Below are 576,716 nucleotides of genomic sequence, written 5' to 3'. Positions count from 1 at the left end.
GTGCTGTGCATGATTCAAAGGAACATACTTAGAAATACTCTGTTTATAGTGGCTGTTTAACATCGGTTACAATAATTAGGGACCAAACTATATACATAAGTATCTAAAACCCATCCCAAAGCAAGCTATTATAAACAAGACTATAATTATAAATTCAGACAGTTGACATGTGATAACTCCATTTTAAGTTCAACGAGGGTTGCCAATTGTAATTAATGTATTCCTGGAGGTTTCATCACATGATTTGCCCCCACGTTCTTGCCATTTGTTACAAATCCATCCTTGTGTGTCACTGCCTTCCTACACTAACTGGAAAGCAAAAAGATTCTTTACCTAATTAAACGATACTTGACTATCAGCCAAGCACTCTTTTTTCCTCCCGTTTTCAATATTTTTATATCTGGTAAAGAGAAATGCTCAAATAAAATGACAAAAAAAATCTCTTAATGTCCAGATGATATTTCTCCAGAATTGCAGAAAGCAGTGTCCTAGATATTGATCTTCAATTCCTGGAGACTTCAGGCCAATCCTAGAAGGTTGACAACCCTAAGTCAACAGTCAATGTGAAAACCATTTACCTAAGCCATTAAAGTTTTCAGGCTCTAAATCATTAAATACCTTATGCAAATTTTGTTACTTAATTTGATGTTAAGCAGAGAGGAAACAAATAAAGAGAATGACTGATTATTTAATATATTTTATCTATAGGAATACTTGTACTACTTTTCTCTGCATTAGATGTGTGATTAGTTATTTGTCGATTAATATGCTCAGCCTCATTTATATTGTAAGTTAAATCAAATCGTGCTCAATTTGTTGTACTGTAACAGTTAAATAAAATGAGAGATCAGTCTATTTCCAGTTTAGTCTAGTAGGGCAAGTATGCACCATCATAGATCCAACAGGGATACTCCAGTTTACTTTGCACATGCCACAGGGAAACCTGCTAGCAGCATATCAGGAGCAGGGTTTTTTAATTCAAAGTCAACCTGCTGTGGAAATGTACCAAGGGGGTCACAACAGCAAAATAATTAAATGAATCTGGGCAACCGCTATAACAAACCTCTGTATGCACTTTGGTTTCATTTTCACCATGAATGTGTTTAAATGCATAATAAAAATAGAGGCATTGTTACACCAAAGGCTCTGCATTTCAATAATGAAACAAAAGAGGAACTTAATTAACATTTGGCTAAAAGTTAACAACATAGAGATTTTCAAAAGCACATTGGACCAGGACCCTCCATGGTCATGACTGGTTCAGTCTATGACTTGCAATGCTGATCCTATCAAAGTTATTTTAGTATCAGTCATCCATTATAGCAGAGCAATGCAAATTTGGGAATACACTAATTAAATATGATTTTGATTTCATTACTTGCTATAGACTGTAATCAGCTATTATTTATGAATATTTCAATACAAATTACAGGTAAAAGAAAATATGTAAGTTTACATTGAAGCATAGTGGTGGCTAATATGATGTTATTGGATTCACTGATGCTACTATTATAAAGTTTGAAGAGTGTTTAGGATATTATTGAACAATTAGCAGTAAATCAGGATCATGACATAAGTTATCTAAATATAGCATATAACACAATCAATGCCTTGTGAAACTGAATTCTCTCCATGGTGTAATAGTTTGTGAGCAGCTGACTTAAAGATGCTAGAATGCAGATGGAAAGGATAAAGAACCATTCATTATTTATTTGAAAAGATTTCACCTGTTCTGAGAGGAAGATTAATCTTTAACCTATTGGCCTTGAACTGCAACAATATCAGAAAAAAGAGTCAACTGTTGGGTGTAAGCAAGTAGTCCTGTGTAAAGTTTAGGAGGGTGTTATATAACAGAGTGCCAGTCTCAAATGTCATATGATTGAACTGTAAAAAGCTGATAGTGAGGGAAAACAGAGGCCCAGGGTTGTACTGATGCACAGCGGCTTATTTGCAGGAAGAAGCCTGGGTACCAGCTGTTGAGTGAAACCAAGTGGAAAACTGTGACCTATAGGAAACTATGTGAGGCACGTTGCTCTCAGATGAGTTCAAATGAGCTGGCCATATCCGCACTGGAACAGATGCTAAATGAGTTCAAATATTTTTGGCCAGGAGCCTCAGTTATGAATGTCGCCTTCAAAAATCAGAACAGATCAATTGCTCACAGTATCAGCTCATCAATTGTAGATGCTGGGTATCTGAAACAAACACACTCATTAGGCCAGGCAGCATCTGTGGAAAGAATGGATAAGTTAACATTTTGTCTAAACTGGTAAATATCAATGGACAACATTTAAATAGGAATAAAACAAGGGGAAAGGAAAAGGGAAAACTCAATTAAGTACATGCACACATGCTTAGAAAAGGGATAGCATGACTTGTGAAATTAAATCAAAGATGGTTAATTGGCAGAAGTGCTGTTGACAAGAGATGAACAAGGCATATGTAAAAAAATATATACAAGCACAGAAAATGTGTAATTGTCTGAAACAGGTGTGCGAATGTGGCAGGTATAAAGAGATATAGAAAAATCTGGCAAAGGGGAGCAGGGTCTAGCAGCAGGTGATCCAGTACAAGGAAATAAAGCAGCTTGACACTAAGGGCTGAATTTAATGTCAGCAGTGGTGACCCTATCCACCAGCCAAAAAATTGGGAGCAACCCTGCCACAGCTATTTCCAGGAGCCCTAAGGCAATTCAATGATCTTTAGCAGTTAACTGCCTAATGTTGGAGCTTCTATCCCTTTAAAAGCAAAGATCCCGGCTCCAAGAGCTGCCAGCCAGTGGGAGGGCTAGCAGCTCTTCAGTTCAAGAAACAGGCACTGGGAGCAGTAGCCCCTGCTGGTACAGCAGCCAGCCTGGACCAGTGATAGAGGCCCCGAAACCCAGGTAAGTGGGTCAGGCTTACTGGGGCCCATCAGGCAGACCCAGGCAAGAGGAAGAAGGTGGGTGGCATTGTTGAGGATGGGGAGGGGTCCTTCCAACAGGGTGCCCCTTCTGGTAGGAGTGTCCTCCGTGGGCCATGGGTGTCCATTCAGGAGGGCATCACGATCCCCCACCCCAGGCAGCAGCAGTAACTTTATTTCACTATCCCTGCTGCAAAACCCAATCTTTAGTTTTCATTCTTTCTTAGCTGTTTCACCTACAGAGTTCCTCAACATCTTTACTGCTTTTACCTCCTGTGGAAATGTTATCACTGAGCAATTTATTTTTCCCCCAATCAGCTTCCTTTTTTCCTCGCAACCTAAGATCAAAGGTTTGTTTTCCAGAAGTCTTATGTCACAGCCAGGAATCCAGGGTTACACTCCTCCTTTTCTCAGAAACCTGAAATTCTGGTTTCTTTTTCAGTTGGGGATGATCTCAAAAGATACAGACTTTGAAACCACAGTTAGTGTAGATGACAGCTCGTAAACTGTGGATTTCATCACAATAGGATACACAGATTGAAGGTTTTTGGCAAGAGATAGGGGAACAGTCAGTTTTTACTGGGCTGCCTCCTCACATGCCATAGGGCCCCCAACCCCATACCATTAGTGTTCTATTAATGGCAGCTGGATGAGTCCCTTATGTGGCCATTAGTTGACCACTTAAGGGCCTCAAGTGGCCTCAGGGCCAGAATGCTTGAGGCCTCCTTGGCCTTTGCCTTCCTTGACTGAATCAGATGGAGTTGGTAGATGACGGGCACTCCATCTGCTACCTCCCAGCCCACTCTCAAGGGCTGGATTACTTCACCTTTGTGGTGGTTGGAGCGAGGATCGCTGCATGAAGCACCAACCTGCTACTATTTCCCCTTCCCTTAGTTACACGTAACAGAATGGCAAAAGAGAATATGGCTTATATGTTTTATAATAAAACAAGATCTGCAATAATGAACATTAGATTTTAAAACGCTTAGCATTATTGTAAAAACTATGCATTTAACCCAGCTTTTGCAGCATTTAAGCGAAAAACATTATTACTGCTGAGGCCATCAGATGAAAATGTTTATCTTTAGTGACCTTGTTCTAGAGCAGGGTTGAAAGCAAATTACCATTTGCCAGCTCTCTGTAGAACAACACAGTCACTCCCATAACCCTGCTCTATCCCTGTAGCCCTGTAAATTTATGTCCCTCAAGTGTCCATCCAATTTCTTTTGAAATAATTCATCATCTACATTTCCACCACGCTCACAGGTAACATATTACAAGTCATGACCAATTGCTGTGTAAAAAATGTTCTCCCTTACATCTTCCCCTATCTCTTGCCAAAAACTTTAAATCTGTTACCTATTGTGATGAAATCCACAGTTTACGAGCTGTCATCTACACTAACTGTGATTTCAAAGTCTGTATTTTTTGAGACCGTCCAACTGAAAAAGAAACCAGAATTTCAGGTTTCTGAGAAAAGGGGGAGTGTAACCCTGGATTCCTGGCTGTGACATAAGACTTCTGGAAAATAAACCTTTGATCTTAGGTTGCTAGGAAAAAAGAAGCTGATTGGGGGAAAAACAAAGTGCTCAGAGATAACATTTCCACAGGAGGTAAAAGCAGTAAAGATGTTGAGGAACTATGTAGGTGAAACAGCTAAGAAATAAAGTTACTGCTGCTGCTTCAGGTTTTACTAGAGCTGGACATACTGGAACTCAGGTGTTAAGTGGTCTGATGAAGATGACTCTTGGGAATATCTGCCATCAAGACTGTTGTGAACCGAGCTACAGGGGTTCTGCAGATGTGTGCCCATTGGCGATAACCATATCTGTGCAACTTGGATGAAGTAAAGCTGTTGTTGGAGGTGACTTGAGGATCAAATCCTGCATGAAGAAAAGGAGGTTAACTCTACTTGAGGAAGACAGAGTTGTGATCCACTTTATGGCTGTACTTGGTGTCACTTATGTATTAAGGGGACTGCGAGTAAATCCATGAGCTCTATTGTTGTTGCATCAGCTATTTAAAGTGTAATTTATAGTTTCTATTAAATACAATTTGCCTGTTAATTTATGTTTAATTTTATGTTGAGTTTGGTTTGATTGTTAAAGTACAAGTTATAAAAATGAAATCTCGTTTATCGGTTTCTTCTGATGTGATCATTTGCTAAGTTTGGTTCTTTTAGGTCACTGTTATCCATGGGGATGATAACACTGTTCCTTGCACCATCAGCTGATGGGAAGAACTTTTCCTCGTTTACCTTATCTAAAGCTGTCTCAATCTTATACATCTTTATCAAATCTTCCCTCAATCTCCCCTTTGCATCAAGAACAACCCCAGCTTCTCCAATCTAACCTTGGAGCTAAAAAACCCCATCCGTGGGACGATTCTGGTAAATCTCCTCTGCACCCTCTCAAGGACTCTCATATCCTTCCTAAGTTGTGGTGACCAGAACTGGATGCAATACTTTAGTTGTGGCCTAACCAGAGTTTTATAAAGGTCACTATGACCTCTCTGTTTTTGCACTTAGTACCTCTGATGCCCAAGATCCCTTATGGTTTGCTAACTACTCTCTCAATATGTTCTACTACCTTCGAAGATCTATGTACATGAACCCCAGGTCCCTCTGGCCATGCACACTCTTTTGAACTTTATGATTAAGTCTACATTGCCCCTCCTTATCCCTTTTGCCAAAAAGCATCTCCTCACGCTTGTTTGTATTAAATCCCACCTGCCACCATCTGCCCTTTCTAGTTGCCTATGTCCTGTCAGAATCATTTTTCACTGTCTGACAATCCTCCAAATTTGGTACCATTGGCAAATTTTGAAATTTTACTTTGTGTTCCAATATCAGAGATATTAAAAAAAGCAGCGAGCCTAGCACTGAACCTCGGGAAAAGCCACTGTCTCCCATCCTGCAGTCTGAAAAACAACCATTTATCACCACTCACTGTTTTCTGTTAAAGCCAATTCTCGATCCAAGTTGACATCGACTCTCCTATTCCATGCGCCTCAATTTTGTTAACTAGCCTTTTACGTGGTACTTTGTCAAATGCTTTATTAAAATCCATATAGACAACATCCACTGCATTCCCTTCATCAAACTTCTCTGTTACTTCATCAAAAACGTCAATTGGATCAGTCAACCATCGTCTGCCTTTTACAAACTTGTGCTGTCTCTCCTTAATTTTTTTAAATTAATTTACGGAATGTGGGCATCACTGGCTAGGCCAGCATTTATTACCCAATCCTAATTGCCCTTGAGAAGGTGGTGATGAGCTGTCCTCTTGAACCACTGCAGTCCATGTGGTGTAGGTACACCCACAGTGCTGTAAGGGAGGGAGTTCCAGGGTTTTGACCCAGCGACCGTGAAGGAATGGCGATATATTTCCAAGCCAGAATGGTGTATGATTTGGAGGGGATATTCCAGATGGTGGTGTTCTTATGTGTCTGCTGCTCTTGTCCTTCAAGATCACAGTGGGCGTGAGTTTGGAAGGTGCTGCCTAAGGAACCTTGGTGAGTTTTTGCAGTGCATCTTGCAGATGGTACACACTGCTGCCACTGTGCGACAGTGGTGGAGGGAGTGGATGTTTGTGGAAGGGGTGCTCATCAAGCGAGCTGCATTGTCCTGGACGGTGTCAAGCTTCTTGAATGTTGTTGGAACTGCACTCATCCAGGCAAATGGAGAGTATTCCATCACACTCCTGACTTGTAGATGGTGGACAGGCTTTGGGGAGTCAGGAGATGAATTACTCGTCGCAGGATTTCTAGCTTCTTTTCTGCTCTTGTAGCCATAGTATTTATATGGCTGATCCAGTTCAGTTTCTGGTCAATGGTAACCCCCAGGATATTGATAGTGGGGGATTCAGTTGAAAGCAAAACACTGCAGATGCTGGAAATCTGAAACAAAAGCAGAAAATGCTGGAAAAACTCAGCAGATCTAACAGCATCTGTGGAGAGAAAAACAGAGTTAACATTTCGAGTCTGACTAACTCTGTTTTTCTCGCCACAGATGCTGATAGGCCTGCTGAATTTTTCCAGCATTTTCTGTTTCTGTTGGGGATTCAGTGATGGTAATGCCATTGAACGTCAATGGGCAATGGTTAGATACAGTCTTGTTGGAGATGACCATTGTCTGGCACTTGTGTGGCGTGAGTGTTACTTGCCACTTGTCAGCCCAAGCAAGGATATTGCCCAGGTCTTGCTGCATTTGGACATGGACTGCTTCAGTATTTGAGGAGTTGCAAATGCAGCTGAACATTGTGCAATCATCAGCACTGATTCCAATGTCCCAAGAATCTGAAGCCCTCCTTACTGCACCAGACCTCAAGTCATGTATTGATCCTACTATTCTTCCTATTCCTAATCTTGCTAGCATGTGGCACTGGCAGTAAGACAGAGATTACCACCTTTGATGAACTACTTTTTAAATTGCCTCCCTAGTGTCTGAGAACCTGGCCATAGGATCTCAATACCTGTCCTCTCTATATCATTGATACCTGCATATATCACGACTTCTGGTTCACTTCCTTACTCCTTCAGAATATTCTGCACCCTCTCTGTGGTGCCCTTTACCTTAAAACCAGGGAGGCAACATGGATCCCATGATAACGGTTATAGAAATGCCAGTCTGTCCTCCTACTATGGAATCTCCTATAACGATTGCATTTCTACTCTTTACAGTTCCAGTCCCTTGTCCATTGGTGCCACGGCCTGGACTGCACACCTTTAAGGTGGCATCACTTCCAGTAGTCTCCAAAGCCAAGTACCTGTTTGAAGGGCACACACCCCGAAGATTCCTACACTTCTGCCTCTTCCTATTATTCTGGATGGCCACCCATCTACTATCTTGAACTCTTACTACCTGTGGGTTGACCACCTCCTGAAAAGTACAATCGAGGAAACTTCATCCTCCCTGATGCTCTGCAGTGACTTCAGCTGCCCCTCAAGCTCAGCAATCCTGAGCTTGAGTTCAAGCAGCTGGGCACACTTCCTACACACATGGTCCCCCAAGACACATGAAATGTCCTGAAATTCCCACGTGGTGCAGGAAATACAAGCATCAGGTGTCAGCTGCCCATTCATGACCTAAAAAAAACTCTACTCACTCTTTTAGAATCTAGTCACTACTTTGTATAAACCATTAATTTTAATCGATGTCTCTGGACCTGCTTGGTGCCAAAACTCTTAATACTAATTTCCTTACTGTTATGTTTACCTGATTGAAACTTTATTAATTAGTTTAACTAATTAGGCTATAAAATTAATACAGTACTCTATAGTTTTGTGATCCTAATTTAGAGAAAAAAAATCTTATACTCACCAACCTATCACCTACTGCTGTCCTGTGCCACTTCTGGCTTCTTTGGAAATACACTGATCAGTTCCACGTTGTTCTTCTGCTCTCCTCTCTCTCTCTTTTATTCTCCGCTGCTGCTACTGGTATCCCTGTTCAGGTCCATACTGTTCCGCCACTTTCTCTCTTTTATTCTCTCTTGCTGCTGCTGGCGTCTTTGCTCAGGTCTGCCCGATTCATATCAACGAATCAAAAATGTCAGTAAATGAGGATAGCAACCAAAATAAAGAATTTTGGCGTGCTTGAAATTACACAGAGCAGAAAGAGTTGAAACTGCTCCGGAACTACACTAGGTGATGGTTTGGCATATTCTACAGATCCCTAAGCATGTTCTAGTATCAATCATGAGAGTCTATGCTAATAGGGATCCAACATTTTTTTAAACTTAAAATTATGCAATTAGTGAAGGATCCCAGTGTGGAGGAATATGTCACTTTTACAATTAATTTTCATGTTGAGTACTTATAGGTCAGAGACCTGTTGAATACTTACAAATTAAAGTAACTACTCAGATGGCCTGGTAAGTGCACGCAGCACACAGGGTGAGCCCCTCAGATCTGGAAGGTTCCAGGTTTAATTCTTGTTCAATGTTGAGTTTATTGATCTCAGTTGGGGCAGTGGAAGAAAACGATTGGTTTCAATGATTGGCCATGATTTTGCAATCAGCAGTGAAGTGACAGCGCTTGCTGCTGATCTTGGAGAAAGCTGCCTGCCAGGATCTCTGAGACATGGATTTCATCCTTTTCGATATTAATTTCATTCCAGCATCATCTACAGAAGATCTCCAGTGTCCAGCAATCATATTATCATCAAGCAAGTGAGGCCGCCAATCATACTGGAGAATTCTCATAGATAGCAAATCAGGAAGTTAAAAAGCAATAATTGTCCTTTTAATCAACCTGCAGAAAGCAAAATAAAAATAGTGACCCACATAAAGGATTATGATAGAAGGTGAAATATCATAAACAAACCTAAAAATATTCCATTACTTTAAAAGAAAATTAAATCATAAAGAAGTAGTTCAGCATTCCACAAATATAAAATTAGCTTTTCAGGGTCAGAGAAGTTGTTCAGAGGTAATAACAGTAAAAACCCAATTACACCTCATTAAACAGTGTATAACTTTTCAAGATGAGACTAATAGCATAAAAAGCATTAATCAATTCAAGTGATTTCTAAGACTTGCAACTGCACGGACTTCAACAGCAGGTCCTGTGGGGGAATGGGAATTACTGACAGCAACTTCTGGGTTTCCGCAATTAACCGTGCATATGCAGGCATCAGAAGTTGCTGCTAGTTTCACAGTACTGAAGCTGAACACTAACAATTTTACTGTTATTACAATTACAAAATCTGAGCTAATATCTCAACAAGGAGGTGATGTGGGTACAGGGGAAGAGGGGATTAGCATAAGTATGCATTGATGGCAAGGGCAATACTGAGCTCAGCAGTGATGTCCTTACCTGCTGAGCATCTTGCCAACAATCACTGCCTGGGCTCACACATGAAAAATGATTGCTAGCTGGGGTAGACAAGGATTACTGCCACTTCAAGAGAGTCAGGCCAGAGGCAATGTAGGCCTGATTTAAATCATCATGGCTGTTATTACTGTTGCTGCCATTTAAATATGAAGGGAGTTAGCAGGAGGCCTTCTGTGCTGAGCTAAAGTCTTCAAGGAATGGTTTTGGAAAGCCGAAGACCTGGCATTAGGTTTATGACAGCCCGCTGGTTCTCAGATGGTGACCTGAAGGTGATGCTTGAGGCCATGAGGGAGAGAAGGGAGGCCATATTCCTGGAGGGTGGCGGGGGAGCTCACTCACTGAAAGTAAACAGGCCTGGAATGAGGTAGCTGTACCATCATCGGCAGAAGCATTACTAGAAGAACATGGATCCACTGGTGTTAGAGATTCAACAACCTGATATTCTCTGGCAAGTGTTACCCTAGTCCTCAGGACAGGTCTCAGGGCTTGTACCCTCCAGCAGATATGCCACCTAAGGACCTTATGGGTGCCTGCTACTTCTGGACATGGGAAGACACTTAATGACCCTGCAGAATGGCTCAGAGCCACAGCACTGAAGAAGACGTGTCAGTACTGAGATATGCAGATTCAAATGGACCGGGGCAGCTGCCATTGGCCATAAAGGACACAATGCCTTATCTAGCTTACTTTCAATATTCAGGAAGCAGGCTCATAATGCACAGGAAGGGGGTTCCCTTCTACCAAAGGATAATGCCAATGGAGAAAAGGGCAAAGGAGATAGCCAAGATTTTGAACACTGATAAAGCTGGACCTGCCGAGATGGGAATCAGTGGTGCAGATGATGATTACAGAGGGCAAAGCACTCAGTATGGAAGGGGGAATGGGTACAGTGAATGACAGCATTTCTGGAAGTATGCTGACACTGAGTTGCATTGGGTAGCCTTAGTACTGCAGTGGCTTCTGCTCTCCTAGATGGGATCTCATCATTTCTTTGCATGTCTCCCACAGTTGCAGGCGTCTACCAGAGCACATCTTCTTCCTCTCCCACCACAGCCCAGAGGAACCTCCCAAAACCAAGGAAGCACCATCACATCTGACAAATGCATCAGCAAAGATATTGTCATCTCAGTGCATCCTAGTACATGTTTAGATACAGTGGCATTGGTAAGAAGCACGACCCTAATGTGTAGGAGATGCCAAAGGCAGTGGCAGCTTTGGGCAGAGAGGACAGATACAGCTGGGCACAGATGCAGTGCATCAGGAGTCTCAAAAAGACTATCTGTTACAGCAGCAGATGTGCTTTCATATGTCAGAGTTTCCTGAGGCAGTGAGGGGTCTTAGGCAGAGGATGGAGGAAACCATCCAGCTCAATTGTGCACAATACTCAGGACTTTGAGCACGAGTTCCTTCATGGACAGAGTGTCCAAGCTTGTGGAGAGCAAAATGCAGAATCACTCCGAGTGGATGCAGGAACAGCGAACTGACATACATGGGATACATGCTTCACTGTTGAGCCTGGAATGGTCAATGGTGCTGGTGTCACAGAGATATCTGGAGTGGATGCCAATTGCATCCTCATTGGTGTCTCCCTCCCAAGATCCAGAGTGCTAGCTGAGAGCGGAGGATGTCAGAGAAGGGAATGAGGTGCCTTCATAATCTTCCGCTTCCTCAGCTCCTCTCATGGAGGGAGCATCTGTGCAACAGAGCTAAGTGATGGAGACTGTCCCAGAAATGATGCAGATGCAGCAACCACACAGCCACCTCTACAATGAGCACACCCACCACACACATCTCCACCACATGCAACGACCAATGAGCAAACTGCCACTACCGGTCTGATGCCAGAACAGGAGCATTGCATATAAGTAGTTGAATGCAGAGGACACCGCATCACACAGGGCAATGACTGAGATTACTGGGGTGCTCTCTTATTGTATGTGTGCACTATTTCCTTTTGATATCATTTTATAAATAATCACAATTCAAGGCACATATCTGAAACTCCTGTGACAGCAAAAGCAGTAAGAGGTGGTGAAGGAGATCAAGGGTTTGATCAAGAAGAGGGTCAAGGTTTTGGGCAGATGTGGTTTCTTTATTAGCAGTAAGAATTCAATGTTCCAGCCTTCAACTTCAATGGATGTGTCCTCAGAATCCATTGTGTCCCACGCCCTTCATCTTGGGTCAGGGGGACTCAGTTGAAACTTTCTGAATCAAAAGACTCCTAACATTCAGGAATCCTAACAAAACCTTTGTGGCCTGTGCTGTGCACAGCCACCTACTTTTGCAGCTGAGCAGCTCGGTGTTCTGCATCCTCCTGATATTTTCAGGCCCCACTAGACTCAGCTTTCACCTTTGGGGGGGTGTTATGATGTGGAAAAATCCACAAGGGAATCTTGTGGATTTTTGCAATTTGTATTCATTATGAGAAGATATATGCATTGACAGAAGTAATCAGTCCACTGAGACTTTTAGAGATTTTAAAAATTAAATTAAAATATTTATTAACAAAAGAATTCAAGCACATATATAAGACTACAGTTACTTAATACTATACTGAAACCTAAAATTCTTAATTAACCTACACACCCCTTTTAAGTCCAAAGTAGATTTTAAAGTTAAAAAGCAATCCAGCAAGGTTACTACTGCACCCATTCTACAGTGGAATACCAAACTTTAGTTACTGGACACAGCAGACTTCTGCAAAAATGATTGGAGGCTTCTTCAAGGCTGTTTCACACAATCCTGTTACATCTTACATGGTGCCCTCAACATAGTCTTTCACTCCTCTTTATGTATGTCTCTCTCTTTAATCTGTAAATTCCATTGTTCCATATGTCTTTGCAAATTTACTTTTCTCATAACATAAAAATCTTTCATGTTGCCAATATGATCTCTTTCTTTTTGGAAAAAATAAATACACTGCTTGGCCTTGCTTATCCTAGCAGCTGTAAACATCCTACCATCCACTTGAAATCTAAACAACTCCTTCAATTATCTAAAAATGCAAATTTCCTCATGCCTTTTATGCTAAAACCTCACTCATGTTTACTCATTAGCATTTCAAGTGCCCTTCTACACCTAAGTCCTTTTGATAATTTCCAGCTTGCAGTCTAGCTGACTCCAACTCAATTAAATCCTGCACAGAGAGAATCATCCATACTCAGCCCTATAACGTACTTTACAATAACCCACAATAATATTATGAAAATTATTATAGTTTCATAATGGGTTGGGGAGGGGGTGAAAATTCAGCCCTAGCTCTCAGAATCATTGTTTTCTCTCATTTACCCTTCCAGCATTCAATTGTTTTCTAGTGCTGAAATCATATGACTGAACAGAAACACTTCATGTATAACTGTAAACAGTAGGATGACTATCCACTAGCTGGGTTATTGGCAGATCAGCTTGAACCAGGTTCACACTGCACACATGATTGATCAAGAAATTCCAAATCCACAATTTCCACAGCTTTTAAACTAGTTACTGTTTAGAACAAAATTCAATGGAGGGAGAGAAAGGGAGTGCAGCGCAATGCAGAACCAACATGCTGCATCAGTATACATCATGTATTTATAAAGTGCCTTTCATTATAAAACTAAATATGACAAAGTCACATAAGGACATACTAGGGCAGAGGACCAAACACCTGGTCAAAGAGATAGGTTTTAACCTTGAAAGAAGGAAAGAGGGGTAGAGAGGTGGAGATGTTTAGGAATGGAATTCCAGGATTTAGGGCCCAAGCAACTGAAGGCCCAGCCATCTATAGTGGAGCAATTAAAATAAGGAATGTTCAATAAACCAGAATTAGAGGAGTGCAGATATCTTGGAGGGTTGTGGAACTGGAGGCAATTACAGACTTAGGGAGGGGTGAGACCATTTTTGCCACCAACGAGGTGATGTCTGGTTCCAAGCTGAAGAACTTCAGTCTCATATCAGGCTCCATGTTCAGCTGCTTACACTTCTTTGTTTTAAGCCCCACAAGTGCTGAAAATCTGATCTCACAGTTGTTTGCAATAGAAACACAAACCTTGCTTATAAAACTACATTGTTGTTGCTCGCGCTGATGACAACTTGTGTCATGTAAGGGGAAGCCAGTCTGGTTTTGTGACATCACGCGAGTGGTGAGGATGAGAGTTTTCGCTGGAGGTTCTGCCTCAGTGGCTTGCATTTTGGACTAGCCCACAGACCACTTGGAGAACCTCTGGCTGAAGAGTAATGGATATTTGAAAACTATCACTGCTTCCTTTTCCCAGGAGAAAGGAAATCAAATGACTTAGAAAAATGGAGGGAATAAAATAAAATTGAACTCATTTAAAAAGAGGCAAGAGTTGAGGTTGCAGAGATAGAATGGGGTGAGGCCATAAAGGGAATTAACCATAAGGATGAACATTTTGTGGTTATGATATGGAATGCATTATTTGAAAGGACGGTAAAAGCAAATTAATAACTTTTAAAAGGAATAGGATAAATAGTTGAAGGGGAAAATAATTGCAGGGGAATAGGACTAATCTGATTGTTCTTTCAAAGAGCCATCACAGGCTCAATGGACCAAATAACCTCTTGTGCTGCATCATGTTTGTTTTTAAGATTTTAGACATGAACTATTGGAGGACCTGGAGCCAACTTAAGTCGGTGAGGTAAAGGGCAAGCGATACAGGATAGGATACAAGTACAGTTTTGGATGAGTTGTAACTTTGGGACAGTAGAGAATGGGAATTCATTAGGACAATATTGAATAGTCAAATCTGGAGAACAATGCCACAAAGAGTTTCCATGGTAGGTGGGCTGAGGTAGGGTTGAGACCAACAATGTTTCAGAAGGAAAGTAGACAGTCTTTGTAATGGAATGGATATAGGGTTGGCAGCTCAGTGAATCAACATAAGAATTGCTAGATGACAAAAAAAAATTATGGTCCATCTAGTTTGTTTTCTATCATATATGACTACCATCATGTTATGATAATGGAGCTGCTACTAATCATAGCAATCAATCTGCATCAATTAGTCTACACCAGGCATGAGATAAGGATACCTCCAGTAATGGAAAGCTTTGGAAACCAATGATCTAAAGTCACCTATTTTTTCCAAGTTTTCTAAAATTGGCATATGTCATGTCTTAAATTGCTCAAACACTGTACCCTAACACATTTTCCAAAAGAAATATATCTAATTTGCATTTGAATCAATTAATACCATCTGCTTCCATTCTTTCTCCCAAGGAGTCTGTTCTACAGATTACTGCTGTCTTACTGAAACAATGGGGATGGGTACTTTAACCACCCTGTGTGCCCAAAATGGGAGAGTTTGCATCCAGCATGAAGCAAAAATTTTAATCTGGAACTTAACCCTCCTTGTATCTGGCCATTTCTGGTTTTAATAGAGACAGGAGAAGCAACCAATATGCCCCCAGGAGGTGGGTTGCTCGTTTAAGTCTTTTAATGAAGCTGCGTGCTTCAAATATTTTCTGCTCCAGCTTTAATGTTGGCCAACGTGCCTTCATGGACCTCACTTAAGATGGGAGGAGAATCGGTAGTGGACAGCTTCTGTGTGGCACTGAGGGAGATCAGCGATTGGTCGGAGGACTGGACGAGTCTACCTTCATCCCTATTCCGAAGAAAGATGACCTGAAAGAGTGCACAAATTATAGAACAATTGCTTTGATCTCTCACGATAGTAAACTCGTGCTCAGCATCATCCTGGAACTGATCCAGAGAAAGACAGAGATTACTGATGAGCAAGCTGGATTTTGACATGGAAGAGAAACCAGAGATTAAGTCACTAATCTTAGAATCATAATTTGCAAAGTCCAAGAACATCAGCAGCCAACGTCCATGTGTTTCATTGATTTTGAGAAGGCATTCAACTCAATAACACACTAGAAACTCTGGTTGACAATGTCTGACACGTGATTCCCACCACCTTTCATCTTGCTAGCCAAGCTTTATCGTAAGCAACAAGCTAGGGTCAGAGCTGCTGGCACCTTCTCAGAATGATTCAGAGTCAAAAAGGGGTTATACAGGGGTCTGTCCTCTCACCATATTTATTCAATATCCTAGCAGAAATGGTTATGAGAGAGACACTTAATGGATACAAAAGCTGGGAAATCAATTAGTGGGTGGCAAGTTTCAAATCTTCGATATGCTGATGGCATTATTCTGCTCACTAACTCAGTGGACAAGCTACAGGAGTTTGTGGATCGTCTTGATCAATTTAACCAGAAATATACAAGTCTCCTGATCAATGCCAAGAGGCCAAAGGTGATGGGGATGGGTGGAAAGACCTGCAACATTCAGATTAACGGAGCTCAGCTTGAACAGATTGATACCTTTTGCTATCCTGGGTCACTCAGCATGGAGGATGCAAACTCTACCAAAGAAATTTAGGCTAGGCTTAACAAGGGTCATGGCATTGTGAACTCATTTATAAGAGTATGGAGTAGCCACAGCATCTATCAGGAGAAGAGCAGTCATAATGCTGCAGGGCACCACAGAACAGGTAGAAGATTGCCAAATCTGTTCATCCTGTTAGGAAATAGAGATAGTTTAAGTATGTTATATTTGTATTTGTGGGTTTTAGGAATGCGTTATAGCTTTAATGTTTAAGTTTGATTTGTATTTCTGTGTCTGTGTGTTTAGAAAGGTCAAATTGAGTTTTAGTTTCACGTTAAAAGTTGCCTGCATTTCTAATGAGAGTTTTATGACTGTTGCAGCTAAGTTAAACAAATAAGAGTAGAGAAACTGTTTCTGCCTAACGACAGGGGTCCAGAGAGACAGGTCCCTCCCACAGACACACAGAAGAAACTAGAAACAGCAGTTTGATTTGGAAGCTGTTTGAGTTCAGTTGGTTTTGAAAGTACCTGCCAGGAGAGCCTGACGCAAAGGGCACAGGTACCTAGTCCCAAGCTAAAGAAAAGGTCCCAAAATCTAGGGGAGTGGAACAGAGAAAGTTTTAAGCAGGCCTTCTAGTCAAAGGAAGGACAGGGACCTAGAAAAGGTCCTAAGTGGAGTTAAGATGAGGGGCTGAGAAAGGCTCCAAGCTTCAGATTTAAAGCTAGAACAGCTTGCAAGAGGCCAGAAGGTCCAAAGAGACAACTAAAGATCTGTAACTCTTTGCTATGGGCATGTGAAGCAGTGGTGTACTATCGACGGCTGAGTCAGTGAGAGTGTGTGTGTGGAAGACAGCTTGAATGCATGTGATGATCCAGGGGACAGGAACATCAAAACCCTGGAGGTGAACCTTTGCAGGCATCTGAGAGAAAGCATCAGTTTAGGGGAAGATTCCAAGGCGAGTTCTTGGAAAATGGAGATTGGAAACCCACGTGGTAAAGACCGGGTTCAGTGAGACTGGTTGGCTCACTATGTAACAAGCATCTGGGGCAGTTGAGAAGAGATCCATAGCATTTGCCTGAGGTGGCATCTGTCCCTTGGTTTCAGAGTGTAGTGTGTCAGACCACAGGTCATCAATTGGTTTACATGGATTGCGTACTTACTGTGGACATTAGAGTATAAGATAGCTTCTATAACTTGCGTTACCCTTACAAATCTGTAAAGGTATAGTTGTGGGCGAAGGAGTATTATAACATAGTTCATCATTTCTTGTTTAAGAAATGTTTCATGCTTTTGTTAGAAGTTCATTAGCTGACTCTGGTGACTCTGTTCAGTAGCCCCTCTCCACTTACCTAAACAAATAAAAGTTAGGATCTATCAAGCTGGGACCAGGCTTGTCCACTGGTAACCTCAGCTGGGGAACATAACAATCCTCACAAAGCACAAAAGCGATGCACTGGAGCTGGAATGCCACTGTCCAGCTCGCTCCTCCGGTCGCAGTGAGGTGGGGGTCTTGGATGAAGGTAAGAGTGCAGGGACAGACGTGTGTGCTGTGGGTACTGGAAACTTAATGAGCTGCTCTCATCAGAAGCTGAAATGTTGTAGCCAGAGAGCCCATTGGAACTCCATTGCAGATGGTACCATGCAGCAGGTCTCCACGGTCTCCTCAGCTCACCTAGCATGCATAGTAACTATGACGATTGTAGGTACTGATCTTTTGCCTTCCTCCCTCAGATGCACCACTTGCATGAGCTGCCGGTGACCCCAAGGACCCCCACACTGAGCTCTGAGAAAAACAATACACTGCACAAGTGTCACACTGTCTCTCTGAACCAGGCACCAGCGCAGATACTCACACATCGATGGGCATTAGGTATTTGGCTCCATGGGTAATGCACAATGGTGAGGGTGCAATACACTCACATGAGGAACTGGCTGAGGCAAAGAGATCCCAGGGAGCTGAAAGTGGGAGCACAGCTGGAGACCAGGACAATGTTGTGTCCAAGGCAGATGATGGGCCTCTGGAGTCATCCATCAGGCAGCAGATGCTGGATTGTCCAGCGGGATGCGTGGGGGCAGGGATTCGAAGGCTTGTGTGCCATGGTCTCCATCATGGAGGAGTCTATGCTGAGCATGAGTTCTGCCTTGACCCTTAACACCGAGTGCACAGTCTCCTCCATTAAGAGTGGTGACTTTCATGGAGAGACAGCTTCAGGAGCAGACACAGGAGTTCCTGGAGACTTACAAGCCCTCACACAGTGACCTCAGAAAGTCACTGCCAGTGTGAGAGATGGATGAGGCACCTAGTCTTCCTGCTAGGTTCCCATCCATCAATGGTAAGCAGAGAAGTGCAAACACACCTCACACTGGCAGTGTGGCCTGTCATCTCTATGGGCTTCTCTCAGGGCGCCCTGGATGAGGACACCAGCTCTTCTGCCCCTCCACAGTGTCCACTGCATCTGATGATGCCACGTCAACTGAGGAGTGCCCAGCCATGGGGCTGGATGCACCCTCCGAGGCAGAGCCTGCTCAGGCCCTGGAGCCAGAGGACAACCACAAACATCATCAGGGCCACCAAACTGTCTCCAACACCATTGTGAGCGAAGTCGGGGGTGGGGCGCATTAAGATGCAGCACCCACAGACGTAAGTTGAAGGCACCTTGAGCACAATAGGGGCGTGTCACAGGTGGCATTTTTTGTGTTAATTATTGACTTGTATGTTAAGGATGGGCACTTTGTTCATATGAAGTAACAAACATTTATTTGACTTAAACGGGCTGAGTTGGCTGAATGGTATGAATAGGTGCCAGATGCAGCACAGGCTTGTAAAATTATGGCATTGTGCCGTTCTCGGCAAGGTTTTCACTTGTTAGCAAAGTGTCATCAGCTTGACGAGGCATTGATGCCTAGCAGAAGGTTCGCTGGATCAAAGCATCCCTGGTGTCCCTGCCTTGATGAGGGTTCCTGTCCTCTGCCTCAAGGTCATTACCCTGCACCTCCCTGATCAATGCCCCACCGGCCTCCAATCTCTTCCCCCTCTACCCTTGCCAGCTGTGGCCTGGTGCCACAAGCTGACCTGTCCCGACGCTGAGCCAGCTTCTCAATACACCTGGTTACAGCAGGGAAATGGATTCCAAACATGGTAATAATGGCCTGTTATTAAATTCAGCAGGACCTGAAGGAAACCAGTGTTTTCTTATCCCAAAGCTCCCCGTGAACTAACATCGGAGCTAATGTTTCTGCAGACTAGTTTTGAATAAACCAATCGAAGTGGAATCCTTGATCTCTGGTTCTCTCCGTTCTAGGCAAAGTTTAATAGCTAATCATGGTCTACATTATCTTGTCTCTTTAGAATCCGAAGGATAGCAATCAGATCAACTCTCAGCCGTCACTTTTCCAGTGAAACATGCCCAATTTACATAATAGTTCTTCACAATCTAGTCCCACCATCCCATCAATAATTCAGGTTTCTCTCTCCTGTGTCCTTTCAATAACGATATAGCAACTGAAGGAAGTGCCTTTGTCATTGTATAAAAAAAGTCCATGATCGCTTCAAGTTTGTTATTAGAGGTGAGAGTAAAGGAAGCAGGAAAAGGTAGCAGAGGAGGAAGTTATTCATGACGATCATAGCATAATGGGTGGTTTTGGAAAGGGAGAGTGAGGCCCTTAAGAGTCTAACCTAAGATGATATTGAATGACTAAGGTAATTGCTCAAGTCTGTAGCCCCAGCACTCAAGCAGAGAAATGGAAAGTGGCATGGTTACAAGACAGAAACAACCTTTAACTCCCATAAGAGTGTAACAAAAATTACTGACCTTTTGCTTCAATTGACCCCAGGTTTTGGTTTCTACCAGTAGAACAGCATGGCACCACTTTTTTTTCCTGTTTGCTACTGTGGTGGTGTCTCTGCTGGACTCCTGGAGGGTAGGCCTCCTGCCTTGATTAAGTAAATCGGCATCCTGCAATTCTGGACAGGATCTACCTTGAAGTAGATTTCCTGGGATTTTGGGTCAGTTATTTCATCCCATAATTATATTGTCCGAAGAAGAAAATGTATATAAATGCCAATTTGTTTTCCCGTGCACTTGTATTATTTCATTCTGAATTGGAATTTCCATGCAAGCTCAAAGTTTTATGATTATCGACAAATATTCCTATGAACAATCTAGCTGCATCAAACATATAATAAAAGTGCAACTTTTTATTAAATAAGTACAAAATATATCCATATATTTACAAAGGTGTATTATATATAATATATATATATATATTACACACAAACACAGTGCATTTTTCAGTTAAATAAATTCTAACGGCTATAATTGTATGTTAAGTCCATTTACTGCATTATAGAAAGACTTCTAAAAACTAGACTAAGTTAGGTTAGCTCAGTCGACAAGTTGGTATGACAATTGATTAGCCAAAAATATTATTGGCAGCTTCTCAACATTGAGCAGTTATTGTAAAATGTTCATGTCAGCTTACTCTGTTTTGTTTTGTTTTTTTTTTACAGCCCAGGCCTTTTCCCTGAATACGTTTTGGAGTCAACCCTGTGCCCAGTCAATGGTCTGTAGAAGCCTGTGCATTCCATTTGTAGGAAAGATGGATTACTTTGGCACATATTTGGCTGTTAATTCTTTTGTCCCTTTACTTAATGAGGTCCAGTACTGTTTTCAACTTGTGATCACTGCACTCCAGAAACACTGGACTGGAACAGTTAAAACAGGCAAACTAATAGTTGTATAGATTAGCATGTATAGACCAGGCAAAAACAACTCCGCTGCTTAAAGCTCCATAAAAAGATCTGAGGTGTTCTGCTATAATATCCTCAAAAGCTGCTTTCACCTTAAATGAAGTTCAGTGGCACTCTTCATAAATCATATTTAAAACATAATTACATTATAGCTGTGTATAATGTTATGAAATGGATTAAAATAATGTCCTTTGCTTTAATTAACAAACGTTTTATCACATCATAAACCATAGTAAATTCATACATATTAGATGGTTCAGACTAGCTGGATCTGCTTTCAGGCAAGTCCTTTATGAATATATGAAGGGCTGCAACGAACTAGCAGACACTGGTCAGTTGTTAAAGCACTTTGTTCTTTTGCATGATTCTCAATATTTTAAAATATGTCAAAATCAACCAGATTCTGTGCAAAGTGAAGTCTCTTTGTATCAGTCACTTCAGCAGACTTTTAAGAATTCATAAATTTACAACAACATAAAAAATAATGCAATTATTTTCAGGACCAACTTACAATGATAAATATTATAAACAGTGATTAGTGTTTCAAATTCATTGCAGTCATTTTGGTAGCAATTATTTTGGGCAATGAGTTGACACATTGAGTTCAAAGATTTTTGGATTCAAAACACCAAATAAATATGCCACTATCATCAAACAAGCCTGCAGAAATGTACCTCCATTGCCCATTTGTTCAGTACACACATATTCAATTTTTGAAATTCAACAGAATATATTCAAGTGAAAGCAATGGACTTGACTAAAGCCGATGAAATAATATTTGTTGCACATTTCATTTGTGGTGCAGAATGCCCCAAAAGGGTCAAATTTCTTCCTTTTCAGTCAACATTATGAGGAACACTGATTTACCATTATACCACTTCATCAGATTCTAAATTATATTCTTCGTACAAAGCATCCAAGATCTCTATTTGCCTCCCCATGGCTGGAAGATACTGGTTTAAATCTCTCTGCATGCCTTCATAGAACGCTTCCTTCTGCTCATCTCCTTCATTTACAGCGAGTGCGGCCATAAACCCTTCATAAAATGGAGCTGCTCTTAATGCCAACTGTGAATGTGAGAATAAGGCAATTACACTTAATTTATAACTTCACTGAAAAAAGGGAATATGCAAATGCACTAAACACTTTATTTTAAAAACTTACCGCAAAGACACCTCGAACAACCCAACCATGGTACTGTCGCAATGTTCTACCATATGAAGTATCTAAACAAAACAAAGAGAAACATATTTTGTGCAAAAGATAATAAAAAAGCCAGAAGATTTAAAAATTATATACAATTGTAGGAAACAATACGCAGTTCAAACCACATCAACAATTTGTCAAACAGTAGATTAACAATGGATAACAAAAAAGCACAAATATTTTCTCTCTCATTCTCTCTCTTCACACTGCAATCTTTCGGGAAATTGATCAAAGATAAGCAATGCCAATCTTTATCTAAATCTACAGGAATTCACCACTGCTGGCTTAAGATTGGCACCATGTCACAGAAGCAACATCCATTCCAGGAATCAAGGCATAGGCCTGAATTTAATCACAGGGCCAGAGATAAAAAAAAAATCATCTCTGTTCTTGTGCTGGTTCATGCTAAGATCAGAGACCAAGTTTCTCCAGGAAAGTAGATTTCATTCTCAAAGAAAATAGCAACCCTCTACTCCAGCTTGTCTATCTGCAAAATGCACCCAGAATGTACTACACACTGTACCAGTTTTGAAATGGAGTAATACTCAAATTTCCACACAAAATCATTAGTATAAGGGTGACGCAAAATCTCTCATTAATCAGTGTGAGCGATCAATCAATTTGTGACTGGAGTATGGCATCATCTGGGATCACAGGGGAGTGGGATTGCCAGGAAATGAACCATTTTTCAACTTTTTAAGCTAAATTGATCTGTATCAGATCAATTAAATGATTTAATGCTCTTGGTCCTAAGTTTTAATTGGCTTCAGCTGACTGCTTGCATTGTGGCAGGCTTATACTAAGTAGTCATTTGCAGAGAGGAACCCTAGCTCCTTGTCATTTTTTAAAAAACTGTTTTTGGTACAGTCACATTTATTATTCAACCCCAGCTGTTCTAAAACAGCAAAAGGTTTTCTTCTTGGACTACTTCAGTCATTGCGCTGATGAAGCTGCCTCCAGATGGATTTATCTACAGATGAAGGAAGGATGATATGTCTAAGGCAGGATTTTTTTTCTTTTCTTCATTCATGGGATGTGGGCGTTGCTGACTAGGCTAGCATTTATTGCCCTTTCTTAATTGCCCTTGAGAAGGTGGTGGTGAGTTGTCTTCTCAAACCATTACAGTCCATGTGGTGTAGGAACACCCAAAGTGTGGTTAGGGAGGGAATTCCAGGATGTTGACCCAGCGACAGTAAAGAAACAGCAATATATTTCCAAGTCAGAACGGTGAGTGATTTGGAGGGGAACTCGCAGGGGGTGGCGTCCCCATGTATCTGCTGCCATTGCCCTTCTAGGTGATAGATTTGGAAGGTGCTGTCAAAAGAGTTTTGGTGAGTTGTAGTGTATTTTGTAGATGGTAAACACTGCTGCTACTGTACATCAGTGGTGGAGGGAGTGAATCTTTAAGGTGGCAGATGAGCTGCCAATCAGTTGGGCTGCTTTGTCCTGGATTGTGTAGAGCTTCATGAGTGTTGTTGGAGCTGCACTCATTCAGGCAAATGGAAGAGTATTCCAACACAATCCTGACTTGTGCCTTGTAGATAGTGGACAGGTTTTGGGGAGTCAGGAAATGAATTACTCTCTGCAGAATTCCCAGCTTCTGATATGGTCTTATATCCACAGTATTAAATGGCTGGTCCATTTCAGTTTCTGGTCAGTGGTAACCCCTAAGACATTAAAGTTCCTTTGGCACTCTTCAAAAAAGAACAGGAGAGGCCTCCAACATTTATTTCTCAACCAACACTACTAAAACAGATTGGTCTGTTTGTGGCATTTAGCAATGCCACCCACAGTGACTGCATTTCAGAAGTACTCCATTGATTGTGAAGTGCTTGGGATGTCTCAAGGTTGTGAAAGCCATTAGGTACATGCAAGTTCTTTCAGTCTTTTAAAAATAAATAGGGCACAATTGGATTTGAATTTGGAAAAAAGTGAAAACCCAGCTGACACACCTCAAACAAAAATGTAAACAAAAGGTTAAAAACAGACAGCAAGTCCATCAGGATCTGAAAATTAAAAGATGGGTGAATGTTTTGGTGGAGATCTGTCATCAGAACAATTTGTACCAAATTGCTAAGAGTGCATGTTCCCTTTGGTGAAGCTGAGTGAGTCATTGTGAGGATATTTGAGGAGCAAGAATCCGAGTCACCATTACAGCACTTGGATGAGGCCAGATAGTTAGCTCCAGATTTAACTTTCATCATACAAGCTTAACCTTTGTGAACTCCCAGGAAGTGATTGTGCTCTTGTGAAAAGTCAGCAACGTCTAGCACACCTCCTCAATGAGATCTTAATAAATATGCTGATAATTCATCAGATTTTTACACAGGGCAAAGCAATGAGCAGGTAAACTGCAACTTTTAATTTCTGGTAAATTATTTAAATTTTTTACATAAGTGCTAAGTATTGTAACTGACAGTTTATTGTATACTTCATATATCTGATTTACCTCAGAGCAATGCAGAGAGGACAATAGTTTAACTCTACATCAGGTTAATTTACGGCGCTTAAAAATCTCTCTTCAATTACAATTTATCTCCACACATATTCACAGCTCTGGCTTCTCAGGTCTTTCTGGAAGCTTGTTTACTTTAGCTCTCAGAGGCTACACCCCCACCTAATCAATCTAGCACGGTGAACATAGATCAGTCAACAGACTAACATAAACAAACACAGATCAATTAAACCACTGAATACCAAAATAATATTCATAATTTTCTGTGATAGTGGAACCCATGATTAATTTTAACTCAGGCCTTTATTCAAAATAATTGGATATAAACACAAACAGATCAGCGATGATCTTACTGAATGGTGCAGCAGGCTGGTGGGGTGAAATGGCCCATTTTTGCTCCTATTTCGTATATTTGTATGTTGATATTGAGGGATTCAGCAAGGGTAATGCCATTGATTGTCAAGGGGAGATGGTTAGATTCTCTCTTGTTGGGGGTGGTCATTGCCTGGCATTTGTGTGGTGCAAATGTTACTTGCCACTTATCAGACCAAGCCTGAATTTGTCCAGGCCTTACTGCATATGTACATGGAGTGCTTTAGTATCTGAGGAGTTGCAAATGGTGCTGAACATTGTGCAAATCCATGAACATTCCCAATTCTGACCTTGTGATGAAGGGAAGGTCATTGATGAAACAGCTGAAGATGGTTGGGCCTAGGACACTACCCTGAGGAACTCCCGCAGTGATGTCCCAGGACTGAGCCTAACTTCCACCATCCACAACAATCTTCCTTTGTACTAGATATGACTGGAACCAATGGAGAGTTTTCCCCTGATTCCCACTGACTTCAGTTTTGTTAGGGTTCCTTGATACCACACTTGGTCAAATGCTGCCTTGATGTAAAGGACAGTCACTCTCACTTCACTTCTTAAGTTCACCTCTTTTGTCCATGTCTGTAATAAGGTCAGGAGCTGAGTAGCTCTGGCACAACCCAAAGTGAGCGATGGTGTGTGATTTAGAAGGGATCTTGGAAGATGGTAGTGCTCTCAAGAAGTTACTGCTCTTGTCATCATTAATGGTAGACTTTGCAGGGGAAGGAACTGCTATTGCAATCCTATAAATCATACATACTACAAACATAGTAGATGGAGAGGAGTATGTAATGAGCCCAATGGTCTGAATCAAGCAAACTACTCTGTCATCTATGGTGTCAAGTTACTTAAGAATACAGAAACAGGACTGATTCCCTTGAGCTGCTCTGCCACTCAATTAGAACATGGCTGATCTATACTCTAACTCCATCCACCTATCTTTGTTCTGTAATCCTCAATACTCGTTTCTAACAATAATCTATCAATCTTAATTTTTATATGTTTAATTGACCTAACCTCAACAACATTTTGGGGAGATTGTTTTTCAGATTTCTACTACCCTTTTTTTGAAGAAGCAGTTGCTGATGCCACCCTAAATGGCCTAACTCTAACTTTAATGTTATGCCGCCTTGTTCTACATTTCACCTCCAGGGAAATAGTTTTGTTCTATCTACATTATCAATTCTTTTAATCACCTTTAACCTTTAATTAGATGACACCTCAGTCTTCTGTACTCAAAGGAAATATAAGTCTAGTCTATGCAACTTGTCCTCATAATTTAATCCCTTTGCCCTGGTTTCATTTTGATGAATCTGCACTGCACCTTCTCCAAAGCCAAGGCATTTTTCTTGGGAACTCGAGCATTGCTGGATCCGCACTCATCTAGGCAAGTAGTGAATATTCCATTCTAACCTGATGGTGGAGATGCAGCAAAGAATCAGGTGAGTCATAAAGTGTTCAATTTCTGCAGTGCACTTCTTGATCAATGACAACACAGCCCCTAAAGTGTCAATATTGGGGGACTTGGCAATGATGGCAAGGGAAATTGAGCTTTTCTCGTTGAAGTTCGTTATTACTCAACACTTGTGTCATGAATGCTATGTGGCACTTTTCTATCCAAGCCTGGAAGTTGTCCAAAACCTACTGTGGGACTGCATAATTCATTATCAGAGGATTTATTAAATGGAATTGAACACAAGAGAAATCTTCAGCCACCAGCCCCACTCCTAACTTTATAACAGATCTTTGAAAATCTGAATTGATTTAATGAGTTACATCTCCTTTATCAAAAAGGCAAAGGGATTCCTTTAAAAGGTACAGCTGGTCTAAAACAGATTCATCTATTGAAATATCAAAAAAGAACTCTCCCAAATTGTAGGCACACTATACTAACAATACATCCTATAAAATGTTAATTCACTCTATCCCATTTTTGCATGAGCCTTTAAACCGAGGCCTCACCTGCCTGTTCAGGTGAACATAAACAATCTAATGGAACTATTGGAAAAGCACGGGGTTCTTCTGTTGACTATGCTTATCCTATACAGTAGCACCAAATGGATTCCACACATCTCATTGCTTTTTGAGACCTTGCTGCAGAAAGCTGCTTGTTGTATTTGCTTACTTTACAGCTACTAAGCACACTTCAAAATAATAATTGGTTGTAAAATGTGTTGGGAAGTTCCAAGAATATGAAAGGTGCTTTTTAAATGCTAGTTCTTTCTTGACTGACCTTTTCCTTATTCCCTCACACAATGTTGACTAAGCACAGTGTAACAGAAAGGCAATCCCATAAAATAGATGGTTAACCCAGACTTACTTAGTGCTTTTTGTATATCCTTCTCTCCATTGTTCACTTCTTGCAGAAATCCTTTCAGAAATTTCAATCCTCTGTCACATGAGTATTAAAGGGGAAAAATGGTGATTTTCACATAGATTACCAATTACTTCTTGATATATTTTATAGCAATGTTTAGAACAACAATTTTCTTATGCTTGAAAAAAAATTGTTTTGGATTCTGTTGATAAAGGCAATACTGAAAGTTGCCACTAGGTGGTATACTGAAACACACACACAGACACACACCCCTACAAAAATAGCAGTGCTAAAAAATAGCTTCAGAAAACCTGTCACACTCCACAAAAGGTCCACAACTCAAATCAATGTACAAATACAAAATATCTCTTCACAAATGTATATGAACATGATCACTTCATTAAGGTATAATTAATTTAAGGTAATTGGTAAAAGAACCAGGAGTGACTAGAGAATGTTTTTAAAATGCAGTGAATTGTTACGATTTACAGTGATGGAAGCAAATTTAACAATAACTTTTGAAAGTGAACTGGATAAATAATTGAAGGAGAAAAATTGAGACCGCTTTTTGAAAGAATAGGGGAATGTAAGTAAGTGGATAGTTCTTTCAAAGAGCTGGCATAGGCACAATAAACCATTGTGATTTTGTTAAATCCATTGGGTTCCAGTACATGGGCCACATTCTACAATTAAGTTTCCTGTGAAAAATGAACCCTAGGTCCCATGAATAGCATGAAAAGGAGATATTGTGGAAGTGCAGCGGTATTTAACTGGGCATGGCATCAGCTGTAGCTATACCCAATATTCTATTAGTTGTACTACAGGGAGAAAACAGAACTAAACAAAGTGACATTTTTGCAGAGAGATGTGAGCTCTGATTGTAAAAAAAGAGTTCTTATGGGGTCTGGGTAACACAGCTTCACCAGAATCATGCCAAAGTTAAAAGGGTTAAATGATCAGGATAGGTTGCACAAATTAGGTTTTTACTCCCTTGGGTATAGAAGATTAAGGAATGATCTAATTGAGGTGTTTAAAATGATTAAAGGAGTCAGTAGGGTAGGTAGAGTGAGTGAGAGAGACCAGGACATGGAGACACAACCTGAAAAGAGCTAGGTTGCTCAGGGGTGGATCAGGAAGCACTCCTCCACAAACAGTGCCATGGAAATCTGAAACTTTCTCACCAAAATGGTATTCAGGCTGGTTTAATTGAAATTTCAAAACTGAGATTGATAGATGTTTGTTAGGCAAGGGTATTAAATGTTATGGAACCATGGTACATATATGGAATCAATTTGTCAATTATCTAATTGAATGGCAGAACAGGATCAAGGGACTGGATGACCTATTCCTGTTCCAATGCTCCTCACATGGAAATTTAGATTTTTTTTGACACTTTTTAAATACATTTGACAGTATGGAAGTGATACTCCAGTTAAAGCCAAATGTTCTGCAATGGATATATTCTACATTAATTATCAAAATAAGAATAGTAGTTGAGAGTCAAAAATCAGTGTGGCCCAAGAGAAATCAGTGACTAGTCATAGGCTTTGCCACTGCAACACCATTTTAGCAGCATGCACTAATTTTAGTAGAAAATGCTGTGTACAAAGAGAGGAAATGTACATCACAAAGTGCATATTTACTAAGTATCTATTACCATTCAGTGTGAAACTTAAAAACTTTTCACTTTTACCAAAGTTTGTAATTTTGACATGAATTTATCAGACACAGCACATCTTAGTGCAACTTTTGGATTTTATCCTGCAGTTGTGAGCAGTACTATGACTTCATCAAAGCGATTGCTGAGAATGTTGAACTACAAAAGATCTGTCAGACCATGCCCATGACATGACGTGCCCTGTTGGAGCTATTTGGAATAGGTTGAGCTTATTTACTTCTGTGGGTCTGGAACAGTTATTCTGATTGGTTGAGCTGACCATGAGAGAAGCTTGCCTCTTCATACCTGGTTGATGATTTTCCATGATGCCGAAGTCTGGATTTTTTAAGCCTTATTACATCTCATTTTAATAGATAACCAGGAACCACTAACCAAGGAAGTAAAGTTACACAACAACCAATTAAGGTACTCACACACTTGTGTCATTGCCCTTACCATTTCACCAATAAAACCACAGAAAGGTTAAAGTATACATGCATACACTATGCAAGTAAGTATTGAAATCACATGTTTAATGATAGTGTCAAATTACTCATTCTTTATTCACAAATCAAAAATGCAATTAACCACGTGGTTATTGGCTAATGTATTGAACACGGTCATAAATTACACTTTTTATGGCCCCACCAACAGAAGGCAATACTGTCGAGTATAACATAACAGGCTTAAACGTATACAGGTGTAATAGTTCAATGAGACATGATCAGTAGTCTCACTTACATTATAATTCTGAAACAGATGAAAACATTAGAAAATTATGTAAAAAGCAACGATGCAAACAACAAAACTTGTTCAAGTGCACTCAAGTGCAGAAGTATTTCTGATATAAAAACAAAAAACTGCAGATGCTGGAAATCCAAAACAAAAACAGCATTACCTGGAAAAACTCAGCAGGTCTGGCAGCATCGGCGGAAAAGAAAAGAGTTGACGTTTCGAGTCCTCATGACCCTTCAACTGAACAAATTTTCATCAGCATGCGCTAAGGGTGTGGATCCCAAGCCCGCACCCTGCATTTTCGACCTGTTCAGCTCCATTTCGGAAATAGGCATCACTCAGCCATCCTCAATTTTTTGGAGTCGGGCCAGCTTTCCAAGGACTCATGGTTCACAACCACTCAGTTCTGCTGAAGGGTCATGAGGACTCGAAACGTCAACTCTTTTCTTCTCCGCCGATGCTGCCAGACCTGCTGAGTTTTTCCAGGTAATTCTGCAGAAGTATTTCTATTGCACTCAAGAGCAAGAAGATTTCTCGTTGCATTTTTAATTTTTAAAAAAGGGAGAAACATAATTAGTGAGCAAATAAATAATGGCACAGAAGCACCGAGTAAACTTTTAAACATTTTCACTCTCTGATGGGCAGGGCTGAATTTTCAAGGAGTCCAGGAGGCTCCAAGGACCTTTAAAAAACAGCGGACAGGACCCCATTCTGGGATTCCCGGCCCCATTCCCAGATCCCCAAATTTTCATCTGCATGGGCTAAGGGTGTGGATCCCAAGCCCGCACCCTGCATTTTCGAACTGTTAGGCTCCATTTCGGGAATAGGTATCACTCAGCCATCCTCAATTTTTTGGAGTCGGGTCAGCTTTCCGAGGACTCGTGGTCCACAACCACTCAGAGGTGTCATGAGCCACAGTCTGGATGAGGGAACCTTTTAAAAGGCAAGTTCAAAATGTCTTACCAATGCCCCCATGCCAACCTATGTCCCTACACACACCCCAACGGCCCCTCATAGCCTCCCAGTATACAGCCTGTACAGAACCAATGAACCCTATGGTACCAATGGCATGTGTGGAAAAGCTTAAAAAAATCATTCATTACTTTAAAAAACATTTTACTATAGCACTATAAAAGTGTCAATCATTCAGACAGTTAAAGTAAAAATAGAAGAAATTACAAGTACTTGACCCTCTATCTCATGTAAATAAACATTGTGCACTTGACAAAATAGATCTAAGAGAAAGAGCTGTCAATCAAGCAATTTTCCCTTAGGTGCAGCTGTTTCAAAAGACTAATAGAAGTCTAGGCTCTCAGCCAAGAATATATAATGAGATGAAAGGGTATAGGTTGGCATGGATGGGGCATGGGGAATGTGTGGGGCATGGTGAAGTACTGTCAGGGGTGAGGGCTAGAGGGTCTGATATTAAATAAAGCAATTGGAAAGAAGGTATGCCATTGTACAGAACTAACAAACCCAAAGTAAGAGAGAGTGTACTTTGGGTGAACGGGCACGGAGGTGTCATTGATTCATATGGAGGGTAAAAAGGGCCATTGGGGGTGAATAGAGGAGCATAGGTTTGCATGGAGAGGATGAGGGGCCAAGAGGGTGAATGGAGGGACATAGCTTGCATAGATGGAGCTTGAGGCGTGTTTTTGAAGGAGGTGAGGGGTGTGGGATAGAGGGCCTAACATTTAATAAAATCCCAGAGCACCAAGGTGGGCCTTTTAACCAGCCTGTCTTGACACTCAGCAGCCTCTTTGATTGCCTCCGAACTGTTTCAGGAGGTGGTGGGCTCAACTCCAGTTAGCTCCTGCTCCAAGAATGAAAAACCCACCTATGCAGCCACTTTCTCCCGAAGCAGGGGTGCCAGCCTGCAAATTCACACTCACACCAACAGGTGGTAGCACATGGGTTGCTGGTTAGATGCCACGCCTCATATTTAGCTCCAATGAGGTGAATGGAACTCGATATCAGGCAAGATGTATGAAAGATGGTCAATGCAATACCACTTGCATTACATTACCATCCAAATCCCATTTCTACCCTATAGTGTGAATATATGTGTTGGAAACTTTAAACTCAGTTAGAATTGTCCAGTTGGATCAGAGGTTATTAAGATTTTAACAAAACAAAGACATCTGTAGTACTCCTTTATTCCTGACTCTGCCCCCACAACGGTAACAACTATCCCCAGCTTTTCAGGGTCTGTGGTTTTGGAGAGAGAGGCTATGGTGATGACCAGCAATTGATGATGATTTATTACAATTAGAAACTTTAAAGAACAAAAAAAACAGGGTCCAATTAGAGAATTATATATACCGCCTCTGGCCACCCCCCACCCCCACCCAGCTCCCACCAACTGTATGAAATAGATCTATTAGGCATGATGATAGACTATACTTCCATTGGCATGTCTTAGAGGTTCAGTAGACAACTTAATCCATTACTCAGCTACGTAGTTCAAAATGTTCTCCATTTCAAACTTGGTTTTAGGTGCAGTTAACTGACCATAGTTCATAGTAATGAATGGCTGCAGCCTCCTTTGGGTGGGGGGAAGGAGAAGAAAGGAAGAATGGAGATAACAGCTATAGTTACTACTCCTTATTGTGTTCCTGTGGCCTTTGTGTTCCTTTGGATTTTTAGATTCTTGATTTCACTTGGAGTGTTCCTCATAGTTAATTAGACTGGTACTCCCTGTCTGTGGGGTATGTATGAAGAATGGTCACTTGGATAAGCTCCAGGAAATGTGCTAGTACCTAAGCATGGAACTACATTCCCAATATAAGTCAGTCAATGTCTTCAGGAGAGGAATAAATTTTTGGAAAGAATAGAAAATTACACATACATACCTCTTCAACCAAAGGAGTGCCTCAGTAGCAGAGTTTCTAACTGTAGCCTCATCAGTTTCTAGTTCATACAGTACTATCTTCTGAAGAGTAGTGAACCTTATGGAATCAGTGATGTATTTCTGATTTATTTTCTGAAAGTAGAATACTTTTTTGCAACCATGATCAAACTTCAATGGTTTTAAAAAGCACATAAAACTGAAATACCCAATTTTATTACAAGTAATCATTGGGTAATGGTAAATTAGCAAGATCTAGAGGAATAAAATAATGAATCACTTACCTTAATATTACCCACAAAATCTAATTTAACAGGAGCAAAGACTGTTGGGCCAAGTTTATCTAGGAGGGGAAAAATGACAGAAGTTCAGTATAGAATATCGAAATTGAAACAGTGTGATCTGGAATAGAAATTAAAGATAAACAGGAAATTTCTGCAATTCATAAGGCTCTTGCAGCAGCCCATCTAAGTTTTTTATTTGAAAAGAATTAGGCAGGTTGAGAATTATTGCTTTCAAAATTAAAATAGATGGGAGCATTGAAAGCAATCCCATTGACAGCATTTCCTGTTACCACCTTTAAAGAAAGTGATACATTTTAAAGTAGCAAAATCACAATTATACTATAGATTTAAAAATCTATCAGTGCTTTCAAAAAAGATGAGCACAGTGTCATAATTCTAATAACAATATGAGCATTGTGCTGATAACCTAAAGACAACAGGGGAGATTTTCTTGGGTTGGTGTCCAGGAACACCTGACTCTGGCAATTATCAGAAGCTCAGAATGGTCACAGTGCATGCTTGTAAAGGAACGTGCTCAATGGTCCTCCTTGGAGATAAACGGAGGAAATTTGGACAAATTCTTTTACAGGTGTAGACTCTGACCCATCCATTTTCCACTTTTTACTGTGTTTGGGTGATATGGTATGCTGGCCACGGACCCAGGAAAATTTCTGCTAAGGGATCAAAGTTAAGGTTTTGTTTCTTCCCTCACTGAGGCACCAATCAAACCATCGTCTGCCTTCAAGAAGTGAAAACCTCAATTCACTGAACATCTCATCAACAGAATATAGGCTCCTGTAGTTTGACAGATTGCTTTTATTCCCCAAGGCAGAAATCGATATCAGGAAGGAGCGAAAGTCATTAATGTGGGATGGTAATTAAGTGGGAGGGTTGGTTCACTGCTTAGCTACACTATTAGGTCTCTCCACGCAGTACTTTGTTTCTCAAAAGTACAAGGGGCTGAGTAACATGTGAGCAAACTACGTACTTGCTCCAGGTAGCCTTCTCTTTTTAAAGGCACAGTCCCTATAAGAAGGATGCTGCACAAATGGATTAAATGCTGCTGGGTAGTCACTTTGGAAGATTCAGGCTGAAGGGAGATATCACACTATGCCAGGGAAAGGGCTCCCTGCTTCATTGACGGTGGAAAGAGGTCATGTGTAAGCTGGAAGACAGGGAGCTTTCCAGACAAACTCTAAGAAGGGAATGGGAGCAGGTGGCAAGGGTGCTGGTTGCCAGTGTTGTCCCCTTTACATGGCAACAGAGCAGAATGAAGTTTAATGACATCATTCAGGTGGTCAAGGCAAATGAATGAATCTGCTCATCACATCTCACAGCCACCACACAGCTCAATGCACCACATCCCCATTACTCACCTTGCAGCACACCCAGGACCCTCCAACCCGTACCCCCAAAACATCCTTCCACTGCACTTCACCCATACATGCCCTCCAAACAAGCCAGCTGCACATATACCTCCACAAGCCTCCACAAGCTTACAGTTGTCCTAGGGGTTACCAATGAAACTGCACTGGACTAGCCATATAAATAGTGTGGCTACAAGAGCAGGTCAGAGGATGGGAACCCTGCAGTGGGTAACTCACCTCCTGACTCCCCAAAGCCTGCCCACAAGGCACAAGTCAGGGGTGTGATGAAGTATTCTCCACTTGCCTGGAAGAGTGCAGCTCCAACAACACAAGAAGCTCGACACCATCCAGGACAAAGCAGCCCACTTGAATGGCACCCCATCCACAAGCATTCACTCCCTCCACCATTGACATACAGTGGCAACAGTGTATACCACCTACAATTTGCACTGCAGGAACTCACCAAGGCTCCTTAGACAGCACCTTCCAAACCCATGACCACTACCATCTGGAAGGACAAGGGCAGCAGATGCTGCCACCACCACCCGGAGGTTCCCCTCTAGGGCACACACCATCCTGACTTGGAAACATATCGCCATTCTTTCACTGTCACTGGGTCAAAATCCTGGAACTCCCTCCGTACGAGTACTGTGGGTGTGAGCACTGGTTCAAGAAGACAACACAACACCAAGGGCAATTAGCAATGGGCAATAAATTCTGATCCAGCCAGCAACACCCACATCCCAAGAGTAAGAAAAAAAGGTGACCCGTGACAGGCAAGAAAACTGTATTCTGATTGCATTCCCTCAGCGCCCTCGAGGAGATGGTCCCACAAATCATCGGGACCAATGCCACAAAGCTAGGATGCTGCCATTGAGGATGATGGTAAGCTGTTACCTAATGCACCATTTCCACTCACTACTCAACTTGATAGGGATCGGAAAATGGAAACTGCAGATGTTGTGACAGTGCAACTCCTGCTTTCCTCCCAGTGTTCCTACTTTCCCCTTATGCTTCTGTGCTTTCAAATAGTCAAGAACTGATGCCTATGCAACCCCTAAAGACGCATGAGGTAGAGCAAGCCAAAGCTCCAAGCATTGTCATCAGCATTTCCCTGTAGTATACCCAAGCAAAGTCTTTATCTAAGTGCCTTGCAGCAGAACTCGGTGATCTCATCCCTGTGATCTCACCCCTGGGAACTCACAAATGAGACGTCCCACCCCACCTGTACCCCCACCCGCACTCCCACCCGCACCCGCAAGCCTGGCTGCAGCTCTTCCATTTCTGACAATTCACTGTGTGCTCATCGCGATTCTATACTAGCCTCTAAAGTTCACACAGTGCAGGTATGCGAGGTGGAGGCGGCACTTTTGTTTTTACCTGATATGTGCAGCCACCAGTTTAAATACTAGTGCTGTGCATACCTTACAGGCAGGTATAGATTGAGATCAGCACACAGCAAATCGGTGGGACATGAGTGAGTTATAGCCAAATCAGGGGATAGGATGGTTCACGTGCAAGGTCCCTAGAGGGCGCAATCACAAATGGGCTCATCTGTAGGGAAGGTGACCTCATTGGGGTGGACTACAAGAAAACTGATGACAATGCACAGCAAGATGCTTGATGCAGTGGCAAGGCCTGCCAGATTGCCTCCAGTCACTGGCAAGGAGCACGGGTTGGGGGTGGGGGGGTGGGGGGTCCACTCCAACCCAGTGGCAGGTTTCACACTGAGCCCAGAGCCCATTCTTTCCAACTAGGATATAGTTGGCAACTTTACAGCAGCATTGCCTGAAGGACCAATGTTGGAGTGTCTGCTGGCTGCTGTCTCAGCTTCCACTGCTGCACAGGCAGAGGACTTCTGATGTCTCAGTGCTGCTGTGGAAGCTCTAATTGAGGTTGTGAAATCCACTGTTGCTAGCATGCAGGTCTAAACTGCTGCCATTAAGGGAGGGGATCTCAATGTTCAACAGGGCTTGCAGACTCTTGCATCAGTCCACCGATCCATGCTCCAGCAGGTTACAAGTAATACCGATAGGCACTGCCCCATGGTAGTAGTAGTGACTTGAGGGAGCACAAACTTGCTATCCTCTCTCAGGAGGACAGTATTCATGCTCCCAACATTGCCACTCCAGCAGTGCCCTTGCTGTTACCTCTCAGCCAGCCAGCCCAAGCTGTTGCCTCCCATACCAAGGCCCAGAGCTACTGGAGGTCATCCTGCAAGGCCATTTGTGATCTCTCCTCACTTAAAGTCAGCAGCCTTCCACCAGCCATACAACAGCCATTGGAGTAGTACTGTATTGGAGCACCAGGTAGGGCAAGGGAACCCACTGGCACTAAGGTATTGCACAAGGGTGATTAGTTCCGGGTCTTTTTGTATTAGTGATGTGTTTCTGCTTAAAGTTGGTGAGCTGTTGGCCTTTATCCAGGGGATTGACCTAGATCCAGGGGATTTTGTAATGGGGCATCTGATATGGGGGTACAGTTAGGGAATGGTGAGTCTAAGCTGGGGTGGGGAAGTTCCACTTAACTAAGTGAAGACTCGCAAAACTGTCCATTTCACTGTGTCCAATTGCACATGGTAGATGAAGTTCTTGCTCTCCTCCTGCCTCTCCGTTGGCCTCCAGGTCCAGGAGATAATGGTAGGCTACTGGAATTGCAAGAGTTGCAGGACACAGGAAACCACCACAAACATGGGAACCCTCTTGGGCGTGCACTATAGACAGCAAAACTATTGCTTGAGAAAGCTGATGGCTCAGTCCATGGTCTTGCGAGTTGCTCTATGGCTCACATTGAAGGCCTTCTGACCTCGAGTGGTGAGGTGGCAGAAAGGGGTCAGCAGCCACGTGTTGCTTCTGCTGCTTTTGGGAGGCTCACAGACAGGTGGGTATTACAGACTGATACATGGTAAAAACATTGTGGCTTCTGCTAGAATAGCAGGCATTCACAGAGATGAATTTCTTGATGTGGTTGAACACCAAGTGAACATTGACTGAGTGGTAGCCTTTCCATTATCACTCCCCAGCCTTTCCAGTATCACTCCCCATTGACATGAACTGACCTTAGAATCACATGCATTCAGTCAATGGTATCCTGCACCATTAAGATGGCTGCTATAGTGAAAAACTGATGTGTTCTCTGAATCTGATCTTACTTCCTCAGAGAGAAGAGGATAAAGTTCCTCTCTTTGCCTAGAATTCCTCTGTGATCTCTCAGATCCTTCTGACTGGAAGGATTGACTGGCATTGAAAGCTAGGATGATGGTGACCTTCATGGCCCCAGGGAAGAGCATCATCACCCTGGTATAGGTTCAAGATTGGTGTGAAGGAGGTGGCATCAATACTAAAAGTCTATCAAAATTTGCAACCAGAAATACAGTTCCTATTCCTTCCTTATTTTAGACTATTTTGTATTCCTTGAACTACTACATACAATAGCACTCCAATACACATTTCAAATGAATTAAATCATTATTTAATTATTCGGCATAATTTGTCACCCAAAAAAAGAAGGGGCACTGCACACTGTGGGCTATGAGAGGCCTATAAAGAGTTCGGATTTCTAACACGATATGTGCCCAAGGGAAGAAAAAGTGGTGAGACAGCAAGAATTAGAACCGTCAACACCTCTTTGTCCTTTTGTCTATGACATCTTTTGGCAATCTTGATCCATCACTGGCCCTCTATCCAGCGCTATCTGTCCCACCACCCTTAAATCAACTTATATTTCACCTTTTTTCTATTTTTCCTTAGTTCTGGTGAAGAGTCATACTGACTCGAAACGTTAACTGTATCCCTCTCCGCAGATGCTGTCAGACCTGCTGAGTTTTTCCAGGTATTTTTGTTTTTGTTAAGAATTAGAACTTATTTATTCAGTTTAAATTTTAACAGGAAGGAAGGTGCCTCTGGCATGATGTCAAAGACAACTTTCAGACAATAGGGGCTACTGCTTATTTTGTTAAGAAATTTACTCAACTAAAGCCATTATGTCTTACAGCAACATTGCTCAACTATTAGACAAGCTCTTCATTTTGTGTAAATTATATCCACTGCTTTCAAGAATTCTCAATAATATAATTCTGCAGGGTGGAGTTTAATGCTTTCCCCTGTGAGAGTTTGGACCTGGTGGGGCATTTAATCAGTTGGAAGAGCGGCTGGTGGGGGCTTCCCGCCTCAACCCTGATTAGGTCCGTGGCAGGAAGGCTCGTGAATGGTCTTGCTGTCCTGCCACCATTTAAGGCCTTAGCCTGCCACTATTGGTATTAATCCAGTGGCTGGCAGAGGGCTCCCCATGTGGAGCTGCTTGAGGGGTCCCGGGAGATCCTTGTTCAAAGACACTCAGCGACTGATTGAGGGGCCCAGCATTGGTAAGGGGCTTCAGCTGGCAGCCATCCCCTCCCTTGTTGCTGACCCCAACTCCCAATCCTCTCCTGTCATCACTCACCTGTGGCCTGGAATCCAGCGATGATCCTAGGCCTTGAGTGGATATAGTACTGGTAGCATCCAACACCTCCCCAGCAGCGCTGCCGTTCAATAGAGCTGCTAGCCTCTGGCAGCTGTCAGCAGGCAAGACTTCTGCTTCAAGGATCCTTGATCCCTGGATGGCCTGTCACTACCCAATTAAGTGCCTGAGTGGTACTTAATTTGGTGGTTCTTCCTAAAAAAAAAGGCCATGCGGGGCACTCGCCGGTTCTCCAACCAGCAGACAAGATAGCTATGCCTCCATTAAATACCGCCCTCATCTTTTTTGCTTGGGTGTCAGATTTAATACATGAACTCTAACAAGTGTCAGTTTCAAAACTTTCTACCAAATAGTTAATTGATTCCTTAAAATGTAACAGTTTTGATAGAGACATTCAATACTTCCTTTCACATCAATGGAACCATTGCAAGTATCAATCATTAATTTTAAGAGTTTTTGTTTATACTTTTCTGTAGAACTTATTTAAGACAATAAAACTAAATTTGCTTTTGTATACACGCAACGGTTACAAATTGCCATTTAAGTACTGAACATTTCTTAAAGCAAAGGATCAAATTAATTTCTGAAACAAATCTAATATCAAAATGCTGCTTTGGCTGATATGCATAAAGTAGAACTCCACAATTAAAGTTTGTCTCATGAAAATCTGTTGAATCAAAAAAATTAAGTGAATCAAATACATTTGTACAAGAAAAATCCAATATCAGTTGCACATTTTGGCAAAGCCATGCATGTACAATTCCCAGGAACTTGGTAGGGGGACTAAATTTTGACCTAGTATAGGACACAAAGACTTTATTAACAAAAAAATATATAAAAAGGTTCAATGATCCATGCAAAATATTATTAGCACAATTATATTTGGGTTATGACATTTGCTCGAGATAAAAACGTATTTGTCAACAAGAGAAAACAAATTTGAAATTAAAAGGTTAGAATAATTTGCTTGCAACTGTCCCCAAATGCCTCCATGACAGAACATAGTTTTCCTGAAATTAATCTATAAGAATATTACTGAAATAAATGAAAGTGCAATTTCCTACCTAATACTGGGACTATTGCATAACAAGATTCCAGAAATGGCAGAGTAGGAATACCATTGTCTTCTTCAAATTCAATATCATTAAATCTGAAAATAAAAAAAGACTTGCATGTATACTGATGGAAAGTATCTGAAGATTGGGAAAGCAAAATTTAGGAGACACTGGCCGGAAAAATTTGGAATGGCACCAATATCACCACAGCAGCAAATTCTGGGCCAACATCAAGTGTAATTGGTAAACTCAAAACTAATCAAATAATAGACACCTGACTGATTATCAGTTTAAAACGATCACTTATACAAATTAATTTTAAAAAAAGTAAATTGCATCATATAGCCAAAACTAGAATTAGCTTACCTATACATCTGTACAAGTACTAGATCAAACCAATGATTAGCTGAAACATGTAATCACAGCCTGATTATAACCTTTTGTTGATAGAGGCTGACTTTGAAGCAAAACATTGAATTGTTTTTCAATGTTTAGTTTGTGGCTAAAGAACTGTAATTTCTGTTCACAACTACAAATGCTAAATTACATTTTCATCAGTAATTTCCGTGCTGGTTTTCCTAACCCCCCGTAAAAACGGTTTAAATAGCTGTTTATGTGGTTTCTCTGGGAGTTACCATTGAAATTACTGTGAAAGATTGAAGACCCTCCCCCATCCAAACTCTTATTATTTCAACCAAACAAAAATCTGCCAACAATATTTTCAGAAAACACTTCAGAAATTACTGAACTGAAGATCTCAAAGGAAAACAGTTGCAAGTGATAAATCTCATCATATCAAAGGATTTCAAGGTCTGGAAAAAAGTTTCACCATGTTCCAAACGATCAGTAACAACTTAATTGTTCCTTACTTAAAAGGGAATAACTGGATATAGAACAAATAAGTGAAAGATTAGCCTTTGTTTAAAGACAGACAAGTATATTGATTACAAAAAAAGTCAAACTGATTTTCATGGAAGGAAACACTTCTTTTGTAATGCATGGGAATTCTCATACAGACTTTTCATACCTTTGATCCATTGCACTGAAGAATGTCTGAATCTCTTCATTTTCTGCTTCAAGTGTTGTATTTATACCACTCAGTTCCTCACTACCCTCAGCAATCTCATCTTCAGTTCCAGAGGGCTGAAGTTCAATATTCACACCACACTTCTCAGTAGCTGTATCTACTAATACAGAGTTGTCCATCCTCTCTGCTTACAAAACAAGGGGAAATAAAAACACAATTAGACAAAAAAAACTTTACAGATGTCAAATACTCATTTTTTAAAAGCTCACTTAGATTATGCAACATATAAATGGTACAGACTCAGCTGAATTAGGTACCCAATGCACATTTTTAGGGGAAAAATGTTTTAACATAAACATCTGATAGTACCCACAGAAATAGCAATTTATGCAAAAACAATTCAAGATCATTGACTTATTTGTTGTACCATCTTATAGATGATTATTTTTAACATACTTTAAAGGAGGTGCAGTGGAAATCCTGATAAGACCAAGTTTTGCTTGCATGTGAAATGTTACTATTCCAAGGAATGGACTTTATAACCTCTTGGTAGCTGGTAAGATTACTAAAAAAAACTGAACTACAACTGCCTCAATTCAGCTTTAGCCCAGCACATTTGTAGAAAACAAAGACCAGCATTCATGACAGAAGCCGAGCCTGTACTGCACGGGCTCTTGCACCATGCGCGGCTTAGGAATTTGCATACCGTGATTGCATGAAACACAGTGCTTTTATTCTTCTATCTCATTCATTAAGAACAAAAGATAATGGGAAAAGAATATAACATTCAATTGTTTAGAAGGATAGATTACTTGGGTTGTGCAGTATTCCTTTTATTGGGTTGCTTTGAAATACACAAAATACCAATATTCAAAGCTCAGCTTTCAAAAAGTATGAAAATATTTACTATTTCCATAAACTGTACTATAATATCCACTTCTCTATGAAAAAATGGTTGAGCCATTATGCAACAAGCATTAAGCAACATATGCAAAAAGGTCAAAGACTTGAAAAAATAAGGATCTTATGCAAGCTACGTGCTAAATTGAGCTTAATTTTACAAGGCAGCATCAGATTATTGCAAGAATTATATCCATAATGCAAAAGAAAGTTCAGAAACTTTTCAGAAAGTTCCAAAGTATAATGCAATACAATGATTTCATAGGTCAATGAAAAGATAATATGGCAGAGTGGGTGGGGAGCAGGAGTTTGCGCTTCAGCACTCATCATGCAATCATCCATCCACTCATTTTAATAGGTGAAAAATCACTAGGTGCTTTTGAGGAAAACCCTGGCTTAGTTCTTTAGATTTCACAAATCTAAACTGTATCAGCTCTCAATTTCCTTCAGTTTGTTTAATATAAACTATAGCCAGATAGATACAATAAAATTCTCATTATTTTGGTGGGATGGGAAAAATAAAACAAACCAATAACTTAGTGTTTCTACAGAAGCACACTTACACTTCAGTGATTTTTGAAAGTCAAATATGTTATTGTGTAACTCCGTTCATTAGGTTCTTCAGTTATCACATTTCATTTCAATCAAGACAACAACCAAGTAATCCTACTCCAAAGACTTTGCCAGTATTGTCCACTAACAGCTCAATTTGCTACTTATTCTCCTTTTTATTTTAAAACATACCCTCTGCATTTTCTGTGCTTCCCCTTCTTGAATTCACTTGAGGCTGATCGTCATTTTCTGGCTGCGACCTTTCCTGAGTCTTGAAGTTGGCCTGTTCTATCGTTGATCCATTCTGGAAGTTATTCAGCTCATTCCTGCCATAAACAAGTTTTATGTAAAAAAAAAAATAAACTTTATCACTTATATAAAATTATCCTTTCTAGGCTGTGGTAACAAATACTACTACTTTTCACTAACAGCAGCAGCAAGATAGTTTGACAGCAGCACCTTAATCAATAACATTTAAAAAACATATTAGTCATTCATTTTATTGCTGTGAAACATTGTTGTAGAAAGCTTGCCACATTTACTGAGCTATCAGAAGAGTAATTCATTTTATGGAGCTCTCACATAATTAACAAATATGGATTACTAAATTTGAATGACACTTTTGGGTGGGGTTTGAACTGAGATACTGAGAGTCTAACATTGTATGCCAAATACTACTGGTCTATAGAATATATTTTCCATGGAACCATGCCCTATATAAATTCTTACCTTTTTGTGCAACTGGAACTGTATAGATGATGGAGTTTAATCTACAAAAATATAAGAACACAAATTACAATAAATTGCAACATGCCCAACTCCATTCAATCAACAAATGATAAAATGTTGCTGATAGTTACTGCTAAACTCATCTTCCTGACTTGTGTTTCAATTCTTTGTTTCATTGATATATTTGGGCCTTAACCTAAGTTCTAATGTGTCTCGTACAGCAATAATTTGATCCTCGAATTTCCCACATTGGCCATCTTTGTAGAGTAATGGATGTTATCGCAAATATGTGACAATTTCAACTGTAGGGAGTATAGGCTAAGATTATGCAGTTCTTCAACTATGGCCTAAACAGCAGAACATTTCTTCTTGAAAATAGTTTAAAAAAAATTTGATTTGGTGCTTTTTTTTAAAAAAAGGATGGTTCTGTGATATAATTTAGGGGAAGAGTAGACTGCCAGGCATCAGCATGACCTTCAACCATCTGCACAATGATAAGTGTTTGTCAAAGCTCATTGAAGTTCGAAAATGAAGGAATAAGAGACTTTGAGACAATTTAATGAACATGAGTTACACATTCAGACCTTGACAATAGCACATGCTGCATTTAATGAAAGTACTGGTTCTTTGGAAATGAACATTGACTTGTATGAGAGACTAGCCAAAAGCTGTAACATGAGGCAAGCAAAACTACAAACACGTACAAGCTCTGCCAATTTAATGGTACTGCCTTAGTGGATATCTCTCCTAACTGGAAGGAGCTGACCCCTTGTTGAGATACCCAATTTTCACCCAAGGTACTGAAGCCAATTGTAGTACATCCACCACTGCTCTGGAGGTCAGGCAACTAGCCAAGACTACAAAGTGAACATGGGAATATTATGATAAATATGCAAAATAACACTTAAGGTTACAAATAACAATGCTGCCGCTGTGGAACAGTGGTATTGTCACTGAACAGAGACCCAGGGTAATGTGCTGGGGACCTGGGTTCCAAAATTTGAATTCAATAAAAATCGGGAATTAAAAGTCTGATGATGACCATGACCGATTGTCGCAAAAACCCATCTGGTTCACTACTGTCCTACAGGGAAGGAAATCTACCACCATTAGCTGGTCTGGTCTACACGTGACTGCAGACCTACAGGAATGTAGTTGACTCTTAAATGCCCTGTGAGCAAGGGCAATTAGGGATGGACAATAAATGCTGGTCCAGGCAGCGACGCCCACATCCCATGAACAAATAAAAAAAAATGGCACATTACCTAAACAGAAACAGTCTATCTAAAGCACATAGAAATCATGCATCAGCATTAGTTGTATGTTTTTCAAATACAATTCTCCCAAATGTTGTTTAAAAACTGCTCCTTTCTGTTAATGCTGATCACTCTTTTCTTACCAGTTGATTAGGATAGAACATGAGCAAAACGTTTGTTTGTTGAAATATTGCTGAAAAGAGAAACATATTACTGAAATTTTTCATCTTGCACTCATCAGCACAAATGCAAGAATGCCATTTTTGAAACAATCACACCAATTTATACCACAGAGAAAAAGGGATTCTGATTGGTTGGCAAATTGGCAAGTCTGATTGACAAAGGCATTGCCATGGGGAAAGAGACAGCAAACTATAGGCTCCCCATGCTTCCATGTAATTCAAAAAAGGTGGGAAGCTTGAAGATATTCCTTTTGTTTGCAGAGAACAGCTGCCTGCGTATGAGCGTATGTTGCTTCTAGCAAGTGTAAATGAGCCACAGATTATCTTAAATTAGTTGTTGATGTAGCTATTAGCACATTCAAAATTGTTCAGCAAGAGCTGCTCAATGGCATCTAACAGTAGACATTTTGTTTTTGGTTTTGCAAAATTGAGCTACTTGGGTACAGACTGTACTCTGCCTATTATGAACAGCCAGAAGAACATGTGGCTTGATTCAATCAGCCAATTGTTGTGACATATGGCCTATGTACCTGGCCTCATACTAGCACTGAAATTCTTACACGATGCTGCTCAATTTTGTGGTAGGCAGAATGTATTTTTGGACTCTCAGCAACATCCCATTAGTGAAAAATACCACTCACATCGTCACTGCACAGTAGTAGCATGAAATGGCTTGCTTATCCTGTTGTTCAAATGTTTGAGATACTTTACCTTTCCTGGGGAATTTGACATTCTGAACTCGTAAAGTGGCTCATTTACCTTTGCTAGATACATATATCCAGGGACCGGTTCTCTGCAAACAGTAGGATTATATTCCAGGCTTGCAGCTTTTTTTGAATTACCTGGAAGAATGGGGAGCCTATAGCTCTGTTTTCTCCATGGCAACCTCTCAACGAAGAGTCAACTTGCTAACCAATCAGCACCTCTTTTGTTGAGACTGTTTGAAATTTGTCATCCTTGCATTTGTCCTGATGAGCGTAACATGAAAAGCTTCAGCAGCATGTTTCGTTTTTCAGCAATACTCGCGGTCTGTACTTCCAAGCAAAGGTTTGTTGAAATACCTTCCTCAGTACAAAGCCTCTTTATTGCAGGATGTGGCACTCTGCACCAACCGCATTTGTGTCATAAGGCAATATGCCAAATGAGAAACCATTTCTTTGCAACATACAGAAGATCAGTGGTCTCAGAACAGTATATTAACCTATTTGATATCTTATCTAATGCCTTTTGGAAATTCAAGAATAGAACCTCTAGTGATTCCACTTTATTTACCCTACTAATTGCATCCTCAAAAGAACTCTAATAAATTGGTGAAACTCAAATAGCCTGTCGTAAAACCATGTTGATTTTCCCTGATCATACCAACCTGATCATACCATGATTTAAGTGCCTTGTTAAGACTTCCTTCATAATAGATTCCAGCATTTTCCTGCCTAATGTCAGGTTAACTGGCTTGTAGTCCCCGGTTTTCTCTCTCCCTCTGTTCTTGCATAGCGGTGTTATATTTGCTAACTTCCAATTTGTTGGGACCACTCTAGAATTAGGGAATTTTGGAAAAATCATACCCAAAGCAGTTAATATTTCTACAACTATCTTTTTTAGAGCCCTAGGATGTAGGCCATCAGGTCCTGGGGATTTGTCAGCTTCTGGTCCCTTAAGTTTCTCCAATAGTTTTTTTCTGGTGATATCACTCACTCTTATTAGCTCCTTGGTTACCCTCTATTTCTAATATGTTATTTGTCTTCCACTGCGAAAACAGACAAAACATTTGTTCATTGTCTCTACTAGTTCCTCATTCCCCATAATTGCCTTATTTTATATATTTGTAAAAGCTCTCAGTCTGTTTTCATAGTCCTGGCTAGGTTGCTCTCAAAAATATCAATTTTTTGGTCACTGTTTGCTGGTTTCTGAAACACCGAATCCTCAGGCTATTATCTTTGCAAATTATAAACCTCTTCTTTTAATCTATGGCTATCCTTAACTTCGTGGTAGGCCATGGCTAAATCAATATCACTGAGTTTTGTCATTTAATGAAATGAATTTTTGTTGAACATTTAACTCTATTTCTTTAAATGCTTCCCACTGTTTATTTACCACCAAACCTTTTAGTCTAGTACTTGGCTTTAAGTTTATTATTCTTGCTTTGGACTAAAGTATGCACCTTTCAAATTTAAAAAGGAATTCCGTTGTATTATGATCACTTTTTTTCCAGAGGATCGTTTGCTATGAGATTACAAAGAAACTTTGCCTCAATGCACAATACGGAAATAGCTTTATCCCTGGTTCATTCCACAGCTTCTTGTTCCAAAAAAACTGTTGTAAAAGCATTCAACAAACTCAACTTCCAGACTACCTTTGTCAATTGAATTTGTGTAATCTATTTGAAGATTAAAGTCACCCACAATTATTACATTGCCTTTAATTTAAGAAAAATGAGAGCATTATAGAAATTTCCTTTCTCAAACATCTCCTTTGATTTGTTGGTAACCTCTCCTCACTGAGGAACCAGGGACTATTAACACAGGGACAGATATGGGATTAATTTTTCTCCTTTTGTGTTGTTAGCTTTCACCTTTTACTTGCCTTTTTAAAAAAATCTCTTTAGCAGCATCCAAGTAGCAAATTAATGAAACAGAGCTGGGTCACAAAAATATATTAAATCAAATGTAACTTTAGCAAGTTAGATGCCCTTGTATTGGTAATTTATTCCTGCAATGTGTTCTGCCTTCAATTTGAACCTGCCAGAGCAAATTAAGGTAAATACATGAAAAGAACATGTAGCATCAGTTCATTTGAAGAGATCCCATTCCATAATCTGAAGTAAAATAGACCATTAAAAAAAATATTTGCTTAAAAAAACAAACATACTCTGTTTGGTTTTATGATGGCCACATGCGGAGAACCTGGAGGTGTAGGGTGCAGCAGTTCAGGCCTAAAGGTAGCATTTGCAATTTGCATGCATTCTTCCAATGTCTTCATAAAAGTGTTGCAAGTTGATCTTAGAAGAGTTGCCATATCAATCTTCGTGAAGTATGCAGACAAATAGGAACAAGAAACATGACATAATATTACAATTTTGTTTTAGATAGTCTAATGATTTAAGGGCGATCATAATAGACGACAAAACATTGGCTCAGCTTGCCAACCCATAATGTAATTGCATTAATGAGTTCCTCAAACTCGGTCCCGAAAACAGAATTGCATACAAAACACAGTAAAAATAATTCTGGTTTCCTTCCAGTCTTCTCAAAACAGTAACAATTCCCCTTGAAAATCAGAGAAAATACATACACAGCAGTATAACTGACTGTTCTTTTTTAAGTCATTCAGAAATGAGTCACACATTTGATATTAAGTCACTCCTTCATTTTAAATAACTTATTTTTGCAATGACTGTCAATACAAACTGCCAGAAAACAACTATTTGCATAGGGTTGTTTGTGATTATCAAAGAGTCAGGCTTACATAGATTGCAAACAATATGGTGAATTGAAGACCAAAGGGCCACCCACTTTGTTTCACCATAAACAAGAGGACTGTAAAATTGCTTGGGAGCTTGGAGGTTGGGGGAGGGAGGGTCTGAGGTGGGATGGTTGCAGATGGAACAGAAGAAACAAACAGGAAAAAGATCAACAATATAAAGTTCTTTTCTCCCTGGTTCCACATTTGGGATTTTAAAGCTGTTAGTGAGCAGCAAACGTTTTGTGTAAAATTTCCTCTTCCATAAGATTCCAACAACACTGTAAAAGCAGACCCAAACCTATAGACAACACAAAACATAGGATCAAGGAAGCACTGAGTGGCACCAGAAATTGTAACACTCAGGATTAAACATTAAGCAATTCCCTTTCCTGAGACAGTAACCAATGGAATAAAATGGGATATGTGATAGTGTTCTAAATTGGTTCAAAGGCAATGGGGTCTCCTTGGTTACCCCCATTTCATAATTTTATGGTGCACTCATCACACAAGGGAAGCAAGCCTTTTCAATAGATGATTTAGTCTGATCGCTCCAGAAGGAGTGGTGCTAGGACAACAATGGTTGTCTAGAGTACTGTTTACTATTTTTGGCAATTAATTTGGATCAGCACTCAGCAATGCATTTTCACTGTTTGCAGGTCTGTCCATGACTTCTTCATTCATCATGCAGCTCGATTTGCCTGCACTATTACTTGGTCACCAGTGCTTTAGAATGATACCCGAGTCCCACAGGACGGGGAGTCAGGACATTAAAGAACTCCCTCAAGAGATGGTACTGTTGGAACATAAAACACAGCTTAAGACAAGTGTAATCCATACTTGTACCCCTCTCAAAAGCTACCTCACAATCTAGCAAATTTGCTCAGAATTATATTAAGGCTTTCTAAGTATTAAGTGAAGGGCTAAACTGTTACAAAATGTTGGTCTAATATGCATTTCTAGCGTTTTTTGGTTTGTTTCAGTATTAGTATTTGTTATTATGCCAACTCTCTCTCCAAACTGTGGCTTGGTAGATAACCAATCCTGATTAAGTTACAGACTGGTCAGATTGGTCATAAAACCAGTTTGCATCAGAACTCTCCCCTGCAAAAAGGAATGCCAATATGCTACAAAAGATTTTTCACTAGGCACTCTTATCAGTATCTAGAGGCACTGTTAAGCTAATGGAAGCATGCAAGAGCGTAGGTTAATATAATCAGTCTTTTTTAAAATTTTAAATGAAAACATAATGGCTTTGCTCAATCAACTAGGATGTTTTTTTTTTTAAACATGTCACATTTTTCCATCAATATAAGTGAAGGGGAGGGTGTTGTAAAGATTAAGCTGCTGCAGTTATTAAAACAGCAGACCAGGAAGGAGAAGCAGTGGGGCACTCAAGTCTGCCTTGATTATAATGTGGGGCAGATTCCAAAGCATCAACAATGGACAAAAATCCAGTCATCTGAGATGCTGAGGAAAACTCAAGGATCTGACGGAAAGGGTGTAGATCAGTTACAAATCACATCAGTAGGTTTAGGTGAGTGGATGGGTTGGAAAAACCAACAATTTTTCAAAATAATGGCAGGATATGAAGAAAAGAGGGAATGATGAAATGCAAATTACCATCAGTAGCCTAATGGCTGAACATGAAAAAAATTTTGGGATAGTTAATCACTCAGAACTATGCTATGGCCAAGATGTAAATGCAGCTTATGGTGCAGTGCTGATCATCTACGACAGGGAAGTCCAATTTTGATCCTTGACCTCTGATGTTAAGTGATCTTAGCCAGGCATGAGTGAGGGTGTTGCATTTATTCTTAGCATTCCAGGTGAAGAAGAAAAAATAATCAGCTATATTTCTTCCTCTCAATCATTATCCAACGATGCCTGCTGGAAGTGAACATGGATGCAACGGAGCAATGGTTCAGCTTAGATCTTGTCCGCTTGCACACCGCTACCTCCACCCCGCATATGCACAAATACAATGGAGGAGCTTGTCAGCATTCACAATCTGGACTGAAAAATGTGGAATGATCATCTGAGTGAGGTACCAGAGACTTGCCACTCAGAACTCAGGTTACCACCTTCAGATTAAGTTATCACCTTCAGATAACAACAACAACAACATTTAACACCGTACCCTTAACACAGTAAAACATTTCAAGGCACTTCGTGGGAGGGTTATCAAACAAAATTTGACACCAAGTCACATTAGGAAATACCAGGGCAGATGACCAAAGCTTAGCCATAGAGGCAGGCTTTTTCTTAATTGTTCATTGGGTGTGGGCATCACTGCTAAGGCCAGCATTTATTGCCCATCCAAAAGTGCCCTTGAGAAGGTGGTGTTGAACCACCTTGTTGGAGTCCTTGGGTATAGGTACACCCACAGTGCTGTTAGGGAAGGGGGTTCCAAGTTTTTGACCCAGCAAAGGAATAGTGATATAGTTTCAAGTTAGGAGGGTGTGTGACTTGGAGGGGAACTTGTAGGTGGCAGCATCCCCATCTACTGTTGTCCTTGTTCTTCAAGGTGGTGGGGAATCACAGTTTTGGTAGATGCTGTTGAGGGAGTCTTGGTGAGTAGCTGCAGTGCATTTTGCATATGGTACACACTGCTGCCACTCTGTGCAGGTGTTAGAGGGACTGAATGAATATTTAAGGTGGTGGATGAGGTGCCAATCAAGCAGGATGTTTTCTCCTGGATGGTGTCAAGCTTCTTGAGTGTTGCTGAAGCTGCACTCATCCAGGCAAGTGAACAGTATTCCATCACACTCCTGCCTTGTGCCTTGTCGATGGGGGACAGGTTTAAGAATTTAGGAGGTGAATTACTCACCATAGAATTCCCAATCTCTGACCCACTCTTGCAGCCACAGTATTTATGCGGCTAGCCCAGTTAACTTTCTGATCAACGGTAACCTCCAGGATGTTGATGCTGGGGGATTCACTGATTGTAATGCCATTGAATGTCAAGGGGAGTTGGTTAGTTTTTCTGTTATTGAAAATGGTCATTTCCTGGCATTTTAAAGAAGGAAAGAATGGCAGAGAGGCAGAATGCTTTAGGGAAGGGTATTGAGGGAATTCCATGAGCTACCTCATGGCAGCTGAAAGCACAATAAACAATAGTGGAGCGATTAGAATTGAGGGTGCTCAAGAGACCAGAATCAGAAGAGTGCCAACATCTTGGAGAGTTGTTTGACTTAAGGAGATTACAAAAATAGGAAGGAGTGGGGCCATTGGGTGAGGTTTGAAAACAAGGATGGGAATTTTAAAATCAAGACATTGCTTAACTGGGAGCCAATGTAGGCCAGCAAGCAGAGGGGTGATGGGTGAATGGGACTTGGTGCTATGTAGGACATAGGCAGCAGAGTTTTGGACGACCTCAAGTTTACAGTGGGTAGAACACTGGGGGTTGGCCAGAAAGGCATTGGAATAAGTCAACTCTAAAGGTAACAAAGGCATGGATAAGGTTTTCAGCAGCAAATGAACTGAGGCAAGAGTGGAGTCAGCCGATGGTGTGGCAATGAAAGTAGGTGGTCATAGTGATTGTGTGAGCCTGTGTTTGGAAGCTTACTCCAGGTAAATTATGTTGTTATCAAGGTTGCAATCTGGTTCAGCTTCAGACACTTGTCAGGGAGACGGATGGAGTTGGTGACTAGAGAGTGGAATCTGTGGCGGGGGCAGAAGACAGTGACTTTAGTTTTTCCAAAATTTAATCAGGGGAAATGTCTATTCATCCACTACTGGATGTCAGTGGAGGTACCAAGAGAGGCAGTGGTAAAAAATGAAAACAGAAGGAAAATTTAGGGAATGCAAGTATTCGTTACCACAGGCATCCAAAACGTTCGTAGTCGTATAAAAACCAAAAGCTCCAAAATCCACTGGCCCTTTATCCCAGTGCAAATGCTTGGAATTACCTAACAGTGACATCCAACAATAATCCTGTCAAAGGTTAAGATCATGGAAATGTCACCCCATTAACTTAAACTGGGTGGTTAGTTGGTGATGCAGCTTAGGCACACACTATTGTAGAGAAGCTGCAAAATGTGGCTATGGGCATACGCTCACAGGAAGTGGAATGCCAAAGTCCTGTGTTCTTTTGGAAACAGACAGGAGACTATCAGCACTCTTTATTAAGAGTTCAGCAGGAAAAACTTTGCAATCATCTGATCTCAAAGGATCCAGGTCACATCCCAAACCTTAATTCCAAAGGTGGACCCCACTTCCACCTGATCCCACACAACATAATAGTCCATTGCTCTTTCACTAGTCGAGGAACAGGGAAACCGTAAACCTGGGATGTCCAGGTCCCCAGCTGCACCCCGTCCTTTGGTATTGTCCTTGTTTGGTGCAAAGGAGGTTATGCCCTGACAAAACTCTCAGAAACTCCTTTTCAAAGCTGTGACTGGGCCTAATTTATGGCAGTCCCACCTGAGTTGAGACGGAAGGGTCACAGGTTTTCAGAGCCCAAATGTTTATGGTTTTCTTTCTTTCACTAAATTCCACCCTCCAATGAATGCAAACATTGAAAATGTATTTTATAAAAGGCAACTGCAAGATAATTGCTTTGTAATCTTACATGTCAAAATTGGTGTGTGCAATAGACTTAGTCTATGTAGCTCACGTATATCCAGAGTAAAAATAAAATTTCACTGTAGTTATGAAAGATAAATATACATGTTTATAGTCATGATTATCTGCAGAAAAAGAAACACGATTGCAGAGAAAGGATTCATGATGTGCTAAACAAGTTCAAAGTCATGTTGATTGGTCCAAACCCAACAGGTGGAAAAAGCCCATATATTACACCAAATAGTCTAACAAGTGGATAGTTAAGCTCTAGAAAATTTAGCAAGTGCCACACTACAAGTACCATCATTAAACAATGATGTTGTGTAAATTGATATAATTTGATTAAACATTTATTAAAAATACATAGTTGATTTCTAACAAAAACTGAGGCACTTTAATTTGACCAGGGGCAGAAATTTGCGCTGAGTGGGCGGGTGTGAGCCTGACCTGCTCGAGTGTAAAATGACACACGGTGGACATTAAGCGAGCATCCTGACGTCATAACACAATCGTGCGATATTTCGGTCAGCGGACGCGCAGAGTTGGCAGCTCGCTCACCGACAATTAATAGGCCTATTAAGGGCATTGAAGTTCTAATTGAATGAAATTTTTTTGCTGCCTGTCCAACCTTACAGTTGGCAGGCAGGCAGAAAGGCCAAGCGGCCTTTGGATTTTTTAGGAAACTTCATCCACAGGCAGGATGAGATTTCCAACAGCAATTAAAAATTAAATAAAATTTTTAAAATTTCACTGACAGAGTCACATGAGGGAATATCATTGCTAAGTTTTTTATTTCTGATTTTTAAAATCTTCAGCTCCTGAGGCAGCTCTGTGCCTCAGGGAGCATTCATTGCACGCACTTGTGCACACGTGAACTTCCAAGCTTGCCCCCACCCCGGCAGCACTAATCGCTGCAGCGCGCGTTTCATGCTGGCTAGCCATTAATTGGCCAGCCAGCGTGAAATTGATGTTAGAGCCCAATCGTGGGCAGCTTTGTGACCGCTCCTGGGTTTGTCCGCCGCGCCCACCCAACAAGGTAAAAATCCTGGCCCAGAAACTTTATGGGACCATACACATAAATGCTGTAACTACATGAATAGGTCAGAGAGTGGGTATTCAGTAATGAGTAACTCATCTCCTTAATCTCCAAAGATTTTCCACTATTTACAAAGCAAAAATCAGGTGTGTCATAGAAACTTCTCCCTTTATCTAGATGAGAGTGGCCCCAACAATACTCAAGAAGCTCAACACCAACAGGGCAGAACAGTTTACTTGAGTGGTACCCTATCCACCACCTTAAGCATTCACTCCCCCGATCACTGGCACACCATTTGCAAGATGCATTGCAGCAACTGGCCCAAGACTTCTTCAACACCACTTCCCAAACCCACAAACTCCACCATCTCAAAAGACAAGGCAGGCACCAAGTACAGCCCCTCCAGTCACACACCATGCTAACTTGGAAATATATTGCTGTTCCTTCATCATCACCATCAAAATCCTGGAACTACCTAACAGCACTATGGGAATACAGTCACCACACATACTGTGGTGGTAGAAGAACTAGGATGACCACTACCACAAGGACAATTAGGGATGGGCAATAAATGAAGGCCTTGCCAGTGACACACAGACATCCAGCAAATGAATTAAAAAAATTAATCTCGAGTGTTTTGAATTCACGCGATAAATGACTGCTTATTTTTCAAAGACAATTTATACAACTTTACATAAGAAATAGGGTCAAGAAGTCTGCTATTTAGCCCTTAGAGCTGACTCTGCCATTCAAAAAAGTTATCAATCTTAACTGAACTTTCCTGCACTGTCCCTATATCCCTCAATTCTCTTAGTACCCAAAAATACATTGACTATATCAAGACAGAAATCAATGAGCATTCACTGCTCTCTGGGGTAGAGAATTCCAAACATTGATAATCCTTTGAGTGAAGAAATTTCTTCTCATCTCAGTTCTAAATGGCCTACCCTTTATTCCGAGACTGACCCAGTGTTCTAGGCTCCCCAGCCAAATGAAACATTTTCTCAGCATCTACCCTGTTAAGCCCTTAATGAATTTTATGTTTCAATTAGATCATCTCTCATTCTTCTAAAAGCCAGAGAATATATACCTAGTCTACTCGATCTCTCCCCATTGGACAATCCCCTCATCCCAGGGACCAGTCTAGTGAATCTATGTTGCATTCTCTCCAAGGCAAGTACACCAAAATCCCGAATCCCAGAGGCTCAACCCATAAATGTGTGTTAAGCAGAGCTTCGTAATAGCTGAGGTGGCCCCATTCCCATCTGAATGCATCTCTATGTAACACGATGTGCTTATAAACGCAGTCTGTGTCAAATACAACATATTCAAATTCCAAATGAAAACACAGTAAAGCAGTGAATATGTGAAAAAGACAATGGCCAGAATCTTTCCGTCGGCAAGTTGGGGGCTGGGCCTGCTTGCCAACGCGAAATTGATACGGGATGACATGGCGGGGGGGAACCCCAATGTCATCCCGCCCCGGTTAAATATTCAGGAAGGTGGGCGGACAGCGAAATCAGCTGTCTGCCCGCTGACCTGTCATTGACCAATTGTGGCCATTGACAGGGTAGTTAACACAATTAAAGGCCCTGCCTGTCCAACCTTAAGGTTAGCGGGCAGGCCAGGAGCCCCAGTGGGCTTCTGAAAAAACATGAAACCTCATCCACCGGCGGGATGAAGTTTCATGTCTGTTTTTAAAAAGTTTAATAAAGTTTTTATCATATTTATTAACATGTCCCATCTCGTATGACATTGTCACATGAGGGGGACATGTTAATAATTTTATTTTCCTATTTTTGATGTTTAATACACTTTCAGCGCTCTCCCTGAGACAGCACTTAGTCTCAAGGAGATGTGCGCTCTTTCGTGCGCATGCCTGAAAGAGCGCACTTTGACAGTCAGGGAATCCCTCCCCCCCCCCCCCCCGACCCCGCAGCGCTTCCTGTCGGGCAGCCCGCCCACTCAAAATGGCGGCGGGGCCCACTTTGGCACCGGGGATCGGTTGCCCATCCTCCACCGCCGAGCCGGCCTGCCCGCCCATCAAGGGCAAAATTCTGTCTAATGTGTTCGCACCTTACAATGACCTTGTAAAAGGCCAGTGCTTTGCATTGAAAATTGTTGGGAGTTAGCTCCAGAAAAGCTCTAATAATCTTGTGCTCAGCATGCTGTCTTTGGATGTTCACCATACCGTCCATCATGTCGTTAATGCAGTCAAACATGTCTTCGTGCTGCAGTGAGAAACCTTGGAGCATCGCTGTGGCCTTTGAGGCATTGGCTAGGGAAATAGGCAAGTATTCACCAGACTCTTCAGGGTCATTGAGCTCCACGGGCTCCATGATTTCACACTCTTTTATGGTCTAACTCTGCTCTGATTGGTCAACGCATCATATGACAAGCTTAGACAAGTTCGGCTAATCTGGAGCTACCAATGCAGAATTTTGGCTCATCATAGGCATCGTTTTATGGGAATGGCGGAAATGGTTAACACCCTCAACATAACTGGAATTTTGTATCATTCGAGTTTGACTCATCGTGATTTCATTGCATCTCCTCCCTTCAGTAAGGAGACCCAAACTGTACAGAGTACTTCACATGTGACCTCACCAATGGCCTTTACAATTGTAGTGAGATTTATTTACAGTAAGTCCTCAATGTTGTAGTTGCGATCCGGAAATGTGCAACTTCAAATGAAACATAAAACAAATCAGATTTTCCAATATAAAGGAAATATGCTCTTTCTAGCTACTTCTCACTTGCTGACCCTCACGCTTGCCAACCTGCCCGCTCGGCGGCTCTCTCTTGCCCTGCCTCTCTCACTCCGACCCACTCGCTGCATCTCCCACTCCCTGGTTCTCCAGCTTGCCGTCTCCCCCACCCCAGCCCTCCAGCTTGCCACCTCTCCTGTTCACCGATCTTCCAGCTCACCAGCCTTCCCAGTCACCACTGTTCATGCACCCCGAATCTCTCTCTCGCCACACTTCCTGCTCCCTGACTGACTGTAGCAGAAACTCCCTGATTCCCCCTTACGTCGAGCTTCCTGCTCCTTGCCTCTCCCTCTCCTGAACCCTTGCTGTGATTCTGGGCTCAGGAGATGAGCAGCAAGAGGCAGGAAGAGCAGCTTTGGCGAGAAAGCAGCTCGGAGTTGCAGGGTTGAGGAGGTAAGCTGAAAGCTGGAGTGGCATGGAGCAGGAAGGTTGACAAGGAGGGTTGGAGGCTACTGGGATAGTTGATGAGATGGAGGGTCAGCAGTGACCAGGAGGGTCGGTGAAAGGGAGGTTTAGAGTCATAGGGTCATTGAGGTCTACAGCACAGAAAAAGACCCTTCTGCCCATCGAGTCTCTGCCAGTCAAACAAAGACCTAACTATTCTAATCCCATTTTCCAGCACTAGGCCCATAGCCTTGTATGCCATGGCATCGCAAGTGCACATCCAAATACTTCTTAAATGTTATGAGGGTTTCTGCCTCTACCACCCTTTCAAACAGTGAGTTCCAGATTCCCACCACCCTCTGGGTGAAAAAATTCTTCCTCACATCCCCTCTAAACCTCCTGCTGCTTACCTTAAATCTATGCCCCCTGCTTACTGATCCCTCCACCAAGGGGAAAAGTTCCTTCCTGTCTACCCTATCTATGCCCTTCATAATTTTATACACCGCAACCATGTACACGCTCAATCTCCTCTGCTCCAGGGAAAATAATTCCAGTCTATCCATTCTCTCCTCATAGCTAAAACTCTCCAGCCCAGGCAACAACCTGGTAAATCTCCTCTGCACTCTCGCTAGTGCAATCACATCCTTCCTATAATGTGGATTCCAGAACTGCACGCAATACTCTAGCTGTGGCCTAACCAGCGGTTTATACAGTTCCAGCATAACCTCCCTGCTCTTATATTCTATGCCTCAGCTAATAAAGGCAAGTATCCCATATGCCTTCTTAATCACCTTGTCTACCTGTCCTGCTACATTAAGGAACCCGTGAACATGCACACCAAGGTCCCTCTGATCCTCGGTACTTCCCAGGGTCCTACCATTCATCTTGCCTTGTTTGTCCTGCCCAAGTGCATCACCTCACACTTATCTGGATTAAATTCCATTTGCCACTGATCAGCCCGTCTATATCCTCCTATAATCTAAGGCTATCCTCCTCGCTATTTACCACCCAACCAATTTTCGTGTCATCCGCGAACTTACTGGTCAACCTTCCTATATTCAAGTCTAAATCGTTTATATATACCGCGAACAGCAAGGGACCCAACACCGATCCCTGTGGAACCCCAGTGGACGCAGGCATAGAGTTACAAAAGCACCCCTCGACCATCACTGCTTTCTGTCACTGAGCCAATTCTGGATCCAATTTGCCAAGCGAACAGGAGGGTCAGGGAGTGGGAGAGGCTGCTCAAAAATGGCACTTATTGGGTCATGCAACTCTACGTCAGACCTGGCACGAAACAACACTAACTCCCGGTGCTAATCGTGAATAATGGCTCCTTTAACTGCCCAAGGTTAAAGCGGAATGACTTAAAAATAGGGCAGCTTAAAACAGGGTATTCTATTCTCCAATCCCTTTGTAACAAAAGCTAACATACTATTTGCCTTCCTAATTGCTTGCTTTACCTGCATGTTAACTTCCTGTGATTCATGAGCAAAGATGTCCAGTGCATTCTGAATGCAAACACTTACCAGTATCTCACTATTCAAAAAATATTATGCCTTTTTATTTTTTCTAACAAAGTGGATAACTTCACAGTTCACCACATGATTTTCCATCTGCCATGTTCTTGTCCACTCAACCAACCAGTTTAAATTCCACAGTAGTCCCTTTCTATCTTCCTCACCGCTTACTTTCCCACCTAACTTGGTATCATCAGCAAGCTTGCCTTCTTTCATCTAAGTCATTAATATAGATTGCAAATAGCTAAGGTCCAATTACTGATCATTGCAGTACCCATCTAATTACAGCCTTCCAAATTGCAAATGTTCCCTTTATTTCTACATTGTTTTCTGCCCATTAACAAATCCTCAATCCATACTAATATATTACCCCTCAAACCCAGGAGCCCTAACTTTGTGTAATGATTTCTTGTGTGGCATCTTATTGACTGCTCTTTGAAAATTCAAATACACTACACCCACTGGTTCCCCCTTATCCATCTTACTAGTGGCATCAACAAAAAATACAAACAGGTTTGTGAAACACAATTTTCCTTCATAAATCTGTGTTGACTCTACTTAGTCATATTATAATTTCCTTAGTGCCCTAATAACAAATTGTAGCATTTTGCCTAATACTAATGTTAGACTTATTGGCCTTTGGTTCCCTGTTTCCTCTCTTCCTCATTTTTTGAATAGTGGGATTATGTATGTTAACTGCCAATCTTTAGGAACTGTTCTAGAATTTAAGGAATTCTGAAATATCAAAACTAATGCATCAAAATATCTCTGCAGCTACCTCCAATACTATTTATTTAGTTATTCTGATTTCTTTAAATTCCTTATTTTTGCTAGACTCTTGATACTCCATTATTTCTGAAATTTTGTGTCTACATGAATCTACAGGAGAATCAAGGATGCAATTGGTGGGGGAGGGGCCTGCAGGAAAGAGTTAAGGCCACAGTCAGATCAGCCACAATCTTATTGAACGACAGAGTAAGCACAATACGCCAAAAGTCTACTCCTGCTTATGTTCTTGCAAATTCTGATAATTCTATTTGTTTAATGTCTGCCATTTCACTACTCACTATTAGAATTTCACCTGTCTCTGCCTCTAATAGACCCATTTTTATGTTCGCTAATCTCTTCCAATGTACATACATAAAAACAGATGGAAACATTTACAATGTTTCTTTCTAACTTACTCTTATATTCTCTTTCCTTATCAATTTATTGGTCCTCCATTATCAAAATTCTAAAATTCTCCTAATCCACAGGTTTGCTACTTGTCTTTGCAACAATACAAGCCTCTTCCTTTGATCTAATACTATCTTTAATCCTTCTTGCCAGACATGGTTGTGCCAATATTTCTGTTGGGCTTTTGTGTCTTAAAAAAAGTTGCAAATTATGTAATAATTTTAAAAATGTTAACTACTGCCAGTCATATCTTTTAATGTAGTTTCCCAATAAATTTAGCAAACTCATCCCTCATACATACCTAGTTTGCTTTGTTTGGATTTAAAATCCTTGTTTTGGTCATAACTAAAGGTATGTGCTAATTAAGGGTAGAAAGCAAGACAAGCAAGGTACAGATAGCCCTGGTGGGCCGGGGCGAAGGAATCGAAAAAAGCTAAAAGGTAGAGATAAAACAATGGATGGAAATACATTTAAAAATAATGGAAAAAGGTGGGAAAAGAAAAATCTATATAAATTATTGGGAAAAAAAGGGGGGGGGGGGCAGAATTGGAAAGGGGGTGAGGATGGAGGAAAGAGTTCATTATCTAAAATTGTTGAACTCAATTTTCAGTCCGGAAGGCTGTAAAGTGTCTAGTCGGAAGATGAGGTGCTGTTCCTCCAGTTTGTGTTGAGCTTCATTGGAACAATGCAGCAGGCCAAGGATGTGGGCATGAGAGCAGGGTGGAGTGTTGAAATGGCAAACAACAGGGAGGTCTGAGTGATGTTTGCGGACAGACCAAAGGTGTTCTGCAAAATGATCACCCAGTCTGCGTTTGGTTTCTCCAATGTAGAGGAAATCGCATTGTGAGCAACGAAAGCAGTAAACTAAAATGAGGGAAGTGCAAGTGAAATGCTGCTTCACTTGAAAGGAGTGTTTGGGCCCTTGGACGATGAGGAGAGGGAAAGTAAAGGGGCAGGCATTGCACCTTCTGAGGTTGCATGGGAAGGTGCCGTGGGAGGGTGCTGAGGTGTAGGGGGTAATGGAGGAGTGGACCAGGGTGTCCTGGAGGGATCGATTCAAAAAAGGTTGTTGTCAAAAACTAATTTAGACTTTTGCAAAGCGCTGGAGTTGGTGCTTGCAATGGAGATCACAGTCAGGGATTCAGAAACAATCAGGGGAGCACAAAATGGCGCCATCCTTCACATCGGGTGGGAAGCACTGGTTAGAAATGGTGCGGAAGCGCAGGGCTCTGCAGAAAGGCGGGAAACAGCCACCATTAGCAGACCAGCAAAAATTAATGGTTTACCAGAAAAAACTCATATTAGTAATGGCAGAAATGGAACCAGACAGCTTGCAAACGAACAACAATTTAAAAGAAAGGGTTCTACTGTCATAGTAATGGGCACATCATGCGATATAGTAAAGGCAGATTGAGACAAAATTTTAAACAAAAAAGTTGAAATCATTAAATCTACATAATATAGGAACAGGAAGAAACAAAGTCAGATGTTTACTCACTACAAAACCCTAAAAATGGGTAAAATAGAGCGAATCTACGTGACAGTAGAAGTCAACAGAAAACCCATCTGAATGGAGGTAGATACAGGGGCATCCATGAAAGTTATAGGAAACATATGTTCAAATATCTGAATGAAGGAAGCCACTCAACTAAACCTGGAAAATTCAGATGCTAAATTAAAAAAAAATACTGGTGAAGACATATGATTAAGAGGTACATGCAAGGTTCCAGTACAGCATGGAAGGCAGTCTGTTAATTTACCTGATAGTGGTAGCAGGGGAGGGTCCAAATCTACTTGTTCAGAACTGGCTTAAGGAAATAAAGTTGGAGTGGACCGAGATTTTTCAACTCAGAATGAAAGATCTGCAAGAATATGCCTCCCTGCTCAGGGAAGAGCTCGGGAAGAGTCAAGGGCTGCAAACTAAAATCTACATGGATCCTGGGACAACCCCCAAATACTTGAAGGCAAGGCCAGTCCCCCATGCATTATGAGAGAAAGTTGATGTTGAATTAGACAGGCTGGAAAGGTTGGGAGTCTTCCAACCTGTACAATTTTCCGAATGAGCAGCACTCATACACAGCTCCAGTAACAAAGCCTGACCAGAGTGTGCGACTATGCGGGAACAACAGGTTGATCATTAACAAAGTGGCCAGACTTGATAGGCATCCTATACTGAAAACTGATGAATTGTACTCCAAGCTGGCAGGGGAAACCGCATATACGAAACTTGACATGAGCCACGTTTACCAGCAAGTCGAGCTAGAAAAGGTCTCTCAGGATTTTGTGACTATCAACACGTACAGGGGATTATACAGTATACCAAGTTACCCTTTGTGGTGGTTTACCTCAACGACGTCGAGATAACCTGGAAGAGGTATTAAAGCATTTCTCACAAGCCGCAGTACGTTTGAAAAGAGAAAAATGCATCTTCCAAGCAAAAGAAGTTGTTTACCTGGGTCATAGGGTCGAATTGCAGGGCCTTCACCCATTAGAAGACAAGGTGAGTACTATTCGTGAGGCGCCAGCACCGAAAGACACCATAGAGCTCAAGTTCTTGGGAATGGTAAACTACTATGCCCATTTTCTCCCAAATTTGTCAATAGTACTGGCTCCATTATATGGGTTACTCAAGAAAAACCACCAGTGGACTTGGTAAGCTCCGCAACAACAGGCTTTTATGACAGTAAAGCCGTTGCTACACTCATCGGCCCTGTTGGTACATTTCGACCCGAAGAAAGAATTGATTTTAACCTCGATGCATCCCCTTATGGAATAGGGGCAGTACGCTCCCACTGGATGGTTCCAAAGAGCCCATTGGTTACGCCTCAAGAACACTCAGTGTGGCAGAACAAAGATACTCACAGAGAAAGAAGGCTTATCCTTTGTATTTGGCGTTAAGAAGTTCCACCAATACATCCATGTTCACCACTTCACATTGTATCCAATCACAAGCCACTACTAGGCTTGTCTGAGGAAGATAATGCAATACCCACAATTGCCTCAGCACGCATCCAAAGGTGGGCACTGATTCTAGCTGCTTCTAGATACTTTTATCCACTGGCTGGGGAGCCAACTGCCAATGCTGACACACTGAGCTGATTACCTCTAAAAGACAGCAATGGGGGCTTCCCAATTCCTCAAGAACTTGTCTTGTTATTAAACGTTCTGGGTTCATCACCAGTACATGCCAAACACATAGGAGAGAGCGGACAGACCGCGATCCAGTTTTGTTTCACATCAGGGAACAAGTCTTGCAAGGATGGTCTAATGAGCCAAAGTCGGTCGAAATGAAGCCCTATTTTAATAGGGGATACGAGCTCACCTGCCAGGGTGGTAGCTTGCTGTGGGGGTCATTGTGCCTCCGAGAGGAAGACAATCATTATTGAACAAATTGCATAGTGCTCACCCCAGCATCTCTACAATGAAAATGTTGATGCACAGCTACTTTTTGTGGCCAGGGATGGACACAGAAATTGAAAACTTGGTCAAGAGCTGCATGCAGTGCCAACAGGTGCAGAAACTGTCCCCTTCTGCTCCACTGCATCCCTGGGAATGGCCAGGAAGGCCATGGGTCTGCCTCCACATTGACTACACGGGGCCTTTTTTGGGCAAAATGTTCCTCTTGATTATAGATGCTCATTCGAAGTGTGTGAGGTGAGATCAACCACATCTGCCACCACAGGTTGCGTCAGAGTTTTGCGATAGACAGGTTACCGGAGATAATAGTGTCTGATAATGGAACGGCATTCACCAGCGGGGGATTTACAAATCTCAATGGCATAACACATGTTAAGACTTTGCCATACCACCCTGTATCCAATGGTTTGGCCGAGAGGGCAGTCCAGACCTTCAAGTCAGGAATGAAAAAACTGGATGGAGACTCTATTGCAATTAGATTATCATGTTTCCTACTCAACTATAGGACTACGCCATGAACAACCACTGATATTGCCCCCACAGAGTTAGTAATGAGGAGATGTCTCAGGACACGTTTGAGTCTCATAAGGTTGAATTTAGGCTGGAGAGTAGAGAAAGTCAGGAGGCCCAGAAATGTGGACATGATTACCACAGTCATTAAAGAAACTTGACTACTGAAGACACAGTCTTTACAAAGAACTTTGGAGATGAACCCAAAGGGCTGTCAGGTGAAGTTAGTGCTGTGATAGGACCCCTTCCTATCATATATCAGTCGAAGGTCGGATAATTAGGAAACACATAGATCACCTCAGGGAAAGGGAAAGGGAAAAGGGAAACAGATCTACAAGAAAGGATGCATCAAGTATTCCCGTTGGAGTCTACACCACATGTAGAAGGAGCCCCTCTTGGTTTGGAAAGCACCTGTAGGATCCGTTGAGCCTATGAGACAAACTCACAGGTTCTTACTGGAAAGCCTAGTGAACAGATGACTCCTGAGAGAGAGGCCTCAGATAAACGATCTGAAGTTGTAGAGCCACGAAGTTTGACATATTTGAAGAAGCCTCCAGGGAGACTGAATTTGTAAATTGTTCATTTTCATAAATAGTTGATATATTGTAAATTGTACTTTCGAGTAAAGGGGGAGGGATGTGGTAATCTGAGGTGTAATACATTTTTAAGAGAGCATGAGCAGATTGACAACATGAATACATTACCTAATTACTGCATAGCATGGGCTACAACAGTAGTTTAGGATAGGGTCTGGTTTGAGAAGCACACATGATGTTAGTGCTCTGTTACTTGTGTAAATAAACACATGCTTCATCTTATATTGGCCTCTGCGTCTGCAGTATATCGTTTGCCAACTCCCCCACCAGTAGATAGGCATGCAACCGTGTTCGCAAGCAAAGCAACCCGACAGGAGGAACATAACAGGCCCATAAACAACTGCCATCATTATTTGCTGCCCCTTAATGGTCAATTCAATTTCTTATGTTCTGTTTTTTTTTATTCATTCAAGGGATGTTAGTACCACTGGCTAGGCCAACATTTATTGCCCATCCCTAATTGCCCTTGAGAAGGTGGTGGTGAACTGCCTTCTTGAACTACTGCAGTCCATGTGATATAGGTACCACAGTGCTGTTAGGGAGGGAGTTCCAGGAATTTGACCCAGCAACAGTGAAGTAAGGATGATAAGTGGCTTAGAGGGGAACTTCCAGGCAGTGGTGTTCCCATGTATCTGCTGCCTTTGTCCTTCTAGATGGTAGTGGTCATGTGTTTGGAAGATGCTGTCTAAGGAGCCTTGGTGCGTTTCTGCAGTACTCTATCCAAACTGATTCTACTAAGCAAGAGCTGAATAATGTCTGCCTGCCCTGGTCCAATTATCCTTGCTCTACCTTGTTTTCAATTCATTCACAGGATGCTGGCATTGCTGTCAAGACCAATATTTATTACCTATTCCTAATTGCCCTTAAGGAGGTAGTGGTGAACCACCTTCTTGAACACTCCAGTTGTGTGGTGGCTAGTCCCATTGCAATTATACTATCACAGCAGTTTGTCACAGCTGAAGGTGTTGCTGAACCATCTCAGAGGACAATTAAGAGTCAACCACATTGCTGTGGGTCTGGAGTCGCATTAGCAAGACCAAGTAACAATGGCAGATTTCCTTTCCTGAAGGATATTAATGAACCAGATGGGTTTTTACAGCAACCCAGCAGGTATTTGGTCACCATTACTGATCCTCGCTCTTTTATAAATTTCTTTTTTATTCCAAATTTATTTAATTAACTGAATTTAAATTCCCCAGCTGCCGTGTGTGGGGTTTGAATCCATGTCACCAGATAATTGGTGCAGGATTGTGGATTACTAGTCAATTAACATAACCACTAGCGTGCATGCACACACGCGCACATTTTAAGTAACAAAAACAAACTAGCAGGAAACAGATTCTAACAACTCATTCCCTTAACCTTTTCCAGAATTGTATGAAAAACCTGACATACCCTATTACTTTTGAGTTAGATACCTATTCAGTATCAACAATTGCACCCATTTCAAAATTTCGCTTTAACTGGCTTTTAAAAAAGTGTTTTATAGTATATTTTCATTAATATTGTGTATGATCTACGAACTGTGGGTTTTTATAAATGCCATGGGCTGGATTTTACATGGCTTTGTGGTCCCACTCCAGGCTGAAACATCAGGGGGTCAGGGGAAGCCTATCCGCAAGCAGCTTTAAGGCAATCATGGTAGCCCCGCCTTAGCAAGTTGCCAGCCAATCGGGTGGCCAGTAGTTCTGTAGTCCCAGCTGCACCAGCTTGGAGCGGTGCCCACTGCTGGGACTACAGATAGTGCCACCATGCTGAGGAGCCCAGGTAAGTCTGGGGTTGGGGCTGGGGGTCTCAGAGAGGGGTTGAGGGGGCCAGGTTCCAAGGTTTGGGAGGAGGGTTAAAGGGAAGATGTTGGTGTCTCTGAGGGGGGCCACAAAGGAGGTACCCTCCCCCTTGCCCAACACCAGTCCATGCAGCTAAAGCTGTCAAGCTTCACACAAGGCCTGGGCCTCCCCTACCACAGGTAACATACCGGCGGGGGCAGGATGACACCCTTAAGTGGCCCTCCCCACACCCCCCCACCTTCAAAGCTATCGGCAGGGAAAAGTAAAATCCAGCCCCCTACCAACGATTAAAAAATGTATTACACTATTAGAAATCATTCTTCTTTTAAAGAGATAAGATAAAGATAAATATTGCTGTTTGTGCAACCTCATGCACAAACCCTCGCAATCCAAACCTCAAATTCAGCCTCAATTACCAGAAACTTGGTATAAATGCCTTCTTTCACGATTGGAAAACAATCAGTTATTAGCTTTTATTGTCTATTGTGCCCTATTCATAGAGCTCCTATTGTTAACTCAGGCTTTCTTCTGTAACAGTTTTGCTGTCAGTGCACATGTATTTCATATACGTATTATCTTATACCATAGCCAACAATTCTGTGCCAGTCACTTGTATCTGCCCTTGATGACATGATTCTAACTTCAGTTGGTGTGCCTGGTGTTGCCAGTGACTTCTTGGCTATAAATAATTTCTTACTGTCCTTCAGTGTTAGTTTTTGGTGCCATGCGAGAACTTTCTTTGCCCGAGTGACCTATTAGTCATTTCTGTTTGTTCTTGGGGAAATTTAGTAAGTCTTCAATTGAGCAATCTTGGAGCTTTTGACTGTCGCTTAAGAACTAAAATTACATTTACTTAAAGCACAAACATTTCCACTTGATGCTCGATATCTGACCCAACCTCCACTGAATATATGAAAATAAAACTATAGAAAGAATTTCACTCAGTCCATGTTCATAGCAACTCTATTGTTAACTTATTAACTAATTTACTTTATTTCACAATTGTTCAAAATTTCCATTCTCACTAAATTTAAAGATTTTACAAATAGTTTACTAGAAATTTTCTATATTTTTTATACCTTCCTTCAAAACATGTGTGTAAATTAGCAACTTCCTTTTCCAGACCAAATTGACACCTGGTGCTTTCCACTCCCTTCCCTATCCAACTGTGTTGCTATCCACTCATTTAATATTGCACCAGCTACTTAAGTTTCCTTTCATGTTGTCTCAGTGATGCTTTGATTTCCATTTCAAGGAGTTTTTAAATGGTACTTTGTGAAGAGTGATGGTTACCTTGTGTGACCCACCCACTGATCAAACGTTATACTCACTTAAAACAAAAGTTTGAAAAATGCAGCCACTAGAGTGGTGGATCATGGGTTTGACCTAATCATGCACTTCACCACAAAAGGGAGCCAAACAACCAGAAGCAAATCTTCCGCTTACTCTCAAATCGCAAATCAGTGCAATGGCTTAGAAGGTCGTGGGTTCAAGCTCCACACAAGAACTTGAGTGTCATATTGAGTGGGTTCTGCAGTGTCTAAGGTGTCGTCTTTCAGATAAAACATTAAACTGCCTTATCAAGAAGAATGCGAAAGATCCCATAGTCAAAGAAGGATAAATGAACTCTAGGCAATGTTAATCCCCAGTAACTATCACTAAAACAGATGTTCTGGTCATTCGATTCAATGGTTTTGTGTGGCCTTGTGCACAAATTGGCTGCTGAATTTCCTAAATTACAATAGTGACTATGTTTCAAAGTGCTTCCTTGGCTGTGAAACGCTTTGGGGTCTCCCGAGGTCAAAAAAGGATGCAAATCTTATCATTCAAAATAGATTAGATAGGTGAATTTGGGAATAGGGTTGGCAAACAGGAGTAAAATTATTTGTTTGAATGGAGGACAAATTATAACAGGTACTAGTTGGTTTGAATGGTCTGTCAGCATGTTGTAGCTCATTTACTTATATGCTCTATGATTCCACCTATCTGGTTCACTATTGCCCTATAGGGAAGGAAACTTGCCGTCCTTACTTGGTCTGGCCTACATGTGATTCCAGGCCCACAGCAATGAGGTCACCCTCTGAAATTGTGTGGCAAGCCACTTGGCTCAAGAGAAATTAGGAATGGACAACATTCCATGAAAGAATTGAAAAAGAGCATCTTTCTCTGATGGCCAGAATTGCTGGTAGCCTCAGTTTTTTATATTGTAGTCAAGTTCTACTGCTATGTTTTGTTCCCAGTGATGTACAGAACATTCCATTATATTAACCTGGATAATTGCCCAGAAAAATAATTGGCCTCAATGTACTACATATATTAGAAACACATTAGCAGCAATGAGCACATCTATTGAGCAATATATACAATGCAATGGCACAAAAATGAGTATATACCTCTAAATCAGTTGGATTAGGCTGATTAGATTGTGCATTTTCTTTTAGGTTATTCACTTGGTGGAGGAGAAGATCACAATACAATCTCAGTTCAGAGACCTTCTTTTTCAGGGACTCAGTGTTTTCACTTATTTCTTTAAAAAAAAAAGAGAAAATGAAAATCAGTTGCTTTCCCCTCAACTTTCTATAAATCAACTAGTTTGGGTCCTAAAAGCCTTATACATCATTATAATTTTTGCAAGAGAAATAGTTTAAATATAAATACAAATAGATAATAGTGAATCTTGCAAGGATGACTTTAACTTCAACTCTTGCCTGCATCAAAAGGTTACAAATCCTGTACAGTATGGTTTCACAATCATAGCAATCTTTCAAGTCTTTGTTCAGAAGTGGTCACCCTTCATACAAGAGCTTAGATCGTATTGGCACCCACAGGGGGATGTCGGAGTTCAACTTAATCCCCTCCTCATTCAGCGTCCACATATGCAAACTTCATTTGTCAGCAAATAGAAGCAGGTGTATTAGATAAGGAATCCAACTGCCTGCTTCCTTATCTTATCAGAAACTGAAGATCTTCCCAATCCAAACTGCTCAATACCATCAAACATTATGCATATGTCCCTTAAGTCCAGGTAAAATTGACAAAACAGATAAAACTTGCTGAATAAATCTTCCACTGCTGAATAAGTAGACTTCAGAACGTATGTCTAGTAGAGACACCCTAAATATCATTTACTAATATTTCCACTTTAGAGTGACAAATCCTGAAAAATCAGATGTGGTATAATGGAAATACAAGGGCTCATTTACCGTAAAGATGCATTTGAGAAGAAACTCTCTAGGCTTTTCATTTTAAAAAATGCATAAACAACCTTGGATAGAGTTCTGTCACTCCTAATTTTGGGTACAATAACCCAAAACAATATCCAACAGGACAAACTTCAGTCACCAGGAATAAAGGTTTTCTCCAGAGCACAACTTTATTCAAACCTCTACCACTAGGAAGGACAAGGGCAGCAGATGCATGGGAACACCATCACTGCAAGTTCCTCTCCAAGCCCCACACCATCCTGACTTGAAACAATATCACTGTTCCTTCACTGTTGCTGGGTCAAAATCCAGGAACTCCCTCCCTAACAGCACTGTGGGCATACTTACATCACACAGACTGCAGCGGATCAGGAAGGCAGTTCACCACCACCTTCTCAAGGGCAATTAGGGATGGGCAATAAATGCTTGTCTAGCCAGTGACGCCCACATCCAAATGAAAGAATTTTTTTAAAAATCAGAAGTTGTGCTATGCTAGGGTGAAGTCCTCATTACACTGAACTCTCCAAGAATTGATGAAAGTACAATGCACAGCATGAATTTTGAAACTTGAAATATCGAAAAACTTTTCACTTTATACATATTATCTGGTCATTATCACATTGCTGTTTGTGGGAGCATTTCTTATGCTACAACAGTGACTACATTTCAAAAGTACTTCATTGACTGTTGATGGTTATGAAAAGCACAGCACAAATGCAAGCCCTTTTGTGTTTTTACTTCTGTGTTTACCTTTTACAATGAACAACATTTGTGGGTGGCACGGGTAGATTGGGGATTAAAGAGTAAAATTGGACAGAGACTTTGGAACTCAAAATAAGTGTGTCAAAAACTGGTGGGACCTCAAATAGTATTAGCATAAATTTCCCAAATTATTTTTAGCCAAATTACCCAAATTTGGGGTGGAAGGGGTGGGGAGAAAGGGAAACAGAAGGGGACAGAAATAAAAAATGTATCATCACACTTATTCATGTTTTAGCAATATAGCAGCATTCCAAGCAGTGAAAAAAGCCCATCTACTGTGCAAGAAGATCATTGAATAAATTAGATAGTATTGTATAAAATTAAAGTTTCCAATTACAAGCACACACGTGTACAAACCCCTCAATTTCTGCTCCAAACCTCATGCTAACTTGCAACGTCCAAACTTTCTGTCAAGAGTGCAGACCTCCTCCCAGGCCTTCACCAATTTCTTTATTTTTTTTCCATTCAGCAGCTTACTTTTCATTTAAGTTTTTCTACTCACGCTTTCATGGTGAAGTGCTTTGTTCAACAATTCCTTACAGTAGTACTGGGACAGGAAATATACAATGTACCACCATGCCATTCCAATTCAGAAAGCATCCTTTCAAAATGTTTGGCACAAATTACACTTTAAGATAAATAAAAATGGTAGGTCTACCCCAAAAATGAAAAAAAAACTTACCTTTCTCCTTCTTCGTCCTACTATCTGTCAGGCAAGCCTTGGACGATCCTAAGGCAACAAGCCACCTTTGTCTCTCTGCAGCATTGACAGCCTTCAGGTAAAAGTGTTGTTCCCCTGGGATGATCAGCTCCATTCTTGTGCTGTCGTTAGTATGCACTGCAAGTGAAAGAAACTGATTACAACATCTCAGAGAAGGGGATGGAGTGGGTTTGGGGTGTTGGAGAGAGTAGTATACTCATAAAAAGATTGCTAGCAGAAGAAATAATTAACTCAGAAAGGCTGCCACTCACACGTTGAAGAAAAACTTAAACCAAAATATTTCAAGCTATTTTGCTTATTACTTTTGTTTCTCTAGAGAAAAAACATTCCATCTGCACAAGATCTTAGATTTCCGATCGACCTCAGTGTGAAAACTATAGGTGAGATTTTAACTAATTTAAAATCCACCCATTTGCAGAGTTAAAATTAGACCCTGTGGCCCGGATGTGTGGAGAACTGGGCCTTTAAAAATGATGGGCAGGAGCCAATTGTGGGATTTCTGCCCCCCACAACTCTCGGTCGCCAGCACTGCCCCCGCACCCCGCATCCTCCCCCATTCTAGCTACCGGCAACTTTTGTCAGCGCAGATTAAGGGTATGGGTAGCAAGACACATGCAACACTCCCATATCTGCCAGCTCCATTGTAGGGGTAGGCATTTCAAACACCCCACAGCTTTGATGGAGTCAGGCTTGTTTTGTTAATTGACGTGATACCTTAGGAATTGTGAACCATGGGAGAATCTACTCTGGAAACTGGAGCCAAAAAAAAAACACTGCCAATCAATATTCTTCTTGAGATATATTGCTCCTCTTATACTCTCAAAGCTGTCAATCAATCACATTCATTCATAATACTGCATCAATGACAAGCTTTAGTCCACATCGCATCTCTTAATCATGTGTAGTCAGAGGTATTGAAAAGACCCTTCAAAGAAAGATTAGGTTATTACAAGGTAATAAGGATATGAAACAAACCAAGCTAGCAGGAACAACATTGCCTACAATGCTGAGTCCATTAGTTACTCCGGGAGTTCAGCCAAACATACAGAATAAGATCATCTATAAAAAAACAGATGTAAGGTCATTTATGCAACCTGCTTTTGTTGGTACAATTGCCAGATGAATGCTTGGCTGGACTCCAACAATGGCTGATGGACTCAGGTCTTTAGGCAATATTGACATATCTTTATTACCTTGTAATAACCAGATCTTTCTTTGAAGAGTTTTTTTTCCAAATTCCCATGTGCTTATTTACATAATATTGAGAGGTGCGAAGTAGATTAAAAAATTTTTGTCACTGATTCAGTCATTGTAAGGTATGATTAATTTTTAAAATAAGGTTGAAAGGTGAGCAGTCCGCCCCCTTTCCCACCACTCCAGGGGAGATTTTCAAAGCCTCCTTGTTTATTGTGTCAGTTTCAGAAGCATTTCAAAGGCTTGCCAGATTCGCCAATGGCTTATTGATTCTGAACATGGGGATACTGGAAGAGTGGCTATAGACAATGCATGGGGTGCCACAGAAGGGGCATGGGGTATATGAGGAGACATGAAAAGAAGTGTCAAGGTAAATAGAATTACAGTTTGCAATAGTAAGTCATTAGATGGGCTCAGAGTAAGGGGGAAAATAAAGCCTAAATCAGGGCTAATAGGTATATATGTGAACACATGGAGTGTGGTTAATAAGATTAGTGAACTACAGGCACAGGTTGACAAACGGAATGATGATATTATTGCTATTATGATATTATTGTTGAGAAAACAGTTAATAAAGCAGGTAGTATTTTAGGCTTTATTCATAGGAGCATTGAGTACAAGAGCAAGGAAGTCACGTTGAACTTGTATAAGTTAGACCTCAAGTTAGGCCTCATCTGGAGTACTGTGTCCAGTTCTGGGCACCATACTCGAGGGAGGATGTGAAGACATTGGAGAGAATACAGAGGAGATTCATAAGAATGATTCCAGGGATAAAGAACTGTAGCTATGTGTAAAGATTGGGAAGGTGGGGACTGGTTACCTTGGAGAAAAGACTGAGAGGAGACTTGATAGAGGTATTCAAGATGCTGAGGGGTCTGACAGGATAAATAGTGAAAAACTGTTCCCATTCAAGGCAGCTTCAAGGACTTAGAGGTTCAAAATAATTGGCAAAAGGAATAAAAATGAAGTGAGAAAATTTTTTCACTCAGAGAGTGGTTGGAGTCTGGAATGAACTTCCTGAAAGGGTGGTGCAGGCAGGTTTGAACGAGGTATTCAAAAGGTGCTACCTGATTGCTACCTGAAATGAAAGAATGTACAAGATTATGGGGATAAGGCAGGGAAGTGGGACCAGGTAGAATGCTCTTTCAGAGACCCAATGCAGATTTGACGGGCCAAATGGCCTTCTGCAATGTAAAGATTCTGAGATTCACGTCATAATTACAACTGGGTTAATGTCAGTAAACAGAGGCAGGCCTTTTAGCCTGCCAGCCTTGCCATGTGTCCACCTCTGTTGCCACCTCGGACCTGCCTCTGGAGACAACCAGGTGGCCATCTCCCCAACAGGATGGAGATGGAATTGTGGAATTGGGAAAATTCCTGAGTGGTGGTGAAGTGGTGGAGGTGGGCAGTCAAGTTGGCGGGGGTGCGATTGCAGGTTGGTTATTTGGTGAGTTGAGTTATGCTGATAATCACTGAGTTACACCAGAGATTAACAGTGTAACAATTCTAGGTTAAGCATCCAGCTAAGTAGCACATGTGCAACCCAAGTCTCTGACACTGCAATCAGTGTAAGAGACATTCGCAGAAGGTTGTGAGTAGTGCAAATCAGGCAATTGGAAGTTTAAATTTCATGGGCAACTAGAGCACTTGTGTGGTCATTAGGACTTCCGAGGTGGTGGACATTTGCTGCTCTTGGAATAAGATCTGGCCCTTTTACTCAGATAATCAAAAGCTTGGTCAAAAAGATAGGTTTTAGTGAATGTCTTAGAAGGGACAAAACGAGGTAGAGGCACAGAGAGGCATAAGGCACCTATTGCATAGTTTAATGCCCAGGCAACTAAAGGCATGCCCACCAATGGAGGAATGACTAAAATTGGGAATGCACAAGAGGCCAGAATTAGAGGAATGCCGATATCTTGGAGAGTGTGGGGCTGGAGGAGATTACAGTGATATCTAATTTTAACTTTTACTAACAAGTCTATCAAGTATATCACCATTCTTTCATCATCATTTAGACCATACCCTGGAATACTGCTGGGGCAACATTGCAGGAGGGCTGGGGTAGGCAGAGTAGTGGCACTGAGGCCACAATCAGATCAGCCATGAACTAACTGAATGGCAGAGTAGGCTCGCAGGGTTGAATGGCTTACTCCTGCACCTAATTTGTACATTCGTATATGACTGCACCAATTTAAGAAGAAAATCCACCATCTTTTCAGGACAATGAAGGATAGGAAATAAACACAGCCTTAACAGCATTTCCCAGAGCCTGAGAACAAATTTGTTGAGAATAAATTGAAGTTTTTTTCAAGAGGTTTTGTAAACACGCAGTAACTCTTTCGAGTACAAACACGTTTCTATCTGTTTATTTCAGATGAAGTTACATTGTTTCATAGTTTGCCATTGTGAGATTTGAACTTTTGATCTTGGGGTTACAAGCCCAGTACCATAACCACTTGGCTACTTAAGCCAAGCAAGAAGTAACTCTTTCAAGTACAAACCCATTTCCATCTGTTTCAGATGAAGTTACATTGTTTCATAGTTTGCCTTTGAGATTTGAACTCTTGATAATCTTTTAAATAATCCTTCCAGAAGCTGTAACTCTTTCGAGTACAAACCCATTTCCATCTGTTTCAGATGAAGTTACATTGTTTCGTAGTTTGCCATTGTGAGATTTGAACTCTTGATCTTAGGGTTACAAACCCAGTACCATAACCACTTAGCTATTTAGGCCAAGCAGGCAAACATGCAGTAGAAAGTCACTTTGCTTATTTCTGGCACAACGAGCATCAGATGAAGTTAATCACAAAAATCAGGCACTGGGATTAAAGAAACATACATTCTTCAAATAGAGAAATAAAATTTAGTTTCACTGGTGTCCTAATGTTTTTGTTGATGTGGTAGATAACGTACCAACAGGTGATAGGAATGGGATCCTTGATAGTTCATTTCTAATCAAAATGTATGTAGACAATCAGATATTTAATCACAGCATCCTGAAAATGTGGAAATGATTGTTGCAACTATTGAGTGGTTTTGAGCAATTAGGTCTATGACAGCCAGAAAAAAAAAAAACGGGTTGTTCTGGTTTCTTCAGTTAGTTTTATTGTTGCAATTGATTGTTCTCATCCTCCAAGTACAGCAAAATTGTTGCAGCATGTAGTAGACTCCACTGATCCTGAGTCTCTGACTGGACTTACCTTGTAGGATGACCTCTATACATTGAGGCTTCTGAAATGTTGCTTCAAGATACCTGTTGTGTTTGATCATGGTTCCATAGCTGTAGGCACAGCAGCTGTTTTTAGCTGTTAGGGCTAGTAGGTAGGGGGCAATGGGGCAGCCTGGCGTCAACCCTGAACTCTGTGGCTTAAATAATGGAGGTATGGTAGTTTGCCTTTAAATTGAATTTAAACGTTTGTCTTAAGGATTTGCAAAAGGCCTTTGATAAATTAATGGCATAGTAGACTCATGATGAAGGTCATAGAACATGTGGAGTCAGGAGACAGGTAGCAGAATGGATAGCAAGCCGGCTATGAGATAGTACGAGTTAAGGGCAACTACTCAGACAGGCAAATGGTGGGATATGGTGTTTCACAGGAATTGATGCTGGGACCAATTGTTCACAAACAATTCACATTAGATAATTTGGACTAGAGAATCAGAAGTACAGCTTCACAATTTGTGAATGACAACAAATTGGAGCACATAGTTAACACAAAGGAAAAATGTACCAAAACACAAGACAATGTTAATAAACTTGTAGAATGGGTCTACAATTGGCAAATGAATTTCAATATAGATATGTGCAAGGTGGTGAATTTTAGTAGGAAGAATAAGAAAACCACATGCAGCTTGGATAGCAAGTGTTTAAACTGATTAAAGGAAAGAAGGAATCTGGAGACACAGATATATAAAATCACTAAAAGAAGGTACATCCACACTGCTGCTAGGGAGTGGGTTTCAGGATTTTGACCCAGCATTGATGATGGAACGGTGATTTATTTTCCAAGTCAGGATGGTGTGTGACATAGAGGGAAACTTGCAGGTGGTGGTGTTCCCATACAAAAGGTATGCATTAAAATTTCTGAGTTTTTGACTGGGGCTTCCTGCCCATGTCTCACCCAAACAGAAATATGCATCATTGGCAGAGGTCTGATGAGCATCTCAAACAACCCAAAACAAAATTTGCATTAAAACATTTTGGATTTCCATTGTTTGACCTGATAAGTACACATCACTCAGTGCAAACTTGGTTGCATTTGCTGTTGAAGCTTACAGAAAGTGCATCATGAAATGGAGCGCCAAGCCAAAACAAGGAAAATTAAATATAGCTGTTTAAATTATTCAACATGGATGGAGCATTCACAAAAAGAAATCAACATAACACTTCAAATAATATAACTGGAACTATACAGCTGATAAAGCAACGTCAGAAAGAGAACGGCAAATTATCCTGTGTAATCAGCTTTTTCCTTTCAGATGTCTAGTGTTCTACTGGGCATTTCCAAAATTAAGTAACAGATACACCTAAAATATTAACCTTTCTCCATCAGAGACTGATCATCCTGCTGACAAAATAACATACTTGCCATTCAATTGAAAAAAGCCCTGGAAGTTTGTGTGAAGCAGATTCCTCACTTGTTACATTTCATATCAAACTTGCAAAAACATTACCTTCTCAGTCAATATAATGAAAATTAAAATTTTCCACCGTAATTTTAATCAGAATCCATTCTTTGTACATGCAAATACATCTAACAGCCACTTCAAAACAGCTTCCTTGATCAAAGCTACAGCCCCTTCAGTCAGTACAATCCATTGATATCTACACACATTTAATCCAGACTTGTCATGAACCTTAAAAGTAATAATTTTAATTTATAATTTCAAGTGAGGGCAGTATCACTAGAACTCACCTCAAATGTTAATTTTGACAGCTAATATATTCTTTCCAGGTATAACTCGCATTTAGAACTACAAACTCCAGAAATGCATAGTTTCATTGTTCAATTAGATATAAAAAAACTTCACACAGCTTTAAGTAAGGTTTAACAGCAGATAAATGAAGATACCAAATGTGTTTCAGATTATAAAAACACTCGAGCATTTTTCATGGGAAGTATAATTTATACTTAAAAGCTTCTGAGTCCAAAGCTTAAGAGTTAATTACTGACAGAGCACACAATGAGGGTGGAATTTAATGCTCCCCCCAGGAGCAGGCTGGGAGGTTGGGGGAGCTGTATAATGGAGCAGGAAGGCTCGTGATGGAGAGCCTGTTGCCTTCCTAACTCTTCCACCCGCTCTCCAGCTGCCACAACCACTAAATTCCATATTGAGTTACTGAAGATAAAGGTTACATTCTAAAGTTATGTGTTGAAAGCTCTTGAACATTAACTGCAAGTGGGAGTAATGCATCAAGGCATTCACTTTTAATTAAAGAATTGCCTTTTGTTTTACCATATTGACAGGCACAAACCTAAAGAATTTGACAACATGGTTTATTTTATTTTAACATTTAGTAAGATGCAATTTAATATCTACATCGGATTTTCCAATTGTTCCAAGCCAGCATTGAGCAAGTGAAAGTTAAAGGTTCGCAATATTAGGATCCAGTTCATGCTTTACCTTGTATTTCACACACCGCCATCTTAATGCTGCCTTTGCAGCCCTTCCATGTGTCCTCTTGTGAATCATAATAAGACAAAATTCCACCAGCAAGAACAAACCAGCGTGGCTGCCATCCTGTGCCGAAACATTAATCATATCAAATTATTGCACAGTAAAGAAACATAAACATCTCTTTCTACAAAGACAAGTTGGGAATATTTAGCCAATGATTGTGCAGGTACCCAAACTTTTCAGCAGATGTTAGTGCCAGCAATTCAACAATAAAACATCAAAGAAATTCCATTTTTCATTCCAAGATTAGGAAATAGCATTTATAATTCTGAAAAGCACCCTTTTTTTTTAAATTCACTTACAGGATGTGGATATCACTGGCTAGGCCAGCATTTATTACCCAGCCCTAATTGCCCTTGAGAAGATGGTGCTGAGCTGCCTTCTTGAACTGCTGCAGTCCACGTGGTGAAGGTACACCCATAGCGCTGTTAGGGACGGGTTTCCAGTTTTTTGACCCAGCCACAGTGAAGGAACGGCGATATAATTCCAAATCAGGATGGTGACTGACTTGGAGGGGGTGGTAGTGTTCCAATGAGTCTGCTGCCCTTATCCTTCTGGATGATAGTGGTCAAGGGTTTGGAAGGTGATGCTGAAGGAGGCTTGGTGAGTTTCTGCAGTGCATCTTGTAGATGGCACACACTGCTGCCACTGTTCAATGGTGGAGGAAGCGAATGTTTGTGAAAGGGGTGTCAATCAAGTGGACTGCTTTGTCTTGGATGGTGTCAAGCTTCCTGAATGTTGGTGGAGCTGCACTTATCCAAGGCAAGCTGATAGTATTCCATCATATTCCTGACTTATGCCTTGCAGCTGGTGGACAGGCTTTGCAGAGTCAGGAGGTGAATTACTCGCTACAGGACTCCAAGCCTCTGATCTGCTGTTGTAGTTACAGCATTGGTATGGCTAGTCCAGTTCAGTTTCTGATCAGTGGTAACCCCCAGGATGTTGATAGTGGGGGATTCCACGATGGTAATGCCATTAGCTATCAAGGGGCAATGGTTAAATTCTCTCTTATTGGAGATGGTCATTGCCTGGCACTTTTGTGGCACAAATGGCACTTGCCCCTTGTCAGCCCAAGCCTGGATATTGCCCAGATCTTGCTGCATTTGGACACGGACTGCTTCAGTATCTGAGGAGTCATGAATGGTGCTGAACAATGTGCAGTCATCAGCAAACATACCCATTTCTGACCTTATGATGGAAGGAAGGTCATTGATGAAGCAGCTGAAGATGGTTGAGCCCAGGACACTAGCCTGAGGAACTCCTGCAGTGATGTCCTGGAACTGAGATGACTGACCTCCAATAACCACAATCACCTTCCTTTGAGCTAGATATGACTCCAACCAGTGGAGAGTTTTCCCCCTGATTTACATCCACTCCAGTTTTGCTAGGGCTCCTTGATGCCACACTTGGTCAAATGCAGCCTTGATGTTAAGGGCAGTCAACCTCAACTCACCTCTGGAGTTCAGCTCTTTTGTCCATGTTTGAACCAAGGTTGTAATAAGGTCAGGAGCTGAGTGACCCTGGCGGAACCCAAATTGAACGTCAGTGAGCAGGTCATTGCTAAGCAATTGCCACTTGATAGCACTGTTGATGACCTCATCCATTTACTGATGATCAAGAGTAGAGTGATGGGGCAATAATTGGCCGGGTTGGATTTGTTCTGCTTTTTGTGTACAGGATATATCTGGACAATTTTCCACATTGCCGGGTAATGCCGGTGTTGTAGCTATACTGGGACAGCTTGGCTAGGGGCACGGCAAGTTGTGGAGCACAAGTGTTCAGTACTACAGCTGGAATATTGTCAGAGCCCATAGCCTTTGCAGTATACAGCGCCTTCAGCCCTTTCTTGCTATCACGTAGGGTGAATCAAGTTGGCTGAAGACTGCCATCTGTGATGCTGGGGGTCTCCGGAGGAGGCAAAGATGGATCATCCTCTTGGCATTTCTGGCTGAAGAGTGTTGTGAATGCTTCAGCCTTATCTTTTGCACTGATGTGCTGGGCTCCTCCATCATTGGGGGTGGGGATATTTGTGGAGTCGCCTCCTTCAGTGAGTTGTTTAATTGTCCCACCATCTATGACTGGATGTGGCAGAACTGCAGAGATTAAATCCGATCTGTTAACTGTGGAATCACTTAGCTCTGTCTATCACTTGCTGCTTATACTGTTTCGCACACAAGTAGTCCTGTGCTGTGGCTTCACCAGGCTGACATCTCATTTTTAGGTATGCCTGGTGCTGCTCTTGGTATGCCCTCTTGCACTCTTCATTGAACCAGTTGATTCTCTGGTTTGGTGGTAATGGTAGAGTGAGGGATATGCTGGGCCATGAGGTTACAGATTACAGTCGAGTACAATTCTGCTGCTGATGACCTACAGCACCTCATGGATGCTCAGTCTCGAGTTGCTAGATCTGTTCAAAATCTATCCCATTTAGCATGGTGGTAGTGCCACACAACACAATGAAGGGACTTCAATGTGAAGACAGGACTTCGTCTCCATAAGAGGACTGTGCGGTGATCACTCCTACTGGTACTGTCTTGGACAGATACAACCTGATGCAGATCCAGTCTAGCAGTTATGTTCTTTAGGACTCGGCCTGCTCAGTCAGTAGTGGTGCTACCGAGCTTGGTGATGGACATTGAAGTCCCCCACCCTGTGTACATTCTGCGCCCTTGCCACCTTCATGGTTCCTCCAAGTGGTGGTTCAACATGGAGGAGTATTGACTCATCAGCTGAGGGCAGGGAGGGGGGCTGGGGTGGCATGTTTGACCCAAAGTCAATGTTGAGGACTCCCAGGGCAACTCCCTCCCAGTTGTATATCAATGTGCCGACACCTCTGCTGGATCTATCCTGCTTGTGGGACAGGACATGCCCAGGGATGGAGGTGGTGGTGTAAGGTATGTATCCGTGAATATGACTATGTCAGGCTGTTGCTTGACTAGTCTGTGAGACAGCTCTCCCAATTTTGCCACAAGCCCTAGATGTTAGTCGACAGGGCTGAGTTTGCCGTTGTTTCCGGTGCCTAGTTCATTGCCGGGTGGTCTGTCTAGTTTCATTCTTCTTTTTAAATTGACTTTTTAGCTGTTTGGTACAACTGAGTGGCTTGCCTTTTCAGAGGGCATTTAAAAGTCAACCACATTTCTGCGGATCTGAAGTCATTTGTAAGACAGACCACGTGAGGATGGCATTAGTGAACCAGACAATCAACAATGGCTTCCAAGTATTTATTTTCGACCCGGGTCCTCAGAACATTCCCCTAGGTCTCTGGATTACCAGTCCAGTGACAATACCACTACGCCACCACCTCCCCCTATTATTAAGCTCTCAATTTCTTTGTACTATCCTAATAATAATTTCAGGTACCTTGTCCATCAAGAATTGGCTTGAGGATATTCCTCAACATCGAGAATGCAAAAGTAACAGCCTGGAATTTGCTCGCAGTGGCAAAGAAACAACTTTCACCATTGTCTGGAGTTTTTTCCCTGGGATAGTCAGCAGGGAATTCTACTAATCTGACATCTGATCTAGTGCAGTGACCTCTACAGGGGTTCTGTGATATCATGAGCAATACAAGCAACAGCCAGATTTAAGTATCCTCACTAACACAGACCGCCAGCCAGGAAATAAAATGCAGGGAATATAAATAATATTTAAATCATGTACAAGAAGTGAAATAAAGATTGGGATTAAAGGGAGAGAGCTAAAAGGGGAAAACTTCTTTTTAAAAATTCTGCATTAATTTTCTTCAGGGAATATGACTTCATATTTGCAAAATTAACTTTTCAGGACCAGAGTGGTTGCTCATCAGTACTTATCACTTATTATGCCATTGCAACTTCACTTACTCCTAAATGCACTAGCCCTAATTTTTTATAGCCTTTTTTAGTGCAGAACTGGTGAGCAAGTAGCACAAGTTCATGCCAGTACTGTGAATTTAATGATAAGTCCATTGGCAAGGAGTGCAACAGTGCACCCTGGGGAGGAGCAGGGCATCTCTGACAACTTTTGGATGTGTTTAACTGCACATATCCAGACACAAAGTTGCTGTGAGATTTAGCCTGGAATAATGATGAGTGCTTTACTATTACAGCAAAACTAGAGCCAACGTTTTTGACTGAGATAAGCCCAAATATGCTAAGTTCAATTGTGACTTATTTGCTTGGATGTAGGAGTTGAGATACGAGGGAAAACTATTTTTCTTTTGGTCAGCTGAGTAACCAGGATGTGTAAAAGTCCACTGTCAAGTATCTTCAAAACAAGCTATTGCTTATTTTGATGAAAACAATAACAAAATCAGATAGTTTCTGGCCTCTATGCATACTGCCCACCTCCCTTGGATTAATGATGGAGAAAACTGCATATCAACAATTAAAGCAGCAAGTTCAAACGTAAGCTTCCATTCTGTGAAGGAAATATAATGAATGATGATTACTGGGGTATTGCAATCAGCTGCTGACCAAAATGACATGAAATGCTTCTTCAATAAGCTACAGTTGTGCACAGACCAAAAAGAGGTACTGTTTCAGTGACTGAAAATGGCACAAAGATGCTAATTGACCAAGCAAGAATCATGGAACACTGATACAGCCATTTCAACTAAGTCTTCAGCTGTCCCTCTGCAATGTCTTCTGACACACTAAATGACATACAGCAATTACTTTTGCAAGGTCAGCCTGCCAACCCAGCTGCCAGTGCTGAAGTCAAATTTGCAATCAAGTAAATGCTGGGTGGAACAGTAATCAGTTCAGATGGTATCCCTGCAAAGATCCACAATCACGGGGCCACAAGCTTAGGATCTCCTTGTCCTCTACAACAAAATTTGGGGATGCAAAACTGTGTAAGATTTCAAAGATGCCCGGATCGCACACACTTCTACAAGCATAAGTGTGATTGCTCTAGCTGTGATCAGCATTTGGAATTTCACTTTCACCTGCTACCGATTCAAATTCTCACCCACATCATTCTCTGCCAACTAAAAAGAACTAGAGCCGAAAATATTCTTCCAAAATGCCAATGCAGCTTTCAGGCTGGTCACAGTACATCTGATTTGATTTTTTTCAGCCTTCAAATCCAGGAAAATGTAGAGGAGGGTACCAGAATTTCAATACAGTTTCTGTTAACATTTGAATTTGTGAATCATGATACACTACAGGTTATTCTGCCCTTTAGAAGATGCCCTGGCAGAATTGTGAATATTGTCCAGTAGTTTCCCCTTGGCATGATGGCCCGAGTAACAGACCAGCATCATGTGTCATCACCATTTGTAGTCATTAACAATGTTTTACACGGTTATGTTCTTGCCCAGTGCTGTTGAAATGCCTATAAAATCGAGGTACTGCCAAAGATCATACTCTTGAGGATATTCAGCTTTTATCCAACTGCTTTGCTCAGGCTGCATAGCCTTTTGGCCTTACAAACAACTTTAAAAAAAACACAGAAGTCATGCTTCAGCCCATTCAGTAACACCCTCTGTGTTTATGATCAATAATGTACAACTGAAGATCACAGATACATTTTTGCTACCTCAGTGATGTTCTCTTACAGAATACCACAATCAACATCAACATCACACAATGGATTAGAAAGACCTGCTGTGCCTTTGTGAAACCTGAATTTGACTCCAGCAGGAACAAGGAGTTACTCTGCCAGGAAAAGTACCTAATTAGTCTCACCACCTTCTAAATTGGTTTGAATGGTGGATCTTCTCCCACTGTCACATCAAGAAACTTGACCATTTCCATTTGCACTGTCTACAATGTATCAGTGAGATAGAGTGAAAAGACAGAATATCCAAAAACTGATGTCCTGAAATCCAAATTATAACTGAAATTCAGGATGTAATCAAAAAGGTCCAGTTGCATTTGTCAGAACACATTGTTTACATGCATGATTACAGAATTCCCCAAGCAACGTATTATGGCTAATTGCAGTCTGGATATCACAAGAGACGTGGGGCAGATGAAACACTAAAAAAAGTCAATTGTGGTATTGTAAAAACTTACCATATTAACCCCAACACCCTAAAAAATATAGCTACCAAGAGGCTATGATAGCAGCTTGTCTGCCTGGCTAGTCTGAATGATCTGGTTGCCAACCACCTGATCCCCAATGCAACTCGTCTTCCTGACTCATATGACTTTCAGTAATGTGCACCCAGGAACAAACTTTTCTCCCATCAGCATTTCCATAACAACTGAGCCTCCATAAAATATAACACAATCTCTCTAAAGCAACACAGCCAACCATCTAAATCCACAGGGTTTAGGTGTGGGCTGGCAGGAACCAACGATTAGAGCTCATGGATCTATAGAAGGGAATGGCTAGAAGTTAACAAGTGAAACCATATAGCCTACCAACACATAACACCAGTAGCTTCCTGGTGCTTGTCCAGCCAAGACTACCTGATTCAATAGGGCATCAGTTTCCAGGGCAATCTGGATCTGAGTGGAAACAATTCCAGCCCAGTGAGGGTTAACTTGGCTGCAGGCTTCATAGTCGAATGAGTTAAAAGGGAGCCATGTAACCCCAGACATGTCAACTCCACTTGCTCCAGACACCATGATGCTTAAATGCAGTGGTACATAACCATCTTACTAGTAATCAATTGCTTAATCCAATCCCTCACATGGTTTTAGCCAAGTGACATGCCTACTGCTAAATTAAGTCTCCTGTAGGATACTCAGTGACAGACACACCATGCTGTAGCCTTGAAAACTCTTATATAAATCCTGAATCTCTCCTGTGGGCCAGAAAAAAACTGAAATGTGGAATTAGTGTGGTGAAATGAAAAAGCCAGAAATAACATGAACAGAATAACAGTGCTGTTATGCTACCATCAGCAGTGGTATAAATGTTTCAAATGAAAACTACAGTTGTAGTGTAAATGCACAGTCTGAAAATAACATGGAACATGGGGTTTCATTCCAATCCTAATTCACTTCTGTGTAATGTAAATCTGGTACAATGTCAGACCAGGCGTAACAAATGTGCAAAGGGTCCTTTGGACTTCCTTATTTTTTTACACTTACCTACAACTAGCTGAAATTTTGAGACAATGCAGACTGTTTGACCTGCATAGTTAAAACATTGAAGTTTGTCATATTGATGAGCAATCAGCCAGCCAGGCTTACTGACGGCACCTGGAGAGGAGTCATGTATGCATATAAACACAAATGCACAGAACTCTCTCCTCGGCACCAGAATTTAAGTGTCACTCAGGTAATGTAAATGGAATGTTGTCAGACTATAGTGCCCAGACTGGTAGTTGCCTCTGAGCACACGCTAAGTTCATCCTCTTACAATATAAAATATGCTTCAGTATGGAGTAATTATTCATTTGACTTCAAGCCAAATTATAAGTAAATAGAAACACACCAAAGCCCTATTGTATAAGCTATCAATGGACAGATTAAAATTAACTTTAAAATCAGTATAATCTCTTAGAAACATAATTGTAAAGAAGCATCCAGCGTAGTTAATGTTCAACAGTGTGAGGCATAATACCGAAGTGGGACATGGAACATTTCTTCAATATTTTCCCACCCTTCAGTTTTTGGTTTAAAAAAAATCAACCAAAACATTTTGTAATTATCAAACGTAAGCGTACCTGACATGCCCAATCATATTAATTTATATGAAATGGCAAAAAGGACCCAAGGATAACAGATTTATTTAAGGTACATGTAGTTAGGGATAGTGAAATGTAGCCTTCACACGAGGTGGGGGGGGGCGTGCTATTTAAGCCTTCTTTTTAAAATATATCCACAATGATTTATAATGTCAAATTAATGCCAACAGGATTAGGTCCAACCTGACAAGAACAGCCTTACTTGCTGCCGTGTGACCCAGATACCACACCATTCTGCCTGCAGCTTAACCGGCGCAGTTTGTATTCCTATTTGCATCGCGTTCATGCTCATGTCGAGACCCCGAATAGGCATTAAAAAAAATACAATCACATAATTTCCTATTGTTGCACCAGAGGCCCAGCCACAAAGGAATTAGGTGGCCTGTCAACTGGAGGAAATGAAATGCCTTCGGTCACAAGAATGCAACGTTTTTCATTATTACATGACAGGACAACAGAGCACCCACCCCACCCCCACTTTTTCAATCAAAATCAACACAAAACCAAATCTCACGCTTGAAGTAAAAAGAGAGCAAATTACCACTGAGATAATTGGTCCACTTATAAAGCATTCCTTCCATGATAACTGTACAGTCCCCCTTCCATTCACAGCCCCTACCCCACACCAGTGAAATACTGTACAACAATTCGCACAACCAGGCGGAACCAGGAACACCAGGAACCCGATGATTGACAAGTTAATAAACCATTCGCCAGTGGCGCTCGCTCCGTAGGTAAACGCATCATAGGTCCCATAAGTAACCAATCAGAGGCTTGAGGAGGCGGAGTGATTCTCCCTCTCCCTCGTTCTCTTCCGGCCTTCTCTGCCGCCGTGATTAAAGGCTCCAATCAGCGTTTACGCTGAGGGAAAATCCGCCGCTTTGGGAAGGGGGTGTTTGTTGCGTCATAACGCTGGGAAGACTCGCGCTGCAGAACAATTCGGGAGCATGCGAATTCCTTTGTGACGTTGGCTAGCAAGTCCTGAGGGGGCGGGGCTTAGTCGGCATGACGTTTGTGTGAGAGCTCAGCGCTGAAAAGTTGTAGCTGCCACGTCTGCGCGTGTTTGGCATCGAGTATCAAAGGGAGGGGACGGGGTAGGCAATAAAAGGGATATATTCCCAAAAAGTGCGGCTAAAACGTACTTTGCGTATTATGATGCTTAAATGTTTAAACGTTTACCAAGCGCTCATTTTTACCTTAGTGCTGGGTTATGCCAGCAGTGCTCTGATACCAGAGCCTGAAGTGAAAATCGATGTGTTGCAAAAGCCTTTCCTCTGTCACCGAAAGACCAAACTAGGTGACCGATTACTGATACATTACGCTGGATTCTTTGAGAATGGCACCATGTTTCATTCCAGGTAAGTCTGTGAGGTTCAAGACTTGATAGATATTTCATAGTTTAAAATGTCAAAAATTATCCGAGATGCATTATGAGGAAAGCTAAGTGAATTGAATCATAACGGCGAAGGAATAATTTGCATTTATATTGTGCCTTCCACAACCTCAGGATGTCAAAACAAGTAATCAATTTGTGCACAGCAAAATCCAACAAACAACAATGAAATAAATGACCAGGTGATATGTTTTAGCTATTGACATGATAAATCTTGGTTAGGACACCAGGAAAAATCTGCTCTTGGAGTAGTGCCTGAGATCTTTTATGCTCACCTAAGAGGGCCTTAGTTTATTATTTTATACAAAAATAGTACCTCCAAGAGTGTAGCACTCCACTACTACTGCATTTTTATGGTGTTGACAAAGTGCTTGCTCAGCGATCAACTCGTGGCTAAGGACCCAGCTATATCCCATGCTTTGATGCAGAGTCCAGTACTCCTAAAGGAGTATGAATCATCTGGTAACCTCCATATAGCAGGCCACCTCATCAAGTCTTTGAATACTACATGTCATGCCAAATGGGAGGAAATGACAGCAGGACTTAATTTAATTCATTCCAGTCGGAAGTACTGGAGCCTGATTCGCTGTCTTACAGCAACCTAAAATTCATCTGTACCAATTTGTCCATCAGTCATCTTGAACAAAGTTGCCAGCACCTGCTCTATGAAGTGAAGGTACCACTGGGAAGAAAATAAAATGCCACGCCTCTAACAAACTTTTAAAAAATCACCAGCGCATAACACAGTAGTCAAGATCCCTTCAAGATCACATAACTGGAGAAAGCATTAAGGGGCCTAAAATATAGCAAAGCAGTGGGATATGGCAACATTGCACAGATTCCTGAAACAACCTCCTCCCCCCAACTCCACCCCGTGCTCCTGTCTGGCTGACTCAGTTCTACACAAGAATCGTCAGCTCAAACTCGCTCCCAAAGGTGTATCATTGCCATTTTAAAGCCTGGAAAAGATCTCATTATCAGCTAGCTATTGACCGATTTCACCACTTTGTATGCTTTAAGATCTTTAAGCCTCTTATCCTGCAATATACATCTCTGGAGAACGTTGACCAAGCTGGTTTCCGTAAGGGATACAGCATATATGATCAATTACTGTCACTCACCACCTACATTGAAACTGGCTTCCAAAAGAACCTGAAGACAAACATGCTGCTACTGGACCTCACAGCTGCCTATGATACATTGTAGCACACTGAACTGCTCCTAAAGCTGTCCAGAGTGCTTTCAACCTGGGTTAGGACAGATGTCCAAACATACTGGCATGAAAGAAGATTGGCTAGCTAACTGAAACAGAGTTGGCATAAATGGATTTTTTTCTGGTTGGCAGGATGTAATGAATGGTGTGCCACAGGGATCAGCGCTGGGGCCTCAACATTTACAATTTATATAAATGTCTTGGACAGAGGGACCGAAGGTATGTTTGCTAAATTTGCTGATGACACAAAGATAGGTAGGAAAGTAAGGTGATGAGGACGTAAGGAGGCTACAAAGAGACATAGGTTGAGTCAGCAGGCAAAGATCTGGAGAAATGGAGTATAATATGGGCCAATGTGAAATTGTGCATTTTGGCAGGAAGAATAAAAATAAAGCATATTATCGAAATGGTGAGAGATTTCAGCACTCTGAGATTCAGGGATCTGGGTGCCCTAGTGCCTGAATCACAAAAGGCTAGTATGCAGGTACAGCAAGTTATTATAACATTCCATTAGCTTTCCTAATTTATTACGAGGGGAATTGAATATAAAAGTAGACAAGTTATGCTTCAGTTGTACATGGCACTGGTGAGACCACATCTGGAGTATTGTGCACAGTACTGGTCTCCTTATCTAAGGAAGGGTGTAAATGCATTAGAAGCAGTTCAGAGAAGGTTTACCAGACTAATACCTGGAAAGGATGGTGAAAGGGTTAACAATTTTATAATTTTTTGTTAGAAGTGTGTTTCAGTAAAAGCAGGACTGTAAGCAGAAAAGCAGAACTGGGGATAGCAGAAATGAGACAGGCAAGCTATAAAACAAAAAAACAAGGCCAGGGAGTGGCTGTTGAGATTAAGGTTGCCCAGAACCTGCATAATCAGCAAGATAAGAACTTAAGAAATAGGAACAGGAGTAGACCCTTGATTCAGCCCCTTGAGCCTGCTCCACCATTTAATAAGATCATGGCTAATCTTCTTGTGTTTCGATTTCCACATTCTCATCTAACCCCAACAATCTTTGATTCCCTTGCCTATCACGAACCTATCTACCTCTGCTTTAAAAATATTCAATGGCCCTGCCTCCACCTTCTGAGGCAGAGAGGTTCAAAATCACACAACCCTCAGAGAAAAAAATTCTGCTCATCTCTGTCCTAAAAGGGCAACCCTTAATTTTAAAACAGTGCTCCCTAGTCTGGACTGACCCACAAGAGGAAACATCCTTATGACGTCCACCTTGTCAAGGCCATTCAGGATCTTGTGTACTTCAATCAAATCATCCCGCACCCTTCTAAACTCCAGTGGAAAGAAGCCCAGTCTGTGCAACCTTTCCTCATAAAACAGCCCACTTATTCCAGGTATCAGTCTAGTAAACTCCTTTGAACCGCCTCCAATGGAATTACATCCTTCCTTAAATAAGGAGACCAGAACTGTACACACTATTCGAGGTGTAGTCTCTATATAACTGAAGCATGACATCCTTCACAGAATCACAGTGCAGAAGAGGCCCTAGGGCCCATTGAGTCTGCACCGACACGTGAGAATTTCCCTTACTTTTATGTTCAATCCCTCTCATAATAGTGGATAGATAATAATAATAAAGATATGGTGATCTTGCAAGGATGAGAACAATGTCTAGTGTCTGTATACACATGAAATAAGTAACCAAAGCTCCTACGCTTGAATAATTAATAAACGATCGTAGCCTATACCTGAGTCTCCTGGTGGTTTGTCCAGGTGAACTACAACATTTGGAGCTGTGAGGAGGGCAAACGGGTGAGTATGTTTATTTACCAATCCTAGTTGTGTGTGTGAGAGCGAGAGAGTGAGATGCTATCTAAATAAAGGATATGTGTTGATAAACATGTGGGACTTTTAATCTGGATTCAAATTTATACACATGAGAGAAAGGTAGTTTTAATTTTGATGGTGTAAATTACTGTTCTTACAAAGTTGAAACATTTGAGGTTTGGTTCCTGATAAAGTTCTCAAAAGGGAATTTTTATTTTAAAAGATTTGACAACAATTGACACTAATTCAAATGCTGCAAGCTTTTTGTAATTGTAAGTCTGTTCCCAAAATGTAAAGTTAAAGTCAAGACTTTGACAAATTTTGGCAGAAATCCAATTTTTCGCAGACTTAATGAATCTGGGTTAATTTAAAAATGAAAAAAGGTCAGACAAAATCTAGTGAGTTACTTTTGAGAAAATAAAATGTTGTTTGAGGGGAAGATGATAAGGAAGCAAAACATGTTAATGCCTGAAATAAAATAGAAACATTTGATTTCTGTTTTAAAAATGTTATGACAATACTTTATTGGAATGACAATACTTTATTGGACTGTAAAGTCTCTCCAGAGAGAGCTGAATGAGATAAGATGGTAGCTATTGCAAGTGTAAAATAGTATGAAGAAATTATTAAGGGTAGGAGATAGAGTTAGGGAAATAGGACACAATATACAAACTGTTTTAAGAGAACTGAATTTGATAATCTGGCCATAATCTGAGACATTGAAACCACACAGGGGGAGATAAGCAAAGATCTGGAGACACAGATCCCATTGACATGGAATGGTTAATATGGCCTAGAGAGTAAGGAAACATTTTAAACAATCAGAGCAATAGAGAAACTGGCCTTATTAGAATCTTAAGATGATCATGGTCAAAGGCAGTAAAGAAATTTAAAGGTAAAAGTATAAGGAATCTGTAGTTACGGCAATTGAAGGGTAAGGAAAAATATTACTTAACAACAATTTACCAAAAAATGGATACAGATAAAGAGAAAGCTGGAAAAAGGCTAAATAGATGTATTACTGACTATATTAAATGTGCCTGAAAACTACAAAAAGTAAGACCTCAGGATTAACACCAAGATGACAGGCAGAGTTAAGCAGCTTCCAGAGAGAACTGCCACTTGAAGTGAAGACACTGAGCCATTGAAAGATAGGATAAGAAGGTGCATTGTAGAGTTGGGTAGACAGCTTAAGGAATTGAGGTCTGTGGCGAGACAGCAGCAGGAGATAGCAGACCAGGAAAGAAGTGAGGGGGAGCGACTCCCCCAGGACATACCAGAAGTGAGGGATTTTTTAAAATTAATTCAACTTGATGTGGGCTTCGCTGGCTGGGCCAGCATTTATTGTCCATCCCAATTGCCCTTGAAAAGGTGGTGGTGAGCTGCCTTCTTGAACTGCTGCAGTCCACATGGTGAAGGTACACCCACAGTGCTGTTAGGAATCCAGGATTTCGACCCAGTGACAGTGAAGGAACGGCGATATATTTCCAAGTCAGGATGGTGAGTGACTTGAAAGGCAACTTCCAGATGGTGGTTTTCCCATCTATCTGCTGCCCTTGTCCTTCTAGATGGTAATGGTCGTGTGTTTGGAAGGTGCTGTTGATAAGGTAATGGTGAAAGTAACGCCTGAGGATCCAGGTTTTGCACCCAAGTGGATAATAATCATTAGCAATACTTGTGCCTGTGTGGATATGAAAGGGAAGGGGTGCTGGAAGCACTGGTTGCAATTGAAGCATGTTACTAACTGATCTTATTTTACAGAACTAATTGTGACCAACCAGTGATGACTGGGAGGTCTGCACTTGAATCCACAGGAATGACACTACAACAACAGCACTAACTGACTTAAGTGGAGACAAAATGCCACGGCCACAATTAACTGATTCCCCCTTGTCCAGCATTGAGCCCTGGAGCAGAGAAAGGACTAGTGTTGATAAAAAGTGGACAAAACTCTATGATAATGTACAACATGAGCTGGTACCCTTAATCCTAAACATCTCAGATACTGACTCAGATACTGAGTGGTGTTCAGGTCGTACTGTACGCAGCTCTGGTAAAGTAAGTGACAACATGGGCAGTTTAGTCTAACAGTGCAAGGCGGCCCATGGTTGCACCTCCTGTTCAGGGAAAAAGTCAGCTAAAATGTAGTCTGGTTAAAGACGTCGCCACAGCATTTAACACAGGGACCTCAACTGTAAATTTGATTGATTTGGCAACAGTGGACCCAAAGTTCTGGAGCTTTAGCTCTCACCTTAAGAAAATTCTGGAAAAGGACAGGGGGTCCAGGAAGACAACTCAGTATGGACCAAGACCTGACACAGATGATTGAGTTTGGCCACTGTACTAGAGAGCCATGCTTGGACCATCGACAAAAGGATTAATGTAGAGAGAAACCTCTCAGATGATGCAGTCAGGAATGGTGTCTGCAGCACCTATCGATCACGGATGCTTGAGCAGACACTGGAAAACCTGAGACAAATACATAAGGGTGAGATGCACACTTGTTTAACCTGTCACAACACGAGAATTATGTTCTGACCGGTTGCCAGCTCAGGGCTCTATCTAACACGTGTATATAGAACTGATACGAAGCGTGCTGGGAATAATAATGTTAATCGGCATTGTTTTGGCAATCCCGATCATACCAAAATCAACACCCAACAAGACATTATATAGAGTAGAGAATGTTGGGGTAATTAGGGAGGATTATTATGTAAGGCATCATAATATCCCCCCATATGCAGTAGAAATAAAGGATAGCATAGTAAGCCCCACTTTAGAGAGAGGCAGAGTAGAGGCCTCCTCAGTAGTGTGTCCACATCCAATATATGAGACAGAAGAAACAAAGTACGGGTATAATGCAACAGCCAATTGTATAATGGAAGCTATATGGGATACAATGGAACCAACTCATGTTGCTTACTTGGGTGCTGGGAGATATTGCCATACCATGTCACAACAAGAATACCAATATGGGAACAATCAATCTTGTCCTATAATCAGCTCTGTGGTGTGTCTATGCCCTCAAGTACAAGCCAGGGTGGGAAACGTAGAACTGGTGGAAACCTGCAAGAGGAAAATGATTCATGTGCAGGCAGAGGAAAAGCATAAAGGAAAACCTGACACAGTATTTGAGACAGTTCTTCAATGTAATCCACTGTTAGCATAATACCTTACAGGTATCCGCAGTGAGAGCCAGCAAGTGCACAAAAGCTATTACAAGTTGCAACAACAGGTTAAAACACTGACAGACGAGATCGAATAAATAGACGATATCACATGGCAGGAAGAATCATGGAATTGGAGACTAAATGTCCAGGTGCTCCCATGGATTAGGCTCATCTCACAAGTTTTGGTTATGGTCCAGTTGGTATTGGTTCTATACTTAACAAACTTGGTTCACTGCACCAGAAGGGCACACAAGAGATGGCAAAGAGTATGGGATTTCAGGAATATGGTGGCTAAACAAGAGAGGCAAGTTCCCATAGGTTTTCTAATGAATGCTGGGCCAACCTGCACAGATGGTATAACCCAACACCTTCATAACCCTAAACTTGGTATCTGGTCAATATCAATGGGCAGCGGAGTATAAGGAAAGGGGAGATACCACTGAGCTGCCTGCCTTGGGCTAGGCCAAGGGCCAAAAGGGGAGACAGAAAGGGTTAACAATTCTATAATTTTATTTTGATGAAAGTGTGTTTCAGTAAAAACAGAAGTGTAAGCAGAAGGGCAGAACTGGGGATAGCAGATGAGTTTTAGGCAGGTTAAGAAATGAGGCAGGCAAGCTAGCAAAACAAAGGACAAGACCAGGGAGTGGGTGTTGGGATGAAGGAGACCCAGATTCCTGCACAATCAGCAAGATATGGTGGTCTTGCAAGGATGATAACAATGTCAAGTGTCTGTACACATGGGAAATAAATGACCAAAGCTGGAGGCATCTGTTGAGCACGTGATTGTAAATTGACAAGATTAGAATGCATACACCAATAACTGTGTATAAAAAAGTGATTTCACTGTAATCTGTAGGGTAAGGCCTTGAACCACCCAAGGCTGTCTCTCCCTGTGTATGCTTGAATAATTAGTAAATAATCGTAGCATGTACCTGAGTCTCCTGATGGTTTGTTGAGGCAAACTACAACAGGTGGGTTGTCTTATGAACAGGCCAGGTTTCTAAACATTGGAGTTTAGAAGAGAAAGAGGTGACTTGCTTGAAACTTTCTAAGATCCTGAGTGCTCTTGACAGGGTGGATGTGGAGAGGATATTTCTTCTTGTGTGGGAGAATCTAGAACTGGGGGGGTCACTGTTTAAAAATAAGGGGTTGCTCATTTAAGATAGCGATGAGGAGAAATTTTTTCTGAGGGTCATGAATCTCTGGAACTCTCTTCCTCGAAAGGTAGTGGAAGTAGAGTCTTTGAATGTTTTTAAGGTAGAGCTGGATAGATTTTTGATAAGCAAGAAGGTGAAAGGCTATTGGGGGTAGGCAGGAATTTGGAGTTGAGGTATAATCAGATCAGCCATAATCTTATTGAATGGTGCAGCAGACTTGAGGGGCTGACTGGCCTACTCCTGCTCCTAAATCATATGTTGGTATGTAGTCCTTCGCAACAGACAATTCAGAGTCCACCTTGGCCAAGGGAGAAATGCATGGAGAAGACAGGCCAATTTACTACCACAGAGCTCAATACCCCAATGCTGTTCAACACACATACAAATGACCTGCTAACAACCATGTCCCCGAAAGTTCATCTATGCTGATGACCTCTGTTCCACCCAAGCTCCGCCCTTCTGTATTCTGGACCAGGCCCTTAATGAAGGCTTTAAATGTTGACAGACTACTGCAGCACTTGGCGTCTCATGTTGAATCCCTCTAAAACTCTATGTATCCATCGCCACAATGCCAGTATCAAAAAAGAATTGCATATCTACATGGATGGCCAGAGACAAAAGCAAGATACCAACCCAACATACTTGGGAGTGACTCTAGGTATCACTGTGTCCTTCCAGGAACATCTGAAGAAAACAGCAGCAAAGGTCAAAATCTGAAACAATCTATTAACCAAGCTTGCTGGACCCAAGTGGGACACTGCTGCTACAACACTTTGGACCTCAGCACTTGCCCTATCACTCCACAACAGAGTATGTGCAGCTGTTTGGTAAAGATCTTGTTGACATTCAATTGAATGCAACAATGCACATCATAACTGGAAGCCTCCACTCAACACCCCTCCTCGACTTCGTGTCCTCACATAATCACTCGGTCACACATGCAGCGACTGATCAAAACCCACAAGCTGGCTGAAACCATCTGTGCTGCACCTCACCTGCCACTCTATGATGATCTGTTCAACTCACCTGCTGTCCATTTCCATTTTGACGCCCCATACCGATCAACCTTCCTGAGCAAGATCTTCCAGCAAACATCCTTTGGATGAAGGAATGGGAAACATGGGAAATCACTAAAAAGTTCCTTGCAACAAACCCCATCTGTCGAATGACAAGCTTTGAACTTCCATGCTGAGAGTGAAGAAGAGTCATATGGACTCGAAACGTTAACTCTGTTTCTCCCTCCACAGATGCTGTGAGACCCGCTGAGTTTTTCCAGCATTTTCTGTTTTTATTTATGTTGAGAGTGATCCTTGCTAAACAGATTCAGGAGAAGCCAACCTCCACCACTAGGGCCTCAGTACAAACTCCTTATGCACTTGTGGAGAGAGACAAACAATGCTGCACATTATCAAGGAGTGTCTCCTCTATAGACCAAGTACCAGACTAACCACCTTAAACTCAGCAAATTTGGAGGTTATTGCTTGGCTTCAGAGATTAGCATTTAGATAAGTATTGCCCTGAAGTGCCAACCTAGATCATATGCAGAAGGCTCTGCAGTGACTGAAAGTTGTATGAGTGGTGTGTAACAATGCCGTTGGGCTTCACTTTCACATTGCTATCCAGTGGTTCCATGTGTAAACTGATGCATAAAGTGATGCCATGAATTGAGTGTCAGTTCTGTCTCTGATTCCTGACTGCAGTAAAGCCAAGCAGAGTGAAAACCCTTCCATGAACTATCTAGCATAATTTAAATTTACTGGCTGCAACATAACTTCAAATTGGTTAAATGCCAAATTTTAAAATTCCCCTGGCAGTCCATCTTAATTGTATACCAATTGTATGCAGGTAATGAGCATTAATTAGGAATTCACTGGTGCTCCCATAAATAGGGCCCTTAATTGGTAATGGATCCTACAAGAGAGGTATAAATATGAACAGACTGAAACTGGTGATTTGGTTAGGAGGTGTATGTTTGTAATGTGTTTCTCTAAATAAAGGCTTATAAAAGTGTGTAAAGATTGGCTCTAGTTCTACCCTTCATTGTCTAGCTTTCTCGAACAGAACAGCCCATTGGTAAACAGTCAAAGAAACATGCATGAAAGTGTTCTTGCTCAGTGTTTCTTTGTCCCTGAACTTTTGTGGAGGGCTGTCTGCAACATGACAAATGATAGATGGTTCTTGACCATCAGCAGATCCATTGTCGTATTGGGAACAATGGTGTAATTAAAGTATAAATCATACCCCAAAGATTTACATGTGTTCTGTTTATGGAATTTAGAAGATATGATTTTGGTAGAAAATAATGTTTTTTAAAAAAATACTAGTAAATATCCCATAGCATTGACATGAGGAGTCAAAATGAAATGGAGTATTTAGGTCAAATGAAGTTCAAGAGTGAGGGGTATTTAAAAAAATGTATTTGAGATGTGGGCCATCACCTACAAGACTGGCATTTATTGCCCAGCCCTAGTTCTGCAGATGCAGGTTGGTTGGCCAGCTTTGAAAAACGCTAAAGACTGAGCAGTGAAGGTGTTGAAATGATTAATTTAACTATGTGCCTTTCCAGGCCAAATCAGAGGAACCAACCATATTAGTGCGGGAGTCACACAAGTCAGATTCGCACTTTCTTTCCCTGCAGTGCATTAATGAACTAGTTGTTTATAGTTACTAATACTGATACTAATATAGCCATTTATTTACTGATATTTAAACTAAATTGAAATTCTTAGATTGTCATGGTGGGATTTGATTTTTTTTTATTATTCGTTCATGGGATGTGGGCATCACTGGCTAGGCCAGCATTTATTCAGAAGGCGTTCTTAAGAGTCAACCACATTGCTGTGGGTCTGGAGTCAAATGTTGGCCAGACCAGGTAAGGACATCAGATTTCCAGAAGGGCATTAGTGAACCAGATGAGTTTTTACAACAATCAGTAATGGTTTCATGATCATTAATTTCGTTCCAGATTTTTATTGAATTCAAATTTCACCATGTGCCATGATGGGATTTGAACCTCGGTCTCCAGCGCATAGCCCTGGGTGACAATACCAGTATGCCACTGCCTTCCCATATTACTCCAACAGCAGCATAAAGCCCCTTACATTGTTATAACCTGTGCCAGGGTGAGGGAGGGATACAACACTGTAGGCCTAGACGTGGCTAGCGTAAGTTGGTAAAGGATGCGAGAAGATGGGGGGAGGACAGAGTGGGACTCTGATGGTAGGGGAAAGTAGCGCAGAATTTGAAATCACTGGCGAAGGGAAGGTAATGTTAGAGGCTGGAGGGTCGCTTAAGAGGGGAAGATTCTACTTGATAAGCCATTTTTTTCTTGGGTGGCTGGCTGAACTGCCTCTTTTTTTCACTCCATTATGTCTGTATCTCATGTTGTCCGTTGTGCCTTTCTGATGATATCTCCAAGTATCAGCCCTTCTGTTCCACAAGTCATTTTAACCTAGTAGACAGGTATAAAAAGGCTAAGTGAACATTAGCTTTTGTTTCAAAGGGGCTGGATTACAAACAGGAAGTAGCTATGCTTTAGTTGTACAGAGTCTGTCCCCATCCAAAGTACAGTTTTAGGCATTGCACTTAAGGAAGCATATGTTGGCTGTGGAGATAGTGTAGCACAAATCCATTGTCTCGCTTTTCCCCCCTCTCTTTAATTTCCTCCAGCCCCACACCCTCTGACATATCTGTCCTCATCTAATTCTGGCATCTTGAGTATTCCTGATTTTAATTGCTCCACCATGGGTGGCCATGCCATCAGCTGCCAAGGCCCTAAGCATTGGAATTATCTATCTAAACCTCTAGCTCTTTTTCTTCCTTTAAGATGCACCTTAAACCAACGTCTTTGACCAAGCTTTTGTTCATCTAACCTTATATTGCCTTACATGGCTCAGTGTCTAATTTTGCTTTAAACACTCATATGAAGCACTTTGGGATCTTCTATTATTATTATTATGAGTGTGAGGTATTATAAGGTGGTTATGTTTTAAACTGTCTCTTATAATTCATGATTAAAGGAAGCAATGGAGAGGGATATGTGACCTCCTAATTCTGCGTGGCAATCAATCTATGTGACTTGGTTGTCAGGGGCCAGGGCAGGAAAGGACAAGTCCTGTTGAAATTCAAGTGCCAGCTTTCATGCCTGCGCACAAAGAAAATAGCAGTTGGCCTTGCTGTGGGCAGACTTGGAGACTCTCAGGCAGTCAGACTCTGAGAACCCAAACAGAGAGAGTGTCCTGGAGAGAAAAAGACAAGGAAACAGAACTGCTGTGAATAGCAGGGGAAAGGGCTGTTTTCTGTGGCCACCACCAGGCAGAATGCTGGGGGAAGCTTATGCTCTGGTCGAAGAGATGGGACCTGTAGAGATTTAAGGACACTGGAAGCTTCACCCTGGCATGACTGGGACAAGCAGTCACCAGAGTAGGCCTTGCTGCTAGAAGTCGGTTTGGGAATTCTCAGAAGACTGAGGAAAATTACTTTCAATGGACACTTGACGTTACAACTCAGTGAAATTGGGAGAAGTGAGTCTGTTGGAAGCTGGGAATAACTTCGGACTTGTTCTTGTAAAGAGTGCAATTCTGCAGGGAGTACGATGAAATGTATAAATGTAGCGTGGGGTTTCTGGTTGTGTTAAGAAATTAAGGGAGGACATCTTTTCTATGGTTTAGTGTATTAGTTGCTTTCTAAGTAATGTTTAGTCGATGTTGATTTAACTTTTTTTGTTAAGCATAAAGTCTTTGAAATCTTGTGGATCCTTTCAGCCAGTCACAAGGAATTCAAATCTCTCTTTAAAAGTTAATGGTCTCTTTGGAGTCATGAAATTATTAAAGGTGCTATAAATAAAAGATGGTGGAAATGAGGAAGCATCTTTTCACACAAAGGGTAGTATAAGTTTGGAATTCTCTTCCCTTAAATGTGGTGGAAGCTGGGACAATAGCATTCAAGATTGAGATTGATTGATTTTTCTCTGATAAGGATAGCAGGTGATAATGATTTGATTTGATATAGCATTTTTAATGTAATAAAAAAATGTTTCAAGGTGCTACACAGGATTATCAAACAAAATCTGATACCGAAACATAAAGAAATATTATGTTATCAGATAATCAAAAGGTTTGTCAAAGAGGTAGGTTATAATGAGCATCTTACAGCAGCAAATAGAAGTAGAGAGGTTTAGAGAAGGAGTTGCAGAGCTTAAGACCTTGGCACCTGAAGGCATAACCATCATTGGCAGGGCAATTAAAATTTGATGTGCAAGATGCGAGAATTGAAGGAATGTAGATATTTTGGAGGGTTGTAGGACTTGAGGTTAGAGATGAGGAGGGAACAAAGCCATGGAGAGATTTCAAAACAAGGACAGCCAACATTAACCCTTGTGGCTATCAGTAAATAATGGTGACTACACAACCAGCAATCTTTTGTGCTCAATAAAACATTATATGCATTGTGACTCTAACAAAGCATACACACCTGCCTTTTGGTTGGCTTAACAGGAACGGCTCACCCACTAATATGTAATTCTGCGAAACTCCAGGAGCATTGACAGCCCTTGGATTTTTGTGCCATTTTCCAATCTCTCTCTTCTGATTTCTTCATAGGGGGCGGCCAGGGATACACTTGAGGGAAATGAATATTTCTTTTTGAAGCAAGTGAGGCAGGGCTTTGAAGGATCCAAGTGGTCCATTAGGTACTTAAAACATTTTAAAAATTACCTTTTGAGATTGAAAAATGTTGATCAAGTACAATGATTAAAAAAGGGATCTGGACTTCTTCATGGCAACAGTGATGGGAGGCCTATAATTTCTGTCTGACAATTCAAAGATGCTCAGTATCATTACTCTGCAGGACATTGCTGGGAAGAGTGTCCTGCAGTCAGCATCGCTGTGAAGCAGTCTGGGAAGAGTGTCCTGCAGTCAGCATCACGGTGAAGCCATTTGGGAAGAGTGTCCTGCAGTCAGCATTGCTGTGAAGCAGTCTGGGAAGTGTGTCCTGCAATCAGCATCGCTGTGAAGCAGTCTGGGAAGTGTGTCCTGCAGTCAGCATCGCCGTGAAGCAGTCTGGGAAGCCTGTCCTGCAGTCAGCATCGCTGTGAAGCAGTCTGGGAAGCCTGTCCTGCAGTCAGCATCGCTGTGAAGCAGTCTGGGAAGCCTGTCCTGCAGTCAGCATCGCTGTGAAGCAGTCTGGGAAGCCTGTCCTGCAGTCAGCATCGCTGTGAAGCAGTCTGGGAAGCCTGTCCTGCAGTCAGCATCGCTGTGAAGCAGTCTGGGAAGCCTGTCCTGCAGTCAGCATCGCTGTGAAGCAGTCTGGGAAGCCTGTCCTGCAGTCAGCATTGCTGTGAAGCAGTCACTTCAAAAAGTGGATTCAGCACAAAGGTGAGAGCTGATTGGTGAGTAGTGGTTAAATGTTTTTCTCCAGTTTTTTTTCTCCAGTTTAAAATAGATTAAGCTAAGAAAAGGTAAAGGTTCTAGTTTTTATTTAAAGTACATAAATATTTTAACTTTTTTTTACTGTATTTAACTTTAAAGGGGATTTTTTTCAACTAGAGGCATGGCAGGGTAGCTCAGTCCCATGTTAAGTACCACCTGCAACATGTGGGAAGTATTAGATGCTCCTTGTGCTCTGACCGACTGCATGTGCAGGAAGTTCCACCAGCTGCAGCTATTTGAGTTCCGAGGGCAGACAAAGAGGGTGACCATCAGACAGAAGAAAGGTGTCAGGCAGGTAGCCAGGAAATCCCCAGGGTGCATCTCGCTCGAGAACCATTTTTCTGTGTTGGGAAACGGTGAGAGTAATGCTTCCTCTGGGTAGTGTAGCCACGCTCATGGCACTGTAAGTGGCTCAGCTGCATGGGGTGGGGGAGGAAAAAGAGAAGAACAATAGTGGTAGGACACTCGATAGTAAGGGGAACAGACAGGTGTTTCTGTGGCCGCAGACGTGACTCCAGGATGGTATGTTGCTTCCCTGGTGCCAGGGTCAAGGATGTCACTGAATGGCTGCAGGGCATTCTAAACGGGGAGGGCAAACTGACAGAGATCATGGTGCATATTGGCATCAATGACAAAAGTAAAAAGAGGGATGAGATCCTGCAAGCCGAATTTAGGGAGCTAGGAAGCAGATTAAAAAACAGGACCTCAAAGGTAGTAATCTCTGGATTATTTCCGGTGTCACGCGCTAGTGAGTATAGAAATAGGAGGTTAGTCCAGATGAATGCGTGGCTGGAGAGATGGTACAGGAGGCAGGGCTTTAGATTTTTGGGACATTGGGACCGTTTCTAGGGGCAGTGGGACCTGTACAAGGTGGGCGGGTTGCACCTGAACCAAAATGGGATCAACATCCTTGTAGGGAGGTTTGCTGGTGCTGATGGGGAGGGTTTAAACTAACTTGGCAGGGTTGGGGGGGGGGGTGTTTAGGATCCTGAGAGGAGGTTCAGCAGGGGGAGATGCACAACCAAAATTAGAAGAAAAAGCAAGTGAGTCTGGAAGGCTTAGAAATTATAGGCCGGTTAAGGCACAAGGGAGTTTGGCAAGTTTGGATGGTATTTATTTTAATGCAAGAATTCTGACGAATAAGGCAGATGAGTTGAGGGCACAAATTAACACATGGAAGCATGATGTCATTGCTGTCACAGAGACATGGTTGAGAGAGGGGCTGGATTGGCAGCTCAATATTCCAGGATATAGGGTCTAACCACAGGAGAGGTGCCAGAGGACTGGAGGACAGCCAATGTGGTACCATTATTCAAGAAGGGATAAAGGGATAAATCAGGGAACTACAGGCCAGTCAGTCTAACTTCAGTGGTGGGGAAACTATTGGAAGCAATTCTGAGGGACAGAATTAATCTACATTTGGAGAGGCAGGGATTAATCAAGGACAGTCAGCATAGTTTTGTTAAGGGGAGGTCATGTTTGACCAATTTGATTGAATTTTTTGAAGAGGTGACCAGGTGTGTAGATGAGGGTAATGCATTTGATGTAGTCTACTTGGACTTCAGCAAAGCTTTTGATAAAGTCCCGCATGGGAGACTGATAACGAAGATAAGAGCCCATGGGATCCAAGGCAATTTGGCAAATTGGATCCAGAATTGGCTGAGTGGCAGGAAGCAGAGGGTGATGGTCGAGGGGTGTTTTTCTAACTGGATGCCCATGTACAGACGATTTAGACTTGAATGTAGGAGGGTTGATTAGTAAGTTCGCGGATGGCACAAAAATTGATGGGGTGGTAAATAGTAAAGGAGGATAGCCTTAGATTACAGGAGGGTATAGACGGCCTGGTCAGATGGGCTGCTCAGTGGCAAATGGTTGCAACTGAAATTTAATCTGAATAAGTGGGCAGGACAAACAAGGCACACAAATACACAATGAATGGTAGGACCCTGGGAAGTACCGAGGATCAGAGGGACCTTGGTTACATGTGCACCGATCCCTTACAGTCGTGGAATAGCTAGGTAAGGTGGTTAAGAAGGCATATGGGATACTTGCCTTTATTAGCTGAGGCATAGAATATAAGAGCAGGGAGGTTATGCTGGAACTGTATAAAATGCTGGTTAGGCCACAGCTAGAGTATTGTGTGCACTTCTGGAATCCACATTATAGGAAGGATGTGATTGCACTAGAGAGAGTGCAGAGGAGATTTATCAGGATGTTGCCTGGTCTGGAGAGTTTTATTTATGAGGAGAGATTGAATAGACTGGGGTTATTTTCCCTGGAGCAGAGGAGATTGAAGGGGGACATAATTGAGGTGTATAAAATTATGAGGGGCATAGATAGGGTAGACAGGAAGGAACTTTCCCCTCGGCGCGGGGATCAATAACCAGGGGCATAGATTTAAGGTAAGGGGCAGGAGGTTTAGAGGGGATGTGAGGAAGAATTTTTTCACCCAGAGGGTGGTGGGAATCTGGAACTCACTGCCTGAAAGGATAGTAGAGGCAGAAACCCTCATAACATTTAAAAAGTATTTGAATGTGCGCTTACCATGGCATACAAGGGCCTCATGCTGGAAAATGGGATTAGAACAGTTAGGTACTTGTTTGACCAGCAGAGACTCGATGGGCCAAAGGGCCTTTTTCTGTGCTGTAGACCTCTATGGCTAAAATAGTGCATGTTGGGTGACTAGGAAAGTGTGACTGTACAGCATCTGCTAAAGGTGTAATAGGAAATTGCAAGACAATGGATATTTTTTAATGGAAAATCCCATAATGGTTTAAATTCCATGTATGCAATTTATCATGTTAAGGATGTTTAATAATGCCCTACACACTCAAATTTTTCCAGCTCTACCTGTCCCACCCCCCTTAAACCAGCGTATATTTCACCTTTCTATTTTTCCTTAGTTCTGGTGAAGAGTCATACGGACTCGAAACATTAAATGTATTCCTCTCCGCAGATGCTGTCAGACCTGCTGAGTTTTTCCTGGTATTTTTGTTTTTGTTTTGGATTTCCAGCACCCACAGTTTTTTGCTTTTAAACTCCAATTTTTGTTTCATTTAAAGTCGTGCAGATGCTAATGACTTTCAATTCAACAAGACTGTTCACTGTACAAGTGTACTGAGCTTAAATATATATTTGTGTGACATGGGTTTAGGCTTAGTGCACTTGTTTTATTTGTATTAATCAATTTATTGGACTTCTTTTGAAGAAGTAACATGTGCTGTGGATAAAGAGGAACCAGTGACCAATGGATGTACTGTATTAGATTTCCAGGGGCATATGATAAGGTGCCACATCAAAGGTTATTGTGGAAAATAAAAGCTCATGGTAAAGGGGTAACATATTGACATGGACAGAACACTGGCTAGTTAACAGGAAACAGAGAGTAGACATAAAGGAGTTGTTTTCTAGTTGGCAAGATATAATGAGTGGTGTGTCACAGGAATCAGTGCTGGGGCCTTAACTGTTTACAGTTTATATAAATGACTTGGATGAAGGGACCGAAGGTATGGTTGCTAAATTTGCTGATGGCACAAAGATAGATAGGAAAGTTACAAAGAAAGGTGGGAAAGTAAGTTGTGAAAAGGACATAAGCAGGCTACAAAGGGGCATGGGTTAAGTGAGTGGGAAAAGATCTGGCAAATGGAGTATACTATGGGCAAATGTGAAATTGTCCATTATGGCAGGAAGAATAAAAAAGCAAAAAACTAAATGAGAGATTAAAGAGCTCTGAGATTCAGAGGGATCTGGGTGTCCTAATGCATGAATTGCAAAAGGTTAGTATGCAAGTACAGCAAATAATTAGGATAGCTAATAGAATGTTATCATTTATTGCGAGGAGAATTGAATAGAAAAGTAGAGAGGTTATGCTTCAGTTTACAGGGCACTGGTGAGACCACATCTGGAGTACTGCATTGTTCTCATTTAAGGGAGGATGTAAACGTTTTGGAAAAAGTTCAGAGAAGGTTTATAGACTAATAACTGGAATGGGAGTGTTGCCTTATGAGGAAAGAATGGACAAGCTAGGCTTGTATCCACTGGAGTTTAGAGTAAGAGGTGACTTGATTGAAACATAAGATCGTGAGGGGTCTTGGCAGGGTGGATGTGAAAGGGATGTTTCTTCTTTTGGGAGAATCTAAAACTAGGAGTCACAAAAGTAAGGGGTTGCCCATTTAAGACAGAGATCAGAATTTTTTTCTAAGGTCGTGAGTCTTTGGAACTCTCTTCCTCAAAAGGCGGCAGAAGCAGAGTCTTTGAATATTTTAATGGCAGAGCTAGTTAGATAAGCAAGGGGGTTAAAGGTTACCGGGGCGTTATACAACATATAAATTGTTCAAAATTGGGTGAAATAAAAATATGATGAAATAAAGACTTGAGATTCAGAATGAATTGAAGAATTGATAGTGCTATTAACTTTAGAATTGTACAGACGACAGCGGACTCATGGTTCTCCTTCTCTTGAGTATTGCCAAGTATAAACAACCCAACCTGGAGAAAATGGACAGCACCATAGACCCGGAAACATGGATCTCCTAAACTGCTATTGGATTAAGGCTTCCTGCAGCAAACTAAAAGTAAAAAACTGCTTATGGGCATTTGCACACTCCAGCAATGGGGACTCTGTGGAGCTCAGCTGGTATTAGGGAATGAGTACCTTGACATCAAATATAAGAGTGAGCAGCATGCCATTGTCACTCTCCAGAAAGAGAAACCTTGATTTTATCACCAACCATTGACTTTGCATAGAGAGAAAAAAAATTGGGAGGGGTGTAATATGGACTCCTGACTCATCATCACCCATTTTGCAATATTGCATAACAAAATCAACCCCTCTTGTTTAAGTCAGGTAAGATGACCTATTGTGGAGAAGCACGGCATATTCTTAATTTTGTATGTTTACATAACCAGTAAGTGCATTGGGATATTAATGGTGCTATGTAAACATAAATTGCTGATTAAACTAAGTGAGTCTGATCATAATTGTGCTATTTATTCACTTGCTGTGGAGCAAACCTTGCCCCTCAAAGTTATATCTTAGTCCATCTTTGGAGAGATCGAAGAAGTACACATGAATGATTCAAATATCTGGTTCAGGTCTTGAGGTGTTTTTACACCCACTGGTTACTCTACCTTACAATGTTAGCTGTATTTCATTTGATAGCACTCATGCCTTTGAATCTCACCCAAGAAACTTAAGCATAAAATCTATGCTGACACACTAGTATTGAGAGACCTTTTTCGAACTGCCTTTTTTAAGCTCATTTGTGTCTATCTAAATATCCCTAGTCCTGTTTTGAAGAAGACCAGGGAAGTTCTACCCAACCTGGCCATCATTTATCCCTCAATATCACTATTACATTATCATGTTGTTTGTGTGAGCTTGTTATGTGCAAATTGGGTGCTGTGTTTCCTACATTACAACATTCTTTCTAAAAAGTCTTTCATTGCTGGTAAAGCATGTTGTGACAGTGTTATATAAATACAAGGGCCATGATTTCGGGGGGGGGGGGGGGGGGGGGGGGGGCCAGGCCTGCTCGCCGACGCTTAAAATGATGCGGGATGATGTCGGGCAGAACTCCTGACGTCACTGCGCCCCATTTATGTTTTCAGGTTGGCAGGGGCTCAGCGGAATCAGCTGTGTGCCCGCCAACCTGTCAATGGCCAATTGAGACAATTGACAAAGTAGTTAAAGTAATTAATGGACCTGCCCGTCAAACCTTAGGGTTGGTGGTTGGTGGGCAGGCCGGGAGCCCTGGATGTCAGGGAAATTATTTTTTTCTATTTTTCAGATTTTTTTATTGTGCAGCCAATCTCCCTGAGGCAGCGCTTAGCTTCAGGGAGATGAGTGCACTCTTTTGTGCGCATGCGCCAAAGAACGCACTCTTGTTCAGGGAATCCCCCCACCTGCACAGGGAGCGTATAGCGCTTCCTTGCGGATATCAAGCTGGGCGGGCCTTAATTGGCACACCCATGTAAAATGGTGGAGCGCTCCCACTCCTAACCACCACCACCAACCACCGCCCCCCCCCACCCCAAAAGGGGGGGAAATACTGAGTGAGCTAATGCCCATAAGAAGTGAGACTTAATTTCATTCTTAATATGTGTTCCTCCAGAATACATGTACATTTGCGGGTGCATTTATCATTTTTTCAATAGAAGTATTTGGAATAATCTGCTTATGATATCTGTGCTCTCAAATTAGGGTACTGAAACTATTTTATTGTATTTCAGTCATGAGAACAACAATGGCGAGGCAGTTTGGTTCACACTTGGGATTAAAGAATCACTTAAAGGCTGGGACAGAGGATTACGTGAGATGTGTACTGGAGAGAAGAGGAAACTAATCATTCCCCCAGCCCTTGCCTATGGGAAAGAAGGAAGAGGTATTGCACCCAGAGTTAACTACACAAATGAGATTTTTTTTTTTAAATGCTTAATCCAGAAAATATAACCTACCCATTCTTTTTATTGCACAGTCTTAATACATTTTCTGTATACTTAACCACTAATTCAGGAAGTATTTTGCAAATGATATCTAATCTAGTATATATGTTGATTGATACCAAATACTTTGAGATAATTGCGTAAGATGAACATTGCTGAAATAGTAATTTTTGGAAAACATTGATTGCACAACTGAATCTTTATTGTTCTTAACAATCTTTCAAAGTACATGAGTTTTACTGCACCTAAACTTGTGTGTTTTAGTGCTTTGTATTTAACATATTTTACAGTGAACCATCTCATATCCAACCCAGTTGATTTTAGCTGCCATTCAGTAAACTAATATAAGCATAACAGTTGGGGTGGGTAAATTGGGGTGTACAAGAAATGAAAAAGCATGGGAGTTCTATAGTCCCAGTTACGTCATAGTTACATGTCAAGTATGAAAAGGCAAGCATCAGTCTACTCGGGACTCATGACCAACCGCTTTGTGTTACGATCCCCTTAGGAACTGTTAACTTTGAAAAAGAATTATGAATTTTCCAGTGACCAATGCAAAGGATCGCAAGGCAAGATTTCATGTTTTAAGACTTCTGCTGTAACTAAAATCAACATCGACAAAACATTACTTAGTAGGCAACTAATACTCTAAACTACAGAAAAGGTACTCCCCATTAATTTCTTAACACAACTGAAATCTACATGCCACATTTATATTAGGCAACTTATACACCACTCACAGCAGAGATGTAGTCTTGTATATCAAGCCCCAAGCTCCTCCCAACTTCAACAGAATCTATTCTCCCTACCTTCCAGTGTCCTTTTTAAAATAGTCTTTTCACTAAATCTTCTGAGCATAATCAAATTGACTGCAGTAGCAAAGCACTCTCTGATGATTCTTTGGTCTTCAAATCTCCTCAGCCTCACCTCTTCACCCTCTTCAAACAGAGAATCCAACCTCACCAGAACTCTGCTTGGTGGTTAACACAAAAACAGTCAACAGTCCTTCTCCTCTGCTTGCACCTATTTTCAGTCTTCTTTCCCAAATCTCTCTGCCTGAGAGTCTGTGTGCAGCAAGACTAGCTGTCACCTCCTTTGTGACAAGTTGTTAAAACTTGCATCTTACTTTCAATATGTTTTGACCTGGGCCTCCCTTCCCATGACAACCGAGTCACACACTGGCTTGTCTCTGGGCAGATTTCATAGGAGGTCACATTTCCCCCATTCTAGGATATTCTGCCTCATTTTAAATTAATAGAGTAACATTTGACATAAGAGACGACACAGCACACACATGCTCTTCAGGAAAGTCATTCTGCAGTTTTGAGCTCTAATTGCTTTTGGTGCAGGTAATATGTACAAGGAACAAAACCAAATGTTGTGCTTGTGTAAGCATTTAATATGACCACCAAACTATCCTGCATCTACCTTTTTTCATCTTTTTCAACTAATGTACTAAAGAATTGCTAATATGAAAATTGTTAATGTTTTTACTATCAAATTACTAACCATTCCATGCTCTCTTTGGTTAACAGCTAACATGGTCATGCGTACTCAATGCATAACCTTGAATTGAAATCTCCGTTACCCGGTGACCTTTGCATGCTGATTTTGGCTGTTGTCAGTTTTACTTTCTGGTAAGGTTGGCTGCAAGTGAGTGAAAGGGATACTATAATGGAATCATTCCATCTATCCTAATTAGTGACTAATGATTGACTGCTTGGTGATATGCAACCTGGCAAGTTTTGACCCAGAGTACATATGTGGTGATAGTCTAAATCTACTCTAAATCTTAGTCTGATTCAAACTCTTGTTATCCCTTTACCCTCAACAGCTGAGACCCACATAAACTCTAGATGTCAGTGTATGTTAGGAATATGAAGGATTGTTAAGATAAACATTGAATATTGGATGTCGAAAACATTAGGCTTAACTGTGTTGCATTCTGAGCTTCCAATACTCGTTGGCAAGAATCACATGTGAAAATTAGCCATTTGAAAATGGTACTCCAGTGCCCAGCAAGGAGTCAATGGCCCCAAAAATTTATTGTGGCACTATCCTGCCACTGAACTCAAGAGGTCCATAATTACACATCGCCAACAGATGGTCATGTTACTAGTACCCATCCTGAACACTCAGAGTTCAGGAGAGACTGCAAAATGTGGCAAAGGTTGACTTCTGCGGGAGTACAATTAACTGGTACTCCTCGGCCTGAAGTTCAAATTCAGTGAGAATAATAGAATGCAAATCTTCACTCTCTGCTGCCTGTTAGTCTTGTTCATTAAATGAGTTTGATCAATTTTGATCCAGTTACCAATGGGCATGACTTGACAATACAAAACCACCGCTAATTCAGCAATAAACTGACCAACTCGTGCAGTGTGGCTGAGAGAGAAATGGAAAAATTATATTGCAGGTGCTCTCATGTTACTGGGGCAGAGTCGAGGAAGTTGTACTCCATATCTAGTCATGCTGTATCTCTTGGGAGTGCTTGGTACTAACACTGGGTGCCCAAAATCTGAAATGTTCCATTTTTCACAAAAACAATTTAAAAAGTAAGTAAATAACAATACAATTTAATTGTGTATAGTATAACAGTTGGCATCAAAATTTATCCCCACATTTTAGTTTGTTTCCAAGTATATCTTGATGTTTATGTCAATCATGTGATCAGTGATGCAGGACAGAAACTATCAGGCCTTTATTTGGCAGAAATGGTGAGATGGAAGTGATCATTTCAGGAAAATTCTGAAAAGTCATGACATTGTTTAATTTTGAACACAAGTATTCTGTTTTGCAACTAAAATAAATATGTTAATACAGGAAAAATTCCACCTGAAAGCACTTTGACATTTGAAATTGAACTTCTTGAGATCAAAAATGGACCACGGTCTCATGACTCATTCCAGGAGATGGACCTCAACGATGACTGGAAATTGTCCAGAAATGAGGTAAGCCTATTTTTATTTATAGATAAATATTCTCTAGTCTCCAGATTAAAATTAAAATTACACCGAAGTGTCTAAAACCAGGAAAAATAAATTATAATATTTGATTCAATATAAAATGTACAAAAGCAAAAAAAGAGTAGGAAAGAAAGGTGTAATCAGGAAAGATAGTTAAAGAACAGAGAATTTTTTAAAATGTAAATTTTAATTTAAAAAAATTCTCCACCAATAAGTAAACCTGGAAGGATATGACCCCAGATTTGTAAAATTAAATTTAAGACCAAAGAGGTTGTTTGGTAGAATTAAGACTTATTATACCATTAAAAAATCAATTACTTCTGAATGCAGCAGCCTTGCCTTAACTTTTTTGCTGGCATGTTTAGTGGGAAGCTAGTGGGTAAGTACTGCAAGTTCATGCATTTCCTATATTTTAATGCCGAATCTATCAATGAAGTACTGTTGTAGTGCAGCTGGTGGAAAACAAAAGAAGATCAGATAGCAACTTCCCAATTTTTGCATTTAATTGTGCATGTGCAGAAACTAGAAATTGTTGTCCGATTTACTCCAAAAAAACAGCGAATGCTGGTACCCTCACTGCTTTTTCTATCACAAAATCCAGGTTATTGGGTTTCTTGCCAGCCTTTCTGAACTTTTTTTTTTCCCTTCAGCATTTCTGTTCAGTTTTTTCTTATCTATCATTGATTTCAGGTTTGTCATGTGCCTTGTTTATGAGTCTAATTTCAATTTCTGTACTTATTGAAGGAACTCCTTTTGCTACATTACAATTTCTTCTTTGTGACAATATATCTCCATCTGTCCCTTAACATTTTGTTTCAGTATTTCCCATTGTATCTGTACTAACTTAACTGCTAGTTTTTTTTATTTATCTGGGCTAGTTCCCTTTTTTATTTAATTAAAGATGGTTTATCAAAACTCAAGTACTTTTAACTTTGTCATCTGTCCTTATCAGTTGTTATATTGAACCTAATAATGTTGTGGTCTCTGTTTGCTAGATGCTTCCCTGTATCTCGCATGAACTACTTGTCTCATTTCATTCTAACAATCAAATTCATTGCTTGCTTTTGTTGGACTTGAACATATTGTTTATGCAGCAACTTAACTATAAATGAGCAATATTTAATGTAGGTGGACTTATTCTGGCCATTTTAAAATGTCTTCCTTGCAAAACTGTCCTTTTTTCCTCAATGATATTGTTTATTATTTTGAGTATATAGAGTCTCCCTCAATAAACAACTAGAAAATATTGTCTAATTGCAAAATTTCAGGCTTTCAGTCATTTCTTTTATATTCACTCATGGGATGCGGGTGTCGTTGGCCAGGCCAGCATTTATTGCCCATCCCTAATTGCCCCTGAGAAAATGGTAGTGAGCTAACTTCTTGAACTGCTGCAGTACATGTGGTGTAAGTACCATTAATGGGGGCCCTTATTGCACCATGCACTCATTATTACATTACAAAAGAGCTTCCCAGATCCACTAACTTGGCGTCAATAGTTTAAGAATCCAGCAGGCACATCAGGATCACTTAGTGTCTGCCCGCACACACACATACACATTTACCCAACCAGAATATTTTTTAAATAACTTGATAAATACCTGCCTAAAGAGCAAGATCTTCCAACAAGTAAAGCTTATGAATATGGATCCTAGCGTTTTTTATTATGTAACATACTTCACATTTAAATTTTATTTAGTTTTAATTCCATTTCCATCTCCCTAGTATTACAATATTGTTAACATATAAACTTCCTACACTTTATTATATATGCCTTTGAATGTTCCTTTCTGCTAACTTAATCCTGGGCTATCTTTGCAAATTAGGTGAAAGAGTACCTCCGCAGAGAATTCGACAAATATGGAGTTCCACAAAATGACACCCAGCAGGACTCTATGGTTAGAGACATCTTTAAAAATGAAGATGAAGACGAAGATGGATATATTTCTGCCAGAGAATTTACATATAAACACGATGAGCTGTAAATCATTTAATGGCTCTGTTCCCTACCAGCAAATGAGGACGCTGCATTTGTGATTTCAAAGGTTTATTTTTCAAAGGAAAAAAAATCACTCCATTGAAAAGTAAGCCTGATATATAAAGTCTCTTTTCAAAAGTTTTTTTTTAAAGAAGACAAACCTGACATATTCTAAAAGATGACTGGATGAATTGCTCATTGGATGGCATATTTACCTCCCATTTTAAATGTTTTACCTCAAGCATCCACTCAGTAAGTGCAGACATTTCTGTGGACATTAACATCAATCATAATTGTACGACAGTTGTCGAGAGAGTGGGGGTTTTGGAATCACAAGTCCATTACTGATTGATTGTTGATGTTCATTTTGAAAAGGTGCACTGTCCTTTCAATTGTGCATTGCCGAAGACTTAGTTGCGTGTTTGTGGTATAAAACAGAGGATTGGGTGAACAAAATATTAATCCGGTCTGCTTTACCAGTGAACTGCATACTCCTTTTACTGTTTTTTCACTAGATTTTTTTTACATAAAACACTGCCAGAGTATATTTAAATATGCTCAAGAAGTGCTTTCTCATAGTAGAAAATACTAAAACAAACTCCGACTGGTGATTTTTACCTCGTTCCCCCTCACCCTGCCATGACAATAAAAATCAGTTAGATGGAATAACTTTTTCTTTCTTGTTTATGAATGTAATTTAATACATTGTTTCCAGTGTTAATTGTTGCCAAGATAATTAATTATAGATGAGGAAGATAATTTGGCTAACTTAATTCATCCACCCAGGGAGTTCCTCTAGTCCACCAAACGTCACATTCAATTTTTTTCTAAAGTGCCAGGGTTTTTGCCTTGCCTACTCTGTCCAGAAGTGTATTGCATATGTTCCTCGCTTGATGTAAAGCACTTCCAGATAGCAGTCCTAAATTTATTTTTATTAGTTTGAATCCACGTCCCTTTGTTAGGCTCTTTGTTGAGAGAGTCTAACAAAGGGATGTGGATTCAAACTAATAAAAATATATTTAGGACTGCTATCTGGAAGTGCTTTACATCAAGCGAGGAACATATGCAATACACTTCTGGACAGAGTGGGCAAGGCAAAAACCCTGGCACTTTAGAAAAAAATTGAATGTGACGTTTGGTGGACTAGAGGAACTCCCTGGGTGGATGAATTAAGTTAGCCAAATTATCTTCCTCATCTCTCAACTTAAAGTATTATCTTTTTAAATCTATTTTACTTATATACTTCTATGATTATCTCTTGGATCTCTCCTTTCCAGGCTGCAAATTTTAGTCTTTCCTCATAATTCAAACCTTTAACACTACCCTTGTGATCAATCTCTGCAATGTCTCCAGCACTTGAATGTCTCTCTTGTGTCTCAGCAACTTGATTTGTATGCAATGCTCAAAAGTGTGGCCTGACTTAAGTACTGCACAGTTTGGACATAATTTTTTCTGACTTGTGTTGTCTATGTAGTTCAGTGTTCTGTTGGCTTTGTTGATTCATGCTCTGCATTGGTTGGATCTGTTACATGTCAAGTCTATAAACTTCAACCTTAGCTATTTTAAAACGTCCACAGAATATATATATACCTCCTACATTTTTCCTTTCCTACATGAAACGAGGTTTGCTACAGCTATAAAAGCCAAAATAGATTAGAAGAACACTTAGTATGAAATTGTATGGGCAAATCTTTTAAAACATCCACAGATTATATATACTGCCTACTTTTTTCTTTCCTACATGAAACGAGGTTTGCTACAGCTGTAAAAGCCAAAATAAATTAGAAGAGCACTTAGTATGAAATTGTACAGACAAATCTTTAAAACTGTTGTTCCTATATGTTCAATATGGTAGAGTAAAAAATTAATAGCTAATAGATGTGATTAGTTAAGCTGCAACAGTGTGGTTTTAAATTCTGTCTGATTAGTGCTGGGGCAGGTGTTCTCGTGAGCTACATAACTAGGGAAGTAGAAAGGGTTTTAAAGTAAATAGTGGGGGCAAGGGATCAAATTTGGGAACTTGTGGTGAACTAAGAGTAGAAAAAAGGCAAGAGAGAAAGGTACTCATGTGGGAAATGATAAACAGACCATGACAGGAAGGGACAGAGAGTACTAATCTAAAAGTAAATCATCAAATAAGTCTAGATGCAACAAAAAAAATAATAAAAGGGCAAAATTAAAGGCTCTGTATCTGAATGCACATAGCATTCAAAACAAATGGTTGCAGGATGACAGATTGGGACCTGAATATTGAAGGGTACATGACATTTAGGAAGCATAGTAAGTTAGGAAAAGATGAAGGGGTGTTTCTGTTAATTTAATGATGGTATTAGCACATTACAGAGGGATGACCTCAGTTCAGGAAACCAGGATGTAGAAGAGGTTTAGGTTGAGATGAGAATGACAAAGGCAAGAAGTCACTTGTGGAAGTTGTGTACAGGCTCGCTAATTGTAGCTACACAATAGGACAGGTTATAAAGGAAGAGATAGTGAGAGCTTATCAGAAAGGTACAGCGATAATCATGAGGGATTTTAATCTACATATAGACTGGAAAAATCAGATGGACAATGGTAGCCTAAATGAGTTCATAGAATGTTTTTGGGATAGGTTCTTAGAACAGTACATTCTGGAACCAACCAGAGGGCAGGCTATACTAGACCTGGTATTGTGCAATGAGGTAGGTTTAATTGATAACCTCATAGTGAAGGCATCCCTAGGTAGTAGCGATCATATGATGTTTGAATTTTACATTCATTTGAGGGAGAGAAGAGTGGGTCCAAGCCTAGTATTTTAATCTTAAATAAGGGCAATTATGGAGGCATGAAAGTAGAGCTAGCTAAAGTGAACTGGCAAATGAGGTTAAGGGATAGGTCATTAGAGATGCAGTGGCAGACAAAGGAGTATTTCAGAAAATAGATAAAATCCACAGAGAGAAAAATTCCACCATCTGTGGTTAATTAAAAAAACCCACTGTCCCTCAAACTGAATATAAAATTCAATCATATTATGATTGTGATTAAATAAAAAAGTCAAAGACAGTATCAAACTTAAAGAAAAAGCATATCATTGTGCAAAGACACAGGGCAGGTCAGAAGACTGAACAGAATATAAAGAACAGCAAAGAATGACGAAAAGGTTTAATAAGGAGGGAAAGATTGGAGTATGAGAGAAAGCTAGCAAGATACATAAAGATGGATATTAAGAATATCCATAGATATTTAAATAAGAACAGAGTTAACAAAGTGAGTTTTGGCCCAATGGACAGTGAGGCTGGGGAATTAATAATGTAAAGTAAGGTGATGTCAGATGAATGGAACAGATATTTTGCATCAGTCTTCAATATAGAAGATACAAGTTACATCCCAGAAATAGCTGTAAATCAGGAAATGGAAGGGAGGGAGGAACTCAGGAACATTACCATCACTAGGGAAGTGGTATTGAGCAAACTGTTGGAGCTGCGGACTGACAAATCCCTGGGTCCTGATGACTTCACCCTAAGGTCTTAAAAGTGGTGAGTGAGATAGTTGATGTGTTGGTTTTAAATTTCTGAAATTCCCTAGGTTTGGGGAAGGTTCCATTTGATTGGAAAAAAGTGAACATAACTCCTTTATTCAAAAAGGGAAGAAGAAAGCAGGAAACTACAGGCCAGTTAGCTTAACATCTGTCATAGGGAAATGTTAGAAGCTATTATTAAAGATGTGATAGCAGGACACTTAGAAAAATTCAAGGCAATCAAGCAGAGTCAACGTGGTTTTCTGAAAGGGAAATCATGTTTAATCAATTTATTGGAGTTCTTTGAAGGAGTCATGTGCTGTGGATAAAGGGGAACCAGTGGATGTACTGCACTTGGATTTCCAGAAGGCATTTGATAAGATACCATATTAAAAGCTATTGCAGAAAATAAAAGTTCATGGTATATGGGGTAATATATTGACATAGATAGAAGATTGGTTAGCTAACACGACACAGTTGGCATAAATGGGTCTTTTTCTGGTTGGCAGGATGTAATGAGTGGTGTACCACAGGGTTCAGTGCTGGGGCCTCAACTTTTTACAATTTATATAAATGACTTGGATGAAGGGACAAAAGGTATGATGGCTAAATTTGCTAATGAGACAAAGCTAGGTAGGAAAGTAAGCTATGAAGAGAAAATAGGACGCTACAAAGGGTCATAGGTTAAGTGAATGGCCAAGATCCATAAAAAAAGAAGCATCTTATCTAAATGATGAGAGATTGCAGACTTCTGAGATACAGAGGGATCTGGGTGTCCTAGTGCATGCATCACAAAAGGCTAGTACGCAGGTACAGCAAGGAATTAGGAAAGCTAATAGAATGTTATTGTTATTTGAATACAAAAGTAGGGAGATTATGCTTCAGCTATACAGGGCACTGGTGAGACCACATCTAGCGTACTGTGTACAGTACTGGTCTCCTTATTTAAGGAAGGATGTAAATGTGTTAGTAGCAGTTCAGAGAAGATTCACTAGACAAATACCAGGAATGGGTGGGTTGTCTTATGAGGAAAGGTTGGACTGGGTAGGCTTGTATTTATTGGAGTTTAGAAGAGTAAGACATGATGGAAACCTTGAAAATCCTGAGGGGTCTTGACAGGTTGGATGTGGAGAGGATGTTTCTTCTTATGAGAGATTCTAGAACTAGGGCTCACTGTTTAAAATAAGGGGTTACCCTTTAGGATAGAGATGAGGAGAATCTTTTTCCTGAGGGTCATGAGTCTTTGGAACTCTTCCCCAATAGGTGGGGGAAGCGGAGTCTTTGAATGTTTTTAAGGCAGTGCTAGATAAATTCTTGATAAGGGGGTGAAAGGTTATTGGAAGTAGGCAGGAATGTGGAGTTGAGGTTAAAGCCGGATCGGCCATGATCTATTGAATCGCAAGGCAGGCTCAAAAACCTACTCCTAATTCGTTTGTTTATATTTATAATGCAGTGTTTACACATTATCAGGAGGTTACATTACTTCAGTTTATCTGGAAATGACTGCACAAAGTAAGGGTCCATAATTTGAAAGCAGTATGAGCATTTGGTCAATTGCATGTCAGCAACATGGGGATGGTGCCAACACAACTGCATATTTAATGATGAGGTGTTCTCCTCGCCTTCTCATCCCTCGGTTGAGGGGTTCCTGGTACTCTGTTGTCTGCCTAGTGAAGGCTCAAACGCACATTTGTCAATGTGTAATAATTAACTCGTGAATTTCCTCTCTCTACAGTTGAGGTTGGCTCCAAATGACACTGCCAGCAATGGCAGCAGTGTCACCAATCCAATACTTGATCCCAGAAACTTTAGAGTACTCTAGAATGCTGTTGGTAATTAACCAGCTAGTCTGACTCATTGCTAGAGCCAAGAATGTTAAACCTCACTGGGGACTGGAACTCTTCTCAATCAACTCAAGATAATCTAGCAGGTTGAAGCCTACGAATAGAAACTCTACTCATGTGGATGAACCAGTAGTTTGGTTTGGAAACTCCTAATGAGTGGCTTTCCAAATTTTTCAGAACAAAAACAGTCAGTATCTTTCAATCCAATTATACTCACTTACTTTTCTTTTATCAGCTTAATTTTATTAATTTCTGGTAACTATAATCCTTAATTATACTGTGTGACATTGTAGCTTTTAAAGAGATCTACCGTCATGTCTAAGTTTTCCTCAAGTAAGTGAGAAAGACAATGACGTGCTGTTTTTATCACAGGCAACAGATTTGGGAGGAGTTTGAGTGCATTGTATTAATCCCCACTAAGCTGACTCATTTGAAAAATGGTAATGGAACAAATGCTGTCATAAGCCAATTAGATTTCTAAAAATCAAAAATGCATGACATTTAAAGAGATAATTTGTGAGATGATGCTGAAATGTTTCACTTTTTACATATTACCATAATCGATATTCATATTTAGATTTGAAATGCATTTACTACCACAGTACATCTCTTGGTCCTTGGTTTCACTCCCACTGCTTCTGGTTCCACTGCTGGCCTACTGTTCTCTGTTGTCTGCTTAGTGAAGGCTCAAACGCACATTTGTCAATGTGTAATAATTAACTCGTGAATTTCTTCTCTCTACAGTTGAGGTTGGCTCCAAATGACACTGCCAGCAATGGCAGCAGTGTCACCAATCCAATACTTAATCCCAGAAACTTTAGAGTACTCTAGAATGCTATTGGTAATTAACCAGCTAGTCTGACTCATTACTAGAGCCAAGAATGTTAAACCTCACTGGTTTGCTGTTGTGAACTGTTAACACCTGAAACCACATCACATCTAGGACGAACATCACAATCAATCTCTGATAGCTCATGGATGATTTTCCAGCTCCATCCACTGATTTCATTGGACAATATATACCAGACTATTTGCTGCATCCTTCTCCACAACTGCTTCTGAATCTGGACACTGGTTCGTAGATGCTGCAAGCTGATTCTATACCATTTACAGGTTGACTTCATCTCGCTTCAGGTTCTCATTGCTTCATGTTCTCTATTTGTGGTCAGACCATCTAATCCAAATGCCCTTTGTCTATTTACATGTCAAGCCTAAGCCTAATATTTATGGATCCCTTTTTGCCTGTCTTGGCTCTTTCTCTTCTGTCCTCTCCTTTTCCAGTCACCCACCCTCGACAACTTGCATTTTTCCCATCTCAGTAACTTTCCTGCTGTTAACTGACGGCCCAACCCATCACCACTGCTTTGCCTTCTTATTCTCCTGATGTCATCCCAGGCTTCAATCTCCCTTGAATAAGTCTATGGCTTCACACTTTGCTTCTTGCCATACTTTAGGATACTGCCACTTTTTGAGCAGAAATTCCTCCCATTCTCTCTTTGACCTTCCCAGCCAATGTGACGGCTGAGGGCTAAGCTCACTTATATTCTTTTCACCTTTCTCATTCCAGGCACCACTATGCCCTTGAACTCCAGTACTGTATTAATAATTATCATCCCTCTCCAGGCATCCCTTCAGAAATTACATTCATTTTCAGAAAATACTCTTAATTGACACCCTGGCTTTGGATTATGGATGGCAACACCTTACCATAACTTCTCTGCCTGCCAATATATTCTGTTTCATCATTGTTAAGTTATTGTTCCACCAATTTATTCTGCTCCACCAAGACCGTTGCAATGATGGTGTGGCTCTTTTCACTGTCTGTTCCTCTACTCCTCTAGCACCTAGACCTACAAGCACTTCAGACTATTCCACATTTTTAAAATCTTCCTGGTCTGCTGCCTCCCAGCTCCACCAGCATAAGATATCCTCAATCCTATTCTACTTTAGTTTTTGCACCAAGCTACTCCTCATCTTTGGTAATGATCTCTATCTCAATGTAGGATAGGGCAGGGGAACTCACTCCTCTTCATAAACTTTTCCTTCCTTTTTTAAAAAATTCATTCTCAGGATATGTGCCTTGCAATGAAGACAGGCATTAATGCCACTTTATAGTTGGCCATGAGAAGTTAGTGATGAGTGTTCTTAAACCATTGCAGTCCACTACTCTGTGCTTTTAGGTAGGGGATTGTTCGATTTTAACTTAACAATGATGAAACAACAGCAATCTATGTCTGTCAAGATGGTGTGAGACTTGGAGATCATGGTATTTCCACGCACCTGCTGCTTTTATCCTATGTGGTGGAAGTCATGGGTATGGAATATACAATTAAAAAGCTTTGGCAAGTTGTGGCAGTACAGTTTGTGGATGGTATACACTGCACCCACCATATGCCAGTGGTAGTGGTGGGAGTAAATGTTTATGTGATGGATGGATGGCAATCAAGTGCTTTGTCCTTGGTGTTGATGGAGCTGCAATTATCCAGTCAAATGGAGAGTATTCCATCACACTCCTGACCTGTGCCTTGTAGGTGATGGAAAGGCTTTGGGAAATCAGGTAGTGAACCACCCAGCCTTCAACCTGCTCTAGTAGTCAAAAGATTTATATTGCTGGTCTGGTTGAATTTCTGGTCCGGTTGAATTTCTGGTCCTTGGTGATCCTCAGGATGTTGATGGTGGGGGATTTGACAATGGTAATGCCATTGAATGTCAAGGGTAGTTGGTTCAACTTTATTTTTCTGGACACAGTTATTGCTTGGCACTTGATGTAACACAGATGTTACTTGCCACTTAATGCCCAAGCCTGGATGCTATTCAGGTCTAGCTGTATATGGGTATGCACTGCTCCATTTTCTGAGGAATTGTGAATGGAGCTGAACACCTCAGATCTCAGCTTCTAAACCTCCTGAACCACTGAATGTACTACAGTAGTTTATCAAATCCCATGTTGAAGCCATCGGATCCACTTTATAGGAACACTATAGCAGGTGAAAGAGAATTTCAACTGGCACTAGGGATGCATCAAGGTAAGAAATACCTTGTAGGACTTAGTTAACTTTTTCATTGGTGGTCTTTCCATCTCCACCTACACTGTGAAGGCTTTGTGTGCGGAGAATGGGAGCAATTTTGTCCTAACTCGCCAAATGGGGAATCTGTGGGCTCAGGTGAAATGCTGATTTACACCCCATCCAAAGGGAGCAATTTTAACCTATCCTGTCAATTGGGAAATTGATTGTACTCAAACCATGTTGGTTCTATACTCTGCGGATCTTATTGTCCATTGAAGACAATCAGTAACAGTGTGCAGGGTGTAAAATTACTGTTTCACCTGTTGTCATAGGTTTCCACCTGGTGAGTTGGGTTAAAATTGGCATGCTTTCAGTATAACAAGTTTCAATATAATTCTCACCAATTACATAAAAGATAAAAGGATCTTTTTAAAAATCAGTTATTCCAGATAATGAAGAAATGTATATAATAATCATCTAAAGTTTGTGTCGTTTATGTAATGTGATATGATTGATGTTTTTTTTTCTCTTAACTTCTAAAAATGCCTCTGGGCAATAGTCCTTTTCCTAATATTTGTTCATAACTGGCAACAACATCAGGTATCTCACTATATGAATTATAGAACATGTATTTTGAAACACATTGGCAAATCTCCCCTGATGTTGCTCGCAGGTTAGACCAGTTCTAGAAATGCACTTTTTGACATTTATCAGGGTTCCACTACAATTTAAACACAGTAATTTGCCTACGGCTGTAGTGCAACAACATTGCTAAAATATGTTGTAAGACTCAAAGTGGGGGTCTATCTTCCCTCTAAGGTCTGGACCCCACACTAGGTATCAAGGACACGAAACAAACTTTGGACACAATTTCCAGGAAAACCATTATTAAGCAGTAGTATATACTTAGCACTGGTTGCTTAGAAAGACCTGTGTACAAGAGCTCATTTGGTCTACTGAATGAATTCTTCTGCACAACTTCCCATTAGTCACACTTCCCTGGCTGCAGCAACAATGTTCTTGTGGGCTGTGGCTTTATACCCCTTCTGACCCTGGTCCCTTGACATATAAGGTAATACCTTGAATCAGGTCATCCAATTGGGTTTCAGTGGAATTGATCCCGTCATGGCTTTTCAAGACCAACTGCATGTGGCCATTTCCTGCTCAGCAAAGGGAGGTCTCCAGGTGCATGCCAGCAATGGATGTAATACCTGCATCTTGGTAATGCAGGAAGAAAGCCATTTGCAAATATCCAGAGAGGCCATTGTCAGTGTGAGTTGTTGTGGACAGCATGTCTAGCGGTGCAATTATTCTGGACCACCACCCAAATGTCATGCCCTAGCATGTCTGTGTGTCCCATGTTCAGTTGAAACAGTCTTTATTGTTTTTAAAAAGTCCAAAATGAGCGCCAATAATAATGTCTTCAGTCAGAATTCTTATCCCTTTACCCTGATGTCCTCTGCACTCCACGTTCCTACCACTCAATGAGCTCCACCCACTGGTCCACGCCACAACTGGTTACATTTTACTTACAAACAGAAATACAAGAGCTATTAAAAATGCCTTAAAGCATCATATGACTGACAAGTTAAAATACATTACCGATATTCCCATATTACAATAGTGACTACACTTCAAAAGTGCTTCATTGGCTGTAAAGTGCTTTGAGATGGTCAGTGGTCATGGAAAGCGCTACATGGACAAAGCAGCTGAACACAAGATGTGTAGTAAGAGTAACTGCCCTTATCAAGAAAGTGTTTTGACTGAATGTGGCATCAAGAAACCTCAGCAAAATTTGAAGTCAATGGGAATCGGGGTAAAAATTCCACTGGTTGGAGTCATATCTAGCACAAAGGAAGATGGTTGTAGTTTTTGAAGGTCAGTCATCTAAGTCCCAGGACATCACTGCAGGAGTTCCTCAGGGTAGTGTCCTAGGCCCAACCATCTTCAGCTGCTTCATCAATGACCTTTCCTAACCATAAGGTCAGAAGTGGGAACATTTGCTGATGATTACACAATGTTCAGCACCAGTCACAACTCCTCAGATACTGAAGCACTCCATGTCTACATGCAGCAAGACCTGGACAACATTCAGGCTTGGACAGATAAGTGGCAAGTAAAATTTGTGCCATGCATGTGCCAGGTAATGACCATCTCCAAAAGAATCTAGCAATCTTCCCTTGACATTTAATGGCATTACCATCATGCGGAATCTCCCCCTATCAACATTCTAGGGGTTAGCATTGACCAAAAACTGAACTGAACCAGCCATATAAATATTGTGACTACAAAAGCAGAAGAGGTTGGAAATTCTACCGTGAGTGACTCACCTCCTGACTCCCCAAAGTCTGTCCACCATCTTCAAGGCACAAATCAGGAGTGTGATAGAATACTGAGATGTTTTGTCACTGCTTCTGAACTCCAACTTCTTGTATGAAAAATGAAGGTCCCTGGGACCTATTTTTGATCAAGTTGCCTTGACCCAATCCAAACATAGCAAATCCATTCTGGAATGCAGCCGTCTTCTAAACATCAGCTTGGCAGGAGATATGCCTGTTGTTGAATGTGGAGTGTTACAATACATCATCAAAAACTTCTTCAGCTTCAACTTCCAATCTGTTTGCTTCCTCCCCTTCAATATGGCCATTTTGAATATCTGGACAAAGTGCTCTGCTTCACCATTCGAGGATAGGTGTAAGGCGAGATGAGAATCTGCTTGATCCCATTGTTTTTCAGGAATGTTTGAAATTCATATGATGTGAACTGTGTGCCATTGTCAGACACAACCTGCTCCAGCTATCCAAAAGTAGTGAACGCATTCCAGAGAGCATCAATGGTCTTTGCTGAAGTAATCGACTTCATGGGAATAAAATGTAGGCATCCATCGCAATCAGGAACGTATGTCCAAGAAATGGTCCGGCAAAGTCCACATGAAGTCTCTGCCATGGGTGGTCAGGACAAGCCCAAGAATGTAATGGGGCAGGTATAGAAAAAAACTTCATTTTTTGGCATGGAAGGTAATCACTGACCATGCCTTCGATGTCTTTATCCAGGTGTGGCCACCATACATGTAGACAAACTAATGCTTTCATTTTGATGATTCACATGTGACTGAGTGAAGTTCTTCAGACACTCGTGTTTGGAACTTTGGAGGGGTAGCAACTCTGATTCCCCATAACAAACAACTGTCTTTCAGAGTCAGCTCAAATCTACGCATGTAGTAAGATTTAAGCTCAATAATCACTTCTAGAGGTACATACCAATCTTGTGTGTATATGTAAACTTTGGAGAGCACAGCATCCCTCTGCATTTCAAGTTGAATTTAATCCACTTTTAACAAGTAATATGTCTATCTGATTCACATTGAAACCAGTGACTTCACTTCAGGTTGTGGAGCTGTGGTGTAACGGAAGTCTGGAAAGAGCGTCCACATTTCCATGATCCTCAGTAGAGTGAAATGTAATTTTGTACGGGATCAGTGCCCACCTTTGTAGGCGTGCAGTAGCAAGTGTCGGGGTTTGTGACTTCGGGCTAAGAAACCAAGTCAAAGGCTTATGGTCTATAATTACCGTGAATTTACGCCCATACAAATATTGGTGGAACTTCTTGACTCCATAGATTAGTCTGAGAGCTTCATTGTCAATTTGGGCGTAAGTTTGTTCTGCCTTGGACAATGTGTGTGAGGTATATGCAATGGGCACTTCACTGCCATCAGGAAATGTGTGCGTGATGACAGCTCCAACACCATAACCAGATGCATCACAAGTCAGGCTGACAGGTAACTTTTCATTTAAATGTGCCAGGACTTTAGCAGAAGTGAGCTTTTGCTCGAGTTCCTTGAAACTTTCCTGACAGGCTTGTGACTAATCCCATTTTGCATTCTTCTTCAGCAGATTATTCAGTGGTGCTGCCTTGGTAGCCAAACTGGAAATGAACTTGCCGTAGTAATTTACAAGTCCCAAAAATGAATGAAGCTCCTTGACGTTTTTGGGCTGTGGTGCATTCACCACTGCCTTCATCTTTCTGGGTGAGATTGAGAGGCCAGTTTCATCAATCACATGTTCCAGGGACTCCACTGAGGGCTTCAGGAACGAGCATTTGAATTTCTTATAGCAGATGCCACATTTTTCGAGTGTACGCAGGGCCCTGCCTAGGTTCTCTAAATGAGTTGGGGGGGTTTTCCCGGTGATAAGCATGTTGTCTTGGAAGCAGATTACACCAGGGAGGCCCTGCAGTATTTTGTCCATGGCCTGCTGGAATAAGGCTGGTGATGACGTGATTCCAAATAGTAGCTGTTTGTATTGACATAGACCTAAGTGTGTGTGCTGATGGTTGCATACTTCCTGGAATTTTTACTCAGTTGCATTTGCAAAAATGCCTGTGATAGGTCAAGTTTTGGGAATAATTCACCTCCATTCAGCACAGCGAACAGGTCCTCAATTTTCAGTAGCGGGTACTGATGTACTTCCAGGAAAGCATTAATGGTGATTTTATAGTCACCACACATTCTGATAGACACGTCATCCTTCACTACTGGGACTATTGGAGCTGCCCACTCTGCATAATCAACATTCTCAACTATCTGAAAGTTTTCAAGTCGTTCTGGTTCCTGCTCGATTTTTTGTCACATTGAGTAGGGAACTGAACGTAGTTTCAAGAACCTTGGAGAAGCTTCAGTCTTCACTGCAAGTTTGACATCAGTGTCTTTAATAACTCCAAGACCTTCTTTGGAGACATCAGTATGCTTGTCTAAAAAGGACTGTAACATGGGGTTGCAATGCACTTTATTTATTTTATTCCAGTCTAGCCAAATTTATTTTTGCCAGTTCTTGCCCATAAGCGATGGACGATCCCCTTTCAAAACGATAAGTGGCAACCTTGTTATTTGATCTCCATATTTAATTTGAACGGACATTTTTCCAGGTATGTTCTCAGGCTCACCAGTGTAGGTGCTAAGCTGGAGGGGGGTTTTCTCCAACGGGCATTTCTTGAAAGTTTTCTCCAGTATCTTCTCTGAAGCAACAGAAACTGACGCTCCAGCGTCAACCTCCATTTCAACTATTTTACCATTTGAAGCAATGCCAAATTTTAGTCCTCCTTCTAGTTGCAAATCAGACTGAATGCAAACAATTACTCTTCCTCATTGTCACTGTTAGTTTCATTTTCTGTCTTGTCTGGACTTGCATTACTTTTGTATTTTGTTTCCAAGTAGTGCGTCATTTTAAACTGCCTGTTTATTTTCAAGCGCGACTTGTCTGTGTGCTCTTCATGATGCCCTTTTGTTGGTGGAATTGCTTTACTGTGATCAGCCTTTGATCTACATGCATGCTATATGTGTCCTTTTGTTCCCCAAATTAGCAACAATCAGCGGTTTTCCACTTGAAGGCTTCTGCATTATGCCCTATTCTATTACAGCAGTAACATGTTTGAAAGCAAGTATATCCTGACTTTAATATTTTAACTTTGGCATTGTTAGAATCCACTTTCAAATCTCCAGCTTGTTTCTCTGCTTCGCACAATCTTGAACACTTTAAATGTCAACTCTTGCTCCGCTAACAATCTACACTGAATTCTTTCATTTCTTAGTCCACAAACCAAGCGATCACACAATGCTTCTTCCAGGTAACCTCTAAAATCACAATGTTTGGCTAATTTTCTCAACTCAGCCAGGAACTGGGAAACTGACACACTGCCATACTGTTCTCTTCGGTGAAACTTGAATTTCTCGGCAATAATTGCTGGTCTGGGATCGAAATGCTTTTTCAAAACGTCCACAAGCTCTTTAAAGCTTTTATCTATTGGCATATCAGAAGCAATGAGATCTCGCAGTAAAAAGTGAAAATTTTCATTCTGATGACTGTAGGAAACATTGAGGCCTACTTTTCCTCTTTAATCTCATTTGCAATGAGTAAATGGAACAGTTTTTCAACATAAACTACAAAGTCCATAGTGGTTGAATCAACAGCCTCTAAAGCCCCTAATAATGATGAAACCATCCTTGTCGCCATTTGAAGTGTTTTGTCACTTCTTAACAATTAAGAATATACACACACAGCTATCTGCTTCTGACTCCAACTTCCTGTATGAAAAACAGAAGGTTCCTTTATTCCTTACTCTCCACCAGAGGGCAATACATTCAGGACTTAGAAAATACACTTCATTTGACTGGTCGAATGCAGCTCCAACAACACTTAAGAAGCTCAACACCATCAGGACAAAGCAACCCGCTTGAATGGTGACCCATCCACCACCTTAAAGGTTCACTCCCTCCATCACAGAAGCACAGAGGCAGCAGTGCATACCATCTACAAGATGCACTGCAGCAACTCACTAAGACTCCTTCAACAGCACCTTCCAAGCCCATGACCTTTACCATCTAGAAAGACAAGGACAGATGCATGGAACACCACCACCTGCAAGTTCCCCTCCTAGTCACTCATCATCCTAACTTAGAACTATATCACCGTTCCTTCACTGGGTCAAAATTCTGGCACTCTCGTCCTAACAGCACTTTGAGTGTACAACACCGCATGGACTGCAGCAGTTCAAGAAGGCTGCTCACCACCACCTTTTCAGCGGCAATTAGGGATGGACAATAAGTGCTGGCCTAGCCAATGATTCCATGAATGAATAAAAATATAAACACAATTCTTTTTTATATACTGAAAGAGCCTCAAATACAAATACTGTTTACTTACCCCTTAACAAACCTTACTAAAGATTCAAGCAACTTTGCTTGCAACTTGTTTCAATTTATTTTTTTTTGCTTCACCTCACAATAGACTTGCAGTATTTACATAAGATGCAAGTACTTTAATTCATCTGTTTACTTTTATCCTCATAATTCTGATTAAAATTAGAGGTATTTTCACTATCATCCCAAAAGGCTCAGAATTATGTCATTTATGTTATTATCAATTACGTTATTATACTATTTTAAAGAATGGAGAAAGAGAATAGTGCTAATGGGAAGGGAAGAAAGGAGTATTTTGCTGGAATGAAATGTAGGTTATATGCGAAGACTTGTAACAATGGGAATCAACCTTCACTTATTCCTTTTCACCCACAGCCAAAATTACCAACTGGGAGCCCCAATATTAAGATGATTGATCTGGCAGTTATCGTCATCACCTGGTAAAAGTATTGTCCCTGAAACTAGTCTCCAGTAATATATTCAAGGAGGAAGCAGATGCGAGAATTTGGTAATAAAAGAAACATAGGAAATATTTATTGTGATGTATCATCAGTTAATCAAATCCTGGTGCAGGTCTTTGAATGGAAGGGCCAAAACCTAATGTTTACTTGTTGATATAGAAAAGCTTTTTTTTTAAATTGTAATTTGAACAGACAAAAATATCAGCATCTTTGAGACATAAGAGGAGAGATTTGGCAAAGAAAAAATCAATAGGAAAGAGCTTTAATAATAATTGTACAAGACAAGAAAGGAGTCACGCGAGATCAGCATCCGGCATGCTTGCTGAACACATGCATTTAAATAATGAGGCTTTTACTGATGAAATCCCTGTGTGTTAAGTGACACTGTTACCAGAATTTTACCAGAACTGGCAGGGTCAGAGGCAGAATCGGAGCAGGTGGCAAATCCCTTCTGCTTTGATGTCTGTTTACAGAGTGTTCTCATGCCAGCTGCCCAATTATTGGCTGGAAGACAGGGCCACTAGTAACACTGCATCCAGAGGCGGTGGCCACGTCATCACCTAACAAAGGAGGAGCTGTTGGTGGTGTGTTTAAAGGGCTTCCAGCACCTTAGCCCTGAAGCAAGCTGTGGCCAGCATGAATCTTGCAGTTTGATACAAGCCTGCTTAAGCCTGAAACCAGTCCCCTTCTGCCTCCTAACAAGGACGTTAGCCCAGGGTGCGGTTGGAACCCAATCGTGGACATGGCAGAAGTTAGAACCTGGATGGCTGCATGGTTCAGTGACAATTCCCTGCATGTTGTCCTTCAGGCTACTTGGGCAAGGAAGAAGTTCCTCTTCCCCAGGAACAGAAGAAGACCTCACTGCCTAACCAAGCAAGCCTAGACAGAGATTGTAGAGAAGATCAGCAGCCATGTGGTTATCCAGAGAGTCTAGCTGCAGTGCCACCAGCACTTCAATCTCCACTCCATGGAGTGAGCAACAAATCGCAGTTCCCTTTGGGAAGCATCGGGCAAGCATGAAGGATGGTTGCATCTCCCATTTAACAGACACCTGTTTGAGCTGCAGCTGAGTTTGTGGGCTCCTGTCTGGAGGGTTGCCTGGGCCTGATTTTTTTTTTCTCAAATAGGTCAATCATAGGACCAAAGAGTAGGGAAATCCACCTCTGAGGAGGAGGGGATCTCAGATGGTGCAGTGTCACATCTTTGCCACACAGCTCCACAAACTCAGATACTGTTACCTCAGTGAGTATGCATTTGAGAGTAGATTTGTCATTGCAAACTGCTCCGAGCACCACACACACACACACACACACACACACACACACACACTTGAGCAGTTGTTGGAGGCTGTGACAGCTGAGGCCACTGACAGTCAGAAGAGTGTGGGACGCCAGGACCGTAAGGTAAGAGCTCCAGACTGATGATATATCTCTGGAGTTATTCATGAGGCAGTGGATGCAAGAAGTCCAGCGTGAGGTGCATGAAGAACTGGCAGAGCTTCCAGAGGGTATCCCAGCCCTGGCTTGAATGATGCATGAGTTCATCCAGGCCATGAGTACTGTGCTCTCCCTCTCATCTGCGTGCATAGCCTCCTCCATCAAGAGATTGGTGGCTTTCATGGAAAGCCAAATCCTGCAGACCAAGCAGTGGCTCCCAGAGATATGTGCTGATCTATACCATCGCCTTGTCACTGAGGTCAAGGAAGCAGTGGTAAGGTGAGGGGGGGAACAAGGCACTTATAGTCACCACCAGGTCCTTGTCCTTCTCAAGTCAGTAGGGAGGTATAAGTGTGCTTTACAAAGGATGAGAAGCAGCTGACTTTTGCATCTGGGGGCTCCTCTCTGGGCCCTCTTTCTGTGAACAGCAGCTCCTTAGCCTTTCTGCCAGTGACACCAGCGCCTGAAGTTGCCATATCAATAGAGGGTCCTGCAAGTGTCCAAGAGTCCCTCAGTATGCTGGGGTCCACCAAGCCTCAGGCAGCCAGAGGACATGGTCAAGTTTATTCAAATCCACAGGGAAGCAAGGTCAGCAGCTGTCCTCCACCATAAGTGGCAGAGAGGGTGCTCATAGAAGTAATGATTATCCATCTGTATGCAATGATTATTGCAGTAAATGTTTAATTTAGTTTATGAATGTCTCTGTGCAGTTGGTAGCCATCCAGTAGTGTAAGAGAGCCATGTGTTGACTCAGGGATTGGCTGGGTGTGATCACAGTGTGTGCGCTCATCATATGCATGTTGCAAAAGCAATAGGTGTTAGATGAGAGGGGTCTGGGCTTCCAACAGAGTTGAGTAACTTTTTTGTGTCCTTGGGAATGTGGATCTTCACTTGGCTGTAATGGCTGAAGAAGTAAGGGACAGGAGAAACATGTGAGTATGCGTGCCTCCCAAGCCTCCCTTGCACTTGGATCTTGCTGCCCTCCAAAGAGTCCTTAATGTTTGAAAGGATGTTGCAACACCTCATTATCCTCCTCATCTGAGGATGTCTCATACTCCACTATGTCTCCAGCAGCCAAGGCTTGCCTGCTATGCAGGTTGTGTAAAGAGCAACAGATACCACTGTTCAGGAGACCATTGCTGGGCATATTGAAAAGCATCTGCTGAATCTCATTTTGAGGAGACCAATGGTTTGCTCTATGGTTGTTCTGGTCACAGCGTAGCTCATGCCATAGTGTTGCTCTGCCTCAGTACTAGGGTTCCTTACTGGTGTCAGCAGTCATCTCTTCAGTGGGTAACCCTTGCCATAAATATCCATCCCTTCACGCAACGTTCAATGGATTGTTAACCTCGACATCGAACTATAACTGCTTCTCTAGCCATAAAAACTATACCAGCATGATCCACTGTCAGTGGTCACAGACTAGTTGGACAATGAGGGAATGAAATCCCTTCTGGTTAATTGAAGGATGCTGGCTGGCCTCTGGCAGTCTTAATGGCATTCAGTCTATGAGAGCTTGAACCTGGGGGAATCCTGCCACGATGCCAAAACCTCTGGCTGTCTTGGCCTGACTGTCCGCTTTTTTTCTGAACTTGGTGTACTGGTTGGCCCTCCTGAAGAGGACATCAGTCACTACGTTGAAGCAGTGATGTACAGCTGATGTCTCCAGTGGGCTGCTGAGATAAGCGTGAGGCGTAGAAATTCAGGGCCACTGTGACCTTGAGAACCACTGGCATCAGATGACCACCAATGCAATTGGAGCTTAATTCCTCCTCTATCATAGTGCACAGATTTATCATGGCTTCTTGGGACATGCACAGTCTTCAGCAACACTGCCAGATGACATCTGGAAGTAGCTCATCTGTTGTCTGTACACCCTGGCCACTCAACTTTGTGCTAGGCTCTGTGCCTGGGCCTTCTGCAGTTTTCTGTCTTTTCCCCATCATGAGGCTGCCACTGCAGTTGGCCGTGAGCTAGCTGTTGCCCAATTCCGACTGTCCACTCCTCCCTCCCTCAGGTTCTCCTCCTTGCTGGAGGAACCTCCTCCAGAATGCACAATCCCCATGCAGCAATGCCAATATAAAGGAAGGACCATTCCCGTGGATGCAGAAACGGTACGCAGTCCTACCCTCTCTTAAGTCCCATTCCAACGAGCCCCTGCCAGGAGGGCCAATCACTCAGTGGGGTCTGAAGCCAAAATAAATGGTTGCCCTTCTTCATCCTTTCAATTAAGTGACAAGGTCTAAGTGAACAGCTGCCATCCCAATGCTGCCCTTTGAATGCTGCCAAGGCTCCAAATGTGTGCCGCCCATGCCCTGATCATAGAATCATTGTCAGTTGCTTCCTCAATGACCTTAATTGGCTTTTAATTGCTCATTTAGAAATTGCAAGTGAAGGCCCCACTCAACTTGCCATCCACCCCTGGTGATATTGTTTCCCAGTGTCATGACATTGGGGCCTGACCTGATGCTATCTCCCAAGGTTTTCAGCATTTCCCCACCGCCCCCTCACTCCCACCACACCCCCACCCCACCATCAATAGGTAAAATTCCAACCTGTTAAATTACTGGAAATTATTTACTGGAGCTGAGCGTTAACTGTGTGGCAGAGAATGAAAATAACAATAACTTGCATTTCTCATATAAAGCAAATATTTTAGAGCTTTTATCATGGCAACTTATTTATCACAGTCATTCAAACCTACAAGCACCTCCTCAACCAATAAAAATATCTCTAAAAATATTCTCCAAGAATGCAAATTTGGTGCTGTACAATTAAGAGCTTTCGTCAATACAGAGAATCATTGATGACTAAAGGCTCTGGTGTGCATTTCTTTATCTGATGCACTAATTTCTCACTTTAAGCCAAATCAGAAAAAAAATTTAGATTTTCTTAGGGTTTAAGTATGATGTTAATTGAACCAAATACTTTTTTGGCTTTTCATTTTTCTTAAACTGCTTCGAGTAGCATAATCTATCATAAGAGCTTATCATATTTCATAATCAGAAACCAATCAAAAACAGAAAAGCTCATGTAATCAAAGTAAATTATTGGTATTCACCAATAAAGTGCACCACGGCCCAATTGCAACGACAAATTAAAGTCACAAGACTGGACCATTACTAAAAAATAAGACAATAACTTAAGATGCATTTATTAACATGGGTAAGCAAAACTAAATCAAAATAAAATATGAAAATTGGGTAAATTAAACTAAATATCCATTAATGGGCATATGAGAGGAAAGGGAGCAAAGAGAAACACTGAAGGGCTGTGATGAGGTAGACAGAATGAGAGCAGACTTTGTTGAGTAAAAGCACCAACACAGACTAGTTGGGCTAAATGGACTTCTACTGTGCAGATTGTTCTATTTAATTCTGTCATTTGGAATGTATTTACTTGACCCCCCTAGTGGACAAACCAGTAATTACTGTTGGGACTAAAATCCTTCACAAGAAATAAAAGATAGATTCCAATGAAAGCCATAAAGTCCATTTGATTTTATTCTTCCAGAATATCAATTCTGTTATCTTCCCATTATAGTTTCAGGATCTATATAAAAAAGAAAAACAGAAAGAATTTCATTTCAATGTCTCATTCGAAGGGTAACACCATTGACAATATATTGCAATATAGACCATTGTCCTATGAGCCTATGATTGTTTTAAGCTTTACAGGGGTTGCTGTACTTTTGAAATCTAACCAGTCAAAATGAATTAGAGTCAGCTTTAAATCTCCCAGATTTGTCACCATACAAATATACAGTGTTGCAAGAAATACAAAAAGCAGTGTAATGGCAATGTTGTTTGGTGGCATTGGGGGAGCTCAGTAAAATTAAGCAAGCTTATTAATGGAATCTATCAATCCATATCACTGATATTTAATGAGGAAGCATGAACCATTGTACTCAATCTGAACCAAGCCAAATTAAGAAGGCAGAGAGAGGTAAGGATGTTGGAGGTTAAATTGACATATACAGCTCTCATACACCTCCGGATTAACTGTTATCAGCAGAGGCCAACAAACAGCTGGATTTCCAGCAATGATTCTGGGAAATTCTTTAGATTCAAAGTATTTTCTTTCAAAACATCTCAAGCAATTTTATGTTATCTAGGATTAAACTGTACTGACAAATAAACAACTAGAAATATCAGTGCAGGCTATATATCAGGACTGTAATGTGTGTTTGTGAACAGAGAGACCAGCTTGAATTGCCACTTCTGCCAAGAATCTATCTTCAGACACTTCAGTTCAATGCCCTTGAGCTGGTGTGTGAGTTAAAGACAGCCAGATTCATAAGCGAGAGAAATTTCTGGACAGTTTTCTCCCGTGTACAGCCACACCTCAGGAGGAAAACACAGGAAGGGTACAGTGTAATGGTCAGCAATGGTGTAGGTAGAACCAAGGGAAGGTAGAGGAGGAGGAGGAGGAAGTTCCACATACAATGGTCCTATCCAAAAGGTACAATGGACTTAATACCTGTGAAGATAAGGAAAAGGACTGTCAGGAGGATGGCAACATTGGACTGTGCCCAAAGGAGTGTTTGTGTGTGTGTGTGTGTGTGTGTGTGTGTGTGTGTGTGTGGGGGGGGGGGGGGGGGGGGGGGGGGGCGTTGGGAGTGGAGGTTGCAGATTAGAAATATTGTTGTTATAGGGGGTTCAAGGAGTCATAGAGGTCCACAGCACAGAAGAAGGCCCTTCTGCCCATCGAGTCTCTGCCGGTCAAACAAGTACCTAACTATTCTAATCCCATTTTCCAGCACTAGGCCTTGTATGCCATGGCATCGCAAGTGCACATCCAAATACTTCTTAAATGCTATGAGGGTTTCTGCCTCTACCACCCTTTCAGGCAGTGAGTTCCAGATTCCAATCATCCTCTGGGTGAAAAAATTCTTCCTCACATCCCTCTAAACCTTCTGCCCCTTACCTTAAATCTATGCCCCCTGCTTATTGATTCCTCCACCACCGGGAAAAGTTCGTTCCTGTCTACCCGATCTATGCCCCTCATAATTTTATACGCCTCAATCATGTCCACCCTCAATCTCCTCTGCTCTAGGGAAAATAATCATAAGACCATAAGACATAGGAGCAGAAATTAGGCCATTTGGCCCATCGAGTCTGCTCTGCCATTCAATCATGACTGATAAGTTTTTCAACCCCATTCTCCCACCTTCTCCCCGTAACCTTTGATCCCCTTACCAATCAAGAATCTATCTATCTCGGTCTTAAATACACTCAATGTCCTGGCTTCCACAGCCTTCTGTGGCAATGAATTCCATAGATTCATCACTCTCTGGCTAAAGAAGTTTCTCCTCACCTCTGTTCTAAAAGGTCTTCCCTTTACTCTGAGGCTGTACCTTTGGGTCCTAGTCACTCCTACTAATGGAAACATCTTCCCTATGTCCACTCTATCCAGGCCCTTTCAGTATTCTGTAAGTTTCAGTCAGACACCCCTTCATCCTTCTAAACTCCATCGAGTATAGACCCAGAGTCTGCAAATATTCCTCATATGTTAAGCCTTTCATTCCTGGGATCATTCTCATGAACCTCCTCTGGACCCTCTCCAGGGCCAGCACATCCTTCCTGAGACACGGGGCCCAAAGTTGCTCACAATATTCTAAATGTGGTCTGAACAGAGCCTTATAAAGCCTCAGCAGCACATCCCTGCTTTTATATTCTAATCCTCTCAAAATAAATGCACAATTTGCATTTGCCTTCCTAACTACCAACTCAACCTGCAAGTTAACCTTAAGAGAATTCTGGACTAACCCCAGTCTATCCAATCTCTCCTCATAACTAAAACTCTCCAGCCCAGGCAACATCCTGGTAAATCTCTTCTGCACTCTCACCAGTGTAATCACATCCTTCCTATAATGGGGGTTCCAGAACTGCACGCAATACTCTAGTTGTAGCCTAACCAGCGTGTTATGCAGTTCCAGCATTACCTCCCTTATATTCTATGCCTCAGCTAATAAAAGCAAATATCCCATATGCCTTCTTAATCACCTTGCTACCTTAAGGTGGACATACACACCAAGGCCCCTCTGATCCTCGGTACTTCCCAAGGCCCCACCATTCATTGTGTATTCCCATGCCTTGTTTGTCTTGCCCAAGTGCATTACCTCACATTTATCCGGATTAAATTCCATTTGCCACTGATCAGCCCATCTGGCCAGCCAGTCTATATCCTCCTGTAATCTAAGGCTATCCTCCTCACTGTTTACCACCCCACCAATTTTAATGTCATCCGCGAACTTACTGATCAACCCTCCTACATTTAGGTCTAAATCATTTATATATACCTCAAACAGCAAGGAACCCAACACCGATCCCTGTGGAACCCCACTGGACACAGGCATCCAGTCTCAGAAACAGCCCTTGACCATCACCCTCTGCTTTTTGCCACTCAGCCAATTCTGGATCCAATTTGCCAAATCGCCTTGGATTCCTTCATTATCAGTCTCCCATGCGGGACCTTAACAAAAGCCTTGCTGAAGTCCAAGTAGACTACATCAAATGCATTACCCTCATCTACATACTTGGTCACCTCTTCAAAAAATTCAATCAATTCGGTCCCTTTAACAAAAGCATGCTGACTGTCCTTGATTAATCCCTGCCTCTCCAAGTGTAGATTAATTCTGTCCATCAGAATTGCTTCCAATAGTTTCCCCACCACTGAGGTTAGAATGACTGGCCTGTAGTTCCCTGGTTTATCCCTTCTTCCCTTCTTGAATAACAGTACCACATTGGCTGTCTTCCAATCCTCTGACACCTCCCCAGTGGCCAGAGAGATATTAAAAATTATTTCCAGCACCCCTGCTATCTCCTCCCTTGCCTCACTCAACAGCCTGGGATACATTTCATCCAGGCCTGGAGATTTATCTACTTTTAAGCTTGCCAGACTACTTAGAACCTCCTCCCTTTCTATGCTAATTTCTTTAACTATATCACAGTCTTTCTGCCTGATGTTCATATCCACGTCGTCCCTCTCACTTGTGAACACTGACACAAAGTATTCATTTAGAACCCTACCTACATCTTCCAGCTCTACACACAAATTACTACTGTGGTCCTTAATGGGCCACACTTAATACTCTTTCCCTAGTTGTCTCCTTCCTCTTAATGTACTTGTAAAATAACTTTGGATTTTCCTTTATTTTACCTACCAAGTAACAATCAAGAGTCTGAAGAATGTGTTACCTATCTGGTGTGAGAAAGATAACATCAAAGTAGAAGAACAGGCTAGAGTCGCTTGCCCAAACTGAAGTTTTTATATACTAATGCATGGAGTATATGAAATAGAATGAGTGAATTAAAGGCTCAGTTACAGCTTTGAATGAGACTTGGTGGCCACTACTGGGATAGGGCTGCAATTTTATCTTGAGTGGTTGTTCAATATTCCAGCTTACAAGATATTTAGAAAGGCTATAGACACTAGAAGAGGAGGAAGGGGAGTTATGTTGGTTAAAGATACCTTTATCTTCTCTTACTAATGTTGTAATTGTAAGGAAAAACAATCAGTTAAAATTCTGGACTAAAAGGCGACTTAAAACTGTAATGGATGTTGTCCAAAGGTTTCCTGATAGCAGAAATGAAGTGGTGGAATGTATTAATTTAGAGATCGGAGAGGCTTGAGGGAAAAAAGAGCTGATTTAAAAGGGGAGAATTTAATTTTTATATAGATCAGGAAGAACAGAGTAGCTCAGCTCAGAAGGCAGAGAATTTATTTTGTACATTCAAAATTCAACAAGCAGTAGGACAAATTAGACTTAGTAATGAGTAATGTGACAGACTTAGTTAAAAACCTAACAGTACAGAAATAATTAGCTAACAGTGATCATAATATGATAAAATTCAATCCTAGGTTTGAAAAGAAGAAAGGCTCGAGGGGCCAAATAGTCTATTCCTATTTCTTATATATGTTCCTATGTATGAAAGTTAACACTGTTACTAAAATTCTAGAATTTGGTAAGGCTACTTTTAATGGGGGAGATTTTGTGGCACAGTGGGTAGTGTCCCTGTCTCTGAGCCATAAGCTCCAGGCTTGAGTCCCGCCCTAGAAATTGATGGCTAAGGAAGGTGTATTGCAGCCTCTACTATTACTCTTCAAAAAATTCCAGCCTACAACATGTATGTAAAAGTGCACGTTGCCATATCAGCTTGGACTCCCTGAGTGATCTGTAATATATAATCATTACACCACCTTTAATAGGATTAGACAGAGACTGATGACAGCAAACTACCTAAACTGTTACTGGGAGGTGTTAAAAAATTAATTCAGCTTAATTCAGAACCAGTATGTACCCTGAAGGATCAAGAGCTCCAATTACCAAATAAAACAACATGGTTGATGAAAATGTGAAAGATAGCAAAAAAACTAAAGGAAAGAACATACAAAAGTGCAAAGAATAATGTTGGTCCAGGGGATTGGAAAAGATATAAAGAACAGCATCATCAAGCTACCTCAAGTATACAGCACACAAACAGATCATTATGTCCAACTGGTCTGTGCTGGCTTTTATGTTCCACTTGAGCCTCCTCCCACTCTACATCTTATCCTATTAGCACATCTTTCTATTCCTTTCACTTAAATGCATCTATACTATTTGCCTCAGCTATTACATGTGGCAGTGAATTCCACATTCTTACCACTTTCTGCACTTAAAAAATTCTCCTGGATCCCTTATTGGATTTATTAGTTACACTCTTTAGTTTTGGATTCCCCACAAGTGGATACATTTTCTTCAAATTTAGCCCATCAAACTTTTTCTTTTTTAAAGACTTCAAGCAGATCATCCCTCAGCCTTCTCTTTTTCCAGAGAAAACAGCCACAAGCTCTTCAATCTTTCCTCTCTGTTCTGATATCATCCTTGTGAATCTTTTTTTTTGCTCCATCCCCAATGCCAATTCCAAGTGTGGGGAACCAAAGTTTGATACAAGTTTAACATACTTCTCTGCTTTTCAGTTATATCCCTCCAGGAATGAATGAACGTTGGTTTAGTTTTTGATGGTCTTATTAACTGGTGTCAGTGCTTTTAGTGTTTTTTTTTATGTGTCCCATGATCCCTTTGCTCCTCTACCCCATCCAGACTCTCATCATCCAAGAATCATGTGGCCTCCATATTCTTCCTTCCAAATACACCATCACACTTACTATTTTCAAAGTTATTTGCCATTCTGCAAGCTTATTAATGTCATATTTTATTTTGTCACGTTCCTCACTTGTATTAACTAAACTTCACAATTTGCTGTTGCCCATATGTTTTGAAATTGTACTTCTGAATCCTGAGTCCGAATCATTAAATTGTGAGCAACAGTGGTTACAACACCAGTGCCAGTGGAATACCACTTCCCTCCTACCAGTCTGAGTAGCTGTCCTTAAACCCTATTCCCTGTTTTCTATTTTGAAGCCAACTTGCTGTCTGTGCTGCTCACATGACCCTTGGCTCCATATGCTCTGACCTTAATTATGAGTTCACTCTGTGGTACCTATCAAAGGCCTTTTGAAAATCCAAATACATTACATGTACTGTATCACCCTTGTCTTCTTTCTAAGTATTCAATACAGTTGATCAAGCATGAAATCCTTTTGAAATCCACGCTGATAGCTATTTTTTTTGTTTCTTTGGCAATTTCAACCTCTATCTCAAATCTCCTTGCCCTCTTGTCCTCCCTTAACCTTACCCTCCATATAAACTCTCCAACCTATTTTCATGACTATTCACTCAACCTTGTCATTTCTCTGTTCCTAGCAACTCAGTCACAGACAAGATCATCTCTAATCACTTCTATGGCATCCCTCACCACTCATATTCTCCTTCCACCCCTGAAAATCACTCTCTCCCAAGTCATTTACAATGGTATTTACAAACTCTCAATAGTCTAGCATTTAGCCTCTGTTTACCACAATATTTCTACAGCTATCAAATGACTCAATCACATGCTCACCTCTGTCCTTGATGTCTTGGTCTCCAGTAAAGCACTGGTGGTGCAGATTTGAACCTATATGATGCACATTTAACCATCCATCTTCAGAACCAACTGGATTACATCAACTACTACTGGGCTCTGCTCACCTCTGCCAAAACAACTCAAGATTTCAGAATCATTCTGAAATTCAAAGGATAATTCATGGATTTTTTCCACTGGCAATCATCTGCTGAAAGTCTTTTCTGCAGCCCACTGCACCATTACCTACAACTATAAGTGCAAGGAGCTGATGGATATCTTTGTCACTAAGATTGCAAAAATCTATTCAGTTGCATCTATTACAATCCATCTTTTCCCTACAAGTCAAGCTTCCCTAAGTTGCCTCCCTGAACTTGCAAAGGAAGACTTTGGAATATAAAAAGAAACTTGCAAGAGATATCAAGATTAACACAAAAAGCTTTTATATTTACATTAAAAAAAGGTAATCAAGGATAAAGGAGCCCTTTAATGCAGAGGGGGTAGTACTGCAAATGAAAATAAGGAAATGGCAAATTTTATGAATAACTACACTATATCAGTTTTTACAGTAGAGGAAGATGATAATATACCTGACATTCCAATGAAACCATTAATAATAAATCAAGGACAGAAACTCATTAAAATTAACATAAGCAAGGAAACAATATTAAAAAACATAATGACACTAGGCACTGAGACTGAGAAATCCCAGAATCTGATGGTTTCCACTCCGAAGCTTTAAAGAAAGTAAATGAGGAAACTGCAGATGCTTTAGCCATAATTTCTGAAAGCTCTTCCTTTATATTAGAAATTTACAAATGTAACTCCAGTATTTAAGAAAAGTGAGCCTGGCACTTGTGTGATGTGAATGGTACTTGCCACTTATCAGCCCAAGTCTGAAGGTTTTGTTCGCGTTTTGCTGCATATGTGCACAGACTACTTTATTATCTGGGGATTTGCAAATGCAGCTGAGAACTGTGGACTCATCAGTGAATACCTGCACTTTTGACTGTACGATAGAGGTAAGGTCATTGATGAAGCAGTTGGAGATGCTTAGGCCTAGGACACTGCCCTGAGGAACTTCTGCCGTGATTGCCTGGCTGAGATGATTGACCTCCAACAATCATTTTCCTTTGTGCTTGGTGTGACTCCAGCCATCCAGCAGGGAAGTTACTGTATTCAAACTTTCAATTAAGGACAGAGTAACTAAGTACTTAGACAAATTTAAACTGATTAGAAAAATCTAACATTGATTGGTAAAGGGTAGGCCATGTCTAAAGAACTTAATTCATTTTTTAGGAAAGTAACTAAAGTAATAGACAGTCAAATGTCTAGGGATGTAGTACATATGGACTTCCAGAAGACATTCAATAAGGATTTGAGAGACTATTAGCTAAAATTAAAGCTACGACAAGGAGACATAACCTTAAATTCAAGGCCAGGCCATTCAAGAGAGACATTAGGAAAAGCTTCTTCATGCAAAGGATGGTAGAAGTGTGGCTATCTCTCCCAAAAAACCAGTAAATACTAGCCGATAAAATAATTATAAATCAGAGATCAATAGTTTTTTTTTTGCATCTGAAGATATTAAGGGATATGGAGTGAAGGTAGGTAAATGGTGTTAGGATAGTAATCAACCATGATCTTATTGAACGATGGGGCAGGTGTGAGAGGCAAAATGGCCTTCTCCTGTTCTTATATTCCTGTAAAGCAAATTATCTTTTAAGATACATACACAAAGACATTTCACACAAAGCATAATACTGTTGATATTTTTTCTTACTCTGTTGAATTCTGATCAAGCATGTTTAAATGTGCCCTCTTCACCAACAAGACTGTGACTTTTCAATCCATGAATATATGATAGATTGCTTAATAATTGTACAATCACTAGAGGGAACCTGGAAAGAATTGGTAAGAAAGAAGTTAAATCTGATACTATTGGTGTACTAACTAGGCTGTATTAATTAAATGACTTTTTATAAAAAGCCCTCTTTCAGTCTTTAACATGTAAGTAATGGCTTGAGTTTCTGATGGAAAGAAATATTGTTTAAGTGGTCTTATTATGCTCCTCGTGAAAGCGTCCCAGTCATAAATTGTTTTTGTAGATCAATTTGCTAATGTATTTTCAGAACAAGGCAATTGTGGACAAGTTGTTGGTAATACTGATGTGGAAAGTATGGGCTTTTCACATCCTGTAATATTTTAGCGCAGGGAGGAAAAAAATCCCATTTTCATCATCCTAAAATGGCATCTAGACCATTGGATTGTAGTTCCCATATCAAACAAAACTGGGTATTTGACACTACAACCGCTTACTCTCACTAAAATGTTACTTATTTAGGTATTTAGTAAAATAGTCAAATTCTATCAATAGCAGATTAGGAATAGGAAGCTAGCTTTGTTTTTGCAGATAATCAGCTAAAAGCTTTCCTAAGCACATTAAAGGGAGAGGTTTGCTCCGTGCAGCATTAGTAGCAAAAATATTAACACCTTTTCAAAGACTTCATTTGAAATTTCAGTGCAAAGTGAACAGAACAGGTGTTGATTTACAAGTATGTAAAGCTCTGCTCCAAGTCATTATAGCCTTAACCCTGAACAACAGTTCCAGTTTGGGTATATAGTCTCAAATTTTTCATAGTAAGCAATTTCACACATGAGAAAATCATTGTAATGATTCAAAGAACGTTCCAAGAATTACAGAATCACCAACATTCAAGGATGATTGTGTTTTAATAAATACATGAAATGAATTGCATCTGTATTAATTTCCACAAGCAATTCAATACACTTTTAATTCTTTGTCCCTGGACAAATGTTGCTCTAATTTATCTGAGTCTGAAATATATCTAACTTTTTTATATCCTCTATTCCTTAGCATATCTGAAAAGCTGCATGGAATTTATTGAACCTGTCAGATCTGAGTGGAAATCCTACAAAATTTGTTCTTTAACAGAAACTCAATTGGAATTAAAATGACAATCAAAACAGACCTACTTTAGTTGCCAAGAAGGGAGGGAATTCCAGTGCTCTGGAGGAGGGGGGGGGGGGGGGAACGGAGGGAGGAGGGGAGGGGGAGGGGGGGAGGGAGAGGGAGGGAGGGGGAGGGCGAGAAGGGGAGGGGAGGGGGAGGGGGAGGGGAGGAGGGGGAGGGGAGGAGGGGGGGAGTGGGAGGGGGGAGGAGGGGTAGGGGGAGTGGGGGAGCAGGTGGAAAATGATTGATTCTGTACTAAGTCAATAAACTCTCTCTCTCTCTTTCTGCAAGGAAAAACTTGCTGTCTTAGTTTTGGCTTCACCAACTGGCTTGAATCTGTGTAACATTAGGCCATTTAAAAACAAGCATGAAAATTTTAAAATCGAAGCATTGTTTAACCAGCAGCCAGTATAGATCAGCAAGCATAGAGATAATAGGTGAATGGCATTTGATGTGAGTTAGGAATACTAATATAGAATGTAAAGCTGGTCTCAATAATGGTGACCATGATAACTTTCATCGTTTGTCATTAAAAACCCACCTGGTTCATTAATGTCCTTTAGGGAAGGAAATCTGCCATCCTTAGATGGTCTCTTCTTCTTAGGTAGTCCCTCGGGACCGAGGATGACTTTTGTCCACACCAGGGTTGTGGGTCCTGAAGTGACAAAAAGTCCAATGCTGGATCCGCACACTCTGCCACAGGTTTGACAGGTAGTGTTTGATGAGGTGGATGGGTGAGATGCTTGGAGTTTGGTACGCTCCTTCCGCTGTTTGCACTTGGCCTCCACCTGGGTCTATCGGAGATGTTCAAAATAGTTGGCACTTTGTTTGGGTGGTCTTGAGCAAGAGATTCCCACAAATCGGTGGGGATGTTGCTTTTTTTCAGGCAGACTTTGACGATGTCCCTGAAATGTTTCCTCTGCCCTTCTGATAACCCCTTGATGTGACGAAGTTCGGATTAGAGAGCTTATTTTGGAAGTCTTGTGTCAGACATGCAGACGATGTGGCCTGCCCAACGTAGCTGATTAACAATAACCAGTGTCTCGATACTGGGGATGTTGACCTGAGAGAGGACATGATATTGGATCACCTATCCTGCCATTGAATTTGCAGGATTTTGCGGAGACATCGCTGGTGATAATTTCTCCAGGAATTTAAGGTGTCTACTGTACGTTGGCGATGTCTCTGACACATACAGGAAGGCAGGGCAGGATGTACCTGGTCTGACCTATATGTGACTCCAGGCCCACAGCCATGTGGTTGACTTTTAAGTCCTCTCTGAAATGGTCTAGCAAGTGTTCATGGTTTGTTGATTATGTTGTTAAATGTTTGATTTAAGGACTGAGATCACATATATATATATTTATATATACATATATATATATAGAGAGACAGAGATAGTCAGACCGCAGCTATGTTCATTGCTGGGTTGCCTTGGAGAGGGAGTACGCAGTGTCCACACTGGGCACCACGGGAGCTGGATACATCATCAACCCCAGTGATGACATTTTGATTTGATTTTATGAGTTTCCTTTCATGTTTTTGTTTTAGTTACAGTGCGCCAACAAGGGCTGTCACCCCCTCTGATTTTTATTTTAATTTATTGATTTTTGTTTTGCTTAAAAGAGTATAAGGAGAGTTAGCATTCAGCCTGACTTTCTGCCTCTCTTCTGTATGTCCATGCCTGGGTGGCCTTGGAGAGGGAGCACGCGATGTCCACCGGTACGCTTGAGGCCTTCCATGACCATGGGCATTGTAGGTGCTGGAGTGCATCACCTCCCATGGAATATTATTTTAAATATGTTTCTTTTTAAAGTTTTAATTTTTGTTACATGCCCCTCTTAAGGGACTGTTTACCTAATTAACAAATTAGCAAGTTAATTTCTTTGGTATACGCAAAAGAATATAAAGATTCAGCTGGACACTATGGAGTTGAGTTCTTTCTTTACAAGCTCTGTCTGCTGCACATGGAAAGAGAATCAAAAATAGCAGGCAGGGACCACAGCTTGCAAGTTGTGTGGAGCGAAGAGCAGGAAGGACCTCTCTTAGCTTCTCAGTTGCTTGTTCAGTTCTGCAGAGAAAGCATATACTTAAAACATACAAAGTTGTTTGCATTTCATGTGACTGTCCTATCCAACTGCCAATAACTCAAACATTGTATATTCTAATTGATTAATTGAAGAAAGCTACCTTAAACCAGGGATTTTTTTTTATTCATTCACAGAATGTGGGTGTAGCTGGCTGGGCCAGCATTTATTGCCTATCGCTAGATGCCCTTGGAAAGGTGGTGGTGAGCTGCCTTCTTGAACTGCTGCAGTCCATGTGATGTAGGTACATCCACAGTGCTGTTAGGGAGTTCCAGGATTTTGACTCAGCAACAGTGAAGGAACAGCAATATATTTCCAAGTCAGTATGGAGAGAGACTTGGAGGGCAACATCCAGGGGGTGTTCCCATCTATCTGCTGCCCTTGTTCTTCTAGATGGTAGTGGTCGTGGGTTTGGAAGGTGCTGTCTAAGAAGCCTTGGGGATTTCCTCCAGTGCATCTTGTAGATGGTACACACTGCTGCCACTGTTCATCAGTGGTGTAGGGAGTGAATGTTTGTGGATGTGGTGCCAATCAAGTGGGTTGCTTTGTGCTGGACGGTGTCAAGCTTCTTGAGTGCTGTGGGAGCTGCGCTCATCCAGGCAATTGGAGAGTGTCCCATCACACTCCTGACTTGGGCTTTGTAGATGGTGGACAAGCTTTGGGGAGTCAGGTGGGGAGTTATTCATCACAGGATTTCTAGCCTCTGACCTGCTCTTGTAGCCACTGTAGTTATATGGCTAGTCCTGTTCAGTTTCAAGTCAATGGTAACCCCCAGGATATTGATGGTGGGGGATTCAGTGATGGTAATGCTGTTGAACGTCGAGCGGCAATGGTTAGATTCTCTCTTGTTGGAGATAATTATTGCCTGACACTTGTGTGGCGCAAATGTTACTTGCCACTTGTCAGCCCAAGCCTGGATATTGTCTAGGTCTTCCTGCATTTGGCCATGGAATGCTTCAGTATCTGAGGAGTCACGAATGGTGCTGAACATTGTGCAATCATCAGCGTACATCCCCACTTCTGACCTTTATGATTGAAGGAAAGTCAATGATGAAGTAGCTGAAGATGGTCGGGCCGAGGACACTACCCTGAGGAACTCTGCAGTGATGTCCTGGAGCTGAGATGACTGACCTCCAACAACCACAATCTTACTTTGTGCTAGGTGTGACTCCAACCTGTGAGCGATTTCCCTCTGATTCCCATTGACTCCAGTTTTGCTAGGGCTCCTTCATGCCACACTCTGTCAAATGTGGCCTTGATGTCAAGGGCAGTCACTTCCACCTCATCTCAGGAGTTCAGCTCTTTTGTCCATGTTTGAACCAAGGCTGCAATGAGGTCAGGAGCCGAGTGGCTCTGGCCGAACTGAAACTGGGCCCCAGTGAGCAGGTTATTGCTAAGCAAGTTTGGGTTGATAGCACTGTTGATGACCCTTCCATTGATGACGGAGAGTAGACTGATGGGGTGTTAATTGGCCAGGTTGGAGTTGTCCTACTTTTTGTGTAAAGAACTTACCTGGGCAATTTTCCACACAGCCAAGTAGATGTACTGGAACAGCTTGGCTAGAGGCATGGCAACTTCTGGAGGACAAGCCTACAATACTATTACCAGAATATTGTCAGGGCCCATCGCTTTTGCAGTACCCAGTGGCTTCAGCCATTTCTTGATATCACGTGGAGTGAATCGAATTGGTTGAAGACTGGGATATAATCTGTAAGATATGATTCCACGAGGATGACTATGTCAGGCTGTTGCTTGACTAGTCTGTGACACAGCTCTCCCAATTTTGGCACTAGTACCCAGATGTTCATAAGAAGGACTTTACAAGGTCGATATTGTTGTTGTCGACGTTGTCATTTCCAGTGCCTGGGTCAATGCCGGGTGGTCCGTCTGGTTTCATTGTTTCTTTTTTGAGACTTTGTAGCAAGTGAGTGGCTTGTCAGGGCATTTAAGAGTCAACCACATTGCTGTGGGTCTGGCGTCACATGTAGTCCAGACTTCCTTCCTGAAAGGACATGAGTGAACCAGACACAATCAACAATGGTTTCATGGTCATCATTAGACTCTTAGTTCCAGATTTTTATTCCCCATATGCATAAAACACTCCAGTCCCTATGGTGCCTACTGGTTGCGGGTGGCTTCAAATGTACTCCTTCTCCAGTGCCTCCAAGCGTGAATGAGGCTGCTGAAGAGAAGCAGGCACAGCCATAATGTTCAACCTAGACCAGTGGGTAACCACCACCTTTTTCCCCCAGAGAAGCTCGCTCCCCCCTCTCCACCCTTCGCTACCACCCCCTCTCGTCCCCTTTCCTCTCTCTCCCACCCCCTTCTCTGCTTCGTGTGGTCAAAGATCAGGAGCATGAAACTGAAGTAGAGCCAGAAGATGAAGGACAACCCTTTCAAAAAATATACAACAGGGGCGGCAACATCCCACTCCCGATATAAATGTGAACCACTGATTCATCTCGGCCTGGGAATCTGTGAAATGGATTAAAAGCCTGGCTGATAGAACTGCTCCTTGAAACACTGCTCAGCGCCTAGATCCCCAATATGCCAGCGGACACTCACATACAAGTCCTCACTAGGATCCCCTCTATAAACCGGCTAACAAGAAGGCGCGTCCGAACAGAAACCCTTGCAGAAATGCACCTAGTCTATACCTGAATTATTCCTTCTTTGAAAGGCTTTCATTTCTCAGCCAATCTTTGGTTCCAGCCCTTCTGAGCGAGGTCCCTCTTCAACTCACTGAAATGAAGGCTCCTCCAGCTGAATAGTTTCACTTTTGATGGTCCCCGCTCCTTTTCGATGGTAACTTTGCAGGTTGAAATCGCAACTAGTACCACCACCGAATGACGAACAGTAGCCGGCAAAGCGAAGGCGAGTGGAAAATATTCTCAACTCGCCTGAGTTTGAGGTTTCCGAAGTGATGCTCATTCGGCAGACGGCGCTGCGGCGCGCGAACAAGTTGCTGCCCGCGAGACACCAGCAAAAACCCCCGGCCTCGGCAGCCCCGCCCCTTGAACGCCAAGTGGAAACATTAATACTTTACGTGTGAATGGCAGTGGACACCGTCACACTTAACGGAGCACCTTTACGTTAGAGAACTATTTATTTCGCTCTGTACGTGTTATCTCCTCCGCCCTATACTGCGGTCACATGACCAGGAGCCAGCCGCTACCTCGGTCTGTGGAGATCGACAGCCCCTCAGGTAAGTGTCAGCTCTCAGTGAGTCATGAAACCTCTTCCCATCCCCGGCTCGGGGGAGGCAGCGAGATTGTTTTGCAGGCTGGGCGGTGGCTGCTTCCCCGTCGGAGGGAGCTGGGCACTGGGCTAGGCTGGCGGCACCTCCTCTGTCCAAAATCAAACCCAAGGGGGAAGGGGAGATTGTCGCCATGCACAGCCAGATTTTTCTTTTGCCTCCCAAAAAAAAACACCCTCTATTTCAGCTGGTGGTAGTCGGGTTGCGAAGGGTTTAGCTATCGTCTTAAATTGCTTTTCTGTATCCCGAGTTCGGGGAGGGGCGGATGGATCCTGTCACAGGCTGGGGAAAGGGGAAAAAATTATCGGAAGCGAACGGCAAGACATGTCCCTCATTGCCCGCTGATTCGCAGCCTGACCTTGCTTATTGCCCATCTGCTGAACCCACAGGTGCCCCATTTTTCACACGTTCCTGTGCGGTCGCCCCCGGCAACAGCCTCTGCACCCCTCCTTCTCCCGGCGACAACATGCCCTTCTCTCTGACTTTTTGTTAGTAGGGACCTCCCTGTCCTGTTTTCTAGCCTACCTGGTTTCCCTCTTCCTGGTCCCATTTCCACTCTTTTCTTTGCATTTCTATCTTTAAATATTTGATTTCTTCACAATATGTCCCATAGTTTGAACATTATCGATTTCTTGTCCGCATTTGATCTTCACTCTCTTTCGCCGCCTCCTCACCCACCTCCCCCCACCTCTCTCCATTATTTTTCATTTTCTCTTGTGAACTGCTACTCTGGGTCTGATAATTTGATCAGCTACAAAATTGACAGCATCGCACCACAACAAAGAGAGGGGGTTGGTAATGGAAATTCTATGTATTATTTATGAAATTTGCGAGATGCTTTAAATCCAACCCGTTACATTATACAACCACCTGGGTAAGATGTGTGATTAAGTTATCCTGTATCAACTGAATAAATGATGTTATAATCATGCAATCCTGTAATTCTAGGGGGCATTGAGGAAATTGAGCTTTGCATTTCACTGAGCTGAAGTGTTGCAATGAAAGCAGGAGATTACTTCAGGCTTTTCAATCACTTTAATGTAAACTGATGATTCTCAAACTTCGCTTTGTTGGGAGACTTGCTGTATCCATTAACAAATTCCTGCGGGGGGTTCCTTTCTTAACTCCAGAAAGACTACCCAAAGGATAAGTGGTTCTATCAGTAATTTCCTCGGCAGCAGAAATATTCCAAAAATTACAGTTTCTGAATCTGATCATGGAGACCTGCACAAATGCCGTGAAGACCCCTGTTTGAAAATCTGTGGCGTGAACATGAACAAAATAAGTATCATTGATACATGTAGTATTGTAAAATATCACACCTTGGTGTATGACATTTCGTTTTTTGCAAAATTTTGTGTACTCCCAATGAAAACCCATCTCCATATATCAATGGACGGGTGTGATCCATCACATTGAATACGCTTGTGTGGGGGTGGGGGAGGTTGGGCTTTGCATGTTAAAGGGCTTTCCATTTAATTCTTTACACTAAAAGTCTGATTTATACTAGGCTGTGAAAGAACGGTGCAGGTTTTACCTTTTGGTACTGAAGTTTCAATCAGCTGTACATTTGTGTTGTTACTATGATCACAAAATAGAAACATTTGACATTTTAAAAACTTTTGATGAAGTCAACCGTGTTTCAGTTGGATGTGTGTAGAAGTTATCATGTCATAATTGCATGTTATAAGGAAATTATGATAAATCTTATAAAACACTGGTTTGGCCTCAACTAGCATATTGTGTTTCGTTCTGGGCACCACACTTTATGAAGGATGCAAGGGCATTGGAGAGGGAAGCAGGGAAGCTTTACCAGCATTATCTCAGGGGTGAGGAACTTCAGTTACGTGGATGGATTGGAGTAGCTGGAGCTGTTCTCCTTGGAGAAGAGAAGATTAAGAGGCAAATCATGAGAGATCTAGACAGAGAAAATAGGGAGAAACTGTTCCCTTGGCAGAAGGGTTGAGAACCAAAAAACACTGATTTAAGGTGAGTGGCAAAAGAAGCAACAACAACATGAGAAGAAACATCTTTGTGCAGTGAGTGGTTATGATCTGAAATGCAGTGCCTGAAAGTGTGGTAGAGGCAGATTCAATCCAGGCTTGCAAAAGGGAATTGGATAATGATTTAAAGAGAAATTTTCAGGGCAACAGGGAAAAGTTGGGGGAGTGGGACTAGGTGAACTGCTGTAACCACTCTATAATTCTATGCTAAGATCCTGTTTCTCAAAATATTGGAAATAATCTGAGATTATTTTATGGTTTTATAATTTGCAGAGAAATGTAGGATCACTGTGGGTGATTGCTGTTTGAATCAAATACAGCTCCTGCATATACACAAGTGTTGTATATTTATTGTTTTTTGAACAGAATGTGCTATCAGTTTTACATAAAAGGAACAGTCTTAATAACACAAGACCTGGGGAATGAATTATTTCAGTCAATGAGATTGCAAGCACATTACATCAGTGCTGTAAATACATTTTGAAATATCTACTACATTTGACCATTTCTAGTTAGATTGAACTACGGCTTCTACAACTATCAGGAGTCAATTTAACAAGTTTGATTTAACAATTAGATATTTTTTGTAGAATAAGTATTGCAGTAAAATATTATTTTAGAATACCTTGGGTTATTCTTCAAGATGCCTCATACACTATCCAGTGTTAAACTGATTTTATAAATAGAAGCCCAAGTTTGACGCTGATCTGTGCTGAGTCAGGTTATTTCAGTGGGAGAGCAGCAGGACATTGCAATTAGCATCAATATTTTTTGGCTTAAAGGAGAAATAAATATCCATGGACTCTCTTAACTGAGTTAAGTGTCTAACTTAATATGAATTACATAATTTGTATTCCTAGAGGGTTTCTTTGAACAAGTATGAGTCAGCTAAAGGCCCTGCTAGTAATGGAGTGGAGGGAGGAAAATGTACAGAAGTTGGAGTGCAAGGAAAGCTATAGGGAAGGTTAAGCTTTAGAACATCATGGAGGTGTGGGGGCTGAAACCATTTGAGGGATTTGTTGATTAATCAAACTTAAGATTTTCGTGAGTCAAGGGTCCTGGTGTTAATGTGAAGGCAACATCTGAGCACAGAGTGGAATTGGGTGCACAAAACAGTGAAGTTAAGTCAGTGCATCGGCTTGATTTTTGAGGTAATAAATTTTGACTTCTGTGTTTCACATCTCCAAGCTGCATGTTGGGTGTGCTGAGCACCTACATGACACAGTCTCAACTGTATTTAAAGGAGCAGGGCAGAAATAGAAGCTGGAGGAGCCAGGAGGTGCTTTTTGGGGTGGATGCACAGGGAGCAACAGGGACAGCTTTCGTAATGAATCTGTGAAATTACTGTTGGGAACTGGCAAGACATACTTTGCCCCTGCAATGGGAGGAAGAAACCTGCAGTTCTTTAAGAAGGCATGGTTGGAGGAAGCTGAGGAGGTGAGCAACAGGAACATTTTGCCCCAGACTTGGATGTAGTACAGGAAGTGATTTAATGACATTATCTAACCAGGTCAGGAAAAGTGAGTACATCTACTGACTCACTTCCAGCAGTGCCCAACTCTCCACCCCACCTAATGTCACTGACTTGTCAAACGTACACTATCACATCACTCTTCATGCTCACTCAAATTTCAGCTGCACCCAGCCTTCGTTTGCTATGCACTCCATTGGGTGAATAGCTGACCTTCAGTTACTCAAAGATCATATTTATTTTGCCCCTTGTAGGAGAAGAAGGCACAGGGAAGGCAGTGGATTAGTAATCCAGAGACTCTGGGTTCACATCACACCACAGCAGATGGTAGCATTTTAATTCAATCAATAAAAATCTAGAATTAAAAGTCTAATGATGACCATGAAACTGTTTTCGTAAAAGCTCATCTGGTTCACGAGGGAAAGAAATTGACCATCCTTACCTGGTGTGGCCTAGATGTGACTCCAGATCCACAGAAATGTTGTTCACTCTTAAATGCCCCCTGAAATGATCCAGCAAGTCATTTGATTGTATCAAATCACTACAGAAAATTGGATTAGGGATGAAACCAGATAGACCACTCTGCATTGACCTAGGCACTGGAAACGACAATGGGAAACTCAGCCCTGTCAATCTTGCAAAGTCCTCCTTACTAACATTTGAGGGCCTGTGCCAAAATTGGGAGAGCTGTCTCACAGACTATTCAAGCAACAGCCTGACAAAAGTCATGCTCGCAGAATCATTGCTTACAGGTACCTTACATACCCAGCCACCACCATAACCATCCCTGGGTATGTCCTGTCACCACTGGCAGGGCAGACCTAGCAGAGGTGGAGGCACAGGAGTATATAGCCAGGAGCGAGTTGTCCCTGGAGACCTCAACATTGACTCTGGACCACATGAAGCCTCATGGCATCAGGTTAAACATGGGCAAGGAAACCGCCTGCTGATTACCGTGTACGGCTCCCTTCTCAGCTGATGAATCAGTGCTCCTCCATGTTGAGTGCCACTTGGAGGAATCACTGAGGATGGCAAGGGTGCAAAATGTACTCTGGGTGGGGGACTTCATTATCCAGCACCAAGAGTGCCTCTGTGGCACCACAGACCGTGCTGACGGAGTCTTAAAGGACAGAGCTGCTAGACTGCGTCTGCAGCAGGTGGTGAGGGAATAAAGGGAAAAACATACTTGAAATCATCCTCACCAACCTGCCTACCACAGATGCATCTGTCCATGACAGTGTCAGTAGGAGTGAGCACCGCACAGTCCGTGTTGAGATGAAGTCCCGTCTTCACATTGAGGATACCCTCTACCGTGCTAAATGGGATAGATTTTGAACAGATCTAGCAACTCGACTGGGCAACCATGAGGTAAAAACAAAAAAACTGCGGATGCTGGAAATCCAAAACAAAAACAGAATTACCTGGAAAAACTCAGCAGGTCTGGCAGCATCGGCGGAGAAGAAAAGAGTTGACGTTTCGAGTCCTCATGACCCTTCGACAGAACTTGAATTTGAGTCCAAGAAAGAGCTGAAATATAAGCTGGTTTAAGGTGTGTGTGTGGGAGGCGGAGAGATAGAGAGACAGAGAGGTGGAGGGGGTGGGGGGGGTGGTTGTAGGGACAAACAAGCAGTGATAGAAGCAGATCATCAAAAGATGTCAACGACAATAGTACAATAGAACACATAGGTGTTAAAGTTAAAGTTGGTGATATTATCTAAACGAATGTGCTAATTAAGAATGGATGGTAGGGCACTCAAGGTATAGCTCTAGTGGGGTTTTTTTTAATAATGGAAATAGGTGGGAAAAGGAAAATCTTTATAACTTATTGGGAAAAAAAAGGAAGGGGGAAACAGAAAGGGGGTGGGGATGGGGGAGGGAGCTCACGACCTAAAGTTGTTGAATTCAATATTCAGTCCGGAAGGCTGTAAAGTCCCTAGTCGGAAGATGAGGTCTTGTTCCTCCACTTTGCGTTGGGCTTCACTGGAACAATGCAGCAAGCCAAGGACAGACATGTGGGCAAGAGAGCAGGGTGGAGTGTTAAAATGGCAAGCGACAGGGAGGTTTGGGTCATTCTTGCGGACAGACCGCAGGTGTTCTGCAAAGCGGTCGCCCAGTTTGCATTTGGTCTCTCCAATGTAGAGGAGACCACATTGGGAGCAACGAATGCAGTAGACTAAGTTGGGGGAAATGCAAGTGAAATGCTGCTTCACTTGAAAGGAGTGTTTGGGTCCTTGGACGGTGAGGAGAGAGGAAGTGAAGGGGCAGGTGTTGCATCTTTCGCGTGGGCATGGGGTTGTGCCATAGGAGGTGGTTGAGGAGTAGGGGGTGATGGAGGAGTGGACCAGGGTGTCCCGGAGGGAGCGATCCCTACGGAATGCCGATAAGGGGGGTGAAGGGAAGATGTGTTTGGTGGTGGCATCATGCTGGAGTTGGCGGAAATGGCGGAGGATGATCCTTTGAATGCGGAGGCTGGTGGGGTGATAAGTGAGGACAAGGGGGACCCTATCATGTTTCTGGGAGGGAGGAGGTGCTGAGGATCATCAGCAGCAGCAGAATTGTACTCAACCGCAATCTGTAACCTCATGGCCTGGCATATTCCCTCACTTTACCATTACCACTAGGCCAGCGGAACAACGCTGATTCAAAGAAGAGTGCAGGAAGGCACACCAGGAGTAGCACCAGGCATACCTAAAAATGAGATGTCAACCTGGTGAAGCTACAACACAGGACTACTTGCGTGACAAAGAGCGTAAGCCGCAAGTGATATACAGAGCTAAGCGATTCCACAATCAGATCTAAGTTTATGCAGTCCTGCCACATCCAGCCATGAATAGTGGTGGACAATTAAACAATGAACTGGAAAAGGAGGCTCCACAAAATTACCACCCTCAATTATGGGAGAGCACAGCAAATCAGTACAAAAAATAAGGCTGAAGCTTTTGCTACAGTCTTCAGCCAGAAGTGCCAAGTGGATGATCCATCTTGGCCTCCTCTGGAGCACCCCAGCATCACAGATGCCAGTCTTCAGCCAATTTGATTCACTCCATGTGATTTCAGGAAATGGCTGAAGGTACGAGATACTGCAAAGGCTATGAGCCCTGATAATATTCTGGCAATAGTACTGAAGACGTGCTCCAGTTCTTGCTATGCCCCTAGGCAAAGCTGTTCCAGTAGAGATTCAATACTGGCACCTACCTTACAATGTGGAAAATTTCCCAGCTATGTCCTGTACGTTAAAAAGTAGGGCAAATCCAACCCAGTCAATTACCGCTGCATCACTCTACTCTTGATCATCAGTAAAGTGGTGGAAGGAGTCATCAACAGTGAAATCAAGCAGCACTTACTTAGCAATATACTGCTCACTGATGCTCAGCTCAGGTTCTATTAAGGTCACTCAGCTCCTCAGCTCCTGACCTCATTACAGTCTTAATTCAAACATAGACAGAAGAGCTGAACTCCAAAGGTGAGGTGAGAGTAATTGCCCTTGTCATCAAGGCAGCATCTGACCAAGTGTGGCATCAAGGAGCCCTAGGAAATCTGATGCCAATGGGAATCAGGGGATAAGTCTCCGCTGGTTGGAGTCATACTGAGCACAAAGGAAGATGGTTGTGGTTCTTGGAAGTCAATCATTTCGGTTCCAGGACATCACTGAAGGAGTTCCTCGGCCCAACCACCTTCAGCTGCTTCATCAATATTCCATCATGAGGTCAGAAGTGGAGATGTTTGATGATTGCACCATATTTAGCACCATTTGCAACTCCTCAGTTATTGAAGCAGTCCGTATCCAAATGCAGCAAGACCTGGACAATATCCAGGCTTGGGCTGACAAGTGGCAAGTAACATTCAGGTCACACAAGTGTCAGACAATGACCATCTCCAACAAGAGAGAATCTAACCATCGCTCCTTGATGTTCAATAGCATCAGCATCATTCTTACCCACTATCAACATCCTAGGGGGTTACCATTGACCAGAAACTGAACTGGACTAGCCATGTAAACACTCTGGCTACCAGAGCAGGTTGGAGACTAGGAATCCTGCGGTGAATAACTCACCTCCTGACTCCCCAAAGCCTGTCCACTATCTATAAGGCACAAGTCAGGAGTGTGATGGAATACTCTCCACTTGCCTGGATGAGCGCAGCTCCAACAACACTCAAGAAGCTTGACACCATCCAGGACAAAGCAGCCCCCTTGATTGGCACCCATCCACAAACATTCACTCCCTCCACCACTGATGCACAGTTGCAGCAGTGTGTACAATCTACAAGATGCACTCCAGGAATTCACGAAGGGTCTTTTGACAGCATCTTCCAAACCCACAGCCACTACCATCTAGAAGGTCAAGGGCAGCAGATCGATTGGAACACCACCACCTGGAAGTTCTCCTCCAAATCACTCACCTCTTGACTTGGAAATATATAGCCATTCATAATTGTCACTGGGTCAAAATACTTGACCTTCCTTCCTAACAGCACCGTGGGTGCACCTACACCACTTGGACTGCAGCGGTTCAAGAAGACAGCTCACCACCACCTTTTCATGGGCAATTAGGGATAGGCAATAAATGCTGGCCCTGTCAGCGAAGCCCACGCCCCATGAATGAACTAAAAAATGAGAGAGAGAGGAGTAGCGGTTGGCCACTAGCAATAATTCAGCTCACAGATGCAGATGAGGATGCCATGGGGATAAATGACATATCTGTCCTTTCAGAAGCAGGGAGCTCTTCTAGCTGGTGACAGAGTTACAACTATTTCTGCTACACATGCTGACTTTTTATTTCATCAATGATTGCACAATGAGAAGACAGTGTATGGTGAGTGTCAAGATTGTGATTTTGCCAAGAATAATTCATATCCCTTTCTTTTGTCTTCCAGGGCCTTCATACATACACCAGATGTTGCTGGACATGCATGGGGGTGATTTCTCAGAGGACTTCGATCCTCTGAGGGTGCACCATCACAGGACAAAGCTATGCATCAGCATATTACTTGCACTTCAGTGGGTTCAGTTAGACAGTTAGTTGCATTTTCACCGGGTGAATCACGTTTCACAAGTGAATATCAGCAGACACTGTTGGCAGGGACAAGATGCTATTGAAACAGATAGGTAGTCCTTAGCACCTTCCTTGCATAATGAGTCTTGTTAATCCTTCTTTGTTCCTGGCAGTTTCTGGAGTCAGGAAGTTTGGTGGCCAATTGCCCTCATGTTTTACAGAGAGTTCAGACAATGACAGGTGAAGTCCACCAGGGGAACTGCCTAGACATGTCCCTTGGTAATCCACATTCAGCGGCTTCTAGAAACTTGGCCAGTTTGTAGGTCAGGTGACTTCTGCAGCCGTGTTAAAACATTGTCTTTGCAGTTCTAGCTGTTTCCTTTTTAAAAAAATAATCTAAGGTATTACACTAGCAGATGAAACTAACGAGTAATATCCCACATTGCACACAATATATTGTCATGACACTGTGGGGAGTCTCCATCAGGGGGATGCAAACCACTCCAAGCTCTGTTCACTGGATACAAGCTGAACCAGGCTGTTTTTGTTGAGAAGGAGAATGCTCCAGGTGCATCAGAAACATAACCAGGTATCGACAGACATGCCGCAGTAGCAGAGAGGATGGAGGAGTTCATCTCTATCACTAGTGAATTGATACAGGAAATCAAGAATGTCTGTCATGGAGAGAGTGGCTACCTTTGTGAAGATTCAAATTGGCGTTCAGGTGAGCACATGCAGGCCACTTGTACAGCCCTCCAAACTTTGGATGCCAACATATGTGTTGCCTTAAATAGGATGAGATAATTTATCCATGGCCTTGTAAGGTGTCACTGATCTTCAACAAGCTAGTCTGTAGCAGAGTGATAGTAGTGATATGGCACTGAATCAAGAGAGGGATGCTGATGAAAGTGGCTATGGAAACTCCACTCAAAACATTCCATTTTTTCAGCTGTTGCTACCACCACCCCAAACAAGTGAGTACCCATCTCTGTATTGCCAGCTCCCTGTGCTGTCTTTGGTACCCTTGGGCAGTAGAGTTAGGGATCTGATCAGCCTGCCTCTCTCTGTTAAAGCCACACAGGATTCACCATGTAGAAGCAGAAGGAAGTGTAAGAGAAAACTATTGTAATCACTAAGTGTATGCCCATGTTGTTTGACAAAATACTAAGTTTTCTTAGGACTCAAGTTATTACCTAGCATCACTTCCACATCTTATTTATTGTGTCACAAATGTTAACACCCCCTTTCATTTGTTTTCATGATGAATGTCAATACGTGATGGCACTCATTGAATGGATTGAAAGACTTTGTTTAGTGGGTGGGGAGTGGGGTGGTGCTAGTGGTGGGGGTAGACCAGAAAATTTCATTTGTGATTTTTTTTTTGTGTGAGTCACCACGCTGAACCTTCAAGCCATTAGGGCAACCTGGGTAGCGTGGATGTTGTCTTATCTTCATAATCCTTCTCTTTTTTTTTAATGTTATCCACATCTGAAGATGCCTGATGAGTGTCTTCATCCTCCTCCACCTACAATCCTATCCATAGCCCAATGTTGTGCAGGACTTCGTGTACCACTGTTGGTCTGGATATCCTCACTGGTGAATACACCAAGCCTAAATAGGCACTTGTGGAACTTTACCATTCTGATAATTTACTCCATGATGTGCTTGGTGGTCATGTGGCTTTAATTGTAGTGATCTTGCGCCTCATTGGTTTCTCACTGGTATTGAGAGACCTTTTTGAAGGGAATATCCCCTGGCTCCTATGAGCCAGCCCTTGCGTCTGCTTCTTGGAACAAAAAGGTCTGGAATGTTGGACTACCACAGTATTAGTGCATCAGGACATCTTCCAGGAAATCTGATGCACATCTGCATGGACCTCTCCCTTTGGTTACACACCTGGACATTGAAGAATATTTCTTGTGGTTGATTTTAAAAATTCCTGGCTGCTGTGGTGATGCTTAGATCACCATAAGTGTGCAATTAATGATACCCTGTATCTGTGGGAATCCAGTCTGATAGGTGAACTGAGTACCCACTCATTCTAGCTATTTTTATCACAGGAAAGTTACACTTGGCAAACAATCAAGTAGTCATCTGCCTACTGCAGTTATGTAGATTGGACTGCAAAACCCTCCATAATGTCTCCAGTAGCACGTTTGAAGGATCCAGAGACAAATATTGAAGACTGTAGTGAATTTCACAGCCACTGGTGGTATATGACCACTATGTCCAGCAGGTAGCAGGTTTTCTTGGATGCTTCAGATATCTATGACCACTTGATGAGACAATGTCCACCTGCAGAGGCACTGCTCTTCTGAGAGCTGGAGGAAGCTGTGTGTCTGTACAGCTTGCTATGTGAATATTGCCACCTGTGCACCTGCTCGTTCCACCAAAATGTATTGTTGCTACTGTGAATGGTGGTGTTCTTCCTCTTCTGACGTGATGTCAAACACATCCAATGCGCCTCCCATTCTAAATTCGTTTGTTTGGAAGCCTCCAAATTTGCCAGAGAGTGCTAGGACACCTGCTGTAAGTATGGAGCTTTTATTCATAAGGGAAATCACAACTTTAAACACCCTGGAGAACTGTGGCTCAAACTCATCTTCAATTCACTGGTGGGATTAATGAGCCTCAAGGAAACCCAGAGTTGGAGATGTTGAACTTAAAGTTCAGTGAAATTTAATTTACAAAGGTCTAATTAACATCTCAAGGATATTAATTGCTGCAATGATTGCCCTGCAGCAGTAATTAATGCCCCAACTGCAGCGAATAGGTTACTCACAGGCATCCAAATGTGCCTCTGTTAAACAATTACGTAGGTTCTTTGGAACCAGATAGTGATGACAATCCAAAGATCAATTTTGACTACCCACACATCCCCAACTCATCTGTTATTGAAGGTTACAATTCCCTTTCGGAAGTCAGTGCAGATCAGTGAGGTTGGGAATTAGTGCAACTTAGGTTGGAGAAGTGGGGGCTAGAAATCGGAAGGTGGCCAAGTTGAACCATGGAGAAATTAAGTCTAGGGACACTAGAGGTATGTAGAGGAGGAAATAAGTAGTTTGGTGATGAATAGTATAATAGGATCTGAAAATCAACTGTAGATCAAATAGGATGCCAAGTTTTTGCAAAGTCTAGTTTAGCCTAGGCAAGTAGTTGTGGTGGTGTGGAGTTGACAGAAGTGCCAAGGGAGAAGAGTTTTTGGTGGGAGCTGAAAACAATGGCTTTAGTTGTCTTTGTGATCAATTGGAATAAATTCTAACTTATCCATCACTTTGCTGCCAGGAGAAACTGTTGATGGTGATGCATTAGCTCAAATGGGACAAGTAGGAATGGAACCACACAAGTGGTGCCATTTGAACCAAAACTAAGCATCCAATATGCTAAATGACCACAGTAATTTTTCTATCATTGTCTTATCACTGAATATACAAAATTACTTTTGCACATTTTATTTATGGGAAACTCGTAATTTCCAAAAGCTGCAGAGGGCTCATATCCAACTCATGCAGAGCGGAACTCAGCAAAGACAAGAGAATGTTTAACTACGTGGACAAAACAGTACATGTCAGTTGTAGTCACGATCAAATTCAACAATACTTTGAGACCGATTGTTCAGTACTGCCTTCTGTCCTGGTTGTTGAGAAACAAAGGAGGCATTCAATAGAAGACCTCTAATATATAGTCTAAATTACGAAGATCAGACAGATTCAGGTTTTTCAGCCTGGAAATAAGAGATTGAAGAGGTGACCTTATCAGTGTGTATAAGGTAGTAAATGGCATGCAAAAGATTAATCAGGATTATTACTATAAATTTAACTGTAGGTGTTGGACAAGTTTGACATGGGTTTAAAATAGTAAAAGACAACAGTAGGACTGGAAGACTTTTCATACAGAGTGAACGACACTTAAACTGGATTTATGAACAGTTTGGAGGCAACAGGGGAGTTTAAGTTTGTTCTGGATGGATGAATTAAGATGGGCCAAGTGTCTTTCGTCATAAGTATTTTCTGATCTTTTGGAAGTGTTGCTTTGTATAACTGCTGATGGAGCTGCTGTAATAGGAAGTTTTTCGGTAAGATATGCTTCTTGTAATCAGCCTTCCTTTTTTTGAAGGTAAGCTATAGAATGGTTAAACTCAATATTTTAAAACATTTCAGAACTCACAAATTGTTTTGGAAAGGGATCAAAATGACTTCAGGTTTGAAGAGATCTTGCCAGTAAAGTTGAGTCACTGTCACGTTGTTCTGTGATTGTACAGCTATTCATAGAATAAAGTGCAATTTTAGTTCTGGAATACAGTATAATTTTGCAAACTGTTACTTCACACTTAGAAACCCTGTAGGCTCTAAGAATATTAAATATGTGAAATAAATGTAATATTGTACAACCCATACATTCAAAGTCAAACTCGCAAAAGTTTCAAAACGTCTGAAGGAAGGCTAATAATCAGGCCATTGATGTGAAAACGAGTAGCTACATGAGCTTTGTAACTTAGAATGTTGGTTAAACCTGTAATTTTAAATTAAATTGAGAAGAAAGGGCATGAAAACCTGAATGGAACAATCCAGGTTTTGAAGGTACAAAATTAGTAATGGATTTTGTGGTGGGTCATGAAACCCATTCTCCTGGAAAACTTGAAGTTCCAAATTAAAAATTATGAAATATTTTTACTTTACAGTTGATTTTTTTCCCCTCTTTTTCAGATTAAAAATCTAAACCACTGTCCCGATTTTGCAGACATTGAACCCATCCTTTAACACATCCATGTGTTTCAAAGTAGGGCCAAGAAATATGATGCCCCTGCAATGGTTGAACAAGGGATGGATTTGATTATGCTTCTTATTAATATTAAGGATGCTCTAGAGATGCCTGATATTGGAGTAGGAATATAAGGAGATGGCAAAAGACCCAGTTGGCCAGAATCAGAAGGCTGAGTGACATGTGATGTGGGGACAGGGTAGTGTGGCATATGTATGCTTAGTGGAGATTATTGAAATGGGATTGGGCAAATCAATGAAGTGATTTAAGCCACGAGGATTTTAAATTGTTGCATAACTGGAAGCCAGTATATGTCATTAAGGATGGAAGTGTTGGATTTAATCTCAGGTAGAATGAGGGGAACTAAATGTAGAAAAGGTTTGAGTTTATGGATAATGGCAAGTAGCAAGGAGGACATTGGATAAATTGTGGCCAGTAGTTACATTGGGGAAAGAGGTACAGGTGGAAGCAACAGTGTTGGAAGTAGGTGAAAAGATAGGTCTTGGTGGTGAACATGCTAGGTTTGAAGCTCAATGTGGTATTAAACAGGAAGCAACATTTTTACACTGTATTGTTTAACCTGGTTAGGGAGGGATGTGGTGACGATGGCAATGGGCTGAGCTGAAAATAATGGTTTATTTCATTATTTGATTGGGGCGAATTTTGACACATCCACACATTGATGTTAGACAATCTGACAACGCCTAGACTTGGGCTGAAGAACAGTGGTGGAAATGTTGAGCAGGGTGTAATCAGTGTGCAGAATGATCCTGTATATAGGGATGATGTTTCAAGATTTGCTTGTATATGAGATCCTGTCCTCCTTGACCTTGATTGGCAACATTCAGGCTGAGAGTTAAATATGTCATGAGGTGTTTGATCAGTAAGCTTGTTTGCCCATCTCATCTGTTTGGGGAAGAATTGTGGTTGTAACAGGATCAGAAAACATTTGGATAGCCTAGTGAACACTTGCCCAACTTTTTACACTGTTTCTAGAGATTGAGCAAACTTACTTTTAAAAACAGGGTTTTAGTTTGGATTAATAATTAAAGTAACATTGTACTGCCAAAATAAGTGTTTAATCATTAATGCTGCAATATGCCAAATAAAAGCTAAAAGGGGGTTGCCTACTTGTCAATAAATTGTTTGCCATTTTAGATTGTGCACATATTAAACGGGCAAAAAAACCAGTTATACGTTGTCCAGAAGCCAACCTGGTAAGGAAACTACTGCGGCAGTGTATCATAATTTAATAACTCTCTTTTTGCCCCAAACTCTTGAAAAGGAGATTATTCCCTTAATGCACTGAGCATAATGACTTGAGTGTGTATCAGAATTGATTTATGCATCCAGTATGGCATTTCTTATTCTTCTTCATTTACTCCTCAAAAATATGTCTCCAAAAAGATGTAAATGGCAGAATGATGAACCAGGTGCCGTCTGAAAGCAAAAAAGAGAAAAACAAGGGAGTAAAACCAAAGCCAGCAAAGGAAAAGGAAACAATGAGGGTAGATGTTATGGTGTGCAATTGTTCAACTCAGTGTCAAATCTGGAAGGCTGTAAAGTGCTTACTCGAAAGATGAAGTGCTGTTCCTTGAGCTTGCATGGTGCTTCATTGGAAAACTGCAGGGCAAAGAGGTATGAGTGGGAGAAAGTTGGACAACTGGAAATTTGGTTTTCTCATACTAAATTGAAAAGTGCATGTAAGTCACTGCTTCATCTGGAAAGAGTTTTTGGGGCCTTAGCCAGACAGGGGGGAAAGGATAAAAGGACAGGTGCTGCTTTTCCTGTGATTACATGAATGGTGAGGTAAAGGGGAATGCTAAAAAGATTCTGGAATGAAGGGGAAGGGGTGAGAGCAGAAGTGCAGGAAATGGGGCAGACGCAGTCGAAGGCCCAGTGAAGCACAGTGCAGGGGATCTTCAATTATGGAAAAAGGAAGACACATCAAAAGTGCTGGTAAGGAAGGTTGTATCATCAGAACAGATGCGACAGAGACAGAAGAATTGAGAGAAGGGTATAGGATGGAGTCCTTAACAGGAAGCAGGATGTGAAGAAATGTAGTTGAGGTAGATGTGGGAGTCAATGGTATTGTAGTTAATATTTGTTTGCCTATCCCCAGAAATAGAGACAAAGAAGTTGAGGAAGGGAAGAGTCGGTGAGAGACCATATAAAGGTGAGGGAATGGTGGAAATTAGAAACAAAGTTAATGAAACCTCCCAATTTGGGGTGAGAGCAGGAAATGACACCAACACAGTCATCAATCAAAAAGAGGGGAATAGGGGAAATGAGAAGGACTGGAACAAAGATGGTCCACATATCCCACAAAAGGCAGGCTACCATAGCAATGCCCTTTTATTTTGAGAAAATGAGTGTAAGTGAAGGAGAAGTTGTACAATGTGAGATTAAGTTCAGCCAGGTAAAGAAGGGTGGTGGTGTTTGGGGCTGGTTGGGCCTCTGTACATGACAGTGGAGAGCCTTTAGATCATCTTGGTGGGGGGTGGGAATGTAGAGAAATTGGACATCCATAGTGAAGAGATGTTTAGGGCCAGGAAACAGTTAAAGTTATGGAGGGCAGCAGAAGAGTCATGGATGTAGATGGGAAGAGACTGCAGAAGGGGAGAATAACTAGAGGCAAGAAAGAAAGAAATCAGTTGAATGGGACAGGAACAGGTCGAAATGTTAGGTCTACCAGGGCAGTCCTGTTTGTGGATCTTGGGAAGGAGGTAGAAGTGGTGGGGTGGTGTGGTGTGGGTGGAGGGTACAGGGTTGGCATATCATCGGATTGGAAATCAGGGAGGAAAAGTCTCTAGTGAAGGTAAAGTCTGTGACCAACCTGGATACAATGGCTTGATGTTCGCTGGTGGGGTCATGGCCCAGGAGGTGGGGGTTGTGTAGGTGAGTTGATATTCGGCTTCTGCTATGTCGAGGTTGGTTCACCGGACAACAGCACTCTTTGTCAGCAAGATTGGATCTAAGAGAATGGAGTACAGCAAGTTCATGGGGAGATGGGTTAGGGTGAGTGTCACAGACAGGATTGGGAGAGAAATGAAACCCTCGTACACTTTCCCTCATTGCGGTAATCAGTGTGGTTTTGGAAAAGAAAGTGTGCATTGTCTCTTAGACCCTTGAATATCTAGTCAATTTGAATAACAGCAGTAAGCGTTTGTATGTTTAAATAAAGAGGATTATTTATTCACACGTTCATCCCAAAAGTCTAAATGCTATGTTATTCACTCAGCACGAGCACACCCCGCACACCTACATGAGAAATTGCAGTTACAGAAAATAGTGCACTTTTACAAGTTGTGAACAAAAGTATAGTTAACTAGTTCAAATGTTTGACTCATCTTGGAAGGTCATAGTCATTGCGCATCGGTCAAAAAAAGTAGTCTTTTTACCCTTGAGTTGTAGTTTAGGTGGATTCAGATAGCTTGGGTCAAATATCAGGATTATTGCAGGGTTCCCTCAAAAAGATGAATATTCAGCAGATCATAAAGTTAGATACTTGTGATTTTTGTACCAGGAGATCAAATTTCTTCACAGATGGACTCGTATTTAGGAATCAGGCTGGGAGGCCCTTTAAGATGTAGCAGCCTCCAAATTTAAAAAGACTTCAGTGTTACTGCCTTGGTCTGCTGCTGATATTCTGCAGAGGTGTTCTTTTCAGACTGCCCAATTCTCCCCGGGTCTTTAGATAATAAAGGATTTTGCTATCAGAGGCCAGTTTTGGTCACATGATCAACTGCTATACTTCGCTCAGAATGGCTTAAAACTGAAAGCATTGCTAAACACTGGAGATAGGTGATGGCTCTTCACATTCACTTGTGGTTAACTGGTTTTCGGTAGTTCTCTTTTTTGTTGACTTGCAAGCTTGGAGGTGTGAAATCTGGAAGCCCATTGATCTTACGTTTGAAGAAAACCTCAAAGAATGGCAGGTCTGAATTCTACAGAGGGATGCTGTCTGACATTGAAGGGAAAAGCTCTCACTAGGGTGATTCAATTAGGAATTTTCAAGAGCTTGAAGTAGTCTGTGTTGACATTGCAAAGGTCACCTGACCCTTTACAGCTATCTTAGCCACCTTGTTAGTGTCCATTTAAACAAAAAAGATGGTTCCAGAAGCTTCCATATAAACACAGTCATGCTTGAAATTATGAATCGGACATGACTTCACTGTGCATAAATGTGAATGAGGGGAGCGGAGGAACCGAGGCAGCCAAAATCACCTCAGCAGTTCTCAATGAAAAGATCTAGAGTGGATAGGAGGCGAGAGGGAGATGTCCAGGTGGAGGGAGAATGAAGTGGATTGCTTCATCAACCTTATTTCCAATTTCCATCCTTCTCACATTCATATGGCCCATCTCTGACTCTTCCCTTCCTTGACTTCTCTGTCTCCGCTTCTGGGGATAGGCTATCAATAGATATTTACTATAAGCTCCCTGACTTCCACAGGTGCCTCGACTGCACTTTACACCCTGTTTCCTGTAAGACTCCATTATATTCTTCCAGTTTCCCTCCTTCGTCGTCTCTGTTCTGATGGTGCAGCCTTCCAAACCAGCTCTTCTAATAAGTCTTCCTTTTCCCTTGACCGAGGATTTCTCACCCACTACAGTTGATTAGGCCCTCAACTGTCTGCGATCCATTTCCTGCACTATTGTTCTCATCTCCTCCCAGAACCACAATAGGGTTCCCTTTGTCCTTGATTTCCACACCACCAACCTCTCTATTCAGTGGATCATCCTGTGCGAATTTGTCACCACCAACCCTGCCTTCCCCTTTTAGCATTCTGAAAGGAATGTTTCCTCTTCAACACCCTGGCCCACTCCATAATTGAACCCCCACCCCTTCCCATGGCACCTTCTCACGCAAGTGCAGGGGATGGAACACCTACCCTTCAACCTCCTCAGCATCCAAGGCCCCAAATACTCCTTCCATATGAAACCTGATTTGCATGTACTTCTTTCAATTCAGTGTACTATGTTCATGGCTCTCAATGCCATCTGCTCTACAGTGGGGAGAACAAATGCAGATTGAGTGAAAGTTTGTTCAGGTCACAAGCATGACCTCAAACTTTGAGGCTGCCTGTTATTTTAATTCTCCACTATGCTCCTAATTGAATCTCTGTGTCCTCAGCCCTCTGCAGTGTTTAAGTGAAGCTCAATGCAATCTAGAGAAACAACAGCTCATCTTTCATTCAGGCACTTTACAATCTTCCAGGCTCTTCCACCATGACCTCTGCCATCATTTTGTTTCGCTTTTATTTGCTGGTTTTGGGATTACTCTCTTGTTTTTCTCTTTTTTTCTTTTATGGGGCGGTGGCTTTTCAGCATCATGCCATTCACACCCCCCCTCAACATATCTTGTCCCATTACCACTTTCTTTGGCATTTCACCGTCAACCATTTTGTCATTTAATCTCTCCTGCCTTCCACCCATCTCTAACTTTACCCAGTTCTAATCAAAGATCACTGACCTGAAACATCAACCGACTGAATATTTCCAGCGTTTTTGTTTGCTTATGTTTCAGATTTCCGGCATCTGCTGCATTTTGCTTTTGTACAGTTGCCTCCTGATGGATGGAATTGGAACCATATGAGGTTCTTCATCCGAATTTTTAAAAGGTCGTTATTCTCCCAACACCATGAATAAATGGCATTTTTTTGGACCTGTGTATTAGTTCGGTTACATCTATAGGAATCCGTTTTTCAGGTTCTGTCTTCGGGAATGTAAGTGTGGAATTGCTTCAAGTAAAGAGTGCTTGTGAATCACTGTTGCAAAACACTGCTTCTCTGTGCTACCAGAATGAGCCTGTGCTCAATGATCCACACCTGTGCCATCAAAACTTTGCAAAAGTTTTTCTACCTTTACTGCATAAATGCAACCTGGCCAATTACTACCCCACTTGCAATCATCAGCAAAGTGATGGAAGGTGTTGTCAACAGCGCTATCAAGTGGCACTTACTCAACAATAACCTGCTCATAATGCTCAGTTTGAGTTCCGCCATGCCCACTCCACCCCTGACCTCATTACAGCCTTGGTCCAAACATGAACAAAAGAGCTGAACTTGAAATGAGTTGAAAGTCTTGACATCAAGGCAGCATTTGATTGTGTGTGGTATCAAGGAGCCCAAGGAAAACTGGAGTCAATGGAATTTGGGGGGAAAATTCTCCACTGGTTGAAGTCAAACCTAGCACAAAGGAAGAAGGTTATGGTTGTTGGAAGTCAATCTTCTCAGTCCTAGGACACCACTGCTGGAATTCCTCAGGGTAGTGCCCTAGGCCCAACCATTTTCAGCTGCTTCATCAATGACTTTTCCTCCATCATATGGTCAGAAGTGGGGATGTTCACTAATGATTGCACAACGTTCAGCACCATTCGCGGCTCCTTGGATTTTGAAGCAGTTTGTGCCCATATGCAGCAAAACCTGGACAATAGTCAGGCTAGAGCTAATAATTGACAAGTAACATTTGTGCTACACAAGTGCCAAACAATGACCATCTCTAACAAGAGAGAATCCAATCATCTCTCCTTGACATTCAATGGCATTAACATCGCTGAATTCCCCCACTATCAACACCTTGGAGGTTACCATTGAGCAGAAACTGAACTGGACCAGCCATTTAAATACTGTGGCTGCAAGAACATATCAGTGACTAGGAATCCTGCGACGAGTAACTCACCACCTGACTCCCCAAAGCCTATCCACCATCTATAAGGCACAAGTCAGGAATGTGATGGAATACCTTCCACTTATGCGGGTGAGTGTAGTTCCGACAACACTCAATAAGTTCGACACCATTCAGGACAAAGCACCCCTTCCACCTCAATGTCAGCAGTGTGTACCATCTACAAGCATCCAATACAGAAACCCACCAAGTCTACTTATACAGCACCTTCCAAATCCATTGCCTCTACCACCTAGAAGGACAAGGGCAGCAGATTCATGTGAATGCCTCCACCTGTAAGTTCCTCTCCATGCCACACACCATCCTAACTTGGAACTATATTGTTGTTCCTTCACTGTTGTTGGGTCAAAATCTGAAACTCCCTAATAGCACTGTGGGTGTAGCTACACCATGTGGACTGAAGTGGTTCAACCACCATCTTCTCCAGTTAAGGATGGGAAATAAATGCTGGCCTAGCCAGCAACATCCTCATCCCATGAAAGAATAAAACAAATTACTGAAACACAAAACTTTGAATAAATATGGTGCCTTGATTCAACAATTAGACCTGTAAGAGATGCTTACAAATTTGTTGCTTTGTTTCTTGCTTGGATCTGCCTTGTCAGATAAATATGTTTCGCCAATGGGGCCATGATGTGTTTTCTTTTTTATGAGAGAGACAATACAGTCAAGCATGAATTGGCAATATTTGACTGCTTAACTCTTTATACCAGGTTGATATGATGAACAAAAGAGTAAAGGAACCATTTAGTTTATTATGAAAGGTTCCCAGTTGAATTCCTAGTCTGAGTTATCTGATGATGTAAATAGCCACAGTTGATAATGCCTCTAGATACTGGCTTTTTGAGAGTGGGAGTGAGAATGAAATTTCCAGCATCTGTCTATTATTTAGTGAATACTTTTGTAAAGCAGGCTTGCCTTTGGGGATAAACCAAGCAGTGCTAAACTGCTCTTTATGGTCAGATAGTCTCCTGGAATTCATTGCTTACATTGACATGACAAATAGATACCTGGATAGAGTATCAGAGGTCTGGTGGCTCCCATGGCACTGTGTACCCATACCCTTAGAGCTTGCAGGTAAAACAAGACACCAGGAGAGAATTGTGCAGTGATATACTATGTTGTTTATGTGTAGTGTAATGTACCACAAGCTGTTTGTCAAATGTATGATTGTGGATCAGAGTCTTGGCGTTAACCTTCAATTTGCTCAAAATTCATTTGACTATAAATAATGTGATGGGTAAATGCAGAGCTGCAATGCTGTTTTGCCATTTCTGTCGCCTTTAAAATGGAACAGTAATCTCACATATCTTACACTTGAAAGATGATGAGATAATCTATTGGGTAAATAAATAAAAACTAACACTAACTTTCCAGTATTTCAATATGATTGGCTGTAGATTTATGGCAATCTAAAAAATGACTTGCATTTTTAAAAATATTCACAGGGCATGAGTATCACAGGCAAGGTCAGCATTTGTTGCTCATATTTAATTGCCTTTGAGATAGTGTTGGTGAGCCACATTCTTGAACTGCTGCTGCCCATGTGGTGTTATTACACCCCCAGTGCTGCTAGAAAGGGTGTTTGAGCATTTTGACACAGTGAAAGAACAAGTCCAGAAGGTGTGAGACTTGGAGGGACACATGCTGGTGGTGGTGTTCCCATGGGTTTGCTGCCCTTGTTCTTCTCGGTAGTCAAGGTGCTATTAGAGGAGCCTTTACAAGTTGCTGCAGTGCATCATGTAGATGGTACACATTGCTGCAACTGTGTGCCAATGGTGGAGGGAGTGAATATTTAAGGCGGTTTTGTCCTGTATTGTGCTGCGCTTTAGAATGCTGTTCGATCTGTATTCATCCAGGCAAGTGCAGGGTATTCAATCAAACTCCTGACTTGTGCCTTGTATATGGTGGAAAGGATTTGGAGAATCAGTAGGTGAGTTACTTGCTGATGAATTCCCAGCCTCTGACCTACTCTCATAGCCATAGCGTTTATATGCCTAGTCCAGTTAAGTTTCTGTTTGGAGGTGGTCACCTCCAGGATGTTAATGGTGGGGGATTCAGTGATGATAATGCTGTTGAACATCATGAGAGGTTGTTAGATTTTGTCTTATTGGAATTGATCATTGCCCAGCACTTGTGTGGCGTGAATGTAACCTGCCACTTATCAGCCTAAACCTGAATGTTATCAAGATCTTGCACATTGGCATGAATTGCTTTAGTATCTGAGGAGTTATGAATGGTGCTGAACATTGTGCAATCATCAGCGAATATCCCCACTTTTGACCTTTATAATGTAGGGAAGATCACAGGTGAAGCAGCTAAAGATTTTTGGACCCAGGACACTACCCTGAGGAACTCCTGGGACTGAGATGATTGGCATCCAACAACCACAAACCATCTTCCTTTGTGCTAGGTATGACTCCAACCAGTGGAGAGTTTTATCTCTCATTCCAATTGATTTCAGTTTTGGTTGGGCTCCTTGATGCCATACTCAGTCAAATACCACCTTACATAAGAATATCAGAGCATAAGAACTAGGAGCAGGAGTAGGCAATTCAGCCCCTCGAGCCTGCCCTGCCATTCATTATGATCATGGCTGATCTTATTTCAGCCTCAACTCCAATTTCCCACCCTGTCCCCAGAACGTTTCAACCCATTACTAATTAAAAATCTGTCTATCTCCTCCTCAAATTTATTCAGCATCCCGGCATCCACTACTGTCTGAGGTAGTGAATTCCACAGATTCACGACCCTTTGACAAAAGTAATTCCTCTTCATCTCTGATTTAAATCTACTACCCCTTAGCCTAAAACTATGGCCTCTTGTTCTAGAATGCCCCAGAAGGGGAAACATCCACTCCACATCTACTTTGTCTATCCCCTTTAGCATCTTATATACCTCAATTAGATCTCCTCTCATCCTTCTAAACTCTAGTGAGTATAGGCCTAAACTGCTCAATCTCTCCTCATAAGACAAGCCCCACATCTCTGGAATCAGTCTAGTGAAGCTCCTCTGAACCGCCTCCGGTGCAACTACATCCTTCCTCAAGTAAGGGGATCAAAACTGTGCACAGTACTCCAGGTGCGGTCTCACCAATGCCTTGTACTGTTGCAACAACACTTCCCTATTTTTATACTCTATTCCTTTAGCAATAAATGCCAAAATTCCATTTACCTTCCTTATTACCTGCTGTACCTGCATACTAGCTTTCAGCGATTCATGCACAAGGACACCCAGATCCCTCTGCACTGAAGCATTCTGAAGTTTCTCTCCATTTAAATAATAAGTCGCCTTTTTATTCTTCCGACCAAAATGGATAACCTCATACTTATCCACGTTAAGCTCCATCTGCCAAATTTTGGCCCATTCACCTAACCTGTCCATATCCATTTGTAAATTACTTTCCCATCTATTTTGGTGTCATCTGCAAATTTAGCTATAGAACCATCTATCCCTGAATCCAAGTCATTAATATAGATTGTAAATAGTTGGGGCTGAAGGACCGAACCCTGTGGCACCCCACTAGTTACAGCTTGCCATCCAGAAAAAGACCCATTTATCCCGACTCTGCTTTCTGTTGGTTAGCCAATCCTCTATCCAAGCTAATATATTACCCCTAACTCCGTGTGATCTTATTTTGTGTATTAATCTTTTGTGTGGCACCTTATCAAAGGCTTTCTGGAAGTCCAGATATATTAGATCTACATGATTCCCATTATCCACTTTGCTTGTCACATCTTCAAAGAACTCTAGCAAATTAGTCAAACACGATTTACTCTTCATAAAACCATGCTGATTCTGGTGGATTGCATTTTGACTTTCCAAATGTCCCGTTACTACTTCCTTAATAATGGATTCCAACAATTTCCCAACAACAGACGTTAAACTAACTGGTCTATAGTTTCCTACTTTCTGCCTCCCCTTCCCCTTTTTTGAATAAGGGTGTTATATTAGCTTTTTTCAATCCACTGGAACCTTTCAAGAATCCAGGGAATTTTGGAATATTATAGCCAATGCATCCACTATCTCCACTGCCACTTCCTTTAAAACCCTGGGATGTAGGCCATCAGGTCCTGGGGACTTGTCACCCTTTAATCCCAATAGTTTGCTCAGTACTTTTTCTTTAGTGATGGTGATTGTTCTAAGTTCCTCCTTCACTATATCCTCTATACTACCTGTTACTATTGGGGTGGTACTAGTGTCCTCCATTGTGAAAACTGAGGCAAAATATTGATTAAGCATCTCTGCCATTTCTGCATTCCCCACTATTAACTCTCCAGTCTTGTCCTCCAAGGGACCACATTCACTTTAGCTACTCTCTTTACTTTTATATACTAGTAGAAGCTTTTGCTATCAGTTTTTATATTTTGCGCTAGTTTTCTTTCATAATTTACATTTGCTCTTTTTATTATTTTTTTAGTAACCCTTTGTTGATCTTTAAAAGTTTCCCAACCTTCCAGCCTACCACTGACCTTTGCAATTTGGTATGCCTTAGTTTTTGCCTTTAAGTTATCTTCAACTTCCTTGCTTAGCCATGAATGCTTTTTCCCCTCTTACCATCTTTCTTCCTCATTGGGATATATTTTACTTGGGAGGAATTGAATATCTCCTTAAATATCTGCTACTGTTCATCAACTGTCCTACCTTGTCATCGTGCCCAGTCCACTAGGGCCAAATCTGCTCTCATGCCTATGTAGTTACCTTTGTTTAACTCCAGAACACTACTGTGGGACTCAAGTTTCTCGCTCTCAAACTGAACTTGAAATTCTAGCATGCTATGATCACTCTTCCCTAGAGGATCCTTTACTATGAGACCATTAATTAATCCCATCTCACTACCCATAACCAAATCCTGAATAGCCTGCTCCCTGGTTGGTTCCACAACATATTACTCCAAGAAACAATCTAATACACTCTATGAACTCTCACTCAAGGCTATCCTTGCCAATTTAATAGTCCAGTCTATATGCATATTAAAATCACCCATGATTATTGCTGTGCTTTTTTTACATGCTCCCAGTATTTCCTGGTTTATACTGCTAAAATATTGTTTGGGGATCTATAGATTACTCCCACCAGGGACTTCTTTCCCTTGCTATTTTTTATTTCTACCCAGACTGTCTCTACATCTTGCTCTCCAGTGCCTATATTATTCCTCGCTATAGCACTGATCTCTTCCTTTTACTAACAAAGCTATACCACCTCCTTTTCTTTCCTGCCTATCCTTCTGAAACACTGAGTACCCTTGGATATTCAACTACCAAACCTGTTCTCCCTGTAACCACGTCTCAGTAATCGCCACCAAATCATACCTATTTATCTCTATTTGCGCTGTTAACTCATTAGTTTTATTCTGAATGCTACGTGCATTCAGATACAAAGCCTTTAAGTTTGCCCTATTGTCAATTTTCCCTACTCTTATATAATTCTTTGGTGCAATATGGTGTTCACACACTCTGTCCCTTCCTTTCACTTTTGATTTCACGGGAAGTCACCCTCATCTCACGTCTGAAATTCAGCTCTTTTGAGTATGTTTGGCTGCCATGAAACCTGGAGCCAAATGGCTCTGATGTGACCCAAGCTGAGCCTCTGTAAGCAGGTTATCGCTAAGTGTCACTTCATAGCATTGTCTTTGATACCCTTCATCACTTTGAAAGTAGTCCTGGCAATAATTGGCCAGTTTGTTCTGCTTTTTATGGACAGGACATAGCTGGGCAATTTTCCACTTTGTAGGGAAGATACCAGTGCTGTAGCTGCACTGGAACAGCTTGGATACGGGCATGGCTAGTTCTGGAGCACAGGTTTTCAGTACTATGGTGGGGATGGTGTCAGGGCCCATAGCCCTGGTATCCAGTGCCTTTAGCTGTCAAATTGTCTGAAGAATGGCACCTGTGATGTCGGGGACCTTAGGAGGAGATTACAGTGGATGATTCTTATGGCACTTCTGGCTAAAGATATTTACAAATACTTCAATCTTGTCTTTTGCACTGATGTACTGGGCTCTCCCATTGTTGAAGATGGACAAGAGATACAGGGGAATATGATTTTTTTTTAATGCAGAGAGTAGCAATGACTAGGAACTTCCCACCTATGAGAGTAGTGGAAGTGGAGATGATTAATAATTCCAAAAGGAAAATGGATGGACACTTGAGGGAAATAAAATTGTAGGACTACGGCGATAGAGCAGGGAAATGGGGCTGCTTGGATTACTCTGTAGAGAGCTGGAGTGGATTCAGTAATCTAAATGGCCTCCTTTTGTGCTGTTATGACAAGTTGGAGGTGCAGAGAGTTGTGAAGGTAGTTACTGATGCAAGGATAAGGCCATATCTGAAGTAGAACATGAAGGTGAGAATTTTAAATTGGAGACATTGGACAGGGAGCCAATATAGATCACTGAGGACAGGAGTGCTGAGTGAATGGCACTTTGTATCAGGATAGGATGTGGGCAGCAGATTTTTGCATGAGTGAAATATTCTAGCACTCATTTTTTTTAATTTTTAAAATTAAGTCAAACTTGTACATCAAAGAGTATCTTGAGTACACTTCAACATTAAAGACGTTAAACTGACCAAATAATGTGCCCTTATTTTTGACTCTGCGGTGTTATGATTCCAGCTGATGTCACTACTGGATTCACCAAATCCCAGGGTGAAACCCGGCTTGATAGATTCTAACTTTTATTTTTTGTTTGGATGCGTGGAGAGTGGCTATTGAACAAAGTCATAGGAGTCAACTGATGAACTTTTTACAAAAGAATAAAACATTTATTAAACAAGAAAATATAACAATATTACAATACTCCTTCACCCACAATTCTCCCTATACAGATTCTTAAGGACAGCACAAGGTAGAAAAGCTATCTTTTACGTTAATGTTCACAGTAAGTACAATCCATGTAAACTACTAGGTGACCTGTGGTCAGGCACACCACACTCTGAAACCAAGTGACAGATGCCCCCCCAATCAGATGCTATGGATCTCATCAACTCCCCAGAAGTTTATCACCCCGTGAGTCAACCGGTCTCACTGAACTCCGTCTTTCACACAAGGATTTCCAATCTTCACTCTCGAAGAACTTGTTTTGGAATCTTTTCCCAAACCGACACTTTCTCTCAGATGCCTTCCACAATGGTCCATCTCCAGGGTTTCAAACTCTCTTTCTGGTATTTCTCTCTCCTAGATCACCACATGCATTCAAGCTTTCTTTCATGCACTCTCTCTCACTGACTCAGCCGTCAAGAGAACACCACTGCTTCACATGCCCATAAAGAACCACAGACCTTCAGCTGTCTCTTTGGACCTTCTGGCTTCTTGAATACCTATATTATTTTAAATTGGCTTCCTGCAGCTTTCTCCCTTTTTAAGCTTAAAACTTGGAGCCTTCCTCTCTGCTCTTTTATTGTCACTTCCAAGGAACAAGACTTTTTCCAAACTCCTGTTCTTCCTTTGACTAGAAGGTCTTCTTGGGACTCCTCCTTTCTGTCTCACTCCTTGGCCTTGGGACTTTTTGGGTTCTGTCTGGAATCCTGGCTTCAACTTCAGTTTGGGACTTGCTACCTGTCCCTCTGCTGTCCAGTCCCTCTGGCAGCTGCTTCCAACTGAACCCAACTGCTTTTTATGTGCGAGTGTGATAGTGTGTTTGTGTGTGTGCACATTAATAGGGTTAGAGCCAGCTGTAAAATAGGTGGGATCAAAGGATATTATTGTTAGAAGAGGTAAAATGAAAAGCCTACTGATACAATGGAAAATTTACATTCAAAGAGAAAGATATGTATAAAGGAGAATGGAGATTGTAAGGCAGAGGTATTTTTAAGATCCAACAAATGTGAGAAGTCTCAAGCTGCTGCCTGTAAGAACCCGAGCTGAATGAAACTCATTTTGAGTGCGACTGGGTGTGCTTTGCCAGGTGTCTGTTTAAATCAATGAGATTTACTATTGCCTTATCAGGGTTCAACTGAGAGCCAGATTAATTAGGGGATTTTTGTAGTTAGTATAATAGTAATTTTGTAGACATATGTATGTGCTTACAATTTATCTTGTATTAATACATGTTTAATTTAGTTTTATAAAAAAAACTTCTTGATTCACAGTGGTCTTATTACTACTGAATTCAAAGCCTGCATCTTGAAACATACAAATTGCAAAAATGGGTTATGACAGTTGTTTCAAGTTTCCCTCTGGGATTTGAACAACTGAGCCTTTACCATTGGTTGTGTCACAATACTCCAGCACTGATCCCTCTGGCACACCATTTGTCACATCATACAAACCAGAAAATGAACCATTTATGCGTACTCTCTGTTTCCTGTTAGCTAGCCAATCTTCTATCTATTGGTAGACTAGGAATCAGTGTAGGTCAGTGAGTACAAAGGTGAATGGACAATGTCCCTCTAAACTACGCATGGCTACCTAAATTTCCATGCCAGTCATATACATATTGGTTCCTTTTAAGTTACTGAGTGCATGTGGCCACACAAAAATATTTAAAGGGTGTGCACATAACAAATCTTCAAAAATAAATAGAGGTTATATTGATGGGTGAATGGGATTTGGTGCAGCATTAGATGCAGGCAGTAGAGTTTTGAGTGAGCTGAAGCTTATGGAGAGCTAAGAACAAGAATCTGGCCAAGATTGCAAAAAGTAGTTTGGTCTGGATATAATAAAGGTTTGGATGAGGTTTTTGCAGCAGATAGATTGAAGCAGGGCGATTGAGGCAGGGGTAGAGGTAGGCAATGTTGATGGCAGTGAAAGTTAGTGATCTTTGTAATGAAGAGATTTGGGGTTGGAAGAGAAAGATCAGCTTGGCATAAAATACAATGCCATGGTTTTGGAAAGTCAATTTCAACCTGAGGCAGTGAGTGGTATGGAATTGGTGATGAGGGAACAAAGTTTGTGGTGGGACACAAAGGCAAAGATTGTTTAATGCAGGAAACTGGTGGCTCAGCCAGGACTAATGGTGGTGTTGAGAAATGTGTGTGGAGATAGTGCACAAGACACAGTAACATAGGATATCATTTCTGAGTTTTATTAGGGCCATTCCGGTATGGTGACAGGGATGGAAACATGATTGGGAGGTTCAAGCATGCAATTGTGGGAAAAATGTTGCCCAGGAAACCTGTACCCAATACGTTTAAGAACTTTAGAGAGGCAAGGGAAGTTGAAGCTTGGGTGGTAGTTTGGAAGAAAGAAGACTCAAGGGTTGTGTTTTGAGAAGGTGGGTATCATCAGTTATTTTGATGTCAGGTATTTGACATTTCAGAAGGACAGGAGGAAAGGAAAAGATGATGGGGTAGCTCTGTTAATCAAGTATGAGATCAGTAAGAAATTATCTTGATTCAAAAGGTCAAAATGTAGAATTAATGTGAGTGGAGGTAAGAAATAGCAAACAAAATAAGTCACTGGTGGGAGTAGTTTATAGGCATCTTAACAGTAGATACACAGTAGGATGGAGTATAAATCAATAAATAATGAGAGCTTGCAAGAATGGAACTGCAATAATCATGGGTGACTTCAACCTTCATATCAATTAGACAAATCAAGTTGGCAAAGATAGCCTGGAGGATGAGTTCATAGTGTTTCTGGACAATTTCTTAAAACAATTTGTTCTGGAATGTACCAGAAAATAGGCTATTTTGGGCCTGGTAATGTGCAATGAGAAAGAGTTAATTAATGATCTCATAGTAAAGGACCCTCGAGGCAACAGTGACCATACCATGATAGACTTTCATATTCAGTTTGAGAGTGAAAAATCTGTGTCCATTACTAGTGTCTTAAACTTAAAGACAATTACAAGGGTATGAAGATAGAGTTGGCTAAAGTGGAGTGGGGAAAATAGTTTAAAAGGGAAGCAGTGGCAGATGTTTAAGGAAATATTTCATAATTCTCAACAAAGCTATATCCCATTGAGGATGTAAGACTACCAGAAAGATGCACGATCTTTGGCTAACTAAGAAAGTTGAGGATGGTATCAAATTGAAAGAAAAGGCATACAATGCTGCGAAAGCTAATGGTAGGCCAGAAAATTGGGCAAGTTTTAGAAACCAGCAAAGGATGATCCACTAATTTCTCCCTCTATTATTTATGAGAGAAAGCTAGCAAGATGAATAAAAAGAGATCTTAAAAGTTGCTACAAGTATAATAAAAAGAAAAGAGTAGCTAAAGTGAGCATTGGTCCCATAGGGGGTGAGACTTACAAATTAATAATGGGAAAGGAGGAAATAGCAGAGGCTCTGGATAAATATTTTGTATCCATCTTCACAGTAGAAGACACAAAGGCATCTCAAGAATAATAGAAAATCAAGACGCAAAAGAGAGGGAAGAACTTAGAATAATCACTATCACTAGAGAGAAAATAATGGGAAAACTAATGGAATTTAAGGCTGACAACTCCTCTGGACTTGATGGTCTAGGGTCTTAAAGGAATTAATGGATGCATTGGTTATGATCTGCCAAAATTCCGTAGATTCTGAAAGGTCCCAACAGAATAGAAAATGCCAAACGTAACAGCTCTGTTCAAGACAGGAGGAAGACGGAAAGCAGGGAACTATAGGCCAGTTAGCCTAATTTCTGTCACTGGCAAAATTCTGGAATCCATTATAAAGGAAGTAGTAGCAGGACATTTAGAAAACCATAATTCTGTCAGTCAGAGTCAACATGGTTTTGTAAAAGGGAAATCATGTTTGAAAAAATTCTTAGAGTTCTTGGAGAATGTAACAAGCAGGGTGGATAAAGGGGAAACAGTAGATGTGTATTTGAATTTCCAATAGGTATTCAATAAGGTACCACATAAAAGATTTTTGCAGAAGACATTAACTCATGATGTTGGGGATGAGACATTAGCCTGGATAGGGAATTGACTACCTATCAGGAAACCGAATCACGTTAAATGGGTCATCTTCAAGATGGCAGGCCATGACTAGTGGAGTGACGCAGGGATCAGTGCCATGGCCTCAACTTTTTACAATCTATACTAATGACTTTCTAGGAACTGACGGCATTGTGGCCAGATTTACTGATACAAAGATAGGTAGAAAAGCAGTTTGAGGGGAAACTGCAAAGAGTCTGCATAGTGATAAAAATAGGTTAAATAAGTGGGCAAAAAAATGGAGTATAATGTGGAAAAATGTGAGGTTATCCACTTTGGCAGGAAGAATAGAAACACAATTTTATTTAAATAGGGAAAGACTGCAGAATACTGTGTGTACATGAATCACAGAGTTAGCCTGCAACAAGTAATTAGGAAAATAATTGGAATGTTGGCATTTATTCAAAGAGGGATGGATGGAGTGTAAAAGTAGGGAATTCTTGCTACAACCGTGCAGGGCATTGATGAGACATGTTATGATGTGGCAGGTGATCTGTGCTAGGCTGACCAAATCCACAAGGGAAACTTGGCCATGCTTTCACCCTGGTTTTGCAATTTGTACTTATTACACGAAGGCTTAGGCACTGCATTCAGAAGTATTGAGTCATCATCATAGAATCATATAGGTCTACAGCACAGAAAAAGGCCCTTTGGCCCATTGAGTCTGCGCCAGTCAAACAAGTACCTAACTATTCTAATCCCATTTTCCAGCACGAGGCGCATAGCCTTGTATGCCATGGCATCGCAAGTGCACATCCAAATACTTCTTAAATGTTATGAGGGTTTCTGCCTCTGCCACCCTTACAGGCAGTGAGTTCCAGATTCTCACCGCCCTCTGGGTGTAAAAATTTTTCCTCACATCCCCTCTAAACCTCCTGCCCCTTACCTTAAAGCTATGCCCCCTGGTTATTGATCCCTCCACCAAGGGGATAAGTTCCCTCCTGTCTACCCTATCTATGTCTCTCATAATTTTATACACCTCAATCATGTCCCCCCTCAATCTCCTCTGTTCCAAGGAAAATAACCCCAGTCTATCCAATCTCCCCCCCCCCCCCCCCATAACTAAAACTCTCCAGCCCGAGCAACATTCTGGTAAATCTCCTCTGCACTCTCTCTAGTGTAATCACATCCTTCCTATAATGTGGATTCCAGAACTGCACGCAATACTCTAGCTGTAGCCTAACCAGCGGTTTATACAGTTCCAGCATAACCTCCCTGCTCTTATATTCTATGCCTCGAGTAAGAAAGGCAAGTATCCCATCTGCCTTCTTGACCGCCTTATCTACCTGTCCCGCTACCTTAAGGGACTGGCGGACGTGCACACCAAGGTCCCCCTGATCCTCGGTACTTCCCAGGGTCTTACCATTCATCATGTATTCCCATTCCTTGTTTGTCCTGCCCAATTGCATCACCTCACATTTATCCGGGTTAAATTCCATTTGCTACTGATCAGCCCATCTGACCAGCCCGTCTATATCCTCCTGTATTTTAAGGTTATCCTCCTCGCTATTTACCACCCCATCAATTTTCATGTCATCCACGAACTTACTGATCAACCCTCAAGTCTAAATCATTTATATATACCACAAACAGCAAGGGACCCAACACCGAGTTCCCTGTGGAACTCCACTGGACACTGGCTTCCAGTCACAAAAACACCCCTTGACCATCACCCACTGCTTCTTGCCACTCAGCCAATTCTGGATCCAATTTGCCAAATTGCTTTGGATCCCATGGGCTCTTACCTTCATTATCAGTCTCCCATACAAGACCTTATCAAAAGCCTTGCTGAAGTCCAAGTATACTATGCCAAATGCATTGCCCTCATCTACATCTATAGACAGGAAGGAACTTTTCCCCTTGGTGGAGAGATCAATAACCAGGGCGCATAGATTTAGGATAAGGGGCAGGAGGTTTAGAAGGGAAATGAGGAAGAATTTTTTCACCTAGAGGATGGTGGAAATCTGGAACTCACTGCCTGAAAGGGTGGTAGAGGCAGAAACCCTCATAACATTTAAGAAGTATTTGGATGTGCAATTGTGATGCCATGGCATACAAGGCTGTGGGCTTAGTGCTGAAAAATGGGATTAGAATAGTTAGGTACTTTTTTGACTGGTGCAGACTCGATGGGCTGAAGAGCCTTTTTCTGTGCTGTAGACCTCTATGACTATAACTCTATGACTATGGTCCTGGCATGCCCTCCTGCACTCGCCATTGAACCAGGGTTGATCACCTGGCTTGATGGTAATGGTAGAGTGGGGGATATGCCGGGCCATGAAGTTACAGATTGTGTTCGAGTACAGTTCTCCTGCTGCTAACGGCCCACAGCAGCTCATGGCTGCCCAGTCTTGAGTTGCTAGATCTGTTGGAAATCCATCCCATTTAGCACGGTGGTAGTGCCAACAACACGATGGAGGGTATCCTTAATGTGAAGGAGGGACTTGGTCTCCACAACGACTGTGCGGTGTCACTCCTACTGATAATGTCATGGACAAATGCACCTGCGGTGGGCAGGTTGGTGAGGTTGAGGTCAAGTATGTTTTTCTCTCTTGTTGGTTCCCTCACCACCTACTGCAGACCCAGTCTAGCAGATATGTCATCGAGGACTTGGCCAGTTTGATCAGTAGTGATACTACTGGGCCACTCCCGGTGATGCACATTGTAGTTTCCCCACCCAGACACATTCTGCGCCCTTGCCACACTCAGTGTTTCCTCCCAAGTGCCACTCAACATGGAGGAGCACTGATTCATCAGCTGAGGGAGGACAGCACGTGGTAATCAGCAGGAGGTTTCCTTGGCCATGTTTCACCTGATGCCATGAGACTTCATGGGTCCAGAGTCAATGCTGTGGACTCCCAGGGTAACTCCCTCTCGACTGTATGCCACTGTACCTCCACCTCTGCTGGGTCTGTCCTGCGGTGGGACAGGACATACCCAGGGATGTTGATGTTAGTGTCTAGGACATTATCTGTAAGGTATGATTCTGTGAGGGTGACTGTGTCAGGCTGTTGCTTGACTAACCTTTGAGACAGCTTTCCCAATTTTGCCACTAGCCCCCAAATGTTAGTAAGGAGGACTTTGCAGGGTCACCAGGGCTGAAATTGCTGTTGTCATTTCCGGTGCCTAGGTTGATGCCAGGTGGTCTGTCTGGTTTAGTTCCTTTTTTGTGACTTTGTAGCAGTTTGATACAACTAAGTGGCTTGCTAGGCCATTTCAGAGGGCATTTAAGAGTCAACCACATTGCTGTGGGTCTGGAGTGACGTGTAGGCCAGACCAGGTAAGGACGACAGATTTCCTTCCCTAAAGGACATTAGTGAACCAGATGTGTTTTTACAACAATTGACAATGGTTTCATGGTCATCATGAGGCTTTTTAATTACAGTTTTTTTTTATTGATTTCAAATTCCACCATCTGCCGTGTCCCCAGAGCATTACCCTGGGTCTCTGGATTACTAGTCCAGCAACAATACCACTATGCCCTCGCCTCCTGTTCTTCCAACCAAAATACTTCTGTGTAAAATTTCATCTATTGTGTGTCTTTACGGCAGTGATCCAACCAGGTCTCCATCTCTAAGAACTGAGCACTGTAAGAACCAGTTGCCTATGTGAGATACTTTAGCACAATCCAGCAATTAAATGTTGATAGTGATTCAGGGATCCTCAAACTGAATTAATAGATATGATCTTTTATACATTCCGTTAAGGTCCATGATATATTCTTCCATGGCCTGATCATCTGTTTTCTAAAGTCCATTAAAGTCTGACCATGCCTCGTAGGCCTGTAAAAGATCATCTGTCTTCTCGATTTAATCCAAGAGCTATTAGAGAAAATCCAAACTTTCTTCAATATCTAACTGATGGACATCCATCTCTCAAAATACCTTACTTTTGAATTTGATACTTGTAGAAAGCAGTAACATCAAGGCCACACCCTGTTTCCTTTTTGGTGGGGCATAAGCCTAATTCACATACCCACTTAATTTTTTCACTGGCCTTATGATTCAGAACATTGGAGAGTAATAATACACTGACAATTTGCATTTGCTTTCTACCATTTTCCATAATGGCCACTAACATTGTACTTTTCTGTCTAAAAAATGGTTTCCAACCCTCACCCTTAACATAATAGGAGAGAATGGTTGCTTACATTCCAGAAGGCCAGCTGTTGAAGGATAGAACTGGAGCCAATCTTTATACTTTCTAAGCATTTGTTTACAGAATTACATGTTGTAAGTATCAATCCCCCAAACAAAACAATTACAGTTTCAGCCTTTGCCTATTCATAGGGGCACAAGGGGGAGGTGATGGCAGAGTGGTATTGTCCCTGGACTAGTAATCCAGAGACCCAAGTTCAAAACCCGCCATGGCAGTTCTTGAATTCAATAAAAATCTGGAATTAGAAGTCTAACAATTCTGGATTGTTGTAAAAACCTATCTGGTTCACTAACATCCTTTAGGGAAGGAAATCTGTCATCCTTACTCCAGACCCACAGTGACCCATGGCAATGTGGTTGACTCGTAAATGCCCTCTGAAATGGCCTAGCAAGCCAAGTTGTAACAAACCGCTACAAAGTCTCAAAAAAGGAATGAAACCGAACGGACCACCTGGCATTGACCTAAGCACCGGAAGTGACAATGACAATCTCAGCCTGTTGACCCTGCAAAGTCCTCCTTACTAACATTTGAGGGCTAGTGCCAAAATTGGGAGAGCTGTCTCACAGACTAGCCAAGCAACAGCCTGACATGGTCATCCTCACAAGATCATACCTCACAGATAATGTTCCAGACAATCACCATCCCTGGGTATGTCCTGTCCCGCTGCTAGGACAGGCCCAGCAGAGGTGGCGGCACAGTGGTATACAGTCAGGAGGGAGTTGCCCTGGGACCCCTTATCATCAGCTCTGGACCCCATGAAGCCTCATGGCCATCAGATCAAACATGGGCAAGGAAACCTCCTGCTGGTTACCACGTCTGCCCTCTCTCAGCTGATGAATCAATGCTGCTCCATGTTGAACACCACTTGGTGGCAAGGGCACAGAATATACTTTGGGTTGGGGACTTCAATGTCCATCACCAAGAGTGGCGTGGTAACACCACTACTGACTGAGCTGGCTGAGTCCTAAATAACATAGCTGTTAGACTGGGTCTGCGGCAGGTGGTGAGAGAACCAACAAAAAGGGACAAACATATTTGACCTCATCCTCACCAACCTGCCTGCCGCAGATGCATCTGTCCAGGACAGTATCGGTATTAGTGACCACTGCACGGTTGTTGTGGAGGTGACGTCCCACCTTCACGTTGAAGATACCCTCCATTGTGTTGTGTGGCACTACCAACGTGCAAAATGGGTTAGATTTCGAACAGATCTAGCAACTCAGGACCGGGCATCTATGAGCTGCTGTGAGCCATCAGCAGTAGGAGAAGTGTACTCAAAACACAATCTGTAACCTCATGGCCCAGCATTTCCCCACTCTACCATCACCATCAAGCCAGGCGATCAACCCTGGTTCAATGAAGAGTGCGTGTCAGAAGCAGTACCAGGCATACCTAAAAATGAGTTGTCAACCTGGTGAAGCTATAACACACGATTATTTGCATGCTAAACAGCATAAGCAGTACATGACAGACACAGCTAAGTGACCCCACACCCAACGGATCTAATCTAAACTCTGCAGTCTTGCCACATCCAGTTGTGAATGGTGGTGGACAATTAAACAACTCACTGGAGGAGGAGGCTCCACAAATATCCCCATCCTCAATGATGGGGAAACCCAGCACATTAGTGTAAAAGATAAGGCTGAAGCATTCAGAACCGTCTTCAGCCAGAAGTGCTGAGTGGATGATCCATCTCGGCCTCCTCCAGAGGTCCCCAGCATCACAGATGCCAGTCTTCAGCCAATTCGATTCACTCCACATGATATCAAGAAATGGCTGAAGGCACTGGATATTGCAAAGGCTATGGGCCCTGACAATATTCTGGCAATATTACTGAAGTCTTGTGCTCCAGAACTTGCTGTGCTCCTAGTCAAGCTGGTTCAGTACAGCTGCAACACTGGCATCTACCCAGCCATGTGGAAAATTGTCCAGGTATGTCCTATACACAAAAAGCAGGAAAAACCCAACCTGTCCGGTTACCGTCCCATCAGTCTACTCACGATCATCAATAAAGTGATGGAAGGAGTCATCAACAGTGCTATCAAGTGGCACTTGCTTAGAAATAACCTGCTCACTGACGCCCAGTTTGGGTTTCAGGGCCACTCAGCTCCTGACCTCATTACAGCCTTTGTTCAAACATGGACAAAAGAGCTGAACTCCAGAGATGAGGTGAGAGTGACTGCCCTTGACATCAAGGCGCATTTGACCGAGTATGGCATCAAGGAGCCCAAGCAAAACTGGAGTCAATGGGAATTGGGGAAAACTCTCTGCTGGTTAGTGTCATACCTAGCACAAAGGAAGGTAGTTGTGGTTGTTGGTCAGTCATCTCAGCTCCAGGGCATCACTGCAGGAGTTCCTCAGGGTAGTGTCCTAGGCCTAACCATCTTCAGCTGCTTCAGCAATGGTCCTCCTTCCATCATAAAGTCAGAAGTGAGGATGTTTGCTGATGACTGCACAATGTTCAGCACCATCGCGACGACTCAGGCACTGAAGCAGTCCATGTCCAAATGCAGCAAGACCTGGACAATATCCAGGCTTGGGCTGGCAAGTTGCAAATAACATTTGCGCCACACAAGTGTCAGGCAATGAACATCTTCAACAAGAGAGAATCCAACCATCACCCCTTGATGTTCAATGACATTATCATTAATGAATCACTACTACCAATATCCTGGGGCTTACCATTGATATGAAACTGAACTGGACTAGCCATATAAATACGGTGGCTACAAGAGCAAGTCAGAGTCTAGGAATCATGCGATGAGTAACTCACCTCCTGACTCCCCAAAGCCTGTCCACCATCTATAAGGCACAAGTCAGGATTGCAATGGAATACTACCCACTTGCCTAGATGGGTGCAGCTCCCACAACACTCAAGAAGCTTGACACCATCCAGGTCAAAGCAGCCTGCTTGATTGGCACCACATCCACAAACATTCACTCCCTCCGCCACCAACGCAGTGGTGTACCATCTACAGGGTGCACTGCAGGAATCCACCAAGGCTCCTTTGACAGCACCTTCCAAACCCACGACCACTACCATCTAGAAGGACAACGGCAGCAGATAGAGGGGAACACCACTTGGAAGTTCCACTCCAAGTCACTCACCATACTGACTTGGAAATATATCACCGTTGCTTCACTGTCAAAATCCTGGAGCTCCCTTCCTAACAGCACTGTGGGTGTACCTACGCCACATGGACTGCAGCGGTTCAAGAAGGTAACTCAGCACCACTTTCTCAAGGGCAACTAGAGATGGGCAATAAATGCTGACCCAGCCAGCAAAGCTCACATCCCGTCAATGAAATTTTTAAAAAGAGAATCCCCAGTTAATGCCTACCATCTGCATACAAATAAATACAATTAACATTGTGATCCTCATTTTCAAATCCCTCCATGCCTTCAGTTCTCTCTCTTTCTGTAATCTCTTTCAGCCCTACCACGCTCAGGGATATCTGCAACCCTCCAGTTTTGGCCTCTTGAATATCATTGATTTTAATCACTGCACCAGTGGTGGCTGTGCTTTGAGCTGCTAAGACCCTAAACTCTGGAGTTCCCTCTGTAAATCTCGCCACTCCTCTACCTCTTTCCTGCTTTCAGATACTCCTTAAAATCTACCTACCTCTTTGACCAAGCTTTTGATCATCTACCCTAATATCTCCCTACGTGGCTCTATGTCATTCTTTCTTTGGTCTGGTAAAGTGTTTGGGATATTTTACTACCTTGAAGGCACCGTACAAATTCAATTTGTCGTTCTCATACACTTAATTTGACAATCCTTCAAACTCATTGGTTAAGGGGATAAAAAGTTACTTACTCTAATCATTCAGGTTTCCCTTGCTATTATCAGTTGGTACTTTCAACAATGTACCACACGCAAAAATTTGTTAATATACAAGGGCTATTTAGTTGATGGCAAATGCTGTTATATAACCTGTTACAGCAAATGATGGAAACTTTATATTTTATAGTGACTCTGTTGACTTTTCTCAATCTTTAGAATGGCCATACCACCTCCCAGTTCCTGCTTTGCAGCTCTGCAACCTGTCACAGAGGGTGCATATACAATATTTGGAAAAAATTCAGCAAGGCCTGACAATGAAGTTCAAGAAGTGATTTATTTTCCTACTGCTTCTCATGAACCAGGATCAAAGGTTCAGGTAAGAAATAATTTATTTCTTCATCTGCAAATAGTTATTTTTAGTTTAGTTTATTTCAGAATTGAAATATACTCTGTGATTCCCCATGATCCCCATCTTGATCAAATTTTATTTATGTTTTGCAATAACTTGTAACATATCTCAGGAATATTTTATTTCAAATAATCCTTGAAATCCATTTCCAAATTAAAAAGATTGTCCGGAGGAATATTCTGCCTCGCGCTTCCACCTCAATAGGTAAGAAATTTTAGCTGACCTGGCATTCATGTTGTATTTTTAAATCCTCAAATGGCTGGCCCATTATCAAAATGATTGTGGGTTTTATACTCACCCTGTTGTCATAGTGTTCAAAGGCTGCAGATCATGGTATTGTATTGTATGATGCTGACATCTGGCACCCACTTAAGCGCTGAGCAGAATGTTGATGAGATTCTGTCCATAAAGAGCTCTCCCAGCGGACAATTCTTTCTCTCATCTAATAAAAAGTGTAAAATCACTAGCGCTGGGAGGGTACAATCCTTTTAATATAAAACATTATGATCCTATGTTCCTAAGAATGTTTCTGCTTTCAGCTTGGCTCATCACTAAAGTGCTGTAGTTGATGTCTAAGTACCATCGTTCTACAATTGTTTACATATCGAGAATGGCCTTGGACAGATTAAAAATTCTAATGTAAAATCCAAGTAAATTTAAGCTTGATTTCTTACCTGATGAACTAGGAAGTGTTGGGGTTGATGACATACTGAACCTTTTCTTGAGTATTCTTTAAACATTATTTTTCTTGAAAATTTTTAATCAGGAACTCTCATTACTGAGTGGAAGGAATAGGCTCTTCTAAAGAAAACAGTCATCAAGGAAAGGAGAAAACATTCATAGCAACAAAGGGCTGGGTATAGACCATTGAATTCCTCTAGCCTGTTTCACCATTCAATGGGGTTCATGGCAAATCTGCACTGAATGCCATATGCTTGTCTTTGCCACTTATGCCTTAATACATTTTGGATAACAAAACCTTTATCTCAAGTTTTAAATGAATTGATCTAGTCTCAATTGCTATTGCGGATGTGTGTTCAAAAATTTTACCACCCTTTGCATGTAGAAGTGTTTTCTAATTTCCCTCTGAAAGGTCTGGCTTTTTATTTTTAAACTATGCCCCTTTGTCTAAGACTGCCTAGCCAACAGAAATTATTTTTTTGTACCAGCCCAATCTGTTCCCCTTAATATCTTCAACTTCAATCAAATCATTCCTTAACTTTCCACATTCCAGGGAATACAACCTTAGTTTGTGTAACCTCTCCCCGTAGCTTAACTTTTGGAGTCCAGATAAATCTATGGTATACTCCCTTCAAGACTAGTATATCCTTCCTAAGATGGGGTGCCCAGAACTTCTCACTTTATTCCAGGTGTGGTCTAGTCAGGGCTTTGTTTTGCTGTAGCATAACCTCTATCTTCTTTGTATTCTAGCCCTCTAGGTATAAAAGCCAGTATTCCATTAGCCTTTTTTGATTTTTCTGTACCTGTTCATGATATTTAAATGATCCATATGACTGGACCCCAAGTCTCTTTGCCCTTCCACTGTTTGAAGTTTTTCCCCATTTAGAAAGTAACCTGTTCTATCCTTTTTAAGTCCAAAGTGGATGACCTCACATTTGCCTATATTGAAATCCATTTGTCACAGTTTTCCCCATTCATTTAACCTAACAATATCCCTTTGTGATTTTATGTTTCCAACAACAAGGCTTAACGTGCCTCCTATTTTTGTGTCATTGACGAATTTGGATATGTGGCTTTTATTATCTAAGTCATTAATAAAGATGGTGAAAAGTTGAAGCTCCAACATAGATCCTTGTGGGACACCAGTGGTTACATTCTCTTATATCAAAGGCCATCTGGAAGCCCATATAAATAATATCCGTTAATATTCACCTATCTACTGCGTTTAACTTTTATTTGAAGAGGTGAGTAGTCAAATTTATTAGACATGACCTACACTTTACAAATGCATCTGATAACTGATCATGAAATCTCTAGTCAACAGAAAATATTCAAGCGATTTAGTCACCTGATCCTTAATTATAGACTTAGCAATTTCCTGTCAACCAACGTTAGGTCAACTGGTCGATAATTCCCTTATTTTACTCTCACCTTTCTTAAATAGCCGAGTAATGTGCATAATTTTCTGATCTAAAGGATCAGGCAAATTTTTGGAAGATTTATAGTTAGGGCATATATAGTGTTCTCACCTGCTTCAGGGATGGTAACCATGTGGTTCTGTGAATTTGTCCCTCAGCCATTGGTTTCTTCATTACTGTTACAGTAAAATCTTGATGAGTTGAATCCCAGAGGAGCCACCTCCAAATTTGTGTTGAACAGAGCTTTGTAACAGCTGAGGAATCCCCGTTCCCACATGAATATGTCTCTATGTAACCTGATATGTCTACAAGCATGGTCAAATGCCAAATGAAAACACAGTAAAGTAGGAAATGCGTAAAAATATCTTTACTGGTTTGGCCCGATCTTGCAAAAGGCTGGAGCTTTTCATTGAAAAAGGCCGGAGATCATCCAGACAGTTTTGTGACTGCGTGGGTTGTATCTTGACATTTGCAAAGCAACGTGGTTTCTTGAACTTGTCTATACAAGAAGCGGCCACTTTCTGTGCTGTCCATGTGTTGGTGCAGGCTATAGCAGAGACATGTTCCTTGCTTCACTTTCCACCATTACATGTTTCACTTTTAAACATCAAAGAGTGGCCTGGCAAAAGACGGTAAAACAGTCCAGCCTCATCTGCGTTAAAAATATCTTTTGGTGCATATCCATTCAAGTTGTGGGCATGACAAGTTGGAGCCAATCATCTGTCATTGCTGCCACAATCACTACACCCTCACTGCTTGTCACGCGGAAGACTATGCTTTGCCTTAATTTGAATCGGTCCGTCCATCGATTGCAACTGGTGGACTCCCTGTGGCCCAGCTTCTTTGCCAGGGCGATTCTCCTTTCTTGCAGGATTGGACCCAAGATGGGCAAATTTTTTGCTCGGGCTGCCTTGAACCACGTTAGTAGAGCTTTTTCAACGTCGGGGTATGCATCCGTTTTTACCCTTGTTGGAGAGAAAGACTGTGTTTGTCAAACTGTTCCAAGATGTTTGCTTTGTGTTGGCGGAATCTTCCATTCCATTCTGATGTCTGCTTTCTGCTACAGTTTTCTACTTGCTGTGTCAACTTTAACCTCAGTTGAATCGGCAACACTTTAACTTGCTCACAGATTTAGCCATAATCATGTTTTGCACATCCTTTCACAGGGCGATCTCTATGTCAATGATGGCTTGCCCAGCGGTCAGTGGTTTTGCGCACTTGTGCAATCTGAATTCACTCTGGTTGGTGCAGTCATATGACAAGCTTAGACAAGGTCAGCTAATCTGGGTAACCAGTGCAGAATTCTGACTTATCACAGGCATTGTTCTATGGGATTTGCAATTCTACCGACAGGAATGCTTGATGACTTCGACATAATAGGATTTTCATGTCACCTGAGTTTGAATCACTGTGATTTCACAGTATTTTGTTTGTGTTAATTTTGGTGAGTACCTGTCCCTGATTCAATGTTAGTTCCTTTGGGATTCCTAAAGAAGATCTTTTTTTATTGTAAATACTGATGCAAAGTAAATACTGACATGAGGTAATTATTCATCATATCCACCATTTCCTTATTTTTATTGACATTACCACCATTATCAAGGGGCCCACAATACTACTAACCAGTGTTTTTCCCAATACAATACATTTTTTTGTCAGTGTTGATAATCCTTTTAAGTTTCTTTTTATGCTCCCTTTTTGTCTTGCTCTTTCTGTCTTGCCACCCTTTGCTATTCTTTGCACCTTTCCCATTTGCCAGCATCTATGCTATAATTTGCACTTCCTTTTGTTATATTTTATCTCTTAGTTCTTTATTTGTCTGTGGCTTTTTTTGGCACAGTGACCCATTGCCATTTAGGGATATAAATTGGTTCTGTTTCATAAGTTTCTTTATTGAACACAACACACTGATCTGCAATTTCACCCATTAACTGACTTCCCCATCAGCCTTAGTGTTTGAAAGGGAGAAATACATAACAGCGACTAAGCTGAATACAATCATATTATGATCAATGCTAGATAAATGTTCATGCACTGTTAACTAAATCTAGCCCATTATTCTTTCTGGATCAGATGGCATATTCCCTTGTTGGTTTAGGACCCTAGCATCACACGTGGCAGTCTGCAGGCAATTTGGCTCATTCTGCATGATATCAAGAACCAGCTGAAGGTGCTGGGTAGACCAAAAGCTGTAGGCTCTGATAACAGCCCAGCTGTAGTATCGAAGACTTGTGCACCAGAACTAGCTGGGGAGGTTTCATTGAGAGTGCTATCAAACAATACTTACTCAGCAATAACCTGCTCACGGATGCCCACTTTGAGTTCTGCCTGGACCATTCGGCTCCAAACCATGTTACAGCCTTGGCCCAAACAAGGCATCAAGGAACCCTAGTAAAACTGAAGGTAGTGGGAATTGAGAGGGAAAATTCTCCACTGGTTGGAGTCATACCTAGCACAAAAGATGGCTGTGATTGTTGAAGGCAAATCATCTCAGCTACAGGACATCGCTGTAGGAGTTCTTCAGAGTAATGTCCTAGGTCCAACCATCTTCAGCTGTTTTCATCAATCACCTCTTTCCATTATAAGGTCAGGAATAGGGATATTTGCTGATGATTGCACAGCGTTCAGTACCATTTGCAATTCCTTAGACATTGAAGCAGTTCATGTCTGTATGCAGCAAGACCTGAACAACATTTAGGTTTGGGTTCAAGTAGGCAGCTCACCATCACCTTCTCAAGGGCAATTAGGGATGGGCAATGTCCGTGCCAGTGATGCTAGTGTCCTATGAAATAATATTTTAAAAAAACATGCTGGAAGCTATCCCAAACACAAATTCACTACATGTCTGACATGTGCTGGCCTGATTCAAATCAATCTATTTGAAAGTCAGCTTTTTTCATTAAAACCACTCTGTCTTTGCTGTGTACTCATCCAATCTCTGCATAAATGTGATCCACTATTTCACAGCTGCCATCAAGGGGCTTATGTACACAAGTCCCACGACAGCCTTAAATCTTTAAATTCATTATGCACTTAGGTCTTTGGATGGCTACCCAGCATATTGATGATAAATCCTTTTGGAGATAACTGCATTTGATCAGGAAGAACACCCGTGCCTGATGGGCTCAGTGTTAATGAATTGCTTAGTGACTATGATTATGGTAGTCAGGGTAATTCTGTCCCTCCCCTCAGAAAAACCATAGCGCTTTACAGCATGAAAAGAGGCCTTTTGTCCCATTGTGTCAGTGCCGTTCATCAAGCCCCTATCTAATCCCATTTTCCAGCACTTGGCCCATAGCCTTGTATGCTATGGCGTTTCAAGTGTTCATCTAAATACTACTTAATGTTCTGCGCGTTCCCACCCCTACCACCCTTACTACAGGCAGTGAGTTCCAGATACCCCCCACCCCTTACGTGAAAAATATTTTCCTCAAATCCCCTCTAAACCTCTTTCCCCTTACCTTAAATCTATGCCTCCTGGATATTGACCCCTTCACTAAGGGGAAAAGTTTCTTCCTATCTACCTTATCTATGCCCCTCAGCCTTCTCTAAGGAAAACAACCCGAGCCTATCCAGACTCTTTTCATAGCTGAAACGCTCCAGCTCAGGCAAAATCCCCCTCTGCACCCTCTCCAGTGCAATCACATCCTTCCTACAGTGTGGCAACCAGAATTGCACACAGTACTCCAGATGTGGCCTAACTAATGCTTTATACAACTCCATCCTAACCCCCATGCTCTTGTACTCAATGCCTCAACTAATGAAGGCAAGGATTCCATATGCCGCCTTAACCACCTTATCTACCTATCCTGCTGTCTTCAAAGATCTATGGACATGCATACCAAGGTTCCTCTGATCTCCTGTACTTCCTAGGGTCTTACCATTCATTGTACACTCCCTTGCCTGGTTAGTCCTCCCAAAATGCATCACCTCATACTTTTCAGGATTAAATTCCATTTGCCACTGTTCTGCCCATTTGACCAGCCATCTATATCGTCCTGTAGCCTAAGGCTTTCCTCCTCGTTATTTACCACACCACCAATTTTCGTATCATCTGTGAAGTTACTGATCATACCTCCTACATTCATATACATTCAATAGATCATTAAATGTACACTACAAAAAAGAGACCCAACACTGAACCCTTTGGTCACTGGACACAGCCTTCCAGTCAGAAAAACAACCTCCAACCATCACCATCACCATCTGCTTCCTGCCACTAAGCCAATTTTGGATCCAATTTGCCAAATTGCCCTGGATCCTATGGGCTTTTACCATCTTGACCAGTCTCTCATGCGAGACCTTGTCAAAAGCCTTCCTGAAGTCCATGTAGACTACATCAACTACACTACCCTAATCTACACACCTAGTCACCCCCTCGAAATATTCAATCAAATTTGTTAGACATGATCTCCCTGTGACAAAGCCATACTGACTGTCCTTGATTAATCCTTGCCTCTCCAAGTGGAAATTAATTCTGTCCATCAGAATTTTTTCCAAGGGCAGAATTTTGCCCTTGGGCGGGCTTGGCAGGGGTGGGCGGGAAGCTGCCTGCAATTGGGGCTGGACTGCAATTTCATGTTGGTGGGCCAATTAAGGCCTGCCCAGCATGAAACGCGAGTGGCAGTGCTCAGCGCTGCCTGTGCAGGCGGGGGGAGGAAGGTGAGCGCGAACTTTGCGCATGTGCACAAGTACACACTTGAAAATCTCCCTGAGGCACAGAGCTGCCTCAGGGAGATGAACAGTTGTTTAAAAAAAAAATTTAAATGTTGTAAAACATGTCTGTTCATGTAATTCTGTCACATGAGCAGGGACATGTTATAAATGTAATATAAAATGTTTTATTTTATTTTTATTTACTGATGGAAATCTCATCCTGCCCATGGATGAGGTTTCCTAAAAAGTGCAAAGGCTGCTTGGCCTTTTCACCTGCCCGTCAACCATGGCAGTGAAAAATTTAAGTTAATTATCTTTTTAATGGCCTTAATAGGCCTTTTAGTTGTTAGCAGGCGCACTGCCAATTTCCCTGCTTTCCTAACCAAAATATTGCACGGCTGTGCGTTGACGTCGGGACGTTTGCCAGACGTCAATGCACATCATTTTACGCTCAAGCGGGTCGGGTGTGCACCCGCCCAGGTAAAATTCTGCCCCAAAAGTTTCCCTCCCACTGATGTTAGACTCAATGGCCTATAGTTCCCTAGTTTATCCCTACCACCCTTCTTGAATAATGGTAACACATTAGCTGCCTTCCAGTCCTCTGGCACCCCTCCTGTGGCCAGAGAGGATTTGAAGATTAATGTCAGGGCCCCTGCTATCTCCTCCCTTGCCTCCCACAGCAGTCTGGGATACATCTCATCTGGGCCTGGGGAATTATCCACTTTTAAGCCTGCTAAAACCTTCTCCCTTGCAATGCTAATTTATTCTAGTATATCAGAGTTCCCCTCCCTAATTTCTATGCCTACACCATTCTTCTCTATAGTGAATATAGATGCAAAGTACTGTTAAAACCTCACCTTCATCTTCCGGCTTATCACACAGATTGCCACTTTGGTTGCTAATGGGCCCTATTCGTTCCCTGGTTATCTTCTTGCCCCTAATATACTTATAAAATGCCTTTGGATTTTCCTTTATTTTATCCACCAGTGTGTTTTTTATGCCCCCCCCTTCACTCTCCTAATTTCTTTTTTAAGTAACCCCCTGCACTTTCTATACTCCTCTCGGGCTTCTGCTGTTTTGAGCCCTCGGTATGTACCATGAGATTCCCTTTTGTTCCTTATCCAATCCTGTACATTCTTCAACATCCATTGTTCTCTGGACTTGTTAGTCCCACCCCTCGCCTTTACAGGAATGTGTTGGCCCTGCACTCTCTCTATTTCTTTTTAAATGACTCCCACTGCTCTGATGTAGATTTTCCTACAAGTAGCTGCTCGCAGTCCACTTTGGCCAGATCCTGCCTTATCTTAAAATTGGCCTTTCCCCCAATTCAGAACCTTTATTTCCAGTCCATCTTTGTCCTTTTCCATAACTACCTTAAATCCTACTGAGTTATGGTCACTATCGCCGAACTGCTCCCCCACTGACACTTCTACCACTTGTCTGGCTTTGTTCCCTAAAACTAGGGAACCTCCATTGTAGGGCTTTCTACGTGCTGGCTTAGAAAGCTCTTCTTGATATTTTTTGAGAATCCTCCCCCTCTAAACCTTTCACACTTTGTCTATCCCAGTTAATATTAGGGAAATTGAAATCCCCTACTATTATTACCCTATTATTTTTACACTTCTGAGATTTGCCTACATATCTGCCCTTCTATCTCACCCTGACCATTTGATGGTCTATAGTACACTCCCAGCAATGTGACTGCCTCCTTTTTGTTTTTAAGTTCTACCCATATGGCCTCATTTGAGGAACCTTCCAAGATATCAACCCTTCATATTGCAGTAATTGACTCCTTGATCAATATTGTGACATCATCTCCTCTTTTACACACACTCCCCACCCAACCTGAAGATTCTATACCCCGGAATATTGAGCTGCCAATCCTGTCCCTCCCTCAATCATGTCTCCATGATAGCAATGATATCATATCGCCATGTGTTGGTCAACACCCAATGCAGCAAATATGAACTGCTGCAACATTTGTTGTCAGGTTGAAGGTGAGATGCCATTGATACATAAGGCTGAGGGAATAATCATAGCTCTGGCAGAAGCTCCTGCAGACAGCTAGGCTCAGATGGGAGAGTTCCCTCCCTAACAAGATACTCCTTAGAAACCTACCACCGGCCAAATGTCCTACTTGGTCGTGTTACAAAGGCATTAGATCAATGCAGACTGTTGTATTACAATATTCCAGGTTGCAACTTATTAAAATGCACAAGAGAATTAAGGAGAGTTTGGAGTCAGACTAACATGCAATTTATTACAATTTTAGTAGACCCTCAGACTAGTGAATGCCTAATCTGCCTTACTTGCAAGACTCCTTGCATTAATATAAATGGCACCCAGCCTTGCCATGCTTCCTTGTGCCTTCACTTGACTATATATGCTCTGTCTTCCAGCCTGACTTGGTGTTTCTTCTATACTTGTCTTCTCATCACCCCCTACTATATCTCTACTCTGTATCCCACCCCACCTGCCAAATTAGGTTAAATCCCCGTCAATAGTACTAGCAAATCCCCCCGCAAAGACGTTGGTCCCGTTCTGGTTCAGGTGCACCCCATCTGACTTGTACAGGTCCCTCCTTCCCCAGAAACAGACCCACTGATCCAAGGAATCTAAAGCCTTCCCTCCTGCAACAACCCTTCAGCCATGCATTCATCTGCTCTATTCCTATCCTCACTAGCTTGTAGCAGCAGGAGTAATGCAGAGATTACAACCTTTGAGGTCCTGCTTTTCCATCTGCTACCTAGCTCCCTAAATTCTTGTAGCAAGACCTCATCCCTCTTTCTACTTATATCGTTGGTACCAGTGTGAACCACAATCTCTGACTGTTCGCCATCCACCTTCAGAATGCCCTGCAGCTGTCATGTGACATCTGTGACCCTGGCTGCAGGGAAGCAACATACCTTAAGTGAGATGCACTCTGGGGCTTTCCTGACTACCTGCCTGCCTCCCTTCTTCTGACTGATGCTCACCCATTCCTTCTCTGACTGCACTTTCTTAAGCTGCGGGGCGGCCACATCTAAAACCATGCTATCCATGTAGCCCTCATCCTTGTGGATGCACCACTGTGCCTCCAGCTGATGCTCAAGCTCTGAAACCCGGAGCTCACACTGTTCAAAACTGTGACACTTCCTGCAGATGTGGTCATCCAGACTGCCAGGAGTGCATAGGACTTCCCACATTCTGCAGACCATGCAACACACAAGACTGAGTGCCCCTGCCATATCTTTAAGCCAAGTAGAAATTTATTTGAAATAAATGATAAGCGAAAAAAAATAACAAAAAGGAGTCATACGGATTCGAAGCATCAACTCTGTTTCTCTCTCCACAGATGCTGTCAGACCTGCTGAGTTTTACCAGCATTTTCTGTTTGTTTCAAATTTCCAGTATCTGCAGTATTTTGCTTTTATCAGAAAATTATTTAAGTTTTTTTTAAAAAGCTGGAACTCTTATCTTTCTTAATGTAGCTTTAAAGTGGAGAAAAACAACTTACCCATTACCTACCAATCAACTCTCTTGCACTGACTTCACTTTCGTCAGTATTTTCAAATTCTGGTGGGGCTCTTGTTTTCCCCCCTGAACGCGCACCATTCTCTCCCCCAATTGCATGCCATTTTCTCCCGAGCCATTTTCTCCGCCGAACCGTTCTCTCCCCCGAACCCTCACTCAATGAGATTGTGTGTAGGCTAACAGGATTTGTTTCTCCCTTCCAGTTTTCTTCTCCACCACCTCCTTCCTCCTCCTCATTTGAGGATAATTTAGTTTACCATGTTACTTTTGGTCAAGAGAATGCTCCTGTTCTGGTTAGGATAATTTATTCATGTGAGCCCAGCAAAAGATATCTGTTTAGCACTTAATTGTGAAGGAGGAGCTTGTTAGCATAGTTTGCAGACATGCTCACAAATCCAAAATATTTGAAAGCTGAACCCTCAATGCTGGAAATACAGAGAGGATAAAAAGAGATTGGGGCAGTTAGTCACCTTTTAAACAGGGGATAGTGTAATCCAAACTTAGGTGATTCAATTTCTGCAGTTAGTTGTCTTAACAGAAAAGACATGCTAAAGCAAATTAATTAACAACGAGAGAGACTGGCATATGCTGCTTTATTCTATGTTTGAGCGAGAAAAATGTAATTTGCTTAACTGTTACAGTCAATGGACAGCAAGTAAACAAAGTGGCTTAATGGTTTGTATTAGTCAAATCTTTGACGTGTTTCTCAGTCTTTTGAAAGATGTGAGAAATGCATGTGCTGAAGGTACAATATCCAGTTCAGGTGACCAGAGGGTTCTTCTGTTACAACGTTGAGTTAGGCAACTAGAACTAGATATTGGGCAGTTCAGGCACACAACTGAAAATAAGATGCTTGGATCATTCATGGGAGTGCCTGATGGATATTGAAGAGAAATCCAAACTTCTAGAATACCAATTTGTTGAGTTCAGACTTTAAATTTTATTAAAGACTAGTGAATTTCTGTGGTGCTACTTGCAATAGGTAAAGGAACTACTGTTCTACAAGGCTGGAACGACTGATTAAATTGAAATGAGAACCATTAAGGGAGCATTATTAAACAAAGTATGACACTGAACCATATAAGAGATAACAAGGCAGATGATCTAAAGCTTGTTCAAAGAGGTAGGTTTTAAGGAGCATCTCAAAAGGAGAGAGATAGAGAGTCAGAAGGGTTAGGGAAGGAATTCCAGAGCACTTAGATCCTTTACAGCTGAAGGCATGGCCACCAGTGGTGGAGCAATTAAAATTGGGGATATTCAAGAGGCTGGAATTAGAGTAGCACAGATATCTCTGAAGGTTCTGGGTTTTGAGGAGATTACAAAGATGGGGGTGGAGGTAGGTAAAACCATGGAGGGATTTAAAAGCAAAGATGAAGATTTTGAAATAAAGGTAATACTTTATCAGGAGCCAATGTAGGTCACCAGTCCCAGGTAGTGAATGAACAGGGCTTGGTGAAACTTAGAACGCATGTAGCAGAATTTTAGATAACCTCAAGTTTATAGAGAGTAGAACATGAGAGACCAACCAGGGGCATATTGGAATAATTGTCTAGAGTTCACAAAAGCCTGGATCAACATTGCTTCCACAATCAGAGCATTAAAAAAAACAGGCTAATCATTCATTCCAGTGTTCTTTGTGCAATGTCGCTGGCATAATGGCTGGATTTTCCTACAAAACAGCCAGTGTGTGTAACCTGAGGTAGCTTAGTGGCTACATCATGTTAAGAATGCATACATTTTTTTTAAATGTATTTAAATGCTTAGAATGCTCAATGAGCAATAATCTATTTTAATTGATGATATAAACTGTCCCTGTGAAGGTCCTATAATTAGGAATTTATTCAGGAGTGTTTAACTTAGAGCAACAACTTACTTCGAAGATAGCCTCTCAATAAAACACATGCTATCCCTTTATTAATTTCCTGTTTAGCATCTGTGCTGCATGCCCAGGTAGAAATGGAAAATGTAACAGCCTTTTTCAGTGATTATTCATTAAAAACTGGGGGCTGGATTTTCCCAATGGAGATTTTTTGGCTCAGAACCTGTCTCCACTAGGAATCTGACTTCAGTTGCAATTGTCATGGGGGTGAACCCTAATTAGAATGGGGACTGGTTTCCCACCCAGTTGAAGCTAGCAGAGGCAGGAATGGAGACAGGATCCAAACACACAAGGCAGTCATCACTGAGGCTGCTGCTTGTCTTAAGGGAGAGAATTTGTGCCAAAGCCTGCCACTGCGCCACATGGACCCCCGATGATACAGAAGAGCTGGAGACCTGGAACTCATGAGAGAGGAGGAACGTCCTCTTCCCAGAGCCTAGCCACCTTGTCATGCAACAGGATCATCTCCCTCAGCCTGAAGGTGTTGCAAGGCATGGCACCACCTCACCGCTCCTGGCATCAGATATAGTGCACTCTGAGCCACAGTATCACAGTATCTTTACAGTGCAGAAGGAGGCCATTCAGCCCACTGTGTCTGCACTGGCTCTCTGAAAGAGCCTTCTACCCAGTCCCACTACCCTGCCTTATTCCTGTAACCTTGCATATTCTCTCTTTTCAGGTAGCAATCCAATTCCCTTTTGAATACCTCAATCAAACCGGCCTCCACCACTCTCAGGAAGTTTGTTCCAAACTCCTACCGTCCTCTGGGTGAAAAAATTCTCACATCACATTTATTCCTTTTGCCAATTATTTTGAACCTGTGCCTCTAGTTCTTGATGTTCTCTTGAGTGGGAACAGTTTCTCCCTATTTACCCCGTCCATACCCCTTAGGATCTTGAATCCCTCTAATATAAAGGTTTCCTCTCAGCCTTCTTTTCTCCAAGGAAAACAGCCCCAACCTCTCCAATCCATCCTCATAACTACAGTTCGTCATACCGGGAATCATTCTTGTGAATCTCCTCTGTACTTTCTGCAATGACTTCACATCCTTCAAGTATGGCACCCAGAGCTGGACGTAGTACTTCAGATGAGGCCTAACTATTGTCATATACAAGTTCAACATGACCTCCTTACACTTGTACTGAATGCCCCTATTAATAAAACCTAAGGTACTATATGCTTTATTAACTACTCTCAACATGCCTTGCCATCTTCAATGACCTATGTATGTATACACCAATGTCCCTCTGTTCCTGCACCTGCTTTAGAGGCTCCCTTTATTTTATACTGTCTCACCATATTTTCCTGCCAAAACAAATCACCTCACACTTCCCTGCATTGAAATTCATCTGCCTCTTATCTGCCCAATCTACCAATGTGTCTATGTCCATTTTGAAGAAGTTCAAGACTAATCCCATCACAGTTGACATTTTCAATCTTCGTATCATCTGCAAATTTTGAAATGATGCCAGGCATGCCACAGTCTATGTCATTAATATATATCAGTAAGAGCAAGGATCCCAACACTCATCCCTGAGGAACTCCATTACAAACTTTCCTCCAATCTGAAAAGCAAACATTTATCACTATTGTTTCCTGTCACTCAGACAATTTCTTATCCAAGTGCCTATTTTCCCTTTTATTCAATGACCTAGAATTTTGCTCACAAGTCTGTTGCGTGGCACTGTATCTAATGCCTTTTGAAAATCCATATACACCACAACAACAGCATTTCCCTTATCAACCTTCTCTGTTACCTCGCAAGCTCCAGGAAGTTAGTTAAAAATGATTTTTCCCTTGATGAGTCCATGCTGGCTTTCCTTAATTATCCTGCACTTGTCTAAGTGATTACTGATTTTATCCTGTACCAAAGTTTCCAGAAGTTTCCCTACCACTGAGGTCAAACTGACTGGCCAGTAATTGCCAGCTTTATCCTTGCATCCCATTTTGAACAAGGGTATAACATTCACAGTTCTCCAGTCCTCTGGCACCTCCCCTGTGCATAAGGAAGTCTGGAAGATTATCACAAGTGCCTCTGCAATTTCCACTCTCATTTCCCTCAGTATCCTTGGATGCATCTCATCCGGTCCTGGTACCTGATCTATTTTAAGCAAAGATAGCCTTTCTAACAGCTCCTTCCTCTCAATTGTAAGTTCTTCTAGTGCACTAGTTACCTCCTCTCCCACCTCGGCCTGGGTAGCATTTTATTCCTTTGTAAATTCAGATGCAAAGTACTCATTCAAAATCTCTGTTATTTCTCCAGCGTCCAGTTTTTTGTCCCTAATTGGGCCTACTCTTTCTTTTACCACCCTTTTATTATTTACATGCTTATAGAACACCTCGGGATTCCCTTTTATGTTTTATTGCCAGCTTCTTCTCATGCTTCCTCCTTTTCTTATTAGTTTCTTCACTTCCCCTCTGCTCCTTCTATATTCAGCCTGATTCTCCATTTTATTTTCTACCTGACCCCGATCGTACGTGGACTTCTTCCTTTTCATCTTTATCTCTATCTCGCTTGTCATCCAGGGTGCTCTGGATTTATTTATATGTTCATCAATGATGATCTTGGTGTTGTCTATCATTAGTAAAGAAGGCATCTGTCACTTGGGAGATGCAACAGTGTGCCGCTGCCTGTGAAATGCCACAGAGGCCTTTAACGAACTCCTTAGACCTGTTGCACCACCTGTTTCACAGCCCGCTCCCTTCCGTGCCCCCAGGAAATGGCTGAAAGTGGAAGTGGAGGTGGGACATCTGGCCATACGTCTCCGCGGTCATTGTTTTCCTCTCCTCACCTCACCTCCATTCGGACCAGACCTGGACTGGAAAAATGAAACCCTGGAAAACTGACAGCATATCTCAAAATTTGTTAAAAAAAAATGAAAATTATGATAAATTTCTATTTCTAAAATAGGTTTCATATGAACATCATATGTATTAGGAGCAGGAGTAGGCCTTTTGGCCCCTCAAGCTGCTTCTAATACAATTATGTTCATTCTTAAATAAGGAGACTTACACAGTACACAGTACTCCAAATGTGGTCTCACCAGTGCCCTATACAACTGTAGTGAAACATCCCTGCTTTTATAATCAATTCCCCTTGCAATTTCATTTATTTATGTTATCTTAATCAGCAACAAATGTGTTATTTAAGCCTTAGATAATTTGCTGCCATTCTGCAAAAAGTAAACTGAATTGTCTAATAGTTCAGTAGTCTGATGTGTCACGTTAAAATGACACTGAAATATTTTCAAAGCAGCATTTTTATTTGAATAAAGAAGAAATTCCTCTTGTAATTGGCCCTATGATTACCTACTCAACATGCATATTGTTAATTGAGCATCTTGGTTTTAGTCTATCAAAAAACATGATTTGAATGAGCCCAATTTGCATATCCTTGTGCAGTTTGAATTATGCAAGAATCTGAAGTAAAGTTATGGTACTTGTAGTAATTCTAAGTAAAACCTTTCATACTGTTATGGGGATCATATGACCATGCAGATGAATTGGCCTTAAGCGCGAGTAATCTTAGGGGCTGAGCTTTCTAGCTTTTGCCTTGGTACAAGCATGTAATTTCATCAGGAGCTCTGTAAGTAAAGTTTACTGTTTCTAACAAGAAACCTGTCTGGTACTCCAAGTTCATTACAATTGGTGATGAGAATAAATAGTTCCAGTGCTGCACCTCGCCTCATGAATAAGTGTATTTCGAGAAAAAAAAAGTATACTCACCAATCATGCCACTCTTCAGAATCGACTCATACAACTCATCCATTGAGGACTGGAGTCAGTACGTGGAGAGCCTAGATTTCTACTTTGTGGTGAATGAAATAACAGCAGAAGAGAAACAGAAAGCAATTCTTCGGAGTGTCTGTGGGAGCAAAACCTATAACCTAATCTGTAGTGTGATGGCTCCAAACGCATCAAATTCCAGATTCTTCAGCTGGTAGACCTCATGAAGGCACATTTTCAGCCTAAACTATCGGTGATCATGCAAAGATTCAAGTTCAACTCTAGAGTAAGTGAGTCGATTGCAACATACACCACAAAGTTAAAACCGTTAATGGAGCACTGTGACTTCGGTGATACTTGAAATGACATATTGCAAGATCATTTGGTTTGCGGTGTACACAACAACGCCATTCTGCACCATTTACTTGCAGAAGTTAATATAAACTTGAAGTACGCCATGGAGATAGCACCAGCAATAGTGTGCTGAGAGGGACTCGGAGGCTTTGCAGAGAGTGTGCAACAAGGTGCTGTTTTCAGTTAGGTCAGGAACCTGCCATTGGGCGTGGTGCAAAAACTAAGACAACTGCAAAGTGGGACATGGTCCCTACTGCTTGAGAAACAAAAAGAAATACTGGAAGTAGCTCACCAGTGATTCTGAAATGAAAGTGTTACTGATGAGGGGGTAACCATGTACTGGAAACCTGCAAATTTAAAGAGGCGGAATGCCACTACTGTCACAAAAAAAGCGCATATTATAAAACAGTGTAGGGTGAAACCAAGACAGCCATTCAGACAGCAGGGCAAGTTTATTGAATGCGCAATATAGATGAACCAGGAGCTGCTGATATCTATTGCCTATACAATCTCAAGGCCAGAAAAACTGTACCAATTACTGTTAACCTTCAAGTAAATGGGAAGTCTCTAATCAGGGAGGTTGACACAGGAGCATCGACCACAGTGATGGGAGAACACATCTTTAAATACCTCAGAAGGTACCTAGCCATTGAATTTGGAGCAAACCACAGCTCAGCTGAAAACATATACAGGAGAGGCAATACAGGTAAAAGGTATTGCCTCTGTAACTGTATCCTACGGACAACAGACAGCCTAGTTGCCAGTAATTATTGTAACAGGTGATGAATCTAGCCTTCTGGGCCATGATTGGTTGAAAAAATTAAAATCAACTGGTCAGAACAGGAAGAAATCCTGAGTTAAGGGAATATGATGGTGTATTTTGGAATGAACTAGAAGAACCAAATAACCTTCACAGGAAGCAAGGATCCTTCAGATCAGAGTTGGTTCCACGGAAAAACCGTGAAAAGAAGCTAAACTAATGCAGTGCCACTCTAAACCAACTGAAGAAACAGTTGGCAGAAAAAACACAACAATGTTCCAAGAGGAAGCCAAAATATACAAAACAGACAGTAGAACTAAAGAATCAGTTGATTGAGACATAAGAGGAATTAGAAGGCAAAGTCATGGAACTTTCCAAGGTGCGAATGGATAGCTTGACCCCTGAACTGAACCAAGTTTTCACCAGAGAGAAATGTGGCCGTCTGTGAAATGAAAATGAAGGATGAGTCAAAACCCTGTGGCAAGCAAGAAGAAAAAACAGAAATCAAATCCGAAAAGCCAATAGGATATGGCACCAGAGCCCCTTCTGCAGTCAAGAAAGGTTACTCGCTTGAAAAAGGCGGCTTATCTGTAATAACTGGAGTAAAGAAGTTCCATCAATATTTGCATCGTCGACACTTCCCCATAGTGTCAGATCACAAACCACTGTTAGGTTGGTTTAGTGAAGATAAAGCAATCCCACCAATAATCTCTGCCAGAATTCAAAGATGGGCTTTGATTTTTGTGAGCACATGAATACTTTTATGCACCATCTGAGTGTGTATAAGGCAAATACAGATGCCCTCATGTTGTCTTCCTTTGCCAGATCACATTACACATCCTCCAGTACCTCAAGAAGTTGTACTTGTGTTGAATCTCCTAGACTCCTCACTGGTCTGTGCAAAACAGATAAAGAATTAGACAAACCAAGATCCAATTTTATCAAGAGTATTGCAAGGATGGTCAAATGCACAAATCTTTAAAGAATTAAAACCATTCTATGCCAATAAGTCTGAATTACGTTGTCAAGGTGATATCTTTTAATGGGGGAGCAAGAGTCGGTGTCCCCTCACAATGGAGAGAACCACTATTGACAGAGCTTCATAGAGCGTATCCAGGCATTTTGAAAATGAAGATCCTCACACAAAGTTATACCTGGTGGCCAGGTATAAGCAGTGATATAGAAAAAATAGTCAAACACTGTCTCCAGTGTCAGCAACAGTAGAAGTCACCTGTTTCAGCTTCACTGCATCCATGGGAGTGGCCTGGTCGGCCGTGCGTTATACTACATATAAATGATGTAGTTCCATTTTTTAGGTACTATGTTTTTAGTGATCATTGACTCACATTCTAAGTGTATGAATTGAGACCAGCTACATTGTGTGCAACTATTGAAAATCTGTGCTAATGTTTTAGCGTACATGGCCTACCAGAAGTCATTGTTTCAGATAATGGTACTGTCTTCACTAGTACGGAATTCCAGAGATTCATGAATCTAAATGGGATTAAACATGTCAGAACAGCACTATATCATCACTCATCCAATGGGTTAGTAGAAAGAGCAGTACAAACCTTTAAAACAGGCATGAAAAAAAACTGAAGGAATATTAGGAACACGAATTTCAAGATTTCTTTTCAACAATTGCATGACTCATCATGCAACTACAGGTTCAACACCATCTGAATTGCTAATGAAATGCCATCTTTGTGTAAGATTGAGGCTAGTATTCCCTAACTTAGAAGGGAAGGTGGAGAAGAACCAGAGTAGTCAGAAAGTGATTCATGATGTTCACAGTAAATATCACAAATTTACTGTGGGGGAGACAGTTTTTGTGCGAAATTTTGCAACAAGATGGGTTCATGGTACAATTGTCTCTGAAACAGAACCTTGGTCATATCACATGGAAGTAGCAAACAGGATTGTTAGGAATCATGTAGATCATCTAAAAGTAGAGAGATACTCCAACAACTGGTTACTCCACCTGGAAATAGACATACCTGATATCTCTGTTGAAGTAAATAATTCTGAATTGCCATTGTTTAGGGATGACCCTGATTCTACAGTTCCTGGTCAAATTGTAGAGTTGCGTCACTCTACCCGAATCTGAAAACACCTCAAAGACTAAATCTATAATTGCATGAACTGTATATATTTGTATATGATATTGGTTAAGATATTTTTGTAAATAAGAGGTAAAACAAAATTAAAGGGGGAGAAATGTAGTAATTGTAAGTAAAACCTTTCACACCATTATAGGGATCATGTGACTATACAGACGAAACAGCCCTAAACGCAGGTATTCTCAGGGGCGGAGCTTTCTAACCTTGGTCTTGATACGCGCAAAAAGCTTCATCAGGAGCTCTGTAAATAAAGTTTCCTGTTTCTGGCAAGAAACCTGTCCAGTACTCCAAGTTTATTATAGTACTCACTTTTTTTCACATTTAATTATTCAGTTGCTTTCAGTGAGTACTTTAGCTATTTTTAGTGTAATGAAAGAGCATCATTTTCTTTGAGTAAGCAAAGCAACTCAAGTTTTTCTGTAGTAATTCACATAACACTTTGTGCTGTTCCCCGACTGAAATGGCCCAAGAAAAGCAGTTTTGCTGAAGTCACATTGCTGAACCACACAAAGAATTAAGTATCTGTTAAGTGTAATAAGCAGCGTTTGGATGCACTGATGCTTTAGTATATGCATTCCAGATACGAAAAGCATTTTTCTTTAGTATTTCAGCCTTCACCGACCCTGAAATAAACAACCTGGGACAGTGATGACTGCAAAACCAGGAGAAAAAAGAGAGTCCAGTTCTTTTGCAGGATAAAAGGGATGTGGAGTTAAGAATATTGCTTGTGTGGAGAATATGCATCAATGTGGCTTTACCTGTGTTGTATTTTCTATGCAATTCTATGCCATCTATTTGTATTCCTTTTCTAGATTTATTTTTGACATGTATTTCTGTAGTAGGAGTTATGCCGATGGTCAAAAAATGCTTTAAAACAAATCTGCACAGCAGAAATAAGTTTAAAAAAGGATGTTAAAAGCAAAATACTGCAGATGCTGGAATATTAAAAAGGGTGTTTTCAGTTTATTGATAGCTGGAGGAGATCATTAGTTTTTTTTTGCACTGTTTAGTTGCTGTGAAGTGAGATGCATTGAAAGCCAGGAATGAAGATTTTTATATGGAGATCTTATAAAATTAGAATTCTCTATGTTAATTGGAAATGATTTCATCATATTCATGATCCTTTAGCATGCAAATGAAAAAGGTAATTCAATTCTTTCAGTTCCAAATGAGAGAACCACATTTGTCATTCTGCCAGTTACACTCTGGCAGTACAGGACAGCCAAATTTGGATTATTTAGGCATCAAGTGCTGCAGATGAGACCATCTGGGAAAAAAAGTGTTAGTCTGTCAGTAACACTATTGTACAACAACCAGCATAAATCTACTTTTAAAAAGTGTAAAATAAAATCACCTTTGCTATCATCCCGTTTTTAAAACGCATAGTTTTCAATGAAAACAGAAATACCTGGAAAAACTCAGCAGGTCTGGCAGCATCGGCAGAGAAGAAAAGAATTGACGTTTCAAGTCCTCATGACCCTTCGACAGAACTGGGGTCATGAGGACTCGAAACGTCAACTCTTTTCTTCTCCGCCGATGCTGCCAGACCTGCTGAGTTTTTCCAGGTAATTCTGTTTTTGTTTTGGATTTCCAGCATCCGCAGTTTTTTTGTTTTTATCTCTTAGTTTTCAATGAGTCAGTGGAAATTTCAACAGCAGTAATTGATTCATCTTTCACATATTGGAGTATTGAAGTCTTTCCCACTCCAGTCACAGACCAGTGTAATCAACAGCTCCCACTTTCATTGCTGTTGTCACAAAGACATGCTTATGTCGACTATTAATTTTTAATTCGTTGGCTGAAAACAGGAATTGAACTTTTAAAAAGACAGAAGCAAAAAACTTTTGTTTCAGATTTCCAGCATCCGCAGTATTTTGCTTTTATTTTAAAAAGACAGACTTTGTTGAAACAGAGATTTTAACTCGCAGCTCAAGATGGCTAACCCTAATTTACATTATTCTATGTTCCACATTAATTCCAAACCTATTGCAACTGAGACAGTAAGTCTGCAAAACCCACCAAAGACAATGAATGACCCTCCCACTGTCTGTCCATCCCCCGTCCCCACCTGGGAATTATGAACGACCTTCCATTGTGCCCTATTAACAAGACATTAAGTATTCAACTGTTGAAGATGAACTGTTCAAGGTTAATTGCTTAGACAATGGGATTCTTGGCTAAGAGGGTGGAACTGACCTCACTTAATCAAGTTACAATTATGTTTGAATTACTGGCAGTTGGAAAGAGAGGTCACATGACAATCCAAAGTCCTTTGTGTCTTTTCAGTAAGTTTTCTCTGCAAAATAATACAAGCAGCTGAGAAGCTAAATGGGGTTCCAATTCTGAAAAGCGTCATATTGGATTCAAAACTTTAACTGTTTCTGTCTCCTCAGATGCTGCCAGACCTGCTGAGTTTTTCCAACTTTTTGTTTTTATTTCAGATAGCCAGCATCTGCAATATTTTGCCTTACTCGCTCTCTTTTATTCTCTCCCCACACATGACCCGGCAAGGACCCTGTCTATTATTATTTGAATTTGGGCATAATTGTCCACTCCTGTTTGTGGGCATCATAGCAGGCAAGAATGGAAAATAGCGGGAGATTTCAAATACGTTGTTGTAAAACCAATTTGCAATTGTCCGTTCCACCTATCAATGGCGGGCCGTGGTTCCTGCCACCACACACCGGGAGCCTAATTTCAATACTTTAGCATCTCATTATAAGCCCTGCTCGTCGGAATCAACCCCCCCACCACCAACCCCCAACCTCCTACGCTGGGTCATCTGGGCACATTTCACGTGTTTCACAAGTGTACATAAGTAATATGTACCTAGCGAGCTGCACTTCGCTCGCGACATCGAGGTTTGTTTGTCTACCTTGCTTCAGGCAGCACTCATGGTCATCAGCGCCAGGCTTCTCAGACAGCACCACATCACTTTTATGGGGACTCATGGGCTTTACCTACCAGACCAGCTGTAAGGCGGAGGTGGCTTTTCAACGGCTGCAGAGCTAGGGCTTGCTTGGGGAAGGGAGAGAAGAAGCCTCAGGTAAGGGAAGGAGCTACAGGGGGAGGGCTGTACTGCGCAAGGGTGGTATCCTAGGCTGTGTGTGGTGCACATATTGATCTGTGTAAGTGGCCTTAGATGGTGAGAGCTGAGGAGGCAGTCTCCAGAGAAGATGAGGTCAGATAGAGATGTGAGGGTGAGAGAGAGAGTGAGTGAGTGGTGATATCCCTTGAATTGACAGCTAGTGAGATGCCAGTGAATGTGGCCTTGAGTGTGTGAGTTTAGAGTAATGAAATAGTTGACTTACCCTGGCGGCACAGATGAGATCTTTAATCCTCTTTCTGCACCGGATGGCCAACCTCTTCTGTGCAGTGTTGGCACTGACTCCCACTTCCCCAGCCTCCCAAGCCGGAGTGCTGAACCACCTGTGGGGATGGAGGACATCACGGTCGGCCTCCAAAAGGCTGTCCAGAGACAGATCACTGAACACAACTTGGCTTTCAGGGCCATGTTTTCACTGGAGCAGTCCTCGGCGGCAAGCATTGTGCGCGGCTGCAGTTTAGATATGGCACTTGGAGGGAGGAAACAGTGAGGTACCTATATGGTAAGTGATTCAGAGGCCACCCGCCAGCAAGACAGCATGTTTCCTGTGGCTGCATAATTAATGAAGCAGGAAGTGGATGATACAATGCAAAAATCCACCATTGTGGCCGACGGGTAAAACTTCTTTTTTCCCGCCCACTTATCATACTTAGTGCAAATCTGGGACGATTCCACCCTTTACCTCCATTTGCAGTAGATGGAGATTTTTCAAAGAAAATATTCAACTCCAAAGCTACAACACAAGGACAGCGAGACTACCTGCAGTTTTAAACAGCTTTGACATTGAAAGTGAGACCATCGAGTTCAGCCTACAGCGAGCCAAGAAATCAAGCTACAAAGCGAATGTCTGTTAAGTTTTCTGGACTCTAATTTGGCCAATCTATCCTCACCTACTCTGTAATCTGTCTGTGCGTGTGTGTCCTTCGGGTTGTGTGCGTGCACAGGAATCAGAGTGTATTTTATTATTTTACTTAAACTATTCTGAGTATAACAAAACCCAACCTCTTTTTGTTAAACTCAAGAAAACCTGTCCAATTGATTCTTTTTATGATCTCAACATGTAAACAGTTGAGCACTCACTGAATTGCAAAGAATAATCTTTTCAAACAAAAACATTGTTGTGGTCAAACGATGAGAGGGGAAAGAAAGAAGCCATTCAACCCTTCCTCAGCTGGCCATAACACTGTTAAAATGTGATTAAGGCGTCAGTGTGATGTAGTATGACTATATAAAGCCCTCTGAGAACTGGTTAATAGAATTGAAATATCATACAGTTTCAGTAGTGCAGAAGGCTTTCTGAAGTTTTGTTAGCTGAAGCGTCATCTTGTTTATGATCAATATTAGACTAGGCCTGGGATTGTTGGACATCACGATGCATAAAATGGAAAATAGGCTGTTGCACAGCAGAGGAATCGGAATCCAAACTTCACATTTGATTCTCAAATTGACTGCATTGTCTTTCTCTAGGTCAATGTTGCACAATATAATTCAGATTTCTTTTTGGATCGAAATCTTCACTTCCCTTAACTAGCTAGGTGCATACACTGTGCCATCCATAAATTAATAGATTTTGAATTTACTTTGTTAATTTTATTTTCAAAATTGTGTCTTTGTTTCATTTTATGAAACATACCATTGTCACCAGTCCGATTTCAAAGACATTATGAAGCTTATGGCTCAGCTGCTCTCAATTTAAATCGGGATATGTGATTTTCATATCATTCACCATTAAAGTTTTTAACTTTGCTATTTAAACACCATTACTTTTAAAACACAGCGGCACATATGATTCAAATTAACTATAATGACTGTCAGAATATTTAGATTTGTTCAGCAGCATGAGAAAGTGTTGGTCTGCTTTCTAATTGCTATATTCTGAGGAGCTAATCAGTAATGAAAATATTCTGCATTGTTGGTTGCCAAATGTTACATCAGTTAAAGGATGATGCAGATAAAGTTAACATTGAAAAGTTCTTAATACATTTTATGACTACTGAAATTACCTATGTTTTCATCAATGTGGTTTGGTGCCAGTATGTTTCTTTTCCCAGTTGTTACTGTGAGCACTGACAAGTAATAGTTTGTGACATTGACTTTGTGCTACGTTGGTGTTCTCTGGAGCTTGAAACTAGACTGCAAGGGTTCAAATATAGCATTTGGAAGAGACAGACGTTGTACCCTCCTATGTCTGTGGTTGAGCTTGGAGAGGAAAAAGAGTTTGAAAATTTGGTCCTATCCTGTCCAATCTCTCTTGTGCCCCATCTGTCACCTTGTGCCTCTCCAATGCTTTAGCATAGCTCTGCAGAGCTGTGCATCACCAGTACCAAGTTTTAAATAGTTGTATGTTTGTTCTGTGCTGGAACTGATAAAGGCATTAGTTTTCTAAAAACCTCAGTCTTAAAAAAATTGTAGAGACACAGGATTTGGTCTCAGGAATCCGTTGATTTGCTAATCTCCATGTGGAATATCCTGTTACGTTGTTTAACTCCTCTGTCCTCTGTGTAATATCAACTTCTTTTGTCACAGGAGTGGTGATTCAAATAGACCACACATATAGGCTTATAGACTTTTCTTGAGACCACAGCCATGAAAGGAGCTCTCTATTGCAACAGTAACCGTTTTGCAATCTCAAAATTTGATTGATAGGCTGATATATGATGATAAAACTGTGGTTTCGGTTTAGCTTAATAGTCAAGTTTTATGATGGAGAAGCTTGTACAATAACATGGTGTAAATATCCTGAAATTTAAAAACCGTGACTCTATAATTTTAGAAAAGCTTCATGTTAATGAAATTATTTAATAACCAATTTACTTGTTTCATTCAGAATCACTACACAAAATGAATAATTTATTGCACATTGACGTGAAATGTTTAAATTAAATACAAATTTTTTGAGTTAAAAATAAAGTTTGATATAAACCACACAATGTCATTGTCCAGCTGAAACAAAGAAATAAGGAACTGAGAGACCTGCAGAAAAAGGGAGAGATAGTTGGAGATAAACATATAGAGATTATAATTAAAGAAGAAACTGTAAGAAACAGAGAGAGAGAAATATAGAAATGAAAGCCAGTATTTTGTTGAAAGAATAATAACAGAAAATGCTAAGCAGGTCAGGCAGTATCTGTGCAGAGAAAAATCAGGGTTAATGTTTCTGGTCGGTCAACTTTCACAGGAACTTGGAAAATTTGGAAATGTTAGAGGTTTTGGGTAAGTAAAAGGAGGATGGATGGGAAAAGAGCAAAAGGGAAGGTCTATGATATGGAGGGCAGGAGAGGTTAAATGAGAAAAGTCACTGTGCAGGCTAGAGGGAGTGGTGATGGGACAAGTAAAGAAACAAAAGATGTGTTTAGAGGAGGTATGAATGGCAGGATCAAGGATAGCTGCTGCCTGAAAGCAAAGGGGGAAAAAAGAGAAACAAGAAAAAAAAGTAAAGAGAAAATTGAAACCAGATTTAGGTTAAAATTTAAAATCGTTAACCTCCATGTTCAGCCCAGAGGCTGTAAAGTGCCTAGTCAAAAGATAGTAGTAGCATGAGGTCCAGCTCAACTGAATACTGCATGTCAGAGTACTTAACTTGGAGAATTTGGTAAGTGAGGAAATTTTAAGAGTTGATCTCTTTGTTAGATCTAGTTAATTTTACATCTGGCATTTAGCCTTAGTCAGTGATAATGAACAAGCTCCCTGCTAGAGTCAGCTACACAGTTAGTTAATTATGTACCACACAAAAACAGAAAATGCTGGAAAAACTCAGCAGGTCTAGCAACATCTGTATAGAGAGAAACAAAGTCCATATGGCCCGCCTTCAGACCCTCTTTTGTTTCAGATTTCTAGCATCCGCAGTATTTTACTTTTCCTTAGTTAATTATGTGTCCAGTTAGAACTGATTCCTTAGCCAGCAGGGTCTGTCTCAGGTCTTAGGAATTTCAGCTAGTATAAATAAAGGAGGTTTTGCTAACACAAGAAGTCCAGCTCCACTGAGTACTGAGAGACCGAGTACTTAACTTGGGAAATTTGGTAAGTGAGGGAGTTCACTGCAGTGAGAGAGGAACAACTGTTCTGGTCTTTTACAGGACAAGGAGTGATCCAAGGGAGGGAGCTGCAGACAATGAGACCTGAGATCTGAAGGCCAGAGGCATTCATTAGGTGAGCATGTAGGTGATTGGTGAGTTTTAGGGTTTTTCCACTCTAACCTGGAGCATAAGTTTATACTGATACTGGGGAAGATGTAAACAAATTTATAACTTAAGTCAAGCTACTTCATAAAATTGCAAATAATCATTGACATTTCTAAACCTGAAACCTAATTAGTTAAATAAGTTACAATAAAAATAGCTGAGTCGGCGATGTGTTGCGGTTGAGCATGTGGGTATGGGTGGGCACTTACTGTGATCCACAGAACCACATCTACAGTAAGTGTCTGCAGCTTAAGGAACTTCGGATCAGAGTTGATGAGCTGGAGTCTATGCTTCAAACACTGCAACGTATCATGGAGGGGGAATGTTAAATGGACAGTTTGTTCCAGGATGCAGTCACACTTCCTTCATCTAGGTACTTCAACTTTGGTCCGTGGCCAGGGACAGGAGGGTGTGACTGCAAGTGAGGCAGGTATTGGGCTCCAGAAAGTAGTATGGAGGAGCCTCAGCCCTTGCACTTGTCCAACAGGCTCAAAGTTCTTGCAGCTTGTGTGGATGAGAACAGGTACTGCAAGGAGGATGAACAAACTGACCATGGTGCAGGAGCCATTCAAATAGAGGGAGTAAAAAGGAGTAGGAGACAGAAGTCGGGGGATACATACTGTTCTCCATAGCCAAGAGCAAGAGTCACAAAGGCTGTGGTGCCTGCCTGATGTCAGGGTTAAGGGCATTTCCTTGGGGATGGAAAGGTACTTGGAGTATGAGGGGATGGATCCACATGGCTACCAACAATGTAGGTAGGATTAAAAAAATGGGTTCTGCTAATGGAGTATGAGCAGCTGGTGGCTAAATTAAAAAGCAGAACCACAGGTAATAATCTCTGGATTACTATCTGAGCCAAAAGCAAATTGGCATTGGATAAATAAAAATAGACAAGTGAATGACGTGGAAGAAATGGGTTTTGATTCATGGGATACTAGCACCACCAATACTAGGGAAAGAGAGACCCGTACTTTTGGGACAGCCTAGATCTGAAGCACGCTGGACTGTAGAAATGTGATTTAAGGTAAATAGTGGGGGGAGGAATCATGTGAGGGGAGATTTAGAAAGTTAATGAGAAAGGAAACGGCAGCAGTACAAGGTAATGATACTGTTAATGATAACCAGAGTGTGTCAGGAAGAGACAGAGCACACAAACATAGGAGTACACCAGCAAATAAGGTCAGAGTAACTACAAGTAGAAAAATAGAGAATTAAAGGCTCTTTATCTGAATGCACGCACCATTCGTAACAAGATAGCTAAATTGATAGCATAAATAGAAATAAATTAGTCTGATAAAATAGTCATTACAGGGACATGGTTGTAAGATGACCAAGACTGAGAACTGAATATTCAAGACTATTGACATTTCAGAAGGATAGGACTAGAGTAAAAGGAGATGGTTCAGCTCTGTTGATAAAGGATGAGATCAGTACAGTAGTGAAAAATGACTCTGGCTTGGAAGATCAAGATGTAGAAAATTTTGGGTGGAGCTAATAAATAAGCAAGGCAAAAGTCACTGTTGGAGGTAGTTTATAGGTCCGCTAACTGCTATATCATGGGGAAAATATAAATTAAGAAATAATAGAGACTTGTGAGAAAGGTACTGCAATAATCATGGATGATTTTAATTTTCTCAGATTGGATGAATCAACTTGGCAAAGGTCGCTTGGATGAGTTCAAAGAGTGCATTCTGGACAATTTCTTAGAACAGTACATTCTGGAACCAACCAGAGAACAGGCTATTTTAGACTTGGTAATGTGTAATGAGACAAAATTAATTATTGACCTCACTATAAAGGATCCTCTAGGCGAGAACGATCATAATACGATAGAATTTCACACTCAGTTGGAGGGTGAGAAACATGGGTCTGAAACTAGTGACTTATAATTAAAGGCTAGTTTATGAAGACAGAGTAGGCTAAATTGTACTGGGAAAATAGGTTAAAAGGTAAGACAGTAAAGAAGCATTGACAGACATTTAAGGAGATATTTCATAATTCAATAAATATGTATTCCATCAAGAAAGAAAGACTGAGAAGGATGCAAAATCCATGGCTAACTAAGGAAATTAAGGATGGTATCAAATTAAAAGGAAAGGTGTATAATGAAGATTAGTGGTAGGCCAGAAAATTTGGAAAATGTTAGAAACTAACAATTACTAAAAACATAATGGAGAAAATAGCTATGAGAGTAAACTGGCAAGAATTTGAAAAACCGACATCAGAGCTCTACAAGTATAGTAATTCCTCGCTTTAAGTTGCCCCACTTAATGCCGTTTCATGTTCACACCATTTCTTCTTGAGGACCTATTTACCAATTTATGTCACCATTTTTGCTTTTACCTCATTTGCACTCTGGTCTTGCCCACCCCATGCACTTGGTCAGCCGCCGCTATGTTGTGAGGTTGGAGCCACTGCCTAACTTGCCACAGAGGCCAAAGCTGCAGGGAGAGAGTGAGGCCCAAGATGTAGAAGCAGGAACGTAGTTCAGGGAGCCTGACCCAGAAGCTGAGACAGTCACCTCCACTCAGCAAGGTCCCATGGCAGCTTGGAGCTGGGAACTGCTGACTGGTTGGTGAAATTGAGTAACTATTGGTGGGGGGCAGAGGGAGCGCGTCCCCCGGCTCAATCTGCAGTCGACCCCAGCTCAAACCGAATTTATACTGTATTTCTGTTATATTCAGTGATTTATTTTATTTTGCAAGTTATTCCAGCTAGGAATGCATAGTGATGCACATGTACAGTACAGTATTTCAACTTGTACCGTGGTTTTTCCAGGCAAGAAATGTATAAATGAACCTAATTCCAATTTTAACATTGATTTCTATGGGAGCAGACAATTCACTTAAAGTTGTTTCACTTAAGTCATGATTTTCAGGAAAGCAACCACAACTTTAAGTGAGGATTTACTGTAACTAAAAAGGAAAAGTGTAGCTATAGTAAACATTGGTCTCTAAGAGCATCAGACTGGGGAATTACACAAAGAAACAAGGAAATGGCAGTGACTTTGAATAAATATTTTGTATCTGTCTTCACAGTAGAAGACACAAAAAGCATCCCAAAAATAGTAGAAAAATCTATGTAAAAAAGTGGGGCAGGAACTTAAAAGAATCACTATCACTAGAGAAAAAGGTAATAGGAAAACTAATGGGATCAAAGGCTGACAAGTCCCTTGGACTTGATGGTCTGCAACCTAGGGTCTTAAAAGGAGTGGCTGCAGAGATAATAGATGCATTGGTTGTAATCTTACAAAATTCCCTAGATTTTGGAAAAGTTCCAGGAGATTGGAAAACCACAAATGTAACACGTTTATTCAAGAATGGAGGGAGATAATAAGCAGGAAACTATAGGCCAGTTAGCCTAAGCCTGTTATTGGGAAAATGCTAGAAACCATTATTGTGGAAGTAATAGCAGGATATTTAGAAAATCCTAATACAAGCAGAGTAAATTAGGTTTTATGAAAGGAAAATTGTGTTTGACAAGGGAGGAGGCAATGGCGTTGAAGGAGGTGGTGGCGTGGTGGTGTTGTCAGTGGACTGGTAATCCAGAGATCCAGGGTAATGCTCTGGAGACCCGGGTTCAAATTGCAGAATGTGAATTCAATAAAAATTTGGAATTAAAAATCTAATGATGACTATGAAACCATTGTCGATTGTTGTAAAAACCCATCTGGTTCACTAATGTCCTTTAGGGAAGGAAATCTGCTGTCCTCACCTGGTCTGGCCTGCATGTGGCTCCAGATCCACAGTAATGTGGTTGACTCTTAAATGCTCTTTGAAATGGCCTGGCAAGCCACTCAGTTGTACCAAACCACTAAACAGACAATAAAGACGAATGAAACTGGACAGACCACTCTTAAATGCCCTCTGAAATGGCCAGCAAGCCATTGTATCAAACTGCTACAAAGTCGCAAAAAAGGAATGAAACCAGACGGACCACCCGGCATTGACTTAGGCACCGTAAACAACCATGGCAAACCCAGCCCTATCAACCTGGCAGAGTCCTCCATGCTAACATCTGGGGGGTTAACGCCAAACTTGGGAGAGCTGTCTCACAGCCTCAATCACAATCTGTAACCTAATGGCCCAGCGTATCCCCCATTGACATTGTAATACTCATAGAATCATACCTGACAGATAAAGTCCCAGACACCATCATCACCATCCCTGGGTATGTCCTATCTCACCGGCAGGACAGGCCCAGCAGACGTGGCAGCACAGTGGTATACAGTCGGGAGGGCTTTGCCCTGGGGAGTCCTCTACATTGACTCCGGACCCCATGGCATCAGGTCAAGCATGGGCAAGGAAACCGCCTGCTGATTACCATGTACTGCCCTCCCTCAGCTGATGAATCAGTGCTTCTCCATGTTGAACACCACATGGAGGAAGCATTGAGGGTGGCAAGGGTGCAGAATGTACTCTAGCTGGGGGGACTTCAATGTCCAACATCAAGAATGGCTCAGTAGCAGCACCACAGACCAAGTTGGCTGATTCCTAAAGGACATGGCTGCTAGACTGGACTGCAGCAGGTGGTGAGGGAACCAACAAGAGGGAAAAACATACTTGACCTCATCCTCCTCAACCTGCCTGTCACAAATAATGGAAATAGGTGGGAAAAGAAAAATCTATATAAATTATTGGAAAAAAGGGGGATCGGAAAGGGGGCAGGGGTAGGGAGAGTTCATGATCTAAAATTGTTGAACCCAATATTCAGTCTGGAAGGCTGTAAAGTGTCTAGTCGGAAGATGAGGGGCTGTTCCTCCAGTTTGCGTTGAGCTTCACTGGAACAATGTAGCAAGCCAAGGACAGACATGTGGGCATGAGAGCAGGGTGACGTGTTGAAATGGCAAGCGACTGGGAGGTCTGGGTCATGCTTACGGACAGACCGAAGGTGTTCTGCAAAGCGGTCACCCAGTCTGCATTTGGTCTCTCCAATGTAGAGGAAACCGCATTGGGAGCAACGAATGCAGTAACCTAAATTTAGGGAAGTGCAAGTGAAATGCTGCTTCACTTGAAAGGAGTGTTTGGGCCCTTCGACGGTGAGGAGAGGGGAAGTAAAGGGGCAGGTGTTGCACCTTCTGCAGTTGCATGGGAAGGTGCCGTGAGAGGGGGTTGAGGTGTAGGGCGCTGATGGAGGAGTGGACCAGGGTGTCGCAGAGGGAATGATCCCTGCAGAATGCCGCCAGGGGAGTGAAGGGAAGATGTGTTTGGTGGTGGCATCATGCTGGAGTTGGTGGAAATGGAGGAGGATGATCCTTTGAATGCGGAAGCTGGTGGGGTGATAAGTGAGGACAAGGGGGGACCCTATCACGGTTCTGGGTGGTAGAGGAAGGTGTGAGGGTGGATGTGCGGGAGTTGGGCCGGAAATGGTTGAGGGCCCTGTCAACCACCATGGTGGAAAACCTCGGTTAAGGAAGAAGGAAAACATGTCAGAGGAACTGTTTTTGAAAGTGGCATCATCAGAACAGATGCGACGGAGGCGAAGAAAATGAGAGAATGGGATGGAGCCCTTACAGGAAGCGGGGTGTGAGGAGCTGTACTCGAGGTAGCTGTGGGAGTCGGTAGGCTTGTAATGGATATTGGTGGACCGTCTATCACCAGAAATTGAGACAGAGGTCAAGGAAGGGAAGGAAGGGAAGTGTCAGATGGACCATTTGAAAATAATGGTGGGGTGGAAATTGGAAGCAAAATTAATAAATTTTTCCAGGTCCAGACGAGAGCACGAAGCAGCACCGAAGCAGTCATCAATGTACCAGAGAAAGAGTTGTGGGAGGGGGCCGGAGTAGGACTGGAACAAGGAATGTTCCACATATCCCATAAAGAGACAGGCATAACTGGGGCCCATGTGGGTACCCATAACCACACCTTTTATTTGGAGGAAGTGAGAGTTTAAGGAGAAATTGTTCAGTGAGAGAACAAGTTCAGCCAGACAGAGGAAAGTAGTGGTGGATGGGGATTGTTCGGGCCTCTGTTCAAGGAAGAAGCGGAGAGCCATCAGACCATCCCGGTGGGGGATGGAGGTGTAGAGGGATTGGACGTCCATGATGAAGAGGAGGCGGTTGGGGCCAGGGAACTGGAAATTGTTGATATGATGTAGGGTGTCAGAGGAATCACGGATGTCGGTGGGAAGGGACTGGACAAGGGGAAAGAGAATGGAGTCAAGGTAGCAAGAAACGAGTTCTATTTTTATTTTTATTTTTGTTTTGGATTTCCAGCACCCGCAGTTTTTTGCTTTTACCCCAATCACTGGTATTGCCTTAACACGTACATAACCTAACCTAATCAAGAGTGGGGCTCATTGTTGCAGATGATCCCTGTTATCTCAGCATTTGGCCTCAGAAGTGTTTGGGCCTAATAACTCCCTGTCTGTTTCCTTATCTCCCTAACACCCTGTTTACCCAAGCTGTGAAGGCCTGTAAGTTTATGGCTTGTGATTCTTAATTGGTTCCCACATACTGACTATATTTCCCATTATGCCTAGAAAGAGCTCTCATAAATACATACGGTTCTGATGAGTCATATGGACTTGCAATGTTAACTCTGTCTTCCTTTCCACAGATGCTGTCAGACCTGCTGAGTTTTTTCCAGCAATTTCTGTTTTTGTGTCATAAATACATTTGCCTACTTCAAAGCTATTAATGCACATCTTAAAATCAATCTTAATATCAAATTATTTGAATTACCTCTCTTCAGTTCCTCCTTTTGGACCCCTGATCAGGCACCATGTGGCCCAGGTTGGACATTTCCAAGACCCTCTGCCCACGAGTACCTCTAGGGATCTTACTTGAGTCCAATGGGCTTCGAGTTTGTAACTCCACTGTTCTCTTAATGGCTTTGCCTAAGTCCTAACGACCTAAGCCAGATCCCGAACCATCATTTAATTGATATTGCAAAATCTTCGTAAATGTTCCTGATTTTTGTATTTTCTGGGAGGGGGGTTTCAATTGCAGTGGATACCGAGGTCTTCCCTTTATTGGTCAGTATTACCATCTGTCCTGCTTGGGATACCAGCCTCTGATAACAGCAAATACAGAGACTAACTATTAAGACTGCAACAGACACAACAGCTGCTGCCACCCTCCCTACTTCCCACCAGATACTGCATTCTTTCCATCTTGGCCCGATTACTGGCTGAGCCCTCCAATCTCCTAGACTTTCCTGTGGCCAGTTCACCTGCACCCTTCCCCTTGTGATTGTGTGTTGTCTTTGTTCCATACTCCTTCTGGTAGTCGTGAGGGCCCTTTCCACTGTTACCCCAGCCGTTCAACCCAGGGCATCGTCGATGTTTAACATACTGTCCCACCATGGACTGAATACATAGCCAGTGAGGGCCCTGCCTGTGAGGTGAAAGTTTGCTACAGTAAAGGAGTCAGTGATCTGTAAGCAGAAAGTATGATTATTGTCACACTCTAATCCTCCATTTGAGAATCTTGCCCTATCCATCAGAAAGCACCACCCACCCCAATATGTTCCGTCAGTGTGATCCTGTGGTTTACTGTCTCTCACACCTCCTGTCACGGGCTGTGTAAACTACTAATTCCCATTGTTCTTCCTGTAAATTGATAAGGCCTAGTTTCTCCACAGCCTGGTATATGCATCAAGGTGCAGTAGCAAATCTTATATCTTCAATATCTGATCTAACATCGTCTATCAAGTCTCGAGCCAACATGTCACATGCCCTTTCCTCAGAGTGTGAGTCAGTTGTATTAATGATTTCTAACCCTTCTTGTCTACATTCCCCCGAACTTGTATAGCTGTATTTTTATTCAGTCCCCTACAATGCGAATCGCAGACTTCCTGCAGTCTCTTTTGCTACCTAGGAGGCATAAGGGCTGTAACTCTTGTTTGGCTCAATCAGCTAATAGGTCAGGATGAGGTCGATCAAATTGCAGGTCACCTCCAGCGTACTCATTGTAATATCATGTAATATCACTTTGGGTTTCGCAATTCTAATTACCCCATCCAGGGGCAGTGAGCTGGGATCTGGGCACTTGGTGGATCTCTGATTCCCACAGGTTGACAAATTAAAGCATGTCATATTGCTGCAACCAAACTGATTAACAACATTTATACATTGCTCTTGTCCCTCTAATCCTGATCCCCAAACCAATAGGGGCAGATTAGTCCATCCCTGTGTTGGATACAGATACCATGCCTGAGCTGGTGTTGTACACTCCCTTTATGTCCATATTTCCAGCTGTGTCATTAACGCAAAAGTCAGGGCAATGTTACCTGAGTCAGACTGTCCCCTTTCGATAATATAACCTGAATAACACAATGACTATCAGTAGTGACTCTGAGAAATCCAAACGCTCAGTTTCCTTATCCACTCTCTGCTCATTCGTTTAGGTAGCTGCATGTATTGTCCTGGATGCAGACAGGTGGCTTTATTGATGTTCACAGTGGGTGCCTCCCATGCTGCTGTTATTGTTAAGAAGGCGATTACTGCTACTGTCCTCCAGATTGCTATTGCTCTGAGGATTTGTCTGAAACAAACATTTAAGGGTCAGTTCTGTTGAAGGGTCATGAGGACTCGAAACGTCAACTCTTTTCTTCTCCGCCGATGCTGCCAGACCTGCTGAGTTTTTCCAGGTAATTCGGTTTTTGAGTTAAGTGAGCTGCTGGCTGCTTTCCTGCTGATGGAAGCAGGCAGAGAGACATAAGGTTTCACCTGTAACCAATGCTTCCAAACATACACATGTATATCACTAGTCATCATTATTTAGTGAGATCTTTGCCATTGCCGGGTAGATCTAGTTGTTCCAGTGGCCCCTTAACCACTACCTTATCCCTCACTTCTGGCATGTCCTAGGGGAGCCACTCCCCCTCACTTCTTTCCTGGCCCGCTACCTCCTGCTGCTGTCTCACCTCGGACCTCAATTCCTTAAGCTGTCTACACAACTCTACAATGCACCTTCTTATCCTATCTTTCAATGGCTCAGTGTCTTCACTTCCAGTGGTGGTTCTCTCTGGGGTCCGCATAGCTCTGCCTGGCATCATGGTGTTAATCCTGTGGTCCTACTTTCTGTAGCTCGCAGGCACATTTATATGGTCAGTACTATATCTAGTTATTCCTTTTCCCACTTTCCCTTTATCTGTATCCATCCTATGGTAAATTGCTGTTAAGTATTATTTCTTCTTACCCTTCAATTGTCTTAACCACAGATTCCTTATACTTTTACCTTTTAAGATTTTCTTTACTCCCTCTGACCATGATCATCCTAAGATTCGCTTAAAGTCTGTTTCTCTATTGCCTTGATGTTTTAAAATGTTTCTTTACTGTTCAGGCTATATTAACCATTCCATGTCAAAGATGATGGCCAGGTTATCAAATTCCGTTCTCTTTCCCTAACTCTGTATCTCCTACCCTTAATCATTTCCTTATACCGTTTTACAGATGCAATAGTTAAAATCTTATCTTGTTCAGGTTGTCTCGAGAGACTTTACAGTCCAATAAAGTATCCTCATAATATTTTTAAAACAGATATCAAATATTTCTGTTTGATTCCAGGCATTAACATGTTTTGCTTTCCTGTCGTCTACTCCTCGAACAACATTTTATTTTCTCAAAAGTAACACACTTGATTGTGTCTTACTTTTTCTTCATTTTAAAATGATGCCGGATTCAAACAGCAATTTTGTTGAGCTGCCTTCTTTAACTCTGCCAAAAATTGGATTTCTGTCAAACTTCTTCAGGCCTCTGGACTTATCTTTATTTTTTGGGAACAGACTTACAAATACATTTTAAATTCCTTTTTCAGCACAGAAGCTTGCAGCATTTGAATTAGTGTCAATTGTTGTCAAACCTTTTAAAATAAAAATTCCTTTTCCTTTTTGAGAACTTCATCAGGAACCAAACCTCAAATTTTTAAATTTCGTAAGAATTGTAATTTACACTGTCAAAATTAAAACTACCTCTTTCTCATGTGTATGAATTTGTATCCAGATTAAAAGTCCCACATGTTTCTCAACACACATTCTTTATCTCAGATGGCATCATAGTTTTTCAAAAGTAACTTGCTAGAAGATCTGATACTCTAGTCGGTGTGTTTCTGTCAGGCCTCCTGGCCTGAATGAGTGAAGTCAATTTTTTTTAAAAGGTAGAGTAAAGCCTCTAAACCATGACTATGCTGTGGCATTGAAAATCCGCAAAAAATTCTTAGGGATCAGCAGGGGTGGGCGGGGGCAATCGGGAAACCAACCATCACCCGCGATTGGACCCAGAAGGCAATTTCACACTGGTGGCCCAATTAATGCCTGCCCAGTCTGAAACACGAGTGGCAGAGAGCTGCCTCAGGGTGATGAAGATATATGAAAAAATAATTAAAAAAATAAAAATGTAATTAAACATGAGCAGGGGCGTGTTATTGATGAAAAATTAAAGTTTTTTTAAAAAATGTATTTGCTTTTGGAAACCTCATCCTGCCCTTGGATGAGGTTTCCAAAAAAGTGCAGAGGCCGCTTGGCCCTTTCCCCTGCCTGTCAACGGACAGTGAAAAATTTATTGTAATTAACTTTTTAATGGTCTTAATAGGCCGTTTCATTGTCGGCAGGCGAACTGCTGACTGAAATATCTCATGATGTATATGGTTATATTTCCCATCATGCCTAGAAAGAGCTCCCATAACTACATTTGTCTACTCCAAAGCTATTAAAGCATGTCTTAATATCAATCTTAAATTATTTCAATTACCCCACTTCAGTTTACTAGACTGTTACTTTGGATAAAGGGATTGTCTTATGAAGAAAGGTTGAGCAGGTTAGCCTATGCTGATTGGAGTTTAGAAGAATGAGAGATGATCTTATTGAAACATATAATATTCTGAGGGGGCTTGACAGAGTCGATAATGAGAGAAGTCTTGGTGGAATCTAGAGCTAGGGGCAAAATTTAAAAATAAGGGATCTCCCATTTAAGACTGAGATGAGGAGGAATTTTTTTCTCTGAGGGTCATTAATCTTTGGAATTCTCTTCCCCAGAGAGCAGTGGAGGCTGGGTCATTGAGTATATTCGAGGTTGAGTTACACAAATTTTAATTTACAAGGCATTCAATGTTACAGACAGCGTGAGAGAGAACTGCTGAAATTCCTGTCTCCTTCCCAACTTTCCGTAACCAGTGAATTTTTGAGAGGAAGATGTGTGTGGTTTTTAACCCGTGTACGTGTGGACGATTTGAAATACCAGCAGCAGGCTTTTTCTGGGTTTAACAAAAAAAATGATTGTTTATTTAAGCACTCACCCTGAAATCGAATGCTGTGGCACCCACTCACACTATCACACACACAAGCACACAAGAAAATTGCGGTTGGAAAAAGTAGTGCACTTTTGACAAGTTTTTTTTTGGAAAATAGTTCTTAATTCATGTGGATGTCTTGTTTTGGAAGAAGTACATTGCAGGCCTGGTGAAGATCTTCTTCACACCTCAAGTGGAGTGCTCAAAGAACTGAATGGCCCACTCCTGCTCCTGCTTCTTATGTTCTTAAGAGGTGCTTTTCCTCATATTTGCATTGAGCTTCTTTGGAACACTGCATGAGGCCAACGACAGAAAGGTCAGAGTGGGGGCAAGGTGGAGAATTAAAATGACAGAAACTAGAAACTTGGGGACAAGCTTGCTGCCTGACTGAGGGCATTTTTTTTTCTTTTTAAAAATTCATTCAAGGGATGCGGGCTTCGCTGGCTGGGCCAGCATTTAATGCCCATCCCTAGTTGCCCATGAGAAGGTGGTGGTGAGCTGCCTTCTTGAACCACTGCAGTCCATGTGGTATAGGTACACCCATTTTACTGTTAGGAAGGGAGTCCAGGATTTTGACCCAGCAACAGTGAAAGAACAATGATATATTCCTAAGTCAGGATGGTGAGTGACTTGGAGGGGAACTTACAGGTGGTGGCGTTCCCATCTATCTGCTGCCCTTGTCCTTCTAGATGGTAGTGGTTGTGGGTTTGGAAGGTGCTGTCTAAGGAGCCTTGGTGAATTCCTGCATGCATCTTGCAGTTGGTACACACTGCTGCCACAGTGTGTCGGTGGTGGAGGGAGTGAACGTTTGTGGATGTGGTGCCAATCAAGCAAGCGTTGTGGGAGCTGCACGCATCCAGACAAGTGGGGAGTATTCCATCACACTCCTGACTTGTGCCTTGTAGATGATGAATAGTCTTTGGGGAGTCAGGAGGTGAGTTACTTGTCGCAGGATTCCTAGCCTCTGACCTACTCTTGTAGCCACAATATTTATATGACTAGTCCAGTTCAGTTTCTGGTCAATGGTAACCCCCAAGATATTGATAGTGGGGAGTCAGTGATGATGATGTCATTGAACTTCCAGGGGTGATTGTTAAATTCTGTCTTGTTGGAGATGGTCAATACCTGGCACTTGTGTGGCGCGAATGTTACTTGCCACTTGTCAGCCCAAGCCTGGATATTGTCCGGGTCTTGCTGCACTTGGACATGGACTGCTTCAGTATCTGAAGAGTCGCAAATAGTGCTGAACATTGTGCAATCATCAGCGAATATCCCCACTTCTGACCTTATGGAAGGTCATTGATGAAGTAGCTGTGGTTGAGCCGAGGACACTACCCTGAGGAACTCCTGCAGTGATGTCCTGGAACTGAGATGACTGACCTCCAACAATCAAAACCACCTTCCTTTTTGCTAGGTATGACTCCAACCAGTTGAGAGTTTTCCCCCAATTCCCATTGACTCCAGTTTTGCTAGGGATCCCTCATGCCACACTCGGTCAAATGCGGCCTTGATGTCAAGGGCAGTCATCTCACCTGACCTCTGGAGTTCAGCTCTTTTGTCCATGTTTGAACCAAGGCTGTAATGAGGTCAGGAGCTGAGTGGCCCTGGCAGAACCCAGACTGGGTGTCTGTGAGCAGGTTATGCTAAGCAAGTGCCATAAGGTATGCCACAAAGTTGTCATCTAGTTTTCTTTTGGTCTTCCCAATGGTGAGGAGACCACAATGTAAGCAGCAAATGCTGAGATGCCTCAGCAGCAATACTCTGAAGAAGAGTCATATGGACTCGAAACGTTAACTCTGTTTTTCTCTCCACAGATGTTGTTAGACCTGTTGAGTTTTTTCAGCATTTTCTGTTTTAGTTTCAGATTTCCAGCATACGCAGTATTTTGCTTTTAAATACATATGTTAAATTGAAAGAGGTACAAATAAATTGCTGTTTCACCTGGCAGGAATGTTTAGGGCCATGGACATTGAGAAAGGAGGAGTTAAAAGGGCAGGTGTTGCATCACCTGCATTTGCATGGAAATGTTCTGTTCAGAGTGTAAGGGTATCTGGCATAACAGGGATTAATGTGGTTCTGGGAAACAGTTCTGCCCACGGTGTGATGTAAAGAAATACATGACCTGAGGCTAGGGTCAGTTGTGGACTGGACAGAAACATGTGTAGAAGCAAGCATGGAGTTAGCTTATGTATACAGGGCATAGCCAAAGCTGTGTGCATAGTTAAGCATTGTCAATAAACACTTAATGTTCAACCATACAAGACTCAGAACCTCTTCATGAGATTTACTGGTCATATAACATGCTTCATGGTGGGAGTTAATTGAAAGAAACCCATAACATCAGAGGACTGGAGCAGAAATTCAGAAGCTGGAAAATTAAAGGAACAGCATCCTGACCTGATTAACAGCACCTGAAGTGATGACACAGAGAGGGGGATCCCCTGAAAGAAACTCCAATGCAGAACTGGAAACAGAATGGCAGAAGAAAAAACTCCACTGTCTAGCTGAAGATTCCACAAGGTCTTGTGGAGGTCCATTGTGAATGCCCACAGAATGCAGAGTCAAAGGACCTGGCAGGGGGTGAGCAAAAAATTCAGTTCTAAGTCAGGACTCATCTTAAAAAACTTCAGTGCTTTTTTTGTAAAAAAAAAATGTCAAACCAGCCCGTTTCCAGACCAGCCAACCTGGGTTCAGAATCAGCAACATAACATGTGGCAGCTGAGCTCGTAAGAAAAAAAAGTGGAAGATCTAAAAATCTCAGCAAAGTCAGGCATCGATTGTAAAATGCCCGCAAATCCTCCAATACCGCAGGGAAGTCCCTGAATAGTTGATTGAATATATCACTGCACAACACTAAAGACAAAGCAGTCAGGGCCACCATCGCAGGGAGAACCCGTCAAAACACAAGCATGGGAAGACCCCTTAAAGTTACTGTGGCACCATCCTTACAACCTGCACAACATTTAAAGCTATACTCACCTGAACTTTAAAGCAACCACGTACAACAAATCAACATTACCAAACCAATTTGTACTGATCCAAGGGCCAGACTAAACACAGAATTGGGGTCTTTAGCAGAAATTGTTCTTAAAAGCTTCAGGATTAGATAAAAAGACAGAAGCTGAACAGATGAATACACTACTTTATTCAGGACGTTTGATAGCCGCTGATATTGCGAGGCAAGGAATAAGTGAATCCTCAGATAAATTTGAAGTTCTAAAATAATTCAATGCATATTTTAATTTAAGAAGCAACAAAATTTTAGAGAGAATGAAATTCAACAAACATGTCCAACAGCCTGGAGAGCCAGTTGACTCTTTTATAAATGGATTCTACAGATTGGCTGAAGGCTGTGACTACAGTGACCTTAAGTCAGAACTCATAAGGGACAGAATTGTTGTTGGAGTGACTGACTGCCTTTCAGACACACTATAGGCTAAGGAAGATCTGACTGTAAAACAGGCCATCCAAATAGTCAGACAGTCTGAAATCTGCCAACCACACTGATCCATTTTACATGGTGAAAGCAAGCCATGGTACAGAGCAACCCCAACTGATCAGCTAGTGAAACAACTGAGGGGCAGAAAGACACCAGGCCAAGGAAAACAATACCCAAACTGACCACATGAGTGTGGGTAACCATGTCAGTGCTGTGGCTCCAAATGATCTCACAGGTGAGAGCAATGTCCAGCAATTTCAGTGTAGTGCTTCAACTGCAACCGCCTGTGGCACTTTGGTAAGCTATACAAAACTGAGATAGCCAGAGAGGTGAAGGATCCCAAGGCAATCCACGAGATTGAGGTACCACATCAGGAAGAGACCCAATTGTGCTTCTTGGGTGAAGTCAAGGATCCTGGATTCTCCCTTTAGAATGTGGATATCTCAGTAGATGGCCATTTCACCAACTTCAAATTGGACATGGGAACCAATGTTATGGCCCTCTCGGATAAGGAATCATAGCTGAGGTACCTCTGGCTATGCACAACAGACAGCACTCTATGGGCTTGGAGGAATCCAACTGCAGTCATAAGCATGATCCTCAAACTACTAAGGTATGGCTTCAAGCAAATATTTGAACCCATGTATGTCATCCGAAACCAACCTTTTCTCTCTTGAGTAGAGATGTCTGTGTTGCCCTTAATTACCACTAACTTGAGTGGAAGACACACAGGAAAATGACCAGTAACAGAAGAATGAGTCCTAACCCCAGGCTCCAATGGTTGCTGTCACACTACCTGTAAATACCACGGCAAAGACACTAACCTCCAGCCAATGTGCAAAACTGCAAGGCAATACTGAAGCAAGGAATTAGCAACTTTCCAGAGCTCATCTCAGCGAGGTGAGGTAACACACAGAAGTGTCGCAATAAAAGATGAGCTGCAAGGTGAGTCCACTGATGAACATCCAAACGACACCTTCAATTCTCACAAAGATCATGTTAGACCACAGAGAAAGAGTAACTAGGTTTGTACCACGAATGAACAGAGTGAACACTCTCTCCAGAAAGAACGGGAAAAACCGATAGCCCCTGAGCAGAGCAGATGGAGAGTTGACAAAGAGACATTCAACTCCAAGGAGCAGAAAAGCATATCCAAAGAAGACAGCGAATTACCAGAAACACAGACTACAACTCGAACACCGAGTCAACAAAATTTCCCAAATCAGCAGAGCCTATCATCCTCCAAATGTGACCACAACAAGATCTGGAAGAATTGTCAAGCCTCCAGACCATCTGAATTTATAAAGTCAGAGACTGGAGGAGTGGGAGGGAGATATGAAATATCTTGAAATATAAAGATGTTGGGTAAAGACTAGGGGATGGTGTAGTTTAAGGGTATCTGGTATAGCAAGGGTTAATGTGGGACCAGGAAATGGTACCATCCACAGTGTGATGTAAGGAGACACATGACTGAGACTTGGGGTCAGTTGTGGAATGGACAGAGACCTGTATAGAAGCAAGCATGGAGTTAACTCCTGGCTTGGGCTATACCCTGTGTGTGTGTGTGTGTATGTATATATATATATATATATATATATATATGCCTCCTGAACAGACAACATTGTTGAAGGGGTTTGAGATGTTGCCCAAGGTATTGCTGAGGGAATGGCCCCTTCAGAATACTGAAAAAGAAGATGGGGAGGATGTGTTTTGTGGTGGCATCTCACTGGAGGGGATAGGAATGGTCATGATAATTTGTTGAATACAGAGGCTGGAAGCAGGACAAGGGAACCCTATCATGGCTCTGAGAGGGAGAGGAAGGGATAACAACAAAAGTGTGGCAAATGCAACTGACACTTTTGAGGCTCCTGTCAACAAAGTGGGGAGCACTCCTGGGTTCAGGTAAAAATAAGATATAAGGGAAGTATTCGTATTGAAGGTTACATTGTCAGAACAAATTGTGATGGAATCAGAGAAACTGGGAGAACGGATGGAGTGGGGTGTGAGGAAATGTTCTCCAGGTAGCTGTGGGAGTCGGTCTGCTTATCGTAAATATTGGTGGTTGGCTTATCCCCAGAAATTGAAACAGAGAAGTCAGGCAAGGGAAAAGCCTGAGGTGAAAAAGGGATGAGGGAGAGGGCCTGAGTAAAACAAAAACAAAGGATGTTAGTGCTACAGGAATTTGTTCTGTGTTCATTGCCATGGGATCACAGTTATAAAAATATTGAGTCAAAAATGATTGATTTCTGAATTATATACTCATGTTAGATATAAAACCTAATTTTACTTTTGCTGCTGCAATTTTTTTTCAAAACTGACCAAAAAGCCTGTTGTTAAACTTTTATTTATACACCATTAAGCAGTATTGCTTAATGATGTAGCCCTGTCTGAAGATATTTTGGCGTTTTTAACTCTTTTGGAGTCATTTTGGTGTTTTTATGTGAAGGTCATGTTATTGCTTGGTCTGTTTGATACAGAATAGCAGTGACATGCTTGGACTTTTGTCAAGCACTCCAGTGAATTGATTATGCCTGACTAAATTAAGGCTTTGCAGAAAAGATCAGGGCTGCAGATGGTAAGAACTTTGAACACTTAAACTTGCTACATGCATAACTTACAGCCCCATATGGGACCTGAGCTGTCTCAATAGTATAGGTGAAAGTAAATTTATAGAGAAAGAGTTGATGCTTGCAGTGCACAGACAGCAGTGGCTCTCCAATGAAAACAAGTAGCAGTACCTAAGTTGTGTAATACTAGTGACAGCTGAGAGAGTTTGCGAAGTCAGAAGTTGGTGCAGTTACTTGTATAACCCACTTCTCTTATTTGTAATGACCTAATTATGGAAAGGAGTGATCTAGTGCAGTGGTTCTCAAACGTTTTGGTTGAAGGGTTTAGTGATCATGGAATCTTCCCATCTAAATTATAATGCAGTATATATTGAGTATTATAAAGTGTTTTAATAGTTTTTAAAAATTCATTCATGGGTGTGGGCATCACTGGCTAGCATTTATTGCCCAGAGGGCATTTAAGAGTCAATCACATTGCTGCAGGTCTGGAGTCACATGTAGGCCAGATAAGGATTTCCTTCCCTAAAAGGCATTAGTGAACCAGATGGGTTTTTACCACAATTAACAATGGTTTCATGGTCATCAGTAGACTTTTAATTCCTGATTTTTTTTATTATTGAATTCAAATTCCACCACCTGCCCTGGTGTGATTCGAACCCAGTCCCCAGAGCATAATCCTGAATTTCTGGATTACTAGTCCAGCAACAATTCCACTAAACCATCACCTCCGCCTAATTCTTGTAAGAAATGGGTTTTTAATTACGAATATCAGTGAGATGGGTGTGCTGCCTTCTCATTGCAGAGCCTATCTATCCTTGTATCCTTGGCAGGAGCACCGAGAGGGTGGGAGCTTGCAGTGTGCAGGAACTTGAGGAGAACAGAGTCTGAAGAAAGCACTAGGGGAGTGGGGGGAGTGCAGGAGCACTGGGGAAGTACAGCACAGAGAGAGCAGGAGAATGGGCCAAGCACTAGGGTAGGAAGAGAGCAGAGCACACTTCTGGGTGCCATCACTTGGGTTATTCTTGACAATGGTGCCCTTGGGCAGCCGCACACTTGTAAGGCTGGCCCAGCATCGTGGATCCCCTGCAAGGTATTTGCTGACTCTCAGAGGACCATGGATCCTAGTTTGAGAACCACTAACCTAGTGTATCAGTACAACATTTCTGGAGCTCATGATGTAGAAGTATTCATTATAGTTACTATGGATTTCAAATGTATTTAAGGAGCAACAGAACAGTAGATATTCCCTCCGGGACACCCTGGTCCACTCCTTCATCACCCCCTACACCTCAACCCCCTCCCATGGCACCTTCCCATGCAACTGCAGAAGGTGCAACACCTGCCCCTTTACTTCCCCTTTCCTCACTGTCCAAGGGCCCAAACACTCCTTTCAAGCAGCATTTTACTTGCATTTCCCTCAATTTAGTCTACTGCATTCATTGCTCCCAATGTGGTTTCCTCTACATTGGAGAGACCAAACACAGACTGGGTGACCGCTTTGCAGAACACCTTCGTTCTGTCCACAAGCATTACCCAGACCTCCCTGTCGCTTGCCATTTCAACACTCCACCCTGCTCTCATGCCCACATGTCCATCCTTGGCTTGCTGCATTGTTCCAGTGAAGCTCAACGCAAACTGGAGGAACAGCACCTCATCTTCTGACTAGACACTTTACAGCCTTCCAGACTGAATATTGAGTTCAACAATTTTAGATCATGAACTCTCTCCTCCATCCCCACGCCCTTTCCGATACCCCCCTTTTTTCCAAAAATTTATATAGATTTTTCTTTTCCCACCTATTTCCATTATTTTTAAATGTATTTCCATCCATTGTTTTATCTCTACCTTTTAGCCTATTTCGATTTCTTCACCCCACCCCAGCCCCACTAGGGCTATCTGTACCTTGCTTTTCCTGCTTTCTACCCTTAATTAGCACATTCCTTAGATAATATCACCACCGTCAACACCTCTTTGTCCTTTTGTCTATGCCATCTTTTGGTTATCTCCACCTATCACTGGCCCTCTATCCAGCTCTACCCTCCTGCACCCCCTTAAACCAGCTTATATTTTATCTCTTTTCTATTTTTACTTAGTTCTGTTGAAGAATCATACGGACTCAAAACGTTAACTGTGTTCCTCTCCGCAGATGCTGCCAAACCTGCTGAGTTTTTCCAGGTATTTTTATTTTTGTTTTGTAGTAGATATCTTGCCTCTTGCTCTGCCCCAATCCAGCCTCTTGATAACTTGAGACCTTGAAAGAAAGTTGCATCCCTGATTGTGACAGAGCGCGCTGGATTGAAGCAAGATACTTCTCCAAGTAGAAAGGTCAAATCCAAGAGCAGGTCTCTTCCACCTCCTTGCAATCTGCTCAAATGGCATGCACAGAGCCTAAGGCCTTTCTAGTACCTTAGTTAAGGAAATGTGACGATATTTTAAAAAATCAAAACACAATACCCTGCATGTACATTTGAAATTGTGTATTAACCAGACTGCAACCACTGCAAAGTATCATAATAGTCATTGTCTTTGAATATTTGTAGCAGTATTGTATGTCATAATGTGCAATCTCTGCCCCTCGCCAAGTTATGTTCCATGGTATCATTGTCAGTGACACAGGTCTCCATCCCTTCTTCCAGTGCTAGTGACCCTGTGCCTGGGATTTAGGATGACATCTGAGCCAGGCCCGAGTAATTTTAGACTGCTGATACCTAGGTTACAGTTTCCATAGTATTCAGTGAACAGCAGCACTGGTCCTTCGAATGTCATATAGAAAGCTGTATGTTGAACCGTTTTTTTATTTTTATCATATATGCAAGAACAAGTATGCAAATATTAAGACAGTGAGAAAAGTCATTTCTAAATGTTATTGTGTGTTCAAACTGATCATTTGGGGCTAGGGCGGAATCGCACTAAATGGGTCAGTGGGTGGGGAGAAAGGATATTTTACCCACTGGCTGCAATGGCAGGTTTTCGCACTGTGTCACCCCAATCCCACCTCATTAATCATGCATTCCCAAGAAACACGCTATTTCGCTGGCTGGCAGCCTCCCATTCACCCACCACGCCATCACTTCATCACTTCCTCACTCTGGGCACCATATTTAAAGTGCAGCCGCACGCACACCTCTGTGCTTCCAGCCCAGAACTGCTGCACAGAAGACCTGGCCCCAAAAGGCAAGAAGACTGTAGCCCCCGATTCAGTGATGCATCCCTGGAATACCTTCTGGGTACCATTGGAGCCCGCTGCGATGTCCTCTATCCCCACTCTGGCCGCAGGAGGCCCATCAGAGGCCCACTTCAGCTTGGGAGGTGGTGGCAGTGGTGGGCAGTGCCAGTACTGGGCAAAGGAGGTTCGGCATCCAGTGGAGAAAGAGGATGTAGATCTCACCCATGCAACCAGGGTAAGGCAACCATCTCATGACTGTAAACTTACATACTCTCAAGCCCATCACACATTCACTGGCATCTCACTCACTGCCAGCTTAAGGGACATCACCACTCAGTCTCTCACACACACCCTCACATGTCCATCTGGCCTCATCTCCTCTGGAGACTGCCACCTCAGCCCTCACCCTCTTGAGTCCACTTGACAGATCAACATGTGCCCCCACACACACCCTGAGATATCCCCCTTCCCTAATATAGGCCTAGCCCTGCAGCTTCTTCCCTTGCCTGAGGCCATTTCTCCCCCTTCCTCAAGCAAACCCTAGCCCTGCAGTCATTGAAAAGCCACTCCTGCCTTACGACCAGTTTCATAAGTAGAGGCCTGCCGGTTGGGCACCCTTAAAAGCATTGTGGTGTTGCCTGCAAAGCTTGGCACTGATGAACGCAAGTGCTACCTGAAGCAAGGTAGGCGAACAAGCCTCAAAGTCCTGAGTGAAGTGCAGCTTGCCAGGTGCATGTGGCTTACGTTCAGTTATGAAACACCTCGGCATGATATGCCCAGATGATTCAGCATGGGGTGATAATTCTGGCAAGCTGGACTTATAATGATATGCAGATGTATTACAATGAAGTTCCAGGCATGCAGCAGCAGGTAACGTGGCCCGCCATTGATGGGCAGAGTGGATGATTGCAAACTGATTTCACGATGTCGTGAAGCCAATTTTTGGCCGCCTCGCCATATTGTTCATTCATTCTTGCCATGATGCCTGATGCAAGCAGGCACAGAAAATTCCTCCCTTAGTTGCTATTTCTGTCTTCTACTTCAGTAGGCATTTTGATTGGAAACAAAGGAAAGAAAATTTTACTTAATGGGAGGCAGGATGCCCAGTTTTAAGAACTTGTTCACTTGTCAAAATACTATGAGATACAATATTTCTGGTAAAGTTCATAACAACATTAAGCTTCTGTAAATTTATTCACTATTTTCAGCTTATTTTGGAAGAGGTTTAGAAAGTAGTTATGACGTGTTATGACCATAGCCGATGTTAATTGCTGTGCAAACCAAATCCCAGAGGGAAGCTTGGCTTACGGGCCACACCCTTTTTCTGTATTCTGTAAACTAGAAGACAACATACTGATCTCACTAGCAAGAAGTCCAGTAACACTTTTGGGATTTTAAAAATTAAAAGTAAAAGTTTTATTTACAAAAATAAAAGAAAACTTAAGAGCACAAGATTACAGTTACACAGTTAAACTCAGTCTTACAAAACATTCCCCCTTAAAAACTCTACTTGCCCAGATCCACAAGTAAACACTTTCCAGGCAACACTCCCTTATAAACATTTAACTTCAAAATTCCAGTAATATCACCTTAGATAAACTGCTGTAGCTTTAATAAGGGCAAACCACATGACCTGTAATTCTTCCACTGTGCTGTGAAAATCCAAATTTCAGAATAAAACTGCTTTTTTACTGCCCAAGACTTTTATGGCTTGACTGGATGGCTGTTTCAAACCACATCTTCTCCCAGGCCAGAGTCACAGCTCAGCAGCTACATCTCACTACACTTTGGGAACCCTAAAATATCTTTATTATCTTTCATCTCCGGTTCCATTGCTCTCATACCTCTTTGAAACTAAAATCCTTTCAAATATAAGACCTTTCATGTTTCCATCTTGTCTTTGCTTTTGGGCCAATAAAATATAATATCCCCACTTCTGTTTACCTATGGAACTCCTACAAGATGCAAACATGTTCCTTGTTGCCTCTGACTTCTCTTTGACAGTCAAACAAACTCTCCACTTATCTAAAAATGCAAATGTTTAGATCTAACCTATTCACTTATACCTCAAACCTAACACCTCTATCTTTTTTGTGTTTTAAACCCCCCCAGACAACCTGCCTCCTATTAATCTCTGCCCAGCTTAATTAAATCATACACATATATACACGCACACACACAGAGACGGACACACACAGCCTACTTTTCTCAGAATAATACAATATTCCCCAAAAATATATTTAGAAATCCATTTCTCTCACATGGTACAGCTCAATTATTTTTACTGTAATTTTATAAACATGTTTAATTTAAGAATTGGTAAATAATAAGAACATGCAGGATAACAAATTGACAGTGATTATGAGGGGACATAGGGATGTTATGAACAGAATTGTGAGAGAATATTAGTACAGAAATCCTTTTGGAGTTTGTGCATCAGATGATGCAGAAAAATAGAAACAGCACTGAATAAACACTTCAGTTATTTTCAGTTATGGCTAATCATCATCTTTAATTAATGTTGCAACATTGTTCCTAAGAATCAATGCATAAGAGATAAGATATACACAGCTATTATGACATCTATATTCACAATAAAAATTTATGTTGGATTAGAATTATAAGTGTTGTTTCCTTTTGATGTGACATTCATACCGATGAGGTACATTGGCATGAAAACAGAAAATGCTGGAATTACTCAGCAGGTCAGGCAGCATCCGCGGAGAGAGAAACGGCTAATGTTTCAGGTCAATGATCTTTCTTCAGAACTGGGAAAAGTTAGAGATGTAATAGAATTTGAACAAGGAGGTGGGTGGGACAAGGACAAAAGGAAGGTCTTTGATAGGGTGGAAGACAGGATAGATTGAACAACAGAAGAGTTGGTCTTACAGGATCAAAGGGAATGTTGATGGGACAGAAAATGAAACTAAAGATGTGCCTAGAGCAGTTGTGCTGCTGTGTGAAGGCAAAAATAAGAGAAAAAAATGCAACATGCAAAGAAAAGTAAACTAAATGGAGGGCGGGGGAGGTTGGAGTTTATGCTCTGAAATTATTGCATCTAGCATTGAGTCCAGAAGGCTGTAAAGTGCCAAATCAAAAGATGAGGTGCTATTTCGCAAACTTATTTTGAGATTCACTGAACAGTGCATTAGGCTCAGGACAGAACTGTCAGTGAGGGCAAGGCGCAGAATTAAAATGACAAGCCACCTCAAGCATGGTGTCATGCTTGCAGTCTGAATGGAGGTGTTCTGCAAAGGAGTCACCCAATCTGCGTTTGATCTCTCTATTGTGAGCAGCGAATACAGTAGACAAGATTGAAAGAAGTACACATAAATTGCTGTTTCACCTGGAAAGAGTATTTGGGGCCTTGAACAGTGAGGAGAGGAAGTAAAAAAGCTGGTGTTACATCTGTATTTGCGAGGAAAAGTGCCATTGGAAGGGGCTGGGGTGTTGGGGGTGATTGAGGAGTAGACCAGGATATCACAGAGGGAACAGTCCCTTCAGAATGCTGAAAAGGGAGGGGGAGAGGAAGATGTAAAAACAGAAAATGCTGGAAAAACTTAGCAGGTCTGACAGCATCTGTGGAGAGAGAAACAGTGTCAGCATTTTGAGTCTGTGTGACTCTTCTTCTGAGCTGGAAGAGGAAGATGTGTTTGGTGGTGGCATTACGCTGGAGGCAGCGGAAATAGTTGAAAATGATCCCTTGGGTATGGAAGTTGGTGGTGAGTTGGGGACAAAGAGAAACCCTATTGTATCTGAGAGAGAGGGCAAGGTAAGAGCATAAGTGCGAGAAATATGGCAAACACAGTCAAGGGCCCTGTCAACCACAGTGGGTGGTGGGGTGGGGTGGGGGGGGGCGGTGGTGGTGGTGGTGGTGGTGTTGTGGGAGGCGGGAATCCTCGGTTGAGAAAACAAATCTCAGAAATGCTGGTGTGGAAGCTTGCATCATCACAGCAGATACCACAGAGATGGAGGAACTGGGAGTTTCCACATGAGGTAAGTCAGAACCGGAAACAGTTGCTGAGGAAGGTATATTGGCATGTAGTGAAAGGAATAAATGACATAATGACATTTTAATGTACAAAGATGGCCCATTACTTTGAAATAATTTTCCTTCTCTCTATAAATCAATTTTATAATAACTAATTACCAGAAACTCTTAAAGTTTCTAAGTTTCTATATTTAATGGTCCACAAATAATATTAGCCAGGTCCAGTACAGAACTTGCATAAGCAGAGTTGTCGGAAATCTACACAAATTCTGGTGCTTAAGTTTGGAGTAGTGCTGTTCTTGGCATTAGAAACTATAGTCTGTTCTGACTGAGGTCAGTTGTTCTCATCAATTGTTGATGTGCCATGTTGCGACATTACTAAAAAAGTGTATTATCTTGAGCACTGGTGCAGATAAAGGATAGGCAGGTGTCAGCTGTGTTCTTAATGCATCAGCCACTGTAACCCTCTGCCAACAAATGCTGTTGTTGAGCATAACAATGAGTTATAAAATGGTAGCATAATCCAATTTTGTGAGCCTGGGCATAAAGAAATATACGATGGATTCCTGCACATGTCTACAGATGCTGAATGTTGAGGCATATTTCAGTCTCACATTTTAGCAAAGGTATTTAATTGAATATAGGGATAGCCCTGCATCCAAGTAGTATTTTATTTTTTGCGATGTTCAGCTGTGCAAAGGAGACAGTATTGAGAAAGTGATGCCAGCAAAATCATTAGTCAGTGAAGAGACAGAGGGCTAATGATCATATAATGCAACTTTTACCAGAGTGCAACATTGTGTCATTTTCAAAGATACAAACAGTTGCATTGATGCTCAAATACATGGACAGAGCATTGATCATTGACCTATGATAGCCGATGTGATTTTAATGATCTGCAGATAGTTAAGAGATATTGAGAATTTCAACAAGGATTAAGCCAAGTAAAGCTCTTAAATTATATATACATAGGTTTTTGAGACCAGGATGAAAAATAATGGAATTTGCAAGAAGCAAGCTCTTTTGAGTAATTCCCAGGACTCAAGTCCAATGAAAACAGGCAGATGTCCTATTCTATATTTCAATTATACTTCTACTCAAAGCACCAAGGTATAATTCAGGATAGAGATAACTGATGGGCCTAATTTCCTGGTATCATGGGTCAATATGACAGGAAAAAGGGACAAGTCCAGAATATTTGCAAATGTTCTTTAATTTCCAACCATTGACATTGCAACGGCAATAGAGTATAGTGAGCACAATGGGTAATTGTCATTTGTTCTTCCCAGAGCTGGGTGCTGGTTGATAGTCTACGAACTGTAGAACAATTAACCTTCCATTTCTCCCTGAAATTGTGCAATTAATATGGCCTTCCCTAATTGAAACAATCTCAGCAGGTCCATTAAAAATATAAAAAGCTACTGCAAAATTAATTCATTCTCTTAATGAAACATTCATAAATGATCCCAGCATTGACACTTGTCTAGAAATCTAATTCATCCTTTCTCGTGTAGAAAGCAAATTACATTTCTGAAGATATCTCTTTATAAAAGTCACCCGCTTTTGTAGAAATTCTAAGGATCAAATTAAGACCCCTTCAACAAATAGAGTTGCAAAGGATGATAATCAAATGACTTGTTGACCACCGAAGGAAGGATCATTTTCATCATCCCACAGAAGATAAACAACAACATAGAATATAAGATGCATAAAATTTGTGGATGTTTGGGCACAGGGACCATGGTTCTTGCCCGTTGATAGGTGGGTAAAACACAAAATTCTTCTACCTACCTCATTTCCATGATAGTGATGTGGCCATGAATGCCTCAGATGCAACCTTGGTCTCCATTTCAGTGCAGGCATCTTCTGCACCCTCAAGGGGGCCAAATAGTGTCCTGAAGAAACCACCTTCATCCAGCAGCCTTCCCTTTTTAAAATTGCAGTCCCTTTAAAAGGGGAAAAGTTGCACCAATGGACTGCAGGCGGCTGAAAAATTGTTTTTCCACTCTTGAGGGGAAAGAAATGGCACCACAAAGGAAGGAGAGGGCCGCAGATTTCATTATGCTGTCCTGCATGCACTGTTTCAAGAGGTCCAGGCCAGGAAGAAGGGCCACATTTCTGGAGGGTGGGGTGGGAATCCTTTAGGTTAACCCTGCAAAGGGAGTAGGAACGGGTTGTAGGAGTAGCAAATGCCCAGAGTGTTGTCCCCAGGATGTGATAGCAGTGCAGAAAGAAGTTTAATGATCTTAATTGGGTGGTCAAGGCGCATGAATGTATTTGCACATCACATCCTGCATCCACCAAACTCAACCCTAACATCCTTATATTGCACTTCACCCACTTGCACCTTCCAATCATGCCAGCTGCAAACACACCTCTACACTCCTCTGCAAACCTACATTACTCAACTATCGCAAACAAATCACCAAATCACACCGACATACAGTCACCGACATTCTGACCCCTCTCTTACAGAAGATGGCCCACAATGTGCGGGAGGGGCAGGTGACAGGTGGGGTACCACCAAGGACCCATCCCTCCAGTGCCCTCATACACATGGTCCTATGGGTCATGGGCACCGGGCATTGCCAGGACCATCCTGGATGATGGTAAGCTGCTGCTTTGAACACCTTCTCCACTGACTTCTCACCCTCATCCGAAAGATGCCATGAAATGAAAAATGCAGATAGACTGAATCTGGATGTTCTGCTTTCCTTCGAGTCCCACTTCCTGCACCTCCCACCCTCCCCTTATGCTTTCAGCTAGCCAAGAACTATCATCAAGTCCCTGCTGTCTCATGTCAAAAGGCAAGAGTAGGAAGAAGCACAGTCCCTCAACCTAACACTCTCAGCCACCAGCTCAGGTACTGGCATTGCGTGAACATTAGAGACTAGAATCAGGATCTACATCGGGTGAGTCACTAGGCACAAGTGAGCTGCAGCCAGCCATGAAATGGGTCAGTTGTGTGAAAACTCTCGAGAGGGCGAGGTCACATACCAGTTCTGCAGACAATTAGGATGGGGACTTCATTGGGGCGGACTACACAGAAACATTGATGAACTTGCTCATTCAGCTGTTTGGTCCAGTGCCAGAGTTGCCAGACAGCCTCCAGTGACTGGCAAAGGACAAGGAGGAATCCAGCTCTGATGTGGCACAGGGCATCATGTAGAGTTTAGAGCCCATCCTCACTAACATGTAAGTTTTGAACACCTCCATGGCAGCACTAAACTACCCATAATGCAGTGTTTAGCGGCTGTTGTCCCAGTTTCCACTGTAGTACTGTCATGACTCACTGGGGATAGTGCGCTGTAACATCAAGCCCCACTGTTCCCTGAGCCGCAACAAATGTGGAAAGTTTGACCAAACCACTAGATTGCCCCAATTCTACCTAACTGTTTAATTTAGGTTAACAGAATACGTGCACCAGGTTTGTAAACTTAATAAGTAAATAACTGTTTATTGAACAAATCATCTTTAACCAGTGGCAAAAGAAAGAAATATGAAATATTAACTTCTAACACTATTACTTAAACTCTACCCCCTTAAATCCCTATACACTCACATACAAGACACTTAAGACACTTAAAACATGGATTTTAAGGGTGGGGTAAAACAGGATTGGTGCAACAAGATTCAGTGGGTTGATTTTGATCAGTCCCTTCCAAATTCCTTTCAGTTCTTATTGATGACACAACGTGGTCCATCAGCACTTTCAGTATTTAGTTCACTGGTTGTGAACTTGCTTTTCAATGTCTCTAACAGTGAGTTTCCCTTTTTCCTTTTTACAGGGGTTTTCTCAGAGAGTGAGCAGGTTATAGAAATATGAGGAAAAGAGATTTTAAATGTTTCTCTTTGCAGGCCAGGAGCTTTCTGCTACATTGCTACCAGTCAGGAACCAATTAAAATGCTGTTGTCAGGCAGCTCCCTTGGTCCAGGACTCCTTTTCGGCACCATCCTGTCTTTCATGGCACACACTGTTCCAGGACTGCAACATTTTATATATATCTCATCCTATTCTTGCTGCAATTGTACAGGGCCTTGGTGAGACCACACCTGGAATACTGTGTGCAGTTTTGGTCTCTTTATCTGAGGAAGGATGTACTTGCTACAGAGGGAGTGCAGCGAAGGTTTACCCGACTGATTCCTGGGATGGTGGGACTGACATATGAGGAGAGATTGAGTCGATTAGGATTATATTCGCTGGAGTTCAGAAGAATGAGGGGGGATCTCATGGAAACCTATAAAAGGCAGAGGTATTACTGCACCAGAAGACTCCGTTGAATCTCCCTTGGAAGTCCAGTTGCAGAGCAATGAGTCTACAGAGCTTGCAAGGGTGAGCTGTTATAGGCTGCAGCTAGCCATGAGAACCCATTCCCTATATTTAGTGTCAAAGACACGATTGAAGGAAAGCCCATCACTAAAAACCCAATTCCCCAGCTGCAGCCTCAACATGTGGCCTATGAACTCATAGGATCAGAAAAAGAATTATTTAAATCTCTCACAAACATCGTGACAGTCCAGCTCAGAAAACATCAAGCATAACTTTAAATTCAAATGCATCATTACATGTCATAGTAAACCACGGAACAGAAGAAGTTGCCACACAGTCGATCCAGGCAGCCATTATTAAGACTCCTCTTCAAGACTAGACAGGGTAGATCCAGGAAGGATGTTCCTGATGATGGGGGAGTCCAGAACCAGGGGTCACAGTCTGAGGATATGGGGTAGACCAATTAGGACTGAGGTGAGGAGAAATTTCTTCACCCAGAGAGTGGTGAGCCTATGGAATTCGTTACCACAGAAAGTAGTTGAGACCAAAACATTGTATGCTTTCAAGAAGGAGTTAGATATAGCTCTTGGGGCGAAAGGGATCAAAGGGTATGGGGAGAAAGCAGGAACAGGCTATTGAATTGGATGATCAGCCATGATCATAATGAATGGCAGAGCAGGCTCAAAGGGCTGAATGGCCTACTCCTGCTCCTAGTTTCTATGTTCCAGTGGACATGTCTTTCATACTGCAGCCATTGTAATTTTACTTCACAGTCCAATAGAAATAAAAAGATATGTTCCTTATAGTACAGGCAGAGGCCTCCTGATGTCACAATGCTGCAGTGAGATCCCTGGTTACTGGCATGCAGGCTCAGACATGCTGCCATTCAGACACAGGCAGATACCGTTATGGGTGTGGATATCAGTGCTAACTTGGGCATGCAGGCTCTCGCAGCAATCTGCTCCAGCAAATTGAGAATTGGTGAAATGAAGCCTCATGGCTGTGTTAATGGCATCTTAGAGCATGAAACTGCTCTCCTCTCAAGATTTGTTCTCTCACCAATTCTCTCAGTCCCAGGACATTGCTGCAGGAGTTCCTTAGGATAGTGTCCTAGGCTTACCTCTCTTCAGCTGTTTCATCAATGTCCTTCCCTCCATCATAAGGTCAGAAGTGGGGATGTCCGCTGATGATTGTACAATGTTCAGCAGCATTCGCGACTACTCGGATACTGAAACAGTCCAAATGCAGCAAGACCTGGACAAAGTTCATGCTTGGGCTGATAGGTGGCATGTTACATTCATGCCACCAAAGTGCCAAATAATGACCATCTCCAACAAGAGGGAATCCAACCATTTTGCCTTGACATTCAATGGAATTAGCGGGCAGCATCTTGCCCTTGGATGGCAGGCTGGCCCCACCGGCTTGGTGGCGGGTGGGCAGCTTACTCCCAGCACTGAAATGGGGCCCGCCACCATTTTAAGTGGGCAGGCCAATTAAGGCCCGCTCAGAGGCATCCCCGATGGGAAGCACTATGAGCTTCCTGTGTGGGGAGGGGGAGAGGGAATCCCCATCTGTCAAAGTGCGCTCTTTTGCGTATGCGCGGGAAAGAGCGCACTTCTCCTTGAGGCAAAGTCCTGTCTCAGGGAGAATACTGCTAGTGTCACCAGTGTTTCTCAGTCAGCCCAGCCCAGACTGCCAGCATCCTTTCTGAGGCGGCACAGTCTCAAACCCTCAAAGCCCAGAGGTACTCCTGATTATCCTGCAAGGCTATCTGCCATCTTCCTCAGCAGTCAGCAGTCTCCCACCAGCCATGCTGCATCCACTGGGGTAGAAGCACTAGGAAAGGCAAAGGCAAAGTTGTCTGCAGGACAGTGATGAAGAGGTTGCACAAAGATAACTGGTTCTGTTTTTTATATTATTGATGCGTTGATGGATAAAATTGTTGTGTGAAGGTTTTTACCATTGGCCTTTACTGAGTGATGTTGGCCAAGGGGAATTTGTGATGGAGAGTCTGAAATGGATGTACTGAGAGGGAATGGTGGAGTCTGTGTTGAAGATGGGGAAGTTCATTTAAACTGAAGCAAAGCCTCACTCTGCAGTCCCTTCACTCTGCTCAAGTGCATGCAGTCTGCTCCCTTCCTTCTTGCTCCCCCTCCTTCCTCCTTCCCCCAACCACTCCACCACCTCCCTCCCCAAGTGGTCTCAGGATGTGAGGAGGCAGTGGTTGATTATTAAGAGGTCGCACCGCATCACTACAGAGATCACACCAACTCTCTGAGTGATCTAATCAGCTAAATTTTTGCTTCAGGAGACCGATAGCATGCTCCATGGTGTTGCGGTGGCTCCCTGATTCTCGTTGAAAGCCCTTTGACTTCATGTTGGAATGCATTGATAAATTGAGTTAGTTCTGTTTCAGAGTTATCAGTGGAACTTTTATATAAGTTTGACTGCTTCATCTGGGCATTCAGTTCTGTTTGGAATGTTTCTTGTCTGGTCACTGATTCTTGCAGTTAGTTTGTTAGATCCACAATGTGTTTCTTAGAATTCTCCTTCTCTGATTTCAAATTCTGGATTTGCTCTTCTATACTACATATCTCATCCTTCATGTTGTCCAGATTGGATTGGAGTTCAACCATTTTGTCAGTTTGGGTTATTAATTCTGCATTCAAGCAGCTGTCCTGATTTTTCAGCAATCCTTCTCTTGTTCCAGGCATTTCTCATGATGTTTACTAGAGACATCTGACATGTGAAGTCCAAAAAGTTTTAATTGAAGATCTTTCTTGATTGAATTTGTATGTTCAAGTTCACCATTTAAGCATTTCAAGTCCTCTTTCAAGTGTTCTACTGTCTGTGAGTGACACTCCAATGTTTTCAGCAGTTCTCGGTTTTCCTTAATAAACTCATCTTTCATACATGAAATCTGATCCCTGATAGTGATCAGTTTTCCCTTGGCAGAGTATAATTCCTCTGTGCTACCCTTGAAGCTTATATTGTCTAATTGCACTTCTCATAATTGTTTTTGAGATATCTCATGCTCTTTTGCCATTCTATGTTCTTGATTTTCATCCCTTCATTTATGTAATGTAATATTTTTCCAAGGTTCCTTCCAAATGTGCAACTTCAATGCTGCAATCTCATTCTTATATGTCTCGCCATCTCCTGGAATAGTTAACAATTCCTGAGCCTTCTCTGAAAACTGGTTCTTCAGTTCTTTTGGAGTGGCATTAAATTCATTTTGTTTCAGTCTGTAATGTTCCAGAGGAACAAACTCTGACCTGAGGGATCCTTGTAGCATATGAAGGCCCTTCAACAAGTTTTCCTTTTTGTTGCAAGCTCAATTACTAAGTATTTTTGTAATTTACCGAGTGTCATAGATTTGTTCTGCTGTTTTACCATTCTGCTGCTCAAGGTCATCTTTATTCTGTCATGTTGCTGAAGGGTTATGTATTGTTTTGAATCTGACCTTGAAAGACAATTAGCTGTGCTTAAAACTGTTAATTCTCTTTATTCATTTTCTTGTTCAGCCCTTGTCTTCTCACTCTGTGTTTCAGTGCATTGCTTTGTCACTATTTATAGCTACAATGCAGCTATTTCTGCAGGTCTCTGTGTTTTTCCAGGGGCACATATTGGTTTTTCAAGGAGTCTTTCAAGGGTGCAACTTCTTAAGAGTGTCTTTCCTACCTGCTGTTGTGCCTGACTGTATAGCTGATTGATTTTTCCCAACTCCTGTTTCAATTTGCCAGCTGTGGAATGAAGGGTCATTATCTCCTCCTGGTACCTTGGTGATGTCTCTGAAACTTGTTTGTTCAGAACTCGAACAGTTTGGTTCATTGAAGATTCAGTTTATCGTGCATTCTCAAAGGTATTTATTCAGCTTAAAGCTTGCATTTCAAATCGTCCAGTTCCACTTTGACTCATTCATGGGATGTGGGCGTCACTGGCTCAGCCAGCATTTATTGCCCTTGTTCAAACACATTGCTGTGGGTCTGAAGTCACATGTAGACCAGACCAGGTAACGATGGCAGATTTCCTTCCCTAAAGGACATTAGTGAACCAGGTGAGATTTTACCACAATCGACAATGGTTTCGTGGCCATCATTACACTCTCAATTCCAAATTTTTACTGAATTCAAATATCACCTTCTACCATGGTGTAATTCGAACCCGGGTGCCCAGAGCATTACCCTGGGCCTTTAGAATATTAGTGACCAGTGACAATACCACTCTGCCACCACAAACATTGTGACGGTCCAGCTCAGAAAACATCAAGCATAACTTTAAATTCAAATGCATCGTTACTTGTCGTAATAAACCACAGAACAGAAGAAGTCGCCACACAGCCGATCCAGGCAGTCATTATTAAGAATCTTCTTCAAGATGCATGCCATCACTATTTTGCAGAGCCCCCAAAACCAGTAAGCGCAGGAAATCCCTTTCTTTCAGAGTCAATGGCGACGCTACCTTGACAACGCCATTTTATGATTATACTTCTGCTTTTTCTTGCCCAGCCTGTCACAGGGCTGTTTCCTGGTTGTTCACTGCCAGCTGCTTGTAAAATCCTGGAAACATGTCAGGGTCCTCAAAAAGGTATTCCTTTGGGACTTCTGGAAAGTTTCCTGCCTTTCTGGTGCCCTTGTGTGTTTTGTTTAGGGACTGCCTTTTGTCACTTTGTTGGGGGTTTTCTGTGCCACTTTTTAAGCTCTGCACTCTCCTCGACTTAAAGATTAAAATACTCATCAAAGGCTATTAATAGTTCCTCAAGGCTTGTTGTGGATTCATCAATGACTTACATTAGGATAGTGATTTGCAAAACCAGTATAAAAAGGCAGTAATTTGCACTCCCTCTGATTATTTTTTTTCACTGAGTCTGATGTACTCTAGTAATTTGAAAAATCGCTTCTCAAGGATGCCAAATTTCCTGTTGGATTTGGCCCTTGGATTAGCCAAATTGAATTGGAGTGTTGGATTGCAATTCATGTTGGGAATTTTTAAATTGAATGTGCAGCTTTAAGAGCATACAGGCTTTCAAGGTGGTGTCGCCATTGACTCTGAAAGAAAGAGATTTCTTGCACTTAGTGTTTTGGTGGGCTCTGCAAAATAGTGATGGCATGCTTCTTGAAGAGGAGTCTTAATAATGGCTGCCTGGATCGACTATGTGGCAATTTCTTCTGTTCCGTGGTTTACTATGACATGTAATGATGCATTTGAATTTAAAGTTATGCTTGATGTTTTCTGAGCTGGACTGTCACGATGTTTGTGAGAGATTTAAATAATTCTTTTTCTGATCCTATGAGTTCATAGGCCACATGTTGAGGCTGCAGCTGGGGAATTGGGTTTTTAGTGATGGGCTTTCCTTCAATCGTGTCTTTGACACTAAATATAGGGAATGGGTTCTCATTGGCTGGCTGCAGCCTATAACAGCTCATCCTTGCAAGCTCTGTGAACTCAGTGCTCTGCAATTGGACTTCCAAGGGAGATTCAATGGAGTCTTCTGGTGCAGTAATACCTCTGCCTTCAGCTTCCAGGCCTTTCGCTGGAGCATTTTCTGGTGAATATTCTCTGTGTCTTCAGCTTCTGTTAAAAGTTTCTCTCAGGTCAGAATTTTCATTAAAGTTTTGTCTTACTCTTCTAGCATCTCCGCTTGTTTCAGCATTTTATTGAGGTTGAGGGATTTTGATCCCCAGCTCCCACCATATTGGGGTGATGTTGGTTACAGAACGGTGTCTCTTAAAGAAATCTTCATAGTATTTAGTAGAATAACTGTAAGTCTTTATTAACCATTAGAACTATTTACACATGTACAGGGAAGGGTACAGGCTAGAAGCTATCTCCATGCTTGGGTTTTAACACATCTTTGTTCAACACCACACTGAGCTTGGGTCTGGGTCATATGCCTTCTCACATCCCTGTGTAAGTAGTACTATACTCAGTCCCACATTAACTCTGCATGTCCCAGACTCTTATATTATGCTTGTTATCTTTAAGGATCTGTAGACATGCACCCAGATGTTCCTCTCTTCCTCCACACTACTCCATATCCTTCCATTATGCATTTCCCTGCCTTGTTTCACCTCCCAAAATGCATTACCTCTCACTCCTCCAGATGAAATCCTATTTTCCACGTTTCTGCCCAACTGACCAGACTATCTATATCTTCCTGCAGCCTAAAGCTTTCCTCCCCCCGTCAACCACACAGCCAATTTTTGATTCTTTATCGTGCCCCCTATTTTGAGTCTAAATCATTCATATAAACTAAAAAAGAAAGCGACTGAGTACTAAGTCCTGTGGAGCTCCACTGGCAACAGCCATCTAGTCAAGAAAACACCCACCAACCATTACTCTTTGCTTTCTACCATTAAGGCAACTTTGGATTCAGATTGTGCTGGTAAAACCAGGGCAATTTATTATATAGGCCCATGAATCAACACAGTGAAAATCATTTATTACTTCTGTAGTTTTACACTACTAGGGAGTTGCTGGCTCATCCTACTCTACTGATTTCAGTGTAGTTGTTGCCTTCATACAGTACAGCCAAGATTTAACTCCAGATTTCTTTGGAGATATTTCAAAACAAGGAGAAATTAAAAACTGTTTTTTTTGTATCTACACTTGGCTCATCTATTATTCGCAAGGTGCTTGTAACTGAATTAAATCTGTTGACTGCTTCCTTCTGTTCCATCAATTATCAACAATATTTTATTGCAGAAGTTCACCTGTATCTGGGCATCTATTAGGGTCACTACTGAAGAGAACACTGTTCAGCCTGAGGGCTGACAGTTTTTCAGACCATTGCACTGATTTCTTTTATCTTGAAGAAATAATGAACTATGTTTAATTTTGGCCTGGTGCGTACCATCTAACAAGAAAGAATGAGATGTTACCCAGCTCCAATAAACTTCAGAAAATTCCTGCAGTTTCCTCAGCCAGTTCCACTAGCACTTTTTGGATGGAAATTGACAGAGCCAAGCACCTTGTTTATCTTAAACTTCCTACCTCTTAATATACCTTCCCTTATGATGGCAAAGGCTTCTAATTTACTTATTCCCATGCTCCTTTCCCTTAAAATGAGCATCTTCCCTCCTCTTTCCAAGGTAAAGTATCCCAGAGATGACAATGCTTCTTTTGAGATGCTATCATTGCAAAAAAACCTGTTTGTTAGTGTGCAACAGAGTTAGATACAATTAAGTACAGGAAAAAGTCAGAATTCCAAAGATGGACAAAATTCTGGTAGTCTTGGGAATTTTATGGGACAGGATCATGGATCCTCTACGGCCTAGGAACCTCAGTTTTTAAGTCTTTTAAAGAATGCGTCCCTCAAAGATTTTACAGTCACCGTCATGTGAGTCTTGGAAAGTCTGAGCTAATTCAATCTCACAAGATTGAAACGGGATCAGATATTAGATGTTAACTGTCCCTGCACATCACAAATGCATTTTTAAAATCAATAAATCATATTCAATCTGAAATATGGTTTTTGACTTGTTGAAAAGAAGCAAAACTGCTCACTGTTAAGCAGGATCTAACAGATGTCCACCTAGCCTCTCATGAAATTATTAAATCCCTATCAAGGACAACAGAACAGCCTCATGCAATTCCAGAATCTAGTTATATTGCACCATCTGTAATAGTGTAAAAATATTAGATCAGATTTCACATGCTATTGAGTACACAAGAATTGCGATTTTTACTTTTTCACTGCATCAACATTTTGTGAAGAGTATCTATTAGTCTGACTTGAGTGCAGTATCATATGAATGAGAAATATTTTCAGCTAATGCATTATTGATTCTATTTTGGATTCTGAACATGTCTTCCATTCTACATGTATAATACAAAGCACTGCTATTTACTTTGTAAAAGTACATTGGAAGTATATAACTGCAAATTGTTTAAGTTTTATAAATGTACTAATTCACAAACGAGATCTATAATATTGAACTGCTTCAATTTAGGTCTGGTCTGCCTATCCTAAAAAGACACAGAAAAAGGAAAATCTGTGGATGTTGGAAATCTTAAAACTGGAAATACTCAGCAGGTGAGGCAGCATCTGTGAAGACAGAAACATCAACCTGAAAAATTAACTGTTTCTCTCTCCCCTGATGCTGCCTGACCTTCTGAGTATTTCCAGAACTTATGTTTTTATTATACATCAGAGAGTCTAGTAAAAACTAATTGATTTGAAATTGCCTCCTGTAGAAAACTGTTAAATGTACTGAACTTCTGCAGGAAATGACTGGGAGTTTGTATTGTTTAATCTATTGCAAGGTTTTTTAAAAATGATTTTCCTATTTAAAATTTTGAGGCATTTAGTAAATTCTTTAGGTGCCTCATTGTCAGTATTATTAAGTACTTTAACACACTCAGTAAAGTTAAATTCATGACCGTAATGTTGAAGCATTTTCTTTAGCTACTAAAAATGATCGATCAAACTATTTGTTTTTATTGCTACTGCTACTATTTTATATTATGCGCATTTAATTGAAAATATCTGACTTGTTTAAACTTGCAAAAATGCTAATACTATATGTGAATGTAGAGGGTGCAAAGTTCTGATGTGTTGCACTAATGTTTTGGCACGGCAAGTGGTCTTGAAGGTCCAAAGTGCCATCCATTGTATGCATACAAATCTTTGGTGCCAGTCACACTGAATGCTATGTTGCTGAGGGCATTAGTATATTTTCACCTATGTAACACTGATTTTATGCCACTCTGCCAATTCAGAGCTCAAGATCCCAGCGAATGCCGCCTATTAATCACACATGGTTGAACAAGCCATCAGCAGTGAGAAGGACCCCAGCAGCCTTGGTTAAAGGGATCATTAGTTATTTTCAGTTTGATTTCTGATTGATTACTTCAGGCCATTCCTGCGATTGTACAAGTATTTGCTACTTTTTATAGTTGTTTGAAGTTGCTGAAGTCTACAGGAAATGATGTGGTAGGTGCTGAAGGAGTTGGTCCTGACTTCAAGGCTTTTGCACTAATCAGTTGCTCCCATTCATGGATGCTGCAGTAGACATTCTTGGCAGAGGAGTGGCACTAGGCAAATTGCTCCTTCAGAGAGCAGCACTGACGTGACAGATTGAATGGCCTCCTATGCTGCAATCATTCTATGATTCTATCTTGGCAGCAGTCATAATATTTTAATTCTGTGGCAGCCTCCTGCCCCTAGCCACAATTCAGCCACCATGGCAAACCAATGGGTGAATACCGGGTGACCAGGAATAGCCATTGACCACATGGCTGATGACCCTGGTGTGCAACCCACACACATGCACAACATGCATATAATTGAAACCCACGTTGCCACACAAAATGTAATAGCATAGACAATTGACATGCCGAAAAATGTTTACACTGACATGACTACATTGGGAGGAGTCCAGCAGTACTCAGCAGAGTAGTTGTCAAGAGTCGTGGTGGTCTACATGCCATCATGAGGATATAACCTCGTTAAATGTTATACGACCTGTCCCTAAGGAGCAGGAGGAGGATAAAGAAGGAGACAACATAGATAGCTCTTTCTGGCTGGACTGTGCATGGACAACTCATCAATCTGTGATACCAGTAAAGAACCCCCAATTCCCCATTCACCTACAGCCTTCCACCTTGCCCTCCCTCTGTTACTGACCATCACAGCGCCTACTTGGCCATAATGCAACGATGAAAGCCATCACAAAATTAACATTCCAAACCAAACTTTTACATCAGTTGGAGTTTGAACGCAATAGTCATGATTTATTCATGACTATTTTTTGTGCCTTCACTGTTTATCGTCTCAATGCGTTTGCAGACTGGTGTGCTCCTACGCAGTGCTACCCCAGTGGTTGCAGTATAGCTGGGAGAAGACTGCTGACTTTTAATGGAGGAGACAGCAGATGCCCTTGGAGGAAGATCTTGAGCAACTCTGGGCCTAAAAGGCCCAGACTCACACTGCAGCATCTGGACATGTGTGGTGGCATCTTGGACACTTGACTAACAAGCAGGTGTGGGATCACAAATGCTGTCATTCTGAGAGGACAACAGGTCCTAGCACCACAGCTGAATTCTTGGAGCAATGCTTCAGCAATCCTAGTAATTTGTTGGAAGACAGATTGCTGCAATCCCCTTTGAACACTGATCTCCACAGCCATAATAACAGCAGTCAGAGCTTAGATTGTAGCAAGCTGACCTTGCATGATGTAAGTCTGAGCTTTCGGTGCAAAACCCAGACTTTTGGAAGCTGCTTGTGCTGCAGTAGGAAGGGAGGCATCGACCATCAGACATTGCATCATGGTTGGGTCTACAAGTATGGTGATGTAGTTGGTCAATTCCTATTTCCTATAGAACTGGATTGCTCCACAGAGAGCCCACATGGACTTGCTAGGCCTAATGGCCTCCTTCTGTGCAGTATATGACTCTATTAACATGGGCCAGTTCCAATATGCAAAGGATAGCTCCGAGCTCTGCACAAAGTCCTGTACAAAGATGGTGAAGATTTCCTTTGCCTCTGTTCAGTACCATCCCAGCCACGGCAAGATGGCTAGTGGAAGGTTGCTGACTTTCAATGATGTCCTCCAAGACTATAGGCAGACAGAGCTTGAGCAGCTCTGAGATTAGAAGTTTCAACTCTGAGCTGCACCATGTTGGCAGGGTGGTAGCAGTGTGGGTTGGCTAGCTTACAGGAAAGAACAAGGGCACTGTGAAATGGTAGGGACGCGAATGCCTAAGCCTAAGACTATAGGTTTGTGCTTTTTGGAGCCACTACCGCTTCCCACAGGCACGCATCTCACCATCCTAGTAGTCAGGTGTAAGGCAGATTGCTAGATTGTTGTGTACCTGTAAACCCCTTTGAGCACTTGTAACTGCAGCTATGCAGGGCCAAGTGCAGCCTCAACAACACTATCTGCAGCTTTTGGGCCACAAATCAGAACTGCCAGGCCCAGCGGATATACAGTCAGGGCCCTGTGAGTGTTGGGGGGGTGGGGACTGTGGTACCATTAAAGCAATGGTGCAGTGCCTCCCCCATCGAAGCCGGCACTTCCCAGTCTTTTCTCCCGTTTCCACTGAGTCAGACTCACACCAAAGGACAGGTCCAAGGCTCACTCAGAATGTCCCATAGCTAGCCTTGGGGGGCATCGGGATATGAATATTATTGGCTTTTGAACACGAGAGCTCAGTGGGGACAAACCATACCCTTGTTCTGTCTGTAGATGAGGCTTCAGTTGATCATCTGGCCTGTCAAGACACAGTCACATTGGGGATAAGCATGTAAATGTGAGGACTGTGGCAAGGGATTCAATTACCCATCTGAGCGGGAAGTTCATCTGCACGTGCCTATCAGGGAGAGACCATTAACCTGCACTTCGTGTTGGAAAGGATTCACTTGGTCAACCAGCCTCCATACACACCAGCGAGCTCATAATGGAGCAAGAGGGTTTAAATGCTCAGATTGTTACGAGTTTTAAAAACCCACATTCCCTTATGGAGCCTAGCACATTCATACCGATTCCACACTGTTCAGCCACTCTCACTCGGGAAGAAGGTTAGGCAATTTTCCAACGTGCTGCAAAAGAGCTGTTCGCCTGCTCTATGTGTGGGAAGGGATTCACTAATTCAACCAACCTGCTGACACACCAGCTGGTTCACACTGGCAAATGACCTTTTAAACGCCCAGACAAGTGTTGTGAAAGCTCTGCGGAACTGATGTGCTATCAATGTATTCACACTGATGAGGGTGTGAGGCAACTCTCATCTTGTTTACCAGACGGATTCTAGCTAATGCCTCATTAGCAAAAAGGAGGCTGATCTCTGATCGGAGGTCCTTTGTGAGTCTACAGTCTCTCATCTAAAGTCCTATCCAACCTTTCTTGTGGTGATCACTATTCCAGTCTTCCAATATCTGTCCCTCCACTGTGAGGTAGAGGTTCACAAAGTCCTTTGCAGTATGAAGGCGACACCTACAAGTATTTGGCTCTTTCAGCAGATATGGTATAATGGCAGTGCAGTGTGGATTCTAGCAAAGGGTGAAAGCAGGGAAATGCCTTATCAGCCACCCACTGCAGCTGCCCATCTAGCTAGATATCTTGGATCCCATTGCCTTTGATCATACAAAAGCAGCCAAGAGAGTGGGGGCAGCAGCAGACACCCTTCCTTCACTATAACCAAATGCCTTGGCGTAGGTTTATTTCTGAAGTGTAGCCTACAGATATACAACAAAGGCCTACATCGATGGGAAGTGGGCAAAATGACAGGTGCAGTCATATTGGAAGTCATAGTCCTCAGCCTGCGGGTAGATGGGCCTTTAGATGATGGTCAGTTGCTTGATGTACTCAGAAGCAGCATTAGCATCAGGCAAGCCTACGCGATGACCCAGCAGCTACTCCGGGAACATAGGAACATATGATTTAGGAGCAGCAGTAGGCCATTCAGCCCTTCGAGCCTGCTCCACCATTCAATAAAATCATGGCTGATCTGGTTGTACCTCAACTCCTTTGCCATCAGCCCCCAATAACCCTTAACTCCCATGTCTATTCAGTGACGCAGCATCCACTGCTTTCTAGGGAAGAGAATTCCACAGACTAACAACCCTTTGAGAGAAAAAAAATTCTCCTTATCTCAGTCTTAAACTGTAATCATCTCATTCTTGTGTCCCCTGGTTCTAGACTCTCTCACAAAAGGAAACATCCTCTGGGTATCCACCTTATCAAATCCCCTCAGGATCTTATATATTTCAATCAGATCAACTCTCATTCTTCTAAGATAAAAGCAAAATACTGTGGATGCTGGAAATCTGAAACAAAAACAAAATTGCTGGAAAAGCTCAGCAGACCTGACAGCATCTCTGGAGAGGAAGACAGAGTTAACGTTTCAAGTCCGTATGACTCTTCATTAGAACTATGATGAAGAGTCTGATGAAGAGTCATACGGACTCAAAACACTTACTCTGTCTTTCTCTCCACAGATGCTGTCAGACCTGCTGAGTTTTTCCAGCAATTTTTGTTTTTGTTTCTCACTCTCCTAAACTCCAAAGGCCCAACCTGTTCAACCTTTCTTCATAAGTTAAGCCCCTCATCCTAGTAATGAATTGAGTGAAGCTTCTTTGAACTGCTTCTAATGCAATTATATCTTTTTTCAAATAAGGAGACCAAAACGGTACACAGTATTTCAGATGTGGGCTCACCAAGGCTCTGTCCAGCTGCAATAAAACATCCCTACTTTTACATTCCATTCCCCTTGCAATAAGTAAACATTCTATTGCCACCCTAATCACTTGCTGTACCTGCATACTAACTTTTTGTGATTAATGTTCCAAGACACCCAGATCCCTATGTACCACCGAGTTCTTCAACCTCTCTCCAATTTAATAGGATACTGCTTTTCTATTCTTCCTGCCAAAGTGAACAAGTTTACACTTTCCCATATTATACTGCATGTGCCAAATTTTTGCCCATTCACTTAGCCTGCCTATATGCCTTTTCAGACTCTCTACTTCCTCTTGACAGCTTATTTTCCTACCTACCTACGTGTCATCAGCAAATTTTGCTATGATACATTCAGTCCCTTCATCCAAATCCTATTTAAGGATGCACCACTGTTGGCTGTTTTTCACCAGAGGGGTTGATTAAAAGGACCTGAACAAAGACTACTTCTTGCATTACTGCCCAGCATACCATGGCTGGGAGTGACTTAATCCAATGGCAAGAAACTGCAGAAGAAAGCAATAACAAACAAAGCCAAAAACCATGACAGTGGCATGCTGGAATGTTTGACCCTACTTGATCATCAAACCAGCAATGAACCTGAATGCCATACAGGTCTAGTAAGCAGGGAACTTAGCTGGTATGGTGTGGCTATAACTACCCTTAGCAAGACAAGAATAAGAGGAGAAGGCCAGCTTGAACAAATAGGAGCAGGATACACTTTCTTTTGGAGTTCCTACAGAACATAGAGGGGCAGGGATTGGTTTTGCCATCAGGGAAAAGATTACAAAGGATCTGGTAAACCTCCACAAAGGCATCAACAGATGCCAGATGAATCTATGCCTTCCCCTACATAAATACTGGAGACACGCAACACTCAAGTGCATATGTCCCCACATTGACCAATAGTGAAGACGTAAAGGAGAGGTTAAATGATGATCTGGATCATCTCCGACAATCAGCCCCTAAATGTGACAAAATTGTCCTTATAGGTGCTTTCAATGCCAGCATTAGACATGACCACATCAGATAGGCTGGCATCCTTGGTTTATATGAAGTCAGAAAGGAAAACTCAAATGGAACCGTTCTACTTTCGTTGTGTCAATCATGACCTTGCCATAACTAATTCCATGTTCCACCTGAAAGGAAAATGCAAGATAACTTGGCAACACCCAGGAGCTAAGTCCTGGCATCTCCTTGTGTATCATTTGTCAGATAGAATGGAAAGGCCGATGTCAGAATAACTCGTGCCTTGCGAGAAGCTGATTGCTAGATTGACCACCACCAGATCCGCACCAAGCTGAGTCTAAAGATCCAGCCAAAACACTGTAAATCAACTTGTCAGGCACAGCAAAAGCCAGATGTCAAATTTCTCAAGAACCCTTCCACTTGACAACACTGTAATTTCATCTTCCTCCCCTAAGTGACATAGAAGATGAATGGAAATAGCTCCATGATCAGATCTTCAAGACTTCAGTTGACATCCTGGGATACTACAAGCACCAAGGCTGGTTTGATGATAATGATGAAAATGTCTCCGCTGTTCTCAATCAGAAACAGCTCGTACATGTGAGTTTTCCAGCAGCCCCACAGTAAATAACCAAGCATCAAGTCAATAAAAATGCTAAACACAAGCCCCAGTGTACTTTAAGAGAAGTGCAGAATAACCAGTGGAACACAAAAGCTGATGCCTAGCTGAGAGGCATGATCTATGTTTTCACAATGAGCTGAAGGCTGTATAAAGCCCATCCAATCTTGCTCCTATCCTAACAGCTGATAGAAAGGAACTAATCACTGATAAGACAGCTATAATGGAAAGATCGTAGAAGCACATCACCGAGCTCCTCAGCAGAGATACCTACATCTTAGCAGATTCCCTGCATCAAATTGATCAGGTTCCTGAGAAAGAAAGCCTGTCTCTTCCCCCTTCCACTGAAGAGTTGATAAAGGCAATCAAATCAACCAAACAAGGCAAGGCTCCTAGTCCTGATGGCATTCCATGAGAGATTGAGATGTATAATTGTACAGAGCTCATGAACAAGCTTGCAACCGTCAAGAGCATCTGGGACCTGGAGAAAGTTCCACAGAGAACAAAAATGCCAACATAGTGAGCATCTAGAAGCAGAAAGAATCCAAAAATGTATTCGGCAACTATCAAGGACTAAATCAAGTCCCAATCACAGAAAATATCCTTACAAGAGTCCTATTAAACTGTCTACGAGACATCCTCATAGATGATGTTCTGCCGGAACCATAGAGCGGGTTTTAGAGCTAACTGTGGACCACAGATATGGTTGCAGCAAGGCAACTACAAGAAAAATTCAAAGAACAACATCAGGATCTATATATGCCGTTGATTAACTTAACAAAAGCTCTTGACAGTATGAATTGACTTGATCTATGGTCTTTACCCTCCAAGCTCGAATGTCCAATCAAGTTAGTCAAAATTCTGTACCTACTACACAATTGCATGGTTTGACATGTTTGTGCCTGTGGTGAGAGGTCTGATGCCTTTGTGGTAACCAGCAGCATAAAGCAAGGATGCTTTGTGGCCCCCCAACTCTTCAATCTCTTATTTGCTGCAATGTTTAACAAAGCCAACAAGGACATGCCTGCATCGGTTCCATTCTGGGAAGCTGTTCAACCTCTCAAGACTGCATGCCTCCACCAAAGTCTCAAGAGGTAGTAATCAGAGAGCTTCTGTATGCAGATGATGGTGCTATTGCACAGATATTTACTTTATCAAAAGCATTCTTGATTTTCATCTCTTATCAAATCTCCCCTCAGCCTTCACCACCCTAAGAAGAACAACCCCAGCTTTTCCAGTCCTTGCATATAACTGTTTCCACACCCACCATTCTAGTTAAATCTCTTCTTGCATCCTCTCTAAGCTTTTGACATCCCTCTTAAAGTGTGATTCCAAAATTAAACACACTTCTTTGGCTAAAGCCTAAAATTTTTTTAATCTATTCGTCTAATAAAGCCAAAGATCCTTGTAACCTTTTTTTTAACAGCCTTCTCAACATATCCTGTTACTTTTAAAGGTTTGTGTACATATACTGCCATGTGTCTCTTGCACGTGCTTTAAAATCACATTATTTAGTTTATTTTGCTTCTCTTCATTCATTGTACCAAAATGTACCAATTCAATGTATTAAATTTCATCCATCATGTTTCTGCCCATTTCATCAGTCTGGCTATGTCCTTCTGAAGTCTGCTGTTATCCTCATCATTGTTTATAACATCTCCAAGTGTCACAGATACTTTAAAGACATTTCCCTAAAGTTGCCCATGAACAATGTATGCAAATGTGTATATTTTACCCTAGGAGTAAGTAATTCATTGTAAAAATAACACAGGAAAAGGTTAGTTTATTTCACATTAGTGCTCTGGAAGCTACCTAAAAAAAGATAAAGTTACTAAAGTTCAGTTATATACAGACACAAAGATAAATTACAAATGAAGATTGAACGATACTTATAAAATTGGAACAATTCATTCTGTATTCAGTGCAGGTCTGATATGTTTTGAAGTAGATATGTTGCGTTATCTGAAGTAAAGGTCTTGAGGTTGCAGAGTTGTCTGTAATGGCTTCTGCTATTGAATTGCCAGCAATTTTTTACCAGGTGAGCTTAGTAAGTGAAATCAGTTTTACATGAAAGAGGGAACGTTCCTTCTGTTCTGCAGGTGTGGCACTTTTAGCTTCCTGGTTACTTTACAGCAGACCAGTAGCTGTTTTGTACGCCTTGCTCTGTCTTTCCCTGGATTGAAGCTTCTTCAAGATGGTTCTTGCTGTATCTCTATGTTGTAGGCATCTTCCTGCCCTTTGTATATTATCCTAAGCAGGCAAGCTAAGATGGCCACTATTATCATGTGACCTATACAAAATGCCAAATCATCTCCCAAATAAGGCATCAACACTTCAACCATCCCCCACTTGTGGTACTTGGCATTAATCCTGGGCAAGGCATAATTTACTTTCTCACATTGAGGCATCAACAAAACTTTATTTCTTGGACGAGATCACAGTGAACCACAATTAAATTAAGGATTGTCTTTTGTCCTGTTGGAAGATGAGACTCAGTCTGAAATCCACAATTCTGACTGGTAGCTTGGAGCCATTTTGAAACAATCTTTACAGTCAGTACAAGGTTTAAAAAATGTAACTTTTGGAACCATTTTTAAAAAAAATTATAATATAACTGCACACTGTGATACAATTCTTGTGTCATTTACAAACTTTAAAATTATGAGTAACTCCACAGTACACTTCACTCCAGGATGAAAAACTATCATTCACCTCTACTCTGATTTCTGATTCTTAATCAATTTTGTATCTACTGCCACTCTCCCTTTTATTACATAGACATTTTAAAATTTTGTGAAGAAGTCTTTTGTATGGTACTTCGTCAAATGCATTATGAAAGCCCATATACAAAGCCCAATGCTGTCCATTACTACTTCAAGCACAATTTGCCTTTAATAAATCTGTGTTGGCATTCATTCATTCATTATTTCAAATGCCAATTCATTTAACCTAGATTATTTTGTCAAAGTTCCTTCACTACCGACATTAAGCTGACTGGTTTGCAGTTGGCAGATAGAGCACTCTCCCTTTTTGTAAACGAGTATAACATTCGCAATGCTTCAGTTTTCTAGCAGAACTTTCATATATAAGGAGGCTTGGAAGATTGTGGCCAGAGCCTCTGCAATTTGAACCCTTGCTTCCCTCAATAATTTAGGATGCATCCCAGCAATGACTTTGATTCTTTATGTCAAACTAAAGGAAGGTATGTGATGCCCAGATGACTGATCTTCCATCTCTTTTGTTTTGGCAGTGCACATACATTGCTATTGATCAAGTACAGAGGACACTTGCTGTAACACTAAGCAAATCAGCCTGGATGTGGGGGGCAGAAATGGGAGCCAACGACCATGGAGTCTGTATTGGTAATGGGGCTGTGGTGACCAGAGAAACAGCTACAGAGACAGAAGCATTACTTGGGATGGATCTTGTCAGGTAATTAACTATTGGAAAGAATAGCAAAAGTCCTTTCATTTTTTTTGTTCTCTGAAATGTTCATAAAATGCCTTGATTTGGGACATTAGGAATGTTGCGATCTAATTAATAGCTGGAATACTGATCTTTTTTAAAATAGAAATCACTTATTTATTAGAATGGTGAAAACTGACATTGTCTCAGAAAGCCCTTTCCGCTTCCCTTTTCCTGTCAGGTGTCCTGAGGCCAGGCAAACCTGGCTGACGTTAACAAGGTTTCTATTTTTAGTTGAAATGCAGTCACTTAACCTTCTCAAAAGGTTTCAATGTCCGACTTACCTGCACGGAGTCGATTATATGCCTCCCCCCCATCACACCTCATTTAAAAATGGAAGTGGTGGATTTGAAGCATGTCTGGGTTATGTTTGAAGTATGTAACATTTTTACTTCCCATCCAACCGTTTTTGGGGTTTAAAATTAATGACTCAATTTTTCTACATTGGCATTGGACAGGGGATCAGCACTTGACCCATGACTGCAGTGTTTTCAGAGCTTGGGTTTTTCTCCGTTCTCTTGGTGACCAGAATTGAATGCATTATTCAAACTTTGAACAGAGCACTACATAGTGACATAGTGACCAGTTCAGTTGTATCAATATGGCTAAATATTCTGTTTACTTTGATTGTTACTCTGCAATGATTGAACGAGGTGAGTGGCCAGTTTGCAATCACTCTTGAATTCTTCTGCTGCTCTCACCTAATTGCCCTGATTCCAGTCATTAAATTTACTTCTCCTCCCACCCCCGCCCTCCATCAAACCCCAATATAGGTTAGTAACACCTTGCAATTTTGTATTGAATTTAACCTCTCCCCTATCCACCCCCGGCCCCCATCAAATCAGCATCATCTGTGACCTTGACCAACTTGCATTATATTTCTGAACCTGCGTTGTTTAATTGAATTGGAAACAATTGGAGTCCCAGCACTAATACCCTGGGACACTACGTTCCCCATGCCTAACACCACTTCCCAGCATCTCTTTCTGCTAATTCATTATTTACCTCCAATTTCTACCTAGCAGTAAACATTGCATTCAAATTATGGAACAACCTTTCATGCATGTTTTTTTTGAAAGGAAGATTTAGATAAGATTTCCAATGTCCACTTGGAATATAAATTTGTTGGGGAAATGTCAGAGGTTGAACTTACCAGTTTTGAAACCATGTTGATTGTTATTTGACTGCCCAAGCCCTGGACTCGCTTCTTTCTCTAGTTTCTCTTCTATTTTCTCTCATGCCCTCTGTGAGTTCATCTTGCCCACGAGATCCACCTCCTTCTACCTTGTCTATATTCCCACTAAACTGCTGACCACCCAACTTCCCCCATTGGTTCCCATGTCAGCTAATATTGTAGTAAAAGCACAATACTGCAGATGTTGGGAACCTGAAATAAAAACAGAAAGTGTTTGAAATACTCAGCAGGTCTGACATCATCTGTGAAGAGAGAGAAACAGAATTAACATTTTGAATCAAATATGACATCCTCAGAACTGAAGGAGGGTACAGTAGAAATGCGATAGGTTACATGCTGTTAAAGGGAGAGGGAGGAAGAACAAAAGAGAAGGTTTGGAATAGGGTAGATGGCGGGAGAGATTCCATGACAAAAGATGTCATGGAACAAAAGGCAAAGGGTGTGGTAATGGTTGTAGTAAAGAGACAAAGCATTTGTCCAGAGTGAGTTTAAATTTCCAGAATAATGAACAGCTCTATCCAAAAGCAAAACCTTGAAAAACAAGATTCAAACCATCACATGGCAAAAAAGTACCAGAATCTAAATGGGGAATCAATGTTCGGTATCCTGGCAGCAGTCCTGTTGCTATTAATCTGTGCCAGCCGCACAAGAGCCACCACAACAAACCAAAGAGACACTACTGGGGAACAAGAGCTATCCACTGATTACAAGTTATGTGACACCAGTGCGCAATCCATGCACACGTGGGTGGCATGCAAACCTGAGATGTGACAGAACAGACAATCAACATGCTAAAACACTGCCTCACTGCTCTGGAGGGGCCCTGCAGTACTTGGCATGGCAGCTGTCAAGAGTTGTCATGGCCTGCTGCATGCTGTACAAACATGTCATCATGAGGGCAGAGACCATGCAACCAGCTATACTGCGAGCAAAAGGACAAGGAGCAGGATGAAGAGAAAGCAAGAGGGAAAGGGACGAGGCAGCATAGACAGCCCCTGTCTGCTCAAACTGTCCAAGAACAACTAAACCTTCTGCAATACCAGTGAATGCAACACCAATTCCCTGTTCAAAAACAATCTTGCATCTTGCCTTTGTTCTGTTACTGACCATCACTGCAACTTCAATTTTGATTCATTTTTTTCCCAAATGCTAGTCTGTATCTTGTTTTCTTGAACCTCATGTTTCTGCCTTCACAGGTGTCGCCAGACCTGCTGTGGTTTTCCAACACTTTCTGTTTTTATTTACTCGGATCAATTCTCCTACCAGATCCTTAGTGACTATGAATTTTTGAGACATCTGTGCTTCAATAGGGATATCCTACTTAAGAGCAAAATACAGCGGATGCTGGAAATTTGAAACAAAAACAAAAATAGCTGGAAAAACTCAGCAGGTCTGACAGCATCTGTGGAGAAGAAGACAGAGTTAACATTTCGAGTCCGTATGACTCTTCTTCAGAACGAAAGAGAAATAGAATTGTGGTGAAATATAAGCTGTTTAAGGAGGGTGGGATAGATGCAGCTAGATAGAGGGCCAGTGATAATTGGAGGCAAAGGAGAGATTGCCAAAGATGTCATAAACAAAAGGTCAAAGGGGTGTTGACGGTGGTGATGTTAGCTAAAGGATGTGCTAATGGTAACATTAAGGGTAGAAAACAGGATGAGCAAGTGGCAGATGGCCTTAGTTGGGGTGGGTGGGGGGAAGGGATCGAAATAGGTGAAAAGGTGGAGATAAAACAATGGATGGAAATAAATTTTAAAAATAATAATAGAAATAGGTGGAAAAGAAAAATATATATAGAAAAATATATAATAATTATTAGAAAAAGGGGATGAGAATGGAGGAGAGGGAGTTCATGATCTGAAGGTGTTGAACTCAATGTTAATTCCGGAAGGCTGTAAAGTGCCTAATCGGAAGATGAGGTGCCGTTCCTCCAGTTTGCGTTGAGCTTCACTGGAACATTGGAACACTGGAACACATATCTTCACTGAAACCTGCCACCTTCTGCAACTGCAACCTCAGAGCAGAGCAAAGAACTGTATTGTCAGTGGCTGTGAAGGTGATTGTGGCAATGTGTCTTTTCATGTTTTTATCCTTCCAGGTGGAGCTGGCAATATTTGCAATATCTTGCAATTGACTATCGAATTAAGGGAGGTCACTGAGGTTCTCTGACCAAAGACAGATAACTTCATTTAGTTCCATCTTGCCAGAGAGAAGGCAGAGTGAACACATGGATTTGGAAGGTTTACAGACTTCCTTGGAGTGGAGGCTGTTATTCACTGCATGCACAATTTTTTAATTCATTCATGGAATGTGGGTGTTACTGGCCAGCATTTATTTCCCTTCCCTCCACCTGGACCCCTCCCTCTGGATTCTTACCTTCTTTTGATCTTTTCATTGAGAACTGTCGGCGCAACATTAGTCGTCTCAATTTCTCTGCTCCTCTCATCCATTCTAATCTCTCTCTCTCTGAACTTACTGCATTCCATTCTCTCAGGTCCAACCCTGACATTGTCAGCAAACCCGCTGACAAGGGTGGTGCTGTTGTTGTCTGGCGCACTGACCTCTACCTCGCGGAGGCTGAGCGTCAACTCTCAGACACTTCCTCCTATCTCTCCCTGGACCATGACCCCACCACTGAACATCAAGCCATTGTTTCCAGGACTGTCACTGACCTCATCTCCTCTGGGGATCTTCCTCCCACAGCTTCCAACCTAATAGTCACCCAACCTCGGATGGCCCGCTTCTATCTCCTACCCAAAATCCACAAACAGAACTGCCCCGGTAGACCGATTGTCTGAGCTTGCTCCTGCCCCACAGAACTCATTTCTCGTTATCTTGACTCCCTTCTCTCTCCTCTTGTCCAGTCCCTTCCCACCTACATCCGTGATTCCTCTGACACCTTACGTCACATCAACAATTTCCAGTTCCCTGGCCCCAACTGCTTCCTCTTCACCATGGACGTCCAATCCCTCTACACCTCCATCCCCCACCAGGATGGTCTGAGGGCCCTTAGCTTCTTCCTCGAACAGAGGCCCGAACAAACCCCATCCACCACTACTCTCCCCCGTCTGGCTGAACTTGTTCTCACACTGAACAATTTCTCCTTCAACTCCTCTCACTTCCTCCAAATAAAAGGTGTGGCTATGGGTACCCGTATGGGCCCCAGCTATGCCTGTCTCTTTATGGGGTATGTGGAACATTCCTTGTTTCAGTCCTACTCCGGCCCCCTTCCACAACTCTTTCTCCGGTACATCGATGATTACTTCGGTGCTGCTTCATGCTCTCGTCGGGACTTGGAAAAATTTATTAATTTTGCTTCCAGTCTCCAGCCCTTCATCATTTTCACGTGGTCCATCTCTGACACTTCCCTTCCTTGACCTCTCTGTCTCAATCTCTGGTGATAGACTGTCCACCAATATCCATTACAAACCCACCGACTCCCACAGCTACCTCGACTACAGCTCCTCACACCCCGCTTCCTGTAAGGACTCCATCCCATTCTCTCAGTTCCTTTGCCTCCGTCGTATCTGTTCCGATGATGCTACCTTCAAAAACAGTTCCTCTGACATGTTCTCCTTCTTCCTTAACCGAGGTTTTCCACCCACGGTTGTTGACAGGGCCCTCAACAGTGTCCAGCCCATCTCCCGCGCATCCGCCCTCACGCCTTCTCCTCACTCCCAGAAACATGATAGGGTCCCCCTTGTCCTCACTTATCACCCCACCAGCCTCCGCATTCAAAGGATCATCCTCCACCATTTCCGCTAACTCCAGCATGAAGCCACCACCAAACACATCTTCACTTCACCCCCCTATCGGCATTCCGTAGGGATTGCTCCCTCCGGGACACCCTGGTCCACTCCTCCATCACCCCCTACTCCTCAACCCCCTCCTATGGCACCACACCATGCCCACGCAAACGATGCAACACCTGCCCCTTCACTTCCTCTCTCCTCACCGTCCAAGGACCCAAACACTCCTTTCAAGTGAAGCAGCATTTCACTTGCATTTCCCCCAACTTAGTCTACTGCATTCGTTGCTCCCAATGTGGTCTCCTCTACATTGGAGAGACCAAACGTAAACTGGGCGACCGCTTTGCAGAACACCTGCGGTCTGTCCGCAAGAATGACCCAAACCTCCCTGTCACTTGCCATTTTAACACTCCACCCTGCTCTCTTGCCCACATGTCTGTCCTTGGCTTACTGCATTGTTCCAGTGAAGCCCAACGCAAACTGGAGGAACAACACCTCATCTTCCGACTAGGCACTTTATAGCCTTCTGGACTGAATATTGAATTCAACAACTTTATGTCTTGAGCTCCCTCCTCCATCCCCACCCCCTTTCTGTTTCCCCCTTCCTTTTGTTTTTTTCCAATAAATTATATAGATTTTTCTTTTCCCACCTTTTTCCATTATTTTTAAATATTTTTAAATCTTTTATGCTCTCCCCACCCCCACTAGAGCTATACCTTGAGTGCCCTACCATCCATTCTTAATTAGCACATTCGTTTAGATAATATCACCAAATTAACACCTTTGTGTTCTTTTGTTCTGTTGTTTGTGACATCTTTTGATGATCTGCTTCTCTCACTGCTTGTTTGTCCCTACAACCACACCCCCCCCTCCACTTCTCTCTCTCTCTCTCTCTCTCCCCCCAACACACACACCTTAAACCAGCTTATATTTCAACTCTTTCTTGGACTCGAACTCAAGTTCTGTCGAAGGGTCATGAGGACTCGAAACGTCAACTCTTCTCCGCCAATGCTGCCAGACCTGCTGAGTTTTTCCAGGTAATTCTGTTTTTGTTTTTATTTCGCAAGCCTGTTGCCCTTGAGAAGGTGGAAATGAGCCGCAATCTTAAACCGCTGCAGTCCGTGTGGTATGTGTACACTCAGTACTGTTAGGAAGGGAGTTCCAGGATTTTTACCCAGCGACAGTGAAGGAATGGCGATATAGTTCCAAGTCAGGATGGTGTTTGACTTGGAGGAGAGCATGCAAATGGTGGTGTTCCCATGCATCTGCTGCCCTTGTCCTTCTAGGTGGTGGAGGTCACGGGTTTGGAAGGTGCCATCAGAGGAACATTGGTGAGCTGCTGCTGTGCATCTTGTAGATGGTACACACTACTGCCACTGTGTGTCAGTTGTGTGTTATGATCCCAGCTGATGTTAATACTGGGCAAGTCAGACCCCAGAGTGAAACCTGGCTTGATAGATCCTAACTTTGTTTTTTAAGAAACCGTGGATGTCAGTTACCGAACACATTCACAATATGCCAGTATACATTTAACAGAGAAAATCATTGATTAAACAAGAAAAATGAACTACATTACACTAGACAAAAAGAGTGGAAAGATTTCAATAACCTTACAGGTACAAAATTTCAGTGAAGATTTACCACTATCTCGACACCAAGGTCTCTTGCTTGAGTTATTTTGGTTTCAAACAGTTTTCTTCCAGCGAACTTCTGAGCATTCACTGGATGCTTTTCTTTAGCTGGTATCTCTCCCTGAGGCAACCAAATCCTGCAATCTAAACTCATGTTACTTCAACTTCAGAGCAAACACATGAGTTCCCTAAACTGAATTCCCTAGCAGGCTTATAGGATTTCTTATTGGAGAGATTAGACCTTCTGCCTTCCCTTCTGGGATGCGCACACTAACTAACTGTGTTTTTCTGTGTCTCTGGACCCCTTTCGCTAGGCAACAGCACAGTTTTTTCTACTTTTATTTTTTAACTTCATTAAACCGCTAACCCCTTGGTAACCCATCTCTTCACTTAAGGAGTTGTAAAACCTCATCAGAATTGCATTTATACAAACAGGGCCCCAGACTCACCAGCACCCAGCTCACAAAAAACACTCTAAAATGGAACTAGAACCATGTTTCACCTTTCTTAACACACACATACAAATATAAGTTATACATTGGTCCTAACAGGTAGAGGGGGTGGATGTTGTAGGTAGTAGATCGGATGCCAATCAAGTGGGCTGGTTTGTCCAGGATGGTATATATGGCTAGTCCAGTTCAGTTTCTGGTCAATGGTAACCCCCAGGATGTTGATAGTGGGGGATTCAGTGATGATACTACCATTGCATGTCAAGGGAAAATCATTAGATCTTCTCTTGCTGAAGATGGTCATTGCCTGGCGCTCATGTGGCATGAATATTACTTCCTATTTATCAGCCCAAGCTTGAATATTATCCAGGTCTTGTTGCATATGGACACAGACTGCTTCAGTTTCTGTAGAATTGCACATGGGCCTTGGACACTACCCTGAGGAATTCCTGCAGCAATGTCCTGAGACTGAGATGATTGACCTCCAAGAACCACAACCATCTCCTTTGTGCTAGGTATGACTCCAACCAGTGGAGAATTTTCCCCTGATTCCCATTGATTCCCAGTTTTGCTAGGGCTCCATGGTTAAATGCTGCCTTGTTGTCAAGGGCAGTCACTTTCACCTCACCTCATGTTCAGCTCTTTTGTCCATGGTTGGACCAAGGCTATAATGAGATCTGGAGCTGAATGGCCCTGGAAAAACCCAAACTGAGCTTCAGTGAGCAAGTTATTTCTGAGTAAGTGCCGCTTGATAGCATTGTCGACAACCCCATCCATCACTTTGTTGATGATCGAGAAGAGACTGATGGGACGATAAATGGTCAGGTTGGATTTGTCCTGCTTTTCGTGTACAGGATTTAGTATGGATAGCTGCCAGTGTTGTAGCTGTAATGGAACAGCTACATAGGGGTGCAGCTAGTTCTGGAGCACAAGTCTTCAGTGCTATTGCTGGAATATTGTCAGGGCCCATGGCATTTGCAGTATCCAATGCCTTCAGCTGTTTCTTGATATCATGAGGAGCGGATCGAATTGGCTGACGGCTGTGAACTTCAGGAAGAGACCAAAATGGATTATCCATTTGACACTTTTAGCTGAAGTTTATTGCAGATGTTTTAGCCTTCTCTTTTGCACTGATGTGCTGGACTCCCCCATCATTGAGGATGGGGATATTTGTGGAGCCTCCTCCCCCAGGTAATTATTTAATTGTCCACCAGCATTCATGACTGGATGTGGCAGGACTTGCAGAGCTTAGATCTGATGCATTGGTTGTGGGATCACTTAACTTTGTCTTTTACATGCTGCTTATGCTGTTTAACACGCCAGTAGTCCTGTGTTGTAGCTTCACCAGGTTGACATTTCATTTTTAGGTATGCCTGGTGCTGCACTTGGCATGCCCTCCTACACTCTTCATTGAACCAGGGTTGATCCCCCGATAGTAATGTTAGAGTGGGGAAATTCCAGGCCATGGGGTAACAGATTATAGTTGTATATAATTGTGCTGCTGCTGATGGCTCACAGCCCCTCGTGGATGCCCAGTTTTGAGTTGCTAGAGCTGTTCAAAATCTATCCCATTTAGCATACACTCAGTGCCACACAACACGATGGGGGGTATCCTCAATGTGAAGATGGGACTTTATCTCCACAAGGACTGTGCAGTAGTCACTCCTATCAATACTGTCATGGACAGAAGCATCAGAGACAGTTAGATTAGTGAGGACAGGGTCAAGTAGGTTTTTACCTCAGCCAGCTAGATAGTGGTAGTGGTGCTACCAAACCAATCTTGGTGACAGACATTGAAACCCTCCACCCAGAGTGCATTCTGTGCCTTGCCATCTTCAGTGCTTCTTCCAAGTGGTGTTCAACACGGAGGAGTATAATCATCAGTTGGTGGGGGGGGGATGCTGTGGGCAGTGGTAGGTGGTAACCAGCAGGAAGTTTCCTTGCCTGTGTTTGACCTGATGCCATGAAATTTCATGGGGTCCAGAGTTAGTGTTGAGGACTCCCAGGGATATTCTCTCCTGACTGTATACCACTGTGCCGCCACCTCTATTGGGCCTGTCCTGTCGGTGGGATAGGAAAGACCCAGGGATGGTGATGGTGATATGTGGGGCATTGTCAGTAAGGTATGATTCCGTTGGTATGACTATGCCAGGCTGTTGCTTGACTAGTCTGTGAGACAGCTCTCTCAGTTTTGGCACAAGCTTCAGGTGTTAGTAAGGAGGACTTCGCAGAGTTGATAGGACTGGGTTTTACATTGTCAATTCTGGTGTGTAGGTCAGTGCTGGGTAGTCTGTCCTGTTTCATTCCTAGTTTAAAACAACTGAGTGGCTTGCCAGACCATTTCAGAGGGCAGTTAAGAGTCAGCCACATTGCTGTGGGTCTGGAGTCACATGTGGGACAGACCAATTAGAGACAGCAGATTTCATTCCCTAAAGGGCATTAGTGAACCAGATAGATTTTTACAATAATTAACAATGGTTTGATGATCACTATTACTGATTTATTAATTGAATTTAAATTACACAAGCTACCCATAGTGGGATTTTAACCTGTGTCCCAGAGCATTAGCCCGGGCCTCTGGATTAGTATTCTAGTGACATTGCCTCTATGCCACCAGCTCCCTGACAAAGTACACTGCTTTGCGAGAGTCACATCAACTCTGCCATGTAACAAAACTGAAAAGCATTCCACGACCTCAATGGTGTGTGACCTTAGGCAGTATATCATGTAGGTTAATGCTCAGTATCCTGGCAACAGTCTGCTGTGGCAGTCACATGCTAAACCAGAGAGTGGCTAATAGGAAACATGGGCTATCCACTGACAGCATGGTTCAGCATTCTAGTTTACAACCCACATGCACATACACAGAATACATGCAGTGTGAGCCATGCTGCTCCAAGAAATGTGATATAACATACTATTAGCCTGCTAAGCACTGTTTCTGCTGTCTGGACTACTCTAGAGGAGTGCTGCAGTGCTCGGTCTCAGGATTGAGGTGGTATGCTGAATTCTGCACAGCCTTGACTTCAGAAGAGGACAGACCTTGCCACTACCTATCAGGTGAGCGGTTGTGAAGCAGAAAAATGAGGGGGAGAAGAGAAAGGGTGGCTGCAACCTAGACAGCTCTTTTTTGCTCAGGCTCTACGTGAAGAACTAACTCAAGTCAACATGACCCTAATTCCCCATTCACCAATGGTCCCACACTCCTTACCTTCCCCTCGTCACTGTCCATCACATCGTCCTCTCAGTTAAAAGCCAATGCAAAGTGCATAGTCCAAACCAGATTCAGAATATAAATTATTCCATATTACATACAACTTTAACTATTTGCCCTAGTGCTTTCCCTTAGTGCTTGTCTTCAGTGTGCCTTTGGCTTTCATAGTGTTCCTATGTATTGCTACCCCAGTGGCTGTAACATGGATGGTGGCTGCTGACTTTAACTGGGGGAGATGGCAGATTGGCTTGCAGGATGACCTCAAGCAGCTCTGTGCCTAGAAGGCCCAGAACCACTGCATCATCTGAGTGTGAGTGGCTGCATCTGGGGCGGCTGATCGACGGGTGGGGAGTGAGGTCACAAATGATGTGATCATGAGAAGACAACAGGTTCATGTTCCATGTCACCGCGGCCAAATTCTCGCAGCAGTGTCTCAGTAATCCTGATAACCTTTCAAGTGGCAAATTGAGGGATTACTGTGACACCCTGCACACCCCTTTGAAATCAGATAGCCACAGCCATAATGACAGGAGTCAGAGCTTGCAAGGCAGCAAGCTGATCTTGCATGATGCCGGTTTGAGCTTTCACTGCAGCATCCAGATTTTTGATGGAAGCTGCTTGTGCTGCAATCAAAGCGGAGACATCAGATGTTGCAGCATGAATGGATCCTCAAGTGTGTTGATGAAGTTGGTGACCAGCTCCAACCAAGCTCTGTAAAGCCCTGTGCAAAGTTGGTGCTGGATTGGTCCACATTCCTTGGCATTGAATGCTGGCTTTCGGGCAGGCATCCCAATGCACCAAGCATTTTAAGAACCCAAGAACATAAGAAATTGGAACAGGAGTAGACCATTCAGCCCCTCGAGCCTGCTCCGCCATTCATTAAGATCATGGCTGATCATCTTGTGTTTCAATTTCCACATTCCCATCTAACCCCGATAACCTTTGATTCCCTTGCCCTAACAAGAATCTATCTACCTTTGCCTTTAAAATATTCAATGTCCCTGCTTCCACCACCTTCTGAGGCAGAGAATTCCAAAGTCGCACAATCCTCTAAGAGAAAAAAATTTCTCCTCATCTTTGTTCTAAAAGGGCATTTTGTTGTGTACACCCATTTTTTTCTGGCCCATCGAGGTATTCATCTGAGTCTCCTTACAGTTTAACTCGTCTGTGATCCTGCCCTCCATCAAACAGGAATCTGCACTATCCTTTTCCTCTGCCTTTGCTGCAGCACAGTCATGACTGGAGCTTCACCACATGTAGATTCTGCCCCTATGCTTTCCACTAAGATATGCAGAGTGTCAGTGCCTGAGCTGGTGGCTGAGAGTGTGAAATCATCTTCACTGTCTTTTTGGTCTTCCTCCAGTGATTGGTAAGATTGCACTTCTTGGGTATCTGAATGGGGAAGAGGACAAGGGTAAGATTGTGGTGAGGGGAAAATAAAAATTACATATTTGCACTGTCTGTTGCTCCTATGTCAAAAGAGATTGAGGGATTAGGGGCAAGTGAAATATGAGAAGGAGGGTTAGATATGAATATACCATCATCATATTGATTTCAACCCCATCGTTGATCACAGCCTCCGCAGTGGGCATTCCAGTAAAAACCAAGGCTGTTGTCTATGTGGCGTTAGGACTTGCAAGTATGCCTCTCCCCTCCTTTTAATTACTGCTGCCTCTAGTTATTTGTCACTTTCTCCTGCTTTCAATGTCCTACATAAGATCCCCAGTGCAGCATCCGAAAACCTTGGTGCATGCTCTCTTCGATGGTCAGCCATTGCCCTTTGTTGGATAAGATGACATGTCAGCACATTAAGCAGCCATGAGGCATCTTCCCAATTAGAGGAACAGGTAGCTTTAAGCAGTGCAGGCTAGTTTAAAATAGAGCTATTAAGTAATGATATATGGTTCGCTGCTGATTGGCATATAGCCAATGACCAGCGAGGTTAGTGTTGACTGCATGTAATAATCATTTTAATGAGCAGGGAACGCAAGTTTAGAATGCTGACTGCATAAAATTGAATGGACCTGGGGTAATTGCATTTTGTGATTCACGCACCCATTTTCAGGAACACTTCCAATTTAACCCCCTACATCTCTCTGACTATCCTCTTGGTCACCTTTTAAAGGCTAAAAAGCTCAAAGTTTCTTATCTTTTCCCATATTTCAGTGCTCTGATGCAAATTATCAGTTTTCTGACTCTTCCCTCTAGGGCTGGATTTTTTCCCTTATACCTCCATAAAGTGTCATACCCTACATACTGGGATCTTCTCATTGCTGATTAACTCCTTTATGCCTAACAAATTTGCTTTCTTCTCTTTCCCAGCACTCTAGGAAAATACCACCATGTCAATATTTTTGAGCACTTGTACCCTGAATAGCATTTCCAGTTCATTTATATTTTAGTCATTAATCCTATTTCAGTTGTCACTATTTAGGGTGGCTTATAGTTTACATATTCTCTAGTCAATATCTGGAGGAAGTAATCATTTAGTATATATTGACAAGTATATGGATAATTAAACATGTAAAAGAGGATTGTGTTATCCTTCAGAAAAGCACAGAAATTGCATTGAACACTTTCCTTCAAAAGCTACTGTGACACAGCAAATTATTCTCCTTTGAATCTGCTTAACCTCAAACCCACACTACCTCTGACCCACCTATTACTTTATCGAACCTTAACTGAAACAAAGCCATCGAGAGGAACCATGCCAACAGACCTGCTGGCTGTCATTGGAATGTCATGCATGTCTTACCTCAGTGAATGCCTGTGATAGAATGATGTGCCTGTCATTACTTTACCCCTTGTTATTTAATTCCCTTATTCCTCCTGGCATAAGCTGCATTAAATGCATTTGAACTTAGCAGAAACCTGTCATTTCCTGGTGGCTATATTAGTATATATGTATCCAGTAAAAGCACCTGATATTGATTCACAGATTATTTTATAATGCCTGTTTGTTGCATTAATAAATTTCATAAACCTTTGATGTATATTGTTTATTCATATAACATATATGTTTTAACTTGGGCAAAGTGCATTAGTACACTACTCTTTCACTCTGAGTAGAAAACTATCTAAAAACTCTGACATACTAAATCTTATAAACTTGCAGTTTGTGTTTTCTTTTTTGAAACACTAGTTTCAAAGCTGCAAACTAATTTTCAAGGCCTGCTTTGGTTATCACACAATTGAGAACAGTAAATTAAAAAACAGCACTTTTGTAACCTGTGCCTTCATAGAATGAAAGCTATTCCTACTCCATGTGTGCTGAAATAGTTCTGAGCAAGTGTCAAGCCTGTTCTTTCTTTGTGTGTTTGGATTTTTCTCAGACTTGGTTTAGAAAGAGGCACTACAGCAAAAGAGTCCTTAGATATTATAGTGTCCCTTTTAGAAGAACATGGACAAGGTGGCAATAATTTTGAAGATGGAGCTACACTTCACACATTCCATTGTACGTTTCTCATTGTGGACAGAACAGAAGCCTGGGTCTTGGAAACGGTTGACAAATATTGGGCTGCTGAGAAAATCAAAGGTTGGTAGTTTTCATATGGACTAATGACTGACATTGTGTAAGGACTAACAACAGTGGTGTGATCCATGTGGTTCATTTTCCATTTACCATTGCGTGCTTGGCAGACATGTTGAGCAGAAAAAATCGCTAAGAGCTGGTTCAATCATGACATTTCAATTGAATGTAAGTGTAGTAGACCACAATGTTTGAAAGCAAAACAGTATTTCCTAAATTTGCCAGTTGTTGAATAGATTACACAACTCATTAGTATAATACTCATAACCTCGAACAAGTACAGCATTTATTATGTTATCAGTTCCATTTTTTCATCAGGACAGTTATATTCTGAGTTCCAGAGGCGTAAGCACATGCCCTGATTTTTTTGTCTTGTACCTTGGATCAGTTTTGCCTTGCATCAACACTCGTGAAGGAGACAGACACTTTCAACAGATCGGTGGAATATTTTTATTATAGTGATAGTTGGAAATTTACCAATAGCAGTATGTTTCTCATATGGCATTTTCATCATTTGAGTTCATCGAGGTATCCATTGTCAGATAAATATGATTGAAATTGAGTCTTTCCTTTAGCAATAATAGCACCATCATTTTAAAACATTCATTAACAGGCTTAATGTGGTAACCTTTTAAGAATGATTATCCTGTAGCAAAGTGGATGTCTTAAAAGTGTGCTTACACCACACCTTCAGCATCAGCAAGAAGTGATTTTCACATTGTGCCAATGTTAAAATAATACATATCTGGAGTCTGGGCCCTGAAAGAGAGAACTTGATATGGTATGCCATCAATTGTAGCCGAATGTCAAAGTTGGTATAAAAGTGCTAAGGTGGTCCGATGCTTGGTTGAAACTTGAACTGCATCTACCAGTCTCCTTCCATTAGCTGCAATCTAAATGCACATTGCATTTCCAGTTTAAATTATGATTCACTATTAATGACATGATTTATAAAGTTGGATGTAGTTATTTCCATGGATGTTTGTCCTTTTTTTTCTGCATCAGTTGCAACAAATTTTGCTTTTGAATTGATTTGAGGTGTGAACCACGTTAATATTTATTTCCAACAGAAGTTGGTAAATAGCAAATGGAAGTAGGAGCTCTGCCTCTTTTTACTTTCCAGCTGAACCATATAGGACTGTAATCATTGTACACAGATTTAAGGTCATAGGCAGAGTAAGAGGGGAGTTGAGGGTTTTTTAAAAATTGTTAACACCCTGTTGTAATGATCTGGAATTTCCATAAGGATTTGGATATTTATTTGTAAAGGAAATATTTTCAGGATTATGGGGAAAGAGTAGGGGAGTGGAACTACTTGGCAAGCTCTTTAAGAGCCAATGCAGATAAGATGGGTCGAACAGTTTCCTTCTGTGCTGTGAGATTTATGTTGGAGCATAAGGAATAGGAGCAGGAGTAGGCCACGGCCTCTCAAGTCAGCTTCGCCATTTAATATGATTATGGCTGATCCTTAAACGCAACTCCACTTCCTACCCAATCCCTATGTGACTTGAGTTTCATAAGAATCCAAAAACCTATTGATCTCAATAATTTGCAACTCTCTCGAGTGAAGAAATTGTGCTTCATCTCAATTCAAAATTCAAAAGGGCCATCCCCTTATCTGAGAATTTGCCTCCTTGTTCTAGGCTCTCCTGCCAAAGGAAACAGCCTCTCAGTGTCTACCCTGTCAAGCCTTATCAGAACCTTGTATGTTTCACTCAGATCACTTATCATTCTTTTAAATTCTGAGGGTTTGACCCATTCAACTCAATCTCCCCTCCTAGGTTAACTGTCTCATCCCAGGAATCAACCTAGTGAACCTGTGTTGCATCTTATGACTCTTTTCAAAGGCAATTCTATCCTTCCTTGGGTATGGAGACCGAAACTGTGCACATTAAAGGCCAACATATTATTTCCCTTCCTGATTGCTTGCTGTAGCTGCATGTTAACTTTGTGTTTTGTGTACAAAGACACCCAAATCCTCTAAACAATGACTCTTAATAGGTTATAGCCATTTAAAAAGTATTCTGATTTTCTCTTCTATCTACCAAAGTGAATTGCCTCACATTTCCTTACATTATACTTTATCTGCCACCTTAACCAATCCATATCCCTGTGCAAACTCCCTGGGTCAGATTTTCTGGCCAGCTGTAGCCAGTAACAGGGCCAGACAGGCATTAAAAATAGTGCCACCAACCTGCGTATGGATTTCCCAGCTCCATCCCACCCACGGGCCATTTTCCCGGAGATGGGACACATGTAGCAAGTAGCTGATTTTCCAAAACAAAAACAGAATTACCTGGAAAAACTCGGCAGGTCTGGCAGCATCGGCGGAGAAGAAAAGAGTTGACGTTTCGAGTCCTCATGACCCTTCAACAGAACTGATTGAATATTAGAAGAGGGGTGAAATATATTTCAGCTGATTTTCCAGTTGGCCGCCAGGTTCCCACAGGCAGCGGGGGCCAGTTTAACTACCTGAAGGCGACCACCTGGCGGCAGACCTCCCTGGGGGCCAGCGCTTAGAGGCTCTCTTTGCCTGCCTGGGTGCAGCAGCAGCTACAGGGGTGCAGCAGCAGCAGCTACAGGTCCTCCTGTAGAGGGTTTAACCACCACAGTGGTGGCTTGGCTGAAAAGCCATTTATTGTCAATTTAAAAAAACTTGAAGAGAACGCACCTCCATTTTAAAGCACTCTCTCTTTAACTTAACTGCCATGACATCCTGCCGATACTTGGAAGCTGGAGGGTCTCTGGCCTTGCTCGGGCTTCTAGAGCCCACCTACCATCCTTAATTGGACAGCAACCTCACCCTCTGGCTATTAATTTTCTGCTCCAGTGAAAATCACGAGTGACTGCTTCCCTCACAATGCTGGCTTCTGACCCCCATTTGAGTCTAATTGTGGTGTTCAGAAGCCCACAGAAAAAGTCCTGCTCCTTGTGTTCTCAGAGCTTACTTTCCCACCTAATTTTGTATGGTCAGCAATCTTGGATACATTACATACCCAGACCCTTCACCTGAGTCATTAAAATAGCTTTCAAATTGCTGAGGCCCCAGCACTGATCCTTGTGGTGACCCACTTGTAAAAAGCTGCCAAATTGAAAATTATTCCTACTCTGTTTTCTGATTAGCCAATCCTATATCCATGCTGATACATTACCCCCATAATTCTGATCCTGGTCCTCCTGGATAAGATTGACCAATATAGACTGGAATTGAACCCAAGGCATTCTTACTCTCTGCTCAATGTATAAACACCCATAAAAACCGGGACGTGTTTTATAACAAGTTCATATAAACAGTAAAAAATAAATATGGGGCAGTTTAAAGCGACTTTAAAAATTCACAATATGTGCTAACTATTCTTGTTACAAAAACTTGCCATTAATATAAAGTTTTTGAAATTAATTAATGCAGATATCTGTTTTGTTCATAGAGGGCTTGAGGAGCCTCTGTAACCGATTGTCTATAACCACCAACATTGATGCAGAACACCCAGAACTTAGACATTATGCCCAAAGTCAGGGCTGGTGGAATGGAGAGGAAGAATTCAACTTTAGTGCAGTGTTCTCAGCACCAGGCAGAGATGAGGCTTTGAATCACCACTGTACTGGCAAAGAACGTCTACTGGAACACGCAGGTGAGAGCCTTGTGATGGGGCTTGTAGCATTGGGAACTATTTTTTTAGTGTAGCATGGTTTGCATTCCAAAAGGTAGTAAAATCTTACAAAAGATTAAAGTAGCTGGGTTGTAGATTGTTAGATAGAGGCGATACATCTGAGTTATGCATTATTTAAGAAAGCAATAGAATGTTGAAGGGTGTTCAACTTATGAGCATAGTGTCATAACTAAATTACATTGATGCGAAGTAGTTCTCTTACACTTGCTCCATAGTGTTGAGCAGCCCTGAACATCCATTTTATACAGGCAAGAGGAGGAAACCATGCAATTGAGACAAATCAAACAGCATTTCTGCAAATGCTACTATGGTGGAGAATTGGTACCTCACTCCTATTTCTGAACCTTTTTTCCTACAACAAAAACTATTGTCATACCAGTTGCTGCAGAGCCTTTAAACCCCACAGCAGTATTCTATTTCCTGTTGCCATTCAGAGACATTTTTGACACCTGGAGCTCACCTAAAATACTATGAGGCCAACTTTCAAAATGAGTGTGGGGTCAACACTGCTTTTCTTCTGACTAGGCTCCCAACAGGTAAAGTAGCTTAAAAGAAAAACCCAGTGAGGTGTGTAACAATCATTTTGCTACTGCCTATTTTCAGCCACCGCTGAAAGTGGAAACCTACCTCATGGCATCTGGTCTTTGGGGTAATTCCAACAGCACATGATTTTTAGCCTATCAATCAAATTGAATCACCATTGTGGAATTATGGAAATAGCAGCTGATTATGCATTTTTTGTTGAATACTGTTAATTCTGTAAATGCCCCTGCAAATCAGAAAGCATGGAATAAGGAAAGACAATTCAACCAAACATCCTTCTTCAAACCTAATACAATCATCCAAGTGACTTCCTCAAATTTAATATAATAATCCACAGTAGGTGTATCTTAGACTCCACTAAATTATTTGCTCTATTCCTAAAACTAAATAGATTGGGAAACATACTGGGAAAAATTGAATTAACTGAATATCAACCATTGAAATACTGTTATTTATGGTCAAACCATAAATATTGCTATGATTTCCTATTTAGAAACCTTTCTTGCTCTTAGAGAAAGTAAAGACTTTGGCATGTACCTTGAAGTGCTCTGTTTCAACCTCAGACCAACTCTACTCGTTTACATAGCTAGAGAAATGGAGCTTGAGAGCCCAACTAATACAAGGTTATCCTAGGTCAGACTCACTACTTTGATATGCCAACTCCTGTATAAATGATTGAAGCTACTCAAGGGTGTTAGCACCTTTCCAAGAAGCAAATACTCTTACCTAAAATGGTGGATCTCCATTGGAAGGCAAAATACGAGTACAGCTTAAGGTGTGTTTGGATTGGAAAGTATATCCTTTTTATTTTCACATGATACAGATGAGCATTTTCTGTTGCTAATCTGTAGTGGTGTACTATCTTTCCCTTGTTGTAAAGGCATGGACCATGAGGAGAAACTGACTACCAAAAGCCTTTCTGCCACCTGCCAGTCACAAATCAGGAGTGTGGTGAAATACTCAGCGCATGCCTGGATGAGTGCAGCTCCGACAACACTCGAAGTTTGCCATCATCCAGGGCAAACCAGCCTGCTTGACCTCTGCACCACTTTAAACATTCATTTTCTTCACCACTGGTGTAACAGGGCAGTGGTGTGTATCATCTACAAGGTGCATAGCAGCAACTCCCCGGGGCGTTTCTACACCTTCCAAACCCTCGACTTCTACCACTCAGAAGTACGAGGACAGCATAAAATCACCACCACCACTGCATTCCCCTTCAAGTCACACGCCATCCTGACTTGGAAATATAATGTTGCCTCACCATCATTGGATCAAAATTCTAGAACTCCCTGCCGAACAGCACCAATGGACTGCAAATGTTCAAGGAGGCAGCCCACTACCACCACCTTGAGGGCAATTAATGCTGGAATGCCCACATTGTGTGAATAGATTTTTAAAAAACTGCAGTGAAACTAATTTTTTTCTTACATCCTCCGATCAGAACAACAGAATGTGTACTCAGTGGTTTAAGGACAAATATTATGTCAAGTATAATATAATGATTCATATGAGGTAATTTTCCACAGTTCTGAACATAGAAAATCTGCCCTATGGAGTTAATATTTTGTATAGTTATGTATTAATAGAGGATATTAATGACTTTGTGATATTAGCAGAGATTGTAAGTTTTTAATAATATAGGAATTGTTAAGTGATAATGATTGTTACAGCTCACTATCAGTTTCTGAATACCCCATCACTAGGAAATATCACTATGCAAATGATGATCGATGCACTGCGTGACAAGGACAACATGGATCTGGATTCTTACCTTATCACAGGGAGCATGGTGTCCATCCTGCCTCAGAGCTCACCTTGTATCCACTTCTTCACGGCCACTCCTGACCCCACAAGGTCTGTTCTACATTATCAAGTCATTGGTTGGGCTTGAGTGAAAGGTAATAGATATAACCAAAATATTTTATTCCGCATGTGCACTTCTTCATCTGGAAAAATAAACTGTGTAAGTATTAGGCCTCTCCAATGGCTCAACATTGAGAGGCTGAGCCACACAGACAAAAAAAAAATCCCAGGTTTGATAGCCTTGTTTTTAATCAGGTAAAGATGTCAGGAGCTCTGATTGGTCTCACACCCTTGGATCAGGGAGGGGAAAGTTAGCCAGGATTCCGGTTATTGAATATAATTCCCTCCTGTAACCGTGTTGCAAGGTTGGAATCAGGATTAGGTGCAAGGGCTGTGAATAATCAGCCAACTGTCACTGCCCAGACTGGTGTGAATAGTGTCTGCTTGACAAAGTACTGGTGGGACATCAGTGGAACCTTACTGCAGAAACAAATCATTACCTGAAGGAAAAGAGAAGGGGAGAAAGAAATATAAAAGTCATTGTGAACTCCACAAAAACAAGGCTACCAGCAGGATGGAAAAGGAAAAATGTATGTAAGGAGGGAATGATCTGTAAATTTCTGTCTTTGCTTCTGTCTGTGGTATTTGGTTACTTAAATGCACATTCGGGCCTGGATTTTCATCTTCGAGGTGGGTAGCGGGAGTTGGGAAAATTCCTGGCTTGGCCTGCCGTTTTGTGAGTGATTACCTGCAAAGGTGGGATCTTCATTGCTGGGGGATGGCAGGTGCAGCTGGAGTCGGGTCAGCAACCTGGGAAGAAATTTAAAGGCAGCCACAGGGACTGCCAGATACAGTGGTGAGCTCTTTAAAAGGCCTGCCTCGATGCTGTGGGACTTTGTCCCAGGTATAATAAAAACACAAAGGCCGTCCAGTCCTCACTCACATCCCCACATCCTCTAAACACTTCCCGTGCCCCATCTATGCCACATCATGTCCTCCCACCCACCCCCATGGCTCTTCATGCTCTTATGCCAAGCTACAGCATTCTATGCCCATAGACGCACTGTGCACTGTCAAGAACCAATGAACCCTTTAGTAGCAGTATGATGTATTTAAAAATTAAGTTTAAAAAAGGTAATTCAGTCATATCTTTCTCTAATGTTGAAAAAAGTCATTTCATGACAATTTAATAAAAGTATCAATAACCTAGACACTTTATCAATAACAAAAACCACAAACACTTGAAATCAGCTAACATTGTATAAACAAATATTGTGAAATTGATAATAGAGATCAGATAGCCTGTGCAGGTGTTCCAATACTTTAATGGTTGCCTAGACTCTCAGACAAGCCTCATTATGTATCTTTTGTGGTTCTCAAACTGTAACTTCACACACCATTTCTGTGTTTACACATCGGGGTTGCGTTTACAGTTTGCCAGCCATGCTGGAATGTGTGATCAGTGTGGGTGTGGAAGTGGGCCAGTTACAAGACCCACCTCAATTCTCCAACACAGTATCTCAGCTCCTAACAGTGTATAAAGGCCCCCTAAACCTCACCCTTCACCTTCCACCTATTGCCCGTGCCACCTCAGATCACCCATGCCAGCTCAGATCATCCATGCCACCTCCATGCCTCCCATCTATTCTCCGTAGCCACTCACCCAGTGGCTCCATAGCCACTTACCCAATATGCGCTATCTACAGTCCTCGGATTCAATGCAATATCAATGGAAAATATTTTATATTTCTTGGGAGATAGAAATAAATCTCTCACCATCTAATAAAGGCCTCCACATCATTGATTCTGAGAAAAATAAATACATTCTGCCATGTGAATAGAAAGTTGTAATACTTGTAATCCGAATAACTTGTGTCAACAAATCAGAAATTACTTCAAATGGACAATCTGTTTTTGCAACTTCTTGAAACTCATTCGTTCTCAGATAAATGGGGCGCATACTGTGATGAAACCTATTAGCACTTGAAACTCACCCAAGCATTGAAAATGGCCACAGCTGTCCAAACAATAGACTACTCTCTGAGAAGGAAAGAAAAGTAGGGCCAGCATTTTCTGGTCATCGAGCCAGGGTGGGGCCCGCTCGCCAGTGTGTAAAATGACGCGGGGATACATCGAGCGGGTGTCCCGACTTCACGCGCCAAACTGTCAACGGCTTATTATGGCCATTAAAAAACAAATTAACCTGATTGATGGACCTGCCTGTCCAACCTTAAGGTTGGCGGGCAGGCCGGGAGCCCAGGCGGGCCTCGCAAAAAGCATGAAACCTCATCCACGGGCGGGATGAGGTTTCATGAGGGTATTTATATTTTTATCAAATGCTTTTATAAAAGTTATGGACTTGTCCCAACCCATGTGACAGTGTCACATGGGGGGACATATCAGGGTAATTTTCTTATTACCTTTATTTCAACTTTTGAATTGGAGCCAATCTCCCTGAGGCAGCACTTTGCCTCAGGGAGAACTGTGTACCCTTTCACACTCTCGGCTGAGGGAATTCCTGGCAGACGTCACGCTGGGCGGACTTTAATTGTCCCACCCACGTAAAATGGCGGTGCGCCCCCGAATGCCCGCTCTCGTACACCGCTCCCCCCCCCTCCCCCCCCCCCCCCCCAGCAGGGGGAAAGTGAGTGTTACCCTAGGTGCTCGTTTCAATATCAAAGCAGAGTGCGTGTCAATCAATGCAAGTGAGCAGGTGGTTAGATTTTTTCAAGTTTCAAAACCAGATATTTTTTACTAACCAAATCTTTTTAAATCAGTTTTGTAGCATTTTGCATTGCATTATGGTGCTTTCTCCATTGGAAAATCATTGTAATACGTGAACAAATACACAAGGCTGGTCAATGTAAGTGTCAATTTACTTTAAAGGACAGAACCCTGTGATGCATCACTGCATCAAACACACACCTGTGTTTACAATACGGCACCTAATAGTGACATTTGAAAGTGTGAGAACACTTTACACTTATCTTTCAGAATGTTCCAGACTCCTCAGTTGGCTTTCCATTTTCTTCACAAACTCAAACCTGGTGTGCTTTTAATAGGCTTCCAAAACTCCACACCACCAGACAGTGATGTGTGGGGGGAAATCTGATCTTCGTTCCCCATTTTAAATGGGGAACGCGATCTCGGCAGGGGTGTGTGTGGATTTTACACTCTAGGCATGCCTGATTCGTGAAAAGACTAGAGGAAAATGGGGCAGGGTCAGGAACATGAAGGAAAATCGGATTTCCTCCAAAAAAAACTAAGCTTGGCTGTTCGCATACTGAAACATGCCTCTACACACAGACAAAAATCCAGCCCACTGTGTCAAGATTTTCTGCTGTGTGTCTCATCTTTTTGTTCCATGATCTACAGTATTAGAGGTTCAACATGTCACACCCATGTACCTTCCATCTATTTATTTATTGATTCAGATTCTCAGACACTGGAAACGTTTGGCTAGGATTTCATTGTTGGAGTATGCACTTCTCCAATTAGAATCTTTAGCCCTCACAGTAAAATTCTGATGCTTCATACCAGCATAAATAGGTATTCCAGTACTTAATAGATAAAACAGCTGTTCAAAGTCAGGCCCTGTAGAAAATATAAAGAACTCAGAACTGCAGAACAGTTCCCACCCCCTACCCCCTCATTTGAGATTGATAAAATTATGGTGATAGTCACGGTCCTTAACATTTCTACAGATCTTAAGACCGGTTAGTGAAATGTTTAAAAGCCACATTGAATTGTTATTTGGTATTTGCACAATACTTTGGCTTTGCTACGCTATTCCAGAATGACCAACATACTTTTTCTCTTATGTAAGAGAAAATGTAAATTATGTAATTAATTGTACTATATTTTGGATCTTCTACCGAACAAATCAGAAAGAATGTCTATTTTCTGCCTTTGTCATTACTTCCCTAAATTCCAAAGCTAACATTGTGCTAAGATGTTGGGCTGCATTTTGTTATTAAATGGACTTTAACAAATTTTTGTGAAGGGAATATGTAGAGATGTAAAATCAGTCTTCTGCCTGGCTATCCAGAAAGCTAGGATCGTCTGTTAACTAAGTTAACCTGTGTGAAGACATATTGATGAAGTACAGTTTAGCTTCTCAGTTCTGAGGGAAAATAACTAATTGTGTCTATAAGATGAACAAATGCTCTTTTTAAATTATAATACCTTCAAATGTGCTCTAATATGAAAGCAGCCATGCAGTTCTCTTCAGGAGCCTTGGAATTTCTCTTCAGGTAGGTGTCTGATGATTCCCTGGAGCTAATCCGGTACAGAAGGAAACATTTAATGTTTACATTTCATGGTACCAATGATGCCACACTTTGTTGACCATGTGAAAATTGTGTTCCAAACCCATGAATACTCTAGCAATGTAACTTTTACATTGCTACTTCTCCCAGTTTTAGGAAAGATTGGTTTGCAGAAACTTTTAAAATGAGCAATTCCTTTGGGCAAAATTACATATGCAGTTATTCCAGTTTTGGCACCAGTATTCAAAATGCACCTTCCATTGTAAAAGGATAATTTTAGAGCACCATAAACCTTAGGATATTGCTGAAGGAGTTCCCTGCAATTTAAAAATGCCATTAAGGTGATAACTAAAACAGTATCCTTCACTTGTATCTCTCTCTCTCACACACACACACATCCTAGAGTTGTATAGTGGACTGAAAGGAGACCCTTGGACTATTAATTTTTTTAAAACCCTCTAATTTGTTTGCTTCTCAGGTCCATCTTCAAACCCTTCATCTTTGTAGATAATGTCAAGCCGGTCCTGAAAACACAATCTCCAAGCTTTGGTGATGAGGACCCAGCAAAACAGCAGCCTCGTTTCCAGAACAGACCTGACCGTAGACATGAGCTGTATCAGGCACATGAGTGTGCCAGATCAGTTATGAAAACTGAAGAGGTAGGTTTCCTGTTGTCATTTATGCCATACTGTTTCTGCCACACACTGAAACTTCTAGCATTTCCCCAAGTTTTATTTTGATCAGATTTAAACTAGATTTTTCAATGATTTTTAAGTATTGCTTAAACAAAGGCACCCAATAATGTTCATGATGAACATTTACACTGAGCTATGGGTTATGGAGGATTAGATAGTTGCTTCTAGCCACAGATCATTATTTTCTTCTGGAATGTTCTTTGCTGAAATTATATTTTTGATTAACAATATTATGGACTTATTTTGTTTGACATTATCTTTCAGCTTTAGATATGGCCTTTAACAATGATTTCAAATAAAACCTTCCATTTCACCAGCTGCACATGAAAGAAAGGATATCTAATTGTTCAATCTTCTGTTCTCTTGCCTTGCTTTATTTCTCCAAGTTGGGCCTGATGGACACAGTGTTTTAGTCCTGTGGTGCAACAAATTGAGAATACAATAAACAAAGCTTTTGATGCTCATGAATATATCACAGTCTTCTGAAACTAATAATGCAATTTGCAATTATTTCTTGAATGACAACAGGTTTGTTGATTCGACTGTAATGCTGATACACAACTAATTAAATGCTTCTAACTAGAACAAATAGAAACATTTACACAAGATTTCTTGGTGTAGGTTTTAAGTCCCCTGTCCCCAAATCTCAAAACATTCGACTTGCCCTTTCTTCTGTCAACTGGCATCATCTTCCAAGCTTTATGCAGTGATTGAGTAAACCACATAGAACAGGAAGGTCCAGTGTTTGATCTCTGGTCCATGCAATTGGCTAATGTTGATCTGGATGATGGTAGGGGTTTCTGCACTTGATCTGGATGATGGTAGGGGTTTCTGCACTTGATCTGGATGGTGGTAGCAGTTTTAGCATGTTGATCTGGATGGTGGCAGGGGAGGACCAGAGGATGAGTGTTCCTCCCGTTCATACATGAATATGTATGGAGACATTACTGTTTGACCAAGGTGATGAGAGCCATGTGCAGAACACCTCATGCAGACACTTTTCCCCTTGTGCCCTCTATCCTTGGAACTCTATAGAAAGACCATTGCCTCGGGAGTTGGAAGAAAAACAGCATGATCCCTTGACAGCCATGACCATTCACAGGAGGAATAAGGTTGGGAATTGCGAGTTGGATGTGCCCTCCACCAGCCATGCTCCTTGGAGGCATCCACCTCCCTCCCTCCCTTCATCCCTGCCTTTGACTGCAGCCTATCACAAATGGCATATAATGAATGGCAACTCCATATCTTGCTGGGATCTTGATGTTATGAGACATTTGAGTTGGGAACACAGCTGCTGGAGTGTGGGATTCACCACAGAAAGGAGAACAAAAGTGAGCATCTTTGACATCCAACTGCCTCATAATTATTAGGGTATCCCTTTAGATGGGTACTTTTGCTGACCATAAACTCCACCCACCCGAAAAAGACCCTCCTCCAACTTAGAAGAATCACACATATAGAAAAACTGTGTTGTCAAGAATAGCCTTGAGAAATGGTGTGCGTAACATTTCAGACTTGCTCCACCGCCTTCTATTCTCCCCTGTCACCCACCAACTACCACCAACCCAATATCACTATACCTCTACATTCTTGAACTTTCCCCCATTACCCTGGACCCAATTACGATCCACCTCCACATGCCTTTCCTTCCCTCAGAGCCCACCTCTCTGCCCACCCTGACCCTGCCCCCTCTGGATATCTGAGCCACCTGACTTGCCGCTTTCTGTGACCCAACCGATGAGCCCTTCACCTTCCAGATTCTCACCCTGGACCTGCAACCCTACCACATCCCAGCAGGCCCCCCCCACCTGACTGTGAATGTTCCCCCCCAGCACCCTGACTCCATCCAGAACTCCACTGCTGACACCACCACCTACTCCACCCTCTGAAACACTTCCCACTCACAACACCCCTTCGCTGCACACACCACTTCCACACCCCACTTCCCCAGACACTCTCTCTCCCTTTCCCCCGGCCCAGCTTCCCCGAACAATCTTCCCCCTACCCCTGTCATTCTTTCCCCTCCTTCCCTGGACACATTATTTCTGCCCCCCCTTCCCTGGACACTCTTCCCCCCCACCCCCACTCTTCCCCAGACATTCGCCCCTATTTTCTCGTAAGCCTGCCTCCCCTGTCCAGCCTTGGTGCAGCTTATGAAACAAGCACCCAAAATCTCGCAGCACCCCTCTTAAAGATAGTCGAAAGCAGCATCTATGTACCTCGAGATGAAGTGAAGCTTCACACGCCGCTTATGTACAGTTGGGAAATAGACCATTCCAATAATCCACTGGAGGGGCACTTAATGTGGAGGGGGAACGTAATGACCTTTTAATGAGTGTTCATGGGATGCAAATGTGGTTCCCGACATTGATCAGCAGGAAAATTGAGCCACCTTTAAGCTGCCATTAATGTCGGGAGAACAAAATTCCAAACTAATTTCCCACAAGTGTGAAAGAAACTTTTGCCATCATGCTAATTTAGTGCCCCTGCCCACCAGTACTCCCGCCACTGGCAGGAGCAGAAAATTCCACCCATTATTCCTTCTTCTCCAAAAGTGATGTATTATTAAAAGAAATAAAAAGACATGCACTTACATAGCGCTTTTCATGGCCTCTATACATTCCAAAGTACTTTTGAAGCATAGTCATTCTTTATGTAGGAAACATGCAGCCAATCTGCAGACAGCAACCTCCCACTAACAGTAGTGTGGTAATAATTAGATAATCTTGTGATGCTGAATGAGTGAGAAATATTGGCTAGGGTACCAGGGATAACTCGCAATCTTTGGAATAGTGCCATGGGATCTTTTATGTCAATTTGCAAAATCAAATAGGGCCGCCTTTTACATCTTATTCAAAGATGTTGGGGGAATATTTGGATAAAGCTGGAAAATTGGTTTGGGGGATTGCGATCTGCTGCTGGCTAACTTAATTAATTGTGGTGCACAGCCCAGCGTAAAGCGCACTGCTGGGTATCTGCACGCCTCAGCAGGGGGCCCAAGCTTCTGGGCGGCTAGCACCATTTTAAGCCAGCCTGTATCTCTTAAAGATGAGGGACAGTGGATGCTAGAACTGTTTAAAGACAAGTCTCTGAGCTAGAAGAAGAGTGCAAATGGCCAGAGAGCATGCTTCAAGGCTCTGTGATTCAGCACTGGAGGACTTGATGTAGGGGTAGACAGGAGGAGAGAGACCCTCTTCCCAAAAGGACCAGGAGGCCCTCCTGACAGACACTAAAAAGGCAGTTGAAACAGATAATTGGACAGTCACTGCCAGCAGTCTAGCCCCAGGACCTGAATACAGTGCAGAAAGAAGTTTAATGACTTCACATAAGTGATAAAGATCAGTGAATACATCTTCAAATGAACCACCAGCCTGTCACAACATCACTCATCTACCAATAATATCAATCAAGTACCACTTGAACCTAACATAGTTTCATTTCATGCTCGCACACTTAGCTGCAGAAAGCGTCATACCCACATCTCTCAGCTTGCACACACTGCCAACTATTCAATTATGACAGGCGAAGAAACCAAACACATTGTACCACACTCACTGATACACCTCTTCTCTTGCAGGACTCCACAACCAAAGGCAGCAGTACCTAACTGGCATGCTGCATGACCTCATCCCAATGGAGGAGATGGTGTTCTCCATGGGCAGGCTTTTCTGGTCCTGTTAATGCCATTACAAAACTAATTAACCTGATTGATGGACCTGCCTGTCCAACCTCAAGGTTGGCAGGTAGACCAGAAGCCCAGGGCGGGCCTCGGAAAAAGCATGAAACCTCATCTGCAGGCAGGATGAGGTTTCATGAGGGTATTTAAATTTTTAAGAAAGTTTCAATAAAACTTATGGATTTTTCCCAACTCGTGAGCAGTGTCACATGAGGGGACATTGCAGGGAAAAATTTTAAACATGTTTATTAAAAGTTTTAAATTTGAGCTGATCTCCCTGAGGCAGCACTTTGCCTCAGGGAGATCTGTGCGCTTTTTTGTGTGCATGCGTGAAAGAGTGCACTCATGGCTGAGGGAATCTCCCCACCTGCACAGGGAGCACATAGCACTTCCTGGTGGTTGTCACGCTGGGCGGGCCTTAATTGGTCTGCCCACGTAAAATGGCTGTGCCTCCCCGACCAGGGGTGCCAATTGGAAGGCTGCCAGCCGGCACCCGCTCCTGCACTTCCTTCCTGATGGGGGGAAAATGTTGCCCCATGATTCGAGAGGCCAGGAAACCATTGAAGGTGACAGTAAGTTCCTACCTAAACCAATTTCTCACACCCCACTGTCTCTTCTGAGTTGCAAGTTGCGGATGATGTAAGCATACACCTCTTACTTTCTCTTGCTTTCTTCATCACAACTCTCCCTCTGTGATATTGTCCTTTCAGAAGCCCTAGAACTGCGCCCCAGTCAAGTACCAATGTGAGAGTATGAAGTGGAAGTGGAGAAGAAACACTGTCACTCAATCTCACACCCGTACCAGCTCAGATACTGGTATTATGTGAGCTTTAGATGGGAGCAGTGTGGCATGAGTGACCTGAAGCCAGGGCAGCAGGGAAAGGATAGCAGAGATACTAGCTTCCTGGAGAATGAGATTGCACATGAGATCTGCGGCAAAGGACTCACATGAGTACTTCTATTGGTGGAGGCGCACAGAGAAAGGCTAATGGACATGCACACACAAATGCTTGCTGTGTTGGCAGGCCTGCCAGTGAGCTGGCGGTCAGTGTCAAAGATCATGGAACTGACTGGCTCTAACTTGGCACAGAACTTTGCACAGAACTTGGAGTCCATCCTTTCTAGCTTGGAAGTGGTGGCCAACTCCATGAAAACACTTACAGACTCAAGCATATTAGGTGCCTGATGGCCAATGTCTCGGCTTCCTTTGCAGCACAAACAGAAACCAGCCAACGTCTTAAGTGTTGCAACGAAAACTCAAAACTGAGGTCATAAAACCTCAGCTTGCTGCCATACAGACTTAGTCTGTTGCCAACATATTTGCAGATACCATGACTGAAAGGAACTTTCAGGATCTTGCAGCTGTCCATTAATTTGAGGATTGCTGAGGTGTCACCCCGTGGGAGTATCAGTGGCTCTTTGAAGCAAACCTGCTGTCCTATCTCAGGATGACAGCATTCATGCTCCCACCATTGCTACTTTGCTAGTGCCTTTGCTGTCAGATAGTCAGCCAGCCCAGATTGCTGATGCTGATGCTGAGATGGGGCAGTTCGAAGCAAAGCCTTCTAGGTCTGGACCTGCTCAAGGGTGTCCTGCAAGGACATCTTCAGTCTTTCCCACTGAAAGTCAACAGTCTTCCGTCAGCAATGAAGGCATATTTGAGGACAATGGGGGAATGCAACTCGAGCAGAGGATTAGCAAAGAGTAACTATGAACAACGGTTATGCATTTGGCTGAAAGCAAATAAGGCAGGAGGTGAGGAAAAGTAAATGTTTTCCTCGCTATAATGGCACCAGCTGCTTTTGAGGTGATGTCTGATTAATGTTGTCTAGAGACTAGGTGCTTTCAAATATCTAGTGAAGTTTGAAGAGAGACTCCGTAAGTGTCATGTAGATCATTTGCTTGAAAAAGAAAATTTGACAAAGGAAGAGCATGATCAACCGCCTATTGTCCAAATTCTCCCTACAGTCCAAAATGAAAGTCAAAAAGAAACTGAAAGTTTGCTGATCTCACAGAATATACTGATAGAGCAAATCAATCCGTGTCACAGTCCCAATCATTAAGTGGAGTTAGTAGTCAAAGTCAAAATTCAGGTTTGACACAGTCAGAGATGTTGAGAGAGCCAGAGAAAAGCTAACGGAAATGGAAGGAGAGACCCAGATAGAAAGAGAAAGAAGCCGGGTAGGTTAATTGAGAGTATGTAGGAAATAAGTTATTTTCTTTGGGGGGGGCAGTGCTGTAGTGGTAATATTGCTGGACTAGTAATCCAGAGGCCCAGATGAATGCTCTGGGGATAAAAGCAAAATACTACGGATGCTGGAAATCTGAAATAAAAACAGAAAATGCTGGAAAAACTCAGCAGGTCTGACAGCAACTGTGGAAAGAGAAACAGAGTTAACTTTTCAAGTCCGTATGACTCTTCAGAGCATTTGGCTGAAAGTGAATAATACAGGGGATGAGGAAAAGTGAATGTTTTCCTCACTGTAATGGGACCAGATGCTTTTGAGATGGTGTCTGATTAATGCTCTGGGGACATGGGTTCAAATCCCACCACAGCAGCTGGTGGAATTTAAATTTAACTAATAAAGTTGGAATCAAAAGCTAGTGTAATGGTGACCACGAAACCATTGTTGATTGTCATAAAAATCCATCTGGTTCACTAATGCCCTTTAGGGAAGAAAGTCTGGTCTGGTCTATATGTGATTCCAGACCCACAGCAATGTGATTGAGTCTTAATTGCCCTCTGAAATGTCCTAGCAAGCTACTCAGTTGTATTAAACTGCTGCAAAGTCTAAACGGAATGAAACCAGATGGACCATCCGGCACCAGAAACAACAATAGCACACCCAGCCCTGTCAACCCTGCAGAGTCCTCCTTACTAATCACGGGGCTTGTGCCAAAATTGGGAGAGCTGTCCCAGAGACTAGTCAAGCAAAAACCTGACACAGCCATATTCATGGAATCATGCCTTACAGACAAAGTCCCAGACACCACCATTACCGTCCCTGGGTATGCCCTGTCTGACAGATCCACCAGTGGTGGCATTAAAGTGATATACATTAAAGAGGGTCTTGCTCTTGGAGTCCTCAACATCAACTCTTTATGCCATGAAGTCCTATCAGGTCAAACATGGGCAAGAAAACTGCCTGTTGGTCATTGCCTACCTTGCATCTCAGCTGATGAATCAGTACTCTTCCTGTGGAGGAAGGACTGAGGGTGGCAAGGGCACAGAATGTACTCTGGGTGGGGAACTTCAATGTCCATCTGCAAGAGGGGCTCAGTCGCACCACTACTGACCAAGCTGGCTGAGTCCCAGACTGGGTCTGTAGCAGGTTGTGAGGGAATCAACAAGAGGGAAAAACCTACTTGACCTCAACTTTACCAATCTACCTGTCTCAGATGCATCTGCCCTTGACAGTATTGGTAGGAGTGACCACCACATAGTCCTTGTGGAGGTGATGTCCCATCTTCACACAGCGGATACTCTCCATCATGTTGTGTGGCACTACCGCCATGCTAAATGAGATAGATTTCGAACAGACTGGCAACTCAAAACCAGGCATCCATGAGGCACTGTGGGCCACCAGCAGCAGGAGAATTGTATTCAACCACAATCTGCAACCTCATGGTCCAGTATATACCCCACCCTACCATTACCATCAAGCCAGGGTTCAACCCTGGTTCGATGAAGATTGCAGGAGGACATGCCAGGAGCAGCACCAGGTATACCTAAAAATGAGGTGTCAACCTGGTGAAGCTATAACGCAGGACTTCTTGCATACCAAACAGCAGAAGTAGCATGCGATAGTCGGAGCCAAGCAATCCTATAACTAATGGATCAGATCTAAGCTCTGCAGTCCTGTCACATCCAGTCGTGAATGCTGGTGGACAATTAAACAACTAAATGTAAGAGGAGGCTTCACAAATACCCCCATCCTCAATGTTGGGGGAGTCCAGCACATCAATGCAAAAGACAAGGCTGAAGCATTTGCAACCACCTTCAGCCAGAAGTGCCGAGTGGATGATCCATCATGGCCTCTTCCGGAGGTTCCCAGCACCACAGGTGCCAGTCTTCAGCCAATTCGATTCACTCCACATGACATCAAGAAATGGCTGAAGGCACTCGATACTGCAAAGGCTACTGGCCCTGACAGTATTCTGGCAATAGTACTGAAGACTTGTGCTCCAGAACTAGCCATGCCGCTAACCAAGCTGTTCCAGTACAAACACAACACTGGCATCTACCCAGCAATGTGGAAAATTGTATGTTCTGGACACAAAAGGCAGGACAAATCCAACCTGGCCTATCCCATCCCATTAGTCTACTATTCATTATCAGTAAAGTGATAGAAGGTGCCATTGACAGTGCTATCAAGCGACACTTAAACAGCAATAACCTGCTCACTGACACTCAGTTTGTGTTCTGCGTGGGCCACTCAGATCCTGATCTCAGTACAGCCTTGGTCCAAATATGAATAAAAGAGTTGCATTCAAGAGATCGCATAAGAGTGACTGCCCTGAATGTCAAGGCTGCATTTGTCTATGTCAAGTGTGCCATCAAGGAGCCCTAGGAAAACTGGAGTCAATGGGAATCGGCGGGGGTGGTGGGGGGGTGGGGGGGGGTGGGGGGGACCCTCTGCTGGTTGGAATCATACCTAGCACAAAGGAAGATAATTGTGGTTGTTGGAGGCCAATCAACTCAGTCCCAGGACATCGCTGCAGGAGTTTCTCAGGGTTGTGTCCTAGGCCAACCATCTTCAGTTGTTTCATTGGTGACCTTCCCTCCATCATAAGGTCAGAGTGGGCATGTTAACTGATGATTGCACAATGTCCTGCACCATTCACGACTCCACAGATACCGAAGCAGCCCATGTCCGTATCCGGCAAGATCGGCACAATAAGATTCATGCCACAAAAGAGCCAGGCAACCGTCTCCAAAGAGAGAGCCTAGCCAATTCCCCTTAACATTCAATGGCATTACTATCGCTGAATCCCCCACTGTCAATATCCTGGGGGGGGGGGGGGTTACCATTAACCAGGAACAATTGCACTAGCTATATAAATTTGCAGCTACAAGAGCAGGTCAGAGGCTGGGAATTCTGCAGAGAGTAATTCACCTCCTGACTCCCCAAAGCCTGTCCATCATCTACAAGGCAGAAGTCAAAGTGTGATGGAATACTGTCCACTTGCCTGGATGAGTGCAGCTCCAGCAACACGCTCAACACCATCCAGGACAAAGCAGCCTGCTTGATTGGCACCCCGTCCACAAACATTCACTCCCTCCACCACTGATGCACAGTGGCAGCAGTGTGTACCATCTGCAAGATGCTCTGCAGGAATTCACCATGGCTCCTTTAACAGCTACTCCCAAACCCACAACCTCTGCCATCTAGAAGGACAAGGACAGCAAACACATGGGAACACCACCACCTGCAAGTTCCCCTCCAAGTCACTCACCTTCCTGACTTGGAACTATATTGCCATTCCTTAACTGGCACTGGATCAAAATCTTGGAACACCCTCCCTAACAGCACTGCGGGTGTACCTACGCCACATGGACTGCAGCAGTTCAGGAAGGCAGCTCACCACCACCTCAAGGGCAATTAGGGATGGGCAATAAATACTGGCCTAGCCAGCGATGCCTACATCCCTTGAACTAATAAAAAAAATTACTACTTGTCAAATTATATTTTTGTTAAACACCTACTGGTGTTAAGAAGAAACTTTTTTTACATGTATCGGTTACTCTGTTAGTACTGGTCATATCCGTTTTGGTTGTGATTACAGTAAAAACAAGTATGTGACCCAACCTGATAAATTTTCAGGTGTGTTGGTTTAGTCATTTTATATTCTGGGGGGTTTACGCTGTAATGTATGAGTTTTTTTTTAGGAGGGAGAGTGTAGGATATTGCAAGATATGACATTTTGTTATATTGCCCTCCTTTAGGGTGGTATAAATAAGGTTAGTCCAATAACGGCTGCCTGCAGCTGAGTTACTCAATGCAATATACAACAATGACTGCTGCCGGGGTGGCATCCACCAGCATGATATGCTAAGCATGGTCACTAACTGCACATTCAACAACTTGTAATTTTTGCAGCTGGGTTACATTTAGATGCGGTGTCTGCAAAGCCACATGTGTGCACTTGATGGCACTTTGCACCAAAGGGAAGCCCATTACCCCGGAAAAGCCACTTGCGTGTTCCGCCTGCTTCTCTTAGGTCAGAAACAACACAATAAACTCTCCCATCCTGACATAAAAAATGTCTGTCGCCTCTCTTATGCAGCAAAGATAGCGAACTGGGGGAATGTTACAGATCTCGCCTGCTTCAGTCTGACCATGGTCACCTTCACATCCACTGGCAGCACCATCCTTGCCCTGCCCTTAGGTTGTATGTCTGCCTGCAATAGATATCAGAGTTCTGAAAGCACCTGCTTTTTAAAACACTTATGATGCAGATATTGCCTCTGGCTTAGGCTGAGATAAGAGAATTGCTCCTGGAAGACCATAGGTGTTTAAGGCCTTCTGCTGCGAGCCCTCCTCCTCCTCCCCCTCTGCAGGCAGCTTGTCTTCTGTGCTGCCTTTGCTTGAACTCCCTGTCATGCTGTAAGTAAAAGGGGATTGCAAATAAAGTATCCATGACTGGGAACAAGTCATCTAACCAGAACCCTTGAAGTCAGAACAAAGGCCTTCTCCATGTGTCTTCTCCATTCACGATCCTTGTCGATATCACCAACTTAAAACATCTCTGGAAACCACCAAACACTTAAACAAATTCATCAGAACCATAAGAAACTAATCAGCAGCTCATCTGTAAGTGGCTGATTATCCTTTGGTAGCTGGACCTTCCTGTTGCTGAACACATGTTCAGCTATACGCAAATATGAGTGTTAACTGGAGTGTCGCAAATGTCAGCGCTCGCATCAAACCTGCATTACATGCCGATTGAAATCAGTCTGATTATTCTGCATACGTCTGGTGCACTCTCCTACAGCTCAAGCTAATGCACTCACCAAGCATGTGTTCAGCACGAGCCATACCAGATATTTGAATGTGCAATGCAGAGGCCATTTTCATATCAAAACAGCACCCAAAATGCCAAAACTACAGGTGATCAGAGCCCAGTTTTCAGACATTATATTCACTAGCTTTACAGGTGCGAGGGGGCCGTTTAGTTCACTTGGCTAGACACAAGCATGTGGCTCAAAATGAATCCCAACAGTATGGGGTTCAATCCTTGTTCTGGTTGAGGTAGACTTGGAACCTGTCTTCTCACCCTGCCCCATAGTAAAATCAAGGCATAAGCTGTAGGTCAGCAACCCTCAAATTTTAGAGGATGCTTCCTGGAGAAAAAGGTGATACGGGAGCCATCACACAGCTTTGAAAGAGTAATTTCTATTGCTACAGGTCTGGCAGCATCGGTGGAGAAGAAAAGAGTTGACGTTTCGAGTCCTCATGACCCTTCAACAGAACTTCTGTTGAAGGGTCATGAGGACTCAAAACGTCAATTCTTTTCTTCTCCGCCGATGCTGCCAGACCTGCTGAGTTTTTCCAGGTAATTCTGTTTTTGTTTTGCTACTGTATTTTGGTCTGCAGAAAGACCAGATATTTGAATGTGCAATGCAGAGGCCATTTTCAATCCTTGTTCTGGTTTTAAGCTCACCTTAATGATTAGAAATTTAGTTTTCTAAAAATACAAAAAAATCAAGGCAATCGCTATCTCTATTTAGTAAATTAAATTGTCTCAGTGAAGAACAAAGAAAAATGCCATATTCAGATTCATGTATTAATGTGCAGTTACTATACACTTAAAAATGCATGCAAAAATAACACTTCTGTCTGTTGAAGAGTTTCGAGTAAAATCATTACATTCAACATGAGAAAATGAGCTAGCTGTTTTCAACTATGAGCAGCGAAAAGCACTTTTCTTTGTGATTGCTCTCAGTACTGTAACCTAGATTAGTGATCTGTGCAGAGGTTTGGGAATATAATTCTATCACCAAGGGGACGAGTGCAAGCTGAGGAGTCAGACAATGTGACTGAACTCTTAAAGACTTGGCAATTTGATGATGATTTGTATCATGCACATCATAGTGTATGATAAATCTGCTTCAAGAGACATTATTATTATAACAATATCACCATGATTAGGCTTTTCACTTTGTCAGCAGTCAGGGTAATTGTCATTGCGAGATTTCGGCTTGCTGGATACAAATTCCTGATGCAAACAACTTGCATAAAGCTTGTGTAAAAGAAAGAATGCTTTACTAAGTGGAAACAGAGCTGGAAAAGCACCAGAAGAAGATTGGAAGTGGTTAGGGTGGGGGGTGGGTGATTGAGAGAACAAAAGCCTGGTCAAAGAAGTATTTTTAGGAGGCTTCTGAAGAAAGACAAGTTGTAAAGAGAGTTTCAAGTAGGCAGGGGTCTGATAGTGGAGTGACATGTTGGATGGGGTTGGCGAAGGGTGGGTGGGGAACAGAAGTAATCTGGTATTAAAGGAACGTAGTATGTTAGGGACTTAATAAGGAAGACTTGGCTAGGATAGGGTGAAGGTTTTTTAAGACCTTGTACAGCAAAAGACACAGGCTGCAGAGCTCTGTATCACCTGTTAGTGTTTGGGTGGATTGAATAAGAACCTAGAAGCACAGTTTGTTTTGAATTGAGTATAAGTTGTGAAATTAGTAACAGATGTACAAAAATGACTACAACAGCTGGTGTCATGAAAAATTGCTCAAATGTCCTATCATATCTACCAGCTCAACCCTGCTCATTTGTATAAAAAGAGTACAATCAAGAGGGTGACACAGCAGCAGTGCAGTGGGCAATAATCACGATCCTGCCAGTGATACACCCCCCCATTCAAAGAGCAAATTTAAAGGCAGTGGGAGTCACCAGATGGCAATCAGAAGCAAGAACTTTGGGAGATTTATTTTTCCTTTCACTAACTTGGTGGCACTGAGGCCACTGAACTGTCCTTAAGCATTACTCCCACTGAGATCAGCTAACTTGGCAAGCATCAATCCTGGACCTCCTTGGTCTGTGGATAAGCTCATTGAACCATTAAGGAAGCTGTTCATACACCATTTCAGAAGATAGTAATTGGAAATACATTTTAGAAGAAAGAGCAGGGAAACGAAATACACATTAAATCTTAAGATTTTACTAGCCATGTTTTAATGAACAGTGTAGGAAAGCATGCCACGAGCACTACGAAGCATACCTACAAATGAGGTGCCAAACTGGTGAATCTAAAACAGCTGCAGAAGCAGCATGCTATAAACAGAATCCACAATCAACGGATCAAATCAAGGTTCTGAAGTCCTGCCACACCAAGTCATGAATGGTGGATAATAATTAAACAGCTAACCAGAGCAGGAGGCTCCACAAATATCCTTATCCTCAATGATGGTGGAACCCATCATATCAGTGCAAAGCTGCAACCAGCTTTAGCCAGGCGTGCTGAATGGATGATCCATCTCAACTCTTCCCTAGATTCCCAACATCACAAATGCCAGTCTTCAGCTGAATTCATTTAATTCACTCCACATGATATCCAGAAAAGGCACTGGAATGGGACCTGACAACACCCTAACTGTAGTTCTGAAGACATGCCCCAGGTCAAACCGTTCCAGTACAACTACAAGACTGGAATCTACCTGACAATGTAGAAAATTTCCCAATTCTATCCTGTCCATAAAATGCAGGGCAAATCCAATGCTGCCAATTATTGTCCCATCAGTCTCCTCTCAATCATCAAAGCAAAATGATGGAAGGTGTTGTTGACAGTGCTATTCGGTGACACCTACTCACCAATAACCTGCCCTGGATTCAGCCAGAGCCACTCTACTCCAGATCTCGTTACAGCCTTGATACAAATATGAACAAAAAGAGCTAAATTGCAGAGGCAAAGCCAGTGACTGCCCTTCACATCAAGGCATTTGACAGAGAGTGGCATCAAGGAGTCAGAGCAAAATTTGAAGTCAGTGGGAATCAGGGGAAAAACTCCCCATTGGTTGGAGTCATACTTAGCACAAAAGAAGATGGTTGTGGTTGTTGGAGGCCAATCACCTCAGCCCCAGGACAACGCTGCAGGAGTTCCTCAGGATAGTGTCCTAGGCCCAACCATCTTCAGCTGCATCATCAATGACCTTCCCTTCAACATAAGGTCAAAAGCAGTGGAGCATTTAATTATATTAACAAAATCAAAAGAAGGGACTGAAACATTTTTGCACCTGTTAATGGCTCTGGATACCTGTTGTTCACAAGAATGAATAATGAGCTTTTTCTCTGTGAAGAAGCACATTTTGCTCCAGCTCATTAGTTCCATGATATTTGTAATTCTGATTTACAATGATCTAATTGGAATTATGTGATATCCATTTTTTCCAAATATTGTGAAGTTTAGCCCATTTCACTTTGGTTTAGTGAAACCACTATATTCTGTTCATGTTGGCTTATTAAATAAATGACGTTTTCAAAATAACCATTTGTCTCTATAGGACCCTGGTCAGAAGCTTTGGCAAACCATGCTGGATCTGGAGAAACAAGGTCTGGAAGCCATGCAGGATATCTTGAAGTGTGAAGGACCTGTTGACCCTTCAGAAGTGGCGGACCTCTTTTATGATTGTGTGGACACTGAAATAAAATTTTACAAGTGATGTATGTGTAAGCTTCTTGTTTTATGATAACAAGCAAAAATTAGTTATTAGACTAAGACACCAAATGTGCTTCAAAATCAATTTATAAAGATGAGTATTGCTAATATTTTCAAGCACAATACTAATGTATCCTTTAAGCAACCAATCAGAGAGGAAGAACTGTAGAGGTCAGAGAAAACTGTTGCAATATTAAATGTTTTCTAAAAGTATTTCAAACAGGATAATAAAGTAACATGTTTATCAAATTCTGTAACATATCTTGTATCCTCGAAGATTTTTATGTGTTTACAGCAAAGGTACTTCCTCAGTTATGGGAACTTTAGTCAAACAAATTCTTGGGCTACAACAACAAAAGTAAAGTACTATAGATGCTAGAAATTTGAAATAAAAACAGAAAATACTAGAAATTCTCAGCAGGTCAGACAGCATCTGTGGAGAGAAACAGAGTTACTGAAGCTCTGATGAAAGGTCACCAACCCGAAATGTTAACTCTTGTTTCTCTCCGCAGATGCTGCTTGACCTGCTGTGTCCAGCATTTTCTATTCAAATTTCCAGTTTCAAATTCCTGGGGATTTGATTTTATATTTTCCCTATCTTAATTAATGCAGCTGTGAGCAAATTCATTTTTGTTTTCAGATTAAAAATGTATTAATGTTAGTAATTGGAACACAATGTAATTGGGTTCACTCATCAAAACTACTAATATTTTATTTGCAAGATTCTTCAAATCATGCTTACAGCTATTTTTACAAAGTATAATGCTGAAAGGAGTTAGTATGAATCAGTGGCTGCATCCCAGCACTCTTTTCCTTCATGAAGCTACATATGACTATATATGATAACTAAAGATGTGCTCTATATTTAAAGCTGTCCATTTGTACAAAGAGATGAAGGACTACCTTAACCAGTCAGGGATAGTAATAGGGCATCACACCAGGACTCCAGTATTCTGATCTTGAGGTTCCCAAATTCTATCACGGTTAACTCTAATTTTTGCATTAAACTTCTGGGGATAATTTCCAGCTTTATTCATATTTGGTCCTAAAATGTTCAAGACATATGGCCACAAGGCAAACTCAGATTTCTTGAAAATAATCCAAGGATGACCATGAGGCATAAATGGCAATTAACGAAAAGTAAATTTTCATCAGTTATGGAGAAAATGTCTACTACAAGAACAAGTGTTTAGATAAATATAACAAATGTTTAGATAAATATAACAAAATACTCAACTGAAAATATTGGGGTTGTTCAAAACACAATTGGATGCCAACAGTGGACAATTATTGCACTAGAGGGATGACCCTCAATGGACTTTCCATATCCCTACTTTTATTATGTTTTCTTTATTTTGCAGCTGGTAGCAATTGCCCAATTTTGTTGGCCTCTCTGGAAAAAGAGGACGAGAGTTCTTCAAGACACGATTGTCTCTTCAATTGAAGTACAAAAGAGAAGACTTACTTTTGCTTGGTTGGTCTCCTTTCTCAGATAGCTACTCACTGAAGTGAAAACTTCATACATCCAATTGTGTAATATCTAACCTTTGTGTCTAGTCATAGGAAACAGCCAATGATTGGTTGTTAAGTGTGTGCATGCAGATATATATAAAGCAGGATCTTCTAAATGCTTTATGTTTGTGATTACATTCATTAATATCATTCATTGAGTAAAGAATAATAACCAGGTGGTAAAGAAGCATGGGGTAATCTGCTCTAAGCCATGGTTGGTGCTCTTTGTATGGCATTCTTCCATTCTTGTTTGTGATAAATCTTGTCAAATTTAATTTGGACTAACCTTCATTTTGTCTGTGGTTAACATACAGGTTGTGTTTTGTGCCTCAGCATGTACTTGATATGGAATTACTTATTATTTACTACAATTAATAGCAATTGAGCTTTATGTCCCCCAGTATATCTCAGCTGCCACAGCATTGGAACTTAAACATTCCTTTATAGTCTTAGAATCATAGAGGTCTACAGCACAGAAAGAGGCTCTTCGGCCCATCAAGTCTGCGCCTGTCAAACAAGTACCTAACTATTCTAATCCCATTTTCCAGCAATAGGCCCATAGTCTTGTATGCCATGGCATCGCAACATGGCATTAACATAAGAACTCTAGAACTTTGGGGAATCAGTAAATATTATAATTTAATGAAAAATCCATACATATATATTGTGCAAGGGAGAGCATGCTATGAGCTGTACCTGGCTCCTGCAATTTAAATCATCTAAATTTTCATGCATTTACTTCCTTCAGTATCACTTTTAACTACTCTTTGTTCTTTAATATCATTTCCAGGAAAGATGCAGTCAAGATATTTTCTGGTTTATTAATTGCTTTTCCTAAACTGCAGCTTTGTGCTCCTTATATCAAAGAACAGGTTCTCTTGTACGGAAAAAAGAATAACTTTCTGTTTCATTTTATTCTCATGATTTATTAGCACTGGTTGGTATTCATGTATCTCACTGCATGCTTGGTCCTTGTACTGGGTTTTGTTTGGTAAAGTCCAGTTGATTCTATTAAGATTCATTTTGAATTTAACGTTTTGTTCCTATCCAAGGAAACGTGGTATATTTAGTTCCTTAATTTGCTTATTAAGAACAGAAACTCAGATCACCTATCTCAGCTACAAATTTGGGCAGAATTCTCTATCCTTCATGATGTAGTGATGAATTGTCCGTTGGTGTCATGTAATTAAGAGACCAGCACAATTACTGATCATCATTACAAAAGTTACCATCTACTTTTGAATCCTAATTAAGCCAAGTTACATTGTTTCAATAACATAAGCATTTTATGATTTGAATCCTGTAATAGCTCAAGATGACTTTGTAGCAATTAAATTGATTACGATTTGTAAGTTTGTTCTGGCTTAATCATTAACTAAAAAATGTGTATTGAGAAAATTTGTGTGTTAACATTTTTAGGTAGTCAGTCCCAATAGGACAATAGTTGACTGACATCACTGGCCCTTAACTTGAATTGTAATCAGCTACTGCCACTTGTCATGAAACCACATGATCTGTATCTTTTCGATTGTTGCATTACTTGGGAGGCTGCACTACGCATTATGTATTGTGTACTATATGTCAAGATGGGAGTCCTTCACTTAGCAGCTGCATCTGTGGATAGCAAGACTAAAGAATATGCACTGTGTAGCAAGCTTAAGTGCTTAGGTTGGACATTGCAGTGATATAATTTCTGTTTTCTTTTGTTATGTTAGCTCTGGCCTGACAATTAATTTATTAGCTATCGAAGTATGTCATGATGATGGAAATTTCAGCACCTCACTAGAACTGATGTCAGATTCATTTTCTCTATTTACAACCATGATATGGATTGACCTGCTTTTCCTCTGGCAGAACAGTGATGTGCAGAGAATAATAATGCTGTAATAAACTGATTAAAACCTCAATGTCTTGCATCACACCTGTGCATATATACATCTCCTGGATCAATGGACAGTGGAAGGTTCCATTAAGCTGTAGGCCTTTTTTGTTTTGTTTGTACCAAAAAAAATGTATAACTGTTTTCTATAATTACCCACCAAATCTCTACACTACAAATTCAGGAATATCTCAGGCACCTTGGTGGTTCACATTCGGAAGCCATACACTAGCTTTGATAATGGGAAAACTTTGCCAGCATTTATTGTACAAAATAACCTAATAACTTTTATCCCCAATTTTTGTTAACTAAACTTTTCTAAACTATCCAAGTTCTTTGTTGGATAATCTTCATACTCATTTGTAAATTTACTTCAAGAAATGTGCTTGATCCTTTTTATTGCCTCATTTTATAGATTCAAAACAAAATATGCCATTCTGCCAGAGAACACCACTCCAGCTTTTGCTCAATAGGCGCTCAATATCTCTGGAAGTTCACTCATTCTTGGAATGCAAAACATGAAAAAAATGGTTAATGGTGCAACAGTTTGTTGCTCAGAGGACCTCTGTGCATTGCACCATGGTGTTGTAGTACGCAGGTTTGTAGTTTTGAGATTTCCCATGTAACTGCACGATACTCCAAAATGCTGTTGTAGGGAGATACTGTACCATGTACTGAACATGTATTCACATCCTAACAACTTGCTGCTGACTGGCATCACACCAGCACTGAAATTCAAACACAATGCTGCTCAATTGTGTGGTAGGCAATGTTTGCTGTGTATCGTGCGAACTCTCAAACGGGTGAAAGGCTGCCACTTTCCAGAGCTAGCTGCACCTCTAGCCAAGCTGTCCCAATACAGTTACAACACTGCCAATTATCTGATAGTGAAAAATTGCCCAGTTATGTCCTGTCCACAAAAAGCAGGACAAATCATGAGAATGGTTCCAGGGATGAGGAATTTCAGTTACGTAGGTAGATTGGAAAAGTTGGGACTGTTTTGCAGAGGAGACGGTTGAGAGGAGATTTAATTGAGGTATTCAAAATCATGAAAGGTCTGGACAGAGTAGGTAGGGAAAAACTGTTCTCTCTGGTGGAAGGATCGAGAATCAGAGGTCACATATTTAAGGTAATTGGCAAAAGAAGCAAGGGAGACATGAGAAACTTTTTCATGCAGCAAGTGGTTAAGATCTGGAATTTGCTGCCTGGAAGTGTGGTGGAGTCAGTTCAATCTATGCATTCAAGAGGGAATTGAATTATCTGAAAAGGAAGAATGTGCAAAGTTACAGGGAGAAAGTGGGGGAGTGGCACTAGGTGAATTGCTCATTCAAAGATTCAGGACAGATTCAACAGGCTGAATGGCCTCCTCCTGTGCTGTAATTCTGTGAAATCCAATTTAATCAATTACCAGCCCATCACCTATTCTCAATTATCAGCGAAGTGATAGAAGATATTGTCGACAGTGCTACCAAGCAGCACTTACCAATACATAGTTTGGGTTCCACCTCTTGGCTCCAGATCTCATTACAACCTTCATCCAAATTTGGGCAAAAAAGCTGAATTCCCAAGGTGAAGTGAGTGACTACCCTTGACAGCAAGGCAACGTCTGAATGTAGCATCAACAAATCCTCATAAAATTGAAGTCTATGGGAATTGGGAAAGAAAGCTGTCCACTGGCATAAGTCGTACTTAGCGCAAAGGAAGATGATTGTGGCTGTTGGCGGCCAATCATCTCAGCCCAGCACTTTGCTGTATGAGTTCCTTGGGGCAGTGTCTTGGACCCAACCATCTTCAGTTGGTTCATCAATGATCTTCCCAAGTCAGAAGTGGGAATGTTTGCAGATGGTGGCACAGTATTCCGTTCTATTCATAGTTCCTCAGATAGTAAAGCAATGCGTTAGCACATTTACCAAGAACTGGACAACATTCAAGTTGGGACTGGTAAGTGCCATGTAACATTTGTGCCAGGCAATGACCATCTAACACGAAAGTATCTAACCATCTCCTCGATGTTCAATGGCATTATTATTGCTGAATCCCCACCATGAACATCCTGGGGTTACTATTAATCCGAAGGTTAACTGGACCAGCCATATAAATTCAGTGGCTGTGAGAACATGTCAGAGGCTGGGAATTCTGTGGTGACTAGCTCATCTCCTGATTCCCCAAAGTCTTTCAACCATCCATAAGGCAAAAGTCAGGAGTATGATGGAGTACTCTTTCAATGACCTGGATGAGTGCAGCTCCAACAACACTTAAGAAGCTCAACACCATACAAGACAAATCATCCCACTTGATTGCCACCCTCCACCACCTTAAATATTCAATCCTTCTGCTACAGGTGTGTACAATCTACAATTTATTAATAAGGAGTATTCAGCTAACATATGGTAACCCAGTAAAATGGCTCCCACTGAACATTGCCTGTAGTCACAAACCGTAGCAAGACTCCCAGGGCCACTCCCTCCTGACTGTATACCACAGCGCCACCACCTCTGGTGGGTCTGTCCCACTGGTAGGACAGGACATACCCAGAGATGGCGATGGAGGGGTCTGAGATACTGCCTGAAAGGTGTGATTCCATGGTTATATAAGGTTGTTGCTTGGCACAAGATGCCAGATATTAGTGAAGAGGACATTACAGGTTCCATTGGATTGGATGTGCCTTTGTCATATTTGGTGTCTAGGTTAGTGCCGGGGTAGTGAAAAAACAATTGGCAAAACTGGTCCTTTACAATGCAATTGTGAGGGATTTTTTTTCAAAGAAAGAAGCTGTTAATTCTTTGCTTTATAATCTACTTCTCAGCTATCTCAGAATAGATGGTTTTCCAGACAAGTTCATACAAACAAATTCTTTGGAGTACCTGATGCTGTGAAACTTTACAAGACAAGACAGAATAAAGATGATAATTTTCAATTCAAAAGGGCCAATAATGGTGATACCAGAGCGGCCACCCATTATACCTCCTGTTGATCATGGGTGAGATGTGTAAAGGATTGCTGTTCCACTACCATCAGTTTTTAGCCACTGCTAAAATTAAAAATTGACCCCAGGCAAAGACTACTCAACCCTACAGAAGTGGTGGATATCTGGGAGAGAAACTGGCTTGTTAAGTAAACAGGGAAACCAATCATTCAGACAGAGAAGGACAAGACGCCTAGGGGTAACATACAAACTAAATCTGGTCATTATGGAGCTCGGGGGCAAGGATGTGGGGGGTGGGAGGAGGAAGGTCTTCTAATGCAGGAGGACCACATGACATAGTGTTTTAATTCAGTCCTTTTTAGTGTACACCATCTTCCATTTTATTCATTTGTTAATTCAGAACTTTTGTCATTTTGTTTAAACTGAACATGTTACTACTGTGCTCAAAACAAACATTTCCACAGGTTTCAAAATTAGGAACACAAGGCAATTCTTATGCAAATTCCTCCTGCAGCATGGGCTTTCCAAGTCTAATGCATCAATTCACTTGATTTGAAAGATTGTGAGCTGTTGTGATTTCTACTTTGGAGATGCATTTCATATTCAGGCAGAAACTAATAATGGTTTTGAGACATTCATGGGCTAGTTTTCATGTCAAATGAATTGGTCAAAATTCACAATATTATGCATTTTTATCATTATCACAATACAGCTGTAAGGGAAAATAATGGTGGTCAGCGCAGTCTCTAATTAAAGAGAGAGACTTAGGTATTCCTGATATGAGAGGACCTGTCCAATTAAGCCTGAAATGAAGCAGAATAAAAGAAATAACATCTATTTATATATTGCCTTTTACAGTTTCAAGCCATCCAAAGGTGTTTTACAGCAACTGAGATACATTTAAAGCGTTATTACTGCTGTAGTTTGGAAAATCTGGCAGCCATGCTCCCACAAACAGAAATGAAATAATGACTGGATAAGAACTCACCTGTTCTTCTTGGAGAAGTGTCAGAGGATCTTTTATGTTTGCTTGAGAAGGTGAAGCCTGGATTTAAGGTCACAATTGAAGGACAACCCCTCCAGCAATGCAGCATTTCCTCAGTTCATTTAGGTGTTTAGAATATTCCATATTTAGTTCAATTATTTATACACTAATTACTTTCTATATTTAATCTTTAAAGAATAGACTTTAAATATTCTTCAGGTGAAGTTAAAAAAATATTAGCCTAGATTTTCATTCGGGAGAGAAGCAAGGGTGCTTGCTCACTGCTGACCTCAAAGAAAGACTTGCTGAGAGAAGCTGAAATATTCAAAACTTCATAAAAAATTAAAAATTTAGTTTCAAAACTCTAGTAATGATTCATAATGGAGACATTTAACAACACTCAGTAAATATATTAATTTTAAGGCTGAATCTGTTGTACAGCAATAGTTATTATTCAGATCACAATCACTATTAAAAGCCCAGTTACACTTGATTGAACAAGGAGACACTTTTTATGGAGTTTCTAACAGCATGAGAGAGTGGAAAGGGGAAGGTCTTGCCACATAAATGGATTTAACTACTGGCTCTGGGGGAGGGGGGCTGGGGAGGGGAGAGAGGTATGGTCCATAGTGCAGCTTGTGGTGGAGCAGTGAGTGATAGAATGCAATTTCAGGATTTTCCATGAATTTGCCCATTAATCTACCTCTGTGTCTAATTCTGTAAAATCAAACCAGGTTTCTGAAACTAATTACAATCACAAGTGTGTAAAAGTCTGTAGATTTTTCATCATGTGAGAGAGTGTAACTACATGAGAAAGGTTCATCTGGCAATGGCATCATGCATACTAACATTGCAAGGAATACATTCAATTATGCAACCACATATGGACACAGAATTCACGCAATTAATTGTGACATCTTAACTATTTTGTTAAACATTATTAGTTAATAATTAAAGCTGAAGAAAACTGTAAATTTTAAGATCCCGACAAATTAGAATTACTGGACAAGAAGAGTAAATTAACTGAATTTTTACTCCTTTTAAACAGTTGACAATCTATTCATTCTGAACACCTACAAAACTTTTGTAATTAACCATGTGTAATAGTGCTCCCTGCTGGTAACAAAACTGCAGTACACAACAACCAAAAAGTGTTTTGCCATACAAATGGAAAAAGCCCCTTAAAGGGAAATGAACATTTAGGTTAATACCTAATTCATCAAAGAATAAAAACAAAAAAAAATGAAATTAGTGCTGAAATTAGTGAGCCAGAACTTATTTAGATTGACCCCATCAAGTCATCATTTACTTAAAATTATTGCATGAAAATAAAGCACCCTTAAACAATCCCATTTAAAAAAGTTATCAACCATGAAAAAGTAAGTTGTAACTTATGTAAAATATTTCTTATCAGTAGTAACATTTAATATTATCCACATTATTTGTTTCTCTTCAATGGGAAGTATTCAGATTTCCCGATTAGTTTAGTTAGCTAAAAGGTTAATATACATTTTTGATATAGCAATCTAACATAATCCTTACTAGGTTCAGACAGCATTTCTAATGGTTTTTAAAAGTTGAAAATGCACATTTTACACAGTTATATTTTCTAATTACCTAATTCATAATCAAACAAGCTATTTTGCTAGAATATAAATGAATAAAATGTAATTAACAGTGGAAAAACTTTTGTCACTTTCTCAATTATGAAGGAAAGTCAGTTTCTTCAAGTGTGTGAAGAAAGCGCTGTTTTCATTTTACTGATGGGACAAGTTCATTACAGAAAAATCTTCTTTCAGTGATTTCACATGCTGTCTTCAAACTGATAGCAAAATGTGGACCCTCATCACAAGCAATGAAATGAACAACTCATCTTAACGGTGTTGTAGCCCGATGACTTTTTTGGCTAACTGGAAGAAAGGACATTTAGAAAGTAATTAGGAAGTAAATCATGGTTCATTTATTCTGTCTGCTATATTCTCCAAGACTGTTCAAACAAGACTAGCAAATGGTATAGAGCAGCAAAGTTAAAGTTAAATAATGCCTCTTTACCATGAATGACAAAATCTCAACCAAGCTCAGAATGTCACAATCAAGTTTACTTATCACCACTAAAGGTAATAACTAAAACTATAATTTCACACTGGACTTTATGCATACAAGCAGTGGCCCCATGATAGTCACCAGGAAGCTGGGGTAATACTGCAGAGACTCTAGTGCTGCCTCTAATGGTTGCTCTTCGTAAGTGTTAGAGATGATACTGTCAAAGACTTTTACAGGGTAATTTTCCAACTTTGCACAGTTGTTAAAAGGCTTTAGTCATGGAAAGCTCATATTGGAAATATAAGTTGCATTATAAATGATTTACCAATCATTTAAATCAATGATCCACAGTGTAGTAGAAACTGGATGGTGGACGAGGTTTGCTGCTGGTCTTCCACATCTGGAATTTGATCAAAATCCAGCCCTGACTGATGAGAGAGAATTCTCCAGCTTTTCTCAGTACCATTAATCTTTGTGCCTATCTATTAATACACATTTGTATATGACGGAAGTGAACATTTCCCACTTTAGGACACAAATGCAGAGGAATGCTCTTCTTCACAAGAGAAGCTGAAACAGACACCAGTGACATTATTAAGATAGGTGGATACCTGACTAACCATAATGTTGGAAAATTGCTTGGATGCACCCTAATCAAAATGCCAGGTTTGCAATGGTACAGTTTAAGTCAAGTCAAAATGGGGTGACGAACTGTCTCGTCAAGCCAACCAATTCTGCAGGCCTGGCACATCTATCTTGAGAACAGCCTCTCCAGAATCTGGGTCAGCAGATAGGCCTGAAAGCTCTGCTTGAAGACATGTTGACTTAATTGAAGAAACTCCATTAATTCCACCCCCCCACCCCCAACATTTTGCCCACTTATTGTGATACTATATTTGTTAGCATTCATTTAAATTTTCCTTACATACAATTTGAAATTCCCATCTGCTGTCTTGCTCCACCGAAATATATCCTTGAAGTTATGCTATTGAGTAGCTATGGGATGGAATTTTATATTACCCTGCTGGTGGGTTTGAAGGCAGGGGTCTTGTAAAATACAGCATGTGGCCTGCTCAAGGAATAAGTGAAACATTGTCAAATTTGTAGATCCTTAACTTTATGACAAACATGGTTGTCTACAGGTGAGGGCTAGGAACTGTGCAGCAAGTAACTTACCTCTTGACTTCTAGCCTTTCCACCATTTACAAGGAAAAAGTCAAGAGTGTGATGGAATATTCCCTTCTTGCCTGGATGACTGTAGCTCCAAAATACTGAGTATACCTACATCACAGACTGCAGTGGTTCAAGCCCACTTCACCACCTTCTCAAGGGCAATTAGTAATGGGCAATAAATGCTGACTTTGCCAGTGATGCCCACATCCTATGAATAAATTAAAAATACTTTCCTGAGCAAAATGTTGTCTGCAATAATCTCCTTATAATTTGAAAACGACACTTTGGTCCAGGCTATCCGCATTTCTTTCCTAACCAATCTTTCACCTGCAACCTTGTTACCTTCTGCAGTGTTGGACAATGTCTTACATCTGGTTGTTGTTGTACTTTCATAGGATGTTTTTGAGACTTTCTTACCCTTCTTGCTTCCTCTCCTGACTTTTGAGGCAAAATTTTATAGCTCCTTCCCAAACACGGGCAGGTTTGAACATAGTCGGGGGCTCGTAAAATGCAACATGTGGCTTGCTCTTTGCCCACCTCACCTCCCCAACCCAGACTTGTTATGGCTGGAAGTGGGGGGGGGAGGCGGGGGGGAGTTGGAGATGGTGGAGGCATCAGATGTCCTGCCCACCTTGGACCTATTGAGGACCATCAGTGATCAATTAATGACCACTTAAGGGCCCCATCCTGCCCCTGTTGTTACCTTACCCAGGGGGAGGCCCATGCCAGGTAGCAGCCCATGCTTAAGTAGCCCAGCAACTGCGCAATCTGGTGTTAGACAAAAGGGGGTTACCTCCTTTGGGAGGTCCCTGGTGCCCACTGATGGCAACCCCCTCCAAGGTTATACTCCTTTTTCACTTTTATTCCAGCAACCCTAGCCTCTCAAAGTCCCCTCCCAACTCCCTCTCTCCCCTCTCTGGGGCCTGTCAGCTATACCCTGCTGTTAATCCAGACATATGTTCAGTCCTGCCTCCATTAACTCCTCTTCTTCAAGTACTGGCTGTAGTCCCAGCAATGGCCACCACTCATACCTGGCACTGGCAAGCCTACAGACGTTTCCATCAATAGCCATGCTGGTGGTAGGTGTACCAAAAGAAGAACATCAAAGTATAAATATTGATCAAAGTGTAAAATTGCCACTAACACAAAGAAATTACTTTTGTTTCAAAACTTGTTAAATATTCCAGTAATTAAGTCTAATTTCAAAAACTCCAACTCTGCTGGCGTTGCCTGCATACTACCACCAAAGGCAGTACACGTTAGCCAAAATCTTCCCAGCCATGTGGAGGCAATTTGGGAATAGTGGGAATGTGTTCAGGGTGGAAATTCTGAGCCACGTTGGGTCTACCTCCCCATTGTGTTCCCTCTTCCAACAGCAAGCAGCCAATCAACATATTTGAAAGGGCAATTAGCCCTAATTGTGCGCATAAATGCAATCTTAGGGAAGATGCATGGACCCTCGCTGCGTAAGGAGTCCGGCAGGTAAGGTAGTCTCACAGTGGGAAATCAGAGAGAACCTGGAAGCTGCTACCCATGGCTTTATCATGGGCATCAGGGCAAGGCTAAAACGGGCACAGCCATGGCCAAAAGCATTCTTGTGGAGAGGCCTTGATAGCTCTGGGTCTTCATTCTTAAACCCTAAGAAGTATTATGACAGTGTCTCCATTTAGAGACACCTTCACACTTTCCATCTGACCCAACAGCATCCCAGTGGGACTACCAGCCGTCCAGTGCTCTAGGCCCTCCCAACTGGGCCTCCTGCATCAGTGTCATGCCTGCTGTCCTTAATTGGATGGAGAACTCAGAACCTGTGAGTTAATTGTGTCTTGTGAGATTGTGCCACAGGGGAACATTGCACATTGCCCTGATGCTTAAAATTTTTAAACTGGAGAAGATTCTCCCGAGTGTGACATCACTGATGACAAAAGATGGCTCATAATCTTGGTTCTCAAAGACCTTTTTTTAAGACTGCAGATGTAACATCCAGATACGTCAGGCCTGTTTTTGGGTGTTGTGAGTGGTCTGAGAGTTCCAAAATGATGTCCGCTAAGGCTCTTCTGCTTGAGTCATGCCAGACACCATATTGGTGAGGGCATTGTGCACATGCAAATTGTATCTGTTAGAGGGAAGCATTGTAATGTTGACTTGACACCAGCACTGCCATTTTGGAGCTCAATCCATTCAGCAGCATGAAGGATGCCCCTGCCCCCGCCCCGCGCAATTTATAGGAATCATTGCTATGATTCTACAAGTGTTTGATACTTTCCAGAGTTCTTTGAAGTTGCTAAAGTCTACATGGAGTGCTGTGAGCAGAGGCTGTACAGATAAAGACAAGCTGATGGAAGAAGGAGAAGAAGGGGGAGAAGGGCTCTTGTCAGGAGGGCTTATCCACTGAGGATGTTTGGAAATGTTTATTCTCCTCTTTGAAGCTCAGCAAGGATCAATGTGTTGGACACCTGCACTTCACTAAGCATATCCTCACTGGCATTTTCCACATTCTGCAGCTACAATTATATCCTTTGAGCAGGACAAGGATTGCTTTGCGACTGGCAGTGAAGGTGACAGTGGCGAAGAGCCTTTATGCTCCTGGCTCCTTCTAGGGTGGAGCAGGAGACACTTGCAACATTTTGCAATTTGCTTCCGCTAGAGCAGGAACAGTTGTATAAGGAAGGGAGGAGGCAACTGAGACAGCCTCACGCTTGCCAAGCTCTTTTTAAACAACTCATCCATCCCTGATACCATATCAACAAACTCAATTCCCTATTCATCACCTTACCTTCCCTCTCACTGGCCACTGTGACTTTCGTTTGGCCACAATGCAAAAATAAATGACACCACAAAATAAAGATTCCAAACCACATTTATAAGGTAAATCATGCAGTGTTGCATACCAAAGTCACCATTGTGTATTTCCTTAGTGTCTGCCTTATTGCAAATATCTAGTTCATAATTTATATATTTTAGAATATAACTTTTAATTTTAGGAATTAAAGTTTAAACTGTAGAGACATGGGGGTATCTTGTTAAGAATTTGGTAGGTATCTCAAGTGAATGCACTTTAAACAAGCTTGATGTTAATTGCAGTTGAAAGCTAAACTATGTTCATCTTACATGGTCAGGGGTAGAAATTTAAAACTAGAATAATAAATAACCCATTCCTGCGGAGTCAGAAGGCCTACACTTAATTCAATAAAAGCTTTAAATTATGTATGTGGTTCTCAGGTCAAAAAAAAAGGTAAAACCAGGTTGTAAACAAGAGGGTTCCTTATCAGGGCCAGCACTTCTGGGAAAAGGGTCGTAAAACTCCACGAACAATATATATTTTTCTTATGGGTTACAGAATCAAACAGTTGTGTTGAAGATAAAATAATTTGTTTGCATTTCTGTTTGAACCAAAGAATGCCACTTTGCCATAGAGAAAATGAATCAGGACGGAGCCTTGGTTAGAAGGTTCTTTTGTTTAATTTTTCAGTGTGTGTTTGCTGACAGAAGTATGGAGTTCAGTGTTTGGGACAAAGGCAGTTGCAGCTTTGCTTTGGTGTAGACTGCATCTCACCAGATTGAGATGATAGTTAGTTGGACCTGCACTTCAAGCAGAGAAAGTACTAACTTCATCATTCACCACATGTAATGCTGGTGGAGCTCAATCTCAATTTCGATTTTGTGAGGGGTAAAAAGGAAAAGCCTCCTGCTCCTAAGTCCTACGTTCCAATTTGCTCCAGCTTGCAGGTGATGGAAGAAAGCCAAAATGGTCCTCACAGAGCCTTGTGGTGGAAAGCAGTCATAAGATTGTGGAAAGGTGGCTAGGTAATTGTGGGCAACCCGAACAAGTAGCTGAGGCATCCACACATATGGGGCTGAATTTTCCCCCTGTTGGGGGGGAAGTTGATGGGCGGGTGTGTACGAGCACACTTCCGATTGGCGCCCCCGATCGGAGGCATGGCGCCATTTTACCTGGGCAAGCCAATTAAGGCCCGCCCAGCTTGACGTCCGCAGGGAAGTGCAATGTGCTCCCTGTGCAAGCGGAGGGGGATTTCCCAAAATCGAGAGTGCACTCTTTTGTGCATGAAAAAGAGTGCACTCATCTTCCTGAGGCTAAGTGCTGCCTCAGGGAATTCGGCTGTACATGTAAAAAAGATAAAAATAGAAAAATAAAATTTCCCTTATACGTCACATGAGTTGGAACATGTCCATAATTTTTACAAAATCTTTATTAAAATTTTTTAAAGCCTACATGAAACCTCATCCTGCCTGTGGATGAGGTTTCATGTTTTTTCTAGTTACCGCCGGGGCTCCTGACCTGCCTGCCAACCTTAAGATTGTACGGGCAGGTCCTTTAATTACTTAACTGACCCTGTCAATGGCCTCAATTGGCCATTGACAGGTTGGCGGGCACGCAGCTGATTTTTCTGAGCCCCCACCTACCTGAAAATTTAAATGGGGCAGGATGACATCGGGACTTCCCCCCCAATGTCACTGCGTGTCATTTTACATGTCGACGAGTGGGCCCTGCCCCCACTCGCCGACTCATAAAATTCTGCCCATGAGGTCGATAAAGAAAAGAAGGTTCGTATAGCTAAAAAAAGCTAATGACCCCATAGAAACTTACCTTGGAGGATAACTGGAAAACTGAGGACAATTAAAGTGAATTCCAAAAGGCAGTGGAATGGCTCTGAAGAAGGGTCATTTGGACTTGAAATGTTCATTCTGTTTCTCTCTCCATGGATGCTGCTAGACCTGCTGAGTTTTTCCAGCATTTTCTGGTTTTGTTTCAGATTTCTAGCATTTGCAGTATTTTGCTTTTATTTTAGGCAGTGGTTGGTCCCTAAACAAGTGAATGCATCTTCAAGATAGTTGTAATGTATAAGGGAATTTTTGGGGGGTAGTAAAAGTAAAGCTGAGTTCATAATATATGTAGTTGTAAACTATAGTGTTAAGTTAATAATGCTTTTGTTTAATTCTTTTTGATATACGATAAAGTTTGTTTTTGTTTGAAAATGTGAAATCTTCTGGCATAGTTCTGTCAGTTAATTGGCTGCAGCATGGCTGGTGGAAGATTGCGGACCTTTAGAGGAGGAGACTACTGCAGATGGTCTTGGCGAACCACCTGGAGCAGCTCTGACCAAGAAATAATGTCTAGGGAATGCACCATCTTGACATGAGTGGCAGCAGTATGGACTGGCTCGCTGACAGGTAACAGTAACAGCACTGGTAGAGTAACAGGGTTGGGAGGATGAATTTATTCTTCCTAACAGATGCCAACATATTTCTGGAGCCACTGTCATCTCCCAGGGCAGCACCCAGCAATCCTAGTAATGCGTTGGGTACAGATTACAGGACTTCAGTGAGACTCTTCAATCCCATTTGAGTACCAGTATCTACAGCCATGATGGCAGCAGCCTTACCTTACATGACTTCAGTCTGAGCTTCCAGTCAGCACCTGGATGGCCTCTGCTTGTGCTATAATGGAAATAGAGACACCAGCCTCAGAGGCTGCACCATGGTTGGGCCCACAAATGTGTTAATGGAGTTGGCCACAAGTTCCATGCTAGAAAGGATGGTCTCCAAGCTCTGCATCAAGCCCTGTGAAAAGGTGGTACTGGGCTCCTCAGTGCTCCTTGGTATTGAACACAGGCTGCCAGTGTACCAAAAATCTCACTGCTCACATACTTATTAACCTTTTTCTCTAACCTGCCACATTAAAGTGCTCATCTGAATCCTCTATAGCAGAACTCCTTTGCAATCTCCCCCTCTGCGAAGCTAGTACTGCCTTGAACCCTGCCCTGGTAACAGGCCACTCAAGCCCAGTGACTCATTACATGCAAATCCTGTCTGTAATCTATGCTCCAAACATTCAGTGTCAGTATCTGAGCTGGTGGCTGCGAGCAAGAGTTTAAGTCACAGTGTTTCTTCATTATCACTGTCTTCTTGCTCCTCCACCTATTGTTCTTTCACCACTGCCTGGCCAGGGTGCAGTCCTTGGGTATATGAAAGGAGAAAGGGACAAAAGTAGGTTTGTAGTGAGAGGATGGTGGTGGGGGCAGTGGTGGGGGAAGGAAGTAAGAGGTGCATGCTTACACTACCTTAATCTTCTAAATCAGAAGCTGAGGGAAAAGTGGGATATCAGAAGGAGGATTACATATCAAAATACCATCATCTTCTATAGTAGCAGCTCCCCCACTTGCGTTGGCCTCAGCAGTGGCCACTCCAATGATGATGAGCAGCAACTCCTCTACAGGGGTGGGAACATGCAGTCATACCTATCCCTCACCAGTTAGCACCTGCTGCCTGCAGTTGTGTGCCACCTTGTTCTGCAAGAGACAGGGAATTGTACAAGTGAGTGTGGTGCAATTGCCAATTATTCAACCATGACAGCCACATCACCAAATGTATGCAAGCTGTGAGAAATGGTTAAGGCTTGCAGTTGAGCTAATTGTGTAAGGATGAGGTAAAGCTTTGAATATTATTTATGAGTCCTGACTGATAGACATTTGATAGGCAAGAACAGGGGATTTAATACATTGACTAGTGTTTGAGGCTAGAAGTGCAGTTGGTGGGGTAAGTTATTTGAAGATGCATTCACTGATGTTGGCCACTCATCTGAAATAATGAACTTTTGTAGCACTTTTGCATCCACGTCCTCAGGACTTGACCCCTGGCATTGACTGCCACAGCTAACCAGCCCTACTGCCTTCTCATTGTTTGTCCAGAGGGCCTCTTGGCCTCTTATGGATATAATACATCTCTCCTCCTTTTACATCTCCTCAACTAAAGCCTCAAATGCTGGGTCGTAAAATCTTGAAGCCTGTTCTCTCCCATGGTTTTGCTGTTTTGTGTCTTTCTCCAGTCAGAATCAGTTTTAGATTGATTTTCAGCACCTGCTCCAACCATAATACACCTCTCATTAAAGATATGCAGGTTGGTTTTCAGAGATGCAAGCCAGCTTTAACTGGTACTAACCTCGGACAAATTTTGGCCCCCTGCTGAGGGATAGAATTTTGTTTGTCAGGTGGGCGAGCCTGACCCAATCGGTGGCGGGCGCGTAGCTGATCTCCGCCGGCGAAACAGGCCGCGCCGCCATTTTGCACGGGTGGGCCAATTAAGGCCCGCCCAGCACGGTTCAGACTCCCATGTACAGCGGGAAATTCAAATATGCAGCGGGTGTGTACAGACTGCCGGTTCCAAAGGGGAACTGGCAGTCTGTATAAAGAAACGCCAGGCTGCCTCCTTTAGGCTGTTCACCATGGCCAGCGACCGGGCTCCAGAGGAGGTCAGGGTAGAGGAGGAGGAAGGGGGCAGGCTGCAGGGTAGGCCAATGTGCCCCTCGGTTCTCCGATGCCTGCCTTGCTGCCCTCCTGGAAGAGGTATCACATCGTCGGAAAGTGTTGTTTCCTGAAGATTGGAGGAGGAGGGCCCCCCACATTCCCAAGCCAGCCTGGCAGGAGGTGGCGGAGGTGGTCAGCTCCCAAGATGCTGTGCAGTGCACAGGAACCCAGAGCCGCAAATGCTTCAATGATTTGTTGTGCTCTGGAAGGGTGAGTACCATGTTGGCCTTGGCCATTTAACCCAGCAGGTAGCCTTAGCCTTTGAGGTTCCCCACCCCACGTCTTAGTGTCGTTACTGCATTGGGCTTTTGGCGCATGCTGGGTGGGCAAACCGATAGTGACCATGCTTACATCAGCCTTAGTGGTTGAGGAGAAGATGGGTTCTCCCCACAGCATATGTTGGTGTTTGTTGCATTTGAGTAGTCTGGGGGCAACCTGCAGGAGAGGCAGCTAGGCACATACTCAGAACTCCAACACGTGTCTTATTGATGGTGATGAGATGGTGGAAGGGAAGCCTCAAGGTGTTGTGGCCAAGATCCATCTGCTGGCCTCGGTGTCGCACCTAGTTGCGCCTCCTTGCCATGGGCGCTAAGACCTGTGTGTTATTCAAAGTGATGGATGCCGAATGTGTCCAAGTTGGCCATTGGAGGAGGGGGGAAGGGAGCAGCCGTACTATCTTCTGGAGACTGATCACCAGTAGTGTGGACAGGAGCCGCTGGAGGCCTTGGATGAGCCAATGTGGTCGGCGTGCGGCATGCACGTGCAGAGTACATGAGTGATCAGCCCCAATAAATGCTCTTCTCTGTTCTGCAGGCAAAAACAGAGCACATATGAGGAACTGTTTACGGATTGGTGATGGGCATGCCGTGCTGCAGCCCCTCACCACATTTGAGGAGCAGACCATGGAGCTGGGGAGGAGGCAAGCGGCCAGGTCGGCAGGTGTCAGTGAGGCTGGGGTGCAGCGGCCAGGTGTTTGAGGCCCACAGTCCCATCCACTCAGTCTCCCCAGCATCCAAAGCACTGATGGTTGCTGCAATCGTTAATGCAGCAACACTGCTCATTCACAGACCGATACAGTCAGACGTCACAAAGGTCACTAGGCCCCTTGAGAATGCGCGTCTCCAGCACCTTCCAAAGTCGCCTTATCCCATTTCTGACCACTATCCCCTTGGCCTAACATGCCATGGCACCGCTGCTGCATATCCAAAGACCTATTGTATCTTAGGAGGGTTTGTACCTCCACCACCCTTTCAGCCAGTGCGTCGCACATTACTCTGCCCAAAAGGTCTTCAACCTGTCAACCTCATGGCACTCAACTTAAATAAATGCCACCACGTTAGTCATCCCTGCGCCAAGGGGAAATGTTGCCTTCTGTCCATCGGTCTATGCCTCTCATAATGGTATGAAGGTCAATAATGTGACCTGTCAATCTCCTGTGCTCCATGGCAAATGTCACAAGTGTATGCAATGTTTCCTCATAACTCCAACTCTCCAGGCCAGCAAGCATCCTGGTCAGGAACCTCTGCACTCTCTCCACTCCAATGCCATCCCTCCCATGAAGTGCAGGTCACAACTGAATGCAAAATTGTAGATGTGGCCTCGACAGCGTTTTCTGCACCTGCAACACGACCTCCCTTTTCCTACATTCTATTCCTCATCTAATAAAGGCAAGTCTGGCTTCGACCTTGTTAAATACTTATGTTCCTGTTCTGCTACCTTATCGGGTCTGCCCAGCAAGGTCCCTGTAATTGTCGTGACTTTCCACGGTCCTATCATTACTCATGTATTCCTGTACCTTGTTTGTCTTGCCCAAGTGCTTAACCGAACACTTATCCACATAAAATTCCATGTGACATTCCTTAGGCCATCTGACCAGCCTGTCTGTATGCACATGTAATGTTTGGGCCTCCTCTTGACTATTTACCACCCCACCAATGTTCGTCTCCTTAGGTTCTTGAAGGGCGAGCGACTTATGAGGCTGGGCGGGGGGGTGGGGGGGGGTTGGGGGGAAGGGATGAAAGGTGTTGCTGACTGAACGTTAACTGATGCACTATCCTTGTTGGTAATTTCAGCATCACCACCGCATGGCCGCCAGGAACAAGTCCAGAGCCCCCCTCTCCACACCTAAGGGATGTCACTTGCAACTTGCATCACATCATTTCAGTGAGCCAGGCACCAGCGCAGCAACTACCACATCGGTGGGGATTATGACATCGCTAGTGTCCCGGTGCACAGTGGAGAGGGTACTTCACAATCGCTGGAGGTGATGGCACGGACAGAGAGTGCTGATGGCTCCAGCAGCCGGAGGACTGCAGGAGACCAGGCACACGCTGAGTTGGGCAGTGATGATGTGCCTCTGGAGATGTCTGCCATGCAGCAGCTGCAGGACAAGCGGCAGGGTGCATGGGAACATCTGGCATGGTTGCATGAGGGTGTGCTTCAGTTGGTCTCTGTGGTGGAGGAATCCAAGCAGAGTGTCAGTGATGGCATGAACCTCAGGACAGAGCTTCAGGCTTCCTCCACTGAGAGATTGGCGAATCTCATGGAGAGGGGCTTCCAACAGATTGAGAATCATCTGATTGGGTTACGCTCTGACCTGCAAGCCCTCACAGCGCTAATGGTCACAGGTGGTCATTGGCAATGTGGGAGATGTTCTGGACACCAAGTGTCCCAGCTCAGTGCCCATCCATCTGCGGTGAGCAGGGAGGTCCAGTGTGACATCACGTCGGCGCAGCAGCTGCCTGTCGTCTCTGCAAGCTCCTCTCAGGGCGCTCCGGATGAGGGCAGCTGCTGCCCAGCCCCTCTGCCAATGACCGTTGCATCCATTGAGGCTGCAACAACTGGGGAGGTGCCAGTTCGGGAACTGGCCACTCCATCCCAGGCGGGGCCAGCACAGGCTCCACGGGCCAGAGGACGGCCGCCAAGGTCATCGAGGCCAACAGGACAGCAGAGTCAGCAGGCTGTCTCATAAGCACCGGGCTTACCTGCTGGCACCTTGATGGCCACATGTGTGCAGTCTATTGCACCCTGGATGCAGGAGAAGCCAGCAATGGCCATGAAGCCTCTGGCTCGCTGTGCCTGACTTGCCTAGTTGCAGTGGAAGTGGATGAAGGTCAATGCATGTCTGAACAGAGCATCTGTAACCTGCTTGACACAAGTGTGGACAGCTGATTGGCAGACACCGCAAAGATCACCCACCGAGCCCTGGAAGGAACCAAATGCATAGAAGTGGAAGGCAACTGTGACCTTGAGAGCCGCTGACATGGGGTGTGCACCCACACAGTTAGGGGAGATCTCAGGGCCAATCATCTGACAGATATAGTTCACCGTTTCCCTTGACAGTAGGAGCCTCCTTCGACACTGCACCTCAGGCATATTGAGGTAGTTGCTTCACCGCCTGTATACCCTGACAGCAGGATAGTAGCGTCTTCTGTGGCCCCTTCCACCTTGGACAACCTCTTGGCCCTGCACCCGTTGTGCCTGCACCTGGCGTCCCAAAGGTGGAAGGCTGATTGTCCACTCCTGGCCTCCTCCTTATTCTATCCCTCCCTTCCTCCTCAGAGGAGCTGCCTCCAGTGGAGATGTCAGAACCCATACTCCCAGGCTAAATGGAGGCCTCCGGAAAGCTGCAGGCCTGATAAAGATTACTGTCTGCAGACTGCTGAGCTGAAGCTTCAAAGTACAGAGAAAGCTGTTGGAAATCGATCTGAACTGCTAACAATCACACAGGCAAGTTTAAAACACTTTCTGCAATAAATACTTCAGATAAAACATTAACAACTCCTCTGAGCCCACATATACCGCCCGTGGATGAGGTTTGTTAAAAAATCAGTTACCCACCTGCCCGCTGTGTCCGTGCACCGTGCCGAAGATCATACGGGCTCCTCAAAATTGGCGCCGATTGCTGAGATAAGGGCCTTAACAAAGCCTTTAATTAATGGTGGGCGATTGTCACACTTCATCGCGCGCCCGCCCAGCTAAATATCGCGATGGCGTGTGCTGACATCGACACGCTCACCCAATTTTAGCACGCGACATTTTAAGCGCTGACATGCGGCCTCCGCCACCCGCACATCGTACATAAAATTCTGCCCAAGGTGTGCAGCCACTCTACAGCGCAGGTAGTTCTAGCTGCACACTCCAGTCATGGTAATGAGCAGGCATCACACCTGCAAAAGGCGCCGATTAATCATGCATTGTGATCCCCCATTTCTGTCTTCAGGATTTTCAAATTTTGTGGTCTGCATTCCAAAGTTTACACAAATGAAAATGGTAAACATGAATTAATCATAGAAACTAGATGTTAGTGGTGTTTTAAGTGTATTGAATATCAGTTGCTCAAAACCCTATTGTTCACTATGTCCCTGAATTAGTGATTCAAGGATAGGGAGTTTTCTTCCCATTGTTTTCTCAGTGAGTAAAGTAGAGATTCGTTCATACAGATTAACTCAGTGTTTGTTTTGTAACATTGTAATCTTCAATATTCCACTGGCTGGAAATGTGAGCCAAAGCAAGTTTCGTGAATACCCAAAATGGCTCTAGCAACCAAAGAACATCTCACAAAACAGAAAAAAGCATATACAAATACAACCGTGGCAAAGAATAAAGCAAGTGAACCAAAATCGCTCACGTGATGGATTTTAACTAATTGGCTGGCCAGCCGATAGTGCCAGCGGGAAAGCAATTTATTTTGTGGCCTAGGTTTCCTTACCATGCCAGCATCAGACTGAAAGGGCAAAACAGGCATCCAACTGCAGTTCACCAGCTCAAACAGGTGGCCCAGAGACTGAACCAGCCAACAGGAAAGTATGTGATTTCAGAATTATTCCTTGATGAGCCCCTATGTACTTGTCTCAGACTAATACTGGATACAAATCTTACATAGCTGACAGGTTCATGCTATACTCGATACATTCACATCGTGTATTGGAAAGGTTAATCAGTAGTAAATTTAAAAGTTTAAGGAAAAAATGAATGCAATGCCAGATGAAAAAAATTGCTCCATTTCCCAGTACTGATGTTCCTCACCTTCATCTCATTAATAAAAATAACAAGGTACACTCTCCAAAGATAACTATGGTGCTGAGTGCTAAAGACCAGGGAGTTCAAACTTCATGGTTAGATGACCTCGGCCTAGATGGTGCTGGAAGTGCAAGTATTCCCCTCTCTGTCCTTGTACTAGGGGAGTAACCACGATAAACTTAAGGTCCATTCCTAATTGCTATCGACTGACCCTTACTATAAGCATGGACACCAAATAAAGGAGGTGCAGGCTCAGCTGTATGTCACCGAGGTCAACTAGCTTGCTAAAACAATCAGTAAAGTGCGTTTTTAAGGGTGAGAGAACACTTAAAAATAAGAGATTAATTATGCTATTTTGATTTTAAAATATTGATGCTTGGTAAATATGGTAAAGGCACTAAATATGTTCTCATCTCATTAGGCACTACAGAAGAAGTTGAGTCTAATTCACAATTTTCTATTTGTTGTCAATCAATAATTTTATAAATATCCAGCAATAGTGCACATTTTGTGCTGATATGATACAATCTTTCCCGCCCCGTCCTTTCCAAGCAATCTGTGAAGTATTTGCTATCAGTAGTGACACAATCTGCCAATGGCTGTTTATAGATTATTTGATGAATTTGCAGTATAAGCAGTCACGGTGTAGTCATCTTCCTATACCTTAAAAAGTACCCAAGTTTTATCACCATTACATTTAGAAAAGAGGCAACTGCAGAAATTTTCATGGCAATCAGGAACCAGTGAATGTAGATTTGTGCATGTGTTTTGAGCGGTATTTTCCCAAACACAAAGAGCAGTATAAGCAGACAACAGAACCATAGCCGTCCACAAACATCACTCTCAGAAACATGCCTATATTACACTACTTTGTGCAGTATAATAGGAGCGTTAAACTCTTCATTTTGCACCCTCTCTCTTCACTGTATATTCTTCCCTGTTCCTCTCTTCAGTTTCCAGTTTTAACCCTTGTATTTATCCCTGTGTCAAATCTAATTGCTGTTTAGGGTGTGGCAAGAAATAACTTGCTGTAAAATACTATGTAGGAAAAAAAGCTATAAATTAAAAAGCATGCACAGAGAAATATAACGAGTAATTTTAAATTAACCCAGCCAACAATATGAAGCAATTAAACTGACTGCCCATTTTATACCACACTCAAAGTCACTATCCTTTGAAGTCAACTGATAGCATCAACTTCCCACCAAGGGCATTTGGTTAAATTATTCATCATTAACACAAGCACTTACAGTAACACTGAATTGACAAGTGATGGGCTCACCTCTGGGCTGCTTGCTTGGGTATGTCCTGGGAAACGATTTATATTCATCTGGAGGTGGAAGGTCTTCCACTGAATGAAAATTATACTTTGACTCAAAGTCATCTGTGGAATGCAAATAATTGGACATTCACCACTAAATAAGAAACAACCTAACTTTCTTTTAAAACTTCCTTTTAAGTTTATCCGAAGTGAATTTTTCATATGTAGTTGCAATTAGAATACAGTTCACGTTAACATGAAACATATATTCCACAAAAAGGTATCAGAGTTGAATTTCCACTTGATGGTTTCCCAATCACATGCTGTTTCTTCAGCTGAAGATGTGTGGAAACCCCAGCGAAGTTACAGCACCCAATCGGAAACCACCAACCTCGTGAAAAATCAACGCAATTATATTTAATTTTGGCTATCAATCCACAAATTAAAAGGTTATAAATGCAGCCTAAACTTCACGAAAAATATCTGCTGAAATCCTATCTTTGAACGTTCTACCAGCAGGTCCAATTTTCATAGATTTTATTCTTTCTTAATAAGCATTATAGTTAGAAGTGCCACACCAACTGTGCTCTGAGACAGCTAAGCTGTTCCCTAAATAGTGTTGATATTTTCATGATGGATACTGAGGGTCAAGGAGAAATAACTCTTTCAGAAGCTACTAATAAATTGTTCAATTTTGCCATCAATTCTCCAATTTTTCAATAAATCCTTTAGAATTCATTAGAAAGTGTAACCATCAAGAAATTAATTGAAGCATAGAAATTTACAGCACAGAAGGAGGCCATTCAGCCCATCATACCTGAGCCAGCTGAAAAAGAGATATCCAGCCTAATCCTGCTTTCTACCTCTTGGTCTTGGAGACTGTAGCACTTCAAGTGCATATCCAAGTTTTTTTTAAAAATACAGTAAGGGTTTCTGCCTCTATCACCCTTTCAAGCAGTGAGTTCCAGACCCCCCATCACAATCTTGGGTGAGCAAATTACTCTTTTAATCCTAGACCAATTACTTCAAATCTATGACCCCGGGTTATTGACCTCTCTGCTAAGGAAAATAAATCATTCCCATCAACTCAATATTGGCCTCATAATATTATACACTTCAAATGAATCTCCCTTCAGCCTCTTATGTTCCAAAGAAAACAATCCCAACCTAACCAAACTTTCCTCATAGTTAAAATTTTCCAGGCCTAGGAATATCCTCATAAATCTCCTCTGTACCCTCTCTAATGAGATCACATCCTTCCTGTAATCTGGTGACCAGAACTGTACACAGTACTCTAGCTGCAGCCTATCTAATGTTTTATACAGTTCTAGGATAACGTCCTTGCTCCTTGCTCATATGTTCCTTGTCTCAGTTAATGAGAGAAATTCATATCATAAGCCTGGAACATCCAATATCAGCACTGTTTACACCAGAATGGTTACTGGCTTCTTTAGGAATAACACATGTGTACTTTGAGCTGATGAAAGGTTGTTGACCTGAAACGTTAACAATGGGCCTTAACTTCCTCGGAGTGGTAATCAGTGTCGGATTGCCACTCTGTGCCCAATTGCTTACGTGATTTTTCTTCCAATCTTATCTCACCAGACCTTCTGACTCAGGCTGGGTGAGATCCAGGCAGTGCAGCACATCCCCAAGGTCCAGCATCGAAGTCCAGCTCCATTGAAGTGAAGGAGGACACACCCCCTTTTTTACAGCATTAGCTGCTGTAAACCAGGTAAGTTAAAGGTCCCATTGAAATTTAAACGTCCTTGACAGGCCAGAGAGAAGATAAGTGTCTAAGGTAAATGGATAGGATTTGGAGGGGTTGGGGTGGGATTAGAGGTCAGAAATGGGGGAATCAGAGGTCGGGCCAAGGCGGGGGGAGGGGGGGCAGGGAAGTAGTGATTGGGGAGCGAGGTTTAGGAATGGGGGAAACAAATCGGGCCTCAGTGGGGGGGTGGGGGTGTGTGTCAGGTCTTGAGGGTGGTGAGATTCAGACTGTGGGGGCGTTCCGGTTGGGTCGGGTAAGGCCTGCAGTGGGGGGAAATCAGGTAGGGCCTGTGAGGAGGAGGGGGTCAGGTCTTGGGTGTGTGTGTAGGGATGAGAGTGCAGCCTGTATGGGTGGGGGAGTCGTTGGCGGGTGGGGGTTGGGGAATACCATGGGGGTGGTGGTTGGTCGGGGGGTGAGGGGGGGTTCAGGGGTGTGTTTTGGGGGGGTCCTGCGTGGAAGGTCAGTCTGGATCTTCTAAAATTTTCTGGGTAACTTTTTTTTTATTCATCATGGGATGTGGGCATCGCTGGCTAGGCCAGCATTTACTGCCTATTCCTAATTGCCCTTGAGATGGCGATGCAGAGCTGCCTTCTTGAACCGCTGCAGTCCATGTGGTGTAAGTACAACCACGGTGCTGTTAGGGAGGGAATTCCAGGATTTTGAACAAGCTACAGTGAAGGAAGAACAGTATATTTCCGCGTCAGACTGGTGAGTGGCTTGAAGGGGCACTTCCAATGTTCCCATTGTCCACTGCCCTTGTCCTTCCAGATGTTAGTGGTCATGTTTTTGAAAGGTGCTGTCTAAGGAGCCTTGGTGAGTTCCTGCGGTGCATCTAGTAATGGTACACACCACTTCCACTGTGGTGGAGGGAGTGAATGTTTGTGAGTTGGGTGTCAATCAAGCACGCTACTTTAGACTGAATGGTGTCAAGCTTCTTGAGCTGCACACTCCTGACCTGTGTCTTATAGATGGTGGACAGCTTTGGGGTGTCAGGGGAGTTACTCACCTCAGGATTCCTAACCTTTGAAATGCTCTTGTAGCCACAGTATTTATATGGCTAGTCCAGTTCAGTTTCTGGTCAATGATAACCCCCAGAATGTTGATAATGGGGGATTCAGTGATGGTAATGCCATTGAACATCAATGGGTAATAGTTGGATTCTCTCTTGTTGGTGTTGGTCATTGCCTATCACTTGTGTGGCGCAAATGTTACTGGCCACTTGTTAACCCAAGCCTGGATATTGTCCAGGTCTTGCCACTTTTGGACATGGACTGCTTCAGTATCTGAGGAGTCGCAAATGGTACTGAACATTGTGCAATCATCAGCAAACATTCCTATTTCTGACCTTATGATGGAGGTAAGGTCACAAATGAAACAGCTGAAGATGGTTGGACTTAGGACACTACCCTGAGGAACTCATGCAGTGATGTCCTGGAACTGAGATGATTGACCTCCAACAACCACAGCCTTCTTCCTTTGTGTTAGATATGACTCCAATCAGCAGAGAGTTTTCCTCCGATTCCCACTGGCCCCAGTTTTGCTGGGGCTTCTTGATGCCACACTCTGTCAAATGCTGCCTTGATGTCAAGGGGAATCACTCTCACCTCACCTCTGGAGTTCAGCTTTTTTGTCCAGTTTGAACCAAGGCTGTAATGAGGTCATGAGGTTATGACTCCTTCCATCACTTTACTGATGATCAAGAGTAGACTGATTGGGTGGTAATTGGCTGAGTTGGATTTGTCCTGCTTTTTGTGTACGGGACATACCTGGGCAATTTTCCACATTACCAGGTAGATGCCAATGTTGAAGCTGTACTGGAACACATTGGCTAGGGGTGCAGCTAGTTTTGGAGCACAAGTCTTCAGTACTATTGCTGCAATGTTGTCAGGGCTCATAGCCTTTGCGATAACCAGTGCCTCAGCCGTTTCTTGATATCATGTGGAGTCAACTGAATTGGCTGAAGACAGGCATCTGTAATGCTGAGGACCTCCAGAGGAGTCTGCGATGGATCATCCACTCGGCACTTCTGACTGAAGATTGTTGCAAATGCTTTAGCAATGATGCTCCCCCATCATTGAGGATGGGAATATATGTGGAGCAGTAAGTTGTTTAATTGTCCACCACCATTCAAGACAAGATGTGGCAGGACTGTCAAGCTTAGATTCGATCCATTGGTTATGGAATTGCTTAGCTTTGTCTATCGCTTGCTGCTTATGCTGTTTGACACACAAGTAGCCCTATGTTGTAGCTTCACCAGGTTGACACCTCATTTTTAGGTATGCTCTCCTGCACTCTTCATTTAACCAGGGTTGATCACCTGGCTTGGTGGTAATGGTAGAATGGGGGATAAGCCGGGCCATGAGGTTACAGATAGTGGTTGAGCACAATTCTGCTGCTGCTGATGGCCTACAGCGCCTCATGTTTGCCCAATCTCGAGTTGCTGGATGTGTTCGAAATCTATCCTGCTTAGCATGGCGTAGTGCCACACAACACAATAGACAGTATCCTGAATGTGAAGACGGGACTTCAGCTCCACAAGAACTGTGCAATGGTCACTCCTAGTGATACTGTCATGGCCAGATTCATCTGTGGCAGGCGGGTTGGTGAGGATGAGTTACGTAGGTTTTTTCTTGTTGGTTCCCTCACAACCTGACGCAGACCCAGTCTAGCAGCTATGTCCTTTAGGACTCAGCCAGCTTGGTCAGTAATAGGGATTCTGAGCCACTCTTGGTGATGGACATTGAAGTTCCTCCAACCAGAGTACATTCTGCACCCTTGCAATCCTCAGTGCTTCCTCCAAGTGGTGTTCGACATGGAGGGATACTGACTCATCAACTGAGGCAGGGTCATAGGTAGTAATTAGCAGGAGCTTTCCTTGCCCATGTTTGGCCTAATGCTTTGAGACTTCATGGGTCAGAGTCGATGTTGAGGACTCCCAAGGACTTTGCCGCCACCTCTGCTGGGATGGCGATGGTGTCTGGGACATTGTAAGGTATGATTCTGTGAGTATGACTATGTCAGGCTGTTGCTTGACAAGTCTGTGAGACAGCTCTCCCAATTTTGACCCCCAGATGCTAATCAGGGTCGACAGGGCTAAGTTCGTCCTTATCGTTTACGGTGCCTAAGTCAATGGTGGGTGGTCCATCAGGTTTCATTCCTTTTAGACTTTTTAGCAGTTTTATGCAACTGAGTGGTTGCTAGTCTATTTCAGAGAGCATTGAGAGAGTCAATTACACTGCTGTGTGTCTGGAGTCACATGTAGGCCAGAACAGAAAAGGACAGCAGATTTACTTCCCCAAAGGATATTAGTGAACCACACGAGCTTTTACGACATTCAACAATGATTTCATGGTCATCATTAGATTTTTAATTCCAGATTTTTATTGAAATCACATTTCACCATCTGCCATGGTGGGATTCAAACCCGGGTCCCTCAGAGACCCTGGGTCTCTGGATTACTAGCCCAGTGACAATACCACTATGCCACCGCCTTCCCTCTTGGTGTAACACAGTAAGTACCATCCGAAATTTGCAATTTAAATCGCATTTTCAAATGGTTCCCAGTGTGGGGCAATTGTCCAGAGGAAAAAAGTTTACACTTCTGGGCAATTGCTGTGTAAACCCTTACCTGGGAACTTTGAAAGGGAATTCCCCAGCACTTCTTTGGTGTACCCCCCAAATATGATGCTGGGGAGCTCAGAATTTACAGCCCTTAATGTTTCTCACTCCACACATGCCACCAGACCTGCTGAGTATTTTCAACATTTTCTGCTTTTTTTCAGAATTTAAGCATCTGCAGTTATTTTGCTTTTGTACTTTTTGCTTCCAGTTACTGAACTCCACTGAATAGCATAGCATCAGAGGGGTGAGGAGAGAATTCCAGTGGTGGGAATAGAAAATTGCTCGTGAGTGAGTGAAATGTAAAAAGAGACGCAGACAATTAATGGGGATTGAATCAATGAGGAAGAAAAATTCTGAAAGTCCTTGGAAAACCTCAGACGATGTATTTGTCAAGACTAAAGTGATCAGGGACTATGAAGTTAAAGAAAAGGAAACCCAAAGTTCAGGCACGTGTGTCTGCAAAAAGTGACAGGGCAACCAAGTCCAAATTCCCCACTGGTGGCTGTTTTAAGTGGTGATGGTGCTGTATGATACTCCTCTATATCACTTGAAATGACAGATCAGAAATTCAACATGCCTGCAAAGAGCTGTAGCTATGTTTCAGGCCATGCCGCACCATTATTGTCACTAGATCACAGAATCACAGCAATTCTATAATGGATGATAGCTGTAGATAGTTATTATCATAGCAGATGGTACAGCTCTGCATCTTTCTTTCTGCTGACCCAGATAATGGAAAGAAACTTCCTCGAAAACTCATTATCAAGGGGTGTAGCAAATCCTCCAGATATGGTTGGTGGTACCTTGTCAGTTGCACCCAGGTTTAATTGGCTATTATCCACTCTGGCATGTTTTCATTCATGCTGCACCACTAATCGTGTGATATACAATGATCAGGGTATGTTCCAACATTACAGTTAGCCAGGTTTTCATGCATCAAAGTGCTCCCATTGTGTCTGCCATCTCAGCTTCCTTTGAGAAGCACCACTGGCACTAACTGCCATCCTGCTAAATGAGTTTTAGCCACCTTTGTCTCACGTCAATTTACACAGGTGCTCATGAGAACCTAATTGCTAAAAGTAAAAAGGAAAAGTCAAGACTCTATCAACTTGGTTTGGAGGTAGCACTCTCATCCCAAAGTCAAAAGGAATGAAGGGTCCAATCCCACTCCAGGACTTTAGTAAATAATCAAGCCTGACAATTCATTGCTATACCGAGGGATGGCTGCACTGTTGAAGGTGCTGTCTTTCAGATGAGACATTAAATTAACACCCTAACCATTCAGTTAGCTGGATATAAAAGAACCCATGGCTCTACTTGAAGAAGAGCAGGCAAATTTTCCCAGTGTCCTGGCCAACATTTATCTCTCAACCAGTATCATTAAAATAGATGATCTAATCAATTATCTTGTCGCTATTTATGAGACCATGATGTGTGCAAACTGGCTGCTGTGTTGCTTACACAGCAGTGAATACACTTCAAAAGTAGTTCATTGATTTTGAAGTGCTTTGAAAAATTTTGAAGAAATTAAGTGCAAGTTCTTTTCTTTACAATATATTATGTCTTTCACAACACCTACAATATATTTATTATCCATTTTAAATAAGCGTAAGATATGTTTGATAACCTGCAGGACATTATATGCAGAACCAACATGCTCCATATTAATATTTAAATGAAGCAATCAACAGTCTTGAGATAGGCGTTTGCTCTGATGCTGGTCCCACCTAACAGCAAATTAATTATACACCCTGGGGTCAGCTTTGGCTTGGCAATAGCACACTTGTCTCAGAGTCAGAATAGTGCGGGTTAAAGTCCCACTCCCAAGAATTTACTCACAAAATCTAAATGGACACTTAATTGTACAGTTGGCAAAAAGAATTCTAGTTTCAGGCTCAATTGGATTATGACATTTTTCACTGCTTAAAGGCAAAACATTTTCCACAATTACCATGAACTGATGGCTGTGCAATAGAAAATCCTTGTCGAACTTTAAGTGGTAAAGGTGGTGGTGGTGGCGGCGGTGGCGGTGGGGGAGGAACAGAGTAGAGTGGTGTCCGAATCAGGTTGGGTGAATGCTGGCATCTGCTTGTAAGTTCGGTACTGGATGACCTGACTGGTGGAAGAGGGGGTGGTGCTAGTTTTCCAACGCTATTATGCACTAGAAAACAGAAAAGTTAACATGTGAACTAAAGTGCAAGATCAATGCAACATAGCAGAATTCATAGTAGGTGTTGCAGTTTTTAAGCATGCTGATTGCATATCTGTACAGAGAAATTCAACCACCTGAGTCATTTTATTCACAGGAGAAGTTAGATACATTAACTGTAGAAAAGCTGCAAGTGACTTAAAGATGAACACAGGAAGAAAAGTTAATGATTCAGCTCCAACAGCCCACTTCACCATTCAATTAGCTCATCCCTGATCATCTCTTAATCTTCTACATTCAAAGAATACAAACCTAATCCATATACCAGTCCTCAAAACTTAACCCTTTGTCATTCCAGTGACTCAGCACTGTACTTCCTCCAAGGTTAATATATTCCTCCTGAGGTGTCCTGCTCATAACTGATTGCAGTACTCCAGATGGGCTCTAACCAGAGATCTGTATAGCCGTAATGTAACTTCCACCTTTTTGTACTCCAGCCCTCTTGAGATAAACTCCAACATTCCATTAGCCCATTGAATTATTTTTGTGCCTATCCACTAACTTTTAATGATTTCTGTACTTGAACTCCTAAATCTCTCTGCTCGTAACAATTATATATACAACATCCCCAACCCTGCTCTGCCCACCAGCCTCCCCACCCCCCAGGCTTAACCTGCCCTCTCCGCCCTGAGCAACCCTGCACTTACCTGGTCCTGGACTCCAGGACTTAAACTCTGGGGACCATTTTTAGTCTGGTATTTTATCCTCATATTTACTGTGAAAATGGATACAAAGTAGCAATTTAGTTAATTCTGCCATTCCCTGATTTCCCATTAGTAGCAATGACTCAACCTCCTCCCCCTCCAGCTGTTGGCTGCTCAATGAAAGATTACAAATAAACATTCTGGCTGGTGAAGTTGCTGCCGAACTGCTGAAAATACCCTGTAAATACCTGAAATAAATAAATAAAAAAAAATAAGCTGAACTGAGACCAGATGCCGTCTTATAGTGCAATGCACAAACCTTGTGGAACATCAGCACCAATAGTCTGCAGTGAAGCTTTCTCAAATTCAGATGGATTTATTTGAAATGTACTGACTTCTTAGCAGAATGTTGCTTTTCCCAACTCCACACTTTTCTAAACTACCCTGTTATAAGCCCAGAAGTAACATGAATCAATATTTCTTGTAATGTTAACTGCTTTGCTTAATCCATTAGAGAAACTGATCTTAAATTTGTTTTCGTAATTGATTTAATCTATTATAGTTACAGTTCACTGCAACAGACAATGCAATACCACTAATAGAACCATTATTGCTGTATAATCTACTGGTTCTTACCTCCAGATCTAGCTGGGCCTTCCCTTGCAGACAGCTGGTTTGCATATGATGTTTGACTGGATGATGAACTTGAACCAGGGTGGCCATAAGCAGGGAATGGTGGCGGTGGAGGTGGTGGTGGTGTTGGTGGAGGAGGAGGAGGAGAAATTGAAGACATATTTGGCTTTTTAGAAAAGCTGGGCAATTTTGGTGGCAAGGGTGGAGGAACTTCTATATTGCTCAATAAAAAAGGTGGTGGTAGAGCATATTCAGTTTTACTGTAAGGAGTAAAGGAAGGAACTGGTGGTAGTGGAGGTGGAGGGAGAGGAGGAAGAGGAAAATCTGTAGAGTCTTCAATACATAGTAATGAAGGTGGAGGTGGAGCAGGAAACATGAAATCTGAAGTTTGGTCTTGGAAATTATGGGAAGGTGGAGGAGAAGGTGGTGGAGATGGTGGTGGCTGTGTGTATTGAAATGTAAATGGTGTAACTCTTGCAAGCATAGGAGGAGGGGGAGGGGGAGGGGGAGGGGGAGGAAGAGAAGGAGCAACTGGAGGGGGAGACGACTGAGTTGTTTTTGTAGGTTTATTATTGAAAGAAGGAGAGGGTGTGGGAGAGGGACACAATGACAGGGATTTACTCTGACTTGAAGGGGGAGTTACAGGAAGGGGAGGAGGCATAGCAGCAGACATATTAAGATGCCCTTGAATTGCCCTTTGCACTTTAGGTAAATCAAGTTGGTTGGATGCACTTTTATCATTTCTTGTACTGTCATTCTGGACGGGGTATCTTGATGTTTGCGTTTTCATATTGAGAGGTTGAACGGTTGATTTGGAACCTCTCTCTGAAATCAAAAATCACAGCTATTATTAAAAAGACTTTTACATCTAATTTTTATTAGCTAAAATCGACTACAATAAACTATTACACTTCGTACAAAATTAAGTTATCAAATCTTCAATCGAAGATTAGGTAAAAAATATGGTGGGGTCAGTATTAAAATGCATAATAATATTAAAAGAGTTTGTGAAGATTTTTTTTTCATATCTCTAGTAAAATCATAAGCAGGTTGCAAAAAAATCTTCACAATGTCACTAGAAATCTAATGTGAGAGGAAACTTCCATCAACCCATTTACAACTTCACTACACATAGTAACTAAAGAAATTCTTACCTTGATTTAAGTAATATCAGCTTACTGGCTGTGTCGCAAAGTATCATAATAAGGATGAATAAGAATAAAGATCTTTATAGCTGGAATTCTATAACTTTTCTTAAAGCATTAAAAGGATAGTTTTCTAACATCACACTGCTGATGATGATACCGCCCACGAACAAATTGGAAATTCAAATGCACACAATGTAAAAATAAATTAATCATAAATAAAAACATATAATTTTTTATAAAATCCACCCTAGTTACATTTGGTAATCAGAATTTTATTTATTTTTAAAATACTAATCTACTCTCTCCCCCGCCCAATCAGCATGTGGAACAGGCCACTCTGGGGTGGCAGGAGGATGGACAGTAGTTCAATCAAGCAAAGGAATTTGAGGTGAAAACTGGACAGTTTCCATCACACACAACCAACCTTCAAATCTCTCAGGTATGAGCAGGCGAGTCATCCACCTACTTCCCACGTGACAGGACAGACTTTGTGGTCGCTTATAGTCATTCCAAGAAATTGCAGGAAACACAACCCTTCAATAGGCCCAGTTAAACAAACTACTACTGGCAACAAGCATAGGTTCCATGTCAGGCCCAACATCAAAGGAGGAAAGGTGTTTAATCTCAGAGATTTAACGTCTAATATCCTAAAAGTGGTCAATTTTGTTCCCCTACAATGAATAAATAATTTCTGAGGCATTAATCTTTGCCCAATAAAGGCCTGTAAGCTTTCTTCATCAGAGATACAGGGTGCTGTACCAATCTTTCAAGAGCTCACTTGGGACATGTGACTATGATATGCTTCTATTAGCATGGACAGCATGCTCTGACTATTTAATGACCTCGCCTCGGTCATTTGAAACAAGGTCAATGGTTTGCACATCCAGCAGGCAAGCAGGGTCCATGGAATTTTGGGGCCTCTGTCACCATGGGTGAGAGAGCTACTAGTTTGACACCAGTATATGAAGTATCACCAACAGGAATCAGTTTTTTCTTTTACATGAGAGCATTGCTTTCTTTCATAGTTACTGCTTGAAGTTGAAATGTCCCAATTGTAATGGGTCAGTTAATAGGTATTATGGCATTGCTCAAGTTCTGATTCATTTTTCTTTTAAAATGAAGTTTGTCCAGATGGCTGTGTTGCCTCCCCGGTGCCAAGGTTCCAGATGTTTGCTGAGGGCTGGAGAGGAACTTACAGTGGGAGGGGGAGGATCCTGTTGTCATGGTCCATGTAGATTCCAATGACATAGGTAGAACAAAGGAGGTTCTGCATAGTCAGTATGAGGAGCTAGACATCAAATTAAGAAGCACAATCTCAAAGGTAAAATTCTCTGAATATTACCTGAGCCATGTGCAAACTGGCATAGGGAAAATAAGATTAAATAAATGAATGCATGGCTCAATGACTGGTGTGTGAGAAGTGGGTTCCGGTTCCTGGGGCACTGGCACCAGCACTTGGAAAAGTGGGGGCTGTACCATTGGGACGGACTACACCTGAACCATGCTGGGGCTGGTGTTCTAGCAAGCCACATAACTGGGGAGGTAGAGAGGGTTTTAAACTAAATAGTGGGAACAAGGGATCAAATTTGGGAATATGTGGCAAACCAAAGAAGAGAGACAAGGTAAGAGAGAAAGATACTGAAGAGGGAAATGATAAACCAACCATAATAGAAAGGGACAGAGAGTACAAATCTAAGAGTAAATCAGTGGAAATGGCTAGATGCTACAAAAATAATAAAAGGACAAAACTAAAGGCTCTACATCTGAATGCATATAGCATTCAAAACAAAACAGATGAACTGAGAGCACAAATAGAAATAAATAAGTACGATCTGATAGCCATTCTTCAGTCTCTCTCCATTTAAATAATATTCTGCTTTTCTATTCTTTCCACCAAAGTGGACAACCTCACAATTCCAAAATTATACTTCATCTGCCAATTTTTTGTCCCCCATGCAACCTATCTATATCCCTTTGCAGACTCTTTTTGTCCTTCTCACAACTTGCTCTCCTACCTATCTTTGTATCGTCAGTAAATTTGGCTACAATGCACTCAGTCCCTTCATCTAAATTTTTAATATAGATCGCAAGTAGTTGAAGTTCAAACACTGATCCCTGTGGCACTCCACTGGTTACCGTTTGCCAACCTGAAATGATTTCTCCATTTCCTGTTCATTAGCCAATCTTCTATCCATGTAAATGTATTACCCCAAACACCATGTGCTCTCATTTTGTGTAGCAACCTTTTACGCGGCACCTTATCAAATGGCTTCAGAAATCCAAATACACTGCATCTGGTTCTCCTTTATCTACCCTACCTCAAAGAACTCTAATAAATTTTTACAAACCTTTCACAAAATCATGTTGACTCTGTTTGGTTGGATTATGATTTTCTAAATGCCCTGCTACAAATTCCTTAATAATGGATTCACTGCCATAGGTGCCCAAGGCCTGTTGCTTTCATTACTTGTGTCACTCAATGGAAACAGGGATCCCACTGAGGTTCTAAAATATGGTAATGAACCTGATCCCTGAAAATTGGCCCAGGTCAGGAGTGGAACATTGGTGCATATGGAATTCCAACTCCGCTGAACAGGTAACAAAATCAAAAATCTGACAGCCCAACATTTGAATCTTCAAGTTAGTTGCTTGTTCTAGGTATCCATTATTAGGAGTAGTTGTGCTCCAAACACAGAAACTTACCTAAGATAAAAGCAAATACTGCGGGTGCTGGAAATCTGAAAGAAAAACAAAAATAGCTGGAAAAACTCAGCAGGTCTGACAGCATCTGTGGAGAGGAAGACAGAGTTAATGTTTCGAGTCCGTATAACTCTTCATCAGAACCTTACCTGCCTGGAATACAAAATGGAAATCTGCGCAAATCGTCAAATTACCTTAAAGTACTCTAGGCAGGTGACTCTCCAGACCAAGAATACAATATCACAAGATTACCCCAAATATGTTTTAAGTTATCCTACAGGACTACCTGAAGCATCTCTCTGTCCTGTAGGTCTGAGAGCAGGAAATCCTCCCTGAAATAAGCCACCCATAGCGGCTGGTGTTGCTCCACCGCCCAAAGCTCCATTTCCAATTTTGGGTTCTGCAGACAAATAGAAATAAATTGTCTAGATTATAGTTGGAACTTCTATAGCATCCACACCCATCAGAACTTCCTTTAAGATAGTGGCAATCGCAATGACAATTTACAGAAATGTATTCGAAACAGAAAAAAACTTCCTAAGAATTTTCTTAAAACTTATTATAAATATTATAAATTATTATAAATTTTCCCAAATTTTCTGCTTAATTAAATAGTCAGAAAGTTGCATTTCTGCAATTTCTGGTATATACTTTTGATAGAAGAGGCTCTCCTTTAGGAGCATGAGCTCACAAAATTACCACTGACTTACAACTTAAAATTACTAATTCATTTTATTCATATGTTAGAAAAATGTAACTATGAATTTATGAAATAAACGAATCAAGAAATTTATGTAAAACATTACCATCTTTGCATTGCCCCATCATCACATACATCTTAAGTCCCTTCAACAGAGTTAAGGTTTAAGTATATAAAAGCTGAGTTGTGTATAACAACCCCAGAAGTGAAGTAGTGCCAGAGTAAAGCACTTACTGTCAATGATCGGGGCACTTCTGTCATTGACCTGTGTCACCTTTCTCAATTGTAATCCCTTGTGGATATCTCCTAGTAAAGCACTCCGTCCTTTTAGTTCATCTTTGGTTTGTTTGGGAAGCTGTACATGTGCCTGTAGGAAATTTGTAACCCGTTATGATTCTTCTAGAGTTCACATAAAGCTTAAAATTCAGAAAGATAAAAGAAAAACAGTTGAATCTTAATTTACATTAAAATACTGATTAAACTGAAACTACAGCGTGGTCTCATTATAAGATAAATTGCATCCAGTAACAGTTGTCAGTTTACCAAAGTCAGCTTTAAGTGTCTACAAACCCATAACTTTAAGGGATCTCTACTGCTTGGAGAACCTTGGGCCTGCTAGTAAGTGCCTTTCCTTGAGAAGATAGTTTGTTTCAGTTATACTCTCATATAACTTATAGGCTTGTAATTATTCTCTGATTATTATGCCAGGATACATGAGTCAAATTACATTGAGTCGAATTTACTGTAAACGAGCGCGGAGGCTGTCGTGTACGGAGATAGGCTGGATGGAAGGCCTGCATTGTGCTCTGGCACTTTGTTGAATTTATTTTTAAAAATGATTAAAACAAATAACATCTCTCCAGCCTTCAGCTCTCATCCCCCCACACACTCCCCATACCTCATCAATGCCATTCTATGCCATTAATGCCCCCACACACCCCCAATTGCCCTTCATACCCCCAATGCCAACCCATGACCCCACTCATCTCTATGACTCATTATAGCTCCTGTGCCAACTCATATCAACCCCTGTCCCCACCCACCAATCTTGCACTTACCCCCTCCATGCCAACTTGCCTAGTATCCACCATGGGAAATCCTCAAGAGCATGCTGACATAAAATAAATGTGCCTATGGATGAAGTCACAATTTTTAAAAAGTCTCATTGATTAAAAAAAATCTATACGTTGACACTCCTTTAACTAGTCTCTTATAAAAACAAATCTTTCTATTCTATAGCTACTTGAAGCTGCCAAACACTTTGTTACTTAACAGGTACTCCACTGTGATAATGTTAGGTGGTAAATTGAGTCATGCAGCACAAATCCTATAGTTATATCCCCCAGGCTTATGTCAACAGAGAGTATAATAGCAAGCACAGATTTTCCTTCAACTCCACACTTTTTTTTAAATTTAAAGCCCAGCAGAGTTAAATCTCTTGACAGCTTTGACAGGGAAAAATGCAGCACATGCAAGAGACAGAAATAGACCTGGTGGCTTATCAAAGCAGACTGACTTTGACTTTTGCCCCTTCATGTAGCTCAAAAGTCACATGATAACTTTAAGCTGCATTATGAAGTCTGTCACCTGCCACTTTTCAGCTAGTGCTAATCCTTGTATTTTTTTCTCTTTCCTCTAGGTCCTTATCAGCAGCAAGCCCCTCAAGACACCTCAGAGGACAATCCTGTTGAGAATGAACTCTCGCACACTTTATTCCTATCAAACACCATCGCAGGGATTGGCACTCTAGGTGGGTTATGAGCAATGAGCTGGAAGTCATCATAATTGAGCAGATGGTGGGGATAGCCCAGTAGATGGCTTGCCGGAGAGGAAGGCCATCTCCCAGTTTTGCTAAGCAAGACAGAAATATTGACTTCAGGGACCCAGCCATGAAAAGGAAACAGCTTGCAGCAAACAAAGAATTCATAGAATCATATATCACAGAAAGAGGCCATTCCACCCATCGTGCTGGCACCAATGCTTTGAAAGTGCTATCCAGTTAGCCCCATTCCCCTGCTCTTTCCTCATTTTCCTGCAAAGATTTCAAGTATTTAAACAATTGTATGATATTGAAAGGCCTGTCAAGGTGTTTCCACACCACTGATAAAAATATGGAGGAGTCCACTTCCATTTTGTATGGCATCCTCTCCTATACATCAGCACTCTGCCATGTACCTGAAATCATGCGGCCACTTTCAAGAGACACTTCACCTGGTCCCTCACACCAGGAGTCTGTGTTACCAGCCTTTGCGGCTTTGACAGAAGTTCAAACAGCTGCCACCCAGATTCTGGGCTCTGAAGTATGCTCCACCTTGAAGGAATTGGTGGACTGTACAGTTAGGGACTTTCAAGGAATTCACCAAGGCTCCTTAGACAGCACTTTCCAAAGCCATGACCACTTGTTCTAAAAGAACAAGGGCAGCAGACACATGTGAACACCAATACATGGAAGTTCCCCTCCAAGCCACTCACCATCCTGACTTGGAAATATATCCCAGTTTCTTCATTGTTGCTGGGTCAAAATTCTGGAAATCCCTCCTAACAGTACTGTGGGCGTACCTATACCACATGGACTGCAGCGGTTCAAGAAGGCAGCTCATCACCACCTTCTCAAGGGCAATTAGGAATGGGAAATAAATGCTGACCTAGTCAGTGATACCCACACCCCATGAAAGAATTAAGAAAAGGTATCAATCATCTCCTATTTTCTACTGTTCCAATGATCAGTGGGAAGGATATTCCAAACCCAATGGGAGCAGCACACATTGCCCTTGCTCAGAATGTCACCATATTGACCCCTTTGCTAATCCCTACACAAAAATTCACCAAGATGCCAAGAAAACCAGCTGGGCCAAGATGCCTGGCAACAAGTGAAGTGTTATAGTCTGCAGTCACACTCTAGGGCTCGAACTCCCTAAGGTTGCCAGCCCTGAGCATCTCAAGGGCTCCAACATAAGCAAGGCAGCCTTCCACCAGCTTTCCTGAAGCCACTGGGAGATAACTTAATAGGAGTAGCCGAGTTTATAACATTTCTTATATTAAAGAGATTATGGGTTGACACTTGGGTAAGAATTGAATTCAAGGAAATTATTAATTTAATGGCAAATACTTTTATCACATTTGAAACTTCGGTCTGCAAGTTGCCAGAAACTTTGTGCTTTCAAATGATCCCTGGCTTCCCTGGGCTCTAAATAGTGGAAGAAAGGCCTTTCAGATTCTTTCAAAAGTCAAGGACTAGCCTATCATTACAGGAAAGCCAGAGCCCACCCCAATACATTTCCAATCTACACAGCATGTGGGCCGCAGATGGCAGACCTTAGTAATGTTCAATCACAGAAAAGATTATTGCAGCAAGGTCGATGAAGCGGCACTGAATTCCATGCATTGGTCAGTACTGACTTACAAATTCTGAAATACCTAGTATGAAAAGGACCTGAAAAGATCAAACACACTGACTCAAACTTATCCAAATGTTACTATGTATGCAGTATAGAAATATGGAGCATAAACAGTTAAGGAAAAACATTTTAACGATCAAATTATTGGAAGCACTGCTTATGGAGTGCAGGCAAGGAAAATGCAATCTATGGAATGGATGGCTGCTCCTCAGAGAACTGCTGGGTGTGTTATAGAGGAAGGAGATGGCAGGAAGGATGCAGGATGTCTCTGAACCTAGAATAATCATCAGGAACATATTTGTTAGACTTAAAGAGATCAGGTAAGTTATACATGATGACAATTTCTGATAAGCAAGCATGCAAGGAACTCTGCCCGGAGGTATCGGAAGGAGAAGTACATCATTCAATTCAAATACTAGCATGTTGTGGGCTTTAGTTTTAGATTTATTTGCTTGACATTTTTTTTTTTAGGGACACATATTACTTTTTTTCTTTGTTCTAGCCATTTCTTGGAAAGTACTTCTCAGCTTGCCTTATTTAAATTGTGTCATCTGTGTTGATCCATCAGAAAGACAAAAAGTAGAGAAGCTCTACAGACAATTACTAATAAACTGACACATAAAACCTATTGGGTTGGATTTTGCTGGAGCATCTTCCATTAGCTAGACTTTTGCTACATCCTTCAGCTCAAAACAATTTTGCCCACTGAGATGCTGAAAGTGTGAGCGGATGACATTGCAGTGAAGGGAACAGTACATCTAGGACAACAGGAAAGCAATAGTCTATCTCCTTAACCAATGAGATTTAAGGATTGGGAAATAAACAGAGGAATAACTAAGAAGTGGGGGGGGGTGGTGGTGAATTAAAGTGGTTAAAGCAAAGTCAAGTCAGCCACAAGAAGAAAAAATAAAGAGAGGGGCAAAAAGATTAGATAATGAGCAAGAAAAAAGAAAGGAGTAAAAAATAAATTTTAACATTTTTAAACTCTCCTGAAAATCTCAAAACCTGGAGAAATGAGACTCCCTCTTGCTATGGTTAATTTTCAGTGCCAACGAGGTTGATTGACAGTAATTAACACTGATCACATCATTAAAGGAGTAATAATTCCCAGCATTTATTAACTGCAGTGGATTTGGGTTGTGTTTATGTGAAAATTAAGCAACTTCATGATATTCAATGCCATCAATGGTGAGGCAGACAACAATGATATTTTTGTGAAGCTAATGGTGAAGCACCACAACTTTGAACAGCAACTTTTGAATATTTGCATTTAATATGCACCTGCTCCTTGCCTGAATTTGCAGTACCATTTACACAAATAAAGGCAAATGTGATTGGCCTCACCATTACTTTGACAATAAAATGTGCCACAAAATCTTCTGGAGCATTTCACCTCGTTGAGTTTACAATGCAGTTTAAAGCAACTGATGTAAATCCAAGATGTATCATGAAGTCTACCTATTATAAATGTCCAATGTTTCATTGCTTCCATTTACATGTTGTTGTAGCTTGGCCTAAATAGCCAAGTGGTTATGGTACTGGGTTTGTAACCCTAAGATCAAGAGCTCAAATCTCACAATGGCAAAATTATGAAACAATGTAACTTCATCTGAAAAAACAGCTGGAAACGTGTTTGTACTCGAAAGAGTTACATGTTGTTGCAAATATTTAATTCACATGTTTTAGAATATAGCTTTTAGCTTTAGGAATTAAATTGCAAATAAATGGGAGCATCTAACTGAGAAACCAATTAGCAACCCTGATGCAACTCAAACAAGTGTGGGTTTTTTTACACTTAAAAGCTAACCTATGTTGATCTTAAAAGGTCAGAGTTGATAGTGAAATACTTGGACAATGAATGATCTCTCTCTAAGTTTGTAATGGAGCTAGGGAGTCTAGAGAAAGAGTTTTAAAACTCCATTAACAATATAAGTATTCATATGGGTTGCAGACTAGTGTTGAACGTAAAATAATTTGTTTGCATTTCTGTTTGAATCATTCCAAGGCATGCCATGTTTTCATAGAGATTCTGATCCAGGGTAGAGCCTTGGTTAGAAGGTTGTTTTGCTTAATTTATCTGTGTGTGTTTGCTGACAGAAGCAGGCAGTTCAGTTTGGGTTTTGTGAGAGAAAGGCAGCTGGAAGATTTGCTGTAGCTTGCAGCTAGTGGAAGAAATCTACATTGGTCCTCACAGAGCCTTGTGACATAAAGCAATCAGCTTACATAGTTAGCTTGGAAAGAGCTATACAGAAGCTGCGGGAACAGACTGGGAAAAAAAACTATCTATGTTTATGCAAAGCCAGGACAAGGAGCTAAAGAGTCCAAAGTCATGAGGTCTTTAAAGAAAATTGGAGGATTGCTTAACCAAAAGCTAATGGAAGGATCCCATGAAATTTGTACCTCAAGGAACATCTGGAATAATAAGGAGGATTAAAATAAATTCCAGATTGCCATGGGACAGAAGTTTACATTCCGCAGGCAGGCGCGCACCCAACCCGAACAGGTGTAAAATCGCGCGAGATGATGTCAGGCGAGGGTCCCGACGTCATTGTTCATTCGCACAATATTTTGCTCAGCAGTCACATGTGGCAGTCAGAAGAGCGTCTGTCAACAATTAGGTGGACAATTAAACCCTTAAACGGCTCAACTGTAAGCGAGTTTTCGTGGCCCGTCCAACCTTATGGTTGGTGGATGGGCCAATCAGCCAGGCAGCCTTTATATTTTTGATGAAACCAAATCCAAGGGCAGGATGAAACCTCCATTAGGATAGAAAATAAAAATAAATATCTGGGGACAGCATTTTTATGAGTCCTGCTCTCAGGTGCTTGTTTATGCTGCATGGACATTTTCTGCAGCATTTTTGTGCTTTATTTTATTACTTGGAGATCTGCAGCTCCCTGAGGAAGCTGTCTGCCTTCAAGGAGCTCAGTGGAGGCACTCACTTGCGCCCTCCCCCGCGGTGAGGTCGGCACCCTCCTTCTTCCTGCCCCCACCCTAGCAATGCTGAACTTTTCAGTGCGCATTCTACACTGGCTGACCGTTAATTGGCCAACCAGCGTGAAATTACAGTTGGAAGCCGATCGCAGTCAGGGGCCATTTCCTGACCGCTCCCGGGCCTGCCAACTGCATGCACCTGACGTGTGCAAAATTCAGGCCTTTGTGTTGGCCCCAGGAAAAGTGAATGCATTTTCAAGTTTTCACAAGATAAGGGAACTCTTCAGGGGGAAATGAAAAGTAAAACTGAGTTCATAATATACATAGTTGTTAAGTGAATAGTGCTTACTTTAATTATTTTTTGATATACAATAAAGTATGTTTTTTATTTAAAAACATTAAAAGCTTATCCTGTAGTTCTGTTGGTTAATTGCTGGGTCTTGGGATTTCGGGCAGGATTTTCCCATCCGGGACTAAGTCCCGTGGCAGGGGCGAGGACGGGAAGTGTTTCCCACCATGGAGTCTGCTGGGAATTTGCGCGGTATCATGTGCCCCTGGCCTCATTAAATATAAAGTCGGGGGTTTCCCGACGCATTGCGCAGCAGGGCGGGCTAGATGGTGCATGTCCCGCCGTCATATCCGGGCACCATTTTTAAAAGGCACCCAGACAACAACTTAATAACAAGACAAAAACAGAATTACCTGGAAAAACTCAGCAGGTCTGGCAGCATCGGCGGAGAAGAAAAGAGTTGATGTTTCAAGTCCTCATGACCCTTCAACAGAACTGAGTGAATATTAGGAGAGGGGTGAAATATAAGCTGGTTTAAGGTGGGGGGGGTGTGGTTGTAGGGAGAAGCAAGCAGTGATAGGAGCAGATAATCAAAAGATGTCACAGACAAAAGAACAAAGAGGTGTTGAAGATGGTGATATTATCTAAACGAATGTGCTAATTAAGAATAGATGGCAGGACACTCAAGGTACAGCTCTAGTGGGGTGGGGCAGAAAGGCTAACAGGGCATAAAAGATATAGATTTAAAAATATTGGAAATAGGTGGCAAAAGAAAAATCTACATAAATTATTGGTAAAAACAAAAGGAAGGGGGAAGAAACGGAAAGGGGGTGGGGATGGAGGGGGGAGTTCAAGATCTAAAGTTGTTGAATTCAATATTCAGTCCGGAAGGCTGTAAAGTGCCTAGTCGGAAGATGACGTGCTGTTCCTCCAGTTTGCATTGGGCTTCACTGGAACAATGCAGCAAGCCAAGGACAGACATGTGGGCAAGAGAACAGGGTGGAGTGTTAAAATGGCAAGCGACAGGGAGGTTTGGGTCATTCTTGCGGACAGACCGCAGGTGTTCTGCAAAGCGGTTATCCAGTTTAAGTTTGGTCTCTCCAATGTAGCGGAGACCGCACTTAATAACAAGGTCAATACAGAAGGGGACAAGGTGCTCCAAGGCCAAAGTTCAGCAACACATCCCTGGGCATCCTCCTTGATCATGTGGAGAACAGGAGTGAAGTCCTGTACCCAGCTGAAGAGAGGAGCTGCCGAACAGGGCGACAAACCCTGCATGGCAGCTGGTCACCGCCGCAGTCAGTGCCCAGAGCCTCCAGCGCAGGTCAGCCTCCAATGCCGAAAGAGGATAGACGACCTCATTCACACTGCCAGGGTGACTGAACCCTCAGCTGCTCACACGGACCACAATGAATGTTACAGGGGACATGGGTCTCAGCGACAATGCCATAAGTTCATGCCTCACAGTCCTATTGCAGTCCATACACTCTGCAGGTGGAGAGACCACTGTGGGAGGGAGGTGAGGGGGAAGAAGGCTCAGGCACTGAGGCACCAACAAGTTCCGCAAATGAAATGCCTGAGTCTTATCCTTGTATATGGATGGATTCTCTGTCCTGGAGGGTGCCTTCTGGACAACATGCAGGGCATTAATGAAATGCCACACAAACCAGTGGGTTATCGCTAAGACTGGAAGCATGAGAAAGAAATGTGAAATAGCTATGTACAAAAGGGTGCTAAATACAATTCATCTCAACCCCATCTTCTCTGTTCTCTTTAAGCAGGAGAAGTTAAGCCATAACGACCGAGAGAAGGAGAAAATGGGAGGGGGTAAGCCACACCTGAAGTAAAGTGACAGAATTCAAGGAGCAGGCAGCCCAGTTGGCAGAGGTGGCGTGAGAACATTTGGCAGAGATGTTGGAGCCCCTCAACAGGTTGGCACATGAGGTGGAGGAGGCCGTCTGCCTGCTGGCTTATGAAGTGCTGTCAACATGCGCACACATCGAGGTCTCCATGGGAAGGATAGCAGACTCCATCAAGATCCTAAACCAGCACATTCGGCCAGAGATGCATGCCGGCCTGTACTCCACTGTTGTAGCCATGGGGGAGCTTCTGCCATGTCTAGGTGAGAGGGGGACAGGGCAGCTACACCTCCCTTCAGGTGTCCCTTCCCCTTAAGGAGTCAGGCATTGGCCTTTAAGCACCCAAAGGGAGAAGGAGCGGCAGCTGGGCACCCCTCGAACATCCAATCAGAACTCCGAGGTTGTCCGGCCCTTCCGGATTCCCCTTGCCTGTGACCCCCTTCAACATCATCCTCTGTCATCACAGAGGGAGCAGCCGGCCCACAGCAGAACAGCCAAAGGGCCAGGACCCTCCAGGCCTCAGGTCTCCACAGGACAGCTGCCAAGGTCATCCAAGGCAACAGGGCCAACTGGTCAGCAGACTGCCTCCACCCCTGCTGCGGATGTTGGAGGAGTACTTAGAAGAAGTGACAGGGAAAGGAAAAGTAATACTGAAATCACAATAGGTTGCGCAGGTGCGTGATTGAACATCACAAATATCAAACTTTTGTAAATATATTCATTTTCACTTTAATAATACTAAGGTGTTGTTTTAGCTATATTCCTTAAGGCTTAGGGTTCCCCCCAATTCTTTCATCTTCTTGGGGACATCCCATCCCCTGGAATGAGGCATCTGCAGGGAGGCAAAAGTATATGCCAGGATGCTTGTGAGCCATGTGCAAGCATTGTCTTGTGCACGCTGAGCCTTTGGCCTTCAAACTCCCAGGTGTCCCAGAGCCCTAGCATTGTGACGAATACATGCTGGTGGTCCCCTTCAATTGTCCAGTTGAAATTACCTGCATCTTCGCCCATCCCAATGACCCAACTCCTATGCAGCACCACAAGGCTCTTCATAGTTGCGACCAGCCCAGCCATGGAGGTAGTGATGTTCTACCTTCGATCCAACCCCTTTTCCCCTCCCATAGTCACTGACACCCTATTCCCCATAACCACTGACCCATCCCCAGTATAATTTTTGACCTCCCCATCGTTACCCTTCAAACCTGCCCCATCACTTTCAGAATTATGCAGATTAACGTTGAAGTCCCCTTCCTCCCTGAGAAACCCACCCGTTAGCGTTGACTTGCCCGCCCTCATCCTGCCCACCCCCCAAATCTGTGTCCATTTCCACATCTCCACCAACAACCCTCGGCGTCCCTTCATGCGTTACCGTCGCACCCTAACCCTTCCATCCTACCAGCTCTGTCTGCCCCCTTTAGCCCTCACCATACCCTCCTACTACAGTTACCCTCAGTTTGCATCCCAGGAGTCCACGATAAACTCCACCAACCCCTCCCTGTGAGCCCCTTCAGACCTCTGCACCCCCCCATACCCCTTCAACCCCCTCCCCCACCCACAACCCACCACTGCCCTTCCCACCCTCCCATTCATTCCAGCTGACATTGAGACCCCAACCTCCCCAGCCCCCTCTAGGCTTGAACCCCCACATCATGGCCGGAATTTTACAGCCCTGTTGCGGCAGAACAGGGCTGTGAAATGCAGTGAGCCATTCGAAACTCCAGTGACTTCAGCAAGAGCATAAGATCCCAATACGGTAAAATTCCACATTCCTCTTCATTCCTCTCCTACTCTTCTTTTGCACTACACCACCCCACCCCATCACCCACCCCACCCACACAGACCCTCGCAGCCCAACAGTACCTCCTACAGCCTTCTACCTGCAGCTGGAGGATCCGATACCAAGGTGAAGGCCCTGGATGATGGTCCAATCCCTGGACAAAGTCTCTGAATGAAGGTCCAATCCCTGGATAAAGTCTCTGGATGAAGGTCCAATCCCTGGACAAAGTCTTTGGATGAAGGTCCAATCCCTGGACAAAGTCTCTGGATGAAGGTCCAATCCCTGGACAAAGTCTCTGGATGAAGGTCCAATCACTGGGTGAAGTCTCTGGATGAAGGTCTGATACCTGGGAGAAGCTGCTGTGATGAGAACAACCACCCCTTGGATGCTGCTTGCGCGGAGAAGATCCACGTGGTGGATGCTGCATCCACCCAATGCTACACATGGTGTTCCAGGGTCCACGGTTGCTGGAGGCCTGCATCTTCTGTTCAGATCTCCATGAGCTGCCCAAGGACTTCTTCAGGCAAGTCCTAACTTTTACACACCACATGTACTGGGCTGGCATGATCTGCTGCTGGCGTTGCGGACGATTGGGCACGGAGGGTCGCTGTCAGTCATTCTGTTCATTAGTGGGATGCAAATTGGTTTCAGCCGGCCTCTGGCAGGGAATGTGAGCCACTATGGCGGGTAGTAGCGGAAGATCCCCCCCCATCATTTCACGCCGACATGAAACCGATCCTATCTTCCACCATATCCTTCCCTCCCTCCTGCCATTTGGCCCAACAAGGGGAGCCTGGGAAAATCCCACCCTTCTTCTTTAAATGTTAACAGGTTCAATTGGATTGTAACAATATGCATTATTATTTAATGACTTTGTTAATTTATAGCTAAGCCACAGTGATATGAAGCATTTATTCTACCATTTTTGAAATTGAGGAAGATTGGCCTAAACCTTACATTCTTTGAAAAAATTTCAGGCCTGGGGACCATTTCCAACTCCAACTGGCTCAGAAGTATGCTAACAGGTGGAATCTTCCTGGAGCAGCCAAATAACAGGCCTCCCGTGTTCTCTGTCCAGTGGGCTGGTTTCTAAGGTGGATGGCCAACCAGAGGACCTGCAGCACCAGAAAAACAGCAGTCACACTGGGAAAGGTGGGTGCCGCTAAGGCAGGTGGGAAAGCACAACAGTGCCTCAAAATGGAGGGGAAACCCCTCCACAGGAATGGCCCAGTGTGTGGCCTTTGAATCCATGCAGCTTGGTAACAGGGCCAGTGAAATGAGGGACTGCTGGTTCCCTGGGCAGTTGCTGGAAAGCCGCCTCTGAGTTCCTTAGAGGGGTGCCAGTCCAATGCCAGGACAATCCCAGTGGTCTCTGCACCTCAGCTCTCAGTCAGTCCTTAATGGATTAGAATTGGCTACCCACTGCTGTTGGGTGGGTAACTGTTACTGCCTTTAGCAAAAAAGTGCTCAGAGGCAGGAATATCTCGGGAGAAAACCCGACGCATGGCTTTCAAAATTTGCTCCCAGCCCCACTTCCAAGCTGCCTCTGCAGGGCTAGGAAAATTCAACCCATCATTTGAGGAGACGATAGCCAACATACGTCAATAAAAGTTTTGCATTCAACTTCTGGGATCATTGCAAGTTGCCTGGATACAGGACCCAGAAAGTGCCTTTATGGGTCATAGCAAGTGAGGGCTTGCATATGGGAGTGGTCTAAGACTCTGAACTTAAGATAAATGTCTCAAGTAAAACCGCAAAATCGTAACAATGCCCACACAGGTTGTTTAAAATCCATCCTAAGCGTAACAGTACGTAACTCCAACTTCCTATTTACAGATCATTATGATATCTCAATTTCCTCAATCATACGAAGTATTCTTTACATGGACTCTTGAGCCAGTGCTACATCTAGGCAACTCCTCATACTACATTGCTTCTTCCAAGTAGAATGGTTAAAATGCTGACAGAGATGCCTTACTTGTATCTCTACTAATACAACAGGAACATATGATGCGTAACAGTAGTGTTGGCTTACCTTACCAAATGTCTTTATGTCTGTCATTTTCCTTATATTATTTTGCCGGCCTGTGTGTGATTTGGACTCAATACCTGCATTATTAACTACCTCCTTCAATGCCCGCTGCACCAGTTGCTGCTGGTGGAGGGGGTGGGAAAGATCAGTACCAGAAACTGCATTCCTTCTCTCCCAGAGTCATTTCTGTAGGACTTCCAGCAATTTGTCAGTATGTCTCGCTTTCCTTTGTCTGCAACACTCCATTCATTAGTAATATTGATGTCTAAGCCACTGCCAAATGCTATTTCAGCTACCTAAATGGCTCATTGCTGCAATTCACACCTGATAGTCTGAATTATTGATTCTGTTACATTACTGGATAGCGTGTTACGCACGTGTTAAGGTGCACATTTTAGTCCAGTTCAAGAATCAGCAAAAAATTAAAATTAACCAGGGCTCTTATTAACTCTGGAAAATTTTAATCAACCCTTAATTAACTCTCATTAAAATTTAAATAGCTTTTTTAGGCTCATGGGGCAGAATCATCCCAGGTTTGCTCAAAGTGGTAGCGGGCAGGTAAAACAATGCGCTGGCCGCAATGGCGGGTTTTCACGCCATATCCTCCCAAACCCACCATATTAGTTATGCATTCCCAAGAAACACGCTGTTTCCATGGCGAGCAGCCTCTCATTCACCCACCACGCCATCACCTTGCTGCTTCATCAAACCGGGTGCCATATTTAAAGTCCATCCGCATGCACATATCTCAATGCTTCCAGCCCACAACAATGGAGGGAGGATGTCCGCCAAAGGCAAAAAGACAGCAGCCCCCAGGTTTAGTGATACGTCACTGGAATGCCTTTCTGACGCCGTGGAGGCTCACTGCAATTTCCTCGACCCCCTCGCTCTGGCTGCAGGATGGGCAGTGGCATGACCAACCAGGCTTGGGAGGTGGTAGAAGTGGTGATCAGTGCCAATGCTGCACAGAAGAGGTTGGCCATCCAATGCAGATACAGGATTAATGATCTCATCCAGGAAGCCAGGGTATGGCAACCATCGCATCACTCTAAACTCACACATTCACTGGCATCTCACTCACTGCCAGTTCAAGGGGCATCACTACCCATTCTCACACACATATCCTCACAAGTCCATCTGGCCTCATCTTATCTGGAGACTGCCTCCTCAGCCTCACCATCTTGAGGCCACTTGCATAGATCAGTATGTGCCCCGACCCACACCCTGGGATAACCTCCTTTACCAGTACATCCCTTGACCTGCCGCTTCTTCCCTTACCTGAGGCCACTTCTTCCCTTCGCCAAGTAAGCACTGGTCTTGTAGCCATTGAAAAACCACCCACACGTGGCTGATCTGGTAGGTAAAGACCTTCTGTAAGTCCCCCTAAAAGTCATGTGGTGCTGTCTGTGAAACTTGGCGCTGGTGACTGCGAGTGCTGACCGAAGCAAGGTAAGCAAGAAAACTTTGAAGTCCCAAGTGAAGTGCAACCCACCAGGTGCACATCGCTTATGTGCTGTTGTGAAACACGTCAGCATGTTTTCCCACCGGCATGGGCAGACGATCCAGCGAGGGGGGTTGGTGGGGAGGGGATGGGACGAAAATAATGATTTGCTGATATATTACAACGAGGTTCCCGACACCCAATGACAGAGAACGGACTGAGTGGACGATCACAAAATAGTTTCATGTCATTGTGAAACCAATCGCACCATATTGTCCACACATGCCACCGAATTGCCCAACACCAGTAGCTACAGAAAATCCTGGTCATAGTTTATAATCTAAAATATAAACAATTACTAGATATAGCAAGGTAACATAGTGGGGATGTGTTTCGCTAGTGAAAAACGGATCCTAACAAATTGGCAGCCCAATTTACATTACTCATGACTTTTATTTCCATTTAGTTCTGATTAGCTATCATCAATTTACACTATCACACAAAGTCAAGATTATCCCTGTTGCCCCTAAAAGTTGCATCTGCCCACACAGATTGGGGCCAGGACAATTGGAAGGTGGATCATCTGTTTACAGCTGCAATTTAGGGTGAAATTGCCCTGTTTGTGGCCACCATCCATTTTCTGATGGGAATGGGGTGTGCAGATCTTCCACCTGCTCCCACCTCCTACATCAAGTAAGCATGTCTGGGAGAGTTTCCATGCTACTCTAGTTACTCCAGAACTTCTGGCTTTATAAGGCCTCAGGGGACCGTTCACTAGTAGACAGCTGGCATGAGTCCTGCTGAAGACCTTACAAAGGTCCCACATTTTTAGTAAAGGAATGTAATTGACCCCACAGGTGATTGATTACTTACTGCAGGAGGTCTACTGGCTCTGTTAGGTGCAGTTTAAAAATAGATGGTTGTTCAGCTCCTCCAATGCCTCCTTTCTGGAATGGCATAAGTATGGAAGTTGACCTACTGTAACAATGCACCTATGCTATATGTGTAGATAACCCTTCCCTGAAATGTAATGTTGCCTGTTTGGGCAGACTTAGGCCTTACTCCACCATCCTTCTATTGGTGTAGTTGCCTTATAGAAAATATAGGCCTTCTGATTTTAATTCACTGGCTGTTACACTAAGTCACACCCTCATGATGGCACTGCAGCATCACTGTGCACGGCGGCGGGGGGGGGATTCCAGTTTGGACATTATTAATTTTGCTCTACGGTATACAAGATCTGTAGAATGCTTACTTTCACATAAACACAACCAAAATTATTTAGATTGCAGCATTTTAGATTCCCTGAACAACATTTGCACAGGGTTCTATCTTATTGCATTTATTTAAGTGCTTGCAATACCGTAGAATTATTACAAAAAGATTTCTTCTGACACTAGTTTCTTTAAGTTTTTTTTTAACTGTCACAACTAACCTGATATAAAGCAAAGCAAAAACAAGGGGAGAGGGGTCTACAAGAAAATTCTCTGTACAAATATACAACAGTAAAGTTTAAGTAAGCCTTATCATGGTACTCCAAATATAGTTAAAGCAAATTATTGCTAGGACACGTCTTACATCACCTGTGTATTACTGCAATGTTTGCCTAGTGAACAGTAAATTACCTGAAGCACTTCCTTGATGCAGCGCTTGATTTCTGTTAAAATATACACATCAAGGGGAGTTTTACAAGTTAATGTTCCCTGCATGGAACTGCATCTGGAAATGCTTATCAAGAATTTAGATGCTTTCTCACACATTTCTTAACCATGCCGGAATTCACAAATGCTGCTGGTGGGACAAGGTCTATGGCAGGAGTATGAACTTGTGAAATTATCCCCAATATGTCGCATTATTGCTATTTAGAGTTTCATACAAAACATGCAAAGTGTGGGATGGTAGGTCTGTATTGAAATGTTTGTGATTTGTTTAGAGAATGAGTTATAAAATTTTTTTTTTAAATTAAAATATTCAACAATAAATCACTAGCACCAAATACTATTCACCTGTCATCCCTGTGCTCACTGAAATGCATTGGCTCCAGTTCCGCCAACAACCCCTCAAATTTTAACTCTCATCCTTGTGTTCAAATCCCTCCATGGCCTCATTCCTCCCTATGTTTACAACCTCCTCTAGCCCTGCAAACCTGTTAGATCTCTGTATTCCTCCAATTCTGGCCTCTGCATTTTTATTTTCTTCACTCCATCATTTGCAGTCATTAAGATGCTCCTTATAATCCTATGCCTTTGGTCAAGCTTTTGGTCACCTCTCCTAATATCTCCTTCTTCGGCTCTATGTCAATTTGTTTGTCTGATTATGCCCTTGTGAAATGCCCTGCAATGTTTTACCATGATGAAGACACTATTTAATTGCAAGTTGTTGATATGTTCCTCACAAAGAGGTCATGCATGTGTACTGGAACTAGCAATGTAGAAACAATAACCCTTTACAGTTCTGAATATCCTTTCTACCTTTCAGCATAGGGGGTAGCAATCAGAACTGAAATAGTGATGTTTCCTGCCCCCTAAACTGGGGCATGTTGAGGCTAAGTGACACTAGCTAACTGAAATAGGAGCACAAGGTTCTCACAATGACTCAGTAAGTTTATCCAGTGAACAGCTGAGCAATACAAGGAGATCTCATGCTACATGCTTTGAACACTGAATTTACTGAATAATAATTAGCATTGGTTCCATCAGATGTGGTGCTGATAAACAGACTGTCTGTGTCTTTCTCACTTTCAGTTTATTTAACAAGTTTGACAAACTCAAAGCTTGACAAACTATATCGTTACATTACCAAATGGTTGTAAAAGTGTACAGTAATTTATAATTTAATATTTTATAAAAACTATAACTATCTTTTTTAAAAGTGTTTATTGCAAACACTTCAATATAGTTTTAGTATAAATCACAATGTATTGATCCTCTTGTATTAGTATAAATCACAATATATTGAGCCTCTTGTACTGTACAAGCTACTTCTGACAATCATTTATAATATAAATACCCTTATAGTGAAGTTAATGCTCTGTACAACTGTTTTCCTATTAGTTTATCAAGGAAAAGTAAAACTGGCCTATTGAAGTATAGCCTATTAAAGGCCCAAGGTCACCTCTATGCACAATATAATTAGGTTTTGTTCACAGATACTTAGAAATAACAGTACTGCCTGTCAAAATAAGTTTCTCAATGTTCAATATATGTCAGTTGGTTGCTGTACCAGAAAGTAATTTCCTCCAAAGTATCAAAGCATCAGGATATGGGCAGGTTGAGCAGTATGAATAGTAAAGTTTAAAAGCAACAGCAAAGTATCATATAATGATAATTAGGTTAAAACTAATTTAACAATATTGAATAAATAGTAACATGTATCTGGCTAAAGTAACTTCATTGTAAGCAGCTTACACTGCAATTAAATTAAGTAGCTTCACATTCTCTTTAAATTCTACTGTCTACCAATTGAAATCTGAGGAATTATATTACATGATGTTACAGTTTGAAAGATTAAGAGTTTTAATTGTTTGATAGTACAGAACTTGAGTATTGCTGAAAAAGAGAGACGTGTCTAAGCTTTTCATCTTGCACTCATCAGGGCACTCGCAAGAATACAAATATAAGGGGGAAAACAACAATTTACACTATGTGAAGAGAGTGCTGATTGGTTGGTAAGTGGCACTGCAAGGGAGAATGCACCATTGATGGTGACTGACAGTTAACTGCCAAGCATTGTTTGAAATTTAAACCAGGCAGCTTGACCCTGACTGGTCAAGGCATTGCCCTGAGGAATGAGTCAGTGAATGGCTACCACTTATTTTGTTTAGCTGAAACAGGCAGTGTATGTGGTGGTGGTGGCGCTGGGGGCCGCTGAGCAGGAGCTCATGGTCCCACATGAGGTTTCATCTCCAATATACAGATTTGGAAACCAGACCAATTGCTAATAAAAGCACACTAAGAGGAGGAGCTGAGGCTGGTCAGTGCATCAGCTAACTGCTTGGGAAGATGCTAACCACAGGGACAAAGCGATACAATTCTGTTCATTTCTAATCACAGGTATGAACAGAATATGTGAAAAAGCGGCTTCAGCATAGAAAGTAGATGTTTAGCATGTATGCCTCGACTGTGTTTAGCATTGAATATTTTCTAGACATTTATCAGGTTCTTTGATTTCCAAAATCATGTTGACTGACCGCCTCCTGTGCCAAAAATCATTGTCCATCTCAACAGTATCTCTTGCACAACAAAATATATTGGGCCATAAGTTCCAGACTCTAGGGCAGTGTATCTGGGGGATATCCCAAAGGTGCACTGGGGAATCTTCCCCCTCCCTGTACGTTCCCTGGTAAGGTTCTAGTTTCTGATGGGCAATTGCCCTGCACTGGGAACTACCCAAAAATGCGATTTAAATCGCAAACTTCAGATGATTCCGACTGTGTTACAGCAAAAGTTATACAGAGAAAGTTAGAAGAATTAAAACCATTTCTAGCTTCTGGGTAACTATATCACTGACCTGCCCTCACTCAACAGACTACCCCCCCTACCCATCCCCCATTGGGTCTCACCCACCAGTCCCGCTCTACCCTACCCAACCCAACCCCATCCCACTCCCCTGGAACTAGCCCTCAAACCCAGTGGGATTAACCCCTACACCCCTGCTCCTGGCCCAACATCCCCCTCAACCTCCCCCATCCAGGCCCCGACTCCTGATCACCACCTCCCCCACACTTCCCCCCTTCAGGCCTGACTCCTACTCCCGGCATCCCCCACCCCAGCCCCAGGCCTGGCTCCCACTCTCCAAAACCTACCCACATACCTTCTCCCTGGCTTTTCAGAGACCTTTATACTTGGCTGGACCTTTAAACCTACCTAGTTTATGGCAGCAAGTGCCGTACAAAAGGGGGCGTGGCTTACCTAACCGACTGGGCTGCCCATGACTGTAGGCCATGGGAGCGCGCTGCACTACACAGATCTTGCCCGGCCAGCCTCGGGAGGTCAGGCATGATAGGATCAACTGGATTTCCAGGTAAGTAATTTCGAGCGGAGTGGCAATCTGACTCAATTGCCACTCCATCGGAAGTTACGGCCCATTACCTATTTATGCGTATTGGCTTCCATAGTCCTGTCTGCTGATTAGCAAGTTTATAGAATTGTAATGTGTCAGTATTTTCATATGACATCTTATAGGTCACATGTCTAATTTCTGATTTTTTTCAGCTATTTAATTCAAAGATTGCAATGTGTTTGATTTATACTTTGAATTGCCATTAGTGGTAAATTGATATTGTGAGTATACAGAAAATACTGTCGAGAAATCAAGTGTTATAACATGAACTATTATATTCAGCCTGAGCAACACAGCAGCTGGTAAATGCAAGGCACTAACTAAAGTAGGAAAATAGGAGTCAAGAAGATGGTCGTGGCCCCTTTCTCCAAGGATTGGTAAAATGTTAAGTCTTTGGTGATGTTTAGCAGTAGTAACCAGTAGGAGGTGCAAAAGGCTATGGGTTGAGAAATTGGGCTTGTTAGCACCATTTAATGATGTAGTGAGTGCCCTTAGAGCTCCCAAATGCCATCTGAGGCACACTCACACTTGTATGGTGAACACGCTGGATGCCTTAATGGCCAGTGTGATAGTGAGCTAGCAGTGAACATCCATCAAAAGTATGAAAAGCAAGCAGATCCTGACATCAATCAATGTGCAATGCTGATTTGATGGCAGCAATACCATTTTGAAGTTCAACACTTCAGCTCATGTTTTCTCTTAACCCCACAAAGCTGAGCATGCATTCAGCAATATTTAAAGGGATCATCAACTATACAGACATTAGTTGCTGTTTGATTTCTTCTGGCACTCACTGAAAGCGTTTGATGCTTTCTGTAGTTGCAAAAGCCTACAGGCAATTTTGTGCCGAGTGCTGAAGGATTTTTACTCACTTCCAGGCTTCTGCACAAACCGGTAGCTTTCAGGCATGCATGCACTGGTAAACATTACCCTTGGAATACAGCATGACTTAGAGAATGAGATCACTGAGACTCTCTATTCAAAGAGAACCCATCCCTAATTTCCCTTGAGAAGATGGTGGTAGCCTGCCTTCTTGAACCACTGCAGTCCATGTGGTGTAGGTAGACCCACAGTGCTGTTAGGAAGGGAGTTCCAGGATTTTGACCCAGCGACAGTGAAGGAACGGCAATATATTTCCAAGTTAGGGTAGTGAGTGACTTGGAGGGAAGCTTCCAGGTAGTGGTGTTCCCATCTATCTGCTGCCCTTATCCTTCTAGATGGTAGTGGTCGTGGGTTTGGAAGGTGCTGTTGAAGGAGCCTTGGTGAATTCCTGCAGTGCATCTTGTAGATGGTACACACTGCTGCTACTGTGTGTCGGTGATGGAGGGAGTGAATATTTGTGGGTGTGGTGTCAGTCAAGTGGGCTGCTTTGTCCTGGATGGTGTCAAGCTTCTTGAGTGTTGTGGGATCTGCACTCATCCAGGAAAGAGGGGAGTATTCCATCACACTCCTGACTTGTGCCTTGTAGATGGTGGACAGGCTTTGGGGAGTCAGGAGGTGAGTTACTCGTCGCACGATTCCTAATCTCTGACCTGCTCTTGTAGCCACAGTATTTATATGGCTAGTTCAGTTCAGTTTCAGGTCAATGGTGACCCCCAGCGTGATGGTAATAGGGGATTCAGTGATGGTAATGCCATTGAACATCGATGGGCAATAGTTGGATTCTCTTTTGTTGGAGTTGGTCATTGCCTGTCACTTGTGTGGCGCGAAAGTTACTTGCCACTTGTCAGTCCAAGCCTGAATGTTGTCCAGGTCATGCCACATTTGAACATGGACTGCTTCAGTATCTGAGGAGTCGCAAATGGTGCTGAACATTGTGCAATCATCAGCCAACATCCCCACTTCTGACCTTAGGATTGAAGGAAGGTCATTGATGAAGCAGGTGAAGATGGTTGGGCTGAGGACACTACCCTGAGGAACTCTTGCAATGATGTACTGGAGCTGAGATGACTGACATCAAACAGCCATAACCATCTTCCTTTGTGCTATGTGTGACTCCAATCAGCAGAGAGTTTGCCCCCTGATTCCCATTGACTCTAGTTTTGCTAGGGCTCCTTGATACCACACTCTGTCAAATGCGGCCTTGATATCATGAACAGTCACTCTCACCTCACCTCTGGAGTTAAGCTCTTTTGTCCATGTTTTAACCAAGGCTGTAATGAGGTCAGGAGCTGAGTGGCCCTGGCTGAACCCAAACTGTGCGTCAATGAGCAGGTTATTGCTAAGCAAGTGCCGCTTGATAGCACTGATGATGTCATTACTTTACTGATGATGGGGAGTAGACTGATGGAGCAGTAATTGGCCCCATTGGATTTGTCCTACTTTGTGTGTACACGACATACCTGGGCAATTTTCCACATAGCCGGGTAGATGCCAGTGTTGTAGCTGTACTGGAACAGCTTGGCTAGGGGCACGTCAAGCTCTGGAGCACAAGTCTTCAGTACTACTGCCGGAATATTGTCAGGGCCCATAGCCTTTGCACTATCCAGTGCCTTCAGCCATTTTTTGATATCGAATGGAATGAATCGAATTGGCTGAAGACTGGCATCTGTGATGCTGTGGACCTCCGGAGGAGGCCGAGATGGACCATCCACTCGTACTTCTGGCTGAAAATTTTAGCAAATGCTTCAGCCTTACCTTTTGTACTGACGTGCTGGGCTCCTCCATCATTGAGGATGGGAATATTTGTGGAGGAGCCTCCTCCTCCAGTGAGTTGTTTAATTGTCCACCACCATTCACGACTGGATGTGGCAGGACTGTAGAGCTTAGATATGATCTGTTGGTTGTCAGATCACTTTGCCCTGTCGATCACTTGCTGCTTATGCTGTTTGGCATGCAAGTAGTTCTATGTTATAGTTTCAACAGATTGACACCTCATTTTAAGGTGCACCTGGTGCTGCTCCTGGCATGTCCTCCTGCATTCTTGATTGAACCAGGGTTGATGGTAATGGTAGAGTGGGGGATATGCCAGGCCATGAGGTTACAGATTGTGTTCGAGTGCAATTCTGCTGCTGCTGATGACCTACAGATCCTCATGGATGCCCAGTCTTGAGTTGTTAGATTTGTTCAAAATCTATCCCATTTAGCAGGGTGGTAGTGCCACACAACACAATGGAGGGCATCCTCAATGTAAAGGCAGGACTTTGTCTCCACAAGGGCCATGCGCAGTGGTCACTCCTACCAATACTGCCATGGATAGATGCAGTGCAGCAAGCAGGTTGGTGAGGATGAGGTCAAGCATGTTTTTCCCTCACCACCTCATACCCAGTCTAGCAGCCATGTCATTTAGGACTCAGCCAGTAGTGGTGCTACCAAGCTACCCTCAGTGCTTTCTCCAAGTGGTGTTCAACATGGAAGAGCACTGATTTATCAGCTGAGGGAGGGCAGTACATGGTAATCAGTAAGAGGTTGCCCATGTTTGACCTGATGCCATAAGACCTCATGGGGTTCCACCTGTATACCACCTCTGCTGAGACATCCCCAGGGATGGTGATGGTGGTGGTGGTGTTTGGGACATTATCTGTAAGGTACGATTCTGTGAGGATGACTGTGTCAGGCTGATGCTTGACTAGTCTGTGAGACAGCTCTCCCAATTTTGGCACTAGCCCCCAGATGTTTGTAAGGAGGACTTTGCAGGGTTGACAGGACTGAGTTTTCCGCTGTTGTTTCCAGTGCCTAGGTTGATGCCGGGTGGTCCGTCTGGTTTCATTCCTTTTTTATAACTTTGTAGCAGTTTGTTACAACTGAGGCCATTTGCAGACCAGGTAAAGACCACAGATTTCCTTCCCTAAGGGCCATCAACAATGATTTCATGGTCATCATTAGACTTTTAATTCTGTCATGGCAGGATTCGAACCCAGGTCCCCAGAGCATTACCCTGGGTCTCCGGATTACTAGTCCAGCAATAATAAAACTACACCATCACCTCCCCTTATATCGGAACTAAAAGGGATTCCACTCCCTCAACATCCAGCTGGAGTGTGATCATATGCAGCAAATCTTACAGGTCAATGTCTGGTTTCCTGGTAGCAGTCATGATGCCTTTATTCTGCAGCAGTCTGCTGTGCCAGCTGCATTTGAGCCATCGCTCTCTTCTTTGTGTTTCTCCCCTGCCTAGTCTGGTTGCTCCCTTGGGTATCTGAAAAGTAAAAGGCTCAAGGGTAAGGCTGTGGTGCAGGTAGCAGGCAAAGGGTCATGAAGACTCGAAACGTCAACTCTTTTCTTCTCCGCCGATGCTGCCAGACCTGCTGAGTTTTTCCAGGTAATTCTGTTTTTGTTTTGGATTTCCAGCATCCGCAGTTTTTTTGTTTTTAATCTCAGGCGAAAATAACAGGTGCTTGTTTACAGTATCCACTGGTTGTAAATCAGAAGACAGTGTGGGAGAGGGAAGTGAAATGTGAATAAAAGGATTAGGCATGAGGGTACCATCATCCTTGATGGTTTCCGCCCCACTTCTTGCCATAGCCTCAGCACTGGCTGCTGCCACAATCAACAGTATCATCTCCTATATAAGGGGTTAGGACATGCAGGTGCACCTGTCACCCTCCAGATAGCCCCTGTTGCCTCTGGTTGTGTGCTATCTTGTCCTGCAAGAGGGAAGTGTATCAGTGATTGTCATGCAATCTGTTTGATTTAATGTGGCTGTCATGGTTAAATAGCTAGCTGTGTGTGCAACTCTTAAGATGTAGGTGTGGGGCTTGCAGCAGTGCTAAGTGTGTAAGGATGAGGTGAAGCAATGAATGTTTGAGTTCTTATTGATTAGAGATTGTTGGAAGGTGAGTAATGGGGGTGTGGCGATTGAGTAGTGCTATTGGTGCAGTGGTAAGGTATGGCATTTGAAGATGTATTCACCGACCGTTACCACTTATGTGGGATCATTGAAGTTCTTGCTGCTTTGATTTCCATCACTAGCTGCTACCACTGTCTTTTGAGCTTGTGTTTGGAGAGCCTTCTGGCCCTTTTGGATACAGGATTATTTTTCCAACCCTCCATCAAGGACTACAGTGCAGCATCAGAAAACCTCAGAATCTATTCTCTCCTATGTTGTGCAATTCCATTCTTGACGTTTTCCCAGGTCTGGGTAATGCTGGGAAGTTATGATTGTGTTCCCCCTGCTGATGCATGCAGCCAATGAACAGCATGGTTCATGCTTGCATGCAGCAATTATTCAAATAAGCAGGCAGCATGAAGTTGGCATGCTGCCTGTGGTACATTGAGCAGGCACGGGGTTAACTGTGCATTGCAAGCCCTGTGCCCCTTTTGGGGTCTATCCAATTTAACCCTCTATATTTCTGAAGTGAGTTTTGTTAATTGGTAGCATGATGATACAACCTTCCTTAAATTCAAGTTGATCATTGAAGACTGGCAATAATTTTCAAGTCAACTAACGTGGCATGGATTTAATGGGTGAAATATGTACTCCATGCTAAAAGAAATGGCAGACTATGATTGAATCCACAAAGATGAAGATCAGTCATTACTGGTTAGGGTTCATCATGAAAGTTAACAAATAGATACACAAACCAGTAACAACTTAATACCAATACATCTAATCAAGGTGGTAAAGTTCATGATTCAAGTTATAAATCAATTACCTCAAAGGTTATCTAGAAACTAATTGCCCAGAATTACATAGTATCTATAAGCACAGAAATAAAATAAATCAGTCCAACTGGTTCATACCAGAGATTATACTCCACCTGAGCCTTCCCCCACAATAACTAACACTTCTCCTAAGTCTGCATTAAGCACGTGTCAATGTTTCAACCACATTATATGGTCATAAGTTCAAAATTATCACCACTCCCCATGTATAGAAATTCCTCCTAAATTCTTTATTTGTTATAATTGGTAAAGATATTGAGAAGGATTGCCAGTCTACCAAGCTTCTCCACAATGTTTGCAAACCAAAAGGGGGAGAAATTTGTTTGCGTAAACAGTGTTATGTGGATTCCTCAGTGGCAAGCAATGTGTTCATCATTGGTATCGCTGAAGAAATCCACATGGGCTCCTGGAGAATCAACATAGTCTGCATGGTGCTACGTGAGTAAATTTCTCCCACAAGAAGCTTAGAAATCCCAAGTTTGAACCACCACTCAATTACCTTTTTTCATTTCAGTTATTCATTTTGCCTTCACCACCCCAAACAACATCAAACCCAAAACAAGAACCAAATTTATTAAACAAACCACATCAACATTGACAAAAAATGAGTACTGACCCTTAATGTCCATCTTGTGCGCTTGTTTTCCTATACTGATGATCTAATTACATGGCAGCACGATTCTTATTGTTGCAGCAGAGTGCAGGCTCATGACTGAAATAGTTAGTCATTTATGGAGAGGTATTCCTTGTTACTCAATTGCCAGGTCTGGTTGGGATAAAGGCAGCACAGAGGACTGGCACAGTGTCATGGCTGCTGCTGGGATAGTGGGCACAGGCCTGCATGATGCCCACCTGTGACTGAAAACCAGCCGCACACCAAAGAAATGGAACCCCTTTTGATGATAAAGATGATAAGAAGTATGTAAGATGATGTGCATATAATCAATGGCTTCTTCCACCATGGAGAAACCTGCCCTGCAGGCAAAACCAGTGCTCCACTCTTGTTCACCTTGGTGACCTCCCTGGAACATTGGTGTTACTGCAAACTATAAGATGTTGCTGGATTACTAGTCAGACTCATTGCAATCTGAACAGGAGCCTATACATAGAATAAATGTTGAGCGCAGCAGTAACCTCCTCCTCCCTGCTCTTCTGGCATTTTCATCTGATCTGTGGTGTCTTTCTTGATGCTTCCTTTTGTCCTCTATCTCCAACACCTGTGCTAGGCCTGTAGCTGGACTATTTGTGAAGACAAGAATAATATCAGTACAGTACCAGAAAATCTATCTCTGTAATCAAAGAGAACTTATCAGAGTGATACAATAAAGAAAAACATCTCTTGAAGTCAAGCCAGACATTAAAACTAGCAGCTAACCAGTGAGAACTGCACAATCCCTTTGAATAGTGCTATAGAGAGGACCTTCCTTTTGGTAAGCACCACACTGTGATGTGCAATGTCAGTATTTGGCGAGTAAAGTGCTGAGACAATCAAAAATTGAATGAGAGCTGCAAGAAGCAGGACCCTAATTTAATGCTGCATTATTCCTAACTTTGAATAGGAGTTCGGGGTCCCCTCACTCCTATATGCTTTGGAGGCTTGGGCAACCTACAGCAGGCACCTTAAAGCAGTACCCTCGCAAGACCCTCCGAATCCAGTGGCAAGAAAGATGGTCCAACAGCAGCACCCTCTCCAAAGCCACTTCCCTGCATCAAGGTGCTAATCACTCAAAAGCAGCTCCACTGAACAGGACATGTCATTCATATGCCTGGCACCAGACTCCAGAAGCAACTCCTCTACTCAGAACTTGGTTGTGGCAGAAGACTCCCAGGAGGACAGCAGATACACTTTAGGAATATCCACAAAGCATCCCTGAAGAGGTCAAATATCTCTGCTGACTCAAGGGAGTCCCAGGCTTGTGACCAGCCAAAATGGAGAAGGCTCATCCAGGGAGGTGCCAAAGACATAGAAAGACTTCATCAGGAACATGCAGAGGTGAAGTTCAGGCATTGGAGCAAGCTAGTAAACCTCCAAACAACTCATCTACCCAACCCTTCAAGCACCACCTGATGTGCATGTGGCAGAACCTGTATTGGACTTATCAGCCATCTTAGAACCTATTGAACTAGAGTTGAAGCAAATCATTCACAAGCTTAAGAGAAGAATTTCAAATGTTGCCAGCTTGTGTTCCTGATGCAATGCAACCTCCTCCACCAATATGGCAGGTGCAGCACTATGAATTGGAAATGTGCGCAAGCATTCTGCTGGCCATTTTGAAGACATGATAGGAATGTTAATTTGAGTGCTGCTTACAGAATTTATAGGCCTTAATCTAAGGATAAAAGAAACTGCCATGTTCATCAGTCACAACATACACACAGACACAAGAAAGGTTATGATATTATTTTTAGGCCATCTTCTTTCACATGATCATGCAGTGTCAGCTGTGGCTCAGTTGGTAGCACTCTTGCTTTGGGGTCACAATGTTTTTGGTTCAAGTCCCACTCCAGGTCTTGACCACAAAAATCAAGGATAACACTCAGTGCAAATACTTAGGGAGCACTCTCTTTTGAATGAGACCCCAACTGCCTGTTCAGGTGATGTAAAAGATCCCGCAGCATTATTTTGAAGAACAGCAGTGGAGTTCTCCCTTGTGCCCTGGCCAATATTTATCCCTCAAGCAACATCTCCAAAAAACATGATCATCTGGTCATCATCACACGGCTGTTTATGGGAGCTTGCTGAGTGCATACTGGCTGCCATGTTTCCTACATTAGAACACTGACTACCCTTCAAAAAGTGCTTCATTGGATGTAAAGGGCTTTGAGGTGTCCGGTGGTTGTGAAAGTGCTATATAAATGCTGGTCTGTTTTTTAATTGGAATTGCATTTCATTGGCTGCTCTTTGGACAATAGTTAAACACAAAGCATAATGTCTGTGCACAACTACGTTGTACTTGTATAGTGGGCAGTGGATGTACTTGTACAGTGTGTAAGTGATGTACCTATACAGTGGGTAGAGGTTGTCCCTATATGAGTAAATAGTTGTAATCATACAGTCCAGCTCTTTGCCACTTCGAAGGTCAGCCTAGAAGCAATTTAGTTACCAAGTATTTTATAAATCAAGCCAACCAGCACAGATACAATAAATAAAACTTAACTAACACACAACCAGAGAAGACTCTCTGTTTTCCAAAGGTAGTTAAGGGTGCCCTAATGTATTGCAAACCTACTGCTAGAATAAGGCAGGAATGGCTTCTAAAAATAATAGTCACATGATATGCTTTTTGGAAGCTTAGAAGTAGGGAGTAAGGATCAGATGATAATTTATAGTTACAGAGCTACTTTCAAGCCTGTCAAAAGATTGACTATTTGCCATCAATCATTGTTCCTATTTCACCAGCTAAAAGTTAATTTTATGCTTGTAAATGAATATCCATCAGATAAAAATGTAGCTATACATTCAAAAATGTGTTAGAATCAATTTTGCAACCTGGTTGGTGGACAGGCCACAGTTACCATAACACAGCTTACACTGAAACTACTGTAGAACTGAATTATTCATTGCCTATGTCACGCTGTATGTCATGCTGTTAGCTCAATTCATCAGGAAAATAGCAGTAAGTAACAGTGATCATTGCAGAACATATTCAAATTAAACAGTGGATTATATATTGATGAACAGTTTAAGTTAATACTCAATCTATACAATCAACAAGTATATAACTAAGACAAGAATCTAATTTTCTTCCTTGGTCTTTGGGGAAATAATATTGTGCATTAAAATCTCTGGAACAGAATTATTAATAATATAACATCATACTGAAGGTGCACATACAAGAAGTTTTATGTTAAATTCAAAGGCATTTTGCATAATGGAAAATAAGGCTTCAAAAGTACCTCAACTGACACTTTTGTATGAATGGTTAATGCATTCGCCTACATTAATGGATGCATTAAGCTTCTGGAGATAAATGAGTTAATGCTACAGTTAAAATAGTGGAGTGAAAAGTTTGATACAGTGGGATAAGCACTTTGTATGACTGCATCATTCATTGATTTCGAGCCTTTTATCTTTCTAAAAATATTTATTTGTTTGCTACAATTGGTCAGGCAGAATGAAGTGATATTAAACTGCAATTGCTTAACATATGGAAGATCAAGATTATTCACCTAAAGTTTGAAAGGCTTTTAATATTTTGCGAAGATTTGAAAAACAGGTTTCAAGAATATTTGAGAATTTGTAGATGGTCATCAGAAAGTCCAATGAAGTACAGCTATTCCTCATTTAACAAACTTAATGTGTTCCCAAAAACAGAATGCTGAACAAAACCATGCTAAACAAAAATAACTTTCCAATGGAAAGCATGTAACAAGAGTGGGTTACATTCATGACCTAGATTAAAAACATATTTTCATGAATTAATTTAATGTATCTTTATATATCTCACATGTATGATAGCAAATTTGGGCCAGTGCTTTAATTCCAGAGAGCTTGGGAGAAGTTAAATTATAAGATTAGAATGTTCAGCATTCATCACCTACTTGTATTCTGATATACCATAATTCCTCGCTTAACATTGTAGTTGCATTCCTGAAAAGTGCAACTTTAAAGGAAACAGAGCGCAGAATTTTGCCCTTGATGGGCGGGCAGGCCCCGCTGGCTCGGCGGCAGGCGAGCAGCCAATCGCTGACACCGAAACGGGCCCCGCCGCCATTTTAAGTGGGCGGCTGCTCAACGGGAAGTGCTATGCACTTCCTGTGCAGGGGGGGAAGAATTCCCCAGCTGTCAGAGTGCGCTCTGATGCGCATGCGTGCGAAAGAGTGCACATCTCCCTGAGACTAAGTGCTGCCTCAGGGAGAGCGCTGACAGTGTTTGAAACTTTAAAAATAGAAAAATAAAAAATTATTAACATGTCCCCCTCATGTGACAATGTCACCGGAGATGGGACACGTTAATAAATATCTGAAAAACTTTATTAAACTTTTTTAAAACAGACATGAAACCTCATTCTGCCAGTGGATGAGGTTTCATGTTTTTTCAGAAGCCTGCTGGGGCTCCTGGCCTGCCCACCAGCCTTAAGGTTGGACGGACAGGGCCTTTAATTGGTTTAACTACCCTGCCAATGGCCTCAGTTGGCCATGGACAGGTCGGCGGGCGGACAGCTGATCGTGCTGTCCGCCCACCTTCCTGAATATTTAAATGGGGCGGCATCCCGCATCATTTATGCATCGGCGAGCGGGCCCCTCCCCCAGCTCGCCAACGGAAAAATTCTGCCCAGTACTAAACTAATCAGATTTTCCCATTACAATGTCATGAAGCTATTAATGTATATAATATTATTGGAAAATATTTTTCTTTTAAAATAGAGGTTTATTGTGTGGGTGTGTCATAATTGGATTAAAGCCAGCTAGTCTGGGTGCTCTGATGTGTACTAGTTTTGATATGTAAGAGAGATAGTGTGCATTTGCATTTTTTTGAATAGAGCATTCCGGAAGTGGGGTGAAAAATGACACCTATCTAGCAGATACCAAGCAATATGTTTATATTACTAATAAAATTGGTACTATGAAAGGGGTTTTATTGTTAGAAAGGTTTAGTTCAGAGGTTGGTGATACAATGAGAATTTACATTCAATGGGCTGTGCTAGGTATAACTTCAGCAGTGTTGTGTGCGTAGAGCAGAAGCAATGTGAGATCAAAAGCAGCAGTAAGCCTCCACAGGAACCAAAAGAACCTCATTTTGAATTCGTAAGGTGAAAATGTTTTGCCTGGTGTCTGGTTAAGTCTATGGGTTGCTGTTGCCATAATGGAGATTAGTTTGGGAATTTGTTAAAAGTAATAATAGTAGTAATTTGCAGCCATATGTATATATATATTGATCTGTGTAAATTAATTAAATGTTTCATTTAATTTAAAGTAAAACCTCAAGAACTGGTGGTCTGATTCCTGAATTTAGAGTCGCACCTCAAACATAACACTTAAAATTATAGGTTCTAACAGTTGTTTAAAGTTTCCCTCTGGGATTTTTAAATAACTCAGCTTTACCAACTGCATCGGTCATAACAACAACCAATGTAAAAGCTATAGTTAGGTTCTGTAGGATCTATCTAGTCAGAACAAAACATTAAAATATTATACCCTGTAAGTTGAAATACTTTACATTGCTAAATTCCTATATTCCTAAATGAAATACCTTTTAAATTACAATAAATTAAAAAATATAAAATAAATATGCTAATTCTTTCTACTTATCTCCCACTCGCTGACCCTCAATAACACTGCCTCTCCCAATTGCCATCTTTCGTGTGCTCTGATCCTTCAGCTCGTCAAACTTATGATTAACTGCCTCACCGCTTGCCGCCTCTAGTGCTCAACAATCCTCTCGCTCACCTGCAACCTCGCTGCCGATCGTGCTCACTGGACCTCCCATCACCACATATCCCACTGGCTGACAATCCCTCTCACCAACCCTCCCTCTCGTTGAACCTCCCTCTCCCTGCCTTCCTCCCGAACCCACACCATGAGTGCAGGTTCGAGAAGTGAGTCACAGGAGGCAGCAAGAGCAGCTCCAGACCAAGAGCAGTTTCAAGTTGCAGGGTTGCGGAGGTAAGCTGCAAGCTGGAGCGTTAATGAGAGGGAGGTTCAGCAGCAACTGGGAGGGTTGGCAGCAAATGGGAGGGTCGGCAGTGAATAGGAGGATCGGTGAGGAGGGTCAGGGAGCGGGACAGGCTACTCTTGATCAAGTCATATCACTCCTGATTGCCCCTGATCCACTAGCTGATTGGGTCATGTGGCCCTATGTGAGACCTGGTGCAAAACAACATTAAAATGAAACTCCCAACACTAAACACAAATACCATTAACTGCACAACGTTGGAGTGGAGTGACTTAAAATGGGGCGACTTAAAACGGGGACTAACTGTAAGCAGTACCTTGAATGAAAAACAGAATCTATCCCATTCTAAAGTAGGACTTATTTTCTCAAGTAGGTGAGGACTGCCCATGTTGAACAGCAAAAAGTGGGAAGCCATGCAATCCTCTCACCAACACTACAGATTTTGGACCAGCACAGTCAAGCTGGTAAATCTTGTTAGCCAGATTTTAGTTCCTGATAAATTGTGCACTTGGGTAATTCCGCTCACAGCTTGGCTAGCCCTCTTGCACAGCACAAAATACCTCAAAGGGCTGTGGTGTGCAGGTAGGAAGGGAAGAGCAAACTGCATAACCTGTGAAAAGGAAGCTTAGGTTTCAGTCACCAGCAATAATGCTGCTCCCAATGACTAGGCCCTTATTGCCTTCATGGGTTGGGTCCACAAGATAACTTAGAAGTAGCATGTACACTGAATATTGGTGCACTTCTTGACACAGATGCAGTAACCATACTAAATCGAAAATTGATGACGAGCCAACAGTGCTATTCGTGAAAGTTCACTTTTTAAAAAATTAATTTACAGGACGTGGGCATCGCTGGCCAGGTCAGCATTTATTTCCCACCCCTAGTTGCCCTTGAGAAGGTGGTGGTGAGCTGCCTTCTTGAATCGCTGCAATCCATGTGGTGTAGCTACACCCACAGTGCTATTAGGAAGGCAGTTCAAAGATTTTTACCCAGTGACAGTGAAGGAACAGCGATATACTTCCAAGTCAGGATGGTGAGGGACTTGGAGGGGAACTCCCAGGTGGTGGTGTTCCCGTGTATCTGCTTGCCCTTGTCCTTCTAGATGGTAATGGTCGTGGGTTTGGACGGTGCTATCCAAGGAGTCTTGGTGAATTTCTGCAGCGCATCTTCTGCAGGATTCCTAGCCTCTGACCTGCTCTTGTAGCCACAGTATTTATATGGCTAGTCCAGTTCAGTTTCAGGTCAATGGTAACCTCCAGGATGTTGATTGAACATCAAGGGGTGATGGTTAGATTCTCTCTTGTTGGAGATGGTCGTTGCCTGACACATGTATGGCGCGAATGTTACTTGCCACTTGTCGGCCCAAGCCTGGATATCGTCCAGGTCTTGCTGCATTTGGACATGGACTGCTTCAATATCTGAGGAGTCGCAATGGTGCTGAACATGGTGCAATCATCAGTGAACATTCCCACTTCTGACCTTATGATTGAAGGGAGATCATTAATGAAGCAGCTGAAGATGGTAGGGTTGAGGACACTACCCTGAGGAACTCCTGCAGTAATGTCCTGGAGCTGAGATGACTGACCTTCAACAACCACAACCATCTTCCTTTGTTGTAGGTATGACACCAACCAGTGGAGAGTTTTCCCCCTGATTTCCATTGACTCCAGTTTTGCTAGGGCTCCTTGATGCCACACTTGGTCAAATGCAGCCTTGATGTCAAGGGCAGTCACTCTCACCTCACCTCAGGAATTTAGCTCTTTTGTCCATGCTTGAACCAAGGCTGTAATGAGGTCAGGAGCCGAGTGTCCCTGGCGGAACCCAAACTGGGCATCGGTGAGCAGATTATTGCAAGTGCCACTTGATTACTTTACTGATGATGGAGAGTAGACTGATGGGGCTGTAATTGACTGGGTTGGATGTGTCTTACTTTTTGTGTACAGGATATACTTGGGCAATTTTCCACATTGCTGGGTAGATTCCAGTGTTGTAGCTGTACTGGGACAGCTTGGCTAGGGGTGTTGCAAGTTCTGGAGCATAAGTCTTCAGTACTATTGCCGGAATATTGTCAGGACCCATAGCCTTTGCACTATTCCTTCAGCCATTTCTTGATATCACGTCGAGTGAATTGATTTGGCTGAAGACTAGCATCTGTAATGCTAGCGGCCTCTGGAGGAGGCCGAGGAGGATCATCCACTCAGCAATTCTGGCTGAAGACTATAGCAAATGCTTCAGCCTTATCTTTTGCACTGGTGTGCTGAGCTCCTCCATCATTGAGGATGGGGACATTTGTGGAGCCTCCTCCTCCAGTGAGTTGTTTAAATGTCCACCACAATTCAGGACTGGATATGGCAGGACTGCAGACCTTAGATCTGATCAGTTGGTTGCTGGGTCGCTTTGCTCTATCACTTGCTGCTTATGCTGTTTAGCATGCAAGCAGCCCTTTTGATATAGCTTCACCAGGTTGACACCTCACTTTTTGGTATGCCTGGTGCTGCTGCTGGCATGTCCTCCTGCACTCTTCATTTTAAAACTACAATAAAATGAAAATGCCTTATTAGTATGTACTCTAAACAGAAGATGTTGTACGCATAAACAATAATAGAGCAACATACAAATACAAGCAAAGTAATAGAGATACTTGAATGAAAGAAGATGATCATTGATCAAGAATGAAAAAATGATAATGGCAGGTAAATTGTTGCAAACAGACTCTCCTATTAGGTGAACAAGATCTAAATAGTTTCATTAGCAGTTAATCTGCTATTTGTTGAGAAGTCGCAAAGCTTCTTACTAAAATTACCAAAGTAATAAATTTAACACGGGATGCCTACCACACCAGTGGTACCTGGTTTTATAAGTTTGCACACTCAATGCTGAGTCTCATTCACCAGGAACCCATAAGTGTAAACTTATCCCTGGAGAGTTTTTGGACTACTGGAATCTTGGAAAGCTGTGGTTACTTGTGTAAAATTAACCCAGACTATGTACAAGATACTGTAATTCTGTATTAAGCTGAACCTTGCTACTGATGTACTACTGCATGGCTAAAAATCAAATGTATGGTTTTGTTTTTGATTTAAAATTATGTTGCTCTATGTTAAATATGAATCACCTTTGTTGAATCATACTACTGCAAAAACTGATCCTGAGTCTGTGATGAATCGGTATTAGATACAATTAAGCAAAAGTTATTAGTAGTGGAAACCTAGTCTTTTATGTCTTAGAGGTTAGCTATGTATTAAATAGTACTTAGCCAATGTTTTACTCCATTTATACTAATGACCAAAATATAGCTGGATCTTTTTTGTGTTTATTTATGTAGGATAACTCCAATGATACATTAGGGTTCACATACACAAAATCTTTGGATACAAACATAAATCTCAAACAAACTCCCCTACATACACTTATATAAGTACATAACATTGTCTTCAAGTAACCTTTAAAATATGTTCTTTTTTAATAAGATGTCATTTCTCTGCAAACCAAGTGAATAATACCTCATGGATATCAGATTTGAGATAAAATTGTGAGGAGGTTTATCATGAGCCCTGATGCACAAGGTGGTGCATAACAGTTGATACGAGTACCTCAGAATGCTGCCAAGTTGCTCAGTTTTTGTGGATTCAACAACAACAATTTATATTTATATCGCACCTTTAAGGTAATAAAGCATTTCAAGACACTTCACAGGAGCATTATTAAAAGTATGACACCAAACCATAGAAGGAGAATTTAGGTCAGATGACCAACCTTGTTATAAGAGAGAGGTTTTAAGGAGTATCTCAAAGGAGTAAAGCGAGGTAGGGTGAGGGAAGGGCAGGGAGGGTATTCCAGACCTTGGGGCCTAGGCAACTGGAAGCATAGCCACCAATAGCGAAGTGATTAAAATCAGGCTGCACAATTAGAGGAGCACGGATATTGCAGAGGGTTGGGGCTGGAGATTACAGAGATAGGGAAGGGCAAGGCCATAGAAAGATTTCATAACAAGGATGAAAATTTTAAAATCAGGATGTTGCTTGACTGGGAGCCAAGGCAGGTCAGCAAGCACAGAAGTAATAGAGTGACAGGACTTAGTATGAGTTAAGACCCGAGGAGCGGAGTTTTGGATGACCTCAAGTTTACGCAGGGTAGAATGTGGGAGACCAGCCAGGAGTGCATTGGAATAGTCAAGTCCAGAGATAACAAAGACATGAATGTGGATTTCGGCAGAAGACAAGCTGAGACAGGGGAGAAGTTAGGAAATGTTACAAAGTTGGGAAAAGGGGAAGAAAAGTGTAGGGATAGTACCTTCTATTCGAAGTACTTTCCCTAACTTTAGAGGAGAGCTATACACTGCAATGAGAACCATATTTCAGACAGACCTCAAAAATCATCTATAGTTGTCTCCAACTCTTAAAAAAATACACATATGGGATCCACGGTATATAGATGGCAATCTCTTTTAAGCAGAAAACTCAAAGATGTGAAACTAAGTGCAAAAACAAAGAAATATCCTATTCACAATACAAATATCTAAAGGTCCAACAATCTGCAACGTTTTGGGTGTCTCTGAGGCACTAACTGGGTGAATGGGTCTGTGTCTTCATCCCTTTCAGCGATACAATTGTTGCCAAATTGGGACAAGCACTGATTTCAGCCATCTCCTTCCACATGAACATGAACAAAAGAGGTGGGTTCAACAGGATGATATTAACTGTTCAAGTTCTCACCTGCTTTGCTTCAGCTGTCCTGACTCAATGTACACCCTTCATACATTTGGCCATACATAATTCTGGTGAAAGTGTGGCCAATAAAATTTTTTAAAAACTGGTTTTCCTGCCATTTCCAATAATGAAAAGGTTGACTACTGCAAGGAACAACAGCATATTTCGGAATCAACCACTTATTTTACATTTTTTAAGTCTTTGGCTTGCTCACTTGGGGTTTCAAAGCTGTGACTTGGTTTCAGAAGCAAGTTCATCCATCCCCTAGGTGCCCTAGCCCCAGATGTACACAAATGAATTGGGTGTGACCTTGAATTATAAAACCCCCTTACAAATTTGGACAGAGCTAAAGGCACAGCTATCCAGTATGTGGAAGTCCCATTCTACCATAGCTACACCAGCAAACCGAACTTGGAAGATTTTCAGGGTCAACAGCTTAATAAGTACAAAGGTCACCTCCAAAAATCATGGTCAAATTAAATTCTTTAGAATTAAATACAAACATGCATGCATCATCACTAACTGATTGAATGGTTTTGAACTGATGAAAAGAAACACTTAATCAATACATGATTGCAGATCACCAGTTAGAGGCAACACTCATTCAATGTGATGGTTCGGACTCTGAAGGATGACATGTCCCCAAAATAAGCCATGATTTGAGTGTCTTGAAGTTTGTTACCATAACGTAAGTAAAGCATTTCTGACTTACAGAAGGCAGCGGCGGAGCCCCTGGTGGAGGAGCAGGAATTGGCGGTGGTAGTGGCGGCATCGGCATAACTTTACCTGAAAAACAATGGAGATTTATACTTTTCAGATATTAAAGATATTGTCTGATTATTGAATGGCATGAGGCTATGCCCCTTTAATTTTTAAAAGATGATTTTTCAACTTTCAACTGACTGGAAATTTTGCAATTTGAAATGAGACAGAACAAACCACTTAAAAACGCAAAGCCACCTTCCAAGGTAAAGATGAAAAAGCAAACAAGACACCCTCAGGGGAGTGTGAAGAAAGTGACATTTTCTATGATTCAAAGACCCAACAAACCTCATCACTTTCTAAGGAAGAGACATAAAAATACAAACTGCTGGATATTGAAACAATAGTTGCTAGAGACAGATCCACCCAAAACTACGTGGAAATACACAATGGGTCAAGTATAAAAGACCAGCCTACCAGCCACTGCAGGGAGTTTGCAAGTGACACAGTTGGTGTCAAGAAAGCTTTCAGCAGAGGAGACTGGCTGAAAAGCTGCATGCTCTCCCTCTCTCTTTTAGAACAAGTGTATTAACTGGTTTGGAAGACAATGTTACTAGAAATCTACCAGCAACCAGAGATCCCATAATAATTGCAACATCTTCTATATCTGACCACATCCACGAAACCAACTAATCCAAATCGGCCGCTATGTTTAACAATCCACACCGCAAAGACAAGCAAAGGACGCTTAACCGTATATTCTTTTAACTTTTTTATTGGACTCTAACTCCCCTTATGCCTGATAAGTGTGTGCATGACGTCACGTTTTTATTATTTTTTCTCAGGTTTAGTGGTTAATAAATTTGCTCTTTCTTTAACTCAAGAAAACTTTGTTTGATTGATTCCTTCTTGCTTACTGCATAAATAGTTAAATATATTTGGATTCAGAAAAGGCATATCCTCATCAGAAAGAATCTTAAAATCTTTGTTGTGACCTACCAAGGAGGCTGAATAGAGGGCAGCCAGTTCACTCCTTCTCAGAGATAAAAACAAAAAAACTGCGGATGCTGGAAATCCAAAACAAAAACAGAATTACCTGGAAAAACTCAGCAGGTCTGGCAGCATCGGCGGAGAAGAAAAGAGTTGATGTTTCGAGTCCTCATGACCCTTCGACAGAACTTGAGTTTGAGCCCAGGAAAGAGCTGAAATATAAGCTGGTTTAAGGTGTGTGTGTGGGGGGCGGAGAGATAGAGAGACAGAGAGGTGGGGGGGTGGGGGTTGTGGTTTTAGGGACAAACAAGCAGTCATAGAAGCAGATCATCAAAAGATGTCAACGACAATAGTACAATAGAACACATAGGTGCTAAAGTTAAAGTTGGTGATATTATCTAAACGAATGTGCTAATTAAGAATGGATGGTAGGGCATTCAAGGTATAGCTCTAGTGGGGTTTTTTTTAATAATGGAAATAGGTGGGAAAAGGAAAATCTTTATAATTTATTGGAAAAAAAAAGGAAGGGGGAAACAGAAAGGGGGTGGGGATGGGGGAGGGAGCTCACGACCTAAAGTTGTTGAATTCAATATTCAGTCCGGAAGGCTGTAAAGTCCCTAGTCGGAAGATGAGGTCTTGTTCCTCCAGTTTGCGTTGGGCTTCACTGGAACAATGCAGCAAGCCAAGGACAGACATATGGGCAAGAGAGCAGGGTGGAGTGTTAAAATGGCAAGCGACAGGGAGGTTTGGGTCATTCTTGTGGACAGACCGCAGGTGTTCTGCAAAGCGGTCGCCCAGTTTACGTTTGGTCTCTCCAATGTAGAGGAGACCACATTGGGAGCAACGAATGCAGTAGACTAAGTTGGGGGAAATGCAAGTGAAATGCTGCTTCACTTGAAAGGAGTGTTTGGGTCCTTGGATGGTGAGGAGAGAGGAAGTGAAGGGACAGGTGTTGCATCTTTTGCGTGGGCATGGGGTTGTGCCATAGGAGGGGGGTGAGGAGTAGGGGGTGATGGAGGAGTGGACCAGGGTGTCCCGGAGGGAGCGATCCCTACGGAATGCCGATAAGGGGGGTGAAGGGAAGATGTGTTTGGTGGTGGCATCATGCTGGAGTTGGCGGAAATGGCGGAGGATGATCCTTTGAATGCGGAGGCTGGTGGAGTGATAAGTGAGGACAAGGGGGACCCTATCATGTTTCTGGGAGGGAGGAGAAGGCGTGAGGGCGGATGCGCGGGAGATGGGCCGGACACGGTTGAGGGCCCTGTCAACGACCGTGGGTGGAAAACCTCGGTTAAGGAAGGAGGACATGTCAGAGGAACTGTTTTTGAATGTAGCATCATCGGAACAGATGCGATGGAGGCGAAGGAACTGAGAGAATGGGATGGAGTCCTTACAGGAAGCGGGGTGTGAGGAGCTGTAGTCGAGATAGCTGTGGGAGTCGGTGGGTTTGTAATGGATATTGGTGGACAGTCTATCACCAGAGATTGAGACAGAGAGGTCAAGGAAGGGAAGGGAAGTGTCAGAGATGGACCACGTGAAAATGATGGAGGGGTGGAGATTGGAAGCAAAATTAATAAATTTTTCCAAGTCCTGACGAGAGCATGAAGCGGCACCGAAGTAATCATTGACGTACCGGAGAAAGAGTTGTGGAAGGGGGCCAGAGTAGGACTGCAACAAGGAATGTTCCACATACCCCATAAAGAGACAGGCATAGCTGGGGCCCATGCGGGTACCCATAGCCACACCTTTTATTTGGAGGAAGTGAGAGGAGTTGAAGGAGAAATTGTTCAGCGTGAGAACTAGTTCAGCCTGATAGTCGCCCAACCTCGGACGGCCCGCTTCTATCTCCTACCCAAAATCCACAAACAGAACTGCCCCGGTAGACCGATCGTCTCAGCTTGCTCCTGCCCCACAGAACTCATTTCTCGTTGTCTTGACTCCCTTCTCTCTCCCCCTGTCCAGTCCCTTCCCACCTACATCCGTGATTCCTCTGACACCTTACGTCACATCAACAATTTCCAGTTCCCTGGCCCCTACCGCTTCCTCTTCACCATGGACGTCCAATCCCTCTACACCTCCATCCCCCACCAGGATGGTCTGAGGGCCCTTAGCTTCTTCCTCGAACAGAGGCCCGAACAATCCCCATCCACCACTACTCTCCTCCGTCTGGCTGAACTTGTTCTCACGCTGAACAATTTCTCCTTCAACTCCTCTCACTTCCTCCAAATAAAAGGTGTGGCTATGGGTACCCGCATGGGCCCCAGCTATGCCTGTCTCTTTATGGGGTATGTGGAACATTCCTTGTTGCAGTCCTACTCCGGCCCCCTTCCACAACTTTTTCTCCGGTACATCGATGATTACTTTGGTGCTGCTTCATGCTCTCGTCAGGACTTGGAAAAATTTATTAATTTTGCTTCCAATCTCCACCCCTCCATCATTTTCACGTGGTCCATCTCTGACACTTCCCTTCCCTTCCTTGACCGCTCTGTCTCAATCTCTGGTGATAGACTGTCCACCAATATCCATTACAAACCCACCGACTCCCACAGCTATCTCGACTACAGCTCCTCACACCCCGCTTCCTGTAAGGACTCCATCCCATTCTCTCAGTTCCTTCGCCTCCGTCGCATCTGTTCCGATGATGCTACATTCAAAAACAGTTCCTCTGACATGTCCTCCTTCTTGCTTAACCGAGGTTTTCCACCCACGGTCGTTGACAGGGCCCTCAACCGTGTCCGGCCCATCTCCCGCGCATCCGCCCTCACGCCTTCTCCTCCCTCCCAGAAACATGATAGGGTCCCCCTTGTCCTCACTTATCACCCCACCAGCCTCCGCATTCAAAGGATCATCCTCCGCCATTTCCGCCAACTCCAGCATGATGCCACCACCAAACACATCTTCCCTTCACCCCCCTTATCGGCATTCCGTAGGGATCGCTCCCTCCGGGACACCCTGGTCCACTTCTCCATCACCCCCTACTCCTCAACCCCCTCCTATGGCACAACCCCACGCCCACGCAAAAGATGCAACACCTGCCCCTTCACTTCCTCTCTCCTTACCGTCCAAGGACCCAAACACTCCTTTCAAGTGAAGCAGCATTTCACTTGCATTTCCCCCAACTTAGTCTACTGCATTCGTTGCTCCCAATGTGGTCTCCTCTACATTGGAGAGACCAAACGTAAACTGGGCGACCGCTTTGCAGAACACCTGCGGTCTGTCCGCAAGAATGACCCAAACCTCCCTGTCGCTTGCCATTTTAACACTCCACCCTGCTCTCTTGCCCATATGTCTGTCCCTGGCTTGCTGCATTGTTCCAGTGAAGCCCAACGCAAACTGGAGGAACAAGACCTCATCTTCCGACTAGGGACTTTACAGCCTTCCGGACTGAATATTGAATTCAACAACTTTAGGTCGTGAGCTCCCTCCCCCATCCCCACCCCCTTTCTGTTTCCCCCTTCCTTTTTTTTTCAATAAATTATAAAGATTTTCCTTTTCCCACCTATTTCCATTATTAAAAAAAACCCCACTAGAGCTATACCTTGAGTGCCCTACCATCCATTCTTAATTAGCACATTCGTTTAGATAATATCACCAACTTTAACTTTAGCACCTATGTGTTCTATTGTACTATTGTCGTTGACATCTTTTGATGATCTGCTTCTATCACTGCTTGTTTGTCCCTACAACCACACCACCCCCCCCACCTCTCTGTCTCTCTATCTCTCCGCCCCCCATACACACACCTTAAACCAGCTTATATTTCAACTCTTTCTTGGACTCGAACTCAAGTTCTGTCGAAGGGTCATGAGGACTCGAAACGTCAACTCTTTTCTTCTCCGCCGATGCTGCCAGACCTGCTGAGTTTTTCCAGGTAATTCTGTTTTTGTTTCACTCCTTCTCACCTGGCCATAACAAGATTCTCTGTCTTAAATGTTATATTTTCACTTATTTTTGCTCTACACATCAATGATGATCCATATCTGAGCATCCTGCTCCTAGCCTTTCACCAACATAGCTCTGAAATCAGCTAGTAGGAGATGTGTGAGAGTAACCACAGAGTGAGGCGTTCTCCAATTTCCTTGCTCTTCTTGTGGCAGCTGGCAATAATTTACATTTCCCCACAGTGGTGCTGTTGGGAGTGCAAGGGATCGCAGGCATGAATCTTTGCCTAAGTATTTCATAATACAATATGTTCATAATCTACCATGCCACATGCTAAAGAATCTTATTTTTCTTCATCTGTTCTTAAACTGAGTCCCCCTTATTCACTCAGAGGCAGGATTGAACTGTAGAAACCAAATTGTTGCAAACATCAACATCCTTGATTCTTCTGTTCATTTCTACTGATAATTTAGAAAATGGTTACAAATTTGAAAACATTACTGAGCCCAATAATGTTGGAACAATGAATTAACAACAGCATAACAGTAACACCAGTCTTATTATAATGATGATTCAATATTCAGACTTCTGACTCTGTGTACATTAATCCTGTTCCTTCCCTTATTTTATCATGTCCATGACAATCTGACCATTAAAATTTACTGCTGGTGAATGAGGCTCCCCTCTGCAATTGCAGACTCTTAATTACCTTCATTAGTCCTGCACAAGAACACAAGAATTTGGAGCAAGTAGTAGGCCTTTCGGCCCCCTGAGCCTGCTCAGCCAATTGATAAGATTGTGGTTGATTGAATTGTGTCCTCAATGTCATTTTCCTACAGGTCCCCCATAACCTTTGACTCCCTTGTCCATCAAAAATCTTTCTAACTCAGCCTTGAATATATTCAACTTCACAGCCTACAGTGCTCTCCTCTGGGGAATAAAATTCTCCTCATCTCAGTCTTAACTGGGAGATCCCTCATTTTTAAACTGTTCCTGGTTCTAGCCTCCCCCACATCCTCTCAGGAGCCACCCTGTCAAGTGCCCCCAAGATCTTATATGTTTTCATAAGATCACCTCTCATTATTCTAAACTAAATCTAATGGATTTAGGCAGAACCTGCTCAACCTTTCCTCAGAAGCTAACCCCTTCATCCCAGGAATCAGTTGAGTGAACTTTGTCTAAACCACTTCTGATGCAATTATATCCTCTCTTAAGTGTGGAAACCAAAACTGTACGCACTACCCCAGATGCAGTCTCACTAAGGCCCTGTACAGCTGTAGCAACACCTGCCACTTTTATACTCAATTCCCCTTGCAATAAATACCTACATTCAATTTGCCTTCCTAATCACTTACTGTACCTGCATACTAATCTTTAACGATTCATGCACCAGGACAGCCAGATCCATCTGTACCATAGAGCTCTGTGGTCTCTCTCCATTTAAATATACTGATTTTCTATCCTTTCTGCCAAAGTGGATAAATTCACATTTTCGCACATTATACTCCATCTGCCAAATCTTGGCTCAATCACGTAACCTATCTAAATCCCGTGTTTTCTTGCTAACTTACCTTCCGGCCTTTCTTTGTGTCATTAGCAAATTTAGCTATCTTACATTTGGCCCCTTCATCCAAATCATTAATAAAGATCGTAAATAGTTGAGGCCTAATCCCTGTAGCATTCCACTAGTTACAGCTTGCAAACCTGAAAACAACCCATTAATCCCTACTCTCTGCTTTCTGTTAGCTAACCAATCCTCTGTCCATGCTAATATGTTACCACCTACACATGTTACCACCTACACCATAAGCTCTTATTTTGTGAAGTAACCTTTGATGTGGCACCTTAATGAATGCCTTTTGGAAATCCAAGTACACCACATCTACAGGTTCCCCTTCATCCAACTTGCTTGTTTCTTCCTCAAAGAACCTTAATAAATTAGACAAACACAATTTCTCTTTCACAAAACCATGCTGACCCTGCCTGATTGTATTATGATTTTCTAGATGTCCTGTTATTACTTTCTCAATTTTCCCTATGACAGATGTTAGGCTAACTGGCCTATAGTTTCCTGCTTTCTGACTCCCTCCTTTCTTGAATAGAGGCGTCATATTTGTGACTTTCCAATCTGCTGGGACCTTTCCAGAATCTAGGGAGTTTTGAAAGATTAAAACCAATGGGCAAAATTTTCTGGCTGGTGTGCGGGTGGCAGAGCCCGCACGCCAGCGCTTAAAATGTTGCACGCTGACATCACTAGCGTCCCAACGGCATCGCAATATTTTGGTCGGCGGGTGCGCTATGCAGCGAGATGCACACCCGCCATTAATTAAAGGCCTTGTTAAGGCCCTTAACTTACCAATTGTCAATGATTTTGAAGGGCCCGTGCGAACCTCGGCTCAGTGCACGGGCCCAAGGGGCAGGGGGGTAGGTGATTTTTTTTTTTTACAAACCTCATCCAGTGGCAGGATGAGGTTTGATAGCAGTTTTAAAAACGTTTAATAAAGTTTTTGTTTACTTCATTAACATGTCCTATCTCGTGTGACATTTTCACATGAGGGGGACATGTTGATGAATTTTTTATTGTTCTATTTTTTATATTTGCTAGCCTTTCAGCCTTAATTGGCCCGCACACTTAAAATGGCGGCGGGGCCTGTTTCAGTGGTGGCGATTGGCTGCTTGCCCGCCACTGAGCCGGTGGGGTCCACCTGCCCATCAAGGGAAAAATTCTGCCCAATGTATCTGTTATCTCTGCGGCCACTTCTTTCAAGACCCTGGGATACAGACCTTCAGGTCCAGGGGACTCGTCAGCCTTTAGTTCTAATAGTTTTCAAAGTAGTTTTTCCCTAGTGATTGTGACAGGTTAATTTCCTCCCTCTTGTGATGTGGCAGATGAATTGTGCCAGGCGGATCAAATCCATGAGGGAAATTTGATCACAAGATCACAACTGTTTTGCTATTTGTATTTTATTTCAAGATGAGTGCCTTGAATTCAGAAGTAGTAAGACTACCGTGACTTCAGAGGTTTTTAGAAAACTAATTTAAACATTTATTAACAAAAGAAAAGATTTCAAGCACATACATAAGTCAACAAATTACTATTACAATAACTCCTAAAACTCCTAATTAATCTGACTCCGTTATACCTCCATTAAGGCAACAGTAAAAACAAATAGATTTAAACAGATCCAGGCAAAGCAACACAATACCCTGGACAGTGATATTCAAAGTGAGTTTTCTCAGCTTCAGTTCCTGTAGACAGCAAGTTGATGCACAGAGACTGGAGGCTTTTCACATTTGTGTTAGATCTTAGAATGCCTTCTCCTCTTACACATACCTTCATCTCCTTTATACATGTTTCTCCTTTTTAATGCAAATTCCATTGTTCCCAAATGTTTTTGCAACTTTACTTTTCTAATAATATAAATCTTTCATAGTACTAATTTTATCAGTAACCTTTGGGAAAAAATAAACGCACTGTTTGGCTTAGCTTCTTCTGGCTAGATATAACATCATACCATCTCTTTGAAATTCAAACTAACCTAACTTACCAAAAATGCAAATATTCCTCACACCTCACATTCTAAAACATCAGCCATGTTTATGTATTTAGCATTTCAAACCTAGCATCTTTTTGATAACTCAAAGCCTCCAGACCAGCTGTCTTCAAGTCAATTAAATCCCACACACATACACACAGAGAAACTAATCCACTATTAACCCACTTTTACACTAACTCACGATAATATTTTGAGAATTATTATATTTTCATGACACCCTCCCTTTTACCTCTTGATTTTCAATATTTATTGGAATGCTTTTTGTGTCATCCACTGTGAAGACAGACGCAAAACACCTGTTCAATGCTTCAACCGTCTTCTTGTTTCCCATTATTAATTTTCTAGTTGTACCCTCCAAGGGGCCAGTGCTCACTTTATCCTTTTCATTTTTAAATACTTGTAGAAACTCTTATCATGTTTTTATATTCCTAGCTAGCTTTCTCTCATACTCCTAATTTCAACCTCTCTTTTACTTTTTGGTCATTCCTCACTGGTTTCTAATATTTGTCCAATCTTCTAACTTACCACTAATCTTCGCAGTAGCATACTATTTTTCTTTCAACTTGATACTATCCATAGCTTCCTCATTTAGCCATGGATGGTGCATCCTGCTCCAAAGATAGAATCTTTCTTTCTTAAAGGCAATGCAGGGTATAAAATTGGCAGGCTTACAATGAAAGCAGGGTAATGAGTGTTTGTCAGTAATCACACGATGGTCCTGCTGAATCACTCTCAGTGAGTACAATGCTAACACAACTCTCAGGTTTGTGTCCATAGATCACTGCATCCTTATGTCTGATGGTGCCCTGGGACTCACCATCAAGACATGGCCTATGCATTAATCATGCATGAGAGCTGGCGTTTGGAGAGATGGTACTGTCCCGATGTAGCTCTATCTTCAGACAGTCAAACGATAACCATTGATGGATGCTTTTCCTCTTACAGCTGCCTTGCTAAGCTCCTGTCACACTGGCATGAATTCATTGATGTGTGGAATAGCATTTCTGCCTCTTGAAGGCTGCCACTGACTTCTTCAAACCATGATTGAAGGGACTGTACTCTGTGTAATTGCTGAAGGATGAGCGCTAGTGAAGTGCTTATCCATTACACAGCAGCCACATGACCCAAGACTACTGTGTCTTCCAAGGATGCCCCCATCATTAGGGTTGAAGGTGACTTATGATCCCTCTGTTATCATTTTGAGATTGATGACCTTTCGCGAGATGTTGAAGATGACAATGAAGATCATATTAGCTCCCCTGTATCGAATTGTCAAAAGAACTGTGCTCGTATCAGTTTTTCTTCACCTTATTCCTCCTAGAATCTTGCAACTGTGAGATTGCCACATTGTCTTCTGTGTTGTGCCCCGTGCATTTGCATCTTCATGTGGCTCATCTGAATCCTCGTCCTCTTCAAATTCATCCTCCTCAACGTCCTCCTTGTCAGAGGAGACATGTAGCTCCTTCATGTCTCCCTGTGGCAAAATATTCCCCCTTTGCAGTGCTAGGTTGCACAGGGCACAGGAAACAATGATGATGTGGGATATCCTCTGTGGTGGGTATTGGAGATCCCCGCCTGATCAGTGCAAACATCTGAAACGCATCTTTAGCAGACCAATAGTCTGTTCTACTAAGGACCTTGTGGCTGAATGTGCAGCATTGTATCTCTCCTCAGATGCACTCTGTGGATGACAAATGGGTGTCTTTATCCACGTCAGGGGGTTCCCGTTATCGCCAAGGAGCCAAACCTACATGTGCCAAGGATCAAAGATCTCTGGCACCTGTAAATAACTCAATATGTAAGTGTTGTGAGAGCTTCCTGGGTACTTAGCACAAACATGCATGATCTGCTTTCTGTGATCACAGATTAGCTAGATGTTCAGAGAGTGAAACCCTTTTCTATTATTGAATTCACAGGCTGCTGCCAGAGGGCTCTCAAGGCCGAATGTGTGCAATCGATGGCGCCCTGCACTTGCAGAAAGCCTGAGATCACAGCAAATCCCACAGCTCTAGCAGCTTGGCTTTTTCATCCATGCTGAACTGCACATAATGGTGAACTTTACTGAAAAAGGCATATATCACCTCCCTTATGCATTTATGTGTCGCCAATTGTGAGATTACGCAGAGGTCCTCAGTGTAGCCCTGGAAAGATCTGCTGGTCAAAAAGTTGAGTGCAGTGGTAACCTTAAGAGCAAACGGTATTGGTTGCCCTCCCAGTCCATGTGGGGTGAGATCCTCACAGACAATGTGGCAAATATGAGCTACCATAACCATAGACAACTGAAAGGGTCTTTGGCACTCTCTTTTGTTTATCTCCATTTATAACCTGTGTCTTGTGTAGACCCTTGGTCGCGCCAAACATCTTTATGGATTTGGTCACCTCTTGTCAACATGTGGGTCTTCTTGGGGCCCCGCAGCTTCTTGATCCTCAGGATGACAATCTTCCCTGAACTGTGCCAAACATTGACAGGACCTTCTCCTTATTCACATCAAAGCTACCAAGAAGGCAGCATTGACTGCAGCCAGCATTCTCAGCTCCTTGTTTCCGTGAACTGATACTACTGAGCAATCAAAGCTACTTCCCATTGATTTAACTTCCTCCATATACAGGGCAGCTATGGATTCTCCCGCCCTTGACTTTCCCTTGGTCTGCATATCGCATACCAAGGCAACCCTTAGCAGGATGTGATATGATCCTGGAGGACAAGAGGTGGTTGATCTTGCCCCTCAGTGGGTGTTCATAAGGATCAAGAAATCCAAGTCTTAGGAATCACAGTCAGCCTTGTGCTAGTTGTCCTTCAGTGGCATTTACAACAATTATAGATACCCAGTCATTGCACTTCTGTTCTGACTGGAAGGATGGTGCCTTGAATGTCATGGACAATGCAATTGGAAGATGGATACATGTAGGGTCCTTTCTGCCGCTGTGCAAAAGACGTGGCCATTGATTCTTGGAGCCTGCATCAGAGCGAAGATTTAAAAAGAGCGGGAGTAGAGAGTCAGAGCAGAGATTTAAAAAGAGCGGGACCTGAGAGTCAGAGCAGAGATTTAAAAAGAGCAGGAGCAAAGAGTCAGACTGCAGACTTAAAAAGAGCAGGAACTGAGAGTCAGAGCGGAGATTTAAAAAGAGCAAGAGCTGAGAATCAGAGCGGAGATTTAAAAAGAGCGGCAGCTGAGAGTGTGAGCAAAGATTTAAAGGAGCAGGAGCAGAGAGTCAAATCGAACATTTAAAAAGAGCGGGAGCAGAGAGTCAGAGTGGAGATTTAAAAAGAGCAGGGGCTGAGAGTCAGAGCAGAAATTTAAAAAGGGCAGGAGCTAAGAGTCAGATCGGAAATTTAAAAAGAGAGACTGAAAAACTCTGCGAGCTGAGAGACAAGTTGGAGATTCAAAAAGAGTGGGAGCTGAGATTCAGAGTGGAGATTTAAAAAGAGCAGGAGATGAGAGTCAGAGTGGAAATTTAAAAATAGCAGGGGCTGAGTGTCAGAGCAGAGATTTAAAAATAGCAGGGGCTGAGAGTCAGAGCAGAGATTTAAAAAGAGCGGGAGAAGGAGCTGGGAGTCAGAGCAGAGATTTAAAAAGAGTAAGAGCTGAGAGTCAGAGCGGAAATTTAAAAAGAGCGGGAGCTGAGAGTCAGAGCGGAGATTAAAAAAGGGCAGGGGCTAAGAGTCGGAACAAAGATTTAAAAAGAGTGGGAGCTGAGAGTCAGAGAGGAGATTTAAAAAGGGCAGGAGCTAAGAGTCAGAGCATAGATTTAAAAAGAGCAGGAGCTGAGAGTCAGAGCAGAGATTTAAAAAGAGCAGGAGCTGAGAGTCAGAGTGGAGATTTAAAAAGAGCAGTAGCTAAGAGTCAGTGTGGAGATTTAAAATGAGCGGGAGCAGGAGCTAAGAGTCAGTGCGGAGATTTAAAAAGAGCGGGAGCTGAGAGTCAGAGTGGAGATTTAAAAAGAGCAGGAGCTGAGAGGCAGTGCGGACATTTAAAAAGAGCGGGAGCTGAGAGTCAGAGCTTAGATTTAAAAAGAGAGACTGAAAAACTGTGGGAGCTGAGAGTCAAGTTGGAGATTTAAAAAGATTGGGAGCTGAGATTCAGAGTGGAGATTTAAAAGGAGCAGGAGCTGAGGGTCAGAGTGGAGATTTAAAAACGGCAGGAGCTAAGAGTCAGAGTGGAGATTTAAAAAGAGCGGGAGCAGGAGCTGAGAGTCAGAGCAGAGACTTAAAAAGAGCAGGAGCAGGAGCTGAGAGTCAGAGTGGAGATTTAAAAAGAGCGCTAGTTGAGAGTCAGTGCGGAGAGTTAAAAAGAGTGGGAGCTGAGAGTCAGAGTGGAGATTTAAACAGAGCGCAAGCTGAGTGTCAGAGCGGAGATTTAAAAAGTGCAGGAGCTAAGAGTCAGAGCGGAGATTTAAAAAGAGCGCTAGTTGAGAGTCAGTGCGGAGAGTTAAAAAGAGTGGGAGCTGAGATACAGAGCGGAAATTTAAAAAGAGCAGGAGCTGAATGTCTGAGTGGAGATTTAAAAAGAGTAAGAGTTGAGAGTCAGTGCGGAGATTGAAAAGGAGCGGGAACTGAGAGTCAGAGCGGAGATTTAAAAAGGCCAGGAGCTAAGAGTCAGAGCGAAGATTTAAAAAGAGTAAGAGTTGAGAGTCTGACCAGAGATTTAAAAAGAGCGGGAGCTGAGAGTCAGAGAGGAGGTGTAAAAAGAGCAGGAGCTAATTGTCAGAGTGGAGATTTAAAAAGAGCAGGAGCTGAGAGTCAGTGCGGAGATTTAAAAAGAGTGGGAGCAGTAGCTGAGAGTCAGAGCGGAGGTTTAAAAAGAGCGGAGACAGGAGCTGACAGTCAGAGTGAATATGTAAAAAGGGCAGGAGCTAAGAGTCAGAGCAGAGATTTAAAAAGTGTGGGAGCTGAGAGTCACTGCAAAGATTTAAAAAGAGCAGGAGCAGAGAGTCAGAGCGGAGATTTAAAAAGAGCGGGAGCTGAGAGTCAGAGTGGAGATTTAAAAAGTGCAGGAGCTAAGTGTCAGAGCGGAGATTTAAAATGAGTGGGAGCTGAGAGTCAGAGTGGAGATTTAAAAAGAGCGGGAGCTGAGAGTCAGAGCGGAGATTTAAAAAGAGCGTAAGCTGAGTGTCAGAGCGGAGATTTAAAAAGAGCGGGAGGTGAGAGTCAGAGTGGAGATTAAAAACGGGCAGTAGCAAAGAGCCAGAGTGGAGAGTTAAACAGAGCGGGAACAGGAGCTGAGAGTCAAAGCGGAGATTTAAAAAGAGCGGGAGCAGTTGCTAAGAGTCAGAGTGCAGATTTAAAAAGAGCAGGAGCTGAGGGTTAGAGCGGAAGTTTAAAAATAGCGGGGGCAAAGAGTCAGAGCAGAGGTTTAAAAAGCTAAGGAGCAGAGAGTCAGAGAGGAGATTTAAAATGAGCGGGAGAAAGAGCTGAGAGTCAGAGCAGATTTTAAATAGAGTGGGAGCTGAATATCACAGTGGAGATTTAAAAAGAGCAGGAGCTGAATATCAGGGTGGAGATTTAAAAAGAGTAAGAGTTGAGAGTAAGTGCGGAGATTTATAAAGAGCCGGAGCTGAGAGTCAGAGTGGAGATTTAAAAATGCCAGGAGCTAAGAGTATGAGCGGAAATTTAAAAATAGCGGGTGCTGAGAGTCAGAGCAGAGGCTTAAAAAGCACAGGAGCAGAGAGGCACAGTGGAGACTTAAAAACAGCGTGAGCTGAGAGTCAGAGTGGAGATTTAAAAAGAGCAGGAGCCGAATATCAGAGCGGAGATTTAAAAAGAATAAGAGTTGAGAATCAGTGTGGAGATTTAAAAAGAGCGGGAGCTGAGAGTAGGAGCGGGAGCTGAGAGTCATAGCGGAGATTTAAAAACAGCAGGAGCTGAGGTACAGAGTGGAGATTTAAAAAGAGCGGAAGCTGAGAGTCAGAGCAGAGATTAAAAAAGGGCAGGAGCTAAGAGTCAGAGAGGAGACTTAAAAAGAGCAGGAGCTGAGGTACAGAGTGGAGATTTAAAAAGAGCGGAAGCTGAGAGACAGAGCAGAGATTAAAAAAGGGCAGGAGCTAAGAGTCAGAGAGGAGATTTAAAAAGAGCGGGAGTCAGAGCAGAATTTAAAAAGAGCAGGAGCTGAATATCAGAGCGGAGATTAAAAAAGACTAAGAATTGAGAGTCAATGTGGAGATTTATAAATAGTGGGAGCTGAGAGTCAGAGCGGAGATTTAAAAAGGGCAGGAGCTAAGAGTCAGAGCGGAGATTTAAAAAGAGCGGGAGATGAGAGTCAGAGAGGAGATTTAAAAAGGGCAGGAGCTAAGAGTCAGAGTGGAGATTTAAAAAGAGCCGGGGCTGAGAGTCAGAGCGGTGATTTAAAAAGGGCAGGAGCTGAGAGTCAGAGTGGAGATGTAAAAAGAGCGGGAGCTGAGAATCAGAGTGCAGATTTAAAAAGGGCAGGAGCTAAGAGTCAGAGCGGAGATTTAAAAAGAGCGGGAGCAGGAGCTGAGAGTCAGAGTGGAGAAATAAAAAGAGCGGGAGCTGAGAGTCAGTGCAGAGACTTAAAAAGAGTGGGAGCTGAGAGTCAGAGCAGAATTTAAAAAGTGCAGGAGCTGAATATCAGAGTGAAGAATTAAAAAGTGTAAGAGTTGAGAGTCAGTGCGGAGAGTTATAAAGAGCGGGAGCTGAGAGTCAGTGCGGAGAGTTATAAAGAGCGGGAGCTGAGAGTCAGAGCTTAGATTTAAAAAGAGAGACTGAAAAAAACTGTGGGAGCTGAGAGTCAAGTTGGAGATTGAAAAAGAGTGGGAGCTGAAATTCAGAGTGGAGATTTAAAAAGAGCAGGAGCTGAGGGTCAGAGTGGAGATTTAAAAAGGGCAGGAGCTAAGAGTCAGAGTGGAGATTTAAAAAGAGCGGGAGCAGGAGCTCAGAGTCAGAGCGGAGATTTAAAAAGAGCGGGAGCAGGAGCTGAGAGTCAAGAGAGGACATTTAAAAAGGGCGGGAGCAGGCGCTGAGAGTCAGAGCGGAGATTTAAAAAGAGCGGGAGCAGGAGCTGGGAGTCAGAGTGGAGATTTAAAAAGAGTGCTAGCTGAGAGTCAGTGCGGAGAGTTAAAAAGAGTGGGAGCTGAGAGTCAGTGCAGAGATTAAAAAAGAGCAGGAGTTGAGAGTCACAGCGGTGATTTAAAAAGGGCAGGAGCTAAGAGTCAGAGAGGAGATTTAAAAAGAGCAGAAGTCAGAGCAGAATTTAAAATGACTAAGAGTTGAGAGTCAATGTGGAGATTTATAAATAGTGGGAGCTGAGAGTCAGAGCAGAGATTTAAAAAGGGCAGGAGCTAAGAGTCAGAGAGGAGATCTAAAAAGAGTGGGAGATGTGAGTCACAGAGGAGATTTAAAAAGGGCAGGAGCTAAGAGTCAGAGTGGAGATTTAAAAAGGGCAGGAGCTAAGAGTCAGAGTGGAGATTTAAAAAGGGCAGGAGCTAAGAGTCAGAGTGGAGATTTAAAAAAAGCGGGAGCAGGAGCTGAGAGTCAGAGCAGAGATTTAAATGAGCGGGAGCTGAGAGTCAGTGCTGAGACTTAAAAAGAGTGGGAGCTGAGAGTCAGAGCAGAATTTTAAAAGTGCAGGAGCTGAATATCAGAGTGGAGATTTCAAAAGTGTAAGAGTTGAGAGTCAGAGCGGAGATTTATAAAGAACGGGAGCGGAGAGTCAGAGCAGAGATTTAAAAAGGGCAGGAGCTAAGAGTCAGACCGGAGATTTAAAAAGGGTAAGAGTTGAGAGTCAGTGCGGAGATTTAAAAAGAGCAGGAGCTAAGAGTCAGTGCGGAGATTTAAAAAGAGCGGGAGCTGAATATCAGAGCGGAGATTTAAAAAGAATAAGAGTTGAGAATCGGTGTGGAGATTTAAAAAGAGCGGGAGCTGAGAGTCAGAGTAGACATTTAAAAATAGAGGAGGCTGAGAGTCACAGCGGGAGCTGAGAGTCATAGCGGAGATTTAAAAAGAGCAGGAGCTGAGGCACAGAGCGGAGATTTAAAAAGAGCGGAAGCTGAGAGTCAGAGCAGAATTTAAAAAGAGCAGGAACTGAATATCAGAGCGGAGATTAAAAAAGACTAAGAATTGAGAGTCAATGTGGAGATTTATGAAGAGTGGGAGCTGAGAGTCAGAGCGGAGATTTAAAAAGGGCAGGAGCTAAGAGCCAGAGTGGAGATTTAAAAAGAGCAGGAGCTGAGAGTCAGAGTGGAGATTTAAAAAGAGCCGGGGCTGAGAGTCAGAGCGGTGATTTAAAAAGGGCAGGAGCTGAGAGTCAGAGTGGAGATTTAAAAAGAGCAGGAGCTGAGAGTCAAAGTGGAGATTTAAAAGGAGCGGGAGCAGGAGCTGAGAGTCGGAGCAGAGATTTAAAAAGAGCGGGAGCAGGAGCTGAGAGTCAGAGTGGAGATATAAAAAGAGCGGGAGCTGAGAGTCAGTGCAGACACTTAAAAAGAGTGGGAGCTGAGAGTCAGAGCAGAATTTAAAAAGTGCAGGAGCTGAATATCAGAGTGGAGAATTAAAAAGTGTAACAGTTGAGAGTCAGTGCGGAGAGTTATAAAGAGCGGGAGCTGAGAGTCAAAGCGGAGATTTAAAAAGGGCAGGAGCTAAGAGTCAGACCGGAGATTTAAAAAGAGTAAGAGTTGAGAGTCAGTCCGGACATTTAAAAAGAGCGGGAGCTAATAGTCGTAGAGGAGATGTAAAAAGAGCAGTAGCAAAGAGTCAGTGTGGAGAATTAAAATGAGCAGGAGCAGGAGCTAAGAGGCAGTGCGGAGACTTAAAAAGAGTGGGAGCTGAGCGTCAGTGCAGAGATTTAAAAAGAGCGGGAGCTAAGAGTCAGAGCGGACATTTAAAAAGAGCGGGAGCTGAGAGTCAGAGCTTAGATTTAAAAAGAGAGACTGAAAAACTGTGGGAGCTGAGAGTCAAGTTGGAGATTGAAAAAGAGTGGGAGCTGAGATTCAGAGTGAAGATTTAAAAAGAGCAGGAGCTGAGGGTCAGAGTGGAGATTTAAAAAGGGCAGGAGCTAAAAGTCAGAGTGGAGATTTAAAAAGAGCGGGAGCAGGAGCTCAGAGTCAGAGCGGAGATTTAAAAAGAGCGGGAGCAGGAGCTGAGAGTCAGAGAGGAGATTTAAAAAGGGCGGGAGAAGGAGATGAGAGTCAGAGCGGAGATTTAAAAAGAGCAGGAGCTGAGAGTCAGAGTGGAGATTTAGAAAGTGCAGGAGCCAAGAGTCAGAGTGCAGATTCTGAAAAAGGCAGGAGCTGAGAGTCAGAGTGGAGATTTAAAAAGAGCGGGAGCAGGAGCTGAGAGTCTTAGTGGAGATTTAAAAAGAGCGGGAGCTGAGAGTCAGTGCAGAGACTTAAAATGAGCAGGAGCTGAGAGTCAGAGCGGAGATTTAAAAAGAGAGACTGAAAAACTGTGGGAGCTGAGAGTCAAGTAGGAGATTGAAAAAGAGTGGGAGCTGAGATTCAGAGTGGAGATTTAAAAAGAGCAGAAGCTGAGGGTCAGAGTGGAGATTTAAAAAGGGCAGGAGCTAAGAGTCAGAGTGGAGATTTAAAAAGAATGGGAGAAGGAGCTGAGAATCAGAGCGGAGATTTAAAACGAGCGGGAGCAGGAGCTGAGAGTCAGAGAGGAGATTTAAAAGGGGCGGGAGAAGGAGAAGAGAGTTAGAGCAGAGATTTAAAAAGAGCGGGAGCAGGAGCTGAGAGTCAGAGTGGAGATTTAAAAAGAGCGCTAGTTGAGAGTCAGTGCGGAGAGTTAAAAAGAGTGGGAGCTGAGAGTCAGTGCAGAGATTTAAATAGAGTGGGAGCTGAGAGTCAGAGCGGAGATTTAAAAAGAGCGGAAGCTGAGAGTCAGAGCGGAGATTTAAAAAGAGCAGGAGCTAAGAGTCAGAGCGGAGATTTAAAAAGAGCAGGATCTGAGAGTCAGAGAGGAGATTTAAAAAGAGTGGGAGCTGAGAGTCAGAGCGGTGATTTAAAAAGTGCAGGAGCTGAGAGGCAGAGCAGAGATTTAAAAAGAGCGGAAGCTGAGAGTCAGAGCGGAGATTTAAAAAGAGCAGGAGCTGAAAGTCAGAGCAGAGATTTAAAAAGAGCGGGAGCAGCAGCTGAGAGTCAGAGTGGAGATTTAAAAAGTGCAGGAGCTAAGAGTCAGAGCGGAGATTTAAAAAGAGCAGGATCTGAGAGTCAGAGAGGAGATTTAAAAAGAGCGGGAGCTGAGAGTCAGAGCGGTGATTTAAAAAGGGCAGGAGCTGAGAGGCAGAGCGGAGATTTAAAAAGAGCGGAAGCTGAGAGTCAGAGCGGAGATTTAAAAAGATCAGGAGCTGAAAGTCAGAGCAGAGATTTAAAAAGAGCGGGAGCAGCAGCTGAGAGTCAGAGTGGAGATTTAAAAAGAGCGGGAGCGGGAGCTGAGAGTCAGAGCTTAGATTTAAAAAGAGAGACTGAAAAACTGTGGGAGCTGAGAGTCAAGTTGGAGATTTAAAAAGAGTGGGAGCTGAGATTCAGAGTGGAGATTTAAAAAGAGCAGGAGCTTAAGGTCAGAGTGGAAATTTAAAAAGGGCAGGAGCAAAGAGTCAGAGTGGAGATTTAAAAAGAGGGGGAGCAGGAGCTGAGAGTCAGAGTGGAGATTTAAAAAGAGCGCTAGCTGAGAGTCAGTGCGGAGAGTGAAAAAGAGTGGGAGTTGAGAGTCAGTGCAGAGAATTAAAAAGAGTGGGAGCTGAGAGTCAGAGCAGAGATTTAAAAAGAGCGCAAGCTGAGTGTCAGAGCGGAGATTTAAAAAGTGCAGGATCTGAGAGTCAGAGTGGAGATTTAAAAAGAACTGGAGCTGAGAGTCAGTGCAGAGATTTAAAAAGAGCAGGAGCTGAGATTCAGAGCGGTGATTTAAAAAGGGCAGGAGCTAAGAGTCAGAGAGGAGATTTAAAAAGAGCGGGAGTCAGAGCAGAATTTAAAAAGACCAGGAGCTGAATATCAGAGCGGAGATTAAAAAAGACTAAGAGTTGAGAGTCAATGTGGAGATTTATAAATAGTGGGAGGTGAGAGTCAGAGCGGAGATTTAAAAAGGGCAGGAGCTAAGAGTCAGAGCGGAGATCTAAAAAGAGTGGGAGATGAGAGTCACAGAGGAGATTTAAAAAGGGCAGGAGCTAAGAGTCAGAGTGCAGATTTAAAAAGGGCAGGAGCTAAGAGTCAGAGTGGAGATTTAAAATGAGCAGCAGCTGAGAGTCAAAGTGGAGATGTAAAAGGAGCGGGAGCTGAGAATCAGAGTGCAGATTTAAAAAGGGCAGGAGCTAAGAGTCAGAGTGGAGATTTAAAAAGAGCGGGAGCAGGAGCTGAGAGTCAGAGTGGAGAAATAAAAAGAGCGGGAGCTGAGAGTCAGTGCAGAGACTTAAAAAGAGTGGGAGCTGAGAGTCAGAGCAGAATTTAAAAAGTGCAGGAACTGAATATCAGAGTGAAGAATTAAAAAGTGTAAGAGTTGAGAGTCAGTGCGGAGAGTTATAAAGAGCAGGAGCTGAGAGTCAGTGCGGAGAGTTATAAAGAGCGGGAGCTGAGAGTCAGAGCTTAGATTTAAAAAGAGAGACTGAAAAACTGTGGGAGCTGAGAGTCAAGTTGGAGATTGAAAAAGAGTGGGAGCTGAGATTCAGAGTGGAGATTTAAAAAGTGCAGGAGCTGAGGGTCAGAGTGGAGATTTAAAAAGGGCAGGAGCTAAGAGTCAGAGTGGAGATTTAAAAAGAGCGGGAGCAGGAGCTCAGAGTCAGACCGGAGATTTAAAAAGAGCGGGAGCAGGAGCTGAGAGTCAGAGAGGACATTTAAGAAGGGCGGGAGCATGCGCTGAGAGTCAGAGCGGAGATTTAAAAAGGGCAGGAGCAGGAGTTGAGAGTAAGAGTGGAGATTTAAAAAGAGTAAGAGTTGAGAGTCAGTGCGGAGATTTAAAAAGAGCAGGAGCTAAGAGTCAGTGCGGAGATTTAAAAAGAGCGGGAGCTGAATATCAAAGCGGAGATTTAAAAAGAATAAGAGTTGAGAATCGGTGTGGAGATTTAAAAAGAGCGGGAGCTGAGAATCAGAGTAGACATTTAAAAAGAGAGGAGGCTGAGAGTCACAGCGGGAGCTGAGAGTCATAGCGGAGATTTAAAAAGAGCAGGAGCTGAGGCACAGAGCGGAGATTTAAAAAGAGCGGAAGCTGAGAGTCAGAGCAGAATTTAAAAAGAGCAGGAGCTGAATATCAGAGCGGAGATTAAAAAAGACTAAGAATTGAGAGTCAATGTGGAGATTTATAAAGAGTGGGAGCTGAGAGTCAGAGCGGAGATTTAAAAAGGGCAGGAGCTAAGAGTCAGAGTGGAGATTTAAAAAGAGCAGGAGCTGAGAGTCAGAGTGGAGATTTAAAAAGAGCCGGGGCTGAGAGTCAGAGCGGTGATTTAAAAAGGGCAGGAGCTGAGAGTCAGAGTGGAGATTTAAAAAGAGCAGGAGCTGAGAGTCAAAGTGGAGATTTAAAAAGAGAGGGAGCTGAGAATCAGAGTGCAGATTTAAAAAGGGCAGGAGCTAAGAGTCAGAGTGGAGATTTAAAAGGAGCGGGAGCAGGAGCTGAGAATCAGAGCGGAGATTTAATATGAGCGGGAGCAGAAGCTGAGAGTCAGAGAGGAGATTTAAAAGGGGCGGGAGAAGGAGATGAGAGTTAGAGCGGAGATTTAAAAAGAGCGGGAGCAGGAGCTGAGAGTCAGAGTGGAGATTTAAAAAGAGCGCTAGCTGAGAGTCAGTGCGGAGATTTAAAAAGAGTGGGAGCTGAGAGTCAGTGCAGAGATTTAAATAGAGTGGGAGCTGAGAGTCAGAGCGGAGATTTAAAAAGAGCGGAAGCTGAGAGTCAGAGCGGAGATTTAAAAAGAGCAGGAGCTGAGAGTCAGAGCAGAGATTTAAAAAGAGTGGGAGCAGGAGCTGAGAGTCAGAGTGGAGATTTAAAAAGTGCAGGAGCTAAGAGTCAGAGCGGAGATTTAAAAAGAGCAGGATCTGAGAGTCAGAGAGGAGATTTAAAAAGAGCGGGAGCTGAGAGTCAGAGCGGTGATTTAAAAAGGGCAGGAGCTGAGAGGCAGAGCGGAGATTTAAAAAGAGCGGAAGCTGAGAGTCAGAGCGGAGATTTAAAAAGAGCAGGAGCTGAAAGTCAGAGCAGAGATTTAAAAAGAGCGGGAGCAGCAGCTGAGAGTCAGAGTGGAGATTTAAAAAGTGCAGGAGCTAAGAGTCAGAGCGGAGATTTAAAAAGAGCAGGATCTGAGAGTCAGAGAGGAGATTTAAAAAGAGCGGAAGCTGAAAGTCAGAGCAGAGATTTAAAAAGAGCGGGAGCAGCAGCTGAGAGTCAGAGTGGAGATTTAAAAAGAGTGGGAGCGGGAGCTGAGAGTCAGAGCTTAGATTTAAAAAGAGAGACTGAAAAACTGTGGGAGCTGAGAATCAAGTTGGAGATTTAAAAAGAGTGGGAGCTGAGATTCAGAGTGGAGATTTAAAAAGAGCAGGAGCTGAAGGTCAGAGTGGAAATTTAAAAAGGACAGGAGCAAAGAGTCAGTGTGGAGATTTAAAAAGAGGGGGAGCAGGAGCTGAGAGTCAGAGTGGAGATTTAAAAAGAGCGCTAGCTGAGAGTCAGTGCGGAGAGTGAAAAAGAGTGGGAGCTGAGAGTCAGTGCAGAGAATTAAAAAGAGTGGGAGCTGAGAGTCAGAGCAGAGATTTAAAAAGAGCGCAAGCTGAGTGTCAGAGCGGAGATTTAAAAAGTGCAGGATCTGAGAGTCAGAGTGGAGATTTAAAAAGAACTGGAGCTGAGAGTCAGTGCAGAGATTTAAAAAGAGCAGGAGCTGAGAGTCAGAGCAGTGATTTAAAAAGGGCAGGAGCTAAGAGTCAGAGAGGAGATTTAAAAAGAGCGGGAGTCAGAGCAGAATTTAAAAAGAGCAGGAGCTGAATATCAGAGCGGAGATTAAAAAAGACTAAGAGTTGAGAGTCAATGTGGAGATTTATAAATAGTGAGAGCTGAGAGTCAGAGAGGAGATTTAAAAAGGGCAGGAGCTAAGAGTCAGAGCGGAGATCTAAAAAGAGTGGGAGATGAGAGTCACAGAGGAGATTTAAAAAGGGCAGGAGCTAAGAGTCAGAGTGCAGATTTAAAAAGGGCAGGAGCTAAGAGAGAGTGGAGATTTAAAAAGAGCGGGAGCAGGAGCTGAGAGTCAGAGCAGAGATTTAAAAAGAGCGGGAGCAGGAGCTGAGAGTCAGAGTGGAGAAATAAAAAGAGCGGGAGCTGAGAGTCAGTGCAGAGACTTAAAAAGAGTGGGAGCTGAGAGTCAGAGCAGAATTTAAAAAGTGCAGGAGCTGAATATCAGAGTGAAGAATTTAAAAAGTGTAAGAGTTGAGAGTCAGTGCGGAAAGTTAAAAAGAGCGGGAGCTAAGAGTCAGTGCGGAGAGTTATAAAGAGCGGGAGTTGAGAGTCAGAGCTTAGATTTAAAAAGAGAGACTGAAAAACTGTGGGAGCTGAGAGTCAAGTTGGAGATTGAAAAAGAGTGGGAGCTGAGATTCAGAGTGGAGATTTAAAAAGAGCAGGAGCTGAGGGTCAGAGTGGAGATTTAAAAAGGGCAGGAGCTAAGAGTCAGAGTGGAGATTTAAAAAGAGCGGGAGCAGGAGCTCAGAGTCAGAGCGGAGATTTAAAAAGAGCGGGAGCAGGAGCTGAGAGTCAGAGAGGACATTTAAGAAGGGCGGGAGCAGGCGCTGAGAGTCAGAGCGGAGATTTAAAGAGAGCGGGAGCAGGAGTTGAGAGTCAGAGTGGAGATTTAAAAAGAGTGCTAGCTGAGAGTCAGTGCGGAGAGTTAAAAAGAGTGGGAGCTGAGAGTCAGTGCAGAGACTTAAAAAGAGTGGGAGCTGAGAGTCAGAGCAGAGATTTAAAAAGAGCGCAAGCTGAGTGTCAGAGCGGAGATTTAAAAATTGCAGGAGCTAAGAGTCAGAGCGGAGATTTAAAAAGAGCAGGATCTGAGAGTCAGTGCAGAGATTTAAAAAGAGCAGGAGCTGAGAGTCAGAGCGGTGATTTAAAAAGAGCAGGAGCTAAGAGTCAGAGAGGAGATTTAAAAAGAGCAGGAGTCAGAGCAGAATTTAAAAAGAGCAGGAGCTGAATATCAGAGCAGAGATTTAAAAAGACTAAGAGTTGAGAGTCAATGTGGAGATTTATAAATAGTGGGAGCTGAGAGTCAGAGCGGAGATTTAAAAAGGGCAGGAGCTAAGAGTCAGAGCGGAGATCTAAAAAGAGTGGGAGATGTGAGTCACAGAGGAGATTTAAAAAGGGCAGGAGCTAAAAGTCAGAGTGGAGATTTAAAAAGAGCGGGAGCAGGAGCTCAGAGTCAGAGCGGAGATTTAAAAAGAGCGGGAGCAGGAGCTGAGAGTCAGAGAGGAGATTTAAAAAGGGCGGGAGAAGGAGATGAGAGTCAGAGCGGAGATTTAAAAAGAGCAGGAGCTGAGAGTCAGAGTGGAGATTTAGAAAGTGCAGGAGCCAAGAGTCAGAGTGCAGATTTAAAAAGGGCAGGAGCTGAGAGTCAGAGTGGAGATTTAAAAAGACTGGGAGCAGGAGCTGAGAGTCAGAGCAGAGATTTAAAAAGAGCGGGAGCAGGAGCTGAGAGTCATAGTGGAGATTTAAAAAGAGTGGGAGCTGAGAGTCAGTGCAGAGACTTAAAATGAGCGGGAGCTGAGAGTCAGAGCTTAGATTTATAAAGAGAGACTGAAAAACTGTGGGAGCTGAGAGTCAAGTAGGAGATTGAAAAAGAGTGGGAGCTGAGATTCAGAGTGGAGATTTAAAAAGAGCAGGAGCTGAGGGTCAGAGTGGAGAGTTAAAAAGGGCAGGAGCAAAGAGTCAGAGTGGAAATTTAAAAAGAATGGGAGCAGGAGCTGAGAATCAGAGCGAAGATTTAAAATGAGCGGGAGCAGGAGCTGAGAGTCAGAGAGGAGATTTAAAAGGGGCGGGAGAAGGAGATGAGAGTTAGAGAAGAGATTTAAAAAGAGCGGGAGCAGGAGCTGAGAGTCAGAGTGGAGATTTAAAAAGAGCGGGAGCAGGAGCTGAGAGTCAGAGTGGAGATTTAAAAAGAGCGCTAGTTGAGAGTCAGTGTGGAGAGTTAAAAAGAGTGGGAGCTGAGAGTCAGTGCAGAGATTTAAATAGAGTGGGAGCTGAGAGTCAGAGCGGAGATTTAAAAAGAGCGGAAGCTGAGAGTCAGAGCGGAGATTTAAAAAGTGCAGGATCTGAGAGTCAGAGTGGAGATTTAAAAAGAACTGGAGCTGAGAGTCAGTGCAGAGATTTAAAAAGAGCAGGAGCTGAGAGTCAGAGCGGTGATTTAAAAAGGGCAGGAGCTAAGAGTCAGAGAGGAGATTTAAAAAGAGCGGGAGTCAGAGCAGAATTTAAAAAGAGCGGGAGCTGAATATCAGAGCGGAGATTAAAAAAGACGAAGAGTTGAGTCAATGTGGAGATTTATAAATAGTGGGAGCTGAGAGTCAGAGCGGAGATTTAAAAAGGGCAGGAGCTAAGAGTCAGAGCGGAGATCTAAAAAGAGTGGGAGCTGAGAGTCAGAGCAGAATTTAAAAAGTGCAGGAGCTGAATATCAGAGTGAAGAATTAAAAAGTGTAAGAGTTGAGAGTCAGTGCGGAGAGTTATAAAGAGCGGGAGCTGAGAGTCAGTGCGGAGAGTTATAAAGAGCGGGAGCTGAGAGTCAGAGCTTAGATTTAAAAAGAGAGACTGAAAAACTGTGGGAGCTGAGAGTCAAGTTGGAGATTGAAAAAGAGTGGGAGCTGAGATTCAGAGTGGAGATTTAAAAAGAGCAGGAGCTGAGGGTCAGAGTGGAGATTTAAAAAGGGCAGGAGCTAAGAGTCAGAGTGGAGATTTAAAAAGAGCGGGAGCAGGAGCTCAGAGTCAGACCGGAGATTTAAAAAGAGCGGGAGCAGGAGCTGAGAGTCAGAGAGGACATTTAAGAAGGGCGGGAGCAGGCGCTGAGAGTCAGAGCGGAGATTTAAAAAGGGCAGGAGCAGGAGTTGAGAGTCAGAGTGGAGATTTAAAAAGAGTAAGAGTTGAGAGTCAGTGCGGAGATTTAAAAAGAGCAGGAGCTAAGAGTCAGTGCGGAGATTTAAAAAGAGCGGGAGCTGAATATCAGAGCGGAGATTTAAAAAGAATAAGAGTTGAGAATCGGTGTGGAGATTTAAAAAGAGTGGGATCTGAGATTCAGAGTAGACATTTAAAAAGAGAGGAGGCTGAGAGTCACAGCGGGAGCTGAGAGTCATAGCGGAGATTTAAAAAGAGCAGGAGCTGAGGCACAGAGCGGAGATTTAAAAAGAGCAGAAGCTGAGAGTCAGAGCAGAATTTAAAAAGAGCAGGAGCTGAATATCAGAGCGGAGATTAAAAAAGACTAAGAATTGAGAGTCAATGTGGAGATTTATAAAGAGTGGGAGCTGAGAGTCAGAGCGGAGATTTAAAAAGGGCAGGAGCTAAGAGTCAGAGTGGAGATTTAAAAAGAGCAGGAGCTGAGAGTCAGAGTGGAGATTTAAAAAGAGCAGGAGCTGAGAGTCAGAGTGGAGATTTAAAAAGAGCCGGGGCTGAGAGTCAGAGCGGTGATTTAAAAAGGGCAGGAGCTGAGAGTCAGAGTGGAGATTTAAAAAGAGCAGGAGCTGAGAGTCAAAGTGGAGATTTAAAAGGAGCGGGAGCTGAGAATCAGAGTGCAGATTTAAAAACTGCAGGAGCTAAGAGTCAGAGTGGAGATTTAAAAAGAGCAGGAGCTGAGAATCAGAGCGGAGATTTAATATGAGCGGGAGCAGGAGTTGAGAGTCAGAGAGGAGATTTAAAAGGGGCGGGAGAAGGAGATGAGAGTTACAGCGGAGATTCAAAAAGAGCGGGAGCAGGAGCTGAGAGTCAGAGTGGAGATTTAAAAAGAGCGCTAGCTGAGAGTCAGTGCGGAGAGTTAAAAAGAGTGGGAGCTGAGAGTCAGTGCAGAGATTTAAATAGAGTGGGAGCTGAGAGTCAGAGCGGAGATTTAAAAAGAGCGGAAGCTGAGAGTCAGAGCGGAGATTTAAAAAGAGTGGGAGCAGGAGCTGAGAGTCAGAGTGGAGATTTAAAAAGTGCAGGAGCTAAGAGTCAGAGCGGAGATTTAAAAAGAGCAGGATCTGAGAGTCAGAGAGGAGATTTAAAAAGAGCGGGAGCTGAGAGTCAGAGCGGTGATTTAAAAAGGGCAGGAGCTGAGAGGCAGAGCGGAGATTTAAAAAGAGCGGAAGCTGAGAGTCAGAGTGGAGATTTAAAAAGAGCAGGAGCTGAAAGTCAGAGCAGAGATTTAAAAAGAGCGGGAGCAGCAGCTGAGAGTCAGAGTGGAGATTTAAAAAGTGCAGGAGCTAAGAGTCAGAGCGGAGATTTAAAAAGAGCAGGATCTGAGAGTCAGAGAGGAGATTTAAAAAGAGCGGAAGCAGCAGCTGAGAGTCAGAGTGGAGATTTAAAAAGAGCGGGAGCGGGAGCTGAGAGTCAGAGCTTAGATTTAAAAAGAGAGACTGAAAAACTGTGGGAGCTGAGAGTCAAGTTGGAGATTTAAAAAGAGTGGGAGCTGAGATTCAGAGTAGAGATTTAAAAAGAGCAGGAGCTGAAGGTCAGAGTGGAAATTTAAAAAGGACAGGAGCAAAGAGTCAGTGTGGAGATTTAAAAAGAGGGGGAGCAGGAGCTGAGAGTCAGAGAGGAGATTTAAAAAGAGCGCTAGCTGAGAGTCAGTGCGGAGAGTGAAAAAGAGTGGGAGCTGAGAGTCAGTGCAGAGAATTAAAAAGAGCAGGAGCTGAGAGTCAGAGCGGTGATTTAAAAAGGGCAGGAGCTAAGAGTCAGAGAGGAGATTTAAAAAGAGCAGGAGTCAGAGCAGAATTTAAAAAGAGCAGGAGCTGAATATCAGAGCAGAGATTTAAAAAGACTAAGAGTTGAGAGTCAATGTGGAGATTTATAAATAGTGGGAGCTGAGAGTCAGAGCGGAGATTTAAAAAGGGCAGGAGCTAAGAGTCAGAGCGGAGATCTAAAAAGAGTGGGAGATGTGAGTCACAGAGGAGATTTAAAAAGGGCAGGAGCTAAGAGTCAGAGTGGTGATTTAAAAGGAGCGGGAGCTGAGAGTCAGAGTGCAGATTTAAAAAGGGCAGGAGCTAAGAGTCAGAGTGGAGATTTAAAAAAAGCGGGAGCAGGAGCTGAGAGTCAGAGCAGAGATTTAAAAAGAGCGGGAGCAGGAGCTGAGAGTCAGAGTGGAGATTTAAAAAGAGCGGGAGCTGAGAGTCAGTACAGAGACTTAAAAAGAGTGGGAGCTGAGAGTCAGAGCAGAATTTAAAAAGTGCAGGAACTGAATATCAGAGTGAAGAATTAAAAAGTGTAAGAGTTGAGAGTCAGTGCGGAGAGTTATAAAGAGCGGGAGCTGAGAGTCAGTGCGGAGAGTTATAAAGAGCGGGAGCTGAGAGTCAGAGCTTAGATTTATAAAGAGAGACTGAAAAACTGTGGGAGCTGAGAGTCAAGTAGGAGATTGAAAAAGAGTGGGAGCTGAGATTCAGAGTGGAGATTTAAAAAGAGCAGGAGCTGAGGGTCAGAGTGGAGAGTTAAAAAGGGCAGGAGCAAAGAGTCAGAGTGGAAATTTAAAAAGAATGGGAGCAGGAGCTGAGAATCAGAGCGAAGATTTAAAATGAGCGGGAGCAGGAGCTGAGAGTCAGAGAGGAGATTTAAAAGGGGCGGGAGAAGGAGATGAGAGTTAGAGAAGAGATTTAAAAAGAGCGGGAGCAGGAGCTGAGAGTCAGAGTGGAGATTTAAAAAGAGCGGGAGCAGGAGCTGAGAGTCAGAGTGGAGATTTAAAAAGAGCGCTAGTTGAGAGTCAGTGTGGAGAGTTAAAAAGAGTGGGAGCTGAGAGTCAGTGCAGAGATTTAAATAGAGTGGGAGCTGAGAGTCAGAGCGGAGATTTAAAAAGAGCGGAAGCTGAGAGTCAGAGCGGAGATTTAAAAAGTGCAGGATCTGAGAGTCAGAGTGGAGATTTAAAAAGAACTGGAGCTGAGAGTCAGTGCAGAGATTTAAAAAGAGCAGGAGCTGAGAGTCAGAGCGGTGATTTAAAAAGGGCAGGAGCTAAGAGTCAGAGAGGAGATTTAAAAAGAGCGGGAGTCAGAGCAGAATTTAAAAAGAGCGGGAGCTGAATATCAGAGCGGAGATTAAAAAAGACGAAGAGTTGAGTCAATGTGGAGATTTATAAATAGTGGGAGCTGAGAGTCAGAGCGGAGATTTAAAAAGGGCAGGAGCTAAGAGTCAGAGCGGAGATCTAAAAAGAGTGGGAGCTGAGAGTCAGAGCAGAATTTAAAAAGTGCAGGAGCTGAATATCAGAGTGAAGAATTAAAAAGTGTAAGAGTTGAGAGTCAGTGCGGAGAGTTATAAAGAGCGGGAGCTGAGAGTCAGTGCGGAGAGTTATAAAGAGCGGGAGCTGAGAGTCAGAGCTTAGATTTAAAAAGAGAGACTGAAAAACTGTGGGAGCTGAGAGTCAAGTTGGAGATTGAAAAAGAGTGGGAGCTGAGATTCAGAGTGGAGATTTAAAAAGAGCAGGAGCTGAGGGTCAGAGTGGAGATTTAAAAAGGGCAGGAGCTAAGAGTCAGAGTGGAGATTTAAAAAGAGCGGGAGCAGGAGCTCAGAGTCAGACCGGAGATTTAAAAAGAGCGGGAGCAGGAGCTGAGAGTCAGAGAGGACATTTAAGAAGGGCGGGAGCAGGCGCTGAGAGTCAGAGCGGAGATTTAAAAAGGGCAGGAGCAGGAGTTGAGAGTCAGAGTGGAGATTTAAAAAGAGTAAGAGTTGAGAGTCAGTGCGGAGATTTAAAAAGAGCAGGAGCTAAGAGTCAGTGCGGAGATTTAAAAAGAGCGGGAGCTGAATATCAGAGCGGAGATTTAAAAAGAATAAGAGTTGAGAATCGGTGTGGAGATTTAAAAAGAGTGGGATCTGAGATTCAGAGTAGACATTTAAAAAGAGAGGAGGCTGAGAGTCACAGCGGGAGCTGAGAGTCATAGCGGAGATTTAAAAAGAGCAGGAGCTGAGGCACAGAGCGGAGATTTAAAAAGAGCAGAAGCTGAGAGTCAGAGCAGAATTTAAAAAGAGCAGGAGCTGAATATCAGAGCGGAGATTAAAAAAGACTAAGAATTGAGAGTCAATGTGGAGATTTATAAAGAGTGGGAGCTGAGAGTCAGAGCGGAGATTTAAAAAGGGCAGGAGCTAAGAGTCAGAGTGGAGATTTAAAAAGAGCAGGAGCTGAGAGTCAGAGTGGAGATTTAAAAAGAGCAGGAGCTGAGAGTCAGAGTGGAGATTTAAAAAGAGCCGGGGCTGAGAGTCAGAGCGGTGATTTAAAAAGGGCAGGAGCTGAGAGTCAGAGTGGAGATTTAAAAAGAGCAGGAGCTGAGAGTCAAAGTGGAGATTTAAAAGGAGCGGGAGGTGAGAATCAGAGTGCAGATTTAAAAACTGCAGGAGCTAAGAGTCAGAGTGGAGATTTAAAAAGAGCAGGAGCTGAGAATCAGAGCGGAGATTTAATATGAGCGGGAGCAGGAGTTGAGAGTCAGAGAGGAGATTTAAAAGGGGCGGGAGAAGGAGATGAGAGTTACAGCGGAGATTTAAAAAGAGCGGGAGCAGGAGCTGAGAGTCAGAGTGGAGATTTAAAAAGAGCGCTAGCTGAGAGTCAGTGCGGAGAGTTAAAAAGAGTGGGAGCTGAGAGTCAGTGCAGAGATTTAAATAGAGTGGGAGCTGAGAGTCAGAGCGGAGATTTAAAAAGAGCGGAAGCTGAGAGTCAGAGCGGAGATTTAAAAAGAGTGGGAGCAGGAGCTGAGAGTCAGAGTGGAGATTTAAAAAGTGCAGGAGCTAAGAGTCAGAGCGGAGATTTAAAAAGAGCAGGATCTGAGAGTCAGAGAGGAGATTTAAAAAGAGCGGGAGCTGAGAGTCAGAGCGGTGATTTAAAAAGGGCAGGAGCTGAGAGGCAGAGCGGAGATTTAAAAAGAGCGGAAGCTGAGAGTCAGAGTGGAGATTTAAAAAGAGCAGGAGCTGAAAGTCAGAGCAGAGATTTAAAAAGAGCGGGAGCAGCAGCTGAGAGTCAGAGTGGAGATTTAAAAAGTGCAGGAGCTAAGAGTCAGAGCGGAGATTTAAAAAGAGCAGGATCTGAGAGTCAGAGAGGAGATTTAAAAAGAGCGGAAGCTGAAAGTCAGAGCAGAGATTTAAAAAGAGCGGGAGCAGCAGCTGAGAGTCAGAGTGGAGATTTAAAAAGAGCGGGAGCGGGAGCTGAGAGTCAGAGCTTAGATTTAAAAAGAGAGACTGAAAAACTGTGGGAGCTGAGAGTCAAGTTGGAGATTTAAAAAGAGTGGGAGCTGAGATTCAGAGTAGAGATTTAAAAAGAGCAGGAGCTGAAGGTCAGAGTGGAAATTTAAAAAGGACAGGAGCAAAGAGTCAGTGTGGAGATTTAAAAAGAGGGGGAGCAGGAGCTGAGAGTCAGAGAGGAGATTTAAAAAGAGCGCGAGCTGAGAGTCAGTGCGGAGAGTGAAAAAGAGTGGGAGCTGAGAGTCAGTGCAGAGAATTAAAAAGAGCAGGAGCTGAGAGTCAGAGCGGTGATTTAAAAAGGGCAGGAGCTAAGAGTCAGAGAGGAGATTTAAAAAGAGCAGGAGTCAGAGCAGAATTTAAAAAGAGCAGGAGCTGAATATCAGAGCAGAGATTTAAAAAGACTAAGAGTTGAGAGTCAATGTGGAGATTTATAAATAGTGGGAGCTGAGAGTCAGAGCGGAGATTTAAAAAGGGCAGGAGCTAAGAGTCAGAGCGGAGATCTAAAAAGAGTGGGAGATGTGAGTCACAGAGGAGATTTAAAAAGGGCAGGAGCTAAGAGTCAGAGTGGTGATTTAAAAGGAGCGGGAGCTGAGAGTCAGAGTGCAGATTTAAAAAGGGCAGGAGCTAAGAGTCAGAGTGGAGATTTAAAAAAAGCGGGAGCAGGAGCTGAGAGTCAGAGCAGAGATTTAAAAAGAGCGGGAGCAGGAGCTGAGAGTCAGAGTGGAGATTTAAAAAGAGCGGGAGCTGAGAGTCAGTACAGAGACTTAAAAAGAGTGGGAGCTGAGAGTCAGAGCAGAATTTAAAAAGTGCAGGAACTGAATATCAGAGTGAAGAATTAAAAAGTGTAAGAGTTGAGAGTCAGAGCAGAGATTTAAAAAGAGCGGGAGCAGCAGCTGAGAGGCTTAGTGGAGATTTAAAAAGAGCGGGAGCTGAGAGTCAGTGCAGAGACTTAAAATTAGCGGGAGCTGAGAGTCAGAGCTTAGATTTAAAAAGAGAGACTGAAAAACTGTGGGAGCTGAGAGTCAAGTAGGAGATTGAAAAAGAGTGGGAGCTGAGATTCAGAGTGGAGATTTAAAAAGAGCAGGAGCTGAGGGTCAGAGTGGAGAGTTAAAAAGGGCAGGAGCAAAGAGTCAGAGTGGAAATTTAAAAAGAATGGGAGCAGGAGCTGAGAATCAGAGCGAAGATTTAAAATGAGCGGGAGCAGGAGCTGAGAGTCAGAGAGGAGATTTAAAAGGGGCGGGAGAAGGAGATGAGAGTTAGAGAAGAGATTTAAAAAGAGCGGGAGCAGGAGCTGAGAGTCAGAGTGGAGATTTAAAAAGAGCGCTAGTTGAGAGTCAGTGCGGAGAGTTAAAAAGAGTGGGAGCTGAGAGTCAGTGCAGAGATTTAAATAGAGTGGGAGCTGAGAGTCAGAGCGGAGATTTAAAAAGAGCGGAAGCTGAGAGTCAGAGCGGAGATTTAAAAAGTGCAGCATCTGAGAGTCAGAGTGGAGATTTAAAAAGAACTGGAGCCGGGAGTCAGTGCAGAGATTTAAAAAGAGCAGGAGCTGAGAGTCAGAGCGGTGATTTAAAAAGGGCAGGAGCTAAGAGTCAGAGAGGAGATTTAAAAAGAGCGGGAGTCAGAGCAGAATTTAAAAAGAGCAGGAGCTGAATATCAGAGCGGAGATTAAAAAAGACTAAGAGTTGAGTCAATGTGGAGATTTATAAATAGTGGGAGCTGAGAGTCAGAGCGGAGATTTAAAAAGGGCAGGAGCTAAGAGTCAGAGCGGAGATCTAAAAAGAGTGGGAGATGAGAGTCACAGAGGAGGTTTAAAAAGGGCAGGAGCTAAGAGTCAGAGTGGAGATTTAAAAAAAGCGGGAGCAGGAGCTAAGAGTCAGAGTGGAGATTTAAAAAGAGCGGGAGCTGAGAGTTAGTGCAGAGACTTAAAAAGTGTGGGAGCTGAGAGTCAGAGCAGAATTTAAAAAGTGCAGGAGCTGAATATCAGAGTGGAGATTTAAAAAGTGTAAGAGTTGAGAGTCAGAGCGGAGATTTATAAAGAGCGGGAGCTGAGAGTCAGAGCAGAGATTTAAAAAGGGCAGGAGCTAAGAGTCAGACCGGAGATTTAAAAAGAGTAAGAGTTGAGAGTCAGTGCGGAGATTTAAAAAGTGCAGGAGCTAAGAGTCAGTGCGGAGATTTAAAAAGAGCGGGAGCTGAGAGTCAGAGTGGAGATTTAAAAAGAGCAGGAGCTGAGAGGCAGTGCGGAGATGTAAAAAGAGTGGGAGCTGAGCGTCAGTGCAGGGATTTAAACAGAGCGGGAGCTAAGAGTCAGAGCGGACATTTAAAAACTGTGGGAGCTGAGAGTCAAGTTGGAGATTTAAAAAGAGCAGGAGCTGAGGGTCAGAGTGGAAATTTAAAAAGAGCGCTAGCTGAGAGTCAGAGTGGAGATTTAGAAAGTGCAGGAGCCAAGAGTCAGAGTGGAGATTTAAAAGGAGCGGGAGCTGAGAGTCAGAGTGCAGATTTAAAAAGGGCAGGAGCTGAGAGTCAGACTGGAAATTTAAAAAGAGTGGGAGCAGGAGCTGAGAGTCAGAGTGGAGATTTAAAAAGAGCGCTAGCTGAGAGTCAGTGCGGAGACTTAAAAAGAGCAGAAGCTGTGAGTCAGAGCGGTGATTGAAAAAGGGCAGGAGCTGAGAGGCAGAGCGGAGATTTAAAAAGAGCGGAACCTGGGAGTCAGAGCGGAAAATTAAAAACAGCAGGAGCTGAGAGTCAGAGTGGAGATTTAAAAAGAGCCGGAGCTGAGATTCAGAGCGGAGATTTAGAACGTGCAGGAGCTGAGAGTCAGAGTGGAGATTTAGAACGTGCAGGAGCCAAGAGTCAGAGTGGAGATTTAAAAGGAGCGGGAGCTGAGAGTCAGAGTGCAGATTTAAAAAGGGCAGGAGCTGAGAGTGAGTGGAGATTAAAAAAGAGCGGGAGCAGGAGCTGAGAGTCTTCGTGGAGATTTAAAAAGAGCGGGAGCTGAGAGTCAGTGCAGAGACTTAAAAAGAGCGGGAGCTGAGAGTCAGAGCTTAGATTTAAAAAGAGAGACTGAAAAACTGTGGGAGCTGAGAGTCAAGTAGGAGATTGAAACAGAGTGGGAGCTGAGATTCAGAGTGGAGATTTAAAAAGAACAGGAGCTGAGGGTCAGAGTGGAGATTTAAAAAGGGCAGGAGCTAAGAGTCAGAGTGGAGATTTAAAAAGATTGGGAGCAGGAGCTGAGAATCAGAGCGGAGATTTAAAACGAGCGGGAGCAGGAGCTGAGAGTCAGAGAGGAGATTTAAAAGGGGCGGGAGAAGGAGATGAGAGTCAGAGCGGAGATTTAAAAAGAGCGGGAGCAGGAGCAGAGATTCAGAGTGGAGATTTAAAAAGAGCGCTAGCTGAGAGTCAGTGCGGAGAGTTAAAAAGAGTGGGAGCTGAGAGTCAGTGCAGAGATTTAAATAGAGTGGGAGCTGAGAGTCAGAGCAGAGATTTAAAAAGAGCGGAAGCTGAGAGTCAGAGTGGAGATTTAAAAAGAGCAGGAGCTGAAAGTCAGAGCAGAGATTTAAAAAGAGCGGGAGCAGCAGCTGAGAGTCAGAGTGGAGATTTAAAAAGTGCAGGAGCTAAGAGTCAGAGCGGAGATTTAAAAAGAGCAGGATCTGAGAGTCAGAGCAGAGATTTAAAAAGAGCGGAAGCTGAGAGTCAGAGTGCAGATTTAAAAAGGGCAGGAGCTGAGAGTGAGTGGAGATTAAAAAAGAGCGGGAGCAGGAGCTGAGAGTCTTCGTGGAGATTTAAAAAGAGCGGGAGCTGAGAGTCAGTGCAGTGATTTAAAAAGGGCAGGAGCTGAGAGGCAGAGCGCAGATTTAAAACGAGCGGAAGCTGAGAGTCAGAGCGGAGAATTAAAAAGAGTGGGAGCTGAGAGTCAGTGCAGAGATTTAAATAGACTGGGAGCTGAGAGTCAGAGCGGAGATTTAAAAAGAGCGGAAGCTGAGAGTCAGAGCGGAGATTTAAATAGAGTGGGAGCTGAGAGTCAGAACGGTGATTTAAAAAGGGCAGGAGCTGAGAGTCAGAGTGGAGATTTAAAAAGAGCAGGAGCTGAGAGTCAGAGCGGAGATTAAGAAAGTGCAGGAGCCAAGAGTCAGAGTGGAGATTTAAAAAGAGCGAGAGCAGGAGCTGAGAGTCAGAGCGGAGATTTAAAAAGAGCGGAAGCTGAGAGTCAGAGTGAAGATTTAAAAAGAGCAGGAGCTGAGAGTCAGAACGGTGATTAAAAAAGGGCAGGAGCTGAGAGTCAGAGTGGAGATTTAAAAAGTGCAGGAGCTGAGAGTCAGAGCCGAGATTTAGAAAGTGCAGGAGCAAAGAGTCAGAGTGGAGATTTAAAAGGAGTGGGAGCTGAGAGTCAGAGTGCAGATTTAAAAAGGGCAAGGGCTAAGAGTCAGAGTGGAGATTTAAAAAGAGCAGGAGCAGTAGCTGAGAGTCAGAGCAGAGACTAAAAGAGAGTGGAAGCTGAGAGTAAGTGCAGAGATTTAAAAAGAGTGGGAGCTGAGAGTCAGTGCAGAGATTAAAAAAGAGTGGAAGCTGAAAGTCAGAGCGGAGATTAACAAAGTGCAGGAGCCAAGAGTCAGAGTGGAGATTTAAAAAGAGCGGGAGCAGGAGCTAAGAGTCAGAGCAGAGATTTAAAAAGAGCGAGAGCAGGAGCTGAGAGTCAGAGCGGAGATTTAAAAAGAGCGGAAGCTGAGAGTCAGAGCGGAGATTTAAAAAGAGCAGGAGCTGATACTCAGAGTGAAGATTTAAAAAGAGCAGGAGCTGAGAGTCAGAACGGTGATTAAAAAAGGGCAGGAGCTGAGAGTCAGAGTGGAGATTTAAAAAGTGCAGGAGCTGAGAGTCAGAGCCGAGATTTAGAAAGTGCAGGAGCAAAGAGTCAGAGTGGAGATTTAAAAGGAGTGGGAGCTGAGAGTCAGAGTGCAGATTTAAAAAGGGCAAGGGCTAAGAGTCAGAGTGGAGATTTAAAAAGAGCAGGAGCAGTAGCTGAGAGTCAGAGCAGAGACTAAAAGAGAGTGGAAGCTGAGAGTAAGTGCAGAGATTTAAAAAGAGTGGGAGCTGAGAGTCAGTGCAGAGATTAAAAAAGAGTGGAAGCTGAAAAAAAGAGCGGAGATTAAGAAAGTGCAGGAGCCAAGAGTCAGAGTGGAGATTTAAAAAGAGCGGGAGCAGGAGCTAAGAGTCAGAGCAGAGATTTAAAAAGAGCGGGAGCAGGAGCTGAGAGTCAGAGTGGGGATTTAAAAAGAGCGGGAGCTGAGAGTCAGAGTGGAGATTTAAAAAGAGCGCCAGCTGAGAGTCAGTGCGAAGACTTAAAAAGATCAGGAGCTGAGAGTCAGAGCGGTGATTTAAAAAGGGCAGGAGCTAAGAGTCAGAGAGGAGATTTAAAAAGAGCGGGAGTCAGAGCAGAATTTAAAAAGAGCAGGAGCTGAATATCAGAGCGGAGATTAAAAAAGACTAAGAGTTGAGTCAATGTGGAGATTTATAAATAGTGGGAGCTGAGAGTCAGAGCGGAGATTTAAAAAGGGCAGGAGCTAAGAGTCAGAGCGGAGATCTAAAAAGAGTGGGAGATGAGAGTCACAGAGGAGGTTTAAAAAGGGCAGGAGCTAAGAGTCAGAGTGGAGATTTAAAAAAAGCGGGAGCAGGAGCTAAGAGTCAGAGTGGAGATTTAAAAAGAGCGGGAGCTGAGAGTTAGTGCAGAGACTTAAAAAGTGTGGGAGCTGAGAGTCAGAGCAGAATTTAAAAAGTGCAGGAGCTGAATATCAGAGTGGAGATTTAAAAAGTGTAAGAGTTGAGAGTCAGAGCGGAGATTTATAAAGAGCGGGAGCTGAGAGTCAGAGCAGAGATTTAAAAAGGGCAGGAGCTAAGAGTCAGACCGGAGATTTAAAAAGAGTAAGAGTTGAGAGTCAGTGCGGAGATTTAAAAAGTGCAGGAGCTAAGAGTCAGTGCGGAGATTTAAAAAGAGCGGGAGCTGAGAGTCAGAGTGGAGATTTAAAAAGAGCAGGAGCTGAGAGGCAGTGCGGAGATGTAAAAAGAGTGGGAGCTGAGCGTCAGTGCAGGGATTTAAACAGAGCGGGAGCTAAGAGTCAGAGCGGACATTTAAAAACTGTGGGAGCTGAGAGTCAAGTTGGAGATTTAAAAAGAGCAGGAGCTGAGGGTCAGAGTGGAAATTTAAAAAGAGCGCTAGCTGAGAGTCAGAGTGGAGATTTAGAAAGTGCAGGAGCCAAGAGTCAGAGTGGAGATTTAAAAGGAGCGGGAGCTGAGAGTCAGAGTGCAGATTTAAAAAGGGCAGGAGCTGAGAGTCAGACTGGAAATTTAAAAAGAGTGGGAGCAGGAGCTGAGAGTCAGAGTGGAGATTTAAAAAGAGCGCTAGCTGAGAGTCAGTGCGGAGACTTAAAAAGAGCAGAAGCTGTGAGTCAGAGCGGTGATTGAAAAAGGGCAGGAGCTGAGAGGCAGAGCGGAGATTTAAAAAGAGCGGAACCTGGGAGTCAGAGCGGAGAATTAAAAACAGCAGGAGCTGAGAGTCAGAGTGGAGATTTAAAAAGAGCCGGAGCTGAGATTCAGAGCGGAGATTTAGAACGTGCAGGAGCTGAGAGTCAGAGTGGAGATTTAAAAGGAGCGGGAGCTGAGAGTCAGAGTGCAGATTTAAAAAGGGCAGGAGCTGAGAGTGAGTGGAGATTAAAAAAGAGCGGGAGCAGGAGCTGAGAGTCTTCGTGGAGATTTAAAAAGAGCGGGAGCTGAGAGTCAGTGCAGAGACTTAAAAAGAGCGGGAGCTGAGAGTCAGAGCTTAGATTTAAAAAGAGAGACTGAAAAACTGTGGGAGCTGAGAGTCAAGTAGGAGATTGAAACAGAGTGGGAGCTGAGATTCAGAGTGGAGATTTAAAAAGAACAGGAGCTGAGGGTCAGAGTGGAGATTTAAAAAGGGCAGGAGCTAAGAGTCAGAGTGGAGATTTAAAAAGATTGGGAGCAGGAGCTGAGAATCAGAGCGGAGATTTAAAACGAGCGGGAGCAGGAGCTGAGAGTCAGAGAGGAGATTTAAAAGGGGCGGGAGAAGGAGATGAGAGTCAGAGCGGAGATTTAAAAAGAGCGGGAGCAGGAGCAGAGATTCAGAGTGGAGATTTAAAAAGAGCGCTAGCTGAGAGTCAGTGCGGAGAGTTAAAAAGAGTGGGAGCTGAGAGTCAGTGCAGAGATTTAAATAGAGTGGGAGCTGAGAGTCAGAGCAGAGATTTAAAAAGAGCGGAAGCTGAGAGTCAGAGTGGAGATTTAAAAAGAGCAGGAGCTGAAAGTCAGTGCAGAGAATTAAAAAGAGCAGGAGCTGAGAGTCAGAGCAGTGATTTAAAAAGGGCAGGAGCTAAGAGTCAGAGAGGAGATTTAAAAAGAGCAGGAGTCAGAGCAGAATTTAAAAAGAGCAGGAGCTGAATATCAGAGCAGAGATTTAAAAAGACTAAGAGTTGAGAGTCAATGTGGAGATTTATAAATAGTGGGAGCTGAGAGTCAGAGCGGAGATTTAAAAAGGGCAGGAGCTAAGAGTCAGAGCGGAGATCTAAAAAGAGTGGGAGATGTGAGTCACAGAGGAGATTTAAAAAGGGCAGGAGCTAAGAGTCAGAGTGGTGATTTAAAAGGAGCGGGAGCTGAGAGTCAGAGTGCAGATTTAAAAAGGGCAGGAGCTAAGAGTCAGAGTGGAGATTTAAAAAAAGCGGGAGCAGGAGCTGAGAGTCAGAGCAGAGATTTAAAAAGAGCGGGAGCAGGAGCTGAGAGTCAGAGTGGAGATTTAAAAAGAGCGGGAGCTGAGAGTCAGTACAGAGACTTAAAAAGAGTGGGAGCTGAGAGTCAGAGCAGAATTTAAAAAGTGCAGGAACTGAATATCAGAGTGAAGAATTAAAAAGTGTAAGAGTTGAGAGTCAGTGCGGAGAGTTATAAAGAGCGGGAGCTGAGAGTCAGTGCGGAGAGTTATAAAGAGCGGGAGCTGAGAGTCAGAGCTTAGATTTAAAAAGAGAGACTGAAAAACTGTGGGAGCTGAGAGTCAAGTTGGAGATTGAAAAAGAGTGGGAGCTGAGATTCAGAGTGGAGATTTAAAAAGAGCGGGAGCAGGAGCTCAGAGTCAGAGCGGAGATTTAAAAAGAGCGGGAGCAGGAGCTGAGAGTCAGAGAGGAGATTTAAAAAGGGCGGGAGAAGGAGATGAGAGTCAGAGAGGAGATTTAAAAAGGGCGGGAGAAGGAGATGAGAGTCAGAGCAGAGATTTAAAAAGAGCAGGAGCTGAGAGTCAGAGTGGAGATTTAGAAAGTGCAGGAGCCAAGAGTCAGAGTGCAGATTTAAAAAGGGCAGGAGCTGAGAGTCAGAGTGGAGATTTAAAAAGAGTGGGAGCAGGAGCTGAGAGTCAGAGCAGAGATTTAAAAAGAGCGGGAGCAGCAGCTGAGAGGCTTAGTGGAGATTTAAAAAGAGCGGGAGCTGAGAGTCAGTGCAGAGACTTAAAATTAGCGGGAGCTGAGAGTCAGAGCTTAGATTTAAAAAGAGAGACTGAAAAACTGTGGGAGCTGAGAGTCAAGTAGGAGATTGAAAAAGAGTGGGAGCTGAGATTCAGAGTGGAGATTTAAAAAGAGCAGGAGCTGAGGGTCAGAGTGGAGAGTTAAAAAGGGCAGGAGCAAAGAGTCAGAGTGGAAATTTAAAAAGAATGGGAGCAGGAGCTGAGAATCAGAGCGAAGATTTAAAACGAGCGGGAGCAGGAGCTGAGAGTCAGAGAGGAGATTTAAAAGGGGCGGGAGAAGGAGATGAGAGTTAGAGAAGAGATTTAAAAAGAGCGGGAGCAGGAGCTGAGAGTCAGAGTGGAGATTTAAAAAGAGCGCTAGTTGAGAGTCAGTGCGGAGAGTTAAAAAGAGTGGGAGCTGAGAGTCAGTGCAGAGATTTAAATAGAGTGGGAGCTGAGAGTCAGAGCGGAGATTTAAAAAGAGCGGAAGCTGAGAGTCAGAGCGGAGATTTAAAAAGTGCAGCATCTGAGAGTCAGAGTGGAGATTTAAAAAGAACTGGAGCCGGGAGTCAGTGCAGAGATTTAAAAAGAGCAGGAGCTGAGAGTCAGAGCGGTGATTTAAAAAGGGCAGGAGCTAAGAGTCAGAGAGGAGATTTAAAAAGAGCGGGAGTCAGAGCAGAATTTAAAAAGAGCAGGAGCTGAATATCAGAGCGGAGATTAAAAAAGACTAAGAGTTGAGTCAATGTGGAGATTTATAAATAGTGGGAGCTGAGAGTCAGAGCGGAGATTTAAAAAGGGCAGGAGCTAAGAGTCAGAGCGGAGATCTAAAAAGAGTGGGAGATGAGAGTCACAGAGGAGGTTTAAAAAGGGCAGGAGCTAAGAGTCAGAGTGGAGATTTAAAAAAAGCGGGAGCAGGAGCTAAGAGTCAGAGTGGAGATTTAAAAAGAGCGGGAGCTGAGAGTTAGTGCAGAGACTTAAAAAGTGTGGGAGCTGAGAGTCAGAGCAGAATTTAAAAAGTGCAGGAGCTGAATATCAGAGTGGAGATTTAAAAAGTGTAAGAGTTGAGAGTCAGAGCGGAGATTTATAAAGAGCGGGAGCTGAGAGTCAGAGCAGAGATTTAAAAAGGGCAGGAGCTAAGAGTCAGACCGGAGATTTAAAAAGAGTAAGAGTTGAGAGTCAGTGCGGAGATTTAAAAAGTGCAGGAGCTAAGAGTCAGTGCGGAGATTTAAAAAGAGCGGGAGCTGAGAGTCAGAGTGGAGATTTAAAAAGAGCAGGAGCTGAGAGGCAGTGCGGAGATGTAAAAAGAGTGGGAGCTGAGCGTCAGTGCAGGGATTTAAACAGAGCGGGAGCTAAGAGTCAGAGCGGACATTTAAAAACTGTGGGAGCTGAGAGTCAAGTTGGAGATTTAAAAAGAGCAGGAGCTGAGGGTCAGAGTGGAAATTTAAAAAGAGCGCTAGCTGAGAGTCAGAGTGGAGATTTAGAAAGTGCAGGAGCCAAGAGTCAGAGTGGAGATTTAAAAGGAGCGGGAGCTGAGAGTCAGAGTGCAGATTTAAAAAGGGCAGGAGCTGAGAGTCAGACTGGAAATTTAAAAAGAGTGGGAGCAGGAGCTGAGAGTCAGAGTGGAGATTTAAAAAGAGCGCTAGCTGAGAGTCAGTGCGGAGACTTAAAAAGAGCAGAAGCTGTGAGTCAGAGCGGTGATTGAAAAAGGGCAGGAGCTGAGAGGCAGAGCGGAGATTTAAAAAGAGCGGAACCTGGGAGTCAGAGCGGAGAATTAAAAACAGCAGGAGCTGAGAGTCAGAGTGGAGATTTAAAAAGAGCCGGAGCTGAGATTCAGAGCGGAGATTTAGAACGTGCAGGAGCTGAGAGTCAGAGTGGAGATTTAAAAGGAGCGGGAGCTGAGAGTCAGAGTGCAGATTTAAAAAGGGCAGGAGCTGAGAGTGAGTGGAGATTAAAAAAGAGCGGGAGCAGGAGCTGAGAGTCTTCGTGGAGATTTAAAAAGAGCGGGAGCTGAGAGTCAGTGCAGAGACTTAAAAAGAGCGGGAGCTGAGAGTCAGAGCTTAGATTTAAAAAGAGAGACTGAAAAACTGTGGGAGCTGAGAGTCAAGTAGGAGATTGAAACAGAGTGGGAGCTGAGATTCAGAGTGGAGATTTAAAAAGAACAGGAGCTGAGGGTCAGAGTGGAGATTTAAAAAGGGCAGGAGCTAAGAGTCAGAGTGGAGATTTAAAAAGATTGGGAGCAGGAGCTGAGAATCAGAGCGGAGATTTAAAACGAGCGGGAGCAGGAGCTGAGAGTCAGAGCGGAGATTTAAAAAGAGCGGGAGCAGGAGCTGAGATTCAGAGTGGAGATTTAAAAAGAGCGCTAGCTGAGAGTCAGTGCGGAGAGTTAAAAAGAGTGGGAGCTGAGAGTCAGTGCAGAGATTTAAATAGAGTGGGAGCTGAGAGTCAGAGCAGAGATTTAAAAAGAGCGGAAGCTGAGAGTCAGAGCGGAGATTTAAAAAGAGCAGGCTCTGAGAGTCAGAGTGGAGATTTAAAAAGAGCGGGAGCTGAGAGTCAGAGTGGTGATTTAAAAAGGGCGGGAGCTGAGAGGCAGAGCGGAGACTTAAAAAGAGCGGAAGCTGAGAGTCAGAGTGCAGATTTAAAAAGAGCAGGAGCTGAGGGTCAGAGTGGAAATTTAAAAAGAGCGGGAGCAGGAACTGAGAGTCAGAGCAGAGATTTAAAAAGAGCGGGAGCAGGAGCTGAGAGTCAGAGTGGGGATTTAAAAAGAGCGGGAGCTGAGAGTCAGAGTGGAGATTTAAAAAGAGCGCCAGCTGAGAGTCAGTGCGAAGACTTAAAAAGATCAGGAGCTGAGAGTCAGAGCAGTGATTTAAAAAGGGCAGGAGCTGAGAGGCAGAGTGCAGATTTAAAACGAGCGGAAGCTGAGAGTCAGAGCGGAGAATTAAAAAGAGTGGGAGCTGAGAGTCAGTGCAGAGATTTAAATAGACTGGGAGCTGAGAGTCAGAGCGGAGATTTAAAAAGAGCGGAAGCTGAGAGTCAGAGCGGAGATTTAAATAGAGTGGGAGCTGAGAGTCAGAACGGTGATTTAAAAAGGGCAGAAGCTGAGAGTCAGAGTGGAGATTTAAAAAGAGCAGGAGCTGAGAGTCAGAGCGGAGATTAAGAAAGTGCAGGAGCCAAGAGTCAGAGTGGAGATTTAAAAAGAGCGAGAGCAGGAGCTGAGAGTCAGAGCGGAGATTTAAAAAGAGCGGAAGCTGAGAGTCAGAGCGGAGATTTAAAAAGAGCAGGAGCTGATACTCAGAGTGAAGATTTAAAAAGAGCAGGAGCTGAGAGTCAGAACGGTGATTAAAAAAGGGCAGGAGCTGAGAGTCAGAGTGGAGATTTAAAAAGTGCAGGAGCTGAGAGTCAGAGCCGAGATTTAGAAAGTGCAGGAGCAAAGAGTCAGAGTGGAGATTTAAAAGGAGTGGGAGCTGAGAGTCAGAGTGCAGATTTAAAAAGGGCAAGGGCTAAGAGTCAGAGTGGAGATTTAAAAAGAGCAGGAGCAGTAGCTGAGAGTCAGAGCAGAGACTAAAAGAGAGTGGAAGCTGAGAGTAAGTGCAGAGATTTAAAAAGAGTGGGAGCTGAGAGTCAGTGCAGAGATTAAAAAAGAGTGGAGGCTGAAAGTCAGAGCGGAGATTAAGAAAGTGCAGGAGCCAAGAGTCAGAGTGGAGATTTAAAAAGAGCGGGAGCAGGAGCTAAGAGTCAGAGCAGAGATTTAAAAAGAGCGGGAGCAGGAGCTGAGAGTCAGAGTGGGGATTTAAAAAGAGCGGGAGCTGAGAGTCAGAGTGGAGATTTAAAAAGAGCGCCAGCTGAGAGTCAGTGCGAAGACTTAAAAAGATCAGGAGCTGAGAGTCAGAGCAGTGATTTAAAAAGGGCAGGAGCTGAGAGGCAGAGCGCAGATTTAAAACGAGCGGAAGCTGAGAGTCAGAGCGGAGAATAAAAAAGAGTGGGAGCTGAGAGTCAGTGCAGAGATTTAAAAAGAGCGGAAGCTGAGAGTCAGAGCGGAGATTTAAATAGAGTGGGAGCTGAGAGTCAGAACGGTGATTTAAAAAGGGCAGGAGTTGAGAGTCAGAGTGGAGATTTAAAAAGAGCAGGAGCTGAGAGTCAGAGCGGAGATTAAGAAAGTGCAGGAGCCAAGAGTCAGAGTGGAGATTTAAAAAGAGCGAGAGCAGGAGCTGAGAGTCAGAGCGGAGATTTAAAAAGAGCGGAAGCTGAGAGTCAGAGCGGAGATTTAAAAAGAGCAGGAGCTGAGAGTCAGAGTGGAGATTTAAAAAGAGCAGGAGCTAAGAGTCTGAGTGGAGATTTAAAAAGATCAGGAGCTGGGAGTCAGAGTGGAGATTTAAAAAGAGCAGGAGCTGAGAGTCAGAACGGTGATTTAAAAAGGGCAGGAGCTGAGAGTCAGAGTGGAGATTTAAAAAGAGCAGGAGCTGAGAGTCAGAGCGGAGATTTAGAAAGTGCAGGAGCCAAGAGTCAGAGCGGTGATTTAAAAAGGGCAGGAGCTAAGAGTCAGAGAGGAGATTTAAAAAGAGCGGGAGTCAGAGCAGAATTTAAAAAGAGCAGGAGCTGAATATCAGAGCGGAGATTAAAAAAGACTAAGAATTGAGAGTCAATGTGGAGATTTATAAATAGTGGGAGCTGAGAGTCAGAGCGGAGATTTAAAAAGGGCAGGAGCTAAGAGTCAGAGCGGAGATCTAAAAAGAGTGGGAGATGAGAGTCACAGAGGAGATTTAAAAAGGGCAGGAGCTAAGAGTCAGAGTGCAGATTTAAAAAGGGCAGGAGCTAAGAGTCAGAGTGGAGATTTAAAAAAAGCGGGAGCAGGAGCTAAGAGTCAGAGCAGAGATTTAAAAAGAGCGGGAGCAGGAGCTGAGAGTCAGAGTGGAGATTTAAAAAGAGCGCTAGCTGAGAGTCAGTGCGGAGACTTAAAAAGAGCAGGAGCTGTGAGTCAGAGCGGTGATTGAAAAAGGGCAGGAGCTGAGAGGCAGAGCGGAGATTTAAAAAGAGCGGAAGCTGAGAGTCAGAGCGGAGAATTAAAAAGAGCAGGAGCTGAGAGTCAGAGAGGAGATTTAAAAAGAGCCGGAGCTGAGAGTCAGAGCGGTGATTTAAAAAGGGCAGGAGCTGAGAGTCAGAGTGGAGATTTAAAAAGAGTGGGAGCAGGAGCTGAGAATCAGAGCGGAGATTTAAAACGAGCGGGAGCAGGAGCTGAGAGTCAGCGAGGAGATTTAAAAGGGGCGGGAGAAGGAGATGAGAGTCAGAGCGGAGAATTAAAAAGTGCGGGGGCTGAGAGGCAGAGCGGAGATTTAAAATGAGTGGGAGCTGAAAGTCAGAGTGGTGATTTAAAAAGAGCGGAAGCTGAGAGTCAGAGCGTTGATTTAAAAAGAGCAGAAGCTGAGAGTCAGAGTGGAGATTTAAAAAGAGCAGGAGCAAAGAGTCTGAGTGCAGATTTAAAAGAGCAGGAGCTGATACTCAGAGTGAAGATTTAAAAAGAGCAGGAGCTGAGAGTCAGAGCGGTGATTAAAAAAGGGCAGGAGCTGAGAGTCAGAGTGGAGATTTAAAAAGTGCAGGAGCTGAGAGTCAGAGCCGAGATTTAGAAAGTGCAGGAGCAAAGAGTCAGAGTGGAGATTTAAAAGGAGTGGGAGCTGAGAGTCAGAGTGCAGATTTAAAAAGGGCAAGGGCTAAGAGTCAGAGTGGAGATTTAAAAAGAGCAGGAGCAGTAGCTGAGAGTCAGAGCAGAGACTAAAAGAGAGTGGGAGCTGAGAGTAAGTGCAGAGATTTAAAAAGAGTGGGAGCTGAGAGTCAGTGCACAGATTATAAAAGAGTGGAAGCTGAAAGTCAGAGCGGAGATTAAGAAAGTGCAGGAGCCAAGAGTCAGAGTGGAGATTTAAAAAGAGCGGGAGCAGGAGCTAAGAGTCAGAGCAGAGATTTAAAAAGAGCGGGAGCAGGAGCTGAGAGTCAGAGTGGGGATTTAAAAAGAGCGGGAGCTGAGAGTCAGAGTGGAGATTTAAAAAGAGCGCCAGCTGAGAGTCAGTGCGAAGACTTAAAAAGATCAGGAGCTGAGAGTCAGAGCAGTGATTTAAAAAGGGCAGGAGCTGAGAGGCAGAGCGGAGATTTAAAAAGAGCGGAAGCTGAGAGTCAGAGCGGAGAATTAAAAAGAGTGGGAGCTGAGAGTCAGTGCAGAGATTTAAATAGACTGGGAGCTGAGAGTCAGAGCGGAGATTTAAAAAGAGCGGAAGCTGAGAGTCAGAGTGGAGATTTAAATAGAGTGGGAGCTGAGAGTCAGAACGGTGATTTAAAAAGGGCAGGAGCTGAGAGTCAGAGTGGAGATTTAAAAAGAGCAGGAGCTGAGAGTCAGAGCGGAGATTTAAAAAGAGCGAGAGCAGGAGCTGAGAGTCAGAGCGGAGATTTAAAAAGAGCGGAAGCTGAGAGTCAGAGCGGAGATTTAAAAAGAGCAGGAGCTGAGAGTCAGAGTGGAGATTTAAAAAGAGCAGGAGCTAAGAGTCTGAGTGGAGATTTAAAAAGATCAGGAGCTGAGGGTCAGAGTGGAGATTTAAAAAGGGCAGGAGCTAAGAGTCTGAGTGGAGATTTAAAAAGATCAGGAGCTGAGAGTCAGAGTGGAGATTTAAAAAGAAAAGGAGCTGAGAGTCAGAACGGTGATTTAAAAAAGCAGGAGCTGAGAGTCAGAGTGGAGATTTAAAAAGAGCAGGAGCTGAGAGTCAGAGCGGAGATTTAGAAAGTGCAGGAGCCAAGAGTCAGAGCGGTGATTTAAAAAGGGCAGGAGCTAAGAGTCAGAGAGGAGATTTAAAAAGAGCGGGAGTCAGAGCAGAATTTAAAAAGAGCAGGAGCTGAATATCAGAGCGGAGATTAAAAAAGACTAAGAATTGAGAGTCAATGTGGAGATTTATAAATAGTGGGAGCTGAGAGTCAGAGCGGAGATTTAAAAAGGGCAGGAGCTAAGAGTCAGAGCGGAGATCTAAAAAGAGTGGGAGATGAGAGTCACAGAGGAGATTTAAAAAGGGCAGGAGCTAAGAGTCAGAGTGGAGATTTAAAAAAAGCGGGAGCAGGAGCTAAGAGTCAGAGCAGAGATTTAAAAAGAGCGGGAGCAGGAGCTGAGAGTCAGAGTGGAGATTTAAAAAGAGCGGGAGCTGAGAGTCAGTGGAGAGACTTAAAAAGTGTGGGAGCTGAGAGTCAGAGCAGAATTTAAAAAGTGCAGGGGCTGAATAACAGAGTGGAGATTTAAAAAGTGTAAGAGTTGAGAGTCAGAGCGGAGATTTATAAAGAGCGGGAGCTGAGAGTCAGAGCAGAGATTTAAAAAGGGCAGGAGCTAAGAGCCAGACCGGAGATTTAAAAAGAGAAAGAGTTGAGAGTCAGTGTGGAGATTTAAAAATTGCAGGAGCTAAGAGTCAGTGCGGAGATTTAAAAAGAGCGGGAGCTGAGAGTCAGAGTGGAGATTTAAAAAGAGCAGGAGCTGAGAGGCAGTGCGGAGATGTAAAAAGAGTGGGAGCTGAGCGTCAGTGCAGGGATTTAAACAGAGCGGGAGCTAAGAGTCAGAGTGGACATTTAAAAACTGTGGGAGCTGAGAGTCAAGTTGGAGATTTAAAAAGAGTGGGAGCTGAGATTCAGAGTGGAGATTTAAAAAGAGCAGGAGCTGAGGGTCAGAGTGGAAATTAAAAAAGGGCAGGAGCAAAGAGTCAGACTGGAGATTTAAAAAGAGCGGGAGCAGGAGCTGAGAGTCAGAGTGGAGATTTAAAAAGAGCGCTAGCTGAGAGTCAGAGTGGAGATTTAGAAAGTGCAGGAGCCAAGAGTCAGAGTGGAGATTTAAAAGGAGCGGAAGCTGAGAGTCAGAGTGCAGATTTAAAAAGTGCAGGAGCTGAGAGTCAGAGTGGAAATTTAAAAAGAGTGGGAGCAGGAGCTGAGAGTCAGAGTGGAGATTTAAAAAGAACGCTAGCTGAGAGTCAGTGCGGAGACTTAAAAAGAGCAGGAGCTGTGAGTCAGAGCGGTGATTGAAAAAGGGCAGGAGCTGAGAGGCAGAGCGGAGATTTAAAAAGAGCGGAAGCTGAGAGTCAGAGCGGAGAATTAAAAAGAGCAGGAGCTGTGAGTCAGAGTGGAGATTTGAAAAGAGCCGGAGCTGAGAGTCAGAGCGGTGATTTAAAAAGTGCAGGAGCTGAGAGTCAGAGTGGAGATTTAAAAAGAGCAGGAGCTGAGATTCAGAGTGCAGATTTAGAAAGTGCAGGAGCCAAGAGTCAGAGTGCAGATTTAAAAAGGGCAGGAGCTGAGAGTCAGAGTGGAGATTTAAAAAGAGTGGGAGCAGGAGCTGAGAGTCAGAGCAGAGATTAAAAAAGAGCGGGAGCAGGAGCTGAGAGTCTTAGTGGAGATTTAAAAAGAGCGGGAGCTGAGAGTCAGTGCAGAGACTTAAAAAGAGCGGGAGCTGAGAGTCAGAGCTTAGATTTAAAAAGAGAGACTGAAAAACTGTGGGAGCTGAGAGTCAAGTAGGAGATTGAAAAAGAGTGGGAGCTGAGATTCAGAGTGGAGATTTAAAAAGAGCAGGAGCTGAGGGTCAGAGTGGAGATTTAAAAAGGGCAGTAGCTAAGAGTCAGAGTGGAGATTTAGAAAGAGTGGGAGCAGGAGCTGAGAATCAGAGCGGAGATTTAAAAGGGGCGGGGGAAGGAGATGAGAGTCAGAGCGGAGATTTAAAAAGAGCGGGAGCAGGAGCTGAGATTCAGAGTGGAGATTTAAAAAGAGCGCGAGCTGAGAGTCAGTGCGGAGAGTTAAAAAGAGTGGGAGCTGAGAGTCAGTGCAGAGATTTAAATAGACTGGGAGCTGAGAGTCAGAGCGGAGATTTAAAAAAATGCGGAAGCTGAGAGTCAGAGCGGAGATTTAAATAGAGTGGGAGCTGAGAGTCAGAGCGGAGAATTAAAAAGAGCAGGAGCTGAGAGTCAGAGCGGTGATTTAAAAAGGGCAGGAGCTGAGAGTCAGAGTGGAGATTTAAAAAGAGCAGGAGCTGAGATTCAGAGTGCAGATTTAGAAAGTGCAGGAGCCAAGAGTCAGAGTGCAGATTTAAAAAGGGCAGGAGCTGAGAGTCAGAGTGGAGATTTAAAAAGAGTGGGAGCAGGAGCTGAGAGTCAGAGCAGAGATTAAAAAAGAGCGGGAGCAGGAGCTGAGAGTCTTAGTGGAGATTTAAAAAGAGCGGGAGCTGAGAGTCAGTGCAGAGACTTAAAAAGAGCGGGAGCTGAGAGTCGGAGCTTAGATTTAAAAAGAGAGACTGAAAAACTGTGGGAGCTGAGAGTCAAGTAGGAGATTGAAAAAGAGTGGGAGCTGAGATTCAGAGTGGAGATTTAAAAAGAGCAGGAGCTGAGGGTCAGAGTGGAGATTTAAAAAGGGCAGTAGCTAAGAGTCAGAGTGGAGATTTAAAAAGAGTGGGAGCAGGAGCTGAGAATCAGAGCGGAGATTTAAAAGGGGCGGGGGAAGGAGATGAGAGTCAGAGCGGAGATTTAAAAAGAGCGGGAGCAGGAGCTGAGATTCAGAGTGGAGATTTAAAAAGAGCGCGAGCTGAGAGTCAGTGCGGAGAGTTAAAAAGAGTGGGAGCTGAGAGTCAGTGCAGAGATTTAAATAGACTGGGAGCTGAGAGTCAGAGCGGAGATTTAAAAAGAGCGGAAGCTGAGAGTCAGAGCGGAGATTTAAATAGAGTGGGAGCTGAGAGTCAGAGCGGAGATTTAAAAAGAGCGGAAGCTGAGAGTCAGAGCGGAGATTTAAAAACAGCGGAAGCTGAGAGTAAGAGCGGAGATTTAAATAGAGTGGGAGCTGAGAGTCAGAGCGGAGATTTAAAAAGAGCGGAAGCTGAGAGTCAGAGCGGAGATTCAAAAAGAGCGCTAGCTGAGAGTCAGTGCGGAGACTTAAAAAGAGCAGGAGCTGTGAGTCAGAGCGGTGATTGAAAAAGGGCAGGAGCTGAGAGGCAGAGCGGAGATTTAAAAAGAGCGGAAGCTGAGAGTCAGAGCGGAGAATTAAAAAGAGCAGGAGCTGAGAGTCAGAGAGGAGATTTAAAAAGAGCCGGAGCTGAGAGGCAGAGCGGTGATTTAAAAAGGGCAGGAGCTGAGAGTCAGAGTGGAGATTTAAAAAGAGCAGGAGCTGAGATTCAGAGCGGAGATTTAGAACGTGCAGGAGCCAAGAGTCAGAGTGGAGATTTAAAAGGAGCGGGAGCTGAGAGTCATACTGCAGATTTAAAAAGGGCAGGAGCTGAGAGTCAGAGTGGAGATTTAAAAAGAGTGGGAGCAGGAGCTGAGAGTCAGAGCAGAGATTAAAAAAGAGCGGGAGCAGGAGCTGAGAGTCTTAGTGGAGATTTAAAAAGAGCGGGAGCTGAGAGTCAGAGCTTAGATTTAAAAAGAGAGACTGAAAAACTGTGGGAGCTGAGAGTCAAGTAGGAGATTGAAAAAGAGTGGGAGCTGAGATTCAGAGTGGAGATTTAAAAAGAGCAGGAGCTGAGGGTCAGAGTGGAGATTTAAAAAGGGCAGGAGCTAAGAGTCTGAGTGGAGATTTAAAAAGATCAGGAGCTGAGAGTCAGAGTGGAGATTTAAAAAGAGCAGGAGCTGAGAGTCAGAACGGTGATTTAAAAAAGCAGGAGCTGAGAGTCAGAGTGGAGATTTAAAAAGAGCAGGAGCTGAGAGTCAGAGCGGAGATTTAGAAAGTGCAGGAGCCAAGAGTCAGAGCGGTGATTTAAAAAGGGCAGGAGCTAAGAGTCAGAGAGGAGATTTAAAAAGAGCGGGAGTCAGAGCAGAATTTAAAAAGAGCAGGAGCTGAATATCAGAGCGGAGATTAAAAAAGACTAAGAATTGAGAGTCAATGTGGAGATTTATAAATAGTGGGAGCTGAGAGTCAGAGCGGAGATTTAAAAAGGGCAGGAGCTAAGAGTCAGAGCGAAGATCTAAAAAGAGTGGGAGATGAGAGTCACAGAGGAGATTTAAAAAGGGCAGGAGCTAAGCGTCAGAGTGGAGATTTAAAAAAAGCGGGAGCAGGAGCTAAGAGTCAGAGCAGAGATTTAAAAAGAGCGGGAGCAGGAGCTGAGAGTCAGAGTGGAGATTTAAAAAGAGCGGGAGCTGAGAGTCAGTGGAGAGACTTAAAAAGTGTGGGAGCTGAGAGTCAGAGCAGAATTTAAAAAGTGCAGGGGCTGAATAACAGAGTGGAGATTTAAAAAGTGTAAGTGTTGAGAGTCAGAGCGGAGATTTATAAAGAGCGGGAGCTGAGAGTCAGAGCAGAGATTTAAAAAGGGCAGGAGCTAAGAGCCAGACCGGAGATTTAAAAAGAGAAAGAGTTGAGAGTCAGTGTGGAGATTTAAAAAGTGCAGGAGCTAAGAGTCAGTGCGGAGATTTAAAAAGAGCGGGAGCTGAGAGTCAGAGTGGAGATTTAAAAAGAGCAGGAGCTGAGAGGCAGTGCGGAGATGTAAAAAGAGTGGGAGCTGAGCGTCAGTGCAGGGATTTAAACAGAGCGGGAGCTAAGAGTCAGAGCGGACATTTAAAAACTGTGGGAGCTGAGAGTCAAGTTGGAGATTTAAAAAGAGTCGGAGCTGAGATTCAGAGTGGAGATTTAAAAAGAGCAGGAGCTGAGGGTCAGAGTGGAAATTTAAAAAGGGCAGGAGCAAAGAGTCAGACTGGAGATTTAAAAAGAGCGGGAGCAGGAGCTGAGAGTCAGAGTGGAGATTTAAAAAGAGCGCTAGCTGAGAGTCAGAGTGGAGATTTAGAAAGTGCAGGAGCCAAGAGTCAGAGTGGAGATTTAAAAAGTGCAGGAGCTGAGAGTCAGAGTGGAAATTTAAAAAGAGTGGGAGCAGGAGCTGAGAGTCAGAGTGGAGATTTAAAACGAGCGCTAGCTGAGAGTCAGTGCGGAGACTTAAAAAGAGCAGGAGCTGTGAGTCAGAGCGGTGATTGAAAAAGGGCAGGAGCTGAGAGGCAGAGCGGAGATTTAAAAAGAGCGGAAGCTGAGAGTCAGAGTGGAGATTTAAAAAGAGCAGGAGCTGAGAGGCAGTGCGGAGATGTAAAAAGAGTGGGAGCTGAGCGTCAGTGCAGGGATTTAAACAGAGCGGGAGCTAAGAGTCAGAGCGGACATTTAAAAACTGTGGGAGCTGAGAGTCAAGTTGGAGATTTAAAAAGAGTCGGAGCTGAGATTCAGAGTGGAGATTTAAAAAGAGCAGGAGCTGAGGGTCAGAGTGGAAATTTAAAAAGGGCAGGAGCAAAGAGTCAGACTGGAGATTTAAAAAGAGCGGGAGCAGGAGCTGAGAGTCAGAGTGGAGATTTAAAAAGAGCGCTAGCTGAGAGTCAGAGTGGAGATTTAGAAAGTGCAGGAGCCAAGAGTCAGAGTGGAGATTTAAAAAGTGCAGGAGCTGAGAGTCAGAGTGGAAATTTAAAAAGAGTGGGAGCAGGAGCTGAGAGTCAGAGTGGAGATTTAAAACGAGCGCTAGCTGAGAGTCAGTGCGGAGACTTAAAAAGAGCAGGAGCTGTGAGTCAGAGCGGTGATTGAAAAAGGGCAGGAGCTGAGAGGCAGAGCGGAGATTTAAAAAGAGCGGAAGCTGAGAGTCAGAGAAGAGAATTAAAAAGAGCAGGAACTGAGAGTCAGAGTGGAGATTTAAAAAGAGCAGGAGCTGAGATTCAGAGTGCAGATTTAGAAAGTGCAGGAGCCAAGAGTCAGAGTGCAGATTTAAAAAGGGCAGGAGCTGAGAGTCAGAGTGGAGATTTAAAAAGAGTGGGAGCAGGAGCTGAGAGTCAGAGCAGAGATTAAAAAAGAGCGGGAGCAGGAGCTGAGAGTCTTAGTGGAGATTTAAAAAGAGCGGGAGCTGAGAGTCAGTGCAGAGACTTAAAAAGAGCGGGAGCTGAGAGTCAGAGCTTAGATTTAAAAAGAGAGACTGAAAAACTGTGGGAGCTGAGAGTCAAGTAGGAGATTGAAAAAGAGTGGGAGCTGAGATTCAGAGTGGAGATTTAAAAAGAGCAGGAGCTGAGGGTCAGAGTGGAGATTTAAAAAGGGCAGTAGCTAAGAGTCAGAGTGGAGATTTAGAAAGAGTGGGAGCAGGAGCTGAGAATCAGAGCGGAGATTTAAAAGGGGCGGGGGAAGGAGATGAGAGTCAGAGCGGAGATTTAAAAAGAGCGGGAGCAGGAGCTGAGATTCAGAGTGGAGATTTAAAAAGAGCGCGAGCTGAGAGTCAGTGCGGAGAGTTAAAAAGAGTGGGAGCTGAGAGTCAGTGCAGAGATTTAAATAGACTGGGAGCTGAGAGTCAGAGCGGAGATTTAAAAAAATGCGGAAGCTGAGAGTCAGAGCGGAGATTTAAATAGAGTGGGAGCTGAGAGTCAGAGCGGAGAATTAAAAAGAGCAGGAGCTGAGAGTCAGAGCGGTGATTTAAAAAGGGCAGGAGCTGAGAGTCAGAGTGGAGATTTAAAAAGAGCAGGAGCTGAGATTCAGAGTGCAGATTTAGAAAGTGCAGGAGCCAAGAGTCAGAGTGCAGATTTAAAAAGGGCAGGAGCTGAGAGTCAGAGTGGAGATTTAAAAAGAGTGGGAGCAGGAGCTGAGAGTCAGAGCAGAGATTAAAAAAGAGCGGGAGCAGGAGCTGAGAGTCTTAGTGGAGATTTAAAAAGAGCGGGAGCTGAGAGTCAGTGCAGAGACTTAAAAAGAGCGGGAGCTGAGAGTCGGAGCTTAGATTTAAAAAGAGAGACTGAAAAACTGTGGGAGCTGAGAGTCAAGTAGGAGATTGAAAAAGAGTGGGAGCTGAGATTCAGAGTGGAGATTTAAAAAGAGCAGGAGCTGAGGGTCAGAGTGGAGATTTAAAAAGGGCAGTAGCTAAGAGTCAGAGTGGAGATTTAAAAAGAGTGGGAGCAGGAGCTGAGAATCAGAGCGGAGATTTAAAAGGGGCGGGGGAAGGAGATGAGAGTCAGAGCGGAGATTTAAAAAGAGCGGGAGCAGGAGCTGAGATTCAGAGTGGAGATTTAAAAAGAGCGCGAGCTGAGAGTCAGTGCGGAGAGTTAAAAAGAGTGGGAGCTGAGAGTCAGTGCAGAGATTTAAATAGACTGGGAGCTGAGAGTCAGAGCGGAGATTTAAAAAGAGCGGAAGCTGAGAGTCAGAGCGGAGATTTAAATAGAGTGGGAGCTGAGAGTCAGAGCGGAGATTTAAAAAGAGCGGAAGCTGAGAGTCAGAGCGGAGATTTAAAAACAGCGGAAGCTGAGAGTAAGAGCGGAGATTTAAATAGAGTGGGAGCTGAGAGTCAGAGCGGAGATTTAAAAAGAGCGGAAGCTGAGAGTCAGAGCGGAGATTCAAAAAGAGCGCTAGCTGAGAGTCAGTGCGGAGACTTAAAAAGAGCAGGAGCTGTGAGTCAGAGCGGTGATTGAAAAAGGGCAGGAGCTGAGAGGCAGAGCGGAGATTTAAAAAGAGCGGAAGCTGAGAGTCAGAGCGGAGAATTAAAAAGAGCAGGAGCTGAGAGTCAGAGAGGAGATTTAAAAAGAGCCGGAGCTGAGAGGCAGAGCGGTGATTTAAAAAGGGCAGGAGCTGAGAGTCAGAGTGGAGATTTAAAAAGAGCAGGAGCTGAGATTCAGAGCGGAGATTTAGAACGTGCAGGAGCCAAGAGTCAGAGTGGAGATTTAAAAGGAGCGGGAGCTGAGAGTCATACTGCAGATTTAAAAAGGGCAGGAGCTGAGAGTCAGAGTGGAGATTTAAAAAGAGTGGGAGCAGGAGCTGAGAGTCAGAGCAGAGATTAAAAAAGAGCGGGAGCAGGAGCTGAGAGTCTTAGTGGAGATTTAAAAAGAGCGGGAGCTGAGAGTCAGAGCTTAGATTTAAAAAGAGAGACTGAAAAACTGTGGGAGCTGAGAGTCAAGTAGGAGATTGAAAAAGAGTGGGAGCTGAGATTCAGAGTGGAGATTTAAAAAGAGCAGGAGCTGAGGGTCAGAGTGGAGATTTAAAAAGGGCAGGAGCTAAGAGTCTGAGTGGAGATTTAAAAAGATCAGGAGCTGAGAGTCAGAGTGGAGATTTAAAAAGAGCAGGAGCTGAGAGTCAGAACGGTGATTTAAAAAAGCAGGAGCTGAGAGTCAGAGTGGAGATTTAAAAAGAGCAGGAGCTGAGAGTCAGAGCGGAGATTTAGAAAGTGCAGGAGCCAAGAGTCAGAGCGGTGATTTAAAAAGGGCAGGAGCTAAGAGTCAGAGAGGAGATTTAAAAAGAGCGGGAGTCAGAGCAGAATTTAAAAAGAGCAGGAGCTGAATATCAGAGCGGAGATTAAAAAAGACTAAGAATTGAGAGTCAATGTGGAGATTTATAAATAGTGGGAGCTGAGAGTCAGAGCGGAGATTTAAAAAGGGCAGGAGCTAAGAGTCAGAGCGAAGATCTAAAAAGAGTGGGAGATGAGAGTCACAGAGGAGATTTAAAAAGGGCAGGAGCTAAGCGTCAGAGTGGAGATTTAAAAAAAGCGGGAGCAGGAGCTAAGAGTCAGAGCAGAGATTTAAAAAGAGCGGGAGCAGGAGCTGAGAGTCAGAGTGGAGATTTAAAAAGAGCGGGAGCTGAGAGTCAGTGGAGAGACTTAAAAAGTGTGGGAGCTGAGAGTCAGAGCAGAATTTAAAAAGTGCAGGGGCTGAATAACAGAGTGGAGATTTAAAAAGTGTAAGAGTTGAGAGTCAGAGCGGAGATTTATAAAGAGCGGGAGCTGAGAGTCAGAGCAGAGATTTAAAAAGGGCAGGAGCTAAGAGCCAGACCGGAGATTTAAAAAGAGAAAGAGTTGAGAGTCAGTGTGGAGATTTAAAAAGTGCAGGAGCTAAGAGTCAGTGCGGAGATTTAAAAAGAGCGGGAGCTGAGAGTCAGAGTGGAGATTTAAAAAGAGCAGGAGCTGAGAGGCAGTGCGGAGATGTAAAAAGAGTGGGAGCTGAGCGTCAGTGCAGGGATTTAAACAGAGCGGGAGCTAAGAGTCAGAGCGGACATTTAAAAACTGTGGGAGCTGAGAGTCAAGTTGGAGATTTAAAAAGAGTCGGAGCTGAGATTCAGAGTGGAGATTTAAAAAGAGCAGGAGCTGAGGGTCAGAGTGGAAATTTAAAAAGGGCAGGAGCAAAGAGTCAGACTGGAGATTTAAAAAGAGCGGGAGCAGGAGCTGAGAGTCAGAGTGGAGATTTAAAAAGAGCGCTAGCTGAGAGTCAGAGTGGAGATTTAAAAAGTGCAGGAGCTGAGAGTCAGAGTGGAAATTTAAAAAGAGTGGGAGCAGGAGCTGAGAGTCAGAGTGGAGATTTAAAACGAGCGCTAGCTGAGAGTCAGTGCGGAGACTTAAAAAGAGCAGGAGCTGTGAGTCAGAGCGGTGATTGAAAAAGGGCAGGAGCTGAGAGGCAGAGCGGAGATTTAAAAAGAGCGGAAGCTGAGAGTCAGAGAAGAGAATTAAAAAGAGCAGGAACTGAGAGTCAGAGTGGAGATTTAAAAAGAGCCGGAGCTGAGAGTCAGAGCGGTGATTTAAAAAGGGCAGGAGCTGAGAGTCAGAGTGGAGATTTAAAAAGAGCAGGAGCTGAGATTCAGAGTGCAGATTTAGAAAGTGCAGGAGCCAAGAGTCAGAGTGCAGATTTAAAAAGGGCAGGAGCTGAGAGTCAGAGTGGAGATTTAAAAAGAGTGGGAGCAGGAGCTGAGAGTCAGAGCAGAGATTAAAAAAGAGCGGGAGCAGGAGCTGAGAGTCTTAGTGGAGATTTAAAAAGAGCGGGAGCTGAGAGTCAGTGCAGAGACTTAAAAAGAGCGGGAGCTGAGAGTCAGAGCTTAGATTTAAAAAGAGAGACTGAAAAACTGTGGGAGCTGAGAGTCAAGTAGGAGATTGAAAAAGAGTGGGAGCTGAGATTCAGAGTGGAGATTTAAAAAGAGCAGGAGCTGAGGGTCAGAGTGGAGATTTAAAAAGGGCAGGAGCAAAGAGTCAGAGTGGAGATTTAAAAAGAGTGGGAGCAGGAGCTGAGAATCAGAGCGGAGATTTAAAAGGGGCGGGGGAAGGAGATGAGAGTCAGAGCGGAGATTTAAAAAGAGCGGGAGCGGGAGCTGAGATTCAGAGTGGAGATTTAAAAAGAGCGCGAGCTGAGAGTCAGTGCGGAGAGTTAAAAAGAGTGGGAGCTGAGAGTCAGTGCAGAGATTTAAATGGACTGGGAGCTGAGAGTCAGAGCGGAGATTTAAAAAAATGCGGAAGCTGAGAGTCAGAGCGGAGATTTAAATAGAGTGGGAGCTGAGAGTCAGAGCGGAGAATTAAAAAGAGCAGGAGCTGAGAGTCAGAGCGGTGATTTAAAAAGGGCAGGAGCTGAGAGTCAGAGTGGAGATTTAAAAAGAGCAGGAGCTGAGATTCAGAGTGCAGATTTAGAAAGTGCAGGAGCCAAGAGTCAGAGTGCAGATTTAAAAAGGGCAGGAGCTGAGAATCAGAGCGGAGATTTAAAAGGGGCGGGGGAAGGAGATGAGAGTCAGAGCGGAGATTTAAAAAGAGCGGAAGCTGAGAGTCAGAGCGGAGATTCAAAAAGAGCGCTAGCTGAGAGTCAGTGCGGAGACTTAAAAAGAGCAGGAGCTGTGAGTCAGAGCGGTGATTGAAAAAGGGCAGGAGCTGAGAGGCAGAGCGGAGATTTAAAAAGAGCGGAAGCTGAGAGTCAGAGCGGAGAATAAAAAGAGCAGGAGCTGAGAGTCAGAGAGGAGATTTAAAAAGAGCCGGAGCTGAGAGGCAGAGCGGTGATTTAAAAAGGGCAGGAGCTGAGAGTCAGAGTGGAGATTTAAAAAGAGCAGGAGCTGAGATTCAGAGCGGAGATTTAGAACGTGCAGGAGCCAAGAGTCAGAGTGGAGATTTAAAAGGAGCGGGAGCTGAGAGTCATACTGCAGATTTAAAAAGGGCAGGAGCTGAGAATCAGAGTGGAGATTTAAAAAGAGTGGGAGCAGCAGCTGAGAGTCAGAGCAGAGATTAAAAAAGAGCGGGAGCAGGAGCTGAGAGTCTTACTGGAGATTTAAAAAGAGCGGGAGCTGAGAGTCAGTGCAGAGACTTAAAAAGAGCGGGAGCTGAGAGTCAGAGCTTAGATTTAAAAAGAGAGACTGAAAAACTGTGGGAGCTGAGAGTCAAGTAGGAGATTGAAAAAGAGATGGAGCTGAGATTCAGAGTGGAGATTTAAAAAGAGCAGGATCTGAGGGTCAGAGTGGAGATTTAAAAAGAGCAGGAGCAGGAGCTAAGAGTCAGAGCAGAGATTTAAAAAGAGCAGCAGCAGGAGCTGAGAGTCAGTGTGGAGATTTAAAAAGAGCGGGAGCTGAGAGTCAGTGCAGAGACTTAAAAAGAGTGGGAGCTGAGAGTCAGAGCAGAATTTAAAAAGTTCAGGAGCTGAATATCAGAGTGGAGATTTCAAAAATGTAAGAGATGAGAGTTAGTGCGGAGATTTGAAAAGGGCAGGAGCTAAGAGTCAGAGAGGAGATGTAAAAAGAGCAGTAGCTAAGAGTCAGTGCGGAGGATTAAAAAGAGTGGAAGCAGGAGCTGACAGTCAGAGCAGAGATTTAAAAAGAGCGGGAGCTGAGAGTCAGAGTGCAGATTTAAAAAGGGCAGGAGCTAAGAGTCAGAGTGGAGATTTAAAAAGGGCGGGAGCAGGAGCTAAGAGTCAGAGTGGAGATTTAAAAAGAGCGGGAGCTGAGAGTCAGTGCAGAGACTTAAAAAGAGTGGGAGCTGAGAGTCAGAGCAGAATTTAAAAAGTGCAGGAGCTGAATATCAGAGTGCAGATTTCAAAAGTGTAAGAGTTGAGAGTCAGTGCGGAGATTTATAAAGATCGGGAGCTGAGAATCAGAGCGGAGATTTGAAAAGGGCAGGAGCTAAGAGTCAGACCGGAGATTTAAAAAGAGTAAGAGTTCAGAGTCAGTGCGGAGATTTAAAAAGAGCGGAAGCTGAGAGGCAGAGCGGAAATTTAAAATGAGCGGGAGCTAAGAGTCAGAGCAGAGATTTAAAAAGAGAGGGAGCTGAGAGTCAGAGCAGAGATTTTAAAAGAGCAGGAGCTGAGGGTCAGAGCGGAGCTTAAAAAAGGGCAGGAGCTGAGAGTCAGAGTGGAGATTTAAAAAGAGCGGGAGCTGAGAGTCAGTGCAGAGACTAAAAAAGAGTGGGAGCTGAGAGTAAGTGCAGAGATTTAAAAAGAGCGGGAGCTGAGAGTCAGAGTGGACATTTAATAAGAGCAGGAGCTAAGAGTCTGAGTGGAGATTTAAAAACAGCAGGAGCTGAGACTCAGAGCAGAGATTTAAAAAGAGCAGGAGCTGAGAGTCAGAGCGGAGATTTAGAAAGTGCAGGAGCCAAGAGTCAGAGTGGAGATTTAAAAAGAGCAGGAGCAGGAGCTAAGAGTCAGAGCAGAGATTTAAAAAGAGCGGCAGCAGGAGCTGAGAGTCAGTGTGGAGATTTAAAAAGAGCGGGAGCTGAGAGTCAGTGCAGAGACTTAAAAAGAGTGGGAGCTGAGAGTCAGAGCAGAATTTAAAAAGTTCAGGAGCTGAATATCAGAGTGGAGATTTCAAAAATGTAAGAGATGAGAGTTAGTGCGGAGATTTGAAAAGGGCAGGAGCTAAGAGTCAGAGAGATGTAAAAAGAGCAGTAGCTAAGAGTCAGTGCGGAGGTTTAAAAAGAGTGGAAGCAGGAGCTGACAGTCAGAGCAGAGATTTAAAAAGAGCGGGAGCTGAGAGTCAGAGTGCAGATTTAAAAAGGGCAGGAGCTAAGAGTCAGAGTGGAGATTTAAAAAGGGCGGGAGCAGGAGCTAAGAGTCAGAGTGGAGATTTAAAAAGAGCGGGAGCTGAGAGTCAGTGCAGAGACTTAAAAAGAGTGGGAGCTGAGAGTCAGAGCAGAATTTAAAAAGTTCAGGAGCTGAATATCAGAGTGGAGATTTCAAAAATGTAAGAGATGAGAGTCAGTGCGGAGATTTAAAAAGAGCGGGAGCTGAGAGTCAGAGTGGAGATTTAAAAAGAGCAGGAGCTGAGAGGCAGTGCGGAGATGTAAAAAGAGTGGGAGCTGAGCGTCAGTGCAGGGATTTAAACAGAGCGGGAGCTAAGAGTCAGAGTGGACATTTAAAAACTGTGGGAGCTGAGAGTCAAGTTGGAGATTTAAAAAGAGTGGGAGCTGAGATTCAGAGTGGAGATTTAAAAAGAGCAGGAGCTGAGGGTCAGAGTGGAAATTAAAAAAGGGCAGGAGCTAAGAGTCAGACTGGAGATTTAAAAAGAGCGGGAGCAGGAGCTGAGAGTCAGAGTGGAGATTTAAAAAGAGCGCTAGCTGAGAGTCAGAGTGGAGATTTAGAAAGTGCAGGAGCCAAGAGTCAGAGTGGAGATTTAAAAGGAGCGGAAGCTGAGAGTCAGAGTGCAGATTTAAAAAGTGCAGGAGCTGAGAGTCAGAGTGGAAATTTAAAAAGAGTGGGAGCAGGAGCTGAGAGTCAGAGTGGAGATTTAAAAAGAACGCTAGCTGAGAGTCAGTGCGGAGACTTAAAAAGAGCAGGAGCTGTGAGTCAGAGCGGTGATTGAAAAAGGGCAGGAGCTGAGAGGCAGAGCGGAGATTTAAAAAGAGCGGAAGCTGAGAGTCAGAGCGGAGAATTAAAAAGAGCAGGAGCTGGGAGTCAGAGTGGAGATTTGAAAAGAGCCGGAGCTGAGAGTCAGAGCGGTGATTTAAAAAGGGCAGGAGCTGAGAGTCAGAGTGGAGATTTAAAAAGAGCAGGAGCTGAGATTCAGAGTGCAGATTTAGAAAGTGCAGGAGCCAAGAGTCAGAGTGCAGATTTAAAAAGGGCAGGAGCTGAGAGTCAGAGTGGAGATTTAAAAAGAGTGGGAGCAGGAGCTGAGAGTCAGAGCAGAGATTAAAAAAGAGCGGGAGCAGGAGCTGAGAGTCTTAGTGGAGATTTAAAAAGAGCGGGAGCTGAGAGTCAGTGCAGAGACTTAAAAAGAGCGGGAGCTGAGAGTCAGAGCTTAGATTTAAAAAGAGAGACTGAAAAACTGTGGGAGCTGAGAGTCAAGTAGGAGATTGAAAAAGAGTGGGAGCTGAGATTCAGAGTGGAGATTTAAAAAGAGCAGGAGCTGAGGGTCAGAGTGGAGATTTAAAAAGGGCAGTAGCTAAGAGTCAGAGTGGAGATTTAGAAAGAGTGGGAGCAGGAGCTGAGAATCAGAGCGGAGATTTAAAAGGGGCGGGGGAAGGAGATGAGAGTCAGAGCGGAGATTTAAAAAGAGCGGGAGCAGGAGCTGAGATTCAGAGTGGAGATTTAAAAAGAGCGCGAGCTGAGAGTCAGTGCGGAGAGTTAAAAAGAGTGGGAGCTGAGAGTCAGTGCAGAGATTTAAATAGACTGGGAGCTGAGAGTCAGAGCGGAGATTTAAAAAAATGCGGAAGCTGAGAGTCAGAGCGGAGATTTAAATAGAGTGGGAGCTGAGAGTCAGAGCGGAGAATTAAAAAGAGCAGGAGCTGAGAGTCAGAGCGGTGATTTAAAAAGGGCAGGAGCTGAGAGTCAGAGTGGAGATTTAAAAAGAGCAGGAGCTGAGATTCAGAGTGCAGATTTAGAAAGTGCAGGAGCCAAGAGTCAGAGTGCAGATTTAAAAAGGGCAGGAGCTGAGAGTCAGAGTGGAGATTTAAAAAGAGTGGGAGCAGGAGCTGAGAGTCAGAGCAGAGATTAAAAAAGAGCGGGAGCAGGAGCTGAGAGTCTTAGTGGAGATTTAAAAAGAGCGGGAGCTGAGAGTCAGTGCAGAGACTTAAAAAGAGCGGGAGCTGAGAGTCGGAGCTTAGATTTAAAAAGAGAGACTGAAAAACTGTGGGAGCTGAGAGTCAAGTAGGAGATTGAAAAAGAGTGGGAGCTGAGATTCAGAGTGGAGATTTAAAAAGAGCAGGAGCTGAGGGTCAGAGTGGAGATTTAAAAAGGGCAGTAGCTAAGAGTCAGAGTGGAGATTTAAAAAGAGTGGGAGCAGGAGCTGAGAATCAGAGCGGAGATTTAAAAGGGGCGGGGGAAGGAGATGAGAGTCAGAGCGGAGATTTAAAAAGAGCGGGAGCAGGAGCTGAGATTCAGAGTGGAGATTTAAAAAGAGCGCGAGCTGAGAGTCAGTGCGGAGAGTTAAAAAGAGTGGGAGCTGAGAGTCAGTGCAGAGATTTAAATAGACTGGGAGCTGAGAGTCAGAGCGGAGATTTAAAAAGAGCGGAAGCTGAGAGTCAGAGCGGAGATTTAAATAGAGTGGGAGCTGAGAGTCAGAGCGGAGATTTAAAAAGAGCGGAAGCTGAGAGTCAGAGCGGAGATTTAAAAACAGCGGAAGCTGAGAGTAAGAGCGGAGATTTAAATAGAGTGGGAGCTGAGAGTCAGAGCGGAGATTTAAAAAGAGCGGAAGCTGAGAGTCAGAGCGGAGATTCAAAAAGAGCGCTAGCTGAGAGTCAGTGCGGAGACTTAAAAAGAGCAGGAGCTGTGAGTCAGAGCGGTGATTGAAAAAGGGCAGGAGCTGAGAGGCAGAGCGGAGATTTAAAAAGAGCGGAAGCTGAGAGTCAGAGCGGAGAATTAAAAAGAGCAGGAGCTGAGAGTCAGAGAGGAGATTTAAAAAGAGCCGGAGCTGAGAGGCAGAGCGGTGATTTAAAAAGGGCAGGAGCTGAGAGTCAGAGTGGAGATTTAAAAAGAGCAGGAGCTGAGATTCAGAGCGGAGATTTAGAACGTGCAGGAGCCAAGAGTCAGAGTGGAGATTTAAAAGGAGCGGGAGCTGAGAGTCATACTGCAGATTTAAAAAGGGCAGGAGCTGAGAGTCAGAGTGGAGATTTAAAAAGAGTGGGAGCAGGAGCTGAGAGTCAGAGCAGAGATTAAAAAAGAGCGGGAGCAGGAGCTGAGAGTCTTAGTGGAGATTTAAAAAGAGCGGGAGCTGAGAGTCAGAGCTTAGATTTAAAAAGAGAGACTGAAAAACTGTGGGAGCTGAGAGTCAAGTAGGAGATTGAAAAAGAGTGGGAGCTGAGATTCAGAGTGGAGATTTAAAAAGAGCAGGAGCTGAGGGTCAGAGTGGAGATTTAAAAAGGGCAGGAGCTAAGAGTCTGAGTGGAGATTTAAAAAGATCAGGAGCTGAGAGTCAGAGTGGAGATTTAAAAAGAGCAGGAGCTGAGAGTCAGAACGGTGATTTAAAAAAGCAGGAGCTGAGAGTCAGAGTGGAGATTTAAAAAGAGCAGGAGCTGAGAGTCAGAGCGGAGATTTAGAAAGTGCAGGAGCCAAGAGTCAGAGCGGTGATTTAAAAAGGGCAGGAGCTAAGAGTCAGAGAGGAGATTTAAAAAGAGCGGGAGTCAGAGCAGAATTTAAAAAGAGCAGGAGCTGAATATCAGAGCGGAGATTAAAAAAGACTAAGAATTGAGAGTCAATGTGGAGATTTATAAATAGTGGGAGCTGAGAGTCAGAGCGGAGATTTAAAAAGGGCAGGAGCTAAGAGTCAGAGCGAAGATCTAAAAAGAGTGGGAGATGAGAGTCACAGAGGAGATTTAAAAAGGGCAGGAGCTAAGCGTCAGAGTGGAGATTTAAAAAAAGCGGGAGCAGGAGCTAAGAGTCAGAGCAGAGATTTAAAAAGAGCGGGAGCAGGAGCTGAGAGTCAGAGTGGAGATTTAAAAAGAGCGGGAGCTGAGAGTCAGTGGAGAGACTTAAAAAGTGTGGGAGCTGAGAGTCAGAGCAGAATTTAAAAAGTGCAGGGGCTGAATAACAGAGTGGAGATTTAAAAAGTGTAAGAGTTGAGAGTCAGAGCGGAGATTTATAAAGAGCGGGAGCTGAGAGTCAGAGCAGAGATTTAAAAAGGGCAGGAGCTAAGAGCCAGACCGGAGATTTAAAAAGAGAAAGAGTTGAGAGTCAGTGTGGAGATTTAAAAAGTGCAGGAGCTAAGAGTCAGTGCGGAGATTTAAAAAGAGCGGGAGCTGAGAGTCAGAGTGGAGATTTAAAAAGAGCAGGAGCTGAGAGGCAGTGCGGAGATGTAAAAAGAGTGGGAGCTGAGCGTCAGTGCAGGGATTTAAACAGAGCGGGAGCTAAGAGTCAGAGCGGACATTTAAAAACTGTGGGAGCTGAGAGTCAAGTTGGAGATTTAAAAAGAGTCGGAGCTGAGATTCAGAGTGGAGATTTAAAAAGAGCAGGAGCTGAGGGTCAGAGTGGAAATTTAAAAAGGGCAGGAGCAAAGAGTCAGACTGGAGATTTAAAAAGAGCGGGAGCAGGAGCTGAGAGTCAGAGTGGAGATTTAAAAAGAGCGCTAGCTGAGAGTCAGAGTGGAGATTTAGAAAGTGCAGGAGCCAAGAGTCAGAGTGGAGATTTAAAAAGTGCAGGAGCTGAGAGTCAGAGTGGAAATTTAAAAAGAGTGGGAGCAGGAGCTGAGAGTCAGAGTGGAGATTTAAAACGAGCGCTAGCTGAGAGTCAGTGCGGAGACTTAAAAAGAGCAGGAGCTGTGAGTCAGAGCGGTGATTGAAAAAGGGCAGGAGCTGAGAGGCAGAGCGGAGATTTAAAAAGAGCGGAAGCTGAGAGTCAGAGAAGAGAATTAAAAAGAGCAGGAACTGAGAGTCAGAGTGGAGATTTAAAAAGAGCCGGAGCTGAGAGTCAGAGCGGTGATTTAAAAAGGGCAGGAGCTGAGAGTCAGAGTGGAGATTTAAAAAGAGCAGGAGCTGAGATTCAGAGTGCAGATTTAGAAAGTGCAGGAGCCAAGAGTCAGAGTGCAGATTTAAAAAGGGCAGGAGCTGAGAGTCAGAGTGGAGATTTAAAAAGAGTGGGAGCAGGAGCTGAGAGTCAGAGCAGAGATTAAAAAAGAGCGGGAGCAGGAGCTGAGAGTCTTAGTGGAGATTTAAAAAGAGCGGGAGCTGAGAGTCAGTGCAGAGACTTAAAAAGAGCGGGAGCTGAGAGTCAGAGCTTAGATTTAAAAAGAGAGACTGAAAAACTGTGGGAGCTGAGAGTCAAGTAGGAGATTGAAAAAGAGTGGGAGCTGAGATTCAGAGTGGAGATTTAAAAAGAGCAGGAGCTGAGGGTCAGAGTGGAGATTTAAAAAGGGCAGGAGCAAAGAGTCAGAGTGGAGATTTAAAAAGAGTGGGAGCAGGAGCTGAGAATCAGAGCGGAGATTTAAAAGGGGCGGGGGAAGGAGATGAGAGTCAGAGCGGAGATTTAAAAAGAGCGGGAGCGGGAGCTGAGATTCAGAGTGGAGATTTAAAAAGAGCGCGAGCTGAGAGTCAGTGCGGAGAGTTAAAAAGAGTGGGAGCTGAGAGTCAGTGCAGAGATTTAAATGGAATGGGAGCTGAGAGTCAGAGCGGAGATTTAAAAAAATGCGGAAGCTGAGAGTCAGAGCGGAGATTTAAATAGAGTGGGAGCTGAGAGTCAGAGCGGAGAATTAAAAAGAGCAGGAGCTGAGAGTCAGAGCGGTGATTTAAAAAGGGCAGGAGCTGAGAGTCAGAGTGGAGATTTAAAAAGAGCAGGAGCTGAGATTCAGAGTGCAGATTTAGAAAGTGCAGGAGCCAAGAGTCAGAGTGCAGATTTAAAAAGGGCAGGAGCTGAGAATCAGAGCGGAGATTTAAAAGGGGCGGGGGAAGGAGATGAGAGTCAGAGCGGAGATTTAAAAAGAGCGGAAGCTGAGAGTCAGAGCGGAGATTCAAAAAGAGCGCTAGCTGAGAGTCAGTGCGGAGACTTAAAAAGAGCAGGAGCTGTGAGTCAGAACGGTGATTGAAAAAGGGCAGGAGCTGAGAGGCAGAGCGGAGATTTAAAAAGAGCGGAAGCTGAGAGTCAGAGCGGAGAATAAAAAGAGCAGGAGCTGAGAGTCAGAGAGGAGATTTAAAAAGAGCCGGAGCTGAGAGGCAGAGCGGTGATTTAAAAAGGGCAGGAGCTGAGAGTCAGAGTGGAGATTTAAAAAGAGCAGGAGCTGAGATTCAGAGCGGAGATTTAGAACGTGCAGGAGCCAAGAGTCAGAGTGGAGATTTAAAAGGAGCGGGAGCTGAGAGTCATACTGCAGATTTAAAAAGGGCAGGAGCTGAGAATCAGAGTGGAGATTTAAAAAGAGTGGGAGCAGCAGCTGAGAGTCAGAGCAGAGATTAAAAAAGAGCGGGAGCAGGAGCTGAGAGTCTTACTGGAGATTTAAAAAGAGCGGGAGCTGAGAGTCAGTGCAGAGACTTAAAAAGAGCGGGAGCTGAGAGTCAGAGCTTAGATTTAAAAAGAGAGACTGAAAAACTGTGGGAGCTGAGAGTCAAGTAGGAGATTGAAAAAGAGATGGAGCTGAGATTCAGAGTGGAGATTTAAAAAGAGCAGGATCTGAGGGTCAGAGTGGAGATTTAAAAAGAGCAGGAGCAGGAGCTAAGAGTCAGAGCAGAGATTTAAAAAGAGCGGCAGCAGGAGCTGAGAGTCAGTGTGGAGATTTAAAAAGAGCGGGAGCTGAGAGTCAGTGCAGAGACTTAAAAAGAGTGGGAGCTGAGAGTCAGAGCAGAATTTAAAAAGTTCAGGAGCTGAATATCAGAGTGGAGATTTCAAAAATGTAAGAGATGAGAGTTAGTGCGGAGATTTGAAAAGGGCAGGAGCTAAGAGTCAGAGAGGAGATGTAAAAAGAGCAGTAGCTAAGAGTCAGTGCGGAGGTTTAAAAAGAGTGGAAGCAGGAGCTGACAGTCAGAGCAGAGATTTAAAAAGGGCGGGAGCAGGAGCTAAGAGTCAGAGTGGAGATTTAAAAAGGGGAGGAGCTGAGAGTCAGTGCAGAGACTTAAAAAGAGTGGGAGCTGAGAGTCAGAGCAGAATTTAAAAAGTGCAGGAGCTGAATATCAGAGTGCAGATTTCAAAAGTGTAAGAGTTGAGAGTCAGTGCGGAGATTTATAAAGATCGGGAGCTGAGAATCAGAGCGGAGATTTGAAAAGGGCAGGAGCTAAGAGTCAGACCGGAGATTTAAAAAGAGTAAGAGTTCAGAGTCAGTGCGGAGATTTAAAAAGAGCGGAAGCTGAGAGGCAGAGCGGAAATTTAAAATGAGCGGGAGCTAAGAGTCAGAGCAGAGATTTAAAAAGAGAGGGAGCTGAGAGTCAGAGCAGAGATTTTAAAAGAGCAGGAGCTGAGGGTCAGAGCGGAGCTTAAAAAAGGGCAGGAGCTGAGAGTCAGAGTGGAGATTTAAAAAGAGCGGGAGCTGAGAGTCAGTGCAGAGACTAAAAAAGAGTGGGAGCTGAGAGTAAGTGCAGAGATTTAAAAAGAGCGGGAGCTGAGAGTCAGAGTGGAGATTTAATAAGAGCAGGAGCTAAGAGTCTGAGTGGAGATTTAAAAACAGCAGGAGCTGAGACTCAGAGCAGAGATTTAAAAAGAGCAGGAGCTGAGAGTCAGAGCGGAGATTTAGAAAGTGCAGGAGCCAAGAGTCAGAGTGGAGATTTAAAAAGAGCAGGAGCAGGAGCTAAGAGTCAGAGCAGAGATTTAAAAAGAGCGGCAGCAGGAGCTGAGAGTCAGTGTGGAGATTTAAAAAGAGCGGGAGCTGAGAGTCAGTGCAGAGACTTAAAAAGAGTGGGAGCTGAGAGTCAGAGCAGAATTTAAAAAGTTCAGGAGCTGAATATCAGAGTGGAGATTTCAAAAATGTAAGAGATGAGAGTTAGTGCGGAGATTTGAAAAGGGCAGGAGCTAAGAGTCAGAGAGATGTAAAAAGAGCAGTAGCTAAGAGTCAGTGCGGAGGTTTAAAAAGAGTGGAAGCAGGAGCTGACAGTCAGAGCAGAGATTTAAAAAGAGCGGGAGCTGAGAGTCAGAGTGCAGATTTAAAAAGGGCAGGAGCTAAGAGTCAGAGTGGAGATTTAAAAAGGGCGGGAGCAGGAGCTAAGAGTCAGAGTGGAGATTTAAAAAGAGCGGGAGCTGAGAGTCAGTGCAGAGACTTAAAAAGAGTGGGAGCTGAGAGTCAGAGCAGAATTTAAAAAGTGCAGGAGCTGAATATCAGAGTGGAGATTTCAAAAGTGTAAGAGTTGAGAGTCAGTGCGGAGATTTATAAAGATCGGGAGCTGAGAATCAGAGCGGAGATTTGAAAAGGGCAGGAGCTAAGAGTCAGACCGGAGATTTAAAAAGAGTAAGAGTTCAGAGTCAGTGCGGAGATTTAAAAAGAGCGGAAGCTGAGAGGCAGAACGGAAATTTAAAATGAGCGGGAGCTAAGAGTCAGAGCGGAGATTTAAAAAGAGAGGGAGCTGAGAGTAAGAGCAGAGATTTTAAAAGAGCAGGAGCTGAGGGTCAGAGCGGAGCTTAAAAAAGGGCAGGAGCTGAGAGTCAGAGTGGAGATTTAAAAAGAGCTTGAAGCTGAGAGTCAGAATGGAGATTTAAAAAGAGCAGGAGCTAAGAGTCAGAGTGGAGATTTAAAAAGAGCAGGAGCTGAGAGTCAGAGGGGAGATTTAACAAGCATGGGAGCTGAGAGGCAGAGCAGAGATTTAAAATGAGCGGGAGCTAAGAGTCAGAGCGGAGATTTAAAAAGAGAGGGAGCTGAGAGTCAGAGCAGAGATTTTAAAAGAGCAGGAGCTGATGGTCAGAGTGGAGATTTAAAAAGGGCAAGAGCTGAGAGTGATTGCAGACATTTAAAAAGAGTAGGAGCTGAGGGTCAGAGCGGAGCTAAAAAAAGGGCAGGAGCTGAGAGACAGAGTGGAGATTTAAAAAGAGCTTGAAGCTGAGAGTCAGAACGGAGATTTAGAAAGAGCAGGAGCTAAGAGTCAGAGTGGAAATTTAAAAAGAGCAGGAGCTGAGAGTCAGAGTGGAGATTTAGCAAGCATGGGAGCTGAGAGTCAGAGTGGAGATTTAAAAAGAGCAGGAGCTGAATATCAGAGCGGAGATTTAATAAGACTAAGAGTTGAGAGTCAGTGCAGAGATTTATAAAGAGCGGGAGCTGAGAGTCAGAGCGGAGATTTAATAAGAGAAAGAGTTGAGAGACAGTGCGGATATTTAAAAAGAGCGGGAGCTGAGAGTCAGAGAGGAGATGTAAAAAGACCAGAAGCTAAGAGTCAGAGTGGAGATTTAAAAAGAGCAGGAGCTGAGAGTCAGAGCGGAGGTTTAAAAAGAGCGCGAGCAGGACCTGAGAGTCAGAGCGGAGATTTAAAAAGGGGAGGAGCTAACAGACAGAGCAGAGATAAAAAAGAGCGGGAGCTGAGAGTCAGTGCGGAGACTTAAAAAGAGTGGGAGCTGAGAGACAGTGCAGAGATTTAAAAAGAGTGGGAGCTGAGAGTCAGTGCAGAGATTTAAAAAGAGCGGGAGCTGGAGCTGAGAGTCAGAGCAGAGATTTAAAAAGAGCGGGAGCTGAGAGTCAGAGTGCAGATTTAAAAAGGGCAGGAGCTAAGAGTCAGAGTGGAGATTTAAAAAGAGCGGGATCAGGAGCTGAGAGTCAGAGCAGAGATTTAGAAAGAGCGGGAGCATGAGCTGAGAGTCAGAGTGGAGATTTAAAAAGAGCGGGAGCTGAGAGTCAGTGCAGAGACTAAAAAAGAGTGGGAGCTGAGAGTAAGTGCAGAGATTTAAAAAGAACGGGAGCTGAGAGTCAGAGTGGAGATTTAATAAGAGCAGGAGCTAAGAGTCTGAGTGGAGATTTAAAAACAGCAGGAGCTGAGACTCAGAGCAGAGATTTAAAAAGAGCAGGAGCTGAGACTCAGAGCAGAGATTTAGAAAGTGCAGGAGCCAAGAGTCAGAGTGGAGATTTAAAAAGAGCAGGAGCAGTAGCTAAGAGTCAGAGCAGAGATTTAAAAAGAGCGGCAGCAAGAGCTGAGAGTCAGTGTGGAGATTTAAAAAGAGCGGGAGCTGAGAGTCAGTGCAGAGACTTAAAAAGAGTGGGAGCTGAGAGTCAGAATGGTGATTTAAAAAGGGCAGGAGCTGAGAGTCAGAGTGGAGATTTAAAAAGAGCAGGAGCTGAGAGTCAGTGCAGAGACTAAAAAAGAGTGGGAGCTGAGAGTAAGTGCAGAGATTTAAAAAGAGCGGGAGCTGAGAGTCAGAGTGGAGATTTAAAAAGGGGAGGAGCTAACAGACAGAGCAGAGACAAAAAAGAGCGGGAGCTGAGAGTCAGTGCGGAGACTTAAAAAGAGTGGGAGCTGAGAGGCAGTGCAGAGATTTAAAAAGAGTGGGAGCTGAGAGTCAGTGCAGAGATTTAAAAAGAGCGGGAGCTGAGAGTCAGAGTGCAGATTTAAAAAGGGCAGGAGCTAGGAGTCAGAGTGCAGATTTAAAAAGAGCGGGATCAGGAGCTGAGAGTTAGAGCAGAGATTTAGAAAGAGCGGGAGCAGGAGCTGAGAGTCAGAGCAGAGATTTAAAAAGAGCGGGGGCTGAGAGTCAGAGTGCAGATTTAAAAAGGGCAGGAGCTAAGAGTCAGAGTGGAGATTTAAAAAGAGCGGGATCAGGACCTGAGAGTCAGAGCAGAGATTTGGAAAGAGCGGGAGCAGGAGCTGAGAGTCAGAGTGGAGATTTAAAAAGAGCGGGAGCTGAGAGTCAGTGCAGAGACTAAAAAAGAGTGGGAGCTGAGAGTAAGTGCAGAGATTTAAAAAGAGCGGGAGCTGAGAGTCAGAGTGGAGATTTAATAAGAGCAGGAGCTAAGAGTCTGAGTGGAGATTTAAAAACAGCAGGAGCTGAGACTCAGAGCAGAGATTTAAAAAGAGCAGGAGCTGAGAGTCAGAGCGGAGATTTAGAAAGTGCAGGAGCCAAGAGTCAGAGTGGAGATTTAAAAAGAGCAGGAGCAGGAGCTAAGAGTCAGAGCAGAGATTTAAAAAGAGCGGCAGCAGGAGCTGAGAGTCAGTGTGGAGATTTAAAAAGAGCGGGAGCTGAGAGTCAGTGCAGAGACTTAAAAAGAGTGGGAGCTGAGAGTCAGAGCAGAATTTAAAAAGTTCAGGAGCTGAATATCAGAGTGGAGATTTCAAAAATGTAAGAGATGAGAGTTAGTGCGGAGATTTGAAAAGGGCAGGAGCTAAGAGTCAGAGAGGAGATGTAAAAAGAGCAGTAGCTAAGAGTCAGTGCGGAGGTTTAAAAAGAGTGGAAGCAGGAGCTGACAGTCAGAGCAGAGATTTAAAAAGAGCGGGAGCTGAGAGTCAGAGTGCAGATTTAAAAAGGGCAGGAGCTAAGAGTCAGAGTGGAGATTTAAAAAGGGCGGGAGCAGGAGCTAAGAGTCAGAGTGGAGATTTAAAAAGAGCGGGAGCTGAGAGTCAGTGCAGAGACTTAAAAAGAGTGGGAGCTGAGAGTCAGAGCAGAATTTAAAAAGTGCAGGAGCTGAATATCAGAGTGGAGATTTCAAAAGTGTAAGAGTTGAGAGTCAGTGCGGAGATTTATAAAGATCGGGAGCTGAGAATCAGAGCGGAGATTTGAAAAGGGCAGGAGCTAAGAGTCAGACCGGAGATTTAAAAAGAGAAAGAGTTCAGAGTCAGTGCGGAGATTTAAAAAGAGCAGAAGCTGAGAGGCAGAGCGGAAATTTAAAATGAGCGGGAGCTAAGAGTCCGAGCGGAGATTTAAAAAGAGAGGGAGCTGAGAGTCAGAGCAGAGATTTTAAAAGAGCAGGAGCTGAGGGTCAGAGCGGAGCTTAAAAAAGGGCAGGAGCTGAGAGTCAGAGTGGAGATTTAAAAAGAGCTTGAAGCTGAGAGTCAGAATGGAGATTTAAAAAGAGCAGGAGCTAAGAGTCAGAGTGGAGATTTAAAAAGAGCAGGAGCTGAGAGTCAGAGTGGAGATTTAAAAGCATGGGAGCTGAGAGGCAGAGCGGAGATTTAAAATGAGCGGGAGCTAAGAGTCAGAGCGGAGATTTAAAAAGAGAGGGAGCTGAGAGTCAGAGCAGAGATTTTAAAAGAGCAGGAGCTGATGGTCAGAGTGGAGATTTAAAAAGGGCAAGAGCTGAGAGTGATTGCAGACATTTAAAAAGAGTAGGAGCTGAGGGTCAGAGCGGAGCTAAAAAAAGGGCAGGAGCTAAGAGTCAGAGTGGAAATTTAAAAAGAGCAGGAGCTGAGAGTCAGAGTGGAGATTTAGCAAGCATGGGAGCTGAGAGTCAGAGTGGAGATTTAAAAAGAGCAGGAGCTGAATATCAGAGCGGAGATTTAATAAGACTAAGAGTTGAGAGTCAGTGCAGAGATTTATAAAGAGCGGGAGCTGAGAGTCAGAGCGGAGATTTAATAAGAGTAAGAGTTGAGAGACAGTGCGGAGATTTAAAAAGAGCGGGAGCTGAGAGTCAGAGAGGAGATGTAAAAAGACCAGAAGCTAAGAGTCAGAGTGGAGATTTAAAAAGGGCAGGAGCTGAGAGTCAGAGCGGAGGTTTAAAAAGAGCGCGAGCAGGACCTGAGAGTCAGAGCGGAGATTTAAAAAGGGGAGGAGCTAAAAGACAGAGCAGAGATAAAAAAGAGCGGGAGCTGAGAGTCAGTGCGGAGACTTAAAAAGAGTGGGAGCTGAGAGGCAGTGCAGAGATTTAAAAAGAGTGGGAGCTGAGAGTCAGTGCAGAGATTTAAAAAGAGCGTGAGCTGAGAGTCAGAGTGCAGATTTAAAAAGGGCAGGAGCTAGGTGTTAGAGTACAGATTTAAAAAGAGCGGGATCAGGAGCTGAGAGTCAGAGCAGAGATTTAGAAAGAGCGGGAGCAGGAGCTGAGAGTCAGAGCAGAGATTTAAAAAGAGCGGGAGCTGAGAGTCAGAGTGCAGATTTAAAAAGGGCAGGAGCTAAGAGTCAGAGTGGAGATTTAAAAAGAGCGGGATCAGGAGCTGAGAGTCAGAGCAGAGATTTGGAAAGAGCGGGAGCAGGAGCTGAGAGTCAGAGTGGAGATTTAAAAAGAGCGGGAGCTGAGAGTCAGAGCGGAGATTTAATAAGAGTAAGAGTTGAGAGACAGTGCGGAGATTTAAAAAGAGCGGGAGCTGAGAGTCAGAGAGGAGATGTAAAAAGACCAGAAGCTAAGAGTAAGAGTGGAGATTTAAAAAGAGCACGAGCTGAGAGTCAGAGCGGAGGTTTAAAAAGAGCGCGAGCAGGACCTGAGAGTCAGAGTGGAGATTTAAAAAGGGGAGGAGCTAACAGACAGAGCAGAGATAAAAAAGAGCGGGAGCTGAGAGTCAGTGCGGAGACTAAAAAAGAGTGGGAGCTGAAAGTCAGTGCAGAGATTTAAAAAGAGTGGGAGCTGAGAGTCAGTGCAGAGATTTAAAAAGAGCAGGAGCTAAGAGTCCGAGCGGTGATTAAAAAAGGGCAGGAGCTGAGAGTCAGAGTGGAGTTTTAAAAAGAGCAGGAGCTAAGATTCTGAGTGGAGATTTAAAAAGAGCAGGAGCTGAGAGTCAGAGTGGAGATTTAAAAACAGCAGGAGCTAAGAGTCTGAGTGGAGATTTAAAAAGAGCAGGAGCTGAGAGTCAGAGTGGAGATTTAAAAACAGCAGGAGCTAAGAGACTGAGTGGAGATTTAAAAAGAGCAGGAGCTGAGAGTCAGAGTGGATATTTAAAAAGACCTTGAAGCTGAGAGTCAGAACGGAGATTTAAAAAGAGCAGGAGCTAAGAGTCAGAGCGGAGATTTAAAAAGAGTGGGAGCTGAGAGTCAGAGCGGAGATTTTAAAAGAGCAGGAGTTGATGGTCAGAGTGGAGATTTAAAAAGGGCAAGAGCTGAGAGTCATTGCAGACATTTAAAAAGAGTTGGAGCTGAATATCAGAGTGGAGATTTCAAAAGTGTAAGAGTTGAGAATCAGTGCAGAGATTTATAAAGAGCGGGAGCTGAGAGTCAGTGTGGAGATTTGAAAAGGGCAGGAGCTAAGAGTCAGACCGGAGATTTGAAAAGAGTTAGAGTTCAGAGTCAGTGCGGAGATTTAAAAAGAGCAGGAGCTGAGAGTCAGAGTGGAGATTTAACAAGCATGGGAGCTGAGAGGCAGAGCGGAGATTTAAAATGAGCGGGAGCTAAGAGTCAGAGCGGAGATTTAAAAAGAGAGGGAGCTGAGAGTCAGAGCAGAGATTTTAAAAGAGCAGGAGCTGATGGTCAGAGTGGAGATTTAAAAAGGGCAAGAGCTGAGAGTGATTGCAGACATTTAAAAAGAGTAGGAGCTGAGGGTCAGAGCGGAGCTAAAAAAAGGGCAGGAGCTGAGAGACAGAGTGGATATTTAAAAAGAGCTTGAGGCTGAGAGTCAGAACGGAGATTTAAAAAGAGCAGGAGCTAAGAGTCAGAGTGGAGATTTAAAAAGAGCAGGAGCTGAGAGTCAGAGTGGAGATTTAACAAGCATGGGAGCTGAGAGTCAGAGTGGAGATTTAAAAAGAGCAGGAGCTGAATATCAGACCGAGATTTAATAAGACTAAGAGTTGAGAGTCAGTGCAGAGATTTATAAAGAGCGGGAGCTGAGAGTCAGAGCGGAGATTTAATAAGAGTAAGAGTTGAGAGACAGTGCGGAGATTTAAAAAGAGCGGGAGCTGAGAGTCAGAGAGGAGATGTAAAAAGACCAGAAGCTAAGAGTAAGAGTGGAGATTTAAAAAGAGCACGAGCTGAGAGTCAGAGCGGAGGTTTAAAAAGAGCGCGAGCAGGACCTGAGAGTCAGAGTGGAGATTTAAAAAGGGGAGGAGCTAACAGACAGAGCAGAGATAAAAAAGAGCGGGAGCTGAGAGTCAGTGCGGAGACTAAAAAAGAGTGGGAGCTGAAAGTCAGTGCAGAGATTTAAAAAGAGTGGGAGCTGAGAGTCAGTGCAGAGATTTAAAAAGAGCAGGAGCTAAGAGTCAGAGCGGTGATTAAAAAAGGGCAGGAGCTGAGAGTCAGAGTGGAGTTTTAAAAAGAGCAGGAGCTAAGATTCTGAGTGGAGATTTAAAAAGAGCAGGAGCTAAGAGTCTGAGTGGAGATTTAAAAAGAGCAGGAGCTGAGAGTCAGAGTGGAGATTTAAAAAGACCTTGAAGCTGAGAGTCAGAACGGAGATTTAAAAAGAGCAGGAGCTAAGTGTCAGAGCGGAGATTTAAAAAGAGTGGGAGCTGAGAGTCAGAGCGGAGATTTTAAAAGAGCAGGAGTTGATGGTCAGAGTGGAGATTTAAAAAGGGCAAGAGCTGAGAGTCATTGCAGACATTTAAAAAGAGTTGGAGCTGAATATCAGAGTGGAGATTTCAAAAGTGTAAGAGTTGAGAATCAGTGCAGAGATTTATAAAGAGCGGGAGCTGAGAGTCAGTGCGGAGATTTGAAAAGGGCAGGAGCTAAGAGTCAGACCGGAGATTTGAAAAGAGTTAGAGTTCAGAGTCAGTGCGGAGATTTAAAAAGAGCAGGAGCTGAGAGTCAGAGTGGAGATTTAACAAGCATGGGAGCTGAGAGGCAGAGCGGAGATTTAAAATGAGCGGGAGCTAAGAGTCAGAGCGGAGATTTAAAAAGAGAGGGAGCTGAGAGTCAGAGCAGAGATTTTAAAAGAGCAGGAGCTGATGGTCAGAGTGGAGATTTAAAAAGGGCAAGAGCTGAGAGTGATTGCAGACATTTAAAAAGAGTAGGAGCTGAGGGTCAGAGCGGAGCTAAAAAAAGGGCAGGAGCTGAGAGACAGAGTGGAGATTTAAAAAGAGCTTGAGGCTGAGAGTCAGAACGGAGATTTAAAAAGAGCAGGAGCTAAGAGTCAGAGTGGAGATTTAAAAAGAGCAGGAGCTGAGAGTCAGAGTGGAGATTTAACAAGCATGGGAGCTGAGAGTCAGAGTGGAGATTTAAAAAGAGCAGGAGCTGAATATCAGACCGAGATTTAATAAGACTAAGAGTTGAGAGTCAGTGCAGAGATTTATAAAGAGCGGGAGCTGAGAGTCAGAGCGGAGATTTAATAAGAGTAAGAGTTGAGAGACAGTGCGGAGATTTAAAAAGAGAGGGAGCTGAGAGTCAGAGAGGAGATGTAAAAAGACCAGAAGCTAAGAGTAAGAGTGGAGATTTAAAAAGAGCACGAGCTGAGAGTCAGAGCGGAGGTTTAAAAAGAGCGCGAGCAGGACCTGAGAGTCAGAGTGGAGATTTAAAAAGGGGAGGAGCTAACAGACAGAGCAGAGATAAAAAAGAGCGGGAGCTGAGAGTCAGTGCGGAGACTAAAAAAGAGTGGGAGCTGAAAGTCAGTGCAGAGATTTAAAAAGAGTGGGAGCTGAGAGTCAGTGCAGAGATTTAAAAAGAGCGGGAGCTGAGAGTCAGAGTGGAGATTTAAAAAGGGCAGGAGATAGGAGTCAGAGTGGAGATTTAAAAAGAGCGGGAGCAGGAGCTGAGAGTCAGAGCAGAGATTTAAAAAGAGCGGGAGCTGAGAATCAGACCGGAGATTTAAAAAGAGTGGGAGCTGAGAGTCAGTGCAGAGAGTTAAAAAGAGCGGGAGCTGAGAGGCAGAGCGGAGATTTAAAACGAGCGGGAGCTGAGGGTCAGAGCGGAGGTTAAAAAAGGGAAGCAGCTGAGAGTCAGAGAGGAGATTAAAAAAGAGCTTGAAGCTGAGAGTCAGAACGGAGATTTAAAAAGAGCGGGAGCTAAGAGTCAGAGTGGAGATTTAAAAAGAGCAGGAGCTAAGAGTCTGAGTGGAGATTTAAAAAGAGCAGGAGCTGAGAGTCAGAGCGGTGATTTAGAAAGTGCAGGAGCCAAGACTCAGAGTGGAGATTTAAAAAGAGCGGGAGCAGGAGCTTAGACTCAGAGCAGAGATTTAAAATGAGCGGGAACAGGAGCTAAGAATCAGAGTGGAGATTTGAAAAGAGTGGGAGCTGAGAGTCAGAGCAGAATTTAAAAAGTGCAGGAGCTGAATATCAGAGTGGAGATTTCAAAAGTGTAAGAGTTGAGAGTCAGTGCAGAGATTTAAAAAGAGCGGGAACTGAGAGTCAGAGCTGAGATTTAAAAAGAGCGGGAGCTGAAAGTCACTGCGGAGACTTAAAAAGAGTGGGAGCTGAGAGTCAGTGCAGAGATTTAAAAAGAGCGGGAGCTGAGAGGCAGAGCGGAGATTTTAAAAGAGTGGGAGCTGATGGTCAGAGTGGAGATTTAAAAAGGGCAAGAGCTGAGAGTCATTGCGGAAATTTAAAAAGAGTAGGAGCTGAGGAACAGAGCGGAGATTAAAAAAGGGCAGGAGCTGAGAGTCAGAGTGGAGATTTAAAAAGAGTGGGAGCTGAGAGTCAGAGCAGAATTTAAAAAGTGCAGGAGCTGAATATCAGAGTGGAGATTTCAAAAGTGTAAGAGTTGAGAGTCAGTGTGGAGATTAATAAAGAGTGGGAGCTGAGAGTCAGAGCGGAGATTTGAAAAGGGCAGGAGCTAAGAGTCAGATCGGAGATTTAAAAAGAGTAAGAGTTGAGAGTCAGTGCGGAGATTTAAAAAGAGTGGGAGCTGAGAGTCAGAGAGGAGATGTAAAAAGAGCAGTAGCTAAGAGTCAGTGCGGAGGTTTAAAAAGAGCGGAAGCAGGAGCTGACAGTCAGAGCGGAGATTTAAAAAGGGCAGGAGCTAAGAGTCAGACCGGAGATTTAAAAAGAGCGGGAGCTGAGAGTCACTGCGGAGACTTAAAAAGAGTGGGAGCTGAGAGTCAGTGCAGAGATTTAAAACGATCGGGAGCTGAAAGTCAGAGTGGTGATTTAAAAAGAGCAGAAGCTGAGAGTCAGAGTGGAGATTCAAAAAGTGCAGGAGCAAAGAGTCAGAGCGGAGATTTAAAAAGAGAGGGAGGTGAGAGTCAGAGCGGAGATTTAAAAAGAGAGGGAGGTGAGAGTCAGAGCGGAGATTTAAAAAGAGCAGGAGCTGATGGTCAGAGTGGAGATTTAAAAAGGGGAGGAGCTAACAGACAGAGCAGAGATAAAATAGAGCGGGAGCTGAGAGTCAGTGCGGAGACTAAAAAAGAGTGGGAGCTGAAAGTCAGTGCAGAGATTTAAAAAGAGTGGGAGCTGAGAGTCAGTGCAGAGATTTAAAAAGAGCGGGAGCTGAGAGTCAGAGTGGAGATTTAAAAAGGGCAGGAGATAGGAGTCAGAGTGGAGATTTAAAAAGAGCGGGAGCAGGAGCTGAGAGTCAGAGCAGAGATTTAAAAAGAGCGGGAGCTGAGAATCAGACCGGAGATTTAAAAAGAGTGGGAGCTGAGAGTCAGTGCAGAGAGTTAAAAAGAGCGGGAGCTGAGAGGCAGAGCGGAGATTTAAAACGAGCGGGAGCTGAGGGTCAGAGCGGAGGTTAAAAAAGGGAAGCAGCTGAGAGTCAGAGAGGAGATTAAAAAAGAGCTTGAAGCTGAGAGTCAGAACGGAGATTTAAAAAGAGCGGGAGCTAAGAGTCAGAGTGGAGATTTAAAAAGAGCAGGAGCTAAGAGTCTGAGTGGAGATTTAAAAAGAGCAGGAGCTGAGAGTCAGAGCGGTGATTTAGAAAGTGCAGGAGCCAAGACTCAGAGTGGAGATTTAAAAAGAGCGGGAGCAGGAGCTTAGACTCAGAGCAGAGATTTAAAATGAGCGGGAACAGGAGCTAAGAATCAGAGTGGAGATTTGAAAAGAGTGGGAGCTGAGAGTCAGAGCAGAATTTAAAAAGTGCAGGAGCTGAATATCAGAGTGGAGATTTCAAAAGTGTAAGAGTTGAGAGTCAGTGCAGAGATTTAAAAAGAGCGGGAACTGAGAGTCAGAGCTGAGATTTAAAAAGAGCGGGAGCTGAAAGTCACTGCGGAGACTTAAAAAGAGTGGGAGCTGAGAGTCAGTGCAGAGATTTAAAAAGAGCGGGAGCTGAGAGGCAGAGCGGAGATTTTAAAAGAGTGGGAGCTGATGGTCAGAGTGGAGATTTAAAAAGGGCAAGAGCTGAGAGTCATTGCGGAAATTTAAAAAGAGTAGGAGCTGAGGAACAGAGCGGAGATTAAAAAAGGGCAGGAGCTGAGAGTCAGAGTGGAGATTAAAAAAGATTGGGAGCTGAGAGTCAGAGCAGAATTTAAAAAGTGCAGGAGCTGAATATCAGAGTGGAGATTTCAAAAGTGTAAGAGTTGAGAGTCAGTGTGGAGATTAATAAAGAGTGGGAGCTGAGAGTCAGAGCGGAGATTTGAAAAGGGCAGGAGCTAAGAGTCAGATCGGAGATTTAAAAAGAGTAAGAGTTGAGAGTCAGTGCGGAGATTTAAAAAGAGTGGGAGCTGAGAGTCAGAGAGGAGATGTAAAAAGAGCAGTAGCTAAGAGTCAGTGCGGAGGTTTAAAAAGAGCGGAAGCAGGAGCTGACAGTCAGAGCGGAGATTTAAAAAGGGCAGGAGCTAAGAGTCAGACCGGAGATTTAAAAAGAGCGGGAGCTGAGAGTCACTGCGGAGACTTAAAAAGAGTGGGAGCTGAGAGTCAGTGCAGAGATTTAAAACGATCGGGAGCTGAAAGTCAGAGTGGTGATTTAAAAAGAGCAGAAGCTGAGAGTCAGAGTGGAGATTCAAAAAGTGCAGGAGCAAAGAGTCAGAGCGGAGATTTAAAAAGAGAGGGAGGTGAGAGTCAGAGCGGAGATTTAAAAAGAGAGGGAGGTGAGAGTCAGAGCGGAGATTTAAAAAGAGCAGGAGCTGATGGTCAGAGTGGAGATTTAAAAAGGGCAAGAGCTGAGAGTCATTGCAGACATTTAAAAAGAGTAGGAGCTGAGGGTCAGAGCGGAGATTAAAAAAGGGCAGGAGCTGAGAGTCAGAGTGGAGATTTAAAAAGACCTTGAAGCTGAGAGTTGGAACGAAGATTTAAAAACAGCGGGAGCTAAGAGTCAGAGTGGAGATTTAAAAAGAGCGGGATCAGGAGATGAGAGTCAGAGCAGAGATTTAGAAAGAGCGGGAGCAGGAGCTGAGAGTCAGAGTGGAGATTTAAAAAGAGCGGCAGCTGAGAGTCAGTGCAGAGACTTAAAAAGATTGGGAGCTGAGAGTAAGTGCAGAGATTTATAAAGAGCGGGAGCTGAGAGTCAGAGTGGAGATTTAAAAAGAGCAGGAGCTAAGAGTCAGAGCGGTGATTAAAAAAGGGCAGGAGCTGAGAGTCAGAGTGGAGTTTTAAAAAGAGCAGGAGCTAAGATTCTGAGTGGAGATTTAAAAAGAGCAGGAGCTGAGAGTCAGAGTGGAGATTTAAAAACAGCAGGAGCTAAGAGTCTGAGTGGAGATTTAAAAAGAGCAGGAGCTGAGAGTCAGAGTGGATATTTAAAAAGACCTTGAAGCTGAGAGTCAGAACGGAGATTTAAAAAGAGCAGGAGCTAAGAGTCAGAGCGGAGATTTAAAAAGAGTGGGAGCTGAGAGTCAGAGCGGAGATTTTAAAAGAGCAGGAGTTGATGGTCAGAGTGGAGATTTAAAAAGGGCAAGAGCTGAGAGTCATTGCAGACATTTAAAAAGAGTAGGAGCTGAATATCAGAGTGGAGATTTCAAAAGTGTAAGAGTTGAGAATCAGTGCAGAGATTTATAAAGAGCGGGAGCTGTGAGTCAGTGCGGAGATTTGAAAAGGGCAGGAGCTAAGAGTCAGACCGGAGATTTAAAAAGACTAAGAGTTGGGAGTCAGTGCGGACATTTAAAAAGGACGGGAGCTGAGAGTCAGAGCTGAGATTTAAAAAGATCGGGAGTTGAGAGTCACTGCGGAGACTTAAAAAGAGTGGGAGCTGAGAGTCAGTGCAGAGATTTAAAAAGAGCGGGAGCTGAGAGGCAGAGCGGAGATTTAAAACGAGCGGGAGCTAAGAGTCAAAGCAGAGATTTAAAAAGAGTGGGAGCTGAGAGTCAGAGCGGAGATTTTAAAAGAGCAGGAGCTGATGGTCAGAGTGGAGATTTAAAAAGGGCAAGAGCTGAGAGTCATTGCAGACATTTAAAAAGAGTAGGAGCTGAGGGTCAGAGCGGAGATTAAAAAAGGGCAGGAGCTGTGAGTCAGAGTGGAGATTTAAAAAGAGCTTGAAGCTGAGAGTCAGAACGGAGATTTAAAAAGAGCAGGAGCTAAGAGTCAGAGCGCACATTTAAAAAGAGCAAGAGCTGAGAGTCAGAGTGGAGATTTAACAAGCATGGGAGCTGAGAGTCAGAGTGGAGATTTAAAAAGAGCAGGAGCTGAATATCAGAGCGGAGATTTAATAAGACTAAGAGTTGAGAGTCAGTGCAGAGATTTATAAAGTGCGGGAGCTGAGAGTCAGAGCGGAGATTTAATAAGAGGAGCAGCTAAGAGTCAGTGCAGAGATTTAAAAAGAGCAGGAGCTAAGAGTCAGAGTGGAGATTTAAAAAGAGCGGGAGTCAGAGCAGAATTTAAAAAGAGCAGGAGCAGAATATCAGAGCGGAGATTTAATAAGACTAAGAGTTGAGAGTCAGTGCAGAGAATTATAAAGTGCGGGAGCTAAGAGTCAGAGTGGAGATTTAAAAAGAGCGGGATCAGGAGATGAGAGTCAGAGCAGAGATTTAGAAAGAGCGGGAGCAGGAGCTGAGAGTCAGAGTGGAGATTTAAAAAGAGCGGCAGCTGAGAGTCAGTGCAGAGACTTAAAAAGATTGGGAGCTGAGAGTAAGTGCAGAGATTTATAAAGAGCGGGAGCTGAGAGTCAGAGTGGAGATTTAAAAAGAGCAGGAGCTAAGAGTCAGAGCGGTGATTAAAAAAGGGCAGGAGCTGAGAGTCAGAGTGGAGTTTTAAAAAGAGCAGGAGCTAAGATTCTGAGTGGAGATTTAAAAAGAGCAGGAGCTGAGAGTCAGAGTGGAGATTTAAAAACAGCAGGAGCTAAGAGTCTGAGTGGAGATTTAAAAAGAGCAGGAGCTGAGAGTCAGAGTGGAGATTTAAAAACAGCAGGAGCTAAGAGACTGAGTGGAGATTTAAAAAGAGCAGGAGCTGAGAGTCAGAGTGGATATTTAAAAAGACCTTGAAGCTGAGAGTCAGAACGGAGATTTAAAAAGAGCAGGAGCTAAGAGTTAGAGCGGAGATTTAAAAAGAGTGGGAGCTGAGAGTCAGAGCGGAGATTTTAAAAGAGCAGGAGTTGATGGTCAGAGTGGAGATTTAAAAAGGGCAAGAGCTGAGAGTCATTGCAGACATTTAAAAAGAGTTGGAGCTGAATATCAGAGTGGAGATTTCAAAAGTGTAAGAGTTGAGAATCAGTGCAGAGATTTATAAAGAGCGGGAGCTGAGAGTCAGCGCGGAGATTTGAAAAGGGCAGGAGCTAAGAGTCAGACCGGAGATTTGAAAAGAGTTAGAGTTCAGAGTCAGTGCGGAGATTTAAAAAGAGCAGGAGCTGAGAGTCAGAGTGGAGATTTAACAAGCATGGGAGCTGAGAGGCAGAGCGGAGATTTAAAATGAGCGGGAGCTAAGAGTCAGAGCAGAGATTTAAAAAGAGAGGGAGCTGAGAGTCAGAGCAGAGATTTTAAAAGAGCAGGAGCTGATGGTCAGAGTGGAGATTTAAAAAGGGCAAGAGCTGAGAGTGATTGCAGACATTTAAAAAGAGTAGGAGCTGAGGGTCAGAGCGGAGCTAAAAAAAGGGCAGGAGCTGAGAGACAGAGTGGAGATTTAAAAAGAGCTTGAGGCTGAGAGTCAGAACGGAGATTTAAAAAGAGCAGGAGCTAAGAGTCAGAGTGGAGATTTAAAAAGAGCAGGAGCTGAGAGTCAGAGTGGAGATTTAACAAGCATGGGAGCTGAGAGTCAGAGCGGAGATTAAAAAAGGGCAGGAGCTGAGAGTCAGAGTGGAGTTTTAAAAAGAGCAGGAGCTAAGATTCTGAGTGGAGGTTTAAAAAGAGCAGGAGCTGAGAGTCAGAGTGGAGATTTAAAAACAGCAGGAGCTAAGAGTCTGAGTGGAGATTTAAAAAGAGCAGGAGCTGAGAGTCAGAGTGGATATTTAAAAAGACCTTGAAGCTGAGAGTCAGAACGGAGATTTAAAAAGAGCAGGAGCTAAGAGTCAGAGCAGAGATTTAAAAAGAGTGGGAGCTGAGAGTCAGAGCGGAGATTTTAAAAGAGCAGGAGTTGATGGTCAGAGTGGAGATTTAAAAAGGGCAAGAGCTGAGAGTCATTGCAGACATTTAAAAAGAGTTGGAGCTGAATATCAGAGTGGAGATTTCAAAAGTGTAAGAGTTGAGAATCAGTGCAGAGATTTATAAAGAGCGGGAGCTGAGAGTCAGAGTGGAGATTTAACAAGCATGGGAGCTGAGAGGCAGAGCGGAGATTTAAAATGAGCGGGAGCTAAGAGTCAGAGCGGAGATTTAAAAAGAGAGGGAGCTGAGAGTCAGAGCAGAGATTTTAAAAGAGCAGGAGCTGATGGTCAGAGTGGAGATTTAAAAAGGGCAAGAGCTGAGAGTGATTGCAGACATTTAAAAAGAGTAGGAGCTGAGGGTCAGAGCGGAGCTAAAAAAAGGGCAGGAGCTGAGAGACAGAGTGGAGATTTAAAAAGAGCTTGAGGCTGAGAGTCAGAACGGAGATTTAAAAAGAGCAGGAGCTGAGAGTCAGAGTGGAGATTTAACAAGCATGGGAGCTGAGAGTCAGAGTGGAGATTTAAAAAGAGCAGGAGCTGAATATCAGACCGAGATTTAATAAGACTAAGAGTTGAGAGTCAGTGCAGAGATTTATAAAGAGCGGGAGCTGAGAGTCAGAGCGGAGATTTAATAAGAGTAAGAGTTGAGAGACAGTGCGGAGATTTAAAAAGAGAGGGAGCTGAGAGTCAGAGAGGAGATGTAAAAAGACCAGAAGCTAAGAGTCAGAGTGGAGATTTAAAAAGAGCAGGAGCTGAGAGTCAGAGCGGAGGTTTAAAAAGAGCGCGAGCAGGACCTGAGAGTCAGAGTGGAGATTTAAAAAGGGGAGGAGCTAACAGACAGAGCAGAGATAAAATAGAGCGGGAGCTGAGAGTCAGTGCGGAGACTAAAAAAGAGTGGGAGCTGAAAGTCAGTGCAGAGATTTAAAAAGAGTGGGAGCTGAGAGTCAGTGCAGAGATTTAAAAAGAGCGGGAGCTGAGAGTCAGAGTGGAGATTTAAAAAGGGCAGGAGATAGGAGTCAGAGTGGAGATTTAAAAAGAGCGGGAGCAGGAGCTGAGAGTCAGAGCAGAGATTTAAAAAGAGCGGGAGCTGAGAATCAGACCGGAGATTTAAAAAGAGTGGGAGCTGAGAGTCAGTGCAGAGAGTTAAAAAGAGCGGGAGCTGAGAGGCAGAGCGGAGATTTAAAACGAGCGGGAGCTGAGGGTCAGAGCGGAGGTTAAAAAAGGGAAGCAGCTGAGAGTCAGAGAGGAGATTAAAAAAGAGCTTGAAGCTGAGAGTCAGAACGGAGATTTAAAAAGAGCGGGAGCTAAGAGTCAGAGTGGAGATTTAAAAAGAGCAGGAGCTAAGAGTCTGAGTGGAGATTTAAAAAGAGCAGGAGCTGAGAGTCAGAGCGGTGATTTAGAAAGTGCAGGAGCCAAGACTCAGAGTGGAGATTTAAAAAGAGCGGGAGCAGGAGCTTAGACTCAGAGCAGAGATTTAAAATGAGCGGGAACAGGAGCTAAGAATCAGAGTGGAGATTTGAAAAGAGTGGGAGCTGAGAGTCAGAGCAGAATTTAAAAAGTGCAGGAGCTGAATATCAGAGTGGAGATTTCAAAAGTGTAAGAGTTGAGAGTCAGTGCAGAGATTTAAAAAGAGCGGGAACTGAGAGTCAGAGCTGAGATTTAAAAAGAGCGGGAGCTGAAAGTCACTGCGGAGACTTAAAAAGAGTGGGAGCTGAGAGTCAGTGCAGAGATTTAAAAAGAGCGGGAGCTGAGAGGCAGAGCGGAGATTTTAAAAGAGTGGGAGCTGATGGTCAGAGTGGAGATTTAAAAAGGGCAAGAGCTGAGAGTCATTGCGGAAATTTAAAAAGAGTAGGAGCTGAGGAACAGAGCGGAGATTAAAAAAGGGCAGGAGCTGAGAGTCAGAGTGGAGATTTAAAAAGAGTGGGAGCTGAGAGTCAGAGCAGAATTTAAAAAGTGCAGGAGCTGAATATCAGAGTGGAGATTTCAAAAGTGTAAGAGTTGAGAGTCAGTGTGGAGATTAATAAAGAGTGGGAGCTGAGAGTCAGAGCGGAGATTTGAAAAGGGCAGGAGCTAAGAGTCAGATCGGAGATTTAAAAAGAGTAAGAGTTGAGAGTCAGTGCGGAGATTTAAAAAGAGTGGGAGCTGAGAGTCAGAGAGGAGATGTAAAAAGAGCAGTAGCTAAGAGTCAGTGCGGAGGTTTAAAAAGAGCGGAAGCAGGAGCTGACAGTCAGAGCGGAGATTTAAAAAGGGCAGGAGCTAAGAGTCAGACCGGAGATTTAAAAAGAGCGGGAGCTGAGAGTCACTGCGGAGACTTAAAAAGAGTGGGAGCTGAGAGTCAGTGCAGAGATTTAAAACGATCGGGAGCTGAAAGTCAGAGTGGTGATTTAAAAAGAGCAGAAGCTGAGAGTCAGAGTGGAGATTTAAAAAGAGAGGGAGGTGAGAGTCAGAGCGGAGATTTAAAAAGAGAGGGAGGTGAGAGTCAGAGCGGAGATTTAAAAAGAGCAGGAGCTGATGGTCAGAGTGGAGATTTAAAAAGGGCAAGAGCTGAGAGTCATTGCAGCCATTTAAAAAGAGTAGGAGCTGAGGGTCAGAGCGGAGATTAAAAAAGGGCAGGAGCTGAGAGTCAGAGTGGAGATTTAAAAAGACCTTGAAGCTGAGAGTTGGAACGAAGATTTAAAAACAGCGGGAGCTAAGAGTCAGAGTGGAGATTTAAAAAGAGCGGGATCAGGAGATGAGAGTCAGAGCAGAGATTTAGAAAGAGCGGGAGCAGGAGCTGAGAGTCAGAGTGGAGATTTAAAAAGAGCGGCAGCTGAGAGTCAGTGCAGAGACTTAAAAAGATTGGGAGCTGAGAGTAAGTGCAGAGATTTATAAAGAGCGGGAGCTGAGAGTCAGAGTGGAGATTTAAAAAGAGCAGGAGCTAAGAGTCAGAGCGGTGATTAAAAAAGGGCAGGAGCTGAGAGTCAGAGTGGAGTTTTAAAAAGAGCAGGAGCTAAGATTCTGAGTGGAGATTTAAAAAGAGCAGGAGCTGAGAGTCAGAGTGGAGATTTAAAAACAGCAGGAGCTAAGAGTCTGAGTGGAGATTTAAAAAGAGCAGGAGCTGAGAGTCAGAGTGGATATTTAAAAAGACCTTGAAGCTGAGAGTCAGAACGGAGATTTAAAAAGAGCAGGAGCTAAGAGTCAGAGCGGAGATTTAAAAAGAGTGGGAGCTGAGAGTCAGAGCGGAGATTTTAAAAGAGCAGGAGTTGATGGTCAGAGTGGAGATTTAAAAAGGGCAAGAGCTGAGAGTCATTGCAGACATTTAAAAAGAGTAGGAGCTGAATATCAGAGTGGAGATTTCAAAAGTGTAAGAGTTGAGAATCAGTGCAGAGATTTATAAAGAGCGGGAGCTGAGAGTCAGTGCGGAGATTTGAAAAGGGCAGGAGCTAAGAGTCAGACCGGAGATTTAAAAAGACTAAGAGTTGGGAGTCAGTGCGGACATTTAAAAAGGACGGGAGCTGAGAGTCAGAGCTGAGATTTAAAAAGATCGGGAGTTGAGAGTCACTGCGGAGACTTAAAAAGAGTGGGAGCTGAGAGTCAGTGCAGAGATTTAAAAAGAGCGGGAGCTGAGAGGCAGAGCGGAGATTTAAAACGAGCGGGAGCTAAGAGTCAAAGCAGAGATTTAAAAAGAGTGGGAGCTGAGAGTCAGAGCGGAGATTTTAAAAGAGCAGGAGCTGATGGTCAGAGTGGAGATTTAAAAAGGGCAAGAGCTGAGAGTCATTGCAGACATTTAAAAAGAGTAGGAGCTGAGGGTCAGAGCGGAGATTAAAAAAGGGCAGGAGCTGTGAGTCAGAGTGGAGATTTAAAAAGAGCTTGAAGCTGAGAGTCAGAACGGAGATTTAAAAAGAGCAGGTGCTAAGAGTCAGAGCGCACATTTAAAAAGAGCAGGAGCTGAGAGTCAGAGTGGAGATTTAACAAGCATGGGAGCTGAGAGTCAGAGTGGAGATTTAAAAAGAGCAGGAGCTGAATATCAGAGCGGAGATTTAATAAGACTAAGAGTTGAGAGTCAGTGCAGAGATTTATAAAGTGCGGGAGCTGAGAGTCAGAGCGGAGATTTAATAAGAGGAGCAGCTAAGAGTCAGTGCAGAGATTTAAAAAGAGCAGGAGCTAAGAGTCAGAGTGGAGATTTAAAAAGAGCGGGAGTCAGAGCAGAATTTAAAAAGAGCAGGAGAATATCAGAGCGGAGATTTAATAAGACTAAGAGTTGAGAGTCAGTGCAGAGAATTATAAAGTGCGGGAGCTAAGAGTCAGAGTGGAGATTTAAAAAGAGCGGGATCAGGAGATGAGAGTCAGAGCAGAGATTTAGAAAGAGCGGGAGCAGGAGCTGAGAGTCAGAGTGGAGATTTAAAAAGAGCGGGAGCTGAGAGGCAGCGCGGAGACTTAAAAAGAGCAGGAGCTGAGAGTCAGAGTGGAGATTTAAAAAGAGCGGGAGCTGAGAGTCAGAGCAGAATTTAAAAAGAGCAGGAGCTGAATATCAGAGCGGAGATTTGAAAAGACTAAGAGTTGAGAGTCAATGTGGAGATTTATAAAGAGTGTGAGCTGAGAGTCAGAGCGGAGATTTAAAAAGGGCAGGAGCTAAGAATCAGAGCGCAGATTTAAAAAGAGTGGGAGATGAGAGTCAGAGCGGAGATTTAAAAAGGGCAGGAGCTAAGAGTCAGAGTGGAGATTTAAAAGGAGTGGGAGCTGAGAGTCAGAGTGGAGATTTAAAAAGGGCAGGGGCTAAGTGTCAGAGCGGAGATTTAAAAAGTGCAGGAGCTAAGAGTCAGAGCGGAGATTTAAAAAGAGCAGGAGCTGAGAGTCAGAGTGGAGATTTAAAAAGAGCAGGAGCTGAGAAGCAGTGCAGAGATTTAAAAAGAGCTGGAGCTGAGAGTCAGAGCTGAGATTTAAATAGGGCCGGAACTGAGAGGCAGAGTGGAAATTTAAAAATAGCGGGTGCTGAGAGACAGAGCAGAGGCTTAAAAAGCGCGGGAGCAGAGAGTCAGAGTGGAGATATAAAAACAGCGGGAGCTGAGAGTCAGAGTGGAGATTTAAAAAGAACAGGAGCTGAATATCAGAGCGGAGATTAAAAAAGACTAAGAATTGAGAGTCAGTGCGGAGTTTTATAAAGAGTGGGAGCAGAGAGTCAGAGCGGAGATTTAAAAAGGGCAGGAGCGAAGAGACAGAATGGAGATTTAAAAAGAGCGGGAGCTGAAGGTCAGAGCAGAATTTAAAAAGTGCAGGAGCTAAGAGTCAGAGCGGAGATTTAAAAAGAGCAGGAGCTGAGAGTCAGAGTGGAGATTTAAAAAGAGCGGGAGCTGAGAGTCAGTGCAGAGATTTAAAAAGAGCAGGAGCTGAGACTCAGAACGGTGATTTAAATAGGGCAGGAGCTGAGAGGCAGAGCGGACATTTAAAAAGAGCGGCAGCTGAGAGTCAGAGTGGAGATTTAAAACAGGCAGGAGCAAAGAGCCAGAGTGGAGATTTAAAAAGTGCAGGAACAGGAGCTGAGAGTCAGAGCGGAAATTTAAAAAGCGTGGGAGCAGTTGCTAGGGGTCAGAGTGGAGATTTAAAAAGAGTAAGAGTTGAGAGTAAGTGCGGATATTTATAAATAGCCAGAGCTGAGAGTCAGAGTGGAGATTTAAAAAGGCCAGGAGCTAAGAGTCAGAGCGGAAATTTAAAAATAGCGGGGGCTGAGAGTCAGAGCAGAGGCTTAAAAAGCGCGGGAGCAGAGAGTCAGAGTGGAGATTTACAAACAGCAGGAGCTGAGAGTCAAAGTGGAGATTTAAAAAGAGCAGGAGCTGAATATCAGAGCGGAGATTAAAAAAGACTAAGAATTGAGAGTCAATGCGGAGATTTATAAAGAGTGGGAGCTGAGAGTCAGAGCGGAGATTTAAAAAGGGCAGGAGCGAAGAGTCAGAGCGGAGATTTAAAAAGAGCGGGAGATGAGAGTCAGAGAGGAGATATAAAAAGGGCAGGAGCTAAGAGTCAGAGTGGAGATTTAAAAAGAACCGGGGCTGAGAGTCAGAGCGGTGATTTAAAAAGGGCAGGAGCTGAGAGTCAGAGTGGAGATTTAAAAAGAACAGGAGCTGAGAGTCAAAGTGGAGATTTAAAAGGAGCGGGAGCTGAGAATCAGAGTGCAGATTTAAAAAGGGCAGGAGCTAAGAGTCAGAGTGGAGATTTAAAAAGAGAGGGAGCAGGAGCTGAGAGTCAGAGCAGATATTTAAAAAGAGCGGGAGCAGGAGCAGAGAGTCAGAGTGGAGATTTAAAAAGAGCGGGAGCTGAGAGTCATTATAGAGATTTAAAATGAGCAGGTGCAGGAGCTAAGAGGCAGTGCGGAGACTTAAAAAGAGTGGGAGCTGAGCGTCAGTGCAGAGATTTAAAAAGAGCGGGAGCTGAAAGTCAGTGCAGAGATTTAAAAAGAGCAGGAGCTGAGAGTCAGAGCGGTGCTTTAAAAAGGGCAGGAGCTAAGAGTCTGAGAGGAGATTTAAAAAGAGCGGGAGTCAGAGAAGAATTTAAAAAGAGCAGGAGCTGAATATCAGAGCGGAGATTTGAAAAGACTGAGAGTTGAGAGTCAATGTGGAGATTTATAAAGAGTGTGAGTTGAGTGTCAGAGTGGAGATTTAAAAAGGGCAGGAGCTAAGAGTCAGAGCGGAGATTTAAAAAGAGTGGGAGATGAGAGTCTGAGAGGAGATTTAAAAAGGGCAGGAGCTAAGAGTCAGAGTGGAGATTTAAAAGGAGTGGGAGCTGAGAGTCAGAGTGGAGATTTAAAAAGGGCAGGAGCTAAGAGTCAGAGTGGAGGTTTAAAAAAAGCGGGAGCAGGAGTTGAGAGTCAGAGCAGAATTTGAAAAGTGCAGGAGCTGAATATCAGAGTGGAGATTTCAAAAGTGTAAGAGTTGAGACTCAGTGCGGAGATTTATAAAGAGCGGGAGCTGAGAGTCAGAGGGGAGATTTGAAAAGGGCAGGACCTAAGAGTCAGAGTGGAGATTTAAAAAGAGCGGGAGCAGGAGCTGAGAGTCAGAACAGATATTTAAAAAGTGCGGGAGCAGGAGCAGAGAGTCAGAGTGGAGATTTAAAAAGAGCGGGAGCTGAGAGTCAGTGCAGAGACTTAAAAAGAGTGGGAGCTGTGAGTCAAAGCAGAATTTAAAAAGTGCAGGAGCTGAATATCAGAGTGGAGAATTAAAAAGTGTAAGAGTTGAGAGTCAGTGCGGAGAGTAATAAATAGCGGGAGCTGAGAGTCAGAGTGGAGATTTAAAAAGGGCAGGAGCTAAGAGACAGACCGGAGATTTAAAAAGAGTAAGCGTTGAGAGTCAGTGCAGAAATTTAAAAAGAGCGGGAGCTGAGAGTCAGAGAATAGATGTAAAAATAGCAGGAGCTAAGAGTCAGTGTGGAGATTTAAAATGAGCAGGAGCAGGAGCTAAGAGGCAGTGCGGAGACTTAAAAAGAGTGGGAGCTGAGCGACAGTGCAGAGATTTAAAAAGAGCGGGAGCTAAGAGTCAGAGCGGACATTTAAAAAGAGCGGGAGCTGAGATTCAGAGTGGAGATTGAAAAAGAGCAGGAGCTGAGGGTCAGAGGGGAGATTTAAAAAGGGCACGAGCTAAGAGTCAGAGTGGAGCTTTAAAAGATCAGGAGCAGGAGCTGAGAGTCAGAGCAGAGATTTAAAAAGAGCGGGAGCAGGAACTGAGAGTCAGAGTGCGGATTTAAAAAGAGCGCTAGCTGAGAGTCAGTGTGGAGAGTTAAAAGGACTGGGAGCTGAGAGTCTGTGCAGAGATTTAAAAAGAGCGGCAGCTGAGAATCAGAGAGCAGATTTAAAAAGTGCAGGAGCTAAGAGTCAGAGCAGAGATTTAAAAAGTCAGGATCTGAGAGTCAGAGTGGAGATTTAAAAAGGGGAGGAGCTAACAGACAGAGCAGAGATTTAAAAAGAGTGGGAGCTGAGAGTCAGTCCGGAGACTGAAAATGAGTGGGAGCTGAGAGTCAATGCAGAGATTTAAAAAGAGCGGGAGCTGAGAGTCAGAGCGGAGGTTTAAAAAGAGCGGAAGCAGGAGCTAAGAGACAGAGTGGAGAATTAAAAAGAGTGGGAGCTGAGAGTCAATGCGGAGACATAAAAAGAGTGGCAGCTGAGAGTCAGTGCAGAGATTTAAAAAGAGCGGGAGCTGAGAGTCAGAGCGGAGATTTAAAAAGAGCGGAAGCTGAGAATCAGAGTGGCGATTTAAAAAGAGCAGGTGCTGAGAGTCAGATCGGTGATTTAAAAAGGGCAGGAGCTGAGAGTCAGAGTGGAGATTTAAAAAGGGCAGGAGCTGAGAGTCAGTACGGAAATTTAAAAAGAGTGGGAGCAGGAGCTGAGAGTCAGAGCGAAGATTTGAAAAGATCGGCAGCAGGAGCTGAGAGTCAGAGTGGAGGTTTAACAAGAGCGGAACCAGGAGCTGAGAGTCAGAACGGAGATTTAAAAAGAGCTGGAGCTGAGAGTCAGAGTGGAGATTTAAAAAGAGAAGGAGATGAGAGTCAGTGCATTGATTTAAAAAGAGCAGGAGCTGAGAGTCAGAGTGGAGATTTAAAAAGAGCAGGAGATGAGAGTCAGTGCATTAATTTAAAAAGAGCAGGAGCTGAGAGTCAGAGTGGAGATTTAAAAAGAGCGGGAACAGGAGCTGAGAGTCAGAGCGGAGGTTTAAAAAGAGCGGAAGCAGGTGCTGAGAGTCAGAGTGGAGATTTAAAAAGGGCAGGAGCTAAGAGTCAGAGCAGAGATTTAAAAAGAGCCGGAGCTGAGAGTCACTGTGGAGACTTAAAAAGAGTGGGAGCTGAGAGTCAGTGCAGAGATTTAAAAAGAGCGGGAGCTGAGAGGCAGAGCAGAGATTTAAAAAGAGCGGGAGCTGAGAGTCAGAGTGGAGATTTAAAAAGAGCGGAAGCTGAGAATCAGAGTGGCGATTTAAAAAGAGCAGGTGCTGAGAGTCAGATCGGTGATTTAAAAAGGGCAGGAGCTGAGAGTCAGAGTGGAGATTTAAAAAGGGCAGGAGCTGAGAGTCAGTACGGAAATTTAAAAAGAGTGGGAGCAGGAGCTGAGAGTCAGAGCGAAGATTTGAAAAGATCGGCAGCAGGAGCTGAGAGTCAGAGTGGAGGTTTAACAAGAGCGGAACCAGGAGCTGAGAGTCAGAACGGAGATTTAAAAAGAGCTGGAGCTGAGAGTCAGAGTGGAGATTTAAAAAGAGCAGGAGATGAGAGTCAGTGCATTGATTTAAAAAGAGCAGGAGCTGAGAGTCAGAGTGGAGATTTAAAAAGAGCAGGAGATGAGAGTCAGTGCATTAATTTAAAAAGAGCAGGAGCTGAGAGTCAGAGTGGAGATTTAAAAAGAGCGGGAACAGGAGCTGAGAGTCAGAGCGGAGGTTTAAAAAGAGCGGAAGCAGGTGCTGAGAGTCAGAGTGGAGATTTAAAAAGGGCAGGAGCTAAGAGTCAGAGCAGAGATTTAAAAAGAGCCGGAGCTGAGAGTCACTGTGGAGACTTAAAAAGAGTGGGAGCTGAGAGTCAGTGCAGAGATTTAAAAAGAGCGGGAGCTGAGAGGCAGAGCAGAGATTTAAAAAGAGCGGGAGCTGAGAGTCAGAGTGGAGATTTAAAAAGAGCGGGAGCAGGAGCTGAGAGTCAGAGCAGAGGTTTAAAAAGAGCGGAAGCAGGTGCTGAGAGTCAGAGCAGAGATTTAAAAAGAGCCGGAGCTGAGAGTCAGTGTGGAGATTTAAAAAAGTGGGAGCTGAGAGTCAGTGTGGAGATTTAAAAAAGTGGGAGCTGAGAGTCAGTGCAGAGATTTAAAAAGAGCGGGAGCAGAAAGTCAGAGAGAAGATTTAAAAAGGGCAGCAGCTAAGAGTCAGAGCAGAGACTTAAAAAGAGCGGTAGCTGAGAGTCAGAGTGGAAATTTAAAAAGAGCAGGAGCTGGGAGTCAGAGAGGAGATTTAAAAAGGGCAGGAGCTAAGAGTCAGAGCAGAGACTTAAAAAGAGTGGGAGCTGAGAGTCAGAGTGGAGATTTAAAAAGAGCAGGTGCTGAGAGTCAGAGCGGTGATTCAAAAAGGGCAGGAGCTGAGAGTCAGAGCGGAGATTTTAAAATAGCAGGAGCAGAGGGTCAGAGTGGAGATTTAAAAAGGGCAGGAGCAGAGAGTCACTGCGGACATTTAAAAAGAGTAGGAGCTGAGGGTCAGAGCGGAGATTTCAAAAGTGCAGCAGCTGAGAGTCAGAACGGAAATTTAAAAAGAGCAGGAGCTAAGAGTCAGAGTGGAGATTAAAAAAGAGCAGGAGCTCAGGGTCAGAGCGGAAATTTAAAAATAGCGGGGGCCGAGAGTCTGAGCAGAGGTTTAAAAAGAGCAGGAGCTGAGAGTCAGAGAGGAGATTTAAAAAGGGCAGGAACTAAGAGTCAGAGTGGAGATTTAAAAAGAGCGGGAGCAGGAGCTGAGAGTCAGAGTGGAGGTTTAAAAAGAGCGGAAGCAGGAGCTAAGAGACAGAGTGGAGATTTAAAAAGAGCGGGAGCTGAGAGTCAGTGCGGAGACTTAAAAAGAGTGGGAGCTGAGAGTCAGTGCAGAGATTTAAAAAGAGCGTGATTTGAGAGTCAGTTCGGAAATTTAAAAAGAGCGGGAGCTGAGAGTCAGAGCGGAGATTTAAAAAGAGCGGAAGCTGAGAGTCAGAGCAGAGATTTAAAAAGTGCAGGAGCTAAGAGTCAGAGCGAAGATTTAAAAAGAGCGGGAGCTGAGAGTCAGTCCGGAGACTTAAAAAGAGTGGGAGCTGTGAGTCAGTGCAGAGATTTAAAAACAGTGGAAGCTGAGAGTCAGAGCGGAGATTTAAAAAGTGCAGGAGCTAAGAGTAGGAGCGGAGATTTAAAAAGAGCGGGAGCTGAGAGTCAGAGTGGAGATTAAAAAAGAGCAGGTGCTGAGAGTCAGAGCGGTGATTTAAAAAGGGCAGGAGCTGAGAGTCAGAGTGGAGATTTATAAAGAGCAGGAGCTGAGGGTCAGAGTGGAGATTTAAAAAGGGCAGGAGCTGAGAGTCAGTGCGGAGATTTAAAAAGAGCGGGAGCAGGAGCTGAGAGTCAGAGTGGAGGTTTAAAAAGAGCGGAAGCAGGAGCTAAGAGACAGAGTGGAGATTTAAAAAGAGCGGGAGCTGAGAGTCAGTGCGGAGACTTAAAAAGAGTGGGAGCTGAGAGTCAGTGCAGAGATTTAAAAAGAGCGTGATTTGAGAGTCAGTTCGGAAATTTAAAAAGAGCGGGAGCTGAGAGTCAGAGCGGAGATTTAAAAAGAGCGGAAGCTGAGAGTCAGAGCAGAGATTTAAAAAGTGCAGGAGCTAAGAGTCAGAGCGAAGATTTAAAAAGAGCGGGAGCTGAGAGTCAGTCCGGAGACTTAAAAAGAGTGGGAGCTGTGAGTCAGTGCAGAGATTTAAAAACAGTGGAAGCTGAGAGTCAGAGCGGAGATTTAAAAAGTGCAGGAGCTAAGAGTAGGAGCGGAGATTTAAAAAGAGCGGGAGCTGAGAGTCAGAGTGGAGATTAAAAAAGAGCAGGTGCTGAGAGTCAGAGCGGTGATTTAAAAAGGGCAGGAGCTGAGAGTCAGAGCGGAGATATAAAAAGAGCAGGAGCTGAGGGTCAGAGTGGAGATTTAAAAAGGGCAGGAGCTGAATGTCAGTGCGGAGATTTAAAAAGAGTGGGAGCAGGAGCTGAGAGTCAGAGCGGAGCTTTGAAAACAGCGGGAGCAGGAGCTGAGAGTCAGAGTGCAGGTTTAAAAAGAGCGGAACCAGGAGCTGAGAGTCAGAACGGAGATTTAAATCGAGCAGGAGCTAAGAGTCAGTGTGGAGATTTAAAAGGAGCAGGAGCTGAGTGTCAGAGCAGAGGTTTAAAAAGCATGGGAGCTGAGAGTTAGAGTGGAGATTTAAAAAGAGTGGGAGAAAAAGCTAAGAGTCATAGCAGAATTTAAAAATAGCAGGAGCTGAATATCAGAGCGGAGATTTAATAAGACTAACAGCTGAGAGTCAGTGCAGAGATTTAAAAAGAGCGGGAGCTGAGAGTCAGAGTGGAGATTTAAAAAGAGCGGGAGCTGAATATCAGAGCGGAGATTTAATAAGACTAACAGCTGAGAGTCAGTGCAGAGATTTAAAAAGAGCGAGAGCTGAGAGTCAGAGCGGAGATTTAAAAAGAGAGAATGAAAAACTGTGCGAACTGAGAGTCAGGTTGGAGATTTAAAAAGAGTGGGAGCTGAGATTCAGAGCACAGATTTAAAAAGAGCGGGAGCAGGAGCTGAGAGTCAGAGAGGAGATTTAAAAAGAGCGGGAGCTGAGAGTCAGTGCAGAGACTTAAAAAGAGTGGGAGCCGAGAGTCAGAGCAGAATTTAAAAAGTGCAGGAGCTGAATATCAGAGTGGAGAATTAAAAAGTGTAAGAGTTGAGAGTCAGAGTGGAGATTTAAAAAGACCGGGAGCTGAGAGGAAGAGCGGAGATTTAAAAAGAGCAGTAGCTGAGAGTCAGTGCGTTGATTTAAAAAGAGAGGGAGCTGAGAGTCAGAGTGGAGATTTAAAAAGAGCGGGAGCAGGAGCTGAGAGTCAGAGCGGAGGTTTAAAAAGAGCGGAAGCAGGAGCTGAGAGTCAGAGTGGAGATTTAAAACGGGCAGGAGCTAAGAGTCAGAGCAGAAATTTAAAAAGAGCCGCAGCTGAGAGTCAGTGCGGAGACTTAAAAAGAGTGGAAGCTGAGAGTCAGTGCAGAGATTTAAAAAGAGCGGGAGCTGAGAGGCAGAGCGGAGACTTAAAAAGAGCAGGAGCTGAGAGTCAGAGTGGAGATTTAAAAAGAGCGGGAGCTGAGAGTCAGAGCGGAGATTTAAAAAGTGCAGGAGCTATGAGTCAGAGCAGAGATTTAAGAAGAGTGGGAGCTGAGAGTCAGAGTGGAGATTTAAAAAGAGAGGAAGCTGAGAGTCAGTGCGGAGATTTAAAAAGAGCAGAAGCTAAGAGTCAGAGCAGAGATTTAAAAAGTGCCGGAGCCGAGAGTCAGTGCGGAGACTTAAAAAGAGTGGGAGCTGAGAGTCAGTGCAGTGATTTAAAAAGAGCAGAAGCTGAGAAGCAGAGCGGAGATTTAAAAAGACCGGGAGTTGAAAGTCAGTGTGGTGATTTAAAAAGAGCAGGTGCTGGGAGTCAGAGCAGTGATTTAAAAAGCGCAGGAGTTGAGAGTCAGAGCGGAGATTTAAAAAGAGCAGGAGCTGAGGGTCAGAGTGGAGATTTAAAAAGTGCACGAGGGGAGAGTCAGAGCGGAGATTTAAAAAGAGTAGAAGCAGGAGCTGAGAGTCAGACCGGAGGTTTGAAAAGAGCGGGAGCAGGAGCTGCGAGTCAGAGTGGAGATTTAAAAAGAGCGGGAGAAAAAGCTGAGAGTCAGAGCAGAATTTAAAAAGAGCAGGACCTGTATATCAGAGCGGTGATTGAAAAAGACTAAGAGTTGAGAGTCAGTGCGGAGATTTATAAAAAGCGGGAGCTGAGTGTCAGAGTGGCGATTTAAAAAGAGTAAGAGTTGAGAGTCAGTGCAGAGATTTAAAAAGAGCGGGAACTGAGAGTCAGCGAGGAGATGTAAAAAGAGCAGGAGCTGAGAGTCAGAGCAGAGATTTAAAAAGGGCGGGAGCTGAGAGTCAGTGCGTTGATTTAACAAGAGCGGGAGCTGAGAGTCAGAGTGGAGATTTAAAAAGAGCGGAAGCTGCGAGTCAGTGTGGTGAATTAAAAAGAGCGGGAGCAGCAGCTGAGAATCAGAGCAGAGATTTAAGAAGAGCGGGAGCAGGAGCGGAGAGTCAGAGTGGAGAATTAAAAAGAGCGGGAGCTGAGAGTCAGAGTGCAGATTTAAAAAGGGCAGGAGCTAAGAGTCAGAGTGGAGATTTAAAAAGAGCGGGATCAGGAGCTGAGAGTCAGAGCGGAGATTTAGAAAGAGCGGGAGCAGGAGCTGAGAGTCAGAGTGGAGATTTAAAAGAGCGGGAGCTGAGAGTCAGTGCAGAGACTTAAAAAGAGCGGGAGCAGAGAGTCAGAGTAGAGATTTCTAAAGAGCACAAACTGAGTGTCAGAGCGGAGATTTAAAAATTGCAGGAGCTAAGAGTCAGAGCGGAGATTTAAAAAGACCAGGAGTTGAGAGTCAGAGTGGAGATTTAAAAAGAGCGGGAGCTGAGAGTCAGAGCGGAGATTTAGAAAGTGCAGGAGCCAAGGGTCAGAGTGGAGATTTAAAAGGAGCGGGAGTCAGAGCAGAATTTAAAAAGAGCAGGAGTTGAATATCAGAGCGGAGATTTAAAAAGACTAAGAGTTGAGAGTCAATGTGGAGATTTACAAAGAGCGGGAGCTGAGAGTCACAGCGGAGATTTAAAAAGGGTAGGAGCTAAGTGTCAGAGTGGAGATTTAAAAAGAGCGGGAGTCAGAGCAGAATTTACAAAGAGCAAGAGCTGAATATCAGAGCGGAGATTTAAAAAGACTAAGAGTTAAGATTCAATGTGGAGATTTAAAAAGAGCGGGAGCTGAGAGTCAGTGCGGAGATTTAAAAAGGGTAGGAGCTAAGTGTCAGAGCGGAGATTTAAACAGAGCGGGAGATGAGAGTCAGAGCGGAGATTTAAAAAGGGCAGGAGCTAAGAGTCAGAGTGGAGATTTATAAAGAGCAGGAGCTGAGAGTCAGAGCGGAGATTTAAAAACGGCAGGAGCTAAGAGTCAGAGCGGAGATTTAAAAAGAGTAAGAGTTGAGAGTCAGTGCGGAGATTTAAAAAGAGCAGGAACTAAGAGTCAGTGCGGAGATTTAAAAAGAGAGGGAGATGAGAGTCAGAGTGGAGATTTAAAAAGAGTGGGAGCAGGAGCTGAGAGTCAGACCGGAGGTTTGAAAAGAGCGGGAGCAGAAGCTGCGAGTCAGAGTGGAGATTTAAAAAGACTAGGAGTTGAGAGTCAGTGCGGAGATTTATAAAAAGCGGGAGCTGAGTGTCAGAGCGGCGATTTAAAAAGAGTAAGAGTTGAGAGTCAGTGCGGAGATTTAAAAAGAGCAGGAGCTGAGAGTCAGAGCAGAGATTTAAAAAGAGCAGGACCTGAGAGTCAGTGCGTTGATTTAAAAAGAGTGGGAGCGGAGAGTCAGACTGGAGATTTAAAAAGAGCGGGAGCTGCGAGTCAGTGTGGAGATGTAAAAAGAGTGGGAGCAGGAGCTGAGATTCAGAGCGAGGTTTAAAAAGAGCGGGAGCATGACCTGAGAGTCAGAGTGGAGATTTAAAAAGGGCAGGAGCTAATAGTCAGAGCAGAGATTTAAAAAGAGCGGGAGCTGAGAGTCAGAGCGGAGGTTTAAAAAGAGCAAAAGCAGGAGCTGAGAGTCAGTGTGGAGACTTAAAAAGACTGAGAGCTGAGAGTCAGTGCAGAGATTTAAAAAGAGCAGGAGCTGAGAGTCAGAGTGGAGATTTAAAAAGAGCGGGAGCTGAGAGTCAGAGCAGAGGTTTAAAAATGTGGCAGCTGAGAGTCAGAGCGTAGATTTAAAAATTGCAGGAGCTAAGTGTCAGAGCGGTGATTTAAATAGGGCAGGAGCTGAGAGTCAGAGCGGTGATTTAAAAAGGGCAGGAGCTGAGAGTCAGAGTGGAGATTTAAAAAGGGCAGGAGCTGAGAGTCAGAGCAGAGATTTAAAAAGACCGGGAGCTGAGAGTAAGAGCAAGATTTAAAAAGAGCAGTAGCTGAGAGTCAGTGCGTTGATTTAAAAAGAGTGGGAGCTGAGAGTCAGAGTGGAGATTTAAAAAGAGTGGGAGCAGGAGCTGAGAGTCAGAGTGGAGATTTAAAAAGGGCAGGAGCAAAGAGTCAGAGCAGAGATTTAAAAAGAGCGGGAGCTGAGAGTCAGTGCGGAGACTTAAAAAGAGCGAAAGCAGGAGCTGAAAGTCAGAGTGGAGATTTAAAAAGGGCAGGAGCTGAGGGTCAGAGTGGAGATTTAAAAAGAGCAGGAGCTGAGAGTCAGTGCGTTGACATAAAAAGAGCGGGAGCTGAGAGTCAGAGTGGAGATTTAAAAAGAGTGAGAGCAGGAGCTGAGAGTCAGAGCGGAGGTTTGAAAAGAGCGGGAGCAGGAGCTGCGAGTCAGAGTGGAGATTTAAAAAGAGCGGGAGAAAAAGCTGAGAGTCAGAGCAGAATCTAAAAAGTGCAGGAGCTGAATATCAGAGTGGAGAATTAAAAAGTGTAAGAGTTGAGAATCAGAGTGGAGATTTAAAAAGAGCAGGAGCTGAGAGTCAGTGCGTTGACATAAAAAGAGCGGGAGCTGAGAGTCAGAGTGGAGGTTTAAAAAGAGTGAGAGCAGGAGCTGAGAGTCAGAGCGGAGGTTTAAAAAGAGCGGGAGCAGGACCTGAGAGTCAGAGTGGAGATTTAAAAAGAGCAGGAGCTGAATATCAGAGCGAGGATTTAATAAGACTAAGAGTTGAGAGTCAGTGCAGAGATTTATAAAGAGCGGGAGCTGAGAGTCAGAGCGGAGATTTAATAACAGTAAGAGTTGAGAGACAGTGCGGAGATTTATAAACAGCGGGAGCTGAGAGTCAGAGTGGAGATTTAAAAAGAGCGGGAGCAGGAGCTGAGAGTCAGAGCGGAGATTTAAAAAGAGTGGAAGCAGGAGCTGAGAGACAGAGTGGAGATTTAAAAAGTGCAGGAGCTAAGGGTCAGAGCAGAGATTTAAAAAGAACGGGAACTGAGAGTCAGAGCGGAGACTTAAAAAGTGCAGGAGCTAAGAGCCAGAGCAGAGATTTAGAAAGAGCGGGAGCTGAGAGTCAGAGTGGAGATTTAAAAAGGGCAGGAGCTGAGAATCATTGCGGAGATTTAAAAAGTGTAAGAGTTGAGAGTCAGAGTGGAGATTTAAAAAGAGCAGGAGCTGAGAGTCAGAGCGGAGATTTAAAAAGGGTAGGAGCTAAGTGTCAGAGTGGAGATTTAAAAAGAGCGGGAGTCAGAGCAGAATTTACAAAGAGCAAGAGCTGAATATCAGAGCGGAGATTTAAAAAGACTAAGAGTTAAGATTCAATGTGGAGATTTAAAAAGAGCGGGAGCTGAGAGTCAGTGCGGAGATTTAAAAAGGGTAGGAGCTAAGTGTCAGAGCGGAGATTTAAACAGAGCGGGAGATGAGAGTCAGAGCGGAGATTTAAAAAGGGCAGGAGCTAAGAGTCAGAGTGGAGATTTATAAAGAGCAGGAGCTGAGAGTCAGAGCGGAGATTTAAAAACGGCAGGAGCTAAGAGTCAGAGCGGAGATTTAAAAAGAGTAAGAGTTGAGAGTCAGTGCGGAGATTTAAAAAGAGCAGGAACTAAGAGTCAGTGCGGAGATTTAAAAAGAGAGGGAGATGAGAGTCAGAGTGGAGATTTAAAAAGAGTGGGAGCAGGAGCTGAGAGTCAGACCGGAGGTTTGAAAAGAGCGGGAGCAGAAGCTGCGAGTCAGAGTGGAGATTTAAAAAGACTAGGAGTTGAGAGTCAGTGCGGAGATTTATAAAAAGCGGGAGCTGAGTGTCAGAGCGGCGATTTAAAAAGAGTAAGAGTTGAGAGTCAGTGCGGAGATTTAAAAAGAGCAGGAGCTGAGAGTCAGAGCAGAGATTTAAAAAGAGCAGGACCTGAGAGTCAGTGCGTTGATTTAAAAAGAGTGGGAGCGGAGAGTCAGACTGGAGATTTAAAAAGAGCGGGAGCTGCGAGTCAGTGTGGAGATGTAAAAAGAGTGGGAGCAGGAGCTGAGATTCAGAGCGAGGTTTAAAAAGAGCGGGAGCATGACCTGAGAGTCAGAGTGGAGATTTAAAAAGGGCAGGAGCTAATAGTCAGAGCAGAGATTTAAAAAGAGCGGGAGCTGAGAGTCAGAGCGGAGGTTTAAAAAGAGCAAAAGCAGGAGCTGAGAGTCAGTGTGGAGACTTAAAAAGACTGAGAGCTGAGAGTCAGTGCAGAGATTTAAAAAGAGCAGGAGCTGAGAGTCAGAGTGGAGATTTAAAAAGAGCGGGAGCTGAGAGTCAGAGCAGAGGTTTAAAAATGTGGCAGCTGAGAGTCAGAGCGTAGATTTAAAAATTGCAGGAGCTAAGTGTCAGAGCGGTGATTTAAATAGGGCAGGAGCTGAGAGTCAGAGCGGTGATTTAAAAAGGGCAGGAGCTGAGAGTCAGAGTGGAGATTTAAAAAGGGCAGGAGCTGAGAGTCAGAGCAGAGATTTAAAAAGACCGGGAGCTGAGAGTAAGAGCAAGATTTAAAAAGAGCAGTAGCTGAGAGTCAGTGCGTTGATTTAAAAAGAGTGGGAGCTGAGAGTCAGAGTGGAGATTTAAAAAGAGTGGGAGCAGGAGCTGAGAGTCAGAGTGGAGATTTAAAAAGGGCAGGAGCAAAGAGTCAGAGCAGAGATTTAAAAAGAGCGGGAGCTGAGAGTCAGTGCGGAGACTTAAAAAGAGCGAAAGCAGGAGCTGAAAGTCAGAGTGGAGATTTAAAAAGGGCAGGAGCTGAGGGTCAGAGTGGAGATTTAAAAAGAGCAGGAGCTGAGAGTCAGTGCGTTGACATAAAAAGAGCGGGAGCTGAGAGTCAGAGTGGAGATTTAAAAAGAGTGAGAGCAGGAGCTGAGAGTCAGAGCGGAGGTTTGAAAAGAGCGGGAGCAGGAGCTGCGAGTCAGAGTGGAGATTTAAAAAGAGCGGGAGAAAAAGCTGAGAGTCAGAGCAGAATCTAAAAAGTGCAGGAGCTGAATATCAGAGTGGAGAATTAAAAAGTGTAAGAGTTGAGAATCAGAGTGGAGATTTAAAAAGAGCAGGAGCTGAGAGTCAGTGCGTTGACATAAAAAGAGCGGGAGCTGAGAGTCAGAGTGGAGGTTTAAAAAGAGTGAGAGCAGGAGCTGAGAGTCAGAGCGGAGGTTTAAAAAGAGCGGGAGCAGGACCTGAGAGTCAGAGTGGAGATTTAAAAAGAGCAGGAGCTAAGAGTCAGAGCAGAGATTTAAAAAGAGCAGGAGCTGAGAGTCAGAGCGGAGGTTTAAAAAGAGCAAAAGCAGGAGCTGAGAGTCAGAGTGGAGATTTAAAAAGGGCAGGAGCAAAGAGACAGAGCAGAGATTTAAAAAGAGCGGGAGCTGAGAGTCAGTGCGGAGACTTAAAAAGAGAGGGAGCTGAGAGTCAGAGTGGAGATTTAAAAAGAGCAGGAGCTGAGAGTCAGTGTGGAAATTTAAAAATAGCAGCTGCTGAGAGTCAGAGCGGTGATTTAAAAAGGGCAGGAGCTGAGAGTCAGAGTGCAGATTTAAAAAGAGCGGGAGCTGAGAGTGAGAGCGGTGATTTAAAAAGGGCAGGAGCTGAGAGTCAGAGCGGAGATTTAAAAAGAGCAGGAGCTGAGAGTCAGTGTGGAAACTAAAAAAGACTGAGAGCTGAGAGTCAGTGCGTTGATTTAACAAGAGCGGGAGCTGAGAGTCAGAGTGGAGATTTAAAAAGAGCGGGAGCTGCGAGTCAGTGTGGAGAATTAAAAAGAGTGGGAGCAGGAGCTGAGAATCAGAGCAGAGATTTAAGAAGAGCGGGAGCAGGAGCTGAGAGTCAGAGTGGAGAATTAAAAAGAGCGGGAGCTGAGAGTCAGAGTGCAGATTTAAAAAGGGCAGGAGCTAAGAGTCAGAGTGGAGATTTAAAAAGAGCGGGATCAGGAGCTGAGAGTCAGAGCGGAGATTTAAAAATTGCAGGAGCTAAGAGTCAGAGCGGAGATTTAAAAAGACCAGGAGTTGAGAGTCAGAGTGGAGATTTAAAAAGAGCGGGAGCTGAGAGTCAGAGCGGAAATTTAGAAAGTGCAGGAGCCAAGGGTCAGAGTGGAGATTTAAAAGGAGCGGGAGTCAGAGCAGAATTTAAAAAGAGCAGGAGTTGAATACCAGAGCGGAGACTTAAAAAGACTAAGAGTTGAGAGTCAATGTGGAGATTTACAAAGAGCGGGAGCTGAGAGTCACAGCGGAGATTTAAAAAGGGTAGGAGCTAAGTGTCAGAGTGGAGATTTAAAAAGAGCGGGAGTCAGAGCAGAATTTACAAAGAGCAGGAGCTGAATATCAGAGCGGAGATTTAAAAAGACTAAGAGTTGAGATTCAATGTGGAGATTTAAAAAGAGCGGGAGCTGAGAGTCAGTGCGGAGATTTAAAAAGGGTAGGAGCTAAGTGTCAGAGCGGAGATTTAAACAGAGCGGGAGATGAGAGTCAGAGCGGAGATTTAAAAAGGGTAGGAGCTAAGTGTCAGAGCGGAGATTTAAACAGAGCGGGAGATGAGAGTCAGAGCGGAGATTTAAAAAGGGCAGGAGCTAAGAGTCAGAGTGGAGATTTATAAAGAGCAGGAGCTGAGAGTCAGAGCGGAGATTTAAAAACGGCAGGAGCTAAGAGTCAGAGCGGAGATTTAAAAAGAGTAAGAGTTGAGAGTCAGTGCGGAGATTTAAAAAGAGCAGGAACTAAGAGTCAGTGCGGAGATTTAAAAAGAGAGGGAGATGAGAGTCAGAGTGGAGATTTAAAAAGAGTGGGAGCAGGAGCTGAGAGTCAGACCGGAGGTTTGAAAAGAGCGGGAGCAGAAGTTGCGAGTCAGAGTGGAGATTTAAAAAGACTAGGAGTTGAGAGTCAGTGCGGAGATTTATAAAAAGCGGGAGCTGAGTGTCAGAGCGGCGATTTAAAAAGAGTAAGAGTTGAGAGTCAGTGCGGAGATTTAAAAAGAGCAGGACCTGAGAGTCAGTGCGTTGATTTAAAAAGAGTGGGAGCGGAGAGTCAGACTGGAGATTTAAAAAGAGCGGGAGCTGCGAGTCAGTGTGGAGATGTAAAAAGAGTGGGAGCAGGAGCTGAGATTCAGAGCGAGGTTTAAAAAGAGCGGGAGCATGACCTGAGAGTCAGAGTGGAGATTTAAAAAGGGCAGGAGCTAAGAGTCAGAGCAGAGATTTAAAAAGAGCGGGAGCTGAGAGTCAGAGCGGAGGTTTAAAAAGAGCAAAAGCAGGAGCTGAGAGTCAGAGTGGAGATTTAAAAAGGGCAGGAGCAAAGAGACAGGGCAGAGATTTAAAAAGAGCGGGAGCTGAGAGTCAGTGCGGAGACTTAAAAAGAGAGGGAGCTGAGAGTCAGAGTGGAGATTTAAAAAGAGCAGGAGCTGAGAGTCAGTGTGGAAATTTAAAAATAGCAGCTGCTGAGAGTCAGAGCGGTGATTTAAAAAGGGCAGGAGCTGAGAGTCAGAGTGCAGATTTAAAAAGAGCGGGAGCTGAGAGTGAGAGCGGTGATTTAAAAAGGGAAGGAGCTGAGAGTCAGAGCGGAGATTTAAAAAGAGCAGGAGCTGAGAGTCAGTGTGGAGACTTAAAAAGACTGAGAGCTGAGAGTCAGTGCGTTGATTTAACAAGAGCGGGAGCTGAGAGTCAGAGTGGAGATTTAAAAAGAGCGGGAGCTGCGAGTCAGTGTGGAGAATTAAAAAGAGTGGGAGCAGGAGCTGAGAATCAGAGCAGAGATTTAAGAAGAGCGGGAGCAGGAGCTGAGAGTCAGAGTGGAGAATTAAAAAGAGCGGGAGCTGAGAGTCAGAGTGCAGATTTAAAAAGGGCAGGAGCTAAGAGTCAGAGTGGAGATTTAAAAAGAGCGGGATCAGGAGCTGAGAGTCAGAGCGGAGATTTAGAAAGAGCGGGAGCAGGAGCTGAGAGTCAGAGTGGAGATTTAAAAGAGCGGGAGCTGAGAGTCAGTGCAGAGACTTAAAAAGAGCGGGAGCAGAGAGTCAGAGTAGAGATTTATAAAGAGCACAAACTGAGTGTCAGAGCGGAGATTTAAAAATTGCAGGAGCTAAGAGTCAGAGCGGAGATTTAAAAAGACCAGGAGTTGAGAGTCAGAGTGGAGATTTAAAAAGAGTGGGAGCTGAGAGTCAGAGCGGAGATTTAGAAAGTGCAGGAGCCAAGGGTCAGAGTGGAGATTTAAAAGGAGCGGGAGTCAGAGCAGAATTTAAAAAGAGCAGGAGTTGAATATCAGAGCGGAGATTTAAAAAGACTAAGAGTTGAGAGTCAATGTGGAGATTTACAAAGAGCGGGAGCTGAGAGTCACAGCGGAGATTTAAAAAGGGTAGGAGCTAAGTGTCAGAGTGGAGATTTAAAAAGAGCGGGAGTCAGAGCAGAATTTACAAAGAGCAAGAGCTGAATATCAGAGCGGAGATTTAAAAAGACTAAGAGTTAAGATTCAATGTGGAGATTTAAAAAGAGCGGGAGCTGAGAGTCAGTGCGGAGATTTAAAAAGGGTAGGAGCTAAGTGTCAGAGCGGAGATTTAAACAGAGCGGGAGATGAGAGTCAGAGCGGAGATTTAAAAAGGGCAGGAGCTAAGAGTCAGAGTGGAGATTTATAAAGAGCTGGAGCTGAGAGTCAGAGCGGAGATTTAAAAACGGCAGGAGCTAAGAGTCAGAGCGGAGATTTAAAAAGAGTAAGAGTTGAGAGTCAGTGCGGAGATTTAAAAAGAGCAGGAACTAAGAGTCAGTGCGGAGATTTAAAAAGAGAGGGAGATGAGAGTCAGAGTGGAGATTTAAAAAGAGTGGGAGCAGGAGCTGAGAGTCAGACCGGAGGTTTGAAAAGAGCGGGAGCAGAAGCTGCGAGTCAGAGTGGAGATTTAAAAAGACTAGGAGTTGAGAGTCAGTGCGGAGATTTATAAAAAGCGGGAGCTGAGTGTCAGAGCGGCGATTTAAAAAGAGTAAGAGTTGAGAGTCAGTGCGGAGATTTAAAAAGAGCAGGAGCTGAGAGTCAGAGCAGAGATTTAAAAAGAGCAGGACCTGAGAGTCAGTGCGTTGATTTAAAAAGAGTGGGAGCGGAGAGTCAGACTGGAGATTTAAAAAGAGCGGGAGCTGCGAGTCAGTGTGGAGATGTAAAAAGAGTGGGAGCAGGAGCTGAGATTCAGAGCGAGGTTTAAAAAGAGCGGGAGCATGACCTGAGAGTCAGAGTGGAGATTTAAAAAGGGCAGGAGCTAATAGTCAGAGCAGAGATTTAAAAAGAGCGGGAGCTGAGAGTCAGAGCGGAGGTTTAAAAAGAGCAAAAGCAGGAGCTGAGAGTCAGTGTGGAGACTTAAAAAGACTGAGAGCTGAGAGTCAGTGCAGAGATTTAAAAAGAGCAGGAGCTGAGAGTCAGAGTGGAGATTTAAAAAGAGCGGGAGCTGAGAGTCAGAGCAGAGGTTTAAAAATGTGGCAGCTGAGAGTCAGAGCGTAGATTTAAAAATTGCAGGAGCTAAGTGTCAGAGCGGTGATTTAAATAGGGCAGGAGCTGAGAGTCAGAGCGGTGATTTAAAAAGGGCAGGAGCTGAGAGTCAGAGTGGAGATTTAAAAAGGGCAGGAGCTGAGAGTCAGAGCAGAGATTTAAAAAGACCGGGAGCTGAGAGTAAGAGCAAGATTTAAAAAGAGCAGTAGCTGAGAGTCAGTGCGTTGATTTAAAAAGAGTGGGAGCTGAGAGTCAGAGTGGAGATTTAAAAAGAGTGGGAGCAGGAGCTGAGAGTCAGAGTGGAGATTTAAAAAGGGCAGGAGCAAAGAGTCAGAGCAGAGATTTAAAAAGAGCGGGAGCTGAGAGTCAGTGCGGAGACTTAAAAAGAGCGAAAGCAGGAGCTGAAAGTCAGAGTGGAGATTTAAAAAGGGCAGGAGCTGAGGGTCAGAGTGGAGATTTAAAAAGAGCAGGAGCTGAGAGTCAGTGCGTTGACATAAAAAGAGCGGGAGCTGAGAGTCAGAGTGGAGATTTAAAAAGAGTGAGAGCAGGAGCTGAGAGTCAGAGCGGAGGTTTGAAAAGAGCGGGAGCAGGAGCTGCGAGTCAGAGTGGAGATTTAAAAAGAGCGGGAGAAAAAGCTGAGAGTCAGAGCAGAATCTAAAAAGTGCAGGAGCTGAATATCAGAGTGGAGAATTAAAAAGTGTAAGAGTTGAGAATCAGAGTGGAGATTTAAAAAGAGCAGGAGCTGAGAGTCAGTGCGTTGACATAAAAAGAGCGGGAGCTGAGAGTCAGAGTGGAGGTTTAAAAAGAGTGAGAGCAGGAGCTGAGAGTCAGAGCGGAGGTTTAAAAAGAGCGGGAGCAGGACCTGAGAGTCAGAGTGGAGATTTAAAAAGAGCAGGAGCTGAATATCAGAGCGAGGATTTAATAAGACTAAGAGTTGAGAGTCAGTGCAGAGATTTATAAAGAGCGGGAGCTGAGAGTCAGAGCGGAGATTTAATAACAGTAAGAGTTGAGAGACAGTGCGGAGATTTATAAACAGCGGGAGCTGAGAGTCAGAGTGGAGATTTAAAAAGAGCGGGAGCAGGAGCTGAGAGTCAGAGCGGAGATTTAAAAAGAGTGGAAGCAGGAGCTGAGAGACAGAGTGGAGATTTAAAAAGTGCAGGAGCTAAGGGTCAGAGCAGAGATTTAAAAAGAACGGGAACTGAGAGTCAGAGCGGAGACTTAAAAAGTGCAGGAGCTAAGAGCCAGAGCAGAGATTTAGAAAGAGCGGGAGCTGAGAGTCAGAGTGGAGATTTAAAAAGGGCAGGAGCTGAGAATCATTGCGGAGATTTAAAAAGTGTAAGAGTTGAGAGTCAGAGTGGAGATTTAAAAAGAGCAGGAGCTGAGAGTCAGAGCGGAGATTTAAAAAGGGTAGGAGCTAAGTGTCAGAGTGGAGATTTAAAAAGAGCGGGAGTCAGAGCAGAATTTACAAAGAGCAAGAGCTGAATATCAGAGCGGAGATTTAAAAAGACTAAGAGTTAAGATTCAATGTGGAGATTTAAAAAGAGCGGGAGCTGAGAGTCAGTGCGGAGATTTAAAAAGGGTAGGAGCTAAGTGTCAGAGCGGAGATTTAAACAGAGCGGGAGATGAGAGTCAGAGCGGAGATTTAAAAAGGGCAGGAGCTAAGAGTCAGAGTGGAGATTTATAAAGAGCAGGAGCTGAGAGTCAGAGCGGAGATTTAAAAACGGCAGGAGCTAAGAGTCAGAGCGGAGATTTAAAAAGAGTAAGAGTTGAGAGTCAGTGCGGAGATTTAAAAAGAGCAGGAACTAAGAGTCAGTGCGGAGATTTAAAAAGAGAGGGAGATGAGAGTCAGAGTGGAGATTTAAAAAGAGTGGGAGCAGGAGCTGAGAGTCAGACCGGAGGTTTGAAAAGAGCGGGAGCAGAAGCTGCGAGTCAGAGTGGAGATTTAAAAAGACTAGGAGTTGAGAGTCAGTGCGGAGATTTATAAAAAGCGGGAGCTGAGTGTCAGAGCGGCGATTTAAAAAGAGTAAGAGTTGAGAGTCAGTGCGGAGATTTAAAAAGAGCAGGAGCTGAGAGTCAGAGCAGAGATTTAAAAAGAGCAGGACCTGAGAGTCAGTGCGTTGATTTAAAAAGAGTGGGAGCGGAGAGTCAGACTGGAGATTTAAAAAGAGCGGGAGCTGCGAGTCAGTGTGGAGATGTAAAAAGAGTGGGAGCAGGAGCTGAGATTCAGAGCGAGGTTTAAAAAGAGCGGGAGCATGACCTGAGAGTCAGAGTGGAGATTTAAAAAGGGCAGGAGCTAATAGTCAGAGCAGAGATTTAAAAAGAGCGGGAGCTGAGAGTCAGAGCGGAGGTTTAAAAAGAGCAAAAGCAGGAGCTGAGAGTCAGTGTGGAGACTTAAAAAGACTGAGAGCTGAGAGTCAGTGCAGAGATTTAAAAAGAGCAGGAGCTGAGAGTCAGAGTGGAGATTTAAAAAGAGCGGGAGCTGAGAGTCAGAGCAGAGGTTTAAAAATGTGGCAGCTGAGAGTCAGAGCGTAGATTTAAAAATTGCAGGAGCTAAGTGTCAGAGCGGTGATTTAAATAGGGCAGGAGCTGAGAGTCAGAGCGGTGATTTAAAAAGGGCAGGAGCTGAGAGTCAGAGTGGAGATTTAAAAAGGGCAGGAGCTGAGAGTCAGAGCAGAGATTTAAAAAGACCGGGAGCTGAGAGTAAGAGCAAGATTTAAAAAGAGCAGTAGCTGAGAGTCAGTGCGTTGATTTAAAAAGAGTGGGAGCTGAGAGTCAGAGTGGAGATTTAAAAAGAGTGGGAGCAGGAGCTGAGAGTCAGAGTGGAGATTTAAAAAGGGCAGGAGCAAAGAGTCAGAGCAGAGATTTAAAAAGAGCGGGAGCTGAGAGTCAGTGCGGAGACTTAAAAAGAGCGAAAGCAGGAGCTGAAAGTCAGAGTGGAGATTTAAAAAGGGCAGGAGCTGAGGGTCAGAGTGGAGATTTAAAAAGAGCAGGAGCTGAGAGTCAGTGCGTTGACATAAAAAGAGCGGGAGCTGAGAGTCAGAGTGGAGATTTAAAAAGAGTGAGAGCAGGAGCTGAGAGTCAGAGCGGAGGTTTGAAAAGAGCGGGAGCAGGAGCTGCGAGTCAGAGTGGAGATTTAAAAAGAGCGGGAGAAAAAGCTGAGAGTCAGAGCAGAATCTAAAAAGTGCAGGAGCTGAATATCAGAGTGGAGAATTAAAAAGTGTAAGAGTTGAGAATCAGAGTGGAGATTTAAAAAGAGCAGGAGCTGAGAGTCAGTGCGTTGACATAAAAAGAGCGGGAGCTGAGAGTCAGAGTGGAGGTTTAAAAAGAGTGAGAGCAGGAGCTGAGAGTCAGAGCGGAGGTTTAAAAAGAGCGGGAGCAGGACCTGAGAGTCAGAGTGGAGATTTAAAAAGAGCAGGAGCTGAATATCAGAGCGAGGATTTAATAAGACTAAGAGTTGAGAGTCAGTGCAGAGATTTATAAAGAGCGGGAGCTGAGAGTCAGAGCGGAGATTTAATAACAGTAAGAGTTGAGAGACAGTGCGGAGATTTATAAACAGCGGGAGCTGAGAGTCAGAGTGGAGATTTAAAAAGAGCGGGAGCAGGAGCTGAGAGTCAGAGCGGAGATTTAAAAAGAGTGGAAGCAGGAGCTGAGAGACAGAGTGGAGATTTAAAAAGTGCAGGAGCTAAGGGTCAGAGCAGAGATTTAAAAAGAACGGGAACTGAGAGTCAGAGCGGAGACTTAAAAAGTGCAGGAGCTAAGAGCCAGAGCAGAGATTTAGAAAGAGCGGGAGCTGAGAGTCAGAGTGGAGATTTAAAAAGGGCAGGAGCTGAGAATCATTGCGGAGATTTAAAAAGTGTAAGAGTTGAGAGTCAGAGTGGAGATTTAAAAAGAGCAGGAGCTGAGAGTCAGAGCGGAGATTTAAAAAGGGTAGGAGCTAAGTGTCAGAGTGGAGATTTAAAAAGAGCGGGAGTCAGAGCAGAATTTACAAAGAGCAAGAGCTGAATATCAGAGCGGAGATTTAAAAAGACTAAGAGTTAAGATTCAATGTGGAGATTTAAAAAGAGCGGGAGCTGAGAGTCAGTGCGGAGATTTAAAAAGGGTAGGAGCTAAGTGTCAGAGCGGAGATTTAAACAGAGCGGGAGATGAGAGTCAGAGCGGAGATTTAAAAAGGGCAGGAGCTAAGAGTCAGAGTGGAGATTTATAAAGAGCAGGAGCTGAGAGTCAGAGCGGAGATTTAAAAACGGCAGGAGCTAAGAGTCAGAGCGGAGATTTAAAAAGAGTAAGAGTTGAGAGTCAGTGCGGAGATTTAAAAAGAGCAGGAACTAAGAGTCAGTGCGGAGATTTAAAAAGAGAGGGAGATGAGAGTCAGAGTGGAGATTTAAAAAGAGTGGGAGCAGGAGCTGAGAGTCAGACCGGAGGTTTGAAAAGAGCGGGAGCAGAAGCTGCGAGTCAGAGTGGAGATTTAAAAAGACTAGGAGTTGAGAGTCAGTGCGGAGATTTATAAAAAGCGGGAGCTGAGTGTCAGAGCGGCGATTTAAAAAGAGTAAGAGTTGAGAGTCAGTGCGGAGATTTAAAAAGAGCAGGAGCTGAGAGTCAGAGCAGAGATTTAAAAAGAGCAGGACCTGAGAGTCAGTGCGTTGATTTAAAAAGAGTGGGAGCGGAGAGTCAGACTGGAGATTTAAAAAGAGCGGGAGCTGCGAGTCAGTGTGGAGATGTAAAAAGAGTGGGAGCAGGAGCTGAGATTCAGAGCGAGGTTTAAAAAGAGCGGGAGCATGACCTGAGAGTCAGAGTGGAGATTTAAAAAGGGCAGGAGCTAATAGTCAGAGCAGAGATTTAAAAAGAGCGGGAGCTGAGAGTCAGAGCGGAGGTTTAAAAAGAGCAAAAGCAGGAGCTGAGAGTCAGTGTGGAGACTTAAAAAGACTGAGAGCTGAGAGTCAGTGCAGAGATTTAAAAAGAGCAGGAGCTGAGAGTCAGAGTGGAGATTTAAAAAGAGCGGGAGCTGAGAGTCAGAGCAGAGGTTTAAAAATGTGGCAGCTGAGAGTCAGAGCGTAGATTTAAAAATTGCAGGAGCTAAGTGTCAGAGCGGTGATTTAAATAGGGCAGGAGCTGAGAGTCAGAGCGGTGATTTAAAAAGGGCAGGAGCTGAGAGTCAGAGTGGAGATTTAAAAAGGGCAGGAGCTGAGAGTCAGAGCAGAGATTTAAAAAGACCGGGAGCTGAGAGTAAGAGCAAGATTTAAAAAGAGCAGTAGCTGAGAGTCAGTGCGTTGATTTAAAAAGAGTGGGAGCTGAGAGTCAGAGTGGAGATTTAAAAAGAGTGGGAGCAGGAGCTGAGAGTCAGAGTGGAGATTTAAAAAGGGCAGGAGCAAAGAGTCAGAGCAGAGATTTAAAAAGAGCGGGAGCTGAGAGTCAGTGCGGAGACTTAAAAAGAGCGAAAGCAGGAGCTGAAAGTCAGAGTGGAGATTTAAAAAGGGCAGGAGCTGAGGGTCAGAGTGGAGATTTAAAAAGAGCAGGAGCTGAGAGTCAGTGCGTTGACATAAAAAGAGCGGGAGCTGAGAGTCAGAGTGGAGATTTAAAAAGAGTGAGAGCAGGAGCTGAGAGTCAGAGCGGAGGTTTGAAAAGAGCGGGAGCAGGAGCTGCGAGTCAGAGTGGAGATTTAAAAAGAGCGGGAGAAAAAGCTGAGAGTCAGAGCAGAATCTAAAAAGTGCAGGAGCTGAATATCAGAGTGGAGAATTAAAAAGTGTAAGAGTTGAGAATCAGAGTGGAGATTTAAAAAGAGCAGGAGCTGAGAGTCAGTGCGTTGACATAAAAAGAGCGGGAGCTGAGAGTCAGAGTGGAGGTTTAAAAAGAGTGAGAGCAGGAGCTGAGAGTCAGAGCGGAGGTTTAAAAAGAGCGGGAGCAGGACCTGAGAGTCAGAGTGGAGATTTAAAAAGAGCAGGAGCTGAATATCAGAGCGAGGATTTAATAAGACTAAGAGTTGAGAGTCAGTGCAGAGATTTATAAAGAGCGGGAGCTGAGAGTCAGAGCGGAGATTTAATAACAGTAAGAGTTGAGAGACAGTGCGGAGATTTATAAACAGCGGGAGCTGAGAGTCAGAGTGGAGATTTAAAAAGAGCGGGAGCAGGAGCTGAGAGTCAGAGCGGAGATTTAAAAAGAGTGGAAGCAGGAGCTGAGAGACAGAGTGGAGATTTAAAAAGTGCAGGAGCTAAGGGTCAGAGCAGAGATTTAAAAAGAACGGGAACTGAGAGTCAGAGCGGAGACTTAAAAAGTGCAGGAGCTAAGAGCCAGAGCAGAGATTTAGAAAGAGCGGGAGCTGAGAGTCAGAGTGGAGATTTAAAAAGGGCAGGAGCTGAGAATCATTGCGGAGATTTAAAAAGTGTAAGAGTTGAGAGTCAGAGTGGAGATTTAAAAAGAGCAGGAGCTGAGAGTCAGAGCGGAGATTTAAAAAGTGCAGGAGCTAAGAGTCAGAGCAGAGATTTAAGAAGAGTGGGAGCTGAGAGTCAGAGTGGAGATTTAAAAAGAGAGGAAGCTGCGAGTCAGTGTGGAGATGTAAAAAGAGTGGGAGCAGGAGCTGAGATTCAGAGCGAGGTTTAAAAAGAGCGGGAGCATGACCTGAGAGTCAGAGTGGAGATTTAAAAAGGGCAGGAGCTAAGAGTCAGAGCAGAGATTTAAAAAGAGCGGGAGCTGAGATTCAGAGCGGAGGTTTAAAAAGAGTAAAACCAGGAGCTGAGAGTCAGAGTGGAGATTTAAAAAGGGCAGGAGCAAAGAGACAGAGCAGAGATTTAAAAAGAGCGGGAGCTGAGAGTCAGTGCGGAGACTTAAAAAGAGAGGGAGCTGAGAGTCAGAGTGGAGATTTAAAAAGAGCAGGAGCTGAGAGTCAGTGTGGAAATTTAAAAATAGCAGCTGCTGAGAGTCAGAGCGGTGATTTAAAAAGGGCAGGAGCTGAGAGTCAGAGTGCAGATTTAAAAAGAGCGGGAGCTGAGAGTGAGAGCTGTGATTTAAAAAGGGCAGGAGCTGAGAGTCAGAGCGGAGATTTAAAAAGAGCAGGAGCTGAGAGTCAGTGTGGAGACTAAAAAAGACTGAGAGCTGAGAGTCAGTGCAGAGATTTAAAAAGAGTGGGAGCTGAGAGTCAGAGTGGAGATTTAAAAAGAGCGGGAGCTGAGAGTCAGAGCAGAGGTTTAAAAATGTGGCAGCTGAGAGTCAGAGCGTAGATTTAAAAATTGCAGGAGCTAAGAGTTAGAGCGGTGATTTAAATAGGGCAGGAGCTGAGAGTCAGAGCGGTGATTTAAAAAGGGCAGGAGCTGAGAGTCAGAGTGGAGATTTAAAAAGGGCAGGAGCTGAGAATCAGTGCGGAGAGTTAAAAAGAGTGGGAGCAGGAGCTGAGAGTCAGAGCGGAGGTTTGAAAAGAGCGGGAGCAGGAGCTGCGAGTCAGAGTGGAGATTTAAAAAGAGCGGGAGAAAAAGCTGAGAGTCAGAGCAGAATCTAAAAAGAGCAGGACCTGTATATCAGAGCGGAGATTTAAAAAGAGCAGGAGCTGAGAATCAGAGTGGAGATTTAAAAAGAGCAGGAGCTGAGAGTCAGTGCGTTGACATAAAAAGAGCGGGAGCTGAGAGTCAGAGTGGAGATTTAAAAAGAGTGGGAGCAGGAGCTGAGAGAGCGGAGGTTTAAAAAGAGCGGGAGCAGGACCTGAGAGTCAGAGTGGAGATTTAAAAAGAGCAGGAGCTGAATATCAGAGCGAGGATTTAATAAGACTAAGAGTTGAGAGTCAGTGCAGAGATTTATAAAGAGCGGGAGCTGAGAGTCAGAGCGGAGATTTAATAACAGTAAGAGTTGAGAGACAGTGCGGAGATTTAAAAACAGCGGGAGCTGAGAGTCAGAGTGGAGATTTAAAAAGAGCGGGAGCAGGAGCTGAGAGTCAGAGCGGAGATTTAAAAAGAGTGGAAGCAGGAGCTGAGAGACAGAGTGGAGATTTAAAAAGTGCAGGAGCTAAGGGTCAGAGCAGAGATTTAAAAAGAACGGGAAATGAGAGTCAGAGCGGAGACTTAAAAAGTGCAGGAGCTAAGAGCCAGAGCAGAGATTTAGAAAGAGCGGGAGCTGAGAGTCAGAGTGGAGATTTAAAAAGGGCAGGAGCTGAGAATCATTGCGGAGATTTAAAAAGTGTAAGAGTTGAGAGTCAGAGTAGAGATTTAAAAAGAGCAGGAGCTGAGAGTCAGAGCAGAGATTTAAAAAGACCGGGAGCTGAGAGTAAGAGCAGAGATTTAAAAAGAGCAGTAGCTGAGAGTCAGAGTGGAGATTTAAAAAGAGTGGGAGCAGGAGCTGAGAGTCAGAGTGGAGATTTAAATAGGGCAAGAGCAAAGAGTCAGAGCAGAGATTTAAAAAGAGCGGGAGCTGAGAGTCAGTGCGGATGTTTAAAAAGAGCAGGAGATGAGGGTCAGAGTGGAGATTTAAAAAGGGCAGGAGCTGAGAATCAGTGCGGAGTGTTAAAAGGAGTGGGAGCAGGAGCTGAGAGTCAGAGCGGAGGTTTGAAAAGAGCGGGAGCAGGAGCTGCGAGTCAGTGTGGAGATTTAAAAAGAGCGGGAGAAAAAGCTGAGAGTCAGAGCAGAATCTAAAAAGAGCAGGACCTGTATATCAGAGCGGAGATTTAAAAAGAGCAGGAGCTGAGAATCAGAGTGGAGATTTAAAAAGAGCAGGAGCTGAGAGTCAGTGCGTTGACATAAAAAGAGCGGGAGCTGAGAGTCAGAGTGGAGATTTAAAAAGAGTGGGAGCAGGAGCTGAGTGTCAGAGCGGAGGTTTAAAAAGAGCGGGAGCAGGACCAGAGAGTCAGAGTGGAGTTTTAAAAAAAGCAGGAGCTGAATATCAGAGCGAGGATTTAATAAGACTAAGAGTTGAGAGTCAGTGCAGAGATTTATAAACAGCGGGAGCTGAGAGTCAGAGTGGAGATTTAAAAAGAGTGGAAGCAGGAGCTGAGAGACAGAGTGGAGATTTAAAAAGTGCAGGAGCTAAGGGTCAGAGCAGAGATTTAAAAAGAATGGGAGCTGAGAGTCAGAGCAGAATTTAAAAAGTGCAGGAGCTGAATATCAGAGTGGAGAATTAAAAAGTGTAAGAGTTGAGAGTCAGAGTGGAGATTTAAAAAGAGCAGGAACTGAGAGTCAGAGCAGAGATTTAAAAAGACCGGGAGCTGAGAGTAAGACCAGCGATTTAAAAAGAGCAGTAGCTGAGAGTCAGTGTGCAGATTTAAAAAGAGTGGCAGCAGGAGCTGAGAGTCAGAGCGGAGGTTTAAAAAGAGCGGGAGCAGGACCTGAGAGTCAGAGTGGAGATTTAAAAAGAGCAGGAGCTAAGAGACAGAGGAGAGATTTAAAAAGAGCAGGAGAAAAAGCTGAGAGTCAGAGCAGAATCTAAAAAGAGCAGGACCTGTATATCAGAGCGGAGATTTAAAAAGAGCAGCAGCTGAGAATCAGAGTGGAGATTTAAAAAGAGCAGGAGCTGAGAGTCAGTGCGTTGACATAAAAAGAGCGGGAGCTGAGAGTCAGAGTGGAGATTTAAAAAGAGTGGGAGCAGGAGCTGAGAGTCAGAGCGGAGGTTTAAAAAGAGCGGGAGCAGGACCAGAGAGTCAGAGTGGAGTTTTAAAAAAAGCAGGAGCTGAATATCAGAGCGAGGATTTAATAAGACTAAGAGTTGAGAGTCAGTGCAGAGATTTATAAACAGCGGGAGCTGAGAGTCAGAGTGGAGATTTAAAAAGAGCGGGAGCAGGAGCTGAGAGTCAGAGCGGAGATTTAAAAAGAGTGGAAGCAGGAGCTGAGAGACAGAGTGGAGATTTAAAAAGTGCAGGAGCTAAGGGTCAGAGCAGAGATTTAAAAAGAATGGGAGCTGAGAGTCAGAGCAGAATTTAAAAAGTGCAGGAGCTGAATATCAGAGTGGAGAATTAAAAAGTGTAAGAGTTGAGAGTCAGAGTGGAGATTTAAAAAGAGCAGGAACTGAGAGTCAGAGCAGAGATTTAAAAAGACCGGGAGCTGAGAGTAAGAGCAGCGATTTAAAAAGAGCAGTAGCTGAGAGTCAGTGCGCAGATTTAAAAAGAGTGGCAGCAGGAGCTGAGAGTCAGAGCGGAGGTTTAAAAAGAGCGGGAGCAGGACCTGAGAGTCAGAGTGGAGATTTAAAAAGAGCAGGAGCTAAGAGACAGAGGAGAGATTTAAAAAGAGCGGGAGAAAAAGCTGAGAGTCAGAGCAGAATCTAAAAAGAGCAGGACCTGTGTTTCAGAGCGGAGATTTAAAAAGAGCAGGAGCTGAGAATCAGAGTGGAGATTTAAAAAGAGCAGGAGCTGAGAGTCAGTGCGTTGACATAAAAAGAGCGGGAGCTGAGAGTCAGAGTGGAGATTTAAAAAGAGCGGGAGCAGGAGCTGAGAGTCAGAGCGGAGGTTTAAAAAGAGCGGAAGCAGGAGCTGAGAGTCAGAGAGGAGATTAAAAAGGGCAGGAGCTAAGAGTCAGAGCAGAGATTTAAAAAGAGCCGCAGCTGAGAGTCAGTGCGGAGACTTAAAAAGAGTGGGAGCTGAGAGTCAGTGCAGAGATTTAAAACGAGCGGGAGCTGAGAGGCAGAGCAGAGGTTTGAAAAGAGCGGGAGCAGGACCTGAGACTCAGAGTTGAGATTTAAAAAGGGCAGGAGCTAAGAGTCAGAGCAGAGACTTAAAAAGAGCGGGAGCTGAGAGTTAGAGTGGAGATTTAAAAAGAGCAGGAGCTGAGGGTCAGAGACGAGATTTAAAAAGGGCTGGAGCTAAGAGTCAGAGTGGAGACTTAAAAAGAGCGGAAGCAGGAGCTGAGAGTCAGAGCGGAGATTTAAAAAGAGCGGGAGCTGAGAGTCAGTGCGGAGACTTAAAAAGAGTAGGAGCTGAGAGTCAGTACAGAGATTTAAAAAGAGCAGGAGCTGAGAGTCAGACCGGAAATTTAAAAAGAGCGGGAGCTGAGAGTCAGGGCGGAGATTTAAAAAGAGTGGAAGCTGAGAGTGAGAGCAGAGATTTAAAAAGTGCAGGAGCTAAGGGTCAGAGCGGAGATTTAAAAAGAGCGGGAGCTGAGAGTCAGTCCGGAGACTTAAAAAGAGTGGGAGCTGAGAGTCAGAGCGGAGATTTAAAAAGAGCAGGAGCTGATGGTCAGAGTGGAGATTTAAAAAGAGCAGGAGCTGAAAGTCAGTGCGGAGATTTAAAAAGAGTGGGAGCAGGAGCTGAGAGTCAGAGCGGAGCTTTGAAAAGGGCGGGAGCAGGAGCTGAGTGTCAGAGTGGACGTATAAAAAGAGCGGAACCAGGAGCTCAGAGTCAGAGCGGAGGTTTAAAAAGAGCTGAAGCAGGAGCTAAGAGACAGAGTGGAGATTTAAAAAGAGCGGGAGCTGAGAGGCAGAGCAGAGGTTTGAAAAGAGCGGGAGCAGGACCTGAGACTCAGAGTTGAGATTTAAAAAAGGGAAGGTGCTAAGAGTCAGAGCAGAGACTTAATAAGAGCGGGAGCTGAGAGTCAGAGTGGAGATTTAAAAAGAGCAGGAGCTGAGGGTCAAAGACGAGATTTAAAAAGGGCTGGAGCTAAGAGTCAGAGTGGAGACTTAAAAAGAGCGGGAGCAGGAGCTGAGAGTCAGAGCGGAGATTTAAAAAGAGCGGGAGCTGAGAGTCAGTGCGGAGACTTAAAAAGAGTGGGAGCTGAGAGTCAGTACAGAGATTTAAAAAGAGCAGGAGCTGAGAGTCAGATCGGAAATTTAAAAAGAGCGGGAGCTGAGAGTCAGGGCGGAGATTTAAAAAGAGCGGAAGCTGAGAGTCAGAGCAGAGATTTAAAAAGTGCAGGAGCTAAGGGTCAGAGCGGAGATTTAAAAAGAGCGGGAGCTGAGAGTCAGTCCGGAGACTTAAAAAGAGTGGGAGCTGAGAGTCAGAGCGGAGATTTAAAAAGAGCAGAAGCTGACGCTCAGAGTGGAGATTTAAAAAGAGCAGGAGCTGAAAGTCAGTGCGGACATTTAAAAAGAGTGGGAGCAGGAGCTGAGAGTCAGAGCGGAGCTTTGAAAAGGGCGGGAGCAGGAGCTGAGTGTCAGAGTGGACGTATAAAAAGAGCGGAACCAGGAGCTGAGAGTCAGAGCGGAGGTTTAAAAAGAGCTGAAGCAGGAGCTAAGAGACAGAGTGGAGATTTAAAAAGAGCGGGAGCTGAGAGTCAGTGCGGAGACTAAAAAAGAGTGGGAGCTGAGAGTCAGTGCAGAGATTTAAAAAGAGCGGGAGCTGAGAGTCAGAGCGGAAAATTAAAACGAGCGGGAGCTGAGAAGCAGAGCAGAGGTTTGAAAAGAGCGGGAGCAGGACCTGAGAGTCAGAGTTGAGATTTAAAAAGGGCAGGAGCTAAGAGTCAGAGCAGAGACTTAAAAAGAGCGGGAGCTGAGAGTCAGAGTGGAGATTTAAAAAGAGCAGGAGCTGAGAGTCAGAGAGGAGATTTAAAAAGGGCAGGAGCTAAGAGTCAGAGTGGAGATTTAAAAAGAGCGGGAGCAGGAGCTGAGAGTCAGAGCGGAGGTTTAAAAAGAGCGGAAGCAGGAGCTAAGAGACAGAGTGGAGATTTAAAAAGAGCGGGAGCTGAGAGTCAGAGTGGAGATTTAAAAAGAGCAGGAGCTGAGAGTCAGAGAGGAGATTTAAAAAGGGCAGGAGCTAAGAGTCAGAGTGGAGATTTAAAAAGAGCGGGAGCAGGAGCTGAGAGTCAGAGCGGAGGTTTAAAAAGAGCGGAAGCAGGAGCTAAGAGACAGAGTGGAGGTTTAAAAAGAGCGGGAGCTGAGAGTCAGTGCGGAGAGTTAAAAAGAGTGGGAGCTGAGAGTCAGTGCAGAGATTTAAAAAGAGCGGGAGCTGAGAGGCAGAGCAGAAATTTAAAAAGAGCGGGAGCTGAGAGTCAGAGTGGAGATTTAAAAAGAGCGGAAGCTGAGAATCAGAGCGGAGATTTAAAAAGTGCAGGAGCTAAGGGTCAGAGCGGGGATTTAAAAAGAGCGGGAGCTGAGAGTCAGTCCGGAGACTTAAAAAGAGTGGGAGCTGAGAGTCAGTGCAGACATTTAAAAAGAGCGGAAGCTGAGAGTCAGAGAGGAGATTTAAAAAGTGCAGGAGCTAAGAGTCAGATGGGAGATTTAAAAAGAGCAGGTGCTGAGAGTCAGAGCGGTGATTTAAAAAGGGCAGGTGCGGAGAGTCAGAGTGGAGATTTAAAAAGAGCAGGAGCTGAGGGTCAGAGTGGAGATTTAAAAAGAGCGGGAGCTGAGAGTCAGTGCGGAGGTTTGAAAAGAGCGGGAGCAGGAGCTGAGAGTCAGAACGGAGATTTAAATCGAGCAGGAGCTAAGAGTCAGTGTGGAGATTTAAAAAGAGCAGGAGCTGAGCGTCAGAGCAGAGGTTTAAAAAGCATGGGAGCTGAGAGTCAGAGTGGAGATTTAAAAAGAGCGGGAGAAAAATCTGAGAGTCAGAGCAGAATTTAAAAAGAGCAGGAGCTGCATATCATAGCGGAGATTTAATAAGACTAAGAGTTGAGAGTCAGTGCAGAGATTTATAAAGAGCGGGACCTGAGAGTCAGAGCGGAGATTTAATAAGAGTAAGAGTTGAGAGAAAGTGCGGAGATTTAAAAAGAGCGGGAGCTAAGAGTCAGAGTGGAGATTTAAAAAGAGCAGGAGCTGAGAGTCAGAGTGGAGATTTAAAAAGAGCAGGAGCAGGAGCTGAGAGTCAGAGTGGAGATTTAAAAAGAGCGGGAGCAGGAGCTGAGACCAGAGTGGAGGTTTAAAAAGAGCGGAAGCAGGAGCTGAGAGTCAGAGTGGAGATTAAAAAGGGCAGGAGCTAAGAGTCAGAGCAGAGATTTAAAAAGAGCCGCAGCTGAGAGTCAGTGCGGAGACTTAAAAAGAGTGGGAGCTGAGAGTCAGTGCAGAGATTTAAAACGAGCGGGAGCTGAGAGGCAGAGCAGAGGTTTGAAAAGAGCGGGAGCAGGACCTGAGACTCAGAGTTGAGATTTAAAAAGGGCAGGAGCTAAGAGTCAGAGCAGAGACTTAAAAAGAGCGGGAGCTGAGAGTCAGAGTGGAGATTTAAAAAGAGCAGGAGCTGAGAGTCAGAGACGAGATTTAAAAAGGGCAGGAGTAAGAGTCAGAGTGGAGATTTAAAAAGAGCGGAAGCAGGAGCTAAGAGACAGAGTGGAGATTTAAAAAGAGCGGGAGCTGAGAGTCAGTGCGGAGACTTAAAAAGAGTGGGAGCTGAGAGTCAGTACAGAGATTTAAAAAGAGCAGTAGCTGAGAGTCAGAACGGAAATTTAAAAAGAGCCGCAGCTGAGAGTCAGTGCGGAGACTTAAAAAGAGTGGGAGCTGAGAGTCAGTGCAGAGATTTAAGACGATCGGGAGCTGAGAGGCAGTGCAGAGGTTTGAAAATAGCGGGAGCAGGACCTGAGACTCAGAGTTGAGATTTAAAAAGGGCAGGAGCTAAGAGTCAGAGCAGAGACTTAAAAAGAGCGGGAGCTGAGAGTCAGAGTGGAGATTTAAAAAGAGCAGGAGCTGAGAGTCAGAGAGGAGATTTAAAAAGGGCAGGAGCTAAGAGTGAGAGTGGAGATTTAAAAAGAGCGGGAGCAGGAGCTGAGAGTCAGAGCGGAGGTTTAAAAAGAGCGGAAGCAGGAGCTAAGAGACAGAGTGGAGATTTAAAAAGAGCGGGAGCTGAGAGTCAGTGCGGAGACTTAAAAAGAGTGGGAGCTGAGAGGCAGAACAGAAATTTAAAAAGAGAGGGAGCTGAGAGTCAGAATGGAGATTTCAAAAGAGCGGAAGCTGAGAGTCAGAGCGGAGATTTAAAAAGGGCAGGAGCTGAGAGTCAGTGCGGAGATTTAAAAAAAGTGGGAGCAGGAGCTGAGAGTCAGAGCGGAGGTTTGAAAAGAGCGGGAGCAGGAGCTGAGAGTCAGAGTGGAGGTTTAAAAAGAGTGGAACCAGGAGCTGAGAGTCAGAACGGAGATTTCAATCGAGCAGGAGCTAAGAGTCAGTGTGGAGATTTAAAAAGAGCAGGAGCTGAGCGTCAGAGCAGAGGTTTAAAAAGCATGGGAGCTGAGAGTCAGAGTGGAGATTTAAAAAGAGCGGGAGAAAAAGCTGAGAGTCAGAGCAGAATTTAAAAAGAGCAGGAGCTGCATATCATAGCGGAGATTTAATAAGACTAAGAGTTGAGAGTCAGTGCAGAGATTTAGAAAGAGCGGGACCTGAGAGTCAGAGCGGAGATTTAATAAGAGTAAGAGTTGAGAGACAGTGCGGAGATTTAAAAAGAGCGGGAGCTGAGGGTCAGAGAGGAGATGTAAAGAGAGCAGGAGCTAAGAGTCAGAGTGGAGATTTAAAAAGAGCCGGAGCTGAGAGTCAGAGCAGAGACTTAAAAAGAGCGGGAGCTGAGAGTCAGAGTGGAGATTTAAAAAGAGCAGGAGCTGAGGGTCAGAGATGAGATTTAAAAAGGGCTGGAGCTAAGAGTCAGAGTGGAGATTTAAAAAGAGCAGGAGCAGGAGCTGAGAGTCAGAGCGGAGATTTAAAAAGAGTGGGAGCTGAGAGTCAGTACAGAGATTTAAAAAGAGCAGGAGCTGAGAGTCAGATCGGAAATTTAAAGAGCGGGAGCTGAGAGTCAGGGCGGAGATTTAAAAAGTGCAGGAGCTAAGAGTCAGAGCGGAGATTTAAAAAGAGCGGGAGCTGAGAGTCAGTCCGGAGACTTAAAAAGAGTGGGAGCTGAGAGTCAGAGCGGAGATTTAAAAAGAGCAGGAGCTGACGGTCAGAGTGGAGATTTAAAAAGGGCAGGAGCTGAAAGTCAGTGCGGAGATTTAAAAAGAGTGGGAGCAGGAGCTGAGAGTCAGAGCGGAGCTTTGAAAAGGGCGGGAGCAGGAGCTGAGTGTCAGAGTGGACGTATAAAAAGAGCGGAACCAGGAGCTGAGAGTCAGAGTGGAGGTTTAAAAAGAGCTGAAGCAGGAGCTAAGAGACAGAGTGGAGATTTAAAAAGAGCGGGAGCTGAGAGTCAGTGCGGAGACTTAAAAAGAGTGGGAGCTGAGAGTCAGTGCAGAGATTTAAAAAGAGCGGGAGCTGAGAGTCAGAGCGGAAAATTAAAAAGAGCGGGAGCTGAGAGTCAGAGCGGAAAATTAAAAAGAGCGGGAGCTGAGAGTCAGAGTGGAAATTTAAAAAGAGCGGAAGCTGAGAGTCAGAGCAGAGATTTAAAAAGTGCAGGAGCTAAGGGTCAGAGCGGAGATTTAAAAAGAGCGGGAGCTGAGAGTCAGTCCGGAGACTTAAAAAGAGTGGGAGCTGAGAGTCAGTGCAGAGATTTAAAAAGAGCAGGAGCTAAGAGTCAGAGCGGAGATATAAAAAGAGCAGGTGCTGAGAGTCAGAGTGGAGATTTAAAAAGGGCAGGAGCTGAGAGTCAGAGCACAGATTTAAAAAGAGCAGGAGATGAGAGTCAGTGCATTGATTTAAAAAGAGCAGGAGCGAGAGTCAGAGCAGAGATTTAAAAAGAGCAGGAGCAGGAGCTGAGAGTCAGAGTGGAGGTTTAAAAAGAGCGGAAGCAGGAGCTGAGAGTCAGAGTGGAGATTAAAAAGGGCAGGAGCTAAGAGTCAGAGCAGAGATTTAAAAAGAGCCGCAGCTGAGAGTCAGTGCGGAGACTTAAAAAGAGTGGGAGCTGAGAGTCAGTGTGGAGATTTAAAACGAGCAGGAGCTGAGAGGCAGAGCAGAGGTTTGAAAAGAGCGGGAGCAGGACCTGAGACTCAGAGTTGAGATTTAAAAAGGGCAGGAGCTAAGAGTCAGAGCAGAGACTTAAAAAGAGAGGGAGCTGAGAGTCAGAGAGGAGATTTAAAAAGAGCGGAAGCTGAGAGTCAGAGCGGAGATTTAAAAAGGGCAGGAGCTGAGAGTCAGTGCGGAGATTTAAAAAAAGTAGGAGCAGGAGCTGAGAGTCAGAGCGGAGATTTGAACAGAGCGGGAGCAGGAGCTGAGAGTCAGAGTGGAGGTTTAAAAAGAGTGGAACCAGGAGCTGAGAGTCAGAACGGAGATTTCAATCGAGCAGGAGCTAAGAGTCAGTGTGGAGATTTAAAAAGAGCAGGAGCTGAGCGTCAGAGCAGAGGTTTAAAAAGCATGGGAGCTGAGAGTCAGAGTGGAGATTTAAAAAGAGCGGGAGAAAAAGCTGAGAGTCAGAGCAGAATTTAAAAAGAGCAGGAGCTGCATATCATAGCGGAGATTTAATAAGACTAAGAGTTGAGAGTCAGTGCAGAGATTTATAAAGAGCGGGACCTGAGAGTCAGAGCGGAGATTTAATAAGAGTAAGAGTTGAGAGTCAGTGCGGAGATTTAAAAAGAGCGGGAGCTGAGGGTCAGAGAGGAGATGTAAAGAGAGCAGGAGCTAAGAGTCAGAGTGGAGATTTAAAAAGAGCCGGAGCTGAGAGTCAGAGCAGAGACTTAAAAAGAGCGGGAGCTGAGAGTCAGAGTGGAGATTTAAAAAGAGCAGGAGCTGAGGGTCAGAGACGAGATTTAAAAAGGGCTGGAGCTAAGAGTCAGAGTGGAGATTTAAAAAGAGCGGGAGCAGGAGCTGAGAGTCAGAGCGGAGATTTAAAAAGAGCGGGAGCTGAGAGTCAGTGCGGAGACTTAAAAAGAGTGGGAGCTGAGAGTCAGTACAGAGATTTAAAAAGAGCAGGAGCTGAGAGTCAGATCGGAAATTTAAAGAGCGGGAGCTGAGAGTCAGGGCGGAGATTTAAAAAGAGCGGAAGCTGAGAGTCAGAGCAGAGATTTAAAAAGTGCAGGAGCTAAGGGTCAGAGCGGAGATTTAAAGAGAGCGGGAGCTGAGAGTCAGTCCGGAGACTTAAAAAGAGTGGGAGCTGAGAGTCAGAGCGGAGATTTAAAAAGAGCAGGAGCTGACGGTCAGAGTGGAGATTTAAAAAGGGCAGGAGCTGAAAGTCAGTGCGGAGATTTAAAAAGAGTGGGAGCAGGAGCTGAGAGTCAGAGCGGAGCTTTGAAAAGGGCGGGAGCAGGAGCTGAGTGTCAGAGTGGACGTATAAAAAGAGCGGAACCAGGAGCTGAGAGTCAGAGTGGAGGTTTAAAAAGAGCTGAAGCAGGAGCTAAGAGACAGAGCGGAGACTTAAAAAGAGTGGGAGCTGAGAGTCAGTGCAGAGACTTAAAAAGAGTGGGAGCTGAGAGTCAGTGCAGAGATTTAAAAAGAGCGGGAGCTGAGAGTCAGAGCGGAAAATTAAAAAGAGCGGGAGCTGAGAGTCAGAGTGGAAATTTAAAAAGAGCGGAAGCTGAGAGTCAGAGCAGAGATTTAAAAAGTGCAGGAGCTAAGGGTCAGAGCGGAGATTTAAAAAGAGCGGGAGCTGAGAGTCAGTCCGGAGACTTAAAAAGAGTGGGAGCTGAGAGTCAGTGCAGAGATATAACAAGAGCAGAAGCTGAGAGTCAGAGAGGAGATTTAAAAAGAGCAGGAGCTGAGAGTCAGATCGGAAATTTAAAGAGCGGGAGCTGAGAGTCAGGGCGGAGATTTAAAAAGTGCAGGAGCTAAGAGTCAGAGCGGAGATTTAAAAAGAGCGGGAGCTGAGAGTCAGTCCGGAGACTTAAAAAGAGTGGGAGCTGAGAGTCAGAGCGGAGATTTAAAAAGAGCAGGAGCTGACGGTCAGAGTGGAGATTTAAAAAGGGCAGGAGCTGAAAGTCAGTGCGGAGATTTAAAAAGAGTGGGAGCAGGAGCTGAGAGTCAGAGCGGAGCTTTGAAAAGGGCGGGAGCAGGAGCTGAGTGTCAGAGTGGACGTATAAAAAGAGCGGAACCAGGAGCTGAGAGTCAGAGTGGAGGTTTAAAAAGAGCTGAAGCAGGAGCTAAGAGACAGAGTGGAGATTTAAAAAGAGCGGGAGCTGAGAGTCAGTGCGGAGACTTAAAAAGAGTGGGAGCTGAGAGTCAGTGCAGAGATTTAAAAAGAGCGGGAGCTGAGAGTCAGAGCGGAAAATTAAAAAGAGCGGGAGCTGAGAGTCAGAGCGGAAAATTAAAAAGAGCGGGAGCTGAGAGTCAGAGTGGAAATTTAAAAAGAGCGGAAGCTGAGAGTCAGAGCAGAGATTTAAAAAGTGCAGGAGCTAAGGGTCAGAGCGGAGATTTAAAAAGAGCGGGAGCTGAGAGTCAGTCCGGAGACTTAAAAAGAGTGGGAGCTGAGAGTCAGTGCAGAGATTTAAAAAGAGCAGGAGCTAAGAGTCAGAGCGGAGATATAAAAAGAGCAGGTGCTGAGAGTCAGAGTGGAGATTTAAAAAGGGCAGGAGCTGAGAGTCAGAGCACAGATTTAAAAAGAGCAGGAGATGAGAGTCAGTGCATTGATTTAAAAAGAGCAGGAGCGAGAGTCAGAGCAGAGATTTAAAAAGAGCAGGAGCAGGAGCTGAGAGTCAGAGTGGAGGTTTAAAAAGAGCGGAAGCAGGAGCTGAGAGTCAGAGTGGAGATTAAAAAGGGCAGGAGCTAAGAGTCAGAGCAGAGATTTAAAAAGAGCCGCAGCTGAGAGTCAGTGCGGAGACTTAAAAAGAGTGGGAGCTGAGAGTCAGTGTGGAGATTTAAAACGAGCAGGAGCTGAGAGGCAGAGCAGAGGTTTGAAAAGAGCGGGAGCAGGACCTGAGACTCAGAGTTGAGATTTAAAAAGGGCAGGAGCTAAGAGTCAGAGCAGAGACTTAAAAAGAGCGGGAGCTGAGAGTCAGAGAGGAGATTTAAAAAGAGCGGAAGCTGAGAGTCAGAGCGGAGATTTAAAAAGGGCAGGAGCTGAGAGTCAGTGCGGAGATTTAAAAAAAGTAGGAGCAGGAGCTGAGAGTCAGAGCGGAGATTTGAACAGAGCGGGAGCAGGAGCTGAGAGTCAGAGTGGAGGTTTAAAAAGAGTGGAACCAGGAGCTGAGAGTCAGAACGGAGATTTCAATCGAGCAGGAGCTAAGAGTCAGTGTGGAGATTTAAAAAGAGCAGGAGCTGAGCGTCAGAGCAGAGGTTTAAAAAGCATGGGAGCTGAGAGTCAGAGTGGAGATTTAAAAAGAGCGGGAGAAAAAGCTGAGAGTCAGAGCAGAATTTAAAAAGAGCAGGAGCTGCATATCATAGCGGAGATTTAATAAGACTAAGAGTTGAGAGTCAGTGCAGAGATTTATAAAGAGCGGGACCTGAGAGTCAGAGCGGAGATTTAATAAGAGTAAGAGTTGAGAGTCAGTGCGGAGATTTAAAAAGAGCGGGAGCTGAGGGTCAGAGAGGAGATGTAAAGAGAGCAGGAGCTAAGAGTCAGAGTGGAGATTTAAAAAGAGCCGGAGCTGAGAGTCAGAGCAGAGACTTAAAAAGAGCGGGAGCTGAGAGTCAGAGTGGAGATTTAAAAAGAGCAGGAGCTGAGGGTCAGAGACGAGATTTAAAAAGGGCTGGAGCTAAGAGTCAGAGTGGAGATTTAAAAAGAGCGGGAGCAGGAGCTGAGAGTCAGAGCGGAGATTTAAAAAGAGCGGGAGCTGAGAGTCAGTGCGGAGACTTAAAAAGAGTGGGAGCTGAGAGTCAGTACAGAGATTTAAAAAGAGCAGGAGCTGAGAGTCAGATCGGAAATTTAAAGAGCGGGAGCTGAGAGTCAGGGCGGAGATTTAAAAAGAGCGGAAGCTGAGAGTCAGAGCAGAGATTTAAAAAGTGCAGGAGCTAAGGGTCAGAGCGGAGATTTAAAGAGAGCGGGAGCTGAGAGTCAGTCCGGAGACTTAAAAAGAGTGGGAGCTGAGAGTCAGAGCGGAGATTTAAAAAGAGCAGGAGCTGACGGTCAGAGTGGAGATTTAAAAAGGGCAGGAGCTGAAAGTCAGTGCGGAGATTTAAAAAGAGTGGGAGCAGGAGCTGAGAGTCAGAGCGGAGCTTTGAAAAGGGCGGGAGCAGGAGCTGAGTGTCAGAGTGGACGTATAAAAAGAGCGGAACCAGGAGCTGAGAGTCAGAGTGGAGGTTTAAAAAGAGCTGAAGCAGGAGCTAAGAGACAGAGCGGAGACTTAAAAAGAGTGGGAGCTGAGAGTCAGTGCAGAGACTTAAAAAGAGTGGGAGCTGAGAGTCAGTGCAGAGATTTAAAAAGAGCGGGAGCTGAGAGTCAGAGCGGAAAATTAAAAAGAGCGGGAGCTGAGAGTCAGAGTGGAAATTTAAAAAGAGCGGAAGCTGAGAGTCAGAGCAGAGATTTAAAAAGTGCAGGAGCTAAGGGTCAGAGCGGAGATTTAAAAAGAGCGGGAGCTGAGAGTCAGTCCGGAGACTTAAAAAGAGTGGGAGCTGAGAGTCAGTGCAGAGATATAACAAGAGCAGAAGCTGAGAGTCAGAGAGGAGATTTAAAAAGTGCAGGAGCTAAGAGTCAGAGCGGAGAAATAAAAAGAGCAGGTGCTGAGAGTCAGAGTGGAGATTTAAAAAGAGCAGGAGCTGAGAGTCAGAGCACAGATTTAAAAAGAGCAGGAGATGAGAGTCAGTGCATTGATTTAAAAAGAGCAGGAGCGAGAGTCAGAGCAGAGATTTAAAAAGAGCGGGAGCAGGAGCTGAGAGTCAGAGTGGAGGTTTAAAAAGAGCGGAAGCAGGAGCTGAGAGTCAGAGTGGAGATTAAAAAGGGCAGGAGCTAAGAGTCAGAGCAGAGATTTAAAAAGAGCCGCAGCTGAGAGTCAGTGCGGAGACTTAAAAAGAGTGGGAGCTGAGAGTCAGTGTGGAGATTTAAAACGAGCAGGAGCTGAGAGGCAGAGCAGAGGTTTGAAAAGAGCGGGAGCAGGACCTGAGACTCAGAGTTGAGATTTAAAAAGGGCAGGAGCTAGGAGTCAGAGCAGAGACTTAAAAAGAGCGGGAGCTGAGAGTCAGAGAGGAGATTTAAAAAGAGCAGGAGCTGAGAGTCAGAGAGGTGATTTAAAAAGGGCAGGAGCTAAGAGTCAGAGTGGAGATTTAAAAAGAGCGGGAGCAGGAGCTGAGAGTCAGAGCGGAGGTTTAAAAAGAGCGGAAGCAGGAGCTAAGAGACAGAGTGGAGATTTAAAAAGAGCGGGAGCTGAGAGTCAGTGCGGAGACTTAAAAAGAGCGGGAGCTGAGAGTCAGTGCAGAGATTTAAAAAGAGAGGGAGCTGAGAGTCAGAGTGGAGATTTCAAAAGAGCGGAAGCTGAGAGTCAGAGCGGAGATTTAAAAAGGGCAGGAGCTGAGAGTCAGTGCGGAGATTTAAAAAAAGTGGGAGCAGGAGCTGAGAGTCAGAGCGGAGGTTTGAAAAGAGCGGGAGCAGGAGCTGAGAGTCAGAGTGGAGGTTTAAAAAGAGTGGAACCAGGAGCTGAGAGTCAGAACGGAGATTTAAATCGAGCAGGAGCTAAGAGTCAGTGTGGAGATTTAAAAAGAGCAGGAGCTGAGCGTCAGAGCAGAGGTTTAAAAAGCACGGGAGCTGAGAGTCAGAGTGGAGATTTAAAAAGAGCGGGAGAAAAAGCTGAGAGAGCAGAATTTAAAAAGAGCAGGAGCTGCATATCATAGCGGAGATTTAATAAGACTAAGAGTTGAGAGTCAGTGCAGAGATTTATAAAGAGCGGGACCTGAGAGTCAGAGCGGAGTTTTAATAAGAGTAAGAGTTGAGAGACAGTGCGGAGATTTAAAAAGAGCGGGAGCTGAGGGTCAGAGAGGAGATGTAAAGAGAGCAGGAGCTAAGAGTCAGAGTGGAGATTTAAAAAGAGCCGGAGCTGAGAGTCAGAGCAGAGACTTAAAAAGAGCGGGAGCTGAGAGTCAGAGTGGAGATTTAAAAAGAGCAGGAGCTGAGGGTCAGAGACGAGATTTAAAAAGGGCTGGAGCTAAGAGTCAGAGTGGAGATTTAAAAAGAGCGGGAGCAGGAGCTGAGAGTCAGAGCGGAGATTTAAAAAGAGCGGGAGCTGAGAGTCAGTGCGGAGACTTAAAAAGAGTGGGAGCTGAGAGTCAGTACAGAGATTTAAAAAGAGCAGGAGCTGAGAGTCAGATCGGAAATTTAAAGAGCGGGAGCTGAGAGTCAGGGCGGAGATTTAAAAAGAGCGGAAGCTGAGAGTCAGAGTGGAGATTTAAAAAGTGCAGGAGCTAAAAGTCAGAGCGGAGATATAAAAAGAGCAGGTGCTGAGAGTCAGAGTGGAGATTTAAAAAGAGCAGGAGCTGAGAGTCAGAGCACAGATTTAAAAAGAGCAGGAGATGAGAGTCAGTGCATTGATTTAAAAAGAGCAGGAGCGAGAGTCAGAGCAGAGATTTAAAAAGAGCGGGAGCAGGAGCTGAGAGTCAGAGTGGAGGTTTAAAAAGAGCGGAAGCAGGAGCTGAGAGTCAGAGTGGAGATTAAAAAGGGCAGGAGCTAAGAGTTAGAGCAGAGATTTAAAAAGAGCCGCAGCTGAGAGTCAGTGCGGAGACTTAAAAAGAGTGGGAGCTGAGAGTCAGTGTGGAGATTTAAAACGAGCAGGAGCTGAGAGGCAGAGCAGAGGTTTGAAAAGAGCGGGAGCAGGACCTGAGACTCAGAGTTGAGATTTAAAAAGGGCAGGAGCTAAGAGTCAGAGCAGAGACTTAAAAAGAGCGGGAGCTGAGAGTCAGAGAGGAGATTTAAAAAGCGCAGGAGCTGAGAGTCAGAGAGGTGATTTAAAAAGGGCAGGAGCTAAGAGTCAGAGTGGAGATTTAAAAAGAGCGGGAGCAGGAGCTGAGAGTCAGAGCGGAGGTTTAAAAAGAGCGGAAGCAGGAGCTAAGAGACAGAGTGGAGATTTAAAAAGAGCGGGAGCTGAGAGTCAGTGCGGAGACTTAAAAAGAGTGGGAGCTGAGAGTCAGTGCAGAGATTTAAAAAGAGCGGGAGCTGAGAGGCAGAGCAGAAATTTAAAAAGAGAGGGAGCTGAGAGTCAGAGTGGAGATTTCAAAAGAGCGGAAGCTGAGAGTCAGAGCGGAGATTTAAAAAGGGCAGGAGCTGAGAGTCAGTGCGGAGATTTAAAAAAAGTGGGAACAGGAGCTGAGAGTCAGAGCGGAGGTTTGAAAAGAGCGGGAGCAGGAGCTGAGAGTCAGAGTGGAGGTTTAAAAAGAGTGGAACCAGGAGCTGAAAGTCAGAACGGAGATTTAAATCGAGCAGGAGCTAAGAGTCAGTGTGGAGATTTAAAAAGAGCAGGAGCTGAGCGTCAGAGCAGAGGTTTAAAAAGCACGGGAGCTGAGAGTCAGAGTGGAGATTTAAAAAGAGCGGGAGAAAAAGCTGAGAGTCAGAGCAGAATTTAAAAAGAGCAGGAGCTGCATATCATAGCGGAGATTTAATAAGACTAAGAGTTGAGAGTCAGTGCAGAGATTTATAAAGAGCGGGACCTGAGAGTCAGAGCGGAGATTTAATAAGAGTAAGAGTTGAGAGACAGTGCGGAGATTTAAAAAGAGCGGGAGCTGAGGGTCAGAGAGGAGATGTAAAGAGAGCAGGAGCTAAGAGTCAGAGTGGAGATTTAAAAAGAGCCGGAGCTGAGAGTCAGAGCAGAGACTTAAAAAGAGCAGGAGCTGAGAGTCAGAGTGGAGATTTAAAATGGGCTGGAGCTAAGAGTCAGAGTGGAGATTTAAAAAGAGCGGGAGCAGGAGCTGAGAGTCAGAGCGGAGATTTAAAAAGAGCGGGAGCTGAGAGTCAGTGCGGAGACTTAAAAAGAGTGGGAGCTGAGAGTCAGTACAGAGATTTAAAAAGAGCAGGAGCTGAGAGTCAGATCGGAAATTTAAAGAGCGGGAGCTGAGAGTCAGGGCGGAGATTTAAAAAGAGCGGAAGCTGAGAGTCAGAGCAGAGATTTAAAAAGTGCAGGAGCTAAGGGTCAGAGCGGAGATTTAAAAAGAGCGGGAGCTGAGAGTCAGTCCGGAGACTTAAAATGAGTGGGAGCTGAGAGTCAGAGTGGAGATTTAAAAAGAGCAGGAGCTGAGGGTCAGAGTGGAGATTTAAAAAGGGCAGGAGCTGAAAGTCAGTGCGGAGATTTAAAAAGAGTGGGAGCAGGAGCTGAGAGTCAGAGTGGAGGTTTAAAAAGAGCTGAAGCAGGAGCTAAGAGACAGAGTGGAGATTTAAAAAGAGCGGGAGCTGAGAGTCAGTCCGGAGACTTAAAATGAGTGGGAGCTGAGAGTCAGAGCGGAGATTTAAAAAGAGCAGGAGCTGAGGGTCAGAGTGGAGATTTAAAAAGGGCAGGAGCTGAAAGTCAGTGCGGAGATTTAAAAAGAGTGGGAGCAGGAGCTGAGAGTCAGAGCGGAGCTTTGAACAGGGCGGGAGCAGGAGCTGAGTGTCAGAGTGGACGTATAAAAAGAGCGGAACCAGGAGCTGAGAGTCAGAGTGGAGGTTTAAAAAGAGCTGAAGCAGGAGCTAAGAGACAGAGTGGAGATTTAAAAAGAGCGGGAGCTGAGAGTCAGTCCGGAGACTTAAAAAGAGTGGGAGCTGAGAGTCAGTGCAGAGATTTAAAAAGAGCGGAAGCTGAGAGTCAGAGAGGAGATTTAAAAAGTGCAGGAGCTAAGAGTCAGAGCGGAGATATAAAAAGAGCAGGTGCTGAGAGTCAGAGTGGAGATTTAAAAAGAGCAGGAGCTGAGAGTCAGAGCACAGATTTAAAAAGAGCCGCAGCTGAGAGTCAGTGCGGAGACTTAAAAAGAGTGCGGGCTGAGAGTCAGTGTGGAGATTTAAAACGAGCAGGAGCTGAGAGGCAGAGCAGAGGTTTGAAAAGAGCGGGAGCAGGACCTGAGACTCAGAGTTGAGATTTAAAAAGGGCAGGAGCTAAGAGTCAGAGCAGAGACTTAAAAAGAGCGGGAGCTGAGAGTCAGAGAGGAGATTTAAAAAGAGCAGGAGCTGAGAGTCAGAGAGGTGATTTAAAAAGGGCAGGAGCTAAGAGGCAGAGTGGACATTTAAAAAGGGCAGGAGCTGAAAGTCAGTGCGGAGATTTAAAAAGAGTGGGAGCAGGAGCTGAGAGTCAGAGCGGAGCTTTGAAAAGGGCGGGAGCAGGAGCTGAGAGTCAGAGTGGAGGTTTAAAAAGAGCTGAAGCAGGAGCTAAGAGACAGAGTGGAGATTTAAAAAGAGCGGGAGCTGAGAGTCAGTGCGGAGACTTAAAAAGAGTGGGAGCTGAGAGTCAGTGCAGAGATTTAAAAAGAGCGGGAGCTGAGAGTCAGAGCGGAAAATTAAAAAGAGCGGGAGCTGAGAGTCAGAGTGGAAATTTAAAAAGAGCGGAAGCTGAGAGTCAGAGCAGAGATTTAAAAAGTGCAGGAGCTAAGGGTCAGAGCGGAGATTTAAAAAGAGCGGGAGCTGAGAGTCAGTCCGGAGACTTAAAAAGAGTGGGAGCTGATAGTCAGTGCAGAGATTTAAAAAGAGCGGAAGCTGAGAGTCAGAGAGGAGATTTAAAAAGTGCAGGAGCTAAGAGTCAGAGCGGAGATATAAAAAGAGCAGGTGCTGAGAGTCAGAGTGGAGATTTAAAAAGAGCAGGAGCTGAGAGTCAGAGCATAGATTTAAAAAGAGCAGGAGATGAGAGTCAGTGCATTGATTTAAAAAGAGCAGGAGCGAGAGTCAGAGTGGAGATTCAAAAAGAACGGGAGCAGGAGCTGAGAGTCAGAGTGGAGGTTTAAAAAGAGCGGAAGCAGGAGCTGAGAGTCAGAGTGGAGATTTAAAAAGGGCAGGAGCTAAGAGTCAGAGCAGAGATTTAAAAAGAGCCGCAGCTGAGAGTCAGTGCGGAGACTTAAAAAGAGCGGGAGTTGAGAGTCAGAGTGGAGATTTAAAAAGAGCGGGAGCTGAGAGTCAGTGCGGTGATTTAAAAAGAGCAGGTGCTGAGAGTCAGAGCGGTGATTTAAAAAGGGCAGGAGCTGAGAGTCAGAGTGGAGATTTAAAAAGGTCAGGAGCTGAGAGTCAGTGCGGAGATTTAAAAAGAGTGGGAGCAGGAGCTGAGAGTCAGAGCGGAGGTTTGAAAAGAGCGGGAGCAGGAGCTGAGAGTCAGAGTGGAGGTTTAAAAAGATCGGAACCAGGAGCTGCGAGTCAGAACGGAGATTTAAATTGAGCAGGAGCTAAGAGTCAGAGTGGAGATTTAAAAAGAGCAGGAGCTGAGCGTCAGAACAGTGGTTTAAAAAGCGTGGGAGCTGAGAGTCAGAGTCGAGATTTAAAAAGAGCAGGAGCTGAATATCAGAGCGGAGATTTAATAAGACTAAGAGTTGAGAGTCAGTGCAGAGATTTATAAAGAGCGGGAGCTGAGAGTCAGAGCGGAGATTTAATAAGTGTAAGAGTTGAGAGACAGTGCAGAGATTTACAAAGAGCGGGAGCTGAGAGTCAGAGAGGAGATGTAAAAAGAGCAGGAGATGAGAGTCAGTGCATTGATTTAAAAAGAGCAGGAGCTGAGAGTCAGAGTGGAGATTTAAAAAGAGCGGGAGCAGGAGCTAAGAGTCAGAGCGGAGGTTTAAAAAGGGCAGGAGCTAAGAGTCAGAGCAGAGATTTAAAAAGAGCCGCAGCTGAGAGTCAGTGCGGAGACTTAAAAAGAGTGGGAGCTGAGAGTCAGTGCAGAGATTTAAAAAGAGCGGGAGCTGAGAGGCAAAGTAGAGATTTTAAAAGTGCAGGAGCTAAGAGTCAGAGCAGAGATTTAACAAGAGCGGGAGCTGAGAGTCAGAGTGGAGATTTAAAAAGAGCGGAAGCTGAGAGTCAGTGCGGAGATTAAAAAGAGCAGGAGCTGAGAGTCAGAGCGGTGATTTAAAAAGTGCAGGAGCTGAGAGTCAGAACAGAGATTTTAAAAGAGCAGGAGCTGAGGGTCAGAGTGGAGATTTAAAAAGAGCGGGAGCTGAGAGTCAGACCGGAGATTTAAAGAGAGCAGAAGCTGAGAATCAGAGCGGTGATTTAAAAAGAGAGAATGAAAAACTGTGGGAGCTGAGAGTCTAGTTGGAGATTTAAAAAGAGTGGGAGCTGAGAGACAGGGCAGAGATTTAAAAAGTGTGGGAGCTGAGAGTCAGAGAGGAGATTTAAAAAGAGCAAGAGCTGAAAATCAGGGCAGAGATTTTTAAAAATTGGGAGCTGAGAGTCAGAGCTGAGACTGAAAAACTGTGAGAGCTGAGAGTCAAGTTGGAGATTTAAAAAGGGCAGGAGCTGAGAGTCAGAGTGGAGATTTAAAAAGAGCGGGAGCTGAGAGTCAGAGTGGAGTTTTAAAAAGTGCAGGAGCTAAGAGTCAAAGCAGAGATTTAAAAAGAGCGGGAGTTGAGAGTCAGAGTGGAGATTTAAAAAGAGCGGGAGCTGAGAGTCAGTGCGGTGATTTAAAAAGAGCAGGTGCTGAGAGTCAGAGCGGTGATTTAAAAAGGGCAGGAGCTGAGAGTCAGAGTGGAGATTTATAAAGAGCAGGAGCTGAGGGTCAGAGTGGAGATTTAAAAAGGGCAGGAGCTGAGAGTCAGTGCGGAGATTTAAAAAGAGCGGGAGCAGGAGCTGAGAGTCAGAGTGGAGGTTTAAAAAGATCGGAACCAGGAGCTGCGAGTCAGAACGGAGATTTAAATCGAGCAGGAGCTAAGAGTCAGAGTGGAGATTTAAAAAGAGCAGGAGTTGAGCGTCAGAACAGTGGTTTAAAAAGCGTGGGAGCTGAGAGTCAGAGTCGAGATTTAAAAAGGGCAGGAGCTGAATATCAGAGCGGAGATTTAATAAGACTAAGAGTTGAGAGTCAGTGCAGAGATTTATAAAGAGCGGGAGCTGAGAGTCAGAGCGGAGATTTAATAAGTGTAAGAGTTGAGAGACAGTGCAGAGATTTACAAAGAGCGGGAGCTGAGAGTCAGAGAGGAGATGTAAAAAGAGCAGGAGATGAGAGTCAGTGCATTGATTTAAAAAGAGCAGGAGCTGAGAGTCAGAGTGGAGATTTAAAAAGAGCGGGAGCAGGAGCTAAGAGTCAGAGCGGAGGTTTAAAAAGGGCAGGAGCTAAGAGTCAGAGCAGAGATTTAAAAAGAGCCGCAGCTGAGAGTCAGTGCGGAGACTTAAAAAGAGTGGGAGCTGAGAGTCAGTGCAGAGATTTAAAAAGAGCGGGAGCTGAGAGGCAGAGTAGAGATTTTAAAAGTGCAGGAGCTAAGAGTCAGAGCAGAGATTTAACAAGAGCGGGAGCTGAGAGTCAGAGTGGAGATTTAAAAAGAGCGGAAGCTGAGAGTCAGTGCGGAGATTAAAAAGAGCAGGAGCTGAGAGTCAGAGCGGTGATTTAAAAAGTGCAGGAGCTGAGAGTCAGAACAGAGATTTTAAAAGAGCAGGAGCTGAGGGTCAGAGTGGAGATTTAAAAAGAGCGGGAGCTGAGAGTCAGACCGGAGATTTAAAGAGAGCAGAAGCTGAGAATCAGAGCGGTGATTTAAAAAGAGAGAATGAAAAACTGTGGGAGCTGAGAGTCTAGTTGGAGATTTAAAAAGAGTGGGAGCTGAGAGACAGGGCAGAGATTTAAAAAGTGTGGGAGCTGAGAGTCAGAGAGGAGATTTAAAAAGAGCAAGAGCTGAAAATCAGGGCAGAGATTTTTAAAAATTGGGAGCTGAGAGTCAGAGCTGAGACTGAAAAACTGTTAGAGCTGAGAGTCAAGTTGGAGATTTAAAAAGGGCAGGAGCTGAGAGTCAGAGTGGAGATTTAAAAAGAGCGGGAGCTGAGAGTCAGAGTGGAGTTTTAAAAAGTGCAGGAGCTAAGAGTCAAAGCAGAGATTTAAAAAGAGCGGGAGTTGAGAGTCAGAGTGGAGATTTAAAAAGAGTGGGAGTTGAGAGTCAGTGCGGTGATTTAAAAAGAGCAGGTGCTGAGAGTCAGAGCGGTGATTTAAAAAGGGCAGGAGCTGAGAGTCAGAGTGGAGATTTAAAAAGAGCAGGAGCTGAGGGTCAGAGTGGAGATTTAAAAAGGGCAGGAGCTGAGAGTCAGTGCGGAGATTTAAAAAGAGTGGGAGCAGGAGCTGAGAGTCAGAGCGGAGGTTTGAAAAGAGCGGGAGCAGGAGCTGAGAGTCAGAGTGGAGGTTTAAAAAGATCGGAACCAGGAGCTGCGAGTCAGAACGGAGATTTAAATCGAGCAGGAGCTAAGAGTCAGAGTGGAGATTTAAAAAGAGCAGGAGCTGAGCGTCAGAACAGTGGTTTAAAAAGCGTGGGAGCTGAGAGTCAGAGTCGAGATTTAAAAAGAGCAGGAGCTGAATATCAGAGCGGAGATTTAATAAGACTAAGAGTTGAGAGTCAGTGCAGAAATTTATAAAGAGCGGGAGCTGAGAGTCAGAGCGGAGATTTAATAAGTGTAAGAGTTGAGAGACAGTGCAGAGATTTACAAAGAGCGGGAGCTGAGAGTCAGAGAGGAGATGTAAAAAGAGCAGGAGATGAGAGTCAGTGCATTGATTTAAAAAGAGCAGGAGCTGAGAGTCAGAGTGGAGATTTAAAAAGAGCGGGAGCAGGAGCTAAGAGTCAGAGCGGAGGTTTAAAAAGGGCAGGAGCTAAGAGTCAGAGCAGAGATTTAAAAAGAGCCGCAGCTGAGAGTCAGTGCGGAGACTTAAAAAGAGTGGGAGCTGAGAGTCAGTGCAGAGATTTAAAAAGAGCGGGAGCTGAGAGGCAGAGTAGAGATTTTAAAAGTGCAGGAGCTAAGAGTCAGAGCAGAGATTTAAAAAGAGCGGGAGCTGAGAGTCAGAGTGGAGATTTAAAAAGAGCGGAAGCTGAGAGTCAGTGCGGAGATTAAAAAGAGCAGGAGCTGAGAGTCAGAGCGGTGATTTAAAAAGTGCAGGAGCTGAGAGTCAGAACAGAGATTTTAAAAGAGCAGGAGCTGAGGGTCAGAGTGGAGATTTAAAAAGAGCGGGAGCTGAGAGTCAGACCGGAGATTTAAAGAGAGCAGAAGCTGAGAATCAGAGTGGTGATTTAAAAAGAGAGAATGAAAAACTGTGGGAGCTGAGAGTCTAGTTGGAGATTTAAAAAGAGTGGGAGCTGAGAGTCAGAGCGGTGATTTAAAAAGTGCAGGAGCTGAGAGTCAGAACAGAGATTTTAAAAGAGCAGGAGCTGAGGGTCAGAGTGGAGATTTAAAAAGAGCAAGAGCTGAGAGTCAGACCGGAGATTTAAAGAGAGCAGAAGCTGAGAATCAGAGCGGTGATTTAAAAAGAGAGAATGAAAAACTGTGGGAGCTGAGAGTCTAGTTGGAGATTTAAAAAGAGTGGGAGCTGAGAGACAGGGCAGAGATTTAAAAAGTGTGGGAGCTGAGAGTCAGAGAGGAGATTTAAAAAGAGCAAGAGCTGAAAATCAGGGCAGAGATTTTTAAAAATTGGGAGCTGAGAGTCAGAGCTGAGACTGAAAAACTGTTAGAGCTGAGAGTCAAGTTGGAGATTTAAAAAGGGCAGGAGCTGAGAGTCAGAGTGGAGATTTAAAAAGAGCGGGAGCTGAGTGTCAGAGTGGAGTTTTAAAAAGTGCAGGAGCTAAGAGTCAAAGCAGAGATTTAAAAAGAGCGGGAGTTGAGAGTCAGAATGGAGATTTAAAAAGAGCGGGAGCTGAGAGTCAGTGCGGTGATTTAAAAAGAGCAGGTGCTGAGAGTCAGAGCGGTGATTTAAAAAGGGCAGGAGCTGAGAGTCAGAGTGGAGATTTAAAAAGAGCAGGAGCTGAGGGTCAGAGTGGAGATTTAAAAAGGGCAGGAGCTGAGAGTCAGTGCGGAGATTTAAAAAGAGTGGGAGCAGGAGCTGAGAGTCAGAGCGGAGGTTTGAAAAGAGCGGGAGCAGGAGCTGAGAGTCAGAGTGGAGGTTTAAAAAGATCGGAACCAGGAGCTGCGAGTCAGAACGGAGATTTAAATCGAGCAGGAGCTAAGAGTCAGAGTGGAGATTTAAAAAGAGCAGGAGCTGAGCGTCAGAACAGTGGTTTAAAAAGCGTGGGAGCTGAGAGTCAGAGTCGAGATTTAAAAAGAGCAGGAGCTGAATATCAGAGCGGAGATTTAATAAGACTAAGAGTTGAGAGTCAGTGCAGAGATTTATAAAGAGCGGGAGCTGAGAGTCAGAGCGGAGATTTAATAAGTGTAAGAGTTGAGAGACAGTGCGGAGATTTACAAAGAGCGGGAGCTGAGAGTCAGAGAGGAGATGTAAAAAGAGCAGGAGATGAGAGTCAGTGCATTGATTTAAAAAGAGCAGGAGCTGAGAGTCAGAGTGGAGATTTAAAAAGAGCGGGAGCAGGAGCTAAGAGTCAGAGCGGAGGTTTAAAAAGGGCAGGAGCTAAGAGTCAGAGCAGAGATTTAAAAAGAGCCGCAGCTGAGAGTCAGTGCAGAGATTTAAAAAGAGCGGGAGCTGAGAGGCAGAGCAGAGATTTAAAAAGAGCGGGAGCTGAGAGTCAGAGTAGAGATTTTAAAAGTGCAGGAGCTAAGAGTTAGAGCAGAGATTTAACAAGAGCGGGAGCTGAGTGTCAGAGTGGAGATTTAAAAAGAGCGGAAGCTGAGAGTCAGTGCGGAGATTAAAAAGAGCAGGAGCTGAGAGTCAGAGCGGTGATTTAAAAAGTGCAGGAGCTGAGAGTCAGAACAGAGATTTTAAAAGAGCAGGAGCTGAGGGTCAGAGTGGAGATTTAAAAAGAGCGGGAGCTGAGAGTCAGACCGGAGATTTAAAGAGAGCAGAAGCTGAGAATCAGAGCGGTGATTTAAAAAGAGAGAATGAAAAACTGTGGGAGCTGAGAGTCTAGTTGGAGATTTAAAAAGAGTGGGAGCTGAGAGACAGGGCAGAGATTTAAAAAGTGTGGGAGCTGAGAGTCAGAGAGGAGATTTAAAAAGAGCAAGAGCTGAAAATCAGGGCAGAGATTTTTAAAAATTGGGAGCTGAGAGTCAGAGCTGAGACTGAAAAACTGTTAGAGCTGAGAGTCAAGTTGGAGATTTAAAAAGGGCAGGAGCTGAGAGTCAGTGCGGAGATTTAAAAAGAGCAGGAGCTGAGAGTCAGAGAGGAGATTTAAAAAGAGCAGGAGCTGAGAGTAAGAAAGGAGATTTAAAAAGAGCAGGAGATGAGAGTCAGAGCCTCTGCAAATATTGGATGCATTGGTGGTCATCTTCCAAAATTCTGTAGTCTGGAGCAGTTCCTACAGATTGGAGGATGGCAAATGTAACCCCACTTAAAAAAGAAGGAAGGGAAAAAACGGGGAATTAAAGACCAGTTAGCCTAACATCAGTAGTTGGGAACATGCTAGAGTCTATTATAAAAGACGTGGGGCTGAATTGTCCCTCCGTCAGAGGGGTTGTGCTGGGGCAGGCGGGAGCGAGCGAGCAAGCGGGGGGGATTCCCTGCATCGGGGCCTGCGCTCTTTCGCATATGCGCACAAGAGAGCGCAGAAATCTTCCTGAGGCTCAGAGGGACCTCAGGGAGATTAGTTTAAGTTCTGGAAAATTGAATAAAGGTGAAAAAAAATTTAAGGACATGTGCCCTCATGTGAAACTGTCACATAAGCTGGGACATGTCCAATAATTTTTTCAAAATTTTTTATTTAATTAATAAATCCTTCATGAAACCTCATCCTGCCTGTGAATGAGGTTTTATGAAAAATGCAAAAGCCGCCTAGGCTCTTCCCCTTATGTTTAGACGGTCAGCATTCTGAACAATTTTAATTACTTTGTTAATGGCCTTAATAGGCCTTTGACAGCTTGGCAGGCGCACAGCTGCGCAGCCGACGCGGCTGTGCGTCCACCAAACTGACAATCCAAATGATGCGCAGTGACGGGAAAATTCTTCCCTTGGAAAGCATTAACGGGATTAGACAAAGTCAGCATGGGTTTATGAAAGGGAAATCCTTCTTAATTAATCTGCTGGAGTTTTTTGAGCATGTAACCAGTAGACTAGATAAGGGAGAGCCAGTGGATGTGGTGTATTCCGATTTCAAGAAGACCTTCGATAAGGTCCCACATAAGAGGCTAATGAACAAAATTAAAGCACATGGGATTCAGGTGTGGATTGAGAATTGGTTGACAGACCGGAAACAGAGGGTGGGAATAAATGGGTCTTTTTCTGGGTGGCAGGCGGTGAGTAGTGGTGTATCGCAGGGATCAGTGCTTGGCCCCCAGCTATTCACGATATATATATAAATGACTTGGATGAGGGAACCAAATGCAATATTTCCAAGTTTGCTGATGACACAAAACTGGGTGGGGTTGTGAGTTGCGAGGAGGATACAATGAGGCTTCAGGGCGATTTAGACAAGTTGTGTGTTTGGATAAACACATGGCAGATGCAGTATAACGTGAATTAACGTGAAGTTATACGCTTAGGTGTGAGGAACAGAAAGACTATTATTTAAATGATGACATATTGGGAAATGTGTGTGTACAAAGGGATCTGGGTGTCCTTGTAAATCAGTCAATGAAAATAAATAGGCAGGTGCAGCAGGCAATTAGGAAGGCAATCAGATTGGCCTCCATTGCAAAAGGATTTGAGTTCAGACGTCAGGATGTCTGACTGCAGTTATACAAGGCCAGACCACGCCTGGAGTATTATGCGCAGCTTTGGTCTTCCTACCTAAGAAAGGATATACTTGCCATAGAGGTACTGCAGCAAAGGTTCACTAGCCTGATACTGGGGATGGCAGGACTATCGTATGAGGAGAGATTGGTTCGACTGGGCCTATATTCACTAGAGTTTAGAAAAATGAGAGGGGATCTGATTGAAACATAAAATTCTAACAGTGCTGGACAGTTTGGATGCAGGGAGGATGTTCCCCCTGGTTGGGGAGTCTAGAACCAGGGGCCACAGTCTCAGGATACAGGGCAGACTATTTAGGACTGAGATGAGGCAAAATTTCTTCACTCAGAGGGTGGTCAACCTGTGGAATTCTCTACCACTGAAGGCCAGGTCACTGAGTATATTCAAGAAAGAAATTGATTTTTTTTTGGATATTAGGGGCATCAGGGGGTATGAAGAGAAAGCAGGAATATGGCTTTGAGATAGAGGATCAGCCATGATTATATTGAATGGTGGAGCAGGCTCAAAGGGTCGAATGGCCTGCACTTGTTCCTAGTTTCTGTGTTTCTCTTGCAGCCAGATTGTGAAGGGTGCAGGCGACGACGATGCATGACATCCTCTGTGGACTGCATTGCAGGGTTCCACCAAACCAGTCCAGGCACTGGAACCTCATTTTCAACATCCCAACAGTTTGCTCCACCAAAATGCGAGTTGCAGCATGAGACTCATGTACCTTCTCTCTGCTGCACTCTGAGGCCCCCACACAGGTGTCATCACTCACACCCTCTCCGGCTAGCCCTTGCCACATAGGAGCCAACCCTGCAGCCTCTGCGGACCCTGAAAGATGTCAGGGATCTGAGACCTACTGAGAATGTAGGAGTCATGGACACTTCCTGGGAATTGTGCGCAAACCTGCAGGATGCATTTGAGGTGGTCATGCACCAGATGAACATTCAGTGAGTGGAAGCCCTTGCAATTGATGTAGTTAAATGCTTGTTGCCCGGGAGGTCTAAGCGCCACGTGAGGGCAGTTGATGGCACCCTGCACCTGTGGGAAGCCTGAGTGGAACGCTGCAATGCAGTCCACAGAGGATGTCATGCATCGTCATCACCTACGCCCTTCACAACCTGGCTGCAATAGAAACATAGAAACTAGGAGCAGGAGTAGGCCATTCAGCCCTTCAAGCCTGCACCAGTTGTCTAGATATGTGCAGCCTTCAGCAATACTGCTTCTCAGTCGTCTGTGTGAATGACAAGCACCATCTGTAGATCCTGAGCTTAGCTAGGCGCCAACTCACGATGGCTCGCTGTGGCTCTTCAATGGCATGCACAAGAGCCCCCGCCACCCCTTCTTCTTGAAAGTACTGCTCCTCCCTCTGCCCAGCCAGGCACTTCTATTGCTCTCTTGTCCTTCGTCTCTGCTCCCTGTAAGCCATGAGGCTAGGTCATGAGGCTCCATGCTCCTGCTGTACTCCTCCTGCAGTATGAAAGAGAGAGACAGTTAGCATTGGTCTCCTAAGGACCTCTCATGGTTACATGTGCGGCTCTGTCTCAAGGCCTCTTAATGCATCCTGGAGAGTGCTGGTCACCACTTGGATGGCCAGAGTTTATTGCAGTGCATGGCTGCCCGAAACCTCACCCACTTCCACCCCACTCCGCCCAACCGATTGGAAGCTTTGCCCACTGGACCGCATGCTGTGTTCTCAGCTCAGGCGCAGGCATTCTCCTAACTCACACTGCAAAGCTACGCTGTTAGGTTGAACCATGAGAGAGATTGGTCCAATACTTATTGAAGACATTGCAAGGGGCTGTGAATGCCTCCACCAGCGACTGCTCTTTCACAAGGAGATTGTACAATGTGCCCAGTCATTCAACTGTTCTGCAGTCTATTAATATACTCATTAATTTGCAGTCTGTGCTGAGGAGTGCAAAGTTCAGGAGTATTTTGTGACACTTTCATTTTTCTGCGTTGCTCAAGTGGGCAGATGGCTAGAGGCCCAACTCCAAGCGTGTCAATGTAGCTGCGCCTGAACTGTCTCAGCTGCGGAAGAATGCTCACTTTATATAAAGTTTCCCTAAGGCACGGCCACTTCCCTCCCCCGCCACCCACATGTGCTTGTGCACTACCATCAGGCCGTGCTGCCTTGCCCTCCCCACCAACTCACCCCAACCGCAATGCAGCCCTTGCTCCGTTACCGCACTGTCAGCCAGCCGGGAAAAAGTGACTTGCCTGTGCCCTTGCCTGAATGCGCGGTGCCTCTTCCTCAAGTTGAACAGGCAACTCTCATGAGCACTGCGCAACGTTAGTGTGCACTCACCTGGAAGTTCCCCTCGAAGTTCAGCTTGCCAGGTGCACATTTTTTAAATGCTGTTGTAAAACACGTCGGTGTGATTCCTGCATGACCCAGCGTGGAGGAATGTTTCCTGAAGGCAGGGCTTATAATTAGATGCAAATATTTTAAAATGATATTCCTGACGTCTGGCAGCAGGAAACTTGGCCCACCATTCTCAGGTGGAGCGGACGGTCGCAAACTGGTTTCACGATGCCGTGAAACCGATTTTTGGCCTTCGCCATATTGTCCACTCCTGCCTGCCATGACACTCGACAGAAAATTCCAGCCTTAGACTTTGGGAACTGATTGCAGTCCCAATCCTGTCCACTGCAGTTTCTGGCTCTACTTTGACTCGAGAGCTACCGCCAATCAGATTGGCCAGAAGCTCTCTGAGGTAGGACCTCTTCATGAGTGAGGAGCAAAAGTCCCATCTCCATTCAAGATTGCAGCGTTGAATGACTGTAGAGCAGCCAGTATCAGTGGGGATACATTCGCCACTGACTCTTCATATGGTGAGAAGGGAAACTCCATCATCTTAAAAATCCTGGCCATTAGATTGAGCTCAAGGCCAATGGTGCTTTTCCAATAAGGGGAGAAAAATAAAGCGCAGTCTAAACTGCTTTCTGATACCTTTTAATAATTAGACATAGATAAGCATCAGCAAGATCTGCTTTGCCTGCCCTACCTTTCAAAAGGAAGAGAAAACATGTAGGCACATTGAAGCCCAGCATAACTTGCAATAATAAATGCTTCCTGATTGACAAATTCTCCAATTGAGGTTACCAGTTGTTTAAATGAATTTTAGATCCCACACACCATGTAAACATGCACATAGGAGGATTCCCAACCCTCCCATAATGCTGCCTCCAGCAGCCCACAAGATCAGAAATTTCAGTTTCCTGCCACAGTACGAGGTCCCCTTCCCCCCTTTGTGACTTTAGCAGCTGCTGCTGGAGAAGCCTTTGTTTCGATGAAGTCACTCTACCACCACCACAGGAAGCTGCTTGGAGTGCAGTTGAGAGGGGGCTGGAGAGTCAGCAATTGTGGGGACTCAGCATTTGGGTTGAGGAGGGCGCGGTGGGGGGGGGGTGTTCCTAGATTTTCACTCTTGCCTCACCTCAGTTTCCTCACATTGTTTACTCATGGTGGCCTCCTAATTGTTGGAACTTGTGACACAGCAGCTGCTGGCACAAAACCATGAGCAAAAATACTCGACTACAAGCAAACCAACCTTTATAATGTGATTGCACTCATAGAAGTCATGTGACCAAGTGCCACATGGTTAGCTGAGACTGGTCACAATGCGGTAGTCAAATCACACACACACAAATACACACACAAACTTCATAAACATGGGTGTGTGAAGCTACCATAAGGCGTATTCCAAATATTTTTTAAAGAAGCAAAATGTGGAAAGGCCTGACAAGCTGCTGTTGTGAAATGCAGCCGTTGTTTTGAGTGTGGTTTTACATTAATGCTAGTTGGAGTTGGCACAGCTGAGTAACAGCTGCTTTCTCACAGTAATGTTTCATTTTTCACCAACGCTATTGTTTCTATGTGATTTAAGTGATTTGCTACGTCAATGCTTAATTACTATATTTTCTCATTACACAATCTGTTGGTTTGCTTGCCAATAATGCCATTGCTGTTTTTCTGGAGGCCCTTTCCTGAAGTTGCTATCACTCATTTTTTTTGGCCAAACAGTCCATTTTGAGTAGGCTGACCATTTTAATATAAATTAGCAGCAGTTTTCTTGTTTGATGCCCAGTCCTGATGGATTAGGTTTTTGTTCAGTGTCACAGAATTTACAGTAATCATCAAAACTGAATAAGTTCAAAATGTGCCAGGAACTGCAGAACTATCAGAGCATGAAGTTAAGCATCAGCAGAATGGAAAGGAATAGCCAGGTTTTGTAATGCAATTATAAAAAAAAGTTAATAGAAAATTAGAGTCCAATAAATGCCTCGTATTACATAGGTAATTTTCTGACTTTACATGACCAATGTAACACTTGTATTTTGGCAGGGAAAGAAAGAGGAGAGAGAGAGAGAAGACATAATTTAAATATAAAGTTGATACTGAACTTTGGAATATTTTGAAATTCTAGGATCAACTTCCAGGGCTGGGAATTATGCCAAACACTACACAAAATTAGAGCCAAGTGTTACCAACTACCACATACTTTAGATAGGTAACTAATTTCCAATTAGGAGAGTTGATGTGCTAGGTAGCAGTAAACAAGATTATCCTCAGCATAAATCACATCCATGGTACTTGCTTTAGTATGAACGAGCCATTTATAAATTTATAAATAAGGAGCGTTTAGCAAGACAAAACTTTCTATTTGTTAAAGTAAAGTATATGGAGATACAACAAATATTCCAGAGGAAAGCAGCTTGCAGCAATTGTATACTAATATTTCTGAGATCAGGTCTGAAAAATATTCACATTTCTGAATTTGTGCAAAGACGGGGTGGGGAATATAATTTAACTGTTTGGAAACAAACAACTTACATCAGCGCTTCCTAAATTCTTTCCTGGTGTGACCCCATTTTAATGGATCAGACTTTGTGTGACCCTGGTGTGACCCCATTTTAATGCCTCAGACTTTGTGTGACCCTGGTGTGAAAATTTGGGATACGAGGGCTTTTAGGGGGCAGGTGTTGGGGAAGGGGAAAAGTGGTTTCAGTTGCTGAGTGGGGAGAGGGGAGCTTCAGTTGCTGAAAGGGAATGGGGAGCTTTGGCTCTTGACTGGAGGTGCAGGAACAGGAGTTGAGCACTGGGAGAGTTGATGAAAAGGTGGGGTTTCTATAGAAAAAAACAAACACTAACCTTTTCATAGGCTTTTTTTGCAGCAGCAATGAGGCATCAGAGAGGGGACCATTAGGTCAATAGGAAAAAATGTGAGATTTAAAGGGGCCTCACAGCTGTTAGCAATCATTCTGAGCTCCATGGCAGCCATTGCTGCTTCGGAGCTCAAACTCCAAAATCTCGTCACATTACCCCACTGGGAGGTCATGACCCACAGTTTGGGAACCCCTGACTTACATGGTATAACTTAGATCCCAGTTCACACACATGTTCACTGGTGGCAGAACTGCAGTCAATTCTGATCTACTCAAACTAAAAATTGTTTACATGAAAGTGACAGAAGGTGAAAATGGGCTCAAAGAAAAAAATCAATAGCTGTTTTCATAGGAATCCACTGGAGTAGCAAACGCAAGACTGAAACAAACTCTGTCTCCTAAGTGCATGTCAACTATTTTTTTTGCTGGTAACAAGTGATTAAAATCTGTTATATTGTTATATAATTAGTTAGGAGCTAAACGTTATGTGAATGTACATCCAGGGTACCACAATTCCATATGCACTGCATTCAGGTACTGAACAACAATGTGTCAGTCCACCAGCCACATGGAAAACTGTATGGAATACACTTGATGAAGCTCCAGCATTTGGAGTTTAAAAGTTTGACTATTCTGAACTTATGGAAACCAGAAGACATAACATGGTGGCAGCAGATGCTTGTGAATAAGACTCAAACATTTTAAACAAATTTAATGTTGAATTATATTGAGAAAAATCAACTTGAATTAGTGCCAGAGAGAGAGAAAAACTGCGTGAACTGTGCAAAAATAAAAGGCCACCACCACAGCAATGAATTCACAGCTACAGCCCATAATGAACTGGGAGGCTGATGCTGTTGTAGAGGCATTTGGTAAGTTTAAGCAAAAGTGCAGATTGACATTCAGTCACTTTTTAAAAGACACTAGTGATGAGGAAAGCGTCAGCTACATCATTTTGCCACAGGAGAGAAAGGGTTAAATTTGTTCAATAGCTGGGAGTTAAGTGAGAACAACAGTAAAAACCCAGGCAAAATTTTGGAAAAATTCAGCACATATTTCTAGTAAAAGTCAAATCATTGGATCCACCAACATGAATTTCAAAGCCTGGGGCAGGAATCAGGTGAGCCTGTTGACAATCCTTAACAAGATTGAAAAATGTAGTCAGAAAATGCAAATTCAAGGAAACAGATGAAAGGCTGATGGATCAGCTCATTTGGGGTTCTGTGCAGCCTGAAGTACAAAAAGATTTAATTAGAAAGGACAGCCTCACAATATTGCAGGTTGTTGACACTACTAAAACATATGTATCCAGGAGTAGACAGATGAAAACACTGACTACCCAAGTGCCTAGCCTTCAGATAAGTCAAGAGAAGGGCAGCAGGGTTGATGCAGTGAAATGGGAACAAAAGAATGCATACCAGACAAAGCGAAAGATGTGCAGAAGCTGTGGACTGAGTTCACAGACAGAAGGAAACGTTCCACATATCGATCAAATTGATGAGCTTGTGGAAAGCTCAATCACTGGGAAAAGATGTGCAGAACAAACAAAGAAGATGGTAAACGAGTTATCATAGACAGAGCAATACGGTGAATGAGAAGGACAAGGAATCAAAACATCCGTAGATGACAATGAGCTTGAGAACAAAATAGACATAGGAACCATGAAATTGCAGAATATGACAGTTCCCAGAGAAAATAAATTCACAAAATCATTCAGATCAGGAAGAGGGTGAGAGACAAGTGCACAACCATAAATCTGAGGCTGAAGATTAATACTGGAGCACTGAGTAACATCATCCTGCTCAGAGCATACCAGAAAATCTTTCCTGAAAATTTGAAAGAAAATTGTTACCCAAGGAAAGATGCTCTGAAACTGAGCAATGTCATACAAGTAGCATACAGGGGAACCTGACATTCAACAGCTAGGAACAACACAAATCAGAGGGTCACACAAAGGAAAAGATGTTAACTTTATGTTCCATGTAACTGATGGTCCTGTTATCCTGGGATTGAGCAGTTGCAAGGAGCTGTACCTTACCTCAGTAACCCATGAGGTAAAGGAGGCAACACAGAGTTGAAGGTAGTACATTCATTGAAAAGCATCCTCCAGTCAGAAGCAAAGAAGATCTAGTACAAATGCATCCAGTATATTTTGATGCAATGGTTGGATGCTTTAAAGATTTTGAGTATCACATCACTATTGATGCAGCGAAGAAACTAGTGATTCATCCCCCACATAAAGTACCAAGAGAACTAAAAGGGAAGCTTGAAAAAGAGCTTCAAGAAATGGAAGGAAAGATAGTGATTGTCAGGATCACAGAGCCTACTGATTGGGTAAATTCCATCATAGTAAGAGAGAAGTCAAATGAATGGCTAATTATTTGTCTGGATCCCAAAGATCTTAATCAGGCAATGAAGAGTAATCACTACCCTTTCCAACAGAGGGAGAAATCACGCCAGCAATGGCAGGACTAATGTCTTCAGCAAGCTTGATGCCAGAAATGGCTACTGAAACCTTGAGCTAGGATATGTTCTACCAGAAAATATACAGAGGATATAAAGGAGAAGTTGGCATAGCTGATGATATCCAGATCTATGGTGTAGGTGGAAAAGATCATGACCATCATCTATGTGAAGCCATGGAGAGAACCAGGAAAGCTGGGATCAATCTAAATACAGTTAAATGCTTTGTAAAAGGTGACAGAATGCCAGTTCTTCAGAATGGTGTACACACCTGATGGAGTCAAGCTAAGACCTGAAAGAGTCACAGCCACCTCTGAGATGGGAACCCCAAAAGACAGTAATGAGTTGAAAAGCTTCCTTAACTTGATTCAGTACTTGAGTTCTTTCATACCTCACTTCTCAGAACACACAGCAAACCTGGGAGAGCTAATGAAAGAAGATGCTAAGTACCAGTGGTCAGAGACACATGAAAGGAGTTTCAACAAACTCAAAGTAGTCATATACAAGGAGACAAGTCTGGTATACTACAACAGAGAGAAGCCTGTCACTCTGCAACTAGATGCTTCTATAAAAGGTCTGGAAGAAGCCCTGGTACAAGAGGGAAAACCAACAGCATTCATATCCAAAGCTCAGCTGAGACCAGATACGCCAAGAGAGCTTTTGGCAGTCGTGTATGCAAGTTGCACACATACCCCTATGGGAGGAGGTTCATAGTGGAAAGTGAACACTGTCCAGGCTTGAGGCTTCTGAATTATGATTTCACTCTGAAATACAAGCCAGGAAGAGAAATGGTGCTAGCAGATGCCCTATCTCAGTTTTTACCACAGGAGAAACAGATGATAAAAGATCTAGGAGTAAAGATCCATCACCTAGTGAATGTTAACACAACCAACACTGAATCAAATTAAAGATGAGACCAACAAAGACAAAGAATTACAGATGCTTCTTCAGCAAATAATCCAGGGGTGGCTTGCTCAGATACGGCAAACACCGGCAGCAATATGGCAGCCTTTTCTATCAGAGATGACTTCTCACTGGAAAATGGTGTTCTGCTAATCCGATCCAGAATAATCGTACTCAAAAAAATGCAGGAAGGACTTCTCCTGAAGATACACAAGGCCACGTGGGAATAGAGAAGTGATAGCTCTGAGTCAGGTCAGCTGTGTATTGAATAAGCATCTACAAAGGCATCAAAAGAATAGTGCCTACATGGACTATATGCCAGTGCCAGTGCAGTGGTCGCTCCTATCGATACCAGTATCAGTGGGAGCAACCACCGCACAGTCCTTGTGGTGACCAAGTCCCATCTTCACATTGAGGATACCCTCCATCATGTAGTGAGGCACTACCACCTTGCTAAATGGGATAGATTTTGAACAGATCTAACAGACCAAGACTGGGCATCCATGTGATGTTGTGGGCCATGGTCAAGAAAATATAATAGTTTTCATAATGTTATTGGAATTTATTATAAAGTAAAAATAATGTGTGTCTGTGTGTGTGTGTGATAGTTGGGGGGGCTTAATTGAATTAGAGACAGCTGGCCTGAAGGCTTTGATAAATCAAGAGAAGCTAGGTTTGAAATGTTAAATAGTTAAAACATAGCTGGAGTTTTATAATGTGAGGCGTAAAAGGAACATTTGCATTTTTAGATAAATAAGGGGAATAAATTTCAAAGAGGTGGTAGGGTGTTACACCTAGCCAACAGAGGCTAAGCCAAACAGTGTGTTTATTTTTCCCAAAGCTTACTGATAAAATTGGTACTATGAAAGAATTTTATTATTAGAAAAGTAGAGTTGAAAAGACATATCGAAACAATGGGATTTACATTGAAAAGGGAGAAATCTGTATAAAGGAGATGAGGTTATGTGTAAGGGAAGAAGGCATTTCAAGCTCTAAGCCTCCAGCATTTAAGCCTCAAGCTGCTGTCGACAAAGAACCAAAGCTGAGAAAAACTCATTTTGAATTCGACTGTCCAGAGTGTGTGCTTTGCCTGGGTCTGTTTAAATCTGTGTGTTTTACTGTTGCCTTAACGGAGGTGTAACTGGGAAATAGATTAACTAGGGGAGATAGGAGTTATCATAGTAGCAATTTGTAAACCTATGTATGTGCTTAAAATCATTTTTTTAATTAATAAAGGTTTAATTTAGTTTTGTAAGAAACCTATAAAACTCAGTGGTCTCATTACTATTGAATTCAAGGCACGCATCTCAATATAAATACAAATTGTAAAATAGTTGTGGCAGTTGTTTCAAGTTTCTCCCTGGGATTTGAACAGCTCAGCATTTACCATCCACTGCGCCATAACAGCCACCAGCAGCAGAGTTCTACTCAACCATAAAATGTAACCTCATGGCTCAGCACATCTCCCACTCTACCATTGCAACCAAGCTGGAGGTCAACCCTTGGTTCAATGAAGTGTGCAGGAGGGCATGCCAGGAGCAGCACCAGGCATAAATAAAAATGAGGTGTCAACCTGGTGAAACTACAACGCAGGACTACTTCCGTGCCAAATAGCGTAAGCAGAAACTGATAAGACAGAGCTAAGTGATTCCAAAACCAACGATTCAGATCTAAGCTCTGCAATCCTGCCACATCCAGTCATGAATGGTAGTGGACAATTAAACAACTCATTGTAGGAGGAGGTTCGGCCAATATCCCCATCTTCAATGATGAGGGAGCCTAGCACATCACTGCAAAAGATAAGGCTGAAGCATTTGCACCAATCTTCAGGTAGAAGTGCCGAGTGGATGATCCATCTCGACCTCCTACTGAGGCATCACAGAAGTCAGTCTTCAGCCAATTCAATTCACTCCACGTAATATCAAGAAATGGCTGAGGGCACTGGATACTGCAAAGGCTACGGGCTCTAGCCATGTTGTTCCAGTACAGCTACAACATTGGCAACCACCGGGCAATGTGGAAAATTGTCCAGGTATGTCCTATACAAAAAAAACAGGACAAATCCAACTCAGCCAATTACCACCCCATCAGTCTGCTCTTGATCATCAGTAAAATGATGGAAGGAATCATTGTTATCAAGTGGCACTTGCTTAGAAATAACCTGCTCACTGATGATCAATTTGGGTTCCACCAGGGCCACTCAGCTCCTGAGCTCATTACAGCCTTGGTTCAAACATGGACAAAGAGCTGAACTCCCCAGCTGAGATGAGAGTGACAGCTTTTGGCATCAAGGTAGCATTTGACAAGGGGCCCCAGCAAAACTGAAGTCAATGGGAATCAGGGAAAAACTCTCTGCTGGTTGGAGTCATACCTAGCTCAAAAGGAAGATGGTTGTGGTTGTTGGAGATCAATCATCTCCGTTCCAGGACACCACTGCAGGAGTTCCTCAGGGTAGTGTCCTAGGCCCAACCATCTTCAGATGCTTCAATGGCCTTCCTTCAATCATTAGGTCAGAAGTGGGGATGTTCACTGATGATTGCACAATGTTCAGCACCATTCGCGACTCCTCAGATACTGAAGCATTCCATGCCCAAATGCAGCAAGACCTAGACAACATCCAGACTTGGGCAGATAAGTGACATGTAACATTTGCACCACACAAGTGCCAGGCATCTCCAACAAGAGAGAATCTAACCATCGCCCCTTGACATTCAATGGCATTACCGTCGCTGAATCCCCTGCTATCAATATCGAGGTGGTTACCACTGACCAAAAGCTTAACTAGTATAGCCATATAAATACTCTGGCTACAAAACCAGCTCAGAGGCTAGGAATCCTGTGGCAAGTAACTCATTTCCTGACTCCCCAAAGCTTGCCCACCATGTACAAGGCACAAGTCAGGAGTGTGATGGATTACTCTCCACTTGCCTGGATGAGAACAGCTCCAACAACACTCAAGAAGCTTGATATCATCCAGGACAAAGCAACCCACTTGATTAGCACCCCATTCACAAACATTCACTCTCTCCACCACCGACGCACAGTGGCAGCAGTGAGTACCATCTACAAGGTACACTGCAGAAACGCACAAAGCCTCCTTAGACGAACCCATGGCCGCTACCATCTAGAAGGTCAAGAGCAGCAGATACATGGGAACACCACCACCTGGAAGTTTTCCTCAAAGCCACTCACCCATCCTGACTTAGAAATATATCACTGTGCCTTCACTGTCACTGGGTCAAAATCCTGGAACTCCCTCCCTATCAGCACTGTGGGTGTACCTACACCACATGGACTGCAGTGGTTCAAGAAGGCAGCTCACCACTACCTTCTCAAGGGCAATTCGGGATGGGCAGTAAATGCTGGCCAAGCCAGTGACGCCCACATCCCAAGAATGAATTTTAAAAATGTAGAAATACAGAGCAGAAAGAGATGATAGCAACTGAAGTACCACCCAGACCTTGGCATACTGTGGTTCCCAATTTTTCACACACAACCAAGAATGGTATCTCATTGTTGCAAACTGCTACTCAAAGTTCCCTTTTATCTGAAAGATGAAAGATTTGAGAGCTACAACAAGGTCATACATCATTAAGACTGAAACCGGTAAGCAAATGAGAAGGAAGAATCCATATTCACCGGCACCCGAGCTGAAAAAGTGCAAAATATCATCAATAACACCAGTGACATCACTAACCAGCAAGCCAACATCAGCATCATCATCAGGAAGTGATACAACATTACTGACTTCAAGCATGACTCCTATAACACCAGGAACAAAACACAACATTGCCTTACAGTGTGCTAACTCACCACTGAGAACGATGAATGCCAAATCTACAAAATGGAGGCACAACATCCTGCCACCTAAGTGATACTGTGAATAATATTTTGAGGGAAAAAAACAAGCCGTACAGACACTAAGGGCTGAATTTTGCCCTTGATGGGCAGGCAGGCCAAACCGACTTGGTGGCGGGCGGGCAGTCAATCGTCACCGCCGAAGCGGACCGCGATGTCATTTTGCGTGGGCGGGCCAATTAAGGCCTGCCCAGCGGGTTTGCGACTCCCGTGTACAATGGGAAAATTGAATCGGCGGCGTGCGTGTTCAGACTGCCAGTTCCAATGGGGAACCAGCAGTCTGTATAAAGAGTGGCCAGGAAGCCTCCTTGAGGCAGTGCACCATGACCACTCATAGGGAAGGACATGGTTTGAGGGCAGAAGAGTAGGAGGAGGGGGGGGCAGGGTGCAGGATAGGCCAGCGGGGGGCCACTGTGCCCTTCGGTTCTCTGATGCCTGTCTTTGCTGTCCCCCTCCAAGAGGTGTCCAACCGTCGGGATATTTTGTATCCAGAGGATGGGAGGAGGAGGCCCCCCCCCACGTGACCAGGCAGGCGTGGCAGGAGGTGGCGGTGGCTGTAAGCGCCCATGACAATGTGCGGCGCACCAGAATGTAGTGCCACAAGTGCTTCAATGACTTGTTGCACTCTGGAAGGGTGATTACCATGCCAGCCTTGGCCATTTGACCCAGCAGGTAGCCTTAGCCTTTGTGCCCCCTCCCCCACCGCACGTCTTAGTGTCATTACTGCATTGGGCATTTGGCGCACGCTGGGTGGGCAAACAGATAATGACCATGCTTACATCAGCCTTAGTGGTTGAGGAGAAGATAGGTTCTCCACGCAGCATATGTTGGTGTTTGTTGCATTTGAGTAGTCTGGGGGCGACCTGCAGGAGAGGCAGCTAGGCACATACTCAGAACTCCAACACATGTCATATTGATGGTGATGAGATGCTGGAAGGGGAGACTCAAGGTGTCGTGGCCAAGAGCAATCTGCTGGCCTCGGCACCACACCTAGTTGCGCCTCTTTGTCATGGGCGCTAAGACCCGTGTATTATTCAAAGTGCTGGACGCCGAATGTGTCCAAGGTGGCCGTTGGGGGAGGGGGTTGGGACCAGCCCTTCTGGGGACTGATCACCAGTTGTGTGGACAGGAGCCACTGGAGGCCTCAGATAGGCCACTGTGGTTGGGGTGCGGCGTGCGCGTGCAAAGTACATGAGCGATCAGCCCCAATAAATGCTCTTCTCTGTACTGCAGGCAAAAACAGAGCACAATATGAGGGAGCATCAGCGGACTGGTGATGGGCATGCCGTGCTGCAGCACCTCACCACCTATGAGGAGTAGGCAATGGAGCTGGGGAGGAAGCAGGCAGCCAGGGCGGCAGGTGTCGGTGAGGCTGGGGTGCAGCGGGCAGGTATTTGAGGGCCACAGTCCCATCCACTCTGTCTCCCCACCATCCAAAGCACTGATGTTTGCTGCAATCGTTAATGCTGCAACACTGCTCATTCCCAAAACTGATACAGTCAGATGTGTGGGTCATACACAAAGGTCCCTCGGCCCCTTGAGGATGCGCGTCTCTAGCACCTTCCAAAGTTGCCTTATCCCATTTGTGATCACTATCCCCATGGCCTAACATGCCATGGCATCACTGCTGCACATCCAAAGAGTTATTGCATCTTAGGAGGGTTTGTACCTCCACCACCCTTTCAGCCAGTACGTCCCACATTACTCTGTCCAAAAGCTGCTCAGCACCGCACCTGTCAACCTCATGGCACTCAACTTAAATAAATGCCACCACGTTAATTATCCCTACGCCAAGGGGAAATGTTGCCTTGTACACACCCATTCTATGCCCCTCATAACGGTATGAAGGTTAATAACGTGACCTGTCAATCTCCTGTGCTCCACGGCAAATGTCGCAAGTATATGCAATGTTTCCTCGTAACTCCAACTCTCCAGGCCAGCATGCATCCAGGTCAGGAACATCTGCACTCTCTTCATTCCAATCACATCCCTCCCATAAAGCGCAGGTCACAACTGAACCCAGAAGTGTAGATGTGGCCTCGAAAGCGTTTCCTGCATTTGCAACATGACCTCTCTTTTCCTACATTCCATTTCTCATCTAATGAAGGCACATCTGGCTTTGACCTTGTTAAACGCCTTATGTTCCTGTTCTGCTACCTTAACGGGTCTGCCCAGCAAGGTCCCTGTAATCGTGTGACTTCCCACGGTCCTACCATTACTCATGTATTCCCGTACCTTTTTTGTCTTGCCCAAGTGCTTAACCGAACACTTATCCACATAACATTCCATGTGGCATTCCTTAGGCCGTCTGACCAGCCTGTCTGTATACACGTGTAATGTTTGGGCCTCCTCTTCACTATTTACCATCCCACCAATGTTCGTCTCCTTAGGTTGTTGAAGGATGAGTGACTTATGAGGCTATGGGGAAAAGGGATGAAAGGTGTTACTGAATGAATGCTGACTGATGCACTGTCCTTGTTGTTAATTTCAGCATCACCACCGCATGGCCGCTCCCAACACATCGGAGCCCCCCCTCCACACCTGAGGGCCAAGACTTGCAACTTGCGGCACTTCATTTCAATAAGCCAGGCACCAGCGCAGCGACAAGCACTTTGGTGGGGAATATAATGTCAGCTAGTGTCCTGGGGCACAGTGGAAAGGGCATTTCACAATCGCTGGAGGAGATGGCACGGACAGAGAGTGCTGATGGCGCCAGCAGCCAGAGGATAACAGGGGACCTGGCACATGCTGAGTCGGGCAGTGATGATATGCCTTTGGAGATGTCACCAATGCAGCAGCTGCAGGACAAACAGCAGGGTTCGCAGGAGCATCTGGTAGGGTTGCATGAGGGTGTGCATCAGTTGGTCTCTGTGGTGGAGGAATCCAGGCAGAGTGTCAGTGAAGGCATGAACCTCAGTACAGTGCTTCAGGCTTCCTCTACTGAGAGATTGGCGACTCCCAAGGAGAGGGGCTTCAGTCAGATAGAGACTCTTCTAATTGGGTTACGCTCTGACCTGCAAGCACAGGTGATCATTCCCAATGTGGGAGATGTTCCAGGCACCAAGTGTCACCGCTCAGTGCCTATGCATCTGTGGTGAGCAGGGAGGTCCAATGTGATGTTGCTGCGAGTTCCTCTCAAAGCGCTCCAGATGAGGGCAGCAGCTCCTCCGCCCCTCTGCCAGTGACCGTTGCATCCATTGAGGCTGCAACAACTGCGGAGGTGCCCGTTCTGGAACTGGCCACTCCCTCCCAGGAGGGGCCATCACAGGCTCCACGGGCCAGATGACACCCGCCAAGTCATCGACGCCAACAGGACAGCAGAGTCAGCAGGCTGGCTCACAAGCTACTCCGAGCAATGGGGCGGCACCTAGACGTAGCACCCGCAAACGAAAGCATAAGGCACGTTCAGCATTCCACAGGTTTGTCACTGGTGATTTTGTGTTGGCCGTAGATTAGGGAAAAAGTACTTATGTATGTCTGAGCGACATTTGTGTTTTATTTTGGACTGAATAAAGTCCACTTTTCTGACCATGACTGAGGGTGTTTGCTTTGTGCTGCATTTGTATGTTTCACAGACATCTCATGAGTGTTTGAGTGGACATTGATGTTTCTGTACTAAGCCCTTAGTTGCAGCTGATGAAGTGGAAGATGTAGCACCTAAGTGCAACGTGTGGAAGTGCCAGGCAATGCTGGTCCTGCAGATCCATGTGTGTGGAGCTAGCTGAAGTTTCATTGGATTAAAGTGTCCCAGATGTCCCTGCCTCCTTGGTGTAGTAGCGGGCGGCGTGCTGCCCCTCATCATTGCCCAGTGCTTCCTCATCCTCTGAGCCACTGCTGGATTCATCATGTGCAGCCTCATTCACTGAGTCAGTCTTCATCATCAAATGCATCCCCCCCTTTCCAGCGCAAGATTGTGCAGGGCGTAGCATGTTATCACTATCAGAGAGACGCGATCTAGGGGGTACTGGAGTACACCCCCTGAGCGGTCCAGGCAACAGAAGCACATCTTGAGAAGACCGATGGCTCTCTCCACCACAGCCCTTGTGGTGCTGTGGCTCCTATTGTAGCGCTCCTCAGTTTCTGTTCTTGGATGGTGGAGAGGCGTCATGAGCCACCTTCTGAGGGGATAGCCCTTGTCACCCACCAGCCAACCATCCAGCCGAGCCGAAGCACTGAAGAGCACCAGCACCTGGGAGTGTCTGAGGATGTAGGCGTCGTGGGAGCTGCCTGGGTACCTTGCACAAACTTGCAGAATCAGCATCCTGTGATCACACACTATCAGTAGTGGAGTGGAAGCCCTTCCTGTTGACGAAGGCACCAGGCTCACTTGCTCGCACCTTGATGGTCACATGTGTGCAACCTATAACACCCTGAACGTGGGTGAAGCCAGCAATGGCTGCGAAGCCTTGGCTCACTGTGCCTGACTTGCCTGGTCGCAGCGGAAGTGGATGAAGGTTAATGCCTGTCTGAACAGAGCATCTATAACCTGCTTGACACAAGTGTGGACAGCTGATTGGGAGACACCGCAAAGATCACCCACTGAGCTCTGGAAGGAACCAGATGCATAGAAGTGGAGGGCAACTGTGACATTGAGAGCTGCTGGCATGGGGTGTCCACCCGCACAGATAGGGGAGATCTCAGAGCCAATCATCTGACAGATATAGTTCACTGTTTCCCTTGATAGATGGAGCCTCCTTCAGCACTGCACCTCAGTCATACTGAGGTAGCTGCTTTGCCGCCTGTATACCCTGTCAGCAAGATAGTAGCGTTTTCTGTAGCCCCTTCCACCTTGGACAACCTCTTGGCCCTGCACCCCTTGTGCCTGCGCCTGGCGTCCCAAAGGTGGCTCCCCTGGAGGCTGATTATCCACTCCTGGCCTCCTCCTTATTCTATCCCTCCCTTCCTCCTCAGAGGAGCTGCTTCCAGCGGAGATGTCAGAACCCATACCCAGGCTAAATGGAGGCCTCTGGAAAGCTGTAGGCCCAAGAAAGATGACTGTCTGCAGACTGCTGAGCTGAAGCTTCAAAGTACAGAGAAAGCTGTTGGAAATCAATCTGAACTGCTAACAATCACACAGGCAAGTTTAAAACACTTTCTGCAATAAATACTTCAGATAAAACACGAACAACCCCTCTGAGCCCACATATCCCGCCTGTGGATGAGGTTTGTTAAAAAATCAGTTACCATCCTGCCCCTTGGGCTCTTGCGCCGAGGCGAAGATCGCACGGGCTCCTCAAAATTGGTGTCAGTTGCTGAGTTAAGTGCCTTAACAAGGCCTTTAATTAATGGCGGGCGTGCGTCATGCTGCATAGCGCGCCCGCCAACCTAAATATCGTGCTGACGCGCTGGGGCATAGATAGGGTGGATAGGAAGGCACTTTTTCCATTGGTGGAGGGGTCAATAACCAGGGGGCATAGATTTAAGGTAAGAGGTGAAAGGATAAGAAAGGAGTTGAGGAGAAATGTTTTCACCCAGAGGATGGTGGGAGTCTGGAACTCACTGCCTGAAAGCATAACATTTAAGAAGCACTTAGTTATACATTTGCATTACCATAGCTGGGCCAAGCACTGGAAAATGGGATTAGTGTAGTCAGGTCTTTGTTGACCAGCACAGACATGATGGGCCGAATGGCCTCCTTCTGTGCTATAAACGTCTATGAGTCTATAACCAGGGGATATAACAAATTCATCCCATAGATTCCTGCATAGCTATGTCCTTTCTGTGAAGTATATTTCCTGCATTGCTGAGTACTGTGCTATATGATATTGCTTGGCATATAATCCATGTGACCTGCAGTCTCTTTTGAAATATTTGGGAACATCCTACACCTAGCAACAGAATAGGATGGATCATATGGCAAAATACTGAACAGTAGGTTTGGCAATTTCCTGTTTGACAAGTTTTGTCCCTGACTTCTAATTGCATGCAAAACTTTTCCATTACTCAAAAAATATAAAGCATGAGAAAGATTCCAATAAAGTGTCACACTCAAGACATTAACCTAACACACTCTCTCAGATGTTAATCGACATTATGTATATTTCAACAACAATATTTTGCACTTATATTGTGCCTTTAACTAAGTAAAAGACACTTCACAGGATCATTATCAACAAAATCTGACACCAAGCTATGTAAATGGATTATTAGGAGAGGACATCAAAAGCTTGGTCAACTATGTGGTTTAAAGGGATTTTAAAGTAGGATAGAAAATAGAGTGATGGAGAGGTTTAAAAAGGGTACTCCAGAGCTGCATGTCCAGGCAGCTGAAGGCACTGTCAATAGTGCAACAACGAAAATCAGGGATGTGCAAAAGGCTAAAATTGGAGAAGCACAAAGGTCTTAGAGGATTGAGGACTGAAAGAGGTTACAGAAGTGGGGAAGGACGAAGCCATAGAAGGTTTTGAAAACAGGATCAGAAATTTAAAATTGAGGAGTTGCCAACCAAGGATTCAATGTAGGTCAGCAAGCAGAGGGGTGATAAGTGCACACGGTCTTGGTATGAGTTAGGTTATAGGCAGCAGAGTTTTCGGTCAGTCCAAGTTTACCAAGGGAGCAAGTTTCAAGGCCAGCCAGGAGAGCACTGGAACAGTTAAGTCTAGATGTGACAAAGCCTTAGATGAGGGTTTCAGCAGCAACTGAGAAACATTTCCAATGTTTTCCCATCTGCTGCTGAGAGGATGAATTAGGTTGTGTGGTAATGCATATTTCCAATGTTTTGTACTTTTATTTCAAGGTTCTTGCATTGGGGGTGTTCTTTCTACCCAAAAGTAAAGGTACTCAAAATATAGCATCTTATAGCAGTAAGGTTCCAAATTTAGACTGGTCAACACAGTAAGATCAGTATGATAGAAAATCACTGGTTTTTAAATAAAAGGGAAATAGTGGAAATCACACAAAACTTCTCAAGGTTGTTGCATCAAAACAACAGAAACTGAAGAATTACACAGATGAGCAATCTGAGAACTTAAGAGCACAGAAGTGACCATTCAGTCCATCACACTTGTGCTGGCTCTCTGAAAGAGCTATCCACTTAGTCTCATTTCCCTATTTCTCTTTTCCTAATATTCATCCACTTCTTTTAAAATCAAAATTGGTATCATTTTAATAACTCTCTTCACTCTCCATGATCTTGATATCCTTTCTAAAGGAAGCCATGCAAAACTATGTACAGTTTTCTAGAGGTACAGTTTTCTAAATGTGACCTCACCAATGATTTACATATTTTTAATATTAACTCTTTTTTTCTGCATGCTCCATTTTCAAAACCTAGAATCCCATTTTTTTTAATAAACTGGTCCTCCCACTTTTAAAGGTTTGTATACATTTAGCGCTTGTTGTTGGGTTTACACAAACCCTACATAAAAACACACCCTATGTATGGGCTGCAGTTCAATGAGGAAATTTGGACGCTAGGGGCAGAATTTTACATCCTATAGGCAAGTGCGATCAACCTGATCGGGCATAAAATAGCATGCGACGACGTCAGGCAAACGTGCCAACATCATTACGCACTTGCGTGATATTTCGCAAGCAACTGCCGGAGTCGTGCCTGCCATTAATTAACAGGCCACTTAAGGCCATTAACAGTCCAGCTGATGGTGATTTTTTGTTGCCCATGCGATTTCGCACTCGTCACATAGGCAAAACTGCCAGGCGGGCAGCCAACATTTTCAAAAGCCTCATCCAAGGGGTAAAAAAAAGGTCAGCAGCATTGCCAGTGTGAGTAGTGAGTTTAGTAGATAGCTTGCTGCTGGTGACTTATTGGTACTTGGTAGCTTCATCTCTGTTCGAGGCTTCTATCTTAGCATTTCCAGTCTTCATTTCAGGACTCCTTCATGTCTGCAAGGCCCCTGGAGGATTCAGAATGTGTGGACTCTTCCAGGTATCAGACAGCCTTTTGTTACCCTGGTAATGGGGATCGTGGTCTCCACTACTGGCACCTCCTCTGAGGATGAAGAGAGGGGCAGAAGGGAGAGGAGGCCAGGTGTCCCAATGCAGCTTCCAGGGGAGCGACCTGTGGGAGGAGAGGAGTAGGCACAAGGGGCACAGGACCAGCAGGAAGTCCAAGGCGGAAGGGGCCACAGAAGACGCCACTATCCTGCTGCCAGTGTTTACATGTGGCGATGCAGCTATCTCAATGTGTCTGAGGTGCTATGCCGAAGGAGGCTTTGCCTTTCAAGGGAGACCATCACCTCCATTTGTCAGATGAATTGGCCTGAGGTCAGCTCTAACTGTATGGGTGGACACCCCATGCCAGTGGTTCTGAAGGTCGCAGTGGCCCTCAACATCTATGCATCTTTCCAGGGCTCAGTGGGGGATCTGTGTGGAGTCTCCCGATCAGCTGTCCACAGGTATGTCGAGCTGGTGACAGAAGCCTTTTTCAGGCAAGTACTGGACAGGGTGAGCAAGTCAGAGGCTTTGCAGTGATTGCTGTGTTACCCCCCATCCAGGGAACAATCAATTGAACACATGTGGCCATCAAGGCACATAACCTCCAAGGAGGCAAGGACACCAGGAACGCCTTGATCCAACGCTCCTTCAGCTAGGCTAACAAAGATCAGTTTCAACCTCATGCCAGGGCTGCCGCCTCCATCCCGGGTCTGAAAGGACCCTTTCATTTGAACACAAAGAACACTCAGTACCTGTGCAATAAAGTTTAGAGCCACTCACGTCCAGCATTACATACTAGCGTACTGCACCAAGAAAATAAAAAGGTGAAGCATACTCAGGCCATGATGAGGACAAAAATATTTATCTCATTTTGACAATTCCAAACTATTTACATAAGCTTCTCTGGTCTTCCTTCCCAGACCAGTATCGATAAAGTAATCACCTGTGACTTGGCTCACGGTGCCTTTAACTTATGTTTGTGAGTGCTACATGGTGCCAACGTCTTTCAATGATCAATGGGGACTCCAGGATAGAAACTCACATCAATGAAAATACTACACTAAAATAGTTGCACAACCCGAAACTCTCACCTCTGTGCACTGCACTCTTACCTTTGTCTGGCACCCCCGCCTCTCCGCGCCCGATTGCAAGTGGAGCGTACCGGCTCTCAAGCTCCAGGGCGTCTTGCTCGAACCTGCTGAGTAACAGGCGGTTGGGCTGCTCTCCACCTGTATGTGCCCTCTCTGCCTGGTTATGGCTTGTCTTCTCCTGAAAGAACAGAGGATCATTGATTAGTCCACTATCTACCTGCAGTGCCATTGCAGCCTGGCCAACCCCAGCTGAGGAACACCTCCCAGGGCACATCCAAGATGTGGCCCTTGAGCCGCAAGGCACTCAATCCAAGCAGCCAGGGCTCACCCCCTTGGCCAGCTCCATCGTCATTGACAGTTGGCAGACTCTAGCACCCCTGAGGTCCAAGGGGTGGGGGGGGCCACACCTTAACATTTCTGCACACTGATCCATGACAACATGGTACTCACCTGTCCTGAGCGCAGTCGGTCATTGCAGCGCTTCTGGCACTGCACCCATGTGCGCTGCACCACATCATGGCTGCTCACCATTGCTGCCACGTCCTCCCATGCCCTCTTGGTGAGGTGCAGTGGCCTCCTCCTCTCATTTGTACGGACAAGGGTGTCCCTCCTGGCAGTCACCTCCTCCAGGAGGATGGTGAGGCACTCGTTGGAAAAGCGGGGGGCCGAGTGCCCACCCAACCTGCCCTCCCACCTGCTGTGTGCAGCCACACTCAACTCCATTGGGAATGCTGAACACGCGTCCTTCCATGGTAGCCTTCCAGGGACTGCCTGGGCTGTTTTTAGACCGGCCACCAGGTCACTATTGGCCCCGGCGGCCGACAGACCCACAACCCCACCCACCCCTTCCCTGCCAGTGCGGAGCCGCATTTCACACTGGGCGGGCCTTAATTGGCCTGCCCAGCATGAAATCGCATTGGGGAGATGATCATGGGCGGCGGACTGTTTCCTGGCTGCTCCTGGAGCCGCCCATTGGGCCCACCCGATGACCTCAAAATCCTGCCCCAGAATTTACTCACCTGTCCATTGGACTAGTCACGATGTTCAAATTTGATTTTTCTCAGTTATACATTACTGTGCACTGTTCATTTGTATATTGGTGCTAATTTAAATTTAAATTATTTGTTTACGTAAACTTATCAATAGGCATAAGTATTGACTGCAGCAATCTTAATTGATGTTTAGAAGTATGATATGCCAGAATTATAAATACTTGTACATCTTGAATGAAGAGGACTTCAAGTTAAACCTTCAATCGGTGAAAAAATTCATGGCACTAGCATTAAAGTGCTGTAATCTATCCAACCGCAATATCCTGCCTTTGTTAGTTATATCCTTTGAATATCCTGAGCATGAGAGTCAATCTGGAGAGATCCAAGCCAAGAAAAGTTGGTTTCAGCATTATAGTCTACTCCTCATATTAAAATTCTAGTTATGTGTTATATCAGAATAAAACCTTGCAACTCATGCTGTTTCATTAAAATTATTTAATTGTATGTTTTTTTGGCAAAAAAAGTGAAATAATAAAATAGAATGCATATAAAATAAGAAGAAAATACAAATAGACCTCCGTTAGAAAGACTTGAATTTGCATTGGTATTGTTCCTTGGCAGATCCTGGTGAAAAACTTCTCAAAAATACTTCCTGTACAATGAAATACTTTGCAGTACAGTGTGAGTACCTTTGCTTTGAGGCCCCCCTTGCATGTTATGATAACAATCCAGGGATCCCCATAATACAATGAATATTTCAGCACAAAAGCCCAACAAAGTGGCTAAAAACCAGTGACTCAAATTAACCATACTAGTAATGCCAGATGAGAGAAATGGAGAACTGAACATGGCCCTGAGTGACTGCACCCACCTGACCTCATCACCATAAACCTTTTAGCAACAAAGGCCTCTTTCCTCCTCCCCAGCAACAGCCAGCAATATTGATTCAAAGGACATGAGCACCCAGACAAAGTATCTGAGAAGCACATGGCCATGAAAATAAAGCTTCAAATCCAAGGCACAAGGAAAACCATGAAAGTGCCTTCAGGTATTCTAATAACTCAGGTTGAAGACATTGAAGGGAAGAATCACACCATATCTTGATTATTACAGCTTGCTACAGGCCCGAAGTCTGGTAAGCCTTTTTCTTTCCACCCATTTTACCCCACCCATACCCCACAAAACCACATGGCATGCATGCTCTCACCATTGACTCAATCAGTAGATGTGCCTTCCAATGTGTTTCTGAGCCATGAAGAGCGGGAAGCTGCCTGGGTTCAATCCTTGGCCTGTGCTGAGTTATCAGATCTGAGCTAAGGTGGCAGTAGTGATGCCACAGTTGATTTTGAAGGTTCTTTCCTCTCATATCAATACCAAATATGGGTTACAGTCTTGTTGCAAGCCCAGATACTGACAAGTGTCTATCTTTTCATCCTCTTTCCACCCACCAAAGCCACATGGCGCACACACTCTCTATTAACAAGCTACCCACCCGCCCCCTGCCCTGTTTCCATCTCAATGACCAATTTAATGTGGAAAAAAAGTCTCTTTTCAACTGCACAGTTGGCTTCAAACCAATACAGGGCTGCTCTGCCTGAGGGGAAAGCAAAAGGTTGAAAGCAAAGCTCACTACCTTGGCCCACACATCAGACTAACTCACTGTTCTTCCTGCCCTCAGCTCAGGTTTCAAAAAGTTCTAACACACTCCATTTTACTTAAAAATTAAAAGTAGTGAGTTGGCTATATCTATGAACGCAGAAACAATAAACGTAAACATAGTGAAATGTATGCGTAGCAGCCAATGATACACAGGGGAGCTCACCCAACCATGCTGCTAATGGTGTCCAACAGTGAGAATCTGTGCATATATAGGCCTGAATTTTCAGTCATCAGGCGTGTGCAATCAGTAGAAACGGAACACCAACCACAATCGGCCCCCAACCGCGATTTCATGCTGGCTGGCCAATTAACAGCCAGCCAGCGTGATACATACGGTCAACAGCTCAGCGCTGCTGTGGTGGGGGTGGGAAGAGGGAGGTTGATGATGTCATCGTGGGCACAGGTGAGTGCTGCGAGAGAGCTCCCTGAAGACAGACAGCTGCCTCAGGGAGCTGCAGACCTGCAAATAATGAAATAAGGCTCTAAAAAGCTGCAAAAGAAAAAGTCCATGCTACACAATCTAGCACCTGAAAGCATACCTCATAAAAATGCTGTCCCCAGATATTTATCTTTATTTTATTTCCTAACGGAAATTTCATCCCACCTTTGGATGAGGTTTGATGAAAAATGTAAAGGCCGCCTGGCTGATTCACCCATCCGCCAACCATAAGATTGGATGGGCCACGGAAAATTGCAGACAATTGCGCCGTTAATGGGCTTAATTGCCCATTTAATTGACAGATGGCACGCTTACAACTTTTGTGCGAGCCCGCTGAGCAAAATATCGTGCGAGTGCACGATGATGTCAGGATACATGTCCGATGTCAATTTCTACCCACAGTTTTTGTATCGGAGACTATTCCAATGATTTCAAAACATAGGGGAGCAGGGACACTAGTTATGGGTCAAACCAATTTGCAGACTCCCTGAAATCTTCTCATAAATCCCAAGGGGATTGCAGAACCTGCTCGTAAGCCCCTGATTTAGGCATACCATTTTGCACACAGCATGATCCCATAGTTATTAAGCGCGTGACAAGTTAATCTTTTCTTGGTAATGTTTTTTGACTGAGATATCAGCTAGAATGCCAGACAACTCCCTTGCTTTTCTTTCAATAGGGCTATAATTTTTCATCTGATTCTGGTACATGGGGAATGTCCAGGACATTGCTCATGAGCCAAGTCTGACCCACGAGCTCTTTTCCTCTGGACTCCACCATTTCTCATATTAGCACATAAAGCCAATTTCAACTACAGCTAATTTCATTGGGAATGAAAACTAACTAGTTGTGCATTTAAAATAAGAAGCCTGTGTCAGGTAAATAGTAATACTGGGAGTTTGCTCTGAATGATCCATAGTTTATTACCTTTTTCACATCCTTTTTATATTGGGGGTATACTAGCATTTGCAATAGCCTATTTTAATGGTTGCACTGATTTAAGTGCCATTGGTTCAGTTAACCCGTGACTGAATTTTGCAAAGGTCTATCACATAGCGAACACCTATAGTCAGTGCAGTGTTGTAAATGTACTGGAGTGAACTATGTCCTTCCTCAATCAACAATAATGATGATGGATTAATCTTGGCTTGAACAAGTGCCTCTGCTAGAATCTCAGAAGCCTTTCTTCCACTATTTGGAACCCACAAATGTTGTGCAGATATTCTGAGAGATGATATGCCAATCTTATTGTTCTATTTATACTACCACTACTATCAGCATGACAACTTGCATTTATGTAGCATTGTTAACAAAGGAAACCATCTCAAAGTACTTCACAAAGTTATAAACAGAAAAAAAGGTCTCTAAACAAAGGGAGTAGATACTAGAAGTGGTAGCCAAAAGCTTAGTCAAAAAGCTGGGTATTAAGAGTGGAGTTAAAGAAGAGATGAGGGCTAAGGTCTAAGTATTTAGAAAAGGAATTCCAGAGTGTAGGCCCTAGACAACTGAAGACACAATCACCAATAGCGAGGCAAATGGGAAATTCAGGTACTCAAGAAGGCAGAGTGAGAAGCAAGAGTACTACCCCCAAACCATGGCTGACATTAATAATAATAGAAATAATAATGCAGTCTACTCATATAGCTATGTTTGTGTTTGATACTTATGTAGCTTTCTGTGTTGGTTCCATCTTGTTAAAAAATATGAAATACATTGTGTATATCAATATAGTTAGCAAATATGTATGCTATAACTAATTTGTGTTCTGTTTATGTAGGATACGTGTCTGACACATATAGGGCCAATGTGGGATTGATTACAGTATTGCCCACACAGCGATGTAAGAGACCACATGGCCTGCACCCAGGGTCAGTCGAGTGTTGCACAGAGCTATGCGTAGCAGCAAGCATGGAGATAGCTCCAAGCTTGCACCCTTTACTATATATTTGTAAATAGTTCTAAGAACCAATAAAGGTTTACAGTTAACCTTCATATGGCTATTAAGACTTCTTCCGACCTACTGAACTGTAACCAACACTCTACAACAGGTGGCAGCATGGAGAAAAACCCAAAACCTCACAGAAAATGTAAAGAACTAAAATGCTGAAAGACTGGAAATTCTGACTTGAAAAGAAGCTCCAGAAGCTGAGGAAAAATTGCTGGGAAAAAACTTCAAAGAATGGCTTGGAAGCTGAAGACAGAAACTTAAAATTCCTTACTGCTTCAAAAGACTCCACTATATCTCCATTGGAAATCCAGCTGCAAAGCCTGAGCACACAATCAGCGGACCTAGCAAGGGTGAGCTAAATCTTTTATAATTCCAGGCTACAGAACATCCTGCAAAATCTTTAAAAATTTCAGTCAGCAGTGCAGTTTGAAAAAAAGCCATCACTAAAAACCCAATCCCTGAGTTGGTCACTTAACACTCACCTCAGAGCTTGCTCCAAAAATTTTTTATAAATAATTAATTGAATACTCTGGGAGAATCATGACTTTCTAAACCTAGCTAAAGCCAAGCAAAAGCCAGGATTCGCCAAATTCACAACTTTAAACATAAAGGCTGAGCAAGAGAACTTTGCAGGCAGGTAGCCATTGTTGAAATTTTTTTCAAGCTCAGTACAATTGCCAATGTAGCAGAGCCTGCCAAAACCAGCAAGCACAGGAAATCCCTTCGTCTCCAAGAGAACAGCGCCACCATCTTAAAATTCAGCAAGCTCTTAAAGCAGAACCTACACTTTTAAATTTTTATCCATGGATCAGAACCCCACTCATCCAAATCAATTTGGGCTTATCCAATGGCCATACTGTACAGGGAATTTGGCATACTTGAGAAGAGAATTTCTAAACCACCAGAGTATATCAGGTCTAAGTAGAAAGTCAGAAGACATCTAGATTAAAACCTTTTTATACTGGCTTGGTGAACTTGTGGAAGAAGTAATCCTAATGCAAAGCACTGATGAATCCTCAACCAGCTTCACTGAAATATTAAAAGTCTTTGACGGATATTTTAATCTTCAAGTTGTGGAGCGCACATAGCTTTAAAAGAGACATAGGGACCCCTGTAAAGCTACAAAAGGGCAAAAGACAATACCCAAGAAAACCACATGAAGGCACCAGAGAGGCAGGGAACACTGTAGAACTCCCAAAGGTATCTCTTTTGAGATACAACATGTTTCCCAAACTGCAACAGCAGGTAGCAGAGTGGAGCGAGCAGCTGGCAGTGAACAATAAGGACAAAGCCTTGCTGCAAGCAGAGCAAGAAAAAGCAGAAGTAAAATCATAAAATGTTCACAACGCTGAATTGGAAGATTTGAAATACAAAATTCAAGCTTAGTATGCCTTTGAAAACACACAATAAGCTAAGGTCTTCAATGAACCAAATTGTTTGAAATCTGAACAAATTTCTGAGGGGTCACAAAGGTATCAGGAGGAAATAACAACCCTGAAATCCATGGTTGCCAAATCGAAGCAAGGGTTGGGAAAACTCAACCAGCTGTACAGCCAGGCAGAAAAGGTACTCAAAGAAGTTGCAACATTGAAAGACCCTGAAAAACCAATATGTGCCCTGGGGAAAACACGAGGAATAAAAAAAGAAGTTGAATGCTACTTCAGAAAAAGCTGCATTGGAACTATCAGTAGTAACAAAGCAATGCACTAAATCGCAACTTGAGAAGGCGAGGGCTGAACAAGAAAATAGACAGTTGAAAGAACAGCTAACTGCCCTTCAAGATTAATTTCAAAAAAAGTACATAACTATTCAGTAGCATGAAGGAATAATGACTACCTTGAACAGCAGAATGGAGAACAGCAGAACAACTCGATGAAACTCTGTTAAATTATAAGAAAACTAAGATGAAGTAATTACACTTCACAAAGAAAAGGGAAGCCTGCCAAAGGGCCTTCACACGCTATAAGGATCCCTCAAGTCAAAGTGTGTTCCTCTGGAAAATTACAATATGAAGCAAATGAATTTAACATCATTCTAAAGGAACTGATGAACCAGTTGGCAGAGAAGACTCAGAAATGTTTTATATTCCAGGAGGACGCCAAGGTACAAGAAAGAGACTACAGAGCAGAACAAAATGGTTGGACATTTGGAAGAAAACTTGGGAAAAGAGGTGAAAATTAAGAACTCAGAATAGCAACAGCAAGTAGAACTTCTCACTAAAGAGCGTGAAGAGTCTCAGAAACAATTGGCAGAAGCGCTATTACAGAATGTGAGCTTAGAGGATAGTGCAGAGAAATTATGCCCTGCTAACGAAAAATTGAACAGCACAGAGAACCAACTATCACATATGAAAGACGAGTTTGTAAAGGAAAAACGAGAGCTGAGGAGAACACTGGAATGTCACTCACAGGAAGCAGAACACTTGAAAGAGGACTTGACATGCTTAAATGACAAACTGGCACAAGCACAGTTAACAAAGATAGATCTTCAATTAAAACTTGATGAACTTCAAGCATCAGAAGTTGTTAATAAATATTGTGCAAAATGCCTGGAACAGGAGAAAAAATTGCCGATGCATCAGAACAGTTACTTGAAAGCAGAATTAACAACAAAAGCTGATTAACTTCTTGAACTTCAGTCCAATCTGAATGACATGAAGGTTGAGATATGCACTATAGAAAAGCAAATCCAGGCTTTGAAAGCCGGTAAGAGAAATTCTACAAAACAGACTGATGGTCTAACGAGTGAATTGAAAGAGTCCAAGGAGCTGTCAGTGACCATGGAAGAATGAATCCAAACAGAACTGAATGCCCAGGTGAAGTTGTCAATCTTATATAAGTTGTCTCTGGAACAAAGACAACCACTGCCATTAATCATACAGAACTGCAAATTCCCTGAAAAAAAGGTGCCCTGACCTGTCCTGACCAGGGCTTCTGCAATGAAATGTCTTCTCTCTTTGCAGAGCAGGTTTGTCCATTCTCTGTAAAAATTTCAATGGTCAGACCAGCCAACCACACAGGAGGCAACCATGAGGCCTCCAGTGGAGGATGCGAAGGAGAGCGACGATTAGTCTGATGAGCTTCAACCTCCAGTTCCAACAACAGCACAGCAGGCCAACACTGTAACTACTGAACATATGGCTGCAACTCCCAAAGCCATGCCAAAGCCACAAAGATGCTGAAACCTGGTAGCAGCTTTCCATTGCCACCAGCAAAATGCAAAGGTGAGCGTGCTACTAAACCTCATTCCAGTCACAGGAACATTCATCCTCCACCATAGAGGACATTGCCACAACCCACACGGCGATGGAAGAAGCAAAAGAAACAATGAGAAGACAAACACAGTGTCTGTCCGCTCTTCAAGAAATGAGTTAGGGTAGCAACCATCGACCAGCACAACAGCTGAACCAACCAAGTGCGGTTCAACATGAAGGAATGGAAGGAAAGCATGCAAACATACCCAGATGCCAGAACAGCTTCCAAACTTACTGAAAGAACAAGCAGGGACAGAGCCTATCACTCGTCCAATAGTAGTGCGAACGAGATGTGGAAGAGTTATAAGACCTTCAGACCACCTGAAACTTTAAATTCAAGGGCTTGAAGGGGGAGATGGGATAGTGATAATGTAGTAATGACGGTGTAAATATATGATAGTAATAACAGTGTAAGACATAAGGTAAACTATAATCTCTTAAATTGCATTGGATAAAGACTTGGGGGGGGCGGTGTTGAGTAGTATAAGAGTCTGACACATATAGGTTTAATGTGGGACTGAGTACAGTATTACCCACACAGTGATGTAAGACAGCACATGACCCACACCCAGGATCAACTGAGTGTTGGACATAGCCATGTGCACTAGAAAGCATGGAAACAGCTCCTGGCTTGTATCCTTTACTGTACATTTGTAAATAATTCTAAGAGTTCATAAAGACTTACAGTTAACCTGCTTTTGGCTACAAAGACTTCTTCATACCTACCGAACTGTAACCAATACCCTGCAATAGTTTATGCAAAACATATTGTAATGAGAGTTATCTGAAGAAAAATGCACGTGTAAAGATTGTTTATCTGAAAATGCATACCGATTAATGTTCAGTGATGACAGATCACATTTATAATTTACCATTGTTGTAAAGTAATTAGGATTTGTATTTTCTATTTAGCTACAGATAATCTGAATTGTTGTTTCCCACACAATTTATCATGTGCAAATAAATAGTGGAAACTGGTAGAGTCAGTCTCCTCCATGAGCAGCTATGATTCCCACTCTTCTATTGTTGCAGCAGTAAAGTGGGATCATAGATGTTTAGGCCATTATATATAACAAATAAATTGTTAGAATGCAGTCTTTAAAGCCATAAGCTGCCTATAACAGTTGTCCTAATAAAGGTGTTCCAAATTTTGGATCTGAGCAAAATATTCTTTTTGGCTGAACTGCACCAGATAAAATAACGTGTGGCTCAAAGACTGATGTGGGAGAAGTGCATTCTGATTTATGGGGCACTGGCACCAATATCAGGAAAAGTGGGATCTACACCTGAACTGTGCTGGGGCTGGTGTCCTCACAACCCACCTAACTAGGGAAGTAAAACTAGGGTTTTAAATTGAAGAGTAGGGGCAAAGGATCAAATCTGAGAAGACCTGGTAAATCAGAGTAGAGATACGGCAAGAGTATTAATATGGGAATGATAAACAGATTGTGACAGGAAGCAACAGAGTACAATTCTAAGAGTAAATCAGCAGATAAGGCTAGAAAAAATAATAAGGACAAAACTAAAGGCTCTGTATCTAAATGCATGTAGCATTCGAAACAAAACCGATGAACTGATAGCACAAATAGAGATAAATAAATACGATCTGATAACCATTACAGAGACATGGGTACAGGTTGACATAGATTGGGACCTGAATATTGAAGGGTACGTGACATTTAGGAAGGACAGGGAGTTAGGAAAAGGTGGAGGGGTGGGTCTGTTAATTAGTTATGGTATTAGCACATTAGAGAGGGATGACCTAAGTTTAGGAAACCAGAATGTAGAAGCAGATTGAGTTGAGATGAGAAATGATAAAGTCAACAAGTCACTTGTGGGAGTGGTGTACAGGCCTCCTAATTGTAACTACACAATAGGACAGAGCATAAAAGAGATAATGGGAGCCTGCCAGAAAGGTACAGCAATAAACATGGGGGATTTTAATCTACATCTAGACTGGAAAAATCAGATGGGCAAAGGTAGCGTAGATGAGGAATTCATAAGATGTTTTCAGGATAGTTTCTTAGAACAGCACATTCTGGAGCCAACCAGAGAGCAGGTTATACTAGACCTAGTATTTACCAACAAGATAGGATTAATTGATAACCTCCTAGTGAAGGCACCCCTAGGTAGTAGCGGTCAAAATATGATTGAATTTTGCACTCATTTTGAGGGAGAAATGAGTGCGTCCAAGGCTGGTATTTTAAACTTAAATATGGGCAATTATGAGGGCATGAAAGCAAAGCTAGCTAAAGTGAACTGGCAAATAAGGTTAAGGGATATGTCAATAGAAATTCAGTGGCAGACATTTAAAGGGGTATTTCAGAATACACAGAATATATACATTCCAAAGAGAAAGAAAAATTCCAAGGGAAGGGCCCACCATCCATGGGTAACTATAAAAAAGTTAAAAACAGGGTCAAACTTAAAGAAAGAGCATATGATTACGTAAAAATGGTTGGCAGGTCAGAAGATTGGAAGGAATACAAAGAACAGCAAAGAAGGACAAAAAGATTGATAATGAAGGAGAAATCAAAGTATGAGAGAAAGCTAGCCAGTAATACAAAGATGGATAGTAAGAGTTTCTATAGGTAGTTAAATAAGAAAAGAGTTAACAAAGTGAGAGTTGGTTCTATAGAGATTGCGTCTAGGGAATTGATAATGGAAAGTACGAAGATGGAGGACGAATTAAACAGACATTTTGCTTCGGTCATCACTGTAGAGGACACAAATAACATCCCGGAAATAGCTGTAAATCAGGAAATGAAAAGGAGGGAGGAACTCGGGAAAAGTACAATCATCAAGGAAGTGGTATTATGCAAATTATTGGGGATGCAGGCTGACAAATTCCCATCTCCAGATGGACTTCACCCTAAAGCTTTGAAAGAAGTGACTAGTGAGATAGTTGATGCACTAATTTTAATTTTCCAAAATTCCCTAGATACGGGGAAGGTTCCATTAGATAGGAAAATAGCAAATATAACTCTTTTATTCAAAAAGGGAAGGAGGCAGAAAGCAGGAAACTATAGGCCAATTAGCTTAACACCTGTCAAAGGGAAAATGTTAGAAGCTATTATTAAACATGTTATAGCAGGGCACTTAGAGAAATTCAAGGCAATCAGGCAGAGTCAACATGATTTAGTAAAAGGAAAATCACATTTAATCAATTTATTGGAGTTCTTTGAAGGAGTCACATGTGCTGTGGATGATGGGGAACTGTCGGATGTACTGTACTCTGGTTTCCAGAAGGCATTTGATAAAGTGCCACATCAAAGATTGTTGCAGAGAATAAAAGCTCATGATGTAGGAGGTAACATATAGGCATGGACAACAGATTGGTTAGCTAAAAGGAAGCAGAGAGTTGGCATAAATGGATCATTTTCTGGTTGGCAGGCTGTGACGAGTGATGTGCCACAGGGATCAGTACTGGGGTCCCAACCGTTTACAATTTATATAAATAACTTGGATGAAGGGGCCGAAAGAGCAGTGGCTAAATTTGCTGATGACACAAAGATGGGTAGGAAAGTAAATTGTAAAGAGGATGTAAGAAGGCTGCAAAGTGACATAGATAGGTTAAGTGAATGGGCAAAGATCTGGCAAATGGAGTATAATGTGGGCAAGTGTAAAATCATTCATTTTTGCAGGAAGAATAAAAAGGAAGCTTATTATCTAAATGGTGAGAGATTGCAGAGCTCTGAGATTCAGAGTGATCTGGGTGTCCTAGCGCATGAATCACAAAAGGTTAGTATACAGGTACATCAGGTAATTCAGAAAGCTAATAGAATGTTATCATTTATTGTGAGGGGAATTGATTACAAAAGCAGGGAGATTATACTTCAGTTTACTGGGCATTGGTGAGACCACATCTGGAGTATTGTGTACAATACTGATCTCTTTATTTAAAGAAAGTTGTAAATGCGTTAAGAGCAAGTCGGAGAAGGTTTACTTGACTAGTATCAGGAATAGACGGGTTGTATTATGAGGAAAGGCTGGACAGGTTAGGCTTGTATCCACTGGAATTTAGAAGAGTAAAAGGAGACTTAATTGAAACCTTTAAGATCCTGAGGGGTGTTGACAGGGTGGATGTGGAGAGGATGTTTCCTCTTGTGGGGAAATCTAGAACTCGGAGTCACTGTTTAAAAATAAGGGATCGCTGATTTAAGACAGAGATGAGGTGACATTTTTTCTCTCAGAAGGTTCAGAGTCTTTGGAACTCTTCCTCAAAAGGCAGTGGAAACAGAGTCTTTGAATATTTTTAAGGCAGAGCTAGATAGATTCTTGACTAACAAGGGAGTGAAAGGTTACCAGGGGTAGGCAGGAATGTGGAGTTGAGGTTACATTCCGGTCAGCCATGATCTTATTGAATGGTGGAGCAGGCTTGAGGGGCCGAGTGGCCTATTCATGCTCCTAATTCATATGTTCATATGTTAGACATTACTTGTATCTCCTATAAAATGGAAAACACCTTTGATGCTAAACATCTAGTTAAACAATAGTCTGATATAACAATAATGTTGACCTGAAGGAAAAGCAACAACCACTTCCCTCACTTCCAAACTTAAATAGAATTTTGGAAACATTTCCTCTGGATAGCTTATTAAAATATGTATGATCAAATATGTATCTGTCAATCATCTTTTGGTTTTCAAGGGTCAAGGGGGGCTGGCAGTCTTATAATGTCAACATATCTACTAGAAACTTAAAAAGACTCGTGCCTTAACTTTCTTCTTTTGTTATTTGGTCACACACCTCTGCTACGGACATTGCACAAGCGGGCCCAGATATTCTTCTTTGTAGTACCTGGGGAATTTTCAGTTCCCAGGTTCTGTGGACAGGAAAACAGGACAAAAATCTTTCATGTCACATCTTGGCCCTGCAGTGCACCCTGGGATTTGTAGGCCTTCCCTAGAGAGACAAACCTGAGCCTATGTCTGCAACAGCTACGGCACAAGGACAGCCATGGAGATGGCAGGAGGGGGAATTCCTAGCACTCCCATCTCAATTTTTTATTTGTGCCCATTCTGATGGGTATGATCTTAGTCAAGCCACCAGCAGCAGCTCTAAATTTAATTCCAATGCACCTAGTTCAAGGTGGAGAAAACTGGCAAGGTTCCCACTTCAGATCATTACCTGAACTTCTGTTGCAGTTACATGTAGAACATTGGGTGATATCTCATATGGAAAACAACCTGCCAATAATCACTATTTGCACACACAAAGAATGGTCACTTGGATGACAGATCAGTACACCACCAGCACCTTTCAAACAATATCTTATCAAAGCATCAATACATCAGGAGAAAAGAAAATGGCATAGAGAAAACAAAAAAAAGGGGAAAGGAAAGAAGTTGTAAAACATGTTTGGGAAATAAAAAGAAGATAGGCAAGGAAGCAAAGTTGGTCCGTGGAAGGAGGGATAGGAATTCTTGAAGTGAATCACAGGTACATGTTATACATGAGTGTTCAGTACCTCATAAAACTACTTGTTAATTTAACTGATTGATATGTAGGGTATTTTACAACAACTGGAAAGAAAATGCCTATTACTATGATATCACCATATTTTCCTTTCAAAGTAACCTGATTGCACTCTCCAATATCTGTGAATAGTAAAGCAACTTCAAGCAAGATGTACAGTTCAAAATCAATACTGAGTTGTGATGTTCCACCTTTAGCTTAGTGAAAATGACATTTCCCTAACTACCTCACCATTGAAACATCACGAGGTTGCTATGATTAAACAACAGATAAGCAAGTAAACTCACCGCGGATAGTTAAGTCTGGTCATTACAAGTGCAAATACCTTTTTAACAATGTGATAATTATTAATTATGCCAAACACCAACTCTGGCACTGAAAATTAACTTTTATAAGTGTAGAGTCTCATTCATTCAGGTATTACTTGTTGGAGATTTGAAAAATGACCATTTTTAAAACAAATTTTTTCTTACTTTTTCTCTTTTAACATTCTCAATATATTTTCCCTCTCTTTATCTATCTTTCTGTACCTAATGCAACATTAAATTCACCACTCTAATTAACACTTCCTTCTTGCCTTCCCTGTGTTTATTTTGCTTTATTTTTCAATTTGATTGGTTAGGGAGCTAAAAAAGGGCTATTTTAGGGCTACCCTGATGATGGAAATGGAGGTGGTGGCGTGGGCCCTGAAAATACCAGTGCTGGAGAGCATGTCTATTTCAAAGCACCAATTCTATTGCTGGCAAAACTGAGCAGCATGTGGGGTGGAGGGCAGGTCAAGAATTCTGCTCTCCCTCCAAATCAGATCATTTAAGGTCTTTTTACATGCCTTTTAGGAGCTGCAGGGGTAGTAGGTTGGATTTTCAAAGAGGCACATGGATAACATGTATCTTCCAAAACAGAGCAAATGAGGGGTGGCAGGTACTGAGGGGGGAGTCACTCATAGCTCCCCCAAGACGTCACTCTGGCCCCGTAAAAGGGGCAGCAGGACAAAGGGGGACTTAGCTCTTAATCAGGGGTGCCCTTGGTGCAGTGCTGGTAACAGGGAGAGTGGGCGCTCAGTGCCTGAGCTTTGAAGGGAATTAGCACCCTCCTGGCATCATGAGACAGAAGAGCAGATTGCAAGGCTGTGAAGCACAGCTGAGCAGCCAGTTTCAAGAATGAAGGCTCCAGCTAGCAATTGGATCACAACTGTTAGATATTGAACACAGTGACACTGTGTGGCAACACCTTCTACAGGAAAGGTGGGATGCCAAGCTACAGGAGGGCACAGGAGAGATAAGAGGGGCAAGAAGGACACAGAGGCCATACCCTCAATGCAGGATCGACCGCCAAAAACAGAGGTACCTTGAGAGGACTGAGATCTAGTGCCATAGGAGACTTTGACTCTCCAGGCAGATGGTCACAGACATCTGTGTCCCCATCGCTAAAACCTTGCACCTCACAGCAAGGGTCACCATGCTCTTCCTGTGGCCCTCAAAGTCACTGTGGTCTTGAGCTTCTTCACTTCTGGCTGCTTCCAAGGATTAGCTGTGGACCTCAGTGGCATCTCAAAAGTGGCTTCGCACAACTGCACATTGCTGGTCATTGAAATCCCCTTTGCCAGAGCTGGGCAGCATGTTCATTTCAAGACAGACATGGGCAGAGGGCATCAGGTCTTGCCTCCATCGCTAGATTCCCCCAAGTGCAGGGTATCATCACCTGCAGCCATGTGGCCATCAAGGCACCAAGTATCTACCAGTGATATCCAGCAATAGGTAGAACTTTGAGAGAATGGAAGTTCATTCCATCCACATGTGAAGCAGCAGCCATCACTCCTTCATTCCCTGTCAGTCTAGGCTGCCTCAGATCTTTATTCCAACGTCCAAAATGCATGGATGGAACCTAAGGGACAAGGGAAGAGACTGAAGAGATTGCTTCTGACCCCTCTGTGGGAGCCCCAAACAAAGGCACAGAGGTGATATAACCAATGCCATCTTCTCAGCAGGACAATGATTGAACAGGCTATTGGATTTGTGAAGATACAATTCTGCCACCTAGACTGATCAGACAGTGCCCTCCAATACCATCCTGCAAAAGTCTCGGTCATTGTGGTGGTCTGCTGTGCTTTGGTCTGTGCTTTGCAGTGGTCCTCCAGGGAAGTGTGGACTGCGCAGACAATGAGGCCTTAGAAAGAGACAGTTCATTGGAGAAGAGAAGGAGCAGGAGGTAAGAAAGGAGGAGGAATTGAAGGTGGAAGGAGATGCCACTGAATAAGGAGGTGCCCCAGCTTCATGACAAGATGGCCTCCTCCTGCCATGCTCTGGGAAGAAGACATCTCTCTTTCTCTGCCCCTGGACAACCAGCAGCCCAAGTGATGGCTGCCGTGGGTTGTCTAAATGAGACTAACACTTCACCTGACCCACCTCCATTACCCCCCACCATTCTCCATCCCCCACCCTGTCATTATAAGTGGACAGGAAACCTGTCTCCATTCCAATTAAGGTCTCACCATTCCAATACTCAAACAACACCCTCCCACCCCACGCCCCCACCCACCTCTTGCATTGAACATCTGAACTATAATCAATTTGCCAACAGAGGCAGGTTTCTGACCCAAAAACCAGACCCGGCTCCAGTTTCCCACCTCTGTGGTGAAAATTTAGCCCATGGCTGCTTGCCCTGTTCACTCAAGTCTCAGATGCCCCGTTTCAGTTTTTAGTAACTTGCAGCTTCAGCAATTTGTCATGCAAAACATTTAAAACCTCAAGATTCAAGTCTAACTAATGGCAGAATCCAATCCCTGCTGCAGGTCATCACTTTCCATTGTACAATTATTGTAAGAAGATGCAAGTACACAAAAAGGTGTTTTGAAATCAGGCCCTCAGAAACAAGGACACTTAAGACATTATATGGTTGAGCCATCACCGTTATTTACTCAAATGTGTCATTTTTAGGCCCGGCCTTGCTTGCATGCCACTGGCGAGCTGTGAGTACCATATAGGTTTCTTGCAGCAGTTCATCACTCTCACCTCACCTTGTAGCTAAAGATTGCAATGGGGGTCCTACATCCATCTCAAGAGCCCCCTGTTAGAAGATGATTGTTCTTTTTAGTCAACGTAAGAGGACTCTCACAGCATTTATTGTTGATGCACACAGATTATTAAGCCTACAATAATGCCTACTATTGACTTAAAAACAACATTTACAGCAAAGTCTTGCAAGAATTAGATGGGAAATTCAAAATACATTACAGTTCTGAGTTCTGTGTACTTAGTTGGCCAGATTTTTGAGTTACAAAATATCTGCTCCAAGACCCACTCCTAATACTCTTTTTCCTCAGATTGTGCATAACAATTTGCATGTTTCATAAAATTATCCAATACACAATCATCATTTAACACTGATTTTCCTCTTCTTGCAAAAATATATTATATTCCCTAACTCGTCAGATCTATGCTCTTTCTCAGGTCTTTATCTTTCAAGAATGGAGTTAACAAAGAGAGGGTTTTTTTTGTCTATTCTGCTACAAACAAAAGTCTGCACAATAACTTTAGTTTTCGTAAGTTATTTTCCCATCTGATGAAGGTGATGTATTGCTGTGAACTCCATTTCTTGCATTACAAGATAAAGATGGGAGTACTTGGGAGTTTCCATCCGCTGCATAAGAAAGAGAGCGAGAGACAGAGAAAGAAGAACCTGCATCATGACCTCCAAACTTCTCAAACAGAACAACTAATATAAGTATTTTTGAAGTGTAGCCACTGCTATAACGTACAAAACATGGCAGCCAATTTACATATAGCTAAGTTCCATAAACAGCAATGTGATTATGATCAGATAATATGTAAATTATGTGCTCAGATCTCTGGAGCGGGATTTAAATCCAAAGCTTTGCGAGGTGACAGTGCTACCAACTAGTTCATGCTCATAATTTTCTTATGAGTTTCCTATGTCAGGCATAGGTTCATGTTTGGAAATTGGATGCAGTTTGAAATACCTTTCTGTACCATTATGGTGGGTTAATAACTTTGTTAAAGTAGTGCACACAGGAATTCGACACAAATTTATTTACATTAGGGTAATTTTGACTGTTAAGTGCTTCTCAATGCAGATGAAGAAGTCTTTCAGAAGGCCAAGTTTACCATCCCTCTTTTACACATTACAGACTGGCATCAGCAAACACCAAGAAGGAGGTTATTTTGTTGCACTCCAAGATAAGAATGTGACCCACAGAATACCACTATCTTAAAAATTAATTAAAAACAGTAAGAACTTTTTCACACTCTGAGGGCTAACATTTCTGCTCAGCAGCGGGCACACCTGGCTCGATCGCGTATAAAATGGCGCACGATGACATTGGGCGAGTGCCCGATGTCATTGCACACTCACGCCATATTTCAGTTGGCGGGTACGTGTGGGATTTGGCAGCACGCCCGCCGACAATTAACAGGCCTATTAAGGCCATTAAAGTATTAACTGAATGCAATTTTTCACTGCCCGTCCAAACCTCCAGTTGGCGGGCAGGTGAAAAGGCCAAGCGGCCTTTGGATTTTTTATGAAACCTCATCCACAGGCGGGATGAGGTTTCCAATAGGAATTAAACATAAAATAAAAATTTTGAAGTATCATTTAGAACAAATCCCTGCTCATGTGACAGAGTTACATGAGAGGACATGTTTTTAACATTTGTAAGTTCTTTATTTTTGATTTTTAAAATCTTCAGCTCCCTGAGGGGTGTCTTCAGGAAACATTCGTTGCATGCACCCATGCGCATGCGCAAACTTTTGCACTGGCCCTCCTCCCGCCCCCACCCCGGCAGTGCTTAGCACTGCAGCCATATTTCACACTGGCTGGCCATTAATTGGCCAGCGAGCATGAAATCAATACAAAAGCAGAAAATGCTGGAAAAACTCAGCAGGTCTAACAGCATCCGTGGAGCGAGAAACAGAATTAACGTTTCAAGTCCATATGCCTCTTCTTCAGAGTGAAGAAGAGCCATACAGACTCGAAACATTAACTTTCTGTTTTTGTTTCAGATTTCCAGCATCTGCAGTATTTTGCATTTATGACACTGTTACCTCATTTTGTTCACTGCATCCAGACCTGGTTGCACTGGTAAAATGACATGGCCCAATGTTACAGTCAGTACTATACAAATGTTGAGAGCTGGATTTTATGCTTGAATTTTTCTATGGGTTTTTGCATTGGAAGTTCCATTTAGCCAACCATCTCAAAAGCACAGCATCCTCTACTGAGTACCTAGTACCTATGTGAAGAGGGAAAGCAATTGTGTATGTCCTTAACCAATCAGATTGTAGAATGTTTCATAAATCTGAATCAGGAAGTTTTTTTTTCATATTTTTTCATGGGATGTAACCAGCTCTTGCAAGGACAGCTTTTGTTGCTCATCCCTAATTGCTCTTGAGAAAGGTGATAGAGAGTCGCTTTCATGACCTGCTGCAGTCAGTTTCGAACTGCGGAACTGAAGAACAGTCATATTGGACTTGAAGCATTAACTCTGTTTCTCTCCCCCCAGCTAGAGCTGCTGAGTTTTTATTTCAGTGAACATCCCCACATCTGACCTCATGATGGAGGGAAGGTCATTGCTAAAGCAGATGGAGATGTTTGGACCTAGGACACCATCCTGAGAACTCCCGTAGTGATGTCCTGGGGCTGAGTTGATTAGCTTCCATCAGCCACAATGATCTTGCTTTCTGCTAAGTCTGGTTCCAACCAGTGGAGCAGTGGAGAGTTTCCTCCCTAAATCCTATTCACATCAATCTTGCTGGGGCTCCCCGATGTCACATTCTGTCAAATGCTGCCTTGGGGCCAAGGGCAGTTAGTCTTACCTCACCTCTTGAGTTCAGCTCTTTTCTCCATGTTTAGACCAAAGCTGGAATGAGGTCAGAAACCAAAACTGAGTATCGGAGAGTTGGTTGTTGCTGTGTGAGTGCTACTTGATAGCACAATTGACAACTCCTTCATCACTTTGCTGATCTTTGAGAGTAGACTGATGGAACAATAATTGGTGGATTGGATTTGTCCTACTTTTTGTGGACAGGACATATCTGGGCAATTTTCCACATTGTCAGGTGAATGCCAGTATTCTAGCCAAACTGGAACAGCTTGGCTGGGGGCACAACTGGTCTGCAGCATAAGTCTTTAGTACTATTGCCGAGATGTCGTCTTAGCCTTTGCTGTATCTATTATCTTCAGCCATTTCTTGGTATCACATGCAGTGAATTGAATTAGCTGAAGACCGGCATCTGTGATGTTGGGGACCTCTGGAAGGAAGCTGAAATAGATCATCCACTCAACACTTGCGGCTGAACATGACTGCAAATAATTCTGCCTTGTCTTTTGCACTGTACTGCTGGGCTCACCCATCATATAAGGTGGGGATATTTGTGGAGCCTCCTCCTAGTCCTAGGATTAGTTGTTTAATTATTCACCACCATTCACAACTGGATATGGTAGGACCGCAGAGCTTAAATCTGATCCGTTGGATGCAGGATTGCCTAGCTCTGTCGATTGCATGCTGCTTCCACTGTGTGGCATGCAAGTAGTCCTGTGCTGTAGCTTCACCAGGCTGGCACCTCATTTTTAGGTAGACCTGCTGCCTACAGGGTTATAGAACCAAGGTGAATCGATGGAGTTAAGATGCAGGTGAGTCAGAGTCTAATTGGATGGTGGCAGAGGCTCAAAATGGCTGAATGGCCTACCCCTGTTCCTGCATACTCTTAGATGGGGGTAATTTTAACTTATAGTGATAATGTAAAATGGATAATATCTGATCTGATATATTGACTTAAATGCAAAGGAAAACCAGGCAAAATGTGAAAACAAAATACTGCGAAGACTGGAAATCTGAAATAAAAACAGAAAATGCTGGAATACGCACCAGGTCCAGCATCTGTAGGGAGAGAAGAAGTATTAACATTTCAGGTCGTGACCTTTCATTAGGCAAAATGTACACCTGGCAACTAATCCAATATCATCCATCTTACCTTACCCCAACTGACTGTTTCCAATTACTTCTCCAATTATGTTAGAAATATTAAAGTTAAAAATGTTATTAAAATATACTAGACCATTTCAGAAAAAGGTTAAAATGATTCATAATTTTGATCTTTTAAAGAACCTAGCAGAAGTTAAATCTGATAGAATGACTTGTTTCAAACTAGTATGCTTTATATGAATAAAACACTGCTAGTTTCAAACCTTCTACTTTCATTTCACTCTGATATAAACCTCACTTAAATGTGCGAATGAACAAAGTGTTATATGAACTTTCTTGTGTTAATTAGGTAAATTTCAGAGTTGTGAGTAACGTAGCAGTACATCACAACATTAAATTGTATAGTCAGCAGGATCTATATTAGCAACAGGATCAAGCTCAAGTCCTAATCTCTTAAGACTTATGACAACCAGGAAGGAATGATGCTAACAAAATTATTTACTGATTTTTTTTTTGGTTTCTAATCTACTAGGGGAAACATTAAAGATCAATAACTGTCATTACAAAGATATGATTTTTAAGCACCAAGCTTTAGTTACTTATGATATTTTTACAGTAACATTTAGTTTAGTGTGGTTAATTAAATTCCGGAAGAACTGAAAGGATTAGGCGTTAGAAAAATAAAAGTTCTTTAAAATTGAGATATTTCACAACTGGTTTTGAATAACAAACAAAAAGAACATAAAACATATAATATTTCATTTAGTGCATGTCCCTATCTAACTGAGCGATGCAAATCTTCATTGAAAGAATTTGGAAAGAAGTTTGAAAGAGATTGTGCCAAAGACAGCAGGTTTTTTTTAAAATTGGTTTTGCAGTGAATTTTACTTACTTACAAAAAGACGGATAGTTAAACAAATAAATACTTTGGTTCTATGAATAAATCTCCTTTAATGAAAAATTGTTGCTTGATTGCTCAGTACAAGTATTTAAAAAGCACATGCGTAACTATTTAGGATACATTACAAAATATAAAAGTTCCTCCCTCAGATTCAGCATTGTTTAAAATTCTGTTCATCTTATGTACCATGTGCTAAACAACTCTTGAATAGGAAGCAATTCTTTTCAGGAAAATCCTTGCAGAAAAATTTGAGACTCATGCTGTGGCTAAAAATTAAGATTTTCATTCATAATGCTTTTTCATTGGAAAGAGTAGGTTTACAGCCAGGAAGTTCTAAGATACTGAACAAATGCACAATCTAGCTGTCAGCATTTCTCTGTAGAAGGCAGTCCTTGGCTTTCCTGTCAATTTATAGTACCTCAAAAAGGTTCCAAAGTTCATACTGTACCTTGTGTGTAATAATACATAATTTAGAATTACTGTGAAAACCTGCAGAATAAGTAGATTAAAGTAGCACAGATTGTTTCAATGGTCCATACTGGGAGCTTTGTCTGTGACTGTGTCATGCAGGGAGTTATGGGCACATGCACTTCTGCGAGTTTCAGTTGTTTCTTTTTCAGCTGTTGTAATGAACACAAGCTCAAGGCCATTCGGAAAGGCACTTACCTCTTAGATACATTTTATATATAGAAAATCTTTCATAGTAAGTTTAAGAATTTTATTGTAAATGGTATCATTTAAAATTGTGTTGCAAACCTTATGTTAAGTCGTCAGTATTTCAGCTAGGGAACAGTTCAATTTGGTAATGGAAACGACTTTCAAAAATGTGATTTTTAGATTTTTTTCATCAATAGCTTTGTTGGCGATTTTGATTATTGGTTTCTGAAGTTCCTGATTGGCACTTTTCATTCCTAGTTGCTTTTCATTGACTTAAGTTAATTTGTGATTTGTTGCTCTTTTACAAAATAACATGTGAGCCAATCAGGAGTCATGATAGCCAAATTGAGACGACCATAGTACAATGTAACAGATAGTAAATGTATATGGCATTTATTACATTAATTTTATATGTAGGATAGATTGCACGCAAAAGAAAAGTTATACCTTATTAATAAGAATATCAAGATTCAACTGTGATGGCATGCCACTGGAAGTACTGGAGTAAATGTGATGTGAGGAAAACAAATTTCACCCAGAGGTTGGCTGGAGTTTGGAAGAAACTTCCTGAAAAGGGTGGTGGAGGCATGTTCGATCGAGGTATTTAGAAGGTAATTGGATTGCTACCTGAAAAGAGGGAATGCGCAAGGTTATGGGGATAAGGCAGGGGAGTGAAACTAGGTGGAATGCTCTTTCAGAGAGCCAGTGTAGGCTCGATGGGCCGAATGAACTCCTGCATGTAAAGATACTGTGACACTGTGAATATAAAAATATTCCTTGTCTGCTCTGAATTTTTATGTAGCTGAAGGCAGGAGGTTCAGTTCCCTCACAATGATATCTGTTGGGGGTCTCCCACTCATTGTCTACCGTAACTTTGACGGAAAAGGCACAGAAACCTGGGAATCACTAAAATTTCGTGGCTTTTTCCCTGCAAGATATCACCTGCCGAAACTGTAACCCCATTATTCTCGCAGAGACAGGCGTAGATATTTCACGTTCTCCCAATGCAAATAAGCTGGATGAACTTCTTTCATAGCTGACAGCTAATTACCACCTTAAGCTTTACTTGGTTTAAAGCTATTTCCTAAAAATATTTTTGTTAAATACAACCTAACACTGCCCACCCTCCAAATAAAAACTCATCACAAAATGATGATGAGAAATGTCCAGCGCCTTAATAAAATAGCTGATTTAAGATCGGGTGAGGCTTGTTAAAAAGGACACTTGCTGTTAAACCACAAGGAATGTTTCAGTTGTAATACTTGCTGCAATAACAAAATAAATACCATTTTAAAAAATAACCTACTTACAATATTAACCCGAGTACAAGTAACGATAAATAAATAACTCACCGAGCAGTAGAAGCCTCGCACAGCTTCTGTTGCAATCACATATATATATAACCAATAAGATTTGACACCTTCCTTCCCGCTTCTGGCAGGTGGAAATGAGACAAACCAGTTTAAAACACGAAGTTGCTTGTCCTGTTGTCAGAAACTCAACCAGTTCCTTCCAGCTCGCGTTCCGAAAACCCAGCGCAGGCTCAGCTGTCAATCACCCCTAGGGAAGCGGGGCCTCGTTGAACCTGCCCACCCACCGTCTGCCGTCAATCACGCTTGGGGAGGCGGAGCCTCATTGCACTTGCCCTCACGCCGTCTGCTGTCAATCACCTCAAGGGAGGCGGAACCTAATTGCACCTCCCCCCACCGTCTGCTGTCAATCACATACCGGGAGGCGGAGTCTCATTGGACTCGCCCTCCCACCGTTTGCTGTCAATCACATTCCGGGAGGTGGAGTCTCGTTGCACCTGCCCTCCCACCCTCAGCTGTCAATCACATTCCGGGAGGGGGAGTCTCGTTGCACCTGCCCTCCCACCCTCAGCTGTCAATTTGAAGAGCCACACAGGACGAAGGCGATGTCTGCCAACTGCTAGACTTCGGACAGGAAGGAAGATGAAACATTCGTGGTAACATTTAAACTGCAAGGAATTAATCTTAAATAACAACTAATGCAATCAACCAGCCCAGCATGTTTAGGAGAGGAAGGAATGACATGCAATGGGAGAGCTTTAACTTTGTTTTCCAAATTGCAAACACAATCCTTTCTGATGAACTGTCATTGACTTGAATGTTTCTCTCTCCACAGTTGCCTGATCTGCTTCTTTCCAGCATTTGCTATTTGCTTTTCAAATTTCTAGCCTCTGCAGTATTTTGCTTTTGGACAGAGAGGTCTCACTGGGTTGATTCCCTTTAGTGATTCAGTTAAAATAGAATCACAGGGTGGAAATTATCCCAGGCTTCGGGACCCTGATGCCGAAACCAAATGGGAGCCCATGCCCACACTTGCCAAGAGCCAGACAGGTGGAGCTACTTTTTCAAAGGTGGCTCCTAACTGGTTCCCAATGCTGCCAGCCCAACCACAGAGCCAGCAGCTCTGAAGCCTTGGCAGCCACACTGGGAGAGGTGGGTGCTGCTGAGGCAGGTTGAGGATCAAGAGATGTTATGCCACAGCGGATGGTAAATGCTGAGCTGCTCGAATCCCAGAGGGAAAGTTGAAACAGCTGCCACAATTGTTTGCAATTTGTACTTTATTTCGAGATGCGTGCCTTGAATTCAGTAGTAACAAGCCCACCATTATTTCGAGGTTTTTTACAAAACTAAATTAAACATTTATTAATAGAAGAAAAGATTTTAAACACATACATAGGTCCAAAAATTGCTACAATAATAACTGCTAAATCTCTTAATTAAACTGACTCCCAACTCTCTGACTCTCTGTTAAGGCAACAGTAAAACAACATTGATTTCAACAGACCCAGGCAAAGCACACAATATCCTGGACAGTGACATTCACAGTGAGTTTTCTTAGCTTTGACAGCAGTAGACAGCAGCTCGATACATAGAGGCTGGAGGCTTTTTACACTTGTTAGATTTAGGAATATCTCCTTTCCTTACAAATAATCTCATCTCCTTTAAACATGTTTCTCCCTTTTTAAAGTAAAATCCATTGTCTCAATATATCTTTGCAACTTTACTTTTTCCATAATATAAGTATTCCATAGTATTCATATTATCAGTAATCTTTGGGAAAAATAAACACACTGTTCAGCTTAGCCTCTGTTGGCTAGGTGTAACACCTTGCCATCTCTTTGAAATTCAAGACTCTGGTTTATCTAAAAATGTAAATTTTCTTTACACCTCACATTCTAAAACTTCAGTCATGTATACGTACTTAGCATTTCCTAGCTCCTCTTTTGATAACTCAGAAACTCCAGAGTAACTGGCTGCAATACAATTAAAATTCCCCTCACACAGAGAAACTAATCCAAACCTTTCAAGGCACAAAAATGGTTCCAAGGATGAGGGACTTTGATTACGTAGATAGATTCAAAAAGCTGGGGTTGTTCTCCTTGAAGAAGAGAAGTTTGGGGGGATAGAAATATTCAAAATAATGAGGGGTCTACACAGAGTGGATAGAGAGAAACTGTTCCCATTGGCAGAAGGCTCGAGAACTAGAGGACACCGATATAAGGTGAGTAACAAAAAAGAGGACACAAGCAACATGAGGAAAAACTTTTTTTACACAACAAGTGGTTAGGATTCAGAATGTACTGCCTCAGAATGTGGTGGAGGCAGAAATGTATGCATGATAACTAATTACTTTTAAAATTGTAAAATCTTGTAGTTACATTTTGCTATTTTCAGTTACATCTTCTGATACTTTGTGTAAATAAATTGCAACATGATTAAAGCCATTTTTTTCTGCATTGGGTGGCATAACAACTGTGTGAAACTATATCAAGGTCAGCTGCCTGGAAAGCACAGAAAGAAATGAAGGAATTGGAATGAAGATACAAGGACATGTTATAAATTCCCCTTGGCCTAATTCGTGTCCCAGCACTCGCACTGTCTTGTCAATGCTTTATCAAAATCGATATTGCAGTTTATTAATCTAGGGATGCTGAATATAAGCAGATCAAAGCAGGACATTTTTACAGTTATATTGAATTCTGCTGAGAATGGTTCCAGAGGCACTGTTGGAACATTGCCCAATTGATTATTCATATGTGAACCTACACAATAAGTGTCAGCAGGTTATTTAATTGCTCATCCTATCTTGGCCTCACTCAATTAGACTTGCACTTTTAAAGCAAGTAATACTATGTTATTTCACACAATATCACATCTCTTGGAAATGTTTCAAATGTCAATGAATGACATTGAAGTGCAGTGACTTCAGAGACTGAGGCCTTTAGTTTTGCCTTTTTGTTATCTTTGTAACATCTAGTCTTGACTGTTTGTGCATTCTTCGGTTTTCTCTCTCTTTCCCTTCCTGCCATTCTCTGACCCTCATTTCCCATATTACTATTTTGCTCTCCTTTGACTCTACCCCGTGATTTGCAACATCCACCGATTGTTTAGTTTAAAGCCCTCTCTATTTCCCTAGTTATGCGGCTTGTTAGAACACTGGTCCCAGCGCAGTTCAGGTGTAGGCCTTCCCAACGGTATAGCCCCCACTTTCCCCAGTACTGATGCCAGTGCCCCACAAACTGGAACCCACTTCTCCCACACCAGTCTTTGAGCCACACATTCATCTCTCTAATCTTATTTACCATATGCCAATTTGCACGTGGCTCAGGTAATAATCTAGAGATTATTACCTTTGAGGCTCTGCTTCTCAATTTGGTGCCACCCCCTCATACTGATTATGCAGAACCTCTTTCCAAGTTGTACCTATGTTGTTGGACCACGCTACAACTGGATCCTCCACCGCCTGCTCCAAGTTCCTCTCCAGCCCAGAGCAAATGTCCCGAACCCTGGCACCGGGCAGGCAACACAGCTGTCTGGACTCTCACTCTTGGCTACAGAGAACAGTGTCAATCCCCGTCACTATACTGCCCCCACTACCAGTACATTCCTACTTGCTCCCCATGACTGAATGGCTTCTTGTGCCATGGTGCCATGGCCAACCTGCTCATCCACCTTGCAGATCTTGTCTTTGACCATGCAAGTTTTGAGCACCTCAAACCCATTTGACAATTACAAAGTCTGAGGCTCCTCCACTCCTGTCTGTTTGGTCCTTTTACCTCCCTCACTCACAGTCACATCTCCTGTCCTTCACTGCTGGTCTAAACAGGCAACCTTAGTCTAAAAGTGTGACCATTTTCTGGGACATGGCTTGGCTTGGAATCCACTTACATATGCTTCTATGTAAGATGCACTCATTTGCCTGCTGTGACTGATGCTCCATGCAGTTGGAGACTCATTCCATGGATGTGGACGACAGTGCAAATGCCTGAGACATCATGGTACTAATGCTGAGATGGACTCTTCCAATCTCTCTTCAAAGATGTGCACTGTCTCTGGAAATGCTGACTGAACCACACATTCACACACATTTTCCTGATGGTGCTCAAGAATTGTCATTCTCATGGAAGACCCTTGAGGCTAAGCATTTACACACAGCTGAGCAGAGCTAGGAGAGTCCTGCATCCTATGACAGGGACTCCACACTGCTGAACCTGTCTCTAGCATCTGCTTCTGCTCAGTTCTGATCTGTGTCTCAGTGTGTAAGAACTTAGCTATCTCCCTTGGATGCCCCAACGAGGTGAGGGTATCTTTGCATGAGTGACTGCGAGTGAGACAGGTAAGGAGACCCAGAGAGCAGGAATGCAGGAGCCTCAGCCTATGTGAATGTCAAATAGGTCTGAGGGTCTCTCAGCTTGTTTGAGTGAAGATGAGGGCTGCAGAGTGGATGAGAAAACTGATCATGGCACCGTGATTCAGGAAACCATTCAAGTGGGGGGAGCAAAAAGGAATGTAGTGGTAGTAGGGGACAGTATAGTGAAGTGGATGGAGACTGTTTTCTGCAGAATCCAGAAGGATCCAGCGAGGATCCAAAAGGCTGTGTTGCCTGTCAGGGTACGGGATATCTGCTCAGGCCTTGAGAGGAACTTGCAGTGGCAGGGGAGGGTCCAGTTATCATGGTCCATTAGGAATCAACGACATAGGTAGAAATAGGGAAGAGGTCCTGCATAGAAAGTATGGGCAAAATTTTTAGCTCAGTGGGTGGGTGTGCACGCACCCAACCTGCTCAAGCGTAAAATCATGCGAGTTGACATTGGGCGAGCACCCGCACAGTCACGTGATATTTTGGTCAGCAGGCATGCATGGGAATCGTCAGTGTGCCTGTTGACAATTAAAAGGCCTATTAAGGTCATTAAAGTATCAGTTGACTGACATTTTTCACTGCCCGTCCAACCTTACATTTGGCGAGCAAGCAAAAAGGCCAAGCAGCCCTTTGCACTTTTTAGGAAACCTCATCCATAGGCGGAAAGAGATCTCCTAAAACAAATTAAAATTTTAAAATTTAAGTAATAACATGTCCCTGCACATGTGACAGAATCACTTGAGGGGACATGTTTTATATCATTTTTAATTTCTTTATTTTTTTAAAACTCTTCAACTCCCTTATGCAGCTCTGTGCATCAGGGAGACTCTGAAGTTCGCAATCACACATGCACAAAGGTCGCACTCGCCCTCTCATACTCCCCCCCAACCACCCCCCCCAACAACACCCCCTCCAGCGCCCCCCCCACCTGCAAAGGCAGCACTCAACAATGCCACTCACGTTTCACGCTTGGCCTTAATTGGCCTGCCAGCATGAAATTGCCTTCCGGCCTCGATTGCGCGTGGTGGTGGGCTTCCTGACTGCCCCTGCCCGACCCTGCCAAGCCCGCCTGGCAAGTGCAAGATTCTGCCCTATGAGAAGCTAGGCACTAAATTAAAAAGCAGAACCTCAAAAGTAAAATTGTCATAGGGAGATAAAATTAGAGAGATGAATACGTAGCACAAAGATTGGTATGGGAGAAGTGGGACTGGTTCATTGAGCATTTGGCATCAGTACTGGAGAAGTGGGAGCTATACCATTGGAATGATCTACACCTAAACCGTGCTGGGACCAGTGTTCTAGCAAGTAGAGAGAGGGTTTTAAACTAAATTGTGGGGGCAAGGGATCAAATTTGGGAAGATGTGGTAAACCAAAGAGTAGTGACAAGGCAAGAGAGAAAGGTACTAATGTGGGAAATGATAAACAGTCTGTAACAGGAAGGGACATAGAGTACAGGGAGTACAAATCCAGGACTAACTCAGAAGATAAGGCTAGAGGTTACAAAAATAACAAAAGGACAAAACTAAAGGCTCTGTATTTGAGTGCATGTAGCATTTTAAACAAACATGTCAGATGAACTGAGAGTGCAAATAAAAATAAATAAGTATGACCTAATAGCAATTATAGAGGCACAGCTCCAGGTTGGCACAGATTGAGACCTGAATATTGAAGGGCACATGACATTTAGGAAGGACAGAAAGCTAGTAAAATGTGGAGGGGTGGTTCTGCTAATTAATGATGGTATTAGCCCAAGAGAGAGGGATGATCTAAGTTCACGAAGCCAGGATGTAGAAACAGTTTGGGTAGAGATGAGAAACAACAAAGGCAAGAGCATTTGTGGCAGTGGTGCACAGACTTCCTAACAGTAATGATATGGTAGGACAGGGTATAAAGGAAGAAATAATGGGAGCATGTCAGAAAGTTACAGCAATAATTATGGGGTATTTTAATTGCATATAGATTGAGAAAAGCAAATAGGCAAAGGTAGCCTAGATGAGGAACTCATTCAATGTTTTCGTATAGTTTCTTAGGACAGCACATTCTGGCACCAACCAGGGAGCAGGCTATTATAGACCTGGTATTGTGCAACGAGATGGGATTAATTAATGACCTCATAGTGAAGGTGCTTCTAGGTAACTACAATCATACTATGCAAAATATCGGTTTATGAACTTTACATTCAGTTTGAGGGAAAGTCGGTCCAAGGCTGGTATTTTAAACTTAAATAAGGGCAATAATGAGGGCATGAAAGCACATTGAACTGGCAACTTAGGTTAAGGGACAGATCTATAGAGATGCAGTGGCAGACATTTAAGGGGATATTTCAGAATACACAGATTAGATATATTCCAATGAGAAAGAAAAATTCCAAGGGGAGAACCCACCAAACATGGTTAACTAAAAAAATTAAAGATAGTATCAAATTTAAAGAAAAAACATACAACTGTAAGGATAACACAAGTTAAAAAAGCTATCTTATACTCTAATGTTCACAGTAAGTACACAGTCCACATAAACCAATAGGTGATCTGTGGTCAGATACACCACACTCTGAAACCAAGTGACAGATGCCACTCTAAACAGATGCAATGGATCTCTCCTCAACACCCCTCAGGTGCTTGTCACACTGCGAGCCAACCAGTTTCACTGAACTCTGTCTTTCACATGTGGGTTTCTAATCTCCACTCTTGAAGAACTCGCTTTAGAATCTTCTTCTAAATAATGCATTCTTCAGGTGCCTTCTGCAAGGGTCCACCTCCAGGGTTTCAAACACTCTTCCGATGTTCCTCTGCCCTGGATCACCACATGCATTCAAGCTTCCTTCCACGCACTTTCTCTCACTGACTCAGCCATGCCAACAGAACACCACTGCTTCACATGCCCATAGTAAAGGCTTACAGACCTTTGGCTGTCCCCTTAGATCTTCCAACTTTTCACTCACCTATATTGCTTTAAATCTGTCCCTGCAGATTTCTCCCTTAAAGCTTGAAGCTCGGAGCCTTCTGCTCTGCTCTTTACTTTCACTTCCACAGAATAGGGCCTTTTCAAGATTCCTATCCTTACCCTTTGACTAGACTGTCCCCTTGGGAACTTTCCTGTTCTGCTCCCCTGGATTTGAGGACTTGCTTCTTTAATTTCTCGGCTGTGCTTCTGATGTTTCCTCTTCTGTCCAGCCTCTTTGGAATCCTGGCTTCAACTGAGCTTTGGTTTGGGACTTGTTATTTGACCCTCCTATGCTGCTTCTGCTGGCAGCTGCTTCCAACTGAACTTAAATTGCTTTCAACTGAGCTGAAACTACTTTTCTGTCTCTGTGGGTCCTCCTGTTGCTAGACAACAGCACAGGTTTTTCTACCATTTGTTTTAACTCCCCTTCAAGAGTCAAAATCTTCATTAAAATGCACTGAAACCCAACTTCTCCTTTTCTTAACACACAACTACAGAGATACAAATTAAACTTAAATTAAAGATATAACTTATTCCTAACACACCCATATACACACAGAGCTTACTTAAACTAACTCTATTACCTAACAATTGTTATGTGCCATGTGGCAGTGTGATTTCTAATCCTGTCACCAGGTATCTGGGAAACCCCCATCTCCCCATCTCCAATGGTCATTCACACTGCCACCCTGCTGATCTCCATGGTCTCCTCCTTTGCAGCAATCAGGGTAGTCATGACTGGAGAGCCATTCCTTGGTCTTGGTCTCTTCCTGGAGTCCTGCGCTCTGTTCCACAAGGAGAGAAAGGAGAGAGCTATGAGTGTGAGAATGGATTGTGTGGTGAGGTTGGAATAACATGTGTGGAAGGTGACCCTGAGGGATGGGTGTGAGATGGCACAAAAAGCATTCAGTGTTGGCAGTTCAGATTTGGTTGTGAATAGGTGCCTTGAGAGGAAGGTGCCTTAAGGGAGCTGCACAGTGTATTAGTCTGAGGAGTGCTGTGCAGGAGAATGCTGCAAAAGTTGGAGTGTGGAGGGGCAGGGGGGGTGGGTCACACCTGAAATAGGGATGCCACTCACATTTCCTGCCCTAATAAGGTATTTAATCTCTTTGCAGCACAGAAACCAGCTGCAAGGGACCACACTCCTGCTGTTGGCTGCTTCAGGGATTTCCAGACACACCCATTTTGTCTGAGAGGCTGGTCTCTTCTTCCTGTTCATGAGAAAGACACTTGCTCTGCAGGACCTCACAGGCCACAGCAGGGCCTCAAGGGAAGAGTCAGAGAACCAAATGGCAGCCTTCGCATGTTGTGCTTTCATTCTTGTACTTACTGAAACTTCAGGAATCAATTTGACATTCAGCCACTCTGACCTCTGCTGGAGTCCCTTTAAATAGAGATCCTTTCATTGGCAGTTGTGGGTCATCATCATGCCCATATTCTATTATTGGTCAGAAAGACTGGAAGTGGGGTACCAATGCTGTAGCTGAGTTAAACAGCCACAGCAAAGCAGGCTATAGCAACAATTAGGTTCCTGACCTACTTCCAAACACCCCCTCCCCTGGTCTCCTACCCCTCCCAACTGAGAGGGGTAAGTTATTTAAAAATTCTGCGCTTTGACTCAAGTTACAAATGTTTGTGTGCATAGACAAGCACTAATAAAGTAATAACTAAATATATTTGAAGCAAATAGGATTCCATATTGGTGTAAGTATTTAAGGGACAGAAACCCAATGGGCGGAATTGTCCCAGATATGCACTAAGTGCAGTAGCAGGCAGGTAAAACGATGTTTTACCTGCTGACCGCAATGGTGGCTTTTCATACCGTATTGTCCCAAACCTACTGCATTAGTTAAGCATTCCCAGGAAACACATAATTTCCATGGTGGGCAGGCTCTCATTCGCCCACTATGCCATTGCCTTGCTGCTTCAACGTGCCGGGCACCATGTTTAAAGTCCAGCCGCGCGTACACATCTCAATGCTTCCAGCCCATGGCTACTGCAGGAAAGAAGTCCACAAAAGGTAAGAAGATTGCAGCCCCCAGGTTTAATTATGCATCACTGGAATGCTTTTTGCATGCTGTGGAGGCTCACCACACACAGTGTCCTCTACCCCCGCTCTGGCCACATAATGAGCAGCAGCATCACCAATCCAGCATGGGAGGCGGTGGCAGCAGTGGTCAGTGCCAATGTCCTGCAAAAGAGGAATACCACCCAGTGCTGCTACAGGATGAATGGTCTCATCCACACTGCCAGGGTAAGTTACTCTTCTCATCACTCTCAACTCAAACACTCACAAACCCATCACGCATCCACAGGGATCTCACACCTTAAGGGACCACTAACTCTCACATACACCCTCACATTTCCATCAGGCTCATACCCTCTCAAGCTCACAATCTCATGCTGTCCGTGGCTCCGCTCACCACACAAACATTACACGCAGTGCCATGTGTCCCTCTCACACCCTCTCCAACTGTTTTCATGCAAGAGAAGTCTGCTCACATCAGCAGGGAGAGGTCCAAGACTGGGGGTGGAGTGGCTCACATTAGGCCCCCTCATTCACTTTGAGGAGCATGCCAAAGCACTGATTGGTGAGGATGTGGACCCTGCCTGCGGCAACTGTGAGGTCAGTGGCAAACACACACCATCCCTCCCTCAACGCAACTGTGAGTGCTCTCTCTCCTGCTTTTGACTCTGCAGCCATACACCACTACTTGGGTTCACAGGGAGCTCTGCCATGGGACCAACACCTTCAGCCAGCCAGTCCCTCAGCTCCATCCATGTTCTCACCTCCAGCCAAGAGGTTACATCCTCCAGTGAAAAGGCAGAAATAAGCAGCCCGAAAGACCCATCTCAGCGCTTACCCACACTCTCCACCAGCGCAAGAGACACACAGCTCAGGAGGACCTAGAACTAGAGCAGTCTCGGGTTCACAATCTGGTGGTCACCGCACTGACACGTATCCACAGTAGGAGGAAGCAGGTTCAGCTGAGATCGCTGGCACTAGAAGGACTGCTGGGGAGGAGGCACCTGTGAGGTCCGAGTCAGATGATGAGCCTCTGGATTTGACCTCCCAACTCATCCTGGAGAGTCAGCAGAAGGCAAGGGAACATCACCCAGAGCTGTTGAAAGCCCTCAGCAAAGTGGCACACGAGTCAAAGGAGTGCGTCAGCCAGCTCTCTGATGCAGTGGTGCCCACATGTGCTTGTCTGGAGGTCTCCATGGGGAAGATGGTGGATGCCATGGAGACCGTGGTCCAGCAGAATGCAGAAATTTGTGTGGGCCTGAACTTCATTGCGGGAGCCATGGGTGAGATCCTGTAGTGTCAAAACGAGATGGAAATGTGGCAACTCGACATCCTTCCAGGTGCCCCTTCCCCTCAACAAGTCAGGCCGGGACCCTCGGGCACCTGAAGGGAGGGGAAGCGCCAGCCGAATACCCCTGGATCATCCACTCAGGAGTCTCAGAGGCTGTTCACTCCCTCCAAGCCCCCTTTCACCCCCTCAGCCCCATTCTCTGTCACTGCAGAGGGAGCAGCTGTCCCATGAGTGATTCTGGAGGGAGAAGTGTGTGTGTTGGGAAGGGCCTTTTGGAATCTCGAGCAAGCACTCTTACATGCACGTGGATCCTCCCTGTATCACACTCACCTCAATGTTCTGAGCATTTTGAATGTTGCCTGCTGGGGTTCACTTTCAGTTGTCCATCTGAGCTGACCTGCATCACTGCCCACCCACTGATCACACTCCCATGCAGAACCTGATCTTGCCCACCACAACTGTTGTTTCACTTTTCACTGGAAAGCATGGTCTGGATTTGCTTTTTCGTCAGCACCCCCATCTTGTCCCCTCCCCCAGTCACAGATTTCCTTCCGTCATCACAGTTGACCCCCACCCCCCCTCACCCCGGCACAACTTTCCACTTCTCCTCCGTAACCAACCAACCCCAATCCTTTTCTTTCGGGGATATCCAGGTGAACATGCACGTTCCCTTCCTTCCTGAAAATCCCACCTCCATCCACGTTAGTCTCCCCGACCTCCTCCTTCCCACCCCCAGGTCCATGTCTGTCTCCGAGTCCCCACCAGCCACTCTTGCCATTTCTTCTATCACTACCGTCGAACCCTCACCCTCCGACCTTACCGCCTTACTCTGCCCTCAGTCATTCTCACCATTCCTTAATACTGCACCCACCCTCAGTTCGCTCCCCAGGACGCAGACATGGACCCATCAGACCCGTTCCTTGCACGTTCATCTGCACATCCCCCCCCGACCTCTTCCACCCTTTGCATCCCTTGCCCCCTTCACATCCCTTCGACTGCTGGAACCCTTTCACCCTCCCCCTTAGTCCTTCCAACCCCACCAGACTCCCCTGCCTCCCACCCCCCGCTTAGTCCCCCCCCCTTCCTGGCTACTTTCTTCACCCTTATTTCTTCCACCACCCTTAGTCCTTCCCCCCTCCTGACTCCTTCCTCCAGCCTTACCTCTTCCTCCAGCCTCATTTCTTCCTCCATCCTTACTCCCTCCCCTCTCCACACTTCCCCTCTCTGCACTCCTTCCTTTACACCTTCCACCCACCTTACACGTACCTCCCCAGTTGCCGTCTTCTCCCCTGTTACCCCCTCCTCCTCATACTCCATCCCCCCGGTCCCAACCTTTCACTCCAACACCTTCATTCCCCCCCAACGTCACCCCCCGACACTGTCATTCTCCCCTCCCAACCTTAGCCCTCCCAACACCTCATCCCCCCCAGCCGATCCTAGGCCTTCCTCTCCACCCCCTCAGCTATCATCCATCGTGTGCATCAATGGTAACTATCCAACTTCCATGAGCTGCTTCACAGCAGAGCCATGTCCATGACAATCCACCTAGTATGCCATGGACATTCCTCCAGTGTGTCATTGCTGTCGGGCTCCAGAATCCTCTGCTCCTCAGATGTCCACGATGTGAGTAAGACCATGGCAGTTAAGTCATCACAGTTTTCAAGATGTATTCCACGCTGTTTTCCTGCTGAATTGGGCAGACAGTCCAGCGGGGTGGGGTGGGGAGTGGGGTGGAAATGAGTCTGGAGCCTTATAATGATATGCTGATTTATTACAATGAAGCTCCCAATGTCCTATGGCAGGGGACATGGCCCACCATCAGTGGGTGGAGCAGACAATCGCAAACTGGTTTCACAGCATGATGAAACTAATTTTTGGCCTTCTCGCCATATTGTCCGCTCACGCCACTGAACATGCCTGATGCAAGTGGGCACGGACGATTCCACCCAATGTGGCCCATTGACTTCCCCACCTGCATTCCAAATAAGCGCCTCCAGTGTAAATTTATGAAAATACTTCTGTAATGTTCTTTAAGAAAGATAATGCAATTGGTATGTCAAGAATGGCCACCTCAAATTGTTTCTTTTGACCTCACTGAATCATCTCTTTCATCTCTACATTTAAAAACAAGTGCAAGCAACTCATGTATTTCTTTCTTTGTCTCTAAAGTTGAGTAGGCAGATCATGACATCGATCAGCATGCAAAGCTAATCACCAGTGCTGCCATTTTGGAGCTTCCTGCTTCCTGCAATGTTCCAAAGAAGCTCAATGCAAGCTCCAGGAACAGCACCTCAACTTGCTACTGGGCACTGCACAGGCTTCTGGACTCAACATTAGCTTCACAGTTTTAGAATGTGACGCTTGCCCCCATTTTGTTTTCTTTTTCTTTGCTGACTTGCTTTTTTCTCTTTCATTTACTTTGCTTTCAACCAGCAGCCATTCGTGATCCTGTGATTCATACCTCCTTTACTTGACTGATTTCCACTCCCTTTGAACTAGCACCAGAAAACCTTTTGTCATCTAATCTCTCCTGCCCTCCATCATATCACGGACCTTTCCTTTTCTTCTTATCCTCACCACCCCCCCTTTCACCTGTTCAAAATGTATTATATTTTTAACTTCCACAGTTCTGATGAAAGGTCAAAGACCTGAAAGGTTAACTTTGTTGCTCACTTCAGATTTTGCCAGACCTGCAGAGCATTTTCAGAACTTTCTCTCCATCATGGAAAAAATAGCAGATGAGCCAGAAAATTGGAAGTCCCGCAGCTGAACCCAGCATTCCTTATTTTAGCGGGGGCTGGAATGAAGTCGGGCTGGGGTTCGTAAATGTATGGTTTACGGAGGCAGTTGGGCATTTAAAATTCATCAGCTGCCTCCACTGAAGTGGGATTTTGATAGGCCAGGAGTGTGAAATCTCAGGGCCGGAATTTCCCCTCCTGCCAGAGGTGGAGTTCATGACGGGCAGGATTGGGGAGTATGAGGGGAGGAAAAAAATTGATTTCCCGATGACAAGAAATGATGATGGGAACTTGTGCTCCGGAATGTTATGATGGGATAATGGTGGCTGCTATTCCCGCCGAAGGTCGTCGGGAACCAGGTTAGTATATAATTAATGCTATTCAAATAAGCAGATGACTGCAATGACCCTAACATCCCCTACCCCCAACTGGCATATCTTCCACCCTACCAGCAGGAACTTACACCAGTCCGATTCACAACCAGGCCAAAGTGGAATTCCCAGGGCGTCAGCACTTACCTGAAAAGCCATGGCCTGGATCACTGGAAGGCCAGTGGTAAGGTGTGTGATGGCCTGAGAAGTGCTGCAAGACAAAGGGAAGGAGGGGGTGGGGGTTCAGAAGACAAAAAGGGAGGTGGGAAGCCAAAAGGGGGGTTCAGAACACACAGAAAAGTAGTGGGAAAGCAGGGAGCCTTGAAGCAGGGGTAGGAAACCAGGGAGCATTGAAGGGGGGGATTGTTCAGAGGGAAGAGTCTGTGTTGTAGATGCTGGAATCTTGGGGGACAACCTGAAGGGACTGATGGTGGGAGGGCAATGTAACTGTGAGAGGGGGCAGTGGGGTGCAGTAGGGTGGAAGGGTGAGGGTCCGTCTGTGGTGAGTGTAGGTCATGTCTGGGTCATTGGAAAGGACAAGATGTTTAACACGGATCTTGGGAGTGGGAGGTCAAGGTGCCCCATCCCCCTCTTGCATAGCCACTGCAAAAGCTCACCCATGGCTACAGTGATGGAGTGCATGTCTGTGCGCATGTCCAGCAGAAACTGGGTATTCTGTAGACCAGGTTCTCCAAGGTGTCCACTATCCTCCCCATGGAGACTTCAATAAGCTCACGTCAGAGCCACTACTTCAAAGAGCATGCGGATGGACTGCTCTGCTTCGCATGCCACTCTGTTGAAGGCCTCTGACCCCTCTGCATGATGTTCCCCTGCGTCTCGCTGATGCTCTAACATTACTCTAACATCTTCTCCATTACTGCTCCCAGGGTCTCATCATCTGACTCAGACTTAGTAGAGGCCTCTTCTCCAGCAGTCCTCCAAGTGCCGGAAACCTTAGCTGTCACTGTCTCCTCCTTCTGTGGATACGAGTCTGTGAGGTGACCACCAGCATGTGAGCCCGAGCCTAAACTAGATCTATGAGCCATCGTGATGTGTGTCTCTGGGCTGGTGGAGGGTGCAGATAATGCTGTGACAGCTTTACAGGAGGAAAGTTGTCCTCATCCTTTTCTGAGGTCTCTTGGGGGCTGGGGCTAAGTTCAGGTCTGGGGGCTGGCCTTCCCCTCTTCCAGCTGTCACCTGTAATGGAAAGAGGAGAGAATGAGTGACTGCCTAGGCAGCCTCCTACATTGCACACAGCATCTCCTTCAGGTTCCAATTGGCAGAGATTAAGCATGCTCCTCACTGAACGTTTGGGGGAGGTTGTCCTCATCATCGGGACGTACATGGTTCTGGTCCTCCCCTGCCAGCTCAGCTGCCTGCTGTTCATATTGTATGGGGCCGGATGTTAGGCATGTCTCCTCCCATCTTCTCCCTCTCAGGCCTGTTGTGTGCTGTCTTCTCCAATGTAAAAATAAAGAGTTGGATTGTGAACACTTCTGATGCAAGAGCAGGTTGCATGCTGCTAATTTTGTGGCTGAGCTGTGACCTCATGACTCCCTAAAGCCTACCCACCATCTGCAAGGCAGAAGTGAGGGGTTTGAGGGAATACTGTCCACTTGCCTGGATAAGTGTAGCTCCAACAGCACTCAGGAAGTAGGACACCATCCAGGTCAAAGCAGGCCGCTTCACTGACACCCCTTCCAGCACCCTCAACATTCAGTCCCTCCATCGCCGACCCATAGTGACAGCTGTGTGTACTATGTGAAAGATGCACTGCTGCTAGTGCCCAAGGCTACTTCAGCAGCCCCCTCCAGACCCGCAAATTCTAGCATCTAGAAGGACAAGGGCAGCAGAGGCATGGCATCAGCAACATCTGCGTTGCCCTCTATTCCAACCTTCCCAACCCCTCCCTCCTCCACCCTGTAGGCTGTGCCTACAATATGGCTGGGTCAACAACCCACAGTTGCCTCCCTACCAACAAAACACAATGGACTGCAGTGGGACAATGAGGCAGCACACCAGCACCTTCTGAAGGGATTTTAGGGATGGGCAGCACAGATGCTGGCCTTGCCATTGACGTTGCGTCCCATGACAGATTCATAAAATGTGAAGTGAGTATGGGTTCACTTACGCTGCATAATTAATTAGGTGAGGAGCGCACAATTCGACGTGCTTACCCACCCTGCTCTCCAGTGAGAGTCTCTCTGACTTCCTGCTCCCGTCACCGGACTTAGGTCCAGAGCGGAAAATCTCAGCAAAAGTGTGCAGATTAGGCCAGGTAAGAGCTGATCTGAACTTGGTGGATTTGTTTGAATAGCCAGGGTAACCCTTTGGCACCGGTCTGGGGACACCTTTGGGGGAGGTAAGGTGCCCTTTGAGTAGGTCAGGTGTCCTTCAGGGTAGGTCAGGTGCCCTGGGGGGACATCAGTTGTCCTTTGGAATTGTTAAAAGTAGGCATAAATGTGTGTTTAAAAAATGCATAAACTCATTACTGTCAAGCTCATTGGAACTGTCAACCAGGCCTGTCAAAATCAATTGTCAAAACTGTCAAAAGCACTGATCAAAGGGAGCTACCAGAACTCTCAAGAGGGCCTGGCAATACTGTCAAGAACACCTGTCAAGTTGTCAAGACATTTAAAGACTTGCCCTTTAATTCTTTGGGAAAATTGCTTGCTATAGGTACAGGGGCATAGGTTGGCATAGAGGGTATGGGGTTAGGTAAAGGGGCATGGGTTGGCATGAGGGTATTAGGGGCCATGGGGGTGGGTACAGAGGCATAGGTTTACATGGAGGGTATGGGGGTTTTGGGGCTGGTTGGGGCATCAGGTGGCATGGGTTGGCATGAATGGGGCATGGGGAGTGTGTGGAGGGTGAGAGCTAGAGGGTTTTTTTCAATCTTTCACACAGTGCTGGTGCACAGAGGCAAACCTTCCAGCCAGCCCGACTCCGCACTCATTCTGGGGGTGGCAGACCCAACTTCTAATCCAGCCCATTCCCCTGGACTAAACTCCCAACTTCCAGGCCTTTTTCTCCGTTGGGCTCACGGGGCTGGGAAAGGTCCCAACTCTACACTCCCAACCCCGGAAGTGAAAATTCAGGCCTCTGTTTTTATTTCATTGAAATTTTTTAACGATTCTTGTTGCAACTAACTGAGGCGGTGTTGAATAAAGCAGGGAGGTAGCTCATTCCTCCTCACATGGAATCATAACAAAATTGGGGTCCTGTCCCAGTCGTAACAAATTGGGGATCTAGTCCAAGACCAGTCATAAAAAGTATTTAAAGTTGATAAGACATCAAGACTGGATGAGATGCATCCAAGGATACTGAAGGAAGTGAGAATGGAAATTGTAGAGGCACCGGCTATAATTTTTCAATCTTCCTTACACTCAGGGGTGGTGCCAGTGGACTGAAATATTGCAAATGCTACACCCTTGTTCAAAGAGTGGTGTAAAGATAAGCCCAGCAACTGCTGGCCAATCAGTTTCACCTCCGTGTTAGGGAAGCTTTTAGAACTGTTAATTCAGGACAAAATTAATAGTTCGTTGGTCAAATGTGAGTTAATTAAGGAAAACCAGCCTGGATTTTTTAAGGGCAAATTGTGTTAACCAACTAACTTTCTTGAGTTTTTTGATGTGGTAACTGAAAAGGTTGATGAGGGTACTGCTGTTGTTATGGTGCACATGGACTTCAAAAAGGCATTTGATAAAGTGCCACACAACAGATTTGTGAGCAAAGTTAGAGCTCATGGAATAAAAGGGACACTAGCAACATGGAAATGAAAATGGAAACAGAGTGATAAATAGATGTCTTTCAGACTGGAGGAAGGTTCCCCAGTGATTGATGTTAGGACCCATGCTCTTCCTGATACATATTAATGACCTAGGTGTACAGGGTATAATTTCAAAATTTGTGGATGATTCAAAACTTGGAGGTATTGTGAACCATGAGGAAGAAAACGTAGAACTTCAAAAGAGCACACACAGGCTGATGGAATAGGTGGACAACTGACAGATGAAGTCTAATTCAGAGAAATGTGAAGTGATTAATTTTGGTAGGAAGAATGCTGAGAGACAATTTGAAATAAAGGGTACAATTCTAGAGGAGCAGAGGGACTCGGGTGTATAGCTGCATAAATCATTGAAGTTGGCAGGACAGGTTGAGAGATACATTAATAAAGCATAGGGCATCCTGGGCTTTATCAAAAGGGGCATATGTTAGAAAAGCAAGGAAGTTATTTTAAACATATTTAGAAAAAATAGGTTTGGCCTCAGCTGGAGTAGTGTGTCCAGTTCTGGGCAGCACATGTTAGAAAGGATGTGAAGGAATTAGAGACCATGTAGAACAGCATGGGGGGGGGTTCAGTGTGGATGACAAAAGCTCCATTAGAAACACTGAGCACAGGCCACCCCCAGGCCTTCGTGGTTAGCCCGGTCTGCACACCCCTCGCCAGGGCCCTGCCACTGATGTGCACAAGAGCTACAGGTCTCTGATGGGCTAGCAGCTCTCGTTAGGTGAGGTACCAGAAATTGATTATTCTGTTGAAATACCTGAGCCCCAGAGAAACCTTTCTTTATTGACAGCTCTGGCTTTCTGATCTCTGCTGTCAACTTCACAATGTTTCTTTACACAAGGTTAAGAGGTGTCAACAGTTTCTGTTATTGACACAGTTCTGTACAATATATAGAGTCAATGGGCAAGGAAGTGCCATAGCTTGACATCAGGGGCATGAGTGGCCATGACAGGTGGGTGGAAGTGCGTAGCTTAGCATAGGAGGCATGAGAAGCCATTGGGGGGGCGGGGGGCGTGGGTAGAGGGGAATACCTTGGCTCAGGGGGCATGAAGGGGCCATAGGAGGTAGGGTGACATAGCTTGGCATAGGGAGCATGAGGAGGATCTTTTGAACTCCCTTTTTAAAAGATTCCATCATGCAGACTAGGGTTCACAACACTTCTGAGGGGCCGTGAGCCACAACTCTTAAAAACTTGGACGGCTCCATGAAAATTGTGAAAGACTAGGACATGCCTATCTCAGCAACGGAGCTGGCCAGGTTGGGAGTGCAGGGTGTGGAACTTTTGATCTGTACCAGCCCGCACCCTTTAAAGACACTCGGGAAAATCAGACAGCCCGGGAATGGGGTTGGGAACGCCGGAATTGGAACCACCTGCCATTTTTAAAGGGCTCCCAAGTCATCCCAGCTCGGTGAAAATCCAGGCCAATGTCTTGGCTATGGGGTGCAGCACCCTCTAATAAATATTTCAGGTATTTTTAGATACTTGATCATTCTCCATCAAAGTTAAAATCCATTCAATTAGTCTCCATGTAAAAATTACACCTTCTTATCCAAACAATACATAACTTTTAAATTTATTCCATTACTTTGAATTTTGCTTTTCTTTTCAGCTGTGGAATCAAAAACCTTGCAAAGCTGTAGAGCTTTTGGCCCTCGACTATTTCAATGTTTTTCAAGCTTTTCATTACTAGAATTATAATAGTCTAGAGCATAGAAACAAGCCATTCGGCCCAAACTGTCTATGCCGCGTTTATGATCCAAATGAACATCCTCCGCTTTGAATGATTATGGGGGGTTAAATGTTGCTTCTTCATTGCATGAATAGTTTTCTGTTTTAACTTAAAGCATGTTTTAATTTCTTTTGAATCTATTATATTACAGATACTCATTTAGGACTCGTAACTACGTAGAGCAATGTGATGCAGTCTGAATTGAATTATATGACCTTGCCTGTGTCATTCGCTAACCAGGTAAACTGTAGCATTGTACTGGTACACAAATATGTGCTATAGGTGGACATCCTATTGCAAATTTGTACTTTTAGCATCTTTGCAAATTTAAGATGCAAATTTGCACTCCTGTCCCATACCACTGTTTCTATTTCCAGCTTTTAACTATTTGAGTTCCTTGAAAAGGATCATTCTTCGTTCATATTATCAATGAATTTTGGATTTATCTACCAGTAACAGCACGTGGAACACAATTATCATGACATTAAGCAGTACAATCCACAACATTGCAAAGCAAACTGCAGCATGGAAAGCTAAACCTATTCGAAGGTTAGAGCCTGGCTGGACTGGATTTAACTCATTTGATGAAACATCTAAGATAAATCCAAAAAGTCACGGAGTTCAAATCCCCACATGCCTTTCTTGAAGGTGATTGAGCAAACCTGGAATCAGTACTTTTGAATCAAGTAACTTGCATCCATTCACGTCAAGTACCCTATGAAATAGGTCCTATGTATCTAGGCAACCCGTATATTATTTGTGTGTGAGCAGTGCAATGTCACTGCAGTACACAGTAAGGATTTGAATGTGGCCACCTTGCTTTCTTATACTGAAGTCTTATTTTGCCTGAGTCTCAGTCATTTAGGACAAAGGATTCATGGAAATAGAAGTTGAGTTTGAAACCTGAAAGTAAACATAGAAAGGACAAACGACACATCATTAAAACTAAGTGGAAATGTTTACCCAGGAGAAAATTGCCCAACAAACATGTCAACTGCAAATGTTTATAATTTCTGATACAAAACAACCACTAAAGATGGGCTAACGATTGGTCTTTGGACACTTTGGAAACAAACAAACATCAATCAGGATCCATGTATTTATTTAAGACGCTATTTGTGTTTTTTTTTAAAAAGTCATTCCTGTCCTTGGACATCTCCTGTCACAATGTTGAGGTGTGGCCAAAAATGCATGCTGTCATTAGTACAACAGAACAGAACTTCAGTCTGTCAGTGAATTGCATTGCTGACTCTGTCAACTCACTTAAAAATTGAACAGCAGACCAGGAGCTCAATTCTTCTGTAACATAGGAGGAGACATGCTTCAAAAGCCTTTGACAACTAAATGAGCAATAGCTTCTTGGGGCATAGCACATTTGCTGAGCTGTTTTCTGCTCAAGTCATCTTGACCTGCACATTAATGCCTGATATCCAGAAAGCAGCCATGACATGTCTAGCATACAATATTAGCCATCATTACTCAAAAACATATATCAGG

General features: G+C 43.3%; 4 protein-coding genes across 4 annotated transcripts; 2 read left to right on the top strand and 2 right to left on the bottom strand.

Moving 5' to 3' along the window:
- Positions 1-20,250: 20,250 nt before the first annotated feature.
- On the bottom strand, positions 20,251-85,311 carry plekha8 (pleckstrin homology domain containing, family A (phosphoinositide binding specific) member 8). The gene is made up of 14 exons (XM_041184545.1): positions 85,154-85,311; positions 76,935-77,051; positions 70,077-70,232; positions 67,823-67,956; positions 47,079-47,231; positions 42,773-42,813; positions 42,236-42,369; positions 40,592-40,775; positions 39,574-39,659; positions 32,685-32,743; positions 32,405-32,535; positions 27,164-27,234; positions 21,978-22,039; positions 20,251-21,880 (listed from the first exon to the last, which is right to left on the bottom strand). Exons 1-14 carry the CDS (start codon positions 85,191-85,193, stop codon positions 21,683-21,685), a joined length of 1,566 nt encoding a protein of 521 aa, XP_041040479.1. The 5' UTR covers positions 85,194-85,311; the 3' UTR covers positions 20,251-21,682.
- Positions 85,312-85,633: 322 nt separating this feature from the next.
- fkbp14 (FKBP prolyl isomerase 14) lies at positions 85,634-111,809 on the top strand. The gene is made up of 4 exons (XM_041184546.1): positions 85,634-85,970; positions 105,990-106,141; positions 109,026-109,153; positions 110,992-111,809. Exons 1-4 carry the CDS (start codon positions 85,765-85,767, stop codon positions 111,148-111,150), a joined length of 645 nt encoding a protein of 214 aa, XP_041040480.1. The 5' UTR covers positions 85,634-85,764; the 3' UTR covers positions 111,151-111,809.
- Positions 111,810-146,117: 34,308 nt separating this feature from the next.
- Positions 146,118-301,257, top strand: LOC121275683 (secernin-1-like). Its single transcript, XM_041183226.1, has 9 exons — positions 146,118-146,292; positions 185,279-185,438; positions 258,545-258,726; positions 272,330-272,532; positions 275,955-276,158; positions 278,447-278,597; positions 283,293-283,473; positions 297,687-297,846; positions 299,203-301,257. Exons 2-8 carry the CDS (start codon positions 185,280-185,282, stop codon positions 297,843-297,845), a joined length of 1,239 nt encoding a protein of 412 aa, XP_041039160.1. The 5' UTR covers positions 146,118-146,292; position 185,279; the 3' UTR covers position 297,846; positions 299,203-301,257.
- Positions 301,258-305,988: 4,731 nt separating this feature from the next.
- Positions 305,989-556,174, bottom strand: LOC121275677 (WAS/WASL-interacting protein family member 3-like). The gene is made up of 8 exons (XM_041183202.1): positions 556,013-556,174; positions 371,826-371,899; positions 335,628-335,760; positions 334,980-335,093; positions 330,849-331,670; positions 329,311-329,520; positions 321,957-322,090; positions 305,989-307,053 (listed from the first exon to the last, which is right to left on the bottom strand). Exons 2-8 carry the CDS (start codon positions 371,889-371,891, stop codon positions 307,018-307,020), a joined length of 1,515 nt encoding a protein of 504 aa, XP_041039136.1. The 5' UTR covers positions 371,892-371,899; positions 556,013-556,174; the 3' UTR covers positions 305,989-307,017.
- Between the last annotated feature and the right edge of the window lie 20,542 nt (positions 556,175-576,716).

The sequence above is a fragment of the Carcharodon carcharias genome, chromosome 3, assembly GCF_017639515.1.
Source record: "Carcharodon carcharias isolate sCarCar2 chromosome 3, sCarCar2.pri, whole genome shotgun sequence".
In the NCBI taxonomy this organism is placed as follows: domain Eukaryota; kingdom Metazoa; phylum Chordata; class Chondrichthyes; order Lamniformes; family Lamnidae; genus Carcharodon; species Carcharodon carcharias.
The sequence above is the reverse complement of the archived record's forward strand: the minus strand, read 5'-3'. Positions and strand labels throughout refer to the sequence as shown.

Bases quoted from the DNA above. Each gene is read 5' to 3' on its own strand.
- plekha8 (XM_041184545.1), bottom strand. From the start codon at position 85,193: ATGGAAGGAATGCTTTATAAGTGGACCAATTATCTCAGTG. The intron at 77,052-85,153 runs GTAATTTGCTCT...GTTTCGGCACAG, and splicing joins GTGGACCAATTATCTCAGTG to GATGGCAGCCACGCTGGTTT. The intron at 39,660-40,591 runs GTATGAAAAGTC...TTTTATTTTCAG, and splicing joins TTCAGTGCAATGGATCAAAG to ATTTAATGATATTGAATTTG.
- LOC121275683 (XM_041183226.1), top strand. From the start codon at position 185,280: ATGGCCATACCACCTCCCAGTTCCTGCTTTGCAGCTCTGCAACCTGTC. The intron at 185,439-258,544 runs GTAAGAAATAAT...TTGTTTTGGCAG, and splicing joins AACCAGGATCAAAGGTTCAG to TGCACATACATTGCTATTGA. The intron at 276,159-278,446 runs GTGAGAGCCTTG...CCCCATCACTAG, and splicing joins ACGTCTACTGGAACACGCAG to GAAATATCACTATGCAAATG.
- LOC121275677 (XM_041183202.1), bottom strand. From the start codon at position 371,891: ATGCCGATGCCGCCACTACCACCGCCAATTCCTGCTCCTCCACCAGGG. The intron at 329,521-330,848 runs GTAAGAACCAGT...TCTGTTTTCTAG, and splicing joins AGGCCCAGCTAGATCTGGAG to TGCATAATAGCGTTGGAAAA. The intron at 307,054-321,956 runs GTAAGTGCTTGT...CCTTTCTTCCAG, and splicing joins CTTGTCAATTCAGTGTTACT to TTAGCCAAAAAAGTCATCGG.
- fkbp14 (XM_041184546.1), top strand. From the start codon at position 85,765: ATGATGCTTAAATGTTTAAACGTTTACCAAGCGCTCATTTTTACCTTA. The intron at 85,971-105,989 runs GTAAGTCTGTGA...ATTGTATTTCAG, and splicing joins GGCACCATGTTTCATTCCAG to TCATGAGAACAACAATGGCG. The intron at 109,154-110,991 runs GTAAGCCTATTT...TTTGCAAATTAG, and splicing joins GGAAATTGTCCAGAAATGAG to GTGAAAGAGTACCTCCGCAG.